At 43.7% G+C, this 576,716-nt stretch overlaps 3 protein-coding genes and 1 long non-coding RNA gene across 20 annotated transcripts; 3 read left to right on the forward strand and 1 right to left on the reverse strand.

Annotated features, from left to right (window-relative positions):
• The first annotated feature begins 10,729 nt into the window (after window positions 1-10,729).
• Window positions 10,730-319,542, forward strand: ST3GAL3 (ST3 beta-galactoside alpha-2,3-sialyltransferase 3). Of its 11 annotated transcripts, none has more exons than XM_077277836.1 (13): window positions 10,730-10,943; window positions 82,164-82,308; window positions 159,567-159,614; window positions 180,356-180,481; window positions 197,723-197,765; window positions 227,634-227,726; window positions 274,297-274,391; window positions 288,392-288,455; window positions 294,098-294,193; window positions 294,272-294,458; window positions 311,233-311,379; window positions 316,951-317,097; window positions 318,492-319,542. In XM_077277836.1, the coding sequence occupies exons 2-13, from the start codon at window positions 82,194-82,196 to the stop codon at window positions 318,579-318,581; spliced, it is 1,251 nt and encodes a 416-aa protein (XP_077133951.1). In that variant the 5' UTR covers window positions 10,730-10,943; window positions 82,164-82,193; the 3' UTR covers window positions 318,582-319,542. The 11 variants fall into 11 exon arrangements, with proteins under 11 accessions (XP_077133951.1, XP_077133957.1, XP_077133955.1 ...); XM_077277835.1 differs by lacking the exon at window positions 10,730-10,943 and adding an exon at window positions 38,645-39,000; XM_077277837.1 differs by lacking the exon at window positions 10,730-10,943 and adding an exon at window positions 60,126-60,143.
• Window positions 319,543-355,461: 35,919 nt separating this feature from the next.
• ARTN (artemin) lies at window positions 355,462-408,254 on the forward strand. The gene is made up of 6 exons (XM_077277846.1): window positions 355,462-355,506; window positions 360,329-360,758; window positions 398,618-398,682; window positions 399,188-399,389; window positions 401,752-405,922; window positions 405,973-408,254. The coding sequence occupies exons 2-5, from the start codon at window positions 360,467-360,469 to the stop codon at window positions 402,177-402,179; spliced, it is 987 nt and encodes a 328-aa protein (XP_077133961.1). The 5' UTR covers window positions 355,462-355,506; window positions 360,329-360,466; the 3' UTR covers window positions 402,180-405,922; window positions 405,973-408,254.
• A 43,568-nt stretch (window positions 408,255-451,822) lies between these two features.
• On the forward strand, window positions 451,823-495,232 carry IPO13 (importin 13). Of its 7 annotated transcripts, none has more exons than XM_077275872.1 (22): window positions 451,823-451,956; window positions 457,723-458,037; window positions 459,661-460,397; window positions 467,239-467,379; window positions 470,010-470,151; window positions 470,978-471,144; window positions 471,633-471,753; window positions 475,444-475,591; window positions 476,009-476,190; window positions 477,544-477,570; window positions 477,651-477,785; window positions 478,138-478,281; window positions 478,487-478,567; window positions 478,761-478,898; window positions 479,567-479,663; window positions 485,503-485,604; window positions 486,039-486,091; window positions 490,491-490,557; window positions 491,172-491,230; window positions 491,678-491,767; window positions 492,344-492,525; window positions 494,238-495,232. In XM_077275872.1, exons 2-22 carry the CDS (start codon window positions 457,981-457,983, stop codon window positions 494,332-494,334), a joined length of 2,967 nt encoding a protein of 988 aa, XP_077131987.1. In that variant the 5' UTR covers window positions 451,823-451,956; window positions 457,723-457,980; the 3' UTR covers window positions 494,335-495,232. The 7 variants fall into 7 exon arrangements, with proteins under 7 accessions (XP_077131987.1, XP_077131985.1, XP_077131989.1 ...); XM_077275870.1 differs by having other exon boundaries at window positions 451,878-452,008; XM_077275874.1 differs by having other exon boundaries at window positions 451,878-452,008; window positions 485,560-485,604.
• A 22,650-nt stretch (window positions 495,233-517,882) lies between these two features.
• On the reverse strand, window positions 517,883-529,540 carry LOC143787291 (uncharacterized). Its single transcript, XR_013218316.1, has 3 exons — window positions 529,171-529,540; window positions 520,967-521,237; window positions 517,883-518,856 (listed from the first exon to the last, which is right to left on the reverse strand). It is a non-coding gene; the product is annotated as an uncharacterized LOC143787291 (long non-coding RNA).
• Window positions 529,541-576,716: the final 47,176 nt, after the last annotated feature.

A 576,716-nucleotide genomic window follows, 5' to 3' on the forward strand; every position in this document is an offset into this window, starting at 1 on the left:
GATAATTTGGCAGCTGGGGCCAGCACACCAGGGGTTTTTTTAGATGATCAAAGACATTGAGCCTGGCAACATCTATTTTAACACCTTCCACCAGATAAGATCTACACTGATCCCAGTCATGGATATGCAACAGTGAGTATTAAGTACAATGCACCAAATGAATTATACCAATCATTAAGCAGGCACATTAAAATGTGCAGCAGATGAGACAGCAAGCAGAGGTGGGAAGTTGTACCATTAGAGTCTATTGCAGCCAGCAGATGAGACAATAAGCAGAGGTGGGAAGTTGTACCTGTGTGAAGTACATGGCTGTGTTATATGCTACGTGGCTGTGCAATATACTACGTGGGCTGTGCTATATATTACATGGGCTGTGCTATATACTACATACATATTCTAGAATACCTGATGTGTTAGAATCAGGCCACCATCTAGTAATGTAATAAAGGTCACTTACTATTTCTTTGGCATTCTTTTCCTCTTTTTATTTTGTCATCTCATTATAATGCCTTAAGCTACTGTATATTACTTTACTGGCAATGGCTTCATAGGATTATTGTTTTATCAGTGCTGGACACAAGGAGTGAAAAGATCCACAACGGCCACAAAGAAGACATTATCAGCATGCGGGTGACTCTTCAGTATTATCTGACTTGTAAGGAAGCTCATCACTTGTGGTGTAAAAGTTCACTCATTTGCTGACAGTTCATTATAATCAATGGTGCAGTGTCACAAGAGAAACTGCGAACATGTAGATTCACGCCAAGCACATTACAGTCATGATAATGGATTCAGAGGTGTAAGCACAGAAGACGCAGAGATAGAAGAAGCTCAAAAGTCACATATCAGAAATAGCACATGGTGACGGCTCCTGTTACATATTTTCCTACGGGGCGAAACAGCTTCTTATTAGTAACACCATAAATAATATCAGGGTGCAAGATAATCTCATTGAACAATCTATCCAATCTTCGCTGATGGCATATGGGAAGAATTAGCTTTCTTTGAATTATAGTAGTTATATTCTTGTATATAGGAGCAGTATTATAGTAGTTATATTCTTGTACATAGGGGCAGTATTATAGTAGTTACATTCTTGTATATACGGAGCATTATTATAGTTGTTATATTCTTGTACATAGGAGCAGTATTATAGTAGTTATATTCTTGTACATAGGAGCAGTATTATAGTAGTTATATTCTTGTACATAGGAGCAGTATTATAGTAGTTATATTCTTGTACATAGGAGCAGTATTATAGTAGTTATATTCTTGTACATAGGAGCAGTATTATAGTAGTTATATTCTTGTACATAGGAGCAGTATTATAGTAGTTATAGTCTTGTACATAGGAGCAGTATTATAGTAGTTATATTCTTGTACATAGGAGCAGTATTATAGTAGTTATATTCTTGTACATAGGGGCAGTATTATAGTAGTTATATTCTTGTACATAGGAGCAGTATTATAGTAGTTATATTCTTGTACATAGGAGCAGTATTATAGTAGTTATATTCTTGTACATAGGGACAGTATTATAGTAGTTACATTCTTGTATATACGGAGCATTATTATAGTTGTTATATTCTTGTACATAGGAGCAGTATTATAGTAGTTATATTCTTGTACATAGGAGCAGTATTATAGTAGTTATATTCTTGTACATAGGAGCAGTATTATAGTAGTTATATTCTTGTACATAGGAGCAGTATTATAGTAGTTATATTCTTGTACATAGGAGCAGTATTATAGTAGTTATAGTCTTGTACATAGGAGCAGTATTATAGTAGTTATATTCTTGTACATAGGAGCAGTATTATAGTAGTTATATTCTTGTACATAGGGGCAGTATTATAGTAGTTATATTCTTGTACATAGGGGCAGTATTATAGTAGTTATATTCTTGTACATAGGAGCAGTATTATAGTAGTTATATTTTTGTACATAGGAGCAGTATTATAGTAGTTATATTCTTGTACATAGGAGCAGTATTATAGTAGTTATATTCTTGTACATAGGAGCAGTATTATAGTAGTTATATTCCTGTACATAGGAGCAGTATTATAGTAGTTATATTCTTGTACATAGGGGCAGTATTATAGTAGTTATATTCTTGTACATAGGAGCAGTATTATAGTAGTTATATTCTTGTACATAGGAGCAGTATTATAGTAGTTATAGTCTTGTACATAGGAGCAGTATTATAGTAGTTATAGTCTTGTACATAGGAGCAGTATTATAGTAGTTATATTCTTGTACATAGGGGCAGTATTATAGTAGTTATATTCTTGTACATAGGGGCAGTATTAGGCTATGTTCACACGCTGCGGGTTTTGCTGCGGACCCGCAGCTGTTTTGCAGCTGCGGGTCCGCATCCTTTTTCCATGTAGGTTACAGTACAATGTAACCTAATGGAAAACAAAACCCGCTGTGCCGACGATCCTTTTTTTCTGTGGAAAATCCGCGCGGATTTTCTGCAGAAAAAAAGAAGGAGCATGTCACTTCTTGGTGCAGAATCGCAGCGATTCTGCACCCATAGGAATGCATTGAACCGCTTACTTCCCGCATGGGGCTGTGCCCACGTTGCGGGAAGTTAAGCGGATAATGTGCCGATGGTACCCGGGGTGGAGGAGAGGAAACTCTCCTCCAGGCCCTGGGAACCATATTTGGGTGTAAAAAAAAGAATTAAAATAAAAAATCATGCTATACTCACCTCTCAGCGCTGCCCGCGGCGTCCGGTCTCAGTTGCTGTGCCGAACAGGACCTGTGGTGACGTCGCGGTCACATGACCGTGATGACGCCGCGGTCACATGACCGTGACGTCACGAAGGTCCTTGTCGGCACAGCCGCTTGCAGCGCCGAGGAGATCGGACGTCAGAGGGTGAGTATAACCAATTTTTATTATTTTTTACATTACTATTGATGCTGCATATTGCTGCATATGCAGCATCAATAGTACAGCAGTAATCCCGCAGCGGAAACCGCGGAACAAACCGCAATAAATCTGCAGGGATAACCGCAGCGGTTTTGCCCTGCAGATTTATCAATTCCGCTGCGGGATTAACCCGCAGAGGAACCCGCAGTGTGTGAACATGGCCTTATAGTAGTTATATCCTTGTACGTGCATGACATAATGTCATTCGATGTGTCTCCCACGTGTATTGTTTTGTTATTTATACAGCAGGTGATGTGCCCCAAAGCTGCTTTTTGCTCAGGGCCCTGTTTCTTGTAGAATTAGCCCTGATGCAGCTTTCATCTTTCCATTAAACTGGTCTAATCGTAGCAATAACAGTAGTAGTAGCAGCCCTGATGATAGAAGTTCTAGGGAATGGTAGTGCTGGCGTAGTGGTGGTGGGTGCAGCAGAGGTTAGAGCCCTCTTCATTGGTGCATCCTTGGAGACGCACAGGGGCCCAAGAGGTAAAGGGGCCACTAAAGCAGGTGGAATTTTGCAATATGATCAAATATTGGGCTGCAGAAAGGCTGTATACATTGTTACTGCACAGGAGCCCCTCTTCTGTCTGTGTCTGTCGGCGGCCCTTTTATCCCCAGACTTTGAAGATTACAGGGGTCCAAAAGTCCAGAAGAGGCAGGAGACCTCTAAACATGTGACCTTTGATTACAGATTTTGCATTGGGGCCAAAAAAGCTTTAATCTGATCCCCTATAAATAGTTTCCTAATGATACAAGTGACATAACAAAATCATAAATGATAAAATTAATCTCCTCTATAAAGGAAGAGGGAAGGGGCCGACAATCTGCTGGAGCATAAGGCTATGTCACGATGATGATGATGATGATGATGATGGCTCCTGCTGCACAGAGTTAATCCCAGGCAGGGGGAGCGCTACAGACCTCTAATGAAATTCCCTGTCAATAAGCCTCTTTGTGTCATGGATCCGACAGTGACTTCTGTGTCTCCTCAGTCCCAGGATTACGGGGCAGGCTGAACTGTACCGAGGACACGTTAACTGCTTCCAAACTGGGTCTACAGGACCTGGCATCTGGACCAGAAGCAAAACGATGCCAGCCTGACCCTCAATGTGACAGTGCCAGGGTCACAGGGTACAGGTCCGGGGCAATCACAGCGGCCGCTGCAGGACTCAGAGGACATAATGGAGCTCATTTCCAAAAACCTTCGAAAAGTAAAAGTTGAGTTCTTGCCAAAGGCAACACATCTGGTCACCGCTCTGATTTCCTCACCTTAACGATGGAGCCTGATTGGTTACTATGGAAAACACCTCGATTTATTCCGGAAAACGGGCACATTTTACCCTCCGTTCCTCATCGGGTCGCAGCCTTTCCTGCTAAATATTAATCCCCCCCCACCCAATAAGATTATATATGATGTCAAGTAACAAAAACAATTTTCTGATTTTGATAATTAAAAGGGTTCTTCTGTCAACTGGTGATAGATAGTATTCTCATATAATAATGTTTTTTATTTCTCTAGCACCAACATATTCCGCAGCACTTTACAATTCATATAGCACAACATGGGTGGTAAGTGCTACAATGGTAGGGGTCTGATGATGGCTAAAATCCCAATGAGCACCATAAAGGGGCAATGCGCATGCTCAACTACCGCTCTATCCAGTCTTTATGGGGCTGTTGGAGGTGGATGTGTACAGATCTCCACTTCTCCCCACAATCCCATCAAGGATGACTGGAGCACCGGTCGAGCATGAACGATGTTGCTCCATTGAGACGGGGAACCAAAGTACCCCATTTTGTCGATTGGAGAGGAATCGGCTATCGGTAGGAATCCTGCGGATAGATGGCAACTTCTTCTTTCCAGAAAACCCCTTTAACTATGAAAAAAAATTCTGTCTGTTTTCTGGTATATACTGTATATACGTATATTCCCTTGACTCCTTTTGGCCACCATGAAGTTGTTTTAGATCTGACACTTTTTTGTGCTTCATGGAATAGTTCAAAAACCATGCTATGTAATACAAAGACACCCACTAAAAATTTTGTATATGGTAAACAGTATATAGTTTTTTTTAACACTGGGAGTCAATCAGCGACAGATGCCACTTTGACCCTACACCATGGCTTCAATTGTTACGGTATATTTTGGAGAATACACAAGTGCATAAACACTGCAAAACAAGGTGTGAACAGACCCCTAACTTACCTAATTGTCATAATCTAATGTCCAGATACATCTCATGTGAAGACTTATCCTGCTCCCCGGTACTGGCATCCATACTGATTGTCACCAACATTTCCAATGAGAAATAGAACTAAGAAGTAGCTTCATAGAATTTTTTCCCCAGTCAGGCTAAGAGTAGGTTCACACAACAGTATAAAAAAATGATCAAAATTTTAGCCAGAAAACTGTGACAATTTTTTTCTCACTTGTCATCTGTGCACAATTCGTTTTTTTTTTTTTTTAACAGGAGCAGCTATAAATGGTTTACAGTTTCCTATGTTACAAAGTTCCAATGTATCTGTAAATGTTGGAGGTTATACTATGTATCTGTAAGTATGGGATGTTATACTATGTATCTGTAAGTATTGGATGTTATACTACGTATATGTAAATATTGGAGGTTATACTGTGTATCTGTAAGTATTGGATGTTATACTGTGTATCTGTAAGTATTGGATGTTATACTACGAATATGTAAATATTGGAGGTTATGCTGTGTATCTGTAAATATTGGATGTTATACTACGAATATGTAAATATTGGATGTTATACTACGAATATGTAAATATTGGAGGTTATACTGTGTATCTGTAAGTATTGGATGTTATACTGTGTATCTTGTAGCATTTCACCCGCTACGGGTCTAGGGGACACTCGCTTAGGTACGGCGGATGACACTCTGGAGACACGTTTCCTTAAAAGTTCACAGGGTTTATTGCTCCATAAACCACGTAGCAACAGCAACAACAGGTAAACAGTCTTACGTCAGACAGGTGATTCCCCAATGTCCATAGTAGAGCTCCGCTCTCTCACGTCTGTGGGCACACAGACCGTGCTATGTCCAGCACGTAGGCTCTCCAGCCTAAAGATGGTCTCTGTGTGTTGGTCAGGAGGTCTGTCCCCACGTGGAACCGTCCAACACACAGGCCACTCTGCAGTGTCCAGCCAGGACACCTGGAAGTGTGTCCACCCTGACACACACCCACACACTCACACCATGTGCTACACACACCTCCTTTACATAGGTGTAACCACACCCAGGTACCTGTCACATGGCTAGTCAGGTGAGCGTGACATCACCACAGGTCCTTACACACAAAACCATCTTACGTGTTCAGACACGCCTCTTTGGGTGGGTTTGTAGGTGACTGAACCTACCCATCTCTCCAATCACCTGGAAGCCTCCCAGCGTAAACAAAACCCTCAGCAGTAGATCTGCTTGAGCAAAACATACCCAGGCTTCCATCACAGGGCCACCCACCTCTGCGATACATACCATCCATCAATCACACGACCAGTCGCTATGCCACAATCTGTAAATATTGGATGTTATACTACGAATATGTAAATATTGGAGGTTATACTGTGTATCTGTAAATATTGGATGTTATGCTACGCATCTTGAAAATATGCCTTCAACCTTATGCCTCAAAACTACTGGAACAACACGTCCATCTTGAACTGTCCTCCCACCTCTCCTCCTGCTCCCTCTTTGACCGGTTACAATCTGGCTTCCGACCACATCACTCAACTGAAACTGCCCTAACTAAAGTCACCAATGATCTACTAACTGCCAAGAGCAAGCAACACTACTCTGTCCTCCTTCTCCTGGACCTGTCCTCTGCCTTTGATACTGTGGACCATTCCCTCCTGCTACAGATTCTCTCAACTCTTGGCATCACACACTTGGCCCTATCCTGGATATCGTCATATCTGACAGACCGAGCATTTAATGTCTCCCTCTCCCACACCACCTCCTCATCTCGCCCCTGTCTGTCGGTGTTCCCCAAGGCTCAGTTCTAGGGCCCCTGCTTTTCTCCATCTACACCTTTGGTCTGGGACAGCTCATAGAATCCCTCGGTTTGCAGTATCATCTCTACGCTGATGACACGCAGATCTACCTATCCGGACCTGACCTCACCTCCTTACTGACCAAAATCCTACAATGTCTGTCCACTATTTCATCTTTCTTTTCTGCGCGCTTTCTAAAACTGAACATGGACAAAAGAGAATTCATCATCTTTCCCCCACCTCACTCTACCCCTCCACCCGACCTATCCATCAAGGTCAATGGCTGCTCACTTTCCCCAGTCCCTCACGCTCGGTGCCTCGGGGTGATCCTCGACTCTACCCTCTCTTTCAAGCCACATATCCAAGCCCATGCTTCCTCCTGCCGATTCCAACTCAAAAACATTTCCCGGATCCGTGCATTCCTTGACCATGAAACCACAAAAACACTAGTGCACGCCCTCATCATCTCCCGCCTCAACTATTGCAACCTCCTACTCTCTTGCCTCTCCTCTAGCACTCTAGCACCCCTCCAATCCATCCTACACTCTGCTGCCCGACTAATCTACCTGTCTCCCTGCTATTCCCCAGCCTCTCCCCTATGCCAAGCCCTTCACTGGCTTCCTATTGCACAGAGACTCCAGTTCAAAACCCTATGACATACAAAGCCATCCACAACCTGTCTCCTCCATACATTTGTGACATGGTCTCCCGGTAATTATCCACACGCAACCTTCGTTCCTATCAAGATCTCCTCCTCTACTCCCCTCTCATCTCTTCTTCCAACAACCGCATCCAAGACTTCTCCCGTGCTTCCCCCATACTCTGGAAATCTCTACCCCAACACATCAGACTCTCGCCTACAATAGAAACCTTCAAAAATAGGTCATACTATGTATCTGTAAATATTGGAGGTTATACTATGTATCTGTAAATATTGGAGGTTATACTATGTATCTGTAATTATTGGAGGTTATACTATGTATCTGTAAATATTGGAGGTTATACTGTGGCGTCCAATTTTTTTCACATCCATAGACTTGAATGGATGAGTCTCATCTGATTTCCGGAGGAAACTCATGCACACTACAATTTTTTTCATGTGTGGATTTGGTCAGTGAAAAAAATCATCTGCGCTGCTTCATTGGTCCAAGTGGTGTCCGTTTTTTAATGGATCGTACTTGGACCATAAATACGGTTGTGTACTCGAGCCCTAAGGTTAATGGGAATTTCTGGTTGAACGAGAGCCCTGCGGGGATTTTCGCTGAACACCTAACATAGTTATTAAGGTTGAAGGAAGACTTTAAGTCCATCTAGTTCAACCCATAGCCTAACCTAACATGCCCTAACATGTTGATCCAGAGGAAGGCAAAAAAAAACCATGTGGCAAAGAGTAAGCTCCACATTGGGGAAAAAAATTCCTTCCCGACTCTACATACGGCAATCAGATTAGTTCCCTGGATCAACGCCCTATCAAGGAATCTAGTGTATATAACCTGTAACATTATACTTTTCCAGAAAGGTATCCAGTCCCCTCTTAAATGTAAGTAATGAATCGCTCATTACAACATCATACGGCAGAGAGTTCCATAGTCTCACTGCTCTTACAGTAAAGAATCCGCGTCTGTTATTATGCTTAAACCTTCTTTCCTCCAGACGTAGAGGATGCCCCCTTGTCCCTGTCTCAGGTCTATGATTAAAAAGATCATCAGAAAGGTCTTTGTACTGTCCCTTCATATATTTATACATTAACATAAGATCACCCCTTAGTCTTCGTTTTTCCAAACTAAATAGCCCCAAGTGTAATAACCTATCTTGGTATGGCAGACCCCCCAGTCCTCTAATAACCTTGGTCGCTCTTCTCTGCACCCGCTCCAGTTCAGCTATGTCTTTCTTATACACCGGAGACCAGAACTGTGCACAGTATTCTAAGTGTGGTCGAACTAGTGACTTGTATAGAGGTAACATTATGTTCTCCTCATGAGCATCTATGCCTCTTTTAATACATCCCATTATTTTATTTGCCTTTGTAGCAGCTGCCTGACACTGGCCACTGAATATGAGTTTGTCATCCACCCATACACCCAGGTCTTTTTCATTGACGGTTTTGCCCAGAGTTTTAGAATTAAGCACATAGTTATACATCTTATTACTTCTACCCAAGTGTATGACCTTACATTTATCCCCATTAAAGCTCATTTGCTATTTATCAGCCCAAGCTTCTAGTTTACATAAATCATCCTGTAATATAAAATTGTCCTCCCCTGTATTGATTACCCTGCAGAGTTTAGTGTCATCTGCAAATATTGAAATTCTACTCTGAATGCCCCCTACAAGGTCATTAATAAATATGTTAAAAAGAAGAGGGCCCAATACTGACCCCTGTGGTACCCCACTGCTAACTGCGACCCAGTCCGAGTGTTCTCCATTAATAACCACCCTTTGTTTCCTATCCCTGAGCCAGCTCTCAACCCACTTACACATATTTTCCCCTATCCCCATTATTCTCATTTTATGTATCAACCTTTTGTGTGGCACCGTATCAAAAGCTTTTGAAAAGTCCATATACACTATGTCCACTGGGTTCCCTTGGTCCAGTCCGGAACTTACCTCTTCATAGAAGCTGATCAGATTAGTCTGACAGGAACGGTCCCTAGTACACCCGTGCTGATACTGGGTCATGAGGTTATTCCTCTTCAGATACTCCAGTATAGCATCCCTTAGAATGCCCTCCAGGATTTTACCCACAGTAGAGGTTAAGCTTACTGGCCTATAATTTCCGAGTTCAGTTTTTGTCCCCTTTTTGAATATTGGCACCACATTTGCTATACGCCAGTCCTGTGGTACAGACCCTGTTATTATGGACTCTTTAAAGATTAAAAATAATGGTCTATCAATGACTGTACTTAGTTCCTGCAGTACTCGGGGGTGTATCCCATCCGGGCCCAGAGATTTGTCAATTTTAGTTATTTTTAGACGCCGCTGTACTTCCTGCTGGGTTAAGCAGGTAACATTTAATTGGGAATTTTTGTTATCACTGATCATATTGGCTGCCATGGGATTTTCTTTTGTAAATACTGATGAAAAAAAGTCATTTAGCATATTGGCTTTTTCCTCATCCTCATCCACCATTTCCCCCAGACTATTTTTAAGAGGGCCAACACTATCATTTTTTAGTCTCTTACTATTTATGTAGAATATTTTGGGATTATTTTTACTCTCTCTGGCAATGAGTCTCTCTGTCTCAATCTTTGCTGCCTTGATTTGCTTTTTACAGAATTTATTTAATTTTCTGTATTTATTTAATGCCTCCTCACTACCTACTTCCTTTAATTCCCTAAATGCTTTCTTTTCGTCCCTTATTGCGCCCCTTACAGCTCTATTTAGTTATATTGGTTTCCTCCTATTTCTAGTATGTTTATTCCCATACGGTATATACTGTGCCCAGGTCCTATCCAGGATGCTAATAAACGTCTCCCATTTTTTTTGTGTACTTTTATGTCTCAGGATATCGTCCCAGTTAATTGCCCCAAGATCCTCTCTCATCCGTTGGAAATTTGCCCTCCTGAAGTTTAGTGTCCTTGTCACCCCTAACCTAATATCATCCCTCAGGTTGGAGGGAATGGGGCTGCAATATACTGTAGAGACTCCCTCCACTCTGCATCAGCTGCTGCTCTGTTCCCACATACTGAATGATAAAGAAGCAGTTGATCCCAGGCTAGGAGGGGGCAGAGGACAGGAGGTGTGTGCTTACATTTGGAGTGCAGCCACAGGAAGGGAAATGCTTGTAGTGAGCTCCTGAGTAACACAAGAGATGGATTAGTGTGTCAGCTGCCTGGCTGCCTCTCAATGCTGCCTTTCTGTGTTGCTGCCCTCCTCTACAGCTGCTAACTGGGGACCCCCAACCCCAACTTTTCTCATGGAAGATTAGTGCAAGGGTGCATGAAAGAGCTGAGGCCAAGGGGAACTATGAGGATCAATGGGAGCTATGACCACAAGGTAAGGACCTTTAGATAATGTCCCCACAAGTGGCAGAGAGCAGCAAGAAATGGACAGAGCAATAAAGTTCTGCCATTCAATCTATCTCTAGAACTCAGTAGAACCTTGTGTGTTACATTGTATCAGTGCAGTCAGATATCGGGTGTAGGGGGCGCCCACGAGCCCATGCCAGCATGTGATAGACAGGAAAATGATTCCCAGCGATGACATCTGACAGCAAATTACAGTGCGTAAATGTAGGGACTTTTTTTTCCAGTTTCCGTGGAATAAAAAAAAAATCTGCCATTTATTTGAATCTGAAGGAATTTGTACAGGATAGGCTTCATTCACACATCACTGTTTTTCATCTGCGTGCTATCCATTATTTTTTTTTACACATTAAATTAATTGTTTTGGGGATTTTTTATTTTTTTTTCACTTAATTTATTTTAGTTTTGTGACGTAAAGGCCTGCACACAAAAAAAATGGAGACATGTTTTACTTTGGTCCAGTGCGAATGGGTTTATGAAATAAAAACATCACATTCGTCTCCTATCCGTGTGCGCTCCATTTTTCAATTTAACTGCTTATTTGGAGAAGCAGAGAAATCTTTATCAGATTTTTATTTTTGCTTACAAGAAAAATAGATGGATTGTAAAAACAGACATAAGGACCAAAAAGTTTTTTTTTATGGTGACCAGCAAAATGCGCAAAAGAATGAACATTTACTTTTTTGTTTACAAACGACTCATTGTTCCTATGTTTTGTCTTTTTAGCATCTTGCAACAGGTTTAGGTTTCCAAAGTGGTTAAAAAATGTGACCCAACTATTCTTCAGGAATTTGTTGCTCTTAAGATTCTCAGTACATTACAATACAATGGAAAGGCCCATGCATCTTTTTTTTAGCATTTTGCAAGCTTTTTTGGGGGGCTTGACAAAACAATAGAAATGTCTTCAATGTTGAAGGAAATTGGAAAAAAAAATCTGGAAAACAACAGTATTAAAGACATCACAAAAACAATGGAAAAATAGAATTAAAAAAATCACTAGTGGTGAAAAGTGTCAAAAAAAAGCTCAGGAAATAGCCAAGAAAATGCTCATAAAAAGCTTCAGATGAAAAACGCAAGCTATTCTTGAAAAGGTGGCACGTGCACATACCCTTTGATGAGGTTTTTGAAAAGTTTTCAATTTCCTATAGTGTTTTGGAGGCATTGTTTTTTTTTTGCAGCCTATAGATTTCACACTGCCTAGTTGGGAGCGGATTCCACCAGGAGCCACTTAAAAGACCTGACATGTACTTTCTTTTTCCCACAAGGTGTTTTTCAGAACCTGAAGTGAGTAATCAAATTCTCAAAAGACTCAACATATGAATAGCAAAGTGGTTTTACAATAGAAATTGAATAGAAAGAGTCTTTCAAGCCTTTTGAATTGCTAAGTAGTATGTAAAGTGACAGAATAGTAGACATTCAGTGCATGTGACTTTACGCAATTTCCATTCCAACCTAACACCTTATCTTTTCCTGTTACTCAGAATAAACAATTACACTGTGTGCAGAATTATTAGGCAAGTTGTATTTTAGAGGATTATTTTTATTATTGATCAACAACTATGTTCTCAATCAGCCCAAAAGACTCATAAATATCAAAGCTTAATATTTTTGGAAGTTGCAGTGGGTTTTTTTTAGATTTGGCTATCTTAGGAGGATATCTGTTTGTGCAGGTAACTATTACTGTGCAGAATTATTAGGCAACTTGATAAAAACCAAACATGTTCCCATCTCACTTGTTTATTTTCACCAGGTAAACTAAGGCCATGTGCACACGTTCAGGATTTTTCGCGTTTTTTTTTCACGTTTTTTTCGCTATAAAAACGCGAAAAAAACGCTTACATATGCCTCCTATTATTTACAGGGTATTCCGCATTTTTTGTGCAAATGTTGCATTTTTTTCCGCGAAAAAATCGCATCGCGGAAAAAAAAGCAACATGTTCATTAAAAATGCGGAATTGCGGGGATTCCGCACACCTAGGAGTGCATTGATCTGCTTACTTCCCGCACAGGGCTGTGCCCACCATGCGGGAAGTAAGCAGATTATGTGCGGTTGGTACCCAGGGTGGAGGAGAGGAGACTCTCCTCCACGGACTGGGCACCATATAATTGGTAAAAAAAAAAAAGAATTAAAATAAAAAATAGTGATATACTCACCCTCTGATGGCCCCCGAAGTGTTCCCGCCTCTCCGGTGCATGCTCTCTCTTCCGTTCCTATAGATGGTGTGGTTCAGGACCTGTGATGACGTCGCTGTCTTGTGATTGGTCGCGTGACCGCTCATGTGACTCACGCGACCAATCACAAGCCGCGACGTCATTGAAGGTCCTGAACCACACCATCTATAGGAACGGACGCCGCTGAGGAGATTGGCTGTCTGCAGAGGGTGAGTATAACCATTTTTTTATTTTTTTTATAATTTTTAAACATTCTATCTTTTACTATTGATGCTGCATAAGCCGCATCTATAGTAAAAAGTTGGTCACACTTGTCAAACAGTATGTTTGACAAGTGTGACCAACTTGTCAGTCAGTTTTCCAAGCGATGCTGCAGATCGCTTGGAAAACTTTAGCATTCTGCAAGCTAATTACGCTTGCAGAATGCTAAAAAAACGCGAAAAAAAAAACGGAAAAAAAACGCAAAAAAAAATGCGGATTTCTTGCAGAAAATTTCTGGTTTTCTTCAGGAAATTTCTGCAAGAAATCCGGACGTGTGCACATACCCTAATATAACTTCACAAAATTTAGAAATAAACATTTCTGACATGCAAAAACAACCCCCCCCAGAATTAGTGACCAATATAGCCACCTTTCTTTATGATGACACTCAGCCGCCTCCATCCATAGATTCTGTCAGTTGCTTATCTGTTGACTATTAACATTGGGTGCAGCAGCCACCACAGCCTCCCAGACACTGTTCCGAGAGGTGGACTGTTTTCCCTTCGTGTAGATCTCACATTTTATGAGGGACCACAGGTTCCCTATGGGGTTCAGATCAGGTGAACAAGGGGCCAGGTCATTATTTTTTCTTCTTTGAGACCTTTACTGGCCAGCCACGCTGAGGAGTAGTTGGAGGCATGTGATGGAGCATTGTCCTGCATGGAAATCATGTTTTTCTTGAATGATACCGACTTCTTCCTGTACCACTGCTTGAAGAAGTTGTCTTCCAGAAACTGGCAGTAGGTCTGGGAGTTGAGCTTCGCTCCATCCTCAACCCGAAAAGGTCCCACAAGTTCATCTTTGATACCAGCCCATACCAGTACCCCACATCCACCTTGCTGGTGTCTGAGTCGGAGTGGAGCTCTCTGCCCTTTACTGATCCAGCCTGTGGCCCATCCATCTGGCCCATCAAGAGTCACTCCCATTTCATCAGTTCGTAAAACCTTTGAAAAGTCAGTCTTAAGATATTTCTTGGCCCAGTCTTGACGTTTTATCTTATGTTTCTTATTCGAAGGTGGTCATTTTTCAGCGTTCCTTACCTTGGCCATGTCCCTGAGTATCACACACCTTGTGCTTTTTGTTACTCCAGTAACGTTGCAGCTCTGAAATATGGCACAACTGGTGGCAAATGGCATCTTGGCAGCTTCACGCTTGATTTTCCTCAATTTGTGGACAGTTATTTTGCGCCTTTTTTGCCCAACACGCTTCTTGCGACCCTGTTGGCTATTTGCCATGAAACGCTTGATTGTTCTTTGATCACGCTTCAAAAGTTTGGCAATTTCAAGACTGCTGCATCCCTCTCACAATTTTGGACTTTTCAGAGCCCATCAAATCTCTCTTACCTATTTTGCCAAAGGAAAGGAAGTTGCCTAATAATTAAGCACACCTTATATAGGGTTTTGATGTCATTAGACAACACCCCTCCTCACTACAGAGATGCACATCACCTGATTTACTTAATTGGTAGTTGGCTCTCAAGCCTGAACAGCTTGGAGTAGGACAACATGTATAAAAAGTATCACGTGATCAAAATACAACTTGCCTAATAATTCTGCACACAGTGTATTAGTGATGAGCGAACGTGCTGGGATAAGGTGTTATCTGAGCATGCTCGGGTGCTAGCAGCGTTTCTTCGGCGTGCTCATAAAATATGCTTGAGTCCCCGCGGCTGCGCGTCTCTCGGCTGTTAGGTTTTACTCTGAAATTTTGTGGCATTTCAAAGAATACATAGTTTAAAAAGCCGGCTAGGGAATATAGGGAGAGACATGATTAATGCAGCCTGGCCCCACTAGAGGTAATTGACAGGTATCTCGCTATGTAAACACATTGGACAGATCTGTCAATCAACTGGAGCGAGATCAGGTTTACTTTAAAGACGTACACTACTTTGACAACTCCTCATACTCCACGATTGGCCCCAATAAAATAAAAAAGCTGATACTCACCTCCCGTGTCGGTGCCGTTCCAGCGGTTTCGCCACTCGCTCTCTCTGGGGCTCCCGTGCTGTTGTTGTGACACGTGACCCCGATGTCCAATCAGCGCTGGCGTCACTGTCCCCTCCTCCTGACGAACTGAGCTTGAAGAGGAAGTCAGAGATCAGCTGCAGCCCGGACGTCCTCTTCCTGTTCAAATCGACCGGAGGCGGGGACAGTGACGCCAGTGCTGATTGGACATCGTGGTCATGTGTCACAACACCGCACAAGCGCCCTGGGGAGAGCGAGTGCTGACACCACCGGAATGGCACCGGCACGGGAGGTGAGTATGTTATTTTATTTTATCAAACATTTAGACCAAGAATGGGTTGTCCTAGTAGTGGACAACCCTTTTAAAAATCATAGACCTCAAGTCCTTGACACATTATCTGGTTTGTGACAATTTGGTTGATTCTAATTAGTCACTGCTCCAGAACACGTAGCATTTTGCTCTGGGTTTGGTATTTGAGCGCCGTGCTGAGGATACGGTCAGTGGTCGGTGCTCTCTGCAGATAACTTATTGTAAGATAACTGTATCCATCCATTGTTTCTCCTGTTCTGCTGGATAATTCCAGGATGGACGCCTGGGTCGTTCCCTGTATCGTGCTCCTCTGCTCAGAGCATTGTGAGGACATTGTAGAGCTCTTCTTCATGGAGAGTACAGGCAGCTATCAGAGGGACACTTACGGGGCCACACAATAATAATACGGTATAGACCAGATATCCCCCTCCTCTGCCGCTGGGCATCTACATGATGTCATTAACCACTAAGTGAATACATCTGTATGAGGTCCTGAGGATGTGACGCACAAAGGACTGGACATTGAAGCACCTATGTATACTGGGAATGAATACTCCCATTATTATCTAATTGGTATCCAGATTTCTTAAATTATTTGGATCCGTCTAGTTCGGCAAAAGGTTCCTGTACATATATAAGGGTGCAGTCAGATGTTTGTGTAAATTAGTCCAACATCGGACTGCAATGGACAGATCCAGACTGATTGTGGCTTTCCCGACCTGAGCATGACCGCCTCATAGAAACACATGAAGCTACCACTCTCAGTTCGGGAGACCCGCCGGCCCGTCCGAGCATTGCAGGCCCGTCCGTGCATTGCCGGCCGCTCTCCTTCCGATTTATGCTGCCGTCTGACTGCACCCTAATAGAACAGGAGAGGATAGGCTGATTGCAGGTTTTATTCATGGAGGGAAATGTAAACTGATGGGATTTTCCAGTTTGATGTAAATAAAGGTTAACCATTGTGTCAATGGCTTTTTTTTTTTTTTTTTCACAAAATAACAAGTTTTTAAATTTTTCACCATACGTTCTTCTTTACAATTAATTGTATCCAGTGTGAACATTTCTCTATGAACTAAACACTGCAGCAGCAGCAGCACATACTTCTCTCCTGTCCATATAGTTTGTCACAATGTATTAGTGCATGTAAAATGTTTCATTCTGGAGTCCATCCTGTTTATAAACTGGATGTCTTTGTAACAAACTATATTTTTAGTCTTTGGGTGTTGCTTCCATTCACTGACAGCAAACAGGACCTTTTAAAATGATCTAATGAAATATAATGTATATCAACCAGTTACACAATTCTTGACTCTCAGTTTCCAGTATATAAGAAAATGGTAATGGAGGTGTCTCCCCTTCCCCCTCCTTGTCCCAGAGAAGCCAGGGCACAGGCATAAGAGCAGCAGGTGGAGGCCCCCGCTTGTCTTTTCCATGTGCCCATTGGGCGTTTACCAGCTGTCCTACTAATCACAGACACAATGCTGCTGCTTGCATTAAGGGGGCTTGCAGCTGTCTATGGGAGTTATCAAATCCCACACCCACATTGTAATCTGCGGTGAGGAGACCCCGTCTGATCTCTGTGTGGGTTTTATAAGCAATCACTCAATGTTGCACATAATGAAGGGCTTACACCCACTGAGATCCTACAAATAAACCTCAGCCGGGCAGGGAAACTGCACACGTAGCCCCTAAATTAATACAAAAGCTTTGGCTTTATTTCATAGAAGAAACAGTAGATTAGGAAAATATTAACAGCACCTTCAATAGATAATGTGGAAAATATGAAGGCAGTGGAAGTTAGGGATAATCTTAAAGTCGCAGTGATCACAGAACAGGTACAAATGACATAATTTATTCCATGTGTTTACATGTAGCAATTACTGTCCAAACATTTATATATAAACCAACTGATACATTGTATTCTTGATCTGTTAACCTAATGGTGGTGGTCTGAACAGGTTTCTGGGGTTTTAGACTACATTCCCACAATTAATGTTTACGCTGCATATTTTAGAAAAAATGCAAGTAACCTATTTTTTTTTTTAATGGATGCAGAAGTTCTGCAACTTAAAAAAAAAAACATTAATGAGATGAAGCAGTAGGCCAGGGTCAGACCTAACGTATAAAAATACAGTACGTTTTTTACGGCCGAGATACGCAGTAAAGTTCCTCAACAGTAAGCCGTATTCAATGCGAGGATGTGATTTTTTCTCCAAAAACTATCCGTTCGTCATCCGTATGGCGAGATTTTCTCGTCGGCTTGCAAAATGGACATATAATGGATTTATGGGCTCAAATATTCATGAATACATATATACAGTATATATATATATATATATATATATATATATATATATATATATATCAGTGACACACACATATATGTATATATATATATATATATATATATATATAAATATATATATATATATATATATATATATATATATATATATATATATATATATATATATATATATATATATATATATATATATGCAGTACAGACCAAAAGTTTGGACACACCTTCTCATTTAAAGATTTTTCTGAATTTTCATGACTAAGAAAATTGTACATTCACACTGAAGGCATCAAAACTATGAATTAACACATGTGGAATTATATACTTAACAAAAAAGTGTAAAACAACTGAAATTATGTCTTATATTCTAGGTTCTTCAAAGTAGCCAACATTTGCTTTGATGAATGCTTTGCACACTTTTGGCATTCTCTTGATGAGCTTCAAGAGGTAGTCACCGGGAATGGTCTTCCAACAATCTTGAAGGAGTTCCCAGAGATGCTTAGCACTTGTTGGCCCCTTTGCCTTCACTCTGCGGTCCAGCTCACCCCAAACCATCTCGATTGGGTTCAGGTCTGGTGACTGTGGAGGCCAGGTCATCTGGCGTAGCACCCCATCACTCTCCTTCTTGGTCAAATAGCCCTTACACAGCCTGGAGGTGTGTTTGGGGTCATTGTCCTGTTGAAAAATAAATGATGGTCCAACTAAACGCAAACCGGATGGAATAGCATGCCGCTGCAAGATGCTGTGGTAGTCATGCTGGTTCAGTATGCCTTCAATTTTGAATAAATCCCCAACAGTGTCACCAGCAAAGCACCCCCACACCATCACACCTCCTCCTCCATGCTTCACGGTGGGAACCAGGCATGTAGAGTCCATCCGTTCACCTTTTCTGCGTCGCACAAAGACACGGTGGTTGGAACCAAAGATCTCAAATTTGGACTCATCAGACCAAAGCACAGATTTCCACTGGTCTAATGTCCATTCCTTGTGCTCTTTAGCCCAAACAAGTCTCTTCTGCTTGTTGCCTGTCCTTAGCAGTGGTTTCCTAGCAGCTATTTTACCATGAAGGCCTGCTACATAAAGTCTCCTCTTAACAGTTGTTGTAGAGATGTGTCTGCTGCTAGAACAATACAAATATCTCGCTGAGGATCTGTTTATACCAAGGAAGGTGACGGGCACAAGGGGGCATTCTTTGCGTCTGGAAGAGAGAAGGTTTTTCCACCAACATAGAAGAGGATTCTTTACTGTTAGGGCAGTGAGAATCTGGAATTGCTTGCCTGAGGAGGTGGTGATGGCGAACTCAGTCGAGGGGTTCAAGAGAGGCCTGGATGTCTTCCTGGAGCAGAACAATATTGTATCATACAATTATCAGGTTCTGTAGAAGGACGTAGATCTGGGGATTTATTATGATGGAATATAGGCTGAACTGGATGGACAAATGTCTTTTTTCAGCCTTACTAACTATGTTACCTGTTGTGAATTTGCTTTTTGCTCCCTCTAGTGGTTACTAGTTTTTTGACTCTGGTTTTTCTGTCATTCCTTTTATCCGCACCTGGGTCGTTAGTTAGGGGTGTTGCTATATAAGCTCCCTGGACCTTCAGTTCAATGCCTGGCAACGTAGTTATCAGAGCTAGTCTGCTGTGCTCTTGTCTACTGATCCTGGTTCCAGTTATATCAGCTAAGTCTGCCTTTTGCTTTTTGCTATTTGTTTTGTTTTTGTATTTTTGTCCAGCTTGTTCCAAATCTATATCCTGACCTTTGCTGGAAGCTCTAGGGGGCTGGTGTTCTCCCCCCGGACCGTTAGACGGTTCGGGGGTTCTTGAATTTCCAGTGTGGATTTTGATAGGGTTTTTGTTGACCATATAAGTTACCTTTCCTTATTCTGCTATCAGTAAGCGGGCCTCTCTGTGCTAAACCTGGTTCATTTCTGTGTTTGTCATTTCCTCTTACCTAACCGTCATTATTTGTGGGGGGCTTCTATCCAGCTTTGGGGTCCCCTTCTCTGGAGGCAAGAAAGGTCTTTGTTTTCCTCTACTAGGGGTAGCTAGATTCTCCGGCTGGCGCGTGTCATCTAGAATCAACGTAGGAATGATCCCCGGCTACTTCTAGTGTTGGCGTTAGGAGTAGATATATGGTCAACCCAGTTACCACTGCCCTATGAGCTGGATTTTTGTATTCTGCAGACTTCCACGTTCCTCTGAGACCCTCGCCATTGGGGTCATAACAGTTTGCCAGGCCAGTATTAAATGTTTAATGCATTGCAGAAGAGGGATTATAAGAAAGAAGATTCTGAGTTTTTTTTTTTTTTTTTTTTTTTCTCCCCCTTTACCTCAGAGTGGCTATGCTTGCTGCAGACATGAATGTCCAGACCTTGATTACAAGTGTGGACCAGCTGGCTACTCGTGTGCAGGGCATACAAGACTATGTTATCAGAAATCCTAGGTCAGAACCTAAAATACCGATTCCTGAACTGTTTTCCGGAGACAGGTTTAAGTTTAGGAATTTCGTGAATAATTGTAAATTGTTTTTGTCCCTGAGACCCTGTTCATCTGGAGATTCTGCTCAGCAAGTAAAGATTGTTATTTCGTTCTTACGGGGCGACCCTCAGGATTGGGCTTTTTCGCTGGCGCCAGGAGATCCGGCATTGGCTGATCTTGATGCGTTTTTTCTGGCGCTCGGTTTACTTTATGAGGAACCCAATCTTGAGATTCAGGCAGAAAAGGCCTTGCTGGCTATGTCTCAGGGGCAGGACGAGGCTGAAGTGTATTGCCAAAAATTTCGGAAATGGTCCGTGCTGACACATTGGAACGAGTGTGCACTGGCCGCTAATTTTAGAAATGGCCTTTCTGAAGCCATTAAGAATGTTATGGTGGGTTTTCCCATTCCCACAGGTCTGAATGATACTATGGCACTGGCTATTCAAATTGACCGGCGGTTGCGGGAGCGCAAAACCGCAAATTCCCTCATGGTGTTGTCTGAACAGACACCTAATTCGGTGCAATGTGATAGAAAAACCGCAAATTCCCTCATGGTGTTGTCTGAACAGACACCTGATTTAATGCAATGTGATAGAATCCTGACTAGAAATGAGCGGAAAATTCATAGACGCCGGAATGGCTTGTGCTACTACTGTGGTGATTCTACACATGTTATCTCAGCATGCTCTAAACGTATAGCTAAGGTTGTTAGTCCTGTCACCGTTGGTAATTTGCAACCTAAATTTATTCTGTCTGTAACTTTGATTTGCTCACTGTCATCTTATCCTGTCATGGCGTTTGTAGATTCAGGTGCTGCCCTGAGTCTCATGGATCTCTCATTTGCTAAGCGCTGTGGTTTTACTCTTGAACCATTAGAAAATCCTATTCCTCTTAGGGGTATTGATGCTACACCATTGGCAGCAAATAAACCGCAGTATTGGACACAGGTTACCATGTGCATGGCTCCTGCTGCCGTGGAGGCTTTCCAGGAGTTGAAACGCCGGTTAACTTCGGCGCCGGTTTTGTGCCAGCCTGACGTCTCACTTCCCTTTCAGGTTGAGGTGGATGCTTCGGAGATTGGGGCAGGGGCCGTTTTGTCGCACAGAGGCCCTGGTTGCTCTGTTATGAAACCTTGTGCCTTTTTCTCTAGGAAGTTTTCGCCTGCCGAGCGAAATTATGATGTGGGCAATCGGGAGTTGTTGGCCATGAAATGGGCATTTGAGGAGTGGCGTCATTGGCTCGAGGGTGCTAAGCATCGTGTGGTGGTCTTGACTGATCACAAAAATCTGATGTATCTCGAGTCTGCTAAACGCCTTAATCCGAGACAGGCCCGCTGGTCATTGTTTTTCTCCCGCTTTGATTTTGTTGTCTCGTATTTACCAGGTTCAAAGAATGTGAAGGCCGATGCTCTTTCTAGGAGCTTTGTGCCTGATGCTCCTGGAGTCGCTGATCCTGTTGGTATTCTTAAAGATGGAGTTATCTTGTCAGCTATTTCTCCGGATCTGCGACGTGTGTTGCAGAGATTTCAGGCTGATAGGCCTGAGTCTTGTCCACCTGACAGACTGTTTGTCCCGGATAAGTGGACCAGCAGAGTCATTTCCGAGGTTCATTCCTCGGTGTTGGCAGGTCACCCGGGAATTTTTGGCACCAGAGATCTGGTGGCCAGGTCCTTTTGGTGGCCTTCCTTGTCAAGGGATGTGCGGTCATTTGTGCAGTCCTGTGGGACTTGTGCTCGAGCTAAGCCTTGCTGTTCTCGTGCCAGCGGTTTGCTCTTGCCCTTGCCTGTCCCGAAGAGACCTTGGACACATATCTCCATGGATTTCATTTCTGATCTTCCGCTATCTCAGGGCATGTCCGTTATCTGGGTGATATGTGATCGCTTCTCCAAGATGGTCCATTTGGTTCCTTTGCCTAAGCTGCCTTCCTCTTCCGATCTGGTTCCTGTGTTTTTCCTATGAAGGTCTCCTCTCCCAAATTTAAACCTCGTTTTATTGGGCCTTACAAGATATTGGAAATCCTTAATCCTGTATCTTTTCGTCTGGATCTTCCTGTGTCGTTTGCTATTCACAATGTATTTCATAGGTCCTTGTTGCGGCGGTACATTGTGCCTGTAGTTCCTTCTGCTGAGCCTCCTGCTCCGGTGTTGGTTGAGGGCGAGTTGGAGTACGTGGTGGAGAAGATCTTGGATTCTCGCCTCTCCAGGCGGAGGCTTCAGTACCTGGTCAAGTGGAAGGGCTATGGTCAGGAGGATAATTCCTGGGTGGTCGCCTCTGATGTTCATGCGGCCGATTTAGTTCGTGCCTTTCATGCCGCTCATCCTGATCGCCCTGGTGGTCGTGGTGAGGGTTCGGTGACCCCTCACTAAGGGGGGGGTACTGTTGTGAATTTGCTTTTTGCTCCCTCTAGTGGTTACTAGTTTTTTGACTCTGGTTTTTCTGTCATTCCTTTTATCCGCACCTGGGTCGTTAGTTAGGGGTGTTGCTATATAAGCTCCCTGGACCTTCAGTTCAATGCCTGGCAACGTAGTTATCAGAGCTAGTCTGCTGTGCTCTTGTCTACTGATCCTGGTTCCAGTTATATCAGCTAAGTCTGCCTTTTGCTTTTTGCTATTTGTTTTGTTTTTGTATTTTTGTCCAGCTTGTTCCAAATCTATATCCTGACCTTTGCTGGAAGCTCTAGGGGGCTGGTGTTCTCCCCCCGGACCGTTAGACGGTTCGGGGGTTCTTGAATTTCCAGTGTGGATTTTGATAGGGTTTTTGTTGACCATATAAGTTACCTTTCCTTATTCTGCTATCAGTAAGCGGGCCTCTCTGTGCTAAACCTGGTTCATTTCTGTGTTTGTCATTTCCTCTTACCTAACCGTCATTATTTGTGGGGGGCTTCTATCCAGCTTTGGGGTCCCCTTCTCTGGAGGCAAGAAAGGTCTTTGTTTTCCTCTACTAGGGGTAGCTAGATTCTCCAGCTGGCGCGTGTCATCTAGAATCAACGTAGGAATGATCCCCGGCTACTTCTAGTGTTGGCGTTAGGAGTAGATATATGGTCAACCCAGTTACCACTGCCCTATGAGCTGGATTTTTGTATTCTGCAGACTTCCACGTTCCTCTGAGACCCTCGCCATTGGGGTCATAACAGTTACCATGTTACTATGTTACTAACTCTGTGTGGCATTGACCTGCTCTCTAATCTGAGCTGCTGTTAACCTGCAATTTCTGAGGCTGGTGACTCGGATAAACTTATCTTCAGAAGCAGAGGTGACTCTTGGTCTTCCTTTCCTGGGGCGGTCCTCATGTGAGCCAGTTTCTTTGTAGCGCTTGATGGTTTTTGCCACTGCACTTGGGGACACTTTCAAAGTTTGCCCAATTTTTCGGACAGACTTCTTTTCTTAAAGTAATGATGGCCACTTGTTTTTCTTTACTTAGCTGCTTTTTTCTTGCCATAATACAAATTCTAACAGTCTATTCAGTAGGACTATCAGCTGTGTATCCACCAGACTTCTGCACAACACAACTGATGGTCTCAACCCCATTTTTAAGGCAAGAAATCCCACTTATTAAACCAGACAGGGCACACCTGTGAAGTGAAAACCATTCCCGGTGACTACCTCTTGAAGCTCATCAAGAGAATGCCAAGAGTGTGCAAAGCAGTCATCAAAGCAAAAGGTGGCTACTTTGAAGAACCTAGAATATAAGACATAATTTAAATGGTTTCACACTTTTTTGTTAAGTATATAATTCCACCTGTTAATTCATAGTTTTGATGCCTTCAGTGTGAATGTACAATTTTCATAGTCATGAAAATACAGAAAAATCCTTAAATGAGGTGTGTCCAAACTTTTGGTCCGTACTGTACATATATATATATATATTTAATACAGAGCTAGATAGCATAAAAGCCGGTAATTCAATCGTCGGTTTTTGCTAACTCCTTACCCAACCCGACAGGATATGAGACATGGTTACATACAGTAAACCACTTCATATCCGTTATATTTTTACATATCCCTCACTAATAATGTTAGAAGTTTGTGTGTGCAAAATTTGGGAGCTCTAGGTGTTAAAATAAAGGGTTAAATCACGGAAAAAACTGGCGTGGGCTCCCGCGCAAGTTTCTCCGCCAGAGTGGGAAAGGCCAGTGACTGAGGGCAGATATTAATAGCCTAGAGAGGGATTTATTCCCCCCCCGGTTAAAAACATCTGCCCCCAGCCACCCCTGAGAAGAGAGAGGCTAAGTGCCAGAATAAGAGCATCTTACAGATGTGCCTTTTCTGGGGTGGCTGGGGGCAGATGTTTTTAGCCAGGGGGGGTCCTACAACCATGGCCCCTCTCTACGCTATTAATATCTGCCCTCAGTCACTGGCTTTCCCACTCTGGCGGAGAAAATTGCGCGGGAGCCCACGCCAATTTTTTCCGTGATTTAACCTTTTATTTTAATACCTAGAGCTCCCAAATTTTGCACACACACACTACTAACATTATTAGTGAGGAATATGTAAAAATATAACGGATATGAAATGGTTTACTGTATGTAACCATGTCTCATATCCTGTCGGGTTTGGTAAGGAGAAATGAAAAGCCGGCAATTGAATTACCGGCTTTTATGCTATCTAGCTCTGTATTAAATATAAATATATATATGTGTGTGTCAATGACATATATATATATACACCTATACTATATGTAGGCATTTATTTTATCTATTCTATTCTAACCTGTCAGTTTGATTTTACTGTACACCGCACTGAATCACCGGCTTTTCTATAGGTCCGTGTGTAATCCGTATTTTTCTCACCCCCATAGACTTTCATTGGCGTATTTTTGGAAAATACGCTGACAATCGATTTTCTCAGCTCGTAAAATATGGCCGCGAAATATACGGCTGATGGAAGCTGCCCCATAGAGAAACATTGGTCCGAGTGCAATGCGTTTTTTTTTTTGCGCCTCTCCCTCGTCCGTATTTCTCTCTAGTGTGACGCCGGCCTTACTGTGGAGGTGTAGGTAGTCCCAGTGGCAATGTTGCATCTGTTTGGTACTTATGGAGATGTTTTCTCACAGAAGTAAACCTATGATTAAGTAAGTAATGTAGCATATAAAAGATCATGCCATGAGGTTTGCATGCAGCTCGGAACTTCAACAGAGACCAGAACGGATTAAAATAATTGGCCATTACTTCTGGATGGAAAAGAGACAGTTTTCTGCATGCTTGTCTGAACCCATCCTGAGGCTGCGTTCGCACATTTTCCAAGACACTGGCAACACTGCAACATATCTGCTATAATTTAGCAAAGCTGCAATGAGGCTACAACATATTAACACATTTCCAGCGTGGTCAGAAAAAGTTTCAAATCTCCCTCCAGCAATGCCTTAGTTTTATATAGAGTCATAGAATGGTGGAGTTGGAAGGGACCTCCAGGGTCATCGTGTCCAACCCCCTGCTCAATGCAGGATTCACTAAACCATCTCAGACAGATGTCTGTCCAGCCTCTGTTTGAAGACTTTCATTGAAAGAGAACTCACCACCTCTCGTGGCAGCCTGTTTCACTCATTGATCACCCTCACTGTCAAAAAGATTTTTCTAATATCTAATCTGTATCTTCTCCCTTTAAGTTTAATTCCATTACTTCTTGTGTTTCCATTTGCGATTGAGAATAAGGATGATCCCTCTACTCTGTGACATCCCTTCAGATATTTGTAGACCGTTATTAAGTCTTCTCTCAGTCTTTTGTTTTGCAAGATAAACATTCCCAGATCATTTAACCCAGTGTTTCTCAACTCCAGTCCTCAAGACCCACCAACAGGTCATGTTTTCAGGATTTCCTTAGTATTGCACAGGTGATGGAATTTATGCTTGAGCAGGTGATGAAATTATCACGTGTGCAATGCTAAGGATATCCTGAAAACTTGACCCGTTGGTGGGTCTTGAGGACTGGAGTTGAGAAACACTGCTTTAACCGTTCCTTGTAGGACATAGTTTGCAGTCCGCTCACTATCCTGGTCGCTCTTCTCTGAACTTGCTCCAGATTTTCAATGTATTTTCCAAAATGTGATACCCAGAACTGGACACAGTATTCCAGATGAGGCCTGACCAAGGATGAGTAGAGGGGGATAATTACTTCACGTGATCTATACGCTATGCTTCTCTTAATATATTCCAGAACTGTTTTTTTTTTTTGCTGCTGCATCACACTGTTGACTCATGTGCATTCTGTGATCTATTAGTTTATCCAAGTCTTTTTCACATGTACTGTTGCTTAGCCTTATTCCTCCCATTCTGTATATGCTGTTTTATTTTTTCTTGCCCAGATGTAGGACTTTTGCATATCTCACTGTTAAAACCATTGTTATTTGCTGCCCACATTTCATTTACTTAGATCTTTTTGAATCATCTCTTTTTTTCTCTAGTATTTTCTGTCCCTATCCCTAGATACTATATCTACTGTGTTTCCCTGATCCACCCAGTCAGTGATTGTCATAGAAGGAAATTAAGTTAGTCTGACATGACTTATTAGTTACAAACCCATGCTGACTCTGGTTAATCTCTTCATTCTCATCCAGATACTTTTATACATGTTGTTTAATAATTTGTTCAAAGATCTTTCCTGGTATAGAAGTCGGGCTCACAGGCTTATAGTTCCCTGGGTCCACCTTCTTCCCCTTTTTGAATATAGGGACAATATTTGCTCTTCTGCAGTCTTCTGGGACTTTTCCTGTTCAATAATTTCCTCTGCAATCTTCTTCAGTAATATTATTTATTCAGTACCTTATGATGTAATTCATCCGGACCTGGAAACTTGAATTCATTTATATTAGCTAAGTATTCCCTCACCATCTCTGTTTATAAATCGTGTGGGGTCTTCTATTCCTTCAATAGTTCATTGACGATCAGTTGATGTTACATTTACTTTCTGAGAGAAAACAGATGCAAAATTGGAATTTAAAAGTTTGGTCTCAACATCATTTTTTACTACTTTACCATTTTCATCGTGTAAAAATCCTATAGCCTCGTTGATTTCTCGTTTACTTTTGAAATGCCCCTCAAATCCTTTATCATTGCTTTTGATGTCACTTGCAAGCCTTAATTCATTATCAGCTTTAGCTAATCTGATGCGTGCCCTGCAGGTTCTGCAGACAGCTTTATATTCTTCTTTAGATATGCCTCCATCTTTCCATTTGGATTTGATAAACATTTCTTTCTTCCTTTATAACATGTGTTTCAGTTCTGTGTCCATCCATTCTGGTTTCCTTAAATGCTTCGTATTCTTCTCTCTTTTAGGGATTGTTAATGACTGCACTTTGAGAATTTAATTTTTTTTAAATTTCCCATCCTTCCTGGACATTTATGTCTTTAAGGACATCCAGGACATAGTCACTCTTGCAGCTAAAGGCCCATTTACACTTGCAGAATGTGACAGTTTGACTAACGCTGATCGTCTATTTACAGATTGGTGATAGTTTAATGGCTTGTTGAGACTGATGTTTCCAACTATGAAATTGCCTTTAAGTATATGACAAAATGTATACAAACTAAGAGTAAAACTTTGGTTGTTAAGTTGTTTATCTAGATTGTTTCCACTTTCAGTTGTGTATTTCTGCATCTGGAACCAGTATCATGATGCACCACAGTTTTCTGAAGTATCATTACTGAGGGAGACCGTGAATATAATCATATAGAAACCCAGCACACCATTAGGTCTGTAAAATCCATCAAAACCTTATTACGACATTAATGGAAAAGCATCAGTGGTATCTTTCCAGCATATTTCAAACCCGCGTTTTTAATCATGGATTCATTAAACATTCACAAGGTTCTCCCTTTATAATGGACCTCCTATTAAGGACCAAACACAAACATTACAATCTTGAAAAAGCCATTTTGTAACAATGTGAACAGTGCTATATTGATGCACCAGGTCATTTATTGAAAGTGACATCTTCAGGTGACTAGTCACCCTTTGAAGGGGAGGACGACATGGCGAGTTGAGCTGACTACAGGAGAGAAATGTGCACAAAGGACTTTGGGGGCAATTAGCAGATACACAATAACAATAAGCCATCTCTGGACTTCAGCACAGCAACAAATTACAGGAAATGTGATAGTAAAGTGAAATGAATCAAATGCACTGAAGGAAGCCAGCAACAAATAATGCAAGCAAATCTAAAAACATCAAAATCACAGAAAGCCGCAGATTATTATTATTATGCTTTTGCTTATATAGCGCTATCATATTTCACAGCGCTTTACATTGTCATTGCTGTCCCCAACGGGGCTCATACAATCAGTATGTCATTGGAACATGGGAGGAAACTGTAGTACGAGGAGGAAACCCATGCAAACACGGGGAGAACATACAAACTCCTTGCAGATGTTGTCATTGGTGGGAATTGAACCCAGGACTCCAGCACTGCAAAGAAACAATGCTAATCACTGAGCCACCGTGCTGCCCTTGGATTTCTACAACCACTGGATCACTAGGAACAGTCATTGGAGCACGACACACAACCACTGGATCACTAGGAACAGTCATTGGAGCAGGACAACCTACCAGTGGATCAGTAGGAACAGCCATTGGGGCACAACACAAAACCACTGGATCACAAAGAACAGCCACTGGAGCATGACAAAAAACCACTGGATCACTAGGAACAGTCATTGGAGCCACAACACACACCTACTAGATCACTAGGCACAGCCATTGGAGCACGACACAAAACCACTAGATCACTAGGAACAGCCATTGGAGTCACAACCACTAGATCACTAGGAACAGTAATTGGAGCCACAACCACTAGACCACTTGGAACAGTGATTGGAGCCACAAGCACTAGATCACTAGGAACAGCCATTGGAGCCACAACCACTAGATCACTAGGAACAGCCATTGGAGCCACAACCACTAGATCACTAGGAACAGTCATTGGAGCCACAACCACTAGATCACTAGGAACAGCTATTGGAGCTACAACCACTAGATCACTAGGAACAGCCATTGGAGCCACAACCACTAGATCACTAGGGACAGCCATTGGAGCCACAACCACTAGATCACTAGGAACAGTCATTGGAGCCACAACCACTAGATCACTTGGAACAGTCATTGGAGCCACAATAACTAGATCACTAGGAACAGTCATTGGAGCCACAACCACTAGATCACTTGGAACAGTCATTGGAGCCACAACCACTAGATCACTTGGAACAGTCATTGGAGCCACAACCACTAGATCACTTGGAACAGTCATTGGAGCCACAATCACTAAGAAACACTGTTGGAGCATGACACACAATCACTGGATTACATGAAATGGCTGGTAAATTATAAAAAACAATAACTGAGTCACTCCGAACAGCTACTGGATGGGTAGTGACAACCCCATAGACTGGGCATGGACCATATGGTATCACACAATATATAGCCCCTTGTCCCCCACGGTCCGAGCTCTATTGAAAGTTGCTGATCCTCCCGTTTCAATCATGCGCTGTTGTCTCATCCTACTACAGCATCCCAAAGTTTTCTGTTTGTGCCCAGATCACCACTCAGGTAATGAAATATTTAAGAGCTTGAAATGAATGAGACAAAACCCCATCTATTTTTAGGATATGGCAGATTTTCCAGGTTTCGTGGAAAACCCTTGAAGCTAAAGGGATTATACCGAGAAATGAGGAAGGTTCTGGTTGATGGTGACTGCACAGACTGCAGCGTCCCCGGCTGTCTGATATACACAGGTCAAGGCTCTGGATGTTATTGTTTTTCGCTGTCGCAGACTTGACCCTGCTATAACATCCTGTGTTTTCCTGTTCCTGTATAATTACTATAGGAGGAAGCCGATATCAAGCATCAAAGGTGAAGTCAAGGGGAAGGAGGAGGTGTATGGCATGGAGTATTGTGCGATTTGGTTACTGGCTTTGCTCAAATATAAAGGTACGAAAATGATGACGGGACTGTGGCCCCTGCACTTAGGGCCCATTGTTCATGTCTAATCGTCAGTGAAAATATGAATGGTTGGGGTGGAAAATAGTGTATTAATCTCGAGATCTCTAGTCACAGATGATCTTCAGGTCATCTTATGCAATACTGATCTGATTACTGGGATCTGCCTAATTGGATCGGAGCATGCTCAGTTAAAAAAAAGAAGAGACAAGTAAAAACGCTCTGGCAGAGAGTATTACACATTGTTGCAGCAATGCAAAAAAAAAGTCCAACTCAAATTGGGAGTGATGCTTTACAAGAGAAGTAGGAGGAAAGTCAGCTCATCCAGGCATCAAGGTGCACGGATCCTGTACGCCATCAGAGGATTTGCAGGTAAAAAGAGAAAACCCAGCACTCATAGTGGAAAAAAAAGATATATAATTAAAAAAAAATTAGTAGAAAAAAAATAAAGAAAAAAATATCTGAATTTCAAGGTGACTTTTGCAAGCTTATAAAAACACTGAAAAAATGTGAATGTGAAGGAAGCCTCGAGCCTAAAGGATGTTTTGCAATTAGCCGATAACCTTCATGTTGAGCCTAACGAGCATTTTAACAATAGTATAAGAGGCGTCCGTCACAAGGTGAAGCATCTTTGCATTGAAAATGAACATGTGATTGGAAGTTTAATGGGACAACATCAGAGAAGTCTATGGACCTGGATTCGTGGACGATGATGACGTGGTCTAGAAGCGACTGTTCCATGACCCATCCATTCTTTCACGGTCACACATTGTAGCATTCCAAACGTGTGTATTCACAGGGCAATCATAGCTATAGAGCAGGATAAACTTCACATACAGACATTATTTTCCTTTTTGGCACTGCAATCACAGTCAAACAACGTGCTACAGATATTTTATGAAAGAAACATATTTGCTGTGCAAATAAACCATCATTGTGGCCGGATAAAGAAAATTTAATAGTGTGCAAGATGACGTGTCAGTTCTGAATTTGAACAGGATCAAATTTACGTTCTTTTTGTTTTGTCAGGGTCCACTGGCCGATTTTATGGAACGAACCCTTCTTGTACTAATTGGGTGATCTCATCAGACTGCTAATAACCCAATAAATGAGCAAAAGGGAAGATTGTTGGGGGAAATTATTTTCAGGGACAGGACAAAGTACAGGGCAGACAAAGTACGCCTGCGCCGGAGCCGCGGCGTAAAGACCCGAAGAGGACGTCATGGAATGAAGATGGGAGGCGCTGGAGCGGACCGGAGACACCCATTTGACCAGACCGCACCGGGACCGCCCCTGGGTGAGTATAATCTAACGTCTTTTTCTCCTCTTTCAGGTAACATCGGGGGCTTATCTACAGCATTACAGAATGCTGTAGATAAGCCCCTGATGCCGGTGAGCTTACCTCACCAGCCATTTTGGGGGTGACAGGTTCCCTTTAATGTCAGAACATTATAATAAAAATTTTAAAAGTTAATGCACCAGCCTCATTAGGTCTAAGAGATCTATGAATGTATACAGTTTGTGTGGTGAAATTTGGTGACAGATTCTCCAATAGTTGGTCATGTGCTCGTTATCATAACCTGGTTAAAGGGAACCTGTCAGCAGATTTTGCCGCTATAAGATGCAGCCACTGCCTTTCAGGGCTTATCTACAGCATTCCACAATGGCCTTGAGCTTCCTTATTTTATGATAAGATTTAGGCCGGCCTCACACTAGCGAGTTTTACGGACGTATGAGCGCATAAACTACGTCCATAAAATTCGCATTACTTACATTGAGTCGCGGTGAGGCGCCCTCTGCAGGATGAACTCACATGAACTCGACCGTGGGAACTTTTCCAAGGCTGCAGTTCATGAGAACATCCAGCATAGGGCGCCTCACCGCAACTCAATGTAAGTACAGATTACCCAGCTTTCCTTTCAGCACCCGGGGTTTACAGGTACGAGCGAGTGCTTTAGCACAGCTCCTGCCTGTAAATTGATTTAACCCCTTCAGATGGATTTACTTCGTGGGACGTGACAGTTCATCAGAAGGTATGTATATTGTTGGTTTATTATTTTGCCAAGCGAGGGTCTTCAGGTGGATTGAGAGAGCAATAAAATATTAAAACAACCTGTGTGTTTATTTCATTAAAATAATTTTTAATAATGTGTGTTTTTTAACCCTTTCATATAATTGGATTAATAATGGACAGGTGACATAATTGACGCCTCTCCATTATTAATCTGGCTTAATGTCACCTTACAATAGCAAGGTGACATTAACCCTTCATTACCCCGTATCCCACCGCTACACGGGAGTGGGAAGAGAGTGGCCAAGTGCCAGAATAGGCGCATCTTCCAGATGTGCCTTTTCTGGGGTGGCTGGGGGCAGATGTTTGTAGCCGGGGGGGGGGGCAATAACCATGGACCCTCTCTAGGCTGTTAATATCTGCCCTCAGTCACTGGCTTTACCACTCTGGCGGAGAAAATTGCGCGGGAGCCCACGCCAATTTTTTCCGCCATTTAACCCTTTATTTTAGCAGCTACAGCGCCCAAATTTTGCACATACACACTACTAAAAGTAGTGTGGAATATGCAAAAAAAAGGGTGATATGAAATGGTTTACTGTATGTAAACCATGTCTCATATCCTGTCGGGTTTGTGAAGGAGAAATGAAAAGCCGGCAATTGAATTACCAGCTTTTCACATATATCGCGCTGAATTAAATATAAATACAGAATATATATATGTGTGTCTCAATGACATATATATATATATATATATATATATATATACTGTATATATTTTTTAATGAACATTTGAGCACATAAATCCATTAGATGTCGGCTTTGCAAGCCTGCGAGAAAATATCGCAGTACGGATGCCATACGGATTACATACGGAGGATGCCATGCGCAAAATACGCTGACACACCCTGCCTACGGATGACATACGGACCACTATATTGGGGACTTTTCTGCGTATTACGGCCGTAAAAAAACGGACCGTATTTTTATACGCTGAGTGTGAGGCCGGCCTTAAAAAAGCATGTGATCATGGCGGGTTGTCTTGGACATATAACAAAGAAGCATGGGGCTCCATGACCGAAATTTGAAAGCACGCAGGCCTATGTGGCCCCCCATACTTCCCAACATGGGCATCTCTGTTGCAAATATTACCCTGTTGGAAGAAATCAGTATTTACTGCAAGACCAATGTTACCCATAATATCGCTCTATAAAGTAAAATAATACCGCCATATTATGATTATATAATACAATTACATAGTGACAGAATTATAGCACCATATTGTTCATTAACAAACATGACTGCACCAAGTCCAATATTACCATCAATACTGAAAAATAAGATAGAAAAAATATTGCCAATACCTATTGTATAGTGATAATACCGCCATACTGATCATGAACCAAAACTACAGCACTAAGACTGATAGTACCAACATACCGTGACCATGTAATGGTAGATATCAGTTCTACACCAGTGCGCTGCAGACCATATATGTGTGTGCACTGCCGAGATAAATCAAGCAACTCACTGGGGACATTATTGCTAATCGAAATCATTCCCTTTACCTTTTATTTTCCATTCAGCCCAGACCACCAGGGCGACTTTTTCCATCCATTACTTCTCTCTTCAAAATGCAACACGCAGACATCTTTGGTTTATTGCTTTTCCAGCCCCCTCCTCACATTCTCCCAGTTTGACACAAAACACATCCTGCTATAATCAGTACCCTAGAAAATAATATTGCCTCCCCCTCATAGTAATAATGCCCCCTTTGTGCCTGCATAGTGTTAGTACCCTACTTTTGTGCCCATCACAGTACGAACTCTGTGCCCCCACAGTGATAATATTCCTTCTGTCTCCAGATGGTAATATTGCCCCCCTCAGTGCCTCCTTATAGTTATAATGTCCCCCTCAGTGCCTCCTTATAGTAATATTGCCCCCCAGTGCCTCCTTATAGTTAGAATGTCCCCCTCAGTGCCTCCTTATAGTAATATTGCCCCCCAGTGCCTCCTTATAGTTAGAATGTCCCCCTTGCCTCCTTATAATTATGCAGCCCCTATAGTGATAATGTCCCCCTTTACCTCCTTATAATACAACTACTATTTCCTTCTAATAATAATGTCCACCTGTGCCTCCTTATAATAATGCCGCCATTTTGTCTCATTATAATAAATCGTACATTATATAATTATGTCATTGATCTTTACACAGAAATCCTCGCACTTGATACTGAAAAAAAATCAAAGATGTTTTGAAAAACTTGTTTCCGTTTTTACATCATTTGTTGATCATTAACAAGTCTATTGTCATAATTCCATGACTTTTCCTACTTGGTGTTACAACATCATTGTTGATGAGGGTATTAGGTGAGATGCAACCTGGGAGACCCAAACACCATGCGAGGCTTCGGTCTATCTCCTTGCTATAAGTGAACCCCATGATCTAATAATGTATAGTAGACACATCTACATGGAAAATGCGAATGTAGCAGCAGAGCGTCCTTGTTTTCCACCACCGCATCCTGGTCCTCCTGACTTTGTGACTTAACAGCGAGAAGACTTAGCGGCAGCTGTGTCTCACCATCATCCTCCTCCTTATCCAAATTTTGTCATTCTTCACCATCATGTTCTTGTGGCTGCTCTAAGTTTTGTGCATAACTAAATAGCCTGTCGTCCTGTCCGTCTTGGAGCATGCAGGTTGAGAGGCCAGAATCAAGAAATGTGGTAAAGACCTTCTTGGAGTGTCCTAGTGTGGGATCACTAGTCTCCTGGGACTCAACATGGTGGGAGGAAGGATGATCAAGGTGAGGATTAAGTGATCCAGACTTTAGGCTGGTGAGAATGCACCGTGTGGAAGACTGGGTGGTGCTGCCAAGCCTGCTGGAAGCATTATCTGCTATCCAACAGACCACCTGTTCGCACTGCTCTGGCTTCCAAAGTGGTGTACTGTGCCTCCCTGTAAAGTGGGACAGGAACCTATGTGTCGTGGATGGGTGTGTTATTTGTGCTGCAGCATCAGGCATAGTCACAACTGCCCCATGTCCTCGGCATCTGCGTGCACCATCATCAGCACTTCCACTTCCCCATCCCTTAATGCACGCCTTACTCATTTGGTAATTGCTAGGTCTCTTGAAACCAAATTTATTTTTAATAAGAGAAAAAAATTGGTCACCTGCAGCAAAGCATTTTTTGTGAGTTTACTCCACCGGAATGTAACAGAAACAATGCAAAAGTATATGGATGACAATCAAATTCAATCCAGAAAAATGTTTCAAAGCTTTTTTTTCGGTTTTAGAGATCACAGAATTGTTCACAAACCACGTAACACTGTATGTCTGAGAAATGGAAGCCTACAACATTTTTAAAAGCTTTTGTTCAGTTTTAGAGATAACAGAAATTTACTCCACACTATGGAATAGTGTTTGGCTGAGAAATATAGTCCAGGAAAATGTTTCAATGATTTTTGGGTGTGTTTTACAAAACAAAAAAGACCTCAAAGCATGTACAACTTCATGGATCAAAATATATTCCATTTTTCCAGCACCAACAAAAAAAAACCCTGCAGCTATATATTTGCCAACGGACTGAGCAGGACTAATCACGGTCTACTGACCGGACTCTGTCACTCTTCCTGCTCCTGCAAGTCTCTCTCCCTCCCTTCTTCCCTGTGCCAGGTCTGGCTTGTTGTGCCCCCTTCTCCCCTCTGGTAGGCTTGGTTTGCTGTACCCCCTTCTCCCCTGTGCCAGGTCTGACTTGCTGTGCCCCCTTCTCCCCTGTGCCAGGTCTGGCTTGCAGTGCCCCCTTCTCCCCTGTGCCAGGCCTGGCTTGCTGTGCCCCCTTCTCCCCTGTGCCAGGTCTGGCTTGCTGTGCCCCCTTCTCCCCTGTGCCAGGTCTAGCTTGCTGTGCCCCCTTCTCCCCTGTGCCAGGTCTGGCTTGCTGTGCCCTTCTCCCCTGTGCCAGGTCTGGCTTGCTGTGCCCCCTTCTCCCCTGTGCCATGTCTAGCTTGCTGTGCCCCCTTCTCCCCTGTGCCAGGTCTGGCTTGCTGTGCCCCCTTCTCCCCTGTGCCAGGTCTGGCTTGCTGTGCCCCCTTCTCCCCTGTACTAGGCCTGGCTTCCTGTGCCCCCTTCTCCCCTGTGCTAGGCCTGGCTTGCTGTGCCCCCTTGTCCCATGTGCCATTCCTGGCTTGCTGTGCCCCATTGTCTCCTGTACTAGGCCTGGCTTGCTGTGCCCCCTTCTCCCCTGTGCCAGGCTTGGCTTGCTGTGCCCACTTGTCCCCTGTGCCAGGCCTGGATTGCTGTGCCCCCTTCTCCTCTGTGCCAGGCCTGGCTTGCTGTGCTCCCTTCTCCTCTGTGCCAGGCCTGGCTTGCTGTGCCCCCTTGTCCACTGTGCCATTCCTCGCTTGCTGTGCCCCCTTGTCCCCTGTGCCAGGCCTGGCTTGCTGTGGCCCCTTGTCCCATGTGTCAGGCCTGGCTTGCTGTGCCCCCTGTGCCAGGCCTGGCTTGCAGTGCCCCCTTCTCCTCTGTGCCAGTCCTGGCTTGCAGTGCCCCATTGTCTCCTGTACCAGGCCTGGCTTGCTGTGCCCCCTGTGCCAGTCCTGGCATGCTGTGCCCCCTGTGCCAGGCCTGGTTTGCAGTGCCCCCTTCTCCCCGGCCTGGCTTGCTGTGCCCCCTTCTCCCCGGCCTGGCTTGCTGTGCCCCCTGTCCCTGGCCTGGCTTGCTGTGCCCCCTTCTCCCCAGCCTGGCTTGCTGTGCCCCCTTCTCCACGGCCTGGCTTGCTGTGCCCCCTTGTCCCCGGCCTGCTGTGCCCCCTTGTCCCCGGCCTGCTGTGCCCCCTTGTCCCCGGCCTGGCTTGCTGTGCCCCTTTGTCCCCGGCCTTGCTTGCTGTGCCCCCTTCTCCCCGGCCTGGCTTGCTGTGCCCCCTGTGCCAGTCCTGGCTTGCTGTGCCCCCTTGTCCCCGGCCTGGCTTGCTGTGCCCCCTTGTCCCAGGCCTGGCTTGCTGTGCCCCCTTGTCCCCGGCTTGGCTTGCTGTGCCCCCTTTTCCCCGGCCTGGCTTGCTGTGCCCCTTTGTCCCTTGTGCCAGTCCTGGCTTGCTGTGCCCCCTTGTCCCCGGCCTGGCTTGCTGTGCCCCCTTGTCCCCTGTGCCAGTCCTGGCTTGCTGAGCCCCTTGTCCCCGGCCTGGCTTGCTGTGCCCCCTTGTCCCCGTGCCAGTCCTGGCTTGCTGAGCCCCCTTGTCCCCGGCCTGGCTTGCTGTGCCCCCTTGTCCCCTGTGCCAGTCCTGGCTTGCTGTGTCCCCCTTGTCCCCGGCCTGGCTTGCTGAGCCCCCTTGTCCCCGGCCTGGCTTGCTGTGCCCCTTTGTCCCTTGTGCCAGTCCTGGCTTGCTGAGCCCCCTTGTCCCCGGCCTGGCTTGCTGTGCCCCCTTGTCCCCTGTGCCAGTCCTGGCTTGCTGTGTCCCCCTTGTCCCCGGCCTGGCTTGCTGTGCCCCCTTGTCCCCGGCCTGGCTTGCTGTGCCCCCTTGTCCCCGGCCTGGCTTGCTGTGCCCCCTTGTCCCCGGCCTGGCTTGCTGTGCCCCCTTGTCCCCGGCCTGGCTTGCTGTGCCCCCTTGTCCCCTGTGCCAGTCCTGGCTTGCTGTGTCCCCCTTGTCCCCGGCCTGGCTTGCTGAGCCCCCTTGTCCCCGGCCTGGCTTGCTGTGCCCCCTTGTCCCCTGTGCCAGTCCTGGCTTGCTGTGTCCCCCTTGTCCCCGGCCTGGCTTGCTGAGCCCCCTTGTCCCCGGCCTGGCTTGCTGTGCCCCTTTGTCCCTTGTGCCAGTCCTGGCTTGCTGAGCCCCCTTGTCCCCGGCCTGGCTTGCTGTGCCCCCTTGTCCCCTGTGCCAGTCCTGGCTTGCTGTGTCCCCCTTGTCCCCGGCCTGGCTTGCTGTGCCCCCTTGTCCCCGGCCTGGCTTGCTGTGCCCCCTTGTCCCCGGCCTGGCTTGCTGTGCCCCCTTGTCCCCGGCCTGGCTTGCTGTGTCCCCCTTGTCCCCGGCCTGGCTTGCTGAGCCGCTTGTCCCCGGCCTGGCTTGCTGTGCCCCCTTGTCCCCGGCCTGGCTGCTGTGCCCCTCTGCTAGGCCTTGGCACATTTTGCCTGTCTCCCTTCTGCAGATACTGTTTCCCCCCAGGATTCTTGCTCCTCAGTGTTGCCCCGGGCAGAGCATCCAGGCTGCACGGAGGGTGCGGGTCACTGCGGAGGACGGTCTGTCAGCTGCATCCAGGGGATTGGGGGTTAATGCCTCTGCCAGGCCCGGACTCCCGAGCCCCCTCCTCGGCCGGTGATTGGCGCTCTGCAGTGCGCTGCCGCCGTCATTGGTGGTCTCCGCTCCCCTCCTATACCGTGTGCCATGCTCCTGTGCCCGGGCTGCTCATTGGCGGCCATTGTGGGGGTCGTGCAGCCGCAGACACCGCTCCCACTAATCGGCCAGTGACAGCCGCTGCCCGGGGGTCTTCCACCATCCAGCCCATCATGGCGCCCCCTGGTCAGTGCGAGGCTCTGCACGAGAGCTCGGGCCGGGAGGCCTCCCCGGGACCCTCCGTCACCGAGCGGCGCTGACCGGCAGCGGACCCTGCCAGGCCGGACAGGTATGTCACCACAGCGGCCAGTCAAGAGGTTCTGCATCATCTGTGCTGCATCCAGGGCTTGTTGTGGGGTGATGGAGCCTTGGTGCATGCAGAGCCTGCTGTGCAGCAATGCAGAGGAGATTGGGCTCTGTTCATACTGCGTGCAGAGCATCTGGGGGCGACGCTTCCATTGCTGACAGCATAGCTGCCCTGCAGAGCCTTTGTGGGGTCAGCACCTTATTCATACATGCAGAGCTTCACTGCAGAACTGTAGGGTTGTCAGAGTCTCCATCATTTGTCCATATCTGCATCATTGCATCAGGGTCCCACATAGGTGGTCTGTAAAGGACGAATGGGGGGGGGCACTCCTTTCCTTGGACAGGTGGATTTCACAACAGCAGAGTCTAGGAGTCTCTGCTGTCAGTGCTGGGGGGCAGAGAGAGAGAGGAGTCTGCTGTCAGTGCTGGGGGGCAGAGAGAGAGAGGAGTCTGCTGTCAGTGCTGGGGGCAGAGAGAGAGAGGAGTCTGCTGTCAGTGCTGGGGGGCAGAGAGAGAGGAGTCTCTGCTGTCAGTGCTGAGGGGCAGAGAGAGAGGAGTCTCTGCTGTCAGTGCTGGGGGGCAGAGAGAGAGGAGTCTCTGCTGTCAGTGCTGAGGGGCAGAGAGAGAGGAGTCTCTGCTGTCAGTGCTGAGGAGCAGAGAGAGAGGAGTCTCTGCTGTCAGTGCTGAGGGGCAGAGAGAGAGGAGTCTGCTGTCAGTGCTGGGGGGCAGAGAGAGAGAGGAGTCTGCTGTCAGTGCTGAGGGGCAGAGAGAGAGAGAGAGGAGTCTGCTGTCAGTGCTGGGGGGCAGAGAGAGAGAGAGAGAGGAGTCTCTGCTGTCAGTGCTGGGGGCAGAGAGAGAGAGGAGTCTGCTGTCAGTGCTGGGGGGCAGAGAGAGAGGAGTCTCTGCTGTCAGTGCTGGGGGCAGAGAGAGAGAGGAGTCTGCTGTCAGTGCTGGGGGGCAGAGAGAGAGGAGTCTCTGCTGTCAGTGCTGGGGGCAGAGAGAGAGAGAGAGAGAGGAGTCTCTGCTGTCAGTGCTGGGGGGCAGAGAGAGGAGTCTCTGCTGTCAGTGCTGAGGGGCAGAGAGAGAGGAGTCTCTGCTGTCAGTGCTGGGGGGCAGAGAGAGAGAGAGGAGTCTCTGCTGTCAGTGCTGAGGGGCAGAGAGAGAGAGAGAGGAGTCTGCTGTCAGTGCTGGGGGGCAGAGAGAGAGAGAGAGAGGAGTCTCTGCTGTCAGTGCTGGGGGCAGAGAGAGAGAGAGAGAGGAGTCTCTGCTGTCAGTGCTGGGGGGCAGAGAGAGGAGTCTCTGCTGTCAGTGCTGAGGGGCAGAGAGAGAGAGGAGTCTGCTGTCAGTGCTGGGGGGCAGAGAGAGAGAGAGGAGTCTCTGCTGTCAGTTCTGGGGGGCAGAGAGAGAGGAGTCTCTGCTGTCAGTGCTGGGGGCAGAGAGAGAGGAGTCTCTGCTGTCAGTGCTGGGGGGCAGAGAGAGAGAGGAGTCTCTGCTGTCAGTGCTGGGGGCAGAGAGAGGAGTCTGCTGTCAGTGCTGGGGGCAGAGAGAGAGAGAGGAGTCTCTGCTGTCAGTGCTGGGGGCAGAGAGAGAGGAGTCTCTGCTGTCAGTGCTGGGGGGCAGAGAGAGGAGTCTCTGCTGTCAGTGCTGGGGGGCAGAGAGAGAGAGGAGTCTGCTGTCAGTGCTGGGGGCAGAGAGAGGAGTCTCTGCTGTCAGTGCTGGGGGGCAGAGAGAGGAGTCTCTGCTGTCAGTGCTGGGGGGCAGAGAGAGAGAGGAGTCTGCTGTCAGTGCTGGGGGCAGAGAGAGGAGTCTCTGCTGTCAGTGCTGGGGGCAGAGAGAGAGGAGTCTCTGCTGTCAGTGCTGGGGGCAGAGAGAGAGGAGTCTCTGCTGTCAGTGCTGGGGGCAGAGAGAGAGAGGAGTCTGCTGTCAGTGCTGGGGGGCAGAGAGAGGAGTATTTGCTGTCAGTGCTGGGGGCAGAGAGAGAGGAGTCTCTGCTGTCAGTGCTGGGGGCAGAGAGAGAGGAGTCTCTGCTGTCAGTGCTGAGGGGCAGAGAGAGAGGTCTCTGCTGTCAGTGCTGGGGGGCAGAGAGAGAGGAGTCTCTGCTGTCAGTGCTGGGGGGCAGAGAGAGAGGAGTCTCTGCTGTCAGTGCTGGGGGGCAGAGAGAGAGGATTCTCTGCTGTCAGTGCTGAGGGGCAGAGAGAGAGGTCTCTGCTGTCAGTGCTGGGGGGCAGAGAGAGAGGAGTCTCTGCTGTCAGTGCTGGGGGGCAGATAGAGGGGTCTCTGCTGTCAGTGCTGGGGGGCAGAGAGAGAGGAGTCTCTGCTGTCAGTGCTGGGGGCAGAGAGAGAGAGGAGTCTCTGCTGTCAGTGCTGGGTGAGCTGTTTGTTTTGTGTTTCTGGGTTTCCTTTATTTGTTCGGTATTTGTATCACTTCTATCTGTTACTTTGTAGCTCGGCGACGTCTCTTCTTGTTTGCAGAACTTTGTCCTGTCTAGATTGCTGGGCTGATTTATTTCCTTACAACCTTACAGTATTCTGATGTTTTAAACATTAACCGCACTAAAAAAAAAAATAATAATCTCACACTCCTCGGAGTCCGGAAAGCTGCTGAGATTTGGGATCTGTTTGAGGAGCTCACTGGGGGGCTCTGGGGTCACCGTCCATCTTCTTCCCTTGCAGGGTCTCTTCTTCCTCCATCCTACATAAGTTGCTATTTTGTTTTACAAGATCAATGACAATCCCCAGTAACCGCGATCCCCTCTATGTTACAGAAAGCACAGGGAGACAGTAATATAAGATAGTTTGCAGCCGTCCAATATACCGGTATATGCTTTGTTCTCTCTGCTTCCCAGAGTGCTCTGTATGGCAGCTCATACCTGCCTGCGCCTCCTGTTTGTCCCGTGGACTGACACGTTGGCTCTTTTTCTTTATACAGACGTGCTGCTGCATTTTTCTTACATCATTTAGACTACTTGAATGCTGTGGTATTCATTAAAATAGTACCGTGGGAATAAAAAATATCTGATGCGTTTCGAGCCTGAGTCGAAGTCTTAATCTTTGGTATTTATTTATTTTTGGGGAATAAAACACATAGTCCATTAATTTAGATGACATCACACATTGACAGCACCTGAAAAGCAAAGTATTAATGGGATGTTGTGGACATGAATATGTACCATAGACAACAATGTAACAAAAAAACAGCATTATAATGGAATTAAGTGTTATATCACTGGTAGTAGCGAACTCTTGTTGTTGCTACCGGCCATTATAAATCTGTAGCACACTAAGATGTATGATTAAGAGATAACATATCTGCGATTAAGAGTCAGCCACACGTGAAATGTGTCAGGTGCTTTTTTATGCCCATGCTACTATCTTAATAAAGGCACAATAAATTTGCTTTTCCTGCATTGAAAACCCTCTTTTAATCACTTTAAATACAGTGAGAGTGACGACTGTTCTGAAGTATGGGAAGCCATGAAAACAGCCCACGCCTCCGCTTTGTCACATGAGAGCAGGTGAAATATTAGGGGTAAAGGAGTTGTGCAGAATAGTCTGGAATATTTTAGTCTTTATTACCATAGAGTAAGAGACATGGAAAATAACAGTTGCACCAATATTTTCCATTAAAGGGAACAGCTCTGACTCTACGTCCGTCGTTGCTTTGGTCTTTGACAGACTGCAGCGGTGACGTCACATCTAAGACATGCGAGACTGCTGCAGATGATCATTAAGGTCAGCTTTTCATTGTCATCAGCAAAGCAGCTGAGTCCAGTGATTGGCGGCAATCGTCTCCTGTGCTGCTGTCGTCAGTCCCTTTAAATGTTGTCAAATCTGAGTTTTGAGTGAAGTTACGCTATAAAAACTCTTGGAACGCCTGTTCTTGTTATGTGGGCTTACTGGGGGCTTTTATTGCAGAGTTAATGTTATTATTAATGGGGTCTGACTTCAGGGACCCGCTATCAATACCAGGAGCAGCCGAGTACAGCACTTCACCGATCCCGTTGGATATGTCGTCATTACATTTTTCTGCAGGGTTTATGCTTGACAGCAGCTCTCGGAGCTGAGGGTTCAGGGCTTACTACTAGTGATTGGTGGGGTTCCCAGCAGTGATTGGTGGGGTTCCTGGTAGTGATTGGTGGGGTTCCCAGTAGTGAGTGGTGGAGTTCCCGGTAGTGATTGATGGGGTTCCTGGTAGTGATTGGTGGGGTTCCCGGTAGTGATTGGTGGAGTTCCCGGTAGTGATTGGTGGGGTTCTCGGTAGTGATTGGTGGGGTTCTCGGTAGTGATTGTTGGGGTTCCAAAAAGTGATTGGTGGAGTTCCCGTTTGTGATTGGTGGGGTTCTGGGTAGTGATTGGTGTGGGTTTCAAATAGTGATTGGTGGAGTTCCCGGTAGTGATTGGTGGGGTTCTCGGTAGTTATTGGTGGGGTTCCCAGTAGTGATTGGTGGAATTCCTGGTAGTGATTGGTGGGGTTCTCGGTAGTGATTGGTGGGGTTCCTGGTAGTGATAGGTGGGGTTCCCGGTAGTGATTGGTGGGGTTCCCGGTAGTGATTGGTGGGGTTCTCGGTAGTGATTGGTGGAGTTCCCGGTAGTGATTGGTGGTGTTCCTGGTAGTGATTGGTGGGGTTTCCGGTAGTGATTGGGGTTCCCAGTAGTGATTGGTGGGGTTCCCGGAAGTGATTGGTGGGATTCCTGGTAGTGATTGGTGGGGTTCCCGGTAGTGATTGGTGGGGTTCTCGGTAGTGATTGGTGGGGCTCCCGGTAGTGATAGGTGGGGTTCCCAGTAGTGATTGGTGGGGCTCCCGGTAGTGATTGGTGGGGTTACCGGTAGTGACTGGTGGGGTTTCCGGTAGTGATTGGTGGGGTTCCTGGTAGTGATTGGTGGGGGTTCCCGGTAGTGATTGGTGGGGTTCCCGGTAGTGACTGGTGGGGTTTCCGGTAGTGATTGGTGGGGTTCCTGGTAGTGATTGGTGGGGGTTCCCGGTAGTGATTGGTGGGGTTCCCGGTAGTGACTGGTGGGGTTTCCGGTAGTGATTGGTGGGGTTCCCAGTGGTGACTGGTGGGGTTCCCGGTAGTGATTGGTGGGATTCCCGGTAGTGATTGGTGGGGTTCCCGGTAGTGACTGGTGGGGTTCCCGGTAGTGATTGGTGGGGTTCCCGGTAGTGATTGGTGGGGATCCCAGTAGTGACTGGTGGGGTTCCCGATGACCTGACGTTTATATTTTGGAGACAGTGATGCATGTTTTCTGGGACAAGTTCTTTGCATAGCATTACCACTCCTTTATTCTGAGGATCAATGGGGTCTCAAGCAATCAGAGATCCTTGTAAGGACTCATGCAGACGACTGTATAACTGTATGAGTGCTATTGCGTTATTTTGATGGATAGCACTTGTCCCCATGTTATTCAATGAAACCATGCAGATGTCTGATGATTTTTTTTTTCTTTTTTTTTCCTATTTGCCTCTGATATTTGGATAGTAAGAAAACATGGAGATGAAAGTGGATGTAAACCTGCGCTGCTGAGGATCCAACGTATGATAGGAAACCAATACTTTGGCAGATATACAGTCATGGCCGAATGTGTTGGCACCCTTGAAATCATTCCAGAAAATGAAGTATTTTTCCCAGAAAATTGTTGCAATTACACATGTTTTGTTATACACATGTTTATTTCCTTTGTGTGCATTGTATTGGAATAACACAAAAAAAACCAGAGGAAAAAAAGCAAATTGGACATTTCACACAAAACCTTAAAAATGAGCTGGACAAAATTGTTGGTACTCTCAACTTAATATTTGGTATTCCACACTTTGAAATAAATAACTGCAATCAATTGCTTCCTATAGCCATCTAGAAGCTTCTTACACCTCTCAACTGGAATTTTGGACCACTCTTCTTTTGTAAACGGCTCCAGGTCTCTCATAATTGAAGGCGTCTTCTCCCAACAGCAATTTTAAGGCTATGTCTCCACGTTAAGGCTACGCGGCGTTAGCGCCGGAGCGGCGAAGCCGCTCGGCGCTAAGCCCCGCCCCCTTAATGGGACGCGATGGTGCCGGATGTGTACAGTACACATCCGGGATCATCGCACCCCTCGCCATAGGGCCCTGTGATATGCCTTGCGGGGACGCTGCGTCCCCGCAAGGTGTACGGACATGCTGCGTTCTGAAAAGACGCGCAGCATGTCCGGAGTCGCAGGGCCTCCGCGTGCGGGTTTCCACGCATAGTGGAGACGGGATTTCATAATATCCCCTCCACTATGCTGGAACATCTGGACGCTGCTTGTTTGACGCTGCAGCGTCAAACAAGCAGCGTTTACGTACCGTGGAAACATACCCTTAGATCTCTCCACACGTGTTCAATGGGATTTTTAGATCTAGACTCATCGAATCAACTTCTCCCCTTTTTCTTTGGTTTCAGGTGTGATTTTCATATTGCCCACACCTGTTACTTGCCACAGGTGAGTTGGAACGAGCATCCCATGCTTGAAAAAAGTTGTTTAACTACAAATTTGGAAAGATGCCAATAATTTTGTCCTACTTACTTTGGGATTTTGTGCGTGAAATTATGTCCAATTGTGTTGTTGCAATACACACAAAGGAAATAAACGTGTATAAGAAAATATGTGTCAATGTTGCAATAATTTTCTGGGAGAAATACTTTATTTTCTGGAACAATTTCAAGGGTGCCAACACTTTCTGCCATGATTGTATGCAGATAGTCTCTTCAGGAAGGAAAGGGACTTAATATAGTAAACCATTACACCATTAAGTGCAGATAGGAGCTGTTAATGGTAAACCCAAGGTCGCTCTGCCTTCTGCGCATACTTTACATAAAGATCACCTTTTATTGCCTCTCCGCCCACCATTAACCCCATAAAATTATCTTTATTATGTACAGGGAGATATGAATTAGTAATATAATGTGATAGTTTTAGAGGTAGATTTCCACTGTAAGGGTACTTCCGCCAAGCTGCAGCGTTTCTGCAGTAAATTTTGCAGCAGCAAAGTGTGAATGGTGCCGATGTTGCTGCAGATTATCTCAGTGATGTGTGGATGAGAGTTTATAATCTTTCACAATATTGTAACATTCACCCTCTAGAAAATATGCATAGAAAATCTGCTGTGTATACAACCCATTAAATAAAAGTCAGTGGGACCTCCAAACTCTCCCCAAATGGCAGATGTTGAAGAAAAGAAAGATCGGACATATTGAATATTAACATGCCCAATCCTTTATTCCTATGGGAGATAAGCACATGCCAAGGTTGTCTGAAGGGGATAGAGAGATCTTGCTTCACTTTCTCCTTTATAATAATGCTCATGCTTTTTTATTTCCTTTGTGTGTATTGAAACCACAAAAAATAGAGAGAAAAAAGCAAATTGGACATCATTTCACACAATTGGGGCTTATCCACCATCCGGACTTTCCTGCGTTACAACCTTTTATCAGTTTTTCTCTGTCGTCCACATCCAGGGAGATTAGCTACAGTGCCATGGGTTGTAAACTTCTTGATTATGCTGTGCACCGTAGACAAGGAGCATCAAGATCTCTGGAGATGGACTTGTAACCTGGGGATTGTTTATATTGTTCCACAATTTTGGTTCTCAAGTTCTCAGACAGTTCCCTTCTCCTCTTTCTGTTCTCCATCTTTAGTATGGCACACTCAAACACACGATGCAAAGATTGAATCAACTTCTCCCCTTTTTATTTGGTTTCAGGTGTGATTTTCATATTGCCCACACCTGTTACTTGCCACAGGTGAGTTTGAGTAAACATCACATGTATGAAACAAAGTTGTTTACCAGCAATTTTGTCCAGACCATTTTTGGAGTTTAGTATGAAATTATGTCTAATTTGCCTTTTTTTCTGTGTTTTTTTTGTGTTGTTCTAATACACAAAGGAAATAAACATTCCCAGCAGCTTATCTTCCGTCTTGTGCAGAACACAGGAAAGTGTTATCAAGGCACTAGCTAGACGTGTCAATACCAAAGCCAGGTCCCTTCTTGTCTTTTTATGCATCGGCAATGACCCAAAAAGGCTGGCTTAGCTATTGGAGTGTGCCAGTCAGGCCCTGTGAATGAATACCCGGCTTTGGTCATAAGGCTCCATAGTAAGAATCTGCTATATTGGGCATGAGCTGGAAGTGGAGCGGCCGAGACTGATGCTGCAGACACCTTTTGTAGATTAAAGCTGTTCTAAACACATTTACAGATAATTTTACTACTCGGATGTCCAGTGTCGTTGTCCGCTCATGTGTATGGGGTATTTGGGAAAGATGGCTGTCCGGTGGGCAAACGTGTGGCTGACAGTAGCCATCGCACTGTGTTTTACATCCTCATCATTTTCAAGATCTCTACTTGCTGCAAGTGAATAATATTTTTCTATACATTTAAGTACTAAAAAAAAAACCCTATCCTTGCCCAGTCCGGCTCACTCGATTTGTTATATTGTTATGTGACAGTTTATATGGGATATTGTATCAAAGTAAAATGATAATCTGCATTGCCGGGGTGGTATCATCAGAGACATGCTCTTTCAGAATTCGGCTGGCGCTCTTATGCAGCCAGCCAGCCACTTATATCATTACATGGTTTCTATTCAGATTTCCAGGAGAGCAGATCTCCATTTTTGGCTTATAGATGGGGGTCCCAAATAATAATGACCCCCTAAATAATGTCAATGTGGGCAGAGGTTGACTTGGCCACCACTTAAGGTAGCATTTGGTTATGCACCTACCTGTATGTTGGAGCATAGCCGTGCTCGAAGGTTTACAGCTGCACAGGAGCGGACAGCGCGGAGTTCCTCTGATGTAGTCATCTCCTGGTTCAGTGACCTCGGTCATATGAGTCTGGTAATTCCTCCGAGCAGAGAACGTCTCATCACTGAAGTCAATAAACTTCTTCATCCCATTCCCGATGAATGTCTCCATTGTTGGAAATGCGGCGCTGCGCTCGCCGGTTATTTCCCTACAAATCATGACAAATCTTCACTCTTTTCTTTTATGGTGTAGACTCTAAAGACCTGATAATGATGGCAGAACCTGTCCTGGGCCTGTGTGGATGGCAAAAAAAAAATCTGTTCCATCAGTTATGGCCGCCATACATATTAGACTAAAGTCGCCCCAAGCTGTCGATATCGGAAGAATAGGCCTACAGTCTAAAGTTTACTGGGGCGTCCCGATTCTGCCATGATGGATGGTGTTAGGGGTCACATCCGAATGCCAACAGACGAACATCTGGTCTTTGCCAAGAAGCCAGAGGAGCACAGCGGTGACTCGCGGCGAGAACACACGAGCGCTCCGCCAAGCCTTCCTCTATATAGAGGAGACAGGAGAAATAACCTTCGGTTGAACGATCGCTACGCCAATAGTTGTATAATCTGTATGGGACCCTTAAGGGGCTGACAAAAAATAAAATAAGGGCTCACACAGGCGACTTATGAAAAGATCCATCTTCCGTGAAAGATCTTTGTTTGCAAGAACGTTCTCAGGAAAATCCGCTGGTGGATGTTATTGAAAATGGATGACCGGTTTGAACAACTGTAACGTCAAACATTGATTGAAAGAAGCCGAATATGTCGAGTCGGCTCCTGGCCGCAAGCAAATCGCATACGTGTGGTCATGTGACTGCTCGCTCGCATTGGCAGCATTCTTATACTCTGGTGGTGAAGCCTGACACACTGGCCAAATACTGATGAAAATTGGTCTTTTTTTTTTTGCTTATGAGAAAATTCATTGACATCGGAGCGAGGCTTTTATATTGCGTTTTGCTTTGACTTTAGAATTCTATAAAAACTCTATACCCCATAGTGTAATGTGCAGCGACTCCGTACTGAACTCCTCAGGGCCCCCTCTGCAATGTCCAGGCCCAAGGATAGATATTCTTTCCTTATAAGAAGCTATAATATAAGGAATTATCTTGGGTTAGTGATGTACTCGTGTGCCATCCTCTCATGCTGCACGGAACAAATATCCGTGTAATAAATGTAAATTTATTAACTGCGAGGCGCGATGTGAGAACAACTTCTGCAAATGTGCAAAGCCTAGGAACTGGATCAAAGTCATCCCTTTAATGTCTTCCCACGGGGGAGGGGTTGTTACATCGCGTTCTATGTGCGATATTAGTTGGGGGTGGGGTGTGGATGATGGAAGCACAGGAGGCGTTATCTGTCTGATCCATGCACCATGAGACGCAGCTTCTGCCTGATACAGTGGCGAGATTAGTGCTGTTTGTTCCCTTCTGTGTCCTGTTTTATTAATGTTACTTTTCTGACATGCGTATGTTACATAATTACATTGCGTGATGAATAAATAACAAATGTAAAGAAAACCAGCGGTTGTTAGAGGATGTGGAATAACCTCGTCATACGAGTCTGGTAATTGCTCAGAGCACAACGTCTCATCTCTGAAGTCAATAAAGTCAGAGCAGCACCATGAATGTCTCCATTGTTGTGAATCCAGCGCTGCACTCGCTGCTTACTCTCCTACAAACCAATACAAATCATTGCTCTTCCTTCCACGGTGTGGACTCTGCGTGGCTTCTATCATTTTATGTTCCATAAAGACGTATTATTGATTGGGAAAAACCTTCTTGTAAATTCTTATATACATATTGGACTAAAGTTGGCTGAATCTGCCGAATCTTAGTGATGAGCGAGCGTGCGCTGACGCTGATATCGGTGGGATCAGCCGACCGTTTACTACACAGGCAGAAGAGGGTCCCTGTGCAAAATTAGTATATGGGCCCCCTTGTGTCTTCCTGCTGCTTCTGATTGTGGTCATAGCCCCCTGACCTCTTGGGCCCTTGTGCGGCTGCACAGTTTGCATCAATGGTATGTCCGTACCTTATCTAATGTGTATTGGGGTCTTCCGTCTGTAAGGGAAGAGAAAGATCGGTACATTAGCATCTAACGGCCGATTCTTTCTTTCTGCGCCGAGAAAAGCATTTGCCGGAGTTTGTTTCATAGTCAGAATGATTGATAAAACAGATGTCAGCATGGATCAATCAGCGGAATAAGTGGGTCCTATGTTCAATGGTAAAATCCCATTAACTTATTATGTTCTCTTGGTGTGACATCCCTGCCGATCAGAGAGGAACGTGTGAATATCACAAATATTTCTATGACGTGTAGTGTCTGACAAAGCTGCAATGTAAAGTATGGTGGAGGAGTAAAGATACAGGCGTTGCTTTCAGACGTTGCTGTAGTCACGGATTTTAGTTGTATCCTAATAGCGACCGATACTGCAGACAGTAATATCAGGAATCACTGGTGCGGTGGGGGAGGGGATGCCATTTCCAGCGACCCCATAATATTTTCACTATCCGCATTATTTATTACTAATATTAGTGAGGTCTTGGCCCCGGACGCTGATATCTGCTAATATTGTGTATTGAGCAAACAAGTTTTTGTTCTGTTATTGACACATCAACTGTTTGATGATAAAGGGAGCAGCACCCACATCCTGGATCATCTGGAGAGAAGTCAGAAAATCCCTGTGTACATGACGCTGGCCATAGACAAAGGATAACAACTGTGGGGCTGGAAGCCTGTGGATGAGGGCAACGGCTGAGAAAAATGCAGGGGTCTGACATTTGTCTTCCCTGTAGATGAGCGGAATCAGATCAGCCCCCCATACACAATAGATGGCTGGTAGCTACCCATCCCGACTCCGCTCCTGTTTTCCCTGTGAAAAAGCCGCTGCCAGACTTCTGTCTGGCGGTGGCTTATTTCACCAAGAACAAAGTTCGGCATTGCAAAATCAACCACGTCGGATTTTTAAATCCTCATCATATTTTAGATCCTTGGTGTGGATTTCATCTTTAGCAATGGAGAGGGTGAAATCTGCGCACAATCCGCAACATGTGAACTTGGCCTCAGCCATTTGCTTTGCACGTCAGCTTCTCATGCATTGGTGAAAATCACCGATGAAAAACTGATGGTAAAATCTAAAACACTGATCTGAAATACTGATGCAACTTGGACCCCGTTTTTTTTCTGTACATGAAAAATCATGAGGTTTAATTAGTGCATTTTTTGTCAATTCTTTTTATATGTCTCAATTTATAAGCAGCTTTGCACTTGAATGAAGTCAGGGGGATTGGATTCTCCTCAGCAGGAGCCGGTCTGCCATAATGGCCTCTTGTACCTCGCTTTTATTGCCGTTCCCTCAATACACAGGGACGTCAGATTATTTGCAGCTAAATCCATTACAACTAAATAATTTACAATGGTAGTTCTGTGTAATTTATAGAGAAAGACTTGGAAGTAGCATTATCTGCACCTTCATCATTTGCAGAGATAATCAGGGGGACAGAACTATCTGTAGGATAGAATCATCCCTAGTTGTAATAGGAGGCTGTTCTGATTGTACCTACATCACTTACAACGATTCCTTCCCCTGTACACATGCAAGTGGGCATATGCTCTCAATAGGGAGAGCCACATTCAGATATCGCTGTCAAAACAAAGGCCTCTCGCCTAGCCACATCAGATCTCTTGCTTTGCACTGAGGAGGGGCAAAAACCCTGAAACACGTCTTCAAATGGATTCTCTGGTGTGGCTTCTTATTCCAAGTCATGGCAAGGCGCCTTTAATGGGTCAGTACTGATGTCTATGATGGATACATCCAATAGGTGGCGCTAGAGTTCAATTCATCTTCCTGTCTCTGGAGGCTATTTTTTATAACAAAGGACCTGGCATGTTGAAAGTCGGCTTTCCTGGCCCTTCTGCCAACATCTGGGGAAGAGTCAGGACATCAAAATGCACATTAGAGGGTCGGTCAACCCCATTAATGTCAGATGTGTATGGTGGGCAACTTATATGTACCTTCTGCACATATAAATAGAGATAGAGAGGCAGTACTGTCTGCGACTACATCTATAGTAAGGAGAAACCTGGAGGCAGTACTATCTGTGACTACATCTATAGTAAGGAGAAGCTGGGAGGCAGTACAATCTGCGACTACATCTATAGTAAGGAGAAGCTGGGAGGCAGTACAATCTGTGATTACATCTATTATAAGGAGAAGCTGGGAGGCAGTACTATCTGTGACTACATCTATAGTAAGGAGAAGCTGGGGGGCAGTACTAACTGCGACTACATCTATAGTAAGGAGAAACCTGGAGGCAGTACTATCTGTGACTACATCTATAGTAAGGAGAAGCTGGGAAGCAGTACAATCTGCGACTACATCTATAGTAAGGAGAAGCTGGGAGGCAGTACTATCTGCGATTACATCTATAGTAAGGAGAAGCTGGGGGGCAGTACTGTCTGCGACTACATCTATAGTAAGGAGAAACCTGGAGGCAGTACTATCTGTGACTACATCTATAGTAAGGAGAAGCTGGGAAGCAGTACAATCTGCGACTACATCTATAGTAAGGAGAAGCTGGGAGGCAGTACTATTTGTGACTACATCTATAGTAAGGAGAAGCTGGGAGGCTGTACTATCTGCGACTGCATCTATAGTAAGGAGAAGCTGGGAGGCAGTACTATCTGTGATTACATCTGTTGTAAGGAGAAGCTGGGAGGCAGTATGATCAGTGAATACATCTATTGTAAGGAAAAGATGGGAGGCAGTACTATCTGTGACTACATCTATAGTAAGGAGAAGCTGGGAGGCAGTACTATCTGTGACTGCATCTATTGTAAGGAGAAGCTGGGAGGCAGGACTATCTGTGACTTCTGTGACTGCATCTATTGTAAGGAGAAGCTGGGAGGCAGTACTATCTGTGATTACATCTATTGTAAGGAGAAGCTGGGAGGCAGTACTATCTGTGACTACATCTATAGTAAGGAGAAGCTGGGAGGCAGTACTATCTGTGACTACATCTATAGTAAGGAGAAGCTGGGAGGCAGTACTATCTGTGACTACATCTATAGTAAGGAGAAGCTGGGAGGCAGTACTATCTGTGATTACATCTATTGTAAGGAGAAGCTGGGAGGCAGTACTATCTGCGACTACATCTATAGTAAGGAGAAACCTGGAGGCAGTACTATCTGTGACTACATCTATAGTAAGGAGAAGCTGGGAGGCAGTACTATCTGTGACTACATCTATTGTAAGGAGAAGCTGGGAGGCAGTACTATCTGTGACTACATCTATTGTAAGGAGAATATTAACCATATACAAAAACGGAGTTCAAGTCCAATTTACTGTATAAAAATGTACTAAATTTTATTAATCAACAATACTCATAAAAATTTAAATCACATATCACATAATTACTTTTACATGTTCAGCATGGGAAAACAGCAATGGTACCAGACCTGTATGATAGCCTACTCACTGCCATTCATTATAATAAAGTGCTTAGTGCCATAATACCTTCCAATGGGAAGGGGAAACAAGAACCTCAAGGCCCAGACTATTAGTAACTATTTCACATCATATATGTTATAGTGCCAGTCTTAACGCTCCTCCTTACCCATATAGCAGACAGCAGGCGATCACACAGTGCAGCCCCAACGCGCGTTTCGCGTTGGCTTCGTCAGGGGGCGGTACTGTGGTGTATATAGGGGGGATATTTATAAGATAGCTGATTATTCTTAATTGCGCACAATAGTTCGGCGCATGTGCGCCGACGACCACGCCAGGTGCTGCATCCTGTTCGGCGCCCACCATGACGCCGCGCAACAGCGACGCCCGGCCGACGTCACTGAAGCGCACACGTCACTTACAGGCGCCGCCCACAATGCCCCGGGACTCCGGCCACGGCAGACATGCGCACAATGCACAGGAGGAAGGACCGCTCATGTCTTATGGGGATGAATCACCGCTGCAGCCTAAGTGAGTATTAACTCTTTACTAACAAATGTACCCACCCACTATTCTTACATAAACCATCCCTACCATGAACCGTGCTAAATAGGTCTACTTAACTGTCCCTAAGTCATTACCCAAATACTAAAGTGCTAATAAATTACATTATAAGAAACAGTGGCTGTGCCTAAAAATACGGTCATACTGCTACAAGTAAGTAACATTTAACCCCTTTACTACATAATCATTATGTGACCTTAAAATATAAACATACACATTTCATAGTGTTGATATTTAAATACAAAAAAACATATATACCAATGCCTTTTTAAAACAACAACAATTATTATTCCGTGATATTAATATAAATGCATAGATAATAATGCCTTATAACAGAAATATAGGTGGATATTAATGCTGCTCCTCCGACCTCCCACATCACATCATAAGGCATAGATAGTTCTGGGGTCCATCTTCCAGATCTAATAACAGAACAAACTCCCCCGGTATCCCATCATGATGTTCTTTAGAAAATGCTTGTCTCTTTGGCGTCATCACATGTATTAGCTTTCTAGCTTTTTAGACTAATTTCTATATTTAAAACAAGAACATATAATGAGTAAAATAAAACAACAACACACACAATACATTAAAAATGGAGACTCCATTACAAAAAACAACTGAAACTAACTTGTTCGTTCAGGCCCTCTGGAGCTACTGTATTTAGGACAGTGATCCACCGACATTCTTGTTGTGCCAGTTTTCTTTTTAGATCACCCCCTCTAATGCCGGCCCGTATCTTATCTATCCCCCTAACTTTCAATTCTTTGGGGTTACAATTGTGATATGCCCTGAAATGTTTTGGAATTGGTTTTAGAGTGGCCACATCCTCCACTTCACGCGATGCAATTATGTCTCTCACATGTTCGCGTATGCGTACACGCAATTCGCGAGATGTGAGACCAACGTATATGAGTTTACATGTGCATTCTGCGTAATAGACCACAAATGTGGTACTGCAACTAATGTAGTCTTTGATTTTAAATTCTTTTTTACCATCAGATGACGTGAAGGATGTGGCCCTTACCATATTTTTACATGCAAGGCAATCTCCACACGGATAAAATCCGTTTTTCTGTTTGCCGGCATTAAATGGGTCTGCAGCCTTAGCCACATAGTGGCTATGTACCACCATGTCTCGGATATTACTGCTTCTTCGTGATGTGAGTAAGGGTCTGTCAGGAAGACATTTTTGTAATACCGAATCAGTTTTTAGAACGGACCAATGTCTTTGTAATATGTCCCTCATCATTTCCCATCTATGATTATACGTGGAAATGAATCTTATTTGGTTTTCCCCCATTTTTCTATCTTTCCTTTTTGGTCTCAGTAGCTCATTTCTATTTTGTTTTTTGGCCCTCATGTATCCTTGTCTAATAGCCCGACGACTATATCCGCGTTGATGAAAACGTTCACTGAGGTCATTTGATTGTTTCTCAAACATATGATCTGAAGTACATATTCGTCGAGCTCTTAGAAACTGTCCTATTGGGATGGCTTTAATTGTGGATCGAGGATGAGATGATGAGGCATGCAACAAGGCGTTCACCGAAGTCTCTTTTCGGTACATGTCTGTATAGACATCTCCATTTTCCTGCACCTTCAGAGTGATGTCTAAAAAGGAAATTTCCTTTTTGTTATACGTATAGGTCAACTTGATGTTGGAGCTGCCACGATTGAGTCCCATCATAAATTGCTGTAATTCAGAGACAGGGCCCTGCCAGATGAACAGGATGTCATCAATATATCTGTACCATCCTAAAATTTGGGGGAAGGCCTGCGCGCCCTCTGACAAGATATCTCTCTCCCAATAACCCAAAAATAAATTTGCATACGAGGGCGCACAAGCCGCCCCCATTGCAGTGCCCTGTCTCTGTAGAAAAAAACGGTCTTTAAAAACAAAAAAATTATGTGTGAGAACAAAATCTAGCAGCTCCAACACCAGTTCCCTAGTATCTGCCTCTAAGTTACTAGACTCCAGAAAAAACCTTGTCGCATGAATCCCATCTGTATGACGAATGCTCGTATAGAGCGATTCGACGTCTGCCGTTACTAATACCATATCATCCTCAATTACTACACCGTCTACTCTCCCCAGGACGTCTGTAGTGTCCCTGACATAGGAGGGCAACGTTTCAACTTGTGGTCGTAAATAATGCTCAATAAATTTGCATGTTGCATCACATAGCCCTCCTATGCCAGAGACAATAGGACGTCCTGGTGGAGACGTCAGATCCTTATGAACTTTAGGAATTAGGTAAAATGTTGGGACCACCGGATGTGGTATTAGTAGTCCATCCAGAATCTTTTTTGATATGATTCCCCTCTCAAACGCTATTTCCACGATATTTCGTAGCTGTGCCTGGAATTTCTGCATGGGGTTTTGCGGTAACTGTGTATATGTGTCTTTATTTCGCAATTGTCTGAAAGCTTCCCGTTCGTACCTCTCCACTGGCCAGATGACGACGTTTCCCCCCTTGTCAGCTGGTTTTATGACAACATCATCCCATTTTTTAATCTCCTCTAATGCCAGTCTCTGTTCCACCTTAAGATTATCCTTTTTTTTATAGTTACTGATTTTTTTGAAATCTTCCTTCACCAATTTGGTGAATATTTCCACCTGTGGACATAGTGACAGGGGGGGAAAAGTGGTGCATCTGGCAGCTATAGAGGGTGGAGAGGTACTTACCACATCCAAATTAGACTCTCGCTCTAGTGCCTCCAAATTTTCTAGTGCCTCCATTTCCACTGGATCCATTACGCCGTGAGAAGATGACGGTTGATAATGCAGTCTTTTTAAGATAATTTTTCGTGAAAACAAGTTCAAATCTTTTACTGCTGAGAAAAAATAATAATTGTTATGCTATTGTAAGGAGAAGCTGGGAGGCAGTACTATCTGTGACTACATCTATTGTAAGGAGAAGCTGGGAGGCAGTACTATCTGTGACTACATCTATAGTAAGGAGAAGCTGGGAGGCAGTACTATCTGTGACTACATCTATAGTAAGGAGAAGCTGGGAGGCAGTACTATCTGTTTAAATTTACAAAGAAAGACAGGGAGACAGTACTATCTGTGTCTATATAACTTACAAAGAGAGAATGTGAAGCACCTCTATTTTCTGAGACGTACAAGAAGGCATTATAACCTCTGACTAGAACATTTAAATGGAGTCATAGGAAGGCAGCCATAATTTTATCACAGGACTCTTTATTAATGGAGGCTCATAGACCCACTGAGGGGTGGAGGATTTGCTCCTATTCCATGTTTTTGCACCTGGGTAATCTTTCACATCAGAACTGAGCCTCCCGCTATATATATGCAATGTAGTAATTAAAAAAAAAAATATACAAATAAATATATATTGATATATACCTACACAGAAGAAGATAAATAGAGCGATGAGTCGCTGAGATGCAGCCGTTCACAGGGCAATAAAGATGTGACAACGAAGCCATCTGTGGCCTCATGTGTGGCAATGTTTGCTTTACATTACATCTTAAAGATATGACAAATGTCCTTGCCTTATATAAGACATATGGTGAGCAGGTGTCTAGCTACAGCGGTGCGATGGGAATTTTCGGCAGCTTTCGGGCATTTATGGAACCACTCCGCAAACATCCCAATGTCATTGATGGAAGACAAAACCTAGGCAGGTAGGAAGACACTGACTATCCCGTGTCCCTGTACATTATCAGCAATGCTCCATATACCCTGATCATCCATTGTGATCACTTCCCGGGCAACAGTGAGCTGGTGTCTCGGCTACTTACTGTACTTACTACTGGCTGATCGGTTGCGGTCCACTGTTGTAAGATTGGAAAACTCCTTTAATACTTCTGCATATGAAGACATTTTTGGACAATTGTATGCTTCCAACTTTGTGGGAGTTTGGAGAAGGGACTTTTCTGTTCTCGCATGACCGTTCCACCAGTAGACAAAGCGATGTCCATATCTGGGTAAGTTTAGTGTGGAAGAACTTGATTGTCCCACACTGAACCCCATTGGACACCTATTGATATGAGCAAAACTGTGATTGGGAGCCCGACCCTCTCATCTAACCAATCTAATCAAAGTCTGATCTCACAAATGCTTTTCTGAATGACTGAGTAAAAAATCACATGGACAAACTCCAAATCTTGTAGATATTCTTCCCAGAAAAGCGGTAACTGGTATAGCTGTAAAGGGACCAACTCCATATTAATATCTATAGATACAGAATGGAAGGTCATAAAGGCTCCAGTGGGTGTAATGTTTAGATGCACCAATACTTTGGTCCATGTAGTATATGTTTTTGATCTTCCTGACTGTCCTCCAATGGATCTCATCATCATTGTCCTCCACTACTGGTTCCCATCCTGATCATCTTCCATAATTGTCCTCCACCACTGGTTCCCATCCTGATTGTCTTCCATCATTGTCCTTTACCACTGGTTCCCATCCTAACTGTCTTTCATCGTTGTCCTCAACCACTGGTTCCCATCCTGATCATCTTCCATCATTTTCCTCCACCACTGGTTCCCATCCTGATTGGTTCCCATCCTGAATGTCTTCCATCATTGTCCTCCACCACTGGTTCCCATCCTGATTGTCTTCCATCATTATCCTCCACCACTGGTTCCAATTCTGATCGTCTTCCATCATTGTCCTCCACCACTGATTCCCATCCTGATTGTCTTCCATCATTATCCCCATCACTTGTTCCCATTCTGATTGTCCTCCATCATTGTCCTCCACCACTGGTTCCCATCCTGATTGTCCTCCATCATTGTCCTCCACCACTGGTTCCCATTCGGATCGTCTTCCATCATTGTCCTCCACCACTGATTCCCATCCTGATTGTCCTCCATTATTATCCCCATCACTTGTTCCCATCCTGATTGTCCTCCATCATTATCCCCATCACTTGTTCCCATCCTGATTGTCCTCCATCATTATCCCCATCACTTGTTCCCATCCTGATTGTCTTCCATCATTATCCCCATCACTTGTTCCCATCCTGATTGTCTTCCGTCATTATCCCCATCACTTGTTCCCATCCTGATTGTCCTCCATCATTATCCCCATCACTTGTTCCCATCCTGATTGTCTTCCATCATTATCCCCCATCACTTGTTCCCATCCTGATTGTCTTCCATCATTATCCCCATCACTTGTTTCCCATCCTGATTGTCTACTATCATTATCCTCCACCACTGGTTCCCATTGTGATCGTCTTCCATCATTATCCCCATCACTTGTTCCCATCCTGATTGTCCTCCATCATTATCCCCATCACTTGTTCCCATCCTGATTGTCTTCCATCATTATCCCCATCACTTGTTCCATCCTGATTGTCTTCCATCATTATCCCCATCACTTGTTCCCATCCTGATTGTCTACTATCATTATCCTCCACCACTGGTTCCCATTCTGATCGTCTTCCATCATTATCTCCCATCACTTGTTTCCCATCCTGATTGTCTACTATCATTATCCTCCACCACTGGTTCCCATTCTGATCGTCTTCCATCATTATCCCCATCACTTGTTCCCATCTTGATTGTCTTCCATCATTATCCCCCATCACTGGTTCCCATCCTGATCATCTTCCATCATCATCCACAACCATTGATTCTCATCATCCTTACATAGACATTAGACTGTCTAAACTGTTCATATCAGTGGTTTCAGCCAACATTAGTTTTCTGTGTATGTGACTTTACTGTGGAAATAGTGAGGCCCATTATAACAATTTATATTTATTTGTAAAGCACCATTGATACATGTCCAGGGAGTTTAAATACAAAATACATATATAAGTGACAATAAACAAACTAACATTGACAGGCTGGTACAGGGGGGCTGAGGATCCTGCCCTCGGGAGCTGACAATCTCTACGGTAATGGGGAAGGAGACAGTAGATCGGGGGTGATTTAGAATTGAGCTTAAAATAGAGGAGACTCTCTATGTCTCACCTGACAAATTACAAAACGATCTTCAACACAGATCAGAATTGACTTTCTTGTTCTTCACTTTTTTTATGTCCAAATTTCTTCGTTATTGGAAATAAAAATAATTCTCCTCTTCAGCGACTATACATTAATGTTTACGGTGCCCATTTTATTATGGAGCGAGAGCGCTGTGTCTGGTGTGTTATAATTAGTGTAGCATTATAGCAATGTATAATTCAGAGGTGACGTTCTGTGTGCTAAGTAATCATCTGCACCTTCTAAGCAAATATAGATGTAATAATTCTGGTGCCTGGTGTGAGTCCCGCAGCGGTGGCTGAGGACGCGAGTGTGTACACGGTGTCTACGGTTAGGAGGTAATCTGCTTTCTACATAGCAGCTGTTACTTGCAGACAGATACTTATATGTAAATGTTTGGGGGGATTTTTGGAGGGTGGAGGACAGGGGCGCTGGAATTCGTTTTATTCCATCGATTGTTTAGACTTTACCTGTACGATGACGAGAGGCGGTGCATTGGAAGATCGTACAGACTTCACCGCAACCCACAGGTAATGGCTGCAGCTCACAGCTTGTTCCTCTTTTCCTAATATTTGTAGCATAAATGTAACTGGTTGGATTAACTTAAAAGAAACAAATATTCTGTGATTGCATTGGGAAAACGTTTCATCCAAAGGTTGTACATTCTTTTCATCTGTTTCTTAATTTTATCTATTATTAGTCGGGTGCAGCAAATATAGCTGCCATTATAGATGTTGTCGTTCTGCTTTTCTACAGTTCAGAATGACTAATAATATTATATTATATCATATTTTATTTTATATACAGTATATATATATATATATATATATATATATATATATATATATATATAAAATAATATATTAAACTGAGTAGTATCAGGATAGGAGATGTATCGTTCATAATTACTTTTACTTCTTTATAGCAGAAGAAGGTTGTGTATTAGATTGTTCTTACGTCATTTAATTATGAGGTTTAGAAATGAAAAATTTGACAACTTTCTAATATAACATAATTTGTGGTTTTACTGAAGTCATTTTTCTTTTTTTTTTTTTGTCTTCTGGCGTTTGCTGACGTTTTTTTGCACCAAAGTCTTCAAAATGGTTCGTTAATTTAGTGTGGAAAAAAGGGTATTTATTTTTGTTATAACTTTTAAAAAGTTTCAAAATTGCACTGAATTAAAAACTCTTGCAGAAACTTGAATCCAAGGCGAACCTGGAGGTTTAACTTGCAAAGTTTAAAAAAAAGCGACATTTAGTAAAATTAGCATTTCATGAATCTGTTTAAAACAGTAGTGGGGAATTTTTGTTTTCTGCCAGGGGCCATTGGGATATTTATACCATTTTTCTGGGGCCGTACAAAAATCATTACAGCTTTTGTTACATTTATAGAAGTTAAACAGTGGGCGATCTGCTGTATATAAATCAGAGCTGAGACTGCTATATACATCACATAGGAGACGCTGAGACTGCTATATACACCACATAGGAGACGCTGAGACTGCTATATACATCACATAGCAGACACTGAGACTGCTATATACATCACATAAGAGATGCTGGGTCTGAAACATTCATCACATAGGAGATGCTGGGGCTGCTGCATATACAGTACTTCACCTAGGGGACATTGCAGCATAAACAACATATGCGAGATGCTGAGGTTGCAGCATATATATCACACAGGTGACGATGGAAGTGGAGAACATACATCACATAGGAGATGTAAGGGAAGGAGCATATACATCTCACAAGAGATGGTGGATCTGGAGCATATACTTCAAAGAAGACATTGGGGATGGAGCATATACATCATTCAAAGGAAACATTAGGGCTTTAGCACATCACAGGAGACATTGGGGCTTGGGCTGGAGTACATTAAAGGAGACATTGGGCCTGGAGCACATCACAGGAGACATTGGGCCTGGAGTACATTAAAGGAGACATTGGGCCTGGGGCACATCACAGGAGACATTGGGGCCGGAGCACATCGCAGGATACATTGGGGCCGGAGCACATCGCAGGATACATTGGGGCTGGAGCACATCACAGGAGACATTGGGGCTGGAGCACATCACAGGAGACATTGGGGCTGGAGCACATCACAGGACACATTGGGGCTGGAGCACATCACAGGAGACATTAGGGCTGGAGCACACATCACAGGAGACATTAGGGCTGGAGCACATCACAGGACACATTGGGGCTGGAGCACACATCACAGGACACATTGGGGCTGGAGCACACATCACAGGAGACATTGGGGCTGGAGCACACATCACAGGACACATTGGGGCTGGAGCACACATCACAGGAGACATTGGGGCTGGAGCACACATCACAGGAGACATTGGGGCTGGAGCACACATCACAGGAGACATTGGGGCTGGAGCACACATCACAGGAGACATTGGGGCTGTTGCTTCTGTCTTCATCCATGGGACCTGAGCGCATCGCGCACTAACTCTGCCTGTAAGGTACGCTCTGACGCTGTCACTGGCCATCAGAAATTACTCCATCAATACATGCGTGCACAGTGTTCAGTAGAGAACAGTGCATGCGCGTGCTGTCAGTGCAAGAGGGTTTCAAAGGTTCGGCAAAATGCGGCTCTTGGCCCAAGCACTGTGGTTCCCGTGAAACTGTCCAGGGCCCGCATGATCCCCACCCCTGGCCTAAAACATCTGAATATATCAAGTTGTTGAGGAAAAATAAAAAGTGAGACAATTTAAAAGGTGGCGTAAAATGTACAGAATAAGGCGCAAATGCTAAAGCCTCTAAAAAAGGGAAGAAATTACTAAAAAAAAATGAAAAAGCAGCACGGATAGATTGAGATCTTTGTGTTCTTTCACCAATTTTAAGATATTTTTTGCTGTCAATGAACAAGAACACTCCGAGTTCAGCTGACATTAGGATGTTTTGGAGCCCTGTACATTGAAGTCAATGGACACATACAGTATGTAACAGTCAGACCTGGCAGACTAAGGGTACTGTCACACAGTACCATTTTGATCGCTACGACGGCACGATCCGTGACGTCGCAGCGATCGTATGATTATCGCTCCAGCGTCGTAGACTGCGGTCACACGTTGCAATCACGGCGCTGGAGCGATGCCGAAGTCCCCGGGTAACCAGGGTAAACATCGGGTAACTAAGCGCAGGGCCGCGCTTAGTAACCCGATGTTTACCCTGGTTACCAGCGTAAAAGTAAAAAAAAACAACCGTACATACTCACCATCTGCTGCCCGTCAGGTCTCTTGCCGTCCGCTTCCTGCTCTGACTGAGATCCGGCCGTACAGTGAGAGCAGAGCGCAGCGGCGACGTCACCGCTGTGATCTGCTCTCACTTTCCGGCCGGCAGACAGTCAGAGTGGAAAGCAGACGGCAAGGGACCTGACGGGCAGCAGATGGTGAGTATGTACGGTTTGTTTTTTTTTACTTTTACGCTGGTAACCACGGTAAACATCGGGTTACTAAGCGCGGCCCTGCGCTTAGTTACCCGATGTTTACCCTGGTTACAAGCAAACACATCGCTGGATCGCTGTCACACACAACGATCCAGCGATGTCAGCGGGTGATCAAGCGACGAAAGAAAGTTCCAAACGATCTGCTACGACGTACGATTCTCAGCAGGGTCCCTGATCGCTGCTGCGTGTCAGACACTGCGATATCGTAACGATATCGCTAGAACGTCACGAATCGTACCGTCGTAGCGATGGAAATGGTACTGTGTGACAGTACCCTAAGGCTATGTTCACAGGTTGTGTCTTTGTTTGTTTCTGCAGGCACAACCTGCTCTCTTGGCAGTAAAGGTGACACTTTCCAAAGCAGGTTTTGCTGTTGATTATATGGGTCTTTTGTCTACAGAATATGTTTAATAAATTAGTTTTCTTCACCATAAAGTCAGCAGAAAACACATGGTGGCGTTTTTCCGGCGTTTTTCCACTTATTTATTGCTTTGTATGATTAAATTCTCTGTGCATATTTAGAAAACGCCGCAGTTTTCCAACTCATTCAAGGAAAAAAAAAACATCATGAGCTTTCTGTAATCTCAGAGATTTTGCTGGAACTGTAAAAAGCAGCTTTTAATTTGCATAAAAAAAGCAGCAAATAAAACAAAACGCTGCAAGAACGCAACGTGTGAATATATTCCTATACAGGAGGGGCTTAATTTGGGAACCCCTTTAATTACTTCCTGTTGTTCTAATTAATTATTCAGCTCAAAAATGATTTGCACAAGTACTGGTAATACTTACAATACTTAAAGGGATCTGAATATTTTAATGGCAGAGTTTTTGATGGAATTTGCTCCAGATTTAAAATGGCTGTCCTCCCTGTGAAGTCGTAGATTATTTTGTTGCCACTTTTTTTTGGTGGAGTGGGGAGGGGGGGGGGGTTGGAGGGATCACTGAATCTCGCCTCTGCCTCCTATTCTATACATGTCCTAACCTTGTACAGGGGCGTTGCGAGAGATAGCTGTCGTCCGAATGAGTGTTTGGCGGACGGCTAGCTAGTGTGTGACCGGCTTCAGTTAAAAGGAGAACATATTATAATTTTTCCAATAATAATAGTTTTTTATTTCTAAAGTGTCAACATATTCCACAGCTCTTTCCAATTTAGAGGGAACTTGTACAGACAATAAAGACATTACAGAGTAACACATAACTAAACAGATGCCAAGAGGAGTGGGGGTCCCGCTGGTCGCAAGCTTACAATATATGAGGAAATAGGGGGGCATGAAAGGTAAATGGTAAGAAGTGCTGGTATTGTACGGTCCAGCCATCAATGTAATAAATAGGGTGTTCACATAACGCTGCATGAACCGGTCAGTGTGTGTACAAGTACAGACAGAGGGCTATTAAGTGCATGCAGGGTGTGAGCAGATGCTACAAGGGACCAGATTTGGACAAACATTTTGGAAGGGAAAAACTGGAATAGTTCTAATTTGTGAATTAATCGAATTGTCCTGGGTAGTGCATTCCGGAGAATTGATGCAGCACATGAAAAGTCTTTTGAGACTACAGTGGGATTTCGGATTATTGAGACTGTTAGTCCTAGGGACTGAGGACAAGGGTAGGGTGGTAGATGGAGATGAGGGCAGTGCAGAACTGTGGAGGGCTTTGTGGGTTAGAGTGATAAGTTTGTATTGCATTTTGTAACAGATGGGCAACCAGTGCAATGGCTGGCACAGGGTGGAGGCATCGGTGTAGCGGTTGGCGAGGAATATGATCCTGGCTGCTGACGGATTGGAGAGGGGAGAGTTTAGTGAGAGGGAGACAGGTAAGTAGAGAGTTGCAATAGTCCAGGTGAGAATGAATAAGAGCAATGGTAAGCATTTTTCCAGAATGAACGGTAAAAAAAAAAGTTGAATTCTAGAGATGTTTTTGAGATGCATGTCACGGGTGCGCATACTTAGTAAGTGCAGCAGCTTGTTGTTCCCAGAAACAGAATATGTCAGAGTTCGAGAAGGAGAATTTTCCGGTCCATTGGTCTCATAACCATTCTGGGTGAGAATTGTGGGGTTTCTCATCATCTCTGCAGAAGTTGTATCCTAATCCTCCCTGTACACCACGTCTGCAGAGCTGAAACGACTAATGTTTTACTCCACTGGTGAACCGCAGTAATTAATATGAAAGATAAAGACGCGGAGGTTTAATAGAGATCCAGCCTGTAATTACATCAAGACCAATCCCCGGGAGTCCTACTCTCAGGTTCCTTTCAGCCTTTTGCCAGTTTATGAGACGGGTTCAAGATGGATGCCGAGCATGTATGTGATTGAAAGGGGTGAGGAAAGCGAGCCACAAGCTGCAGCACAAGGACGAGACAGGTTTATGGTCTTTGGTGTTTTAATTATTTATCAAAAACTGAATAAAACTAAAGAGAACAGCTGCCCAGACGTAATATCTGCCGGTGCCCACGCGTAATATCTGCCACTGCCCATGCGTAATATCTGCCCCTGCCCAGACGTAATATCTGCTGCTTCCCACGCGTAATACCTGTCGCTGCCCATGCGTAATATCTGCCAGCTGCCCAGACGTAATATCTATCGCTGCCCAGATGTAATATCTGTCACTGCCCACGCGTAATATCTGCTAGCTGCCCAGACGTAATATCTGCTGCTTCCCACGTGTAATATCTGTTGCTGCCCAGACGTAATATATGCCGCTGCCCAGACGTAATATCTGCCGTCGCCCAGACGTGATATCTGCCGCTGCCCATGCGTAATATCTGCCGCTACCCGTGAGTAATATCTGTCGTGACCCACGCGTAATATCTGCCGCTGCCCAGACGTGATATCTGCTGCTGCCCACGCGTAATATCTGCCGCTACCCGCGTGTAATATTTGCCGCTGCCCACGCATAATATCTGCCGCTGCCCACATGTCATATTTGCTGCAGCCGACGCCTGAGATGTGTTTATCTTGAACGTTTCCTCATCAGATTAAACCTCCTTTTATGAATTTCCTTATTATTTGTTAATCCTCATTGAACTAAACAAGCAGAACTCCTGACTGATCCTTGTCACCTGCATTAATACATTGTATCAAACGATCAGGGAGAAGTTTGTGCCGCTGTCAAGACTGGATACAATTGTAACAAACCCTTAGGCCATGTGCACACGTTAAGTATTTTTTGCGGTTTTTTCGCTATAAAAACGTGATAAAAACGCGAAAAAAACGCTTACATATGCCTCCTATTATTTTCAGTGTATTCCGCATTTTTTGTGCAAATGTAGCCTTTTTTTCCGCGAAAAAATCGCATCGCGGAAAAAAAAGCAACATGTTAATTAAAATGCGGAATTGCAGGGGATTCCGCACACCTAGGAATGCATTGATCTGCTTACTTCCCGCACGGGGCTGTGCACACCATGCGGGAAGTAAGCAGATTATGTGCGGTTGGTACCCAGGGTGGAGGAGAGGAGACTCTCCTCCACGCACTGGGCACCATATAAGTGGTCAAAAAATAAGAATTAAAATAAAAAATAGTCCTATACTCACCCTCGATGTCTTCCCGCCTCCACTGCACGCTGTCGGTTCGGTTCCTGTAGCTGATGTGTGGTGAAAGACCTGCCGATGACGTCACTGTCCTGTGATTGGTCGTGAGCGGTCATGTGACCGCTCACGTGACCGTGACGTCATGGAAGGTCCTGTGCGCACACACCAGCTATAGGAAGAGGAACGGACGCCGGTGAGGAGATGTCTGGGTGAGTATAAGCATTTTTTTAAACATTCTATCTTTTACTATAGATGCTGCATAAGCTGCATCTATAGTAAAAAGTTGGTCACACTTGTCAAACAGTATGTTTGACAAGTGTGACCAACCTGTCAGTCAGTTTTCCAAGCGATGCTACAGATCGCTTGGAAAACTTTAGCATTCTGCAAGCTAATTACGCTTGCAGAATGCTAAAAAAAACGCGAAAAAAACGGGAAAAAAATGCAAAAACAAAAATGCGGATTTCTTGCAGAAAATTTCCGGTTTTCTTCAGGAAATTTCTGCAAGAAATCCGCAACGTGTGCACATACCCTAAGGCTGCTGTCACACTATCAGTATTTGGTTAGTATTTTCCATCAGTATTTGTAAGCCAAAACCAGGAGTGGATGATAAATGCAGAAGTGGTGCATATGTTTCTATTATACTTTTTCTCTAATTGTTCCTCTCCTGGTTTTGGCTTACAAATACTGATGTAAAATACTGACCAAATACTGCTAGTGTGACGGCAGCAGGGCCGCCATCAGGGCATGACAGCCATTACTGCTGTATGGGGCCCGGTCAGCAGCAGTGCACAGAGGGGCCCGCAGATCCGGGGCCCCACTGTTGTGCTTCTACTGATCGGGCCCCATCGTGCACTAAAATACTGTGCACTGCGGCGCACATGTCGGTGCTGGGGCCCGGGAGCCTTCTTGGAGCTGTGTACAGCCGTCTTACCTAGTCGGCTGCACAGCTCCTGCTCGGCTGTAGCTAGTAGTGATGTGTCATGCGTGAACGAGCCGACACAAAGAGCCGGCTCCCTGCTGTGAACGATGGGAGCCGGCTCTGCAGCGTGACTGAACCGAATCTTTTTTTTTTTTTTTTTTTTTTCTTGTCTGGCGCCTGCAGCCTATCAGATTCAGCGAGCTCAGTGAGTGTGACTGTGACTCATGTGGGAGGAGCAGACAGGAGAGAGGGAGATGTGAGTTGTGGAGTGTAAAGAAATGCCTGTGAGTCCAGTGATGTGATCACAGAATCAGTCCCCAGGAAGGCACAGCCGGGTTGAAGTGTCGCTGTATTGTTCCCCTCAGCACCCGGGCATTCACCTCACACAGGTACCGCAGCTGTGCAGCCTGTAGCCTCCCATCAGGCCAGGCTTGTGCTGGAGAGGTGGCCATGCTGTTAGTATCAGCTCCCTCTAACAACGGCTGCAGTTCTGTGCCATCTCCAATTATCTGACACTCTGCAGCTCTTCTTGTCTTTACACTTTTGCAACCTTTTTAATGCACCCAAAATATCTGCAAATCATGGTGATTAACCCCTTCATGTTGCAGCTATTGTTCTTTTTCTGCCACACCTTTCAGGAGCCTTTGTAAGGGCTTGTTCACACGATCCTTTTTTCGCTGCGGATTTTTCAGGTCCTGATTTGTGAAAACCGCAGTGCAAAACCTGCGGTGGTTTTCACTGCGGTTTTCAGTCCTTTTTCTACTGCGGATTCCACTGCGGGTTTCCACCTGCATTTTCCTATTGGTGCAGGTGGAAACCCGCTGCGGAATCCGCAGAAAGAATTGACATGCTACTTCTTTTTTTCCGCTGAAAATCCACGCTGATTTTCAAGCCGAAAAAAGGATAGTGGGCACAGCGGATTTCGTTTTCCATAGGGTAACATTGTACTGTACCCTGCATGGAAAACGTCTACGGATCCGCAGCTGCAAATCCGCTGCGGATCCGCAGCGAAAACCGCATCATGTGAACATAGCCTAAGGGCTTGGGGTTTTGTGTTTCTTTTTTTGCAGGACAAGTTTTAGTTCTGAATGAGCCCATTTTACCATATAATGTCCTGAAAAACCAGGAAAAAAAAAGTTCACAGTGAGGTAAAATGAAGGTGGGGAAGCAATTCCACCGTATAGTTTGTATAGTTTGGGGGATTTGTTTTGCGTAGTTCAGAGTGCACGGTTTCATTTGAGGTGGTCTCACACGTGGCATCACAGGAGGCTGGGGCTGCACTCGCTTCTCTGCAGCGTCTCGCCACATTGATCACCTACAGTAAGGGTACCGTCCCACAGTGGCACTTTGATCGCTACGACAGCACGATCCGTGACGTTCCAGCGATATCCATACGATATCGCTGTGTCTGACACGCAGCAGCGATCAGGGATCCTGCTGAGAATCGTACGTCATAGCAGATCGTTTGGAACTTTCTTTCGTCGCTGGATCTCCCGCTGTCATCGCTGGATCGTTGTGTGTGACACCGATCCAGCGATGTGTTCGCTTGTAACCAGGGTAAACATCGGGTTCTAAGCGCAGGGCCGCGCTTAGTAACCCGATGTTTACCCTGGTTACCATTGTAAATGTAAAAAAAAAACAAACACTACATACTCACCTTCTGATATCTGTCACGTCCCCCGGCGTCTGCTTCCCGCACTGACTGAGCGCCGGCCGTAAAGTAAAAGCAGAGCACAGCGGTGACGTCACCGCTGTGCTGTGCTTTACGGCCGGCACTGACACAGTCAGTGCGGGAAGCCACCGGCGGGGGACGTGACAGACATCAAAATGTGAGTATGTAGTATTTGGTTTTTTTACATTTACAATGGTAACCAGGGTAAATATCGGGTTACTAAGCGCGGCCCTGCGCTTAGTAACCCGATGTTTACCCTGGTTACCCGGGGACTTCGGCATCGTTGGTCGCTGGAGAGCTGTCTGTGTGACAGCTCCCCAGCGACCTCACAACAAATTACCAACGATCACGGCCAGGTCGTATCGCTGGTCGTGATCGTTGGTAAATCGTTTAGTGTAACGGTACCCTAAGGCCAGGCCATCAATGTTAGTCATGGACAATCTCTTTAAACTTGTTCTATCTGTAATACTACCTCAATCATATTTACTGTAACTTAACTGTTAATAAAGTTGGTATGTAACTAGGGTTGCAGTGCCATATTCTGTTTGACTTGCTGGGATTTGTAGTGCTGTGCACCACCAGCAGGAGAAGTTGATACCATGGTATAGTAGCATTTATACATTTCTGTTCCACGTTGTGTTGAAATAAACTGAGTTTACTATTCCGTATGCTTTGCACAGTGTGTGTGTACAGTGTATACATTGTGTATGTATACAGTGTATGTGTGTGTAGTGTGTGTACAGTGTGCGTATACAGTGTGCGTGTAAGGCTACTTTCACACTAGCGTTGTTTGGTGTACGTCGCAATGCATTGTTTTGGAGAAAAAACGCATCCTGCAGAATTATCTGCATGATGCTTTTTTTCTCCATAGACTTTCATTAGCGACGCATTGCGATGTATGGTCGTGCGACGGATGCGTTGTGTTTTGGTGGACCGTCGGCACAAAAAAAGTTCCATGTAACTTTTTTTGTGCGTCACGTCCGCCATTTTCGACCGCGCCCCCTCCTCCCCGGACCTTACAATGGGGCAGCGGATGCGTTGAAAAACTGCATCCGCTGCCCTCGTTGTTCATTTCTTTCACAACGTGCGTCGGTACATCGGGCTGACGCATAGCGACGGCCCCGTACCGACGCTAGTGTGAAAGTAGCCTTAGCACAGTGCTTGCAGCACGCCGTTATTTTTATGAATTACAATCTTATACAGCACCAACATATAGCACAGCACTTACTAATTCAGAAAGGACGTGTACAAAAAACAGCACATATTACAAAGTAATACAGGTTAGGCTGGGTTCACATTGTGTTAGTGCCGTCTGTTAGACGGACTACGTTACACAGCGGCATAAACGCGGTGTAAAGTAGTCCGTTACGGCCGCCATTGACTCCAATGTCGGACGCATCACTAGCGCCCACCCACAATGGGCGAGCACTAGGGATATGCCATCATTGAGTGACGGACCCTGAGATGTGGGCTGCAGCGTTTCCGGGTCCGTCACTGATAGTGCAGATAGAGCTAGAAGATGCTGTATCTGCGCTAGCGCAATGTAAACGTCGGCACTTGCGTTAACAGCAGCCCGTTACCGTATGTGCTGAGCGGGCTGCTGCTAACGCAGTGTGAACCCGGCCTTAGGACTACAACTGAGTAGCGCGGGCTCCGTTCACAAGAGCCAACAATCTGCAAAAACAGCAATGCTAAAAAACAGTCTTTACTGCTTCACTAGATACTTATACAGGTGTACCATGAGGCTGTCACTTTACAGGCAAAGACTGGGAACGATGACAGAGTAAAATCTAGTTTTATTTAAAAAAAGAGCCGGCTCTTTATAGTGAGCGGAGCCGAAAGAGCAGGATCACCAAAAAGAGCCGGACTGCCCATCACTAGTAGCTAGAATGTATGGGCTCCCTGCAGGTCCTGACTACAGCCCATCCATTCTAGCCAGTAGCGTGGGGGGGGGGGCATCGCCCCGGACCCTGTCACATGAAGGGGCCCACGGGGAGCCAGGGCAGGGCCACTTCTGTGACGAGGCAGAACACCAGAACACCGCATAGGAGCAGAGCAGTATAACGTCTGCTCCCGTCTGACAAGCTGCACGCTGCTAGCACAGTGGCCGGCTGCAGTCTCCCCCCTGCAGTGAATGGTTTCGCCCGTCTGACCTGATCATGAAGCTTTTCCTGGCTGCAGCTTTCTTCACTCTGTGCACGCTGGGATTGGCTCAGGCACGCTGGGTCCTAGTGCCCACACTCTGCATTTCACTGACACTTCCTGGTCCTGCAGTGCAAACTTTATTAGTAAGTGCTGGGGATGGGACATTTTAGGTTTATTAAATTCAGGTATGTCACTATGAGACCCTTGGGGTATTGTGGGGGCTGAAAGTGGGTGGGGGGGACAGGGTACTGGGGGGGGTGGATGTGAGCCCATGGGGGTATTGTGGGGGAGGGGAGACAGGGCACTGGGGGGTGAATGTGAGACCATGGGGGTGTTGTGGGGGCTGAAGGTGGGTGAGGTGGGACAGGGCACTGAGGGGTGGATGTGAGACGATGGGGGTATTGTGGGGGAGGGGGACAGGTCACTGGGGGCTGAATATTATGTTATGATAGTATATGTACAGGGAGGCTGGAGATGGGGGGTAGGGGGCCTTTGATACGTACCACCTGGATATTTTATGAGTGTTAGTATAAGGAGCCCGCATACAGTAACCAAGAGCTGCATCACATTTACAGCACCACTTCCAGGTGCTGAATATCCCCGTCCCCTGCCCCCTGTGTGACACTCACCTTCTGGCGTCTTCATCTGTTTTTGTCTCCGCTCGGCTCCGTCTCCTGCAGTTTGTGGCCTGTCCGAGGCGCCAGTGTTTCATGGAGCAGCGCAGAGGTCACTAATCAGTGTGAGTCTGTGGGAGCCTCGTTCTGGCCTCTTTCTCACTCTCAGGCTAAGTGCACACGGTGCGGATTGGCCGCTGCGGATCTGCAGCAGTTTTCCATCTGGTTTACAGTACCATTTAAACCTATGGAAAACCAAATCCACAGTGCACATGGTGCGGAAACGCTGCATTGTATTTTCCGTAGCATGTCAGTTCTATTTGCAGATTCCGCAGCATTTTACACCTGCTCCTGTATAGGATTCCGCAGGTGGTAAAACGCAGGTGAAATCTGCACAAAAAACACAAGAAATCCGCAGTAAATCCGCAACAAAGTGCACATAGCCTCATAGTCTTACATTGAGCGCTTGTGACATAGCTTCTCACTTCTGGCCTGTCAGAAGCTGCGCTCACAAGTTTGAGCAGCGGCACTGCAGCAGTGCCACAAAATACTGAATACGCCGGAGGATGAGTAAATGTCCATCATGCTGTGTATACGGGAGCTGCAGGTCCATCATACTGTGTATAAGGGAGCTGTGGGCTCATCATACTGTGTATAGAGGAGCTGCGGGCCCATCATACTGTGTATACAGGAGCTGCGGGCCCATCATACTGTGTATAAGGAAGCTGTGGGCTCATCATACTGTGTATAAGGGAGCTGTGGGCTCATCATACTGTGTATAAGAGAGCTGCGGGCCCATCACACTGTGTATAAGGGAGCTGCGGGCCCATCATACTGTGTATAAGGGAGCTGCGGGCCCATCATACTGTGTATAAGGGAGCTGTGGTCCCATCATACTGTGTATAGAGGAGCTGCAGGCCCATCACACTGTGTATAAGGGAGCTGTGGTCCCATCATACTGTGTATACAGGAGCTGCGGCCCTATCATACTGTGTATAAGGGAGCTGGGGGTCCATCATACTGTGTATACGGGAGCTGTGAATCCATCATACTATGTAAACGGGAGCTGCGGGCCCATCATACTATGTATAAGGGAGCTGTGGGCCCATCATACTGTGTATAAGGGAGCTGGGGGTCAATCATACTGTGTATACGGGAGCTGCGGGCCCATCATACTCTGTATAAGGGAGCTGGGGTCCATCATACTGTGTATACGGGAGCTGCGGGCCCATCATACTGTGTATAAGGGAGCTGTGGGCCTGTCTTACTGTGTATATGGGAGCTGCGGGTCCATCATACTGTGTATACGGGAGCTGCGGGTCCATCATACTGTGTATACGGGAGCTGCGGGTCCATCATACTGTGTATAAGGGAGCTGCGGGCCCATCATACTATGTATACGGGAGCTGCGGGCCCATCATACTGTGTATACGGGAGCTGTGGGCCCATCACACTGTGTATAAGGGAGCTGCGGGCCAATCATACTGTGTATACGGGAGCTGCGGGCCCATCATACTGTGTATACGGGAGCTGCGGGCCCATCATACTGTGTATAAGGAAGCTGTGGGCCCATCATACTGTGTATAAGGGAGCTGTGGGCCCATCATACTGTGTATACGGGAGCTGTGGGCCCATCATACTGTGTATACGGGAGCTGCGGGCCCATCATACTGTGTATACGGGAGCTGCGGGCCCATCATACTGTGTATACGAGAGCTGTGGGCCCATCATACTGTGTATAAGGAAGCTGTGGGCCCATCATACTGTGTATAAGGAAGCTGTGGGCCCATCATACTGTGTACAGGAGAACTGTGAGGGACATCATACTGTTTGACGGGAGCTGCCGGCCCATCATACTGTGTATAGGAAACTGTGAAGGCATATTGTGCATATGGGAGCTGTTGGCCCATTACACTGTATATAGGGGAGCTCTGGGGGGCATTCTACTTTCTATAGTGGAGTTCTGTCAGCATTATACTGTGTATAGGGGAGCATTGGGCTCATTATCTATAGGGGAGCAGTGGGAACATCATACTGTGTAAATAGGGGAGCAGTGGGAACATCATACTGTGTAAATAGGGGAGAAGTGGGAACATCATACGGTGTATGGGGGAGTTATAGAATCATTATACGGTGTATAGGGGAGCTGTGGGGGCCTTATACTGTGTATATGGAAGCTTTAAGCTCACCATACTGTGTATAATGGAGCAGTACAAGGGGGAACTTAGGGGACATTATTAAATGTTAAGTGGGCACTTAAGCATCATTGTTATAGGGGCACTCGGAGTATTGTGACCATCAAAGTTGCATATTATCACAATATGGCGGTAAAATCAATGTTCGTTTTTGTATAGAGATTTATTTTCAATAACAGTAGGGTCATATTCTGAGGTTCCCCTATATTCACAATTAGAGTGCGCAACCGTAGCTGTAATCAGGGTTAGCTGGTTAGGGGCCCACTCAGATGTTTCGCCCCCCCCCCAAGTTGAAACCCTAGCTACACCTCTGATTCTAGCAGTCTCAGTAGTGAATGTGCTAGAATGTAGGGGCTCCTGTCAGGTCCTCTCAGCAGCCCATACATTCTAGCTGCTGCTTCACTGCTGGAAACACTAGACGCCCCGGGAACGACTGAGGTAAGTATAAAAAACATTTTTATTTTTGTTTTTTTAAATGGGTGAGGTGGGGGGAGAGTGAGACTGCAGATGATGGAGTGTGTTTAAGGGGGCACTGCGCATGATGAAATGATAGGGGGCTGCAGATGATGAAGTGTGTTTGAGAGGGCACTGCGCATGATGAAATGATAGGGGCTGCAGATGATGAAGTGTGTTTGAGGGGGCACTGCGCATGATGAAATGATAGGGGGCTGCAGATGATGAAGTGTGGTTGAGGGGGATCTGCACATGATGAAATGATAGGGGGCTGCAGATGATGAAGTGTGGTTGAGGGGGCACTGCACATGATGAAATTATAGTGGGCTGCAGATGATGAAGTGTGTTTGAGGGGGTACTGCACATAATGAAATGATAGGGGGCTGCAAATGATGAAGTGAGGGTGATGGGGACTGCAGATGATGAAGTGGGGGTGATGGGGACTGCAAATGATGAATTGTGTTTGAGGGGGTACTGCACATGATGAAATGATAGGGGGCTGCAAATGATAAAGTAAGGGGGACTGCAGATGAAGTGAAGGGGGGATAGGGGACTAAATGATGAAGTAAGGTGGACTGCAAATGATGAAGTGAGGGTGATGGGGACTGCATGCACATCAAGTGAGTGTGAGGGACGGTGGACAGCAATTGATTTGTAGGTGGGGGTGGGGAGAGCCAATGGTATATTGAAGGTAGGGAGAGCAAATAATGAATTTTGAGGGTGGGGAAGAGCAGTTGATAATGAATAGAGGGTGGGAGAGAGAGAAGACATGACAATGAATTGAGGCAGAAGGGGCATGTAACTATAATGAATCGGAGTTAGGGTTAGAGCGGGAGGTGCATAGTGGGATCGTTGAGGATAAAGTGACTGGAAATAAATTGGGAGAAAGAGTACAGGTGCTGATTAATTTATATATTAAATGGGGAAAGTGGCTATGTATAGCTAGAAGGGGCTCAGTGGCGTATTATAATTTATATTTGGAATGGTGGGTTGCATAATAACCAATTACAGTATATATTAATGGTGGGTGAATGTCTGTATTCAGATGGGTAGTGTAGAAGAAAGGAAAAAAAGTGGGGAATGTGCTCTGAAAGCGGTGCTCTAGATAACTGTTTTATTTTATGCAGAGACGAGTCCTGGCTGAAAGAAGTGATGGCGGTCTGCGCTGGATTAAAAAGAAACGCAAAGATGAAGGACTTCAGCTAGAGACATCACTGGTGAGTCAGTATGTTACCTGTACACTGACACCATACACTATATACTGTATACAGCGCTCCTGTGTATCATGTCACTAGTGATCCCTGTATTACCTATACACTGACACCATACACTGTATACTGTATACAGAGCTCCTGTGTATAATGTCACTGGTGATCACTATATTATCTGTACACTAAACACTATATACAGAGCTCCTGTGTATAATGTCACTAGTGATCACTGTATTACATGTACACTGACACTATATATAGAGCTCCTGTGTATAATGTCACTGGTGATCCCTGTATTACCTGTACACTGACACTATGTATAGAGCTCCTGTGTATAATGGCATCGGTGACCACTGTATTACCTGTACACAGACACTGCATACTAAGTACAGATCTCCTATGTATAATAGCACTTATGGTGATAGTATTTTTTTTTATTAATGATCAGTATTGTACTATTCAGTCACAATGTGGTGGTAATATGTTGTCCGGCCATGGTGTGGCGGTATTTGTTCCTTGTATGTGCTATTATTTGGTCACTATTTGGTGGTAATATGTGGTCTGGTCATGGTGTGGTGAAAATTTGTTCCTTGTACGTGCTATTATTCGGTCACCGTGTGGTGGTAATATGTGGTTTGGTCATGTTGTGTTGGTATTTGTTCCTTGTATGTAGTTGGTCACCATGTGGTGGTAATATGTGGTCTGTACATGCTGCTTTGGTATTTGTCCCTTGTATGCGATATTGTTCGGTCACTGTGGTGGTAATATGTGGTCTGCACATGGTGTGGCAGTATTTATTCCTTGTAGATAGTATTATAGGTCACTATGTGGTGATAATGTGGTGTCTGGTCATGGTGTTGTGTTATTTGTCCCTTGTATGTGGAACTATTGGTCATTTGAAAAATTGAAAAATAAATAAAAATATACCTAAATTGTATTGCATATTTTAACAAATGTTTAATAAGTTAGAGTAGAGTAGGGCCCGGCCAAAAGAGTCTACCTTGTCATCGTGGCAGATTAAAAAAACCTTTTGGCCAAAACAAAATCTGCTGGCTATGTGTGTGATCTAGTGATGGGAACTGTTAATGTGTGATTGGTGAGAAGTGTAGTTTTTCCAAGAGTCAGCGGTGGTGCTGTAGACAGTTCGAGGGTTGGAGGCGGGGCTGGGGTGGAGCCTGGGCGGAGTCTTAATGGGGCCCTGAAAATGTTGCCAGTATGGGGCCCCGAAATTTCTAGTGGCAGCCCTGGATGGCAGCCTTAGTTGTGAGAACTGTTGTTGTTTTTTTGTTTGTTTTTTAGCTTATTGATGAAAAGAAGATAATTTTCACATTCACTAAAGTAAACAAATGTTCTTGAAAATAGGGAGGAACTGAAGCAAAAAGTCTGATAGATAGTTGCAGAACTTTTCATTATACAGTTTTTATTATTTTACTTTACTATAATACCGTTTTATAAATTGAAATCAGTAATAACCACTTAAAGACCCGCGCCAGAAGGGTCATTAAAGGCGTCGTCTCATGTTTGTAACAATTACATTTTGAAAAGTGCTGATAAAAACAATCATCTTTGCAATTTTGCTTCTTATTAAAAAATACTTTTCTTTTTTAAGAATAGGGGGCAATTGTAAGAACACAGTGCTATATAATATGATTGCAATATATTAAGAGGATAAATCTTTGATGGGAGGAGGAGGAGGAGGAGGAGGAGGAGGAGGAGGAGTGCTTCTTTAACTCAGAATACAACAGACCAGAGAGTATCTTTTACCCCAACAGTGGCTTGATGAACTTCCAGGTTTTTAGCTTTTGTTGCTTTGTTTTTTTTTTTTTCCAGCCTTATCCATATATAACATTTTCTCAGGTCTTATAAAATATTTTTTCACCAATATTTGTCAGCAACCAGGCTCTGCCCATCCTTCAAACTATAGTCACTAAAGGTACCGTCACATTAAGCGACGCTGCAGCGATATAGACAACGATGCCGATCGCTGCAGTGTCGCTGTTTCGTCGTTGTGTGGTCGCTGGAGAGCTGTCACACAGACAGCTTTCCAGCGACCAACGATGCCGAAGTCCCTGGGTAACCAGGGTAAACATCGGGTTACTAAGTGCAGGGCCGCGCTTAGCAACCCGATGTTTACCCTGGTTACCAGTGTAAATGTAAAAAAAAACAAACACTGCATACTTACATTCCGGTGTCTGTCGGGTCCCTCGCCGTCAGCTTCCCTGCACTGTGTAAGCGCCGGCCCTAAAGCAGAGCGGTGACGTCACCGCTGTGCTCTGCTTTATGGCCGGCCGGCGCTGACACAGTGCAGGGAAGCGGACGCCGGAGGACGCGACAGACACCGGAATGTAAGTATGTAGTGGGTTTTTTTTTTTTTACATTTACACTGGTAACCAGGGTAAACATCGGGTTACTAAGCGCGGCCCTGCGCTTAGTAACCCGATGTTTCCCCTGGTTACCAGTGAAGACATCGCTGAATCAGCGTCACACACGCCGATCCAGCGATGTCAGCGGGTGAGCCAGCGACGAAATAAAGTTCTGGCCTTCTAGCTCTGACCAACGATATCACAGCAGGATCCTGATCGCTGCTGCGTGTCAAACACAACGATATCGCTATCCAGGACGCTGCAACGTCACGGATCGCTATCGTTATCGTTGTTAAGTTGTTCAGTGTGAAGGTACCCTAAGACAGGGGTTCACTTACTTTTTCTCTCTGCGTTTGCTTTGTGAGTTTTGAAAAAACAACATGAACTGTACCCACTGTTCCTGTGTTCCTAATTTAGTTAGATTGTGTCAATTTATGTTTGTGACTTAGATAACAATCAAACCACATTATATTAGTACTGTATGTAATGCAAATATTCCAGTAATTTCAGACTTAAGGCTGAGTCACACATAACGATATCGTTAACAATGTCGTTGCAACGTCACGCTTTTGGTGACGTAGCAACGATCCCGCTAACGATCTCGTTATGTGTGACAGCGACCAATGATCAGGCCCCTGCTGGGAGATCGTTGGTCGATGGGAATGATCAGGACCATTTTTTGGTCGCTGATCACCCGCTGTCATTGCTGGATCGGCGTGTGTGACGCCGATCCAGCGATGTGTTCACTTGTAACCAGGGTAAATATCGGGTTACTAAGCGCAGGGCCGCGCTTAGTAACCCGATATTTACCCTGGTTACCATTGTAAAAGTTAAAAAAAAAACAGTACATATTCACATTCCGATGTCTGTCACGTCCCCCGGCGTCCACAGGGTTAAAACTGCTTTCGGCAGGAGCGCTGCTAATATGCACGTGCTGCTGCCGAGAGCTTCCCTGCACTGAATGTGTCAGCACCGGCGGTAAAGCAGAGCACAGCGGTGACGTCACCGCTGTTACTGCCGGCGCTGACACATTCAGTGCAGGGAAGCTCTCGGCAGCAGTGCGTGCATATTAGCAGCGCTCCTGCCGAAAGCAGTTTTAACCCTGTGGACGCCGGGGGACGTGACAGACATCAGAATGTGAGTATGTACTGTTTTTTTTTTTTTACTTTTACAATGGTAACCAGGGTAAATATCGGGTTACTAAGCACGGCCCTGCACTTAGTAATCCGATGTTTACCCTGGTTACCCGGGTGCTGCAGGGGGACTTCGGCATCATTGAAGACAGTTTCAACCATGCCGAAGTCGTTCCCCTTATCGTTGGTCGCTGGAGAGAGCTGTCTGTGTGACAGCTCCCCAGCGACCACACAACGACTTACCAACGATCACGGCCAGGTCGTATCGCTGGTCGTGATCGTTGGTAAGTCGTTTAGTGTAACGGTACCATTACTTACTTTTTCTTGCAATTGTAGGTAAACAAGATATAGTTGCAATTAACGTAGTTCAATCCCCATTGCAAATTAGGTTTATCAGCAAAATTAACAAACTTTCTTTTGTTTGCAATAAACCAATCAAATGCAATTTTAATAGATCAGCACAAATAATATAACAAGTGTTTTCTCCAAACTCAACAGAAAATGCCACTTTTTATGACTGTTGCTGTTTCTGAATTACTATTCAACTCCTTTGTACTTAGTAGAGCCCTTCTAGCTGTTATGACCTGCTGCAGATGTAATTCATAGCAAGACACCAGCTTCTGGCAGGGTTCCTGTGCAATCTCAGACAATTTCTCAAGGACAAGGGCTTCCAGGACACTAACCTTCTTGAGATTGCTGCATCAGCCTTCCAAAAATCCCACCTAAAATTTTCTGTGGCGTTCTAGTCAGGGGAATTTGACGGTCTCTGAGAATCTTCCAGGGCAGCTTTTGAAACCTAGTCTTTGCCCAAGGTATGTTTGGGTCTTTTTGGAAGGTACTTTGATGCTCAAGCTTCACCCTCATCACACACAGCATGACGTTTTCTTATTGTATTAATCTTGTTCTTCAAGTGCTCCAGATTTCCAGTGCTAGAGGAATCAAAGAAGGAAGTAAAGAACCACCACCACGCTTCACTGTAGGCACAATTTTCCTTTTAGAATACGCTTCATTCTTCCTCCTCCAGACATACCGCTGATCTAGTCAGAAAAGTCCCAGTTTTGTTTCATTGCCCCACAGAATAGATTCCAAAAAAACTTCTCTGACTTTTTTTTATATGGATTTGAGAATACTGGCGGTAACGTTTCCTATTCTTTTGGGTCAGTAGAGGTGTATGTCTCATAGTTCAGGTATGGAGACCTTGCTGCAGGCCTTTTGCAATTATTTGAGATTTTCATATCCAGGAACATTTCACTGGCGATGAAGACATGGCTTGGACACAGTTTTTTCTGTTGTAACATATGGATGCGAAACCTGGACGATAAAGACATAAGGCAGAAGAAGAATCGACGCCTTCAAAATGTCGCGCTGGAGAAGGATGTTATCCATACCATGGATGGCAAGAAGAACAAACAAATCAATTTTGGAACAAGTCAAGCCAGACATGTTACTAGAAGTAAGGATCGCCAAGCTACGACTTAACTACTTTGGACACATCATAGAAAGAGAGGAATCACTAGAGAAGGACAGAATGGTCGGAAGAATAGAAGACAAAGAGGAAGACAAAGAGGAAGACAAGCACCTCAGTGACTTGATACTAACAAGATAATGGCAGCGAAAACCCTGGTGGAGCTATCTGGGCTGCACAAGATCAATCTTCCTACAGATCGTTCATCCATCAAGTCGCCATGGCTCAAGATGGAGCCGGGGGCCATTAAATAAATAAATGAGGGATTTTATTAACCTACCTCATCAGGAATCTGGTGGCAGACGGTGACGGCTACCTCTTTGTGCCACATCCAGTAGTGTAACCAATGTTCCTATAGCTTTGAATTTGTTAATTCTGCTCCCAACTTTTTCTCTTGGATTTTATGTCTTAGTATTTTTTTATTTATTCTTTTCTTCGCTTATACAAGACAATGATCCTCTTAACTTTTTGGACAACTTTCTTGACAATCCAAGAATATTAATGGTGGCCATTGACTATGAGAAATAGGCTAACGTTATTAACTGATGTATTGCGATTCATCACATTTGAAGCAGGTCGCAGCAGCCAATGATGCTCTACTAGGCGCTTGTCATAAGGAGGATGGATAATTGTGCCTCTGCATTAGTCATTAAAAGTAGAATTTGGAGAAACCACTCGTTATTAGACCTGTTGAGTAGTGATGAGCGAGTGTACTCGATGCTTGGGTTTTTCCCGAGCACGCTCGGGTGACCTCCGAGTATTCATGACTGCTCGGAGATTTAGTTTTCATCGTGGCAACGGAATGATTTACAGCTATTAGCCAGGCTGAGTACATGTGGGGGTTCCCTGGTTGCTAGTGAATCCCCACATGTAATCAAGCTGTCTAGTAGCTGTAAATCATTCAGCTGCAGCGATGAAAACTAAATCTCCGAGCAGTCACAAATACTCAGAGACCACCCGAGCAACGAGTACACTCGCCCATCACTACTGTTGAGCGATTTACATTATTCTTGATTGATTGGTTTATTGCAAACAGCATCACGTTTAATTTTGCTGATAAACATAGTTTGCAATTGGGATTGAATAATTTTGATTGCATCTGTAGATAGAATCGATCATTCTTGGTGGTTACGATGAAAAGTATAGATGGAATTCATCATCCCCATCATCTTCTCATAGTTTTGTCTCTTCTCCCACAGGTCATGTAGTAGCGCAGGAATGTTTTGAAAATGGGAGTTTTGGTTTTTATGAGGAACCTGCTGCTGGCTCTCTGCCTCTTCCTGGTGCTGGGCTTCCTCTATTACTCTGCCTGGAAGCTCCACCTTCTGCGCTGGGAGGATTCACGTAAGTCTCTTCCTGTCTTCTTCTGTCTTGCTGCATCTTTGACTGTCCATGATTCCCACTGCTGCACCTCTAGACTTTCTCTTAGGGACAGCTTCTTCCCCCAGGAACCCTCCATATTTCTCCTCACTGTAAATCTTGGAAGTTCTAATATTTCTAAACTGAGAAGCTTAGAACTTTTGTATCGCTGGGACTCGCCACAATATGGCATCCAGAAGAATCTGAAGTCACCGGTGCATCTGCTGGTGAAGAAGCTTCAGAGGCTGTCTTCTAGCTTTGGTGATGAAGCTGTGGAGGCTGTCTTCTCACTTCGGTGACGAAGCTTCGGAGGCTGTCTTCTAGCTTCGGTGATGAAGCTTCGGAGGCTGTCTTCTCACTTCAGTAATGAAGCTTTGGAGGCTGTCTTCTCACTTCAGTAATGAAGCTGTGGAGGCTGTCTTCTCACTTCGGTGATGAAGCTTCGGAGGTTGTCTTCTAGCTTCGGTGATGAAGCTTCGGAGGCTGTCTTCTCACTTTGGTGATGAAGCTTCGGAGGCTGTCTTCTAGCTTCTGCTTTGCACTTTGTATACTTATACATACTTATGGCAATTTTGGGGGTTTGTATGGGTGGAATACAGAGACTGATGAACTGTCAGAATCTAGGATTGGTCCTCGGGTGGCGTTTTGACAGCTTCATTCATACAGAGGTGTAATATATTCTCAAAATAAAAAAGCGGAGAAGCCAGCGCTGCTTATGGTCAGAACGCATTACATAAAGTGCACATGCACATATTGATTTCTAACTGTATTTCAAAATGAGACATTTAGCAAACAATTGATCAATTCTTTGAGCCACCCCGCCACGCCAAGGCATTCTCATAATGGGGCAGTCCTACTCTACGTTTTTTATACTCGCTGTGCCATTACGGCCTCCTAAATATGTTGGAAGCAAGACCACATTAAATGCAAACTGTACCTGAAGCGTTTCTGAATCACTCCCATGGCGCCAGAAAGGGCAAGCGCAGATAAAGGTCGACCAGGTCCAAACATAGGCCTTTCAGGTCCAACCTCCACACTGCCTGACCAGCACCTCAGATGAAGGGTGAGACAGGCCCAGACACAGGTGTATAACCAAACAGCCTGGGGCAGGGCTGCTGTATGTGTGTACAGCAGCCTAGATCAATCACAATGAACACAGAAAGAATTGATCAATTGTTTGATAAATGTCTCATTTTGAAATACAGTTAGAAATCAATATGTGCATGTGCACTTTACGTATTGCGTTCTGACCACAAGCAGCGCTGGCTTCGGCTTCTCTCCTTTTTTATTGTAATATATTCTCCACTGGGAGATAATCATTGGAGGTTCCAGTTGTTGGACCTCCTGGACCAGACTACGATGATTTATCTAATCGCTGAGCCGGCTTTCCTATTGGTTGGAGAACCCCTTTAGATTTATATGGTGTTTAGGCTGGAGTTGTCTGATTATTTTGGGGGATTCCACAGTCCCAAGAAAAGGCTTTTCTTTTCTCTTCCTATCATATCTGTATTTTATATAACGTGACGGTGCAGCCATTTTTTCTCTTGCATATTTTTGGGAATGGCGAGGGTCCTTGCAGTCAGACTCCGCTATCCGTAAGCTATAAAAGCATGATCATCAAATATACAAATTGATCGTTGCACAGCTCCTCTTAATTGTTGTTGGTACATACAAATTTGTTGATGGGAGTCCTTTTATTGATCAAGTGACTAACAATAAGCCCTCGAGCGGTTTGGGTCTATAGGGAAGGAGGACAGCGGAGAGCTATGGAGGTTTGCACAATGATGATATAAGTGAGGGGGTCCCGAATCAGGAAGGCGATTTCTGTTCCCACGGATATGGTGAAATTGGAGCCCTTTAATAGCTATGGGCTGTGTCTGGTTCTCTGCTGAATCTCGAGATGATCTCTGCTTTTTCTGTAATGAATAGAAATATGTCTTTAGTCCAGGGAGTCTTTATGGAAATTTCTGCAGCTAGAATTCTAATAAAGAGGGCAATTAATCAATGAAATGGAAGGTTTCAGTGATGAGGAATGGCCAGGATGAATAAAACAAGGCAGTATGCAAAAGTCTGCCTCCTGTGATCTGCCTATGAAAGTCTTGATTTGAAGGACAGTGCCGCCCCACATCGGGGCCTTCCCAACTTCTCGCCAGCTTTTTATGGCTTCACCTTCATGGATACTGCAGGAGCAGATCCGTAAAGCTCTGATCACACGGGCGAAGCAAAAAGCGACGCAAGCAGACAGAGGAAAGGATACCAAAAATCTGAATGCAATTACTTTACAGAAAGAGGAGGAAGTCTAATAAACTCGTATATAGAGGTTAACCCCTGTATAGTGAGAACGTCAGCAATGTTCTGATATACATCATGTTTCATATCCTTTACTTTCAGTGAATGCGTTCATTATTGAAAAAGAGTATGAAAACCTGCCCTAGCCTCATATTTCTCACAGCTGAAGATTTGTTACTGTTGTGTCCATTGTAGACAATGCTCTGTAAGTCTAAAACTCCAGAGCAGCGTAATTCACTTACCCTGATACACTATCACAAAAAAATCATATACATACTTACAGAGGACTATACAAAAAGTCTACACACCCCAGGGTATTGTCGTGTAAAAAAAAAACTCACCAAGAAGAATCTTTTCAGAACTTTTTCCACTTTTCTCACCCATAATCTGTATTAATTGATTGAAAAATTAACTGAAATCTTAATGAATTAGAAAAAGTTACCACTTGTTTGTGCAAAGGTGATAACTTGTTTTCTCCGGACAATCCCTTTAAGTTATATGGCAAGGAGCACTAAAGGGTCGATATTGACTTTTAGGATTAGTCCCTCCAATGTTCCACAAGGATTCTTGTTCTCTTCCTCCCTGAAGCGGCTACTTGCATATTTAAACAGATCTCACACGGACCCATAGGGTTTCATCGATCCATATATATATATGTGTGTGTGTGTGTGTATATATGTGTGTATATACAGTGGGGCAAAAAAGTATTTAGTCAGTCAGCAATAGTGCAAGTTCCACCACTTAAAAAGATGAGAGGCGTCTGTAATTTACATCATAGGTAGACCTCAACTATGGGAGACAAACTGAGAAAAAAAATTCCAGAAAATCACATTGTCTGTTTTTTTATCATTTTATTTGCATATTATGGTGGAAAATAAGTATTTGGTCAGAAACAAAATTTCATCTCAATACTTTGTAATACATCCTTTGTTGGCAATGACAGAGGTCAAACGTTTTCTGTAAGTCTTCACAAGGTTGCCACACACTGTTGTTGGTATGTTGGCCCATTCCTCCATGCAGATCTCCTCTAGAGCAGTGATGTTTTTGGCTTTTCGCTTGGCAACACGGACTTTCAACTCCCTCCAAAGGTTTTCTATAGGGTTGAGATCTGGAGACTGGCTAGGCCACTCCAGGACCTTGAAATGCTTCTTACGAAGCCACTCCTTCGTTGCCCTGGCGGTGTGCTTTGGATCATTGTCATGTTGAAAGACCCAGCCACGTTTCATCTTCAATGCCCTTGCTGATGGAAGGAGGTTTGCACTCAAAATCTCACGATACATGGCCCCATTCATTCCTTCATGTACCCGGATTAGTCGTCCTGGCCCCTTTGCAGAGAAACAGCCCCAAAGTATGATGTTTCCACCACCATGCTTTACAGTAGGTATGGTGTTGGATGGATGCAACTCAGTATTCTTTTTCCTCCAAACACGACAAGTTGTGTTTCTACCAAACAGTTCCAGTTTGGTTTCATCAGACCATAGGACATTCTCCCAAAACTCCTCTGGATCATCCAAATGCTCTCTAGCAAACTTCAGACGGGCCCGGACATGTACTGGCTTAAGCAGTGGGACACGTCTGGCACTGGAGGATCTGAGTCCATGGTGGCGTAGTGTGTTACTTATGGTAGGCCTTGTTACATTGGTCCCAGCTCTCTGCAGTTCATTCACTAGGTCCCCCCGCGTGGTTCTGGGATTTTTGCTCACCGTTCTTGTGATCATTCTGACCCCACGGGGTGGGATTTTGCGTGGAGCCCCAGATCGAGGGAGATTATCAGTGGTCTTGAATGTCTTCCATTTTCTAATTATTGCTCCCACTGTTGATTTCTTCACTCCAAGCTGGTTGGCTATTGCAGATTCAGTCTTCCCAGCCTGGTGCAGGGCTACAATTTTGTTTCTGGTGTCCTTTGACAGCTCTTTGGTCTTCACCATAGTGGAGTTTGGAGTCAGACTGTTTGAGGGTGTGCACAGGTGTCTTTTTATACTGATAACAAGTTTAAACAGGTGCCATTACTACAGGTAATGAGTGGAGGAAAGAGGAGACTCTTAAAGAAGAAGTTACAGGTCTTTGAGAGCCAGAAATCTTGATTGTTTGTTTCTGACCAAATACTTATTTTCCACCATAATATGCAAATAAAATGATAAAAAAACAGACAATGTGATTTTCTGGATTTTTTTTTCTCAGTTTGTCTCCCATAGTTGAGGTCTACCTATGATGTAAATTACAGACGCCTCTCATCTTTTTAAGTGGTGGAACTTGCACTATTGCTGAATGACTAAATACTTTTTTGCCCCACTGTATAATATGTTTAAAAAACGGATCCATGTGTACTGTCAGTGAGATTCGGAACTGATGTCCTATTCTCATCCATATGGAGGATCACACTTGGCCAATATAATCTGTAGGGATACATTAAAAAGGGATGAAAACCACAAGACCTGTTTTCCATGCTGTGTTTCATCCGTCTTTCACTGATCCATTCTAAAAGGATGTAAAAAATAGAAGTGGATGTGTGAATGTAGCCTTAGCATGGCACTGGATTTGCTGTGGTTGACGTGTGAAAAGGATTATTCCTCTTTCTGCCACATTATCTTACTACACGCGGCCACATTACCACTAGAAGAAGCTGCACGTTGCCATAGTAATAATAATTTTATGTTTATAGTGCCAACTTAGTCCGCAGCACTTCACAATTCAAAAAGTGCTGCATGCCGTCATAGTACGACTAGAAGGTGCTGCATATTAGCGCATTACTATTAGTCAGCGCTGCATACAGTTATACTACCACTAGATGGCGGTGCACACTATCTCTTTACAGCTTTATACTGCCACATTGCCTATAGACTTCCATGCATACTATTAGTACTACTAGAATGTGCTGCATACTGTTAATAATATCGGTAGTAAGCTCTGCATACTGTTACATCATCACTAGTAAGTGCTGCATACTGTTACATCACCACTAGTAAGCACCCCATACTGTTACATTATCACTAGACATCGCTGCATACTGTTACATCACCACTAGACAGCGCTGCATGCTGTTACATCACCACTAGACAGCGCTGCATACTGTTACATCACCACTAGACAGCGCTGCATACTGTTACATCATCACTAGACAGCGCTGCATACTGTTACATCACCAGTAGTAAGCACTCCATACTGTTACATCACCACTAGACAGCGCTGCATGCTGTTACATCACCACTAGACAGCGCTACATACTGTTACATCACCACTAGACAGCGCTGCATACTGTTACATCACCACTAGACAGCGCTGCATGCTGTTACATCACCACTAGACAGCGCTACATACTGTTACATCACCACTAGACAGCGCTGCATACTGTTACATCACCACTAGACAGCGCTGCATACTGTTACATCATCACTAGACAGCGCTGCATACTGTTACATCACCAGTAGTAAGCACTCCATACTGTTACATCACCACTAGACAGCATTGCATACTGTTACATCACCATTAGACAGCGCTGCATACGGTTACATCATCACTAGAAAGCACCCCATACTGTTACATCACCACTAGACAACGCTACATACTGTTACATCACCACTAGACAGCGCTGCATACGGTTACATCATCACTAGTAAGCTCTGCATACTGTTACATCACCACTAGACAGCGCTGCATACTGTTACATCACCACTAGACAGCGCTGCATACTGTTACATCACCACTAGACAACGCTACATACTGTTACATCACCACTAGACAGCGCTGCATACGGTTACATCATCACTAGTAAGTTCTGCATACTGTTACATCACCACTAGACAGCGCTGCATACTGTTACATCACCACTAGACAGCGCTGCATACTGTTACATCACCACTAGACAGCGCTGCATACTGTTACATTATCACTAGACATCGCTGCATACTGTTACATCATCACTAGACAGCGCTGCATACTGTTACATCACCACTAGACAGCGCTGCATACTGCTACATCATCACTAGACAGCGCTGCATACTGTTACATGACCACTAGACAGCGCTGCATACTGTTACATCACCACTAGACAGCGCTGCATACTGTTACATCATCACTAGACAGCGCTGCATACTGTTACATCACCACTAGACAGCGCTGCATACTGTTACATCACCACTAGACAGCGCTGCATACTGTTACATCACCACTAGACAGCGCTGCATACTGTTACATCATCACTAGACAGCGCTACATACTGTTACATCACCACTAGACAGCGCTGCATACTGTTACATCATCACTAGACAGCGCTGCATACTATTACATCACCACTAGACAGCGCTGCATACTGTTACATCACCACTAGACAGCGCTGCATACTGTTACATCACCACTAGACAGCGCTGCATACTGTTACATCACCACTAGACAGCGCTGCATACTGTTACATCACCACTAGACAGCGCTGCATACTGTTACATCACCACTAGACAGCGCTGCATACTGTTACATCACCACTAGACAGCGCTGCATACTGTTACATCACCACTAGACAGCGCTGCATACTGTTACATCACCACTAGACAGCGCTGCATACTGCTACATCACCACTAGACAGCGCTGCATACTGTTACATCATCACTAGACAGCGCTGCACACTGTTACATCACCACTAGACAGCGCTGCATACTGTTACATCACCACTAGACAGCGCTGCACACTGTTACATCACCACTAGACAGCGCTGCATACTGTTACATCACCACTAGACAGCGCTGCATACTGTTACATCACCACTAGACAGCGCTGCATACTGTTACATCACCACTAGACAGCGCTGCATACTGTTACATCACCACTAGACAGCGCTGCATACTGTTACATCACCACTAGACAGCGCTGCATACTGTTACATCACCACTAGACAGCGCTGCATACTGTTACATCACCACTAGACAGCGCTGCATACTGTTACATCACCACTAGACAGCGCTGCATACTGTTACATCACCACTAGACAGCGCTGCATACTGTTACATCACCACTAGACAGCGCTGCATACTGTTACATCACCACTAGACAGCGCTGCATACTGTTACATCACCACTAGACAGCGCTGCATACTGTTACATCACCACTAGACAGCGCTGCATACTGTTACATCACCACTAGACAGCGCTGCATACTGTTACATCACCACTAGACAGCGCTGCATACTGTTACATCACCACTAGACAGCGCTGCATACTGTTACATCACCACTAGACAGCGCTGCATACTGTTACATCATCACTAGACAGCGCTGCATACTGTTACATCACCACTAGACAGCGCTGCATACTGTTGCATCACCACTACAGCGCTGCACACTGTTGCATCACTACTAGATTGCTGCATACTCTTGTATCACCACTAGGTGGCATCCTTGCTCTTTTCCATATTAAGCTCTAATTGATGGCTTCTTTGTAACAATATTTCTCCTGCAGTGAATGGGCTCCATGTTTGCTACAAAGAAAGTAACATTGCACTTCCGTGGTCACATTGTAGTTGCAGCCTGCAGGAACACGTGGTGTGACAGTCAGTTCTACCTGCGCTTACAGTGACACTATAATAGAGACACAGACAACTCTTCTTCCTATATACAGTAAAGCAGCTCAGTCTTAGGCTTCAGCTCCATCTCAACTCACACTGTGAGACATTGACATTCAGGCTTTTAGGAAAGCTGGGTGACCTCTCCAGTGGAAGCTGTAATAATGGGTGCATTGACTACTTTAAAGGCACCCCAGATATAATGAAGCTGACTAGGGAGGAGGCCCAGAGACTAGGCTGCCCGGGTACGCTGCTAATGTGTGGCCATGATAACACTCTGTAATAATACGTCCTTTAGTCCTCCTTTCCGTCATGTGAATCGCCCACGGGCAGCCATACAATATGGGGGAACTGTGATGCTGGAGATTAATCCCATTAATATTTGTAACAGATGCAGATTTTTCTGTTATGGATAAGTGGTCTACCCTGGTGGTCTCAAATTATTTCCTACAACACCGTGTTGTATGTGTTTCCACACTGACTGCACGATGTTAGCAGATTGTGTTCTGGCCGAAAAGATTTCTCCTTTCCTTAACGGTAATGATAGTAATGGGTTACTGACAAGTCATGGGGAAGTCTCTGCTAGGCCATGTTCACATTCACCAGAAGTTGGTTTTTTTTGCATTTTTTAAAAGCTGTTTTTCACCAAAAGCTATGAGGTTTTCAGAAATCTCTTGCACACAATTTAACTTTTTTTTAAAAAACTGCTGCAAAAAAATCTGCAACAAACCGTTTATGAAACTTTTTCGCAGCAATCTTGTAGAATACATCTAACTATATGAAAAGTACTGTTGACAAAGAAAACATGTAATCCGCACCCAAAGACCGCTGCAAAATAACTGCAAAAGCGGGACAGAGCTTTTTTTTTTGCCAAGAACACAGTTTTTTTCTTTCTCATTATTTGGTGGTGATTTCCTGCAGTCTTTCTTGCCCCATCTTAGTCTCCTGTCATTTCTTCTGACATCTGCTTCTCGTTGCTGCTCTCATTTTTTTTTATTTTTATCATTCTCATAGCGGAGCTGGGATGACGCTTCCTCCTGGTCTCTGGTGGGCTTGGAAGAAGCCTGTTTATTTCCAGTTGGTGCAGGTCCTGGGATAATGTATACGGGGGGATATTGTACAGTAATAAGGGTGAAATTAAAGCGGGAACTTGGAGAAGGTTCATGTTGTCCTGTTCCAGTTTGGCCACCGGTCACGCCAACTTATTATAGGGCACAAGCAAATGACGTGTGACATTAATATGTTGCTCATCTTGATGGAGACCAGAGACTGAGAGTCACATCGTGGGAAAAGCAGGACGACCAGCAGCAGCGCAGGATATGGGTCTGTTTACACAGACCGACTGGCGGCACAATACGAGCCCCGATTGGTTCACACAGGCAGATCAAAGTAAAGTACCCGCACTGAGAAATCTGTAATAGATCTGTAATAGATCGCACAGTGGTCATAGCCGCCGCGGTTCTCGCCAGCACAAGTCCTCGTTACACAAAACGACGCCCCACCGAAAACGACAATCTTTTGTGCTACGCAAAAGATCATTTCACCCGACGAGCGAACATTTTGTTTACATATTGTCGGTGTTCGTTCAGGTAGGCATTAGGCTGCATTTTTAGTCCAATAAGGCAAGGTTTATTAACTCCAAGGCACTTTAACACAAAGCAGCACAAAAGCAAACACAGCAGGAATCTTCAGTACATATGGCAGGTCAATACTCTGGCAGGTATATGTCCAATTCTTCGGCAGGTTATAGCCCAACTCTCTGCCAGATATACAGTCATGTGTTTCAGCCCCAACATCTCCTATGTGATGTATATAGCAGTCTCAGCGTCTCCTGTGTGATGTATATAGCAGTCTCAGTGTCTCCTATGTGATGTATATAGCAGTCTCAGTGTCTCCTATGTGATGTATATAGCAGTTTCAGTGTCTCCTATGTGATGTATATAGCAGTCTCAGCATCTCCTATGTGATGTATATAGCAGTCTCAGCGTCTCCTATGTGATGTATATAGCAGTCTCAGCGTCTCCTATGTGATGTGTATAGCAGTCTCAGCGTCTCCTATGTGATGTATATAGCAGTCTCAGCGTCTCCTATGTGATGTGTATAGCAGTCTCAGCGTCTCCTATGTGATGTATATACTGTAAAAGTCTCAGTGTCTCCTATGTGATGTATATACAGCAGATCTCCCACTACTTAACTTCAATAAATGTAACAAGAGCTGTGATCATTTTCCCACTGTGAGGAGACCTGCAGTGTAACATACAGTCATGGCTGAAAGTGTTGGCACCCTTGAAATTGTCTCAGAAAATGAAATATTGCTGCCATAAAATTATTACAGTTATACATGTTTTGTTATACACATGTTTATTTACTTTGTGTGTATTGGAACAATACAAAAAAAAAAATGAGAGAAAAAAGCAATTTGGACATAATTTCACACTAAACCCCCAAAATATGCTGGACAAAATTGTTGGCACCCTCAACTTAATATTTGGTTGCACATCCTTTGGAATAAATACCTGCAATCAATCGCTTCCTATAACCATCCACAAGCTTCTTACAATGCTCTGCTGGAATTTTGGACCACTCTTCTGCAAACTGCTCTCATATGTGAAGGTCCCTTCTCCCAATAGTAATTTTAAGATCTCTCCACAGGTGCTCAATGGGATTTAGGTCTGGACTCATTGCCTCTGGTATTTGTTGCCTTTTTTGGCTTTTGTCAGGATGTTGGGAGTTGTATCTAATACGCTGGTGTAATAAAGGTGTATGTTCTGTTCTTGTGGTGCAGTCGTCATTTGGCAGCCATATCCCTATTGTTTTTCGGTGAAAGATCGTGTAATCAGTGTGGCTAATTAAGCAGGGCTCGGCAGGTATTTGCATCGGTGATGACTCAGGGGTGAATATTAAGGCTAGTTTTCCGTACAGCGAGGTGTGCTGCCGCTCGCACGTAGGGATGACATCTGCCTCATGAGATCACCGTAGCCTTCCGGCTGGCCATACACAGACCTGTCGGCCCCGGATCAGACTAGTCTTCAGGTGTGTTTTTAAGGTGACGCTCAGCAACAAACCCGGAAAACAGTTCCTGGATTAAAGAAGCAAACCTACATTTTTTTTCATCCATAATTCTAGCTGTGTCATTTGTTTCCTCCCAGCTCGGATGCACATACAGAAATCAGTCAGGGACACGTCACGCCTTTCATCATCCTACACTCTGACTTTGTAGTTACTGACATAGAAAGTAACTGTCTGACATCTACCATTGTCCGCCATTTTCATAACACACCGTTCATATTTTGTCCTTCAGTCAAAGTTTTGATTGGTCTCGCACCCCACAGGCGAAGAGACTATGTGTATTTATCTGGTAGGTATATAGATGCTCATAAATGAGTACACCCCAATAGAATTGTCAAAAAGCCTTTCGTTTCCTATCGGAATCAATATTTTATCATGGGATACCATACTACAAAATACACTAGCAAACGAGGGTAATTGTGTGCAAAAGAACTAATCTTGTTTGCAATCAAAAAGAATTTTCCTAACAAATTCATTCAAGATCATGTTGCAAAAATTGGTACAACCCCAACTGAAAGACATAGGAGTAAATGTAAAGTTTAGTGTACCAAATTCCTATGAACAAGAATTCACCCACAGGTCTAATTAGTCATTACACAGTTGTCCAGTAGAAAGATGAAAAAGATGTTACTTAACAAAGAAAACCTCTTCCCATTTCATGCTGTCAGCAATGGCACCACATGGAAGAGAAATGTCACAAGACCTGATAAAGAAAATGATTTCTTCACACAAGAAAGGTGAAGGCTACAAGAATATCAGCAAAGCTTTACTTATCAGTCAGATATTGGAGAAAAAGTGATACAAAGGTGGAACTGCGATCATCTCACAGAGATGTCCAAATCGACCACAGAAGTTAGCACCTAAACAGGATCGTTTTCTGATGAGATGGGTTGAAGAAAATCCACATGTAAGTTCCCTACAGTTAACTAAAGAAGTAGAAAGGCAAACCAGGGTTGATACATTGTGATGTATACTGCAGAGGAACGGCATGCATTGGTCATCCACGAAGGACGCCGCTTCTAAAGCCCATGCAAAAAGAAGCTGTCTACAATTTGCCAGGGCCCATGCTGAACAATATAAAGACTGCTGGGGTGCTATGTTCCAGAGTGATGAGAACAAGATAAATGTTTTTGGAATTGATGTCTTCAAAACTGTATGATGAATGAGTGCAAATAAAAGTGCATAGTGCCTACAGTGAGACATGGTGGTGGCAGTTCCCTTATGTAGGGCTGCATGGGTGCTCCTGGTGTCAAGGAGCTACATTTCATTGATGGTATCATGAATTCACAGATGTACTTTATATAGAAAGAGATTATGTTGCGTGACCTTGGTAGACGTCCACTTTTCCAACAAGACAATGATCCAAACCAAAACACACATCTGTTGTATTTCCGAAGAAGAACAGGGTGAAAGTGACTCAGTGGCCAAAGGGTCTCGTGATCTGAGCCCGACCGAACACCTGAAGAGACAAGTAGTCATCACTCTCCGTCCAGCAGCATCAAGGCTCTAAAAGAGCTCGTTCTTAAACAAATGGATAAAGATGTTGCAATATGTCGCCAACATTTTTTTTTTTTGTGAGTTAATTTGCCTTACTTTATATATCTTCTGCTGATCATCACTTATTCACTTCTGTCCGAGCCACAACTAACATTGTACAAATCCGTTATGGTTGAGCGATCAGTGCGTTCTGAGCGCTATAAAGGCCGTGACAAAGGTCACCTAACGTCTTGTAACTGCAGCTTTGAATGTGACTGGAGTATAAAGCGTCGTGTTAGTTAGGAGCACAAGCTCCGTGCAGGTTTCCAGCGGCTCTGACTATTTATTGTGGATCTAAACTGCAAAATTCCTTAGTTGGAATCAGATTTTGTTTCTATCTAAAAAATAAATATTTTCAATTAGTGGAAGGAATCGGGTGCAGATGTTTATCTTCTGCGGATTCCATTCATCTATTTCCTCGGTTATGTGCCCGCTGACAGTAAGGTTTGGATTGAAGTGACAGATTGACCACATGGCTGTTCCTGCAGGCGGAGTGTTACTTAGTGTACACAGCATCTGGAAAGGATTGGGGAATGTACAATTAATTGAGCCGCCATTATTTACTATGAATCTTGGGCTCGGGGCAGATCTGTGGTTTACGGATGGGGGAAGATTCATTGGGGTTTAATAATGGGCTTTTATGAGCAGGTGTCAGGTGCAAACAGGGAGATTCCTGGGACCACCCAGGGTGGATGTGTGACCCCTGACCATTCATCCACGTACCTGAGAGCAAATATTACTGGTAATAAATATGTCCGCACTCAATTGCTACATTTACACATGATTTATTGGAGTCTTGTGCTCAGGTTATTACAGGGGAGGGGTCCGCGCCAGTGGCACTGACCTAAAACTCATGGAAGAGAATTTAATTCTGTTCTTTTAAAAGAAAATGACAAATGAGAAGATTATATCTAAGAGTAATAGTCAATTATTATTTGTTCCCACGTCCAGATAACCCCAATATATTCACGACCCTATAGCTCATAACATAGAAGAATCCATATCCGGTCCCCCCTGGAGTAAAGTTTCAGGAGGATTAATGGAAAAAAGTCATCACTCCGTTCTCCTTGGTGCAACACTTTGTTACAAATCCATGTGCAAAAATGGCATAAAAAATATTAAACTGACGCGTTTCGGACTACAATGCCTTCATCATAGATGTCACATTGTATTCTGAAATGCGTCGGCTGGTTTGATGTTTTAAATGTCTTTTTTTGCTCATGGATTCCTAATAAAGTGTTGAAGCGAGGAGACCGAAGTGATGATTTTCGTCCATTTTTTATGGGCTCCGCTGTCTGCTCAGGCTGTCGTGCACCCAGGATGCCATTAATGCAGATCTGGTGAGCGATTATTATTTTTTGTGTTATGTGATTTTTTCAATTTGGTACTTTTTTTTTTTTAAAGGATTTTAGACTTTTGGTGTTGAAAAGTCACAATAAAACACAGACAAAAATAAATTGCGTTTTTGATTTTGCGCCAAAGTTGTGAACCGCGGTGAACCATTTTGAAGAACTTGGTACAAGTACCACAAGACAAAAGAAAAGTGACTTGAATAAATTAAATAGCAGATGTCATGGAGTAATAGACTGCATTCAAGAACATGACATTTGGGTTCTAGTGAATTATGAAAATATGGGTTTTTGGCAACAATTGCTAGAAAATCCGTTTAAGTTTCACCATGAAGATGTTAAAAATGGGTGAAATAAAGGGAATAAATAAAAGTAAAAATGTAAATAAACAAAACATTTTTCTGTATACCGTATACGATCATGTAGTATTGCCCCATAAGAACAGGTGTTTTTCCCTTTGCAGCCACCAGGGGGAGCAGCTCAGCTGTCGCTTCCCCACTGCTGTCATTTGAATCCTGGAAATAATTTACAGCACAAAAATGAAAACGTATTTCATAACTATTTGTGGGCCCTTCCTGAGCTAGGTATTTGTTTCTTTTTTAGTATTTCATAACCCAGTGTACATTGAGTAGAACTGACAACACAAAAAGTCAATTTTATCAGTGAATCAAATTATTTTTTTTTATTTTAATTTTGTGACTTTTTTTTTTTTTTTACACCACCCACACTTACTTTTCTGGAAAAAAAAATGCAGGAGGGGCCTACAGGGAGGGGGTAAGGTGGCCTCAAGAGCGCCTGTCAGAACAAGCACTGTTGTGTATGGGAGACATAGCTGCCAGCCGAGCGATCAAATAAATAACCATCTACGGTGTTTAGAAGACTTAAAGGGAGTCTGCCAGCAGGTTTTTGCTATTTAATCAAAGAGTAGCATGATGTAGAGGCTGAGGCCCTGATTCCAGGGAAGCATCACTTATTATGCTGTGTGCTGTAGTTTCAATACAATCGGTGTTTTATCAGCAGGAGATTATCATTACAGGACTAGGTTTCACATGCAGGCTAGTCATTCTAATCTGAATAATCCCGCCCCCACCACTGATTGGCAGATTGCTGACAGTGTACTCAGGAAGCAGCCAGTGAGAGTTGTGGGTGGGGTTATACAGAGCTCTGTTACATCTGCGGCAGAGAAAACAAGGGATTCTATCATAACTGCACCAAGCAGCCAAGTGAGTGATACATTGCTGGAATCAGGGTCTCTGCCCCTACTTCATGCTGCTCTCCGATTACATTGCAAAACCTGTTGACGGATTCCTTTTAAGACTAGCATATGGATACACCGAATGCATCAAAGTGACTACTGCTAGATGCTACATTTGTTGTATCTTTATTCCACCTCTTCGCTCATTTTACACCTTTTTTTAGTGTTAAAAATGTTGGCGCAATGTGGCATATTTTAGATCACACCCCCTCCCCATAAAGGGAAGAACAAAAAGTTCTTAATAAATGCAAATAGCCCCTTGGAAAGGAAGAAGACTGGAACGCTGATGCCACATATTGGAAGTAGCAGTGGTAAGAGCTGAGCTCGAATGGGACAAATGTCCGACACTGGCGAGGAGGTAAAATGCAGCCTGCATGCAGTTTGGATGCAGCTTTGGATGTGACTTGTGTTGATATTTTGTAGAGTACAAGATAAGGAAGAAGGTGAAACTATACCTACAGATAAGTAAGAAGAAGGGGAAAACCTGCTAAGAATCCTAAGAATCCTGCGGCTCTGCAGGAATGATACTCTCCAGCTGGATTTAGATGGTGTAAAAACAAAATTGTTGTCCGTTTCATGAGTCTGGTAGTTTTGCACTTGGGTAATTTGTGGACAAGATGTTTGCTGGATTTTTATTTTTTTCTTCTTGAGTCCGAACTCGACAGCTGCTGTTCCTGTCCTCCGGCCAGATGTTGTAACCTGACGGAGCTGTCAACAAGCAAGAGGTTAAGGCCGGCGTCACACTGGCGAGTTTTACGGACGTAAGAGCGCAGAAATTACGTCCGTAAAACTCGCAAAATAAACGGCACAATTATTCTCAATGGGGCTGCTCCTATCAGCCGTATATTACGGTTCAGTATTATACGGCTTTCTACAGCCGTACAAAATCGCAGCATGCTGCGTTTGTCAGCGCATTGGGCAAAAAAACCGCCAATGAAAGTCTATGGGGGCGAGAAAAATACGGATTCCACACGGACCTGCAGTGTGACTTGCGAGAAATATGCAGCGGTGTTAGTGAAAAGTCGGTAATTCAATTGCCGGCTTTGCATTTCTCCTGCCTAAACCCGACATGATATGAGACATGGTTTACATACAGTAAACCATCTCATATCCCCTTTTTTTTGCATATTCCACACTATTAATGTTAGTAGTGTGTATGTGCAAAATTTCAGCGCTGTAGCTGCTAAAATAAAGGGTTAAATGGCGGAAAAAATTGGCGTGGGCTCCCGCGCAATTTTCTCCGCCAGAATGGTAAAGCCAGTGACTGAGGGCAGATATTAATAGCCAGGAGAGGGTCCATGGTTATTGGCCCCCCGTGGCTAAAAACATCTGCCCCCAGCCACCCCAGAAAAGGCACATCTGGAAGATGCGCCTATTCTGGCACTTGGCCACTCTCTTCCCACTCCCTGTAGCGGTGGGATATGGGGTAATGAAGGGTTAATGCCACCTTGCTATTGTAAGGTGACATTAAGCCAGATTAATAATGGAGAGGCGTCAATTATGACATCTATCCATTATTAATCCAATTGTTTGAAAGGGTTAAAAAACACACACACACATGATTTAAAAGTAGTTTAATGAAATAAACACAGCGGTTGTGGTAATATTTTATTGCTCTCTCAATCCATTTGCAGGCCCTCGCTTGGCAAAATAATAAATGCACAAGATACATACCCTCAGCTGAACCGTCACGTCCCACGAAGTAATCCATCTGAAGGGGTTAAAATAATTTACAAGCAGGAGCCCTGCTAATGCACTCGCTCGTGCTTGTAATTCCCCAGCGAATGAATGAAATGTAGGTCATTGACCTACATTTCCTTCAGTCGCGGTGATGCGCCCCCTGGTGGATGTCCTCATATGACCTGGAGCGTGGGAAAAAGTTCCCAGGCTGCAGTTCATGAGAACATCCACCAGAGGGCGCATCACCGCGACTGAATGTAAGTACAGATCCAGCTTTCCTTTCAGCACCCGGGGATTACAGGTACGAGCGAGCGGTTTATCGCAGCTCTGCCTGTAATATTAGTTAACCCCTTCAGATGGATTACCTCGTTGGACGTGATAGGACATCAGAAGGTATGTATCTTGTGCGTTTATTATTTTGCCAAGCGAGGGCCTGGAAATGGATTGAGAGAGCAATAAATTATTACAACAACCGCTGTGTTTATTTCATTAAAATACTTTTAAATCATGTGTGTGTGTGTTTTTTAACCCTTTCAAACAATTGGATTAATAATGGATAGATGTCATAATTGACGCCTCTCCATTATTAATCTGGCTTAATGTCACCTTACAATAGCAAGGTGGCATTAACCCTTCATTACCCCATATCCCACCGCTACAGGGAGTGGGAAGAGAGAGGCCAAGTGCCAGAATAGGCGCATCTTCCAGATGTGCCTTTTCTGGGGTGGCTGGGGGCAGATGTTTGTAGCCAGGGGGGGCCAATAACCATGGACCCTCTCCTGGCTATTAATATCTGCCGTCAGTCACTGGCTTTACCACTCTGGCGGAGAAAATTGCGCGGGAGCCCACGCCAATTTTTTTCGCCATTTAACCCTTTATTTTAGCAGCTACAGCGCTGAAATTTTGCACATACACACTACTAACATTAGTAGTGTGGAATATGCAAAAAAAAAAGGGGATATGAGATGGTTTACTGTATGAAAACCAAGTCTCATATCCTGTCGGGTTTGTGCAGGAGAAATGAAAAGCCGGCAATTGAATTACCGGCTGTTCACAGATATCGCGCTGAAGTAAATATAAATACAGAATATATATATATATATGTGTCTCAATGACATATATATATATATATATATATACTGTATATATGTTTTCCCGAACATTTGAGCACATAAATCCATTAGATGTCGGTTTTGCAAGCCTGCGCGAAAATCTCGCAGTACGGATGCCATACGGATTACATACGGAGGATGCCATGCGCAAAATACGCTGACACACCCTGACTACGGATCAATATTTTGGGAACATTTCTCCGTATTACGGCCGTAGTACGGACGTATAATACGTGGCGTATTGTCTTACGCCGAGTGTGACGCCGGCCTAATTCCAGCAGTTGACATGACCGAGCAGCAGGGGATATTCGCTTCCATTGTCCACTACTATCAAGGAGATGAACGTTCTGTCGCTGCGCCCCGCTCCGTGTAGGACCTGTATGGTCGTCCATATTGGTCGTCACTCAGCGTTCCAAGGAACGGATACGGATTGATAGTAAAGGACAACTTGGAAAGTTTTCTTTCTCCCACATAACTTGTCAGATTTACTTTTCAGGACTCCTATAAAGCTCAGTGACGGTGCATAATAAAAGCCATCCAGCTTTCCTGGAAACCGAGGCGCTATAACTCAGGGGCCGATCTGGGTGTGATGGGTGGGAGCGGCCGATGGCTCCGTGCATAGAGCAGAGTTTGGGATTTGCTGCCTTCTCTTTCTCATTACTCCAGTGTCCCCTCCTGAGGGACTGCAGTGGCCGTTCCTGCGGCGCAGACCTTGGGTGGAGGATCTTCTGGTCGGTGACTACGTCTCTTTGCTCTGGGAGTTTTCCTCTCATTACTCATTATAGTAAAGGTTTAAAATTCAGTAGAGCGTAAGGTCTTTTAGGTGCCAGTCCCGGCAAGATGCGTGAATCATCGGATGCCTAGTGTGAGACGTGGCGCCCAGAGACCTGAGTGACGCCATGAGTGTTTATACATGAAAATGGGCTATAGAGATATCATTGGACACAAGGGGTAGTAAGGGTCCCATAGCAAACTTGTAAATGTAAGTGTTTATTTTTGTCTCCCTAATATTCAGGGATACACTACACTGTGATGTCACGGTACAGAGATAATAAATATAGTGATGTCACAGTACGGAGATAATACACACAGTGATGTCACAGTACAGAGATAATACACACAGTGATGTCACAGTACAGGGATAATACACACAGTGATGTCACAGTACAGAGATAATACACAGTGATGTCACAGTACAGAGATAATACACACAGAGATGTCACAGTACAGAGATAATACACACAGTGATGTCACAGTACAGGGATAATACACACAGTGATGTCACAGTACAGGGATAATACACACAGTGATGTCACAGTACAGGGATAATACACACAGTGATGTCACAATACAGGGATAATACAGTGATGTCACAGTACAGGGATAATATACACAGTGATGTCACAGTACAGGGATAATACACACAGTGATGTCACAGTACAGGGATAATACACACAGTGATGTCACAATACAGGGATAATACAGTGATGTCACAGTACATGGATAATAAACACAGTGATGTCACAGTATAGGGATAATGCACACAGTGATGTCACAATACAGGGATAATATACACAGTGATGTCACAGTACAGGGATAATAAACACAGTGATGTCACAGTACAGGGATAATAAACAGTGATGTCACAGTACAGGGATAATACACACAGTGATGTCACAGTACAGGGATAATACACACAGTGATGTCACAGTACAAGGATAATACACACTGTGATGTCACAGTACAGAGATAATACACACAGTGATGTCACAATACAGGGATAATATACACAGTGATGTCACAGTACAGGGATAATAAACAGTGATATCACAGTACAGGGATAATAAACACAGTGATGTCACAGTACAGGGATAATAAACAGTGATGTCACAGTACAGGGATAATACACACAGTCATGTCATAGTACAGGGATAATAAACAGTGATATCACAGTACAGGGATAATAAACACAGTGATGTCACAGTACAGGGATAATAAACGGTGATATCACAGTACAGGGATAATAAACACAGTGATGTCACAGTACAGGGATAATAAACAGTGATGTCACAGTACAGGGATAATACACACAGTCATGTCATAGTACAGGGATAATAAACAGTGATGTCACAGTACAGAGATAATACACACACTGATGTCACAGTACAGGGATAATAAACAGTGATGTCACCGTACAGGGATAATACACACAGTGATGTCACAGTACAGGGATAATACACACAGTGATGTCACAGTACAGAGATAATAAATATAGTGATGTCACAGTACAGAGATAATAAACAGTGATGTCACAGTACAGAGATAATTACAGTGATGGCACAGTAGAGGGATAATGAACACAGTGATGTCGCAGTACAGAGATAATACAGTGATGTCACACTACAGCGATAATACACACAGTGATGTCACAGTACAGGGATAATACATACAGTGATGTCATAGTACAGAGATAATGCACACAGTGATGTCACAGTACAGAGATAATAAACAGTGATGTCACAGTACAGAGATAATACATACAGTGATGTCATAGTACAGAGATAATACACACAGTGATGTCATAGTACAGAGATAATACACACAGTGATGTCACAGTACAGGGATAATGAACACAGTGATGTCATAGTACAGAGATAATACACACAGTGATGTCACAGTACAGGGATAATGAACACAGTGATGTCACAGTACAGGGATAATACATACAGTGATGTTATAGTACAGAGATAATACACACAGTGATGTCATAGTACAGGAATAATGCACACAGTGATGTCACAGTACAGAGATAATACACACAGTGATGTCACAGTACAGGGATAATACACACAGTGATGTCACAGTACAGAGATAATGCACAGAGTGATGTCACAGTACAGGAATTATTCACACAGTCATGTCATAGTACAGAAAAATATAATTTGATACCATGTCCGTCAGTTAAAAAAAAAATTACTGCTAAAGAGTAAAGTTGTCGGCACTCAGCAGCTTTGATGGGACGAGCTGATTCTCCCCTGACACTTGATGTCTCCTTCTCACAGGTCTTTCTGACAGGATGACATCCTTCCTTTCTCATCTTTATCACTGTGGGTGACGCTTGATTAAACCTCTCGCTGTTACCTTGGTCCTTCCTCCATCTGAGGGAGAAGGTCCAGAGTACACCCCCAGACTGCACTGATCCATGACCGACACTTGATTTAATTTGTCTTCTGCTTTTTCTCCTCAAACAAAACTGAAGATCAAATGAACGTATATTACAAAATCACTTGCTCTTAGGGACACCAGCTAATTATGAAAAGTCATTAGAGAAATGGTCTCGCCCTTTAAGTGTCAGGAGAAGTCATAGGTTCGGCAGTAGGCCGTCAGCACTCCTGCAGAACGCCCGAAGACCAGATACCGACAGCATTGCCCTGGGATTGTCCGACTATAGACAATAGGTGGAAGGTCAACATCATGGAATAAGGTCATGTAGACACTTTGATCACTGCTGAGAGAAGAGGCCCAAACCATCTGTGACCCTAACCCCATGAGCGAGTGCTCCGAGAGGTTACATAAGTCAGACCTTTTGTCTGGAGTGTAATCAGGATGGAACATAGTGTATCTGCTTTATGGAAAAAATGTTTAATAATACAATTTAAGTAAACGCTGGCTTTACTCTCACATAAACAGCAGGAGCTCTTCAAAGCGGAGACCTAAACTGTTTACATGACGTGACTCATTCATGTGCATGTTCTCCGCACAGTCCCGTTATCCCGGCTCTGAGCATCCCATCCATAAAGCCAGATTTACCTTCCATGTCGAGATTACTGAGGAGTATCAAACATCAAGCACTGGATAAAGTAGATCTAAGTGCATGCTTCAAGGACCCAATGCAATGGTCCTAAATTCACATAAAAAAAATAAGAATAGGGGGGGCAGCATTCCAAAATAGACTGTAGCAAATCCTGGTAGGACAGGGTTAAATTCTAGCACTGCGGATCTTGATTATATGCACCCAACTAGCTTTAACTATGACCAAGGGCTTGTGAGCAGGGTCAAGTGTGCAGCTGGTGAGTATCCAGCCAAAGTGTGAGCTATAGTTGAGAGAGAGACGTGCTGTGGTTTGTCTCTGAATGGAGACTGCATGAGTCAGCTAGGGAAGCTGAGCAGTCTGTGTGTTGGAGCTGCAGAAAACTATGAACTGTTCCTGGAGTTGAACATTTCTCCTACGCCTCATTGGGGGACACAGGACCATGGGTGTATGCTTGCTGCCACTAGGAGGACACTAAGTAGACAGAAAGATTAACTCCTCCTCTGCAGTATACACCCCATCACTGGATACAATTTCAACCAGTTCTTGCTTAGTGTCTTAGGAGGCACTTGGGTCTTTTTTCCAGACCCCAACTTTATTTATTTTGATTTTTCATTTTGAATTTTCTGTAAATTTTTAATTTTTTATTTAACGGAGTGAAGGGGGCGACGGGTCCTTTTTTTCATAAGGTCCGCTCTCCCCCGAACCAACAACAGGCGAGCACGGCGAGTATACCTCCCCGTCCCTCTCCTGCGACGTATGGCGCACAAAAGGTTTGCGCCAGGGCAACGGTTCCTATACGGTCCCGCTTTCCCCCAATCCCCTCCAGGACCCTGCTTTACAGCAATGTAAGAAGAATGCAGTCCGGAGGGGATATTGTGCCGCAGTCCCCTCTGCTCATGGATTGAGTGCACATCACTGCAGCGTGATGCATCAGGGGCCTCTCCATCCCCATCCTGGGTGCATGGATTGAGTGCACATCTTCACAGAGGTGTCCGCTGTGAGAACCGGGACAAGGGGCTGTAAGTACCTTCAGGGGACCCCCCCTGCTCCTTCTTAGCGGTAGCGTTGCGGTCCGGGTCCCCAGGGAGAGGCACCGCCGACCGGGGGTCGGTGGTGCTCGGCGGCGCTACGTCGCGGCCGCCGCCGCACATTCGTCGGCAGGCCCTAAAAATTTAGTCCCCGGCTTCTTCAGCCGGAGTAGGCCGCAGGGGAAAAATCTCCTCCCACGGCCGTAGCTCCGCCCCCTACACCGGCGCTTCTCGTCTGGGACGAGAAGCGCTCTCCAAATCTCGGGGGCCATATTCTCACTCTCTCTCTGTACGGAGCCCACGCTTCTGCAGCGCTCAAAGGAGAATTCCTGCAACAGAACCGCCATCTCTCTCTGGGGACACAGAAAGGACCGTGGGTAAGCTGCTTCAAGAAAGCTTAACCCCTTCCCTGCGCATACTGCCCGCTCTGTCCCCAAGGCACTATGTCTCAATCTAAGGAGACAAAAAAGGGTAACAAGAAGCATACAATGTTTTTCACTGTATGTGCCACTTGCAATGCGGCCCTGCCCCGAGCCCACACTAACCCTTTGTGTGTAGACTGCGTCTCACCCTCTGTGCAGCCGCCCCCTGCCGACGCCGGTACCGTCGCCGATGCCGCTCCCGTTGATCCGGTAGAGCCTAGCCCCCCTGAGTGGGCAACCTCTCTGTCACGATCTGTGGCTTCCCTAGCCAGGGCAATTGACTCCCTCCGGGGCCCCCCTCCAGGTCGGACCGTGGAGGATTCAGACGACGATATGGATTCGTCTACCAGCAGGGGGCGTAACCGGTCACTTTCCACCCGGGGCTCTAAAAAACGTGTTCGCGTTTCATCCCCTGACCATCAGCTAGCGGGCCCTTCAGTACCCGCAAGCTCTGCTTCTCGGTCCCCTTCTCCTAAATCGGATGACTCTGAATATGAGTCCGACATTTCCTACGTTCAGGAACCCCCCTCCTCCCAGGAGTCTCTCGACTCTCTCATTGAGGCGGTAAATCAGACCCTGAAGGTGACTGAAGACTCCGCATCGGAACCCGAATACGCGGTGTCTTTCAAAAAAACTAAACGGGTTAAAAAGGTTTTTGTCACTCACCCTCACTTCAAGGAGGTTGTACAAAAACATAGGGATCGTCCAGATAAACGCTTCATAGGTCAAAAGTTCATAGAGGCCAAATACCCCTTTTCTCGGGAATTAGTCAAAGACTGGCTACAGTCTCCCTCGGTGGACCCTGCTGTGTCACACCTCGCGTCCAAGACCATCCTGTCTCTTTCGGACGGTTCCTCAGTTAAGAATCCCTCTGATCGCCAGATTGATCATCTGGCTCGTTCCGCCTTCGAGGCCACAGGAGCGTCTCTCTTCCCATCCTTCGCCGCCTCCTGGGTGGCTAAGGCTATGGTCTCTTGGACTGAGACTCTTTCCTCTAACATCCAAGCCAGTGATTTACCTCCAGAAGCCAGCATCCTGGTTAACCAGATAGTGCAGGCCGGAGACTTCATAGTCAATGCCTCTATGGACGCAGCTAATTGCGCTGCACAGGCAGCCGCCAATGCAATCTCCATCAGGAGAGCCCTGTGGCTCAGGGATTGGCGAGCAGATTCGGCTTCTAAACGTTCTCTAACAGCCCTGCCTTACCAGGCTGGTCGGTTATTTGGAGAAAAATTGGACCAAATGATTTCGGATGCTACCGGAGGGAAAAGTAAATTTCTCCCCCAGCAAAAGCCTACCCGGCCCTTTCGGTACCAGCAGCAACCTCCATTTCGGCCGTTTCGGCCCAATACCAACTGGTCTTCCTCATCTCCTACCCCCGCATCAGGCCGAGGTTCGCGCGGTGGCCGAGGCACCCAGGTCTCTTACAGACCTAATCGTAACTGGAGACCCAGGCCTAAACCTCCCGGATCTAAGGGATCAGCATCCCAGGGATCCTCCGCCCAATGACTCCTTGCACCATCCGGTGGACTCCGACAAAGTAGGCGGACGTCTACTTTTGTTCCATCAAACCTGGCTCTCAGTCGTTTCCGACGAGTGGGTCAGAGATCTGGTGTCCACCGGATACAAAATAGAATTTTCCTCCTTCCCCCCTACACGCTTCTTCCAATCTTGCCCTCAAAGGTCAAAGACCACGGCATTTCTCCAGGCAATACGGGCACTACAAAGGGACGGAGTCATCATTCCGGTCCCCCTAGAACAAAGATTCAAGGGTTTCTATTCGAATCTGTTCGTGGTCCCAAAGAAGGACGGATCACTTCGTCCGATCCTAGACCTGAAGCTACTAAACAGATTCATAAAAATCAGACACTTCAGGATGGAATCCCTCCGTTCTGTGGTCGCGTCTATGGAAAAGGGGGAATTCCTGGCATCCATAGACATCAAGGATGCCTACCTGCACATACCGATTTTCCCTCCGCATCAGCAGTTCCTTCGCTTCGCCTTTTGCGGGGAACACTTCCAATTTGTGGCCTTGCCCTTCGGTCTCGCCACCGCCCCCAGAGTTTTTACGAAGGTCATGGCGGCTGCCATGGCCATTCTTCATTCCAGGGGAGTGGTGGTAATTCCGTACTTGGACGACCTCCTAATAAAGGGTCCTTCCTACCCGGCGTGCGAAGAGTCCGTCGTTCTCACGGTGGATACTCTTTCTCGTCTGGGATGGAAGATAAATTTCGAAAAATCTTCTCCAATTCCGGCTCAACAAATCTCCTTCCTGGGGATGATACTAGACACTTCCCGCGGTCTGGTCATACTCCCTCAAGACAAGGTTTTGGCCTTGCAGCAGGGAGCCCAGCGTCTTTCTCGCCCAGTATCCCACTCCATTCGCGCCAGCATGCGAGTTCTCGGACAGATGGTAGCGGCCATGGAAGCGGTTCCATTTGCGCAGTTTCACCTCCGTCCTCTGCAACATGCACTTTTGTCGGCTTGGGACGGCAGACCGTCCTCCCTCGATCGCCGATTTATCCTGTCCCCTCGGGTCAGGAAGACCCTAAGGTGGTGGACGCTGAAGTCCTCCCTAACTCAGGGAAGGTCCTTTCTCCCAGTACGATGGCTGGTGGTGACCACCGATGCCAGTCTCATAGGCTGGGGAGCGGTCTTCAACCATCACACAGCCCAGGGGCGGTGGTCCGCTCAAGAGTCTCGCCTTGCCATCAACATCCTCGAGATTCGAGCTATCAGGCTAGCACTGTACCAGTTTCACCGTCTTCTGGCAGGTCATCCAGTCAGAATCCAGTCCGACAACGCCACGGCCGTGGCGTATATCAACCGTCAGGGCGGAACCCGCAGCAGGACGGCCATGCTCGAGGTGTCTCACATCCTCCATTGGGCGGAGTCGAACCATTCGACCATCTCGGCGATCCACATTCCAGGTGTGGAAAATTGGGCGGCGGACTACCTCAGCCGCCAGGGCATCGCCTCCGGAGAATGGTCCCTCCACCCGGAGGTCTTCCAGCAGATTTGCCATCGCTGGGGGACTCCGGATGTGGATCTCATGGCTTCCAGGATGAACAACAAGGTTCCTCAGTTCCTTGCTCGGTCCCTCGACCCACGGGCCCTCGGAGTGGACGCCCTGGTCCTGCCTTGGCGCCAATTCCGACTCCCGTACATTTTTCCTCCTCTTCCCCTACTACCGAGGGTCATCAAAAAGATCAGGGCAGAGGGGGTACCAGTGATTCTCGTCGCGCCAGACTGGCCGCGTCGGGCATGGTACGCCGAAATGGTTCAGCTGGTAACCGACGTCCCTTGGCGTCTTCCAGATCGCGCGGATCTTCTTTCACAGGGACCAATTTACCATCAGAACTCAGGGGCCCTGTCTTTGACGGCCTGGCTGTTGAGTCCTGGATTCTAGGCCAAGCGGGTTTCTCTCCCAGGGTGTCCTCCACCATGATCAGAGCTAGGAAACCTGTTTCCATGCGTGCTTATCACCGTACCTGGCGAATTTTTTTTCTCATGGTGCGAGGCACAGGGACGGTCCCCTCTAGTGTTTTCTGTTCCTTCCATACTGGAGTTTCTTCAGTCCGGACTAGAGTCGGGACTTGCCCTTAGCTCCCTAAAGGGTCAGGTTTCGGCATTGTCAGTTCTTTTCCAGCGGAAGATTGCCAATAGGTTGCCGGTGAAAACTTTTTTCCAGGGAGTCTCCCGTGTGGCGCCTCCCTACAGGTCACCCTTAGATCCGTGGGATCTCAACTTAGTTCTCGGAGCACTTCAGGAGGCTCCCTTCGAACCGCTGCAGGACGTTTCCTTAACCCTCCTTTCTTGGAAGGTAGTCTTCCTGGTGGCCGTCACGTCCATCAGACGGGTCTCGGAGTTGGCTGCGCTCTCTTGCCGCCCTCCCTTCCTAATTTTTCATCCGGACAAGGCGGTATTGAGGACCTCTCCCACCTTTTTGCCCAAGGTCGTCTCCTCTTTCCACCTAAATGAGGAGATTGTTTTACCTTCGTTCTGCCCGACACCTGTCCATCGCATCGAGAAGGCTCTACACACTCTTGATGTGGTGAGAGCTCTTCGTCGGTACGTCTCGAGGACGGCTCCCTTTCGTACGTCAGACGTCCTGTTCGTACTTCCAGAGGGGCCCAGGAGGGGTTCTCCTGCTTCAAAAGCCACTCTGGCAAAATGGATTCGGTCAGCCATTCAAGAATCCTATCGTGTCAAGGGTGTGCCTATCCCAGCTGGGATCAAGGCTCATTCTACTCGGTCGGTGGGCGCCTCGTGGGCCATTCGGCATCAGGCGTCGGCACAACAGGTCTGCAAGGCTGCGACGTGGTCCAGTTTGCACACCTTTACCAAGCATTACCACATTCATTCTATTTCTTCCGCAGACGCCGCCCTTGGCAGGCGTATTCTGCAAGCGGCAGTTCCTTAAGCCGTAAGCCAGTGGTACATGGGGTATTAGCATATTGCTCCCCACCCAGGGACTGCTTTTGTACGTCCCATGGTCCTGTGTCCCCCAATGAGGCGTAGGAGAAAAGGAGATTTTTGTTTACTTACCGTAAAATCTTTTTCTCCGAGCCATTCATTGGGGGACACAGCACCCACCCTGTTAGCCTGTTTTGGCTTGTTGTTACTTCTTGGTTTTGACATAGTTGTCTTTGTTCATGCTCCTACTGCTTTACTACCGAACTGGTTGAAATTGTATCCAGTGATGGGGTGTATACTGCAGAGGAGGAGTTAATCTTTCTGTCTACTTAGTGTCCTCCTAGTGGCAGCAAGCATACACCCATGGTCCTGTGTCCCCCAATGAATGGCTCGGAGAAAAAGATTTTACGGTAAGTAAACAAAAATCTCCTTTTCTGTTTGGCACTGAAAGTTGCTGGAGCTCGGGCTGAAGAGGCTACCATGACTGGGTGGGATCAGCTTCTTCTGTGTATGAAGTTTGCTACGGGGTGAGACCACACTTTCATATATGTGTCTGCTGAATTAACTGTTTATTTCCTTTTCTATGTACCCAGAAGAGGCTGTTTTGGGGTTCTGAATCCCTTGGAGTTTTCTGAAAACAAAAAAGCTGCATGTTTGGACCAAACTAAGGAAAAAATCTGGCATGTGCATGGCCTCATTGAATAAGATTGGTTGGATGTTTTGACGGACCGGACTCAGACCGAAGCTACAGTCGTCTGCATGGGCCCTAAAGCAAAAAGACTGACTCTTTGGGTTATAAGGCAGACTCTATTCCCTATTGAAGGAAACAAAGATACAACCTCATCTGAGACGCCATTAATCTGCCGCACCGTGTAGAGCACTTACATCTGATGTGTAGGACTATTACAACTCGGCGAAGCTCATGGATTTCATTGACATCCACAATGTACATTCACACTAAATACTGATTGAAGCTTCACGTAAATTGGCCGATCAGCAGTTCTAGAATGGATCTGATTTGGTGTAATTTTCTTGAGATTTCCAAGTAACTGGATGTTTATAGGTTAAAGGCTTTTGATCATTAAAATTCTAGTGAGTCTAAAACTTAAAGGGATATGTCAGGCAAGGAGAGACTTTACCCTTTATATGAGAGGTTTCTGACCAGGGTCTAGGAGGTAACATCTCTCCAGGCCACTGACATGCCACTGTAAGGAGACTCAATGGCCTTGTAATGCTCTTCAGTGGCAAGGCAATATTGACTTTTAGGCCATGTGCACACGTTCAGTATTTTTTGCGTTTTTTTCGCATTTTTTCGCTATAAAAATGTGATAAAAACGCGAAAAAAACGCTAACATATGCCTCCCATTATTTTCAGTGTATTCCGCATTTTTTGTGCAAATGTAGCCTTTTTTTCCGCGAAAAAAATCGCATCGCGGAAAAAAAAGCAACATGTTCATTAAAATGCGGAATTGCAGGGGATTCCGCACACCTAGGAGTCCATTGATCTGCTTACTTCCTGCACGGGGCTGTGCCCACCATGCGGGAAGTAAGCAGATTATGTGCGGTTGGTACCCAGGGTGGAGGAGAGGAGACTCTCCTCCACGCACTGGGCACCATATAATTGGTAAAAAAAAAAGAATTAAAATAAAAAATAGTCCTATACTCACCCTCGATGTCTTCCCGCCTCTCCACTGCACGCTGTCGCTTCGGTTCCTGTAGCTGGTGTGCGGTGAAGGACCTGCCGATGACGTCACTGTCCTGTGATTGGTCGAGACCGGTCATGTGACCGCTCACATGACCGCGACTTCATGGAAGGTCCTGCGCGCACACACCAGCTATACGGAACGGACGCCGGTGAGGAGATCAGCTGTCTGCGGGTGAGTATAAGCATTTTTTTTATTTTTTTTATTATTTTTAAACATTCTATCTTTTACTATAGATGCTGCATAGGCTGCATCTATAGTAACAAGTTGGTCACACTTGTCAAACACTATGTTTGACAAGTGTGACCAACCTGTCAGTCAGTTTTCCAAGCGATGCTACAGATCGCTTGGAAAACTTTAGCATTCTGCAAGCTAATTACGCTTGCAGAATGCTAAAAAAAAACGCGAAAAAAACGCAAAAAAAGAAATGCGGATTTCTTGCAGAAAATTTCCGGTTTTCTTCAGGAAATTTCTGCAAGAAATCCGGACGTGTGCACATACCCTTAGGATTGCTACTTCCAATAGATGGCACTAGAGTTAAAGTCCTCTTTCTCTCTGAAGAGGCAATTTGCATATTTCTCTTTTTACAAATGTATCCGGTTCCAGAGATACTTTTTTTTTAAATTATTTAATAGTACTTTTTATGGTCTTTACCAAGAGTATTTAGCTCACAGGATCCTCTGGGGTGTGTCTCTACACGGCTCTGCATTATTACCCAGGAATCACGCCCCCGTTGCTAAATACCCCCAAAATTAAAATTAACCCTTTTCCGACATTGGGCGTATTAGTACACCGATGTCGGACTCCCCCTGTTTGGTGCGGGCTCCTGCTCTGAGTCCTCACCTTTCTGGGCACATGACAGCTGATATATACAGCTGATGTGCCCGCCACAGCCACAGGGTGGAATCGCGATCCTCCCGCAGCTGTTAACGAATTAAATGCCGCTGTCAATCTCTCGCATCACTAAAACCACCCATTGGTGATTGCGGGTCATCGATGGGTTGGCATGACAACCAGAGGTCTCCAGCAGACCTCTATGGTTGTCATAGCCAGATTGCTATGAGCTCTGCCTGGTGGTCGGCGATCATAGCAAATGAGCATTTCTGCTACATACAGGCGATCTGATCGTCACCTGCATGTAGCAGAGGTGATCGGATTATAGCAGCTTCTAGTCTCCCTTGGAGACTATTGAAGCATGCCAAAAGTAAAAAAAATTAAAATAAATAAATATTAAAAAATGTAAAAGTTTAATTCACCCCCCTTTCCCCCCATTCAAAATAAAACAATAAAAAAATTAAACATGCACATATTTAGTATTGCCACTTTCAGAATCGCACGATTGACCAATATATAAAAAGAATTAACCCGATCGCTGTACGGCGTAACGAGAAAATAAGTAAAAACGCCAGAATTACGTTTTTTTTGGTCGCCGCAACATTCCATTAAAATACAATAACGGGCGATCAAAAGATCGTATCTGCACCAAAATGGCATGATTAAAAACGCCATCTCGACGCTCAAAAAATAAGCCCTCACCCAACCCCAGATCACGAAAAATGGAGACGCTACGGGTATCGTAAAATGGCAGCATTTTTTTTTTATAACAAACTTTGGAATTTTTTTTCACCACTTAGATAAAAACGAACCTAGACATGTTTGGTGTCTATGAACTCGTAATAACCTGGAGAATCATAATGGCAGGTCAGTTTTAGCATTTAGTGAACATAGTAAAAAAGCAAGAAAAAAAAAAAAAGCTCTGGGATTACACTTTTTTCTTTGCAATTTCACCGCACTTGGAATTTTTTTTTTCCCGTTTTCCAGTACACGTTATGTTAAAACCAATGGTGTCGTTCAAAAGTAAGTTATGGCTCTGGGAAGAAGGAGAGCAAAACAACAAAAATACTTCTGGTCATTAAGGGGTTAAATAAAAATGCCCATATCTCTAGAACCATATGGCAGATTTACATAAAAAATGGTATAAATCGGGAATAAAAGCAAAAACTGGTTACTTTGGACCTGGTCACAGGCTCTCTTTATATGGGAAGCAAGTCAGCTTAAGCAAGACGTACTTCCGCAATGGTCGTGTCCCAGGCTCAATATTTGTTGTTTTCTTAAAGTTTGTGTTCACACAGTTCTGGAAGGCATTATAGTCTAATCCAGTGGAGACAATTTCTATTCCAGTTGAGTAATAGTATAATAATCCAGGCAAATTAGAAATATTGCATTCATTATGTAATTTGAGAAATATGTATGAAGTCAGAACAATTCTCCTAATGTGTCCAATCAATTGGAAGAACATTGGAAGAAAGCAGAGCTGGGATCTGTCTTATCGGCTCACTTGATATTCAGACTTCTATATTAATGGGTGGAGATGACTTTAGAAATGAAAAAAAAAAGTATAGTATCTTGATCAGACCTGTTGGTACACTGTCTAGAATTTTACATTTTCCCAGTGATTCTCCATCCATTGTTAGAGCATGACATAGACACATCAGTGAAGGTTTGTTACTTTGTATTCATAGTATCACGTGAATGTAGTTTACATGCAACGTGTTCAATGTCTCTTGTGATAATAAATCTCACATAGTTATTGAAAACTATAAAGGTCATTATCACGATATCAAACTTTACTGGAATGCAACGTCACTAAAGTAAACTGTTAAAATCTTGAAAAACGGTGTGGGATGTGGAAGAATTTACTTTGATGGAGCTCCACCGACCATTAATTGTTAGAATGACAGCTGATAATTTCTATGACTACACTGCAGATTATGGGAAGTTTTTTTTTTTGGATGGAAGTAACCCAGATTTGCCCTGCACATCTGTAATACTGCCACTATGTATAAGAATATAACTACTATACTACCTCCTATGTACAAGAATATAACTACTATAATACTGCCCCTATGTACAAGAATATAACTACTATAATACTGCTCCCTATGTACAAGAATATAACTACTATAATACTGCCCCTATGTACTAGAATATAACTACTATAATACTGCCCCTATATACAAGAATATAACTACTATAATACTGCCCCTATGTACAAGAATATAACTACTATAATACTGCTCCCTATGCACAAGAATATAACTACTATAATACTGCCTCTATGTACAAGAATATAACTACTATAGTACTGCCCCTATGTATAAGAATATAACTGCTATACTACCTCCTATGTACAAGAATATAACTACTTTAATACTGCCCTTATGTACAAGAATATAACTACTGTAATACTGCCCTTATGTACAAGAATATAACTACTATAATACTGCCTCCTATGTGCAAGAATATAACTACTATAATACTGCTCCTATGTACAAGAATATTACTACTATAATACTGTCCCCTATGTACAAGAATATAACTACTATAATACTGCTCCTATGTACAAGAATATTACTACTATAATACTGCTCCTATGTACAATAATATAACTACTATAATACTGCCCCTATGTACAAGAATATAACTACTATAATACTGCTCCTATGTACAAGAATATTACTACTATAATACTGCCCCTATGTACAAGAATATAACTATATAACTACTATAATACTGCTTCTATGTACAAGAATATAACTACTATAATACTGCTCCTATGTACAAGAATATAACTACTATAATACTGCCTCTATGTACAAGAATATAACTACTATAATACTGCTCCTATGTACAAGAATATAACTACTATAATACTGCCCCTATGTACAAGAATATAACTACTATAATACTGCTCCTATATACAAGAATATAACTACTATAATACTGCCCCTATGTACAAGAATATAACTACTATAATACTGCTCCTATGTACAAGAATATAACTACTATAATACTGCCCCTATGTACAAGAATATAACTACTATAATACTGCTCCTATGTACAAGAATATTACTACTATAATACTGCTCCTATGTACAAGAATATAACTACTATAATACTGCTCCTATGTACAAGAATATAACTACTATAATACTGCCCCTATGTACAAGAATATAACTACTATAATACTGCTCCTATGTACAAGAATATTACTACTATAATACTGCTCCTATGTACAAGAATATAACTACTATAATACCGCCCCTATGTACAAGAATATAACTACTATAATACTGCTCCTATGTACAAGAATATTACTACTATAATACTGCCCCTTTGTACAAGAATATTACTACTATAATACTGCCCCTATGTACAAGAATATAACTACTATAATACTGCTCTTATATACAAGAATATAACTACTATAATACTGCTCCTATGTACAAGAATATAACTACTATAATACTGCTCCTATGTACAAGAATATTACTACTATAGTACTGCCCCTATGTACAAGAATATAACTACTATAATACTGCTCCTATATACAAGAATATAACTACTATAATACTGCTCCTATGTACATGAATATTACTACTATAATACTGCTCTTATATACAAGAATATAACTACTATAATACTGCCCCTATGTACAAGAATATAACTACTATAATACTGCCCCTATGTACATGAATATAACTACTATAATACTGCTCCTATGTACAGGAATATAACTACTATAATACTGCTCCTATGTACAAGAGTATAACTACTGTAATACTTCTCCTTTGTACAAGTATATAACTACTATAATACTGCTCCTATGTTCAAGAATATAACTACTATAATACTGCCCCCTATGTACAAGAATATAACTACTATAATACTGCTCCTTGTACAAGAATATAGCTACTATAATACTGCCCCTATGTATAAGAATATAACTACTATAATACTGCCCCTATGTACAAGAATAAAACTACTATAATACTGCGCCTTGTACAAGAATATACCGTATTTTTCGGACTATAAGATGCACTTTTTCCCCCAAAAAATTGTGAGGAATATGGGGGGTGCATCTTATAATTCGTATGCAGGCTTACCCGGTTGGTTGTGGCAGTGGTGTGGCGGCTGTTATGATCCTAGTGGCAAGGATCGCAGGTCGGACTAGCTAAGTAACTGAACAGACTACTAGCTCTGGGGAAGTGGTAACTAGATTGACCGCAACCTGATCCTATCCGCAAACAACTATAGGCAGCCGTGGAACGTTACCTAAAATCCTAGACGTCTCTTCACAGCCTGAGAAACTGACTATTCCTGGAGGGAAAGAAAGTCCTCTCTTGCCTCAGTGGAATGACCCCAAAGATATAGAATAGCCCCCCACAAATATCAACGGTGAGTTAAGGAGAAAGCACAAACGCAGAGATGAAATCAGATTTAGCAAATGAGGCCCGCTAATACTAGATAGCAGAAAATAGGAAGGGAACTGTGCGATCAATAAAAAACCCTATTCAAAATATCCACGCAGAGATTGCTCGAGCCCCCGCACCAACTAACGGTGCGGGGGAAGCAACTCCGTACCCCAGAGCTTACCAGCAAAAAGAAATCACATATTAGCAAGCTGGACTAGACTCATCATACACAGAAATCATATTGCAGGCAGATGAGCAAAAAATATTCAAACAGAACTTAGCTTATCCTGAAGAGGCAGAAAACGAGATAATCAGGAGTAATCAGAATAGCACTGAATACATTGACAGCCGGCAACAAGTGGAAGTGAAGCAGAGCTAAATAGGAGCCTCTCTGGTGAATAACGAGGCAGCTGATCCAGCCAGACCCGCAGGATAATAAACCAAACCACCAGAGGGAGCCAAAAAACCAAAGTCACACAATACCATCTGTGACCACAAGAGGGAGCCTGAAAACGGAGTTCACAACAGTACCCCCCCCCCCTTGAGGAGGGGTCACCGAACCCTCATCAAAACCCCCAGGGCGATCAGGGTGAGCCACATGGAAGGCACGAACCAAATCGGCCGCATGAACATCAGAGGCGACAACCCAGGAATTATCCTCCTGACCATAGCCTTTCCACTTAACCAAATACTGAAGCCTCCGTCTAGAAACACGAGAATCCAAGATCTTCTCCACCACGTATTCCAATTCTCCCTCAACCAGCACAGGGGCAGGAGGCTCAACCGAAGGAACCACAGGCACCACATACCTCCGCAACAACGACCGATGGAACACATTATGAATCCAAACGAAATGACACAGGGTTAAGGACCTCCAAAATCTTATAAGGACCGATAAACCGAGGCTTAAACTTAGGAGAGGAGACCTTCATAGGAACAAGGCGAGAAGACAACCACACCAAATCCCCAACGCGAAGTCGGGGACCCACACAGCGACGGCGGTTGGCAAAGCGCTGAGCCTTCTCTTGTGACAGCTTCAAATTGTCCACCACATGATTCCAAATCTGATGCAACCTATCCACCACAACATCCACTCCAGGACAGTCAGAAGGCTCCACCTGACCCGAGGAAAAACGAGGATGAAACCCTGAATTACAAAAAAAAGGCGAAACCAAAGTAGCAGAACTAGCCCGATTATTAAGGGCAAACTCGGCCAATGGCAAAAAAGTCACCCAGTCGTCCTGATCAGCAGAAACAAAACATCTTAAATAGGTTTCCAAAGTCTGATTAGTGCGCTCGGTTTGGCCATTCGTCTGAGGATGGAAGGCCGACGAAAAAGACAAATTAATGCCCATCTTAGCACAAAAGGTCCGCCAAAATCTAGACACAAACTGGGATCCTCTGTCGGAAACAATATTTTCAGGGATCCCGTGCAAACGAACCACATTTTGAAAAAACAGAGGAACCAACTCGGAGGAGGAAGGCAACTTAGGCAAGGGCACCAAATGGACCATTTTAGAAAAACGATCACACCCCACCCAAATGACCGACATTCTCTGAGAGACAGGGAGATCTGAAATAAAATCCATGGAAATGTGCGTCCAAGGCCTCTTCGGGACAGGCAAAGGCAACAACAAGCCACTGGCACGAGAACAGCAAGGCTTAGCCCGAGCACAAATTCCACAAGACTGCACAAAGGAACGCACATCCCGCGACAAGGAAGGCCACCAGAAGGACCTAGCCACCAAATCTCTGGTACCAAAAATCCCAGGATGGCCTGCCAACACCGAAGAATGAACCTCGGAAATAACTCTGCTGGTCCATCTATCCGGGACAAACAGTCTCTCCGGTGGACAACGGTCAGGTCTATCCGCCTGAAACTCCTGCAGCACTCGTCGCAAATCTGGGGAGATGGCAGACAAAATCACCCCTTCTCTGAGGATACCAGCTGGCTCTGAATCACCAGGAGAGTCAGGCACAAAACTCCTAGAAAGAGCATCAGCCTTCACATTCCTCGAACCAGGCAGGTATGAGACCACGAAATCAAAACGAGAGAAAAACAACGACCAACGAGCCTGTCTAGGATTCAGCCGCTTGGCCGACTCGAGATAAATCAAATTCTTGTGATCAGTCAAGACCACCACACGATGCTTAGCTCCCTCGAGGCAATGTCGCCACTCCTCAAATGCCCACTTCATAGCCAACAACTCCCGATTACCAACATCATAATTCCGCTCGGCAGGCGAAAACTTTCTTGAAAAGAAAGCACATGGCTTCATCACAGAGCCATCAGAGCTTCTCTGCGACAAAACAGCCCCCGCTCCAATCTCAGAAGCATCAACCTCGACCTGGAAAGGAAGGGAGACATCTGGCTGACATAAGACCGGAGCCGAAGAAAACCGGCGCTTCAGCTCCCGAAAGGCCTCCACAGCCGCAGGAGACCAATTAGTAACATCAGAACCCTTCTTGGTCAAATCCGTCAATGGCTTAACAACACCAGAAAAATTAGCGATGAAGCGACGGTAAAAATTAGCAAAACCCAAGAACTTCTGAAGACTCTTAACAGATGTAGGCTGAGTCCAGTCATGAATAGCCTGAACCTTGACTGGGTCCATCTCAATAGCAGAAGGAGAAAAAATGAAACCCAAAAAAGAGACCTTCTGGACTCCAAAAAGACATTTTGAGCCCTTCACAAATAAAGCATTGGCACGCAGGACCTGAAACACCATCCTGACCTGCTTAACATGGGACTCCCAATCATCCGAAAAAAACAGAATATCATCCAGATACACAATCATAAATTTATCCAGATATTCGTGGAAGATGTCGTGCATAAAGGACTGAAAGACAGAAGGAGCGTTAGAAAGTCCAAAAGGCATCACCAAGTACTCAAAATGGCCTTCGGGCGTATTAAATGCAGTTTTCCATTCATCACCCTGCTTAATACGCACAAGGTTATACGCACCACGAAGATCTATCTTGGTGAACCAACTAGACCCCCTAATGCGAGCAAACAGATCAGATAACAATGGCAAAGGATACTGAAATTTGACAGTGATTTTGTTTAGAAGGCGATAATCAATACAAGGTCTCAAGGAACCATGCTTCTTAGCCACAAAAAAGAACCCCGCACCAAGAGGGGAGGAGGAGGGGCGAATAAGTCCTTTCTCCAAAGACTCCTTTATATAACTCCGCATAGCAGTATGCTCCGGCACTGACAAATTGAAAAGTCGTCCCTTAGGAAACTTACTACCAGGAATCAAATTTATAGCACAATCACAATCCCTATGAGGAGGTAGAGAACTGAGTTTGGGCTCATCAAATACATCCTGGTAATCTGACAAAAACGCAGGGACCTCAGAAGGAGTGGATAAAGCAATTGACACCACAGGAGCGTCGCCATGAATTCCCTGACAACCCCAACTTGACACAGACATTGCTTTCCAATCCAGGACTGGATTATGAGTCTGCAACCATGGCAGGCCCAACACAACAACATCATGCAAATTATGCAATACAAGAAAGCGAATCACCTCCTGATGAACAGGAGTCATGCACATGGTCACTTGTGTCCAGTACTGAGGTTTATTCGTAGCCAATGGTGTAGCATCAATTCCCCTTAGTGGAATAGGGAATTTTAAAGGCTCCAAAACAAAACCACAGTGCCTGGCAAATGACAAATCCATCAGACTCAGGGCAGCACCTGAATCCACAAAAGCCATAACCGGGTAAGATGACAGGGAACAAATCAGGGTAACAGACAAAATAAACTTAGGCTGTAAAGTACCGATGGTGACAGATTTATCAATCTTTTTTGTGCGCTTAGAGCATGCTGAGATAACATGAGCTGAGTCACCACAGTAAAAGCACAACCCATTTTGCCGTCTATAATTTTGCCGTTCACTTCTGGTCAGAATTCTATCACATTGCATAGACTCAGGTGTCTGTTCAGAAGACACCGCCAAATGGTGCGCAGGTTTGCGCTCCCACAAACGCCGATCAATCTGAATGGCCAGAGTCATTGACTCATTCAGACCTGCAGGCGTAGGGAACCCCACCATGACATTCTTAATGGCTTCAGAAAGACCTTTTCTGAAATTTGCAGCCAGGGCACACTCATTCCATTGAGTAAGCACCGACCATTTCCGAAATTTCTGGCAGTACACCTCTGCATCATCTTGCCCCTGAGAGAGGGCCAACAACGCTTTTTCAGCCTGGTTCTCAAGATTAGGTTCCTCATAGAGCAATCCAAGGGCCAGAAAAAACGCATCCACACTGAGCAATGCAGGATCCCCTGGAGCCAATGCGAAAGCCCAATCTTGAGGATCGCCACGCAAGAAAGAAATAATAATCTTAACTTGCTGAACAGAATCCCCAGAGGAACGAGCTTTCAAAGAAAGAAACAACTTGCAATTGTTCCTAAAATTCAAGAACCTAGATCTATCTCCAGAAAACAACTCCGGAATAGGTATTCTAGGCTATGACATAGGACTGTGCACAATCCTGAATACTTTGTACCCTTGCAGCAAGATGATCTACACTGGAGGCTAAACTCTGGATATCCATATCAGCAGCTGAACTCAGAGCCACACCAAGATTAAGAGGAGGAGAGAAGCCAGACACACAGCAGCTAGACACACGGCAGCAAAAAAAAAAAAATATCTCCAAGCTTCTTTTCTCCTGCTTCTGCCATGCAATTAACACTTTACCGGGCCGGCTGTACTGTTATGATCCTAGTGGCAAGGATCGCAGGTCGGACTAGCTAAGTAACTGAACAGACTACTAGCTCTGGGGAAGTGGTAACTAGATTGACCGCAACCTGATCCTATCCGCAAACAACTATAGGCAGCCGTGGAACGTTACCTAAAATCCTAGACGTCTCTTCACGGCCTGAGAAACTGACTATTCCTGGAGGGAAAGAAAGTCCTCTCTTGCCTCAGTGGAATGACCCCAAAGATATAGAATAGCCCCCCACAAATATCAACGGTGAGTTAAGGGGAAAGCACAAACGCAGAGATGAAATCAGATTTAGCAAATGAGGCCCGCTAATACTAGATAGCAGAAAATAGGAAGGGAACTGTGCGATCAATAAAAAACCCTATTCAAAATATCCACGCAGAGATTGCTTGAGCCCCCGCACCAACTAACGGTGCGGGGGAAGCAACTCCGTACCCCAGAGCTTACCAGCAAAAAGAAATCACATATTAGTGTCGGGGTCGTAATACGACAATTAATCCTCATTCACCAGTCATTCCAAATTAAACTATGAGCCGAGCATTTGGTACCGGGTAAGAATGACTCAGACAAGGTGCTGATTCAATCTCAATTGAATGCCCGTGCATCCACTCATGTCTGCAACGGTCACAACAACTGGCTTTATTCTAAAATACACAATACTATATTGAGTGTTAGGGGAAGGCGTGCATTAGGCGGGGTTTAAGCTAGCATCCAGTCTTTCTGATTTGTTCTGACGTCTTCTGGTGAATCCTCCCTTTCTTCACATTCCTGAGTTTCGATTCTGAAGAAATGAATCATCCCTCCAGACACAAACCAGAAACGAAACTGAACCCTGGCGGCCATCTTTAAATACAATTATATTTGCATTAACTAGCAGATAGGAAAAACTTATTGTTTCACAGTATAAAAGTATAGCAGTACAAAGAGAGTATAAAGATTTATATTTTCACCTTGACATTAGCAAGCTGGACTAGACTCATCATACACAGAAATCATATTGCAGGCAGATGAGCAAAAAATATTCAAACAGAACTTAGCTTATCCTGAAGAGGCAGAAAACGAGATAATCAGGAGTAATCAGAATAGCACTGAATACATTGACAGCCGGCAACAAGTGGAAGTGAAGCAGAGCTAAATAGGAGCCTCCCTGGTGAATAACGAGGCAGCTGATCCAGCCAGACCCGCAGGATAATAAACCAAACCACCAGGGGGAGCCAAAAAACCAAAGTCACACAATCCCATCTGTGACCACAAGAGGGAGCCTGAAAACGGAGTTCACAACAGGCGGCGGCAGAGGTGCGGGGATGATGAGGCACGGTGGGCGATATGGCGTAAGCAGAGTCCCTTCCACAGGTGAGGTGACGCCGTGGCCCAGTATCCAAGGCGAGTAGCAGAGCCGGGTGATTCACGGCTTTCTCGGTGGCGGCGGCCATCTTCCTGAGGCCATGCGTGCGCTGAATGAGTCTGAAGCCAAATGGCCGCGCGTGCGCAGACTGAGATCGCGGCGGCCATTTTCCTGAAGCCAAGTTCGCAGATTGAGATCTTGGCTTCAGGAAAATGGCCGCCGTGATCTCCATCTGCGCACTCGCTGCTTCCCACGGCCATTTTCCTGAAGCCCCGAGAAGCAGAGCACACAGTCTGCGCACGCGCGGCCTCAGGAAGATGGCCGCCGCCAGCGAGAAACCGGTGATTAACCTGGCTCTGCTGCTCGCCTTGGATACTGGGCCGCGGCTTCACCTGAGGAGGTGACCGCACCACTGCCGCCTCCACACCACTGCCGCAACCCCCCCATGGATGCCAGGCCATGGCGTCGCCCACCTAAGCAGGAAGGGACCCTGCTCAGGTGCACGCCGTTCCGCCCACCGCACCTCAGCATCACCTCACCTCTGCCACCACCATGCCTCCTGTGACCCTGCTCTGCCACTGCCAGCCCTTAGGTAAGATACCTTAAATTCGTACAATAAGATGGACCCCCATCTTATAAAAAAATCTTTTTTTCTGCAATTTTCACCGCAAATTTGGGGTGCGTCTTATGGTCCGATGCGTCTTATAGTCCGAAAAATACGGTGACTACTATAATACTACCAGCTATACAATAGTATAATTCCATACTAGTGATGAAACATTTTTTTTTATTTAAAATGTTGTAAATTTCCCTTGAAGAAGAATGAATGATTTAGGGGATTAGTAGAATTGATGTGCGGTAATTATAGGTTATAAATTTACATGACAGTGTAATAGATCCTTTTGACAGTTAGCAGAATGCAGCAGACTTGCAGTTTCGAGCATTTTTCTAGTTCCTTTTCTATTACTCATTGAGTCTATGTAGTCCGACTCGTTGTCAGGCCTTTATGGAGCTAATAGCCAGTCAACAAGTGTCACCATCTCCGGTTTCCTTTGTCGTATTTGTGTTTTTTTTTCTGTTTTTAAAAAGTTTAGAGAATGTGCTATCCCCAGACTTGACAAATAGACACCTGTCTCACAGACAGACCCCTGCAGGGAGAACAGACACACGGTCAAGTTGATGTTTGTAGTGTTTTCTCCCAAGACTGCAACTGTATCTGGAGTCATTCTTCAATTTTTGCACAAGGTCAGCTCTATTTGTCATTCCCCGGCGTCATCCTTTCACTGGTACAGTATGTCTCGTATGTAAACTGTCTCTGCTAGTAGTAGATCAGCGACATGCAAGAGAGAACCAGCACTGGGGCGTTTTTGTGTCACAACTATAAACTTTTCTAATTCTTTAATGTTTGCTGCATAAAAATCTGAGATGACATCAAAATCTTCCTCCTAAATAAGAGCTGAAAAAATTGTCTCATAGTTAGAAACCGTGCCCCCAAGTTCCCTTCTTAGGCCCCATTCTCACTCCGTTTCCAGTACCACACATAGCCATTATAACCTATGCTGCTATGCACATGGCCAAGTTTGTCCGGCAGCACAAATGACAAGGGACAATTCAAGTCTTTGGATCCATGAAGATCTGGGCTGTGGAGTCGGTAAGCCAAACCTCCAACTCCGACTCCTCAATTTCCATGACTCCGACTCCACCAAAATGGGCTCAGATTCCGACTCCTCAATTTCCATGACTCTGACTCCACCAAGATGGGCTCTGACTCCGACTCCTCAATTTCCATGACTCCGACTCCACCAAAATGGGCTCTGACTCCGACTCCTCAATTTCCATGACTCTGTCTCCACCAAGATGGGCTCAGACTCCGACTCCTCAATTTCCATGACTCCGACTCCACCAAAATGGGCTCAGACTCCGACTCCTCAATTTCCATGACTCCGACTCCACCAAGATGGGCTCTGAATCCGACTCCTCAATTTCCATGACTCCGACTCCACCAAAATGGGCTCTGACTCCGACTCCTCAATTTCCATGACTCCGACTCCACCAAAGTGGGCTCAGACTCCACGACTCTGCCCTGTCTGGGCTGTGGAGTCGGTAAGCCAAACCTCCAACTCTGACTCCAACTCCTCAGTTTCCACGACTCTGACTCCACAACCCTAATGAAGATCACGGATGTCATCCATGTGCCATCCATGTGCTACAGTCATATGAAAAAGTTTGGGCACCCCTATTAATCTTAAGCTTAATGTTTTATAAAAATTGTTTTTTTTGCAACAGCTATTTCAGTTTCATATATCTAATAACTGTTGGACACAGTAATGTTTCTGCCTTGAAATGAGGTTTATTGTACTAACAGAAAATGTGCAATCTGCATTCAAACAAAATTTGACAGGTGCATAAGTATGGGCACCCTTATCATTTTCTTGTTTTAAATACTCCTACCTACTTTTTACTGACTTACTAAAGCACTTTTTTTGGTTTTGTAACCTAATTGAGCTTTGAACTTCATAGCTAGGTGTATGCAATCATGAGAAAAGCTACTTAAAGTGGCCACTTGCAAGTTGTTCTCCTGTTTGAATCTCCTCTGAAGAGTGGCATCATGGGCTCCTCAAAACAACTGTCAAATGATCTGAAAACAAAGATTATTCAACATAGTTGTTCAGGGGAAGGATACAAAAAGCTGTCTGAGAGATTTAACCTGTCAATTTCCCCTGTGAGGAACCTAGTAAGGAAATGGAAGAACACAGGTACAGTTCTTGTTAAGGCCAGAAGTGGCAGGCCAAGAAAAACATCAGAAAGGCAGAGAAGAAGAATGGTGAGATCAGTCAAGGACAATCCTCAGACCATCTCCAGAGATCTGCAGCATCAACTTGCTGCAGATGGTGTCACTGTGCATCGGTCAACTATACAACACACTGTGTTTTTTTGCCGCCATGCATAACGCCTTTTTGTATGACCAAACAACTCAATCTTGGTTTCATGAGTCCACAGGACCTTCTTCCAAAAAGAAATTGGCTTCTCCAAATGTGCTTTTGCATACCTCATCCGACTCTGTTTGTGGCGTGCTAGCAGAAACGGCTTCTTTCGCATCACTCTCCCATACAGCTTCTCCTTGTGCAAAGTACGTTGTATAGTTGACCGATGCACAGTGACACCATCTGCAGCAAGTTGATGCTGCAGCTCTCTGGAGGTGGTCTGAGGATTGTTCTTGACTGATCTCACCATTCTTCTTCTCTGCCTTTCTGATGTTTTTCTTGGCCTGCCACTTCTGGCCTTAACAAGAACTGTGCCTGTGTTCTTCCATTTCCTTACTATGTTCCTCACAGTGGAAATTGACAGGTTAAACCTCTGAGACAGCTTTTTGTATCCTTCCCCTGAACAACTATGTTGAATAATCTTTGTTTTCAGATCATTTGACAGTTGTTTTGAGGAGCCCATGATGCCACTCTTCAGAGGAGATTCAAACAGGAGAACAACTTGCATGTGGCCACTTTAAGTAGCTTTTCTCATGATTGCATTCACCTGGCTATGAAGTTCAAAGCTCAATGAGGTTATAAAACCAAAAAAAGTGCTTTAGTAAGTCAGTAAAAAGTAGGTAGGAGTATTTAAAACAAGAAAATGATAAGGGTGCCCATACTTATGCACCTGTCAAATTTTGTTTGAATGCAGATTGCACATTTTCTGTTAGTACAATAAACCTCATTTCAAGGCAGAAACATTACTGTGTCCAACAGTTATTAGATATATGAAACTGAAATAGCTGTTGCAAAAAAAACAATTTTTATAAAACATTAAGCTTAAGATTAATAGGGGTGCCCAAACTTTTTCATATGACTGTATCCGTGTGCCATCCATGTGCCATCCATGTGCTATCCATGTGCCATCCATGTGCCATCCATGTGCTATCCATGTGCCATCCATGTGTCATCCGTGTGCCATCCATGCGCTATCCATGTGCCATCCATGTGCTATCCGTGTGCCATCCATGTGCTATTCGTGTGCCATCCGTCTGCTCTCCAAATTTTACAATGCAAAGTATAGGAAAAGATTTGTAATTTCTTTTTCTTTATCTATACCGGAATAGCACTGATGACCACACGGATGGTAAAAATGGACACATGGATGACGCACTGATGGAAAACTCTCTCATCAGTATCCTTTTTTCACGTACATGTTTTATACGGACGTGTGAAGGGGGCCTAATAAAATAATGCCTCTGAATACCCTGTTTTTAAAAAAATGACCATATACTTAGAGCCCCCTTAGTGTCCTCTTAAAAAGAAACAATGTCACCTTACGGAATTTATGTTCGGTTCATTTAGCGCCCTCATAACTTAATTATGCTCTTAAAATTATAACCCTTAACAACAAGCATTAAAAAGTAATTGTACCCTCATAGTTCCCTTTTATAAGATAATTATGTCACTTGAGTGCCTAACACACAATTAGTACTGCTACTTTTGTGCACCAGAAAAAAAAAGTTATCCTTATGTAACCAGGAGTTCCAGAGGAGGGCAACAACCAAGTTTTTTTTCCTTCGCTTCCAAAAGAAGCGCATGGGGCAAGATGCAGCGACATCATTGCTGCACCTGTGCTGTGATGCTTATATCCCGAGAGTGGCCCCAGTGTCTTGAAGGCAAACAATGACCTACAAGATGGAGAATTGCAGGAAGGAGAACCTATCATTCCCTGATCGCTGGAGCATCTTTCGTCCAGCTGCACAGCGAAATTAGAAGCAATTTGGAGCAATCTCGGAGCTTGTAGGGTGCCGCGTCTTTGTAAGGTACCTGTGGACGAGCTACTGCTCCATAACGCCCAGGACAATCCTGTCCCAGTCCATATGTGTGGTGCTGTGTATGGTGCGTCACACTCACTCATGGCCCGGAGGCCTCCACGGTCTACACGTCCTCAGCTCCAGGACCAACTGCACGCACGTCAGGTGGACACTCGTTTCGTTTTAATAATTTCTACTTTACTGGATAGTTCAAACACATCAGTCCTTAACGCCCAGTATCGGGCACAGCACTCTTCGCCTCTTCGTTCACACAGTACATTTCCATTATTATGTTCAGCTTGGACTATACCTACTTTAACAGGTCCTGTTATCCCTAGGGATTCCCCATCCAGCACCACAGTATTCTCGATATCTGCTATGTTTCCCTCATACAGTTCCACGTCCATCTTCCTCTGGTTGTTGGTGCTCACTATAGCCCCCAACTCAAACCTTGAGCTCCGGACATTGTGGGAATGTCCACAGGGAGTTTTGTACAACCTCCAGAATGTTTTGTCCACTGCACCTTGAACTTCACCTTGCCTCCCACAAACACTTTCACTAACTTTCTAGCTTCCTAAACCAGGAAGTGGTTCCCTTTTAACTTGTCCTGTCCCCTTCCCACACTGGGCTAGTCCCAAAATATTAACTGTATCTTCCCCTACTGTATCTACTAACCTATATGTTATCCTGTGCTTACTGTATACTTTCCCTACACTTGAGCTGAGTGCATGACTCACACTAGGCATTACCTTTACAGTACTTACACAGCAGCATCATTAGTTACATTACATTACGTTTCTTAAAAATCGCATCACAAAGGACACACTTCACAATAAAACGCTGATGGTAATAGCCACACTGTAAGTGAACATTCTAAGATCCTCATCCATGCAATCAGCACTGGTGTAAACCTTATTTAGAAGGAGGTCTTCCTTAAGTCTTGCCTTAACGATCATGTTCTCAATACAAGCAAGGTCCAAGATTCCTCCCAGATGTGATTTATTCAGGACAGGAACTGGTTATGCACCATGAGCCTGGAAATCATTTACAGAATGAACGGATCAGGATACGATTACTATCATTGCCAAACAGACTTTTACATTTGGGTCCATAATATGAGGAATTAGTTCAACATTCGGCCACATTTGAACTACGTCATTATCTTTGTCTTCGCAGGTCACCTTTGCCGGCTGGGGATTTACTCTTTTGTTGTAACTTATGTGGCCAATTTTCTTGGGGTTAGATCATTATGATACAGTTATGTTTCTGGAAATTATGCTTATTGTAATTTAAACTGTATGGGATGGATTGAGTCTAATTTCAGCTTCATTATTTTTTGACGAAGGTGAGAAAAGTCAAGGATTTCCAGCTATAAGTGGTGTCATCGCCAGGTCTAATAACACCTCCAAGTGGAGCCAAAATTTCACAGATTCATTAATGTCCGTTCATCAAGTCATTAAGGTTTGTCCTAAGACAAAGTATTTTTTGTTACAGGACCAGTTAGGAAATCCGATTATCTCTTAGACCCTTAGACTTGCATAGTCGATTTTGATCCGACCCTCGTATAAAAATCGGACATGACTCTGATATTTCTCGAGGACCACTCGGTCCGAGGTAAAGATCAGCCATGTGCACAGCCCCATAGAGTAACATGAGTATGTGTGCTACCCGTGGAAACTCCAGATAGCACTCATATGAGAAAATTGGTCGTGTGAACGAGCCCTTAAACTTTCAAGGAAAATCTTGACGCAAGAGAGAAAGAACCGAACTAAAAGGTCAAATGTAAAAAGCAATAAACACAAGTAAATACATGTGGTGCAAAAAATATTGTTTATTATAAAGGACAAAGAAGGGGAAGAAAAAAAGTCAACATGGTACTAGTAGCACTCAGTGAATATCTGCCCATAAAAACCACATAAGACCAAACAATAGAGAACTATGTAAAAGTGACAACATAGATTATCAAGCTCAATCATAGACCAAGATGGAAACAATAGTACAAAATATGTAATATGGCAATGGTATAATATCAAGTAAAAAAGTGTACTGACATATATATAGTGTCAAAAAATGATACTAGATCATAATAGTGCCATATATAACCTACACATGTTGTAACTAGCGCCAAGAGCATATGTATGTCAGTTATAGAGAATAGGGGGTAATATGTACCTCACAATAAGGACCAGGCAACCAACATGATTGCAGCATCAGCAAACACACTATGGCAGTAGGAACAATGACACAGCTATAACAATTGTGTTTAAAGCAATGTCCAAAGTGACACATAAGGACAAAAAGATGTAAATGCGGAGAATAGCCTGTAAAAAGGTGATGTAGTGCCATATTTCAATCAATGAATCAGCTATAAATTGGCAAAAAATCTAAGTGCTGAAGGAAGTCACAAAATGATGCTGTAAAAAGCTGGATAATAACATAGAAGGTAATTACCTGGGTGGTCGTGTGGGTTACGGGCAGACACGCGCCCCGACGCGCGTTTTGGAACAAGTCCTTCGTCAGGGGGAGGACCCTGACTCTTGCTTGCTGATTTTTGCTGAATGGTCTGCCATTCTATTTAAGCAAACACGTGGTCGTCACTTTATTGTGTATCACTACAGGATATTCACCACTCTCTGTGTTTTTGTTTTTGCGAAGTGTGTAATCCTTTATAAGGAAAATCTTGAATAGTGCTACTTCTTGGTTAGAGTCCATAAACTTGACCTCAAAACCGAAGGCAATTCTGAGATGTGGTTTGATTTTAGTTAACCACATAAAAGCTGGTGTCACAGTAATGTTAGATGTGTATTTATTTGTTTAACTCACTTATACAGCACCATTAATTCCACAGCGCTTTACAGGCATCATCATAGCTGTCCCCATTGGGACTCAAAAAAAAATTCCTATCAGCTTGTCTTTGGAGTGCGGAAGGAAATTGGAGAACCAGGAGGATACCAACGGGAACACAGGGAGAACATATAAACTCCTTGCAGATGTTGTTCTTGGTGGGATTTGAACCCAGGACCCCACAGTGCTAACCAATGAGCCACCGTGCTAACCACTGAGCCATCATGCTGCCCCGAGTGTATGTGAAAGGTACCGGTCCAGCTTCATTCAGGTGGTCTATGGACATTCTTCAATCACTTGTTCTGTAATGTACAATTACAAGCCCCCTGGAATTCAGAGAATATAAATTATAGGTCATTTTGGAACTGTAAATGTTATGATGGCATTGACACATTGGAAAAAGAGTGTGTAGGAAAGCAGGAGGTAAGGTACTGGATGGTAGATGTGTGCTGGTATTGTAAGCTGTACCAGTAACACTAGGTTACTGAGAGGGTTTAATGTGATTGGATTTAAAGTTCGGGTTTTTGGAGTTACCAAAAGAACTTGTCTGGGAAAAATCGATCCTATGATCCAGTCCTGGGTTTACAGGCCTATTAAGAACAGCTGGGTTAGCTAATCTGTGTGGAGTGTGTTGAGACTGGAGAAAGGCAGAGCTACTGGTTAGTCTACTCTGCAAAGACAGATGTGTTGGAGCCAAACAGAGAGGTATTTGTTTGGTGAACACGTTTAATCCAAGTGAAAGCTGCTGCTGGAAATACCAAGGTTTGTGAGGCTGCTACATATATGTTGTTTCATTCTGCCTGAAGAAAAGGACTGTATATGTTATCCTTTGATACTGAAGTAAGGCTGTTTTCTTTTTGGAGCGGAAAAGGTTATGATGGACAATAAACTACATGCTGTTTTGATATAAAGTCCTGTCCCACGTGTGTCCAAGCGGCTACCCGAGAGCTTGGACGCACCGTTAACTGTGCGGTAACATATCTCACATACAGTGATATACCCTCAGCCCTCAAGAATTGTAGCATGTGGATACCTATTGTTTCTGTATTGTAGTTTGTTGAGGTCGTGGTGTTCTGTTCCTCGGGGAGTCAACATGTCTGTACTAATTCATTTGTCATGAACTGACTTATGTCCAATCAACTGACAACATAATGAGCAAATATGATACAATCTGCCAAAAATGTAAAGAGCTACTACATCTTCTCTTCTGTCAGGTTTTTTTCTGGAATCACAAGATCTTTCACACAAGGGTTATTCATCTCAATATTAATTCATGTTTAGACAAATACTATTAATGGACTAGTCAGTGTTGAGTGCATTTTACTTGTTGGCCGAGATTTGTCAATTTCAAATTTGAAAAGAAAATGTCCGGACATCTGAGCTGAATCCCAGGAGAACGTGGGTCACCCAGCAAGACAATGACCCAAAGCAACAAGACGTTCTACAAAAGATTGGTTACAGAGGAATAAAGATAAAGTTTTGGAATGACTAAATTAAAGTTCTGACCATAATCCTATAGAAATATTCTTACAGGACCTGAATTGAGGAGTTCACCACCAACATTACAGAGTGGAGGCTGCTTTGTAGGAACGAGTTAAAATTCCCCCAAGCCGATATGCAGTTATTTCCGCACAAGGATCACATACTTTTGCCACTCACAGATGTGTGATATCAGATTATCTTCTTCATTAAAAAATTGACAAAGTCTAATAATTTTGACTCGTTTACTTGATTTGGTTCTACTTTTAGGATTTATGTGAAAATGTGATGTAATTTTAGGTCTTATTTATGGTATGTAAAAATATGGAAAACGTTTTACAAATGTCCAAGCACCACCGTTCAGTTTACTGGTAAGAGGACATGATCATTACTGAGACAAACTATATAATTTCCACTAAGTTCAATTTTTCTGGGACAATTCCACAGACTGGACCACAAACGGGACAGAATTTACGCAAACCCCAACCCAAAAGTGTCTGGTCTCTTTTCGACATTCACAGGAGCAGTGTTTCGAATTTTTGCAACTTTGACCACTGAAATGATTCATTCCCATATTGATACAAAAATAGGGAAAAAGGAAAAAAAGGGGAGAATATAAGTCAGCTCACCGATCCCTCAGCAGTGCAATAATGTCCACGCACGGAGCCGCCTTGGTCAAGGGCGTAGTCCAGAGCCAGCAATGAAAGAGGGAAAATAATCTCCAGCATGGATCTTCTAAAAAGTCAATATACTGGGAACATTTTAAAATGCAAACATTTGCAAAAAAAGAGATGGGGGTCCCAGGTGGTCAACGCCGACGCGTTTCGACCATCAGGTCTTAGTCATGGCATGACTAAGACCTGATGGTCGAAACGCGTCGGCGTTGACCACCTGGGACCCACATCTCTTTTTTTGCAAATGTTTGCATTTTAACATGTCAAATGTTTCCAATAAATTGACTTTTTAGAAGATCCATGCTGGAGATAATTTTTCCTCTTTCATTCCCATATTGATGTAATAATTCAATTTATGGATCTGTTCACATTTTGAGTCCCTTATACTGAAGTTTACAAACACTGAAGTGAAACAGGCCTTATTGATGACCTGCAAAGTATAATCTGTAGTTTATGGCCCAAAGAAGGTCTATCTATGTCTACTGAGCACAACCTGACTATGTGAGAGGGAGTTATATTACTTTGATCCTCCATGCTTTTGATGATCGTTGGCTTGTTCTCATCACCTTCGAGAGTAACCCACTCTTACATGGCTGCTCTTAAACTCTGGAATTAGAAGTAATTCAGATGTCCATCATGTAACACCGTCCGAGTCCGGACCACAATGCATAGACCGGCCGCTCGTTTCCTGATCAGAACTAGACATCCTCATCGTCATATATAAGGCTCTCACGTGTGGCTCAAAAGACCCACGGCAGGTCCATGCATCGTGGTCTGGACTCGGACCTTGTAACATGGACGTCTGAATTGTGCCTTAGTTGCACTTTTTTCCGCAAATCAATGTAGACCAATTTAAGCTGGGATTAGGTGTCTGCAACTATTTTTTCACCGGAATGTCTTAGAGCTGTGATTTTGCTGTTAAAGAAATGGGGGAAAAATCACCAATAAAGTCACATGCAAATTACATATAAGTATATGGCAAAGGAGTCGTGTGCGAACTGTGGCCAGCTGTAGAAAATCCCAAACTTATGGAAACCTATGCGACTGTGTTGCAATTCATTGCAGCATGATTTCAGTGTCGTGTAGCCCTAGCGTTAATATTAATCGGTGCCAAAAAGAGCAAACATAGGCACCATACTGGACACTTTTCCAAATTGCTTAGAAAAGGAGTCATGACCTTGGAGTATAATAATGCTTCACACTTAGGGCTCGTGCACATGACTTTATTTTCGGTCTGAGTGAGATCTGACAAAAATAAGATCGCTCTCGGAACAATGTTATTCTATGGGGATGCGCAAATTTTCTATATATTCCTCGGACCGGCTTGATCCAAGGAAAAACAATGCAGCGTGTTCCAGTATGAAACCATGCAATTCAATGAGTCCATGGAAAACATCGGACTTCACTTGGATGACATCTGAGTGCAGTCTGATTTTCACAGAATGGAGAAGATGGAGAATTTTTTTTTCCATCTTCTCCTCATCCAAGAAAATCGGATCACACCATGACCAAACTCTGGTTAGAATATTCGGCTTGATTCTCTCGGATGAGAGATTACACGCTGGTGTGACCCTGGCCTTATTATTGGTAGGCACTAATTTCGATACAAAATAATAGCCTAAAATAATTAATCTAAGAGTTGGTAGAACCGTCTGATTCATGGAAGATACAGTGTGCACAGCTGGCAAGTTACACTGTCGATTCCACATTAGTAAATATTTACCAGCCTTTGATGACTTTTTAATTGCCCGTCCTTTGTCTTTTAGGGGAAAATGTATCACAATCCTTTAGTTCTGGTTGTATGGCATTAAATGCTTTTGTTTTGGGATCCATCTGAATGTGGAATGAGTGAAGTTTAACATAAAAGAAATGGGAAAAACATAATCTGCCGTATTTTAGGCCGGCGTCACACTTGGCGTAAGACAATACGCCACGTATTATACGGCCGTACTACGGCCGTAATACGGAGAAATGTTCCCAAAATAGTGATCCGTAGTCAGGGTGTTTCAGCGTATTTTGCGCATGGCATCCTCCGTATGTAATCCGTATGGCATCCGTACTGCGAGATTTTCGCGCAGGCTTGCAAAACCGACATCTAATGGATTTATGTGCTCAAATGTTCGGGAAAACATATATACAGTATATATATATATATATATGTCATTGTGACACATATATATATATTCTGTATTTAGATTTCAATCAACGCGATATCTGTGAACAGCCGGTAATTCAATTGCCGGCTTTTCATTTCTCCTGCACAAACCCGACAGGATATGAGACATGATTACATACAGTAAACCATCTCATATCCCCCTTTTTTTTGCATATTCCACACTACTAATGTTAGTAGTGTGTATGTGCAAAATTTCAGCGCTGTAGCTGCTAAAATAAAGGGTTAAATGGCGGAAAAAATTGGCGTGGGCTCCCGCGCAATTTTCTCCGCCAGAGCGGTAAAGCCAGTGACTGAGGGCAGATATTAATAGCCAGGAGAGGGTCCATGGTTATTGGCCCCCCCGTGGCTAAAAACATCTGCCCCCAGCCACCCCAGAAAAGGCACATCTGGAAGATGCGCCTATTCTGGCACTTGGCCACTCTCTTCCCACTCCCGTGTAGCGGTGGGATATGGGGTAATGAAGGGTTAATGCCACCTTGCTATTGGAAGGTGACATTAAGCCAGATTAATGATGGAGAGGCATCAATTATGACACCTATCCATTATTAATCCAATTGTAGGAAAGGGTTAAAAAACACACACACATGATTGAAAAGTATTTTAATGAAATAAACACAGCGGTTGTTGTAATAATTTATTGTTCTCTCAAATCCATTTGCAGTCCCTCGCTTGGCAACATAATAAACGCACAAGATACATACCTTCTGATGTACTGTCAGGTCCAACGATGTAATCCATCTGAAGGGGTTAACTAATATTACAGGCAGGAGCCCTGCTATAATGCAGCTGTGCTCCGTGCTTGTAATTCCCCTGCGAATGAATGAAATGTAGGTCATTGACCTACATTTCCTTCAGTCGCGGTGAGGCGCCCTCTGGTGGATGTTCTCATATGACCTGGAGCGTGGGAAAAAGTTCCCAGGCTGCAGTTCATGAGAACATCCACCAGAGGGCGCCTCACCGCGACTGAAGGAAATGTAGGTCAATGACCTACATTTCATTCATTCGCAGGGGAATTACAAGCACGGAGCACAGCTGCATTATAGCAGGGCTCCTGCCTGTAATATTAGTTAGGTCCAACGATGTAATCCATCTGAAGGGGTTGACAGTACATCAGAAGGTATGTATCTTGTGCGTTTATTATGTTGCCAAGCGAGGGACTGCAAATGGATTTGAGAGAACAATAAATTATTACAACAACCGCTGTGTTTATTTCATTAAAATACTTTTCAATCGTGTGTGTGTTTTTTAACCCTTTCCTACAATTGGATTAATAATGGATAGGTGTCATAATTGACGCCTCTCCATCATTAATCTGGCTTAATGTCACCTTCCAATAGCAAGGTGGCATTAACCCTTCATTACCCCATATCCCACCGCTACAGGGAGTGGGAAGAGAGTGGCCAAGTGCCAGAATAGGCGCATCTTCCAGATGTGCCTTTTCTGGGGTGGCTGGGGGCAGATGTTTTTAGCCACGGGGGGGCCAATATCCATGGACCCTCTCCTGGCTATTAATATCTGCCCTCGGTCACTGGCTTTACCGCTCTGGCGGAGAAAATTGCGCGGGAGCCCACGCCAATTTTTTCCGCCATTTAACCCTTTATTTTAGCAGCTACAGCGCTGAAATTTTGCACATACACACTACTAACATTAGTAGTGTGGAATATGCAAAAAAAAGGGGATATGAGATGGTTTACTGTATGTAAACCATGTCTCATATCCTGTCGGGTTTGTGCAGGAGAAATGAAAAGCCGGCAATTCAATTACCGACTTTTCACTAACACCGCTGCGTATTTCTCGCAAGTCACACTGCTGGTCCGTGTGGAATCCGTATTTTTCTCGCCCCCATAGACTTTCATTGGCGATTTTTTTGCGCAGTACGCTGACAAACGCAGCATGCTGCGATTTTGTACGGCCGTAGAAAGCCGTATAATACTGAACCGTAATATACGGCTAATAGGAGCAGCCCCATTGAGAATAATTGTGCCGTATGTTATGCGAGTTTTACGGACGTAGTTTCTGCGCTCTTACGTCCGTAAAACTCGCCAGTGTGACGCCGGCCTTATTTTCTCACTTCGTAAAAATACCAACTCGCAGCACTTACTGCCTTCAAGGCCTCTCACAACTTGAGCTATGAAAATACTTTATTGTTGAGATTACAAAACTCAGGCTATATTCGTAGGCAAGTTACTAAGCCTTGGTCTGTGCTCAAGATGCAGAGCGGACAAGTGATTTTTCTTTTCCTTTTAGTTGACTTTTATTGTTGAATCTGTTTTCGGTAGAATTTAGATTCTGGGTATTCTGGAGCGAGGATTGTGTTTGTTGTGTTTCCAGTAGGGCGGGCAAAGAACCAAAATATCTGTGAGAAAGCATGAAACAAATCTGAATTCATTCTGGGAATATTGACAGGACAAGTGACTGCAGGCATTACTCGGCTATTGGCATCTGCTAAAAATACAGATTTCACATGTGGTGACTGATCTGTGCTAGAGACGTTTCAGAGACTCTGGCAAATGATGGGAATAGTTAGCGTCTACAGAACTATCGATGTTTGCACGTTAAGTAATTACAGGAACCTCACCGTTCTGATACATCATTGGTCTGTGTGTTGTAATAAGCCTAGCAGAATACGGAATGCTGAATACTGAATGCAGCTCTGGGGTATAATAAAGGATGTACAGTCATATGAAAAAGTTTGGGCACCCCTATTAATCTTAAGCTTAATGTTTTATAAAAATTGTTTTTTTGCAACAGCTATTTCAGTTTCATATATCTAATAACTGTTGGACACAGTAATGTTTCTGCCTTGAAATGAGGTTTATTGTACTAACAGAAAATGTGCAATCTGCATTCAAACAAAATTTGACAGGTGCATAAGTATGGGCACCCTTATCATTTTCTTGTTTTAAATACTTCTACCTACTTTTTACTGACTTACTAAAGCACTTTTTTTGGTTTTATAACCTCATTGAGCTTTGAACTTCATAGCCAGGTGAATGCAATCATGAGAAAAGCTACTTAAAGTGGCCACATGCAAGTTGTTCTCCTGTTTGAATCTCCTCTGAAGATTGGCATCATGGGCTCCTCAAAACAACTGTCAAATGATCTGAAAACAAAGATTATTCAACATAGTTGTTCAGGGGAAGGATACAAAAAGCTGTCTCAGAGATTTAACCTGTCAATTTTTACTGTGAGGAACATAGTAAGGAAATGGAAGAACACAGGCACAGTTCTTGTTAAGGCCAGAAGTGGCAGGCCAAGAAAAACATCAGAAAGGCAGAGAAAAAGAATGGTGAGATCAGTCAAGAACAATCCTCAGACCACCTCCAGAGAGCTGCAGCATCAACTTGCTGCAGATGGTGTCACTGTGCATCGGTCAACTATACAACGCACTTTGCACAAGGAGAAGCTGTATGGGAGAGTGATGCGAAAGAAGCCGTTTCTGCTAGCACGCCACAAACAGAGTCGGCTGAGGTATGCAAAAGCACATTTGGAGAAGCCAATTTCTTTTTGGAAGAAGGTCCTGTGGACTCATGAAACCAAGATTGAGTTGTTTGGTCATACAAAAAGGCGTTATGCATGGCGGCAAAAAAACACAGTGAGTTGTATAGTTGACCGATGCACAGTGACACCATCTGCAGCAAGTTGATGCTGCAGATCTCTGGAGATGGTCTGAGGATTGTCCTTGACTGATCTCACCATTCTTCTTCTCTGCCTTTCTGATGTTTTTCTTGGCCTGCCACTTCTGGCATTAACAAGAACTGTACCTGTGTTCTTCCATTTCCTTACTAGGTTCCTCACAGTGGAAATTGACAGGTTAAATCTCTGAGACAGCTTTTTGTATCCTTCCCCTGAACAACTATGTTGAATAATCTTTGTTTTCAGATCATTTGACAGTTGTTTTGAGGAGCCCATGATGCCACTCTTCAGAGGAGATTCAAACAGGAGAACAACTTGCAAGTGGCCACTTTAAGTAGCTTTTCTCATGATTGCATACACCTGGCTATGAAGTTCAAAGCTCAATGAGGTTACAAAACCAAAAAAAGTGCTTTAGTAAGTCAGTAAAAAGTAGGTAGGAGTATTTAAAACAAGAAAATGATAAGGGTGCCCATACTTATGCACCTGTCAAATTTTGTTTGAATGCAGATTGCACATTTTCTGTTAGTACAATAAACCTCATTTCAAGGCAGAAACATTACTGTGTCCAACAGTTATTAGATGTATGAAACTGAAATAGCTGTTGCAAAAAAAACAATTTTTATAAAACATTAAGCTTAAGATTAATAGGGGTGCCCAAACTTTTTCATATGACTGTAACTCAGGATCAGTACAGGATCAGTAATGTAATGTATGTACACAGTGACTGCACCAGCAGAATAGTGAGTGCAGCTCTGGGGTATAACACAGAATGTAACTCAGGATCAGTAATGTAATGTATGTACACAGTGACTGCACCAGCAGAATAGTGAGTGCAGCTCTGGGGTATAATACAGGATGTAACTCAGGATTAGTAATGTAATGTATGTGCACAGTGACTGCACCAGCAGAATAGTGAGTGCAGCTCTGGAGTATAATACAGGATGTAACTCAGGATCAGTAATGTAATGTATGTACACAGTGACTGCACCAGCAGAATAGTGAGTGCAGCTCTGGAGTATAATACAGGAGGTAACTCAGGATTAGTAATGTAATGTATGTACACAGTGACTGTACCAGCAGAATAGTGAGTGCAGCTCTGGGGTATAATACAGGATGTAACTCAGGATTAGTAATGTAATGTATGTACACGGTGACTGCACCAGCAGAATAGTGAATGCAGCTCTGTGGTATAATACAGGATGTAAATCAGGATCCGTACAGGATCAGTAATGTAATGTATGTACACAGTGACTGCACCAGCAGAATAGTGAGTGCAGCTCTGGGGTATAATACAGGATGTAACTCGGGATCAGTAATGTAATGTATGTACACAGTGACTGCACCAGCAGAATAGTGAGTGCAGCTCTGGGGTATAATACAGGATGTAACTCGGGATCAGTAATGTAATGTATGTACACAGTGACTGCACCAGCAGAATAGTGAGTGCAGCTCTGGGGTATAATACAGGATGTAACTCAGGATCAGTAATGTAATGTATGTACACAGTGACTGCACCAGCAGAATAGTGAGTGCAGCTCTGGGGTATAATACAGGATGTAACTCAGGATCAGTAATGTAATGTATGTACACAGTGACTGCACCAGCAGAATAGTGAGTGCAGCTCTGGGGTATAATACAGGATGTAACTCAGGATCAGTAATGTAATGTATGTACACAGTGACTGCACCAGCAGAATAGTGAGTGCAGCTCTGGGGTATAATACAGGATGTAACTCAGGATCAGTAATGTAATGTATGTACACAGTGACTGCCCCAGCAGAATAGTGAGTGCAGCTCTGGGGTATAATACAGGATGTAACTCAGGATCAGTAATGTAATGTATGTACACAGTGACTGCACCAGCAGAATAGTGAGTGCAGCTCTGGGGTATAATACAGGATGTAACTCAGGATCAGTAATGTAATGTATTTACACAGTGACTGTACCAGCAGAATAGTGAGTGCAGCTCTGGGGTATAATACAGAATCTAATCCAGGATCAGTACAGGGTTTGACATGGTGATTAGCACACAGTTTCAGTTTGCTGCATGTTGTTGCAACATTTGTTGTGTCCAACAAAGGGAAGAAGATAGGCAGATACACGGAGGGGCACTAACATAAACTTATAGATATAAAGCGTCTGTTCAAACCTGGAGTATTTTTGTTTGGTCTTTGGTGCCAGAGATTTATTGTTATGTCGCTAATACCATTCATTTTGATCTTTGTCATACATTAAACTCATCAATATAAATCTATAGGTCCATATAAAACTCAGACCTCACGTGGATGCCATCTATGTGCAATCTGTGTGCAATCTGTGTGCTGTCTGATTTTAATGATTGTTTCATTGAATCCTGAGAAAAATTCTCAAATGTAAATAGATAAATACGTTGTGAAATCCTGACGGTAGAAACTGACACACTGATGAAAATCTGATCCAAAACACTGAAAAATATATTTTTTCTTTTTTTTGTGTATGCGAAAAATCACCAACGTTTGAATGAGGCCATAAGAATCTTCTTCCACCATCTGCCCAACATCTGACTAAGCTCATTTGTTTTTGTTGTATTTTCCCTCTTATCCGCAAAGTTCTGCCAAAGTTGTCTCCATAATAATAACACTAAAAGTCAGGAGGTGATTAAGTAAAAATAGTTTTAATATGAAAATGAAATTCTTGTTAAAAGAGCTTTAATTTGTGTCTGTAAATCGGCCGTGTTCCCAGGATACGGGGCTCATGCATTACTGAGGGATCACAAGCTTAATTAATACCATTCCGCCAGTCTTAACGAGGAGACGCGCATTGGTGGAGAAGACCTGGTCTGCATTATGATAAAACTGTAAAGCAGCCAATCCGTAAGTTCAGTCTCTGATAAGAATATCTATTATCTCCTTATAAGCAGATGGCGGCAGTCAGCGCGGCAGGAACGCTCATGTCAGTGACGGCGCTGCCTTATATACTCGGAGCCGGACTCATTAGAAGCATTTTCTTGGATTCAACATAGAATCCTCTAATAGATTAACAGATACACGTGAGCCTCTCTGTATTATAGTGATTTACTGGCGATTATGGTGAAAGGAAATGGCGCTCCTTTTATTTTTTTTTTTGACCATTTTGAGTTTTTGTAGAGATGAGAGAATTGATTTGCCGGGCTCCCATCCTGCGTCCATGGAATATCAATATGGGAGAATCAATTCTTACCTCTACCATTAGCTGTTAGAAGATCTCGTGACCCGCAGAAAGATATAGGCCCCCGATTCATCAGAGCTTTTCCGCCAAAAACGTGCTGTAAAAGCATTGAAAAGTTGCAAAGTTTTGGAGCAACTTGCAAAAATTGGCATTTTCATGCTATTTCGGCAGAGCAGGGTCGGGGCGTGAAGCCACAGCTGGTCTAATTGATCAACTATGGTGTTCCGCAGGTCAGATATCTCACGCCAGTACTTGACCAGACTAAGCTTTTTGGCGTAGGGCACGGAGGTGCACGCCACCTGTCATACTGCACCTCTTCATGAATGGAGAGCATAATATTATTAAAAAAATGGAGTCACACTTGCGTCACCAGCCTCCCTTAGCTCCGGCTCCAATCTCGTAGAAGATCACGTACCATCTGGGCAAGTAACTGCTGCAGCCAATCATTAATTATTCCTCGCGTCCAACAGGAAAATCTTCTTTCTTTGTCAGATTTGTTTAACAAGCATTTGAGCCAACAGGACTTTCCTGGTAACTTCGCTGGAAGTGCGGTGATGTGTTGTGACAAAGCCCCATCGTTCGCCGAGGTTAAGTCTTTATGATTTTATGTTCCCAAGAAATTTAGAATAAATGGCACAACACAAGTAGTAATAATAATAATTAATAGTAATAATAATAATATTCATAATGATCTTCTCCATAAAATTCTAACGTTAAAATCTAATAAGACAATTATCATAACAGGAGCTCAATTGCATGGAGAGATGTTCGTGTCAAATATTGCGCCGCCGAGTAAAGGTTTGCAATCAACGACCGAACGATCAGCAATAATTTTGAATATTTATGATTAAAAAATGTGGAAAAAAAAAATAGGAAAAAGCCCACAATATTGTTCCATAGAAATGACAAGTCCCTATATTGGGAATCAGTGTTCGATTTTCAGACGTTGACCCCACATGTAACGGGCCCTTCCTCATATGTCTGACTCTCTGGAAGTTCTGCAGCTAGTAGTAAGGCGGCCACGGGCCAAGGATTGGACCACCATCACCTCATCTTGCATTTATGGCATTTCCTGTGGGTATTCCATATATGTCTTGGATGGCAATTTCCTTTTAAAATAACAACATTTTTCAATAATCATATTTGTAAATATTAATTAGGTAATTGTTCAGAGTGAGATGGCCACTTGCAAAAGTCCCCACCACACGAGGACACTGTGACTAATCTCCAGGATTTTCTGGAAACCAACATGATTTCTGTCATGATCCAGACCGGGTTTTGGATCTTGTCTCTATTTAGCTGCGCTGCATCCTGCAGGCAGTGTCAGTTATATTTCCTGCCTGCGGCATGTGCAGCTGGCTCTGGTGAAACCCTGATTTGTCCTGCTGCGTTTAGCTGACTTTGCCCGTGTCTGTTCGTACCTCTCTCCCCCCCCCTGACTTTGTTTGTCCCTGTGTGTTTGGATTCCCTGGTCTTTGACTTTGCTTTGGCTCTGACCTGCTTCTGTCTCTTCCTTCTGACACTTCTGCTATGGACCGGTACTGACCTTCTGACGCTCCTTTGTGTTTGGAATTTCCCTTTCTACTACGCTACTCTCTGGGATCTACCCTTCTTGTCTGACCATTCTGCTGCCACCTGGTGGTAGCCTCACTGCAGTGCTGCTGGTCTGCTATGAGCAGGATTTCAGCCCTCTCTCCACTCTGCTGCCATCTAGTGGAGCCTGCACTTACCTGCGGAGCTGCAGCATGACAATTTCCATGTTCTATTCTAGCTACTAGTCTTTGCTTTTTAAAGAATCATTAATGTCTGGTTGGTATGCACATTTCTGCTGTAATTTACAACATTCTTGTTTAAACAGTGCCCACTTAAAAAAATAAATAAAGTATATTTGGAAGAACTGTCCCGGATCTGGTGTAAAAATGGCAAATGTCGCAAAACTTTTGCAACATTTTACAACAGAATTCTGGCAAAAACTGAAGAATCGAGGCAAAGTGTTTTGATCCCTCTACGGTATGTGCACACGTCCGGATTTCTTGCAGAAATTTCCTGAAGAAAACCGGAAATTTTCTGCAAGAAATCCGCATTTTTTTTTTTGCGTTTTTTTTCCGTTTTTTCCGCGTTTTTTTAGCATTCTGCAAGCGTAATTAGCTTGCAGAATGCTAAAGTTTTCCAAGCGATCTGTAGCATCGCTTGGAAAACTGACTGACAGGTTGGTCACACTTGTCAAACATAGCGTTTGACAAGTGTGACCAACTTTTTACTATAGATGCTGCTTTTGCAGCATCTATAGTAAAAGATAGAATGTTTAAAAATAATAAAAAAAATAAAAAAAATGCTTATACTTGGCTCAAGAATTGGTGTAGGAAGGAGGGGTTTGGGTTCCTGCAGAACTGGGCCGACTTCTCAGTTGGCTACAGGCTCTACGCTAGGGACGGGCTGCACCTCAATGGGGAAGGTGCAGCTGTGCTGGGGGAGAAAATGGTTAGAAGGTTGGAGGAGTGTTTAAACTAGGGATTGGGGGGGAGGGTATTCATTTTATAGGAGGGGAAGATAGTGCAGATAGAGAGCTGGGCACAAATAAGGAAGTTGGGGGTGGCGGTGGCATGGGGGGTGGGGTTAGAACAGTTAGTAATTTAAGAAAGAATAGAGGTACAGAGAGTAACATCAAGTGCATGTATACTAATGCCAGAAGCCTCGCCAACAAAATGGATGAATTAGAACTAATGTTGTTGGAGCATAATTATGACATGGTGGGGATATCTGAGACGTGGCTGGATGAGAGCCATGACTGGGCTGTTAACTTGCAGGGCTATAGCCTGTTCAGAAATGACCGTACAGATAAGCGAGGGGGAGGGGTGTGTCTGTATGTAAAATCGACCTTAAAACCCATCCTGCGTGATAATATAGGTGAATCTAATGAAAATGTAGAGTCCCTGTGGGTGGAGATAAGGGGAGGGGGAAAAATAATAAATTACTGATAGGGGTTTTGTTGTGAATTTGGATTCTGGGCTCCCCCGGTGGCCGCTTGTGGAATTGGACTTGTCATCCTCCTTCCTGTTTCACCTGGTTCCATCAGTAGTGGGTGTCGCTATTTAAGCTCATTTCTCTGGTGGTTTCTTGCCGGTCAACAATGTTATCTGATGCCTCTCAGTGCTTGTTCCTGCTTCTAGACAACTACTAGATAAGTTGGACTTTTGTCCATGTTTTGTTTTGCCTATTTGTTCCAGTTCACAGCTGAAGTTTTGTTACTGTGTCTGGAAAGCTCTCGTTGATCAGGGATTGCTACTCTGGCGTTATGAGTTAATGCCAGAGTTTAAGGTAATCTCTGGATGGTGTTTTGTTAGTGTTTTTCTGCTGACCATGAAAGTATACTATCTGTCTTCTGCTATCTAGTAAGCGGACCTCAAATTTGCTAAGACTATTTTCCTGCTGCGTTTGTTGTTTCATCTGAACTCACCGTCATTATATGTGGGGGGCTACTGTCTTCTTTGGAGTATTTCTCTAGAGGTGAGCCAGGTCTTATATTTCCCTCTGCTAGCTATTTAGGTCTTAGGCCAGAGCTGGGCATCTAGCGATAAATAGGAAATGCTACCTGGCTATTTCTAGTTGCGCGGCAGGCTTAGTTCATGGTCAGTATAGTTCCATCTTCCGAGAGCTTGTCCCTCTATAGGCTTGCTATGATCTCTGCCTGCAGAGATCATGACAGTTTGACCGGCCCATAAAGTGTTAAAGACCCAGGTTGAGAAAGGAGAGTTATAAGAAGTCTGCTGGAATTTTTTTTTTTTTTTTTTTTTCCTCCAGTCTGCCTTGCTGCAGTCTTTTTTCTCTCTCTCCTCCTAATCTCTGTATGGCTCTGTGTGCACCTGACAATAATGGATCTCCAGAGTGTAACTGCGGGTTTGAATAATCTCATCACGAAAGTACAAAATTTACAAGATTTTGTGGTACATGCTCCGGTATCTGAGCCGAGAATTCCTTTGCCGGAGTTCTTCACAGGGAACAGAGCTAGCTTCCAGAATTTCCGAAATAATTGTAAGCTTTATTTGTCCCTGAAGTCTCGTTCAGCTGGAGACCCTGCTCAGCAGGTTAGGATTGTGATTTCCTTGCTCAGGGGTGACCCTCAAGATTGGGCCTTCTCATTGCCAGCAGGGGATCCTGCGTTACGCGATGTGGATGCGTTTTTTCTGGCCTTGGGCTTGCTTTATGAGGAACCTCATTTGGAACTTCAGGCAGAAAAAACTTTGATGGCACTATCTCAGGGGCAAGACGAAGCTGAAGTTTTCTGCCAAAAATTCCGTAAATGGTCTGTGCTTACTCAGTGGAATGAGTGCGCCTTGGCGGCAACTTTCAGAGAAGGTCTCTCTGATGCCGTTAAGGATGTTATGGTGGGGTTCCCTGTGCCTGCAGGTCTGAATGAGTCCATGACAATGGCTATTCAGATTGATAGGCGTCTGCGGGAGCGCAAACCGGTGCACCATCTGGCGGTGTCTATGGAAAAGACGCCAGAAAGTATGCAGTGTGATAGAATTCTGTCCAGGAGCGAGCGACAGAATTTTAGACGGAAGAATGGATTGTGTTTCTATTGTGGGGATTCTACTCATGTTATATCAGCATGCTCTAGGCGTACAAAGAAGCTTGATAAGTCTGTTTCCATTGGCACCATTCAGTCTAAGTTTATTTTGTCTGTAACCCTGATTTGCTCTTTGTCATCCATTGCCACGGACGCCTATGTTGACTCTGGCGCCGCTCTGAGTCTTATGGATTGGTCCTTTGCCAATCGTTGTGGTTTTGATTTAGAGCCTTTGGAGACTCTTATTCCTCTGAAGGGGATTGACTCCACCCCATTGGCTAATAATAAACCACAATACTGGACACAAGTTACCATGCGTATCTATCCGGATCACCAGGAGATTATTCGTTTCCTGGTGCTGTATAATTTACATGACGATTTGGTACTGGGATTGCCATGGTTGCAGTCTCACAACCCAGTCTTGGACTGGAGAGCAATGTCTGTGTTGAGCTGGGGATGTAAGGGTATTCATGGGGACTTGCCTTTGGTTTCTATTTCGTCGTCCATTCCCTCTGAAGTCCCTGAGTTCCTCTCTGATTATCAAGACGTCTTTGACGAACCCAAGCTTGGGTCGTTACCTCCGCACCGTGAGTGCGATTGTGCCATAGATTTGATACCGGGTTGTAAATATCCAAAGGGTCGTTTGTTTAATCTGTCTGTGCCGGAACATGCTGCTATGCGGGAATATATAAAGGAGTCTTTGGAAAAGGGACATATTCGTCCATCTTCTTCTCCCTTGGGAGCTGGGTTTTTCTTTGTCTCAAAAAAAGACGGCTCTTTGAGACCATGTATTGATTATCGGCTTCTGAATAAGATCACTGTTAAGTATCAATACCCATTGCCATTGCTTACTGATTTGTTTGCTCGTATAGAGGGTGCTAAGTGGTTCTCTAAAATTGATCTTCGTGGGGCGTATAATTTGGTGCGGATCAGGCAGGGGGATGAGTGGAAGACCGCATTTAATACGCCCGAGGGCCACTTTGAGTATTTGGTCATGCCTTTTGGTCTTTCTAATGCCCCTTCAGTTTTCCAGTCTTTTATGCATGATATTTTCCGCGATTTTCTGGATAAATTTATGATAATATATCTGGATGATATTCTGATTTTTTCTGATGACTGGGACTCTCATGTCCAGCAGGTCAGGAGAGTTTTTCAGGTTCTGCGGTCTAATTCTTTATGTGTGAAGGGGTCTAAGTGCGTTTTTGGGGTCCAGAAAATTTCCTTTTTGGGGTATATTTTTTCTCCCTCTTCCATTGAGATGGACCCCGTCAAGGTGCAAGCTATTTGTGACTGGACTCAGCCCTCCTCTCTTAAGGGTCTTCAGAGATTTTTGGGCTTTGCCAACTTTTACCGCCGATTTATTGCTGGTTTTTCGGATGTCGTTAAACCACTGACTGATTTGACCAGACAAGGCGCTGATGTTGCTAATTGGTCCCCTCATGCTGTAGAGGCCTTTCAGGAGCTTAAGCGCCGTTTTGCCTCTGCCCCTGTGTTGCGTCAGCCTGATGTGAATCTGCCTTTTCAGGTTGAGGTTGACGCTTCGGAGATCGGAGCTGGGGCAGTGTTGTCGCAGAAAGGTTCCGACTGCTCCGTCATTAGGCCTTGTGCCTTCTTTTCTCGCAAATTTTCGCCCGCAGAGCGGAATTATGATGTTGGGAATCGGGAGCTTTTGGCCATGAAGTGGGCGTTTGAGGAGTGGCGCCATTGGCTCGAGGGGGCTAGGCATCAGGTGGTGGTATTGACTGACCACAAAAATTTGATTTATCTTGAGACTGCCAGACGCCTGAATCCTAGACAGGCGCGCTGGTCTTTATTTTTTTCTCGCTTTAATTTTGTGGTGTCATACCTACCGGGTTCTAAGAATGTTAAGGCAGATGCCCTTTCTAGGAGTTTTGACCCGGACTCTCCTGGTAATTCTGAACCCACAGGTATCCTTAGGGAGGGAGTAATTTTGTCGGCCGTTTCTCCTGATCTGCGGCGGTCCTTGCAAGAGTTTCAGGCGGATAGACCGGATCGTTGTCCGCCTGATAGACTGTTTGTTCCGGATGATTGGACCAGCAGAGTCATCTCTGAGGTACATTCTTCTGCATTGGCAGGTCATCCCGGAATTTTTGGTACCAGGGATTTGGTGGCAAGATCCTTCTGGTGGCCTTCCCTGTCACGAGATGTGCGAGTCTTTGTGCAGTCATGTGACGTTTGTGCTCGGGCCAAGTCTTGTAGTTCTCGGGCTAGCGGACTGCTGTTGCCCTTGCCTATTCCTAAGAGGCCTTGGACACACATCTCGATGGATTTTATTTCAGATCTGCCTGTTTCCCAGAAGATGTCTGTCATCTGGGTGGTCTGTGACCGTTTCTCTAAAATGGTCCATTTGGTTCCTCTGCCCAAGTTGCCTTCTTCTTCTGAGTTGGTTCCTCTGTTTTTTCAGAATGTTGTCCGATTGCACGGTATTCCTGAGAATATTGTTTCTGACAGAGGTACCCAATTTGTGTCTAGATTTTGGCGGGCATTCTGTGCTAGGATGGGCATAGATTTGTCTTTTTCATCTGCTTTTCACCCTCAGACTAATGGCCAGACCGAGCGGACTAATCAGACCCTTGAGACATATCTGAGGTGTTTTGTCTCTGCTGACCAGGATGATTGGGTTGCTTTTTTGCCATTGGCAGAGTTCGCCCTCAATAATCGGGCCAGCTCTTCCACCTTGGTGTCCCCGTTTTTCTGTAATTCGGGGTTTCACCCTCGATTTTCCTCCGGTCAGGTGGAATCCTCGGATTGTCCTGGAGTGGATGCGGTGGTGGAGAGATTGCATCACATCTGGGGGCAGGTTATGGACAATTTGAAGTTGTCCCAGGAGAAGACTCAGCGTTTTGCCAACCGTCATCGTCGTGTTGGTTCTCGGCTTTGTGTTGGAGATTTGGTGTGGTTGTCTTCTCGTTTTGTCCCTATGAGGGTCTCTTCTCCTAAGTTTAAACCTCGGTTCATCGGCCCTTATAGAATATTGGAGATTCTTAATCCTGTTTCTTTCCGTTTGGACCTCCCTGCGTCCTTTTCCATTCATAACGTTTTTCATCGGTCGTTGTTGCGCAGGTATGAGGTACCTGTTGTACCTTCAGTTGAGCCTCCTGCTCCGGTGTTGGTTGAGGGTGAGTTGGAGTACGTTGTGGAGAAAATTTTGGACTCTCGTGTTTCCAGACGGAGACTCCAGTATCTGGTCAACTGGAAGGGTTACGGCCAGGAGGATAATTCTTGGGTCAATGCATCTGATGTTCATGCTTCTGATCTTGTTCGTGCCTTCCATAGGGCTCATCCTGGTCGCCCTGGTGGATCTGGTGAGGGTTCGGTGCCCCCTCCTTGAGGGGGGGGTACTGTTGTGAATTTGGATTCTGGGCTCCCCCGGTGGCCGCTTGTGGAATTGGACTTGTCATCCTCCTTCCTGTTTCACCTGGTTCCATCAGTAGTGGGTGTCGCTATTTAAGCTCATTTCTCTGGTGGTTTCTTGCCGGTCAACAATGTTATCTGATGCCTCTCAGTGCTTGTTCCTGCTTCTAGACAACTACTAGATAAGTTGGACTTTTGTCCATGTTTTGTTTTGCCTATTTGTTCCAGTTCACAGCTGAAGTTTTGTTACTGTGTCTGGAAAGCTCTCGTTGATCAGGGATTGCTACTCTGGCGTTATGAGTTAATGCCAGAGTTTAAGGTAATCTCTGGATGGTGTTTTGTTAGTGTTTTTCTGCTGACCATGAAAGTATACTATCTGTCTTCTGCTATCTAGTAAGCGGACCTCAAATTTGCTAAGACTATTTTCCTGCTGCGTTTGTTGTTTCATCTGAACTCACCGTCATTATATGTGGGGGGCTACTGTCTTCTTTGGAGTATTTCTCTAGAGGTGAGCCAGGTCTTATATTTCCCTCTGCTAGCTATTTAGGTCTTAGGCCAGAGCTGGGCATCTAGCGATAAATAGGAAATGCTACCTGGCTATTTCTAGTTGCGCGGCAGGCTTAGTTCATGGTCAGTATAGTTCCATCTTCCGAGAGCTTGTCCCTCTATAGGCTTGCTATGATCTCTGCCTGCAGAGATCATGACAGGGTTTGTTATAAATCTCCAAAACTAATGGAAGCAATGGAGAATATCCTCGTAAAGCAAATAGATGAAGCTGCGACTCAAGGAGAAGTCATTATTATGGGGGACTTCAACTACCCTGAAATAGATTGGGGAACAGAAATCTGCAGTTCCAGCAAAGGTAATCGGTTTTTGACAACTATGAGAGACAATTACCTTTCACAGCTGGTTCAGGACCCAACAAGGAGGGGGGCACTGCTAGACCTAATATTAACCAACAGGCCAGACCGCATATCAAATATAAGGGTTGGGGGTCACTTGGGGAATAGTGATCACAAAATAATAAGTTTTCATGTAACCTTTAATAAGATGGGTAGAAGGGGGGTGACAAGGACACTAAACTTCAGGAGGGCAAATTTCCAACGGATGAGAGAGGATCTTGGTGCAATTAACTGGGACGATATCCTGAGACACAAAAATACACAAAGAAAATGGGAGACATTTATTAGCATCCTGGATAGGACCTGTGCACAGTATATACCGTATGGGAATAAACATACTAGAAATAGGAGGAAACCAATATGGCTAAATAGAGCTGTAAGGGGCGCAATAAGGGACAAAAAGAAAGCATTTAGAGAATTAAAGGAAGTAGGTAGTGAGGAGGCATTAAATAAATACAGAAAATTAAATAAATTCTGTAAAAAGCAAATCAAGGCAGCAAAGATTGAGACAGAGAGACTCATTGCCAGAGAGAGTAAAAATAATCCCAAAATATTCTTTAACTATATAAATAGTAAGAAACTAAAAAATGACAGTGTTGGCCCCCTTAAAAATAGTCTGGGTGAAATGGTGGATGAGGATGAGGAAAAAGCCAATATGCTAAATGACTTTTTTTCATCAGTATTTACAAAAGAAAATCCCATGGCAGCCAATATGACTAGTGATAATAATTCCCCATTAAATGTCACCTGCTTAACCCAGCAGGAAGTACAGCGGCGTCTAAAAATAACTAAAATTGATAAATCTCCGGGCCCGGATGGGATACACCCCCGAGTACTGCAGGAACTAAGTACAGTCATTGATAGACCATTATTTTTAATCTTTAAAGACTCCATAATAACAGGGTCTGTACCACAGGACTGGCGTATAGCAAATGTGGTGCCAATATTCAAAAAAGGGGCAAAAACTGAACTCGGTAATTATAGGCCAGTGAGTTTAACCTCTACTGTGGGTAAAATCCTGGAGGGCATTCTAAGGGATGCTATGCTGGAGTATCTGACGAGGAATAACCTCATGACCCAGTATCAGCACGGGTTTACTAGGGACCGTTCATGTCAGACTAATCTGATCAGCTTCTATGAAGAGGTAAGTTCCGGACTGGACCAAGGGAACCCAGTGGACGTAGTATATATGGACTTTTCCAAAGCTTTTGATACGGTGCCACACAAAAGGTTGTTACATAAAATGAGAGTAATGGGGATAGGGGAAAATATGTGTAAGTGGGTTGAGAGCTGGCTCAGGGATAGGAAACAAAGGGTGGTTATTAATGGAGCACACTCGGACTGGGTCACGGTTAGCAGTGGGGTACCACAGGGGTCAGTATTGGGCCCTCTTCTTTTTAACATATTTATTAATGACCTTGTAGGGGGCATTCAGAGTAGAATTTCAATATTTGCAGATGACACTAAACTCTGCAGGGTAATCAATACAGGGGAGGACAATTTTATATTACAGGCTGATTTATGTAAACTAGAAGCTTGGGCTGATAAATGGCAAATGAGCTTTAATGGGGATAAATGTAAGGTCATGCACTTGGGTAGAAGTAATAAGATGTATAACTATGTGCTTAATTCTAAAACTCTGGGCAAAACCGTCAATGAAAAAGACCTGGGTGTATGGGTAGATGACAAACTCATATTCAGTGGCCAGTGTCAGGCAGCTGCTACAAAGGCAAATAAAATAATGGGATGTATTAAAAGAGGCATAGATGCTCATGAGGAGAACATAATTTTACCTCTATACAAGTCACTAGTGCGACCACACTTAGAATACTGTGCACAGTTCTGGTCTCCGGTGTATAAGAAAGACATAGCTGAACTAGAGCGGGTGCAGAGAAGAGCGACCAAGGTTATTAGAGGACTGGGGGGTCTGCAATACCAAGATAGGTTATTACACTTGGGGCTATTTAGTTTGGAAAAACAAAGACTAAGGGGTGATCTTATGTTAATGTATAAATATATGAGGGGACAGTACAAAGACCTTTCTGATGATCTTTTTAATCATAGACCTGAGACAGGGACAAGGGGGCATCCTCTACGTCTGGAGGAAAAAAGGTTTAAGCATAATAACAGACGCGGATTCTTTACTGTAAGAGCAGTGAGACTATGGAACTCTCTGCCGTATGATGTTGTAATGAGTGATTCATTAATTAAATTTAAGAGGGGCCTGGATACCTTTCTGGAAAAGTATAATGTTACAGGGTATATACACTAGATTCCTTGATAAGGCGTTGATCCAGGGAACTAGTCTGATTGCCGTATGTGGAGTCGGGAAGGAATTTTTTTCCCCATGGTGGAGTTACTCTTTGCCACATGGGGTTTTTTTGCCTTCCCCTGGATCAACATGTTAGGGCATGTTAGGTTAGGCTATGGGTTGAACTAGATGGACTTACAGTCTTCCTTCAACCTTAATAACTATGTAACTATGTAACTATACTCACCCGCAGACAGCAGATCTCCTCACCGGCGTCCGTTCCGTATAGATGGTGTGTGCGCGCAGGACCTTCCATGACGTCGCGGTCACGTGAGTGGTCACATGACCGCTCACGACCAATCACAAGACAGTGACGTCATCAGAGGTCCTTCACCGCACACCAGCTACAGAAACCGAAGCGGCAGCATGCAGCTGAGAGGCGGGAAGACATCGAAGGTGAGTATATCACAATTTTTTATTTTAATTCTTATTTTTTGACCAATTATATGGTGCCCAGTCCGTGGAGGAGAGTCTCCGCTCCTCCACCCTGGGTACCAACCGCACATAATCTGCTTACTTCCCGCATCGTGGGCACAGCCCCGTGCGGGAAGTAAGCAGATCAATGGACTCCTAGGTGTGCGGAATCCCCTGCAATTCCGCATTTTAATGAACATGTTGCTTTTTTTTCCGCGATGCGATTTTTTCGCGGATAAAAAGGCTACATTTGCACAAAAAATGCGGAATACACTGAAAATAATGGGAGGCATATGTTAGCGTTTTTTTCGCGTTTTTATAGCGAAAAAAACGTGAAAAATACTGAACGTGTGCACATGGCCTTACTTTGAAACAGAAGGAGCCGTACTAGTGTTAAGAGTAAGTAATAGGTAATGGAGGAGAAGTGGAGCACTCGACAAACATCATTCTCATTCATTATAACGTCCAATTTAAAAACTGACATCAGTTGTTACAATAGGCGTCACGTTTGTTTTTCTTGTCGACAGGCCCACGTGTCTTATTGTCTCACTCCCAGCGCTGATTGCATTACATTATCTTGCCAAGGAGAAAGTTCCTGGTGTCTTACAGATGTGAATATTTTGGGCCAGGTCCATGATGTGTGTAATGATGGAATAATCTTAATGTGCTCTTTGGCATCCCATAATATGAAGACACAGAATCAGAAGTGAACTCTGGAGATCCAGACAGATGTTTATCAAGGTGTCGGTGCTGTTAGGACACTTACACATTCGTGAAATGTCTCTGCTGTGATCAGAATATATATGAATGATTTCAGTCCCATCACTTGTAGTTGGATGTTTTGGAGCTGTCAGTTATTTTATTTATTTTTTACAATATTTTATTATTACATTTCATCTGAATATCAACTGGCTTTATTAAAAATACAACTCTTGTTATAGGTTGTCGAAGAATAAAATGGTAAAATCCATAAAGACATCTCCATAGGGGGAATATATCACCCTCACATTGAACATGTGGGATTAATTATAAGTGGGGAAATGAGAAAGAGCTGACACTTCAACCTCCATTGAAGTAGGACCTCCTACCATGAACAGGTAATTACAACAGGGGATTTGCTGAGAGACAGCCACAAGGCCTAGGAGTCCGATACTCAGAGGTGGAGACGTACGATTCCCAAGGGCAAAGACCTTCCTATGTTCAAAGGAATTATCTAAGACGCTCTGGAGCCAGTGGTCAATGATCAATATTGGGGAGATACATATTTGTTGTGGTGAAGTGACAAACATAACACATTCACTCATATCACCATAAGGCCGACCTAGCACATCCAACTTAATATGGTCCCGATGGATAATGCTATCCATGCCGTGTTTTATCTCTATAGAAAGGTAAATGTAATGATTATAAGGGATAACTCAGGAGACTCTTTGCATGGAACAAGACAACTACAGGACACAGTTTTATAAGTGGTAAAGTCTATATTATCACACGGTGATTCAAACAGGTGCAGAGAGAAACTCAAGTCCACAACACTTGGTGTAAATATTAAACGCAGCTTAACAGTCTATATGGAACTTTCAGGGGAAAATGCAATCACGCAGAAAGTCTATGAAGCACAATTATTCTTGAGGATACTTGACACGAATAAGTCCTTGGTAGTCCAAACACAGATAGATATGCTTATAAGGCAGTTCAAATAATATCTTAGCACAACCAGGGAGGCCTGGGTAATAGTCTCAGGTTATTGCAGAGCAGCAACAGCTTACATGTCCAGCAAATGCAGATGGAAACAAACACAAGCAGCCAGATGGAGGATTACTGGAAACCGATGTATGCAGCAGAAACTCAGAGCTGAGTAGCAGGATCTCCACACAAGTTCACAGGTGCAGGTGCAAAGCCAGGGAGTCGTCAGGAGCTGGATGCAAGGCAGAATACTCTAGCACAGACTAAAGGCTGGGGTGGAGTTATATAGCAGGAAAACACAGTGCACATGAGACCAAAGACGCCATCTTGGAAAAGGGCAGTAATGCACAAAAGGTAATCAAAATGTTCAGAGTCCTGACAGTAAACTGTCCCAAAACTGGACAGTTTGATAGGAAACATGACAATATCTCCCGCCTGGGACCACCAGGGATGAAGATGTCCTGAAAGGTTGGAATTTCATAATCTTGTAAAGACGTAGCACATCCCATAATAAGCTCCCATATGAGCTCACCAAGGGGAGGTATGTGGGTGTAACCTTGATTTAATAAAAATCAAAGTTTGTTTTTTTGCAATTTGTCAGTTCTGGAAGACACAGTACTGTGTGGTTCTGTTTTTTTGCTCTAAGGAGTGTTTCCCTCCCCTAAGCTCTGAGCCATCTCTGTGACACAGGTTCAGTACTTTTTCTTTTATTTTTCCTTTTATGCCATGTGATTGTATATACCATATTGTTTTGTTCCCTGTTGTGAATTCTGCTTTTGGGCTCCCTCCGGTGGTTGTAGGTGGTAATGCAGTTGCCCCTGAGTTGCAGTCCTGGTCAGGTGTATCTGCTGATTGCAGTTCTGACTGGGGTATTTAGGCGTGCAGGATTCATTAGTCCTTGCCAGTTGTCAATTGTTGTTGGGAGGTGTAGGACCTCTGCCTGGTTCCTCCTGCCTTTCTGCCAAATCAGCAAAGATAAGTGTCTGTTTTTTTTTTCCTGTGGCACACATGTTGTGTGCTTCACAATTCAGTGCTATTCTTTGTGTTTTCTTGTCCAGCTTAGATTGTGTCAGTATTTTCTCAGTCTTGCTGGATTCTCTGGAGTGGCAGATTTACATTCCATGTCTTTAGTTAGATTGTGGAACTTTTTGTATTATCTGCTGTGGATATTTTTGGAAGGGTTTTAATACTGACCGCCTAGTAATCTGTCCTATCCTTTCCTATTTAGCTAGAGTGGCCTCTTTTGCTAAATCCTGGTTTCTACCTGCGTGTGTCTATTCTTCTCCTACTCACAGTCATTATTCGTGGGGGGCTGCCTATCCTTTGGGGGTCTGCTCTGAGGCAAGGTAGCATTCCTATTTCCATCTATAGGGGTATTTAGTCCTCCGGCTGTGTCGAGGTGTCTAGGGTATGTTAGGCACACCCCACGGCTACTTCTAGTTGTGGTGTTAGTTCAGGATTTGCGGTTAGTACAGGTTCCACCGACTCCAGAGAAAGTTTCATGCGGCTCCAAGGTCACCAGATCATAACAGTTCCCATTGTGTAACATTTTTGTTTATTTTTTTATAAACACTGCTAACTTTAAATATATAAAATGTAATAGCTCTGTTCCTCTTGCTCTGTAAACCGCACCTCTGAAGCAATACGTTATATGAACTAGTGTCCAATCGGCCTGTCTAACCAAATGGAGATGACATCTACTTCCTTTTGTTATTGTGGAGTTGGAAGTGATTGTATCAGGATATATATATGCATATATATCAGAGGTGTGTATTCCATACTCTCACTGTTAGTTCCCCAATAACTGGCCCAGAAGGGAAAACAGCCTCGGCCTCTTCCATCACTCCTCAGTCAATTGCGTACTTGTCCTGATAATTGGAGACAGCAGAGTTTTGTACCCTGACATATGTCTACATTTCCAATGTGTCTTCACGGTTACAGATAACAAACAACCCCTGTTTATAATTTCATCCTGTAGTCAGGTTTGCCGTTTTTCTTTCTGTATTAAAATAGTACTCCTATTATTGCGCCCAACAGGGGCGCACATGGATTTGTGAACCCACTGTGCCACAAGGCCGGGCCTGCCTTGGAAGGGGCATACTAAGCGGCTACCAGGTGTTCACTGGAGCTCCTGATGGTAGAGACAGACTGGGAGGCAGGTAGCCGCCAGGTGCCACTCCTATGCAGATCACGATACTGCAGCTGTTGACTCCAGGGGTCAGGTTTGCTGTCACTGATTATGACTATGTTCAGACACACCGAATGGATACTGGATCAGGGAATGGCCGCACATGGACCAAGGGATAATGTTCAGGAACTGGTCACTGGGACCAGGGGACAGGACTGGCTGCATCGGGACCAGGGGACATCTGATCAGGATTGGCCACTCCAGGACCAGTGGACAACATTCGAGCACTGGCAACACTGGGACCAGGGGACTTCGAGAACAGGACTGGCCGCACCAGGACAAGGGTATATTGTTCAGGCACTGGCCGCACTGGGACCAGGAGACTTCAGGAAAAACACTGCGCCAGGATCAAGAATTTGGGTTCAGGACTCTAGCCACACCGGGGTCAGGGATTCGGAAAGGGAACAGGACACTGGCCACACCGGGACCAGGGGACGTAACAACTGCACTGGTAGAACACCAACTACCTAATACCTCAACTTGTTGCTTGGCAACTCCCTAAGGGAGAGAGTGTCTTTTATACAGAATGGCTCCCAGCAATTCGCTGGGGACCGTCTTTTAGATGTACTAATTATGCTAAATGCTGAACGAGCGGTCCTATTCTTACACTGCTAAAACTACATTTCCCAGCAGCACTTGTTTTTCCTCAGTGCTGCAGACCCCTCTCTTCAGTGCGCTTCTCACTGGCCCCACTTCTATGAGTTATCCTCCAACTAATGCACTCTCTGCTCCTATGCAGTACTCTGCCTTACCAATTTTTTCTTCTGCAATCTACGTTAGTATACCTGCATGTGTGGCTTTAAATAATTGTTAGCTGGTTTCTCTCAAAGCTCAACAATCCTACAATGGAGCTTTCAATTATTAGGCAGTGCAGAGTTGAGCTGTGCTTGTTGCCTGCTGCTGAGAGATCAGTAAAATGAAACTGCAAATGCTGCTCTATTGATGCATATTGCAAAAAAATAATCCTCTGCCATATGCATCAACAGTAGAAAGGGATATACGGATAAAACTGCTGCGCTGCTGGTGAAGACGATATCCAGTGGCGATAATGGAGTTGAACAAAGAGCAGTTCTATTAATCTACACGTTTCAGAGTTGAACAAACTCCTTTATCAGGAAAAAACATAATGAGAATGCATCAATATAGTAGCCTTTGCAGTTCTGTCGGCAGTAGGCAACAAGCACAGCTCAACTGTGCATTGTCTAGTAATTACAAGCTCTTTCGTGGAGTAGTTGTGGGGTGGTGCAGGATAGTTGAACACTGATGGCAAAAGATAAAATTGGTCCGGAAGGGTACTGTAGAGGAGTACAGGTAGAGTACACTCTATGTCAGTACTGAAAGCAGAGCTGAACTGTGCTGATGTGAATTCAGCTGAGAGTCCCTGCACTGCGCATGATTGACCAGAAACTCTGAAACTACAGAGGGACAGTTTCAATGGCAACTGAAGAGTAAAAAGAGCCCCGGGGGGACATCTTTTGGGAGGGTGATTATGTGTAAAAGATTTAAATCGGAGTTACATTGGCACAAATGAATAAAAAGGTGTACATTGTTATAAGGCCACATTGTGATTTTGGGAATAATCCTTTAATTTCTCAACACTTCCTGGTTGCTGTATCAGTGCTCATAAAACTGAGTTTAACCTCTTAAGCTCACTGTGGATTGACAACATTGGATAAATAGTAGTAGACAATTTGTCGTGTGAACCTGGCACAGGATGAGTCCTAACAACAGGCAGAAGTCGTAATATATAAATTGCAGAATGTTGCAATTAGAATCCAATCATGTTTTATTTAAATAACACTGGACAATCCCTCTTATACAGCGTCCTTCACCTTTAATGACTAAACAAAGTTCTGCTTCATGTAACGGTTCTAGATATTTATATCCAGCTCATGAATCTCAGGAAATCTGCAGTTTCATTTTTAGGATTATTTATATTTCTATATTTGAAAAACGTTTGAAGATATTTTTAAAACGGATTTAAGACTTAAGCAAATAAATAAAGAGTATAAAAAGGAATGAGCGGGTCTGGTGAACAGGCTAGAAATAGTCACAGGGCCATGTATCTATTGTATCCCACGTGATGATAAGAGGAGCTGGCCGGTTAGTCGTTATTAGGAGTTTATAGTGTTATATATGAGAAGTATTTCCATAGAATCGGGGTTGGACAAATTCCAGGAACCTTACTTCCATAATGAGGAGATATTTACTAATGGTGACCAATGTTTTTGTCCAACCGGCTCGTTTATTTGTCTTATTGACTTCCAAATACCTGCAGTGTTTTATGCATCTCTTTCGGATAAATGGAGACTTTTTGGATGAACAAGTTCCCCTTTATATGGTTATGGAAAGGAAATAAAAGGGTAAGAGTAAAGGAAGGGAAAAAAGATTCTTATTTAAATATCTTCGTTTTTTTAAGCCGTAAAGAAAAAGGATTGAACTTGTCCTCTTGTATTCCAGATTCAATACTTCACGCCTTTGACTCCGTTGGACACAGTTTAGGCCCAGGTACAATCCCTCCATTCAGCCGCGCTCCCTACTTCCTGTCTGCGCAACACAACCTATCCTTTTCTGCCGCCGCAGAGCTTTACCGCCCTCTTCCTTGCATACGGTAGCCATGTTGGGAGGCACAGAGCATCGTTGAGAAGACGCTGATCACAGAGCACCAATGATTCGGGCTGAAGCTGCCAGAGAATACATCTCAGGCTTCCATTCCAAAAGCGTCGGATGCTGATCCCATCTGATGAAAGGATGAGTAGATGACTCCATACTTGTTGGATTTCTTACCGGAGATGAGGCAACTTCTTGAAAGCCTGAGATCTGTTCCCTGGTGGAGGTGTGGGTGTGTGTAGACTTCATGCATCATGTGTGAGTTTTATTTTATCTATTTTTTTTTTATTATGGGAAATTACGTTTGTATTAGATAATCATTTTAGGATGTAGGATTGGAATTTCCACGCTTCACGGTGAGACGTGTGCGGATTGTTCTCGGCTGAAATTTAAATATTGGCAAGTTCAGCATTGAGGTTATTTCAAGTGGAACAACTTCGCTGCGTGTTCTGGGAGTTCTTGTAAAAACTCTGTAACTGTAGAATTAAGTCATATCTGACACCAGACTCAATCTTCCCTCAAACCACAATTCTTCGTCATTCATCCTATCAATAAGTGTGACAATTAAAGATGACAAATATCTAAAAGCTGAACACCCATGAACCGTAGCTTAGTGTTTTTAGCATAAAGTTGTTTTTTTAAAATACAATGTATCTGTAAAAACCAACAGTATCAGCAACTCATTACTCTTTAGGGGTTGTCCGGTCTTTTTCTGAAAGTCTGAACTGTCACACTCTCAGGATTCCACGTTCAGACGGCGATGGTCACAGGTTGTGTTTTTGCCGTGTTTCTTTTTTTTTTTCCACATGCGAAACCTGCTCTCTTGGCAGTGAAGAAGCTGCTTAAAAAAATCAGGTTTTTGCTGCATTTTTTTGCAGCGTTTTTCATGCTGATATAGTTTAGTGCCTGTTGTTCCTGAGTTTTCTGCACCAAAACGCAGCAAAATCTGATACCTGAATTTTTGCAGCTTTTTTGCACTTACTCGTTACTTTCTATGAGTAAAAGAAGTGATGTACTGCCGTTTTCCAATTCAGTCAGGACAAAAAAACAATGCGTGTGCGTGAGATTTCTGAAATCTCATAGCTTTTGCTGGTAATGTAAAATGCAGCTTTTAATTTGCATAGAAAAATGCAGCAAAAACGCAACGTGTGAACACAGCTTAAATGTGCGCAGCCTTGCTCAGTTCACTTGTATAGAGCGAGGCCGAGCACGTCTAGTCGGAATGTGGCTGGATGTATGCAAATCGCATACTTGTGGTCACATGACCGCCCGATCTCACTGCAGACATCGGGAAATCCTGACAGTGCTGTGTGCAGGCTGTGAGGATTCAGAAGTCTGCAGTCAGAGTGACTGCAGACTTTTAACAGAAGACTGGATAATCCTTGTAGTGTCCTGGGCTCCAGGCTGATACATTTTGACCAACTATCATTTGGTGATCAGGACTAGATCAGAATGTTGAAAAGAGTATCTGATCTGCCGGATGTTATAGAGCAGGAGGAGCTGATCAGATTCATAGACATTTTCGTGGGAAAGGTTTCAGTAACCCACATAAATATATATACCGTATATATATACATAAAGCAGGCGGCAGTGAAAAATGGAAAACTTATCAAAAGTCCGGTGAAACGTTCAATAATCCACATGTGCGGCAGGCAACGTTTTGGCTCCACAGAGCCTTTCTCAAATAAAATCTTTTTGGTGGAGCCGAAACTTCGCCTGTTGCACATATGGATTATTGAAAGTTTCAAGTGTGTTACTATTGTCCCTGTAAATCGATGATTACTAATTAAGGGCCAACTAACACCAACATTTACCCTTAAATTAGTTTTCAAAGTTCAGAACAATTCTGAAATTTGCCCAAATCTTCCATCTCTTTATGTTGTTCTACTTTAAATAACGCAAAGTGAAATGCGTTTGCCTCTTTTACTGTAACACACGAGTGTGGAGCATCGCACAGACGTTCTCACCATATTGGGCTCATTGTCCACTTTCCTTCCAACATGTCAGATGTTTGTGTCTCCGATGCTCTGCTGACTTCTGTTCTGTGCCTTTTCCAGCTTTGGCTGTATTCCCTGGCTCTGGCTCTGGCTCTTCGAGGAACAATCCTTTTTCTTGCTTCTGAAATCAGCTCGCCGCCATTGCTGTTTCCTAGCGGGTCATAATACAATTTTGTAGCATGTGGGACATTTGCGTTCCTGCCAGGAGCTTTATTTGAGATTTTTCTACTGTAATATTTCCATTTTTTGCACTCATCTAATAATATAAGAAGGTTCTGGGCTCCTCACTATATCACAGTATTACACTTCATTTAAGGTAAGTTCACACTAGGTGTTTTTTTAGATGCTTTTTTATGCAGATTTTCAGCTGCATTTTTGACAGTACCAGCTATGTTTATGAGATTTCAGAAATCTCGTGCACACACCTTGTTTTTGTTTTCTCGTCAGTATTTTGTGCTTTGCATGATTTTTTGCACAATGCAGCGTGTCACTTCATCTTTTTTGTTTTTCACCCATTGACATGAATGGGTGGTGAAAAAAATCTGCAGCAAAAATGCAGGTATCAGGTTTTGCTGCGTGTTTTTTTTTTTTTTTTGTGCCAAAGCCTGATTCTGGAGAATAGGATTTTTTTTTTGCACTAAACTTTATCAGCAGATAAATCTAGCATGCCAAAAACATAGCAAAAAACGCACGAAAACCGCAGCAGAAAACGCAAGACAAACCAAGCAACACTTGCTTTTTTTCTCTACTTTCATGTCAAGAGATCAGGTTTTGCTGCAGAAAAAAAATGCCTAGTGTGAACTTACCCTTAGACAAAATTCACACCTCCATGTTTCATAGTCTGAATGTGGACCAAGATGGTCACCTTTTCCTGAGCGTAACATCCCCATTATATGCCCAGTCATTCTCAGACTGCAGGAGAAATGAATGTAAATGTGATTATTTGATAATGCAGAGCCGGGAAAGTTAAATAACTGGTAATCTCCTTCTTTCATATCAATTCTGCAAGAGCAAACAGAGGTTTGAAATGTTGCAGAATTTTTGCATACTTTGGACATTTCGTTGGCAAAATGTCAGGTCTAACAACCGGTCTCCCAACCCAAACTTACAGCCTGATATATGTATATATTTTGCTGTCAGTCTGAGGATTGCCGTCTGTATACGGACCATGAAATACACTCATATGAACCCCACCCACGGCAGAAAAGAGGCCTAGAGGCTTGGAAGGAATTTACCAACTAGAGTGTGAGTTATTAAACTAATGCCAACGGGTTTTAGAGGTGCAGTTTGTTAGAGAAAGTAAACTTTTTACGCTGTCTTGCAATACCTTCAGTGATCATCTGGGGGTGCTGCAGTGGTGACTAATTTTGGCTGAAGACCCCTTCATGGAGTATCAGTGATCACTTTATACACTTGTATATGTTTCGCATGATTGGGACAATATTATCAGAGTTGAACGTCTGAGCTCCGAGTGCTTTTAATAGTGTTCTGCCCCTTTGACTTCAAACATAATAATGAAAAAAAAGACTATTGTAGATACATTTTCATTTAATGCCAGTAGGTCGCGATTGTATTAGCTCTTTGTGTAGTGATACTTGTACTATTCCTGTTGACGGTTTCTTGGCAATCAGCTTTATATTGTTTTTTATTGCAAGATGTCTTTGCTGTTACATGCGGGTGATGTCCCATTTCTACCAAAATATGATTTATTAGTCCAATGCTTTGTCATCACCACCGATGTCAAGGACACACGTGGCATTCTGTAACGAAAGACCCCCTGAAGCTTTGCTGCCGGCAGGGACGGCGGCAGAGATTTAATGGAAGACGAGAGAATTAAACGCAGCTGGTTGTCTTTTGAAACCGCACAAAAAATTGTTGTCAATTTTTTTTACTACTTTGGATAATGGAAGCTTTGTTTAGTTTTTTTTTTTTTTTTTGAGACACCAGGGACTTGTTTATGTGTAGGAATAAATCCACAACTTAATTCACAGCCGGGTTTTAGGTTTGGCCTCGATGGGTTTGGAAGACGTGACTCACAGCTGCTCACTGTGCACTAGCGGCAGTCATATGCTCGATGCATCCTGCCTGGCCTTGGTTACGGCTTCTCCGATTATTGTAGATATCCACCTTTTTTTGTACCTTTTATTACTTTTTTTTTTAACAGGAAATATTCTACCTCTTCTGAGCACAGGATAATCCTTATAAAGTGGATAGTTCCAGCATCCGCAATGGAAAAAAAATAATATAATAAAAAAAACATTTATTTGAGCTCTCCAAAATTTGAAAGACAAAGTAATTAAAGGAAACACTTGGCTTACGCGTTTCATGCCCATGTATAACGTAAGAACCCTGCATGGGCTTAAAACGCGTAGGAAAAGTATTTCATTTAACTTTTATTAATTCTATATTGTATCACACGGGAACCATCAAGGGATGAGGTCAAGTTCACATTTGTGTTTTTTGCTCTGACTAAATAAGCTAAAGTGTGAGAATTTAATGTCACTTTTCGTACTGGAAATGAATCCCAGACTCATGGATTGTCGTTAATTTGAGCACCATAGAAATGAATGGAACCTGTCACAATTTGTCCCCAAAAGCACAGGGGGAAACTTAAGGCCTAACTGACATTTATACAATAGACTAAGCTTTTGTATCTGCCTAAAAACACAGATACCCCTGGAACGGAAACCAAAGTAACTCTATCTGTATCATTAGGCTATGTTCACACGTTGCATTTTTGCAGTGTTTTTTTTTTTTTTTTGCTTCATTTGTTTATGCATATTTTTCAGCATATTTGCAGCATTTTTTTACCCATTGGAAACAATGGGTAAGTGCAAAACGCAGCAAAAACACAGGATTCGTTTGTTGCTGCATTTTTGGTGCAAAAACCTAAGGAAGTTAAATCATGCTTTTTTGGGGTCCACCAAACTTAATCAGCATGCACAAGAGACATAAAAAAGCAGCAAAAACTAAGCAAAACCTGCTTTTTGTAAGCAGCTTCTTTACTGTCAAGAGAGCAGGTTTTGCCTGCGTAAAAAAACAAAAACATATGTTCATAGCCTTATAGTGAATGGTTTATTCAGGGTTCCATCTGTATTACATATTACGGGCATTTAAATAAAAACCATGACACATACATGCCATCCGTGTGCTGTCCGTTTTTAACCGTTTTTGGCTAGAAGAAGCTCTGCAATTTTTTTTTGGCATTAAAGAAAATCACTGATAAAAAAACAAACATTGATTAAAATCGTTCTTTTATGGGGGGGGGGGGGGTTAATGCAGACATCCGTGCATCTCGATCCAATCTCGGACCGCAATGCACAGACTGGCTGGCGGTGCGCATGAGATTTCTGAAATCTCAATCTCATAGACTTTGCTGGTACTGTGAAACAGAGGTGAAAATTTGCATACAAAACGCATTAAAAAATTGCAACGTGTGAACATAGCCTAAATTCATACAAGCGCATGAAAAAAATTAGAATTTCATCCAGCAAACATGGATGATTTTTCATAGATATAGTCAATCATATGTCATCTATATGTCCGTTTTTCTTCGCATCCGTAACTATATGTATAGTACATAGAAAATTACACAAATATAAATACAGCTCTTATGCAATTAATTGGAATGAATGACATACAGAGGGCATCTTTTTGCATCCATTTTTTGGCGCACTCATAGCAAAACTACACTCGGTTTGGAGCCGAGCATGCTCAGATAACACCTTATCCCAGCAGGTTCGCTCAGCACTAGACATAACCTAAGGAGGTAAACTGCAGCAAAATCTGCACATAAAGACTCCGTATTGTTGTTGCTTTTTTAGGAGACCTTTAGAATAATTGCCCTTAGTACAACCTCTATAGAAAACCACATCACAGTTGAGTTCTACATATAAAGGCTTCAATCAGTGTGGTTTTCCTGTGAAGCGCATACATCAGAGTACACAAGCCTCACTATAGCAAAAATGGAAGTTGGTCCAAAGTTTTTTTTTTTTTTAATAATACAAGATTTGTTGTGATCTGTTTTCCTTTTATTTAGCTTAGAAATGTTATGCAGCGCACAAAAAAACATGCAAGTGTGAACTTAAAGGGAATCTGCCAGCAAGATCTTGCAATCTGAGGGGACAAAGTTATACCTGATTACAGCTATGTGTCACTTTTGCTGTTTTAAACAATCATTATTTTATCAGCAGGAGATTATCACTACAGGACTAGTTGCCTCGTGCCTCTTAGTCCAACCACGCCCCCACCACTGATTGGCTGCTTTCTGTGTACAATCAGTGGTGTGGGCAGGGTTATACACAGAGCAGCATTCCTAGATCTGCAGCAAGGAAAACTGTGATTCTATCACAACTACTGCACCCAGTAAACTAAGTGACACATTGCTGGAATCAGGATCTCTGTCCCTACATCGTACTGCTGTCAGGTTCATAGCAAAATCGCGATGAGAGATGTTCTGGTGAATAGTTACCCTCAACCTTTTTATAAGTGCAGAATCCTATAATTATTTTGTCCCTAGTACCATGACCTAGTAATGCTATGATGTCCCTGATGATAACAGTGCACAGTAATATAAAGCCTTGCCAACAGCCGGTGAGCAACGTGTGACTCCTGAACTGGTTGGATAATGCTGTTACCAAAGAAAATAATAAAATACACCCTGTCTATAGTGAGACTGGTTACAACAGTCATCATGCTATGTCATGACATCCCCTACAAGCCTCTGTGTCCCGGCTTTCTACCACTTTACCACCCGAGACGCCATGCATGTGGTCCCACTGCCGCATTCTTAGAGGTTAGAGGAGCGTCCTCCTGATATCAAGCCGTCAGTTTTGGAGAATGGGAATGCACAGGATAGAATGGGTGTAATTAGCTGAGTTTCTGTTGCACAATATCTCGCACTTTATAGGTTTTTCTGTCGGCCCAATGCGATTAATAGCCACTTCTTCACCTTTAGCGAGTGCCAAGAGGATCCTCAAAATCCCAGAAGGGTTTGATCATGAGCCCAAGGTAATAAGGCACGGAATTAGGAAAAAAGCAACTCGAGCACCAACCTCATCTGATAGACTTAAAGGGAATCTGATTTGTGCTATGAGAGCAGCATAATGCATGGGCATAGACCTGGGTTCCAGCGATGTGTCACTTATTTGTCTGCATTTGGAGAAAATCACAGGTTTTTTTTCTGCTGCAGATCTCTGAATGCTGAGCTCTGTATAACCCCACCCACACCACTGATTGGCTGCTTTTTTGTGTACACTGCCAATCAGTGGTGGAGGCGGGGTTGGACTACTTTCTAGCAGGTTTACTAGTCCTCTAGTGATAATCTCCTGCTGATAAAAGTTATTTTATCAAAACTACAGCACACAGTCTAATAAGTGACACATCACTGGAATCAGGGTCTCTCCCCCTACATTATACTGCTCTAAGATTAGGTGGCAAAAGCCTGGTGACCGATTTCCTTTAAAAGTGAAAATCACTTGCCCTCACTGGTACTTATCATTTCCCTTATGGCCTGGAAAAGTCACAGATTCATAGATAAATTCTTATTTTTGGCTTGTATCAATTCTATTAATTTAGATTACGGAAATGTAACTTCTTATTACTGTAATCTTTGGATCATAGGTAGTAATTGTGTGCACATAAATGATTAAAGCCCTTTATTTACAACACATTGACTGGAATACGCTCAGTAATCGGTGAAACTTTTACCGCATTTAAGATGGGTTAGGTTTTAAGGCAAAAAAAATTTTAAAAAAATCCTATGTAAAGGCTGAATTCCGCTCACCTTCCAAAATCTTTAATGATCCAGAGGAGATCGGACATGTCTTTATTGTATGTATGAACCCTTGATAAAGGTAGTCTCTGGTCAGGGTGTGCTGCAGGGAGTGTAAGGAACACCAGGTCCAAATAAATGAGAAAGGTCCAATAGAATTGGGCTCCTGCACCAGGTTTAAAACAGGTTTAAAACAATTAAAACAACAACAAAAGGTTTAAAACAATTTTTACTCCGAGTTTAAAACATAGTGTGAAAAGTTCAGAAAAGTTAAAAAAAAAATGTATCCGTAATCCTACGCGTTTCAGGTTTAGCTATGAGTAAGTGTTATTAACCCAAAACGCGTCAACTTATGGATCATTTCCTCTTTTTTTTTTAAACAATTTTTGCACTTTTCACAGTATGTGTTAATCCTTTTTTCTTGTCGCTGGAGCCAGGGCCGGACTGGCCATAGGGCACTTCTGGCAAATGCCAGAAGGGCCGGTGCCAGTGGTGGGCCGCTCAATCCGCCGCCCCCGCCGTCGCATTCAACTATACCGGCGTATAGACGCCGGTACAGTTGAATGCAATGATGGAGGAGAGAGCGTCTACAGACGCTCCTCTCCCATCATTCCCCGCTCTGCCTCTGACACTGCGGGTGCGCGATGATGTCATATCATCGCGCACCTGCTGTGTCCCGGGCAGACTGCAGCTGCTGAGACAGGAGCAGGAACCAGGAAGCAACGCTGGCACGAGGAGAGGTGCTGTGGGCTGTATATAGTTCTCTGGGCTGTGCTCTGTGCTGTATACCACTGTGGGCTGTATATAGTTCTCTGTGGGCTGTGCTCTGTGCTGTATACTGCTGTGGGCTGTATATAGTTATCTGTGGGCTGTGCTCTGTGCTGTATACTGCTGTGGGCTGTATATAGTTCTCTGGGCTGTGCTCTGTGCTGTATACTGCTGTGGGCTGTATATAGTTCTCTGTGGGCTGTGCTCTGTGCTGTATATAGTTATCTGTGGGCTGTGCTCTGTGCTGTTATACCACTGTGGGCTGTATATAGCTCTCTGTGGGCTGTGCTCTGTGCTGTATACTGCTGTGGGCTGTATATAGTTCTCTGGGCTGTGCTCTGTGCTGTATACCACTGTGGGCTGTATATAGTTCTCTGTGGGCTGTGCTCTGTGCTGTATACTGCTGTGGGCTGTATATAGTTATCTGTGGGCTGTGCTCTGTGCTGTATACTGCTGTGGGCTGTATATAGCTCTCTGTGGGCTGTGCTCTGTGCTGTATACTGCTGTGGGCTGTATATAGTTCTCTGGGCTGTGCTCTGTGCTGTATACCACTGTGGGCTGTATATAGTTCTCTGTGGGCTGTGCTCTGTGCTGTATACTGCTGTGGGCTGTATATAGTTATCTGTGGGCTGTGCTCTGTGCTGTATACTGCTGTGGGCTGTATATAGTTCTCTGGGCTGTGCTCTGTGCTGTATACTGCTGTGGGCTGTATATAGTTATCTGTGGGCTGTGCTCTGTGCTGTATACTGCTGTGGGCTGTATATAGTTCTCTGTGGGCTGTGCTCTGTGCTGTATATAGTTATCTGTGGGCTGTGCTCTGTGCTGTTATACCACTGTGGGCTGTATATAGTACTCTGTGGGCTGTGCTCTGTGCTGTATACTACTGTGTGCTATATATAGCTCTCTGTGGGCTGTGCTCTGTGCTGTATACTGCTGTGGGCTGTATATAGCTCTCTGTGGGCTGTGCTCTGTGCTGTATACTACTGTGGGCTGTATATAGTTCTCTGTGGGCTGTGCTCTGTGCTGTATACTACTGTGTGCTCTGTGCTATATATAGTACTCTGTGGGCTGTGCTCTGTGCTGTATACTACTGTGTGCTATATACAGTTCTCTGGGCTGTGCTCTGTGCTATATATAGTACTCTGTGGGCTGTGCTCTGTGCTGTATACTACTGTGTGCTATATATAGTTCTCTGGGCTGTGCTCTGTGCTGTATACTACTGTGGGCTGTATATAGTACTCTCTGGGCTGTGCTGTATATAGTACTCTCTGGGCTGTGCTTTATATAGTACTCTGGGCTGTGCTGTATATAGTACTCTGGGCTGTGCTTTATATAGTTCTCTGTGGGCTGTGCTGTATATAGTTCTCTGTGGGCTGTGCTGTATATAGTTCTCTGTGGGCTGTGCTGTATATATTACTTTGTGGGCTGTGCTGTATATATTACTTTGTGGGCTGTGCTGTATATATTACTCTGTGGGCTGTGCTGTATACTACTGTGTGGACTGTACTGTATACTTCTACGTGGGCTGTGCTGTATACTACTGTGTGGTCTGTGCTGTATACTACTGTGTGGTCTGTGCTGAATACTGCTGTGTTATCTACTACGCGAGCTGTGCTATAGTATGCAGGCTGTGCTGTATACTATGCGGTTTGTGCTATATAATATGCGGGCTTTGCTATATACTATGGGGAGTATATTATATTCTATGGGGGAGGCCATGTTATGTACTATGTGGCTGTGTTATATACTATTGTGGGGGTATATTATATTCTATGGGGGAGGCTGCGTTATATACTATGGGGGGCTGCATTATATTCTATGGGGGGCTACATTATATATTATGGGGAGGTGGGCTGTATTATATTCTATGGGGGTTACATACTCTGGGGTGGCTGCATTATACTCTGTGGGGTGGCTGCATTATACTCTGGGGTGGCTGCATTATACTCTGGGGTGGCTGCATTATACTCTGGGGTGGCTGCATTATACTATATGTGGGCTGCATTATACTGTATCGAGGACTATGGGGAATACGTTATACTATATGAAGAACTATGGGGTGCATTATACTATGGGAAGTGAATTGTACTACATGGATGACTGTGGCGGTGCATTATACTATATGGAGCACTATGAGGATTGTATTATGCTATATGGAGGACTATGAGGATTGTATTATGCTATATGGAGGACTATGAGGAGTGTATTATACTATGTGGAGGACTGAGCAGTGTATTTTAATATATGGAGGACTATAGGGAGTGTATTATACTATATGGAGGACTATGGAGCACATTATAATATATGGAGGACTATGGGGTGTATTTTACTAAACAAGTAAAATGCTGCATATTCGGATTGTTTTTGCTGGAACTAAAAGCCTTGTTGTCAGCAGCACATTGCCAGTGTAAACTGTAGATGTGCTGCTGAAAACATGATACTGTATGGTGATCTGTTAGTGATCTATTAGTGATCGTTCTGTCTCATCATTATTCCTCAGCTGGTGGAAAGAGGCCGGGAAACAAGCGTTGAACAACTTCAGTATTGTCGATCAAACTTGTTTAGCGGCCTGAACTCAGCGCACGTAAATACAACAGAAAGGCTTCTGTGTGATGTGCAATATGTTAGCATTTGGGGACCCATTTTAAACTTTGCCTAGGGCCCCACTTTGCCTAAAACCGGCCCTGCCTACAAGTGTACAAAGGTATTATACAGTCACCATGTGACAAGTGGGCCTGTGTAACTTCAAATGCCAGGGCTGAATTTTAGTCCCAGTCCGGCCCTGGCTGGAGCCCAGTGTTATTGGATCTTTCTCATGGAGCTCATGGTAGGACAAGCAGACAGAGGCGTGCCAGGAATATAACTCGTATCCCCCGGGTAAAGAGAGACGAGGGGCTGAGATGGCGGGCTACTAGGGTTTATGTACTCCATAGGGTGCATTCTAAGAATATTAAATGTCCCCAAGGAGTATTTCGATCCTCTCGGATAAACTACTATTGGACTGACCCCTCGTTCTTCTCATGCCATGGAAAGTCTATTTTTCTTTACCTTCTTTTGTCTGCTATGGTCCTGACACCAAAGAACAGTTCCTGAAGCCAAAATATGAGAGTCCATCTTCATCTGAAGCCTGGAGTCAATGGAAACCAGCAGCGGAGCGGCACTAATGAAATCGCGCTGCTGTATGGTTCTTACATTTCACTCATATAAATACATTCAGACAAGATCTCACTCGTGATAACCCTCAGACAGGGGATTATTTTTCTGTAATCTGATTCTATTCCGAGCAGTAACGGAGGAGAGTGATCTTCTTGTTACAAAGGAAACGTCTATGTAGACGGGGCTGTCTCCTCTTATATACATGTGGACACATTGCTATATACTATCAGATAGTACTGGGGATATATGATCGTGTAGACTTAAGAAATAAATTGAATAGATTGCTCAATCTGATTAGATTCTCGGGTATGGGTGAAGTTAGAAAATCTCAGTACGTTGAGCTAGGAAATCATGGTTGCTGCATAGTTCTTTAATATGATCTACAATGTGTCACGACGTCTTACACTTGAGGGTCCCGGAGTGTCTCATTTATGTACCGTCTTATGGGTACACTTGGCCTTGGAAATTTTAGAGAAAAGTGAATATTGAAGCTCCTGGTCTTTGCTGAGAAAGTTAAAGTTGGGAAATCTTAGTCTTAGTCTTTAACTTTCCTGAAGAAGAAGTGCTTGACACTTTGAAACGCGTTGACTAAAGTCCATATGTTTGAATAAAGCGCGGGAGGTATCCACAAAATATTCCTATCTTTATGTATAAGTAGAGTAAGAGGGTGTCAGGAAAAGTTTGTGTCACTGAGGTGGCTGGATTCTGTGATATAAATCCCAGGAAGTCTGTACAAATAACACTAGGTTACTGAGTAGTGTAAGTAGATTTTAGGTCCGGGATTTAGGAACGACCAAAAGAGCTTGGGTGGGAAAGGTCGCTCCCATACTCCAGTTTGAGTTTTACAAGCTGAATGAAAGGCGGCTGAGACAGTTCTGAGTTGTGATTCTGTGCTGGAGCTGGACAGAGGAGTGTTGTTGTTGGTGAAAGCATTTAAAACTGCTTTACCTGCTACTGCCTGGAATGCCGAGATTGGTAAGACCGTCACATTTACTTTGTTGTATTGTGCTGAAGAAAGGACTGTTTATTACTCATTTGTGCTAGAGAAAGGCTGCTTTCATTTTGGAGCTGTGAAGTTTATGAAGGACAATAAACTTTGTTTTGTTTTGACATTGAAAGCCTGTGTGTATCCAGGCAACTACCATTTACTTGACATGGAGCAAGAGGATTTCATCAACAATGTCCTCTTGCAGGCACAAGCCTAGCGCTAATGAGAGACAGGCAGTGTACTCTAATGGTGCATGTAGGCGAGTAGAAAATCCACAAACGGTCCTCATTATGCACTTATGTAACTGCCAGTAATTACACAATGCTCTGTAAGACTAATTTATGGTCTTTAGTGTCATTATTGCAGGCATAGCAATTACTACATCTTCTATAGGTAGTGGACTTCAAAATATTCCATCCAAACCATTTTTTTTTTCATTTCATATTATTCATCTTTTCCAAAGCTTTAACAAGTGGCCCCAAATTTTCCTTGTTCTCTTGGATTCCCATTTGTGGATAGTGTAATGTACAAGAGTATTATTCGGAATGAATGGAGTATTGATCTTAAGATGCCCATACAACTGTAGCAAGTGCCAAAAAGTTGCTCAAAATCTAGCAAAGCTTTGACTAAGGCCTCATATACAAAATCGATTCGGAGCAATTATTTTGATCAGAGTTTGATCCGAGTGTCATCAGTTTTTCCCATCCGTTGAGTAAAAAAAAAAAAGTCTCTCCACCTTTTACTTTCTAACAATCCTTGAAAATCGGACCGCACTCGACTGTCATCCAAGTGCAGTCCGATTTTTTTTTTTTTTTTTTTTTTTTAAGGACCCACAGACTTGCATTGCTGATTTTTATACGACTCTCTGAACAAAATTGGACATGTCATGGAACGCAAAATGTCATGGGGAAGTGAATGGCCCTTTACGTTATTGTAGGTACTAGTGGCATTCGTGAGAACCATAGTAAATGGCTCCAACAGTGGAAAGACTGGCTCCTATATCTACAACTGCCCCTTGTTTCCTGCTCAATTATTGACTAGTCTGCAGGTGATCGGTCAACTTAAAAATGTACTCGTATAAAGCGATGACATAAGCAGGATTAATAGTGTTGATGCAGTGAATTTGTTGGAATTTTTAATGGTTATTTGTGCAATAGAAATGGAAAATTGTAACTTTTTTTTTAGCAAATTTTTAAATGATGTTTGATGCAAAAAAAAACGTGTTGATAACAGAACAAGTGGCGGCACAAAGGTCACGTGACTGAAGTGTTTGCATTTGTAGGTGATCCGGTGTCACGGATTGTGAGGTGCAGAGGAGGCGAGGAAGTGACTCACTCCATTAAATTGCATTCGGATAGCTGCCAGGCGTAAAGAAAAATTTGGAGAATTGTTCTGTAAGTCAGGTGTGACCTGCGGATTGTTTTCTATGTTGCGTAACCGGCCCACGGTTATGGGGACGCCTCTTTTTTTAAAAAATAATTTTGTTTATAAAATATTGAAAACATACTGGCTTTCCTTTCTGAATTTTCACTGTATCAATATCAGTAAATTAAATCATGTACGAAAAAAATTTAAATTTAAAATATGATTTTTTTACCAATTTCCGTGCAAAATTTTTGCTGTATAAATTGTTCTGCAACATCAATAATCAACGACTGAATCACATGCGAATTTCCCTTATTTATGTAATGGTCAGGCAAGGAGAGAGGTAAAAAATACCTTCTTATTCTAAGCTTCAGGACCATGGAAAGGGCATTTGGAGGCCATTGAAGAGTAAAGCTCTATGGCAATTTATCATACTATGCATTATTACATAAAATTGTACAAGCGGCACTGAATTTTGCAATATTGTATCATAGCAAGAAACATGTTTACAAATAACCCAATAGCAGACAGATACTGTATAACATCACCTGTAGACAATGCTGCGTGTTCTAATCAAATGAGAATGAGAAAGAATGAAATATTATCTACTATATAATTGTCTAAGGGTCACTTCCTTCTTTCTGTCTGTCAATCTGTCTGTCTGTCTGTCTGTAACGGAAATCCCAAGTCGCTGATTGGTCGCGCCAAAACAGCCACGAGCAATCAGCGACGGGCAGAGTCCGGCGGCAAAATGGCCGCTCTTTACTCCCCGCAGTCAGTGCCCGCTCCATACTCCCCTCCAGTCAGCCTATGCAGCATCAAGAGTAAAATGATCTAATGTTAAAAATAATAAAAAAAATAAAAAATCATTATATACTCACCTTCTGGATCCAGCCCAGGCCTTTCCCGCTCCTCGCGACGCTCCGGTGACCGGTCCATGCATTGCGGTCTCGCGAGATGATGACGTAGCGGTCCCGCAAGACCGCAATGCACTCTTGCGGACGGGCACTGTCCGGCCACTCCCTACTCCCCTGCAGTCAGTGCCCTCTCTATACTACCCCCCCAGTCAGCGCCCGCCGCCCACTTAGCGTTGTAGCAGTCCGTTAAACCGACTGCGTTACACCGCGGCATAACGCGGTGTAACGCAGTCTGTTAACGCTGCTATTAACTCTATGTGACAAACTGTTTACTATTGATGCTGCCTATGCAGCATCAATAGTAAAAAGATATAATGTTAAAAAAAATAAAAAATCGTGATATACTCACCTTCCGTCGCCTCCGGAGCAGCTTTTCCTGCAACTCGCGATGCTCCGGTCCCACCGCTTCGCTGATTGGTCGCGACCAGCCGGCGCGACCAATCAGCGACATTGGCGCTGGAATTAAATCCCGCTTCGCTAATTGCTCGCGCCCAGCCGGTGCCACCAATCAGCGACAAATACTTTAAATCCCGCTTCGCTGATTGCTCGCGCCCAGCCGGCGCGACCCATCAGCGACATTGCCGCGGGATTTAAATCCCACTTCGCTGATTGGTCGCGCCGGGCGCGACCAATCAGCGACATTGGCACGGGATCTAATGTTAAAAAAAATTTAAAAAATTAAAAATCATTATATGCTCACCTTCCGGATCCAGCCCAGGCCTTTCCCGCTCCTCGCGACTCTCCAGTGACCGCTCCATACATTGCGATCTCGCGAGATGATGATGTAGCGGTCTCGCGAGACCGCTACGTCATCATCTCGCGAGTCCGCAATGCACTCTTGGGACCGGAGCATCGCGAGGAGCATCGGTAAACGCCTCGGCTGGATCTGGGGGCTGCCGGAAGGTGAGTATATAACTATTTTTTATTTTAATTATTTTTTTAACAGCGATATGGTGCCCACATTGCTATATACTACGTGGGCTGTGTTAGATACTGCGTGGGCTGTGTTATATACTACATATCTGTGCTATATACTACGTGGCTGGGCAATATACTACGTGGCTGGGCAATATACTACGTGGCTGGGCAATATACTATGTGGCTGGGCAATATACTATGTTGCTGGGCAATATACTTCGTGGCTGGGCAATATACTACGTGGCTGGGCAATATACTACATGTCTGTGCTATATACTACGTGGGCTGTGCTATGTACAACGTGGGCTGTGCTATATACTATGTGGCTGTGCAATATACTACATGGGCTGTGTTATATACTACGTGGCTGTGCTAAATACTATGTGGGCTGTGTTATATACTACGTGGCTGTGTTATATACTACGTGGGCTGTGTTATATACTACGTGGCTGTGCTATATACTACGTGGCTGTGTTATATACTAGGTGGCTGTGCTATATACTAGGTGGCTGGGCAATATACTACGTGGCTGGGCAATATACTACGTCGCTGGGCAATATACTACGTGGCTGGGCAATATACTACGTGGCTGGGCAATATACTACGTGTCTGCTATTTACTATATGGCTATGCTATATACTACGTGGGCTGTGCTATATACTACGTGGCTGTGCTATATACTACGTGGCTGTGCTATATACTATGTGGCTGTGCTATATACTACATGGGCTGTGCTATATACTAAGTGGCTGTTCTATATACTATGTGGGCTGTGCTATATACTATGTGGCTGTGCTATATACTACGTGGCTGTGCTATATACTACGTGGCTGTGCTATATACTAAATGGGCTGTGTTATATACTACGTGGCTGTGCTATATACTACGTGGCTGTGCTATGTACTACGTGGGCTGTGCTATATACTATGTGGCTGGGCAATATACTACGTGGCTGTGCTATATACTATGTGGCTGTGTTATATACTACGTGGGCTGTGTTATATACTACGTGGGCTGTATTATATACTACGTGGGCTGTGTTATACGCTACTTGGCTGTGCTATATTTCTCTGCTGTATCTGTGCATCATGAATCGTGGTATGTGTTAAAGAGGGGGGCCCACTGAGACTCTTTCGTCCGGGGCCCTCAAAAAGCTGGAGCCGGCCCTGGCTTCACTGATTGGTCAAGCCCGGCCGCGAACAATCAGGGACAGTCGCAGTCCGCCCGCGAATTGGCGTGGAATTTAAACCATGCTTCGCTAATTGGTCGCACCAGGCCGACCGAATCCTGTGTATAAATTGCATTATTCTGAAAACTTCATAAATAAACTACATACATATTCTAGAATACCTGATGCGTTAGAATTGGGCCACCATCTAGTGTACAATAATGACTGAAATTCCCAAAAAATGTTTACATGATTGCTGTAATGTAGACACGTATGATTTTATACCACACATAGATTTACAGTGGGGAAAAAAAAGTATTTGATACACTGACGATTCTGCAAGTTTTTACACCTACAAAAGAATGGAGAGATCTGTAATTTTTATTGTAGGTACACTTCAACTGTGAGAAACATAATCTAAAAATAAAATCCAGAAAATCACGTTGTATGATTTTCTTCATAATTAATTTGCATTTTATAGCATTAAATAAGTATTTGATACATTAGAAAAATAGATCTTAATATTTGGGATTTTGGCCCCCTCCTCCATACAGATCTTCTCCAGATCTTTCAGGCTTCGGGGCTGTCGCTGAACAACATTGAGTTTCAGCTCCCTCCAAAGATTTTCTGTTGGGTTGAGGTCTGGAGACTGGCTAGGTCATTCCAGGACCTTGAAATGCTTCTTACGGAGCCACTGCTTAGTTGCCCTGGCTGTGTTTCAGGTCGTTGTCATGCTGGAAGACCCAGCCACGACCCATCTCCAATGCTCTTACTGAGGGAAGGAGGTTGTTGGCCAAAATCTCACGATACTTGACCCAATTCATCCTCCCTTCAGTACGATGCAGTCATCCTGTCCCCTTTGCAGAAAAGCACACCTAAAGTATCATGTTTCCCCCACCATGCTTCACGATTGGGATGGTGTTCTTGGGATTGTACTCATCCTTCTTCTTCCTCCAATCACGACGAGTGAAATTGATACCAAAAAGTTCTATTTTGATCTCATCTGATCACATGACCTTCTCCTATTACTCCTGGATCATCCAGATGGTTTTTAGTGAACTTCAAACGGGCCTGGATAAGTGTTGGCATCAGCAGAGGAACCTTTCGTTCATTTTCTGAAATGCTGTATTACTTCTACACCAGATGTAATGGGACATGCACCTTCCAAAAAGTTCAACTTTTGTCTCGTCAGTCCACAGAGTATTCTCCCAAAAGTCTTGGGGATCATCAAGATGTTTTCTTGCAAAACTGAGATGAGCCTTTATGTTCTTATTGTTCAGCTGTGGTTTTCGTGTTTGAACTCTGCCATGCAGGCCATTTTTGCCCAGTCTCTTTCTTATGGTAGAGTCGTGAACACTGACCTTAACTGAGGCAGGTGAGGCCTGCAGTTTTTTGGATGTAGTTGTGGAGTCTTTTGTGACCTCCTCGAGGAGTCGTTGCTGCTCTCTTAGGGTCATTTTGGTTGACCGACCACTACTGGGAAGGTTCACCACTGTTCTATGTTTTTGCCATTTGTGGATAATGGCCCTCACTGTGGTTCGCTTTAGTCCCAAAGCTTTAGAAATGGTTTTATAACCTTTTCCATACTGATGTATCTCAATAACTTTGTTTCTTATTTGTTCCAGAATTGCTTTGGATGATGTCTAGCTTTTGATGATCTTTTGGTCTACTTCACTTTGTCAGGCAGGTCCTATTTAAGTGATTTCTTGCTTGAGAACAGGTGTGTCAGTAATCAGGCCTGGGTGTGGCTAGGGAAGTTGTAAACCGTTTCCCACAGAAGTGATAAATCACAGTTCATTTATAGTGATGAGCGAGTGTACTCGTTGCTTGGGTTTTCCCGAGCACGCTCGGGTGGTCTCCGAGTATTTGACTCCTTGGAGATTAAGTTTTCATCTTCTCAGCAGCATGATTTGCGGCTACTAGACAGCTTGAACACATGTGGGTATTCCCTAGCAACCAGGCAACCTCCACATGTACTCAGCCTGGCTAGTAGCTGTAAATCATTCAGCTGAGGCGATGAAAACTAAATCTCCGAACACTAACAAATACTTGGAGGTCACCCGAGCGTGCTGGGGAAAACCCGAGCAACGATTATACTCTCTCATCACTATTCATTTATGTTTAAAGGGAGGGAGGGCGTCGATCACTTTTTCACACAGGGCCCTGTAGGTTTGGATTTCTTTTTCCCTTGATAATGAATACCTTCATATAAAAACTGCATTTTGTGTTTACTTGTGTTATCTTTGTCTAATATTTAAACTTATTTGGTGATCTGAGACATGTAAGTGTGAGAAACATGCAAAATAATAGGAAATCAGGAAGGGGCAAACACTTTTCACACAAGTTTAGCTTGTATAAACAAAGGAAATAGAGTAATAAATGGTTTACTAAACTGAAACCGCTTTAACAGAAAGTTTCAATGTTGTTTTTTTATAGAGCTATACTGTATGTGTGTATGATTTTTTTTTAACTGATGTTGAATTATAGCATGTTTTTCAGTATTTGTGTCTAAGGAGTAACGTGTCTCCTTGTGGAAAGTGACATGCCAGTGTGTAAGGAGACTTCTAGGCCATGCAATGCTCCTCTGGGAAAATTAAGTATGCAAATTGCCTCTTCAGAGAGGAAGAGGACTAAAACTCTAGTTCCACCTATTGGAAATAGCGATCCTAAGAGTCAATAACAACTCATTAATGAACTTTGCCACATGACTTGTGATAAAAACCTAGCCAGAATCTCAATTTGCAGAGACGTATTTCGGGGTGCTGCCCCTCCTCAGTGCAAAGCAGGAGATCTGATTTGGGCTATGTGAGATGAAATTGAGATTCTGGTTTGACTTTTTATCCTAAGTCCTGTGTCAAGGTTCATTAATGGGTCGATGATAACTTTTAGAATTGCTACTTCTAACACTCTATATAGTTCACGTCTTCTTAATCTCTGAAGAGGCAATTTGCATATTTCAGTATTTCTAGGGCTCGAGTATAAGGTTTGTTGTATCCATACAAATCTTTTAGGTCTATTTAGGGGCCTTAGTACTTTCTGCTGATATTTTTGTTTCGTCTCTGAAGTTCTAATTTGTACAATATAAAACATCTGATTTCTCGCTCGCTTTTGCTGCTGCACAGTTTTCTTTTTGTTCTTTTCAAAGCTTCCTCCTTTCTGATGTCGTTTCCAGACTTTGAAATAAAGTAAAGATAAAATGAGAAAAGCAGTCTATGAATACGATCTCTCTGGGGAGCAGATCTTTCTGGGGGGATTGTGTTAATTTTTCACCATATTGGAATATTACAAATATTACTATGGAATGTCAGAATATATAAGGGGTGAGGGTTTGGCCCAGATATTGTCTGATCGTCCCCCAGTCTTTTGGGTTTGGTCATAGAATCGGATAGATCATACTTAGAACTAATTTCATCCTGATATTTTTGGGACCATTATTTGACCCCTTTAATAACCGGCTCAATCTTGTAGCGTTGCTGACCCCTGTCTACTTCTCAGGCTTTGCAGGCACATCTGCCTCTGCTTGCTTTCTTACGCTGCCCTTATAGCCTGATTATTGAATTACTGAGGGAAAGATTTCCTTGTTAAACAGGACGGAGAGAGAGGAAAGCTGGAATCTCGACTCTTCCCAATGTGACCCCAACGCACATTGTACCGGACAGAACAGAGTCCAAAGAGACCAAAGACCTGGGGGTTGTTCCGGAATCGTCACCAATAAGTAGGTGCTTGAGGTCATTTTTCGATTAGTTTTTATCCTTTCCTAAGAATAAAGTGAGTATTATTTTGTGTGAAACGTAACTAATGATATTTCACCCTTAAGCTTTTTTTCTTTTTATTTTACTTTACAATATACCAATTTCTGCAGTTTCATGTAACATGCTGGTTCTACATAACCAATACTGGAGACAGCTGACGATCAGTGAAGATCCATCTCCAATCACACTGTACACGTCACAAATTAGAAGGATTGTCCAGGACTTTGATATTAATGACAGTGGCTGGATGGACAAAGTGTGCAGAGACGGGAAGGCACAATAATTGGAAGCCGAGCTGCAGCACCACCAGAAAAGCCTCCACTGTGGAAGGGCTGTAAACCGCTGATTCATGGGGGTGCTGGATGCCAGACCCCAACTAATCTGAAATTGATCACCTAAGGTTAAGTTGTCAATATTATAGTCTTGGACAATGAGGTATGTCACAGTGTAAATAAATGGCATTACTTATCCTGTACCAATCCTCAATTATATCCTGTATTATACTCCAGAGCTGCACTCACTATTCTGCTGGTGCAGTCACTGTGTACATACATTACATTACTGATCCTGAGTTACATCCTGTATTATACCCCAGAGCTGCACTCACTATTCTGCTGGTGCAGTCACTGTGTACATACATTACATTACTGATCCTGAGTTACATCCTGTATTATACCCCAGAGCTGCACTCACTATTCTGCTGGTGCAGTCACTGTGTACATACACTACATTACTGATCCTGAGTTACATCCTGTATTATACCCCAGAGCTGCACTCACTATTCTGCTGGTGCAGTCACTGTGTACATACATTACATTACTGATCCTGAGTTACATCCTGTATTAAACTCCAGAGCTGCACTCACTATTCTGCTGGTGCAGTCACTGTGTACATACATTACATTACTGATCCTGAGTTACATCCTGTATTATACCCCAGAGCTGCACTCACTATTCTGCTGGTGCAGTCACTGTGTACATACATTACATTACTGATCCTGAGTTACATCCTGTATTATACTCCAGAGCTGCAATCACTATTCTGCTGGTGCAGTCACTGTGTACATACATTACATTACTGATCCTGAGTTACATCCTGTATTATACTCCAGAGCTGCACTCACTATTCTGCTGGTGCAGTCACTGTGTACATATATTACATTACTGATCCTGAGTTACATCCTGTATTGTACCTTAGAGCTGCACTCACTATTCTGCTAGTGCAGTCACTGTGTACATACATTATTACAAGATAAGTCATGAAATGGATGTGCAAAGTGACTACACCAGCAGAATACTGAATGCAGCTCTGGAGTATAATACAGGAAATGTTTGCATTAGTACGGACAGTCACTCAGCTGTATGTAATTTTGGAAATAGACAATAGAAAAATGAACATTGAAGTGATTTGACATCACTAGTGAAGACTTTGATGAGTGACCTCTTCTCAGCCCTCCTCATTCCTGAGTATTTAGACTTTTATTACTGCATTTAGAAGGGAATATCCTAATATTTCTCCATATTCTGTTACAAGTCTGTTCATTGATTTTGATATTCTTAGCAGCGCTTTGTTTGCAGCCGAGCTTCAGCCTCTGATGGATATTTTTCTTTTTAATTACACTTTGGATTTTTGAACTCTGAGGAGTTCAAGATTCTCCACTTGTTACTCCCCAATGTTCAATACTGATATTCATTAACCATCACAAATATCTGCCCCGAGGGAGGATGTCATCATCTCTGGATCTGTGGCGCTGATCAAAGTGGCTGGTGTGTGCAGTAATGGGAGCAGAACAACGGACCCCTTTTTGGAACGCTGCATTCATACAGAGGACGGATCCACGTTTGTCGCCGGCGGTTAATGGCGCACGGATAAGATGTAACTCGCTGCGCACAATATGCTTCTGATGTATCACAATGTGCATTCATTGGGTTGTTCTTTTTACGGTCGTCGTTCGTGACATGAAGCTATGATTAAACACCTCGTTGTCAAAATGGGTCTTTTTCTTTTCATCTAAGAGGAAACATCGTCGGAAAGAGTTCCGCTAATGAGCATCAGTCCGAGCCCCGGGGAGGACGATATAACTGCTACAAGTAGATAAGCAATCTACAATAATAACACAGTGATGATAAATGTATATTATTCTAGCAACTACTAATGATACAGATAATACCGTAGGATTTGTCACCAAAGATCCGACTAATGACATTGTAATAATCCACTGTATAGTATACAGGGGCATGTAAAAGTTTGGGCACCCCTGGTCAAAATTACTGTTATTGTGAAGAGTTAAGCAAGTTGAAGATGAAATGATCTCTAAAAGGGCTAAAGATAAAGATGGCACATTTATTTTGTATTTTAAATTGTCCTCTTTCACATTTTAAAAGTTACAAAAAGGAAAATGGGTTGATGCAAAATTTTGGGCGCCCTTGGAGATTTCTGTGCTCAGATAAGTTTGACCAAGCTTTCAGACTTTAACCCCTTTCTGACCTCGGACGGGATAGTACGTCCGAGGTCAGAAGCCCTGCTCTGATGCGGGCTCCGGCGGTGAGCCCGCATCAAGGCCGGGACATGTCAGCTGTTTTGAACAGCTGACATGTGCCTGTAATAGGCGTGGCAGAATCGCGATCTGCCCGCGCCTATTAACTAGTTAAATGCTGCTGTCAAACGCAGACAGCGGCATTTAACTACCTCTTCCGGCCGGGTGGCCGGAAATGAGCGCATCGCCGACCCACGTCACGTGATCGGAGGTCGGCGATGCTTCTCCATTGTAACCATAGAGGTCCTTGAGACCTCTATGGTTACTGATCGCCGGTAGCTGTGAGCGCCACCCTGTGGTCGGCGCTCACAGCACACCTGCAATTCTGCTGCATAGCAGCGAACATCAGATCGCTGCTATGTAGCAGAGGCGATTGGGTTGTGCCTGCTTCTAGCCTCCCATGGAGGCTATTGAAGCATTGCAAAAGTAAAAAAAATGTGAAAAAAATAAAAAAAATCTAAAAGTTTAAATCACCCCCCTTTTGCCCCATTCAAAATAAATCAATAAAAAAAATCAAATCTACACATATTTGGTATCGCTGCGTTCAGAATCGCCCGATCTATCACTTAAAAAAAAGCATTAACCTGATCGCTAAATGGCGTAGCGAGAAAAAAAATTGAAACGCCATAATTACGTTTTTTTGGTCGCATCGAAATTGCATTAAAATGCAATAACGGGCGATCAAAAGAACGTATCTGCACCAAAATGGTATCATTAAAAACGCCAGCTAGGCACGCAAAAAATAAGCCCTCAACCGACCCCAGATCATGAAAAATGGAAACGCTACGGATATCGGAAAACGGCACAGAATTTCAGGAAGAGAACATCTTTTAAACCATTATGCATCAGGGTGGATAAATCATGATCTGGGGTTGTGTTGTAGCCAATGGCATAGGGACATTTTGTGGGTAGAAAGAAGAATGGATTCAATTAAATTTCAACAAATTCTTGATGAAAACATAACACCATCTATGAAAAAAGCTGAAGTTGAAAAGTGGATGGTTTCTACAAATGGATAATAATCCTAAACACAGGACAAAATCCACAATAGATGACCTCAAAAATGTGCAAGCTGATGGTTTATCAATGGCCCTCACAGTCCCCTGAACTGAACATCATTGAAAATCTGTGGCTAGATCTCAAAAGAACAGTGCATGCAAGACGATGCAGGAATCTGACAGAACTCTAAGAATGGATGAAAATCCCTCAAACAAGAATTGAAAGACTCTTGGCTGGCTACAAAAAGCGTTTACAAGTCGTGATACTTCTACTAGGTACTATCCATGGTGGGTGCCCAAACTTTTGCTTCTGTTCATCTTCCTTTTTATAATTTTTAAAATGTAAAATATTAAAAAAAATATTGTGTCTAAAATACAAAGGAAATGTGTCATTTTTAATTTTAGACCTTTTGGAGATAATTTCATCTTCAAATTGATTAACTCTTCAGTAATTTAGACCAGGGGTGCCAAAACTTTTAAATACCACCGTATATGATACATGCCGGAAGGCCAAATTATGTGTGATGATGTAACTGTACAGAATACAGTTGAACAGCTAATAAAATGATAACATGATAAAAGAAAAAAAAGTCATACCTGGTATAAAAAAATAATGACAATGCAAACAGGCAAAATTATGGAACAAATTATTAACCCAAAATGTAAAATATCTGCCCGTGTCGTGGATGTGAATGCTTTGCTGAGCCTTGAAATGTCAATTATCATTCATGGCTGTCAGGAAATACCTGACAGAGCAGAAGCGATAATTCAATCTAAGCAGCGGGATGTATTATTGCTGTCATCGTCACATGGGCCCTCCCCATCAGCGGCTGCCGCTACCTTCCTGACCAGGTAATTTCAGGTTTACACAAGCTCTTAGGAACCAAAAGAGAAAACTTGTCCTGGGGGTTTCATTGCGGTGATTACAAATCATAAATCTCAGAATATATGAAAGTGAGCGACGTGAAGCAATAAGCCACAGGATCCACCGCAGCCGCACAATCCTGCACGCTAGCGGCTGTAAATCCTGACGTGAGTCATCACCGGCTGAGCGATCTTCCGTTTATCACTTTATATTAGGAACCGAAGTTTCCTGCAGAGATAAATAACAGATGTAACCATTGAGCGCTGTAACTACGCCGGCTCATCGTACTGGACAGATCTGCACTCGATATTGTAACATGATGACAATATTGTGAAATCCGGTAACACTCAGTCCTTCTGTAACACTATACATGATGGATGCAGAGATACAATGTGTGTTACATCATAAATACACTTCACATTCCCAGTATCTGCAAATTTACAAACATTGGGGCCGAGGAATGGAAAGCATCTTCATTGTTAGTAAAGTCTGTTCTACTCTCAATACTTTATTCTTCAATACTTTGGTGAGAGTTTTTCAAGAGTTTTGCATTGTTTTTTTTTTTTTGTGATTAAAAAGTCATAAAATTTGTTGCATGCAAATTAAAGCGAGTTTTTTTGATATTTAAAGGAATTGTCCACTACTTTAAAATTTATGACCTTTTCTTGGGATAGGTCATCAATGTGTGATTAGCGGGAGTGCGACACCTGGCACCCCCACCAATCAATTGTTCTCTGGGGCACATCCACCTCCTATTGATTTTAATAGGGAGGCGGATGTGCAGTACCTGGCCGCGGCCACTATACTGTAGGCGGTGCTGTGCAGCTCCTTACCTGCTCAGTTTCGGCCGCTGCTGACACCTTGAACAGCTGATCGGTGGGGTGCCGACATTGATGACTTAGGGCGCATAATCACTTGCGAGAAACTCGGATGAGTCTCGCACGGCAATACCCAGCTCTCAGGAGCGGAGCGTGCGGCTGCATGTATTGCTATGCGGCCGGACGCTCTGATCTGAGCGCCAGGTATTAACATGCGAGACTCATCCGAGTTTCTCGCAAGTGAGTATGAGCCCTTATACTAAGGATAAGCCATCAACTATTTTTCTACAATCATTTACAGGACCATTTATAGTGTTCTATGCCACAGAATGATAAGGTATCTGTAAAAAAACGGACAGAAAACAGATGGTCCGTAATTCCGTGCGCTTTTTTCTCGCGCCCATTGACTTGCATTGGCGAGACTCGCAGCATGCTGAGAAAAAATTTGCAAATGAGATGTCACCTGTTGATGTTTTATCGGATTGCACTCGTCCGTTTTTCTCGCAAGTGGGTATGAGGCCTTAGAATGGATCCAGCAGCAAGCCATAGACAAGAAAGCACAGCTTTTGTTGCCTGGCTAAATAAAATTATTTCAACTGGATCCGTTTTTTTTAAACATTGAAGTCTATGGAAAATGGATCCGTTAAGTAATCATCTATTGTATATGAAAACCATAAACCAATTTTCATCAGTTTTCATCAGTAGACCACGTTCACACATTCAGTATTTGGTCAGTGTTTTACGTCAGTACTGATGTGATATACTGACCAAATACTGAACGTGTGAACACGGCCTGAGGGCTGTCCCACACGTCCAGATAATTCCGGTACCGGAATAAATCGGTACCGGAGTTATCCGTGTCCGTGTGCCTGGGAACTCACGTAGGCCATACGTGCGGCACACGTGTGCCGCCCGTGTGCCGAGTGGGTACCACACGGAGCGTGTGGTACCCACGCGTGTGGTACACTGCATCGTGCTGAAGCCGCGATTCATATCTTCTGTGCAGCAGCGTTTGCTGCAGAGAAAATATGAATAATAGTGTTTAAAATAAAGATCTATGTGTCCCCCGCCCTCCCACCCCCTGTGCGCCCCCCCGCTGTTCAGAAAATACTCACCCGCTCCCACGTTGGCTGACGCGGCTTCCTGGTCTGGCCCCATCTTCTCCTGTATGCGGTCACGTGGGGCCGATCATTTACAGTCATGAATATGTGGCTCCACCTCCCATAGGGGCGGAGCCGACTATTCATGATTGTAAATGAGCGGCCCCACGTGACCGCATACAGTAGGAGGCGCGGGGCAGAGAGGAAGGAGTGACAGCCAACGTGGGAGTGGGTGAGTATTTTCAGAACAGCGGGGGGGCGCACAGGGGGTGGGAGGGCGGCGGACAGATAGATCTTTATTTTAAACACTATTATTCATATCTTCTATGCAGCAAACGCTGCTGCAGGGAACATATGAATCGCGGCTTCAGCACCAGTGGGGGGGACAGCGCTTACTGTAGCGCTGTCTCCTGCACACACACGGACCCCAGACGGAGAATGTCCATGTGAGGTCCGTGTTTTACACGGACCCATTGACTTTAATGGGTCCGTGTAATACGTGCGCTCCCACGAACACTGACATGTCTCCGTGTTTGGCACACGGAGACACGGTCCGCAAAAAATCAATGACATCTGAACAGATGCATTGATTTTTATGGGTCTACGTGTGTCAGTGTCTCCGGTACGTGAGGAAACTGTCACCTCACGTACCGGAGCCACTGATGTGTGAAACCGGCCTTAGAGTTTCATAGTTTTTCTTGTATGCAAAGATGAATAAATAACTGAATCCCTGATGAAGGTTTCTCAATCTTTTCTAGTAAATACTAAGTGAACAATGGACAGCATTAGGATGGAGCTAGGGTGGCATCCGGGTGTGATCCAAGTGTTTTTTTGAAGACCCTTAGGGTATGTTTCCACGTTCAGTTTTGCTTCAGGCTTTGGTCAGGATTTTATGCAGGTAAAATCCTGACCAAAACTGCACCTGAGGTCACTGGCAGGTCACCTGCGGTGTACCTGCGTGTTTTGCTCATAGTAGCAACATGCTGCCTTTCGAAAAAACGCACCACGCATGCGTTTTCGCGGCAAAAACGCATGCATTTTTTAACGCATAGTGGAGTCTGGATTTCATGAAATCCCATCCACTATGCTGTAACATCTGGACGCTGCGTTTTTGATGCTGCGGAAAAACGCAGCGTCAAAAACGCAGCGTTTTCTGAACGTGGAAACATACCCTTAGGCTGCCGTCACACTAGCAGGATTTGGTCAGTATTTTACATCAGTATTTGTAAGCCAAAACCAGGAGTGGGTGATAAATGCAGAAGTGGTGCATATGTTTCTATTATACTTTTCCTCTGATTGTTCCTCTCCTGGTTTTGGCTTACAAATACTGATGTAAAATACTGACCAAATACTGCTAGTGTGACGGCAGCCTTAATCTTGAATTTGCAATTTTGATTTGTGACTTGGATGAAAATTGGATATTTCTCCAGATTTTTTTTGCAGACACTCTGTGTGAACAGTATGATAGATTATATTGGGTTTGTGTCCTATCGGTGAAGCACCCAGAGGACGTACGTGATTCCTCCGTCCATGGGGCTCCGGGAACACATGAGCTGGAGGAAGAATTTCTTTAGCCTCCAGTTTGTGCTGTTCATCACTGACCCTACACCGGGTCCTCGCCTGTCCGGGAATGTAGTGGATAGATGTCATGAAGGACTGTGTGACATGAAAGCATTCCGTCTCCAGCTTCTAGAAAAGTGAAGGCAGCTGGGGAGATCACCCATAGATCACCAGGAAGATATGAGGTTTTTATGGTAGGAGTCCCGGTCATCGTGTCGGACCATGTGTTCCTTTTACTGATTGATCACCCGTGATCTAGAACTGCTTCCTAATCAATCCCACGGATCTAGTTTATTCGGATGAAACATGTTCCAGTGTTCAGTTTTCATTATAGTTGTATTGATTTTTAGGTGCACTGTTTCCTCCGATCAGTGATCTGATAATCCAGAAATCTGATAATCCAGCACTTGTTTCTGATCATAAAAAGAATAACAATCTTGAATTTCACAAGACTGAGCAGAGAGAAGCAATTAAGAGACAATTTGATAATGTGGAGCCTGGCCACACTAAAAACTCACTTATTATATTCAGTGATTATGAGCTATGTAATCTGAGAGCAGACTGATGTAGGGTCAGAGAGCCTGATTCCAGCTACTGCTCTGCTTGCTGCAGTTTTGATAAAATCCCTTTTTTTTCTACTGTAGATGTAGTAGTGCTTTAATGCTGAGCCCTGGATAACCACGCCCATTCCCCTGATTGGCAGCTTCCTGTTTATATTGACGGCAAGCTGCCAATAAGAAGTGGGGGCGGGTTACACAGATTTGCACGTGACACCTTGCCCGCTAATGATAATCTCCTGCTGATATAACACTGATTGCATGGAAACTACAGCAAGCTGCTGAACACATGCCTTGAATCAGGGTCTCTGCCCCTACATTCTGTTGCTCCCAGATTAAGTAACAAATTCCTGCTGACAGATTTCCTTTAAATAGGACATGCCATTGAGTGGCGGGCACAGACAGGAGAGGGCCCCTGTGCAAGAAGAGTTTATGGGCCGCTCTTTGTGTGCGTGACAGAAGATACCTAGTTCTTTGGCAGGGAAGGTGGGCCCCCTTATCTATTGCGCCCCATGTGTATAAATGGTATGTCTGCCCCATTATAATGTCAGGGAATGCTCTGATCTTCAGGGCTTTTGCTCTGTTGGACATTTTTTAATTTGCCACTCAGAGTTTAGTTTCAGCCAACGTTATCCTGTAGGAATGATGTAACGAGGATTATAGGCAGGTGCGGTATCAGTACAGTAACTCCTGACCGTTTACATGAAAGATCCACTTAATTATAAACTTCTGCCCTCTGCATTTTACTTTTGCAGCGCACGATTAGCAGATGGAGGCCAATGTGAGCACTGGGAATCTCTGACCACATTGTCACTAATCCAGTGATTCAGCCATGAGTCACCATGTTACATTTCACATAAACCGCACTCTACAATAGATCCCCGATACATTGTGATTCATCCCCTAATTAATTGTGGTTGTGCAGCAGAAGGTATACTGGAGCCGCCCCAAATACAATCATACAGGGGCACTGTGAAGTCTCCCAGAAGCGTGCAGCGTTACCCCTAAAACATGGAGACGTTCCTGCTACAAGTAAAGTGAAGTTCATCATTAGAATCAGCCGCTTAAGGGTACCGTCACACAGTGCAATTTTGAACGCTACGACGGTACGATTCGTGACGTTCTAGCGATATCGTTACGATATCGCAGTGTCTGACACGCAGCAGCGATCAGACACCCTGCTGAGAATCGTACGTCGTAGCAGATCGTTTGAAACTTTATTTCGTCGCTGGATCTCCCGCTGTCATCGCTGGATCGTTGTGTGTGACAGCGATCCAGCGATGAGTTCGCTGGTAACCAGGGTAAACATCGGGTAACTAAGCGCAGGGCCGCGCTTAGTAACCCGATGTTTACCGTGGTTACCAGCGTAAAAGTAAAAAAAAAAAAAACCGTACATACTCACCATCTGATGTCCGTCAGGTCCCTTGCCGTCCGCTTCCCGCTCTGACTGTCTGCCGGCCGGAAAGTGAGAGCAGATCACAGCGGTGACGTCACTGCTGCGCTCTGCTCTCACTGTACGGCTGCACTCAGTCAGAGCAGGAAGCAGACGGCAAGGGACCTGACGGACATCAGATGGTCAGTATGTACTGTTTGTTTTTTTTTACTTTTACGCTGGTAACCACGGTAAACATCGGGTTACTAAGCGCGGCCCTGCGCTTAGTAACCCGATGTTTACCCTGGTTACCAGCGAACCTCGGCATCGCTCCAGCGCCGTGATTGCAAAGTGTGACCACAGTCTACGACGCTGGAGCGATAGTCATACGACGCTGCGACGTCACGGATCGTGCCGTCGTAGCGATCGTAATTGCACTGTGTGACAGTAGCCTTAGTCTGAGCAGTGTTAATTACGGGATTAGTTTATCATTGGTAGAACACTGTTTTCTTACAAGATTGGTATCTCGGGATCATATCTTAAGGCCCCGTCTCACTAAGCGATTTACCAACGATCACGACCAGCGATACGACCTGGCCGTGATCGTTGGTAAGTCGCTGTGTGGTCGCTGGGGAGCTGTCACACAGACCGCTCTCTCCAGCGACCAACGATCAGGGGAACGACTTCGGCATCGTTGAAACTGTCTTCAACGATGCCGAAGTCCCCCTGCAGCACCCGGGTAACCAGGGTAAACATCGGGTTACTAAGCGCAGGGCCGCGCTTAGTAACCCGATGTTTACCCTGGTTACCAAAAAAAACAAACAGTACATACTCGCCTTTCGGTGTCCAGGTCCCTTGCCGTCTGCTTCCTGCTCTGACTGAGCCGCCGTACAGTGAGAGCAGAGCGCAGCGGTGACGTCACTGCTGTGCTCTCACTTCTCACTGTACGGCCGGGAGTCAGTGAGAGCAGGAAGCAGACGGCAAGGGACCTGGACACCGAAAGGCGAGTATGTACTGTTTGTTTTTTTTGGTAACCAGGGTAAACATCGGGTTACTAAGCGCGGCCCTGCGCTTAGTAACCCGATGTTTACCCTGGTTACCAGTGAAGACATCGCTGGATCGGTGTCACACACACCGATTCAGCGATGTCAGCGGGGCCTCAACGACCAAAAAAAGGTCCAGGCCATTCTGACACGACCAGCGATCTCGCAGCAGGGGCCTGATCGCTGGTACGTGTCACACATAGCGAGATCGCTATGGAGGTCGCTGTTGCGTCACAAAACTTGTGACTCAGCAGCGATCTCGCTAGCGATCTCGCTATGTGAGACGGGGCCTTAATACAGTATGTAACCAAGGATCAGCAATGTATGTACACAGTGACTGCACCAGCAGAATAGTGAGTGCAGCTCTGGGGTATAATACAGAATGTAACTCAGGATCAGTAATGTAATGTATGTACACAGTGACTGCACCAGCAGAATAGTGAGTGCAGCTCTGGAGTATAATACAGGATGTAACTCAGGATCAGTAATGTGATGTATGTACACAGTGACTGCACCAGCAGAATAGTGAGTACAGCTCTGGGGTATAATACAGGATGTAACTCAGGGTCAGTAATGTAATGTATGTACACAGTGACTGCACCAGCAGAATAGTGAGTGCAGCTCTGGGGTATAATACAGGATGTAACTCAGGATCAGTAATGTGATGTATGTACACAGTGACTGCACCAGCAGAATAGTGAGTGCAGCTCTGGGGTATAATACAGGATGTAACTCAGGATCAGTAATGTGATGTATGTACACAGTGACTGCACCAGCAGAATAGTGAGTGCAGCTCTGGGGTATAATACAGGATGTAACTCAGGATCAGTAATGTAATGTATGTACACAGTGACTGCACCAGCAGAATAGTGAGTGCAGCTCTGGGGTATAATACAGGATGTAACTCAGGGTCTGTAATGTAATGTATGTACACAGTGACTGCACCAGCAGAATAGTGAGTGCAGCTCTGGGGTATAATACAGGATGTAACTCAGGATCAGTACACAATCAGTAATGTAATGTATGTGCACAGTGACTGCACCAGCAGAATAGTGAGTGCAGCTCTGGAGTATAATACAGGATGTAACTCAGGATCAGTACAGGATCAGTAATGTGATGTATGTACACAGTGACTGCACCAGCAGAATAGTGAGTGCAGCTCTGGAGTATAATACACAATGTAAGTTGGGTTCAGTATAAGTAACAAATATATGTACAATGGTGGCTATATCATTGCAGAATAAAGGATGCAACCTTACAATCACTGGTATGCTATCTATATTGGTAGCCTGACCTCTTCAGACTTTAGCTTTGGAAGGTTAGATATGCGGTTTCTGTCCAGTCACCATGCAGATGTTATAGGTGTCCTTACAGTATCACTATCACTGCATGGAGCAGATCCAGTAAGAACAAAGAAATGATCAGGCAAGTGCATCCCATGGAGTGAGGGGAAGACCCTTCACAAATGGTAGGAGCCTGACGTCTGACTTTACACTACCAAATGCATCTGAATTCTACTGGGTTGTTCTGCGGGCTACAGTGATGTGCGGCTCCAGGGAAAGTGAACAAGACAGAACCTGTTGATCAGCTCCCATCTTCTGATCCTTGTCTACTCTCAGATTTCCTTTCCCTTTTTCTTGTTTTCTGTACTCCCCCTTTCTTCGTTTCTTTAGTACGTTGATGACAGGTTAGTGGTTACAGTCTCCTGTTGTCAGACATTAAACCCTTGCTCCGGCATCTCTTTCCTCCTCAGTTTGCCGTGAGGCAATTCCAGAGAACAGAGAACTTGGCTGTCACCATGTGCACAGGATCAGCTGCAAACCTGTAAGACGCACTGGGCTCAATGTCTGGTATTTTATGTCTTGACTATGTTGCACCTCTCCGATTAAACCCCCGTTAAACTGCATTTCCGATATAATTTTGATTTGTTTGCAATTGAGTAAATTGTCTCTGATACATTAAGGATATGTAGACTGATGTATCTGATGGATATAACTTCACTGCATCAAAGATAAAAGATAAGGCAATTTTGGAAATGGTCTTATCTAAAAATCTCTTCTTGATTCATATACAGAGCTCACAGTTGTGAGTGGGCGACCTGTTTTTTTTCAAAAACAGGGATCTATCAAAGTCTGATCTTCACAACACATGTTTTTGGAAGTGTATCATGGCACGAGCAAAGGACGTTTCTGGGGATTTCAGAAGAGTTGTTGGTGATCAAGCTGGAAAAGGTTACAAAACATCTAAGGCGTTAAAGGCCCCGTCTCACATAGCGATTTACCAACGATCACGACCAGCGATACGACCTGGCCGTGATCGTTGGTAAGTCGTTGTGTGGTCGCTGGGGAGCTGTCACACAGACAGCTCTCTCCAGCGACCAACGATCAGGGGAACGACTTCGGCATCGTTGAAACTGTCTTCAACGATGCCGAAGTCCCCCTGCAGCACCCGGGTAACCAGGGTAAACATCGGGTTACTAAGCGCAGGGCCGCGCTTAGTAACCCGATGTTTACCCTGGTTACCAAAAAAAACAAACAGTACATACTCACCATCTGATGTCCGTCAGGTCCCTTGCCGTCTGCTTCCTGCTCTGACTGAGCCGCCGTACAGTGAGAGCAGAGCGCAGCGGTGACGTCACCGCTGCGCTGTGCTCTCACTGTACGGCGGCACTCAGTCAGAGCAGGAAGCAGACGGCAAGGGACCTGACGGACATCAGATGGTGAGTATGTAGTGTTTGTTTTTTTTTTCCATTTACGCTGGTAACCAGGGTAAACATCGGGTTACTAAGCGCGGCCCTGCGCTTAGTAACCCGATGTTTACCCTGGTTACCAGTGAAGACATCGCTGGATCGGTGTCACACACACCGATTCAGCGATGTCAGCGGGACCTCAACGACCAAAAAAAGGTCCAGGCCATTCCGACACGACCAGCGATCTCACAGCAGGGGCCTGATCGCTGGTACGTGTCACACATAGCGAGATCGCTACTGAGGTCGCTGTTGCGTCACAAAACTTGTGACTCAGCAGCGATCTCGCTAGCGATCTCGCTATGTGAGACGGGGCCTTTAGGCTCTACCAATCAACAGCCAGACAGATTATGTACAAATGGAGGAAATTCTGAACTAATAATGCACTCCCCATAGTGTACTAATCTGCAAGGTAACAAAGGAATCCAAGGTCACCTCTAAGCAACTAAAGGCCTCTTTCACATTAGCTAATGTTAATGTGCATGAGTGCAAAATCAGGAGGACACTGAACAACAGTGGTGCGCACAATAATATTGCAAGGAGAAAGCCACTGCTCCCCGAACTGAACATTTGTGCCATTTGCAGTTGCTAAAAATCATCTGGATAAGACACAATACAGTTGGAACAATATTTTATGGATGTATGAGAGCAAAATAGAGCTTTTTGGTTTAACCTCTCAATAATCCGGGAAGTTTTAATTTTCCTGCTTTCCATTTTTTTTTTCTTATTTCAACAGTCACATATATATATATATATATATATATATATATATATATATATATATATGTGTATATATATATATATATATATATATATATATATATATATATATATATTGCATGCTGATCTGACATTTTTATTGACAACACTTTGGGGTGCATATGTCGTTTTGATTGCCTTTTATTTATTTTTTTGGAGAAATTTGGCGACCAAAAAGCAGCAGTTCTGACATTTTGATTTTTTAACGTATGGTTTCAATAATTTTATATTTTGAGATTCTACCTTTTTGGACACAATATTAGCAAAAATAGATTTTTTTGAAATAGTATGGTGGATGTGGTTTTTTATATATTTATTAATTTATTTTTTTTTGTACTTTATTATTTAGTCCCCTTAGGGAACTTGCAATAACAGTATATGGGCACTTTACGGTCCAATAATTTATCATAATTCACACTGCCACCTGCTTTGGAGCTGGATATGGGCCCCCTTACCTCTGGGGCCCCTGAGCGGCTGCAGATGTTGCACCAATGATATGTCCCCTCCTGGCTTATAGTATATACTGAAGTACTACAATAATACAGAATTATGGCAGTATATAGTGAAAAGTCTGTTCTCTGTGAAGCTAGGCCCGTGGCTGAGCTTCACAGGAGGACCAACATGGCCGTTGCCGGGACCTTTAAAAAATTTCCAGGCTGCCAAGATCACCAATCGGTTCCCTACGATCCGGATTATTTTCCTCAATAAAAAAAATTTGTTTGATTTGTTTCTCTTTTTCTACTTTTCAGACCCGTAAAAATCTGATATCAGTTCAGGTCAAATTTATGGAGTTATATGGAAACTTCTAAAGGGTTCACAAACTTTTAAGCAGCATTGTAGATCTCTATGCAGGGATTGCTTTAGTCTGTGTGCCTTTATTTCATATATAAAAATTATTGAAAACTAAGTGAACCATAGCAAATCATTGCAGTCTATCACACGCTATCTAATTGTGCCCGAGAGTGAAGACAACAGCAGGAAAGAATTGTAATATCCAGAACTTCATAAGAGGAACGTTTATTAGTTTCAGGGGTAACAGAAAAGATATGATCAGGATTTTTTTGCTCTGCCACGTCCAGTTGACTCTGATGTTGGCACATCACTGGCACGCTTTGTACTTTACCATTATGCCCAGTATGTGTTAAGGGCATGTAAATACACTGGATCATGGGAAGGTTGATACTTTGTACAACTTGTTTTATCTATACCCTGGCTAACCATAAATGGGAGTTCTATTGCTTTCCAAGTATAATTCTACATCCATCTTTTATATATGTCAGTGTGATGGAGCAGAAATGTTGCATGGAGCGCACGTTCCCACGCTTCGCCGGCCGGCTGGTTTTGCACGGTACATTGGTGGCTATTTGATATGTATCTTGTTCTAACCCTTCCAGGTCGTGGGGCTGGAGACATATCGGCACACTCCTTATTATACAGATTCCTATTCTCAGTCGTTGTGTAAAATATATATTGCATGAATGATGGGTTACGCTATTTTTATGGAAATATTAGCGAGCCATTGTTTTCCCAACAGTTCACCTTCTACTTTCTGGGTCGTTCTCTTTCGGACAGGTTGTCTGAGCGTCCCAGTGCATGTGTCACGGCTGCAGCGTAATACTGCGTTAGGGTTTGCATGTTAGCCACGGGATCCAGTGACTTTCCTCTAAAGTCGCTCCCATATGTATTAGAATGCTGTCTGTCGAACACTCGGCTCACCCGAATGCTCCTGGGTTCTACATGAGAAAGCCACTGCCAGATTCCGCTGGCAGCAGCTTTTCTCCCAGAACGGCCATTGGAAATATGACATGCTAGATCCCTTTATTCTATGGCATAATCTGTTACACGGGAGTCGGGAGACCCCCATACACATTAGACTGTCGTTCAATCACGCCAATAGTGCCCGGTTTGGCCGACGTTATGTGTACGGAGCCTTAACACTTCCTATAACTTAGGCTGTGTGCACACGTCAGGATTCTTTGCAGAAATTTCCTGAACAAAACCGGACTTTTTTCACGTTTTTTGTGCGGATTTTTCGCGTTTTTTTCTGGAGCTTCCCAATGCATTAAATAGCGGGTAATCCGCGAAAAACCCGCAAAATTAGTGAACATGCAGCGTTTTTTTTACTGTGATGCGTTTTTTTTGTGGAGAAAAACGCAACATGTGCACAAAAATTGCGGATTACATTCTATTAATAGGATGCTTAATGGATGCGGTTTTTTCGCGTTTTTATAGCGAAAAAACGTAAATAAAAGTGAAAAATCCGGAACATGTGCACACAGCCTTACTGATAGGTTAATTGTCTGTCCTTTAAATTGGCCCCACTGTGTCTGCACTCAAGAGCCACATTAAGCACAGGGAAGGATGCTTACCCGCTATTTATCTTCTGGATTCGTTACTTTTTACCTTTACTGTATTGTCTATTGGAGTTTAAAAAAAAAACCTACTGTATCTCCTCTTTCATTTTTCTGACTGTCCACACTGCAACTTCACTCACCTAAGGTTAGTTCTGTAAGAAATATGTGAGGCACGGATTTCATATGTTCAGGATTTAAGTAGTTTGTGTCAAAATACTGTATTTAATGTGACGGTTCCGCACATTTGCATCTTCTAGATAGATATAGCAAATCCACTTTCCACTCCGCAGCAGGAATCTGAGTTTCAGGGACGCATTTCTGCTGCAGATTCTGGTAGTTCTGCAAAGTGAAAATCCTCATTGTGTGAACATGCCCTAATACGGGAAGGCTTGCAGCTTTCTCCCAATCTCCATAATCTTTATTTTTCCATCCACCGGCTTATGAGATAAAATTACTACTTTATAACTAAACACTGCTTTTTTTTTTTCTTTTTTAGAATATGATCGTCTCGGATTTCTACTTAAATTGGATTCTAAGCTGTAAGTAAAATGATTCTTCAATCACTTGTTGCTTTTGATGTTTAATGCTGCAGGCTGGGAGCGGAGAGCAGTAGGCGAGACATCTGAAGACATCCCATTCAGCAAACATGAGCGAGAATAAATGTGAATTTACACTAACCAGCGATGGATAAACCCCAGATTTCTAACAGTTATATCTACTTTATATATAATTGATCTACATCTGCTTAAAGGGCGTCTGTACACAAGTTTTTCCTAGGTTATCCGAGAGCAGCATGAGGTAGGGCCAGAGACTCTGATTCCAGCAATGTGTCACTTAGTCTACTGGGTGCAGCAGTTGCGATAGAATCACAGTTTTCTTTGCTGCAGATTTAGCAGAGCTGGAATGCTGAGCCTGGTATAACTCCGCCCACATCAGTGATTGGCTGCTTTTGTGCACACTGTATATTGACATCTGCCAATCAGTGTTGGGGGTGTGGTTGGACTGAGAGGCACCAAACACCTAGTCCTGTAGTGATAAACTCCTGCCGATAAAACACTGATTCTATTAAAACAGTAACACACAGCCTAGTAAGTGACACATCGCCGGAATCTGGGTCTCTGCTCCTACATTATGGTGCCCTGAGATTACATAGCAAAAACTTAATGACAGATTCCCGTTAATGGGGATTGTGATTTGTATTGTAATTATTGTGGCACTTGAATATACTATTATACCTAGTGATTCTTTGTGTTCTTAAAGGGGTTTTCTATAGTGAACATTATGCTGGCTTGTCACTCACTCATCATCCACTCACAGGATAGGTGGTAAATGTATGAACTCTTGGGGCCGCGATGATGGGACCTCCGCTGGTAACTTGGGTGGTGGTTCAAGGCAGTCCAGCATGCTCTGCAGGAGTTTATTTAAAGGGGTTGTCCATTCTAAAATTATAATTGTGCAGTCACTCTGTGTGACTGCAGACCTATGAATCCCCCCAGCGCATGCATTGTACGCTGTGAGTGACTGCAGACTTATTGATTTGAGCCGGACAACTTCTTTTAAAGTCTATGAGGCCGACGGATTTACCAGAGTACCGCAATTAAGTGCTTTTTTTATATATAGTTAAAAGAAATGGAGGTACCAGGACCCCTGTTCTAGTGATTGGTATTCCTAGTGGTAGCCCCCCACCTTATCAAGTGATTAAATATTAGCTATGAAAACTATTTTTAATGAAACTAGTATCTGAGCTGACGTCTTAAAAAGCTAGGTGCTATTTTTTTTTTTATGAGTTGCCCAATAATTAAGAGGAACATTCGGAGGATCTTACATCTGGAGCCATCATGTGCTGGATCAGTAGAGGATGGAGGAGAATGTGATCCATCAATTCACTCGACGCTAATGACTTCCATAAATAAGGCAAAAAGAGAAAACTATGAGTAGATTCTAACGATTTATCAAACCCCATGATGTAGAGCTATAATCAAATCCATGTACAACTCTTCTAATGCCAAATATGTTTATTATAATGGGCTGTCTCCACTTGATAGCCTCATCTCTATAAAGCTGGTCATACACAGGAGATAACTGTAGGCTTTCTTTTCCAGCTCTCCCATACACATGAATGCATGTTTGCCCATCACCTATTGTTTCAGCCTAGAAGTCTTGTTTTTTTTTTCAAGGGGAAGATGGGAGATATCCACTGCTAAACACATTAGTCAGTGACTTAGCTCCAGAGAGAACAAAGGATTGGGAGCCAGATCTAGGTTGTTCCCTGATGGTTAGCCGGTTCTGACGAAAGTAGTGGGTTCAGCCGTATGGGGGCCTTAAGGCGTGCTGCCCTTACCATCAGCTGTTAAAGTGTACATTTCCATTAGCGCCTTTCTCAGGGGCCTCTCATCTAGCCAAATAAAACCTCCTGCTTTGCACTGATGAGGGGCAAACACCCCAAAACATGTCTCACTTGGCTTCTTACCCTAAGCCAAGTGGCAAGGCTCATTCAAAGATCAATATTGACTTTTAGGGCTCAGTCAGACAGGCGTATAAATCGGACTGAGATTGGAAAACCGTGCATAGGACTGTCCCGACCCGAGTGTGACATCTTCATGTATTTCTATGCAGCTGTCACACTGGCTAATTCTTGCACCGTGTTCCAATCTTGGTCCAAATATATGGCCGCCTGACCGCACCCTTAGGATTTCTTCCACCAGTAAGGTAGCGTTATAGGTCAAGTTCTCAATGGTTAGCACTGTTGCTTTTCAGCGCTGGGTCCTGGGTTCAAATCCCACCTAGAACAACATCTGCAAGGAGTTTGTATGTTCTCCCCGTGTTTGCGTGGGTTTCCTCCGGGTTCTCCGGTTTCCTCCCACATTCCAAAGACATACTGATAGGGAATTTATATTGTGAGCCCCAATGGGGACAGCGATGATAATGTGTGTAAGTGCGGAATATGATGGTGCTATATACTGTAACTAATAATAATAATAATACCGTATATACTCGAGTATAAGCCGAGATTTTCAGCCCAAATTTTTGGGCTGAAAGTGCCCCCTCGGCTTATACTCGAGTCACGGTCGGCGGTGGGGTCGGCGGGTGAGGGGGAGAGAGCGCTGAGGCATACTTACCTAGTCCCGGCGATCCTGGCGCTCCCCCTGCCCGTCCCACGGTCTCCGGGTGCAGCAGCTCTTCCCCTGTACAGCGGTCACGTGGGACCGCTCATTAGAGAAATGAATAGGCGGCTCCACCTCCCATAGGGGCGGAGCCGCATAATTCATTTCTCTAATCAGCGGTGCCGGTGACCGCTGACAGAGGAAGAGGCTGCGGCACCCGGAGACCAGCTGTCCGGGAGAAGGAGCCAGGGACGCCGGGAGCAGGTAAATATCGCATATTCACCTGTCCTCGTTCCACACGCCGGGCGCTGTCTCCATCTTCCCGGCGTCTCTCTCTCTCCACACTGACTGTTCAGGTCAGAGGGCGCGATGACGCATATAGTGTGCGCGCCGCCCTCTGCCTGATCAGTCAGTGCGGAGAGACGCCGGGAAGATGGCGCCGAGGAGCTGCAAGCAAGAGAGGTGAGTATGTGTTTTATTATTTTTATTGCAGCAGCAGCAGCACAGCTATGGGGCAATAATGGTGCAGAGCACTATATGGCACAGCTATGAGGCAATAATGGCCCGTGCAGAGCACTATATGGCACAGCTATGGGGCAATAATGGTGCAGAGCATTATATGGCACAGCTATGGGACAATAATGGTGCAGAGCACTATATGGCACAGCTATGGGGCAATAATGGTGCAGAGCACTGTATGGCACAGCTATGGGGCAATAATGGACGGTGCAGAGCACTATATGGCACAGCTATGGGGCAATAATGGTGCAGAGCACTGTATGGCACAGCTATGGGGCAATAATGGTGCAGAGCACTATATGGCACAGCTATGGGGCAATTATGAACGGTGCAGAGCACTATATGGCACAGCTATGGGGCCATAATGAACGGTATGGAGCATCTATTTTTATTTTTGAAATTCACCGGTAGCTGCTGCATTTTCCACCCTAGGCTTATACTCGAGTCAATAAGTTTTCCCAGTTTTTTGTGGCAAAATTAGGGGGGTCGGCTTATACTCGGGTCGGCTTATACTCGAGTATATACGGTAAGTCCTGTTCCTCTATGAAGAGGCTACTTGCAGATGAGAAGATGTATGAATGGCTCCTCCAAGGGCAATGTAGTATTGGATTACGCAAACTGAACTCTCAAATCACGTTAACAAAAGAAATTCCTGAGTAGCATGGAACAAGTGCTGAAATTAACTTGTTATCCCTCAATTTTTCACGGACTTTTAAGGACACAAAGTTTTGAGGACGTGCACCAAAAGGATGAAGAGTCGTTTTATTATTCCTTTGCAAAAGGATTTTTCCATTGAAATGCAGAATTATATTTTCTCCCTCCTTTTTCTTCACCATAGTGTCGATAGACATAATAAAAAAGGGGGGAATGTAATATAACATAAATACTGAAAAAAATAAAATGATAATTTAAAACTTGTTACTGCTCTCAGTACGAGAAACCAAATAATTGATCTGTAGTTGAAACCTTTTAAAATAATGAAAGAAAGTAAGATATGCAGCAAATGTCCTAGAATTAGATCTTTTCATCAGCGATGATATACCGAAGAGTCATATGGATGATGACACGGATGAAAAATTCTCCATTTTTTTTCTGGAAACAAATTTGGGATGATTATTTTATACGCTCGTGTGAATGTAACCTCAGAGCTCGTGCACACGACCGTATTTTCGGTGCAAATGCTATCCGTCGAAAAATTGGATTGCTAGCAAACCAATGTTATTCAATGAAGCAGTGCAGATTAACTACTTTTATTCCACTGACTGAATCTGCGTGTGAAAAAAATCACAGCATGTATGATTATCCTCCAAAAGTTGAATGAGACAAAAATCGGATGCCATACGGAGGGAGACACGGTAAAGCGACCAATTTTTACGGATACATGGCAGGTTGTAAAATAGGAAACGGTAAATGGTCATGTAAACGATTAATAGCTGGAGCTGTGAAAAAAATACGGATTGTACACGGATGATGAGAAGCAAGTTGTCCCACTTTTCTGGATGAAATTCAAAATAATTAAAAAAAATATATAAAAATTTGCAACTTTTTTTTATACATGGAACAAAGAAATAGGTAATTTTCTGATGATAACTTCCCTTTAAGAAAGAAAAAATATATAAATGGGATTCACAGTTTAAAGGGATAATATAGTACGAGTATTATTTTCACTGTAAAGACTCAGTACTTTGCCAGATATATTAAAATATAACCTTTAGTTTCATGCTTACAAATATCAATAGGTGAATAAATAGAACCACCATCACAACAAAAAAAACCAATATGTATAAAGACAACACACACAGAAAAAAGCCAGGGGGAGGAGCCTGACCCTGCGCTACTGCTGATTGGCCCTGCCTAGCAGCGGAGGTTGGCACCCTTGAGTTGCGCAATTGGCGCCCCTGCTCAACGCCGGCTGAACTTTCTGGCCCTATGAGGCCCTGTAATGAGGGGGTGCAGAAACAAGTCATAAAGCTGAACTAATACACAAGTATCACCCACAATTCCATGTTTATCAGAGGGTCAAAGAAGGTCAACTCCATCCCTCGATTGCATAAAGCACAGATATAACCATGATGCACTTATATCAGCATCATTGGTCAAGTTTATACAGATAACCTGACCAATACAGGGCTGCAGGACTAGTCAAACACTGTGCTGTCCTTGCCTGGCAGCGGAGGTTGGCACCCTATAGTTGCGAAAATGGCGCCCCCCCCCTCAACGGCAGCTAACCCTCCTAGCCCTATAACTAGAATTGATATTCAATATATGGAATAAAACTATTCTTAAGAAAAAGTGCTCATTGCATAGAGATATGTCAGATGCTCAAATTGGGCGGTAATAGCTCAAGAAGCATAATAAGGTAGTTCAGCTATAGAGAAATACACATTTGAAATAGCTAAACATGCATAATACAGTACAGAAATATACGTTAGAAAAACCCATGTATAAAAGTAACTGAATCAGGGCTAATCATTTTAGTCTGCGATAAAAGCATATAGCGCTTGATAATATGGCAGATCAATGGTAGTACCCATTAAACAAGTATACCTCAATGGAAAAAGTAGTTGTAAAGTTCAAACTTTAAATACCAAGTCACAGACTTGTTGCCATCGAGAGAAAAATAAAATTTACCATTGTACTTGACGCGTTTCGCCTTACAAAGGTTCATCAGGAGTGAAGAAATGGTAATGTTTCATAAAAAGAGAACGAAGTTGTCCATATATCTAATGGATCTAACTGATCTATCTAACATGATGTAAGTGAAGTCCAGCGTACACAAGGTCCAACCCCTTCCGATGAGGCACCATTAATTTTAACCAGTTTTAATGAGAAGGAGATTCCCTTTAACCACCTCAGATGCCAACAGACAGTGCAGCTAAGCTAGAGTCCATGATCATAGCATTAGGGACAGCTGAGAAGCCCGAGCTCCAAATGAAAGGAGTTGGATTTTCCAATACCGTAAGGCGGAATATTTTAAATACGCTCGTTTCACGAAAATCTTTCAGTGTAAGCGGGCTGCCGATCAACGAGCGAAACGTTCTGTGCAATGAGATAGAAGTATCATCCACTTACACAGAACTTGACGGCTGCTATGTGTTTCTGATTAACATCTGCACAGATTAATCAAAAGAGAAAATGGAATTATGTTTCCACGTTAATGTCTATGGCGTATGAACCGTAGGACGGCCTGGCGTCAATTATCCAGTTCAGTCCAATGATGCCGAATGGAACCAAGACGTTCTCTTCCCACTGTTGCTGAATAGTGGCCGCAAGGAAAGTATCCCGTAACATCACAGATGGCGCCTACGTGTTCAACACTATCCTAACAATAAAAAAATAAGATTCCTCCAGGATTTACAACTGGTTACAGGTGACAGCAAAGCATTATATTATAGCTGGCTGCATGTCTGGTATCAGTAAAGGGGCGTATAGATGGAATGTATGAGGCGGGAGCCCCTGTCATCTGGCGGATAAATCATCATTGTAGCGGACGTGGCCAGAGATCCCCGCAACAAAGAGATGACGTTAATCATAAATTTACCATTTCCAGCTAATGCACCTTGAGACAAGATGGATAAGAAGATGCAGATGTGAGATTTCCATTAAGCAGAGGATGGAAATATAAGACAAAACCACAGTAACAGTCTGCATCGCCTATCATCACCTCCGCTCCTCGATGACATAGCACGTCAGCAGCAAAATCCGGCTTCTGCTACCGTATCGAAAGGAAGATCCGTGTAATCGATATAATAAGGCTGGGCAGACAGGATAAACTTTCCTTCTCCCCACACAGGGTGAATGTCTATATAGTTGGTCCGCAGGTACCGCGGACACATCAACGTATGCTCGTCAATAATATGCAAGCTACAGTTAAAATAAAAACTAACCACTGGCAGGAACTTAATGTAACTTCTATCCTTCACTATACCAGAGCCATGGATGTAACTTTATTTCTTCCATCAAAGGGGAGAAGTTTGCTACTTGGTTTGGTAGTTGAGAAACATTTTATTGCTCGCGGTAAGGGTACGGGCTTTTTCAGATTCCTACTTCCTGTTTGGAAGAGTTTTCAGCAGGCTCTCTATCAGCAGAGGCTGATTATAACAACAAGGAACACCTCAACCGCTGATAACACCGCCTCCACTAATCACAATAGGAGATGTCACAGCTGACCCTCCATTCAAAATGATCTTTGCACACGCTCATTAGATGCTTCAATACAACACTTCTTTGTGGATAATGTACATGTGCATTTCCTGAAACATCAGGAAGTTAGAGTCTAAAAACAAAAAAGCCCTAGTGTCCAGTGTGAAAATTGCATTTTAATTTGTATTTAATTTTTAATACACTCTCATATGGAAAAAATAAAAACATTGCCAAAATGAAATAAAAAATATAAATCTAATGCAAAAACGTGGCTTCAACTATAGGTAATTTTTGATGATTGCTTTATTTTAATTATTATGGCTGTAAATACCTGTATGCATTGATATTTGGGTGTAAAAGCGTGCACAGGATATACATTACATACAATGTCGCATGAATGAAGCAAAAAGATAGGTGGGTGCATGTATGGTGGATCCAGTGACATGGCGTCCCATTGTGTGTTCGGTGCCTGACGCCATATTACGTTACTATTGTATGTGCCCTACAAGAGAGCCTTCACTCATCCCCGCATCCTGCGCCTCGCTGACTCCTCGCTGCCGCTTCTCCTTCCTCACATCCCATCCCGGCCACAATTAATGAATTCTTGCTGTAAGACCCTGAATCGTATGGGAAAAGACAGAGAGGGCAGAGAGGCGGCCGGATACTCTTACAGTGCAATAAACTCCTAGAATTCTCATTATCTCTGTTTCCCATTATCGTGAAGATAAACTGAATCACTTGAGATGCCCCACGCATTTTCATCCCTTGAGTAATATGATGTGATCAATTATTTAAAGTGCTGTGATAACACGTGAATAAATATAACTCGCGGCCAATGAGAAAATCCGCTGCACTTATTTACAACTGATTATTTTAAGAAACTTTAACATCTATAACTCTGGATCCGACTACACCAACTTGAGTGGAGTACAGATTTCTGTGCCTATATCATGGGTCCAGCCAGTGTTACATTATTGGCCATTGGAACTTAGTAATGATTGCAGACATATTAAAGCAGGGGCGGACATACAATTGATGCAATCTGTGTAGCCGCACAGGAGCCCAAATGGAAAAGGGGCCACTACCACCTCCAAAAGCGGCTTATATCATAGATGCATAAAAGGGTGCGTTGTGATAACAATGGACTGCAAAGGGCCAATATACCGTTCTTACACAAGGGCTTGTTCTGTCTGCTTCTGTGTAAAAGTGTCTAAAAAGTACCTCCTTACATTGCCCCTTCTATAGAAAGTGCACATGCTCTTTTTTTTACTGATCGGCCCGAGAGCGGCTTCTATTACATTGATTAAAATATAAAACCCGTTGATCCATTTTTGGCTGATCTTGGGAATCCATATTTAGCCGTCACATCCCCCCAAAGTGCCAGAAGCGGTAATTACAGCCAACAGCTCTTTTTTTAAACAACTAACAGGATGGTAGTTGCTAACTACCTGCCTGTTGTGCCCGCGGCTATCCTTGCCAGCTCAGAACCATCATATACCGCTCCTACCTGCAAATCTGCTGCTTCCACTGACATCATGCAGACAGAGCAGTTTTTTCTCTTCCGCTCTGCTCTGTTAATGGGGCGTCACTGCCAGTGCCATGCTGATTGACAGGCGGCTTGTGGGGTGCTGGCTGTCAATCAGCATGAGGCCGGCAGTGACACCCGTCAAAAGAGCAGAGCAGAAGAGAGAAAGCTGCTCTGTTGACGCGAAGCGGCAGGATAGGCGGTCAGCAACCTCCCTGAGCCGGTGCCGTACTTGGCAACTATCTGCCTGTTTGTTACTTCTTAGGCCCATAGTAAAAAAAATAAACTAGTCGTGGATAACCCCTTTAAGTATATAAGCTTTAACTAGAGAAAAAGTAAAGATAAAGCTGAAAAGCGGAATTCGGCAGAACAGCTGCAAACGTGTCCATGGTAGTCTGATCATCGTGTCTATACTAATGAACATTATTCTGCTCTGATTCAGCAGTTTCTACTCACATTAAAAGTGGTTTTAAGGCTTCGGGTTTTCCCTTTAATCATTGCATTAAAAATGTACTCAATTTAAATAAAATGTGGTCACTACAAGCCTTAAATTGATGATTCAATAATCTGAGGTAGCCCGGTTACTAGGGACTGTCGTTATTAGGGATGGCGTCCCTAGCGACCAAATTGTCAGCCATGACTCAGACGGCTGCTTGTCATCAGTCGCCTCATTCCCAGGGCAGTTTGTATGAGTCATCATCATTTTCTATGTTAGGTGGAGTATTTCTTTAAGGTGAAATATGACCGTGTAGGGTTTTCCGCCTCTTGCTCAGATATCCTGCCCAAGGCTTCCAGATGCCTGATAGTAGGTCACAAGGTGGCGTCGTCATGTCACTCTCTGTCTCCACCTTTTTCTGAGGTAAAAATCACATCGCTGTCACATTACTCATTGATGAAACCGAAGTGAAGGGGTTTTCGTCCCCTTCGTACGTAGGCCTCGTTCAGACGGCCATTTTCCACAGACGTTTTCCATCCTTGGTTTTCATGGGTAGAACTCGATTCATACCTGTCCTAATCTATGGAGCTCTGCACACGTCCTAATTTTTTATCGTACCGTGTCCACATCGTGGACCAAAATGAACCATACAAGTGTACGGGTCCGTGAAAATCACTGGCTTCGGTGTACTGTCCGTAATTAACATTGCAGTGAATAGGAGAAGCTTTGCAGTTTATTTTTTCACATGTGAAAAACAATAATGAAACTGTGATGTTAAAAAACAACACTGACCAAACGCTGAAGATATTCGAACCTTTTTTTTTTTTTGCATAAGTTATAAATGACTGATGTCTGAATGAGGGCTTACATTGCACAACGGCCCAGCAGACAGATTGGCTCCATACGTACAGTACAACACATTACACCTGGTCTTTATAAATATGCTGCTATTTAGAGTTGTGAAGAGTTTCCATCTCGGCAGATGTCCATGTGTTCACCACATTTTAGGAAAAATTACAGACATTTTGACAGTATTACACCCTGTGCGCACTGCACATGATCTGGCATCCATTCACTTTCACGGCTTCATGTTTTCTTGGGATCTGTTTTGCCATTGTGCACACCAATACACACTAGTTGGCACTGTGACAGCCTAGTAACAGTTTTTTTGTATTATGGTGAACAGATCAAAGTCAAATTGCATCTCGAATGTTATCTAGAAGAAAAGCAATCCGAGTGGGAGCAAGAATTGCAGATAACAGTATTGCAAACAAATATGTGTAGGGTAAAACATTGTTGATTGATGTACAAAAAAGATGAATGTGTCATATATGAGCCATGAAATGCAAATCAAGAAAAAAAAATATTGAACAGGTATCTGCTCTCTTAGGGCTTGTTCACAGGTCAGTGATTGGTGGTGAAGATGCTGCTCTAGGCCACAATGCACACTTATCTTCGCAGCTTTGTGAGCTTTACCTGATTTCATGTTACTCCGGCTTCTGTGCTTATAAATCTCCATGCTCCGCAGGTTCAGTCCGTGCGTGAGGTTGGATTTCATTAGACAGATGTGAGGGTTTAACCAGTGAGTGAGTGAAAACAAAGCATCAAGTTCTGGCTTTCCGAAACTTGATCATCCCCAGAAACGTAACATCTGCACCACCCTGTATTCGATTGCCCCTTCTTCTCCCCACCTCATCCCAATCATCCTCCAGACCCAACTAATGAAACTTGACCCTAAGCGTAGAGACTCATAAAATATGCCCAGAGCTGTGCGGAGGCATGAGGTTTATGTTTCTTTTGCTACTTTTAATTGTTTTACTATATAAAATGGAAAAAAAAAAACATTTATCGTGTTCTTTCCTAAATGAGTCGTGGACCAAGAGGTCTAAAAGATATTCAGTCCCAGGGACAAAAGCCAAGTTTTCTTTATAAAAAAGTATTTACTCTTTCGAAAACGGCTAGAATTACTTGACACAGAAAAGGAGGTGCAGATGCCTGTTTACGTAGCGTCCGGTCATTATTTTATGGCATGTTCTTCTTATCGACCATCGTTTTTTACTTTGGTTTAGTTTGTTACAAGAGTACATCACATTTTTAAAGTGCAGGAATTGTTTAATCAATGTCAATTCAGAACAGGAGTACAATCTAGTTTTGTCGAATGCTGGTAGCTCCCTGATAAGTTTTGGTGTTGCAAACTTTTGTCAGTAATTGGACTCTTTTTTAACAGCCTTCAGTTCGATCTCGAACATGGCGATTTGATGGATGAATGATCTGGTGCAAGCCTAGATAGGTCCACCAGGGTCTTCTCCACCTTTATATTGATGGTATCAAGCCATCGGGTTGCTGGTCCGCGTCTTCTCCTTGTTCCTTCTATTCTTCCGATAATCATGTCTTTCTCAAAGTGATTGCTCTCTTCGTAAATTCATATGATGTGTCCAAAGTAGGCAAGTTGTAGCTTGGTGATCCTTTCTTCGAGTAGCATGTCTGGCTTGATTTGTTTTAAAATTGATTTGTTTATTCTTCTTGAAATCCATGGTATTGTAAATGGAGAGAAAAGAAGTATGCACAACCAAGAGATCACCTACAAATATTAAAATTTGTTAACTCATAAGCGAAAACATACATTTAAAAACATTTGAAATACTTAAAAAGAAGTAGCCAGACAAAAAAGCAAAAAATAGGGATTTAGCCTCCCACGTCTCTCAAAATAGGGCACCACTGCAGTAAATGACCATCAAGTCGTAGAAATATAAAAAACAGTATAATGAGGCTTGGAATTACATAACATACCCAAGGAATATAATAATAGAATATGATCCAAGTATATTTACATTTGTACTAACCACAAAACACAAAATGCTACCAGCACAGAAAAAAAAGTTGATGAACAGTCCAAATGGAAAATATTGTGGCAACCTATAAAAAGATTAGGTGAATAGATAGGGGTAGAAATCCCACACGTATCGCCACTAAAGTTGTGGCTTCATCGGGGTCAAAGTGCAATGTAAGAGACTTCTGAAGAACTACTTTTATATGCATAAATCAGTTAAATTATTACCATCTGCGGGAGGTAGTGACCATGTGGTCAACTTCATTGGGCTTGTGTTCAAAACCACATTTTGTTTGTTATACTCATTTCCTATATTTTGTGGTTAGTACAAATTCGTATTTACTTGGATCATTTTCTATTATTACATTCTTTGGGTACGTTATGTAATTCCAAGACTCATTATACTGTTATTTATATTCATATTTCTACTTTCTGTAGTGGAGCCCTATTGTGACAGATGGAAAAGACTAAAATCTTATTTTTGGCTTTATGTCTGGCTATTTCTTTTTATGTACCATATTTTAAATGTTTTTTTTAAATATGTTTTGGCTTTTGTGTTAATAAATTTTGATATTTGTAGGTGAGCTCTTGGTTTTGCATACTTTTTGTGCATACATTGATTGTACTTTTGTTATGCTCAAGATTGATCCCTTATTATTGTGTGGTACCTGTCGTGGTTCTGGGTTTGAACCCTTGAGTCTGTGCCGTGTAGTCGGTTTCTCTGAGCCACAGCAGATACACGTTTTCTCTGGAAGTTTAGTTTCTGTTTTCTTTGCTCCAGTCTTTTTGGGGTAACAGGTGTTTTCATTTACTCATTTGTCTGCCCAGTCACCTTTCGGGTGCGGCTTTATATACTTTCCCTCTGCTGGTATTTCCTGCTCGTGATAGTCTCATTTAATGTCCAGCCATACTGCTGTAGTTTAAGCCAGTCAGTGAAAGACCAGTTAGTTTTTTCTATCTACTGTTTATGTTCTTTATCCTGCACCTATCTTCTGTACAGTACGTATTTAATCCTTTATTTTGTATTTAATGGTTTGTTTTACTCACTCTGGGATCTTTCACTTTCCCTTCTGTAGATAATTTGTCCTCTGCTCTGCCCTCTGGTTCTTTAGGAGGAAGTGAGCGCTCATCGGCCTTTCAGGCAGCATAGGTCCGAACTGCCATCAACTAGTCTGTGGTTAGGGCTATCTCATCTCATGTAGTTACCATAAGGGACTGCAGGGTCAGGACCTCTAGTCTGTACAGGAACCGGCAGGGTCAGTTGCAGTTTTCGTGTGTTACCTATTTTCCAGAGTGAGTTTTTATTCTATCATAACAGTGCCATCCTTGTTGTTTAGTTTAATTTTCTTTTTTTTCTGGCATCCATGGTATTGATAACATCCTTCTCCAGCACATTTCCAAGGCGTTGATTCTTCTACTGTCTTGTTTCTTTATCATCCGAGTTTCACATACAGAAAAGACCAAACTATGTACGAGACATGTCTTATCGCCAGTGAGCTGTTCCTCCATTTGAAGACCTTGTCCAGTGACTTCATTGTTGATTTGCCCATAGGTATTCTATTGACTTTCGGTGTCATCGCTGAATCTTGAGTGATCTTTGATCCTAGTAGATTAAAGTCCTTCCAGTTTGATGCCGTCCATCTCAAATGTGTCCCAGTCATACCTGTCAATAGAAAACTTTAAGGTCCATCAAATTCCAAGATTTTCCACCTCTCCACAAAGCTGGCAGAACTCTACCCTAAGACATCTACTTTTTTTCCAATCGGTAGTTTAATTTAGATTATGGTAAATTTGCCTTGTTGCCTATTTTTTTTTTACACGTTTAATGGGACACACACAAATTTAGAAATCTGACTTATTTATGGTTGTTTTATTTTCACTAAAATATGATCTATTGTGAACTTAATAATCTGATATTCTTGGGACTTGATAATTTAAAACCATTGAGTCTTCATGAAGTTCATGGCTGTCAGACAAATCTGGATGCACTAGTGATGACGTATATGTGGAATAGGAAGGGTTTCTTATTCATTTGGGGCAATATGAAGAGACGTTGACTATATATTATTGACTAGTTATTAACTAGAGAAGCTATAAGCAAGTGGATAGGGACTTTTTCCTTGATGCTTCCTATGAGTTGATGTAATTAGCTATAAGTACTTTTCCAATATTAAACATCCAGTTCTTGTATTGCTGGAGTTGTCACACTGACTACGGTTTTTAATCATGAAGACAAGGTTACGTGTCGAAAGTCAGCTGCTTTCTTCCTGGGATGTGGTTTTGAAGCCATATAGTGGACAATTACTAAGACACCAGGTTAGGATGTTCCGTCAGTCAGGATCACTGTCACTTTAATCGCTTGGGCTTTCTCTACATTCTTAAGATGTTACTAATATCGCCGCAGGTTCTGGTCTTCTTACAAGTCGTTAAATTAACTTTTAGACAAACCACACCCCAATGTAGGTTTTGTGTGAATCATTCAATAACTAGATGCTTCAGTTCATCTCATGACTGTCAGCGATGCTCCAAGTTACGGCAACGCTCACCTCCGAATTACATGACGTTACTCTGCACGCTCCTCTAACACAAGATGCACTTTACCGTAATCTCCGTTTTGTGTTCATGTCTTAAGGCTTCTACAGTAAAGCTCGTAAGACTTTACCTGTGTCATGTGAAGGACAGAGACACTAAACCTGTATAAGCAATGTGCAGGTGAAGCTATGGATGGATTAGAGAAGGACGGATCATTGTTGATCGGGAACAGTAACTCTCTGTGCACTTCTGTTAGGGGATTAAACAGCCATCAATCCAAGGATGCATTTGCGGATGTGTCAAGAAAACGTAGCTACGATAGATCCTTTACTAAGAGTCCGACAGTGTATTGGTGATTATTCTTTTTAAAGTGAAATTGAACGTGGATTAACAGATTAGATGGAAATACAAATATGTTGGGTTGTCCCCTAAATGTTCCCCGATAAACTGGAATCTCGAACACAGGACTTTACCAATCTCATGTAATCGCACTCCGTTATTGTATCATTATTGTTATATATCCAAGGAGTTTCATACTGCAAGTTATTAATTTAAAATGCTTCTAATGGTACAGATTGTGAAAAAAGAAAGGGAATTGCATAATTTTCCAGAGCAATTGCTACTAGCAAAGAACTCCTTTAAGTTGTATAGATGCTTTCTGTTAGTTGCTGTCTTTGTGGACTGGTCATTGATAACAGGCAATGCTATGGACATGTTTTCCGATCACTTTATGGCCTTGTCATGGAAAGTTTCTTATCAACGCTGAGCTGCTATTTGTATCCTGGTTATTATTGTAGTCTGTTGATATGGAGCGTAATGGTCAGACCTGCAGAAGAGCAGATGACTGTAGACATCCAGCAATATGCTCCATGCTGGGAATGGAATGTTATTATTATTATTTATTATTATAGCCCCATTTATTCCATGGCGCTTTACATGTGAGGAGGGGTATACATAATAAAAATAAGTACATTAAACTTAAACAATACAAGTCACAACTGGTACAGGAGGAGAGAGGACCCTGCCCGCGAGGGCTCACAATCTACAAGGGTTGGGTGAGAATACAATAGGCGAGGGTAGAGCTGGTCGTGCAGCGGTTACTGCAGGTTGTAGGCTTGTCGGAATGTGCCCAACAAATGTAACATCGGACTTCTAGTGTCTGTTCCTTACATCTGTCTACCCTCTATCAATCCTGAAGTGTTTTCCGACTGGGTGAAAAGTAAATACCCAACTATGGCACATCCAAAAATGCTCCATGAGGGCAAACGTGGAGGCTTCAAAGAATGTGAGAATGTCATTATGGGAAATATGCAGTCCGTGGCAAATGCAATGGATCTAAGAGAGAATCAGGGAAGAGAATGTAAGAGAAGATTCTGGTTGTTAACAAAAAAAATTTTTTGCTAACTATGTGCACAGTTGGCATATGGATCCTAACTTTTACCATAAATGCCATGCCCAGCCTATACCACTGGGTTTGGGATCGGAGTCCTCAGCATGACGCATCCGGGGCTCGTCTGACCAGGGGACATCTTTCCAGTTATTATCTCCATATTGGAATCTGTTGTTTGTAGCTGTAGCTGTATATTTTATCATTAGTATGCGTTTTATTTCCATCTTAAACCTTTATGACATATCCATGGTCTAGGCCATGCACCAAGGTTGGGTTGGAACACATGTATGGAAGCGATACCTGTCTGCCTACAGGTAGCTCATGTATTTGGACAGCTTAAAGAGAATCTGTCACCAGATTTTGCTACCCCATCTGAGACCAACATGATGTAGCGACAGAAACCCTGATTCCAGCGACGTATCACTTACTGGGCTGCTTGTTGCAGTTTTGATAAAATCCCTGTTTTCTCTGCTGCAGAGCTATCAGTTCTCTGAATTCTGAGCCCTGTATAACCCCGCCCACCCTACTTATTGGCAGCTTTCTACCAATCAGTGGTGGGGGCTTGGTTATACGGGGGTGTGAATGTGCAGGTCTACATGGCAGCAGGTTTACTAGTCCTCTAGTGATTATTTCCTGTTGAGAAAACTAATTTTATCAAGCAGCCCCAGTAGGTGACACATTGCTGGAATCAGGGTTTCGGCTTCTACGTCATGCTGCTCTCGGATTAGGTTTTAAAACCTGGTGACAGATTCCTTTTAAGAAAAGCTTCCAGCACAAATAAGTCATTGAAAAGCCTCAGAAAAGATAAATGAATGCACAATATTATTACTGTAATTCTGAAAATATGAAAATTTGGTTCCTTTAGGTGACAGTTTATGTAGTTTTTTATATTTTTATATTTCTTTTTAGACATCAGAGTTTGTATCCTGTACAGAGTCACATAAAAATGACAGGGGCCATAACTCAATAACCCAACCAACAGGAGGACCGTATATTGAAACCACGTAAATTTTTATTAAATACATGAAAATTAAAACATAATAGCAAAAAACAGGTGCTACCATATTAAATGCGGAGACACATTTATGCACTATACCAGCTGAATGTACATAACATGAATGCATAGTATCATTGATATACAGTGTGTGTATGATGCCGCTAGTTATGTGCAGTCCCTGCCGCCCCAACGTGCGTTTCGCCCTTTCTTCATCAGGGAGCTTGTGCAGGGGAGGAGAGGGCAGGTTAAAATAATAATTACCCAATCCCAGTATGTTGTACCTAAATGTATGTAGATGTCAGCTGGAGGGTAAATGGATGACGTAAGATGTCTGTAGCAGCACATGCGCCGTGCCATTTCTTGTAGCGTATGCCTTATATTAGTACATAGGCTGACCTAATACACAAACTTACGAAGGCGCAACTGTCCTAACCGTCCTCTGGTTTTATTTTATTTTTTTCTTGAACCTGTGAAATGATTTTTAGGTGTCAAGTTTGAAATGTTGTAATGTCAGATGATGCATATAATGACCCCCTGCGTGCCCGCTCACACAGAGAATCACAGGGGCAAAACATATTGCTCCATGTTATCGAGATAAGGAAGATAAATCCAGTGATAAAACCGCTTTTCTGGATGTTTATTGCTCTCCCGTGTCCTCAAAAATGGTTTATGATAAATACACGAGAAGCAGGAACAAGAAATGTTCTGTATCCACTGTAGGATCTTTCAATCTCTGACTGACAGTCTCTAGTTAGTGGTTATAAAAATGCCAGAAGCAATTCTAGTATTTCCTGGAATGACCAGTGTCCTCCTCTATATTGGGCCCCCTTCTCACATATTCCCTCCTCTGTATACTGTCACTCAAGCTGCCCCCTCTTTATACTGTCTCCTCACCCTGTGTTGATTCCATGCAGCTCAGTTTCTATACTGTGCCCTTTTCTCACACTTTCCCCCTCCTCATACTGTCCACTCATGCTGCTCCCTCTTCATACTGCCCGCTAACACTGGGTCCCTTCCATACTGTCCAATCACTATATTGTGCCCCCTCCTCATACTTTCCCTCTTCTGCATACTGACCACTCACTCTGCCCCCTCTTTATACTGCCCCCTAACACTGGGTCACCTCCATACTGCCCAATCACTATATTGTGCCCCTCCTCATACTTTCCCTCTTCTGCATACTGACCACTCACACTGCCCCCTCTTTTTACTGCCCCCTAACACTGGGTCCCCTCCATACTGCCCAATCACTATATTGTGCCCCCTCCTCATACTTTCCCTCTTCTGCATACTGACCACTCACACTGCCCCCTCTTTATACTGCTCCCTAACACTGGGTCCCCTCCATACTGTCCAATCACTATATTGTGCCCCTCCTCATACTTTCCCTCTTCTGCATACTGACCACTCACACTGCCCCCTCTTTATACTGCCCCCTAACACTGGGTCCCCTCCATGCTGCCCAGTCACTATATTGTCCCCCCTCCTCATACTTTCCCTCTTCTGCATACTGTCCACTCATGCTGCTCCCTCTTTATACTGTCCCCTAACACTGCGTCCCGTCCATACTGCCCAGTCACTATATTGTCCCCCCTCCTCATACTTTCCCTCTTCTGCATACTGTCCACTCACACTGCCCCCTCTTTATACTGTCCCCTATTACTGGGTCCCCTCCGTACTGTCCAATCACTATATTGTGCCCCCTCCTCATACTTTCCCTCTTCTGCATACTGACCACTCACGCTGCCCCCTCTTTATACTGTCCCCTAACTCTGTGTCTATTCTATGCTGCCCTGGCTCTATTGTGTGCCCTTTTCTTACACTTTTCCCCCTCTGCAGACTGTCCACTCATGCTGTGTCTCCCTCCTACTGCCCAGTCACTATATTGTGCCTCCTGCTCACACTTCTTCTCCTCTACATACTGTCCCCTTCATACTGTGCCCTCACACAGTCCCCTCTCTATATTGTCCCCTCACATTGTCCAGTTTCTATACATTACGCCCCTCAGAGTGTTCCTCTCCCCATACTGTCTCCTCACACTATTCCCCCACTCATCCATAGATGCATAATTTTTTCCTCTTCACTGGAGCTCTTAGCTACCCGCCATCTTCTACTCCTCTGCAGTAGCGACGTTAGTGTGATCAGGAGACCTCCACATCCTGCTATGTCACCTTGATCCCAGAAGTGCCGGCGGTTAGTGCTTCAGTTGTACTCTCGTCTGAAAGACACAACTAAAATTGAATACCGGGATTCGGCCTTTTACCTGTTCTCCAAGCCGGCTGTCAGTTTGACACTGGCCTTGCAGAACCACCGAATGCTGCGTCCTGGTAGACACCTTGGACTGCAGAATAAATTAAAAAGGTTAAAAATATGTATGAAAAATATAAAATATCTTATTATCGTATCATCCCTCCCCTTTCCTCCATCAATTAAAAACAACAACAACACATTTTTGCATCACCGCGTCCATGAGAGTCCAGTCTATCAAAATATATAATAAACCAGTTTGGTAAATGCCTTTTAAATATATTTATAAAGCTAGCATTTAAAAAAAAATGCAATAAACCATGATCAAAATGTTGAATGTGTCCCAAATTATCCATAAAACATCAGCTCAGGAGATAAAAACGCAAGCCGTAACACAGCGCCATCGATGGGAAAATAAAAAAGTTATGGATCTTGGAAAATGACGACACAATAAAAAAATTTTTTTTATATACTCCTGATTTTTTTTCACACTTGAATTTAAAAAAAACTATACATAGCCCCCCCAAAATGCCTTTTAAAATCCGCTCATACAGCACGGTCCTATCCGATAGGCGTCGCTGGTCTATCTCAGCGCCTGCTGTCACAGCAATCGCCAGGTTCAGTGCTGCGCAGGCGTACTGTGCCCTGCTGACCGTGCCGTATGGGGGGGATTATAGAAGGTATTTTTGGGGCTCTGCAGAGGGGGTTGGAGTCTTATATGCAGTTTGATAGACTGCTGTAAAGTTGGCGCCCGTAGTTTATATTGTGAAAGCCTGGTGACAGGCTAGCTTCAGTAACGTCAGGTACTAACCAGCACTGTGGTTTTGTGACCATCAGTGTGTAAGCTAAAAAAAAATCACAGAACATACCAAACCCCAAGCAATACTGAAGTTTGTGTTCAACCCTCAGCAACGAAAAATATCCCATATTTCACAAGAAATAATTGCGCCGAGTCTGACACGCTGGGCTTACCTGCACCCACTACATATAATGACTGCGGCCGTAACTGATCGATGTTTCCCGTGTCGGCTAAGCGTGACCGAAGCTGATTACACGTATTCTTGCACTTTCTATAAAATACAGCTGCATCTGTTTGTCCATAAATCAACCATCCGGGGTCCACTTCACATCTTGGCTGAGAATCAGCCCAGAACAAAATGTTTAATGGGCCGTTTAAATTTCAATTTTAGTTGTGAAGGTAAACAATTCAATATGGCGACATAATGATGAAATAAAGGCCGGACACTATGTCTACAGGATTTTCCATCTTCATTATCTTCATTATTTAACTCCATAGTGTCTCTCTATCACAGGTGTTTAAAGGGAATCTGTCACCAGGTTTTTTTTTTAGCAGCATGATGTAGGGAAGCAGACCCTGAATCCAGCGATGTGTCACTTACCAGGCTGCTTGCTGTCATTTTGATACAATCACGGTTTTATCTGCTGAAGATCAAGCAGTTCTCTGAATGCTGACCTCTGTATAACCCCGCCCACACCACTGATTGGTTACTTCCTGTGTACACTGTGAATAGGCAGAAAGCGGCCTATCAGTGGTGAGGGCGGGGTCTTACAGAACTCATGAATATGAAGAGCTGCATGGCAGCAAGTTTACAATTCCTTTAGTGATAAACTCCTGCTGATAAAACAGTGATTTTATCAAAACTGCTGCAAGCATCCTGTGAGTATTGATGAATTTGTTACTTTAACAGTAATGGCCGCCATGTTTGTAAAATGTTACCCCCTATAAATAAAATTGTAAGAGTTTTTTTCTAAAAATAGGAAAAAAGTACGGTAACTTAAAAAATTGAATGTACATGCTTGCCCATAAGGCATTAATTTAAATTTTGCAATTAATAGGCTTCATTGGCAATTTTGTGTTATCTTTATAGTCTTACATGAAAGTGTGCAAGGATATTTATGTCCATCCATTTATGTTTCATTTGTGCTTCTGCCTTTTTCAAGAACCATATATATATTTTTTCCTTTAATGTTGCTATGTAAGGTTTTGTTTTATGTGAGACAAATCATCTAGAGCTGTTTTGGTGTACATATAAAATATAGGGTAATTTATATAATTTTTTGGTTTATTCAAATATAGAAAAAAAATTGTTTTTATTTTTATATTTCTTACTATTTATGTTTCATACCAAATGACCTCTATAATGCAATTTATAGTGTATTATGTATGCAGGGAAACCTAATACGTGTAGAGCTTTTTTTTGTTACATTAAATAAATATTTGATATTGGATGATATTGAACTACATTGCTGTTTTCTAGTTCTGCGATGGTGACCATTTTATTACTATTGATTACTATTTTATCATATAAATTATTGGGCTCGATCTTTTTATAATTTTCTATATTATCTATCTATCTATCTATCTATCCATCTATCTACTGTATTATCTATCTATCTATCCATTATCTATCTATCTATCTATCTATCTATCTATCTATCTATGCAAGTACTGTGCCAAAGTTTTCATTACTCAGGACAATATTAAAAAAATAGAAGTGTCAAGAGTTTATTTTTTTCAGTGCAAAAGAAGAATTCATGCCGTTAAATGATCATCATTTTCATATATAGGTTGAAATACAGCCATTGGCTGAAACAGAAACAGCTGTGTAGGAAGCTTAAGGCTATGTGCACACGTTGCGGATTGGGGTGCAGAATTTTCCGCACAAATTCCCCATCTCCTGGCAGAAAACGCAGGTGCAGAATTGACGTGTTTTTAATGCGGATTTTGTGCGGATTTCGTGCGTTTTTTACCCCTGCAGATTTCTATAATGGAAGGGTGCAGAAACGCTGCAGATCCGCACAAAAGCAGTGACATGCAGCATTTTTCACTCGGAATTTTCCGCACCATTAGCACAGTTTTTTTTTGTCCTATTGATTTACATAGTACTGTAAATGACTTTGAGGATCTGCAGCATTTGTGCACGGAAAAAAAAATGCTGCGGATCCACACTAAATCCGCATCGTGTGCACACAGCCTAAGGGTATGTGTACACGCTGCGGATTAGGCTACTTTCACACTAGCGTCGGGAACAACCCGTCGCCGTGCGTCGGGCCGACGTTCCCGACGCTAGCGTGGTCTCCGCCGCACAACGGGGGCAGCGGATGCATTTTTCCCACGCATCCGCTGCCCCATTGTGAGGTGCGGGGAAGTGCGGGGAGGTGGGGGCTGAGTTCCGGCCGCGCATGCGCGGTCGGAAAAAGCGGACCGTCGGGAGCAAAAAACGTTACATGTAACGTTTTTTTCTCCCGACGGTCCGCTACCACACGCCCAAGCGTCGCAAAACGGACGCACCGTTTGGCAATGCGTCGCAAATGCGTCGCTAATGTTAGTCTATGACGAAAAAACGTATCCAGCAAGAACTTTTGCTGGATGCGTAGTTTCGGCAAAACGACGCATTTGCGACGTATTGCAGTTAACGCTAGTGTGAAAGTAGCCTTACTCTACGGATTTTTCCGGACTGATTTTGGTAAATCCGCAGGTAAACCGCACTGCGGATTTTTTGGCGGATTTTGTGCAGATTCCACCTGCGTTTTTACACCTGCGGATTCCTATTATGGAGCAGTTGTAAACTGCTACGGAATCCGCACAAAGAATTGACATGCTGCGGAATAAACAACGCTACGTTTCCGCGCGTTTTTTTCTGCAGCATGTGCACTGCCGATTTTGTTTTCCATAGGTTTACATGGTACTGTACACTTCATGGAAAACTGCTGCGGATCCACAGCGGCCAATCCGATCCGCAGCAAAATCCGCAACGTGTGCACATACCCTAAAACTTGGTGAGGAACAGACAAATTGCCACAAAGGTGAGGTTGTGGAAGACCGTTTCTTGCCACAGTACAAACATATACACATACATACACTGTGCTATAAATAATGAATACATGAATTTCCCTATTTCTATACATGTAAAAAAAAAATAACATATGTTGAGCAAAAAAAGGTATAAGCCATGCACTAGTGACAAGGTGACCTCAATGGATAGACTCTATATTTTAATTTTTTTTTATCTTTACTTCATAATGTGCCAACCTGACCTCATGTAAACTTGGAAAGAGATAGGATCCGGAATAGCTTTAATTAAAACCTGTCTGGGGAAGATAGGTGGATAAGTGTGCACAGCCTAGGATGGGTCACACCCTTCATTGAACAAAAAGAAAAAAAAAACAAAACATGAAATAAAGCCAGGACACCTATAGTAATAAATAAAGTTGAAAGTGCACATACTCTGTGGCCAATAAATATATATATATATTTATATATATATTAGGGTTTTGTACTCACTCAGCTGCGGTTGAGGTAAGCACAGGAAGCGGTTTCATAAAAAATGTCCGGTCAGGTTTATTAACTTCATAAGCGTGCTTAAGCATAGGCAAACAAAAGATCCGCCTTGAGGACATTCTTACTTTGTAGCATGTTTTTGCCCTCACCTGCCTAAAAGTTTTGCACAGTACTGATATACAATACTTTATACATACACTCTCCTGAACATTGTAAAAACAAGGACAAACTATAAGTTTATGCAAATGAAGGAAATAGCAGATGTTGATAAAATCAGCAAATTATCAAATTTTGAGCACCTGGTATGTTGGAGGGGCATAAAAGCCAGGATAAGAGCAATTTTTTTTAGCCACCTGAAAACTCAAAAACTCAGTCAAGTCTTGTGGTATGATTGTGCGTTACCTCCTGTTCATCGATGTTCCACTTGTCGCAAATGAAAGATACGGAATCATTGAGAGAACTTGGTTTATCACTCCGGCAGAATGCAACATGTGAAGGTTGAGATATCAGCACTGTTTAACATTGCATGTCCCTGTGGTTGTGAGAATAACTCAAGGAAGAGGTGCACAAAGGAGAACCCCTGCACGGAGCTATCGTCAGATTAGAAGAATGGGTACATACTGATCCATTCTGTGCTTAAAGTGAAATTTGATGTCACATACCAACCCTGTCAGAGCAGGAAGCAGACGGCAAGGGACCTGACGGACATCAGATGGTGAGTATGTACTGTTTTTTTTTTTTTACATTTACGCTGGTAACCAGGGTAAACATCGGGTTACTAAGCGCGGCCCTGCGCTTAGTAACCCGATGTTTACCCTGGTTACCAGTGAAGACATCGCTGGATCGGTGTCACACACACCGATTCAGCGATGTCAGCGGGGCCTCAACGACCAAAAAAAGGTCCAGGCCATTCCGACACGACCAGCGATCTCACAGCAGGGGCCTGATCGCTGGTACGTGTCACACATAGCGAGATCGCTACTGAGGTCGCTGTTGCGTCACAAAACTTGTGACTCAGCAGCGATCTCGCTAGCGATCTCGCTATGTGAGACGGGGCCTTTAAGGTAACAGTGTCCACAAAAACTATCAGAAAGTGTTTGCACAGCATTGGGCTAGGAGCCAGATGTCCAAGTACTGGTGTTCCACTGACTTCACGCCACCATTTCCAAAGGCTCTCATGGTGCAGAGCAGGACAGCAATGGAGATATATGCTCCACTTTTGTCTTGGATTTAGAGATAGCTGGAGATTTGTCTGGAGACCACATTGGCAATACCATGAAAAGGCCTTCACAAGGTAGCATCATGCTGGTCTTACTTTCATTATTATGGTTTGGGGGTGGCATAATGTACTGTAGCCGGACCCCTCTAGTCTTCATTCCAGTGCACTCTCAGCTCTATATTACATTGATTTGGTCATGAAACCACTGGAGCGGTCATTTCTTCAACGTGTCCCAGAACGCACTTTACATGTCGACAAGACCAGGCTTGCATGTTGCTTGTGCTACTATGAGCAGCCTAAACGTGCTACCACGGCCTGCAGTGTCTCTGGATTTTGCTCCCATCGATCACATCTCTGATGTCATTGTTCAACAGTTGCATAGGAAGCTGCCAGCAGCGGATCTTGATGATTTGCCCAACAGATCTTGATGATTTGCCCAAGTGAATTCAGTGTAGCAGAACCTTCCTCAGACAAGTCAACTATTATTAATGTCACTCATAGCAGCCGAAGTGTTTAAGCCGTGTATTTCTGCGTGTAGCACTAATGCTTGATACTGAACAAATCGAGATGTTTGGGACATTTTGTTTCCATTTTTTCATCATTTGGATATCGTTAACATGTTTACCCATTCTGTAGTATCAAGGTTAAACACAAACTCTGACATTTTTTCTATTTTACATAAATAGATCCTAGGTGACATAATTTACTTTATTTTGCATTTTCCCCACTGTAACTGTGGCATCCATTAGAGCCCAAGTTACAGGGGAACACAGCCCACTTCAGTATCATAAGTCACTGGCAGAGCTGATGTGGTCATTGTGCACTATCTAAACAGGAAAGGAAAGGACAGAAGAGGTAAAAAACAGTTTACGCTTTCTCTCCAGGTTTTCTGGATGTGGTTGCAGCGGATTTAATCCTGTGCTGTAAATTTATAATGGTGCGGAATTAAAGCCAGGACCAAGGGCCTTAAATTTGCCTCATTTGGACCTTATCAGGATGAACATTTGGACGGCATTAGACCATCAGATCAGATAGCAGCAACTCACTACTTAGGACCATAATCCCACTTTTCAAAGTGCAGCAGATTTTCGTGAAAACTCATGCCGTCTGTGCATGAAAAGACACTGAAGAACTCAACGTTTTCGGCATCTTTCCCCAAAGACTTCTATTGAGAGCCTGAAAAGGACCTGTAAAAGAACAATTGTGTTTTTAAGTGTTGATTAACAACTCTGACAAATGCTCTAACCAAGAGTACAAATGCAGCGAAAAGGCCGAAATGTAATTGCGTAATTTGGTGCGGACATTTGCAGAAAACAGGAGGAACAAAACAAATATTATCAACATAAAAGCTGCACATTCAGAAGGTCCAGCTGTTTTCAGACTGCGTAAAAGAAGAAGCAATGATTGTGGATGTGGGGCAGTACAGTCTGATCCGGCCTTTCAAGCTCAGTAAGTGAATTGTCTTGTTAATGAGAGAGAAGACTAGTCTGATTAGTTTAAGTAGAGGAAAGAAAGTCCAATAACCATAAGCAACAGCAATGGCCTAAAGACGAGCAGTCAGCACTTCATACCTAAGATTGCAAGCCACAACTTTAGAAGACCACGAATGACCCCAAACATCTCGCACTCTCAAGAACGGTGAAACCACATGGACACCAACTCATCAAAACTGGACAGCTAAAAAAAATCACTAGATCTAACTAAATGTAATTCCTGTTGTCCCATGCAGACAAAAGAGTCAGAGATCAGAGTAATCCACATAGTACCATCAAGTCTTGTGACATCGGTTCAGGTTGATGGTTAAACTATGGGAGGAATGTTTTCATACATCATGTTACAACCTGAACTGAATTTCAGTATTTCTGATGGTATTAAGAGTTTTGTAGTAACAGTAAAAATAACTCGTCATGTAACAAAGACCTACAATTGTCAGCTGATTTCAAGAAGATGAGTACGAGCTTAGTGCCATCCATGGTTGGACAGTGACCTAATCTCAATTACATTTTTGAAGGAGTTATCTCATTAACCCAATGGTGATCTTTGGAAATAAAAATATATAAATATCCCATCTGTACCCTTAGCGCTCCTCCATACTTCTGGCGGTGTGTCCCTCTTGTCTCCTGGCTTCTTCAGCTGAGCACTGCAGTGGTCACAATCCGTCTGAGTCAGAAGAAAGTCTCCTAGAACCAGCTCTTTCTTCTGGCTCCTGTAAAGCCATGACTGTCAATCAAGAACGAGGAAGGCGGACATAACGGAAAACAAGTAGACGGGAAGTTGTACTTAACCGATCCACCACGCCCATGGTGCACCAATCGCTTGGGTTTGGCACGAAAAGCCATTTTGTGCTGACATGGTCCCTTTAATATGAAACATCCGATATGTTTGCATAAACCAAGTAATGCCGTCGTGTCAACATGAACCAGAATCTGTAAGGAATTATTCCACTCCCTTTGATTCAAGAACAACTTTTGTTTGGCTTAGTAAAGGACCCACCAGTCATCAAAGTCCTATTAATCTTTTTTTTTATAAATTTCATTATTTCTCATGGTTTCAATTAATATGTTTATAAATGGCAACTTATCCGCTTACTATGTTGCTGCTGCTAAATTTATTGGCAATGTTTAGCTGTGAATATCTGAAAAGGCTACAGATGAACAAAAACAGGAGAAAAATCAAGGAATCCAAGCATCACTATAACCTCTACAAGGCCCTCATATGTGACTACTGGACAAGTAGAGAAACATTTAGATTTGAGAGTAATCAGTGGTTGATAATGGACAAGTAGTAATTCAGTCTTTATCAGAATATTCTTATCTGACACTTAAAAAGATTCATGGATGGGGAGACATTTCCTGGTTGCAAAGTATCTTCCTTGCGGAACATCAAACAAGTGACGACTGAGGTTCTATCTGTAAAAAACAAAAACAAGGAAAACGTGTAACATATGTCCTTCTTCAAAAGTGGTGTGGAACCACAACCGACCTGCAATTATTTTCCTTTCAAGGAAGACGGAGTTATGTTGTCCTCTAATCGCCGTTCACCATCTTGTTTCATGTGCGAGGTTGATGTCTTAAAAATGTAATGCTGCTGCTTTTTCACAGATATAAGGGGTTAAATGTTGAGTTCCAGAACTTCAAATACTCTATCTTCTCTGTTATGGACCTGGTGGTTAGGAGCACCTGAAATGACCTGATAGTCAAACTGCAAAAATAGAGCGAGCTCTGGGAAGTGGGAGCTCTGCTGACCGCAACCCTGATCTATTATCACACACACTAGAATTAGCCGTGGATCGTGCCTGACTCTGCCTAGACGACTCTTCACAGCCTGAGAGGTAACTACCCCTAAAGAGAAATATAGCCTCACCTTGCCTCAGAGAAATTTCCCAAAGGAAAAGGGCAGCCCCCCACATATATTGACTGTGAGTTAAGAGGAATGCACAAACATAGGAATGAGACAGGTTTCAGCAAAGGAGGCCAGACTGACTAAATAGACAGAAAATAGATAAAGGGATCTTTGTGGTCAGCACAAAAAACTACAAAAAGCCACGCAGAGTGAGCAAAAAACCACCGCACCGACTCACGGTGCGGTAGGTGCCACTCTGCAACCCAGAGCTTCCAGCTAGTGAGACAATTTCATAATAGCCAGCTGGACAGAACTTAGCAGGTACTCAGAAATATATTCAGAACACAAATGAACAACAAAATGAGCTCAGCAGGGACTTAGCTTCTGTTGCAGTAGACAGGTCATCAGGAGATCCAAGAGAGATCTGAACCAGTACTGATACATTGACACCTGGCATCAAGTAACGATCTGAGCAGAGTTAAATAGAGGAACCAGCCCAGTACTAAACGATGCAGCTGAGGAAGCCACTTTAAGACCAGCAGCTCCACTTTCAGCCACCAGAGGAAACCCATGGACAGAACTCACAGAAATACCATTCCTGACCACAGGAGGGAGTTCGAGAACAGAGTTCACAACACTTCTCACTATCGAATTTAGGTGATTCCAACCATGTTTCAATACCATCATTTCCTTCTATTCAGTTTACATCTGGATTGACATTGTCTTTTCTTAACTGTCCTTTAACTCCTTCATATCTGCAGCTTCATAGAATTGACCTAATTTTTCAGGTTCAGCTAATACAATGGGCCAAATTTCTACCTTCCATTTAAAGGGGATATTCTTGACTATATATTTTTTTTTATTTTGGGCCTACGAACGAACATGCTTGTAGTTTCTACCGATCTGCCTGCTGCTTATTTTTGCTTATTTCCTTCCAGTTGCTCTGTCTTGGGGCAAGATTGCCTATGTCATACTGATTGACATCTGGCTCCCTGCAGTGAGGCAGCTGGGAGCCGGCTGTCAATAAACATTACATCAACAGTCACGTTCCGTACTGTCAACTGAGCAGAGCAGAAGAGCTGCTCTGCTGACGTGAAGCAGCAGAATTGCCGGCAGGGGCGGTCTGTGACCGCTTTGAGTTGGCAGAAATATGCAGTGGGCAGATAGGTAACAACTACATGCATGTTCATTTTTAAGCCCATAGTAAAAAATAAAATAGTCCATTAGTGGCTGTATATGCAAAACTGATCAACATGTGCAATTTTTGTACATGGCTCCTTTTATTGGGCCTATAGATTGGGACTCTTGAAATATAACACTTCTTTTCAAAATTGCATCTTCCAGCCATTCATCCTGCTTCATTTAAAGTTAGAGAGAAGAGATGTAGCAGAGGAACATAACATGATTATGTATACTTATAAATCTGTGTGATCACTGTGGCACCATCATGCCTGATATTAGTGGATTTCACCTTTAGAAATCTAACATCGATCAGGGACTTGCATTCATAGATTTTAGAATATTAAAATGTGACCAGCACTTGGATTCAAGCTCTCGTAATAACTCCGCATCAGTAACAGGACAAATAAAGCATTAACAATGTATCTTCATTAATTATAATGATTTTATTAACTGTAAAATGGTGTTCAAAGTTGGGCAGAGATTTATATTTTTGGTAATAAAGTGTTCTTCATTCATCCTTTTCTGCAGAGGTCACAAGAAGTTAGGGGGCTTTATGCATCTAATGTGGTGGATACTGAAATCTTACAGTTTTGTTGTTTTTTTCACTACATTGGTTTTGATTATTTTTTTTCTTTTAGATCAGCAGAACTTGCAACCAAGTACGCAAACTTCTCCGAGGGCGTCTGCAAGCCGGGATATGCATCTGCAATGATGGCTGCCATCTTTCCAAAGTAAGAAAACTCTTTTTCTAATGTTTATTACGCACTTTTATCTTTGGTACACACTGTATCTCCCCAAATAATGTATTCACTGCCATCTTCTTCTAGGTAAATTTTAGATACCGCATTCTAGGTTCTGGAACAGTCAAACCTGCTTTCCATGAAAATTGCGCCGAACGTTTTAAGGTGATGCATTATTTGTTTGGCGCCACTTGTTATGTCACGTTTATTTTCCAACTTTAAATAAGAGTTAGATAAAAATCATTAATTTGGTTTGCAAATTAGGTCATCATTCATCTACTGGGTGCATCTTAGGTCTTTTCTCAGCCTCCTTTCTCTTGGTTCAGGTAGATATAAAATAGATGCAGATTTCTTGTTTTTCGGTAGAACTTTGTGACTTGAGGATAATCGTGACTGATATTCAGATGTATTGAGAAACTAATTCTTTCATACAGCATTTCTCACGCTTGGAATGAAGATCGTTATCAGATTATCTTCCCACACAACCATTGCCCCTTGAACATCTCCCCATATCAGCAGTTTGGAGGTTCATCTCTCTGCCGGTATTCAGCAACCTTATCCCACCAATATATCCAACCACAGATATGACGGCTCTTGTTCCAAACAAAAGGCCTCTCTTCTATGGATGACGCTCTCTATATTATGGGGTGATTTTTATCTCTCCGAGGTCAGCCATATCCGGTGCTCAGGACAGATTCCTTCTGAATTTGCAGACCATGAAAGACATGCATCTTTGTGTGTATGAAACTTGGAGTAAGTGACTAATAAATGCACGATATTCCTATACTAGACATCAGTATATTGTCAGCTTTATGTGGCGGCTTCTAGGTTAATACTTGTATTTGCCAATCTTTTTAAGCACATTTCATCTCTGGGTAGTCGATAAACACAATAGAGAAATCAGAACTGTTAAAACTCTGTATGGTTTATTATAAATCCAGATTAAAAACTTTGAGAAGTCCACTAATCTGTATTTAATGTGAAAAAGGAGCAGCTCACCTGACCAGGTGCACGGCAAAATACTCCACTAATGGCAACTGTCCAAACAATAGCCGGCACTCAAATCTTACTAAAAAAAATTGCTTTATTGATCCAGTAGGATGAAAGTCACAAAAAAGGTTGTACACAACAGCATAAAAATTAAAAATCCAGAAAATAAATATCTGCTGCGCTCCCAAGCAAAAGACCCCAGGAGCTTTCAATCTATTATTCTATTTAACCTCAACCTTGAAGCAAACTATTTCCAACTCCAATTAAGTATCAATAACAATTTTAGGTAGTGTGAGGATATAAAAAGAATGTGGGAAGAACAAATAAACTCCATAATGGTGGTACATAGCGAATCTTTACTTCGTATAATATATACAGTGAGTCACGTTACTGTAAACCACCATGAAAACAATAAGTACCAGACATATCGGATTGTGCAAGATGGGACACAATGAGGTGCACGAACCTCCCGCGATTCTCACTCGTAGAGTAAACACTTACAGTTTAATTTAGAAGGACTGAGTGCAACACATATGGACACAGTTTACAAGTGTCGGGAATATTTTTTTTGTATATTTCCTCTTCATTACATTTATATGACTTGGTGAGAGGGGCAGCCATGCTTTGGGAAGAACTTTTAAGTCTCAGAAGGCCACGACTGATGACATGAAAGATCAGACATCGCTCTGCCACGCTTTTTCCACTGGTTCTTCTTATCTTTAAGGATCGTAAGTTTTTTCTCCTGGAATATGAGTTTGTTCCTGAACATCAGTGATCTGTGTTTTTTGGAGACAAGTTGGTCCATTTCATTTCAGGCTACAAATAAGGGTCTTCATACCGGTGGCTTATCTTGGAGAAAAATTCAATCAGCAGTCCGAAATCAGATATGCGCTATCGACATTTATCCCAACTATCAGTTGGCTGGCATCCGCAGCTTCACATAGACCGTTGGCCAAACCTATCAATATCGACTGGTTCAGATGACTTAAATCTAATGTGTATGGGAGCCCTTACATATCCATCGGTTGCTGGGAGCTGGGGGTGCCAAGAGTCAAACCCCTGTTGGTCTGATATATAGGTGTCACAGGTGTGTCAGATGCAACAGACTGTCCATCTGCATCTGGCTGTAGAAGGTCTCTGTGTTTGGCATTACAGACAACTCCTTAATCCTTCTGACTCTTGAACCCAGCGGAAACCTCCCTCCAGCTCTAGTTTACACACCTGGACCTGGGAGTTTATATATCCCCCGTCTGCTGCAGAGAGTCGCTGGTGATATTCACATTTTTCCCTTGTGAAGGCTTAGAGCTATGGCAGTTGGCTAACTTCCTCTCTGGAGCTGATAGAGGATTTTTGGTGTTACCTCTCTGAGTCTGCTCAACTAAGTTCATTCCCCTTGTCTGTCTACCTTTTTGTCTTTAGTTTACAGTGGGGACTGACCCTTCCTATCTAGGGCCTATTCTATGGAGATAACAGGCTAAGCTTCCTGCTCGGCGATTGGTGAAGAAACAATTTAGGGACGGTTGGGCTGGTAGGGTGCTATCAGATCATCCTAGGGGTCTCCACTCACCCTTTCCCTAGTGTCTGGGCTTCCTTCCCCTCATCCCTTTGTGTTGCACTTAGGGTACCGTCACACAGTACCATTTTAATCGCTACGACGGCACGATCCGTGACGTCGTAGCGATCGTATGATTATCGCTCCAGCGTCGTAGACTGCGGTCACACGTTGCAATCACGGCGCTGGAGCGATGCCGAAGTCCCCGGTAACCAGGGTAAACATCGGGTAACTAAGCGCAGGGCCGCGCTTAGTAACCCGATGTTTACCCTGGTTACCAGCGTAAACGTAAAAAAAACAAACAGTACATACTTACATTCCGGTGTCTGTCCCCGGCGTTCTGCTTCTCTCCGCTGTGTAAGCGCCATAGCCGGAAAGCACAGCGGTGACGTCAGACGTCACCGCTGAGCTCGCTTTCCGGCTGGCAGACGCTCACACAGTGCAGAGAAGCTGAGACGCCGGGGACAGACACCGGAATGTAAGTATGTACTGTTTGTTTTTTTTACGTTTACGCTGGTAACCACGGTAAACATCGGGTTACTAAGCGCGGCCCTGCGCTTAGTTACCCGATGTTTACCCTGGTTACAAGCGAACACATCGCTGGATCGCTGTCACACACAACGATCCAGCGATGTCAGCGGGTGATCAAGCGACGAAAGAAAGTTCCATACGATCTGCTACGACGTACGATTCTCAGCAGGGTCCCTGATCGCTGCTGCGTGTCAGACACTGCGATATCGTAACGATATCGCTAGAACGTCACGAATCGTACCGTCGTAGCGATCAAAATGGTACTGTGTGACGGTACCCTTAGTCTTCCCACACTGTGTGTGACAATAGGTCAGCAAAATTATCGGACTGGGTAACACCTTTAATATATTTATACAACATGAGCATAATCTTGGGTATTCAAGAAGGATGAAGCATCTCAATCGCTACATGAGTGCAGAATGTCCACGATATTAGGGCCAATACATGTCTTCAGTAGGTTTATGAGCATTACAACATGCCTGGGTCTGTAATCATTACATTGAATTATCTTCCCCACCAACAAAGACTTTTATTATTCATGTAGCAGAAGAAAAGCAATGTAAGTACATATTGATTTAATAGAACCATGATCCCTACATGACAGGCAGGTTGAGTTAAAACGGTTACACGCTTCATTAAAAGACATTGCCCCGTGACTTGGTAATTTCCTGACATTTACCAATTACTGTTCACTCAAGAGAAAGAACAGACAGTTTCCAGTTGCTGGATATTGGGAGGCCAAACCCCAGATAAATACAAACAAATGTGCTTTCTGAAGGTTCCTCCGCATCCCACACGAGATGGATGGGGACTAATGGCTTTGGGGGAGGTTAGGAGCACGTTCAACCTTTTTGCTGAATACAAAGCAGAGACTACAAATTGAAATTCCAACATCTATTACTCCAAATGTGCCTGACAGCACAAGATGCATGTTCTGCCACTTTCTCTCTGGACATCTACTCTTTAGAAGATGGCAATAAGGAAGACCAAGAACAGATAGACCTGATAACACGGGGATCAAATCAAAGGCTTCTCAATGACCAGTTCCTTATGAATAATGGAGGTCAGGAGTTCAGGGAGCACCTTCACTAATTCAATTTACAAAGACCTTCAATGAATATATCAACCCTTGTAATACCTTAGAAGAACTGTCAAATGGCTATGGATTGCTCCTCAAGGAAACCACAGATAGAAATCTGAAAAAAAAAGGAGAAGATATATTCCAAGAGGTCTTTATCGGTAAACGTGATAGATTGGTTTTATGAGGAGCAGCTGTACTTCTTAGAAGTTAAATAAGAGCAGGTGTGTAGAGCCAAAAACAGTCCTCAACAAGTCCTTAGATTTTACTGAATACTAAATGGCTAATCTACCATTCATGTTTTTTGAAGAATTTAATTTCCTGTTAATGGTGGCCCATTTCTCATGTCTGATTCCAGCAGCTCTGTCCTGCAAATTAACAGTGCTGACCACCGAGCCTCCATTCTGCATAACATCCCCTTTCTCCGGGCGATGGTCACAGAATTGTTAAAAGCAACAGTGACTATAATCTTTGACTATTCAAATTGCTTCTTCAGAGAGGAAGAGGATTTGAACTCTAGTGCCGCCTACGATCCTAAAAAGTCAATATCAACCCTTCAACAAGCCTTGAGCCAAATCGGAATCTAAATATGCAGACACGTGTTTGGGGATGTTGCCCCTCCTCAGTGCATAATCAGATCTCATGCTTTGCACTGAGGAGGGGAAAAGCCCCGAAACACGTGTCTGCAAATAGAGATTCTGGTTTAGCTTATATTTTAAGTCATATAGCAGGGCTCGTCAAAGGGTCAATATTGACTTTTAGGATTGCTACTGCTAATAGGTGATGCTAGAGTTCTAGACCTCTCTGGAGAGGCAATTTGCACATTTAATTTCCCAGAGGAGCATTGCATGGCCTATAAGTCTCCTTACGCTGGCGTGTCACTCTCCACAAGATGAAACGTTACTCTACTCCTTAGACTATAATCTTTGAAGTGAGTCGTAGTCACCACTATTCACTCTATGTGCTATAAGTTTAGTGGAGCATGTACAGTTGTCAGCTGAGATATTAGTCTGTTGGTTATGTAACGAGATCCTTGTGTCGACTAAACATACATCATTATCCAGTGACCTCTGACATGTTAGCATATAGACCAGAACTTGGCTTCAAGGGGAACTCCAGAAAAAAAGACAACCTCGTTGTAATTCTTTTATGGAAAAAATCCTTCAGTGCATCCCGATGTAATCTGTGGCGAACCCACAATGAAAATGCTTGTTCTCCCTGGACGTCTATTGAATTACATGACATAATGGAGTCTCCCTGGAGCGCTGGATGCGGCTCTAGACCTTATGTAACACAAGGGGCTCCGGTCTCTTATACAGACGTGCTTTAAATGGCTTTATGGACCGAATCTGTAAAATTAAAGCCTTTAAAGTGTATCATCGTAGCTGGATCCTCACTTTGCATAATTCCCTCCATATTCAGTATTGTCTTATTTTTCCTGACATTTGATGGCTCCCTGGTGATTTTAGTTTGTCGGCTGATAGTTATTATAATCTCTTTTGATTGATTATTGCCGTCCGCAAAACACAGGGGGGTCCAGGGACAAACTTTGATCGATATGGGAGCCACTTAAAGGGAATGTTCTCCCCAAAATGCTTATTAAAGTAGCTATAAAGTGACTTGGCCCCAATAAAAATCATATATTTTTGTGACACCGCACTTGAGAAAATGACTTTTATTTCCAAAGAAGGAGCTTCATTCTTGGTGTGACCAAGGGCTCGGTATGCCGTTAGGTCTACTCTGTTGGCATTTTGGACAATGTCTCTTTTTTTGGATTGACAGCTCTCTCTTGCCCAGAGTGACTTGTGCCTGAACTTGACCTGTGGTGTCTGCACATGCACACCGACACTGCCAGAGCACTGACAATGCACGCATAGTGTCAGTCAGTGTGGGCAAGCACTTTCTGCTTCCCGTCTCCAGCCAAGATGGAGAACATGACATTGTGCGTGTACGTGGCCGGGCTCAAGCAGTGTCAGTGTGCATGCATGGACACACAGTAAGAGCGCTGTCAATCAGAAGCTGGAAAAGTCCTCAATGAAACTTAAAGGGGGGTAGCGGTGCATTGAGCCCTTGGCCACACCAAGGCAAGTCCTTTCCTTTGCATTTGTGACAAAAGTCCTTTTTTCAGGCACTGTACAACTAAAATGTACAGTGCTAGTGTGATTTTTTATTTTTTTTTACAGGCGCTAAGTCCCCTATATCACATAACGATAAGTTTAATATGGAATTTAGAAGTGACGGACTGCTTTTTTTTAAGAGCAATTGTGTTGCATATTTGATGGCTCAGTGGTTAGCACTACAATCTTGCAGCGCTGGGGTCCTGGGTTCAAATCCCACCAAGGACAACATCTGCAAGGAGTTTGTATGTTCTCCCCTTGTTTGCGGGGGTTTCCTCCCACATTCCACAGACATATTGATAGGGAAATTAGATTGTGTGCCCTGATGGGGACAGTAATAATGTGGCTACAGAATATGATGGCGCTATATAAGCAAGTAAAATAAATATATATATAGCAGTAGATCTATCCATTTTTCTGCAGTCCATAAGGTTCTTGCACTGTTGTTTTCTTTTTATATGTAAACATACGGTAAGTGGATCTGAGAGCAATTCTGATCATCCAGCTCTGCACTGCCTGATAGTACGGAATTTGACAAGTTACTACCCTGCTTACCTGTTACGCAAATAAATCATTATAATGGAATAATTAAGATCATCCGTCCTCCTGCACAATGTATATAATCCAGGACATCATGCTCCGCCTCACATGTAAAGCGCCATGGAATAATTGGCGCCATTATTATAAATAATAATAGTAGGTGTTGTATTAATGGAACATTGTATCACTGTTCATTTTAGCCACTTTATTAGGGCAGATGGGAGCCGGTCACTTTTTCACAGCATCCCTTTCTAGTACTGTTGTCGGCAGCTGTTCCCTTTAATCCTCTCCATTATTGCACAGAAAGACTCCATATGTGCACAGGGCCAAGCGTCCTAGGGCCGGGGCCAAGCAAAGAAAATGGCCAGAGAGGATGCAGAGATCCAAATATTAGCATTCCTTCTGGGTTTCTCTAACATTTCTCCTGCATATTAATGAACATGTGACAGGAAGACGCCATGTAAATTCCAGATGTGCCCAACACGCCTCGTCTTCTCTGTTCCTTCCCAGACTTGGTGGCTTAGTTCTCTGAGTTTTTCTAAGGAAATGTTTATGACTATTGATATTGCGAGGTTTAGTGAGGGAGCAGCATGTAAATATATGACTGTACGAATATAGATAGTAAAAATCAATGAAAATGGTAGAAAAGAAGAACACTGGGGCAGATTTACTAATCCTGACTAATACATAGACAGTGTAAATGTGACGGTCTGCAAAGGCAGCAAACAAAGTTCTGTAAGATCAATTTCTTTCCTCTCTTTTTTGCAACAAGAATTTACAAATTGGCATATTTAAAACCATGTCCTCTTTTTTTCCCACCTTTTTCCCCTAAGGAAAAAATACAATTATTTCGGTGGAGTATTTTCGGTCATGGTGCATAAACAGTCACAAAAGGGCATACCCACGGAGCTTTAAAGACAGGGCCTGTATACAGTATTTCTGCCCCTACTGAAAGCCCCTTATTGTTCTCATCCACACAAACAATATGATGACCCTAAAGGTTCCCAACACAGTATGATGCTGCCATAATGTCACCGAAACAGTTTGATGGCCCTACAGTGTCCCCCACACATTATGGTTTCTCGATATATCTGAGACCCCACAGTGTGATGCCCCCACACAATATGATGCCCATTGTCCCCCTAGACATTACGATGATCCCATAGTAACTCCAACACAGTATGATTCCTCCACATAATCTGATCCTGCCACGGTGCCCCCAAAACAGCACGATGTCCCCACAGTGCCTCCAATACGGTATATCGCCCCCACAACCTTTAAACACATTATGATGCGTCTACATTGCCCTCCGCACAGTATTGTATTCCTACAGTCCCTCTTCCCACATTATGAGGCCCCACAGTGACCCCCCACAGTAACCCCCACACAGTATGCAGCCACAGCCCATCACACAGTACACAGTATAATGCCGCCCACAGAGTATGATGCGTTTTCAGGCACAGTATGATAGCCCCCACAGATCGCCCCCACACACTGATGCCCCCACAGATACTCCACACATTATATATTCAAAGTGCCCAACCCACACACAGTATGATACCTCCACAACAATATTTGCCCCCACAGTCTTCCAATACAGTACTGTAATATGGTCCCCACGCACATTATGATACCCCCCACAGATTGCCCACACACTATGATGTCCTCACAGTCCCCAACTCATACACAGATTGCCCCCATAGTCTCCCGATAAGTAAGATAGTCCCCACACACGGTATGATGGCTCCCACAGTTCCTCCCAACGAGTACTCACTGACTGAATGTAGGGAAGATCACGATGGGCTGCAGCGGTCTGTGCAGGGTGTGGATGGAGGCTCCACGCAGTAGGTATGATCTAGTGTTTGGCTATGTGTGAACGCATTCAACTCGCAGGCCCCAGAGCCGCCATGTTGTCTTCCACTATTAGCGGGACACCACTGATATAATTTATTTAAAGATTCATAAAATGCTCATTTTACTGTCAGATGGAAACTTTTGCACAATAATTACACCACTCTAAGGGCGCAGTCAGCGGGGTATATTGGGCCCCATTGCACGGACTGTCTGACAGCTCTCCTGACCCGAGTGTGACCGCTGCGCAGAATTGTACGAGGCTGAATTTTCACCTGTGTCGTCAGGTCTAAAAGATCTATGTAATAATGTATATACGGCATATTGGGAAATTTTGTGACAGATCAGCCTTAACATCTTTATCAGTTTTATATTTAAGGCTTGAAAATCAAATCAACTATTTTTTTAATGTAATCACTAACAGTGGCTGTTTCATTTTTCACCTTTTTCCTATGTATCAGCAATGGTCCAGCTTCTTCTCTAGTGCCCTCCTGCTTATTACAGGCATGTGTTTGTTATAAGCCAAATTGTCATTTTACAATAGTCTGGAAAAGCTACTGGCTTGGTAAATGTGCAGATTTGCTCTTCTTTGCAAACATACAAAGGTTTCTTCCCTAAATTTGTGCGTTATTGATATGTGAGCTTTTATTAGTCATTATTAACTGAGCCCCAGCACATTAGCTCGGAGCCGTGTGATAATAAATCCGTCATTTGCACATATACAGTGTGAGCTCATCTATCCTTTCTGAGAAGTGAAGGCTGATAAAAATACCTTCCTGGGATCTGAAGGAGCAGCTCATTCATTTTGCCCTTATCTCCTTCGCTCTGACTTGGATCCTGGTTTTGAAATTGTAATTTCATCTATTTTCTTTCCGGATGCAGATGTGCGATTACAATGGCATCATGGCTCTGGCATTACAAGGGTGGCTTCATATATACATTTTTCTGGTAGTGGCACAACTCCTTTTTTTGGGGTGCACAGGATGGACGCGGCAAAACAACGATTACTTGTACACTGGCTTGGACTGGCCCACAGGACGACAGGAGAATCCTCCGGTGGGCCGCTGTGCAAGACTGAGCCACCACCCGATTATATGAGCACGCTGATCGGAGGAAAAAGATCACAGCATGGACGATTTGTATCTAATATTCGGATCACACTCGGCCATGCAAGTCAATGAGTCCGTTGGAAAAAAATCGGACCGCACTCTGATGACATCTGACTGCAGATCACTTTCAATGGACTGACAGAATGGAGACATTTTTTTTCCATCTTCTACTCATCCAAGAAAATCGGATCACAGTATGATCACACTCTGATCAGAGTGTGTTTAGCATTATCGGCCCGATTTACTCGGATGAGAAAAAATACACTCGTGTGACGCTATCCCTACTGGCAGTCATAGAATCGGCAATCATTAATGATGATGTTTCAGGTTATGGTCCTAAAGCCATGGGAAGTTATTATATCAGTCAGGATAATTCTAGAATTTGAATCAAATTATTTTCATATTTTCTGAGAGATGTTTTGACTATTAAGCTAATGGAGAAATAATGATACATGGAAAGCAAAAAAAAAAAAAGCTTGATAATTTTAGAGAGGGTAAGGCTACGTTCACACGATACATTTATGCAGCATTTTTTTTTTTTAGCTTTTTTAATGCAAATTAAAAGCTGCTTTTTTTACAGCAGATTTCAGAAATCTGCACGCACTTGTTTGTTTTTTTTCTGACCCAATTTGAGAGCTGCATCATTTGAATTCTGCAGCAATTTTTTTTCAGCATTTTTTCAGCATTTTTTAACCCTTGGCAAGCAATGCGACACTGCAAAAAAAAAACGCAACAACTGTTAGAGCGGCGCTTTTCGTTGTTTTTTTGCTGATTAATACGAACTTTATTAACCATGTACTGTGGACAAAGCCCACATATAATCCTCACCCCCAAAAAAAACACTACAACAAAAATGCTGAAAAAAATTGAGTTTGGAACGCAACATTATTACCTCCAAGAGAGCAGGTTTTGGCTACAGAAAAAAAAACAAAAAACAAAGCAAAAATGCTGTGTGTGAACATATCCTAAAGAAAATCTCGTACAGATATCTGGCAGCATATTTTGTCTGTAGAGCGTTGGTTAGTTGGGTGTGTTTCTTGGTTTGTTTTGGTTTGTTTTTTTGCAATAATGCTTCATTTTTTTAATTGTAGATGCGTTACTAAATGGTTGCAGTAATGTATGTAGCCTTCATCTATCAGCAAGTGCTAGAAATCCGTGCAAAAGACAGAAACGAAAGATCCTGAGAATTCCACTTTTTCTTCTGCACAGTTCCATGGTCTCTATATATTGGCGTGGGTTCATTATGGAAACAAATCTGTAACGTTTGCTGTTCATTTATCAAAAATCATCCCAGTGCCAGATCAGGAAAATTGATCAAATAAAAAAATGCTGTTTGTGGGCCCTGCCAATATCCTATAACACCAAGGACCGGAGAACAGTAGAATTGTTTTTTCCTGCCTATATGTAACTAATGAAGGAGTTACATTTACTCCGAAACGCGTTGTTCCAATAGAATTCCTTCTTTACTCTCCTCCTTTTTATTAGCCATTAGCAGCGTCCACAAACAGCGTTTTGCTATTTTATCCTCTACTCCATATTTTTGGACTCTGATATCCTCCAAGCTCAGCGGTTGGAGCAGCAGCCTCATCCCGGCAACTGTCATGCTTGTGCCAGAGTTATGACTGTAATAGGCACAACCAGCTCAGGTGAACAAGAAAGTACAAATTCTGCTACTTACCAAAACTTGTATAAGACAGGGATTGAGCAATACGGTATTTATCTGAATCATTGCAGTATGGTGCGCGGCTGGATTATATAGCAGCTGGTTTCAGCCAAACCAGTGACTAGAAAAGGTCAAGAACGTGGGAATCCTCCCCAAAATCTCATAACGGGAAATACCTCATCTTTCTTAGAACCATTATGAATGGAGAATAGAAATGTACTGAGCATAAAAATGTGTAAACTAAACATTTAATAAAAATGTTTACTAAACACCAGTGCACCAGGAAAACCCCGAGCCTGCACATAGCCGTATACTGAACTGAGTCCTGAACTACTGCGTCCCTTCAATCATGTATAGTAGTTTTATGCAAATTACTTGAGTAAATGTTCACACTAGTATATCTCAGTTTATATACAGATGTAAAATTTCAGAAAGGTTTTGGATACATTACATTGCATTCTGTACCGATCCTGAGTTACCTTTTTATTATACCCCAGAGCTGCACTCACTATTCTGCTAGTGCAGTCACTATATACATATATTAGTTATCCTGTACTGACCGTGAGTTACATCCTGAATTATACTCCAGAGCTGCACTCACTATTCTGCTGGTGCAGTCACTGTGTACATACATTACATTACTGATCCTGAGTTACGGCCTGTATTATACTCCAGAGCTGCACTCACTATTCTGCTGGTGCAGTCACTGTGTACATACATTACATTACTGATCCTGAGTTACCGCCTGTATTATACTCCAGAGCTGCACTCACTATTCTGCTGGTGCAGTCACTGTGTACATACATTACATTACTGATCCTGAGTTACATCCTGTATTATACCCCAGAGCTGCACTCACTATTCTGCTGGTGCAGTCACTGTGTACATACATTACATCACTGATCCTGAGTTACATCCTGTATTATACCCCAGAGCTGCACTCACTATTCTGCTGGTGCAGTCACTGTGTACATACATTACATTACTGATCCTGAGTTACATCCTGTATTATACCCCAGAGCTGCACTCACTATTCTGCTGGTGCAGTCACTGTGTACATACATTACATTACTGATCCTGTATAGATCCTGTATTATACCCCAGAGCTGCGCTCACTATTCTGCTGGTGGAGTCACTGTGTACATACATTACATTACTGATCCTGTATAGATCCTGTATTATACCCCAGAGCTGCACTCACTATTCTGCTGGTGCAGTCACTGTGTACATACATTACATTACTGATCCTGAGTTACATCCTGTATTATACCCCAGAGCTGCACTCACTATTCTGCTGGTGCAGTCACTGTGTACAAACATTACATTACTGATCCTGAGTTACATCCTGTATTATACTCCAGAGCTGCGCTCACTATTCTGCTGGTGGAGTCACTGTGTACATACATTACATTACTGATCCTGTATAGATCCTGTATTATACCCCAGAGCTGCACTCACTATTCTGCTGGTGGAGTCACTGTGTACATACATTACATTACTGATCCTGAGTTACCGCCTGTATTATATTCCAGAGCTGCACTCACTATTCTGCTGGTGCAGTCACTGTGTACATACATTACATTACTGATCCTGAGTTACCGCCTGTATTATACTCCAGAGCTGCACTCACTATTCTGCTGGTGCAGTCACTGTGTACATACATTACATTATTGATCCTGAGTTACATCCTGTATTATACCCCAGAGCTGCACTCACTATTCTGCTGGTGCAGTCACTGTGTACACACTTTACATTACTGATCCTGAGTTACTGCCTGTATTATACTCCAGAGCTGCACTCACTATTCTGATAGTGCAGTCACTGTGTACATACATTACATTACTGTTCCTGTACTGATCCTGAGTTACATCCTGTATTATACTCCAGAGCTGCACTCACTATTCTGCTGGTGCAGTCACTGTGTACATACATTACATTACTGTTCCTGTACTGATCCTGAGTTACATCCTGTATTAAACCCCAGAGCTGCACTCACTATTCTGCTGGTGCAGTCACTGTGTACATACATTACATTACTGATCCTGAGTTACATCCTGTATTATACTCCAGAGCTGCACTCACTATTCTGCTGGTGGAGTCACTGTACATACATTACATTACTGATCCTGAGTTACATTCTGTATTAAACCCCAGAGCTGCACTCACTATTCTGCTGCTGGAGCACGATGTGTCAAATTCATTAACAGGAACATTCTACTTCATGAATACGGCATACCTTCTTAGTGGTATCCTCCTTGTCAGAAATGCTACTCCAGTCATGTCATTTTGTGGCATAAGAAACATGGGCACTTTTGCTGAATTCGACAGGCAGGTGTAGCCGCACCTTATCGCACCTTTTCAGCAGGACCTGCGCTGTCGAGAACAATGGCAGCCTAAGTGCACTGAATCATCTAGTACTGACCATTCGGTGCACATCTGAAGGGCAGACGGACGGTGCAAAGAGTCTAATAAACGAGCGCCGATCGGCAAAAAAGTAGCTGATGGCCCGCGGTTCAGGTGTTAAAGAACCATCCTTCTTCTCCCAAGGAACACAATTTAAATGATCTACCTTAGGCCTCCTTTACAAATCAGTGATGACACCGGTACTGTTTGTTCCGGTAATGGTTTTACAGGGTCTCACACACAGTTTAGGGACGATTTTGGTTTAGTCTGTATTTGGAGCAGGGAAAGATTCTGGAGAACCTGTAGCACCACACAAACTCCATGCAGATGTTGCCCCCTGGTTGGATGTGAACTGTAAGATATTAACACCAACCAATGAGCTGTCATGAATTCTTAAAAAAAAAAGTGACATGAACAAATATAGACGTTGTACAGATCATTGTGCTGTATGGCACATTTTTGTATTGTGGTTATAGGCCGAAGAGCTGGGGTTTCGTGGTTAATAATTTCACTGTTTGATGTGGCCAAGTGTTGAGTGATGGGCCCAGAATTCAATAGTCCTGAAAGCACATAACGTCTCCTACAAATAAATAACGGTTTATAACAGATGAGGTCTGGTCTGCAGTTCTCTATCCCTATTACCAGGCCGGGACAAACATTCATAACCATTATCAGGTTTCAGATTGTGGAGCCCGACCATCATGGTTTTTTTTATTCTTCTTTTTTGTTACCAAATTCTTAACTTTTCCTTCGTCACTCATGAACTCTTGTTTCCTAGATCAGCCGTCTTTGTGGATTTTTTGCAGTCGGGTCATCGTCTATGGCGTCAATGATTGTTTTTTGAAGCTCCCTCGTCCTGTAACCTTCTGTCGTTTTATTCATTTTATTATCTCGCAGTATAAACCTGTTTCAGCAGAGATAAGACCTAATGAGCACAGGAGGCATCAGAGGCTCTTCACCTTCTCTCAAGAGTTTTAGACCAGAAATGATGACTGAGGTCAGGGAGGTTTGGGTTGAGATTAAATTTACAGGTCACTGTTTGGCTTTCCACAACAGCGGATCCGGAAGCAGATGAACGTGTTGGGTATTCATGAGAGTACAGACTTAGAGATTAGACAAGGGTCCAGATTTTATTTTTTTTATCAGACTTGTTGGAGTGTCCTGTAATTATGAATCTTGCTTGTATTGCTAACAGAATTGACGGAAACTTGATAAATGCTAATGATTTTAGGAAAAGGGACAGAGTGGTCAAAGCAAAATCATGGAGACATGACGGATCAAAATTGGCAATGCAAGTCTATGGTTCCATGAAAAAATTGTACAGCATTCAGATGCCTTTTTTTCCCGAGAACATTCAAAAAGTTTTCATTTTTGTCTAGGAGTAAAAGGAGCTCAGCCAAAGTGATAAACGACGTGAAGTCACCAAGTGAGGTTGGGTAGTCAAGTGTTGATTATTCGGGGCAAGCAAAAATCCTAAACAGCAGCTATCACGACAGAGTTCAAACGGTGTTTAGAAGTGATATCATTACAAGGAGGGTGTGTCGAGAACTTTATTAAATGGGTTTCTGTTGTGAAGCATCTGCCAAAAACCTAAGATTACCATGCACAATGCAATGCATCACTACCACTTTCCTGTTCCTGTGTGACTGTGCTCCTGTGCACAAAGTGAACTGTGGAAGACGTGGTTTGACAGGTCTGATGTGAAAGAACTCATGACCCGACCTCTCCAACCCCACCCAACCTCTTTTGAATTAATTGGTGAGCGAATTGCTGACTTGGCAAAGTCCTACATTACGATTTCAAAACATTGGAGGCTGTAATAGTTGACTGGTGTATTATTGGCGTTCTAATGGTATATCATACTGACTGGTCATAAATAGGAATGTATGAGATTATAACTGCAGAATTCTACTGTTATATTGTAATTCATGTCTAAGTTCTGCTGCTGTGATACTCTAATTACCCTTGGGACCAATAAAGTCTATTGTATGATATCGCAAATGGGATCCAGATCCATGAATGGGATTTGCAAGAAGCTTAGATAGGTGTGATGGTGAGGTGTCCTCATATTCTTGGCCGTATAGTGCACATACTATAGGTTCAATTTTGGAACTAATCAAGCCAGACGTGTCACTAGAAGCAAGGATCACTGAGCTACGACTTGCCTACTTTGGACACATCATTAAGAGTGATCAATCAATAGAGAAGGACATCATGGTTGGGAGGATAAAAGGAACAAGGCGAAGAGGAAGACCAGCAACCAGATGGCTTGTTACTATCAAAAAAATGACAGAGAAGACCCTGGTGGACCTATCTAGGCTTGCACAAGATCAATCTTCCTACAGATCATTTATCAACTCGCCGTGGCTTGAGGTGAAATTGAAGGCCGTTAAAAAATCCAAAAAAACTATGGGTTCAGCTAATGTGTTTGAAGAAGAAGAAGGTGCTTCCCTATTATCAGATTTGGCCCTATGAGCATGCAAAAAGCTCCTATTAATTACTGGGAAAGCAAACAAGCGGTGGGTTACTGGCTCGAAGAGGTCTTAAAGTCTGAGGTCTTAAAGTCTGACCCAGTGTAAAGTGTGATCTATGACCATCCCAAAGTTCCTTTTTTTTTTAACCATTGTCTTTTTAAAGTAGAGTAATTGACCCCGATTCATCAAGACCGACGAGAAAATTGAGGGGTCGTGGTGGAGTCAAATGCTCCTGATTCATAAAGATGTGCTTGCCTTTTCATGAATCTGGAGCGTCTGATGAGTTGGGTGCTCCTCGCCAGAAATCTTACTCCTTCTAGAGACTGCAGTGAGATTTCTGGCATAAGGAATGCCACAGTTCGTTATTAATTAGATCACGACCCCCACAGCTCGCCCATCCCCCAGCTCCATGCATTTTATCAGAGCTGCGAGAAACGCATTAAACGCCAAAGTTTGTGACTTTTCAAAACTTTGACATCACTTTTTGAGCGTAAAAGCTGTGATGAATCGGGGCCTTTGTCTTATTTGCGATAGACAGTTTATTATACCCCTCAGGTACCATGGTTTGGGATGAGCTACTGCTGCAGCCCTTATTTATTTATTTTACCCACAAATATAGCGCTATAATATTCTGCAGCGCATTACAGGCATCATCATCATCACTGTCCTCACTGGGGCTCACAATGTAAATTCCCGGTTCTATGCACGTTAAAGGGAACCTGTCACCTGAATTTGGCGGGACCAGTTTTGGGTCATATGGGCGAAATATCAAATCCAATATTGCGGCCAGCATGCAGCCAGCGGGTAAGGAAAGGGTGAATCAAACACCCAAAAACCCCGCCCATATGACCCAAAACTGGTCCCGCCAAATTCAGGTGACAGGTTCCCTTTAATGGGGTATGTGAAGAGGTGACTCCTTATTGTTATTTATGGGAAAATCCCCCTGTCCTCCACAACTGTCGCCACTGTTGGACACAATATTGGTGTTTCCCATGCCTGCATTTAGGAGCTGGTTCTGTTCTCTTGTGTCACAGATGACCCCATCAAACTTTACCTGGAAGAATGAATATTTCAGGAGGTGTAATTGAAGCAGTGCAGTTACAGCAGGATACTGAACCCACCCCACCACTGTTCCTCCCATCTGTCGTACACTCATGTGTCTACGTGAAATTAAATATTCATCATTGTGACTCGCCTAATCCTGAGATCGGCTAAAGATGTGTTCCTCCAGCTCAAACCAATGTTCCATAATGGCTGGGATTTCCCTGGTATGGAGCAGAAAAAACGTGAAGGAATCCTTTAGAAATCATGCAGAATCTAGTATTTGTGAATGTATGGACTGAGGCCGAGGTTTATTGCAAATAACTAATCTCGTATGCGACTAAGTGGGCAGCAATCGCCACTGTAAATGGAGGACGACACTGACAGAAGTGGCATGTTATTATCCCACTGCACATTGATTAGTAAATGATCCCATCAGACCGTGTTATCCTTCTAGAACAGATGTCCGCATGCCGCCCCTGAGGCTGTCATCTGTGGCACACCGGAGCAAGCAAGGCATCCTCAGGGCTGCGGAAAGCAGGACGTAGGAGGAGCAGAACGTAGGAGGAGTGGGACTTAAGAGGAGCGGGACATAAGGGGAGCGGGACGTAGGAGGAGCGGGACATAAGAGGAGCAGGACGTAAGAGGAGCGGGAAGTAGGAGGAGCGAGACGTAAGAGGAGCAGGACGTAAGAGGAGCAAGAAGTAGGAGGAGCGGGACGTAAGAGGAGCGGGACGTAGGAGGAATGGGACGTAAGAGGAGTGGGACGTAGGAGGAGCGGGGCGAAGGAGAAGCGGGACGTAGGAGGAGTGGGACTTAAGAGGAGCGGGACATAAGGGGAGCGGGACGTAGGAGGAGCGGGACATAAGAGAAGCAGGACGTAAGAGGAGCGGGAAGTAGGAGGAGCGGGACGTAGGAGGAGTGGGACATAAGGGGAGCGGGACGTAGGAGGAGCGGGACATAAGGGGAGCGGGACGTAAGAGGAGCGGGGGATGTAGGAGGAGCGAGACGTAAGAGGAGCAGGACGTAAGAGGAGCGGGAAGTAGGAGGAGCGGGACGTAGGAGGAGCGGGACGTAAGAGGAGCGGGACGTAGGAGGAATGGGACGTAAGAGGAGCGGGACGTAAGGGGAGCGGGACGTAGGAGGAGCGGGGCGAAGGAGGAGCGGGACATAAGAGGAGTATGCCGGTGCCCCTTAATGACATCACACTGGAGTAAAGTGTGTCAGAGCGTCGACGTTCCTTTCCTGTCCTGCTGAATCACTGGTTGTTGGTGAATTTGGAGAGGAGGAATTTTATTTTTTTTGCATCCACTTCCTGACATCTGCTGTGAATGTACAGCGCAATGGTAGATGACTTTCTGAAAATTGCCATACATGTACTGTACAGCGCAATGATGAAATCAGCTCACAAACAGAGATGGCACCATCATCAACGAGCCAGCTGTATATCATAGCTAACCACCTACTGCAGTAGCCACAATCGGTACTAGCAGCGATCATTGACATTTACCCTTCACGTCAGCCAGCTACTGTGGCCTGCAAGGTCCTGCAATAAGCAGAGCTAACAAGAGTCAGTGTAAAACTCACAGGTCTAATGTCCTGCAGTGCCGAAGTATTGCATGATATTACAACAGCAATCAGGCAAGTGAAAGAAAAAGAAAAATAAAGGGAAAAAATATAAATAAAAAAATACATAAAAAATATATATCGCCAATAAAACCGGTGTTTTGTGTAAAGGCAAAAGTAAACAAAAAAATGTACACACGTTTGGTATGGTGACCCACGCTATAAAACTTTACCATAACCTACAAAATAATTAAAAAAAAAAAGTGTAGCGTCTTAATTATAGTGGCACAAAAGATGGAACAAAAAGTGATCAAAAAGTCTTATAGAAAAAAAAATAGTATCCCTGAAAATGTCATGTCGTGCCCAAGAAATGCGTCACTCCCTACAACTTCAACTATTTTCTTTGTGTGGCCCATTCACCTGTCCGATTTTGGGATCCCTGCCCTGGAATTTACTGTCTGGGAAAGTGGCGAACACAGATAGGAGAAGCCCCTGTGCTAGAAAGGTATATGGGTCCATTACAGTCCCATAGCTCATCATAATGCACAACTGCACCTGCTGTGGATGTAGAAATGTCCCCTTTATGTCTCGGACCCCAGTGCGACTGCACAGATTGCACCAATGATATGTCCGCCCCTGGTCTGAGCTCTCCCTATCATCAGTGATGCAAATGCTGAGATATTGTGTCCTTTATGACCGTGCTGACTATGACTTATAGTAGAGTATTCCCTGAAGTGCATTTTCTTTGAATTTATGGAGTCAAACATCAACATTATAACCAGATGATACTTTCTCATCGGTCTACTCCATCATCACCATCTCTGGTAGTGAAATGGAATCTCCTATGGGGCCCCAAGTAACACAGGTCTTCAGTAAATGGGCTTTTCATATGGGGCTAAGGGACCTCTGGGACCCCCCTAGTCTCCAGGCCCTGGGTGTTATTGCAACCCTGGCGCCTACTGTAGTTATGACCCCTGGTGAGCAGAGAATCTTCCTAAGATGTAGGATCAAGGGTTGTCCAGGAAAACGCAGAAGTTACATTGTAATCAATGAGACTCTTTAAATTCTAAATTAATATTATATCTCCAAACTAACATTTGTTTTGTATCTTCTATTGTGGTTATTCACCATTGACATTATTAGTGCCGACCACAGGCCACTGAAACCACATGCAACGAGAGCGTTATGGTTTTCCACAGAAGTGATCAAATTAATATTTTCAGGGTCACCCTACTTAAAACCAGTCCTTGACTCTCAGTACTTACTTTTTCTGTATTATTATTTAGTTCTAATTTGTTTTTTCATATTTAACGTAAGAAAAAAATGGAACGACCTATTTCAACATGTGAAATTGTGCCAGAGCCACCTATGTAGCTTGGGACTGTAGGATGGATCCAGTGACAGATGGGTACACTGTGTTACAGCTCTTGGTTTTACATGAAAGGTAATTGCATAATTGCATTGTCTTTTTTTTATTGGAAATATAAAATGGATATATGGAAATATAACAGCAAGTTGCTATTAATCATATCCATCAGGGTTGTTCCAGTGATATAAATGTCAGATATCACATGACATGGGTATGCTGTGTATGTATGTGCTGTAGCCTTTGCGCTACAGCACTGACACATCTTCAGATGAAAATCGCAGGCCCCGGATAGGTTTGAATGCAGTAGATCATTATCTCGAGCACTCACAGGATCACCAGGAGACCCAGCTCTGTTCCACCCATGTAGGGGAGTCTACTACCTGTTTTTTTTTACTTCAAATGGGGGAATACAGCATTTAAGAATGTTTGGTCCCAATCATTGACAATCCATGTAAGCTCTGATGCAATAGAAGAAAATATCAAGCTATTTTAAAACCAGTGCCAGAGGCGTAAAGACTTAACATACCTTCTTTCAAGGTCCTCGTTTGTGATCAGAAATATTCTTGTTTTCATCCAAGGACTGAAACCTCGTCCCGATTAAGGTCAAATTCAGACATCCATACAGGGGCAGACATATCATTGGTGCAACCTGGAACCCAAGAGACAAGAGGGTCCATTTCCACCTCTAAAGCAGGTGGAATTGAGTCGCCCGCCTGGGCCGAGGGGTAGTTAGTACCGGGTCCGGTCATAAAGGGGATGTCACGGTGGCTGCGACCCGGTCCGTGGCCCTGGGCGCCCAATTAAAGGGAAAAGGTCTTTTAAGGGGAATTGTGGATAAAGTCTATTGTTCGTGACGCCACCTGTGGTTTTCGGTCAGTAGGGACCGATGACACTTAAAGGGGTTCTCTGGGGTGATGGTATGGCGGCTGGATGGTGATGCTTCCCACAGGGGAAGCGGGGTCCCCAGGGCTCCCAAGGTGTGTGGAAAGATGTTGTATGCCGACGAATAAGTAGAGGACACAAGTTGTAAGTCTTTACATGGTTTACTGGTGGTAGTGGTCCAGGGTACTAGGCACGGATGGTGGTGTGGTCCGGCCAGCTTGGAGGCAAAGATGATCCCTCTCCCGGGTGAGGTCCGTAAGCCTTTCCTACTTGTGCTAAGATGTCGAGGTCCCTGCTGCTTGCAGCTTGCTGGCCAGGAATCCTCTCTCTCCTGTCCTGGGACAGTTGCCTGCACAGTAGGCAGTTTGAGCCTTTTTATAGGGTCTCTACCATGACCCGGGCTCTTAGAGTACTGCTGTACCTCAGGCTTGGTGCGGGCAGTTAACATATAGTCTAGTGTTATGATCCTAGTGGCAAGGATCGCAGGTCGGACTAGCTAAGTAACTGAACAGACTACTAGCTCTGGGGAAGTGGTAACTAGATTGACCGCAACCTGATCCTATCCGCAAACAACTATAGGCAGCCGTGGAACGTTACCTAAAAATCCTAGACGTCTCTTCACGGCCTGAGAAACTGACTATTCCTGGAGGGAAAGAAAGTCCTCTCTTGCCTCAGTGGAATGACCCCAAAGATATAGAATAGCCCCCCACAAATATTAATGGTGAGTTAAGGGGAAAGCACAAACGCAGAGATGAAATCAGATTTAGCAAATGAGGCCCGCTAATACTAGATAGCAGAAAATAGGAAGGGAACTGTGCGGTCAATAAAAAACCCTATTCAAAATATCCACGCAGAGATTGCTCGAGTGTTGTGAAATTGGATTTGGGCTCCCCCGGTGGCCACTGGTGGAATTGAACTGGTGTGCATCATCCCCTCTGTTCACCTGTTTCCATCAGGATGTGGGAGTCGCTATTTAACCTTGCTCCTCTGTCACTTCCATGCCGGTCAACATTGTAATCAGAAGCCTTTCTGTGCATGTTCCTGCTGCTAGACAACTCCCAGCTAAGTTGGACTTTAGTCCTCGTTTGTTTTTGCATTTTGTTCCAGTTCACAGCTGTAGTTTCGTTTCTGTGTCTGGAAAGCTCTTGTGATCTGAAATTGCCACTCTGATGTTATGAGTTAATACTAGAGTCTTAAAGTAATTTCAGGATGGTATTTTGATAGGGTTTTCAGCTGACCATGAAAGTGCCCTTTCTGTCTTCCTGCTATCTAGTAAGCGGACCTCGATTTTGCTAAACCTATTTTCATACTACGTTTGTCATTTCATCTAAAATCACCGCCAATATATGTGGGGGCCTCTGTCTGCCTATCGGGGAAATTTCTCTAGAGGTGAGCCAGGACTATATTTTCCTCTGCCAGGATTAGTTAGTCCTCCGGCCGGCGCTGGGCGTCTAGGGATAAAAACGTAGGCAACGCTACCCGGCTACTGTTAGTTGTGCGGCAGGTTTAGTTCATGGTCAGTTTAGTTTCCATCCTTCCAAGAGCTAGGACTTATGTTTGCTGGGCTATGTTCTCTTGCCATTGAGAACCATAACAGTTTGACCGGCCAAAAAGGGTTAAATTAATTGACAGAGAAAGGAGAGAAAAGAGAAGTCTGCTGAAGATTTTTTTTTTTTTTTTTTTTTTCCCTTCCCTTCAGTTCTGAGTGTGCTTGTAATTGAATCTCTTGCAAGTCTGCCTATATTGCAGCCTTTCTCTCTCTCTCTCTCCTTCTAATCCTGGAATGGCTCTGTGTTCACCTGTTTAAAATGGATATTCAGAGTTTAGCTGAAAGTTCAAAATTTACAAGATTTTGTTGTTCATGTTCCTATATCTGAACCTAGAATTCCTTTGCCTGAATTTTTCTCGGGGAATAGATCTTGCTTTCAAAATTTCAAAAATAATTGCAAGTTGTTTTTGTCCCTGAAATCTCGCTCTGCTGGAGATCCTGCTCAGCAGGTCAGGATTGTGATTTCCTTGCTCCGGGGCGACCCTCAGGATTGGGCTTTTGCATTGGCTCCAGGGGATCCTGCGTTGCTCAATGTGGATGCGTTTTTTCTGGCCTTGGGGTTGCTTTATGAGGAACCTCAGTTAGAGCTTCAGGCGGAAAAGGCCTTGATGTCCCTATCTCAGGGGCAAGACGAAGCTGAAATATACTGCCAGAAATTCCGTAAATGGGCTGTGCTTACTCAGTGGAATGAGTGCGCCCTGGCGGCGAATTTCAGAGAGGGTCTCTCTGATGCCATTAAGGATGTTATGGTGGGGTTCCCTGTGCCTGCGGGTCTGAATGAGTCCATGACAATGGCTATCCAGATCGATAGGCGTCTGCGGGAGCGCAAACCTGTGCACCATTTGGCGGTGTCTACTGAGAAGACGCCAGAGAATATGCAATGTGATAGAATTCTGTCCAGAAGTGAACGGCAGAATTTAAGACGAAAAAATGGGTTGTGCTTCTATTGCGGTGATTCAACTCATGTTATATCAGCATGCTCTAAGCGTACTAAGAAGCTTGATAAGTCTGTTTCAATTGGCACTTTACAGTCTAAGTTTATTCTATCTGTGACCCTGATTTGTTCTTTATCATCTATTACCGCGGATGCCTCTGTCGACTCTGGCGCCGCTTTGAGTCTTATGGATTGGTCCTTTGCCAAACGCTGTGGGTATGATTTGGAGCCTCTTGAAACTCCTATACCCCTGAAGGGGATTGACTCCACCCCATTGGCTAGTAATAAACCACAATACTGGACACAAGTAACTATGCGGATTAATCCGGATCATCAGGAGATTATTCGCTTTCTTGTGCTGTATAACCTACATGATGTGTTGGTGCTTGGATTGCCATGGCTGCAATCTCATAACCCAGTCCTTGACTGGAAAGCTATGTCTGTGTTAAGCTGGGGATGTAAGGGGACGCATGGGGACGTACCTGTGGTTTCCATTTCATCATCTATTCCCTCTGAGATTCCTGAATTCTTGACTGAATATCGTGACGTTTTTGAAGAACCTAAGCTTGGTTCATTACCTCCGCACCGGGAGTGCGATTGTGCCATAGATTTGATTCCGGGTAGTAAATACCCTAAGGGTCGTTTATTTAATCTGTCTGTGCCTGAACATGCTGCTATGCGAGAATATATAAAGGAGTCCTTGGAAAAGGGACATATTCGTCCATCGTCATCTCCCTTAGGAGCCGGTTTTTTCTTTGTGGCTAAGAAAGATGGCTCTTTGAGACCGTGTATTGATTATCGGCTTTTGAATAAAATCACGGTTAAATATCAATATCCGTTGCCACTGCTGACTGATTTGTTTGCTCGCATAAAGGGGGCCAAGTGGTTCTCTAAGATAGATCTCCGTGGGGCGTATAATTTGGTGTGAATTAAGCAGGGGGATGAGTGGAAGACCGCATTTAATACGCCCGAGGGCCACTTTGAGTATTTGGTGATGCCTTTTGGTCTTTCAAATGCCCCTTCAGTCTTTCAGTCCTTTATGCATGACATTTTCCGTGATTATTTGGATAAATTTATGATTGTGTATCTGGATGATATTTTGATTTTTTCGGATGACTGGGACTCTCATGTCCAGCAGGTCAGGAGGGTTTTTCAGGTTTTGCGGTCTAATTCCTTGTGTGTGAAGGGTTCTAAGTGCGTTTTTGGGGTTCAAAAGATTTCCTTTTTGGGATATATTTTTTCCCCCTCTTCCATCGAGATGGATCCTGTCAAGGTTCAGGCTATTTGTGATTGGACGCAACCCTCTTCTCTTAAGAGTCTTCAGAAATTTTTGGGCTTTGCTAACTTTTATCGTCGATTTATTGCTGGTTTTTCTGATGTTGTTAAACCATTGACTGATTTGACTAAGAAGGGTGCTGATGTTGCTGATTGGTCCCCTGCTGCTGTGGAGGCCTTTCGGGAGCTTAAGCGCCGCTTTTCTTCCGCCCCTGTGTTGCGTCAGCCTGATGTTGCTCTTCCTTTTCAGGTTGAGGTCGACGCTTCTGAAATCGGAGCTGGGGCAGTTTTGTCGCAGAGAAGTTCCGATTGTTCCGTGATGAGACCTTGTGCCTTTTTCTCGCGTAAATTTTCGCCCGCCGAGCGGAATTATGATGTTGGGAATCGGGAGCTTTTGGCCATGAAGTGGGCTTTTGAGGAGTGGCGTCATTGGCTTGAGGGGGCTAGACATCAGGTGGTGGTATTGACTGACCACAAAAATCTAATTTATCTTGAGTCCGCCAGACGCCTGAATCCTAGACAGGCGCGCTGGTCGTTGTTTTTCTCTCGGTTTAATTTTGTGGTGTCCTACCTGCCGGGTTCTAAGAATGTTAAGGTGGATGCCCTTTCTAGGAGTTTTGAGCCTGACTCCCCTGGTAACTCTGAACCTACAGGTATCCTTAAGGATGGAGTGATATTGTCTGCCGTTTCTCCAGACCTGCGGCGGGCCTTGCAGGAGTTTCAGGCGGCTAGACCTGATCGTTGCCCACCTGGTAGACTGTTTGTTCCTGATGATTGGACCAGTAAAGTCATTTCTGAGGTTCATTCTTCTGCGTTGACAGGTCATCCTGGAATCTTTGGTACCAGGGATTTGGTGGCAAGGTCCTTCTGGTGGCCTTCCCTGTCTCGAGATGTGCGAGGCTTTGTGCAGTCTTGTGACGTTTGTGCTCGGGCCAAGCCTTGTTGTTCTCGGGCTAGTGGATTGTTGTTGCCCTTGCCTATCCCGAAGAGGCCCTGGACGCACATCTCGATGGATTTTATTTCGGATCTTCCTGTTTCTCAGAAGATGTCTGTCATCTGGGTGGTGTGTGACCGTTTCTCTAAGATGGTCCATTTGGTTCCCCTGCCTAAGTTGCCTTCTTCTTCCGAGTTGGTTCCTCTGTTTTTTCAAAATGTGGTCCGTTTGCATGGTATTCCGGAGAATATCGTTTCTGACAGAGGAACCCAATTCGTGTCTAGATTTTGGCGAGCATTCTGTGCTAGGATGGGCATAGATTTGTCTTTCTCGTCTGCTTTCCATCCTCAGACAAATGGCCAGACCGAGCGGACGAATCAGACCTTGGAGACATATTTGAGGTGTTTTGTGTCTGCAGATCAGGATGATTGGGTTGCTTTTTTGCCTTTAGCGGAGTTTGCCCTCAATAATCGGGCCAGCTCTGCCACCTTGGTGTCTCCTTTTTTCTGTAATTCGGGGTTTCATCCTCGATTTTCTTCTGGTCAGGTGGAATCTTCGGATTGTCCTGGAGTGGATGCTGTGGTGGAGAGGTTGCATCAGATTTGGGGGCAGGTAGTGGACAATTTGAAGTTGTCCCAGGAGAAGACTCAGCTTTTTGCCAACCGCCGGCGTCGGGTTGGTCCTCGGCTTTGTGTTGGGGACTTGGTGTGGTTGTCTTCTCGTTTTGTCCCTATGAGGGTTTCTTCTCCTAAGTTTAAGCCTCGGTTCATCGGCCCGTACAAGATATTGGAGATTCTTAACCCTGTGTCCTTCCGTTTGGACCTCCCTGCATCTTTTTCTATTCATAATGTTTTTCATCGGTCATTGTTGCGCAGGTATGAGGTACCGGTTGTGCCTTCCGTTGAGCCTCCTGCTCCGGTGTTGGTTGAGGGCGAGTTGGAGTACGTTGTGGAAAAAATCTTGGACTCCCGTGTTTCCAGACGGAAACTCCAGTATCTGGTCAAATGGAAGGGATACGGTCAGGAGGATAATTCTTGGGTGACTGCCTCTGATGTTCATGCCTCCGATCTGGTCCGTGCCTTTCATAGGGCTCATCCTGATCGCCCTGGTGGTTCTGGTGAGGGTTCGGTGCCCCCTCCTTGAGGGGGGGGGTACTGTTGTGAAATTGGATTTGGGCTCCCCCGGTGGCCACTGGTGGAATTGAACTGGTGTGCATCATCCCCTCTGTTCACCTGTTTCCATCAGGATGTGGGAGTCGCTATTTAACCTTGCTCCTCTGTCACTTCCATGCCGGTCAACATTGTAATCAGAAGCCTTTCTGTGCATGTTCCTGCTGCTAGACAACTCCCAGCTAAGTTGGACTTTAGTCCTCGTTTGTTTTTGCATTTTGTTCCAGTTCACAGCTGTAGTTTCGTTTCTGTGTCTGGAAAGCTCTTGTGATCTGAAATTGCCACTCTGATGTTATGAGTTAATACTAGAGTCTTAAAGTAATTTCAGGATGGTATTTTGATAGGGTTTTCAGCTGACCATGAAAGTGCCCTTTCTGTCTTCCTGCTATCTAGTAAGCGGACCTCAATTTTGCTAAACCTATTTTCATACTACGTTTGTCATTTCATCTAAAATCACCGCCAATATATGTGGGGGCCTCTGTCTGCCTATCGGGGAAATTTCTCTAGAGGTGAGCCAGGACTATATTTTCCTCTGCCAGGATTAGTTAGTCCTCCGGCCGGCGCTGGGCGTCTAGGGATAAAAACGTAGGCAACGCTACCCGGCTACTGTTAGTTGTGCGGCAGGTTTAGTTCATGGTCAGTTTAGTTTCCATCCTTCCAAGAGCTAGGACTTATGTTTGCTGGGCTATGTTCTCTTGCCATTGAGAACCATAACAGTCGAGCCCCCGCACCAACTAACGGTGCGGGGGAAGCAACTCCGTACCCCAGAGCTTACCAGCAAAAAGAAATCACATATTAGCAAGCTGGACTAGACTCATCATACACAGAAATCATATTGCAGGCAGATGAGCAAAAAATATTCAAACAGAACTTAGCTTATCCTGAAGAGGCAGAAAACGGGATAATCAGGAGTAATCAGAATAGCACTGAATACATTGACAGCCGGCAACAAGTGGAAGTGAAGCAGAGCTAAATAGGAGCCTCCCTGGTGAATAACGAGGCAGCTGATCCAGCCAGACCCGCAGAATAATAAACCAAACCACCAGGGGGAGCCAAAAAACCAAAGTCACACAGTACCATCTGTGACCACAAGAGGGAGCCTGAAAACGGAGTTCACAACAGTACCCCCCCCCCCCCCCCCTTGAGGAGGGGTCACCGAACCCTCATCAAAACCCCCAGGGCGATCAGTGTGAGCCACATGGAAGGCACAAACCAAATCGGCCGCATGAACATCAGAGGCGACAACCCAGGAATTATCCTCCTGACCATAGCCTTTCCATTTAACCAAATACTGAAGCCTCCGTCTAGAAATACGAGAATCCAAGATCTTCTCCACCACGTATTCCAATTCTCCCTCAACCAGCACAGGGGCAGGAGGCTCAACCGAAGGAACCACAGGCACCACATACCTCCGCAACAACGACCGATGGAACACATTATGAATAGCAAACGATGCCGGGAGGTCCAAACGAAATGACACAGGGTTAAGGACTTCCAAAATCTTATAAGGACCGATAAACCGAGGCTTAAACTTAGGAGAGGAGACCTTCATAGGAACAAAGCGAGAAGACAACCACACCAAATCCCCAACGCGAAGTCGGGGACCTACACAGCGACGGCGGTTGGCAAAGCGCTGAGCCTTCTCTTGTGACAGCTTCAAATTGTCCACCACATGATTCCAAATCTGATGCAACCTATCCACCACAACATCCACTCCAGGACAGTCAGAAGGCTCCACCTGACCCGAGGAAAAACGAGGATGAAACCCTGAATTACAAAAAAAAGGCGAAACCAAAGTAGCAGAACTAGCCCGATTATTAAGGGCAAACTCGGCCAATGGCAAAAAAGTCACCCAGTCGTCCTAATCAGCAGAAACAAAACATCTTAAATAGGTTTCCAAAGTCTGATTAGTGCGCTCGGTTTGGCCATTCGTCTGAGGATGGAAGGCCGACGAAAAAGACAAATTAATGCCCATCTTAGCACAACAGGTCCGCCAAAATCTAGACACAAACTGGGATCCTCTGTCGGAAACAATATTTTCAGGGATCCCGTGCAAACGAACCACATTTTGAAAAAAACAGAGGAACCAACTCGGAGGAGGAAGGCAACTTAGGCAAGGGCACCAAATGGACCATTTTAGAAAAACGATCACACACCACCCAAATGACCGACATTCTCTGAGAGACAGGGAGATCTGAAATAAAATCCATGGAAATGTGCGTCCAAGGCCTCTTCGGGACAGGCAAAGGCAACAACAAGCCACTGGCACGAGAACAGCAAGGCTTAGCCTGAGCACAAATTCCACAAGACTGCACAAAGGAACGCACATCCCGCAACAAGGAAGGCCACCAGAAGGACCTAGCCACCAAATCTCTGGTACCAAAAATCCCAGGATGGCCTGCCAACACCGAAGAATGAACCTCGGAAATAACTCTGCTGGTCCATCTATCCGGGACAAACAGTCTCTCCGGTGGACAACGGTCAGGTCTATCCGCCTGAAACTCCTGCAGCACTCGTCGCAAATCTGGGGAGATGGCAGACAAAATCACCCCTTCTCTGAGGATACCAGCTGGCTCTGAATCACCAGGAGAGTCAGGCACAAAACTCCTAGAAAGAGCATCAGCCTTCACATTCTTCGAACCAGGCAGGTATGAGACCACGAAATCAAAACGAGAGAAAAACAACGACCAACGAGCCTGTCTAGGATTCAGCCGCTTGGCCGACTTGAGATAAATCAAATTCTTGTGATCAGTCAAGACCACCACACGATGCTTAGCTCCCTCGAGCCAATGTCGCCACTCCTCAAATGCCCACTTCATAGCCAACAACTCCCGATTACCAACATCATAATTCCGCTCGGCAGGCGAAAACTTTCTTGAAAAGAAAGCACATGGCTTCATCACAGAGCCATCAGAGCTTCTCTGCGACAAAACAGCCCCCGCTCCAATCTCAGAAGCATCAACCTCGACCTGGAAAGGAAGGGAGACGTCTGGCTGACATAAGACCGGAGGCGAAGAAAACCAGCGCTTCAGCTCCCGAAAGGCCTCCACAGCCGCAGGAGACCAATTAGTAACATCAGAACCCTTCTTGGTCAAATCCGTCAATGGCTTAACAACACCAGAAAAATTAGCGATGAAGCGACGGTAAAAATTAGCAAAACCCAAGAACTTCTGAAGACTCTTAACAGATGTAGGCTGAGTCCAGTCATGAATAGCCTGAACCTTGACTGGGTCCATCTCAATAGCAGAAGGAGAAAAAATGAAACCCAAAAAAGAGACCTTCTGGATTCCAAAAAGACATTTTGAGCCCTTCACAAATAAAGCATTGGCACGCAGGACCTGAAACACCATCCTGACCTGCTTAACATGGGACTCCCAATCATCCGAAAAAAACAGAATATCATCCAGATACACAATCATAAATTTATCCAGATATTCGTGGAAGATGTCGTGCATAAAGGACTGAAAGACAGAAGGAGCGTTAGAAAGTCCAAAAGGCATCACCAAGTACTCAAAATGGCCTTCGGGCGTATTAAATGCAGTTTTCCATTCATCACCCTGCTTAATACGCACAAGGTTATACGCACCACGAAGATCTATCTTGGTGAACCAACTAGACCCCCTAATGCGAGCAAACAGATCAGATAACAATGGCAAAGGATACTGAAATTTGACCATGATTTTGTTTAGAAGGCGATAATCAATACAAGGTCTCAAGGAACCATCCTTCTTAGCCACAAAAAAGAACCCCGCACCAAGAGGGGAGGAGGAGGGGCGAATAAGTCCTTTCTCCAAAGACTCCTTTATATAACTCCGCATAGCAGCATGCTCCGGCACTGACAAATTGAAAAGTCGTCCCTTAGGAAACTTACTACCAGGAATCAAATTTATAGCACAATCACAATCCCTATGAGGAGGTAGAGAACTGAGATTGGGCTCATCAAATACATCCTGGTAATCTGACAAAAACGCAGGGACCTCAGAAGGAGTGGATGAAGCAATTGACACCACAGGAGCGTCGCCATGAATTCCCTGACAACCCCAACTTGACACAGACATTGCTTTCCAATCCAGGACTGGATTATGAGTCTGCAACCATGGCAGGCCCAACACGACAACATCATGCAAATTATGCAATACAAGAAAGCGAATCACCTCCTGATGAACAGGAGTCATGCACATGGTCACTTGTGTTCAGTACTGAGGTTTATTCGTAGCCAATGGTGTAGCATCAATTCCCCTTAGTGGAATAGGGAATTTTAAAGGCTCCAAAACAAAACCACAGCGCCTGGCAAATGACAATTCCATCAGACTCAGGGCAGCACCTGAATCCACAAAAGCCATAACCGGGTAAGATGACAGGGAACAAATCAGGGTAACAGACAAAATAAACTTAGGCTGTAAAGTACCGATGGTGACAGATTTATCAATCTTTTTTGTGCGCTTAGAGCATGCTGAGATAACATGAGCTGAGTCACCACAGTAAAAGCACAACCCATTTTGACGTCTATAATTTTGCCGTTCACTTCTGGTCAGAATTGTCAGAATTCTATCACATTGCATAGACTCAGGTGTCTGTTCAGAAGACACCGCCAAATGGTGCGCAGGTTTGCGCTCCCGCAAACGCCGATCAATCTGAATGGCCAGAGTGATTGACTCATTCAGACCTGCAGGCGTAGGGAACCCCACCATGACATTCTTAATGACTTCAGAAAGACCTTTTCTGAAATTTGCAGCCAGGGCACACTCATTCCATTGAGTAAGCACCGACCATTTCCGAAATTTCTGGCAGTACACCTCTGCATCATCTTGCCCCTGAGAGAGGGCCAACAACGCTTTTTCAGCCTGGTTCTCAAGATTAGGTTCCTCATAGAGCAATCCAAGGGCCAGAAAAAATGCATCCACACTGAGCAATGCAAGATCCCCTGGAGCCAATGCGAAAGCCCAATCTTGAGGATCGCCACGCAAGAAAGAAATAATAATCTTAACTTGCTGATCAGAATCCCCAGAGGAACGAGGTTTCAAAGAAAGAAACAACTTGCAATTGTTCTTAAAATTCAGGAACCTAGATCTATCTCCAGAAAACAACTCCGGAATAGGTATTCTGGGCTCTGACATAGGACTGTGCACAACAAAATCCTGAATACTTTGTACCCTTGCAGCAAGATGATCTACACTGGAGGCTAAACTCTGGATATCCATATCAGCAGCTGAACTCAGAGCCACACCAAGATTAGGAGGAGGAGAGAAGCTAGACACACAGCAGCTAGACACATGGCAGCAAAAAAAATAAAAAATATCTCCAAGCTTCTTTTCTCCTGCTTCTGCCATGCAATTAACACTTTATAGGCCGGCTGTACTGTTATGATCCTAGTGGCTGAGGATCGCAGGTCAGACTAGCTAAGTAACTGAACAGACTACTAGCTCTGGGGAAGTGGTAACTAGATTGACCGCAACCTGATCCTATCCGCAAACAACTATATGCAGCCGTGGAACGTTACCTAAAAATCCTAGACGTCTCTTCACGGCCTGAGAAACTGACTATTCCTGGAGGGAAAGAAAGTCCTCTCTTGCCTCAGTGGAATGACCCCAAAGATATAGAATAGCCCCCCACAAATATTAACGGTGAGTTAAGGGGAAAGCACAAACGCAGAGATGAAATCAGATTTAGCAAATGAGGCCCGCTAATACTAGATAGCAGAAAATAGGAAGGGAACTGTGCGGTCAATAAAAAACCCTATTCAAAATATCCACGCAGAGATTGCTCGAGCCCCCGCACCAACTAATGGTGCGGGGGAAGCAACTCCGTACCCCAGAGCTTACCAGCAAAAAGAAATCACATATTAGCAAGCTGGACTAGACTCATCATACACAGAAATCATATTGCAGGCAGATGAGCAAAAAATATTCAAACAGAACTTAGCTTATCCTGAAGAGGCAGAAAACGGGATAATCAGGAGTAATCAGAATAGCACTGAATACATTGCCAGCCGGCAACAAATGGAAGTGAAGCAGAGCTAAATAGGAGCCTCCCTGGTGAATAACGAGGCAGCTGATCCAGCCAGACCCGCAGGATAATAAACCAAACCACCAGGGGGAGCCAAAAAAACAAAGTCACACAATACCATCTGTGACCACAAGAGGGAGCCTGAAAACGGAGTTCACAACAGTCTAGTGCCTTCCGTTCTGCTTCGTGTCTTAGAGTCCCACAAAAGCCTCGGGCTCCCGGTACCCGGTTTCTGCGCACTGGCTCAAGGAGGCCCACTCGCAGCCTCCACTAGCCTTTGTTCCACTCCTGTGCTCCTTTCCTCAATTCTCCAGTGCAATTCCACCCTTCAGGTTCTCTTTCCTTTCCTTCCTGGAGCTGCAGCACTTCTCTGGCTGCACAGCTCCATTGTCTGCACTCAGTTCCAGACTTCCTTCTCTGTCTCCTGTGTCTCCCAGACTGATCTAACTCTACCTCCAGGCTAGAACACTTATAGCGGGGGGACACTCCCCTGAATCCGGGTTCAGAGCTCCCCCTTCTGGCCTGGATTCAGAATGTGGTGCATGTGTGTGCTTACCTGGTCAAGAGAATCTTCCTTGCCTCCACGCATGACATCGCCCTCCCCGAAAGGAAGGCAACATCACTGCAACAACCGGTTACCTGGGGTGTTGCAGAATTGTTCATCACGAGGAGCTATTGGACTGAAAAGGGCCCATATACTGTTCTTGCACAGGGGCCTTGTCTGTCTGTGTCCGCCAGTGCATCCATATATCGTTGTCCGCGTATGGACCGTGATGCACGAACTGGCCACAGGTCTCCTGACCTGGACGTGATCGCCTCATATATACCTACAAGACTGTCAAAATCAGGTCAGGAGGCCCATGGTCAGTCCGTGCATCACGGGACACACTGATGTCTGAATTCGGCCCAAGGTGCATAACTTGTAATAAGATCATTTCCATTCACTCTTAGCAAGCAGAGATCTTTGGGAAAAAAAGCTGAATTGAGATGCATTTGAAAAACCCCTTTAAGTGCTCATCTATAGATCTTATATACAATTAAACTTTTATTTTAAAGTTGTGTCTGAGGTTGAAGGACCTGACATGCTGTTTCCATGTTCTACTATGCACCATCTCTCAGAAGGGTTTAGTGTAAGTGACTCTACCTACAAGGGACGACACATTGTTTCATCGCATTTATATTAGCTTTTCTCATAAAAAGTAAATCTTTACAGTAAGGGGCGATTATCCCGGAGCCGGAGGGGATTGCGAGTGCTTAGCAGGAATAACCGCTCCACTGCTGCTTAATGAGTGTTGATGTTTGGCTCAAAGTGTCAGCAACAAATTTTACAACAATTATTAACGTCGGGGATTTAGTGTTTCAATCCACGTGATGGATACATTTATATAGACAGTTCTACAGAAGTTGGGAGTAAAATGTGACATTTTCTGTAATTACCTGATATAGCGTCACAATGATATAATCCGGTTCTAGATGTTTCTGTTTTCTATTCTTGCACATAATTGTACATTTACAATGCTGATTAGCAGCTCAGTGCATTTTGCTAGATTTATAGTTTTTACTGTCACTTGAAAAACTATAGAAAATAACTTTCTAGTGACTGTGCAGAGTATAAACCCAAGAATGTGAGAAAATGTCAAAGTTCAAGCAGAGCTATACTAAATCCTGACCAAACGCATTCTTTCTTCTGTACAATGTAAATATATTTTAATTGAGAGGGGTCATCCAGGACCCAATTAGATTTTTTGGCTAATTGTAGGTAGTTCCTTACTAGCTAGCAACTACCTGCCTATTCTATCATGACCGCGCCTGCCGGCGATTCAGCTTCTCCACATCAACGGAGCAGATCTTCTTCTTCTGGTTTGTTCTGTCAACAGGGTGTGACTGCCGATGTCATATTGATTGACAGCTGGCTTCCCGTAGATAGGCAGCGTGTAGCCGGCTGTCAATGAGCATGACATCTGCAGTCACACCTCATCAACAGAGCAGAGTGGACGAGAAGCCTACTCAGTTGACGTAACGTCAGGAGAAGCTGCTGAATCGCCGGCAGGAGCGGTCTGTGACCACTCTGTGCTAGAAGAGATCACACACAACAGGCAGGTATATTTGTCTGTGAGTTTTTAGACCCATAGTAAAAAAAAATAGTTCTGGATAATGCCATTAAGCTTTCTTTTGGGTAATTTTGAGCTTTGGTGATGATGAAAATCCTATAGGCTGACATGGCACAGCCAATAATAAATCCTATTATTTCATGCTGAAGGTGTGTTACAATTTGTGCCCAGTCCTGACTCCAAACTCTGCAGCATTGTTAGTATCGGACCATTTAAGAAGTCAGAGAGCTGAAATCTGAACCAACATAACATGTATTGTAAAATCCCATGATGTAAAACTTTGGGATATTTGTGGTTTAGAAACTATGCAGTTAAGTCACCAAACTTGTAACATGTTGGCTTCTTGTTCTTTTGATAAATATAATGGGTAATCCATGACCGGATTCTTGAAAAAGAAAAAAAAAATACTTAACTATTCATTTGTTCAACAATGTCACAATCAAAACAAGATCATGAAGGAATTCCCCTTGATGAATGTATATCCCCTTTAGTTGTGGTAACGTGGGCAGAGATCATTTGTTTACACGGTTTGTTAATGAGCGGTGAAGTGTAAAGTGGCTTTTTCACTGCAAGATCATCGTGACTGAGCATTGTTAAAGACACTCATTTCATGATCATTTTTACAGTGTAGACAGGCGGACGTCTTCTCCATAAACGAGCAAACCGCTCGATCGTTGGGTGAAATGATCTTTCTTTCCCGCAGCGCTAAAAATCATCGTTCTCAGCGGAGCATCATCCTGTGTAAACAGGACTCGCACTGCCGAGAACAATCACTTAGTGAACTTGTGTAACATTTAAATGACCACCGATCGGTGAAAGGTTAACGATCAGTGGTTGTATCGCGCCGTCCGTCGGTCCATGTTTGGAGGCGGAGAGGGACAGGTATGGAGCATTGGATACACTTTTGCCCGTAACTGGTAAATCCCATCAGCTTTGGCCTCTTTATTCAGGATCCAAGATATTTTGTCTGCCAAGAAATTAATGTATCTTTGTCTTGTCCCAGTCACTTGCTTCATTCTTTGTGTACTTTGAAAATTCCACTGTTAAAAAGCTACAATCATCACCTAAGTCGAGAAGAAGTCCTCATCTTACGCATTCATCATTCCCCACCCCCCTGTCTATGAAGACAAGAGAATAGTTTATGATCTGTGGATGGCGGGTACTTGAGCCATTTTCTTTTTATGCCATCAAGAACCCATGACGTGGTGATGTCATGTTTAATAGGAAGATAATCACTGTGTAGTGAAACCCAACCAACCTTACAAGCCTGACAAAATATCACCATCTACATGAGAAAAAAAAATAAATGGAGCAGTAACTCATCCTGTGTCTTACAATGAGTACGTGCTGTAAAAGGATTATAAACCTGTCAACGCCAAGATGAATAATAGCAAATTAAATGACAGCGATTTCTGTATTCTGCATTAATTCTCAATTAATTTAATATCAATAAACCTATGTACAAGAATATAACTACTATAATACTGCCCCTATGTACAAGAATATAACTGCTATAATACTGCTCCTATGTACAAGAATATAAGTACTATAATACTGTCCCTATGTACAGGAATATAACTACTATAATACTGCCCCTATGTACAAGAATATAACTACTATAATACTGGCCCTATGTACAAGAATATAACTACTATAATACTGCTCCTATGTACAAGAATATAACTACTATAATACTGCCCCTATGTACAAGAGTATAACTACTATAATACTGCTCCTATGTACAAGAATATACCTACTATAATACTGCCCCATGTACAAGAATATAACTACTATAATACTGCTCCTATGTACAAGAATATAACTACTATAATACTGCCCCATGTACAAGAATATAACTACTATAATACTGCCCCATATGTACAAAAATATAACTACTATAATACTGCTCCTATGTACAAGAATATTACTACTATAATACTTCTATGTACAGGAATATAACTACTATAATACAGCCCCCTATGTACAAGAATATAACTGCTATAATACTGCCCCCTATGTACAAGAATATAACTACTATAATGCTGCTCCTATGTCCAAGAATATAACTACTATAATACTGCCCCCTATGTACAAGAATATAGCTACTATAATACTGCCCCTATGTACAAGAATATAACTACTATAATACTGCTCCTATGTACAAGAATATTACTACTATAATACTTCTCCTATGTACAGGAATATAACTACTATAATACAGCCCCCTATGTACAAGAATATAACTGCTATAATACTGCTCCCTATATACAAGAATATAACTACTATAATACTGCCCCCTATGTACAAGAATATAACTACTATAATGCTGCTCCTATGTCCAAGAATATAACTACTATAATACTGCCCCTATGTACAAGAATATAACTACTATAATACTGCTCCTATGTACAAGAATATAACTACTATAATAATATCCTCTATGTACAATAATATAACTACTATAATACTGCCCCTATGTACAAGAATATAACTACTATAATACTGCCCCATGTACAAGAATATAACTACTATAATACTGCCCCTATGTACAAGAATATAACTACTATAATACTGCCCCATGTACAAGAATATAACTACTATAATACTGCCCCTATGTACAAGAATATAACTACTATAATACTGCCCCTATGTACAAGAATATAACTACTATAATACTGCCCCTATGTACAAGAATATAACTACTATAATACTGCTCCTATGTACAAGAATATAACTACTATAATACTGCCCCCTATGTACAAGAATATAACTACTATAATACTGCCCCTATGTACAAGAATATAACTACTATAATACTGCCCCTATGTGCAAGAATATGACTACAATAATACTATTCCTGTGTAAAATTGAAACCAGAAGTTTCCATACACTATATAAAAAGTGTATGGTCCCATGTATAGCAATAGCTAGAGTCACTCCATCATTATATCAAAACATATTCAAACGTGGTGGGTGCCACGAAAGAAACGAAGTGAAAAGAAGATGTGAATAAAACCAAATATTTATTTTGAAAACTTTCTAAAAATAATTTTTTTTAAATATAACAATAAAAAATACAGACAATGGGGGAACGGAAACCTCCAAATACCAGGGGAGACTTGTAGAGCAGAATCCCAAAACAATGCCGTGAGCTAGAATAATGCAATACAGATCTTATGTGTCATTAATGCCATATAGCTCAGAGAAGTGTACCCAGTGGTATTCAGTGCACAGAACTGTGTTTGTAAAGAAGTGCTGTATACACCACCAGTAGCAGTACAGAGGCAAGTGTACCCAGAAATGCAATGTTATTTGCTAAAAGATGCCTGGGAGAGTGCAGAAAGCACTATGCTGCCTGACTGTGATTCTGCAAAGAGCGGATATATAAAGCACTGGGAAGAGAATAATTTACCTGCACGTGCAGTTAATGGTTGTTCCGGATCTGTGCGCTGAGTGCTGTCCAAGTTCCCCTACGCCCGACAAGCGCCGTTTCGCAAGTAGCTTCCTCAAGGGGCACGTACAGGTAAATTATTCTCTTTCCAGGTGCCTCCTTCATATGTACAAACAATTATATTCAAGTACAAACAAGATGGGAATGTCCAGCCATCATACTGCTCAGGAAGGAGACGGGTTCTGGGTCCCAGAGATGAATGTGCTTTGGTCTGACATGTGCATATCAACCCTAGGACAAAAGCAAACAACCTTGTGAAGATGATGGTGGAAGTGCGTAAGATTGTGTCAATATCCACAGTGAAATGAGTACTGTATCAACATGGGTTGAAAGGCCACTCTGCCACGATGAAGCCACTACTCCAAAATAAACATAAGAAAGCCAGATTAATGTTTTCAAATGCACACAGGATCAAATACCTTAATTTTTGGAGACCTGTCCTGTGGTCTAATGAAACCAAAATTTACATTTTGGGCATAATGACCATCATTACGTTTGGTGGAAAAAGGGAGAAGCTTGGAAGCCTAAGAACACCATCCCAACTGTGAAACACGGTGGTGGCAGCATCATGTTGTGGGGTTGTTTTGCTACATCAGGGACTGTTGCACTTCACAAAATAGATGTCATCATGAGAAAAGAAGATTCGGTGAAAATAGTAAAGCAGCATCTCAAGGCATCAGCCAGGAAGTTAAAGCTTGGGCGGAAATAGGTGTTCCAAATGGACAATGACCAGAATCATACTGCCAAAATGGTAACAAAGTGGCTTAAGGATAACAAAGTAACTGTAACTTGGAGCGGCCATCACAAAGCCGTGTTCTCAATCCTATTGAAAATTTATGGGCAAAGCTGAAGAGGCCCGTGCGAGCAAGGCGACCTACAAACCTGGATCAGTTTTGTCATGAGGAATGGGCCCAAATTCCGACCAACTATTGTGAGAAGCTTGTGGAAGGATATCCCAAACGTTTGACCCAAGTCATTCAGTTTAAGGGCAGTGGTACCAAATACTAATGAAATGTGTGTAAACTTTTGACTTTGCCGCTGAATGGTGCTATTGCTGCCTGCTCAGTCCTCCTCATGTGACCCCCAGCTGCCGCTGCTGCTGACCTCCGGTGATGTCACATCAACTTCCGGACTGTGGAAGTCACAGCACAGTTTTGAGCTCATTCTTGTGGGGCTATGCCAATGAAAGTAGAGGAGAGGTGGAAAGCTTCTACAGCGCGCTGCAGGATCCTGCGCTGTGACAAGTGGTGAATCACCGCCCACAGTCCAGTCAATCAGAGGGAGTGCGTGAGACTGGGTCTCGCCTTGGCGATGCAAGGTCAACTTCCAGAGTCCGGAAGTTGACGTGACATCTCCAAATGTCAGCTGCCGCCACAACCGGGGGGTCATGTGATCGGTACTGAGCAAGCTGTGATATTGCCGCTTAAAGGCAAATATGTCAACATAAGGTATTTGCAAAAATACTTACTTGAAAGGTTTAAATCAATGTGCACAATATACATTGTAGTGGACCACCTCTTTAAGTGTAGTCATGAAAAACATCAATCACTATGATGAAACTAGTGTTCCTGATGACTGCCCAAAAGAAAGGAAAAACAAGAACTACCTCTGCTGCAGAGGATAAGTTCATCAAACCTCAGAAATCACAAATTGACAGCTCATCAGATAACAGCTCTCATAGATGATGTACAGACATCTAGTAGCAAATACATCTCAATATCTACTGTCCAAAGTAGACTGCAAAAAGCAGGCGAAAAGCAGGTATTTATGGTCAAGTTATCAAATCACTGCAAAGACGCCACTACTGAAGACTGGAAATAAGTAGAGACTTGATTTGACGAAGCAACAAGAGGACTGGATGTTAGATCTATGAAAATCTGTATTGTGGTCTGATGAGTAACAAAATTGTGTTACCAACTTCCACGTGTTCCACGAGATGCAGAAGAGGTGAGCATGGAGGCAGAGGTGTGAAGGTGGTTTGCAGGTTACACCATTGACAATTTATTGCAAATTAAAAGCACACGTGGCTTGCTGGGACGGAGGCTGCATCAGATGACAATCACCCACAGTCATCCGACCTCAACACAACTGAGTGGTTTGGGATAAGTGGGATGTAGAGTGAAGGCAAAACGACCAACAAGTGCTTAGCACCACGAGGAACGTTTTCAAGACTGTTGGACCTAGTCCAGGTGATGACCTCATGAATCTGCTCTAGAAAACACCAAGGTATAATGCTGTCATCAGAGTGAAAAAGGGGTAACTTGGAGGAATCTAAGGTTTAACGCATTTTCGGGTTTGTTTCGCACTACCTTGTCTGCATATGTGCACTTTTGTGGTTTTGCTGCCGTTATTCTGAATCTACAATGTACACATTCCAGTAAGAACAAGGGAAACCATTAAATGACCGTATCAGAAAGTTTTGTCGTCAACGCCAAATACTAGGAAGTATCAAAAACAAAGCAGCTTATTTAACGTGACGTGCCAAAAAAAAGACAAAAACTGCTGTGTCAAAATCACTATAAAAATGTGCACCAAGTTCATGTAAAAAAGCACTAAAAATACAATGAAAAAAACCCCAAGTGGTAATTTACCTAATAGAAAATATGCAACATCAAAATCTTACCAAATATTTATCGTGTGAACATAGCTTTAGGGTTTGTTCATATATGGTATTTTTGCCATTTTTTACCCATGTTTTTCTCAAGGCTAAATAATGCTGCAATTTACAGTACCAACAATATAAATGAGATTTGTGAAATCTCATGCACTTGCTGCTTATTTTTTCCTTGATTTTAAACAACAGTACTCCTTTTCAAATTTCCAGCAGCATTTTTGCAACGTTTTCATCCATTCAAATAAATAGGGAAAAAGCAGCGAAAATTTATGTAAAAATGCATCAAAAACGTAATGTATGCAAAGTTTTTCCTGCCAACAGTCTGCAGCAGATTTGTATGCACAAAAAAATCCCAATACACAGTGTGCACATAACCCTAGAGGGAAATAGCTCAATTCTCACATTTCAGGCTCTAATAAGTCTAGTTGGACCCAGCAGCTCTTCCACATGGCTACTATGTGAGCGATCACAAGCACCATTAGAAGCATTACTCCAGCCATGTCTCATTTCACGAGCGATCACCAGCACCACTAGAAGCATTACTCCAGCCATGTCTCATTTCACGAGCGATCACCAGCACCATTAGAAGCATTACTCCAGCCATGTCTCATTTCACGAGTGATCACCAGCACCACTAGAAACATTACTCCAGCCTTGTCTCATTTCACGCGCGATCACCAGCACCACCATTATAAGCATTACTCCAGCCTTGTCTCATTGCACATGAGCGATCACCAGCACCACTAGAAGCATTACTCCAGCCATGTCTCATTTCACGAGCGATCACCAGCACCACTAGAAGCCTTGTCTCATAGCACATGAGTGATCACCAGCACCACTAGAAGCATTACTCCAGCCATGTCTCATTTCACGAGCGATCACCAGCACCATTAGAAGCATTACTCCAGCCTTATCTCATTTCACGAGCGATCACCAGCACCACTAGAAGCATTACTCCAGCCTTGTCTCATTTCACGAGCGATCACCAGCACCACTAGAAGCATTACTCCAGCCATTTCTCATTGCACATAAGCGATCATCAGCACCACTAGAAGCATTACTCCAGCCATGTCTCATTGCACATGAGCGATCACCAGCACCACTAGAAGCATTACTTCAGCCTTGTCTCATTGCACATAAGCGATCATCAGCGCCACTATAAGCATTACTCCAGCCTTGTCTCATTTCACGAGCGATCACCAGCACCACTAGAAGCATTACTCCTGCCTTGTCTCATTTCACGAGCGATCACCAGCACCACTAGAAGCATTACTCCTGCCTTGTCTCATTTCACGAGTGATCATCAGCACCACTAGAAGCATTACTCCAGCCATTTCTCATTGTACATTGTTCTTCACATTTCTAGTTTTGATGCTTTGTGTTGATCATACAAGTATTAGATACGTCTGTGTAGCTCTACATAATTGCTGGCACTCGTTCACGCACTGCTGGATTTTGTCCATCTGTCCACACTTGTTCCACAATTCTCTTGTATTTTGTGAATAAGTAATTTAAACCAAAACAAATCTAGACTTGTAGAGCAACGAAACACAAGATGCATAGTTTTTGTTTGTTGCTTAACTCTTGCATTGGTGCTTGACGCTGGTAGAGCTTCATGGGAATTGTAGATTAGTGCCAGAAAGTGAAGTGCTTTTTATCAGGAAACTACTGCAGCTCCCACCTGTGCTGTTAGGGTTCATGTACACGAGCAGATAACATTTTTAACACAGAACTTTGCCATCATAATTCATGATTAGCAAACATTGCTAGATAAGTGTCCTGAATGAAATGGTTGAGTAGCAATCGTTACATTTTGCAGCGTGCACTTTGTTCACACTGACAGATACCGATTTGGATTCAAAGCTAGAAACAACTGAGTAAATATGGGGGGATAAGGATTTGGGAAAACAAAATATTACAGTATAAAACCTTTTATTGAGCAATGTGTTTCAAAGGTGAAGTGCCTCCTTCCTCAGGCCAACATGCCCTATAGATGCACAACCTGTTCGGGTGTTGTTTCTATAAATGCACAACCTGTCCGAGCATTGTGTCTATAGATGCACAACCTGTCCAGGCGTTGTGTCTATAGATGCACAACCTGTCCGAGCGTTGTGTCTATAGATGCACAACCTGTCCGAGCGTTGTGTCTATAGATGCACAACCTGTCCGGGTGTTGTTTCTATAAATGCACAACCTGTCCGAGCGTTGTGTCTATAGATGCACAACCTGTCCGAGCGTTGTGTCTATAGATGCAGAACCTGTCTGAGCGTTGTGTCTATAGATGCACAACCTGTCCAGGTGTTGTTTCTATAAATGCACAACCTGTCCAGGCGTTGTGTCTATAGATGCACAACCTGTCCAGGCCTTGTGTCTATAGATGCACAACCTGTCCGAGCATTGTGTTTATAGATGCACAACCTGTCCGAGCATTGTGTCTATAGATGCACAACCTGTCTGAGCATTGTGTCTATAGATACACAACCCATCCGAGTGTTTTATCTATAGATGCACAACCTGTCCGGGTGTTGTTTCTATAAATGCACAACCTGTCCAGGCGTTGTGTCTATAGATGCACAACCTGTCCAGGCATTGTGTCTATAGATACACAACCCATCCGAGTGTTGTATCTATAGATGCACAACCAGTCTGAGCATTGTGTCTATAGATGCACAACCTGTCCAAACAATGTGTCTATAGATGCACAACCTGTCGAAGCATATTGTCTATAGATGCACAACCCATCCAAGCGTTGTGTTTATAGATGCACATCCTGTCCGAGCGTTGTGTTTATAGATGCACAACCCGTTCGAGTCTTGTGTCTATAGATGCACAACCTGTCCAAGTGTTGTGTATATAGGTGCACAACCCATCCGAGCGTTGTGTCTATAGATGCGCAACCTGTCCGAGCGTTGTGTCTATAAATGCACAGCCTGTCCGAGCGTTGTGTCTATAGATGCACAGCCTGTCCGAGCGTTGTGTCTATAGATGCACAGCCTGTCCGAGCGTTGTGTCTATAGGTGCAAATCCCGTCCGAGTCAGCAAAAACCCTCTCACAGATATTATGTAGTACACACTTAGAGGAACGCTGATGTTTTTTGGGGGGGTTTTCTCACAGTTTTACCTATTTAGGACATGAATCTCCACTTCTCTTTATCTGTTGGTCAAATCGTTGAATAAGCAAACAATCTCCGTTTCCATTACACAATTTTCAAAGGTTGAACTAGAATTTTTTCGCTCACCTAAAACATTTTCACGCACGATGAATGAGCATTTTTTAACTCATCGTTCAGTTCCTCAATCCATTCGCATTACATGATTATTGTGAAGGATGGGTCGCGCCAGCGTTACAATCTGATAGATTACTGGCCAGTGTACATGGGTCTTTAATGTATGGTAGAGATATAAATGCTAAAGAATTATGGTCTGTACATCATCTAATTTATGTCCCACTAGTTTTGAAAATTTTACCAAAATTGTATTTAGTCACTGGAACGCTCTATGGGAAAACGGTAGAAACAAATAATACATGTTCTCAGTATGATCGATGTTTCATGGAGTAAATCTCTTCCCCTTTCATTGACTCTCATGCTACACTTCACACACTAACGATAAGTGTCCACATTTTCATCATTGATCATGAGACGATGGTGCTGCCATTTATCAGTAACCCTGAGTGGAGGTGAGTGACTGACGAGACTCATCTCCTCTTGAAGTGTCCTGCAGAGTTGGTGTGACTTCAACAACTTTTTGCATCCCAAATTAAGGATGTTGTATTCTTTGTATTAACCCTTTATAGAGCCGCAGCCCCTTGATTGCAGTAGTGACAAGAGCAAGGCTCTATTCCATGTTGCATTCTGTGATAGGGGTTGACCTGTAATCTTTTTTTGGGGCTGATAAGTGAGGGTACCTGGGTCTGATCACCACTAATCACACTCTTTTGGCCTATCCTAAGGACACGTTATGTTTTTTAATTAATCATGCAGGCAGATGTTTTGTCCCTTTAATTAGTTGGGTGCTCTGGGCTCATAATGCCGTAGGCTCTTAAGCTAATGTAAGAATGTTCATGTTACACGCTCGATAATAAGGGGATGAATAATTCACTGTCTCCATCCCCGCGCCCTGGACAAAACCAATGCAATGGTGTCAGGTAATGTTCCCGTCCCAGAAGTAGAATGCAGGATGGTAATCTCATGTCCACGCAGGAAGCCCATTATACAGGCGGCCTGGGCTCCAGGGTTTCGTGCTCCCCTCATGAATAACTTAGCTGACTGTCAGCACAGACTCCCACTTTTACATACCACAATCTCCCCTCCATCTGCTACACAGCAAAGATGACTAAAAAACGAGAAGATGGCTCCCCTGGGAAGGATTCACGTCCTTGTTGAGGCTTTTGCTTGCTTTTTCGTGATCTCTAGTCTGTGATAACACTGGGGACATCTGTCCAAACTCTGGCTGACTTCCTAGTTGTAAGTCATCTGTGCGACAAGTGTATAAATCAATGGAAATGGCATCTCCGCTGAGTAATGTTAAAGTGGTTTCCTGATTTTAGGATAATATAACTTATAACACCTTTACAATAAGTTCTGCAACTTTCTTTTATCATTTACATTTTTTTAATTCTTTACGGTTTTGAAATCCCTATTTTTGTAAGAAAACGCGACCACAACTAATTGCATCAAGATGTTGGAAACTTTGTTGCCCAATACTCACGTCTGATGTATACATCATCAAGTCTCTTCTGTTCTGATACTTTGTATCAGTTTGAAGTCCAAGCTGAAGATTGCGCACACTGGGTACAATTTTAGGCAGGGTTCCGTCCGTAACATTTTTGCTTTTTCATCTCTATGGCGCTCCGTCCGTGTGTCCGTTTGGATGACATAACGTTTTAGGCATCAACAAATAAAAAATGATACAAGGCCAAATTAATTGTCTTATGTAATTATTGCAATGGATCCGCTTAAAATGGATGCCGTACCAATAGGGACCATTTGACACAACACTTTTTTAGGGAAATATTAGGTTTAAAGGGGTGTGGGGGAGTATGATCCCCAAGAAAGGACCAAATCAGAGTAGAGCAGCGACGGTCGCATGTAAGATCTAATGCGTCAGATGAAAGGAAACGAATCCACAGAAAACAATAAGAGCAGTAAGAAATATCGGAGCAGGATGACTACTTGTGTAATATTTGTAATACGGGATGTTTCATTATTTGCCGCCCATTGGGCCAGGTTTTTGTTGGATTTGGGGGAATTTATTGTTTTCCTGTCATTGATGCCGTTTGACTTCACTGAGATCATTGATTTTGAAGGACGGATGAAGAGTTGAACGAATTCTTTTCACTTTGTCTTGTAGGTTTTCAAGACCAGCACCAATGTTTCTTGACGATTCCTTTAGAAAATGGGGAAGAATCAGGGAATTTTTGCCACCTTTTGGAATTAAAGGACAAGGTAACTATATGTGTAGAATCTATCGTGCCGTTGTCGTATAGCGATTACAATGTGCATGATGAACATTGGGAGGATGATGAATCAATGATTTGGTAGATTTTTTAAGTTCACAGCGGTTAAACGGTGGACCGGGGAAAGCATGTTATTCCCTATCCACAGGGGGGCCAACCGTTGGGACCTGCCTCGATCGGTAGTACGGAGAATTTATTTTACGACTTTTATCCAGCGCCGCTCTATAAGGCTGCCAGAAAAAGCCGAGCGCAGCGCTTGGCAGCCCCATGGAGAATGGATGGAGCGGGAATTAAGCATGCACACTACCGCACCTTCCTAATGAGGATACAAGTGTCCCAAAATTGGTGAGAGTCCCAGTGCATAAACCCGTACCAATCAACAAGTCGTCACGTGGATTGGTGATAACTTGTCTTTACCAAACAACCCCTTTAAGGGTGCAAGATTGGCTTAATAATGAGCTGCTGAATTGGTATTAGGGGCTTCTGGATCTTATTAAGGGAGGTCTTTCTGTCTCTAAAACAAATTTTCCCAATAAAGAAAGTGTGTAATGCATACGCACTATTTCATGATTCCCCAGTATCCCCAGTGCAAGGGACGCTCGCGTAACCACAAGTAGCTGATTTGCATAATTGTGGTCACATGCCAACTAGACTCTCATCCGCTTTTCTCAATGTTTTATTGAGTGTAAACAATGATAATCTAGTTGGCATGTGACCAAAAGTTTGTAAATCGCATGATTGCTATCACATAACAACCCACTTGAATACAGGGAAATTGTGGCAGCGTGCACAAAGTACAAACTAATTTAGCTGTACCCCGAGAGTGCCGAAATTCAGTAACATTTCTCTGACATAAAATAATGTGATGTAGCAGTGCTCAGAATGCTGAGCAGTGTATAACCCCACCCACTCCCCTGATTGGTGGCTTCCAGTATACACTGTCAGCAAGCTGCGAATCCATGGTGGGGGCGGGGTTACACAGAATAGTTGGACTTCCTGGCAAGCAACACCTAGTCCTGCAGTGATAATCTCCTGCTGATAAAACACTAATTGTATTGAAAACTACAGCAAGCTGTTGAGCAAGTGACACACTCCTGGAATCAGGTCTCTGCCCCAATATTGTTCCGCTCTCAGATTAAATAGCAAAAGCCTACTCACATATTCCCTTTAAAACCCAGTGTTAAAGGACAAATCTAATGGAAATTAATTTTTGGTTAGCAAGCCAGTCATATCCATCATTGAGACCTTTGTTGCCCTTGAGAAGGAGTTGACTCCTAGCCCGGCTGTTGCTCTTGTAGCCTCATGTGATGTCTTTATAGGTCTCAGCGCTAAGAATGATGATTTGTATGGGGATATTATGGATAAATATTATATATCTTATTGCTGATCATTTTCTGCTTTTAGACAGGTCATTTACTGTTATGGCTGATCAGAAATGAGTGAACAAAAAGACCAATTTATTCCTTATATTGACCGACTTTCTCTTTGATAATGGAAACTTTAGATCATTGTGATTATTAGGGATCTGAAATTCATAATTGTTTATTTGCTGCCGTTACATAAGTGACGTCCTCAGTAGGTTTATGATGTTCCTCAATAACAGGAACCACCACCTGTTGCTGATAACTTTATATAAGTACGTTCACCGTTGTCACCCACATCGAATTGTAGAGCTGACCTCACTCAGTTTCCAAAGAAATTTGGACTATTTCTGAACTTGTCTGTTACTCGACCCTTGTTGCGGTTTGACTTGTGACCTATTCTCCTTCCATGGCTCCATTCTTGTTCCTGGAACTGCCTTGAGTCTTGCCCTTGTCCCATCTCCGCCATTATCAAGTGATTGCTGCTACTATCTATATCATCACTTCACCGGTTCTTAATCCCTGGAGCAACCACCAATTCCTGATGACTGTAAGAAGTTGAGAATTGGAGAAAGTTATAACTCAGTTAAAAGCTTGTTCAAGAAGATTTCTTTGCGCCGTCCAGAGGGTCTACATAATTTCTATTCCTAAAAGATCTCCTGCCTTCTCACTGCAGCCAGAGTACCAAAGATTCACATTTAGGAGAAGTATCAAAAAAGTCAAAACCCAAGAGTATATTATAACGTTAATACAAAGAACTTTCCTTAACTTGGAAACAACTCATTGAGTGGTGTCCATTCTGGGTAAGCTAAGAAAATTTCTTTGTGCCATCTAGAGGGTCTACAAAATGTCCACTCTTAACAGGTCTTCTGTCTCCTTACTGCATTCTGAGTACCAAAGATCCACATTTTGGAGAACTATCAAAAAAATCTAAACCAAAGAGTATTATTGTACCGTTAGTACGAAGAACATTCTCTAACTTGGAAACATCTCATTGAGTGGTGTCCGTTCTGGTTGGCACCTGCCAGTTAGTTACCTCTGATGGTCTCGTAAAGACGGTATTTCTTCTTGCTTGCAGCTCGACCCTTAAGGCGATGTGCTTGATATGTCAGTTTTATTTAACCAGTGGAGAGGTGATACCACTAAATGTAGAATTTCTTCACGAACCAGATGCTCTTTCATCACTTGATTGAATTGTAGTATAAATGATTTAGCACGTTTCCGTCTGCAGATTGACCTCCTCAGCAAGTTAAACCTACTACAAGTTTTCTATATGCAAGAAAAAAAAAAGGAAAAAGAGTTGCCCCATTCCCCAGCTCATGCTACCTGATCTCTTTGCTCATGGTGACTTGGCTATTCTTTCACTGGGTCACCCTGGGTGAGCCGCATTTGTTTACCTGTAGTGTAGCCAAGCGGAACAGACCTCACAATCCGAGCCTTCTTCATGCTGGTGGCAGTAGACAGATCACATGCACACACATGGAAACCTTACCTGGAAGAGTTGTAACGACATTCGTCATCCACCAAGAACACAACATTGGCAGCGATGCAAGCAATGGATGGGACCAGGTTGTTATATTGTACCAGAGGCAGATACACCATTTGTTCAATCTGTGGAGTTGGGACCCTAAGAGATTTAGTGGGCCACTTCCACCTCCAAAGAAAGTTGAGTTCTACATTATGATGAGCTATTGAACTTCAAAGGGCCCATATATTGTTCTTGCTCAGGGGCCTTCTTCAGTCTGAGTCCATTCTTGCATTGTACAATTAGATTCTACAAGAGGAAAGGTCCAAGATACTCAAGGAACAATCTCATCAGTCCCACCATTATAATGCTAACGAGACCACACTCATTAGATAAACGTCAGCTAACCACAGTTGACCATCTAATGTAGGGGTGTCAGAATTCTCCTTCATTAACACATATGGAAAAGCAGAATTGGTCTGTTTGATGTCAATATGCCTGATTCTTAATTCTCATGGGAGATAAGCCATCACCAGAGCTTACACGTATAAATGATTTGGGAGTAGTAGCTGTTGCACAGTTGCGTGAATAATAACTACATATGGTGTGTTAACGCAAAGTCCTAAGTTTATGATGGAAATTAGCTTTTCTTCAATTGTGTTCACTTTAAAGGGGTTGCCTTAATATCTTATCTTATTAAGTTGGAAAAATTGCAAAGTGTTTGTAAAAACACCCCATAACTTCTGCCATCAGGATGGGAGAGCTCACAATTCGAGTTTATGGTCCAGGCATGCCTCCGGCCGGACCTGTCAATATTCACAAGAACACCACCCCAAATCAAGCAGGAACCCGTAGGGTAGGGGAGCAGTGTGCTCCTGAAGTTAGGAACACAAGACAACCCCTCTAATGGTGCCCACCAGCAAGTTAACGTCTATAGAGACTAGCTAGTGGATCCTTTGATGTCTTTCAAACAAGGATTTGGATTGGTTAGAATTTTTTTTTCTTTGCAGAGACTGATGGTATTACAACCAAAATGCATTTGATGTTCTATAGCTTGTAAAAAATAAAAATATTGCTGAAAAATTGGTGAAAAATTGTCAAGTGTAAACTCTGCTTGAGGTCCTAAGACGTGTCCCGGAGTCTATTAAGTTCTTTTATCTATATTGAAGCAACTCGTGACTGATGTTATTGAGAGGGGACCTCAGATATGTCTGTTCGGCAGATGTTGCAGGTAACAGTTTATTAAAGGAAACTGGTTTGATTTTCCTTAAAGATTCAGAAGAATCTGTTCTGGAGACGTCTTCAAGTGCATAATTCAGAACACAACTTCCTCTCGTAAACCCTCTTCTCTTGGCTGTATGTTCTTCATTAAGTGCAAGTGGCCCATCCAGCTGAATTTAATATTGCGCTTTCCTTGGCTGGGAGAAAAGAAAGAACACATTTATGAGGGTGAATAATGAGGTTCTGGTTATGCGAGCCTTGATTCTGAGAACAGAGGCGAAGATTAGGTACAGAATGTGGTGGAATTTTATTAGTTTTAGACCCAACACATGGCGACCGCCAGGTGCGTTGTATGCTCCATATTGCTATTCTACCTATGTGCCTCTGCAAGAAGTCAGATGAATGCAAATGGATTGTATTTTGTCAGTGACCAAGGAGATACATAGTTCTGCATAGGTGCTGTAGATGGGAAAAAATTGAAAATTTCTAAACAATACTCCTGCATTCTATAATACTACCTTTATTTTATACCTTAATCCTACCTTTATTGTAAATTTTTATTGGAGTTAAAAAAGAAAATTATTTGCCTGGATCAGACTTTTGCCTCTGATTTCATAGAATATGAGGCCTAAAAAATGTGGGGAGACTACCAACATAGAAGTATAAAAATGTATAAAGATTTATTGATAATGATTTGCATCAAATGAATGTCATAAAGGAAAAACGGCGACACATACCATAGGGGAAGGTCATACTGATAATGTCTACAAAGGATAACATCTGAGAAATTATATCCAAAAAAGAGGGGCATTAATTAGATTGTTCTTCTGATAACATTTCAAAAATGGAAAAAACTACAAGTTCTAAGTGTACACCGATTATAAGGGCACATTCACATGTTCAGTCTTTGGTCAGTGTTTTACATCAGTATTTGTAAGCTGAAATCAAGAGTAGGTGAAAAATGCAGAAGTGGTGACGTGTTTCTATTATATTTTTCCTCAGATTATTCCACTCTATTTTGGCTTACAAATATTAATGTAAAATACTGACCAAATACTGAACGTGTGAATGTGGCCTAAGGGAGGAAACTGTACACAAAGGAAAATCTCAGCCAAGAAATATTTCAGGAGTTCAATAGTATAACTAGAACTGATCAGTGATTGTAATATAATAAAAGAAGATCAGCCAAAGTGAAAAAAAGAAATCTCATTCCAATTTTTTACAGAACTTTGGAGAGCTTTGTGAGAGAGAGATGAGTTTATATTGTATTCTGTAGTGGATGGGCAACCGGTGTAATGACTGGCACAGCGTGGAGGTATTGGTGTAACGGCTGGAGAGGAATATGATTGTGGTGCTGCATTCAGGATAAATTGGAGAGGGGAGAGGTTAGTGAGAGGGTAACCGAATAGTAGAGACTTGCTCATTGTCTTAAGGATTCCTTGAGTTGTATTTGAAAGTGTAGTGAAGGCTCTTTTCCACAGAAGATAGGTGTGGAGCGCTTCTTATCCCTGCAGCAAATAGCTGACATACTAGAACAATTTATTGCAATCCTTTTTAGGTTGAGAAAAAAAAAACACACCAGGCTGGAGCTGGACATGAAATACTGAAGATCTTGTCGATCTTCTCCCTTTGCTCTCGTTCTGTGCTGCTGTAATGTCGTGTAATTACCCTGACCGGATTTCCTGAATAATAGCGCAGACAAACAGCATTGACATTTCCAGTCCACATAGAGCCTTACAACCCGTCTGTCTCGCTGCCAAACTTCTGCTCAACTGCTGCCATTCATGTCGGCTTTAACATTTCCGAAATGTCTCACATGAAGTTAGAAACAATTAGCTCTTGTTTGCCATTTCCAGCGAGGGTTGACTGTAATTACCGTTACATTTTTCTGATGGTTTGTGCCGTCCACATTGCATGCGGAGATGAACAATGCTGCGGTTGGGCTGACTCTCTGCTGATGTGCGTGCCACTGAGGCCTCATTCTTCACCGGCCAACGTGTAAGAATCTGCCGCGCACGTGTCTGCGGCTTCTCTGCTGCTCAACACTGGAGACTTGTTGTCACTGATGTGCCATATAGTGCACAGTATGGGTGCAAAATGAGGACAGGCATATAATGTGTGGATGGTAGGATGATATAACAGGGACCGCATTCACTACACTGCGGCAAATGGTTGTAGTAGCTTCAGCTGGAAAACTCCGTGATCAGCTTACTAGAAAATCATCAGTTACAGAAAGGATGGTCTTCATGGGATAACCCCTTTACAGGGGTCGTCTCAACTACTCACAAAGTAATTGTAAAAACTAGCAAATTGCATTTTACGTCTAATTAAAAATCCTCTCCATTCTCATCTTAGGTAACCAGCCACCACTGCAGTCCATCTATCAGTAGTGGCCGGTTTCCTGTGCTCTCCTGAAGAAAGCAACACCTTTAACGGGATTGTCTGACCTTTAGGCTACAAATCTGTACTCAATCTTGTGACTACAGACTTGGGAATCCTCACAGCATGCATACTGAACGCTGCAAAGAGCAGGCAGTCTTGTGACCACAAGTATGCTATTTGCATACTTCCGGCCACATTCCAACTAGACGTGCCCGGCCTTGCTGAATACACTTGTAATGAACGAGGCGATGCAAGTCTAGTCTGCACGTGACCGCATACTTTCAGTCACATTCCTGAATCACAGCGTGTAGTTTGTGCGATGTGAGGACTCGCAAGTCTGCAGTCTCATAAAGTAACTGCAGACTAATAGCCTAAGACCGGACAACCCTTTTAATGTACTCTTAAAGATTATCACTACAGTACAAACACTTAAACTGGCTGGCTTGTTGACCGTTTCCAGTCTTCAACAACTATTAGCTACAATTCATAAAGTAGAAACAGACTTGAAAAGAAAACAAAACAGCATCAAAGTTGATATTTAGTTTACTTTTACATTTCTAGGCTATATATAGAGCCAAATCTGACCTTTAGCAGCCAGTAAATATTTAGTGGAGTTTTTTTTATCCCCAAACATCTTTACACATAAATCTTAGAGTTGCAGACAGTCTGCGGATGGAAGTTGCTCCATTCTAAAAAGTAAAATGCCTGCACCCCAGCCCAATCAGAAAAGTAACTTCAGGGCTGCAGGAGCATCCCTGTGGCTGATTGCTTTCCCTGTGGCTTCTCCCAGTGTGGGTCATATCTTCTGGAATTCCTACCAGTCTTGATGTCATCTGTATTATATTGTTCTGCTCAACTTTCCTTTGTTTTTGTTGCACTGATTCATGGCAGATGTGGCATAGAGTCGTGCCGTGAGTCACAAAGGGGCCCTCTACCATAGTAATGTTTAAAATTAGACGTCTCCCTCAGAAGGAGGAGAGGCTCCTCTGTGGCATGCCTTACATGTTGTCATATAAGAATATTGGATTTCATGATGTAGTATGGCGGCTCACAACAAAGCGCAGATGCCTCCAGTTACACCTCTGGTTGGAGACTGAACTGCCAAAGACTTCTCCAAAGAACCCTCGCAGGCAGTCAGCCCAGTTTAGTGAACTGGTAACTGGTGAATTATTAGTCTCTCCGGAAGCTATGAAGTTGGGAAATCAGATAAATAATAATAACTACAGTAAAAGTAAAGCCGTTCTAGGGTCAGACAATTGCAGCTAACCTGCTGGTTGATGGTTTCCCTCATTTTTTTCTACAGGAAAGTTAAGGGTCAGATGTTGTGTATTTTTTCCAATGATTTCAGAAAATATTAATAAACCTCTAAAACTCTAAAATTGCTGAAAAAAGAGTCAAAATAATTTTTGCCACAGGTTGGAGACCACCCCTCTATCAGATTAAGGTCTGAGGATTGTGACAGCCACGGCAGCAAGGAAAATTCTCTTTTATGCTCATGGAAACTAGTCAAACCTTGTTGCCTTGCTCTGTTAAGTGTTCTTCTGCCATATGGTAAGCTGCTTGCTTGAAGGGTTTGACTTTGTCAGCCAAAATGCTTTGTTAAAGGGGTTGTCCAGGCTTGGAATCCAAGTCTGCAGTCACATAGCGTGAATCCTTCATCAGGATTCTCCCATGTCGGCGACGAGTGTGATTTGCATACATGCAGTCACTTGCTGACTAGACGTGCAACTGAATTGAGCGTGGCCAGACATGTCTGGTAGGAATGCCCCTGCAACTTTGCAAATCACATAGTTGCAATCACATGGCCGCCTGGTCCCAGCGCTAACATCAGAGAATCCTGACAGCTTGCATTGTGCACTCTGTGAGGATTAACATGTCTGCAGTCACACAGAGTGACTACAAATGTGAACCCTGGACAACTCAACTATACAAACGCCTGCCCAATAAGTATCATAAAACTCGAGATGTGCCACAAAAACATTCCTCACAACATTATTCCACTTTTATCCAGTCTTAACTGTTGACACCTGTTGCATTGTTGCGTGCCCAAGTTGATCTTAGTCGATAAATGTGTGGGAAACTTCAGACTGCACTCAAATGACATCGGAGCGCAGTCTGATTTTCATGGAATGACAAAATGGAGAAGACGGAGAAATGTTATTTTCCATCTTCTCATCTGAGAGAATCTTATCACATTAAACTGACCCTCTGATTGGAGCTTGATCAAAGTGTGAGTTGCATAATTGATCAGATTTTCTTGGTTGATAAAAAATACGATCACGGACACCCAGACATGGTAGAAAGAGGCCACTAAGGGCATATAAAGAGACTAAAATGCAAAATTTCCGATTGCCAAGGATTGTGTGCAGGAAAAAAAAATCTCTCTCGGCAATTGGATTCATAACTGAGGGTCTGGATGCTGCAGCGGGAATCCGGAGCTGACACCACTACGTCATAGCTGGGGCTATCTTGTTAGAAGTCTGCTGGGGTGATGCCTGAAATGGGGTATGAGACTGATACCCACTGCTCTCAATCTTGGGAATCCAGGCATTATGGCCAGAAAGACAAAATGCACAACAGTGACTTATCCCCAGATCTTGATTGTAGGGACAAGTCTTCCCTCCCGCAGGTCTGCCCTCTGGATGATTGACACGTGCATGCTCTGTGAGTCTGCGGGTAACGACAGTGCACGGACACTGCAGCCTTTATAGCTACATGGGAATAGAGCGAAGCGAGGAGCACGAAGCTGAGATTGACAGCTCCACCGCGTCATCCAGCTACGTAGGGGCTCAGCTTATGGCTCTATACTCTGCTGGAGGGCGGATGAATGAGAGATGGGTATTTCCCTATAGAGGACGCCTATAAAGCTTGTGAATTCTCAGCTAACAGGATAAAAATGGTAAAAAATATTGAAATGATTAAATGGTTTAGGATGTAATGGATTATTCATCAGAGCGGCAGGAAGGATTGCACTGATGAATCCTGCCTGACTGCAACTACATCATAGGGCAGGATGGTCAATGAATTTAATATCCTGCCAAGTTTTTCCATAGCCGGTCTGGCTAAATATTCCATTATAAGTCACCATCTCTGGGGCCTATTTCACATCTGTCACCAATGTAAGACATGATAGTGCAAAAAGGAAAAAAAGAGCATGAACCGAACATCCCAAAATCATACGTTGATCTAAAGCCGCTAGGCAAAAATTTAAATACTGAACATGAGGTTTTCAGTTTAACATTCTGATCAGACTGTATGAAGCCCACTGCCCCTTCACGGCAAACCTCGTAGTGGGTCCTAACGCCCTAACGGAGCGGAGCCGTGCGGCGACCACCGCCGCAGCGGCCATGCACCAGCAGGGCGGACGGCCTGTTGCCCCACAGCACCCATGCTGCGAGACTGAGCCCCCAAGACTCCAGACCGCGCCGCCCCACCAGCACAAAGCCACAGCAACAATGGCCGCCACACAGCACCAGCACCAAAATGAAAAGGAGCATTTAAACTCACCTTCCTCCAGCTCTTCAGTGAGAGCCAAGATGGGCTAGACCCCTTACTTTGCAGTCTCCCATTTGGCTCAGGTGATTTTAATTAGCAGGAGACTGCAAAGTAAGGGGTCTAGCCCATTTTGGCTCTCACTGAAGAGCTGGAGGAAGGTGAGTTTAAATACTCCTTTTCATTTTGGTGCTGGTGCTGTGTGGCGGCCATTGTTGCTGTGGCTTTGTGCTGGTGGGGCGGCGCGGTCTGGAGTCATGGGGGCTCAGTCTCGCAGCATGGGTGCTGTGGGGCAACAGGCCGTCCGCCCTGCTGGTGCATGGCCGCTGCGGCGGTGGTCGCCGCACGGCTCCGCTCCGTTAGGGCGTTAGGACCCACTACGAGGTTTGCCGTGAAGGGGCAGTGGGCTTCATACAGTCTGATCAGAATGTTAAACTGAAAACCTCATGTTCAGTATTTAAATTTTTGCCTAGCGGCTTTAGATCAACGTATGATTTTGGGATGTGCGGTTCATGCTCTTTTTTTCCTTTTTGCCAAAGCATAAGACATGATAGTGACTCCAGCTCATCTGCGCCGTCTACCGGAGTCTACGGTAGTCTAAATCACACAACTTATCTCATCAGAGGCTGCAGCTCTTTTAAAATACAATGTACAGTCTTGGACTTTGGTGTATAAGAAAGACACAGAGCTGAACCAGAGCGGGTGCAGAGAAGAGCGACGAAAGCTACTAAGGGACTGGATGAACTGCAGGACAATGACAGGTCATCAGACTTGGGGTTATTTAGTTTGGAAAAATTGAGTCTTAAAGGCGATCTTATTACAATGTATGGAGAGATCGGTATAATAATATTTTTACACTTAGGCATCCACCTATGACAAGGGGGCATCCTCTACGTCAGCAGGAAAGGAGGTTTAATCATCATCACAGCCAGGCAGTGATTCTTTACGGTGCGAGCATTGAGATTATGGATTCTTTACAGTTCGTGCAGTGAGATTATGGATTCTTTACAGTTCGTGCAGTGAGATTATGGATTCTTTACAGTGTGAGCAGTGATATTATTGATATAGAAAAAAGATACGAGAAAAAACAGCACCAACCAGTCAACTAGTGCGCAAATCACTGGTTATTGTAAGGCACACCACTTAAATATAGGAATGGTGGTGCATGTAAAATGGAAAGAAGTATAATAAAAAAAATGCAGAAAAAACATCACTCACCAGTCCTTAAAAAATATGATGTCCTTTATTTCATGTGGTGGGACAGTCCTTAGAAAGCAGAGGGCGCAAGGAAGTGAAGGAGGACAACGGCCGTTCCCAGCGCTTCTGCAGGTCCAAACGTCTGTTGTCCTCCTTCACTTTCTCGCTCCCCCTGCTTTCTAAGGACTGTCCTACCACATGAAATGAAGGACATCATATTTTTTAAGGAATGGTAAGTGCTGTTCTTTCTGCATTTTTTAATGATATTATTGATTCTTTACAGTGCGAACAGTGAGATAATGGATTCTTTACAGTTCAAGAAGTGAGATTATGGATTCTTTACAGTGCGAACAGTGAGATAATGGATTCTTTACAGTTCAAGAAGTGAGATTATGGATTCTTTACAGTGCGAGCAGTGATATTGATTCTTTACAATGCGAGCAGTGAGATTATGGATTCTTTACAGTGCGTGCAGTGATGTTATTGATTCTTTACAATGCGAGCAGTGAGATTATGGATTCTTTACTGTACGAGCAGTGAGATTATGGATTCTTTACTGTATGAGCAGTGAAGTTATGGAACTTTCTGCCTCATGATATTGCAAATGTTGAATCACTAAACAAGGTCAAGGAGGCCCATGATACCTTTCTTGAAAGATATAATATTACAAGTTATGGGTACTAGATTTCATGATGGGACGCTAATCCAGGGAACTAGTCCGGTTGCCACATGTGGAGTTGGGGCAATTAGCATCTGCCTCATGGTGTATTTTCCTTCCTCTGGATCAGCCTGTTAGGTTATAGGTTGGACTCGATGGATTTATGTCTATTAGTAGATGTACCTGGTTGTGTTCTGGAATCGGGGTTTACTCTCCTGTCAGTTGTTTTAAGTTCAGTACAAATATTAATCTTGGCGTTCCAGTGAAGTCGGTGCAGGAATGCTTATTAACTTTACAGTTTCTGCATCATGTCCAAAAAGACAATATTAATGTGATTTATTTGGCAGCCTCTCCAGCACTTTGTAGCTTTGTGTCATGGCCTCTCTTCCCTCGGAGACTTCCTAGACGCTGAGTCACATCCCTCAGTATACGATTCTAATGGAAAGTGACGATAAAGGGACATGACGTCTTTACACCTTGATCCACCAAATTCCCCACCATAAGAACATTGGAGAGCTTAAAGGCAACCTGTCACCAGGCTTTTGCTATGTAATCTTCATAATGTGAAACCAGAGAGCAGGGATGTGTCACTTGCTCAGCAACTTGATGTGGTTTCAATACAATCAGTGTTTAATCAGGAGATTATCACTGCAGGACTAGGTGTCACATGCACACCAGTCCAGCTAATCTGTGTAACCATCCCCCGTCACTCATTGGCAGCTTTCTGTGTACACTGAACATTGTCAGCCAATCAGTGTTGTGGGCGGGTTTATACACACCTCAGTATTCTGAGCACTGCTAGGTCTGCAGCCGAGAGAACGGATTCTATCCAAACTGCCCCAAGCAACCCACTGGAATCAAGGTCTCCTTTCCTACATTATGTTGCCGTGAAATGAGTAGCCAAAACTTGGTGACAGATATGCTTTAAAGGAACAAGAAGGCCGAGTTCACACGTAGCTTAAATGCTGCATTATTTCGGCTCCTTTTTATCTGCAGGTGTTGTACCATAAAATGCAATAACTATCTTCTGATTATTGTGTTTTTCAATTTATTTTATGCATTTCTCATGCAGAATCAAAGCTACTTTCTTAATGCGTTTTTGTAGAAAAATCTTTCCTTCTGTGCGTTGTTTTTTTTTTTACATGCATTATTTTCTGGCTCCCATGGAAGACTATAGAGAAGAAAAAAAATCTAAATTCTACAGTGTTATTAGGCGCATAGTGGGCACGATCACATTTAATATGCTCGGAAAGTGAAATGCAGCAGATTTTCTGCACAAAAAAATTCAACAGAGGAACATGGTGGAAAGCTGCAAATAAATAAAGGCGAACATCAGATCGTATTTGCTCACACAGATTCTGCAGGATTTTCTGCATGTTCCTAAAACTGTCTTGTAGAAATCCTGCAGAGAACACAAATCTTATCATCTTTCTCTTTTTGATCTACTCCATTTTCATTTACAGATAGGGTGCAGGGATTTACAATCTTGTCCTAATGTGCCATTACAGGCAGGGTAGAAGGGGGAGGCTCCTGCTGCAGACAGTTGTCTTACAGCCAAACAAATGACTTGGCTGAGTGCCTGCGGCACAGAGATTTCTTTATATAATTCTTCATTTTAGTTGTAAATTTAATTCAAAGTAGGAGATAAAGAGAGAAGATTTTTATTGTATTTTTTTCTGCATTTTTCTATGTAAGATTTCTTTTGATATAAAGCGTTCAAGACAGAAACTGTATTTATAATGACTGGTTGAGATTTGATAGGAATCAGATAATTATTGTCCCCCTCCCCCACACAATATATCTGGGTGCGGATGCCATATCCATAGTGTAATGTTTGCTGACCCTTCATGGCCATCCTCGTGACGATGACTGCATTGCTTATGTAATGCTCCTGCTGGTAAAAGGCGTTCCTTTTATTATTTTTTTTAAATGTGAGTTTCCCATAAACAGACGACGTGGAATTAAGGCTGTTTGTTCAGGAATGTGTTTATAATCCAGGGGAATTTATAAGGGGTTTTAGATCTAAATAGAAAAAAAAAATCAGAATTCAAGAGATAACCGCAGGCAAACCTGGCCCAAAGAGCTGACGATCTGCGCAGATCTAGAAAGAGCCTGCTGATATTTCATCTCAGATTATTTTACTGAAACTTCTCCTTTTCTTGTTACTTCTGCTTCATCTCTTAACATCACATTACATTCTTTCTATTGTACAGAGAACTTAATCAAAGCAATCTTGTCTGCTACAAAAGAATACCGCCTGACGCCAGCTCTGGACAGGTACAGTATCGTCACGCTTGTTCTTCATGGCAAACATTTCTTTTCTTACTGGAATAAAAAAAAAGTTATTCGTTATATTGAGAAAAGTTCAGCAAAATTCTAAAACTTTTTGTGTCAGTTACTCACAATTCTTCATTTGCTGTTTAGTAGTGGAAATATATATTGCTCGTATTAATGGGGTTATCCTGCTCATCTCACTTATCAGGAGGTGACATACAGTGGGGCAAAAAAGTATTTAGTATTTAGTCAGTCAGCAATAGTGCAAGTTCCACCACTTAAAAAGATGAGAGGCGTCTGTAATTTACATCATAGGTAGACCTCAACTATGGGAGACAAACTGAGAAAAAAAATTCCAGAAAATCACATTGTCTGTTTTTTTATCATTTTATTTGCATATTATGGTGGAAAATAAGTATTTGGTCAGAAACAAACAATCAAGATTTCTGGCTCTCACAGACCTGTAACTTCTTCTTTAAGAGTCTCCTCTTTCCTCCACTCATTACCTGTAGTAATGGCACCTGTTTCAACTTGTTATCAGTATAAAAAGACACCTGTGCACACCCTCAAACAGTCTGACTCCAAACTCCACTATGGTGAAGACCAAAGAGCTGTCAAAGGACACCAGAAACAAAATTGTAGCCCTGCACCAGGCTGGGAAGACTGAATCAGCAATAGCCAACCAGCTTGGAGTGAAGAAATCAACAGTGGGAGCAATAATTAGAAAATGGAAGACATTCAAGACCACTGATAATCTCCCTCGATCTGGGGCTCCACGCAAAATCCCACCCCGTGGGGTCAGAATGATCACAAGAACGGTGAGCAAAAATCCCAGAACCACGCGGGGGGACCTAGTGAATGAACTGCAGAGAGCTGGGACCAATGTAACAAGGCTTACCATAAGTAACACACTACGCCACCATGGACTCAGATCCTGCAGTGCCAGACGTGTCCCACTGCTTAAGCCAGTACATGTCCGGGCCCGTCTGAAGTTTGCTAGAGAGCATTTGGATGATCCAGAGGAGTTTTGGGAGAATGTCCTATGGTCTGATGAAACCAAACTGGAACTGTTTGGTAGAAACACAACTTGTCGTGTTTGGAGGAAAAAGAATACTGAGTTGCATCCATCAAACACCATACCTACTGTAAAGCATGGTGGTGGAAACATCATGCTTTGGGGCTGTTTCTCTGCAAAGGGGCCAGGACGACTGATCCGGGTACATGAAAGAATGAATGGGGCCATGTATCGTGAGATTTTGAGTGCAAACCTCCTTCCATCAGCAAGGGCATTGAAGATGAAACGTGGCTGGGTCTTTCAACATGACAATGATCCAAAGCACACCGCCAGGGCAACGAAGGAGTGGCTTCGTAAGAAGCATTTCAAGGTCCTGGAGTGGCCTAGCCAGTCTCCAGATCTCAACCCTATAGAAAACCTTTGGAGGGAGTTGAAAGTCCGTGTTGCCAAGCGAAAAGCCAAAAACATCACTGCTCTAGAGGAGATCTGCATGGAGGAATGGGCCAACATACCAACAACAGTGTGTGGCAACCTTGTGAAGACTTACAGAAAACGTTTGACCTCTGTCATTGCCAACAAAGGATATATTACAAAGTATTGAGATGAAATTTTGTTTCTGACCAAATACTTATTTTCCACCATAATATGCAAATAAAATGATTAAAAAAAACAGACAATGTGATTTTCTGGATTTTTTTTTCTCAGTTTGTCTCCCATAGTTGAGGTCTACCTATGATGTAAATCACAGACGCCTCTCATCTTTTTAAGTGGTGGAACTTGCACTATTGCTGAATGACTAAATACTTTTTTGCCCCACTGTATGTAGGTCGATTACAATTTATTGTAAATAATAATAGGACAAGTACATTATTAACCCCTTAATGACAGCCAATACGTCTTTTAACTGACCTGACATATAAGAGAATAGCCTCCCCATACAGGTGACAATCCAGCAGCTGTCGGTTGTGCACTATAGCTGACAACTTGCTGTATCAGCCACGATCAGTGTTTGCACCGTCCAAATCTGTTTAACCCCTTAGGGTACCGTTACACTAAACGATTTACCAACGATCACGACCAGCGATACGACCTGGCCGTGATCGTTGGTAAGTCGTTGTGTGGTCGCTGGGGAGCTGTCACACAGACCGCTCTCCAGCGACCAACGATGCCGAGGTTCGCTGGTAACCAGGGTAAACATCGGGTTACTAAGCGCAGGGCCGCGCTTAGTAACCCGATGTTTACCCTGGTTACCATTGTAAATGTAAAAAAAACTAAAACACTACATACTCACCTTCTGATGTCTGTCACGTCCCTCGCCGTCAGCTTCCCACACTGACTGTGTCAGTGCCGGCCGTAAAGCACAGCACAGCGGTGACGTCACCGCTGTGCTCTGCTTTTACTTTACGGCCGGCGGTCACAGTCAGTGCGGGAAGCAGACGGCGGGGGACGTGACAGACATCAGAAGGTGAGTATGTAGTGGGTTTTTTTAACATTTACAATGGTAACCAGGGTAAACATCGGGTTACTAAGCGCGGCCCTGCGCTTAGTAACCCGATGTTTACCCTGGTTACAAGCGAACACATCGCTGGATCGGTGTCACACAGTGATCCAGTGATGACAGCGGGAGATCCAGCGACGAAAGAAAGTTTCAAACGATCTGCTACGACGTACGATTCTCACCAAGGTCCCTGATCGCAGTAGCGTGTCAGACACAGCGATATCGTATGGATATCGCTGGAACGTCACGGATCGTGCCGTCGTAGCGACCAAAGTGCCACTGTGAGACGGTACCCTAAGATGCTGCTGTCAATAGTGACTACATCATTATATATGGTTAACAGACTGTGAGGGCTTCCTCTTTATCCCAATTGGTGCCCTCAGATCATGATTGTGTGGTCCTGATGTTTGCCATGGCAGTTCATGACCAAATAGCGGCCTTAGAGTCTGCCGGCTGTAGTAATCTGTTCAGAAGTTAGAGGCATTTAGGTGGTAAAAATACACATTTTTATTTCTGTCATGCCACTTTGCATTAATTCCTGTAAAACACCTGAAGGGTTAATAAACTACCTGACAGCAGTTTTCGATATGTCAGGGGGTGCGGTTTTTAAAATGGTATCACGTTTGGGGGTTTCCCAATATATAGGACCCCTAAAGTCACTTCAAACATGGATAAGTCCCTAAAAAAATACATTTAGCAAATTTCCTTGAAAAAATGAAAAATTGCTGCTACATTTTTAAACCTCCTAAAATATTAACAAAATAAAATAACATTTTACAAATGGTGCTGATATAAAGCAGACATGTTGGAAATGTTATTTATTAATGGTTTGCTGTGGTATGACCATCTGGATTAAAGGGATAATCATTCAAATTTTGAAAAATGCTAATTTTTTAACATTTTTCTCAAATTTTTGATATTTTTTATAAATAAACACAAAACATATTGACCTAAATTTTCCATTATCATAAAGTATAATGTGTCACGAAAAAACAATCTCAAAATCACCGGATTTGTTGAAGCGTAGCAGAGTTATTACCACATACTGTAAATTGACACTGGTCAGATTTCAAAAATTTGGCTCCGTCACTAAGGGGTTAAAGGGAATCATCTGAGACCACCAGGATGTGGGGGAAGAGAGCCTGATTCCAACGATGTATCACTTACTAGGCTGTGTTGCTGTTTCAATAAGATAATGGTTGGATATTATCACTACAGGACTAGATGCCTTGTGCCTACAAGTCCAACCACACCCCCAGCACTGATTGGTCAGTTTTCTGTCAATATATACTGTACACAGAAAGCTTCCAATTAGGGGCGTGGGCAGAGTTATACAAAGAAAGCTGCCAATCAGTAGTGTGGGCGGGGTTATACACAGCTCAGCATTCTGAGCACTGCAGAGAAAACCCCAGGTTTCTGTGCACTGTATATTGACAGAAAGCTGCTAATCAGTGTTGGGGAACGGTTGGACTAGGAGGCACGAGACACCTAGTCCTGTAGTGATAATGTTCTGCCTATAAAACACTGATCTTATTGAAACAGAAATCACAGGCTAGTAAGTGACACATCACTGGAATCAGGGTCTCAGCTCTTATATTTTGCTGCTGACAGATTATATATATAAAAAAATTGCTGACAAATTCCCTTTAAGACCTGATAAGTGGCAATCACCTAATGTGGAAGTCAAAGATGCTGGGTAATCCTGTTAAATCTGTGTTGAGCATGGGCAGTGTATGAGAGCTTTGTATAACCACGCCAAACAGCATTGATTGGCGGCTTTCTGTGTCTTCTGTGCATAGGCAGAAAGCTGCCAATCAGTGGTGGGCACGGGGTTATCCAATTTCCTAGCTATAAGTCACTGGACAAGTCTGGAAATATTGTGTGCATGGTGTAATGGCGAAGGTCTGTAATAATGATATGAATGAGTCAGAGTGATGCTGCAGTCTATTACACATTCCTCTAACACAGGGACGGTATTATTAATGGGTCCCACTTATCACGTGACTCCCCACCAACGTGAGTCATCCATAATTCACTAATTATATCAGGAGTGTCGTAATCTTATAATGCACATTCATTGCTTAGACGTCTTACACAAACCTAATTTTTGGTCTGAGCAAACATCTGATCGCACTCGGACCAATGTTATTCTATGGGACTGTGAACATGTCTGTTTTTTTCCTCTGATGAAGCTGGTCTTGGGGAAAAAAAAAATCGCAGCGTGCATGATTGCATCCAATATTTGGATCACACTCTGCCATGCAAGTCAGTGAGTGCATGGAAAACATCGGACTGCACTCGGATGACATCTGAGTGCGGTGCGATTTCCACAGACTGACACAATGGAGAAGATGGAGATCAGAGTGTGATTTGTATAATCTCGTATTCTCTCGGATCAGAGAATAAAGGCTCGGGTGACTCTAGCCATAAAGCCAGATCGCTATGGGCCAACTTTTAAAGGGCCAGTGACTGACAGGTCTCTCCCTATGCACACACTCGGGAGAGATCAATCAATCCAGGGCAGGAAAAAGCCACCGGGGAGCCACCTGTCTGACTTGTCTCCAGTGTGTGGCCCTGGGGACTCGCTGTTCTAACCGTCCATCGGCAATCATGGATTAATGATGGGTTACCAAGACAGCCAGTGGTCTCCTGAAGACCCCCGTGCCTGTCATCACAGTACTGCTATGAAAAACCAACGCATGGCTGATGTTCATAGGAGACCGTGATTATTACTATACACAGCAATACTGTCACAGCACAAGCCGTGTGATGATCACAGATACAAGTCCCCAAAGGGGACTACAAGATACAGTAAAAAAAGAAAAAATTAAAGATAAGATGGAAAAAATAAAATACAATTATGTAAGTTTAAATTCTCCTTTTTTCAGCTATTAAAAATAAATAAAGGAGAAAGAAAAATGTCACATATGCGGTATCTCCATCTCCAAAAAATTGCCATGTCGGGAAGGAGTTAACTTCTTAAAGTATGTAATGAGCAATTTTTCCATGATTCCCTGAGGGATCTTTAGTCCAGGAGGATGATTGCTTCAGTGCAGGTCTCGGGGAGGATGGATTTTTTTTATGCCCGTATCTTACTGTATGAACCTGATCCTTATTTCTGCTTTTCCTTAGTCTGAACTGTCGGCGATGCATCATCGTGGGGAACGGAGGGGTCCTCGCCAACAAATCTCTGGGATCTAAAATTGACGAGTACGAGGTTGTGGTTCGGTAAGTCCTCGGTACGACCAGATACATTCGGATTCACGCTCCACATCGGTCACAACTCCGGATTTCTTTCTGTCTTAGATTAAATTCTGCGCCAGTCAAAGGGTTTGAAAAGGACGTGGGGAGTAAAACAACGCTGAGAATCACATATCCTGAAGGAGCCATTCAGAAACTAGAACAATACGAGAAAGATTCGCTCTTCGTCCTGGCAGGATTCAAGTGGCAAGACTTCAAGTGGCTGAAATACATTGTTTACAAGGAGAAAGTGGTGAGTTCTGCGCCGCAGCGAGGACTCATTTATGGGACCACGTGTCTGGCAGCCGCGCACAGAACACACTGAGTTACTGCCATTTACCAGCCCAGGCTTGATTTTTTTGGGATCATGAACAATAGGACACCTACACTTTGGGTTTGTATTTGTTTACATTAATGAACCTCAAAATGTTCTCAGCGGTGAGCCCACCTAAACCCCCACGTAACCCACAACCTCCGAGAGCCACAATGTCAGATCGATCCAACTCCATGGGCTGCAGCATTATCTTTTGAGAAATTGACTGCATATTAAAGGTACTGGATGTGACCTAAATATCTAATAGGTGCTGGCTCTGTTTTTCGGGTTTCCACCTATCAAGAAGGTAGAGGTGTCCTTCTCATGGGTTTCCATTCTCCCATAAACTACAATTAATATAAGAGCACTCATGCATCGCCCTTTTTTTTTGTTTAGCCCTCATGCATGGTCCAGTTTTTCGGTTTAGCACTCATTTCTGGCCCAGTTTTTCGGTTTAGCCCTCATGCATGGTCCAGTTTATCGATTTAGCACTCATGCATGGTCCAGTTTTTCAGTTTAGCGTTCATGCATGGTCCAGTTTTTTGGTTTAGCACTCACGCATGGCCCAGTTTTTTGGTTTAGCCCTCATGCATGCTCCAGTTTTTTAGTTTAGCACTCACGCATGGTCCAGTTTTTCGGTTTAGCCCTCAATCATGGTCCAGTTTTTCAGTTTAGCACTCATGCATGGTCCAGTTTTTTCGGTTTAGCCCTTATGCATGGTCCAGTTTTTTCGGTTTAGCCCTTATGCATGGTCCAGTTTTTTCGGTTTAGCCCTCATGCATGGCCCAGTTTTTTTGGTTTAGCCCTCATGCATGGTCCAGTTTTTTGGTTTAGCCCTTATGCATGGTCTAGTTTTTCAGTTTGGCCCTCATGCATGATCCAGTTTTTCAGTTTAGCCCTCATAGATGGTCCAGTTTTTCAGTTTAGCCCTCATAGATGGTCCAGTTTTTCAGTTTAGCCCTCATGCATGGTCCAGTTTTTCAGTTTAGCCCTCATGCATGGTCCAGTTTTTCAGTTTAGCACTCATGCATGGTCCAGTTTTTCAGTTTAGCACTCATGCATGGTCCAGTTTTTCGATTTAGCACTCATGGATGGCTACATCTTCACCTCCTTTACTCCTTTCTAGGCTATGAGATTAAGGACTCACCCATTCCACCAAAAATATGACTAGCCAAGAAATGACCACAGAGCACAACATTCATAATAATCTCTACGGTGCTGGTCTTCTCCATGACATGGAAAATACATGTGTCCAAACACTATGCACATAGTTGAGATCTGCACATAAGGGGTACTGCGGGACACATGTGGTTCCCGGACCTCAGATTTTGCTCCACAGGTCTAAACTATTTGAAATTAAACAAAGTTTAAATTTTGTTGTCTTATATATATATCTGTGATTTTCTATGTCTGCAAAAAGAAAAGCCAGACTATTTTTCAGTAGTGTGCTGGTTCTATTTTTCATCCATTTTTTGGACCATGTGTTCGTTTTTACCATCCACGCTGCCCCCGTTTTTCTCAAATGCAAAAGCCATGAAACTATGGAAAGTTTTCCAAACTTTTTTTTTAGTCACCACTCAGTTAAAAACGCGTCATCTGTGCATCGGTCCATTTTTTTGTTGAAGATCAATGAACTTGAATGAGTAATGGAAATCGGACCAAAATAAGACCTGTCTCCACCCCGGGATGCCAAACACACGCGTGTGAATGAAGCCTTAATCAGATACTCCTTACTAACCTCCTAAATATAACATTTTTTTCCCGGTATTCCTATTTAAAAATTGATGTTTATTTTGTTATTGCCCCGAAGTAATTTTATTTCCTTTTTACTCATTGAATGGAAACTTTTTACATCAAATGGAAACTTTTTACAAAATGCAAGAAAAGCTGAATGTCTCATCATTGCCACCTCACCCTCGTCATTCAGACCACACTAAGAAATGTCACTGAGGCTTCTGGAGAGTTTCAGACTAAGTTTTTTTTTTTTTTTTTATTTCTTGGCTTGAGTTTGCAGACTGCCGACGTATCTGGACACAAATGGGCAATTTATTAAGCGTCTCTCTCGTTTTATAATCTCATAAATTGAGCAGGGGCTGAGGTTAGTGACCTCTGTTCCTTCTTCTGGATGAATAGACATGGGAATTGGTGGAATTTTAAGGAAAAAGCCATCACGCCAGGGATGGCTGAGATAAAGATGGTGCGTGATGATGCCGTCACAGTAGCCTCCTGGTTGATGGATGACAGTGCACTCTGCCTTCAGGGGGAAATGACAGCATTCATTTTAATTCATCATCGTTCGGATCTGTGAAAATACTGGGCTACGTGAGAAAGCACGTACACAACGGCGCAGCCGGGGAATCGAAAAGCGCAGATAACAAAATACTACTTTGTATAAGAGGAATCTTGGGCGTCCGGACCCAAAATGCAGATGTTTAGAAAAATAGAAACAGCTGCCTGATTTCAGCAAAGTCAGGGTGCAGCTTCCACCTCCCACGCTCTCCCAGGTTCCAAACACAATCATCTCTCGCAAATAAATGTAATTTTTCTTTTTACAAGAAAGACACCAAGGCCTTTACATGGGGACAGCCCTTATCTGTAGAGCAAGTCTGGATATTGCATCCATGGTCGGCAGCCCCTTGGTTCTTGACATTATGTCTCTAACTTATTAGTCAGCCAATGAAGTCCTTGTACTAATCATACTAACGGGCCGCTGACACCGGCGGCACTAAACGACAGCCAGTCACCTACTGCTTGCCGATCCGCGACGTTTAATAACCCGTTTATACAGACAGACTGTCCTTCAGATGCACAACGTGTAATAGATCTAGGCTACCATAGTTCTCGGCAGCTCAAGTCCTGTTTACACAAGATGGATGTGCTGCCGAGAATGATGATCGATTGTGCAGCACTAAAGATCATTGCACCCAATCAACAAGCGTTTTGCTCATTCTTGATGCACACAACCGTTTTCTCTCCATCCAAGGAAATCGGTCCGATTATACTAATCAGCCGCTGATCAGAGCGGGAACCGATGCAGTCAGTCCATGAAAATCGTTGTCTGAGTGCCGTCAAATTTTTTTTCAACGGGCCCAAAGAGTTAAATAGGCGAGTGACGGCCAATACTTTGATCCTTGAAGGCAAATCAATCATGTTGCAATATTCTTTTTTTCTTTTCCTTCGCTCACACGAAAAAAATTGGAAATGTGCACAGCCCCGCCAGCGCCATCTTTTTTTTTTAAATTAAAGCTGTGAAAAATTTTGGAAGGAAATTTGTAAAAAAAAAAAAAAATTGTGTTGCCATTTTCTGAGATCCATAGCATTTTAATTTTGTGTCAATAGACTTGTGTGAGGGCTTGTTTTTTTTTTGTTTTGTTTTGTTTTTTTGCATGGCGATCTGGCACTTTAGTTGATATTTTGGACTAAATTCAGAGTTTTGAATCGCTTCTTATTTAATTTTTTGCCGTTGTTTCAGCAATTCTAATGTTTTGATTTTATTTTCTCTTTATTGGTTAATTAATTTATTCTTTTATTTGGTTATTTTTAATGGGGTAAAAGTTTTTTTTTGTTTTTTTTATTTAATTATTTTGACTTTATTTTTTAGGGAACTTTAACTTTTAAACCTTAGGAGACTTGAACCATTGATCATCAGACCGCTTGGACCACATACTGCAATAACGTAGTATTGCAGTATATTGGAAAAAAATCATGATCTTCTATGAAGACCCAGCCAGAGCTCGGTCTTCATAGGAGCATTGTTAGGTCAGGCACAGGAGCCTTCAATAAGCTCCTGGCTCCCATGGCCACCTATTGGCAAGTCCCGTGGAGGTTGAGGGAAATGTGGGAGCATGGAAAGGCGTGCCCCCCGTGCCATGCTGGGTATGATGCTCCTGAGACCACATCATACACGGAGACCCGACATTGAACGTACCAGTATGTCAAATATTGGTTTAAAGGTGTTTCATTAATATAATTGCAGAGAGCTTGGTTACAGCAATGTATCACTTCACAGGCTGTGTTTTACTGATTCAATACAATCAGTGTTTTATCAGCAGGAGATTATCACTACAGGACTAGGTGTCTCGTGCCTCCTAGTCCAGCCACACCCCCAGCATTGATTGGCAGCTTTTTTTTCTACTCTCTTTATTCACAAAAAGCAGCCAATCACTGGTGTGGGCGGGGTTATACACAGCTCAGCATTTGAGCTCTGCTAGATCTGCAATAGAGAAAACTGTGACTCTTCCCTAATTACTGCACCCAGTAAACAAAGTGACACATCGCTGGAATCAGGGTCAGATTAGAAAGCAAAATCCTGCTGACAAGATTCCCTTTAAGTAGAGTTAATGTTCTATAGTTTATTCACAGATTTTCAATTTATTTATTTTTCCATTAAGATTAATGGGTAAACGTCACAACGCATTTCAGGTCAGGGAATAAAAAACTGCATAGACAGGCAGCGGTGGTATTTGTAGTGCGGTTGTAGTATTTCGACCTACTCTCTCTTGAGAAGTCCGCATTGTCGCTGCTTCTGTCTTCGCTTGATTTACAGAATCCAATCATCTTGATCACTTCTTCTTCTCACTTCCCCGAGTCTGCGGGGTCATCTGAGGTCTCTCCTCATTCCTCACATACTGTCAGGATTTCCTGCTCCTTTTTTCCTTTCTTCGCTGCCAGTCCGGATTGTGTTTGCTCTGTCAGTGCGGTGTCATTTGCTGCACCCTCTCTCGTTAACCGCTATATTTGCTCACATTCTGACGTTTTGCTTCGCTCAGACGATAATGAGTGAAGCGGAGCCGGTGATACAATGCCGGCGGTATAAATAGAAGTCATGAATGGCTAATTGCCGCGGGCTAACCACACCAACCTAGGACGTCATGTAAAATCCCAAGTCTCACAAGTATAATTGCGCTCACTGGGTGTGGGTCTGAATTTCGGGACAGGGAATTTAGGACACGCTACAGACAGGAAAAAAATGGGAATTTCACCCAGAGGGAAAAAAAAAAAGTTTCAGATCAGAAGCCAAAAAATGTTTCAACATAGCTGCAATATGAGAAAGTAAGAAGTTACCATGACGATAGAATTCCCAGCAATTACCGTCCGCAACATCATGATCCTCATTTGCTGTATGACCCGTTAGCTCACATGTCAACCTTCCGAAATCTTATAATTTTTAAAGGGAACCCGTCATATTGAAAATTAGTATCTTATCTGCAGACAGGATGATATAGAACAGGAGCGGATGAGCAGATTGAGGCTACGTTCACACGATCCTTTTTTTCATCCTTTTTTTTCAGGTCCTGTTTTGAAAAACCGCAGCTAAATTCAGCGCTGATTTTAGCTGCGGTTTTTGATCCTTTTTCTTCTGCGGATTCCACTGCGGGTTTCCAAATGCAGTTTCCTATTGGTGCTGCTGGAAACCCGCAGCGGAATCTGCAGAAAGAAGTGACATGCTACTTCTTTTTTCTGCAGGCAAAACCGCTGCGGATTTGCCTGTGGAAAAAAGGATCGTCGGCACAGCGGGTCCTTTTTTCCATTGGGTTACATTGTACTGTAACCTACATGGAAAACTGCTGCGGATCCGCAGTGCAATTCCGCTGCGGATCCGCAGCAAAAACCGCACCGTGTGAACATAGCCTGATAGATATTTTTTGGGTGGGGGAAAAGTTTCAATAAAACTTGAATTTTATTTATTGAAATCCCTGGTGGTTGTATGCTGGAGTCCAGTGGGCGGTCCTAGTCAGTGATTGACAGTCTTCACTGTGTGCAGAGCTGCTGTCAATCACTGATTAATACCTCCGTTTGCAGACTTGTTATAACTTGATTCCCGCACTGTGATGTCCCTAAAAAAAAAACAAAACACAAGAGTTTTATCTTCACTTTTTGCTTCCATGATTGCAAAGTTTTGCTAGTGAAAGAGAACTCGTCTTCAGAAAATGACCCGATTATTTCAATCAAGTTTTACTGTTACATGTATTTTTTTTTTTTTAGTGTTGGCAATTTCTTTTCCATATCATGATCTGTATATATATACCAATATATATGATCTGTATATATATACCAATCAGCGACGGGCACAGCATGGCGACGATGATGTCATAATGGAAATCCCGCGTCTCTGATTGGTCGAGGCCGCCAGGCCTCGCCCAATCAGCGACGGGCACAGTATCGACGTAGATGTCATAATCAGCGACGGACAACCAATCAGCGACGGGCACAACATGGCGACGATGATGTCATAAAGGTTGCCTCGACCAATCAGCGACGGGCACAGTCTGCCGCGAATTCGCCTCGACCAATCAGCGACGGGCACAGTCTGCCGCGAATTCTGGAATCATCATTGTCCATATACTACGGGGACATGCATATTCTAGAATACCCGATGCGTTAGAATCGGGCCACAATCTAGTGTATATATATATATATATATATATATATATATATATATATATATATATATATATATATATATACACTCACCGGCCACTTTATTAGGTACACCATGCTAGTAACGGGTTGGACCCCCTTTTGCCTTCAGAACTGCCTCAATTCTTCGTGGCATAGATTCAACAAGGTGCTGGAAGCATTCCTCAGAGATTTTGGTCCATATTGACATGATGGCATCACACAGTTGCCGCAGATTTGTCGGCTGCACATCCCAAAGATGCTCCATACAAGGCAGGATGGATCCATGCTTTCATGTTGTTTACGCCAAATTCTGACCCTACCATCCGAATGTCGCAGCAGAAATCGAGACTCATCAGACCAAGCAACGTTTTTCCAATCTTCTCCTGTCCAATTTCGATGAGCTTGTGCAAATTGTAGCCTCAGTTTCCTGTTCTTAGCTGAAAGGAGTGGTACCCGGTGTGGTCTTCTGCTGCTGTAGCCCATCTGCCTCAAAGTTCGACGCACTGTGCGTTCAGAGATGCTCTTAGGCCTACCTTGGTTGTAACGGGTGGCGATTTGAGTCACTGTTGCCTTTCTATCAGCTCGAACCAGTCTGCCCATTCTCCTCTGACCTCTGGCATCAACAAGGCATTTCCGCCCACAGAACTGCCGCTCACTGGATTTTTTTTCTTTTTCGGACCATTCTCTGTAAACCCTAGAGATGGTTGTGCGTGAAAATCCCAGTAGATCAGCAGTTTCTGAAATACTCAGACCAGCCCTTCTGGCACCAACAACCATGCCACGTTCAAAGGCACTCAAATCACCTTTCTTCCCCATACTGATGCTCGGTTTGAACTGCAGGAGATTGTCTTGACCATGTCTACATGCCTAAATGCACTGAGTTGCCACCATGTGATTGGCTGATTAGAAATTAAGTGTTAACAAGAAGTTGGACAGGTGTACCTAATAAAGTGGCCAGTGGGTGTATATATATATATATATATATATATATATATATATATATATATATATATATATATATATATATATATAAAATTTGCAATGTTACGATTTTCCATTAGGAATCCAAAATTTATCTGCACTCCACTGGTAATAGTAGTAGTGTACATGGAAAAATAGATAATGCAAAATCAAGAAGATCCGGGCACTCACAGAGGTTTTTCCTTGGTTCTTTTATTCAACTAAACTGGACGCATTTCAGCCTATCCAAAGCCTTCATCGACAGACTGCAGGGCTGAAGGGCCCGGCACTCACACAGGTTTTTTCCTTGGTTCCTTTATTGAACAAAACTTGATGTGTTTCAGCCTATTGAAAGCATTCATCAGCAGCATACGTGCCTGTATGACCTCCCTATAACACCTGGGCATGCTCCAAATGAGGCGGCGGATGGTCTCCTGATGGATCTCCTCCCATACATGGATTAAAGCATCCGCCAACTCCTGGACAGTCTGTGGTGCAACGTGACGTTGGTGGATGGAGGGAGACATGATGTCCCAGATGTCCTCGATTGGATTCAGGGCTGGTGGACGGGCTAGCCAGTCAATAGCATCAATGCCTTCATCATGTAGGAACTGCTGACACTTCAGCCACATGAGGCCTAGCATTGTCCTGCATTAGGAGGGACCCAGGGCCAACCGCACCAGCATGTGGTCTCACAATGGATCTGAGAATCTCTTCCCGGTACCTAATGACAGTCAGCGTACCTCTGGCGAGCACATGGGGGCTGTGCGACCCTCCAAAGAATTGCCTCCCCACACCATTATTGACCTACTGCCAAACCGGTCATGCTGGAAGATGTTGCAGGCAGCAGAGCATTCTCCATGGTGTCTCCAGACTCTGTCACACATGCTCAGTGTGAACCTACTCTCATCCGTAAAGAGCACAGGGCGCCAGATTCGAATCTGCCAATCTTGATGTTCTCTGGCCAATGCCAATCGCCCTGCACGGTGTTGGGCTGTAAGCTCAACACGCACTTATGGACGTCAAACCCTCTTACCAACCTCATGGAGTCCGTTTTCTGATGGTTTGAGCAGACACATGGATGTTAGTGACCTGCTGGAGGTCATTTTTGCAGGACACTGGTGCTGCTCCTACTGTCTCTCCTTGCACAAAGGAGGTAGCAGTCCTGCTGCTGGGTTGTTGCCCTCCTACAACCCCCTCAACGTCTCCTGGTGTACTGGCCTGTCTCCTGGTATCTGCTCCATACTCTAGACACTGTGGTGACAGACACAGTTACCCATCTTGCCACAGCTCACATTGAGGTGCCATCCTGGATGAGCTGCACTACTTGAGCAACTTCTGTAGGTTGTAGACACCGCCTCATGCTACTGTATCTCTAGGAGTGAGAGCAATGACAAAATGCAAAAGTGACCAAAACAAAAGCCAAAAAGGATGAGAACAGAGAAATGGTCTGTGGTCACCCCCTGCAGAACCACTCCTTTATAGAGATTGTCTTGGTAATTGCCTATCATTTCTGCCTGTTGTCTGTTCCATTTGCACAACAGCAGGAGAAAATGATTCACAATCGGTGTTGATTCATAACTGGACAGGTTGATGTCACAGAAGTGTGATTGACTTGGAGCTACATTGTGTTAAGTGTTCCCTTTATTTTTTCAGCACTGTATATCACTGACTGTTATTTCTTTCCACAGCTGATGCAGTTCCACATTAATAATAGGCTGAACAAACTCATTTTTACCCTGGGACTATACTGCTACTGCACATTTTTGCACTATAAATACAGTCCTGATGCACCGTCCATTATTTCTGCAGACTATTGAAAATACTCTGATGCTGGGGAGGTGATTTCTTCATGATATTTCCTCTTTGTCTCTACGTAGCCTGAGCCTTAAAGGGAAACATTAAGGTTCTAAAAGGAAAGTGTCAATTTCAAAGGAACTGCTCCTGTAAAATCTACCACCCCGTGTTGTTTTTGAGCTTTTAGGGACAATATGAAACAGCTGCAAGTGTCCAAATATTTCTATTTTAAAGATGAAAATGATACGACGTCGAAACCATCTCAAGTTGTTCTCGTGAACGAGTCTCACGCATTCATGGTTTCCCAGCGCCTTGTACATGGATAATAATGGCTGTGTAAGTGCAGATGTGTGTGACCCCCGTACACAAAACCCTTTTATTATGTGGCGGCCCACATGGCCAGATGGACTGTATCCTGCTGATATTTACAATGCACTAGACACGTTCACACCTCATTTTGTTTGGCGCACACGTACCAGGATTTCATTTGTTTGCACAGCGATTCATCCGTTTTTATACTTGACGAGGGAGAAATCAGTTTTCCACGTTACTGGATGATGTAGAAGATTACTAGCCACTCAGCAATCAGAGTAGAAAATACTGAAGCACTAAACTAAACAAAAGCAAAAAATATAGTATAATAGATCTCTTGCAGGAGTTATTTTAAAGGGAATCTTTTAGTAGGATCAACCCTCCTAAGCCGTCTATGTGGGCATTTAGGTCATAGAAAGCTGAATAAAATGATACCTAGATATCTGCGATCCGATGTCATATTCAAGAGAAATCCACATTTTATTTTATATGTTAATGATTTGCTTAAGATCTATGGGCGGGGCATAGATCTCACTTAACCCCTTCCCGACCTGTGACACAGCGTATGCGTCATGAAAGTCGGTGCCAATCCGACCTGTGACGCATATGCTGTGTCACAGAATGATCGCGTCCCTGCAGATCGGGTGAAGGGGTTAACTCCCATTTTACTCGATCTGCAGAGACAGGGGGAGTGGTACTTCAGCCCGGGGGGGTGGCTTCACCCCCCCCCCCCCCGTGGCTACGATCGCTCTGATTGGCTGTTGAAAGTGAAACAGCCAATCAGAGCGATTTGTAATATTTCACCTATGAAAATGGTGAAATATTACAATCCAGCCATGGCCGATGCTGCAATAGCATCTGCCATGGCTGGAGAACCCGATCTGCCCCCACCCCACCCCACCGATCACCTCCCCAGTCGTCCTTTTTGCCCCGATCTCCGTTCCGCTCCCCTCCTCCCTCCTGTCGGCTCCCCCGGTCCTCCTGTCCGCTCCCCAGGTCCTCCGATCCCCCCCCCCCCCCGTGTTCCAATCCCACCCCCCCATACTTACCTAGCTCCGATGTCCCTCCCGGTGTCCGGCCGTCTGCTTCATGGGCGCCGCCATCTTGGAAAATGGCGGGCGCATGCGCAGTGCGCCCGCCGAATCTGCCAGCCGGCAGATTCGTTCCTGCACATTTTGGTCGCTGTGATAAGTTCTATCACAGCGATCAAAATAAAACAAAAATAGTAAATAAATCCCCCCCTTTATCACCCCCATAATAAAATATAGAAAATATAATTATTTTCATTGTTTTTCCATTAGGGTTAGGGGTAGGGTTAGGGGTATGGTTGCACTTAGGGTTGCACTTAGGGTTGCACTTAGGGCTAGGGTTGCACTTAGGGTTGCACTTAGGGCTAGGGTTGCACTTAGGGTTGCACTTAGGGCTAGGGTTGCACTTAGGGCTAGGGTTGCACTTAGGGTTGCACTTAGGGTTGCACTTAGGGCTAGGGTTGCACTTAGGGTTGCACTTAGGGCTAGGGTTGCACTTAGGGTTGCACTTAGGGCTAGGGTTGCACTTAGGGCTAGGGTTGCACTTAGGGTTGCACTTAGGGTTAGGGTTGCGCTTAGGGTTGCACTTAGGGTTGCACTTAGGGCTAGGGTTGCACTTAGGGCTAGGGATGCACTTAGGGCTAGGGATGCACTTAGGGCTAGGGATGCACTTAGGGCTAGGGATGCACTTAGGGCTAGGGTTAGAATTAGGGTTAGAATTAGGGTTGGAATTAGGGTTAGAATTAGGCTATGTGCACACGGTGCGGATTTGGTTGCGGATCCGCAGCGGATTGGTCGCTGCAGATTCGTATCAGTTTTCCATCACGTTTACAGTACCACGTAAACCTATGGAAAACCAAATCCGCTGTGCCCATGGTGCGGAAAATACAGCGCGGAAACGCTGCGTTGTATTTTCCGCAGCATGTCAATTCTTTGTGCAATTCCGCAGCGTTTTACACCTGCTCCATAATAGGAATCCGCAAGTGAAATCCACACAAAAAACACTGGAAATCCGCGGTAAATCAGCAGGTAAAGCGCAGTGCGTTTTACCTGCAGATTTTTCAAAAACTGCGGAAAAATCCACACAAATCCGCAACGTGAGCACATAGCCTTAGGGTTAGGGTTGGAATTAGAGGTAAGACTAGGGTTAGGGGTGTGTTGGGTTTAGGGTTGTGGTTAGGGTTGGGATTAGAGTTAGGGGTGTGTTGGGGTTAGTGTTGGAGTTAGAATTGAGGGGTTTCCACTTTTTAGGCACATCAGGGGGTCTCCAAACGCGACACGGCGCCACCATTGATTCCAGCCAATCTTGCGTTGAAAAAGTAAAATGGTGCTCTCTCCCTTCCGAGCCCCGACGTGTGCCCAAACAGTGCTTTACCCCCACATATGGGGTACCAGCGTACGCAGGAGAAACTGATCAACAACTTTTGGGGTCCAATTTCTCCTGTAACCCTTGGGAAAATAAAAAATTGCGGGCTAAAAAATTATTTTTGAGGAAGGAAAAATGATTTTTTATTTTCACGGCTCTGCGTTATAAACTTCTGTGAAGCACTTAGGGGTTCAAAGTGCTCACTACACATCTAGATAAGTTCCCTTGGGGTTTTAGTTTCCAAAATGGGGTCACTTGTGGGGAGTTTCTACTGTTTAGGCACATCAGGGGCTCTGCAAACGCAACGTGACGCCCGCAGAGCATTCCATCAAAGTCTGCATTTCAAAACATCACTACTTCACTTCCAAGCCCCGGCATGTGCCCAAACAGTGGTTTACCCCCACATATGGGGTATCAGCATACTCAGGAGAAACTGGACAACAACTCTTGGGGTCAAATTTCTCCTGTTACCCTTGGGAAAATAAAAAAATCAGGGCTAAAAAAAATTTTTTTGAGGAAAGAAAACGTATTTATTATTTTCACGGCTCTGCGTTATAAACTTCTGTGAAGCACTTAGGGGTTCAAAGTGCTCACCACACATCTAGATAATTTCCTTTGGGGGTCTAGTTTCCAAAATGGGGTCACTTGTGGGGGGTTTCTACTGTTTAGGCACATCAGGGGCTCTGCAAACGCAACGTGACGCCCGCAGAGCATTCCATCAAAGTCTGCATTTCAAAACGTCACTACTTCCCTTCCGAACCCCGACGTGTGCCCAAACAGTGGTTTACCCCCACATATGGGGTATCGGCGTACTCAGGAGAAACTGGACAACAACTATTGGGGTCAAATTTCCCCTGTTACCCTTTGGAAAATAAAAAATTCAGGGCTAAAAAAAAATTTTTGAGAAAATAAATTTTTTTTTTTATTTTCATGGCTCTGCGTTATAAACTTCTGTGAAGCACTTGGGGGTTCAAAGTGCTCACCACACATCTAGATTAGTTCCTTGGGAGGTCTAGTTTCCAAAATGGGGTCACTTATGGGGAAGCTCCAATGTTTAGGCACACAGGGGCTCTCCAAACGCGACATGGTGTCCGCTAATGATTGGAGCTAATTTTCCATTCAAAAAGCCAAATGGCGTGCCTTCCCTTCCAAGCCCTGCCGTGCACCCAAACAGTGGTTTACCCCCACATATGGGGTATCATCGTACTCAGGACAAACTGGACAACAACATTTGGGGTCCAATTTCTCCTGTTACCCTTGGGAAAATAAAAAATTCTGGGCTAAAAATCATTTTTGAGGAAAGAAAAATTATTTTTTATTTTCACGGCTCTGCGTTATAAACTTCTGTGAAGCACTTGTTGGTTTAAAGTGCTCACTATGCATCTAGATAAGTTCCTTGGGGGGGTCTAGTTTCCAAAATGGGGTCACTTGTGGGGGAGCTCCAATGTTTAGGCACACAGGGGCTCTCCAAACGCGACATGGTGTCCGCTAACGATTGGAGCTCATTTTCCATTCAAAAAGTCAAATGGCGCGCCTTCCCTTCCGAGCCTTGCCATGCGCCCAAACAGTGGTTTACCCCCACATATGAGGTATCGGCGTACTCAGGAGAAATTGCCCAACAAATTTTAGGATCCATTTTATCCTGTCGCCCATGTGAAAATTAAAAAATTGAGGCTAAAAGAATTTTTTTGTGAAAAAAAAGTACTTTTTCATTTTTACGGATCAATTTGTGAAGCACCTGAGGGTTCAAAGTGCTCACTATGCATCTAGATAAGTTCCTTGGGGGGGGTCTCCTTTCCAAAATGGGGTCACTTGTGGGGAAGCTCCAATGTTTAGGCACACAGGGGCTCTCCAAACGCGACATGGTGTCCGCTAACGATGGAGATAATTTTTCATTCAAAAAGTCAAATGGCGCTCCTTCCCTTCCGCGCCTTACCTTGTGCCCAAACAGTGGTTTACCCCCACATGTGAGGTATCAGTGTACTCAGGAGAAATTGCCCAACAAATTTTAGGATCCATTTTATCCTGTTGCCCATGTGAAAATTAAAAAATTGAGGCTAAAATAATTTTTTTGTGAAAAAAAAGTACTTTTTCATTTTTACGGATCAATTTGTGAAGCACCTGGGGGTTTAAAGTGCTCACTATGCATCTAGATAAGTTCCTTGGGGCGTCTAGTTTCCAAAATGGGGTCACTTGTGGGGGAGCTCCAATGTTTAGGCACACGGGGGCTCTCCAAACGCGACATGGTGTCCGCTAAAGATTGGAGCCAATTTTTCATTCAAAAAGTCAAATGGCGCTCCTTCCCTTCCGAGTTCTGCCGTGCGCCCAAACAGTGGTTTACCCCCACATATGAGGTATCAGCGTACTCAGAACAAATTGGACAACAACGTTCGTGGTCCAGTTTCTCCTTTTACCCTTGGGAAAATAAAAAAATTGTTGCTAAAAGATCATTTTTGTGACTAAAAAGTTAAATGTTCATTTTTTCCTTCCATGTTGCTTCTGCTGCTGTGAAACACCTGAAGGGTTAATAAACTTCTTGAATGTGGTTTTGAGCACCTTGAGGGGTGCAGTTCTTAGAATGGTGTCACTTTTGGGTATTTTCAGCCATATAGAACCCTCAAATTGACTTCAAATGTGAGGTGGTCCCTAAAAAAAATGGTTTTGTAAATTTTGTTGTAAAAATGAGAAATCACTGGTCAAATTTTAACCCTTATAACTTCCTAGCAAAAAAAAATGTTGTTTCCAAAATTGTGCTGATGTAAAGTAGACATGTGGGAAATGTTATTTATTAACTATTTTGTGTCACATAACTCTCTGGTTTAACAGAATAAAAATTCAAAATGTGAAAATTGCAAAATTTTCAAAATTTTCGCCAAATTTCCATTTTTTTCACAAATAAACGCAGAAATTATCGACCTAAATTTACCACTAACATGAAGCCCAATATGTCACGAAAAAAACAATCTCAGAATCGCTAGGATCCGTTGAAGCGTTCCTGAGTTATTACCTCATAAAGGGACACTGGTCAGAATTGCAAAAAACGGCAAGGTCATTAAGGCCAAAATAGGCTGGGTCATGAAGGGGTTAAAGCCTGCCTCCAGAGTTTATTGTAAATGAGGGGGTTTCACCAGTGTGCGACTTGTAGATCAGGAGAGCAGACTGTCAGTCATTAAATGTCTCACACTGGTAACGCCACCTCATTTACAATAAGCCCTGGAGGCAGGTTTTAAGTGAGATCTATACCCCGCCCATAGATCTTAACAACTTAATTACATATTACAAAAAACATGGATTTCTCTGGCATAAGACATCGGATCACAGATATCAAGATATCATTTTATTTAGCTTTTTATGACCTACATGCCCATTTAGAAAAGTCAGGAGGGAAGACCGACCCTGCTGACAGATTCCCTTTAAAGTTGATGTACACCCATACAAGATGGCAAATAGTCATAGAGACATGATAAGGAATGTGTACACTCCAACACCACAGGAAGGTAAATAAATCTTAAACTGGAATTGCCTATTTAAGATAAAGAAATTGGCACAATGTGCATATATTTAGAAAAAAAACAATGCTTACGCATTTCGGGTAGAAAAATATCTGATTAAACATCCCTTTTGGACCATTAAGAGCCATTTGACCTGGTAGCCAGACCGGTGCTACACCGTGCACCACACCCAGGACACCAAGCAATGCAGCCTTTTAGTACTGTATATCTTATGTGACACTGCAGAGTTTCAGTATGTCTTCTGCAGTGCCGCTTTACAATATGTTCATACAGTGCTTTTTTAGTTGCATTTCTGTCCGCTTGAAAAACATAGCGACAGGAAACTCGTTTCGTACATTGCACAGTTTTTTAAATCTATTTTTAATTCAATTGAATGGTTACAAGAAATGCAGTGCAGACCAATAAAATGCACCGTGTGGATGAGATTTTAGAAATTTGTTTTGCTGCTGCTGTAAAACGACGATTTTCTTTTCTCGCACAAAAAAATGCTGCAGAAATGTAATCTGTAAATATAACCCATCACTGCAGTTTACGGTTACCCTATGTGATGCAACTTAACACTACAGTCTAGGCATGTCCTATGTGCTGCAGTTTTACGATAAAATCACCAGTGCTTCTGCTTGTTCTAACTTCAGCATATCTTCTCCCTGCCGACTATTACAAGCAGAAGCCAAAAGGGAAAAGTGTAAAGCTGCATGCATCTTGTACAGAGAGAGTGGATTCTTTGCACAATCATTGTGAGCCATCAGAGTTTAATAACTCTGCAGTCAATCACTGCATGGTGTCTCGTATTATACGACTTATATAAATCAGAAATTATATCTTCAACTGAGGAACCAGGATGAGTAAAGCTGCGGAGTGAAGGATACAAGAACCACCAGGAGGGATCGAGGGACAATGATGTCAACCTATAGTTCACAGGAAATCAGAGTCTGACTTCCTGTCTACACAGCAGAACATGTGCTGGACTGGTAGTCACACTGGGTGTCACATGACCTAGCTGCGCATCATGGAAACGTGCAAAATGTATGGATGGAAGTGAGCTGGAATGTAATAATCAGCTACAATTTTGCAGATGAGTTACCATTATAATGGCAAAAAATGTAATTGTTGATGTTCTAATTTAAGGTTCTAAGATACCTAAACATATTTTACCATAAGTGTCTAGATAAGTATATATATATATATATATATATATATATATATATATATATATATATATATATATATACACACATCTCATTCATTTTTTTGATCTAACATGCAGTGTAAAGAATGGTGGTTTTCATTACTGTGGTTTTTTCTGTTTATGAATTTTTTTTTTGTCTCATTATCAGAGCGCTTCAGATGGATTCTGGAAGTCAGTCGCCACTCGGGTACCACGAGAGCCAAATGAGATCCGTATCCTGAACCCATACTTTATCCAAGAAGCTGCATTCAGTTTTATCGGGCTGCCATTCAACAACGGACTTATGGGCAGAGGGGTAAGCACCGGCACAGATGTGAACGGAGTAGAAAATAATCCCAGAAAGAACATGTTTTTGGTTTTCATGGCTGCAATGATGACGTCAGGTCTATACATGTGACCACTGCAGCCAATCATCGGCATCATCAGTCTCGTTTCGTATACGGCTGAGGCCAGTGCACAGATAACTATAAGATATTTTTGTTATTTTATCACATTGTCTGCCTCTGGCCACATTTTTTAGGAACTTGGAAAACATCTTTAAGGAAATGGGCCATTAGGTACTGGACAATTTAGATTCATTAGTTATCCTATAACTCTGACGTCCTGATTTATGCTTCTGTCTTACCTGAGAGACTCGCAGATTGTCCGTTTTAGGTCCCAATATAAAGTAACCAAACATTAATGATGGCTTAATGATTATTGATTAGTTTTAGACAAAGCAGCAGATTAGATCTTGACCCCAGGGGAGTTAAGTGAGTGAGGTCATCCTAAGGGGATCCTGCTTCCCCCTTATCTGTATTTTGCCTTTTTACTGTGTTTTCTTGTATACACTTGATGTCAGTTTTTGCTGTTTTTTTTTTGTATATTTTGTATAAAGAACAATTCACTTAAAAGAAAAAAAAAAAAAGTTTGAGGATCCCCATATAATCTCGCCGAAAAGATGTTTCCTCTGTTGTGACGCTATATCTACAGGTAGTTCTCGAAACTCTATCTTTTACTTTGGGTCTATATCCAATACTTACTGTAGATATATTCTAGGAGAAAAACCTAAATATACCAATAATACAACACATGGTTTTCTTCAGTTCATCAATACGAGTATCAGGATCCATATAACGGCATATAGGGCATCAATGCAATCATGATGTTTGAGGCTGTAAATGAGAACCTAGAACATTGTAACTCCTCCACTTTATGCTGTTCTCAGCGGAATTATAGATCAGCCCATGTTTATTGTGTCCCATCTGCTCTGTGGCTCTTACCTACTGACCCAGTCTAGTCATTTTGACATATCCACATCGTCAAGAGAAAAGGATCCGGAGCTCTATGTGGTGTCAAAAATAACAAATTTTAATAGTGCCATCCAGAAAGAACAACGTTTCGGTCTACTTTAGACCGTCATCAGTCAGACTGTCATGTAGAAAGCTGCATTACAAGTGAAGTGCTACAGGAAACGGCTCATATGTTCCTGGACGGCGCTTGTTGTGAATTCTGCTTTTGGGTTTCCTCCGGTGGTTGTTGGTAGTAATGCAGTTGTCCCTGGGTTGCAATCCTGGGCAGGTGTCCCTGCTGATTGCAGCTCTGACTGGGATATTTAGGTGTGCAGGATTCATTAGCCCTTGCCAGTTGTCCATTGTTCTTGGAGGTTTTGCATCTCTGTCTGGTTCCTCCTGCCCTGCTGCCAAAACAGCAAAGATAAGTGTCTGGTTTTGTTTCTGCAGCACACATGCTGTGTGCTTTACAATTCAGTACTATTCAATGTTTTTTCTTGTCCAGCTTAGACTGTGTTTGGATATTTTAGTCAAGTTGGATTCTCAGGAGATGCAGATATACATTCCATGTCTTTAGTTAGATGGTGGAATTTTTGTATTATCTGCTGTGGATATTTTTAGGGTTTTAATACTGACCGCTTAGTATTCTGTCCTATCCTTTCCTATTTAGCTAGCGTGGCCTCTGTTGCTAAATCCTGATTTCTGCCTGCGTGTGTCTTTCCTCTAATACTCACAGTCAATATTTGTGGGGGGCTGCCTATCCTTTGGGGTTCTGCTCTGAGGCAAGATAGAATTCCCATTTCCATCTATAGGGGTATTTAGTCCTCCGGCTGTGTCGAGGTGTCTAGGATGTGTTAGGTACACCCCACGGCTACTTCTAGTTGCGGTGACAGTTTAGGGTTTGCGGTCAGTACAGGTTCCACCTACTCCTGAGAAGGTCTCATGCGGCTCCAAGGTCACCGGAGCATAACAGGCGCTTCATCCAGGGTATTGGGAGCCGTTTCCCGACAGCACTTCACTTGTAATACAGTTTTCAACATGGCAAATCTGACTGATGAAGGTCTAAAGTAGACCGAAACGTTGCACCTTTAAAGATTATTCTTTTCAACACCACAAGGAGCGCCGGATCCGTTTCTCCTGTTTAGTAAGGGGTGGTTCTCCTCCTGGGTACCCACAGATACGAATGGAGTGACGTGTATCCTCGTTACATATGCGCATCATTACTCACTGGACACTTCTTGCCAATCTTTGCCATTTACAAGTCTGTATATTTAGAGCTGTTCTACCATACGTCAATAATCCCCCCAAGCACTCGCTTTTCCCCCATTGTTCTGTTATCTCCAAAATTGTACATTTGGGATTGGATGCTTTGCTCTGTAAAGATGTAACACAACACCTTTTTAATAAAACGTAAATAACACCCTCAATAAACAGGTAAACAACTCTGAGAAAAAAAACATGTTCTTATCATTGACTACATTCGACAGGAAATCATCTCCCAATCTCTTCATACCATGCACTGTCCTCCCTCCCCCACTGCATCTAGTTCACTCTCTGACTTTGAACCAGTTACAGAAGAAGAAGTAATCAGGCTCCTTGCATCTTCTTGCCCAACCACTCGCACCAGTGACCCCATTCCGTCACATCTCCTCCAGTCCCTTTCCTCGGCTGTCACCTCTCACCTAACAAAAACATTCAACCTTTCTCTCACTTCCGGTATTATTCCCTCCTCATTTAAGCATGCCATCATACATCCATTACTTAGAAAACCCTCCCTCGACCAAAACTGTGCCGCTAATCATAGACCTGTCTCTAATCTTCCCTTCATCTCTAAACTCCTCGAACGCCTGGTCCACTCCCGTCTTACCCGCTATCTCTCAGATAACTCTCTTCTCGACCCTCTTCAATCTGGCTTCCGCTCTTTACACTCTACTGAAACTGCCCTCACTAAAGTCTCTAATGACCTACTAACAGCTAAATCTAATGGTCACTACTCCATGCTAATTCTCTTGGATCTCTCCGCAGCATTCGACACTGTGGATCATCAGCTCCTCCTCACTATGCTCCGCTCCATCGGCCTCAAGGACACCGTTCTCTCCTGGTTCTCCTCCTATCTCTCTGACCGATCCTTCACTGTATGTTTTGCTGGTTCCTCCTCCTCTCACCTTCCCCTTACTGTTGGGGTTCCTCAGGATCAGTCCTAGGCCCCCTCCTCTTCTCTTTGTATACTGCCCCTATTGGACAAACAATCAGTAGATTTGGTTTCCAGTACCATCTCTATGCTGACGACATCCAATTATACACCTCTTCTCCTGTTATCACGCCGACCTTTTTAGAAAACACCAGTGATTGTCTTACCGCTGTCTCTAACATCATGTCCTCCCTCAATCTGAAACTGAACCTGTCAAAAACTGAACTCCTCGTGTTCTCTCCCTCTACTAACCTACCTTTGCCTGACATTGCCATCTCCGTGTGCGGTTCCACCATTACTCCAAAGCAACATGCCCGCTGCCTTGGGGTCATCCTTGATTCGGAACTTTCATTCACCCCCCACATCCGATCACTGGCTCGCTCTTCTTATCTGCATCTCAAAAACATTTCTAGAATTCGCCCTTTTCTTACTTTAGACTCTGCAAAAACACTTACTGTTTCACTTATTCATTCCCGTCTGGACTATTGTAACTCTCTACTAATCGGCCTCCCTCTTACCAAACTCTCCCCGCTCCAATCTGTCCTGAATGCTGCTGCCAGAATCATATTCCTCACCAACCGTTGCACCGATGCCTCTACACTGTGCCAGTCATTACACTGGCTACCCATCCACTCCAGAACCCTCATCCACAAAGCACTCCATGGCTCAGCACCACCCTACATATCCTCTCTGGTCTCAGTCTGCCACCCTATCCGTGCCCTCCGCTCCGCTAATGACCTCAGGTTAGCATCCTCAATAATCAGAACCTCCCACTCCCGTCTCCAAGACTTTACACGTGCTGCGCCGATTCTTTGGAATGCATTACATAGGTTAATACGATTAATCCCCAATCCCCACAGTTTTAAGCGCGCCCTAAAAACTCATTTGTTCAGACTGGCCTAACGCATTAACCTAACGATCCCTGTGTGGCCTATTAAAAAAAAAAATAACCATAATCAGGTTCCTCGGATCATGTTCTCATACACTTTATGCAGTTAATAGCCTCTGTGTCTGTACTGCTACATACTTAGGCAGTGAACTGGTTCATGCAGCTTTACATGAACACCCGAGCCTTACACTATGGCTGGTCCAAATAACTAAAGCAATTGTTACCATCCACCTCTCGTGTCTCCCCTTTTCCTCATAGGTTGTAAGCTTGCGAGCAGGGCCCTCATTCCTCCTGGTATCTGTTTTGAACTGTGATTTCTGTTATGCTGTAATGTCTGTTGTCTGTACAAGTCCCCTCTATAAGTTGTAAAGCGCTGCGGAATATGTTGGCGCTATATAAATAAAAATTATTATTATTATCAAACGTAACGTATGTGTTTCTGCCATGAATGATCCCGTAGATGCCGCTTTCTATACTTTCTGGAGCGTGTCTGGCCATTGCATCTCCTGTCGACGACGACGCGGCAGCCGGGGGAATTGCCATCTCATGTCCCCGGGAAGTGTTCAATGAGATTATGGACTTGCGGCTCGGGATGAATGAATGAGACGGAGAGTTTGTGATGTGTCCTAAGCTCCTGCGCGGTGATTATCAGCAGCTCTTCCATTGTGACATATGGACGATTAATCTCTGCCGGCTGATTTAGTGCTTCCATCTGCTCAGTCTGCTATGTTTTTGGCCAGGACTATGTAGACACTAAAGAATTCGGCATAACCTTTCTTTCTTCAGCAAGTCAAGGTATTGAGAGGAAAATATCATATGACAATAGTATATCAATATCCTCCGGATCATTGGCCATCCATTGTGGGTATGTTGGGCTTTCCTTTTATCTTCCGCTGCGGGATGTTTTTTGGCATTCTCCTTGTAACCCAGCTGCTACTTGATATTAGGGCTATTTTGCTAAGAGAAGATGAACCACCCACGGCCATGGTGGTGTAAACTCTTGACATCCATACAGCTGGAGAACCTTGGTATAGACATAAGGAGCCAGGACAAGCAAGAATACAAAGGATGCAAGTGATACATTCACAGATTGCAAGCTCCTGTGTTCTCGAGGACTATATTGGCTCCGCAGAGTATAAGATGGTCCCAGTGCTGATATTATATGTACAGTCACAGATTTCAGTAGCCGGTGGCATGTCACACCAGACGCTATAGATCTTATATCGCTGGTATTCCGGCTGCGGGAAGCATCGCTGGGACATGAGCATAGGTTTGCCGGGTGGCTATCTATAGATAGTTGTCCTTGTTAAAGGGATAGTAGTAATACTTGAAATTCAGCGTTCTGCAGCCTCCTGTCTGGATACACGACTATATCATTGATGTAACGTTAGAATTGGATCCCATAGAAAATCTGTGATGGTGGAATATTGGTTTTTATTTTGTCTTCTTGCCTTTGGTAAGATGCTGTTATCGTGCATTTATTTCTTTTCTCTTTTTGTCACTTACGCCCAATAGAACATTCCGACGCTCGGAAGCGTGGCAATCACCATGGCGTTACATAACTGTGACGAGGTGGCGGTAGCAGGATTCGGATACGACATGAACCTTCCCAATGCTCCTCTTCACTATTATGAGACTATCAAGATGGCGGCCATTAAAGAGGTAGAGTATTCACCTTCTCTATTTATTTTTTTTTTATATCAGATTTTCATACTATCACTTTATCAATTCGACTCTGTAAATCATATGATATAAATCCTACAAGGATCAGACCACAAACTTAAAAATAAATACACGAATGAGGACGTCTAATGGAGGTGTAACCCCTTGGGATTATTCAGATGTCCGCGAAACTCGGTCTGAGCGCAGACTGCAATCCACGGACCGGCCGCGGGTCTGCTGACCCAAATACACGTATGATGCTGCTGGGTCAGTGCACGGATTGCAGTCCATCCTCGGGCCGCGATTCCCAGACGTCTGTATGACCCTTATGGTGCAGAGCAGACAGGAGCTAAGAGGCGGCTGTCACCGTGCTCGGCTCACCCTTGTACTTCATGGCCACATATCTATGTGAATAAGTGCGATCCAATGTTTTGTCGGATCGCACCCGGACCAATGTTACTCTATGGAGCCTTGCACACAAAAAAAAAAAATTGCTGCTTGCCCAAGTTTCATCTGATATTCGGATTGCACTCAGACATGCAAGGCAATGAGCACAGCAAAAAATGAGACTGCACTCGAGTGACATGTGAGTGCAGTCCGATATCCGTGGCCTCACAGAACGGAGAATTTTTCTTCTTCATTTTCTCCTCATCTGAGAGAATCAGATCACACAATTCTCACCCTCTGATCAAATGTTATTTACATAATCGACCCAATTCTCTCGGATGAGAGATTCGACCACCGTGTGCAACTGCCTTTGGTGCCATTTTACCCTATATTTTCCCATTTGTGGCCATGCTCAAGTCCATGACTGACTGCATCTCACTGGGGTGGTCATTGGTAAAGCTAAGGTTACCCTACTCTTCATTTCAGGTTAGAAAAAGCCAAGAATAATCAGAGATTTATATATGTAATAATCACAGAATTCTATATTTAATAATCACAGAATTCTATATTTAATAATATAATTATATATTTAATAATCACAGAATTCTATATTTAATAATATAATTATATATTTAATAATCACAGAATTCTATGTTTAATAATATAATTCTATATTTAATAATCACAGATGTATATATTTAATAATCACAGAATTCTATATTTAATAATCACCGAATTCTTTATTTAATAATCACAGAATTCTATATTTAATAATCGCATAATTCTATATTTAATAATCACAGATTTATATATTTAATAATCACAGAATTCTCTATTTAATATAATTCTATATTTAATAATCACATATTTATATATTTAATAATCACAGAATTCTATACTTAATAATATAATTCTATATTTAATAATCGCATAATTCTATATTTAATAATCACAGAATTATATATTTTACGTCTCACCTTTATCCTTTTTTTTAATTTTATTTCTAGTCTTGGACCCATAATATTCAGAAAGAGAAGGAATTTTTAAGGAAGTTGGTGAAATCTCGTGTAATAAATGACCTCACCAGCGGCATCTGACCGGAGCGGCGAGCGTGACCTGGACAGTAGCCATTACCGGAGCTGATCGCAGGGGCCCATTCCACAGACCGGCGTGCATGCCATCAGGGGGCTTGACGTTCTTTGGGACAGCTCGGCAACACAACCCTGCCGCCATGGGAAGAGGAGGCCGTGACAATGGATGCCTGCAGATACATAATTCTCTCAGAACTGTTTTTTTTTTTTTTTATTAGTTGGTAAACACAACTTTATCCAAGAGAAAAAAAAAGGATAATAATGTGTAAAGGAATCCCTTGTGCCAAACGCACCTCCGGATATGGATGCGAGGTGCGAATGGTGAACCGCATACATTTTGAATGTACAAAGTATTATTTTCTAGATACTTTACGCATGGGACTGTGCCGCCGAGGAGGCCGAGATATGGGCAGAGGACACTGACACATATGCAGAAGATGCACATACGGATATATCGTCGCCGGCTTCTCGCAGGTTCCTTCCCTTGTTGAGAAGAAAACACGACCGTCCAGAGTTGGGGCATTGTTGGTGCTGCTATTATGTAGATGGGCCAATATTCAGTCTATCTATATGTTTGTCTTTGACTGTGTTATTATTGGGGGGTTCGAGTGGGTAACTTGTATAATTTAAGGTCATGGATCAGTGTTAGAATTTTGCCATTGATCAGTGTTTGAATTACTTGCACCAAGAGCAGCGGTCGCCCTGGACTCTTAGTTCGCTCCCACCCTTATGGTTACAAGGATAGGAAGCATGATCTGAGCCCAGGCCCGGCTCCTATACTGACATATACGTAAATGTGACTCACCAACACATCAGCAATACATTTCATATCATGGAAAGACTGGTCCAGGCCAGCAATAGACCACCCGCAGCGGTATTACTGACCTGACTGAGGTGGGAGCATTCCACTGCAGCTGGAGAGGAGTCCTGCAACAGGATTATCATTAAACCCCATTTTGTGCCGGAAGATCTGTGTTTGGCTGTTTTATTTGCATTACTGTGTTTGCTGCAATAGATGCAATGTTCATTATCATATATGATTTGTGTGTTTCACAATAACCTGAATAGAACAGATTGAGTTACCATATACATACATTACAGATTGTGTACTGACCCTGGGTTACATCCTGTATTATACCCCAGAGCTGCACTCACTATTCTGCTGGTGCAGTCACTGTGTACATACATTACTGATCCTGTACTGATCCTGGGTTACCTCCTGTATTATGCTCCGGAGCTGCACTCACTATTCTGCTGGTGCAGTCACTGTGTACATACATTACTGATCCTGAGTTACATCCTGTATTATACCCCAGAGCTGCACTCACTATTCTGCTGGTGCAGTCACTGTGTACATACATTACATTACTGATCCTGAGTTACATCCTGTATTATACTCCAGAGCTGCACTCACTATTCTGCTGGTGCAGTCACTGTGTACATACATTACTGATCCTGAGTTACATCCTGTATTATACTCCAGAGCTGCACTCACTATTCTGCTGGTGCAGTCACTGTGTACATACATTACATTACTGATCCTGAGTTACATCCTGTATTATACTCCAGAGCTGCACTCACTATTCTGCTGGTGCAGTCACTGTGGACATACATTACATTACTGATCCTGAGTTACATCCTGTATTATACCCCAGAGCTTCACTCACTATTCTGCTGGTGCAGTCACTGTGTACATACATTACATTACTGATCCTGAGTTACATCCTGTATTATACTCCAGAGCTGCACTCACTATTCTGCTGGTGCAGTCACTGTGTACATACATTACTGATCCTGAGTTACATCCTGTATTATACTCCAGAGCTGCACTCACTATTCTGCTGGTGCAGTCACTGTGTACATACATTACAGATCCTGTACTGATCCTGGGTTACCTCCTGTATTATGCTCCGGAGCTGCACTCACTATTCTGCTGGTGCAGTCACTGTGTATATACATTACATTACTGATCCTGAGCTACATCCTGTATTATACTCCAGAGCTGCACTCACTATTCTGCTGGTGCAGTCACTGTGTATATACATTACATTACTGATCCTGGGTTACATCCTGTATTATACTCCAGAGCTGCACTCACTATTCTACTGGTGCAGTCACTGTCTATATACATTACATTACTGATCCTGGGTTACATCCTGTATTATACCCCAGAGCTGCACTCACTATTCTGCTGGTGCAGTCACTGTGTACATACATTACTGATCCTGAGTTACATCCTGTATTATACTCCAGAGCAGCACTCACTATTCTGGTGCAGTCACTGTGTACATACATTACAGATTGTGTACTAATCCTGGGTTATATCCTGTATTATACCCAGAGCTGCACTCACTATTCTGCTGGTGCAGTCACTGTGTACATACATTACATTACTGATCCTGAGTTACCTCCTGTATTATACCCCAGAGCTGCACTCACTATTCTGCTGGTGCAGTCACTGTGTACATACATTACATTACCGATCCTGAGTTACATTCTGCGCTCACTGTTACTTACCCGGCTCTGATCCGGAGTTCCAGCAATGTACTATACGCCACACACTATTCTGTAGGCTTCAGAGCTTAAATCTCCCATCATTTACTACTGCTAGTGAGTGAGTCTTGATAACCCCTAAGCTTAGATAGGTCAAAAAATCCAGTATTAAGATGTTTTTCCAGTTTCCGAAAACCTTTGTTCCCCAGTTGCAGTTTACTCACACTCCCCAGGTCCAGCGCTGCAGCTCGGTGGCTCTGAGGGCAAAGCTGCTGCTCTCACTAATCGGCTGCAGGGCTAATCGCTGCTGTAGACAATATGACATCAGACTCGTCACTGGACCTGGGGATGGTGAGTAAAGCTCAGTCTGTACGTAAAACAAGCTGCAGCCGAGGGACCGTTTTACGGAATAAAGCCGAGCATATTACTGTCAGAATAGACTGACAAGTGTGTATAATACCGCCCCATACATAGGGCTTCACTGCAACACATAGCTCCATGGCCACAATTATTCATCACTTTATGGCAGTGTTTGGAGTAAACTGAGTCTTAAAAAGTCGTAATTTTCAGAAAAATTCAAACTGCAAAATTTTAAATTTTTCCACCATTCTTACCATCAGGGGGTGTAGCTAGAAAATGATGCAAATTTTGGCACAAATTTACATCCTTTGATAACAGTCATGATGAGTCTTTTAATAAATGTGATGCAATTTATTCTAACAATCTTTTTTTTTTGGCTGACGTATGAAATGCCAGTGTTAATGAATCTACCGCTATGTGTTTAGACTGTGCGAGGCCACACAGGAGCAGACGCGTGATACCCTTTTCCTTAGTTAGAAACAAGGACGGCTCTGATAAATGCCGTATTCACAGGGCATTGTTAATTGCGGCTCATGTAACACATACACTTCAGCTTCGTAATGTGACAAATGGGGGGGAGATGTAATGTCACTGACTGCATCTGACCATACAAGACCGGTCACGCCAACATCAGCAGCACAAGCTCCTATCTGCTGCTACAATTAATCTACGTTTGAGGGAATTGTCTTTAAAGCTATTGTCCAGTCAATCTAATAGATTTTAACAAGAGAAGCCATGGTCATCACTGCAGTATATATGTAGTATTACGGTACGTGGCGGCCATCCATGTAGGAACCATATCTGTCCATTTCACCAATTTCATAAGAAACACAATATAGATATACCGTATCCTTACCACTTTATGACACCTTTGGAAACATTAAAGGGAATCCATCATTAGAATCAACCCTTCTAAGCCGTCTATATGGGCATGTAGTTCATAGGAAGCTGAATAAAATGATACCTTGATGTCTGAGATACGATGTTTTATTCCAGAGAAATCCAAGTTTTTCTTAATATATAAATGAGCTGTTAAGATCTATGGGAGGGACACAGGCATTAACAGTTCATTTACATATTAAGAAAAATATGAATTTCTCAGGGATAAAAAATCGGATCACAGATATCAAGGTGTCATTTTATTCAGCTTTCTATGAAGTACATGCCCATATCGACGGCTTAGGAGGGTTGATCCTACTGACGGATTCTCTTTAAACGCCGGTGGAAACAAAGGTGGAGGTATGTTGAAATCCAACACGTAAGGGGACGATCCCGATAGAAATAAATATATTTGGCCACTGAAAATGTAATATGTTTGAACAGCTAAACCTATTAGATGATCTTTGGTGAAACTAACTGGCACAATGCACTAAGCTGCAAATGTTAACGCTTAGATACAAAAACAAACTATTTTGTCATTTTGTGCATATACGTAATCCCCCCTAACGACAACCGGCTGTAATGGAACAGAAACATAAATTTACAAAGTTGTAGTGCAATTCATATCTGTTTCTATTAATTTCCACTCTCCCATAAAATAGAGAAGTACCAAAGTGATCCACATAGCTACGCCTAACATTAAAGGGAATCTGTCAGCAGGTGTTTCCTTTTTAATCTGAGAGCAGCATAATGTAGGAGCTGAGACTCTGATTCCAGGGATGTGTCACTTATCAGGCTGTAGTTTCAATGCAATCAGTGTTTTATCAGTGGGAGATTATCACTGCAGGACTAAATGTCGCGTGCCAGGAAGTCCCGCTAATCTGTGTAACCACACCACTCATTGCCAGCTCGCTGAAAAAGTAACCAATCAGCTTCCAATCAGGGGTGTGGGTGGGGTTATACACAGCTCAGCATTCTGAGCACTGCCTCATCTACAGCAGAGAAAACAGGGATTTTATCTAAACTGCTACAAGCAGCCCAGTAAGTGACACATCGCTGAAATCAGGGTCTCTGCCCCTACATCATGCTGCTGTCAGATTACATAGCAAAAATCTGCTGTCAGATTCCCTTTAAGCTGTAAGCTTAATAACAAACTGTAATCAACTGACCGCTGAAGTGACACATTTAATGCAGTATAACGGCTACAACCAGCAATGTGGAGCCATTGTATTGTGCAGCATGATTTTGTGAGTTTCAGTGGAAAAAAAAAGAAGTGACGCAAAAGTTTCTAATTACGCTGCACTGATATACTCTGCGTGCGCCAATCTAAAGCCTCCGCCATCATGTATATAGCGGGTGCTCAGATATCAGAATGGCAAGCACAGTATAAACGCACCCGCTGCCGCGTGGCTGGGACGGTGGCGTCACAAGAACAGTCTTGTTTAAGCAATAATGTAAATCTTACACATAGGTAAATGAGGTTTACCTCCAGCTGCCAGCTTGTTTATAGCACATTGATTAGCCTGGTATTCTCGGCTCAGACAGCGCGCCCGGCTGGATTACATGTCAGACGCTCTATGGTAGAGGTGCATGAAGCGAAGAGGATTTGCGGAAAAGCACAAATGCTGAAGATCTCTGATGCAGGGGCCGACACATCATTGGTGCAACCCGGGGCCCAAGAGGTAAGGGGCCAATATCCTCCCCCGAAGGGGGTGGAATTGTGCTTTATGGACTGTAGAGGGTTCAGATACCGTTCTTGCACATTGGCCCTTTTTGGTTTGTGTCCGCCACTGGTCTGATGTATACTGTCCTCCCATGTAGTATAAAACTACAGCATCTTCCCCCCCTCGAACAAATAACTAGCAGCACTGACACTGCTGAACCGAGACCGGGGAAGACAAGACCAGGACTGTTATCATAGAGCTGAACTTTTGATTAGCACATACTAAAAAAAACCTCCCATCCCATATATATATATATATATAATTTTAAAATATTTCTTTTATATAGCGATGACGTCTCAAAGAAACAAGAAGCAGAGAAAATTCTCACACAATTACTAAAGGGGTTTACACCTTTCACAGATTATTGCTCCAAAAGCTCAGGGATGTAAGAAAAAGAAAATGAAAAATAAAAAAAATAAAGTTCTTACCTTCCCAGGGTCCTGGGTTGTTTCTCGCAAATGTTCCGATCATTGTTCATTGGCTGCAGCGGTGATATCACATGAACAGCGCTGCAGACGAACATTGAGCTCAGCGGCCCTGCTGATGTAGATGGCATAAGCCGCTAAGCTCAGTAATTTGCTGCAACATTCTTGGCATAAGATCACCGCTGCTGCCGATCAGAAAAGACTGGATCAGCATCAAGAGGCAGTGATGGGATTTTGGGAGGGTAAAGGTGTGTAAGAGCTCTGTTTTTTATTTTTTGCCACATAAACAGCAAAACGTTTGTTCATTGGGTGAAATTATGTTTTGCGCAGCATAAAAAGATCATCAATCGTTCTGTATAATCAGGACTCGTGCTGCCAAGAATCATGGTGACCTAGGTGCACGGAGTCATGTGTATGCTGTCCATATTTTACTATGCAATGGTAAGAGAAAATTAAGATAGTTTTTTTTTATTCCTACGAGAAAAACAGATGCAACAAGGATTGCAAAAAACTGCCACAAGTGCCAGCAATGCATCCATCACGCTAAAAAGCACTACAGTTTTAATATAAGAAGAATAAAAAATGATGCGTGAAACTGGTCTAAATGAGGCAAGGATGAGCTGCACTAAAAGAATACCAGGAACACGATAAAGAGAGGCTAAGACTAATTTCATTGTGTAAATATCGTAGTAGTCTATCTAGTTAATGTTAATGGATTACATGAGAAGAAACTCCAATATCACAATGTTCAACTATAGAAAGAATGGAGTCCTGAATTCATAAATATAATAAAGTAGAAATAATTTATTAATCACAAAATTATGGACATGATTACCTTAGTCAAGAAAACTTACCCATCTTAAGGTGCTAGTGCAATTAAGTAATCCCAAGAGACAGCCCCGACGCGCGTTTTCTCAAAGGAGTCAGTTTTGTTGACTAAGATAATGGTAATGATATTTATATAGATTGGATTAGGGATCAAATCCCTGTGATTTACCAGCAAACATTACGCGATATCAGTAATGGGAACACTTTTAGACGCACATGCACTTTATCTTTTCTTGACATCAGGTGATGTCTTATACCACACAGGAGCAGGGATTCTAACCGACCAGATTTACTGTATTAAATCCCACACTTTTGTGATGGTTTTCTGATTTTTTTCTGCCCATTCATGACCTTCTTGTGACATCTATTGTTTCCTCTTTCATGTTCACCTCTTTTTTATCATGTTCACAATTCCATCATCAGTATCATCATCCATAAATATGCATCAAAATGTATTACTGTTTGGAAATTACCATATTTCTGCTGAAAGAAAATGCAGCTTCTGCACAGAATTGGCTTCAGGCTACGACACGAAAAGTGAGTTTCATTAAAGAAACATGTCTTGTTCAACCGGCCTTCTCCAGAGCTTGATCCGGTCACTGTCACAAAAGCCAGAAAGACATTGGTTCCTACACAATCCCCGCTCTTGTGGGGCAGGGTCTTCCCGTGTAGCAGGTGGGTGCATTTTTATGTTGCGAGGTTAGAAGTTCAGGTGCATTGTACCGTCCCTATTAAGGACAGTATTTCCACGCCCGCTGGATCTACTGTACAACACGGGCTGGAAATGTAAGACTTGGGGGTTGTATTCAGCAGGGCGTGGAATGGAGGGTGTTGCAGGAATTTGGCACACGGCGAAAGAAAATTTTCAGTAAAGGCAAAATGACCATAGGGAACACTCCCTGGCGTGCAAAGATCAGGAACTCCTGTTTTCTGAATGAATGCGCACAGCTTCAAGTGACTCATTCTGCCTCTTGAACTACAAAGACAAATATTTATGGCAAAACTAATGTTCCTTGAAGAATTTGGCAGATCGCTCGAAGGAGGAGCAAGTCTTGGAAGCGTTGTGATGCCGCGATACCGCTATTAGCCAAATCCCCTCCGCCCACTTTGCGTATTTACACTGGCTAATAATCTCATATTCAGTCCAATACTATCGTACCGGAAATTATAGAAACTTGGACGCGAAGTCACCAATCTGCTCCGCGCACAAAACGGATTTGTTATTGACACCTCTGAGTTTTTACAATAACTCTTCAATAACCAAATTGATATTTTGTTTTTTCCTTTAGATTCACACATTAAGCTACAATAGTAAAAATAAGATACAATAGTAAAAAGCTTTTGTTTGTTTTTTAGAATTGCAGTCATAGTATTATATCTAATATCTCCCGGCCCAATAAGGAAAATGGGAATAAAAAATGGAAGGAGTATCCGTTCGATTAGGATACGTCCAGGGTGTTGGGATGTACTGGTATCACTTGTATGAAACTTACATAAGAGGTCATAATTATACTAAACCTATCAGATTCGCAACATTTTACAACAAATTCAGTTTTTATTAAAACAGTCAAATGCAAACTTTTTGCACCATTTGCTAATAATCAAAGGGTAACTGTTAGTGATGAGCGAATATACTCATTACTCGAGATTTCCCGAGCACGCTCGGGTGTCCTCCGAGTATTTTTTAGTGCTCGGAGATGTCACAAATCACTACTCCGTGGTGTAACTAATTCGTCACGTACCCACTCTCACACGTGACTTGGGGTTGCGCCTGCAAGGGTTAATCTATCTCCCCTGTTGTGAAATTGGATTCTGGGCTCCCCCGGTGGCCACTTGTGGAATTGTACTTGTGTGCATCATCCCCTCTGTTCACCTGCTCCTATCAGGATGTGGGAGTCGCTATATAACCTTGCTCCTCTGTCAGTTTCATGCCGGTCAACAATGTAATCAGAAGCCTTTCTGTGCATGTTCCTGCTACTAGACAACTCCCAGCTAAGTTGGACTTTTGTCCTTGTGTGTTTTTGCATTTTGTTCCTGTTCACAGCTGCTGTTTCGTTACTGTGTCTGGAAAGCTCTTGTGAGCGGAAATTGCCACTCTGGTGTTATGAGTTAATGCTAGAGTCTTAAAGTAATTTCTGGATGGTGTTTTGATAGGGTTTTCTGCTGACCATGAAAGTGCCCTTTCTGTCTTCTTGCTATCTAGTAAGCGGACCTCGATTTTTGCTAAACCTATTTTCCTACTACGTTTGTCATTTCATCTAAAATCACCGCCAATATATGTGGGGGCCTCTGTCTGCCTTTTGGGAAAATTTCTCTAGAGGTGAGCCAGGACTGTCTTTTCCTCTGCTAGGATTAGGTAGTTCTCCGGCTGGCGCTGGGCATCTAGGGATAAAAAAACGTAGGCATGCTACCCGGCCACTTCTAGTTGTGCGGCAGGTTTAGTTCATGGTCAGTATAGTTTCCATCTTCCAAGAGCTAGTTCTCATATATGCTGGGCTATGTTCTCTCGCCATTGAGAATCATGACAGTTTGACCGGCCCAAAAAAAAAAAGGGTTAAATTACTGGCTGAGAAAGGAGAGAAAAAAGAAGTCTGCTACAATTTTTTTTTTTTTTTTTTTTTTTCCTCTAGTTCTGAGTGTGCTCTTGATTGAATCACTTGCTGGTCTGCCTGTGCTGCGGCCTTCCTCGCTTTCTCTCCTTCTTGTCCTTGAATGGCTCTGTGTTCACCTGTTTCAAATGGATCTTCAGAGTGTAGCTACAGGTTTGAACAATCTCGCCACAAAGGTACAAAATTTGCAAGATTTTGTTGTTCATGCACCTATGTCTGAGCCTAGAATTCCTTTGCCTGAATTCTTCTCGGGGAATAGATCTCACTTTCAAAATTTTAAAAATAATTGCAAATTGTTTTTGTCCCTGAAGTCTCGCTCTGCCGGAGACCCTGCACAGCAGGTCAGGATTGTAATTTCCTTGCTCCGGGGCGACCCTCAAGACTGGGCTTTTGCATTGGCACCAGGGGATCCTGCGTTGCTCAATGTGGATGCGTTTTTTCTGGCCTTGGGGTTGCTTTATGAGGAACCTCATTTAGAGCTTCAGGCGGAAAAGGCCTTGATGTCCTTGTCTCAGGGGCAAGATGAAGCTGAAATATACTGCCAAAAATTCCGCAAATGGTCTGTGCTTACTCAGTGGAATGAGTGCGCCCTGGCGGCGATTTTCAGAGAAGGTCTCTCTGATGCCATTAAGGATGTTATGGTGGGGTTCCCTGTGCCTGCGAGTCTGAATGAGTCCATGACGATGGCTATTCAGATCGATAGGCGTCTGCGGGAGCGCAAACCTGTGCACCATTTGGCGGTGTCTACTGAGAAAACGCCAGAAAATATGCAATGTGATAGAATTCTGTCCAGAAGCGAGCGGCAGAATTTTAGACGAAAAAATGGGTTGTGCTTCTATTGTGGTGATTCAACTCATGTTATATCAGCATGCTTTAAGCGTACTAAGAAGCTTGGTAAATCTGTTTCAATTAGCACTTTACAGTCTAAGTTTATTCTATCTGTGACCCTGATTTGTTCTTTGTCATCTATTACCGCGGACGCCTATGTCGACTCTGGCGCTGCTTTGAGTCTTATGGATTGGTCCTTTGCCAAACGCTGTGGGTATGATTTGGAGCCATTGGAGGCTCCGATACCTCTGAAAGGGATTGACTCCACCCCATTGGCTAGTAATAAACCACAATACTGGACACAAGTGACTATGCGTGTTAATCCGGATCACCAGGAGGTTATTCGCTTTCTGGTGCTGTATAATCTACATGATGTTTTGGTGCTGGGATTGCCATGGCTGCAATCTCATAACCCAGTCCTCGACTGGAGAGCTATGTCTGTGTTAAGCTGGGGATGTAAAGGAACTCATGGGGACGTACCTTTGGTTTCCATTTCATCATCTATTCCCTCTGAGATTCCTGAATTCTTGTCTGACTTTCGTGACGTTTTTGAAGAACCCAAGGTTGGTTCACTACCTCCGCACCGGGAGTGCGATTGTGCCATAGACTTGATCCCGGGTAGTAAATACCCTAAGGGTCGTTTATTTAATCTGTCTGTGCCTGAACACGCGGCTATGCGAGAATATATAAAGGAGTCCTTGGAAAAGGGACATATTCGTCCTTCGTCATCTCCCTTAGGAGCCGGTTTTTTCTTTGTGTCTAAGAAAGACGGCTCTTTGAGGCCGTGTATTGATTATCGACTTTTGAATAAAATCACGGTTAAATATCAATATCCGTTACCACTGCTTACTGATTTGTTTGCTCGTATAAAGGGGGCCAAGTGGTTCTCTAAGATTGATCTCCGTGGGGCGTATAATTTGGTGCGAATCAAGCAGGGGGATGAGTGGAAAACCGCATTTAATACGCCCGAGGGCCATTTTGAGTATTTGGTGATGCCTTTTGGTCTTTCAAATGCCCCTTCAGTCTTCCAGTCCTTTATGCATGACATTTTCCGCGATTATTTGGACAAATTTATGATTGTGTATCTGGATGATATTCTGATTTTTTCGGATGACTGGGACTCTCATGTCCAGCAGGTCAGGAGGGTTTTTCAGGTTTTGCGGTCTAATTCCTTGTGTGTGAAGGGTTCTAAGTGTGTTTTTGGGGTTCAAAAGATTTCCTTCTTGGGATACATTTTTTCCCCCTCTTCCATCGAGATGGATCCTGTCAAGGTTCAGGCTATTGGTGATTGGACGCAACCCTCTTCTCTTAAGAGTCTTCAGAAATTTTTGGGCTTTGCTAACTTTTATCGTCGATTTATTGCTGGTTTTTCTGATGTTGTAAAACCATTGACTGATTTGACTAAGAAGGGTGCTGATGTTGCTGATTGGTCCCCTGATGCTGTGGAGGCCTTTCGGGAGCTCAAGCGCCGCTTTTCTTCCGCCCCAGTGTTGCGTCAGCCTGATGTTGCTCTTCCTTTTCAGGTTGAGGTCGACGCTTCTGAAATCGGAGCTGGGGCGGTGTTGTCGCAGAGAAGTTCCGACTGCTCCGTGATGAGACCTTGTGCTTTTTTTTCCCGTAAATTTTCGCCCGCCGAGCGGAATTATGATATTGGGAATCGGGAGCTTTTGGCCATGAAGTGGGCTTTTGAGGAGTGGCGTCACTGGCTTGAGGGGGCCAGACATCAGGTGGTGGTATTGACTGACCACAAAAATTTAATTTACCTTGAGTCTGCCAGGCGCCTGAATCCTAGACAGGCGCGCTGGTCGTTGTTTTTCTCTCGGTTTAATTTTGTGGTGTCTTACCTACCGGGTTCTAAGAATGTTAAGGCGGATGCCCTTTCTAGGAGTTTTGAGCCTGACTCCCCTGGTAATTCTGAGCCCACAGGTATCCTTAAAGATGGAGTGATATTGTCTGCCGTTTCTCCAGACCTGCGGCGGGCCTTGCAGGAGTTTCAGGCGGATAGACCTGATCGTTGCCCACCTGGTAGACTGTTTGTTCCTGATGATTGGACCAGTAGAGTCATCTCTGAGGTTCATTCTTCTGCGTTGGCAGGTCATCCTGGAATCTTTGGTACCAGGGATTTGGTGGCAAGGTCCTTCTGGTGGCCTTCCCTGTCACGAGATGTGCGAGGCTTTGTGCAGTCTTGTGACGTTTGTGCTCGGGCCAAGCCTTGTTGTTCTCGGGCTAGTGGATTGTTGTTACCCTTGCCTATCCCGAAGAGGCCTTGGACGCACATCTCGATGGATTTTATTTCGGATCTGCCTGTTTCTCATAAGATGTCTGTCATCTGGGTGGTGTGTGACCGTTTCTCTAAGATGGTCCATCTGGTTCCCTTGCCTAGGTTGCCTTCTTCTTCCGAGTTGGTTCCTCTGTTTTTTCAAAATGTTGTTCGTTTGCATGGTATTCCGGAGAATATCGTTTCTGACAGAGGGACCCAATTCGTGTCTAGATTTTGGCGGGCATTCTGTGCTAGGATGGGCATAGATTTGTCTTTTTCGTCTGCTTTCCATCCTCAGACTAATGGCCAGACCGAGCGGACTAATCAGACCTTGGAGACATATTTGAGGTGTTTTGTGTCTGCGGATCAGGATGATTGGGTTGCTTTTTTGCCTTTGGCGGAGTTCGCCCTCAATAATCGGGCCAGCTCTGCCACCTTGGTGTCCCCGTTTTTCTGTAATTCGGGGTTTCATCCTCGATTTTCCTCCGGTCAAGTGGAATCTTCGGATTGTCCTGGAGTGGATGCTGTGGTGGAGAGGTTGCATCAGATTTGGGGGCAGGTGGTGGACAATTTGAAGTTGTCCCAGGAGAAGACTCAGCTTTTTGCCAACCGCCGTCGTCGTGTTGGTCCTCGGCTTTGTGTTGGGGACTTGGTGTGGTTGTCTTCTCGTTTTGTCCCTATGAGGGTTTCTTCTCCTAAGTTTAAGCCTCGGTTCATCGGCCCGTACAAGATATTGGAGATTCTTAACCCTGTGTCCTTCCGTTTGGACCTCCCTGCATCCTTTTCGATTCATAATGTTTTTCATCGGTCATTGTTGCGCAGGTATGAGGTACCGGCTGTGCCTTCCGTTGAGCCTCCTGCTCCGGTGTTGGTTGAGGGTGAGTTGGAGTACGTTGTGGAAAAGATCTTGGACTCTCGTGTTTCCAGACGGAAACTCCAGTATCTGGTCAAATGGAAGGGATACGGTCAGGAGGATAATTCTTGGGTCACTGCCTCTGATGTTCATGCCTCCGATCTTGTCCGTGCCTTTCATAGGGCTCATCCTGATCGCCCTGGTGGTTCTGGTGAGGGTTCGGTGCCCCCTCCTTGAGGGGGGGGTACTGTTGTGAAATTGGATTCTGGGCTCCCCCGGTGGCCACTTGTGGAATTGTACTTGTGTGCATCATCCCCTCTGTTCACCTGCTCCTATCAGGATGTGGGAGTCGCTATATAACCTTGCTCCTCTGTCAGTTTCATGCCGGTCAACAATGTAATCAGAAGCCTTTCTGTGCATGTTCCTGCTACTAGACAACTCCCAGCTAAGTTGGACTTTTGTCCTTGTGTGTTTTTGCATTTTGTTCCTGTTCACAGCTGCTGTTTCGTTACTGTGTCTGGAAAGCTCTTGTGAGCGGAAATTGCCACTCTGGTGTTATGAGTTAATGCTAGAGTCTTAAAGTAATTTCTGGATGGTGTTTTGATAGGGTTTTCTGCTGACCATGAAAGTGCCCTTTCTGTCTTCTTGCTATCTAGTAAGCGGACCTCGATTTTTGCTAAACCTATTTTCCTACTACGTTTGTCATTTCATCTAAAATCACCGCCAATATATGTGGGGGCCTCTGTCTGCCTTTTGGGAAAATTTCTCTAGAGGTGAGCCAGGACTGTCTTTTCCTCTGCTAGGATTAGGTAGTTCTCCGGCTGGCGCTGGGCATCTAGGGATAAAAAAACGTAGGCATGCTACCCGGCCACTTCTAGTTGTGCGGCAGGTTTAGTTCATGGTCAGTATAGTTTCCATCTTCCAAGAGCTAGTTCTCATATATGCTGGGCTATGTTCTCTCGCCATTGAGAATCATGACACTCCCCACTCTCAGTCCAGTATTCAACCTCTGTCCTATGCTATAATGGGAGCACACGCTGCCACCACTCATCGAACACACGGGCAATGAGTCACGGAAATAATAATACCACTCATAAGGCTCACACACCTTAGGCTATGGATTCTTTTAGAACATTCAAGGTTCAACTTATTAAAGATTTATGCTTTAATACAAAAAGGTTCAGTGCTTACAGTAAGAAAAAAGTATAAAAATATGATAATAAAAAGACAACTTATGCAAAACAGTATAACATAAACAGGAGAAAACTTACAGAAATCATCTAACTTGGTAGTCTGCTTTCAGCTCCCTGAGGGGGGTGTGAATGTGGAGTTGGTGGAACACATCAGGTTCTCAGGCTGCCCTCACATGTGAACACGATTCTAGGTATACAGGTCTAATTTATAGCTTTGGTCTAGAGGTCAGATTTTTAGACCAGCCCCTCAGGTTAATATGATAATTGCTTGTTTTTGATTGGACCACGGCCGCATTACCAATGAATATATTATTTTCTCTTGAAATCCTTTGTGTAAACGTTCTCACAGAGATACTATCAGGCCATAATTGACATCTCTCTTCCAAGAGCTAGGAGGTGTCAAATGTTACCTTTCTTCTTGGCTTCCAGCAGGACCCCCTGGTGAGATTGGAGACAGAATTCTACTTGTCTCAGAAAAATACATATTAACACCTGGGTGCGAACCTGCAGCCTTCAGGACAGATGTTCCTAGTCACACAATACACAAGGTCACTGCACACACACACACACACACATATATATATACACTCACTGGCCACTTTATTAGGTACACCATGCTAGTAACGGGTTGGACCCCCTTTTGCCTTCAGAACTGCCTCAATTCTTCGTGGCATAGATTCAACAAGGTGCTGGAAGCATTCCTCAGAGATTTTGGTCCATATTGACATGATGGCATCACACAGTTGCCGCAGATTTGTCGGCTGCACATCCCTGATGCGAATCTCCTGTTCCACCACATCCCGAAGATTTCATGTTGTTTACGCCAAATTCTGACCCTACCATCCGAATGTCGCAGCAGAAATCGAGACTCATCAGACCAAGCAACGTTTTTCCAATCTTCTACTGTCCAATTTCGATGAGCTTGTGCAAATTGTAGCCTCAGTTTCCTGTTCTTAGCTGAAAGGAGTGGTACCCGGTGTGGTCTTCTGCTGCTGTAGCCCATCTGCCTCAAAGTTCGACGCACTGTGCGTTCAGAGATGCTCTTAGGCCTACCTTGGTTGTAATGGGTGGCGATTTGAGTCACTGTTGCCTTTCTATCAGCTCGAACCAGTCTGCCCATTCTCCTCTGACCTCTGGCATCAACAAGGCATTTCCGCCCACAGAACTGCCGCTCACTGGATTTTTTTTCTTTTTCGGACCATTCTCTGTAAACCCTAGAGATGGTTGTGCGTGAAAATCCCAGTAGATCAGCAGTTTCTGAAATACTCAGACCAGCCCTTCTGGCACCAACAACCATGCCACGTTCAAAGGCACTCAAATCACCTTTCTTCCCCATACTGATGCTCGGTTTGAACTGCAGGAGATTGTCTTGACCATGTCTACATGCCTAAATGCACTGAGTTGCCGCCATGTGATTGGCTGATTAGAAATTAAGTGTTAACAAGACGTTGGACAGGTGTACCTAATAAAGTGGCCAGTGAGTGTGTATATATATATATAGATAGATAGATAGATAGATAGATAGATAGATAGATAGATAGATAGATACACATTTCACCACAGAAGATTTAGGGTTTTTTTTCGCCTCAGCTGGATGATTTACAGCTACTAGACAGCTTGATTACATGTGGGGATTCCCTAGCAACCAGGCAACCCCCACATGTACTTAGCCCGGCTAATGGCTGTAAATCATTCAACTGAGGCAATGAAAACTAAATCTCTGAGCACTAAAAAATACTCAGAGGACACCCCAGCGTGCTGGGGAAATCTCAAGTAATTAGTATATTCGCTAATCACTAGTAACTGTACTTTCAAGTAATTTTCAACATGTCGAGTGTGTACAGCCATGGCCAAAAGTTTTGAGACTGATACAAGTTTTGGTTTTCACAAAATGTTAATCTTTTAGTTGGATGTTTCTTTGGGGACTGAAGGAGAATTATAAACTTTTCGTAAGTTTTAAATTTTTGTTGACAAATACATCAAGTTTATGTAAAGATTCAATAGTTATAGTATTGACCCTTATTTCTCCTGACTTTTACCCAGTTGCTCGGTCTCAGCTTCTTGGTGTCATGCACTCTGTAGCGACTCACATCGGACCAGCAAAGATGCACCGTGTGCAAACCACCACTGCTAGGCAAGTCCTCAAGGGCTGGGATATTCTTTACCCACTCCCGAAGGGGAGCTTTACAGAGCCCTTCCCAGACTGATGCCACATATCCAGGACCGTAAAACAAGTGGGAAGCATGGCGTCTCGTGTTCCCCCATCGCTCACCATTTCGCACCACGTAAGTGCGCGATAGATCCAACCCCAGCGTGGACAGACTGGCAGAGAAGTCTGGAAACCGGAGGAGGGCTGTTATGACCCCAATGGCGAGGGTCTCAGAGGAACGTGGAAGTCTGCAGAATACAAAAATCCAGCTCATAGGGCAGTGGTAACTGGGTTGACCATATATCTACTCCTAACGCCAACACTAGAAGTAGCCGGGGATCATTCCTACGTTGATTCTAGATGACACGCGCCAGCCGGAGAATCTAGCTACCCCTAGTAGAGGAAAACAAAGACCTTTCTTGCCTCCAGAGAAGGGGACCCCAAAGCTGGATAGAAGCCCCCCACAAATAATGACGGTGAGGTAAGAGGAAATGACAAACACAGAAATGAATCAGGTTTAGCACAGAGAGGCCCGCTTACTGATAGCAGAATAAAGAAAGGTAACTTATATGGTCAACAAAAACCCTATCAAAATCCACACTGGAAATTCAAGAACCCCCGAACCGTCTAACGGTCCGGGGGGAGAACACCAGCTCCCTAGAGCTTCCAGCAAAGGTCAGGATATAGATTTGGAACAAGCTGGACAAAAATACAAAACCAAAACAAAAAGCAAAAAGCAAAAGGCAGACTTAGCTGATATAACTGGAACCAGGATCAGTAGACAAGAGCACAGCAGACTAGCTCTGATAACTACGTTGCCAGGCATTGAACTGAAGGTCCAGGGAGCTTATATAGCAACACCCCTAACTAACGACCCAGGTGCGGATAAAAGGAATGACAGAAAAACCAGAGTCAAAAAACTAGTAACCACTAGAGGGAGCAAAAAGCAAATTCACAACAGTACCCCCCCCTTAGTGAGGGGTCACCGAACCCTCACCACGACCACCAGGGCGATCAGGATGAGCGGCATGAAAGGCACGAACTAAATCGGCCGCATGAACATCAGAGGCGACCACCCAGGAATTATCCTCCTGACCATAGCCCTTCCACTTGACCAGGTACTGAAGCCTCCGCCTGGAGAGGCGAGAATCCAAGATCTTCTCCACCACGTACTCCAACTCGCCCTCAACCAACACCGGAGCAGGAGGCTCAGCAGAAGGAACTACAGGCACAATGTACCGCCGCAACAAGGACCTATGAAATACATTGTGAATAGCAAACGACACAGGAAGATCCAGACGAAAAGATACAGGATTAAGGATTTCCAATATCTTGTAAGGCCCAATAAAACGAGGTTTAAATTTGGGAGAGGAGACCTTCATAGGAACAAAGCGGGAAGAAAGCCATACCAAATCCCCAACGCGTAGTCGGGGACCCACACCGCGGCGGCGGTTGGCAAAGCGCTGAGCCTTCTCCTGTGACAACTTCAAGTTGTCCACCACATGATTCCAGATCTGCTGCAACCTATCCACCACAGAATCCACCCCAGGACAGTCAGAAGGCTCCACATGACCCGAACAAAAGCGAGGATGGAAACCAGAGTTGCAGAAAAAAGGCGAAACCAAGGTGGCGGAACTAGCCCGATTATTAAGGGCAAACTCAGCCAACGGCAAGAATGTCACCCAATCGTCCTGATCAGCAGAGACAAAACACCTCAAATAAGCCTCCAAAGTCTGATTGGTTCGCTCCGTCTGTCCATTAGTCTGAGGATGGAAAGCAGACGAAAACGACAAATCAATGCCCATCCTACTACAAAAGGATCGCCAGAACCTGGAAACGAACTGGGATCCTCTGTCTGACACAATATTCTCAGGGATGCCGTGCAAACGAACCACGTTCTGGAAAAACACAGGAACCAGATCGGAAGAGGAAGGCAGCTTAGGCAAAGGAACCAAATGGACCATCTTGGAGAAGCGATCACATATCACCCAGATAACGGACATGCCCTGAGATAGCGGAAGATCAGAAATGAAATCCATGGAGATATGTGTCCAAGGTCTCTTCGGGACAGGCAAGGGCAAGAGCAAACCGCTGGCACGAGAACAGCAAGGCTTAGCTCGAGCACAAGTCCCACAGGACTGCACAAATGACCGCACATCTCTTGACAAGGAAGGCCACCAAAAGGACCTGGCCACCAGATCTCTGGTGCCACAAATTCCCGGGTGACCTGCCAACACCGAGGAATGAACCTCGGAAATGACTCTGCTGGTCCACTTATCCGGGACAAACAGTCTGTCAGGTGGACAAGACTCAGGCCTATCAGCCTGAAATCTCTGCAACACACGTCGCAGATCCGGAGAAATAGCTGACAAGATAACTCCATCTTTAAGAATACCAACAGGATCAGCGACTCCAGGAGCATCAGGCACAAAGCTCCTAGAAAGAGCATCGGCCTTCACATTCTTTGAACCTGGTAAATACGAGACAACAAAATCAAAGCGGGAGAAAAACAATGACCAGCGGGCCTGTCTCGGATTAAGGCGTTTAGCAGACTCGAGATACATCAGATTTTTGTGATCAGTCAAGACCACCACACGATGCTTAGCACCCTCGAGCCAATGACGCCACTCCTCAAATGCCCATTTCATGGCCAACAACTCCCGATTGCCCACATCATAATTTCGCTCGGCAGGCGAAAACTTCCTAGAGAAAAAGGCACAAGGTTTCATAACAGAGCAACCAGGGCCTCTCTGCGACAAAACGGCCCCTGCCCCAATCTCCGAAGCATCCACCTCAACCTGAAAGGGAAGTGAGACGTCAGGCTGGCACAAAACAGGCGCCGAAGTAAACCGGCGTTTCAACTCCTGGAAAGCCTCCACGGCAGCAGGAGCCCAGTTAGCTACATCGGAGCCCTTCTTGGTCATATCCGTCAAAGGTTTCACAATGCTAGAAAAATTAGCAATAAAACGACGGTAGAAGTTAGCGAAGCCCAAGAACTTCTGAAGACTCTTAACTGACGAGGGCTGAGTCCAATCAAGAATAGCTCGGACCTTGACTGGGTCCATCTCCACAGCAGAAGGAGAAAAAATGAACCCCAAAAAGGGAACCTTCTGTACACCAAAGAGACACTTTGAGCCCTTGACAAACAAAGAATTTTCACGCAAAATTTTAAAGACCAACCTGACCTGCTCCACATGCGAATCCCAATTATCAGAAAAAACCAAAATATCATCCAGATAAACAATCAAAAATTTATCCAGATACTTCCGGAAAATGTCATGCATAAAGGACTGAAAAACTGAAGGCGCATTGGAGAGCCCAAAAGGCATCACCAAGTACTCAAAATGACCTTCGGGCGTATTGAATGCGGTTTTCCATTCATCACCTTGCTTAATGCGCACAAGGTTGTACGCACCACGAAGGTCTATCTTGGTGAACCACTTGGCACCCTTAATCCGGGCAAACAAGTCAGACAACAGCGGTAAAGGATACTGAAATTTGACAGTGATCTTATTTAAAAGCCGATAATCAATACAAGGTCTCAAAGATCCGTCCTTTTTTGCCACAAAAAAGAATCCCGCACCAAGAGGGGAAGAAGACGGACGAATATGTCCTTTCTCCAGAGACTCCTTGATATATGAACGCATAGCGGTATGTTCAGGTACCGACAGATTAAACAGTCTTCCCTTAGGAAACTTACTGCCTGGGATCAAATCTATAGCACAGTCACAGTCCCTATGAGGAGGCAGTGCACTGGACTCAGACTCACTGAAGACATCCTGATAATCAGACAAATACTCCGGAACTTCCGAAGGCGTAGAAGAAGCAATAGACACAGGCAGGGAATCCTCATGAATACCACGACAGCCCCAACTTGAGACTGACATAGCCTTCCAGTCCAGGACTGGATTATGGGTCTGTAACCATGGCAGCCCTAAAACAACCAAATCATGCATTTTATGTAAAACCAGGAAACGTATCACCTCGCGGTGTTCAGGAGTCATGCACATGGTAACCTGTGTCCAATACTGCGGTTTATTTGCTGCCAATGGTGTAGCATCAATACCCCTAAGAGGAATAGGATTTTCTAATGGTTCAAGAGTAAAACCACAGCGCTTAGCAAATGAGAGATCCATGAGACTCAGGGCAGCACCTGAATCTACAAACGCCATGACAGGATAAGATGACAGTGAGCAAATCAAAGTTACAGACAGAATAAATTTAGGTTGCAAATTACCAACGGTGACAGGACTAACAACCTTAGCTATACGTTTAGAGCATGCTGAGATAACATGTGTAGAATCACCACAGTAGTAGCACAAGCCATTCCGGCGTCTATGAATTTTCCGCTCATTTCTAGTCAGGATTCTATCACATTGCATTAAATCAGGTGTCTGTTCAGACAACACCATGAGGGAATTTGCGGTTTTGCGCTCCCGCAACCGCCGGTCAATTTGAATAGCCAGTGCCATAGTATCATTCAGACCTGTGGGAATGGGAAAACCCACCATAAATTCTTAATGGCTTCAGAAAGGCCATTTCTAAAATTAGCGGCCAGTGCACACTCGTTCCAATGTGTCAGCACGGACCATTTCCGAAATTTTTGGCAATACACTTCAGCCTCGTCCTGCCCCTGAGACATAAACAGCAAGGCCTTTTCTGCCTGAATCTCAAGATTGGGTTCCTCATAAAGTAAACCGAGCGCCAGAAAAAACGCATCAAGATCAGCCAATGCCGGATCTCCTGGCGCCAGCGAAAAAGCCCAATCCTGAGGGTCGCCCCGTAAGAACGAAATAACAATTTTTACTTGCTGAGCAGAATCTCCAGATGAACAGGGTCTCAGGGACAAAAACAATTTACAATTATTCACGAAATTCCTAAACTTAAACCTGTCTCCGGAAAATAGTTCAGGAATCGGTATTTTAGGTTCTGACCTAGGATTTCTGATAACATAGTCTTGTATGCCCTGCACACGAGTAGCCAGCTGGTCCACACTTGTAATCAAGGTCTGGACATTCATGTCTGCAGCAAGCATAGCCACTCTGAGGTAAAGGGGAAGAAGAAAAAAAAAAAAAAAAAAAAAACTCAGAATCTTCTTTCTTATAATCCCTCTTCTGCAATGCATTAAACATTTAATACTGGCCTGGCAAACTGTTATGACCCCAATGGCGAGGGTCTCAGAGGAACGTGGAAGTCTGCAGAATACAAAAATCCAGCTCATAGGGCAGTGGTAACTGGGTTGACCATATATCTACTCCTAACGCCAACACTAGAAGTAGCCGGGGATCATTCCTACGTTGATTCTAGATGACACGCGCCAGCCGGAGAATCTAGCTACCCCTAGTAGAGGAAAACAAAGACCTTTCTTGCCTCCAGAGAAGGGGACCCCAAAGCTGGATAGAAGCCCCCCACAAATAATGACGGTGAGGTAAGAGGAAATGACAAACACAGAAATGAATCAGGTTTAGCACAGAGAGGCCCGCTTACTGATAGCAGAATAAAGAAAGGTAACTTATATGGTCAACAAAAACCCTATCAAAATCCACACTGGAAATTCAAGAACCCCCGAACCGTCTAACGGTCCGGGGGGAGAACACCAGCTCCCTAGAGCTTCCAGCAAAGGTCAGGATATAGATTTGGAACAAGCTGGACAAAAATACAAAACCAAAACAAAAAGCAAAAAGCAAAAGGCAGACTTAGCTGATATAACTGGAACCAGGATCAGTAGACAAGAGCACAGCAGACTAGCTCTGATAACTACGTTGCCAGGCATTGAACTGAAGGTCCAGGGAGCTTATATAGCAACACCCCTAACTAACGACCCAGGTGCGGATAAAAGGAATGACAGAAAAACCAGAGTCAAAAAACTAGTAACCACTAGAGGGAGCAAAAAGCAAATTCACAACAGAGGGCGATTGCATCCACGGTAGGTATTCCTAACACTGGGCTAAACTCTGACCGATGGCAGCCCCTTCTTTTCTGATCAGAGCTTGGTGTGTATCACTATTTCTGTGTTTTTGTCTGTACATGTAGAAGTAGTGTCCTACATTTTCACAGCTTTTCCCCTCTCCGGCCAACTTAAGTCTAATGAGCATGGGGCACTAACAGGACTCCTAAATCTAAAATTAACATGGGTTTAAATGAATAAAACACAAGTTATACTGAGTCTTTTCCAACAAAACTACACATTATGCGGCTCGGCTCCTGCTTTATGACATGACGCCCTTGGATCAGACACAGTTTTCGACTTAACGGGTTCTCTCTAATAATCGCACCCAGTTCATGTGGGGTCTTCACATAATATGGCAGAAACTTGGCTATGGCCGTTGTGCAGAAATAGCTTTGAAATGCTTAATCTTTACAAGAATTTTGTGTCTTACGAGAGCCGAAGGAATGGAAGCAGAAGATGTTTCCCAGTCCTATTACTTTTCCCATTAAGGTCATGATATGTGTTCCCTTTTTCCCCTTCACCTGGTGTATACCACTGCAGTAATTTCTATCCCAAGAAGGGAAGCCCATGACTTTGTGTCACCAAGAAGTAAAGATCTCCGTGGCCAGACGCATTTCTCGGCGATGATTTATATATGGAGGTCTCGTGGGCTCATTGCTAAGGCACTTTAATCACTGGGATACTTTTTTATGTGGGACGCGGCTTTAGTATATGATAACTTAAGTCTTCCTCTCAGCAGCCATCGCTCATGTTGTCAGGCAATATTGATATTTATCCAGGTGCCTGGCTGAAAGCAGAGTGTTATGCAGGGGAGGAGGACCTGGGATATTTGGTGATGTATGACCCTATCACCTTATGAGCTTTATCTATGAAGGTCGCATCTGTAAATGAGAATTATGAGCACCGGTGGAATAAAGTTATGATCTAGAAAAAAAATAAATGCTCAGAAGTCACATTTTCATCTCTTGGGATTGTTCGGGAGCTAACATGTAATCCTCCCCTTTCAGAAACTTACTGGCACAATAACTCATAACAGGAAAGCTATGTGGTGGTATTAGCTGTGTTGTTACAACTACATTTTATTGCAACCTCAGGCAGAATCTCATGTTCATCATCATCTGCTGAAAGACAACACAATCTGCAAGAGAGAACACCACCCAAAGCCAAGAATAAGGCACATCTACAGCGGATACATTGTAACATAGAGCTAAAACAACGCAAAACATGTCCATTTATCTCTACATTTGTTTTTTTGTTTATCTGTACATTTATTGTCTCCTGCTGTCTTAATTTAGTTGATCGATTGTTAACGAGTCAAAGTGATAGATCTAAGAACAAACCTCCTACATGTCCAGACTTATCTCTGGGGATGCATTTATGTAGGGGGCATAATGCGCATTTTATTACAAGTGCATTTTCTTCAAAGTGCCTTCAGTTAATCATGGCGGTTAGACAGGCAGGGGGATAGGTAAGACATTTAAAGAATTCTATTTCCAGAACATTTGGATTGCAACAAATATTCACCATATGTATTTGTATAATTTATATCCTGGCTGCTACATTCACTCACATCCACTGTCCTTGCACAAACTCTTTGCACTCCATCCATATCAGCCCCTCTCGCCTCTCCTGTCCTATGTACAGCACTCACGCTCTTTTCACTTTGCTAAACTGCACAGATCCATTCAGTCCCACCATCCAACACAAGAGACGCTCTCACGAATCACTTAACCATCTGCTCACTCTTTTTATCCCCCTTCTCCGAGTCCCAGGAGATATCTCTCCCAACCCTGGCCCTTCTTGTCATAGTAAATTGAACCCCTCACCTACTACACCCTAAACCCCTAAAATCTCATTAATATTCCATGCATGCCTTCTGTCTCTTTTAACTGTGCCCTCTGGAATTCACGCTCAGCATGTAACAAGCTTTCCTTCATCCATGACCCCTTCCTTTCTCATTTTTTAACCTTCTGGCTCTTACTGAAACCTGGATCCAACAGTAAGACACCACAGCCGCTGCTCCGTTCTCATATGGTGGACTACATTTCTCTCATACTCCGAGATTGGACAACAGACCAGGTGGAGGTGTTGTTCTGCTCCTATCAACCAAATGTACTTTTCAGGTTATCCCCCAACTACCCTTACTTATCTTCCCTTCTTTTAAGGTCCATGTTGTCAGATTCTACATCCCCTTCTCCCTTTGAATGGCGGTTGTGTATCATCCTCTGGGCCCCTCCTGTCAGTTCCTTGATCACTTTCCACCTGGTTTCCACATTTTCTATCCTGTGTCATATACCCACCCTTATCATGGGAGACTTTAACATCCCCATTGCTTTTCCCCTCTCCCCATCTGCCACTCACCTTTTATCTGTAACCTCCTCCTTCTGCCTTTCACAGCTTACTAACTCTCCTACGCATACCTGGTCTTCTGGCTCTGCCCAGTGCATGATTTTACCAACTCCTTTCTCCCGCTCTCTGACCACAATCTTCTTTCATTCTCTGTCAAGAACTGTCATCCCGCTCAGGACCTCCCCACTTTCCACACTTATACATAACATTTTCTTCAAAACCAGGACCCTCATATCATCTATTCACACCCTACATGCAATTAATAGCCCTCTGTGTCTGAACTTTTACACATACTGGTTGGTTAACGGTTCATGCAGCATTACATGAACAACCGATTTATCATATTGATTTGGACCGTACAATCAAAGTAATTGTTACCATCCACCTTTTGGGTCCCCCCTATTTCCTTATAGATTGTAAGCTTATAAGCAGCAAGATCCTCACTCCTCTTGGTATCTGTTGATTTATGTGATTATTGTTATTCTGTAATGTCTTTTATTGTCTGTACAAGTCGCCTCTAAAATGTAAAGTGCTGCAGAATGTGTTGGTGCTATAGAAATAAAATTATTATTATTATTATTATTATTAATAAAACATAATGAAGAGAGAGAAAACGTCATGTAAACCAATACTCCATTACTTAAGTGGTTTTCTACAGCCAAAACCAAAAACAAGTATTAGTTGCAGTGAACGCATTAGGACTAGTGATGAGCGAGTATACTCGTTGCTCGGGTGGTCTCCGAGTATTTGTGACTGCTTTTCCTTGCCACTGCGGCATGATTTGCGGCTACTAAACAGCTTGATTACATGTGGGGATTCCCTAGCAACCAGGCAACCCCCACATGTACTCAGGCTGGCTAGCAGCTGTAAATCATGCAGCTGCATCAACAAAAACTAAATCTCCGAGCAGTCACAAATACTCGGAGAGGAGTTACCCACCTGTCCTGGGTATCCAAGGCTCCGCTCCCTTCTCCTGGGTCTGCTGCTCTCTGCTGTGCTCCACATTGGGTTTTGCAGGTTGCCCAGAGTGGACCAATTACATTATCTCCCTAGACCTATTTAAGGTACATTGACACACACCTGTGTCTTGGGATTGGGACTCCAGTGTTCCTTGTTTTGTATGCTCCATCATATGCACTACTGGGTTTTAACTCACTTCTGTCCCTGCTGGGTTCCACTCCATGTGTCTGCGCCTGAGTATCCCATTAGTCGTCCATTCCACGTGTCCTCTGGAAGCTGCACCAATTTCTGGGGTCTGTGTGCCGCCCACCCGGACAAGAGGCTTGGTGGATCCACCTCATCTGAATGAGAATTAAATATTTTATTCTTCCAAGATAACAAAGTCGTCAATGTCACTTTATATTTCATTTATATTCAGTTTTATTTTAAGGTGATTTTCTAACAGAGCAGATGCAAAGATTTTTTTTTCTGATTTGTGGACAGAAAAACTGCAACATATAACAGCAGCAATAAAACAGAACAGCATGCAAATGTAAGCTGTGGATCTTCACAGCAGATTTCCCCATTTGTGACACATGCACTTTTTGATGCAGATTTGCCATGAATTCACAGGGAAAAAATCACAGTGAAAAATAAATAAGAAAACGTTTTGTACATTTGATCAGACCCTAATATATTCTGCCTCAATGATAATGATATATGGGGTTAGGGAGTGAAGTCTGTGTCAGGGGGTCAGGTGAAGTCGGCTGAGGAGGGATGAGGGTCATCAACTTATGAGAAAGCTGGAGGTGATTGTGATGAGTTTCTTCAATGGCTGATATATATTTCTACCAATCTGTTCTCATTTACAGTCACAGATGAAAGTGCTGGCCCCCTTGAAATTGTTCCAGAAAATGAAATATTACTCCCAGAAATTTATTGCAATCACATGTTTTGTAATACACATGTTTGTTTCCTTTGTGTGTATTGGAATAACAGAGAAAAAAAGACAAATTGGACATAATTTCAAACAAAACCCAAAAAAATGGGTCTGACAAAGTTGTCACCCTTCCAAAAATGTGGGTAAACAACTTTGTTTCAAGCATGTGATGCTCGTTCAAACTCACCTGTGGCAAGTAACAGGTGTGAGCAATATGAAAATCACACTTGAAAACAGATAAAAAGATGAGAAGTTGGCACAATCTTTGCATTGTGTGTCTGTGTGTGCCACAGTAAGCATGGAGAACAGAAAGAGGAGAAGAGCGCTGTTTGAGGACTTGAGAAACAAAATTGTTGAAAAATATCAACAATCTCAAGGTATCAAGTCCATCTCCTGTTATTTTGATGCTCCTTTGTCCACGGTGCACAACATAATCAAGAAATTTACAACCTATGGCACTGTAGCTAATCTTCGTGGATGGCAAAGAAAAATTGATGAAAGGTTGCAACGCAGGATAGTCCAGATGGTGGATAAGCAGCCCCAATTAAGTTCCAAAGAAATTCAAGCTGTCCTACAGGCTCAGGGTGCATCAGTGTCAGCATGAACTATCTGTTGACATTTGAATGAAACGCTATGGCAGGAGACCCAGGAGGATCCCGCTGCTGACACAGAGGCATAAAAATGCTAGACTGCAGTTTGACAAAATTTATGAAAGTAAGCCAAAATCCTTCTGGGAAAGCATCTTGTGGACAGATGAGACCAAATTAGAGTTTTTTGGTAAAACACATCATTCTACTGTTTACCAAAAGCGGAGAGAGGCCTACAAATAAAAGAACACAATACCTACAGTCAAATATAGTGGAGGTTCAAAGATGTATCGGGGGTTGTTTTGCTGCTTCTGGCACTGGGTGCCTTGACTGTGTGCAAAGTATCATGAGTCCGGATCGAAATCCCATTGAACACCTGTGGAGAAATCTTAAAATTGCTGTTGGGAGAAGGCGCCTTCACATATGAGAGACCTGGAGCAGTTTGCAAACAAAGAGTGGACCAAAATTCCAGTAGAGAGGTGTAAGAAGTTTGTTGATGGTTTTAGGAAGTGATTGATTGCAGTTATTTATTGCAAAGAGTACAATGCCAAATATTAAGTTGAGGATGCCAACAATTTTGTCCGGCCAATTTTTGGGGATTTCTGTTAAATGATGTCCAATTTGCCTTTTTTTAATCTGTTTTGTTTGTGCTGTTCCAATACATACAAAAGAAATAAACATGTGTATAACAAAACATGTGTAACTGCAATAATCTTCTGGGAGAAATACTTCATTTTCTGGAACAATTTCAAGGGTGCCAACACATTCGGTCATGACTGTAAATCTTATGAATGTTATGTGCTCACAGATTTAAAGGGGACAGTGGCTCCACATAGGATAAAGTCTATATTGTTAGTTTTTATTGCTTTTATCTGATGTTCTGATGTCATCTTTCATGTATCACTGTCCTCTATAAATTGTACGCTGAAAAACCCTTTCTTCTGATGTTGCAGAACAAGCCTGTATTTTAGTTATTGACAGATGTTATTTTCTACACAAAGTCTACAATTCCCATCCTTAATACCATGGGAAAGACCCCCTACCCACATTCCACGAAGCCTGGTGCAGGGGCATATAAAGCATTGCATGCTCTGCCCCATGCCATGCATCTACGAGCAGACTAAAATCAGTATGTATTGGAGAAACGTATACACGTGATGATAATGATTACAGAACTGTCCAAGTAAAGTGGATGGGATTTCATGAAAACTGATACCCCCTGTGCGGTTTTTGTATATATAGTCTTCTATGGGAAGCCTGAAAGATGCATTTAAGAAAAACCCTCAATTTTTATTTTTAAAGGGAATCTGTCACCAGATTTTTGTCACCTTCTCTGAAAGCGGTGTAATGTAGAGACACTGATTCCAGAGATTTGTCTCTTACTGGGCTTCTTAGTGTAATTTTGAGGCCATGTTGACACGTTGCGTTTTTTACCGTGTCAAAAACGCTGCGGATCTGCAGCAGTTTCTTATGCGGTTTGCTGTACCATGTAAACCTATGGAAAACCAAATCTGCAGTGCACATGCTGCGGAAAAAAAACACGCGGAAACGCAGTGGTGTTTTTTCCGCAGCATGTCAATTCTTTGTGCGTATCTGCAGCGTTTCTGCACCCATTGACTTGTACTGAATAGGGCACATCTGCAGCAAAACCGCAGATGTAAAAAAGATCTGCGGTTTAGCTGCAAATGAAACGCTGCAGATCGGGAGGGGGGAAGTGTGTGGGCGGAGTGTGGGTGGAGACTGTGCGTGTATGTGTGTGCGGGCAGGGTCTGTGTGGGCTGCCGGGGGTCTGTGCGGGGTGGTCCGGGGTCTGCGCGGGGCTCTCGGGGGTCTGTGCGTGGCTCTCAGGGGTCTGTGTGGGCTGTCGGGGGTCTGTGCGGGGCTCTTGGGGGTCTGTGGGCTGCCGGGGGTCTGTGCGGGGCTCTCGGGGGTCTGTGCGGGCTGCCAGGGGGTCTGTAGGGGCTGCCGGGGGGTCTGTGCGGGGCTCTCGGGGGCAGTGCGGGCTGCCGGGGGTTTGTGCAGGGCTCTCGGGGGTCTGTGTGGGGCTGTTGGGGCTGTGCGGGGGTCTTTGTGTATGTGTGCAGGCATCGTCCGATGGGACTACAAGTCCCTTCGGGCTATGCTTGCTGCAGTGACAGTGATTGACACATTAGCCAATGATGGGACAGTAGTAGTCCCATCATCCGGCTAATGTGTTGAATGTAAAAAAAAAACAAACACAAACATATAACATACAACATACAACAGAACATATAACAGAACATACAACATATAACATACAACATACACTCACCGGCCACTTTATTAGGTACACCATGCTAGTAACGGGTTGGACCACCTTTTGCCTTCAGAACTGCCTCAATTCTTCGTGGCATAGATTCAACAAGGTGCTGGAAGCATTCCTCAGAGATTTTGGTCCATATTGACATGATGGCATCACACAGTTGCCGCAGATTTGTCGGCTGCACATCCCAAAGATGCTCCATACAAGGCAGGATGGATCCATGCTTTCATGTTGTTTACGCCAAATTCTGACCCTACCATCCGAATGTCGCAGCAGAAATCGAGACTCATCAGACCAAGCAACGTTTTTCCAATCTTCTACTGTCCAATTTTGATGAGCTTGTACAAATTGTAGCCTCAGTTTCCTGTTCTTAGCTGAAAGGAGTGGTACCCGGTGTGGTCTTCTGCTGCTGTAGCCCATCTGCCTCAAAGTTCGACGCACTGTGCGTTCAGAGATGCTCTTAGGCCTACCTTGGTTGTAACGGGTGGCGATTTGAGTCACTGTTGCCTTTCTATCAGCTCTAACCAGTCTGCCCATTCTCCTCTGACCTCTGGCATCAACAAGGCATTTCCGCCCACAGAACTGCCGCTCACTGGATTTTTTTTCTTTTTCGGACCATTCTCAGTAAACCCTAGAGATGGTTGTGCGTGAAAATCCCAGTAGATCAGCAGTTTCTGAAATACTCAGACCAGCCCTTCTGGCACCAACAACCATGCCACGTTCAAAGGCACTCAAATCACCTTTCTTCCCCATACTGATGCTCGGTTTGAACTGCAGGAGATTGTCTTGACCATGTCTACATGCCTAAATGCACTGAGTTGCCGCCATGTGATTGGCTGATTAGAAATTAAGTGTTAACAAGAAGTTGGACAGGTGTACCTAATAAAGTGGCCAGTGAGTGTATAGCATACAACATATAACAGTACATGCAACATATAACATGCAACATATAACAGAACATACAACATACAACATACAACATGTAACATACAGCATATAACATACAACATATAACATACAACAGAACATACAACATGTAACATACAAATACAACAGAACATACAACATAAAACATACAACATACAACATGTAACATACAACATATAACCTACAACATTAGAAAAATACCAGTGAATAGAAAATATCCAACTATTTAGAAACACTCATACACAACTTATATAAAAAGGAGAACCAAGAGTTTACTAAATTTAACCATTTATTACATCAAAAGATTTAGTACATAATAAAAATGGATATTATACATCAAATAAATATTATGTGAACTACCCAGGTGGGTAAAACTGACCGAAGGTCCACAGAGGATAACCAAATATAACAAAACAGGCTATTACATTGAACAGATAAATGATAGCATTTATCTGTTCAATGTAATAGCCTGTTTTGTTATATTTGGTTATCCTCTGTGGACCTTCGGTCAGTTTTACCCACCTGGGTAGTTCACATAATATGTATTTGATGTATACCGTAATATCCATTTTTATTATGTACTAAATCTTTTGATGTAATAAATGGTTAAATTTAGTAAACTCTTGGTTCTCCTTTTTATATAACATACAACATATAACATACAACATATAACAGTACATACAACATACAACATATAACATACAACATACAACATAACATACAACATATAACATACAACATATAACAGTACATACAACATATAACATATAACATATAATAGAACATACAACATATAACATACAACATATAACAGTACATACAACATATAACATACAACATACAACAGTACATACAACATATAACATACAACACATAACATACAACATATAACAGAACATACAACATACAACATATAACAAACAACATATTAACAGAACATGCAACATGTAACATACAACATATAACAGTACATACAACATATAACATACAACATATAACAGAACATACAACATATAACATACAACATACAACAGTACATACAACATATAACATACAACAGAACATACAACATGTAGCATACAACATATAACAGTACATACAACATGCAACATATAACATACAACATACAACATAACATACAACATATAACATACAACATATAACAGTACGTACAGCATATAACATGCAACATATGACAGAACATACAATATATAACATACAACATATAACATACAACATATAACAGTACATACAGCATACAACATACAACATAACATACAACATATAACATACAACATATAACAGTACATGCAACATATAACATATAACAGAACATACAACATATAACATACAACATATAACAGTACATACAACATATAACATACAACAGTACATACAGCATATAACAACATACAACATATAACATACAACATACATAGTTACATAGTTACATAGTTATTAAGGTTGAAGGAAGACTTTAAGTCCATCTAGTTCAACCCATAGCCTAACCTAACATGCCCTAACATGTTGATCCAGGGGAAGGCAAAAAAAAACCATGTGGTAAGAGTAAGCTCCACCATGGGGAAAAAAATTCCTTCCCGACCCCACATACGGCAATCAGACTAGTTCCCTGGATCAACGCCTTATCAAGGAATCTAGTATACATACCCTGTAACAGTATACTTTTCCAGAAAGGTATCCAGGCCCCTCTTAAATTTAAGTAATGAATCACTCATTACAACATCATTCGGCAGAGAGTTCCATAGTCTCACTGCTCTTACAGTAAAGAATCCGCGTCTGTTATTATGCTTAAACCTTTTTTCCTCCAGACGTAGAGGATGCCCCCTTGTCCCTGTCTCAGGTCTATGATTAAAAAGATCATCAGAAAGGTCTTTGTACTGTCCCCTCATATATTTATACATTAACATAAGATCACCCCTTAGTCTTCTTTTTTCCAAACTAAATAGCCCCAAGTGTAATAACCTATCTTGGTATTGCAGACCCCCCAGTCCTCTAATAACCTTGGTCGCTCTTCTCTGCACCCGCTCCAGTTCAGCTATGACTTTCTTATACACCGGACACCAGAACTGTGCACAGTATTCTAAGTGTGGTCGCACTAGTGACTTGTATAGAGGTAAAATTATGTTCTCCTCATGAGCATCTATGCCTCTTTTACTGCATCCCATTATTTTATTTGCCTTTGTAGCAGCTGCCTGACACTGGCCACTAAATGTGAGTTTGTCATCCACCCATACACCCAGGTCCTTTTCATTGACAGTTTTACCCAGAGTTTTAGAATTAAGCACATAGTTATACATCTTATTACTTCTACCCAAGTGCATGACCTTACATTTATCCCCATTAAAGCTCATTTGCCATTTATCAGCCCAAGCTTCTAGTTTACATAAATCATCCTGTAATATAAAATTGTCCTCCTCTGTATTGATTACCCTGCAGAGTTTAGTGTCATCTGCAAATATTGAAATTCTACTCTGAATGCCCCCTACAAGGTCATTAATAAATATGTTAAAAAGAAGAGGGCCCAATACTGACCCCTGTGGTACCCCACTGCTAACCGCGACCCAGTCCGAGTGTGCTCCATTAATAACCACCCTTTGTTTCCTATCCCTGAGCCAGCTCTCAACCCACTTGCACATATTTTCCCCTATCCCCATTATTCTCATTTTATGTATCAACCTTTTGTGTGGCACCGTATCAAAAGCTTTTGAAAAGTCCATATACACTACATCCACTGGGCTCCCTTGGTCCAGTCCGGAACTTACCTCTTCATAGAAGCTGATCAAATTAGTCTGACATGAACGGTCCCTAGTAAACCCGTGCTGATACTGGGTCATGAGGTTATTCCTCTTCAGATACTCCAGTATAGCATCCCTTAGAATGCCCTCCAGGATTTTACCCACAGTAGAGGTTAAGCTTAAATACAACATATAACAGAACATACAACATGCAACATGTAACATACAACATACAACATATAACAGTACATACAACATATAACATACAACATATAACAGAACATATAACATACAACATATAACAGTACATATAGCATACAAAATATGACAGAACATACAACATATAACATACAACATATAACAGTACATACAACATACAACATATACCAGTACATACAACATATAACATACAATACAAACAGTACATTCATACATTACATACAACACATACATATAGAAATACAGTACATACAACATGAGCACATACTCACCATCACCTTGTCGCCTTGATCCCCGAAGCCAGTGTCACCTGCAAAAAAATATTAAAATAATAAACAAACACTATACTCCCTGATCCACAGAAATCCAATTAAAACGAGTGTCCCATGACGATCTCCTGTGGAGAGCAGGAGCATCAGCTGATGTGACCGCTCTCCAGGGGCTCCAGGAATACAATGATGGAAGGTATCCTTCCGCACTGTATTCCTCCGCCACTGTAAAAAATAGTTCCTAGTCTCACTTGTGGCACTGCTGTGTGAGAAATTTCCCACGCAGCATTGCCATAAAGTGAGACTCTGAACTAAGGTAACCTCAGTGATACACTGCAGGAGCCATTGTCTCCTGTCAGTGTGTCACTGAAGGCCTATAGAGCAGTGACATCACCCGATGTCACTGTTCTATAGGGGAGATCGTCGCGGGACACTCGTTATTAATTGGACTGCGTCAGACAGGGAGTATACGGTTTATTATTTTTTATTTTTTGCAGGTGATGGAGTATGGTAAGTATGGTTAAATTAAGAATATTAAAATACTTTTTTCTGGCTGTGTCTTTATTTATTTTTTTAACTCTTTCACTACTATTGGATTAATAATGGATAGGCATCTCCATTATTTACCGGGCTTAATGTCACCTTACATTAGCAAGGTGACATTAACCCCTTATTACCCCATATCCCACCGCTACTCGGGAGTGGGAAGAGAGGGGCTAAGTGCCGGAATTGGCGCATCTTACAGATGCGCCATTTCTGGGGCGGCTGGGTGCTGGTATTTGTAGCCGGGGGGGGGCCAATATCCCCTAGAGAGGGGCCAATATCCATGGCCCCTCTCTAGGCTATGAATATCAGCCCGCAGCTGTCTGCGCAGACTTTCTGGCTATAAAATACAGGGGCACCCCACGTCATTTTTTTGGGGGGTCCCCCTATTTTAATAGCCAGTAAAGGCTACGCAGACAGCTGCGGGCTGAAATTCATAGCCTGGGAGGGGCCATGGGTATTAACCCCTTCCCAGGCTACAAATATTGTGCCCCGGCCGGCTTTCCCCCTCTGGCGCAGAAAATTGTGCGGGAGCCCACGCCATATTTTTTCCTTGTTTTTTTTTTTTTAATTAAACGTTCTTTAAGAAACATAGGCCTTGCTATTATATATCTATGGATATATCTATGCATGGAAAACTATGGCTATATCTATCTATAGATATATTTATTTATAGATAGATAGATATATCTATAGATACATAGATATATCTATCCATATATCTATCTGGCTACTTTCACACATAAGGTTTTTGCCATCAGGCACAATCCGGCGAGTTTTGAAAAAACGGATCCTTTTTTTTTCCTCCGGATCCGTTTTTTTCTCATAGAGTTGTATTAGCTCTGGATTGCATCTGATGGCCACACGTTTCATCCGTTTTTTGCCGGATCCGTCAGAAAAGCTGTTTCTGGCTGACAAAGAAAACGTACAGAGGAACATTTTCTCTGTCCGGCGAAAAAACGCACAGCGACTGATCCGGCGAAAAACGTATGAAACTGAGATGTGAAATGATGAATCCGTTTTTTTCATGAATTTTTGCCATTGAAATTATGCACATCTTCCATTCTCTCTATCTTAAAAAAAAACAACGGATCAGTTGCATCAGTTTTTCACTTTACAACGGATCCATTTTTTCAAAAATTCACTGGATCCTGCCTGATGGATAGATATAGAGAGATATATGGATTGTTAGGTTACTTTCACACATCAGTTTGTTTCCGTCAGGCAGGATCCGGTGAATTTTTTTAAAAAACCGATCCGTTGCAAATAGTGAAAAACTGATGCAACTGATCCGTTTTTGTTTTTTTTTTAGAGAGAGGGTTTAGGGTTATACAGAGCTCAGCAGCATTTAGAGAACTAGTAGATCTAAAGCTGAAAAAAAAAGGAATTTTATCAAAACTGCAGCAAGCAGCCTAGTAAGTGACACATCACTGGAATCAGGATCTGTTCACCTACATCATGCTGCTCTCAGATGGGGTAGACAAAACCTGATGACAGATTCCCTTTAAGTGCAGTATTAAAGCTTTTTTGCACTAAAAATAGCAATATTGTTATTGATGTCTTATACTTAGGATGGGCCATCAATTTCAAAGTCCTGGCAAACTCGTCTGACTTAGTAAATTTTAAATAGAAGTGGGAATAATTCACTAATAACTTCACAAGTTGTTTCGGATGCTCCTTTTCTATATTAAGGCCATTGAACAATGTTTTATTCTTTTTTTATCAGTTTGTACATTCTCCCCAAGTTTGCGTGGGTTTCCTCCGGGTCCTGGGACTAGGGGCTGCGGCAATGACAACAGCCTCTGCCCCCCTCGTGATGCCCTAATCCAGCATGCACCGGGGTTCTAAAACGAAGTGTCGGTAAAAAGGAAGTACGGAAAAAAAATGGAAGAAAACAGTTAGTGTAGTTAGGGAAGGATAGTGAATTTTCATTAAAGTATAATAGAGAATAGTTCAGATAATGGCATTTATCTAGATAAGCATTTAGGATAAAATTTACATTTATTTTTTTTTCCGGACCACCCCTTTAAAGCTCTGTGCAACTCTGCATATTTTGAAGAAAAAAAAACCCCTCCCCTCTATCAGTCATCATAAAAAATAATATTTTAAAAAAAGCAAAACAAAAAAAGAAACTTCTTTTGAAAGAAACAACAAAACATTTTTAGGAGTTTCTAAAAATAAATTCTGTTATTTTCATTTTCAATTAGTTTTATTTAATTGAATTAAAGCCAAAAACCCGACAGATCCCCGTCAGACAATGCAATGAATGGAAATCCACAGTGGAAAATAAAAAAAATGAATGTGGAAAACCCAGAAGTATTTCAGACATTTCCAGCTGCTTCTTGTGCTGCTGCTGTAAAATAAGATTGTTGAAAGTCTTATTAATCCTTGTTCTCTTCTGCAAGAGATACTGAGAAGTGAGTGCAGGCAGATCTGGGGAGGGATCCCCCCAGGAGGAGGGAGCTCAGCATAGGATAGGATCAGCACAAGGCTTTCTATCCCAGAGCATGCCATGGGGTGGATCAGAGAAGCATCAGTCTGCTTACAAGAGAGGGCAGGAGAGCAAGGTAGGTGCAGAGCCACAGAGCTGGGGGAGAGAGGACTAGGCTGCGCTGGGCAGGTGGCATGGAGCTGGGCAGGTGGCATGGAGCAGGACAGGGGGCATGGAGCAGGGCAGGTGACATGGAGCAGGGCAGGGGGCATGGAGCAGGGCAGGGGGCATGGAGCAGGGCAGGTGGCATGGAGCAGGGCAGGTGACATGGAGCAGGGCAGGGGGCATAGAGCAGGGCAGGTGACATGGAGCAGGGCAGGTGGCATGGAGCTGGGCAGGTGGCATGGAGCAGGACAGGGGGCATGGAGCAGGGCAGGTGACATGGAGCAGGGCAGGTGACATGGAGCAGGGCAGGGGGCATAGAGCAGGGCAGGTGACATGGAGCAGGGCAGGTGGCATGGAGCAGGGCAGGTGACATGGACTAAGGCAGGTGGCATGGAACAAGGCAGGTGGCATGGAGCAGGGCAGGTGGCATGGAACAAGGCAGGTGGCATGGAGTAAGGCAGGTGGCATGGAGCAGGGCAGGTGGCATGGAGCAGGGCAGGTGGCATGGAACAAGGCAGGTGGCATGGAGCAGGGCAGGTGGCATGGAACAAGGCAGGTGGCATGGAGTAAGGCAGGTGGCATGGAGTAAGCCAGGTGGCATGGAGCAGGGCAGGTGGCATGGAGCAGGGCAGGTGGCATGGAACAAGGCAGGTGGCATGGAGCAGGGCAGGTGGCACGGAACAAGGCAGGTGGCATGGAGTAAGGCAGGTGGCATGGAACAGGGCAGGTGGCACGGAACAAGGCAGGTGGCATGGGGTAAGGCAGGTGGCACGGAACAGGGCAGTCACCCAGTTTTTGATTCTGAGATACTTTTATGATTTGCCATAAATCCCTCTTTTAATAGCTCCACTCTCCATACACTGGACCTGGAGGGGCTCTTCCCTTGTTTTGTGTCTGGATCCTGCACTTTCTCAGACATGCTGTACTTATAAACAATCACATTATCTGAATTTTACATTATTGTCCGCATTGTGGACTTTTAAGAAACCACTTGGCCTCTGAAACTGATGGTTTATGGTTCAGACATAGTACAAGTGAGATCAGGAGCATATTGGAAATGCTGCACTTCATGCAATTCAGCCAGGGCTGCCCCAAGGAGCTGACACTTTGCTGCGCAGATCCCAGACCGGCGCTGAGACGCTTTTTACTGTGCTGGAAACTATTTGGAGTGCAGCCCTGGAGGGTGGATAGCGAAATTGGGCTAAGAAAAAGTCTGAGATGTGGAGTTAACCCTATCTGTCAGAAACCCGGCCAAGAAATAAAATACCAAATCCGACTGCAGATGTCGGTAAATATTTGCTTTTCTGGTCTTTTTCATTAATACGTCCTTTGAAGTTCCTGAATTGCTGTGCAGGGTATTGTGGTGCGGTTCACATTGTTACATTATTATCACAGATCTGGTAGTGTCAGCTTTCCGGGTTATGTGTTCTCCATTTTGACATTGATTTTTCTTTTGTTTTATGTTAGTGGAAAAAGTGTCCTAACATTAGAAAAGAAATATCAGTGTTGCTTTCTGCATTCAGTGACGCGTCAGTTCTCTTCGGTCCGGTGCCGCACTCTCTGACATGAGATATTATGGGTAAGGTGCGATGATTGCCCCCCAGACCAATGCAATGAATGAGGCAACATGGAGGAGATCTAGGAGATCCCTTCTGTCTTCTCATCCAGGGCATCTTCTTAGCTTTGATTTAGATTTCCTATTGAGTGAGATGGAACGAAATGAGATTTCCGATATTCTCTTCTCTGGCAGAGAACGGTCGCCGCAGCCAAACCATAAATTGCCACCACCACCCTTCTAACTAATGACCCGAGAGGTTGTAGGAAGTCATCTTAGGCTTTGTTCACATGTGCAGTAGTTATTTCTGTGTTTTTTTTATCTGTTTTGGGATGATATAAAACAAATCTACAATGATCCAGTGCGGGATACATTCAGTTGAAGAGGGACGGAAGCGGCCGAAAATCTTCTCCGTTTGACTGCAATCCGTTTTTCAGCTGGATAAACTAATTTAGTTTGCTCAACTTTTTTGTCTCGCCAATAAAATGGCCAACATCTGGTATCATTTTATCAGTCTATGAGGATCAGATGATAACGGATGGTCATCTCTTAGGTCAGCCATTAACAGATCCATCTTCATGGCACCTCTAGCAAAAACAAATCAAACGGGACAAAAACGGATTCAAAATGGACACCGAAGCCTGCGCCTATTTTCGCTCCACTTTGTAATAGATCCAGGAACTTTGTTTTTTAACAGATGACAATTGGACATGTGAACAAAGCCTAACATTACATCCAGTGGCGGACACAGACAGAAAAGGGCCCCTGTGCCAGAACAGTATATGGGCCCTTCGCAGTCCAATAGCTCTTCATAGGCGACAATTCCACATGTTTCGGAGGTGGTAGTGGCCCCTTTACCTTTTGGGCGTCTGCACAGTTTGCACCTACGATATGTCCGCCCCTCTGTGGAGGCCACATCATGATGCAGGTTCCCACCACACATTAGAATTCGGGCTCCTCTCTCCAGGGGCCCCATAGCAGCCCCATGGATGCCTCCAGGTTACACACATCATTGACTGCTGTATTCCTTCACCTCTTATAGTCTGCTAAATATATTCTTCCATTGTTTGGAAAAAGTACATTTCCTAAATCGAGATCCCAATAAATTTTCTATAGTGAGAGAACAGATGTAGTGATTCCTGCCTGGAGAAGGATAAGTCGCAGGATGAACGCTGTGTCCTAACTTGTCTACGACATTACACAAGAGAGATCTACTCAAACTCGCCCTTCCCTGCATGTGAACTTTCACATTGATCTGTGTGTTTGGTGTTCTAATGCTGTAAAACAATCTTTTCGGGTCCAAGGGACACCCCTCTTCTAAAACATATAAGCTTCATTTGCACTAGGGGGGCACAATCGCAGACTGGGGGTGGGAGATGAGGTCTGCGGGGCCATTGTGCGCGTTGTGCCATTGTGCGCGTCCCCCAGCCATCATCCTGTATTTGGGAATCTTTGGGAGAAAGGAAAATATGTTTGTGCATAAATGTGTCTCTGTCCTTCATAGTTTATGATGGAGGTGAAAAGTTTGGCTGTTTTGTGTCTCTCATATATTACAATGGATTTTGCAGCGTTTGTGCGTCCATTTCGACATTTCCCTGGAAATTCTATTGAGCATGGAATTCCCATTCTCCAGATAAGTAAAAGTCCTAGTAATGGAATCCAATAATTATCAGATATTTATGGCATGCACATGTATTATTAAATCGGACTACATTTTTAAGGGTTTTTTACACCACATTGATGCTGATGACCAATCTTTAAGACCGTATTTTCAGTCCAAGTGCGATCCAACAAAACATCGGATTTCACTCGTGCCGATGTTTTTCTGTAGGGCCGTGCACATGTACGTTTTTCTCCATGGATACAGTCTGTCCGAGAAAAAAAATGCAGCATGCACGATTTGCATTGCACTCGGCCATGCAAGTTAATGAGTTAGCGGGAAAAAAAATCGAACCGCACTCGGATTAAGGCCGGGGTCACACTTGTGTGTGTAATACGAGAAACTCGCACGAGTGTCTAGTATCAATACCTGGCGCTGCCGCCGGCACTTGGGGCCGGAGTGTGCGGCTGCATGTATTTCTATGCAGCGCCAGGTATTGATGCGCGAGTTTCTCGCATTACACACGCAAGTGTGACCCCGGCCTAAATACGAGTGCAGTCCAATTTCCACGGACTAACAGAATGGAGAAACTGTTTCTTTCCATCTTCTCCTCATCAGAGAAACTTGGATCACACTATGATCACACTCTGATCAGAGTACGATTAGCATAATCTCTCGGATGAGAGAAAATTCGGTGGTGTGACCCTAGCCTTAGGATAGGTCATCAATATCAGATCGACATTTGCAGTGCTTGCCGGGGGCCTGGTGTAAGCAGTGTACGGAGCCGAACACCACAGTGCCGCCGCAATGTATTGTGGCCGCTGCCAGATGCTACAGAATATCCCCTATTAGGCCGGGATCACACATACGCGAGATACGGCCGAGTCTCGCAGGTGAAAACCCAGCTCTGGCACCGGCACTCCGGAGCGGAGCGTACAGCTCCATGTATTGCTGTGCGGCTGCACGGTCCGCTGCGGAGTGCCGGCGCCAGAGCTGGGTTTTCACCTGCGAGACTCGGCCGTATCTCACGTATGTGTGATCCCGGCCTCGCTTTTATAGAAACTGATCTGCAGGACCCGGCAGTGGCTACTACACAGTGTAATGGAGAGATGTTCTGCTCCATAGACTATATCCCACCTCTGCCGAAGAGGATGACCGCTGATCGGTCTGATCGGTAGACGTGGCGGGTGTTGGACCCTAGTAATCTGGCATTGATCACCTCTCTTGAAAAAAGTCTTCAATATCAAAGTGGTAAAAAAATACCTTTAAGTTTAATACAGCCTTGATAATGGTAAAAAGTTTCAATTTGGCCCTTGGACCCCCCCCCCCCCAAAAAAAAAAAAAGGTTTATGGACCTGATATCCAGTTCTCCACATTCTTCCTCCATCTTTATGACTTTCATAAGCTTAAAAAAATATATATAATTTTCAAGGGTTCCTACAAATTGGGATCCTGCTTGATGTAACGTTATGCTTTGTGCAGGACGCGCGTCTACTCGTTACTGAAACCATTTATTCTATCTATGATGTTGATTGGATGGGATCTGAGATCTGGACAGTGATCAACACTTTTGGGCAGACACTTGGGCGTATCGGAATTAATCACGTGTGCTTTGTGTCTCTCTCTCTCTTTCCGCAGGGACACAGTCTGCTCTACGCGCCGAGGCTGCGGAGCCCCATCCATTCCCCATCCCTGACCTTTGCGCCAGGCAATCTCTGTCTCACAACAGATTATGGTGCCGTGGAACTGATTTTACACTGGGCTCATCCCCTGGAGATGCTCAGTTTTGGTCAAGGGGACCTTATTGTCACTTTACATCATTGGTGGAGGAATCAAATCCAGATCTGCAGACAATTACCAGAAAGAATATTACACTATGGGAATGTTTGCCGGGAGGACACATGGAAGATTTCAGAGGAACCTGATGGTTTACGGAGCAGAAAAATAAAGACTTCGGCAACAATCACCTCTGGCCTCGCTGGAAACTTTTTGGAACTCTGCAACTCTACACAGAATATAGGGAAGAGATCCTGCCAGAAGCGGAAGGGCAAGAAAAAAGAAAGTCACCGTGAGTGTCTAATTACTTAGGAATTTAAAAGAAATGAATGAAATGATGGATAAGAATGTAGCAAGGAGAAAATAAAAATAATGTCTATGTGGATGCACCCATGAGAAATAACCAAAGATAGATAGAAAAATAAACGGACACATAGCAGACCCCATAATAAAAAAAGTGGCCCCTCTTCTTCCATCTGCATCATTAGGAAACTGATCCTTTATGATACTTCGTTTTCAGGAACAAACGCAATGATACAATTCTAGTGTGGACTAAGCCTGGGCTGACACTTTAGGTCTCATTCGGACGTGAGCTTTTGAAAACCACAGATAGCACTGATACAATAAAATCTGTGAATTTAGACCTCTCAGTAAACTAGAATGGGAATGTATGAATTTCCTTAAAAATACCAAATGTCTGGTAATTACTATATGTTACTCCTAAAGGTTCAATGACCACGAGAAGTTTATGTTTGGGAATTCCTGACATACCTGCTAGATCATATTCTTTGCTGTAAAACAAATCCTCCCAAATTTCAGGTAACAAATGACCATAGTTGTTCATCTATCAATATTCCGGATTCCGCTGCTCTTATATATACAGTACAGACCAAAAGTTTGGACACACCTTCTCATTTAAAGATTTTTCTGTATTTTTATGACTATGAAAATTGTACATTCACACTGAAGGCATCAAAACTATGAATTAACACATGTGGAATTATATACTTAACAAAAAAGTGTGAAACAACTGAAATTATGTCTTCTATTCTAGGTTCTTCAAAGTAACCACCTTTTGCTTTGATGACTGCTTGCACACTCTTGGCATTCTCTTGATGAGCTTCGAGAGGTAGTGACTGGGAATGGTTTTCACTTCACAGGTGTGCCCTGTCAGGTTTAATAAGTGGGATTTCTTGCCTTATAAATGGTGTTGGGACCATCAGTTGTGTTGGGAAGAAGTCTGGTGGATACACAGCTGATAGTCCTACTGAATAGACTGTTAGAATTTGTATTATGGCAAGAAAAAAGCAGCTAAGTAAAGAAAAACGAGTGGCCATGATTACTTTAAGAAATGAAGGTCAGTCAGTCCGAAAAATTGGGAAAACTTTGAAAGTGTCCTCAAGTGCAGTGGCAAAAACCATCAAGTGCTACAAAGAAACTGGCTCACATGAGGACCGCCCCAGGAAAGGAAGACCAAGAGTCACCTCTGCTTCTGAGGATAAGTTTATCCGAGTCACCAGCCTCAGAACTCGCAGGTTAACAGCAGCTCAGATTAGACACCAGGTCAATGCCACACAGAGTTCTAGCAGCAGACACATCTCTACAACAACTGTTAAGAGGAGACTTTGTGCAGCAGGCCTTCATGGTAAAATAGCTGCTAGGAAACCACTGCTAAGGACAGGCAACAAGCAGAAGAGACTTGTTTGGGCTAAAGAACACAATGAATGAACATTAGACCAGTGGAAATCTGTGCTTTGGTCTGATGAGTCCAAATTTGAGATCTTTGGTTCCAACCACCGTGTCTTTGTGCGACGCAGAAAAGGTGAACGGATGGACTCTACATGCCTGGTTCCCACCGTGAAGCATGGAGGAGGTGTGATGGTGCGGGGGTGCTTTCCTGGTGACACTGTTAGGGATTTATTCACAATTGAAGGCCTACTGAACCAGCATGGCTACCACAGCATCTTGCAGCGGCATGCTATTCCATCCGGTTTGCATTTAGCTGGACCATCATTTATTTTTCAACAGTACAATGACCCCAAACACACCTCTAGGCTGTGTAAGGGCTATTTGACCAAGAAGGAGAGTGATGGGGTGCTACGCCAGATGACCTGGCCTCCATAGTCACCAGACCTGAACCCAATCGAGATGGTTTGGGGTGAGCTGGACCGCAGAGTGAAGGCAAAAGGGCCAACAAGTGCTAAGCATCTCTGGGAACTCCTTCAAGATTGTTGGAAGACCATTCCCGGTGACTACCTCTTGAAGCTCATCAAGAGAATGCCAAGAGTGTGCAAAGCAGTCATCAAAGCAAAACGTGGCTACTTTGAAGAACCTAGAATATAAGACATAATTTCATTTGTTTCACACTTTTTTGTTAAGTATATAATCCCACATGTGTTAATTCATAGTTTTGATGCCTTCAGTGTGAATGCACAATTTTCATAGTCATGAAAATACAGAAAAATCTTTAAATGAGAAGGTGTCCAAACTTTTGGTCTGTGCTGTATATATATACATATTTACATTTATTATTAAAGACCAGACGTTTCACCGGTGACTCATTTACAAGTGAAACACTCAGAACTGTCGGAAGGGTACGATGCAGTAGGTGTTGGCAGAATAGACGCTTTGGCTCTGTCACTTTTTCTTATTCACGCAGCGTGATCTTTGTGATGAGTTGATGCACATTTACGGTGTGAATTGTTTCTTGCATCGTCATGTCATGAGTGACAAGCGAGATGAGCATTATCCTGTGGTCCAAGAAGTGGGGCGATGAATTTAGTGATACTCCAATAGATCTAGCACTTGGCTAAAGTGGTCTCAAATTTAGCAATAACATTTAACAGGAAGCTTATCAATTGGGAAACCTCACTAGAGGAATCTTCAATGATTCTTTTTTTAAATCAGATACATTTTTATAGAATTTTTCAACATACAACAAAAGACAACACCCAACCAAACCCTCCCCCCCTCCTTCAATAATTATTTTAATTAAGATTCCTGTCTACTTCTGTACTGAGGTATTACAATTAATGCATTGGCGGACACAGGTTATCCAATTTTTTTTTTACTATGTGCCTAAAACTCACAAGCAGGTAGTTGCTAGCAGAGGTAACTAAATGACTATTGTACCTGTCGCTGGCATAAAGCCATCAGAGACCGCTGGTACTGGTGATTCCGCTGCTTCATGTCAACAGGGCAGCTCTTCTTCTTCCAGGCTGCTCTGTCATTGGGACATGACTGCTGACGTCATGCTGATTGACAGTTGGCTCCCCGCCATTAGGTAGCGGGGAGCTGGCTATCAACTATCATTAAGTTAGCAGACAAACCTCATCAACATAGCAACTCTTCTTCGTCTGGGCTGGTCTGTTAATGGAGCATGACTGTCGACGTCATGCTGATTGACAGCTGGCTCCCCGCCATTAGGTAGCAGGGAGCTGGCTATCAACTAGCCTGATGTTACCAGTCAAGCCTCATCAACAGATCAGAGTGGAAGAGAAGCCGCTGCTCTGTCGACGTGACGTCATTGGGAGCTATTGAATCTTTGGCAGGAGCTATCTGTGACCGCTCTGTGCCAGCAGAGATCAGCACCGGGCACAACAGGCAGCCATTTAAAGGGGACTTTAAAGTCACATGCAAGATAGCCTGAAAGTGCAATGAGGACGTGTGCATGTACTTGTAGTACACCTATGTCATTAAGTTCATCAGTAAAATCGTCCAGATACTAATGCTGTATTTATAGAGGAAAATGGAAACTTGCAAATTTTGGGATAGAAAATTGCCGGGGTAATCCAGCTGCCATTATTTAAAATCGAGTTTATGTTGTAAAGATCATTTGCAATTATTGGGGGAAAAATGGCCAAACGTGTTATTTTTCCCATCGAAATCAGTGAGCAGCTCGGAATTATTTTTCGAGACCTTTTTTTATACTTAGAATAGGATCCCTTTGGAAACCCAAATTATATTAACTCGTTTACTCTGTGAACTGAGGCCAGACGAGGTATTTGGTGGTCAGGTTTGCAGATGCAGATGATGCAGGTACAGACAGACCTGCAAACTCCCTTGGGCTAAGAATGGGGTTCATGCTCAGATCATTGGAATATAGAATATGAACATGACACAAATGGGTTTTTAGCATTAAAGGCTCAAATACAGAATCTGTAGAGACCGTGCACCGTGAACTGGTGTCCAGAGGAGGAGATTAGCGTCACTGCCGCCGTATACCGGACCTGGGAATATATCATTTACTGCAGGTCGGACAGCAGAATCCAGAGACACAAATATCCGAATATAACGTGCGCCCCACATAAGACCGGGTCCTGGGTGTCTGAAGAGCAAGAATGCTGCTTTTCTGAATTGCGAGATGTGATTCCAGTGTTTCCACATTTACAGTAAGAAGTTTTTATTTCCTCGGCACTAGATGAATAACAGGCCACATTTCCATGGCAGGGAGCCGGGAAACAGCAGTTTTTGGCACAACTCCTGGATGTCTGGGCAAGTACCTGAATGGACTGCACAGAACCATGTACTAGAAAAATCGTCATAGGAAAACACGGTGGCGGCATGATTAGGATATGTGGTGCAGACGATCTTAGGCACAGGGGCACGACTGGAGGTATTTGGTAAAAGGGAGTCCGGTTCCCCCAAAATGCATTTTTTAAATAGACTATACAGTGTTGTAGGGGGTCTTCTTAACCCCTGTAACAACCATACAATCAGGGCTGTCACTATAATAGGTGCAGGGGTTGCAATTGCACCCAGGCCCTGGAGTGTAGGAGGTCAAAAACACCATTACTATTAAAGATTTGCAATAATTGGGAGTTTGTGCTTCACGTTACGTCACTGCATACAAGCACTGTATCCATTACAGGTGCAGTGCCTGAGAAAATATATTTTAATTTGGACGCTAATAAGAAAGCTGCGGTGCACCCTTGGTGTGGCCAAGAGTTTGGTGCACCATCACGCCTCTTCAGCTTCCTTGGCTTCTGATTGATTGTGCTTGTTGCCTAGGGCAAGCACAGTCTGAATGTTGCCAGTGTGTGCACCGCCGCACACTCACGCAGTGTCGACGCACGTTTTTCTCCCTGTCTCCTTTTTTCTTCTGCACTAATATACCCAGAGAGCTGCATCAGAAAAAGGTAGGCAAAAAGGAAAGTGCACATGTGGCCCACATACCGGTAACCTTCAGATAGTGCTTGATCTGGGACGCGAGCACCATCAACAAGAAGCGGGGAAAGGTGATGAAGCATAATGGTGGAGGAAGGATCCCAATATACAAATGAGGAGGCACCAAACTCTCGGCTACACGAAGGGTGCACCATGGTCTCAGACACTGTACCAGCAATAGATACTGTGCCTCAATGGTTTTTATAGGAGTTAGTCCTCTACAACATTGTAAAGCCCATTTAACATGCATTTGGGTGGTGACAGACTCCCTTTAACATGATGCGAGGGTCCTGAGGATATCTAGGTGATATGTGCACCCACATGACTGAGGGTATTTAGTGCATTTGATCTGAGGTGCTGGAGGATGACTAAGGGGCACAGGTACAAGGGTCTCTCTCGACTTTGACTCCAGGGTCTTGACATTCTAACAATTCAAAATTTACTGCAAAAGTCTTTGCATAATCCAAAGCCGAACAATGAAATAATGATGGCCGATGAGAGACGGTTTCTCTTCCATTCTCCAAAGCAGCGGTCTCCAACCAGCGGCAGTTGCAAAACTACAAGTCCCAGCATGCCATGACGGGTATGACTAATATAAAACAGGACGAGGTAGAACCCAACATGGACAGGATTTACCGTATTAGAAGGATTGGGTGGAGTATTGAGAGTTGACTTTTTACAGTCTAGCACAGTACGCTTTTTCTACAGAAATTGTGTTTATTTTTTCCTTATAATCCCATAAAACCATATACAAAATGACAGAAATGTCAGACGCCGCTCATAACGTTCTACAAATTCACAATGAAACTTGATACTGTTTACCTGCTGACATTTTACATCATGCCCTCCAGTGCAATCTGCCCCGACAAATCTCGCAGAAATGCTCTCTTCTCACCTTACAGATGCCATTGTTGTGATGAGTGAACGCCTTCGCCATATAGAAGTCACTCAGTATTGCCTCATCCACTCACATTACCTGATCATACATGTACGGAGGGTGACCTGTATTTGTTCGTAGGGGCTTATATGGTTTCCTCTCTGTATTACACAAGGCACGGGGCCAGGCCGGCCATTAACGCTCACCCGGCAGCTTACTGGGGGTCCTTACTATGAGCCCCAACCCCTATCCTGGACCTCCCAGTGCAGGATACAGCAGAACGAGAGAACTACGTGCCTGATTCCTAATTTGTTTTTTTATGTAGAGTCACTTTCTTTTTTGGGAAGGGGTCTTGTCATATTTCTTCCTTTATTTTTTGGGCACAACATTCTTCAAAATTGTGCATTCTGGTTCAAAAGGATTTTGCACAAAATCAAAAAAACTTTTTTTGTCTTTTACCTTTTTTGTGCCTATATGCGGCAGAGCAAAAAGTCATATGAGCCGTTTAAATGTTGTACGTATCTCTTAAGATATGTGCAAAAATATTTTGGCACTGAGAAAAAAAAGAAACCCTCCAGAAAAACACATCGAAGTGCACTTATGCTAAAAATGTGGGACTTTTTAAAAGCAATTATGAAAGGGCCTAAACATCCTATAAAACAAAAAAAAAAACAGACGAACAATTACAAAATAGAGTTCAAAATAGGCACAACTTAAAAGAAGGATTTGTCCCAAAAATACAACCTTAAAACAGGGAAAACTAGACAATAAATAGATGCAAATGCAATAACGAATCGCGTCCTATGAGCATGCGCACTCAGAATCGAGGGCGGACATATCATTGGTGCAACCTGTGCAGTCACAAGAGACTGTACGCTTCTCTGTCAAAACGATCCCCGACTGTTTATAGATTCTACAGATCTAGCAAAGGTGACCGACCGTGACTCGGATAACAAAGCTCCTAACTAGACATGGTCTGTGACTTGTGCTATGTTATCTCAAGACTCTTAGGTGAGATCATCTTCTGTGACAAGTTAAAGGGGTTGTCCGGCTGTAGACTACAAGTCTGCAGTCCCTCTCTGTGACTGCAGACTTGTGAATCCTCACATTCTGCACACTGCGCACTGTGAGGATTCTATGGTGTTGTGACCCCAAATATGTGATTTGCATACATGTGGTCACGTGACAACTAGACTGTATCTGGCCTCGACCAATGAACTTGTACTGATTGAGGTCAGACACAGTCTAGTTGGAATGTGGCTGGACCTATGAAAACTGCATGACCGCCTGCTCCCGGCCCCGCCATTGGAAAATCCTCAGCGCGCAGTGTGCACGGTGTGAAGATTCACAAGTCTGCAGTCACTTGTAGCCTACGTCTGGACAACCACTTTGATAATGTAGTGCGTTGTGACTTGGGATAACTTTTGCTGCATCTTAGTGATGCTAAAAGAGAGATTTTTCAGGTCCAAAGTTCAGGTCCCCATTGATTTCTATGGGGTTCGGGTTCAAGTTCGGGTACTTTGGACTAAAGTTTGGTCGAGCCCGATGAACCTGAACTTCCACGGGATGTCTCATCCCTACTTCCTGTCTATCATGTAGGACCTTACAGCTTTACCAAGAGCCTCCATACTCTTGTGTAATGGGTTACGTTCAGGTGGATGGAGATAACCTTGCTTTTTTCTTCAGGATTGTATCCTTGAAACTCTGAGATTCCACAGGCTGGAGTCTGCAGGTACATATAGGCTTTCTTACCATGTTCAGCATCACGTTAGGTAACGACATGATGACGCTGGCAGGATTCCTGGCGTATTTATGCCCGGATTCAGTAATTATTGATTTCAGCTTTTCCCTGGCCAATTAATCCTCAGATAACGCATTGTTACAGCTGCGGCCGACACATGCTCTTGTGTAATAATGTGCGGAGTTTATACGTATGTATATCACACGCAGCACAGTCACAAGCAAAACCTTGATCTCTGGTCCTCGGCTGATAAACAGGAGGCAGCACTTAGGAATATACAGCCAGGTCATTGGCATTTTATGGCAAGTAAATCCAGTTTTTAGCATATAATCCTCAACATGGAAATTACAAGACCGAGAAGGAAAAGTTGTGGAATGATGGAAATCACGGGATGGATACATTACTGATCTGCAAACGAGGAAAACATGGAAACTAAATGTAGAAAACATCTCAACTTATTCAGCATCTAATATAAGTGTGAAGTTCTGAAACCTCCGCACTCATACGTGGCAGCTATCAATGAGATCATTAATAGTTGTCTGAGGAAGGTTCTGCTGCTGAATCCACTTGGGAAAATCATCAAGATCCACTGCTGGCAGCTTCCTGTGTAATCACTGATCAATGATGTCCCAAGTCTGGAGACTCTGCAGGCCATAGTAGGATGTTTATGATATTTAGGCCATGCAGGCTGCTCACAGTAGCATAAGCAATATTTGACCTTGGGTTGTCGAGTTGAAAAACGGGTCCTGGGACACTTTGGAGAAATGGCCGCACCGCTGGTTCTACGTCCACGTCAATGAAACGACCAGCTGTTAGTGCACCTGGAATAAAGGCTAGAGGGGTCTGGCCACTGTGTATTATGCTACCCCCACACCTTAATCATAGGATTGATGTGACGTTACCTCCTGAAGGCCTCTTCATGACGTTGCCTACATGATCTCATTAGATTTGGGGAATAGTGCGTAGTGATCCATTCTGTTCTGCAACGATTAGGCTACAATCCAGATATCTGGCTATAGGTGATCCATTGATCCCATGCCACCACTCGCAAAAGCTATTGTGGTGCAAAGCAAGATGGGAATGAAGGTCTATCAAGGGTTGTCAAAATTCCAGAATGGTCCATAAAAATAGAGCATTTTTTTCCCTGTCCCTAAAAAAATTGAAGGCGTCCGTGATTTTTTTGAAGTTGAAGAAACTTATACAGATTATTGTGACTGTAATAATCAACATTTTGCAGTTTCCAGTGACTGCAGACAATGTCTTCACATCAGGATTATGGGCTGTAGACATGGAGCACTTATAATCTATTATGGTTTGATAGTGTGTCCATAAAAATGATTGATTGTCTGCAATTTTCCATAAGTTGTCCAGGAAAAATTAAAATTTCAAGTTGGCAACCCTAGGTCTGTCCTCTTCATGGATGAGCCCCATTTTTTTTCTTGGATGTAATGACGGTCTGAGATTGGTCTGGAGACCATGTAGACAACGCCATGAAGAGGCTTTCTCACGAGGGGAGGTAAAGTGTCTTAAGAAGCGTTTTTCAACCCTGCGTGGCCTGTTCTGAAAAATTAGTTTCCACTTTCTCATCATTTACAAATCATCATTATTATGCTTATCCATCTTGTGATTTTTGCAATTCCATAACTTTTTCTTGCAATTTCAATGACAAGGAGTGTCTATGCTCCATCCGCCCAAATGAGATTTTTATTAATGACATAGAAACGAGTGCCAGCAAATAAAAAAAAGGATCCTGATCCGACATACATTGTTCCATTATATTCTATGATAGTCACTTTTCATGGTGCCCTTTTGCCTCCCGCTGCCTCCACTGCTCAGATCGGCTCTGCATTCCTCCCGCCTCCAAGATGGCAGCTGCGGTGCCAAGTAGGGCGCCGTGGTAAGTCTACTTCAAGCCTTCCTTGCCTTTTAGAAAAGTTTAGAGGTTTAAGATTACCAATGTACTCCTTATGCCACACCGATGGCCATCTTGGAAGCAGGAGGAACGAAACTCCAATCTAAGAGGAGGCGACAAACAGCGGCATGAGCAATTCCCAGACAACAAGCGACCATAAACATCTGGGTCCCGATAGATCAGTGTTTATGCCAGAATTCAGGACAGGATGGGACATGGTCCTGCCGCCCATAAAACTCATCATGAGAAAAATTACTCCAGTCCTTGCAGTCAGTAACATTTCTGGTGAGATGCTCCAAATTCATTAGGGGTTAAATTCTTCTTGAATTTTTTAATGAACTGGCTCATTGGTGCCATGGAAAAAGATGAAAACCCAGCTAAGTCAAAGTTCTGCTACATGCAAGATGCAAGGTGCTTGAAACTTGCATTGAAATCTATGGGGGCAACTAAAAATCTCATTTTTATTTTGCAATGTGACACCGCGATTTTCATGTTGAGCATCCGTATCACTGATTTGGGTGAGGGTTAAAATCGTCTGCTGTCAACTTACCCTTAACGGGGTTGTCCACTCTTCTGACAACCCCTTCTCAAGCCCTATGTTTCCCCCTTGTAAAATAATAACACTTATACTCCCTTCTGGTGCCGATGCTGTTCCAGCGGTATCTCGACCGGTTCTTCCGGGGATCACAGCAGCCCTGACTTTGAGAAGGTGAGTAGAGTGAAATGGCCCCAGGGTTTGCGTGACATAATAATGTCATACAATCCCTGGGAGAGCTGCAGGAACAGCGCCAGCATCGGAGGTGAGTATCAGTGTTATTTTTTTACAAGGGGGTAACATAGTGATTTATGATGGGTTTTCCGAGTAGTGTACAATCCCTTTAATTATAGCTGTCACGTCTAACATCAATGGTTGGCTTTTCCTTTTTTTACTGACAGTGATAGAAATGCCTCATTGAGATTCTCAGGTCACATAACGAATGTGTTTACTTGCGGGTAACCAATTTATCAAAAACTGGAGACACCACATACTGTCGCACGATGTCAAGATTCCAAGAAATATTGTATCATTAGATCATTGTTTAGCCCTGGAACCTTACTGCCTTTAATTAAGACACCTGCGAGGATGAATAAGTGCAAAAAATACACTGGGAGGGGAGACTGGGACCCCGCAATTACTTTTAAAGGACACGAGGTTCTCATACACTAGTTACTCCGAGAGCTTGAGAATGGTATCTCTGACTTCAGATCAGTCAGGAATTGCAGAAGGAAGATGGTGCCGGGGAGAGCTGAAGATGGCGGCTGGTAAGTATAAGACTGGAGACAGGGAATTTATGTTAGTTCCACCACTTCAGTGCTGAAATTAAAAAATAACAACTGGAATGGTGCTTTAATTTTGCAGAAAACAATTCTGTTTCACCTGCAAGATTGAGTGATTGTGCAGAAAGTAAAAAGATCGCAGTGGCGCTGAGCTGCTGCAATAAAAGGCTCATTCAGACGAGTGTATAATACAGACATGTGCTGTCAAAGAAAAAATCAGAACTCGGGAAGATTGTTACTTCATAGCTTAAGGTTTTAATAAAAATCCAATGACTGAGGCTACGTTCCCATAATGAGTTTTTGGTGAGTTTTCCCAAAAAAAATGCAAGGAACCTATATTACTTAATGGGTGCCGAAAATCTGCAACATCAGAAACTCACCAAACGCTCATCATAAAAACGTAGCCTTACGGAACGCACAAATCACCGATCTAAAGGGGCTAAAGCAGAAAACATTAGAATTAAAATGTATTTACATAAACATTGTCGAGACCTTTAAATTGAGTTTTTCTATTGAGAACCTCAGGGATTTATTTGTCACGTCTTTTGCGTAGGAAGATCTGCATGAAAGTCTATTAGGGAAAAAACGCTCCCAAATCATGAAGCTGATTTTCCCGTGAATTCTCTGTAGCTGTCACTTTATGCAGAAGTTACAGAAGTAGACAAAGTTTATAAGTTCTGTATATTTGTCTTTTCTTCTGGCAACCATTTTTGGAAAAAGTGACAAAAATAAGTGAATAAACTTTTTTAAAAAATAGAAAGTTTCTTAAAAATAGTAACATCTCTGTAAGTAGAAGAATAACCATTGTGAATCCTCAGTGGATGATTCTTAATGTCTAATTTAAAAGGTGATGAGGAATAATAAACTTTCCAGACTGTGGGTTTCTTCATCAGGCGTGGATTATTACAACATCTGAAGTGTCTGATGAAGAGACCTGATGAAAGTTTCTTATTTGTCATCTGCGTTTCAGATCGCCATTAAAAAGCATTAAGCACCGAGGACTCGCAATTTTTTTTTTCTATCTATGGGAAAACATGGTAAAAAGATAATTTGTCACATAATTAAAAGATATCAAAAAACTTTGCTGCTGTAACCTCAGATCTTTTTTTTAATCTGGACGTATAACTCAGACGAGTGCTATCCGATGTTTTATCGGACCACTGTTATATTATAGGGATGTGCAGATCTGCTATATTTTCTTATGCCGATTCAGCAAATCAGATCACATGCATCCATACAAGTCTATGGGTGCGCGTAAAACATCGGACTGCACTCGGATGTCACAGTACTAGTGGGCCCAGCACTGTCATCTCTCTCCTAGGCAGCACGAAACGTCGTACAGGCCCTAACGAGAGTCTACAATCCTACACCGCTAAGCAGCATGTCCCTTATGAATCAGTCACTTGGCACACCCGTTGTTTTTGCGGCTGTAGTCCCCTGAAGCATGGCCCTAGTCCCCTTTGCACTGTACGTCTACACCGTAAGTTACAGCTCACGTGAACCTCCATCTTCTGCGGCCGAGTCGTCTCTCTCTGCCCTGGCTCTGCGTACTCGGCTCAGGTCTCCCACTTCTGGTCGCTAGTCTCCAGTTCTGGTCACTCGATTCCTCATTCATCGGTTCTTTACTCAGTTCTGGTCACTCGATTCCTCATTCATCGGTTCTTTACTCAGTTCTGGTTACTCGGTTCCTCATTCGGATCTGGTTGGTCAGTTCCTCACTCAGATCTGTTTACTCGGTTCTTTTCTCGGTTCTTGTTACTAGGTTACTTAATCGGATCTGGTAAATTGCAAAGGCAGCTATAAGTCAACTCCTCTGCAACACACGTCCGTCCTGCTACAGGTCCGGGTGCCGACTCCTTCACTTATCTACCCTCCTGGGTCCTTTATAATAACTGCGCCACAGCTGTCACCTGACCTGGTGTCTCCTCCAATCTCTTCCACTCAGAAACCATGTACTTCGCCCTACAGTTCCGGCTGATTCAGTTCTTACTACTTTCTCTAGACCTAGAACATTTTACCAGCAGATACTGTGTGAGGCCTGAAATTGTGGAAATCTAACGTGTTCATCTCTTTACAATGGGGTAAGACAATTCAAGGGTAATATTGGGTGATTGCAGGGCAAGACAAAACAATGAATAATAGTGGGGCAAGATAAAATGTGGGTGACAATATGGTAAGACAATACATGAACAATGATGGGTGATAATGTGGTAAGACAATATATGGGTAATATTGGGTGAAATTTGGTTGGGGCAATCTATGGGTTGTGAAGGACTTCATCCTGCTCATATTGATGATCACTCAAGATGCTGTGATGACATTGGAAGTCAATAGAATTGCTATGGGCAAATCAGTAAAAGTCACTGGACAAGATCATCAAATCAAGGAACATTTCACTGGCAAGGAAGACACGGCTCATACATAGTCTGTCTTTTCTGTGGATGCAAAACCTGGATGTTAAAGAAACAAGACAGTAAAAGCATCGATGCCTTCGAAATGTGGTGCTGGAGAAGGAAGTTATCAATACCATGGATGGCAAGAAGAACAAACAAATCAATTTTGGGACAAATCAAGCCAGACATGTCATTCAAAGCAAGGATCACCAAGCTAGGACTTGCCTACTTTGGACACATCATACGAAGAGAGCAATCACTGGAGAAGAACATCAAAAAGAAGGAACAAGGCGAAGAGGAACACCACCGACTAGATGACTTGATACTATCAAGATGATGACCCTGGTGGACCTATCTAGGCTTGCACAAAATCGATTTTCCTAAGATTGTTCGTCCATGAAGTCGCCATGGCTCGAGGTCAAGCCAAAGGCTGCTAAAGAAATAAAATATATGGGTAATATTGGGTGATAAAAGTCCAAGACAATGCATAGGTGGCTTATTGTGTTTCGTTGTAAAGCGTTGCGGAATATCTTGGTGCTTTATAAAGTAAAATTATCATCATTTATTATTATTGGGGAAATATTTTAAAATTGAAAATTCTAATAGAGAAAAAAACGAACAAAACAAGAAACAATTTCCAGAAGTATCCTGATCGTAAATAAGGATAAATAAGAATTCTTATAAATCCGAGCTACAACCAAGCTCCGGACTATTATTATTTCTGTACTACTGGATGCCAGATTAGAGGACTTGTTGTTACATGTAGTAAATAGAACAGAACTACAGGGAAAGGAGAAAACACAACTCTGCCATCTTCCAGCGTGTGCAGCTTGCTCTTTGGAGTAGGAGTAGAAGCTTTGCGCTAAGTGATCGATCCCTATCGCTTTCCGACATACCACCTTCAGGTCCGGTATCTCGGCTGTAAACATGGCTCCGTCTCCTCGCTATGTTTATCTGGATCCCGCCTGGTACTCTTGTCTCTGAAGCTGAATTCCGCACTCGTGTTAAACATTTCGGGCAGCACTTTCGGAGCTTTCCTATTAGATTTTGATAAACATTTTCCCAGTCTGCAGAGCTGCGCGGCGGATGAGTGCTGAGCTCCGACGTGACCGGACAAATGGATGTGCACTTTGCAACGTACAGTAAATCGTAATATCTTTACATGCTTAATGTTTGCTTGATAAAAGTCCCACGAGCGAGAAGTATGAGGCAGTCAAAAGGTTAAATTCTTTTAAAGACGATCCCATTTCCACCCCCCCTTGCACACAATGCAGACACCTCCCCTTCATGTAATGCAGAAGGTGCTGTAGACAGTGAACACAAACCCCCTGATGACAGCACTTGGGTAGGAATCCTCCTTCTCCGCGTTTGCCGTTTTTGACCCTCTTTTGCCGCTTTGTCTGTGTTGGGTGTAGGGGACTTCTGGGGTGGAGGACTCCCGGTGGAGCGGTGTCATTCTGGCGTTTGGTGCAGGTGTAGGCAGCTGTGACAATGTGATCCAGGATGGGGACTCCGATACTATTGGATGAGTGCGGGGTCATTGTAATGGGACGTGTTAAGGGTGCAGAAGGTTGGGTCAGAGGGGCTCGTTCTGGACAAGTATGGTGCTAGGACTGTCAGTGTCACTGTATGTCGGAGGTGGAGATCTGCAGACAGCAGAGGTGTCCTCCATGCAGTCACACCAGGGTTTTGGAATCATGTAGGAGCGCTCCGCTGTAACATTTGAGGACATGTCATTTCGAGGCATGAAGCCTTGTCTGCTAGTGTCAGGAACGAGAATGCAGCGACGTAAGAAGTTGCCTCAGGTAGGACGTGTGCTGCAGAGAGTAGGAGAGAGACGTGGAAGGAAGGGGAAAGTGCAGAAGAGCAATATGGAGATATTCCAGGGTTACCTGCGGCTACAGGTGAAGAATAGAGCAAAGCCTTTATTGTAGGGCTGATAAGAGCGGGCAATGGTGAGGAGGAGCATGGATGTCTCTGTGCCGGGGATACTGTAATGTCACCGAGCAATGCGGATCTATATGCTGAGCAGATGCTGGAAAAGGAGTGAGCCCAGACATGTGGCAGGAAGTTGCATCAATGCTGCAATGTTTGGACGCCTTTATTCACACTTGTATTAGGCTGCTTTCACACATCAGGTTTTTGCCATCAGTCGCAATCCGTCCAATGTTGAAAAAAACTGATCCGTCGCAGATTGTGAAAAACTGATGCGACTGATCCGTTTTTTTCGCCAGATCCGACTAGCTGATCCAGCTAATTGGATCCTAATGAAATTGTAGCAAAAAAAAACGGAATCCTTCGCCGTATTCCATAATTTGACGGATCCGGCGCCATAGGCTTCCATTCTAGCAAATGACAATTTTCGACGGACACAAAAAACATTACTATGTCCGTTTTCTCCAGCCGCCGGATAAACAATCGGGAAAAAACGGATGGAACGTGAGGCCATCAATCACTAATACAAGTCTATGAGAAAAAAACGGATCCAGCGGCAACTTTTGTCTGATCGTTTTTGTTTTTCTTTCAAAATTCGCTGGATTGTGACTGACGGCAAAAAACTGATGTGTGAAAGGGGCCTTAGTTGTTTTACATCAGGTTTCTATCACCCATTAATAAAGTAACGGTAAGGATATGTTCACATGTTAAGTGTTTGCTGCAGAAATTTCTGCATCTCTGGGCAGGAAAAATGCTGCATAAAATGTTCGTTTTTTTGTGCCTTTTTTTAGATGTGTTTTTGTTGCAGTTTTTTCCCCATTCATTAGTACGGGTGAAATCTGCAGCTGAAAGAATTGACATGCTGCAGATTTATAGCTGCGCCATAAGAAACGTGTGCATGAGACTTCGGGATTCTCAGTCACTTTTTCAGGTTTCAGGAAATCCTTCAGGTTTTCTGACAAAATCTGCGTGGAAAAAATTACCAGCAAAAACGTGACAAATCTGCAACTTGTGCACAGGCCCCAATAATCTATCCTTAAAAGAAGTACTGAGAAACCTAATATAGGATAATGCAAGGGGGGAAAAAGAATCGGTTCATGAGCTCGATCGCACGATGGTATTTTCGGACAGTTTTCAGAACAATGTTATTCAATGAGGCAAGTGCAAATAAGCGTTTTGTTTTTTTCACTGACCGAATCTGCGTGTGCAAAAAAAAATAAAAATCGCAGCATGGACTACTACTACTACTACTACTAATAATAATAATAAAAAATTATAATAATCTTTATTTCTATAGCACCAACATATTCCGCAGCGCTTTGCAGTTAAACAGTAACTAGTTTCTTACATAAACTGGATGAGTCTCGCACATTCAACTCTGTGCGTGCGGAAAAAAAAAACGGATGCCACGCGGAACTGAGTTTTACGGATACATTGCAATTCCGTCACAAAGGAAACTGTAAATGGTTAATAGCTGCTGATGTTCAAAAACAGACTATACATAGATGACCACTGAGAAAAAAAATCGTCCCACTTTTCTGGATGAAATTCTGCAGGTTTATATCATAGCCTTCTGTGACTATTATTAATGGAGGTTATCCAAAATGATCATTACAATACATGAAATGTCAGAGCACCAAATCTAATTAATGCAATAAAGTTAAATATATTGATTAAATTAAGTAAAAGAAAGAATAGAGAAAAAAAATTTAGAGACAAAAAAAGGATCCAAATGGACAAACGACACTGATCATAGCTTTATTATTTAATATCTGGCCGTCAAGGGACTATGTATCATTTTTGCTGTTACATAAACTTATTGATATGATGGCGGATAATCTGTACATATACTGTAGTGTGAAACTTATAATGGGCACATGTGAATCCATTTGATCGATATTAGATTCATTTTGTCATGTCTGCCGCTTCCTTTTTCTATCTCTAGGCCTAATTTGGTTATATATTCTTATGGGAACCTGCATTTTATAATGACCCCTGGCATAAAATGCTGCGCCGGTTTATTAATAACTAAGTGACACTGAGATGGACACAGTCTAAGTGGGAATAGATTTACAGAGATAAATTACTGCCCCCTACTGGCTGAATTCTGCATAGATCTTTATAAGAAAATATGCACATGTCATAACCATGATGCAGTCTCTATATATAACATTTACCAGCAATGCCTAGATGCCTAGACTTCACTCTTGTGGGTTTTTTTTTTCATTAATAATCCCATATCATGTTTGGTTTCCATGTAGCTAATTAGAGCAATGATGTAAAGTCACAGCCTAAGAATGTATTACTATTGGGAAAATATTGCAAATGGTTAAGACAGGGAAAAAACAAGGCAGGATTCAGAATAAAATTCTTCTTTCTTTAAAGTGATTCTGTCAGCAAGTTTTTGCTATGTAATCTGACAGCAGCATAATGTAGGTGCAGAGACTCTGATTCCAGCAATGTATCACTTAGTTTACTAAGTGCAGCAGTTGTGATACAATCACAGTTTTTTCTGCTGCAGATCTAGCAGAGCTCGGAATGCTGAGCCTTGTATAACCCCGCCCACACCAATGATTGGCTGGTTTCTGTATACACGGTATAGTGACAGAAAGATGCAAATCAGTGCTGGTGGAATGGTTGGACTAGAAGGCACAAGGCCAGTTGTCCTGTAGTGATAATATCCTGCTGATAAAACATTGATTGTATTGAAATGGCAAAACACAGCCTGGTAAGTGACATAGCGCTGGAATAAGGGTTTCTGCCCCCACGTCATATTTTGTGCTCAGATTCCGATTAAATTACTAAAGCCTGGTGACAGATTCCTTTTTGACATGCAACGTTTACACTGTTTAAGCCTTTTTCAATATAAATTGGCAGTGCCTGTGGTCCCCTGGCAGCTCTATATAGGGATTCCACGGACAGGTTTGGCACTGGCTACTCTGACTATCAGATCCCATGGGTGCCCTGGCCTTCACCCTTTAACCCTGGCACAAGGAAGTTTACTTACACTGGTTCCCTAAGTTGAGTCTTTGGAGTAGTTGCTTGGACATTGGAGCGGGCTGGCAGAAATGGTCGGAACCAGGATGGCAGAAAAGAAACAAAACTGAAAAGGCAGAAGAATTAGTCAAGAAACATGTCGAGAACAGAATGGAGATTACAGATGCTAAACAGCTGGACAAGAAACAGGATCCAAGTCTAGATTATAAAAAAATCTACAAAACTATATCTGCCAGCAGGACGCTGGAAACGTAGGTTGTGGTGCTGTCCCGTCGGCCAAAGCAGGGAGCTGATAGCCATACTGCCAGATTGCAGGGCACTACAAGTCCAAGCCTCCCTAGTCTCAGTGGTTCGACAGAGCCTGCACCAGTCAGAGCTTTGGTCCCGATTTCTTCTCCATCAGCCACCAGCAGAAAGAATATGGTGGTGCTTGGTGACCCAAGCAGACATCCCAGGAGCAGGTCCTCCAGGGGAGCATTGAAAGAGACGTATACAGCTGAGACCTTGTTTGGGTGAATAAAGAAGGATTTTATTCTGAATGTTGCATTGCAATTGTGTAAAAAATGTTCCCACTTCAGTGGAGTTTGCTGAAATCCACGTACATGTTGCAATGTACGGAACCGATTTTTGGTTGAAAAAATGTCTGCTCTTAATGGAGTTTCATGTAATATTTTGTAAATATTTTCTAAACCAGCCTGGAACCTACATCTATCTGAAGACTGGGGCTTGGACATGCGCTGTTTGGATCCGAGAGGTGGTGCTCTTCATTTATTTCCTTGGGAATACTCAAAATAGTTGAGTGAACTTAATCAGCCTTTTTTTGGGGAGAGCGGCTCTAGCGAGAACACTTTTCAGATCCCTGTCAGCACGCAGGGTGCCTTGTTGTTGAGATTGATGTAAGTCCATACACGGCTAACCTAGCCCCAGCTCGTCAAACAATTGTCAATAGCAACCACTAAATCTTGCGACCTCTGCAGACTCTTCTCAGAGAGAGATTCTGGCCTGTCTCTCTCTCCGCATCAAGACACATCCAGTCTGGTCAACCTCCCCAGCAGACTGACTCCTATCCTGTTTATATGTAGAGCTAGCCAGGTGATCTAATCAGCACCTGTAGAGCTAGGATTTAACCCAGCACCTGGCTTTGCTACAATGGTTTCTGCTTGATTGAAATGTGTTCTTATATTACTATCATTATTATTATTATTTTTGCGCTTTTTTTCCTCCTCCATAACTTTTTTATTTTTCAGTTGACACAGATGAAAAAGCAGTTCTTTTTTTTTTTGTAGGACAAGTTGTAGTTTTGAATGACACCATTCATTTTACCATATAATGTATTGGAAAGTGAGAAAAAAAAATTGTAGTGTCAAAATGTAAAAAAAAAATTGAATTTTGCCATTGTCTTTTGGGTTTTGTTTTTACAGTGTTCATTGCACAGTAAAAATGGCCTGGTAACATGATTATCCAAGTCAGTATCATTACTGTAATACCAAATTTGCATTTTTTTTAAATTTAAGTGGTGGGAAAAAAAATCAGAAATTTGTAAAAAAAAAAAATAATAATATTGGTTTCTGTGGTCATTTTCCAAGACTTATACAGTTTTTATTTTGCCGTCTATGGAGCTGTGTGAAGGCCGGTGTTTTGTGGGGTGAGCTGTTTTTATTTATACCATTTTGGGTTAGATACTATGTTTTGATCTCTTGTATTTTTGTAGGGAAATGTGGTGCTCGAAAAAATGCAATTCTTGGGCTTCAAATTTTATTCTCGTTCAAGTGTTTATTGATCGGGTTAATTAATTTTCTTTTTTGATAGACAGGACCTTTTTGGACATGGTGATATTGGATATGTTTATTTTTTTATTTCTCTATTTTCAATAATAGAAAATAATAATAATCTTTATTTATATAGCGCCAACATATTCCGCAGCGCTTTACAGTTTAACAGTTTCAAAGATAACAGTCATAAGTAACAACGTTAACAATACAATAATTAAAGCAAAATAAGCCGACCCTGCTCATGAGAGCTTACAATCTACAATGAGGTGGGGGAGATACAAAGTACAGGTGTGTATTTACAATGATGGTCCAGCCATCTTCAGGGGGTGGGGGATAGATGGAGATAGTGAATGGGCTACACACACACACAAACATAAAATGACTTTGATTAGGGAACATGATAGGCCGCTCTGAACAAATGTGTTTTGAGCGAGCGCCTAAAACTGCAAGTTGTGGCTGGTCCTAATTTCCTGGGGTAGAGCATTCCAGAGGATTGGCGCAGCACGGGAGAAGTCTTGGAGTCGGGAGTGGGAGGTACGGATTAGTGCAGAGGTTAGTCGAAAGTCATTTGCAGAACGCAGAGGTCGGTTAGGCCGATAGACAGAAATGAGGGAGGAGATGTAAGGCGGTGCCGCACTGTGGAGAGCTTTGTGGGTGAGAACAAGTACTTTTGGATCCTATAATGAATGGGCAGCCAGTGTAACGACGGGCGAAGAGCGGACGCGTCCGAGTAACAATTAGCCAGATGGACGACCTTGGCTGCCGCATTAAGGATAGACTGGAGAGGGGAAAGTCGAGCGAGGGGGAGGCCAATTAATAGAGCGTTAGGGTACTGTCACACAGTGGCACTTTGATCGCTACGACAGTACGATCCGTGACGTTCCAGCGATATCCATACGATATCGCTGTGTCTGACACGCAGCAGCGATCAGGGACCCTGCTGAGAATCGTACGTCGTAGCAGATCGTTTGGAACTTTATTTCGTCGCTGGATCTCCCGCTGTCATCGCTGGATCGGTGTGTGTGACAGCGATCCAGCGATGCGTTCGCTTGTAACCAGGGTAAACATCGGGTTACTAAGCGCAGGGCCGCGCTTAGTAACCCGATGTTTACCCTAGTTACCATCGTAAAAGTAAAAACAAACAAACCGTACATACTCACATTCCGGTGTCCGTCAGGTCCCTTGCAGTCTGCTTCCCGCTCTGACTGACTCCCGGCTGGAAAGTAAGAGCAGAGCACAGCGGTGACGTCACCGCTGTGATCTGCTTTCACTTTACGGCGGCACTCAGTCAGTGCGGGAAGCAGACGGCGAGGGACCTGACGGACACCGGAATGTGAGTATGTACGGTTTGTTTGTTTTTTACTTTTACGCTGGTAACCAGGGTAAACATCGGGTTACTAAGCGCGGCCCTGCGCTTAGTAACCCGATGTTTACCCTGGTTACCTGGGCCTTCGGAATCGTGGGTCGCTGGAGAGCGGTCTGTGTGACAGCTCTCCAGCGACCACACAACGACTTTCCAACGATCACGGCCAGGTCGTATCGCTGGTCGTGATCGTTGGAAAGTTGCAGAGTGTGACAGTACCCTTACAGTAGTCCAGGCGAGAGTGGATCAGTGAGGGTTTTTGTTGTTTCCATGGTGAGAAAAGGTCGGATTCTAGAGATATTCTTTAGGTGTAAGTGGCAAGAGATTGTATATGAGAGGTAAAGGAGAGATCGGAGTCAAACATAACACCCAGACAGCGCGCCTGCTGCCGGGGTGTTATTATGGTGCCACCCACGGAGAGGGAAATGTCAGATTTAGGGAGGTTAGTAGAAGGCGGGAGCAGAAGAAGTTCAGTTTTGGAGAGGTGATGTGAATACTTTTCTGCCCAATGATGACAGAAGTATTCTAGGAGTGATACCTTTATTGGCTAACCAGAAAATAATGTTTGCAAGCTTTCAGAGCACAGTGGCTCCTTCTTCAGGCAAGATTACCACAATACAGATTGTTATTGTACATCAGTTTTGGAGAGGTTGAATTTCAGATAGAGAGCGGACATGATGTCGGAGACTGCGGACAGACAGTCAGTGGCGTTCTGTAGTACAGCGGGGGTAAGGTCAAGGGCTGACGTGTATAGTTGTGTGTCATCAGCATAAAGATGGTACTGAAAGCCAAATCTGCTGATGGTCTGTCCAATTGGGGTGGTGTAGAGGGAGAAGAGAAGGGGGCCAAGGACTGAGCCCTGAGGTACCCCGACAGTGAGGAAGAGGAGATGAAGTGGAGCCAGAGAACAGAACACTGAAGGAGTGGTCAGAAAGATAGTAGGAGAACCAGGAGAGAGCAGTGTCCTTAATGCCTAATGACTGGAGCCTAGAGAGTAGGAGACGGTGGTCAACAGTGTCAAAAGCTGCAGAAAGGTCGAGAAAAATAAGCAAAGAGTGGTCACCGTTACATTTTGCTGTCAGAAGGTCGTTGATCATCTTCATGAGTGCAGTTTCTGTCGAATGTAATGGGCGGAAACAGGACTGTGAAGGGTCTAGGAGGGAATGAGTGGAGAGGTAACGGGTAAGACGGGAGTAGACTAGGCGCTCCAAGAGTTTTGAGATGAAGGGGAGATTGGAGACCGGTCTGTAGTTGTTTGTGCAGGATGGGTTGAGGGCGGGTTTCTTTAGTAATGTAATACAAACAACCCAAACTGAAAGAAAATAGCACACTCTTCCTACACATGCTCAATCACCACAGTGGGGGAGCCTAACAGGAAAGCATACTTAGTAAGTCAAAACGAGGGGGAGACTCCTATACTCACTGATTGCAACGCGGAAAAAATGGAGTTAATGTCCACTAATAATTTAAATATTCTCAAATAGTTTATTTCTTACAAAAAAATGTCAGAACAACATATTATTATTACTCACAATATAAGTTAAAACCAACTAGACAAGAGTGGCGATAGCACAGAAACACAGAAAACGGTGCAGCACTCGGGCTGATGCCAGATGTAAATCAATTACAGGCAAAGTGCACATTCATATAATGGTAAGTACGGGGGGAGCCTAGAAACAAGTATAAGGTAACTGATAGAGCCCTGTACACTGACTCTTAATATGTCACAGCAGACCCATCATTCCGAACACTTACTCACAATGCAGGCACCAGGACCCCCGGGGGCGACGGTGCGGCTCGGTCCTGGTGCCTGCATTGTGAGTAAGTGTTCGGAATGATGGGTCTGCTGTGACATATTAAGAGTCAGTGTACAGGGCTCTATCAGTTACCTTATACTTGTTTCTAGGCTCCCCCCGTACTTACCATTATATGAATGTGCACTTTGCCTGTAATTGATTTACATCTGGCATCAGCCCGAGTGCTGCACCGTTTTCTGTGTTTCTGTGCTATCGCCACTCTTGTCTAGTTGGTTTTAACTTATATTGTGAGTAATAATAATATGTTGTTCTGACATTTTTTTGTAAGAAATAAACTATTTGAGAATATTTAAATTATTAGTGGACATTAACTCCATTCTTTAGTAATGTAGTAATGATAGAGTGTTTGAAGGAGGAGGGGAAAATGCCAGACGAGAGGGAGAGATTAAAGATTGTAGTTAGGTGAGTTGTGATGACTGGAGGAGATGTGAGGAAATGTAACTAGTAGTACGTGTAGTCGGGCGAGAAGAAAAGAGGAGCTTGGAGACTTCTTCTGTGATGGGATCGAATGTGGAGAGTGAGCCAGGGGAGATGCAGGGAGGGATGGGAGTCATTGCACTTGGTGTCTGGGAGCGGATTTCCTGACGGATGTTATCTATTTTCTCTATAAAGTGGGAGGCCAGGTCATCAGCACAAATGTCTGTGATAGGGGCTTGTGCTTTTGGCCTGAGGAGGGAGTGAAAGGTGTTAAAAAAGTTTCTTGGGGTTGTTGGATAGTGAGAAGATCAGAGTGGTGAAGTAGGACTATTTGGCGAGGTGAAGGGCAGAATTATAGGTTCTTAACATAAATTTGAAGTGGATGAAGTCTTCTGGTGTGCGAGTTTCCCTCCATAAGCGTTCAGCACTTCTAGAGCATCGCTGGAGAAATCGGGTTTGCAATGTGAGCCAGGGCTGTTTTACTCTGTGTTTGGAGGTTCTGAGGGTGAGGGGAGCTACTTGGTCCAGGGTGCTTCTAAGAGTATCGTTGTAGTGATGTACCGCCAGATCAGGACAGGAAAAAGAGGAGATTGGGGACAATGATGAGTGTAAGGAGTCTGAAAGTGTATAAGGGGTAATAGAATGTAGATTTCTGAATGTGTGGTAGGTAGGAGTGTGCTGGGGTGGGTGAGGAGTTGTGAGTGTGAAGGAGAGAATGTTGTGGTCAGAGAAGGGAAGCGGTGAGTTATCTAGGTAGGAGATTTAACAGAGCCGGACAAAGACCAGGTCAAGAGTGTTACCGTCTTTGTGTGGTTCAGAGGTTGAGAGCTGTGAGAGGCCTAGAGAAGTGGTTAGTGATAGAAGCTGGGATGCAGATGTGGAAGTGGGGCTGTTAATGGGGATGTTGAAGTCTCTCAGGATAAGGGTTGGTAGTTCTGAGGACATGAAGTGCGGCAGCCAGACAGAGAAATGGTCCAGGAAGTGGTTGGGTGAGCCTGGGGGCTCGTATATGACGCTACTCTGAGGGAGAGGAGACGAAAGAGCCTGAAGGTGTGGACCTCAAAAGAAGGGAATGAGAGTGATGGAGCTGGGGGGATGACATGGAAAGTGCATTGTGGGGACAGGAGTTTGCCGATTCCACCACCAAGTCTGTTTGTGGGTCTTGGGGAATGTGAGAATTGTAAGCCACCATGGGAAATGACAGCAGGAGAGACAGTGTCAGAATCCTGAATCCAGGTTTCCGTGAGGGCCAACAGATTAAGAGAGTTGTTCAGAAAGTAATTGTATAAGAAACGAAGCTTGTTACATACAGACCGTGGATTCCAAAGGACACAATTAAAAGAAGGAGATGAAGGAGTGCAACTAATATTAGTAAGGTTAGTAAGGTTTCGATGTGAGGTGGGGTAGGGGTTGAGGTTGGTGGACCAGGGTTGGGGGAGATGTCCCCTGAAATCAGTAAGAGTAGGAAGATAAAGAGCAAGTAGTTTTTATAATTGTATTAAGTTTTTTTTGTGCAGTGTGTTTGGGCAAGATGGGCTGAGGTTTTTCAGGAAGGTGAGAAGCGCATGCGAGAGGGAAGGAGAGTGGAGCTGATGTATATGAGTCTTGATGGAGGGGGGATGGTGGGGTGAATGTGGATGGCAAGGGAACATAGGAGGATAGGAATAAAGCACATGAATAGAAGGGAAAGCAAAGTGTGGGTTACCTGACTCCTGCCCTGACTAACTGCCATGGAATAACTGCTTTATCTTGATGTTTATCTTCTGGGATGCTTTGCTTCAGGGATACTTGCATGCACCCCTTAGGATGTTTCTAAATTTATAGACCACAATGCAGGCTCAGGAGAGATGGATTGTGGGAACTGGTAGCTGGGGCCAGCATACCAGGGGGTGGTTAGATAATCAAAGACATTGGGCCTGGCTACATCTATTTTCTATAGCACTTTTCACCAGATAACATCTAGACTGATCCCAGTCATGGATATGCAACAGTGAGTATTAAGTACAATGTAGCAAATGAAATATACCAATGATTTAGCAGGCACATTAAAATATGTTTCTAGATGGTAAAGCGGCAGATGACAGACAGTAGACAGCAAGCAGAGGGAATTTGTACTATTAGAATATATTGCAGCAGATGATACAGCAAGCAGAGGGAATTTATACGAATAGAATATTGCAGCAGATGATACAGCAAGCAGAGGGAATTTATATGAATGGAATATATTGCAGCAGATGAGACAGCAAGCAGAGGGAATTTGTACCTGTGTAAATAGAGAAAAGGAGTATGATTAGAATCTTTATATTCCTCAATTTAAAAAAAAAACAATTTTTTTTGCTCTTTTAAGGAAACTTGAACCTGAGATCATAAAATCATATATGCTTTATATAGTAATTCAGTACATAGTGAGAAGTAGCAAGATGGCAATAACTGTGTACTACAGAAGGCACCCAGATGCCATAGTAAGTAACCCATTGGCCCCCGCAACGCGATAGCAGGGAGCTGATGAAAGCCCAATCACAGTATGACTTTTGTGTGGACTCATTAGTTAAAGATTTGACTCTCTAAATATATATGTGCCGAATGTGGATGCTCTATACATACTCATTGCAATTCCTCTGTATGAGCATCTTATAGAAGTTCACAGGGAATAGGACCACTCCCCATGTATCCGTCCTCTGTGGCTTCCACCTCTCAGGACTTTCAAGGGTAAAGAAGCAGCAGATGAAAGTTCTCAAGGCAATTTCGAGGACACTTGATGAAAAGACTGATGCTAATAAAACATGAATTGAGCTGTCTGCACACCTCTGACAATGGCAGAATGAATGTCTAGGAGGCATCAGCCAACCTGCTTCCGACAGCTATTCGGTGTGAGAAACTCTACAGGTTGACACCTCTGATCAGATGCTGGAGAGAGGCCCAGAGACAGAAGTGGAAACAGCGTGAAGTGGAAATATGATAAGGAAGGCTGATAAATAAAAATTCAAAGAGGTGGAAACTTTTATCACAGTTTAACAGTGTAGAACCCTGAGCTTCTATGTGTTAGAGATGAAACTGGTATTGATCATTTACCGAAGCAACAACATAAATATAAAATACTGTATATAACATACAGTACAGACCAAAAATTTGAACACACCTTCTCATTCAAAGATTTTTCTGTGTTTTCATGACTATGAAAATTGTACATTCACACTGAAGACATCAAAACTATGAATTAACACATGTGGAATTATATACTTAACAAAAAAGTGTGAAGCAACTGAAATTATGTCTTATATTCTAGGTTCTTCAAAGTAGCCACCTTTTGCTTTGATTACTGCTTTGCACACTCTTGGCATTCTCTTGATGAGCTTCAAGAGGTAGTCACCGGAAATGGTTTTCACTTCACAGGTGTGACCTGTCCGGTTTAATAAGTGGGATTTCTTGCCTTATAAATGGGGTTGGGACCATCAGTTGTGTTGTGCAGAAGTCTGGTGGATGCACAGCTGATAGTCCTACTGAATAGACTGTTAGAATTTGTATTTTGGCAAGAAAAAAGCAGCTAAGTAAAGAAAAACGAGTGGCTATCATTACTTTAAGAAATTAAGGTCAGTCAGTCCGAAAAATTGGGAAAACTTTGAAAGTGTCCCCAAGTGCAGTTGAAAAAACCATCAAGCGCTACAAATTGGCTCACATGAGGAAAGCCCCAGGAAAGGAAGACCAAGAGTCACCTCTGCTTCTGAGCATAAGTTTATCCGAGTCACCAGCCTCAGAAATCGCAGGTTAACAGCAGCTCAGATTAGAGACCAGGTCAATGCCACACAGAGTTCTAGCAGCAGACACATCTCTACAACAACTGTTAAGAGGAGACTTTGTGCAGCAGGCTGTCATGGTAAAATAGCTGCTAGGAAACCACTGCTAAGGACAGGCAACAAGCAGAAGAGACTTGTTTGGGCTAAAGAACACAAGAAATGGACATTAGACCAGTTGAAATCTGTGCTTTGGTCTGATGAGTCCAAATTTGAGACCTGTGGTTCCAACCACCGTGTCTGTGTGCGACGCAGAAAAGGTGAACGGATGGACTCTACATGCCTGGTTCCCATCGTGAAGCATGGAGGAGGAGGTGTGATGGTGTGGGGGTGCTTTGCTGGTGACACTGTTGGGGATTTAATCAAAATTGAAGGCATACTGAACCAGCATGGCTGCCACAGCATCTTGCAGCGGCATGCTATTCCATCCGGTTTGCGTTTAGTTGGACCATCATTCATTTTTCAACAGGACAATGACCCCAAACACACCTCCAGGCTGTGTAAGGGCTATTTGACCAAGAAGGAGAGTGATGAGATGCTACGCCAGATGACCTGGCCTCCACAGTCACCAGACCTGAACCAAATCGAGATGGTTTGGGGTGAGCTGGACCGCAGAGTGAAGGCAAAAGGGCCAACAAGTGCTAAGCATCTCTGTGAACTCCTTCAAGATTGTTGAAAGACCATTCCCGGTGACTACCTCTTAAAGCTCATTAAGAGAATGCCAAGAGTGTGCAAAGCAGTCATCAAAGCAAAAGGTGGCTACTTTGAAGAACCTAGAATATAAGACATAATTTCAGTTGTTTCACGTTTTTTTGTTAAGTATATAATTCCACATGTGTTAATTCATAGTTTTGATGCCTTCAGTGTGAATGCACAATTTTCATAGTCATGAAAATACAGGAAAATCTTTGAATGAGAAGGTGTGTCCAAACTTTTGGTCTGTACTGTACATATAAAATATATAACATAAATATAACATATACAACATAAATATAAAATATATAACATAAATATTAAATGTATAACAAATATAAAACCTATAACATAAATATTAAATTTATTACTATTTATTGAAAAATAATAACTTGGTAGTTTATTGCTTCCAGACATTCATCTTAAGGCTACATGGAAACGTTGTCATCACGCAGTTGACGTTCACTCGGTGCCGCGGCCACATCTGGTGCTATAGAAGTGATTGGAGTCACATTGTGACACGTACATCACCGCAACCAGCAAAAAATTAGACTCCGTTGGATTTTTTTGCGACGTGCTTGTCACGGTCGTGTAGATGTTGCAATGCAACTTCATTCATTTCTATTGCGCCGCAGTGTAGACGTGGCACCGAGCGAACTTCAGTAATGCGTCACCTGTCGTGCCCAAAGTCGCGGTGCAGCCTTAGCCTAAGAAAGAGGGAAACCCATTCCATATAGCATATGGACATCGTAAACCCCTACTAGAAAAATGATATCCTGGCGCTGATGACAGTCTAGGATTGGTTTGACGCTAACAGTAAGTCTTCCATAATGTGTGACAAGTTGGACCATCTGAGGGTTTAGAAGCAGGTCACTGGAATGACTTCCAAGGAACTGAATATGCAAAAATTAGGAGTTTGAGCCAGATGAACCGGATTTCTTTCTTCCCTAGAACTCTGTGCAATATAAAATGATTAGGGGTGTGTTCCCGTATTGTGTAGGGGCGCTGTCCCTCTCCGTTGGTTATTACCTTGTGGTGAAGGATCCTCAGAGATTGCATAAGTGCATTGCACTAAATTAATGAATATAAATGGTTATATTATGTGAGAAGGCGGAGAACTCGGCCCTGATTCTATTCTCCTGGATGATACTGCCCAGGAGACACTCAGGGTTGTGTTTCATGCCAAACCTTAAATTCATATTCTTAAATGACATTTGGGAAACTTGCCTCTTTCTAGAGATGCCGTCTACACTTGTCGCCCGTGGATATTTCTGAGTGATATATGCACTAGTAGCTAAACATCACCCAGAAAAAGTGGAAGCTGATTATTGTTCTTACCTCACCGCCAAGTTTTTACAACCTAAAAGTTCTAATTAATTTCTATATCTTGATGTTCATAGTTGCGGTGTTGCTTTCCAATCCAAATAGTTGCCGAGCATAAATGGCACAGCTCCATCAACTGTTTACAGCTGCTGAGGAATACGGCGGCAGATCAGGTCCTATGCTTCTCAGTAAGAGTTTCTCTGCAATCTCCGGCATGGTTGTTGAGTCATTCTATACAAATTAAGGCTGATGCCGGAGCAGAGTTCAACTGATGGGACCCACACAAATCTGATATTGATAAAATATCATACATGGAAAGTAGAAGAAAGGGAGCTGGGAGCCACCGCGGCCATCAGGGCAGTACTGGTGGGACTGCAGTAAGGGGCATGGGAAAAATATAATGAAAGGGGCCAAGCTGGAAGATTAGGACTGGACCTCAGCAGTTTGCTGGTTCCTCAGTAAGTGGGTAGGGTATCGGAGTGCAATGGGCCTGCGGAACCAGAAATGAAGATCTATGCATGTGAGTATTGCAATGTGATTTAGTGTAATGCATGCCTGTAACATGTGAGCGGAGTGTGCCGCATGTATGTGATGTGTAAACAGTGTGGCCCTGAGTAAAACTTCTTGAAATGGCTCCAAAAATTTTGCGCATCTCATAAGTGTGCCAAAATATTGTGATTTTGCCGCTGTTATGACAATCTCGTCCAGCTCTACCAACCTGAGCAGAGCTAAGACGGGGCATGGCAAAACCTATCCAAAAACAATTAATCATAATTTACACCAAAAAAAGGGCATAAATGTTGCTAAAAATGTATGCCAGAGGAGCACATTTGTTAATGAATTTGGGGCATCTTACTCCAGCACACAGTAGAGAACGAAAGTCTTGATGAATCGCAGCCTGTATGTATTGTATGGATCTAGTGCATGTGCAGTGTATGTGCTACATGCGTCTAATATGTAAATGCTTTGAAATATTAACTCCAGTTAATATTTTCAGTCTTCTGTGCTCTGTAATATATCTTCAGTCCTTATTTTGGCTGCCCACTCCAGCTGGCACGATCACTGGACTCAGGTCATGAGGCTCTCATGGCATCATTACAGGTCCTTCTGCACTTCTATGGTGCTGCCTGCTTCTGATTGGTCTGTGTCATACAGGAGGAAGGAGTACACGCCCACATTCAAAACCATCTAATAACACCCACTTGGATTTAACTAATGTTAACTTAGTAAGTGCCATTGATTTCTAATATCTTCGAGTGGCCAAATTAGAAAAAAAAAGCCACTTTGTAGTCCGCTCCGTAGCCACTATTACATGGTGTGTCTAGTAGATCTAAGTTACTAACTAGTAGAGATGAGCAAACCTGAACTTAAAAGTTCAGGGTTCTTACAGGACAATTAGTCTTTCCGGAGCTAAACGCCGAACACGGACTTCTCCTGGAAGTTTGATGGAGACAGAAATTTTTTTTCCTGGTGTATATTTATAATGTTTACAAATATCTAATGTCTATGGGGAAGTCTCAAAAATCATCTGGAAGGTTGAATTTAAACTAATCCAGTCCTTTGTTTGTCTGACATAAGTGGTGCCAGAGACACTGAGCAGCCAAGTATAAATTTAGAGTCACTTTTGTCAAAGTTTGCTTTTGGGAAATAGATTATGTAGGAAAGGTCAGAATACTAATTCGCTATTAACCTCTTTAACCTGAGGGTCTAAAACAAAGTAGAATACACATTGCATCCAGAACTCATAGAAAATACTGAAATACCTCTTAACTAACCAATATTATTATTATTATTATTATTTATTTATATAGCACCATTGATTCCATGGTGCTGTACATGAGGAGGGGTTACATACAAATTACAGATATCACTTATAGTTAACAAACTAACAATTACAGACTGGTACAGAGGGGCGAGGACCCTGCCCTTGCGGGCTTACATTCTACAGGATGGTGGGGAAGGAGACAATAGGTTGAGGGTTGTAGGAGCTCCCGTGTTGGTGAGGCGGTAGCTTCAGTAGTGGTGAGAAGGCAGCGGCGTAAGTGCAGGCTGTAAGCTTTCCTGAAGAGGTGGGTTTTCAGGTTCCGTCTGAAGGATCCAAATGTGGTTGATAGTCGGACGTGTTGGAGCAAAGAATTCCAGAGGATGGGGGATATACGGGAGAAGTCTTGGAGGCGGTTGGGTGAGGAGCGGATAAGTGTGGAGGAGAGAAGGAGGTCTTGGAGGACCGGAGATTACGTGAGGGAAGATATCGGGAGATTAGTTCAGAGATATATGGAGGAGGCAGGTTATGGATGGCTTTGTAGGTCAGTATTAGTAATTTGAACTGGATACGCTAAGGGAATGGGAGCTAGTGAAGAGATTTGCAGAGGAGAAGCGGAGGAGTAGTGAGGAGAGAGATGAATTAGTCGGGCAGCTAAGATAAGGATGGACTGGAGAAGTGTAAGGGTGTTAGCAGGGAGGCCACAGAAAAGGATGTTGCAGTAGTCAAGGCGGGAGATGATGAGGGCATGCACAAGCATTATAGTAGATTGACGGTTGAGGAAAGGATGGATTCTGGAGATATTTTTGAGCTGGAGGCGCCAGGAGCTGGAAAGAGCTTGGATGTGCGGTTTGAAGGACAGGGCAGAGTCAAGGGTTACTCCGAGGCAGCGAACTCCCGGTACGGGGGAAAGCGTAATGTCGTTAATTGCGATAGATAGGTCAGGTATGGAAGATCTATGAGATGGAGGAAAGATGATGAGTTCAGATTTGTCCACATTGAGTTTGAGGAGATGAGAGGAGAAGAAGGAGGATATGGCTGATAGACACTCTGGGATTCTGGACAGCAGAGCGGTGACGTCTGGGCCAGAAAGGTAGATCTGAGTGTCATAAAGGTGGTACTGGAGTCCATGGGACTTTATGAGTTGTCCCAGGCCAAGTGTATAGATTGAGAAGAGTAGGGGTCCTAGAACAGAGCCTTGGGGGACTCCAACAGAGAGAGGGTGGGATGAGGAGATAGTGTGGGAGTAGGAGACGCTGAATAGCAGTTGAAAAAGTATGAGGAGATCCAGGACAGGGTGAGGTCTTTGATGCCAAAAGAGGAGAGGATCTGTAGTAGGAGGCAGTGGTCAACTGTGTCAAAAGCAGAGGACAGGTCTAGAAGGAGGAGTACAGAGTAGAGTATTACAGCTTTGGCTGTAAGTAGGTCATTAGTGATTTTGGTCAGAGCTGTCTCAGTTGAGTGATGGGGACAGAAACCAGATTGTAGATTGTCAAAGAGCAAGTTATATGAGAGGTGCGAGGAAAGTTCAGCGTGGACGTGCTGCTCCAGGAGTTTGGAAGTGAATGGAAGCAGCGATATTGGGCGATAGCTGGACATAGCTGTTGGGTCGAGGGTTGGCTTTTTAAGGATAGGCGTGATTGTGGCATGTTTGAAAGCAGAAGGGAAGGTTCCTGAAGTTATTGATAGGTTTAAGAGGTGGGTTACGGATGGGATAAGTGTGGTGGTGAGGTTGGGGAGGAGGTGGGATGGGATGGGGTCAAGCGCACAGGTGGTGAGGTGTGATTTGGAGAGGAGACAATTAGGCCCCCCTTCAGTGATCTTGGAGAGGGAGGTTATGGGGTTTGGGCATTGGTCTGGTATACAAAGGGGTTGTGGTGGTTGAACAATGAAGTCTTGCCTTGTCTGGTCGATCTTATTTTTAAAGTGTGTGGCAAAGTCCTCAGCAGAGATGAGGGAGGTTGGAGGGGGCAGTGGGGGGCGGAGGAGGGAGTTAAAGGTTTTGAATAACTGTTTGGGGTTGTAGGATAGAGAAGATATGAGGGTTGTGAAGTCGGCCTGTTTAGCAGAGGTGAGAGCAGATTTAAAAGCGAGTGTTGCCTGTTTGAATGCACTAAAAAAAGGCGTAAAAGCCAAGGTGCTCCCAGTTGGGTTGGTCCTTCCTTCTAGTATTAAAACCTCACCTTGTGTCAGCTGACCTCAATATAGATGGGGGAAGAACAGGACAGAGGCCTGACTGTATAGCATACCTGTCCATGGGAAGCTATATAGATGAAATACCTAGCTCAAAAAGGGGGAGCCCCTGTTTGTACAAAATACAAGAAAGTACAGCAAAACCAAAGAAATGAGCCGGAGCACCGGAGTTGGTAAACTGGGGCTGATAAGTCTGAATCCCTTTTTTTCAGGGCTTCAGACGGAAGCCCCAATGGAGCCACTGATGTGTGGCAACAACGTAATGTGAACCCAACCCCTGGTTCCCTGCGCAGGTCCATTTAAAGAATAGGTGTACACAGGCACACTGGCTATTATTGGATCAGAGTGCTGTCTGTTGAGCACACGTGCAGCACAGTGACCAAGATATGGTTGTCTGTACAAGTGCTAGTACTCATGTTAGGAATAAAGGCTGTTCAGTTATTAAAATAGATAAATCACTTTCTGATATACACTTTTTAATTCTTTTTTTGGCACCATTTTTCATGTCTTTGAAGTTTAAAGAAAGAAGGTCTTGATAATTATGTGCATGCCGTGTAGCTATTTTGTACAAACACAATTACAACAGACTTTCATTCTTTAGTTTACCCCGGAGGCTGAATTCTGAGAACTGTAAAACAAGGTTTCGATTACATTCTATTATTTCATAACTCAGCTACTTTAATAAGATAATATTTGCAATCCCACTTGTTCTGAGTAATTGCGTTGAATTTGTTGTTTCTTCCTCTTATATAAGCAAATGAGTTTCCTTAGAATCCAGGAGACGTTGTAAGTGTAACAATGTCCATTATCGCTGCACCATGGACATATGTCCAAAATGTAGGACAATGGACATTGTTACACTTACGTCTCCTGGATTCTAGGGAAACTCATTTGTATACTGCCTCCGGAGTACAGTTTATCGCAACCTTCATTACATATATATATATTTGGGTTTTTTCATTGCAGAGAATATTTATATTACTTTTTACATTACCCCAACATGTGCTTGTGAAGGTGTTTGCCCAATCCTGTGATCACATTTACCAGTGAAACTTATGCGACTAATGTCCATGATCTCTCTCGAATTGTCAATCTCTTGCCCATTGTGTAGTAAAAAGACTTTAGTAACATGGTTCTCCAGGCCAGTACGATTACATTAATACCAAACTTGTACTTTAAAAAAAAAAAATTTTTTAGCGGCTTAAAAAGATTCTGAACTGGATTTAAAACAAAAAAAATTGGGTTTGTGTCATCACCTTCTTAACTTTTTTCTTTATCTTTCCATGAACCTGCGTGAGGGCTTGGTTTTTTTTTTCGCGTTGAACTGTAGTGTTTATTGGAACCATTTCACGGCAAATGTTTTGATCACTTTTTATTGCACTTTTGGGAAAGGTTTAGCGACCGAAAAACAGCAAATAATTTTACATTTGATGGCTGATACTATTACAGACTCGAATATAGTGAAAATACTTAATTATGGATGGTGGAAAGTGGGGTGATTTACCGGTAATTAAATTTTTTTTTTTTTTAACTTTTTTTTACATTTTATTTTTTAATAACGATTTCTGTTGTTTAGAGGCTGGGGCTGGACAAATACGTAATGGAGCAGGAAAAGGTTAAGGGGAAACTAACAGCTCCCTAACCTGCTACCGTGTATGTGCAGAATTGCAACTGTTCCTGCATTTCTAACATGTTGAATTCTGGCTCTTTGCAAATGTTGCTCGAGCAATTTTCTTCCTCCCTGACAATGTGTAATGAAGTGAGGTGTATGTCCTCAGCTTCATCGGAGCTCTGTGCATACCCAGGAGGGCAGCGATGACATGGATTTTGACCAGCTGAGAGATTAGAAAAGAGCCGGTAGTGATGTCGTTCTTGCAAATCACATCGCTTGCGCCCACAGGGAAGGGCTTACATCATTACAGGGAGGATTAGTCTAGGGCCATGCTAGAATAAAGGGAAAGGTTGCTATACATACAGTACAGACCAAAAGTTTGGACACACCTTCTCATTTAAAGATTTTTCTGTATTTTCATGACTATGAAAATTGTACATTCACACTGAAGGCATCAAAGCTATGAATTAACACATGTGTAATTATATACTTAACAAAAAAGTGTGAAACAACTGAAATTATGTCTTATATTCTAGGTTCTTCAAAGTAGCCGCCTTTTGCTTTGATGACTGCTTTGCACACTCTTGGCATTCTCTTGATGAGCTGCAAGAGGTAGTCACCGGGAATGGTTTTCACTTCACAGGTGTGCCCTGTCAGGTTTAATAAGTGGGATTTCTTGCCTTATAAATGGGGTTGGGACCATCAGTTGTGTTGTGCAGAAGTCTGGTAGATACACAGCTGATAATCCTACTGAATAGACTGTTAGAATTTGTATTATGGCAAAAAAAAGCAGCTAAGTAAAGAAAAACGAGTGGCCATCATTACTTTAAGAAATGTAGGTCAGTCAGTCCGAAAAATTGGGAAAGCTTTGAAAGTGTCCCCAAGTGCAGTGGCAAAAACCATCAAGCGCTACAAAGAAACTGGCTCACATGAGGACCGCCCCAGGAAAGGAAGACCAAGAGTCACCTCTGCTTCTGAGGATAAGTTTATCCAAGTCACCAGCCTCAGAAATTGCAGGTTAACAGCAGCTCAGATTAGAGACCAGGTCAATGCCACACAGAGTTCTAGCAGCAGACACATCTCTACAACAACTGTTAAGAGGAGACTTTGTGCAGCAGGCCTTCATGGTAAAATAGCTCCTAGGAAACCACTGCTAAGGACAGGCAACAAGCAGAAGAGACTTGTTTGGGCTAAAGAACACAAGGATTGGACATTAGACCAGTGGAAATCTGTGCTTTGGTCTGATGAGTCCAAATTTGAGATCTTTGGTTCCAACCACCGTGTCTTTGTGCGATGCAGAAAAGGTGAACGGATGGACTCTACATGCCTGGTTCCCACCGTGAAGCATGGAGGAGGAGGTGTGATGGTGTGGGGTGCTTTACTGGTGACACTATTGAGGATTTAATCAAAATTGAAAAGATACTGAACCAGCATGGCTACCACAGCTTCTTGCAGCGGCATGCTATTCCATCCAGTTTGTGTTTGGTTGGACCATCATTTATTTTTCAACAGGACTATGACCCCAAACACACCTCCAGGCTGTGTAAGGGCTATTTGACCAAGAAGGAGAGTGATGCGGTGCTATGCCAGATGACCTGGCCTCCATAGTCACCAGACCTGAACCCAATCGAGATGGTTTGGGTTGAGCTGGACCGCAGAGTGAAGGCAAAAGGGCCAACAAGTGCTAAGCATCTCTGGGAAATCCTTCAAGATTGTTGGAAGACCATTCCCGGTGACTACCTCTTGAAGCTCATCAAGAGAATGCCAAGAGTGTGCAAAGCAGTCATCACAGCAAAAGGTGGCTACTTTGAAGAACCTAGAATATAAGACATAATTTCATTTGTTTCACACTTTTTTGTTAAGTATATAATTCCACATGTGTTGATTCATAGTTTTGATGCCTTCAGTGTGAATTTACAATTTTTATAGTCATGAAAATACAGAAAAATCTTTAAATGAGAAGGTGTGTCCAAACTTTGGTCAGTACTGTACATGGAGAAGGTTTATGGGAACTCGGGGAGCTGTCAGATTCCTTTTACAGAAAGTTGTTCCAAAATCACAATTTCTTAACAACTGCTCCACTTAACCACTTAAAATGGGAACACGGGATCCACGTTGTTGTAACCAGTTGGGAGCCCAGCAGTGGGACATACAGCGATCAGACACTTATTACTTATTCACAGGATACGTTGCGGGATGATTTATTTAATCACTCTAGAATTGAAAAAAAATAATTAAAATAAACACTTTTCCTACTCGTTTCAGGAGCATACAGGTCCTTTAATCATAATCGTTATGGTCCTGTAACGAGTAGGAAAAGTGTTTCTTTTAATTTTGAAGGGAATTTTAGAGTTGATCAAATAAATATGTTATTTTAACTTTTTCACTTGCGGATGCTGGAGCCATCGACTCTACCTTACTTGATTACTTGAGAACTGGCCCTCACCATTGTCCGTGCACCGCACCCAACAAGCTATCATTTTTACCCTAAAGTGGTGAGCTGATGAACTTTTTCTTTTACATTATTGTGGGATAAACCCTTACAGGCCACATTGAATGGAACTAGCAATTTACAGAAAGAAGGCTGTTGGGACAAATTTAATTAAAGGTACATACATTTCAATAAATTTGGCGTATTTTCACCTAACAGTTGGGAAGTTAAATCAGACCAGGGCGATGTCACATTGTAGCAGCTCCGAGTGTATCTCGAGTTTCACTCTCTTGTTTGTGCGACTTAAAGAACAATTTTTAAATTAAAATTGTTTAAATTAGTTTTTCTTAGAATCCGGAACCATAAATGATTTGTGGAGCGACATAGGACTGTAAGACCATAATAAATGTATGACTTCTCTGCTCAGAAAGAAATAAAAACCGAGAGTTAACAAGAAAAAACTATTTTGGTTCAACAAGAAAATAACTGTAAAAGCGAAGCTGGGATTGGAGATTTTGGCTACTCGTTTAGAATTTTGCAGCTTGGTTTGCATTGAGTGTCACGTACGATTGATATTATAAAGGATCGTAAAACTAGGAAACTGCAATTCTAATGAGATCAATACTTTCCTGTTTGCAGACAGGCCCGAGCTGTTCATGGGAAGAGGATCCCAGTCTGTGACAACCCCGCCCTGGAGCTGTAAGGTGAGTGCGAGTTGTGAGAACAAAGAAGCTTCGGTTACATAATTACTGGGGCTAAATAAAAAAATAAATATATATATTCATTACATAAATAGATAGATCTTGCAATTACAGGAAGGTGTCAGCTGTATAACACAGCCGGCACCAGATAAGTATGTTGCAGCCTCAGCTCTTGAGCCTGCGTCATAGCCTCCCACAGATGTTTTATCTACTGAGGAAAGAGTTAACAAATAATGTAACAACCACGATGAAAAACAAACAACTCAAAACACAATAAAGAAATCAAGAAAATGGAAACATTTTTAACATATTGTCCATCTGTATTTTCATAAAACCGAATGATTTACAAACATGTTCAATAGTTCATGTAGAAAATCTGGAGATGAGAAACAAGACTTTGACTCTATAAAGTGCTTTTAAAAATGTAGTACTGGGAAAAGGAAAGCTTAGGGAACGCTTCCTTTCTGGAATATGACCCTGCGTTACTTACGGTCTTTTTTTTCGCCAGGTAACACTCTGGAGTCTTGCAGTATCACTGCTGCTTCTGTCAGCGATGATAACCACCGGCTCTCCAACTCCAGTTATGGAGGGGAAGTCCATTGCAGAAAAGGAGTCTGACAGTTTGGGAACAGATGACCCCAAGAGCGTGGACTTTTTAGTTGAGGAGAATGTAGAACAAACCATAAAATCACCAGGAAGACCGGTGTTTGGTGAGTAGAGACATTTGATACTCTATATATTTTTTTTTGCGTGTAGAGAATTGTGCAAATAAGATATTGAGAACTGCAATAAAGTAACAAAACAATATAGAAATAGTCATCAATCACAGAAATATTAACTGTCAGTTGTAGTGATGAGCGAACGTGCTGGCATAAGGTGTTATCTGAGCATGCTCGGGTCCTACCCGAATGGCTTTGGAGTGCTCAAATACTATGTATTGCAGGTCTCACTCATCACTATTAAAAACCTTGAATAAATCAGCCTCAGTGTCTATTTATCCTAAGTTCCTAAGTTAGTTTGCCCTGGGCAATGATATTTTATTGCTACCATCAGTAGCTGAAATTTCAGGCTCATCTGTGGACGCTTGACAGCGCCTTGAAAAAAGATTCTTGTGCCGTGAACTTTTCCATATTTTTTCACGCTGCATTTTATTGGGATTTTTGTGATATACCGACATAAAGTAGCAAGTATTTGTTAACTGTAAAGGAAGTGATACAAGGTTTTCTAAATATTTAAAAAATATACATTTGAAAATTGTGAGGTGCATTTGTATTTAGCCCCCTTGAGTCAATACTTTGTAGGACCACCTTTTGCTGCGATTATTGCTGCAAGTTCTTTGGGGTCTCTATCGACCAGCTTTGCACATAGAGAGGTGACATTTTTGCCCCTTCTTCTTTGCACACTGACTTTCGCTCAGTGAGATTGGATGGAGGCATCTGTGAACAGCAATTTCCAAGTGTTGCCACTGATTCTCAATGGGATTTCAGGCTGGACTGTGACCGGGCCGTTCACACATGACTATGCTCTGATCTCAACCCTCCATTGTAGCTCTGGCAGTATGATTACGGTCATTGTCCTACATCCCTACATCCAGGATTGCCCTGCATTTAGCTCCATCCATCTTCCTATCACCTCCGACCAGTTTCCCTGCCCCTGCTGCAGAAAAGCATCTCCACAGCATGATGCTTGCCACCACCATCTTTGACACTGGGGATGGTGTTTTCGGGGTGATGTGCAATCTTAGCTTTCACCACACCCAGCATTTTGCGTTCATCCTGAAATGTTCTACTTTGATCTCACCTGACCTGAGCACCTTGTCCCACACGCTAGCTGTGCCACCTACATGGCTTTTTGCATACTGCAAACGGGACTTCTTATGGTTTGTTGTTAAACAATGGCTTTCTTTTTGACCCTCTTCCAAAGACGCCAGATTTGTAGAGTTTATGACTCAGTTGTCCTGTGGACAGATTCTTCCTCCTGAGCTGTGGATCTCTGCAGCTCCTCCAGAGTGACCATGGGGCTCTTGTTTGCTTCTCTAATTAGTGCTCTCCTTGCTTGGGCTCTCAGTTGAGGTGGACGGCCATGTCTTGGTAGGTGGCCGTTGTGCCTAGGATGATGGATTGAACAGTGCTCCACGAGATCTTTAGAGCTTGGGCTATTTTTTTATAACCTAACCCTGCTTCACTCTTCTCCACAACTTTATCCCTGACCTGTCTGGTGTGTTCCTTGGTTTTCATGATGATGTTTTATCCCTAATTTTCTCAGACCTCTGAGGCCTTCACAGGACATCTGTATTTATACTGAGAAGAAATTACACACAGGTGGACTCAATTTGCTAATTATATGACTTCTGGAGTCAATTGGTAACTCACCATTTTATATAGGAGTATCAGACTACAGAATACATGTCACAAATTTCAAATTTACATTTTTTAAATAATTAGAAAACCAGGTATCATTACATTTACACTTCACAAACGCTTGTTACTTTGTGTTGGTGTATTACACAAAATCCCAATAAAATAAATTTAAGTGTGTGGGTGTACTGTATGTGTTACGGGGGAGAGATACAATAGACCTCACAGCCATTGCCGTGCAGTGGATGCAGAATAGGGAAGGACTGTGTCCAATTGGCAAGTTCAGTATCAAATTCAGAAGGATTGGGACTAGTGATGAGCGAGCGTGCTGGGATAAAGTGTTATCTGAGCATGCTCAGGTGCTAACTGAGTGTCTTCGGCGTGCTCAAAAAATATGTTCGAGTTCTCGCGGCCGCATGTCTTGTGGCTGTTCGACAGTTGCAACACATGCAGGAATTATCTGTTTGTCAGGTAATCCCTGCATGTGTTGCAGCTGTCGAACAGCCGCGAGACCTACAGGCTCGGGGACTCAAACGTATTATTCGAGCACGCCGAAGACACTCAGTTAGCACCCGAGCATGCTCAGATAACACCTTATCCCAGCACGCTCCCTCATCACTAATTGGGACTAGAATTGATCAGTTTATTCAGAAGTTTCTCTTTGATAATTGATGTAGGAATCTTATGACACTAACATGTGACTATTATGTTGCAGAAAACATAACCTTAACGAGCCAAAGTGATGACGAATTACCGGACAACATCCTATTTCGCGCTGAACGCTCTCCTACAGGCAAAAAAAAGAACAAGAAGGCTGGAAAAGGTGAAAATGGTAATAAAAATGGAGACTGCAGCAGACATCATATACGGGTGAAGGTGCGGGACCTCGGGCTTGGATATGACTCTGGCGAAGACATTACATTTTTTTACTGCATGGGGTCCTGCCAAAAATCTAATAATTACGACCTCACGCTGACGACCCTGCTGAAGAACAAGGTCATCACCCACAGCTCACACAAACGGGTGAGTAACCAGCCATGCTGCAGACCGGGCGCTTATCAACCTGCAGTCTTCCTGGATGCCAACCATGAGTGGCAAGTGGTAGAAAACCTGTCCGCGGCTAATTGCACCTGCGTAAGCTGATGTTCTCTGCAAGACGAGCGCGCAGCGGAAATAATGCACGGCTCCCGGTAACAGACCGAGAAGAGCAAAGGCAGAAGAGGTCGGGAAGTTGGACGTGAGGAGCCGTCGTGGTACAAGGCATTCAGCACAAAGTGGTCCTACAAGTTTCACCTCTGTTGTCGAAAATCTAGAGACTTGGCTAACAACCGGCTCCGGCTTTGATGTCATTGGGTTTTTGCTATGAAAACATCTCACAGAGGTGGAAGATTTCTTTGTAGTTTTTACCGCTACTGAAAATAATGAACTTCAGCACAAACCGATCAGAACACAGGGTGACGTCTAGAAGTGACTCATGGAGGTACATGATGTAAGAGACCAAGGAAGCCCCAGCGAGTCCTCCAAGTGATCCTCACCAACGGTCAACCAACGATATTATATACGTAGACACTCATGTATAAAACCGTCACATGGCTGCTTGAAATAATGGGCACAACATTTGCAAACTGGACTTTGTAAAAGCTGCAGATAGTTGGGAGATGAGTAAGAAAAGGCGTAAGTTCATAAAACCTCCTCTGTGGTAGCCCGCGGCATACCAGCTCTGTACACGTTTATGGTAGCCCACAGCATACCAGCTCTGTACACGGTTTATGGTAGCCCGCGGCATACCAGCTCTGTACACGGTTTATGGTAGCCCGCGGCATACCAGCTCTGTACACGGTTTATGGTAGACTGCGGCATACCAGCTCTGCACACGTTTATGGTAGCCCACAGCATACCAGCTCTGTACACAGTTTATGGTAGCCCGCGGCATACCAGCTCTGTACACAGTTTATGGTAGCCCGCGGCATACCAGCTCTGTACACGGTTTATGGTAGCCCGTGGCATACCAGCTCTGTACACGGTTTATGGTAGCCCACAGCATACCAGCTCTGTACACGGTTTATGATAGCCCGCGGCATACCAGCTCTGTGCACGGTTTATGGTAGCCCGCGGCATACCAGCTCTGTACACGGTTTATGGTAGACTGCGGCATACCAGCTCTGCACACGTTTATGGTAGCCCACAGCATACCAGCTCTGTACACAGTTTATGGTAGCCCGCGGCATACCAGCTCTGTACACAGTTTATGGTAGCCCGCGGCATACCAGCTCTGTACACGGTTTATGGTAGCCCGTGGCATACCAGCTCTGTACACGGTTTATGGTAGCCCGCTGCATACCAGCTCTGTACGTACACGGTTTATGGTAGACTGCGGCATACCAGCTCTGTACACGGTTTATGGTAGCCCGTGGCATACCAGCTCTGTACATGGTTTATGGTAGCCCACGGCATACCAGCTCTGTACACGGTTTATGGTAGCCCGCTGCATACCAGCTCTGTACACGGTTTATGGTAGACTGCGGCATACCAGCTCTGTACACGGTTTATGGTAGCCCGTGGCATACCAGCTCTGTACATGGTTTATGGTAGCCCGCGGCATACCAGCTCTGTACACGGTTTATGGTAGCCCGTGGCATACCAGCTCTGTACACGGTTTATGGTAGACCGCAGCATACCAGCTCTGTACACGGTTTATGGTAGCCCGTGGCATACCAGCTCTGTACACGGTTTATGGTAGCCCGTGGCATACCAGCTCTGTACACGGTTTATGGTAGCCCGCAGCATACCAGCTCTGTACACGGTTTATGGTAGCCCGCGGCATACCAGCTCTGTACACAGTTTATGGTAGACCGTAGCATACCAGCTCTGTACACGGTTTATGGTAGCCCGCAGCATACCAGCTCTGTACACGGTTTATGGTAGCCCGCGGCATACCAGCTCTGTACACAGTTTATGGTAGACTGCGGCATACAAGCTCTGTACATGGTTTATACCAGTTGTGTTTGATCGCAAAGAGGATACGACAACATCACATGAGAGGCACTTTTACTATTAGGCTATGATCACACGCAACGTTTTTGCAGTATTTTTTTTCTGCAGGAAAAATTTGCTGTTGGCAGTAAAAACGCTGCGTTCAAAACTCCCGTTTCTTCTCACTTTCCCAGTGTTTTTGCTACTTTTTTTTGCAGCAGATTACATATGTACTTTCTCTACAGTACATGTCTAATCAAGTTAGATTTATGACCCAAAAGCACAGTTGCATTTTTTGCAAATTTTATTTTTTTTTTTTCATTTTTTTTTAATTGCTATCAATGGGTGAAAAAATGCAGCAAAAATGCTGAAAGAATTGACAAACTGCACTCCTCAAAATCAGTCAGGAAAAAAAAAAAAAGATTTCAGAAGAGTCATAGCTTTTTCTAGTATTGTAAAAATCACATGAAAAAACAAAGCAAAAAATGCTGCATGTGAACATTGCCTTAGGATTTGGGTAGGTGCACATTTTCTGTCCATCTGAGAAAAATGGTCCAATTACTATGATCAGAGTTTGATCACGGTGGCATCACTTTTTCTCAGAGGTGGAGACAAAAAAAAAGTTTCTGCACCTTCTCTATTCTATCAGTACATGAAAATGGGACTGCACTCTGATGTCATCAGAGTGCGGTCCGGTGTTTTTCACGGATCCATAGACTTGCAGTACTGATTTTGATCCAACACTCGGATCAAAATTGGACATGTCTTTTTTTTCACTTGGTCCAAGGAAGTCGGACATGTGCACAGCCCCATAGAATATCACGTGTACAACGGCTAGCCATGAAAACCACATACAGTACTCGTCCAATATAACAAGTCCTTTCTGATATCTTTTTATCTGTATTGGATTCTGAATTTTTCCTTAGGGCTCATAATCAGAGGAGACAAAATATCTTTATCTTCCACCAGTCTCAATCTCTAGAATCAATATCAAGTCGTGCAGATTAGGAAGGATAATCGATCAGCACTTGGTTTATGTCTCTATGATACTTTATTGTGCAGAAATTAGCAAAACCAAAGATTAAATCCGAGCTGCTTCTTCTGATGGCTACTAAGTGACAGAAGGATCCACAGGAGACTTCCCCAACAAATTAAGGCTCTGTGCACACGTTGCGGATTTGATGCTGTGGATTTGCAGCAGTTTTCCATGCGTTGTACAGTACCATGTAAACCTATGGAAAACAAAATCCGCAGTGCCCATGCTGCGGGAAAAGCCTCTTGGAAACGTTGCGTTGCTTATTCCGCAGCATGTTCATTCTTTGTGCGGATTCCGCAGCAGTTTACACCTGCTCCTCAATAGGAATCCGCACAAAAAAACACTTAAAATCCGCGGTTTCTCAAAACAGGTGCGGAAAAATCCACAGAGGTTCCATCTACGTGTGCACATACCCTTAGGGTTTGGTGAATGCGAATACTTGTTTTGAGTTTCTGATTCCGTTTAGTAAAATTAATTGGAAACATTCTATAAATTATAAATGTTGTTATCGATAATGGAGCAAGAAAAAAAAAACAAAAAAAACCTCAGCCACATATTGCACATTGCTTTCCTTTCTATACTCAATAAATGATTAAATGCTAAAAGAAGGACAAAAAACTGTTGCAGCAAGACATAGGGTTTAATTACCGCACCCAATAAAATCCAGTATGATGTAGCAATCATGGCGTGTATAAACACAACAGGGTATCAAATGATAGTGTCATAGCGCACGCTCCTTGGTGTCATTTGTATCACACCTTTATGGATGCGAAGGTAAAATCAAGTATTAGGTTATTAGACTACAGGTCAAAGTGATTAACGCAATCAAATTCCCCAAACCACTCACTAATCCCATCATTTCACACTACAGTCGTAGGCTCATGTTCACACCACAGTCGGAGGCTCATGTTCACACCACAGTCGGAGGCTCATGTTCACACCACAGTATTTTTGAACCTATGTTATTTGATTGGGTCGATCAGATGACCTTTTTTTATTTTTGCATGAAAAAATTGCAGCACGCGCTAGTCTCTTCCGTATTTTGGATGTTTGCCCAATCAAGTCTATGTGCAGCAAAAACTTATCGGATTGCACTCAGTCCAATGGGGCAGTGCAGATATGCACTGAAAAAATATAGCAGAATGTGGCAAGTGGCTCCGCCAATCAGATCCCGCGTAGCCATACGAGTCTATGGGTGCGTGTAAAAATATCAAACTTCATTCAGATGTCATCTGAGTGCAGTCCGATGTATACGCACAGAAACAATAGAGAAGATGGAGAAATTAATTTCTCCGTCTTCTCCGCACCTGGGAGACGATCCTTTCATCTGATCACAGTAAACTGACACTCGGATCTCTGCGGCTTTTTGTTCTCATGTTTTACTTTAAAGGCAAAATAAAAAATAAATAAAAATAAAACAAGAATAGTATTACAAACAGCTGTGAGCAAAGAACAAAAACATGACAAAGTAGCGATACATTGCAATTCATACAGCACCGTTGTATCAATCTATGTTGTACACTGTTTACATAAGGTAACCTTTCGATTTCGGAGAGGTGATGTTCTATGTTCTATAATAACTAAAGACTTTTGCCGCTGGAGGCTTTTAGGGGACGACCTCACTCCTAGTATAGGGAAAAGCAATTTACAAGGGAAGTGTAGAAATCTATGAGCCCTTCTTGTACATCTGTATAACTGATTCCATACAGAGATTGGTTCACGTGAAAACTTTTTGGGTGTTTTGAGAAAAGAAAAAAAACCCACTTTTTTTGCAATGATCCTTCACAAGCTGTGTTACAGGTATCACACATGGCTGTGTATGTCATAAATTAAAGACTTGGGCAATTTTCTATTGAGAACGGCATCTGCCATACGATTGCCATATTGGGGGCCATAGGAAGACAACGTCCTCATGGGACAACCCCTTTAATGCTGTACATAATTTATTAAAAACAGACTGGCTGAATTCTTCTAAGCTCTATGTAGAAACAGGAAGTCTCTTTTTCCTGCATGAGTCATCATCAAAACTACAATTCAACAATACTGCAAAGTCTATGGCAGGGGGGATAAGTGGAGCACCTTGGTCAGGAGTTGAAGAGGGGGTAGATCTGGGTTGCCAGGGACTTTATAAAAAAAACCTCTTTTCCCTGGGTGAGTCATCATTAGAACTACAATTCTACATCATTGAAAAGTCTCTGGCAGGAGGGATGAGTGGAGCACCTTGGTCAGGAGTTGAAGAGGGGGTTGATCTTGGTTGCCAGGGACTTTATAAAAAAAAACTATTTTTCCCTGGATGAGTCATCATTAGAACTACAATTCTACATCATTGCAAAGTCTCTGGCATCCTAAATCAACCCCCTCTTCAACTCCTGACCAAGGTGTTCCACTCATCCCCCCCTGCCAGAGACTTTGCAGTAATGTAGAATTGTAGTTCTAATGATGACTCATACAGGAAAAAAAAGTCTTCCTGTTTCTATATATAGAAGGATTCAGCTAGTCAGTTTTTAATCTCGTGATGTCATGGACCTAATGGAAAAGAGGAGAATTAACTGGGTTTCTGCATATTAGGAGAATAAACATGTTGATGGGAGGAGTGCTTCTTTAATAAGATATTCAGGGAAATCTACAGAACGCTTTTTTTTATTTTTTTTTATTTTATTTTGAGTTAATCCTCCGTATCATTCACAACGCCATTATATCGTTCTACACCTCATCGGTCACTACTTGTAAAGTGCACAGAACACGACCGCGTGGACTCTTTGTTTCTTTGTCCTTTCGAGACATCAGCATCTATTTATTGCCTCTAACTTATTTATTTATTTGTTGTGTTTATTTTTTCTTTTTTGTATGATACATTTTCCTTTCAAGAATTTATTTATTAACATATCTCTTAACCGTGTTTATATTTTGTATGCTATTCATATTTAAAGTCTATTTTTTGACAATTATGTCAGGCGGCATTAACCCTGTATGTGTTACAATGGGTCAAACATTCATTGATGGTTCTTGTTCTATACGCTGGGGGGGTAAAATAGGCCACTAAACCATTACCGAGCAATAAATTGGTAACATTTAACATGTCCCTGTCAGACATTTTGTACTGTTTTATAGTAATATTAACCTATTTACTGTTTTTATTGCAATAAAAAATCTATTTTTGTATAGATGCCTGTTTACTATAGAAATAAAGTTAATACTCATTTGTTGCATTCTGTGCAAGTGTACAGTTTTAAAAATGGTAATTAATGCACATGCACCTACTCATGTCTGCCTGAAAGTCCCCTTTTGCCTTTTGAAGGGGAGTAGAGGAAGAGCTCACCTGCAAGGGCCGCTCAAAGGCTATGTTCACACATTGCATTTTTGCAGCATTTTCTTCTTTTTTTTTTTTGCTGCGTTTTTTTTTTTTAATTGCAAATTTTCAGCTACGTTTCACACTGCCAGCAAAGTCTATGAGATTTCAGAAATCTCATGCACACAACTTGATTTTTTTTTTTCCAGACTGTTTTGTCAAAGAGCTGTTTTTGCAAAATGCAGAAGGTCACTTCTTTTAGCGTTTTTCACCCATTGAAGGCAATGGGTGGGGCAAAAAAACACTGCAAAAACACAGGTGTCAGATTTTACTGTGTTTTTGGTGCCCAAACCTGATGAAGGAGAATATTATAATTTTTTATCAACTAAAGTTTATCGGCATGCACAAGAGACAAATGTACCCTGGCAAAAACGCAGCAATAAAAAACGCAGCAAAAACTAAGTAAAACCTGCTTTTGGTGAGCAGCTTAAACACAGTTTAAATTTTTTGAACATAAACCGACATATTATCAAAACATCTATTAATACCCAGTTGGGCACAGATGCCAATTTTATAACAGGAAGGCAGGACAACTCCCATAACAAATTGAGCCTATAGAGAACCGGAGTATGACGCCCCAAAGTACTAGCAAAATATCATCAATAGTGAAAAAAAATATTACTTTATTAAACAATGCAAGAAATGCAGAACACTATATAAACACACAGTAAAAAGTGATGGATAATGGTGATGACACAAAAACCGGAGTCAGCAGCATCATATATATAATTATTTGCACCCAGTAGCAAGAGAAAAGGTACACTAAATGCATAAAGTGCACAGAGTAAGATATGAATGCCTGTGTGGCGTAACATAGCACTAGTCTCATAATGAGTTAAGGTACCTTCACACGAAACGACATTATAACGATATCGCTAGCAATCCGTGACGTTGCAGCGTCCTCGCTAGCGATATCGTTTCGTTTGACACGCAGCAGCGATCAGGATCCTGCTGTGATGTCGCTGGTCGCTGAATAAAGTCTAGAACTTTATTTGGTCGTCCGATCGCTGTGTATCGTTGTGTTTGAAAGCAAAAGCAACGATACCAGCGATATTTTACACTGGTAACCAGGGTAAACATCGGGTTACTAAGCGCAGGGCCGCGCTTAGTTACCCGATGTTTACCCTGGTTACTAGCGTAAAATGTAAAAAAAACAAACAGCACATACTCACATTGCGTCCCCTGCAGTCTGCTTCCTCCTCTGACTCAGCGCCGCAAAGTGAAAGTGAAAGCAGCACAGCGGTGACGTCACCGCTCTGCTCTCACTGTACGGCGCTCAGTCAGTCAGGAAGTGGACGCAGGGGGACGTGAATGTAAGTATGTGCTGTTTGTTTTTTTTAGATTTTACGCTGGTAACCAGGGTAAACATCGGGTTACTAAGCGCGGCCCTGCGCTTAGTTACCCGATGTTTACCCTGGTTACCAGGGGACCTCGGCATAGTTGATCGCTGGAGAGCGGTCTGTGTGACAGCTCTCCAGCGACCAAACAGCGACGCTGCAGCGATCGACATCGTTGTCGCTATCGCTGCAGCGTCGCTTCGTGTGAAGGTACCTTTAGAGTAGTAACATAGTCCCAATGCAAAATACCTACTTCATTTAACAGGCAAACAAAGTGGTAACGCTGCCATAAAGTGCATAGTGTTTAGAGAAGGTGCTACATGTAGTGCTTACCCATGTGGATACGGCGTCTGCTGAGTCCGTAGCCCCGACGCACGTTTCGCAGTTTTTTGCTTCCTCCCGAGGAACCCAAAACTGCAGAAAGCACTCGGGGTGGTATAAGGATATTCATCTCCGGGAGTTAAAAGGGAGAAACAAATATTTTCTGTCTTCCAATTTATACATCAGTCTGTGAGAATGAATCACATATTACCAAACAAATCACGGAGACGTGTATGTACCTGATATATGGTCGACAAGTAATATTGGCGGAGGTGTAACTGGAGGTGCAGCCTACTCATGCTAAATCTGTTATAGTCCGTTCAGATGATGGAAATGGCCCCGATTCATCAAAGTGATTACACCTCTAGAATCAGGCGAGTCTCACTCCATAACGCCGCCTTCATTTAGGGCTCATGCAGACGAGCGTATAAATCGGACGTGTGAAATCTGATTTTTTGAATTGGACAGCACACTGACCCATGTTATTCAATAGGGCTGTTCAGATGAATGATTTTGTCCATGAGACAAAAATTGCATTATGCACTACTTTAGTCTAAGGTCACACTAGCAGTATTTTACATCAGTATTTGGAAGCCAAAACCAGCATTGGAACAGTCAGAGGGAAAGTATAATAGAAACATATGCACCACTTCTGTATTTTTGGCTTACAAATACTAATGTAAAATACTGACCGAATACTGAACGTGTGAACATGGCCGAACATCTGAGTCTTGGATGAGACTCACATATTCAATGGGTGAGTGAAAAAAATCAGATCTCATACGGAGCATCTGAGCGGAATCCGATTGTTATTATATACCTAGGAAACTATGTGATCATGTATGTGTTTTAATGTAGTTGTATGAAAACTGTTTGCACAAAAAATAAACACACAGATGACACATGGATGAATATCAGATGAAAATTAGAAACAAAATGGTCCAGTTTTTCCTGGATGAATCTCGGACGATTTTTCATACACTCATCTGCAGGTGCCTAAGCCCAGCAGGAATAACGCCCGGTCTTGGTGACTCGTGCCCATTGTGAGTGTTGATGTCTTATATGTCGGCGAGGCACCAAAGGCAACAGACTCACACAAATACCTCTGATGACCAGGACAAAAAACACAGGCGTGCATAAAAGCAGAGCTACACCGTGTTCCAAATCATTATGCAAATTGGATTTAAGTGTCATAAAGATTTAATTGTTTTGTTTTTCAAATAAACTTGTGGACGGTATTGTGTCTCAGGGTTCAATGTATCACTGAAATCAATCTTAAACACATGTGATAATTAGTTTTCCAGGTGATTCTAATTAAAGGAAAACTACTTAAAAATTATGTTCCACATTATTAAGCAGGCCACAGGTTTCAAGCAATATGGGAAATAAAAAAGGATCTCTCTGCTGCTGAAAAGCGTTAAATAGTGCAATGCCTTGGACAAGTGATGAAAACATTAGATATTTCACAAAAAAACTTAAGAGTGATCATCATACTGTGAAGATATTTGTGACTGAAACAGAGCACAGACAGAGTTCATGCAGATAAAGGCATAATGAGGAAGGTTTCTGCCAGACAAATTTATTGGATTAAGAGAGCAGCTGCCAAAATACCATTACAAAGCTGCAAACAGTTATTTGAAGCTGCTGGTGCCTCTGGAGTCCCTCGAACCTCAAGGTGTAGGCTCCTTCAAAGGCTTGCTGTGGTGCATAAACCTACTATTCGGCCAGCCCTAAACAGTGTTCACAAGCAGAAACGGTGGTATTGGGCCCAGACATACATGAAGACTAATTTTCATACAGTCTTGTTTACTGATAAGTGTCGAGCAACTCTGGACGGTCCAGATGGATGAAGTAGTGGATGGTTGGTGGATGGCCACCATGTCCCAACAAGGCTGTGACGTCAGCAGGGAGGTGGAGGAGTCATGTTTTGGGCCGGAATCATGGGGAAACAGCTGGTAGGGCCCTTTAAGGTTCCTTAAGGTGTGAAAATGACCTCTGCAAAGTATATAGAGTTTCTGACTGACAACTTTCCTCCATGGTATAAAAAGCAGAAACGTGCCTTCAGGAGCAAAATCATCTTCCTGCTGACAATGCCCCATCTCATGCTGCAAAGAAAACCTCTGAGTCATTGGCTGCTATGGGCATAAAAGGAGATAAACTCATGGTGTGGCCACAATCTTCCCCTGACCTCAACCCTATAGAGAACCTTTGGAGTATCATCAAGCAAAAGATCTATGAGGGTAGGAGGCAGTCCACATCCAAACAGCAGCTCTGGAAGGTGATTCTGACTTCATGCAAAGAAATACAAGCAGAAACTCTCCAAAAACTCACAAGTTCAATGGATGCAAGAATTGTGAAGGTGACATCAAAGAAGGTTCCTATGTTAACATGTAACTTGGCCTGTTAGGAGGTTTTAGGGTTAAATAGCTTTTTTGTTCAGTGAATGTGACCTCCTAATGCTGCAAATTCCACAAATGAGCATTTTCAGTTCTTTAAAACAGATCAAATATTTAGAAATTCTACTGTGCCTAATAATTTGGAACAGTGCATTGTGAGTTTTTATTCATTTTGGAGATTATACTGTTATCATTGGGAGGTTTCTTCAATAAAATTTTATGTATACTCTTAGGGTATGTGTCCACGTTCAGGATTGCATCAGGATTTGGTAAGGATTTTCCATCAGTATTTGTAAGCCAAAACCAGGAGTGGGTGATAAATGCAGAAGTGGAGCATATGTTTCTTTTATACTTTTCCTCTAATTGTTCCACTCCTGGTTTTGGCTTACAAATACTGATGGAAAATCCTTACCAAATCCTGATGCAATCCTGAACGTGGACACATACCCTAACGGGTGATGACTTTTATTAGACTGACTGTCATTTGCACTGACTATTTAGGAAAATCCGAGAAAAATATCTTTTGCATAATAATTTGGAACATGGTGCAGATGTGTCAGAAATGTAATAACACAAATGTAACAGTTGCCAACAAGTGATCAAAATGTAACACGCCCAGAACCAGATACCGCACAGAGTGAAGTAAGGTGAGATGCTACATTTCCTGCTTGTGCTTGTTTTATTGACTATTGTATCTACTTCCTTTTGGAAGAACACACACCTTATCGTTACAGAATGTTTCATTGACAATTTTACATCCCTAAGGCCTCATTCACACGTCCGTGTTTAGACACATCAGTGAAAATATGGTACCGGTGTCATCAGTGTTTTGGATCAGTGTGTCATCAGTGTGCACTCCTCGTGTGCCTCTTTTTACCATCAGTGTTTTTGCCGGATGGATACATAAATAAACAAATTGCAAAGCTTCTGTCCTTTGCAATGTTAAATACGGACAGAACACGTACTGCACATTGATGCCATCCGTGTGCTGCAAGTGGTTTTCATATACCCATAGATTTGTTCTGGCACTTTTCATCTATGATACCGGAAAAAACTCAAACAGACACATCTGAGAGTTTTGCACGGATATGTAAATAGTACCATAGGTTATAATGAGGAAGTGCGATATCCGTGAAAAAAACAGATACAACACATACGAGCAACACGGGCTAATTTTTTTTTTTACCTTTTTTGCCTCCACAAAAATATATAAAAGTCAATTTGCATGTACCTCAAAATGGTTTTCTTACATGGCTGCAACAATAGAAAAATAAAAAAGTGATGGCTCTTGGAATGTGGCAGCATATAAACATTATTTTTTTCTTGAAATGTACGATTATTGTTCAAAAGTACAACAAAAATTCATATATTTGGCATCACCTTAACTGTGCTGACCTGCAGTGTAAAAGTAAAATGTTATTTGTGCTGCACAGAAAACGGTGTAAATTTAAAGCACAAAAATAAAAACCTCAGATCTGCTCGCCCCAAAAAAGAATCAAACGTGTTAAACGTATCCTAAACTGGTACAGTTGAAAAATACAGTGTAACACATGAAGGAAATAAGCTCTGAAGTGCCTATGTAAATGAAAAATTAAAAAGTTATGACTCTCTGAATCCACTAAAAAAAAAGAAAAATAATTGCCTCGGTAACGAAGAGGATAAATCTTCTAGTGCTGAAATGGTTAAACAGGACCTTTCCCTGGATTCTCTTTGTATTTAATCTGAGCACCTCCTCCAATTGTCACTGATCTACTGATTCTGGAACAGGTTATTTTTTTTTAAATTAATTTTTATTTATTTTATTATTAGATGTAAATTTTCCCTTTAACTAACTGAAAGTACGTACAGAACTTCTTTGTGGGTGAGGCCTTGTTTTGATTGGCAGGGGGAATAAAGCAAACACCCACGAAGAACTCCTTCTGGTAGACGCCCAGGAAAAATGTGCACCATTATTATCCGGGGGCATAACTTTATAACGGAGGGGCACAGAAGAAAAAGAAAAACAGTTTAAGAATTAGTGGAGCAGCAACGAGTGAAGGAGGCAATCATATCAAAATAAAAAAAAAACTGTGAAATGTCCTCTTTAAGTATCTGGCACAATAAAAAAAAGACCTCAATCATTAAGAGTTTTTTCCCATCCACATTTATAATTCCCTTATAATAAAAAACAAACTTTACCAAGTCTAACAAACAAAATGTAAAAACGTCGACTGAACTCGGTGAAGGCAGGATCTCACATTTACATAGCTAAGTGAATGCAGATCTGTTTTCTATGCTCAATGTTTATGATACAGAAAACTGGCAGAAGTTTTGCATATTAATTAATATTAAATACAACTTTCCCATAAAAAGCACATCTGTATTTGGCTGCCCTTTGAATCATCTGGTTTTGTATGGGAAAATCAAAATAAAGGAATACTCCATTTTTAGGAAATAAGATACTAATTAGTTCCCTCTCATGGTCGATCATTCGTGGCTGAAAGGTTCCATAAACAGTAGATACACATGTGAATTATTTGATTGTCTTCTCTTCCCAGTAAATTTCCATTTAAGGTAAAGAATTCATATTTAGCTGGGCAGCGATGAGAAGAAATATAGTCTACGATGTGATCGAACTGCAACTGCGTTGCTGTCATTGTGTGACGTGACCACCAAACCACAGAGTGACCTCCGCATAGGCTGTAACGGGGTCCACCATGAGACATGTTTGGTGAATCACATTGGTTTTCACAATTTGTCTAACTGTACATATAATTATTCTCTCCCTTCCGACACTAGTGGAGCGCCCCCACACCGCCGCAGGGCCGAGGGGTACCCGGAGCCGGGCCTCTGGGTCTCAGTCCTGGGGTTGTCACGGTGGCTAGACCCGGTCCGTGGCCCTGTCTGTCAGTGGGGGACGTCCGGTGCAATAAGTGGTGTTGTAACGGTGCAGTTGTGGGGTGCAGGTCGCGGTAAATAACGAGGACACCAGGTTGCAGTCTCTTTACCTCTTTACTGAAGGTTTTGGAGACCTCAGTCCAGAGCGCTGTTAACTGGGTTGTCAGAGACCGGCCGGTCCAAAGGCACATCAGGAGTTCTCTTTACAGGTGGGAATCAGTGTCTACCTTCTAGCGCTGGGTGTTGTAGTTCTTCCCTGCTGAGCTCCCGGGATAGTCCTCACAACTGTTTCTGTCTGTCTCTATTGTTCGTTCTCTTCGTCCTCCAGGTGATATGGTAGGACGCACCCGTAGGACGGGGTAGGCCTGGAGTTCTTCCGGGACCCTAGAGTCGCCCCTCTCCCACAGCTGCCTCCGTTGTCTGCTTAGGTGTTAAGTGAGACAGCCAACCTGTAATTAGCTGTCCTGCCGTGGTTTGCAGTGTACTTAAAGTCTCTTACTTGCACGGCGTTCCGGCCACCGACTGTTTGCGCCTCAGAAGGATGTTGCCTCGGTCTAACAGCACGACTCCTTCTGGTCCCAATACTTCTTCACTGTATTCCCGTTGTGCACTGGTTAGTTCTGCTCTGAGGAGTCTGCCAGGATCCCATCCCTGACAGGTCCTCTCACTAGCTCTTCCCAGCTACTTCTCCCTGTCTTCCTGTCCAACCCCCAGTTTTACCATAGTGTGAGGAGTGGCCTACTAGATAGGACCACCCCCCCTGGTGGCCGGAGTGTGAAGTGTAATGAGGTGTTACCTGGTCAGAGAAACTCCTTTAGTGCAATCAGACGTATCATAGCTCCCCATAGTGTCGGAGCCACAGTACTGCAACAACCAGGACTCTGGGGTGCTGCACTCCCCCCTGGTTAAATCCAGTACTCCGGGACTGGGAAAACAAGAACAATAATACATGTTAACAGAAAACACACAAATTTTTGAAATAGCATAACAATTGAACATAACAATGCTTCCCTTTACGGGAGGTGAGGATTCTTGAACGTTGCAAAAGTTAGGTCATGCACAGTTTATGACTCTCAGTTCAGTGGTTGAAACAGCGGGGACCCCGGGTAAACAAAGGGGCCCCCCTTTTTGAAAGTTTTTGAGCAATTCACCGTCCATTACTCTAGTGTCCATTTAAAAACCTGTAACAAAAAGATATATATATACAACCATTTACAATTAAATAGCAGCCCTTATTAATACCTCCAAGTTTTGTAGCGGAGGGGGGTTTGATTTTGAGTGCTGCGTGTGGACCTTCGCAGCGCAGGGGTTACTATTGGCCTAACAGGGCCCGCTATGCTTGCTACCGCTGGTGTAGTGCGCTGTCTTCTAACTACACTTCTAGTGAGTCTGGGTAGCACTGGCAGGTTGGGGCTCTCAGAGCTGCGGTTATCAACAGTGGGTACAGCAGATTCACTGATAGCAGAGGGAGGACTTGCCGGTTCAACGATTGGCAGGGCTTCATCAGGTAAGGCTTGTTGAGGTAGTGGAGCCAGATGATCTGGTACCACCATTGTTTCTGGCGGGTCCGGCTGTTGAAACATTACGACTAGTGTTGAGCGATACTTTCCGATATCGGAAAGTATCGGTATCGGAAAGTATCGGCCGATACCGTCAAAATATCGGATCCAATCCGATACCGATACCCGATCCCAATGCAAGTCAATGGGACGAAAATATCGGAATTAAAATAAACCCTTTATAAACTTGTAGGTTCATTCTACATGAAGGAAAACAACTAAGAATAATGTAGGATGTATTGGGGGACGTGGCGGAGACATTAAAGGCACAGAGGTTTAGCCCAATGTAATAGAATAGCAGGATTTTGGGTTTTTTTTATGACGTTTGGCGGTAGAAAGATTTTGACTATGTTAATTTTTTTTTTATTTTGTCAGATATTGATGTTTCACTACTTCCACGCCCTTCACCTTCTTTTTTACTTCTCCCACACTTTCTTCTTCATTATCCTCATCATCAGCTTCTTTGACATCAACTTCTTCACCTTATTCATCTTCTTCTTCATCTTCTACCTATTATTTTTTTGGTTACATTGTTCATATTCTTTTTATTTTACTATTATCTTCATCATATTCTACTTCTTCATCATATTCTTATTTGTGACAGGCATTCCCGTAGTTGTTATCTATAAAAGTTTGAAGATTACACCTTCCGTTCTGCCTGTCACAAAAGAGTTACATTTGTCCGCGTTCAGTTTGGCCTGCAGCATCAGGCTTTATCCAGGGGCACCACGAGGAGGAACGGACTCACCCCCATACACTGCTTAGTCTTCTTCTGCTTATAATTTAGATAATATTTTTTGCTCTGATATTTAGTGTTATGCTTAATGTTCTTCTGCTCTTTGTTCTGCAGCCTCTTGTTCTTCTGCTTCTCGGTCTTCCAGGTCGTCGTCGTCTCCAGGGTCGTCGTCTCCGGGGTCGTCGTCATCGGGGTGGTCTTCAGGGTCGTCGTCTCCGGGGTCGTCGTCATCGGGGTGGTCTTCGGGGTCATCGTCTCCAGGGTCGTCGTCATCACGGTGGTTGTCGTCTCTGGTGTCGTCGTCATCTTAGGGGTGGTCTTCCGGGTCATCGTGTTTAGTCTCTTGAACTTGGAAATGTAGCAGAAGGTACAAGAAGGCTGAGAAAATGCCGAGAACCAGCTGATGGAACTGGAACTCGGATGGCTACCCGAAGGTCCAAGAGCCAATGGAACTACCGAGGACCAGCTGACGTTACTGGAACCCGGTTACTAAGCAGGAGGTACCCGTGCCTGAAAGCACTACCAAGGACCACCTGACGTTGGTGGAACTCGGATACCCAGAGGGAGGCACCTAAGCCAAAGGCTCTGCCCGGAACCAGCTGACGGTACTGGAACCAGGATGGGGAGCAGAAGGTACAAGAGCAAAAGACACTGCCGAGAACCAGCTGACGGTGCTGGAACCCGGATGGGTAGCCGAAGGTCCAAGAGCCAATGGAACTACCGAGGACCAGCTGACGTTACTGGAACCCGGTTACTAAGCAGGAGGTACCCGTGCCTGAAAGCACTACCAAGGACCACCTGACGTTGGTGGAACTCGGATACCCAGAGGGAGGCACCTAAGCCAAAGGCTCTGCCCGGAACCAGCTGACGGTACTGGAACCAGGATGGGGAGCAGAAGGTACAAGAGCAAGTGTCTGCGTGGCTTTTGCAGGACACGATGCCGGCTGCACAGCAGGGGAACAGCTGGCGGTGCTGAACCCCACTGACACATTGGCTGGTGTTTTTCTCTGTGCAGCTAGCAGTACCGGGCCTCAACTGGCGGTGTTGGAGCCCGGGGTCAGCAGGAGGAGGAGATGGAGCAGAGTGTAGGCCGAAGCCTGCACTGGCGGCAGCTTTTGGGTCTGTTGTGCCTGCGTGGCAGTTGCAGGACACGTTGCCGGCTGCACAGCAGGGGAACAGCTGGCGGTGCTGAACCCCACTGACACATTGGCTGGTGTTTTTCTCTGTGCAGCTAGCAGTACCGGGCCCCAACTGGCGGTGTTGGAGCCCAGGGCTCTGCAGGGGGAGCAGAGTGTAGGCCGAAGCCTAATTGAACCAATTTCAAAGGTAACCTTTAACCCCCCCTCAGGGGTTACAAAGTAGAAGAGCCACAGCTTATGCAGCAGTAGTGCTGCACAAGTCAAAGGTTGCTCTTTTAATTTCGCTCCTTGCACACGCTGAATGAAACACGTATAACATTTAGCCCTTTAAACAGTCAAACTGTGTTGGAGGCGCGAGTTCCCTTTGTAATGAGACGCAGCACAGATGTCAAGAATCCCACCTTGGTGCTGGGTGCAGCCTCCTGAGCGTTGTTATTTGCTGTCCAGGAGTCTGCGCTGTCGTGTGATCCCCTGGCCTAGCGCTGTTAGCGCTGCCCATGTTCTGGCATCATTTAATGTCGGCCGGTGCGGTTCGCGATGACCATGAATCCCAGCCCCGCAGTGTCTTAACATTGTTAAAACACTGCGGGGCTGGGATTCAGGGCCTGGCGCAGCACATATGTTCGCCTCTCACACTCGGGTCCTTACACCCGCTTCAGACTGTGCGGCGTCATCTGATCCCTTATCGCATGCCACGGCCATGAAGCCGCACAGTCCGCAGAAGGCGGAAGGAGATGAGGGACAGGCGAACTGATGCACTGATCATGCCCGTCAATCACACCCTCGCAGTCCCAATAAATAAGACAACGAGGGGCGTTGTGTGGGTCAGGGCGGCCGCAGAGGCGCAGGCAGCCAAACAATGATGCCAGAAGACGGGCAGCGCTACCAAGGGGGTTGCAGCGTGTCATTACAAAGGAAAGTCACACCACCGGGACGGTTAAATGGTCACACAGAGGACACATTTTAGACGTGTTTTCAGTTCCACATGTGCGAGGAGAATACGTTTATGAGCCACCTTGCACACATGCAGCATTACCGCTGTACAAGGTGGCCTTTAAAACGTACAAACGCCTGGGGGAGGGGGGACAGGTTCCCTTCAATTTCAGTTCTTGTGTCTGCGTGGCTATTGCAGGACACGATGCCGGCTGCACAGCAGGGGAACAGCTGGCGGTGCTGAACCCCACTGACACATTGGCTGGTGTTTTTCTCTGTGCAGCTAGCAGTACCGGGCCCCAACTGGCGGTGTTGGAGCCCGGGGTCAGCAGGAGGAGGATATGGAGCAGAGTGTAGGCCGAAGCCTGCACTGGCGGCAGCTTTTGGGTCTGTTGTGCCTGCGTGGCAGTTGCAGGACACGTTGCCGGCTGCACAGCAGGGGAACAGCTGGCGGTGCTGAACCCCACTGACACATTGGCTGGTGTTTTTCTCTGTGCAGCTAGCAGTACCGGGCCCCAACTGGCGGTGTTGGAGCCCAGGGCTCTGCAGGGGGAGCAGAGTGTAGGCCGAAGCCTAATTGAACCAATTTCAAAGGTAACCTTTAACCCCCCCTCAGGGGTTACAAAGTAGAAGAGCCACAGCTTATGCAGCAGTAGTGCTGCACAAGTCAAAGGTTGCTCTTTTAATTTCGCTCCTTGCACACGCTGAATGAAACACGTATAACATTTAGCCCTTTAAACAGTCAAACTGTGTTGGAGGCGCGAGTTCCCTTTGTAATGAGACGCAGCACAGATGTCAAGAATCCCACCTTGGTGCTGGGTGCAGCCTCCTGAGCGTTGTTATTTGCTGTCCAGGAGTCTGCGCTGTCGTGTGATCCCCTGGCCTGGCGCTGTTAGCGCTGCCCATGTTCTGGCATCATTTAATGTCGGCCGGTGCGGTTCGCGATGACCATGAATCCCTGCCCCGCAGTGTCTTAACATTGTTAAAACACTGCGGGGCTGGGATTCAGGGCCTGGCGCAGCACATATGTTCGCCTCTCGCTTGGGTTCTTACACCCACTTCAGACTATGCGGCGTCAGCTGATCCCTTATCGCATGCCACGGCCATGAAGCCGCACACTCTGAAGAAGGCGGAAGGAGACGAGTGACAGGCGAACATATGCACTGCTCAAGCCCATCAATCACACCCTCGCAGTCAAAATAAATAAGACACCGAGGGGCGTTGTGTGGGGCAAGGCGGCCGCAGAGGCGCACCCAGCCAAACAATGATGCCAGAAGACGGGCAGCGTTACCAAGGAGCTTGTTGCGTGTCAATACAAAGTAAAATCACACCTGAGGGACGTTTTAATGGTCACAGAGGACACATTTTAGACGTGTTCAGTTCCACGAGTGCAAGGAGAATACGTTTATGAGCCACCTTGCACACATGCAGCATTACTGCTGTACAAGGTGGCTGTAAAACATAGAAACACCTGGGGGAGGGGGGACAGGTTCCCTTCAATTTCAGTTCTTGTGTCTGCGTGGCGGTCGCAGGACACGTTGCCGGCTGCACAGCAGGGGAACAGCTGGCGGTGCTGAACCCCACTGACACATTGGCGAGTTGTTTTTCTCTGTGCAGCTAGCACATCTGGGCCCCAACTGGCGGTGTTAGAGCCCAGGGTCAGCAGGAGGAGCAGGGGGAGCGGAGTGTAGGCCGAAGCCTGCACTGGAGCAAGTTGAAAGGAAACCTTTAACCCCCCCAGGCGTTTGTAGCTGGAAGAGCCATCGTGTACACCACTAATGCTGGAAAAGGTAAACTTAGCTCTTTTAATTATGGTCCTTGCAGATGCTGAACCTAACACTTATGAAATGTGTCCCCTCACAGCGTTCAACCGTCCGGTAGGTGGAACTTTCCTTTGTCATGTGACGCAGCACAGCCGTCAATTTTACCCCCTTGGCGCCGTGCGCCGCCTCCTCAGCGTTGTTTGAATCTGTCCCGGAGCCTGCGCTGTTAGGTTACCCCTTGGCCATGCACACATTTTGCGCTGCCCGTATTCTGACATCATTTGCTGTCAGGCTGGCTGCGCCTGTGTGTGTGCGCTGTCCGAGATTCAGCCTCGCAGTGTCGTGTAATGTAATCCCACCGCGGGCCTGGGATCCGTGGCCATGCGCAGTGCATATCCTCACCTCTCACTCCCCTCCCTACGGCTTCTTCAGACTGTGCGGTGTCACGGCCGTGGCATGCTATTAGGGATCAGCTGACACCGAACAGTCTTTAGAAGCCGTAGGGAGGGGAGTGAGAGGCGAGGATATGCACTGCGCATGGCCACGGATCCCAGGCCCGCGGTGGGATTACATTACACGACACTGCGAGGCTGAATCTCGGACAGCGCACACACACAGGCGCAGCCAGCCTGACAGCAAATGATGTCAGAAGACAGGCAGCGCGAAATGTGTGCATGGCCAAGGGGTAACCTAACAGCGCAGGCTCCGGGACAGATTCAAACAACGCTGAGGAGGCGGCGCACGGCGCCAAGGGGGTAAAAATGACGGCTGTGCTGCGTCACATGACAAAGGAAAGTTCCACCTACCGGACGGTTGAACGCTGTGAGGGGACACATTTCATAAGTGTTAGGTTCAGCATCTGCAAGGAGCACCACGAAAAGAGGCACTTTTTCCCTTTGCATCATTACTGCTGCACAAGGTGGCTCCTTCAGTAACAAACGCCTGGGGGGGGGGGGGACAGGTTTCCTTAAATTTAACTTGTTGTGCCTGCGTGGCGGTCGCAGTACACGTTGCCGTATACACAGCAGGGGAACAGCTGGCGGTGCTGAACCCCACTAACACATTTGCGAGGTGTTTGGCTCTGTGCGTACAGCACTTCTGGACGGCAACTGGCGGTGTTGGAGCCCAGGGACAGGTGGAGGAGGAGGAGGTTGGAGGAGGTAGGAGGGATTGCCACACACACAGCAGGGGAACAGCTGACGTTACTGAACCCCAATAACAGAGGAGGGACTGTTGACTGTGCGTACAGCACTTCTGGACGGCAACTGGCGGTGTTGGAGCCCAGGGACAGGTGGAGGAGGAGGAGGTTGGAGGAGGTAGGAGGGATTGCCACACACACAGCAGGGGAACAGCTGACGTTACTGAACCCCAATAACAGAGGAGGGACTGTTGACTGTGCGTACAGCACTTCTGGACGGCAACTGGCGGTGTTGGAGCCCAGGGACAGGTGGAGGAGGAGGAGGTTGGAGGAGGTAGGAGGGATTGCCACACACACAGCAGGGGAACAGCTGACGTTACTGAACCCCAATAACAGAGGAGGGACTGTTGACTGTGCGTACAGCACTTCTGGACGGCAACTGGCGGTGTTGGAGCCCAGGGACAGGAGGAGGTTGGAGGAGGTTGGAGGAGGTAGGAGGGATTGCCACACACACAGCAGGGGAACAGCTGACGTTACTGAACCCCAATAACAGAGGAGGGACTGTTGACTGTGCGTACAGCACTTCTGGACGGCAACTGGCGGTGTTGGAGCCCAGGGACAGGTGGAGGAGGAGGAGGTTGGAGGAGGTAGGAGGGATTGCCACACACACAGCAGGGGAACAGCTGACGTTACTGAACCCCAATAACAGAGGAGGGACTGTTGACTGTGCGTACAGCACTTCTGGACGGCAACTGGCGGTGTTGGAGCCCAGGGACAGGTGGAGGAGGAGGAGGTTGGAGGAGGTAGGAGGGATTGCCACACACACAGCAGGGGAACAGCTGACGTTACTGAACCCCAATAACAGAGGAGGGACTGTTGACTGTGCGTACAGCACTTCTGGACGGCAACTGGCGGTGTTGGAGCCCAGGGACAGGTGGAGGAGGAGGAGGTTGGAGGAGGTAGGAGGGATTGCCACACACACAGCAGGGGAACAGCTGACGTTACTGAACCCCAATAACAGAGGAGGGACTGTTGACTGTGCGTACAGCACTTCTGGACGGCAACTGGCGGTGTTGGAGCCCAGGGACAGGAGGAGGTTGGAGGAGGTTGGAGGAGGTAGGAGGGATTGCCACACACACAGCAGGGGAACAGCTGACGTTACTGAACCCCAATAACAGAGGAGGGACTGTTGACTGTGCGTACAGCACTTCTGGACGGCAACTGGCGGTGTTGGAGCCCAGGGACAGGTGGAGGAGGAGGAGGTTGGAGGAGGTAGGAGGGATTGCCACACACACAGCAGGGGAACAGCTGACGTTACTGAACCCCAATAACAGAGGAGCGACTGTTGACTGTGCGTACAGCACTTCTGGACGGCAACTGGCGGTGTTGGAGCCCAGGGACAGGTGGAAAAGCAGAGGAACACAATGTAGGCCGAAGCCTGAGAAAGTCGAAAGGGAACCTTTAACCCCCCCCCAAGGCGTTTGTAGCTGAAAGAGCCAGCTTGTGCAGCACAAAAGATGCAAAAGGAAAAGGTGGCTCTTTTCATCATGCTCCTTGCAAACACAGAACTAAACACTTATAAAATGTGTCCCCTGCAACCGTAAAACCGTCCTGGAGGTGGGACTTTCCTTCGTAATGTGACGCAGCACAGCCGTCATTCCTACCCCCCCGGCGACGCGCACCGGCTCCTCAGCGTTGTTTGATTCCGTCCCGGAGCCTGCGCTGTTATGTTATCCCGTGGCCAGGCACACTTAGCGCTGCCCGTCTTCTGGCATCATTTGGTGTCAGGATGGCTGCGCCTGTGCGGCCGCGCTGGCCGAGAGCCCGCCTCGCAGTGTCTTCTGATTTAATCCCACTGGGGGCCTGGGATCCATGGACATGCGCAGTGCATATCCTCGCCTCTCACTCCCCTCCCTACGGCTTCTTAAGACTGTGCGGTGTCACGGCCGTGGCATGCTATTAGGGACCAGCTGACACCGAACAGTCTGAAGAAGCCATAGGGAGATGAGTGAGAGGTGGAGGTTCAGATATGCACTGCGCATGTCCATGGATCCCAGGCCCCCAGTGGGATTAAATCAGAAGACACTGCGAGGCGGGCTCTCTGCCAGCGCGGCCGCACAGGCGCAGCCATCCTGACACCAAATGATGCCAGAAGACGGGCAGCGCTAAGTGTGCCTGGCCACGGGATAACATAACAGCGCAGGCTCCGGGACGGAATCAAACAACGCTGAGGAGCGGGTGGGCGGCGCCGTGGGGGTAGGAATGACGGCTGTGCTGCGTCACATTACGAAGGAAAGTCCCACCTCCGGGACGGTGTTACGGTATCAGTGGACACATTTTATAAGTGTTAAGTTCTGCGTGTGCAAGGTGCTAAACAAAAATAGCTACCTTTTCCTTGTGCAGCATTACTGCTGCACAAGGTGGCTCTTTCAGTAACAAACGCCTTGGGGGGGGGGGGACAGATTCCCTTACATTTCAGTTGTTGTGTCAGCGTGGCGGTCGCATGACACATTGCCGGCTACACAGCTGGGGATCAGCTGACGTTACTGAAACCCAATAACACTGGGTCGTATGTTTTGACTGTGCAGACGGCACTTCTGAGCCTCAACTGGCGGTGTTGGAGCCCAGGAATTTAAGTTCAGGTGGTAGAAAGATGAACACAACAGGAGACCTGGATAACGTATACAGTGACCTAATTATTTAATCAGGAGGAGGAGTGGCAAATTCCTGCGAGATCCAGGCCTTGTTCATTTTCAGGAAAGTAAGCCGGTCAACGTTATCGGAGGATAGTCGCATGCGACGGTCAGTTAGTACACCACCTGCAGCACTAAAGACACGTTCCGATAATACACTGGCCGCAGGGCAAGACAGCACCTCCAATGCATACTGGCTTAGCTCTGGCCATGTATCCAGCTTTGAGACCCAAAACTTGAAAGGGGAAGAGCCGTCTGGGAGTACAGCAAGAGGGCAAGACATGTAGTCTGTCACCATCTGACGGAACCGTTGCCTCCTGCTGACTGGAGCCGTCTGTGATGGTGTAGACTTTTGTGGGGGGCACAGAAAACTGTGCCACAGTTGGGCCATACTGGTCTTGCCTTGGGCAGAGGCACTGCTTCTGCTCCCTCTTTGTGCAGAGCCTCCACCACTGCCTGGACGCACTGAGCTGCTTTGGAATGCACTAGCAGAACTTCTCTCAGTTGGAATGGAGAAGATGATGGAATTGACCAGTGTGTCTTGGTACTCCCGCATTTTTCGCTCCCGGTTCAACGGTGTGATGAGGCTTTCTACGTTGTCCCGGTAGCGAGGATCGAGGAGGGTGAACACCCAATAATCAGACATGTTGAGAATGTGGGCGATTTTTGAATAAATTAGCAGCAGACTACACTACTTGAAAAAAAAAAAAAAAGAACAGTATGAGGCAATGAACCACCCTCCCTGAACTGAATACAACCAGCTATGGATGGCCTATGTGGCTGCACTCAGACTAGAGAGTGGGCTGCACTCACACACACACACACACAGACCTTGCAGATCGCTGTGAAAACAGCGCTACAAGGCAAAAGCAAGGTGAATAGTAGGTGAACACAGCGGTTGCTAAATTAGCCTTTGGAAAGCACAAAGAAGCAAATCGCTATCTCTAAACTGTCCCTCAGTCAGCAAACAGCGTCCTGTCACTAACTGAATTCACAGCAGAGTGATCGCAAAATGGCGCCAGCGACTTTTAAACTGCAGCATGACATCATTTCAGCAGCCAATCACAGCCTTGCCAGTAGTTTCATGCCCTCCATGCTAAACAGGATGTGCCCACACTTGGAATCATTCTCATTGGCTGAATTTCTGCATTTTGAATCTTGGAACTTCCGATTCCGGTATCCGATACGCGGCAAGTATCGGAATCCCGGTATCGGAATTCCGATACCGCAAGTATCGGCCGATACCCGATACTTGCGGTATCGGAATGCTCAACACTAATTACGACAGGTACCACAACGGCTTGGTTTATCTGAGTCCAGGACTGGGGAAAGTCACCAAGGACAGTATGGAACATTTTCTCCTTTTCCACCGGCGGGGAGATTTCTGGGGCCGTGCCCCTCTCTTTCAACTTATCGGGGCAGACCTTAAGGTGATCCCTGGATACCGCTGTCGAGGTCTCCCCTCTGTCCTTGCTGATGAGACAGACCTTAGTGTTGTCGAAGTCGGATGGCAAGATGGTATACGGTTCCGCTTCCCATTGGTCATCGAGCTTGTGTAACCTCCTCTTTCGTTTAAGCACTTGCTCACCAGGTGACAGGGGAATCGCAGGAGCGTGTTGATTGTAGTCCCTTTCTTGTTTCTGCCTAGCCTGGGCGAGACTTCTCTCTACACACTCCTGTACTTCGCGGTATCTTCGCTGCCTTTCTGTATCCCAATCTGCCTCCGGCGAGGTATCTTCGGGTACTAGGACCCCCATGTCCAGATCAACGGGTAACCGACTAGACCTTCCTCGCATCAGGTACGCTGGAGTACAGTTGGTGGAACTTACTGGGATGTGGTTGTACATATCCACCAGGTCAGGCAACTTTGTCGGCCACAGGTTCCGTTCCTCCACAGGCAAGGTCTTCAATAAATCGATTACTACCTGGTTCATCTTCTCGCACATCCCGTTGGTTTGAGGGTGGTACGGGGTGGTTCTGATCTTCTTACACCCGTACAGCTGGCAGAATTCTTGGAACACTTCTGCTTCAAAGGCAGGTCCCTGGTCGGTCAGTACCTTCTCTGGGTAGCCATGGGGCCTACAAAAGTGCTGCTGGAAGGCCCTGGCGGCAGTCCTGGCCGTTAGATCTTTAACAGGCACAACCACCAAAAACCTGGAGTAGTGGTCCACGATGGTAAGGGCGTAGATATAGCCCGACCGGCTAGGTGTCAGCTTCACATGATCCAGCGCGACCAGTTCAAGCGGCCGTTTGGTGATGATAGGCCGCAGGGGAGCCCGTTGACTGTCACGGTCCTTTCTGCGCAGACTACATGGACCACACTCCCGACACCACTTCTCAATGGTTCTCTTCATGCCAATCCAATAGAACCTCCCTCGGAGTAGCTTCTCCAGCTTCCTCCATCCGAAGTGTCCGGCTCCATCATGGTAGGCTCCCAGAACCATGGGCGCATCTCGCCTTGGCACCACTATCTGCCACACCAATTCATGAGTACGTGGGTCGATGCTCCTCCTGCACAGCTTGCCATCATGGATAAACAGCTTGCTTCTCCCCTTCCACAGCTGTTGGGTTTCTTGTGGATCATCTGGGCCAGGGTGCAACCCAGCCTGCGTCAAGAGCTCCTTCACCTGACGGACCGCGGGGTCACTATCCTGGGTTTCTGCCCATCCGTGGTGGGGCAGGGGATTTAGCGTGGCATCCGGTTGGTTCTTGTGCCTGTTCTTCACATGGTGAGAGTTCTGAGTGGCTTTGGGGCGATGGAAGGCAGGCAGCTCCACCTCTTCAAGTGCCTCCGGGTCTTCTCCCACTTCTGGTAAATTGGGCATTCGGGACAGAGCATCGGCATTGGCATTCTGGTGTCCTGCCCGGTATTTGATGGTGAAATCATAGTTGGACAGCCGGGCCATCCACCGCTGTTCCAAAGCCCCGAGTTTGTCAGTACCCAGATGCGTTAGCGGATTGTTGTCCGTGAAGACGGTGAATTTCGCGGAGACCAGGTAGTGCTTAAACCTCTCTGTCACTGCCCAGACAAGGGCAAGGAATTCCAGTTTGAAGGAACTGTAGTTGTCAGGGTTCCTTTCCGTGGGACGGAGTTTCCTGCTGGCGTAAGCGATCACTCTTTCCTTGCCTTTCTGGACTTGAGACAGCACGGCTCCTAGTCCCACATTACTGGCATCTGTGTACAGCACAAACGGTTGGTCGTATTCGGGGTAAGCCAGTACCTCTTCTCCCGTCAGTGCCGACTTCAAACAGGTGAAGGATTCCTCCAGCTCTTCGTTCCAATCAAAGGGGGTGTTCCTCCCCTTGGTCTTCTTTGGTTGGCCCACCAACAGGTTTTGCAAGGGTGTGGCCTTCTTGGTGAAGTCCTTAATGAACCTCCGGTAATAGCCTACCAGCCCGAGGAACTGCCGGACTTCGTGGAGGTCACTGGGCTTTGGCCAGTCCTTAATCACTGTGACCTTGTCGGGGTCTGGGGCCACTCCTTCAGCGCTCACCACATGGCCCAGGTACTGCACTTTAGGTTTCAGCAGATGACACTTGGACGGTTTCACCTTTAAGCCGAAGTTGGATAGGGCTTCAAACACCTCGGCCAGGTGCTTCAGGTGGTCTTCGTAGGTCTTAGAGAAGACAATGACATCATCCAAATATAGCAGCACGGTTTCAAAGTTCAGGTGTCCCAGGCAGCACTCCATCATCCTCTGGAACGTTCCGGGAGCATTGCACAATCCGAAGGGCATGTAGTTGAACTCACAGAGACCCATTGGCGTCGTGAAGGCCGTCTTCTCTTTGTCCGCCTCCGCTACAGGAACCTGCCAGTACCCACTGGTGAGATCTAAGGTAGAGAAGTAATTAGCAGATTTTAAGGCAGCCAGAGACTCCTCTATCCTAGGCAGTGGGTATGCGTCCTTATGTGTAATGCGATTCAACTGCCTGTAATCAACACACATCCTCATTGTACCATCTTTCTTTTTAACAAGGACTAACGGAGCTGCCCAGGGGCTACAGCTGTCTCTCACCACCCCAGCCTCCTTCATTTCCCGCAACATGTCCTTGGCACACTGGTAATGAGCTGGGGGTACAGGGCGATATCTCTCTTTTATGGGTCGGTGATCTCCCGTGGGGATGTGATGTTGGATCCCTTTCACCTGCCCAAAATCTGAGGGGTGTTTGCTGAATATCTGCTCGTACTCGTGTACCACCCTGTAGGCCCCCTGTTTTTGATGGGATGGGGTAGAGTCAGTGCCCACATGCAATTCCCGACACCAGTCCTTCGAGGGCTCTGCAGAACCTTTGTTCTCCGCCAAGTTTGACGGGACCAAGGGTTCAGGTGTCTGTATCACATTATTATTGACAGTGAACAATTTGGCGAGCATGGTATACTTGGTGAGGTGAACCTCTTCCTCCCCACAATTGAGGACACGTACGGGCACTCTCCCCTGACGGACGTCGACCACCCCCCGGGCTGTCAGAACAGTAGGCCTATGGTCTGAATATACGGGTTCTACCAAGGCCTGGTAGTCCTTACCCCTGAGGCCTATGGCTGCTCGACACCATATTAACATTTCACTCTTGGGGGGTATCGCGATGGGGTTTGAATCACTCACAGTGACACGACCAATCTCACCACCAGTCAGCTCTACCTGCTGTCTCTGCATCAGAGCTCTGATTTCCTTCTGCAGGACACGTTGCTCACTGTGGCCAGCGGTTTCTGCCACCTGTTGCAACAAAACAATCACTTCTGCAAGACAATTTTCTATAACATTAGTACCAAGAGTCATCATGGGATTACATTCTCGACGATCAATATCAACAATTACAATCCCTTGGGCTTTCAATTCCACCCGCCCCACTTTGATGGTGACCTCCTTATACCCCACTTGTGGCAACGGCTGACCATTACTGGCGATTATGGTGAAATCATCGTCAGGGCCACGAGTAATATCAGCGTCCTCCCAATACCGTTTGTAGAGCACGTAAGGTATAGTCGTCACCTGAGAACCGGTGTCCAGCAAAGCATTCAAGGGGATTCCATCAATCACTACAGGGAGAACTGGTCGTCCTCCAATATACTTGGTTCTCCAATGCTGCGGGCCTGACCGTCCTACTCCTGGGGGTTGGCCCTTTGCCTCAGGGGTTGCTCGTTTAAAGGACAGTACCTTGCAAGATGGCCCACCTGGTGACATCGGCGGCAGATGGGTCGTCCGTCCTGATGGAAACGATCGCTGTCCCGGCCTCTGGTCGGTGGGGTCCTCTTCTGTCGCGTCCAGGGAACATCCTCTGGTCCGGAGGCTAGCTGGATCCTTTTCTTGGGGGCCTCCTGTAGGGACTGCACCGTCCGGGCTAAGGCAGCAACGTTCTTGGTCAGCTCCTGCATCTGAAGACGGAGTCCTGCAGGGGAGTCGTCCTCGAAGCTCTGGGCGTCGGCCTCCGCGGCAACTGGGGTATCCGATGCCACCTCCTGGTGGTATGTGAGAGCGGGGCGCCTGGGTGGTATTGCGCGGCTGGGCTGTCGCTCCTGCAATGCCTGGATAGCTTTATCTTTGAACTGCGCAAAAGTCAAGTCTGGATTTTGCATGGCCAGGAAGTGCAATTGGCCCCGCTGGTGACTGCACAGGAGCCCCTCAATGAACCGCTCCTTCAGAAGTTTATCCTCATCCTGCATGCTGCCGGGGTCACTCTGCTTAATGGCCCGCATCGCCTCCTGGAGATTAAGGGCATAGTCCCGTAAGCTATCCTGTGGCCTCTGTTTGCATCCATAAAAAGTCAGTTTAATTTCCGTAGCAGTGCGAGTATCAAAGGTGGCTTTAAGCTTGGCAAAAATCTGTTGTGCAGTTCCTTTATCCTCAGCGGGCCAGGACTTCAATTCTCTCAGAGCTGCCCCAAAGAGTTGGCCGGTTATCATATGAACCTTCTGGGGCTCTGTCAGGGGATAGAACTCGAGCAAGCTGCAGAGCCCTTCCTTAAAGTCAGTGAATGTATGCGACTCCCCAGAGTATCGCGGGAGCCAGGCCGCTCCGGGCAGGTACGGCATAGAAAAGGGCATTATGGCTTTTGTGTTAGCGGCAGTGTCCGGCTGGCTGAGGGGAACAGCGGGTTCTGCGGCAACCGGTGGTGGTATTAGGGCCGCGGCTTCGCCCGCTGCGTGGACCGGAGCTACCCCTACGTCCGCGGCTGCGACCGCCACCTCCTCTCCTCCCGACTCAGACATGGCTGTCCCTTCCTCCCACTAACCTGCTGGAGGTCGGAGTTCCTCTTCCGGGATTGGCGCCTTACCGCGCTTTCCGTTCCGCGCTTCTTTTGGCTGGTTCCGCCTGCGTAGCTAGGGCTCCTCCCTCCGTGCGCGGCAATGGAGAATTTTGGTGGTAAATGGCACAGCACACAGTCTTTTCAATAAAGTACAGTCCAAGCACAATAAATCACAGTTCCAAGGCACACATGACCTGATTCTTCAGGCTTAAGTGGATCCTGTTCGTGACGCCAAATTTGGAGCGCCCCCACACCGCCGCAGGGCCGAGGGGTACCCGGAGCCGGGCCTCTGGGTCTCAGTCCTGGGGTTGTCACGGTGGCTAGACCCGGTCCGTGGCCCTGTCTGTCAGTGGGGGACGTCCGGTGCAATAAGTGGTGTTGTAACGGTGCAGTTGTGGGGTGCAGGTCGCGGTAAATAACGAGGACACCAGGTTGCAGTCTCTTTACCTCTTTACTGAAGGTTTTGGAGACCTCAGTCCAGAGCGCTGTTACCAGGTCTGTCAGAGACCGGCCGGTCCAAAGGCACATCAGGAGTTCTCTTTACAGGTGGGAATCAGTGTCTACCTGCTAGCGCTGGGTGTTGTAGTTCTTCCCTGCTGAGCTCCCGGGATAGTCCTCACAACTGTTTCTGTCTGTCTCTATTGTTCGTTCTCTTCGTCCTCCAGGTGATATGGCTGGGACGCACCCGTATGACGGGGTAGGCCTGGAGTTCTTCCAGGACCCTAGAGTCGCCCCTCTCCCACAGCTGCCTCCGTTGTCTGCTTAGGTGTTAAGTGAGACAGCCAACCTATAAATGGCTGTCCGGCCGTGGTTTGCAGTAGTACTTAAAGTCTCTTACTTGCTCGGCGTTCCGGCCACCGACTGTTTGCGCCTCAGAAGGATGTTGCCTCGGTCTAACAGCACGACTCCTTCTGGTCCCAATTCCTCTTTACTGTATTCCCGTTGTTCACTGGTTAGTTCTGCTCTGAGGAGTCTGCCAGGATCCCATCCCTGACAGGTCCTCTCTCTAGCTCTTCCCAGTTACTTCTCCCTGTCTTCCTGTCCAACCCCCAGTTTTACCATAGTGTGAGGAGTGGCCTACTAGATAGGACCACCCCCCCTGGTGGCCGGAGTGTGAAGTGTAGTGAGGTGTTACCTGGTCAGAGAAACTCCTTTAGTGCAATCAGACGTACCATAGCTCCCCATAGTGGCGGAGCCGCAGTACTGCAACAACCAGGACTCTGGGGTGCTGCACTAGTACTCAGTAAAGGCACCTCTGGTAGACATTATGGCCGTGAGACTATATTATTATTATTATTATTTATTTATATAGCACCATTAATTCCATGGTGCTGTACATGAGAAAGGGGTTACATACAGGGTTATAAATATAGTTTACAGTAAACACGTTTACAGTGACAGACGGGTACACAGGGGAGAGGACCCTGTCCTTGCGGACTTACATTCTATGGGATAGTGGGGAAGAGACAGAAGGTCGGAGGTGCAGCAGCTCTGGCGGTGGTGAGGCGGCGGCTTGGTTATTGTAGGCTGTAGGCTTTCTTGAAGAGATGGGTTTTCAGCAGGGGCGTAACTACCGCGGTCGCAGCGGTCGCCATTGTGACCGGGCCCCGCAGGTCAGGGGCCCCGGGCCGGCAGGTCTGAGCAGGGCCAGGCTGGCCATCGGGCACTTCTGGCAAATGCCAGAAGAGCCGATGCCAGTAGTGGGCCGCTGCACTGTTCCTCCCCCGGAACCCCCCCCAGTGCCGCCGCCGCCGCCGCATTTAACTATACCGGCGTCTATGACACCGGTATAGTTCAATGCAATGATGGGAGGAGAGAGCGTCACCTGACGCTTCCTCTCCCATCATTCCCCGCTCTGCCTCTGACAGTACACTGCGGGTGCGCGATGACGTCATATCATCGCGCACCTGCAGTGTCCTGGGCAGACTTCAGCCGCCAGGAGCAGCGCGGGCAAAAGGAAAGGTGAGGAGAGTTTTTTTTTTTTTTTTCTTTTTAACCGGACTGTGGGGCCATTATCGGGGGGGGGGGGGGGGGGGGATGAGATGAGATGTGGGCTGTGCTCTATATATCCCTGTGCGGGCTCTGCTGTATATACCCCTGTGGGGACTCTGCTGTATATATCCCTGTGCGGGCTGTGCTGTATATATCCCTGTGCGGGCTGTGCTGTATATATCCCTGTGCGGGCTGTGCTGTATATACCCCTGTGCGGGCTCTGCTGTATATACCACTGTGCGGGCTCTGCTGTATATAACACTGTGCGGGCTGTGCTGTATATACCACTGTGCGGGCTCTGCTGTATATAACACTGTGCGGGCTGTGCTGTATATACCACTGTGCGGGCTCTGCTGTATATAACACTGTGCGGGCTGTGCTCTATATACCACTGTGCGGGCTCTGCTGTATATAACACTGTGCGGGCTGTGCTGTATATACCACTGTGCGGGCTGTGCTCTATATACCACTGTGCAGGCTCTGCTGTATATAACACTGTGCGGGCTGTGCTCTATATACCACTGTGCGGGCTGTGCTCTATATACCACTGTGCGGGCTGTGCTCTATATACCACTGTGCGGGCTGTGCTCTATATACCACTGCGGGCTGTGCTCTATATACCACTGTGCGGTCTGTGCTGTATATACCACTGTGCGGGCTCTGCTGTATATACCACTGTGCGGGCTGTGCTGTATATACCACTGTGCGGGCTGTGCTGTATATACCACTGTGCGGGCTGTGCTGTATATACCACTGTGCGGGCTCTGCTGGATATACCACTGTGCGGGCTGTGCTCTATATATCCCTGTGCGGGCTCTGCTGTATATACCACTGTGCGGGCTGTGCTCTATATACCACTGTGCGGGCTGTGCTCTACATACCACTGTGCGGGCTGTGCTCTATATACCACTGTGCGGGCTGTGCTCTATATACCACTGCGGGCTGTGCTCTATATACCACTGTGCGGTCTGTGCTGTATATACCACTGTGCGGGCTCTGCTGTATATACCACTGTGCGGGCTGTGCTGTATATACCACTGTGCGGGCTGTGCTGTATATACCACTGTGCGGGCTGTGCTGTATATACCACTGTGCGGGCTGTGCTGGATATACCACTGTGCGGGCTGTGCTCTATATATCCCTGTGCGGGCTCTGCTGTATATACCACTGTGCGGGCTGTGCTCTATATACCACTGTGCAGGCTCTGCTGTATATATCCCTGTGCGGGCTCTGCTGTATATACCACTGTGCGGGCTGTGCTCTATATACCACTGTGCGGGCTGTGCTCTATATACCACTGTGCGGGCTGTGCTCTATATACCACTGTGCGGGCTGTGCTCTATATACCACTGCGGGCTGTGCTCTATATACCACTGTGCGGGCTGTGCTGTATATACCACTGTGCGGGCTCTGCTGTATATACCACTGTGCGGGCTGTGCTGTATATACCACTGTGCGGGCTGTGCTGTATATACCACTGTGCGGGCTGTGCTGTATATACCACTGTGCGGGCTGTGCTGTATATACCACTGTGCGGGCTCTGCTGTATATACCACTGTGCGGGCTGTGCTGGATATACCACTGTGAGGGCTGTGCTGTATATACCCCCTGTGCTGGCTGTGCTGTATATACCCCTGTGCGGGCTGTGCTGTATATACCCCTGTGCGGGCTGTGCTGTATATACCCCTGTGCGGGCTGTGCTGTATATACCACTGTGCGGGCTGTGCTGGATATACCACTGTGCGGTCTGTGCTGGATATACCACTGTGCGGTCTGTGCTGGATATACCACTGTGCGGTCTGTGCTGGATATACCACTGTGAGGGCTGTGCTGGATATACCACTGTGCGGTCTGTGCTGGATATACCACTGTGCGGTCTGTGCTGGATATACCACTGTGCGGTCTGTGCTGGATATACCACTGTGAGGGCTGTGCTCTATATACCCCCTGTGCTGGCTGTGCTGTATATACCCCTGTGCGGGCTGTGCTGTATATACCCCTGTGCGGGCTGTGCTGTATATACCCCTGTGCGGGCTGTGCTGGATATACCACTGTGAGGGCTGTGCTGGATATACCACTGTGCGGTCTGTGCTGGATATACCACTGTGCGGTCTGTGCTGGATATACCACTGTGCGGTCTGTGCTGGATATACCACTGTGCGGTCTGTGCTGGATATACCACTGTGCGGGCTGTGCTGGATATACCACTGTGCGGGCTGTGCTGGATATACCACTGTGTGGGCTGTGCTGGCACCCAACACCATGTTGCAGTGCAGGAGATTCCTGCAACAGTCCGAGGCGTATCTAGGGGAAGCGGGGCGGGGGAAGGTGGGGGGGTTGTGGGGGCGGGGGAAGGTGGGGGGGGGTAGGGGGTGGGGTAGGGGGGGGGTAGGGGGGGGCCCCATTTGGAAGTTCGCACCGGGGCCCATAACTTTGTAGTTACGCCACTGGTTTTCAGGTTCCGTCTGAAGGATCCGAGGGTGGTGGATAGTCGGACATGTTGAGGCATGGAATTCCAGAGGATGGGGGATATTCGGGAGAAATCTTGGAGGCGGTTGTGTGAGGAGCGAATAAGTGTGGAGGAGAGAAGGAGGTATTGGGAGGATCGGAGATTACGTGAGGAAAGGTATTGGGAGATTAGTTCAGAGATATAGGGAGGGGACAGGTTGTGGATGGCTTTGTAGATCAGTGATAGTAGTTTGAACTGGATTCGTTGGGGAATTGGGAGCCAGTGGAGGGATTTGCAAAGGGGAGAAGCAGGGGAGCAGCGAGGAGAGAGGTGGATTAGCCGGGCAGCAGAGTTGAGGACAGACTGGAGTGGTGCAAGAGAGTTAGCGGGGAGGCCACAGAGGAGGGTGTTGCAGTAGTCGAGGCGCGAGATGATGAGGGCATGCACAAGACTCTTAGTAGATTGTGGGGTGAGGAAGGGACGGATTCTGGCAATATTTTTGAGTTGGAGGCGACAAGAGGTGGCAAGAGTTTGAACGTGCGGTTTGAAGGACAGGGCAGAGTCGAGAGTTACCCCGAGGCAGCGGATTTCAGGTGCGGGAGAGAACGTGATGCCGTCTACCACTATATCGGTAGGTCTCTATTACAGATGAGCGAATCGAGTCTGTACAAATCAAGTTTGGCACTAATTTGTCACAATTCTTGTAAACTTTGCGACTTCTAATATTAATTTGCTTTGGATGAATTGCCAAAAATGGCTGTCGTCATATTACATAATAGCATAACACAGTGGGAGCATATGATCTCATGCATGGCCCGTTGTGCTTGTACTCCCAACATGGCCAAGAACATGCGCCATTCCTTGGATTTGTCATTCTCCGGCAAGGTGCACTCCACCATCGAATGTGGAACAGCAGTTATGGCTAAGGACCATGTACATCCTTCAATGGCACAATGGGGCCAATATTTCAATTTGCACCACTGCAAAAAGACCAGGTCCAAGTGACACCGCCAAGGTAGGGCAGGTCAGGTTCTAACACCAGGCAGCGCCTAGTCACCTTCTCCACAATAGATATTTTCCCATCCTCAACAGAAACAGGGCAGAATCTTGATTCACACTAGCAGGGCTGCCACTAGAAATTTCGGGGCCCCATACTGGCAAATTTTTCAGGGCCCCCCTGAGACTCCGCCCAGGCTCCACCCCTCAAACTGTCTACAGTCCCACCAGTCTCTCTTGGAAAAACTCCACTTCTCATCTATCGCACATAAACAGTTCCCATCACCAGATCACACATATAACAGCAGCTTTTGTTTTGGCCAAAAGATTTTTCAAGCCGCCACCATAACACGGTAGACACTTTTGGCCAGGCCCTACTCTGCTGTAACCTATTAAATATTTGTTAAAATATGCAATACAGTTTAGGTTTATTTTTATTTATTTTTCAATTTTTAAAATGACCAATAATATCATATACAAGGAACAAATACCGCTACACCATGACCAGACACCATATTATTACCACATAGTGACCAAATAGCACATACAAGGGACAAATACAACCGCACCATGACCAGACCACATATTACCACCAGTAACCGAATAATATCACATACAAAGAACAAATACCACCGCACCATGACCAGACCACATATTACCACCACAAAGTGACCGAATATTACAATACTGATCAGTAATAAAGAAAAAACACAATACCATCACCATAAGTGCCATTATACACAGTAGATCTGTACTTAGTATGCAGTGTCTGTGTAGAGGTTATACAGTGATGACTGGTGACATTATACACAGGAGCTCTGTATATAGTGTATAGGTAATACAGTGCTCACTGGTGACATTATACACAGGACCTCTGTATATAGTATACAGTGTATAGTGTCAGTGTATAGGTAACACAGTGACTCACCAGTGACGTCTCTAGGTGAAGTCCTTCATCTTTCAACTTTCATCCAGCACAGACCGCCATCACTTCTTCCAGCCAGGACTTGTCTCTGCAGGAAATAACACAGTTATCTCGAGCTCCGCTTGCAGAACACATTACTTAATTTTTCCCAACTTCTACATTACACCACATGAAGAAAAAAAGACGACATAGTATCACTCTACACAGTAACAGGACCGCCCCCATTTAAAACAGTGTCCTCAAAAAATAAAATAAATACATCACTGCAGTAATAATATCCCTTAATTAGCCCCTATGGTAATAATATCCCCCATCCTGGCCCCCGTGTGTCTCATTCCTGGCTCCAGCCATATGTTCTCGCATCCTGCCCTCATGAGTATCCATTCTGCCCCATATGATCTCCCCATCCTGCCCAATATGATCTCCCCATCCTGCCCCATCTGTCTCCATCGTATCCATCCAGCCCCATGATCCTGCACGATCTGTCTCCAATCCTGCCCCCAGTGTCTCCAATCATGCCCCCATGTCTTTCATTCTGCCCCGTGTCTCCAATCATGCCCGTATCTCTATTCTGCCCCCAGTGTCTCCAGCATCTCTGCCCCAGTGTGTCCAGCATCTCTGCCCCAATGTGTCCAGCATCTCTGCCCCAGTGTGTCCAGCATTTCTGCCCCAATGTGTCCAGCATCTCTGCCCCAATGTGTCCAGCATCTCTGCCCCCAGTGTCCAGCATTTCTGCCCCAGTGTGTCCAGCATCTCTGCCCCAATGTGTCCAGCATCTCTGCCCCCAGTGTGTCCAGCATCTCTGCCCCACTGTGTCCAGCATCTCTGCCCCAATGTGTCCAGCATCTCTGCCCCCAGTGTCCAGCATCTCTGCCCCAGTGTGTCCAGCATCTCTGCCCCCAGTTTCCAGCATTTCTGCCCCCAATGTCTCCAGCATTTCTGCCCCAGTGTCTCCAGCATCTATGCCCCCAGTGTGTCCAGCATTTCTGGCCCCAGTGTGTCCAGCTTCTCTGCCCCCAGCTTGTCCAGCATTTCTGCCCCAGCATGTCCAGCATTTATGCCCCAGCGTGTCCAGCATCTCTGCCCCCAGTGTCCAGCATTTCTGCCCCAGTGTGTACAGCATCCTGCCACAGTGTGTCCAGCATTTCTGCCCCAGTGTGTCCAGCATTTCTGCCCCAGTGTCTCCAGCATCTCTGCCCCCAGTGTGTCCAGCATTTCTGCCCCAGCATGTCCAGCATCTCTGCCCCCAGTGTGTCCAACATCTCTGCCCCCAGCGTATCCAGCATCTCTGCCCCAGTGTGTCCAACATCTCTGCCCCAGCGTGTCCAGCATTTCTGCCCCCATTGTGTCCAGCATCTCTGCCCCCAGTGTGTCCAGCATCACTGCCCCATCTGTGTCCAGCATCTCTGCCCCAGTGTGTCCAGCATCTCTGCCCCAGTGTGTCCAGCATCTCTGCCCCCAGCGTGTCCAGAATTTCTGCCCCCAGTGTGTCCAGCATCTCTGCCCCCAGTGTGTCCAGCATTTCTGCCCGATCTGTGTCCAGCATATCTACCCCATTGTGTCCAGCATCTCTGCCCCCAGTGTGTACAGCATCTCTGCCCCATCTGTGTCCAGCATCTCTGCCCCATCTGTGTCCAGCATCTCTGCCCCATCTGTGTCCAGCATCTCTGCCCCAGTGTGTCCAGCATTTCTGCCCCAATGTGTCCAGCATCTCTGCCCCAGTGTGTCCAGCATTTCTGCCCCCAGTGTGTCCAGCATCTCTGCCCCCAATGTCCAGCATCTCTGCCCCAGTGTGTCCAGCATTCTGCCCCGGGGCCCCCTGGATCGCCGCTCTCAAAAAAAAGCAAATAAAAATACGAGTTCTTACCTGGCCGTGCTCCTGCGGCGGGTGAAGCTCAATCCCTCCACGCAGGTGAAGCACGCACTCGCCGGCAGCTGACAATGACATCAGACGCTGGCGAAGTGCGCGCTGCGGCTCAAGTCAGCTGCCAGCCTCCGATTGGCTGGCGGCTGTTAATTATTGACGTGCGGGCGCGGGCCCGCATGTCAATAGCGTGCCACAGCACATGTAGGGGGGCCTGGTGAGCAGATGAGACGGGGGGCCCTCTCTGCCCACCGGGCCCCATACGCCAGTCAGGGCAGTAATGCCCTGATGGTGGCCTTGCACACTAGTTTAGCACCTTCCATACGTGTCCGCTGAACAGCTGCAAAATGAATGTTGAGATGCTGCCTTTGTCTGTACATAGTGAAACAAATGTTTTGTGCCAATTACTTCTCATATAGGTGGCACTGGAGAGCCCATCCCTGCAAGGGGGCCAACCAGAGGATCCTCCTGTTCTCCGGTGGGCCAGTCCAATCCTGGTGACATCAGCCATATCATCCCCTAATACTTTCGCTAGGACAAACATTCACCCCAATGCAGCAAATGATAAGAGAAAGAACAACTTCCATATTTTGGGCCAATTTTGACTAATCAAATCCATTATGGGATTTTTCTGTATTTTAAAGGGGTTGGACAACTGAGGAAAAAATGTCATTATTTGGGTCAAATGTAAAAAAAAATTACGAACTAATATGCTTTCCTTCCAAAGATCAAGGTCTAAAGATTGCATCTTAACGTGGTCTGCATTTATTTGTTTTAAAAACGGGATAGAACCCTCAATGTAAAGGACCTGGAGACCACTGGTGTCTGAGAAGTAACTATTGTCATCAGGCAAGTGTATGGAAAGAACTGCAGCACTGCCATCTTGTGGCAACATGGACTAATGACAGTCTAACAGCAGATTCTGAATACTATCGCTCTTCAAAGGCAGTCCTGTCACCAATAAAACGCAAATAAAAAAATTTAACAGTTATATAGGGGACTTAGCCCCTATAAATATCATATCTGCAATATATATTTAATTGCTGTAGTTACATTGACTTATTTATTTATTTAACCTTGAGCCATGGCGACTTGAAGGAAAAACAATCTGTAGGAAGATCGAACTTGTGCAAGCCTAGATAGGTCCACCAGGGTCTTCTTCACCATTATCTTGATTGTATCTAGCCATTGGGTCGCTGGTCTTCCTCTTCTCCTTGTTCCTTCCATTCTTCTGACCATGATGTCCTTCTCCAGTGATTGCTCTCTTCGTATGATGGGTACAAAGTAGGCGAGTCGTAGCATGGTGATCCTTACTTAGATGGACATGTCTGGCTTGATTTGTTTGTTCTTTTGCCATCCATAGTATAGATAACATCATTCTCCAGCACCACATTTTGAAGGCGTTGATTCTTCTTCTGTCTTGTTTCACATCCGTATGTTACTACAGAGAAGACCAAACTATGTATGACCGGGTCTTTGTCACCGGTGAAATGTTCCTCGATTTCAAGACCTCGTCCAGTGACTTCATTGTTGATTTGTCTGTAGCTATTCTCCTATTGACTTCTGGTGTCGTCACTGAATCTTGAGTGATCATTGATCTGAGCAGGTTGAAGTCCTTTGTCTCCAGTGAATCCTAGTCATACCTGTCAGTAGTTAATATCTTTGTCTTCTTTGTATTGAGTAGCAGTCCCATGTTTGAACTTTCCATCTTGACACTCAGTTATAAGTCCTTCATTCCTCCATTTACGATTATTGTTATCAAAATTGTATCATTTATCTTTTTTCCTTCAATATGCAACTAAGAGTTCTTTAGCATGGCCAAGGGCTCAGTGAACCATTAACCCCCTAATTTCGCGTTAAGATCAGTTCTCCTGTTTCCGATTAAAGAGTGAACGCTGCCTGAACTCAGCCCACTCTGAAGGAGTGACCGGTGTGCACACAGTACGAGGCCAGACCACCACTTCATCATACCTACTTTCAGTGGCTGCCGCTGCTTCGGAGGGGAGAAGAGGATCAGATATGGGATCTTCCATTCTTCACATGCATCACAGAATAGGTCAATATCAAATTGAAATATATGGGTGACATTTCGGAATTCAATCCCAGAGCTTCGACTGACTAAATAGATTTCTACAGGAGATAAAGCATGTAGATTGAGGTTAGGCTGTTGTGGAAGCTATTATGGTGGCCAATACTGGTCTTTTACTTGCCCTGCAGTGATGCCCTCCAGACATAGAAGCATTCCCATGAAAAATGTTTTTCAATAAATGTATGCATATGTGTATGGTGAGTGTATTATTATACTCACCCACCGCCGCTCTCCGGGATCTAAGATGGTTTTGCTCCATTTCCCAGTGATGTCACCACTTTGCAGACTCTCAGAGACACACTGCCCTCAACGATGGCGAGCACAGACAGAAAGGGACCCCTGTGCAGGAACAGTACATGGGCCCTTTGCAGTCCACGAGCTCATCATAATGCACAATCCCCCCTACTTTGTTGGTGTAGGTGGTCCCCCTTACCTCTTGGGCCCCTGTGCGGTTGTATGTCCACCCCTGGCCCTAAATGTCTGATCTTGGTACATGTATATGCAGCACTTGTGCCAAATACAATAATGAACATAAAATTGAGCTCTTTTTGCAGACACAAAACAAAGTGATCAAAGTACATTTCAAAAAATACGTCTACCAGCAAGTGTGACAGTCATGGTTGGGCAGATCTAGAAGAACAAGACACAGATCTATAATAAACACTCTTGAAAAACAAATCTTTTACAATGAACACCTTTGATCTTTGCATTTCTCCTCCGTTAGTGAGTGATTGACAGCTTTTTTAGCATACAAACCAAGAAAACTTATTTTTCTAACTGTAGGTCACCCATCCTTGGCACATTGCAGGTATATATATGTCACCCCTCTGGTGCCCCATCCTGGTATATATGTCCCCCTTCCTTTGCTCCTTTCTGGTATACACAACTCCTGGCAAAAATTATGGAATCACCGGCTTTGGAGCTTAATTTTGTAGAAAAAAAGCAGATCACAGACAAGTTACATAGTTACATAGTTATTAAGGTTGAAGGAAGACTTTAAGTCCATCTAGTTCAACCCATAGCCTAGCATGCCCTAACATGTTGATCCAGGGGAAGGCAAAAAAAACCCATGTGGTAAGAGTAAGCTCCATCATGGGGAAAAAAATTCCCTCCCGACCCCACATACGGCAATCAGACTAGTTCCCTGGATCAACGCCTTATCAAGGAATCTAATATATATACCCTGTAACATTATACTTTTCCAGAAAGGTATCCAGTCCCCTCTTAAATTGAAGCAATGAGTCACTCATTACAACATCATACGGCAGAGAGTTCCATAGTCTCACTGCTCTTACAGTAAAGAATCCGCGTCTGTTATTATGCTTAAACCTTTTTTCCTCCAGACGTAGAGGATGCCCCCTTGTCCCTGTCTCAGGTCTATGATTAAAAAGATCAGCAGAAAGGTCTTTGTACTGTCCCCTCATATATTTATACATTAACATAAGATCACCCCTTAGTCTTCGTTTTTCCAAACCAAATAGCCCCAAGTGTAATAACCTATCTTGGTATTGCAGACCCCCCAGTCCTCTAATAACCTTGGTCGCTCTTCTCTGCACCCGCTCCAATTCAGCTATGTCTTTCTTATACACCGGATACCAGAACTGTGCACAGTATTCTAAGTGTGGTCGCACTAGTGACTTGTATAGAGGTAAAATTATGTTCTCCTCATGAGCATCTATGCCTCTTTTAATGCATCCCATTATTTTATTTGCCTTTGTAGCAGCTGCCTGACACTGGCCACTGAATATGAGTTTGTCATCCACCCATACACCCAGGTCTTTTTCATTGACGGTTTTGCCCAGAGTTTTAGAATTAAGCACATAGTTATACATCTTATTACTTCTACCCAAGTGCATGACCTTACATTTATCCCCATTAAAGCTCATTTGCCATTTATCAGCCCAAGCTTCTAGTTTACATAAATCAGCCTGTAATATAAAATTGTCCTCCCCTGTATTGATTACCCTGCAGAGTTTAGTGTCATCTGCAAATATTGAAATTCTACTCTGAATGCCCCCTACAAGGTCATTAATAAATATGTTAAAAAGAAGAGGGCCCAATACTGACCACTGTGGTACCCCACTGCTAACCGCGACCCAGTCCGAGTGTGCTCCATTAATAACCATCCTTTGTTTCCTATCCCTGAGCCAACTCTCAACCCACTTGCACATATTTTCCCCTATCCCCATTATTCTCATTTTATGTATCAACCTTTTGTGTGGCACTGTATCAAAAGCTTTTGAAAAGTCCATATACACTACATCTACTGGGTTCCCTTGGTCCAGACCGGAACTTACCTCTTCATAGAAGCTGATCAAATTAGTCTGACATGATCGGTCCCTAGTAAACCCGTGCTGATACTGGGTCATGAGGTTATTCCTCTTCAGATACTCCAGTATAGCATCCCTTAGAATGCCCTCCAGGATTTTACCCACAGTAGAGGTTAAGCTTACTGGCCTATAATTTCCGAGTTCAGTTTTTGTCCCCTTTTTGAATATTGGCACCACATTTGCTATACGCCAGTCCTGTGGTACAGACCCTGTTATTATGGACTCTTTAAAAATTAAAAATAATGATCTATCAATGACTGTACTTAGTTCCTGCAGTACTCGGGGGTGTATCCCATCCGGGCCCGGAGATTTGTCAATTTTAGTGATTTTTAGACGCCGCTGTACTTCCTGCTGGGTTAAGCAGGTAACATTAAATTGGGGATTATTATCACTAGTCATATTGGCTGCCATGGGATTTTCTTTTGTAAATACTGATGAAAAAAAGTCATTTAGCATATTGGCTTTTTCCTCATCCTCATCCACCATTTCAACCAGACTATTTTTAAGGGGGCCAACACTGTCATTTTTTAGTTTCTTACTATTTATGTAGTTAAAGAATATTTTGGGATTATTTTTGCTCTCTCTAGCAATGAGTCTCTCTGTCTCAATCTTTGCTGCCTTGATTTGCTTTTTACAGAATTTATTTAATTTTCTGTATTTATTTAATGCCTCATCACTACCTACTTCCTTTAATTCTCTAAATGCTTTCTTTTTGTCCCTTATTGCGCCCCTTACAGCTCTATTTAGCCATATTGGTTTCCTCCTATTTCTAGTATGTTTATTCCCATACGGTATATACTGTGCACAGGTCCTATCCAGGATGCTAATAAACGTCTCCCATTTTCTTTGTGTACTTTTTTGTCTCAGGATATCGTCCCAGTTAATTGCATCAAGATCCTCTCTCATCCGTTGGAAATTTGCCCTCCTGAAGTTTAGTGTCCTTGTCACCCCTCTACTACACATCTTATTAAAGGAGACCTGAAAACTTATTATTTCGTGATCACTATTCCCCAAGTGACCCCCAACCCTTATATTTGATATGCGGTCTGGCCTGTTGGTTAATATTAGGTCTAGCAGTGCCCCCCTCCTTGTTGGGTCCTGAACCAGTTGTGAAAGGTAATTGTCTCTCATAGTTGTCAAAAACCGATTACCTTTACTGGAACTGCAGGTTTCTGTTCCTCAATCTATTTCAGGGTAGTTGAAGTCCCCCATAATAATGACTTCTCCTTGAGTCGCAGCTTCATCTATTTGCTTTACGAGGATATTCTCCATTGCTTCCATTATTTTTGGAGATTTATAACAAACCCCTATCAGTAATTTATTATTTTTTCCCCCCTCCCCTTATCTCCACCCACAGGGACTCCACATTTTCATTAGATTCACCTATATTATCACGCAGGATGGGTTTTAAGGTCGATTTTACATACAGACACACCCCACCCCCTCGCTTATCTGTACGGTCATTTCTGAACAGACTATAGCCCTGCAAGTGAACAGCCTAGTCATGGCTCTCATCCAGCCATGTCTCAGATATCCCCACCATGTCATAATTATGCTCCAACAACATTAGTTCTAATTCGTCCATTTTGTTGGCGAGGCTTCTGGCATTAGTATACATGCACTTGATGTTCCTCTCTGTACCTCTATTCTTTCTTAAATTATTAACTGTTCTAACCCCACCCCCCATGCCACCGCCACCCCCAACTTCCTTATTTGTGCCCAGCTCTCTATCTGCACTATCTTCCCCTCCTATAAAATGAATACCCTCCCCCCCAATCCCTAGTTTAAACACTCCTCCAACCTTCTAACCATTTTCTCCCCCAGCACAGCTGCACCTTCCCCATTGAGGTGCAGCCCGTCCCTAGCGTAGAGCCTGTAGCCAACTGAGAAGTCGGCCCAGTTCTGCAGGAACCCAAACCCCTCCTTCCTACACCAATTCTTGAGCCACTTATTAACCTCCCTAATCTCCCGTTGCCTCTCTGGCGTGGCACGTGGTACAGGCAGTATTTCAGAAAATACCACGTTGGAGGTCCTTGCTTTCAGCTTGCAGCCTAATTCCCTGAAATCATCTTTAAGGACCTTCCACCTACCTCTAACTTTGTCATTTGTGCCAATGTGCACCATGACCGCTGGGTCCTCGCCAGCCCCTCCCAGTAATCTGTCCACCCGATCAGCGATGTGTCGGACTCGAGCGCCAGGTAGGCAGCACCCCGTTCGACGATCCCTGTCTTTGTGACAGATTGCCCTATCTGTTCCCCTAATAATTGAGTCCCCCACTACCAGCACCTGTCTGGCCTGCCCTGCTCTCCTATTTCCCTCCTTACTGGAGCAGTCACCCCTCCGGCTTTCAGAGGACATGCCTGGCTGCAGCAGTGCTACACCTGTACTGGCACCCCCCTCATCTGCCAACTTAGCAAACTTATTGGGGTGTGCCAGATCAGGACTAGCCTCCCTGGCACTCTTCCCTCTACCCCGCCTTCTATCTGTCACCCAGCTAACTGCCACACTGTCCTGCAGCTCCATCCTACCATCCCCCTCCTCATCTATCCCATTGAGCGTCTGCTCTGTGAGCAGAAGACTCCTCTCCATATTGTCTATGGATCTCAGTGTTGCCAGCTGCACATTTAGATCCAGTATCTGGGTTTCCAAATGCACAACGTGCTCACATCTCGCACAGCAGTATGCACCCTCGACCGGCTGATCAAGGACTGCATACATGTGGCAAGATGTGCACTGGATGGCATTAACAATTGTAGAGCACATTTCCTAATGGGGATTGCACCAGCCAGAAATGTTAAATAAAAAAAAAAAAAATACAAAGTATTAATTAACACTTGGAACAGCAATTCCTCCTTTGGAAACTCCCTGATTCCAAAGTCACTGAGTCACAAGTCACACTTACCGCCGTTCACACTTACGCTCAGGTCACACTCAGCTCGCTCACACTCGCTATGCTGAAGATTTAAAGATTTTTTTTTTTTCCTCTATTTCCCTTCAACAACAAGCCTCCTTGCTGTTCAAATGCACTTCCAAAAAAAAAAAAAAGGCACAAAACTAAAGTTATTTCAAATGGCAACTTCTGGCTTTAAGAAACACTAAAAGAAATCAAGAACAAAAAATGTGGTAGTCAGTAACGGTTACTTTTTTTAACCAAGCATAGGGGAAAAATTATGGAATCATTCAATTATGAGGAAAAAATTATGGAATCATGAAAAACAAACAAGCAAAAAAACACTCCAACACATCACTAGTATTTTGTTGCACCACCTCTGGCTTTTATAACAGCTTGCAGTCTCTGAGGCATGGACTTAATGAGGGTCACACAGGACTCTTCATCAATCTGGCTCCAACTTTCTCTGACTGCTGTGGCCAGATCAGCTTTGCAGGTTGGAGCCTTGTCATGGACCATTTTCTTCAACTTCCACCAAAGATTTTCAATTGGATTGAGATCCGGACTACTTGTAGGCCATGGCATTGACCTTATGTGTCTTTTTTCAAGGAATGTTTGCACAGTTTTTGCTCTATGGCAGGATGTATTATCATCTTGAAAAATGATTTCATCATCCCCAAACATCCTTTCAATTGATGGGATAAGAAAAGTGTCCAAAATATCAACATAAACTTGTGCATTTATTGAAGATGTAATGACGGCCATCTCCCCAGTGCCTTTACCTGACATGCAGCCCCATATCATCAATGACAGTGGAAATTTGCATGTTCTCTTCAGGCAGTCATCTTTATAAATCTCATTGGAACGGCACCAAACAAAAGTTCCTGCATCATCACCTTGCCCAATGCAGATTCGCGATTCATCACTGAATATGACTTCATCCAGTCATCCACAGTCCACGATTGCTTTTCCTTAGCCCATTGTAACCTTGTTTTTTTCTGTTTAGGTGTTAATGATGGCTTTTCTTTAGCTTTTCTGTATGTAAATCCCATTTCCTTTAGGCGGTTTCTTACAGTTCGGTCACAGACGTTGACTCCAGTTTCCTCCCATTCGTTCCTCATTTGTTTTGTTGTGCATTTCCTGTTTTGGAGACATGTTGCTTTAAGTTTCCGGTCTTGATACTTTGATGTATTCCTTGGTCTACCAGTATGTTTGCCTTTAACAACCCTCCCATGTTTGTATTTGGTCCAGATTTTAGACTGACTGAACAACCAACATCTTTTGCAACACTGCGTGATGATTTACCCTCTTTTAAGAGTTTGATAATCCTCTCCTTTATTTCAATTGACATCTCTCGTGTTGGAGCCATGATTCACGTCAGTCCACTTGGTGCAACAGCTCTCCAAGGTGTGATCACTCCTTTTAAGATGCAGACTAACGAGCAGATCTAATTTGATGCAGGTGTTAGTTTGGGGTTTGAACATTTACAGGGTGATGCCATAATTTTTTCCTCAGAATTGAGTGATTTCATTATTTTTCCCCTATGCTTGGTTAAAAAAGTAACCATTACTGACTACCACATTTTTTATTCTTGATTTCATTTAGTGTTTCTTAAAGCCAGAAAGTTGAAAAGACTTTCATTTTGTGCCATGTCTGTGATCTGCTTTTTTTTCTACAAAATTAATTAACCAACTGAATGAACATCCTCCAAGGCCAGTGATTCCAAAATTTTTGCCAGGGGTTGTATGTCCTCCCCTTCCTTTGTACCTTTCTGGTATATATGTCCTCGGGTTCTGCCTCTTTTTTTATGCAGTCTTCACACCTTCCTCAACTCCCTGGACGTTTGGAGCCTCTTTTGGAGCCGGTGGATAAGCCGACAGCTGACACTGGGGTGCCTACTATGGGGATGCATTACGTCACTGCCACGCGACACCAATGCCTGGCACGTTGACGTCAGCTACTGGCATCTGATTGGCTAGTGGTGTGTTTTGCAGCACAGGGAGCCGGCGGGTCTCTGCGCCACAATACACTTCAGCTGGATGTGTGTCCTGTAATTTAGGGACAAGTTCAAGTAGCAGGAAGTGTCGGTGGGCAGTGCTGCCATTGTGGGTGAACTACAGCAAAGGAGACTAAGGGACAAGGGAGTAGTGTGACCTTGTAGTGACTGAAGAGGCAGAGAGACCTTCCACCTTAAAGGAGTCCTTGGATAGGATGATGTTTCACGAGAAGCCCTGTGCTTGGTAACAGGACTGAGTTTATGGGACTAGTGGGGGTCCCGAGCGGAGATCCAGGGTGCCAGTACTGAAAGAAACAGGACGCGGAACTGCTGAGCAGGTAGAGACACTTGCTAATCAGGACGGAGGAGATGAGCTGGGCTGTGACGAAGTAGGGAAAAACAGTGTGCTTCACTGGCCCTGAAGTAGACTACAATGGAATGAGGCTGTGTGTGAAAACGCTTTACACTTTGAAGGAAGCGTCCATAAGACCTTGTACTCGCTACCCGTTGTATATAACCCTTACCAAGGTACCATTCAGTAAAGACTGTGTTTTAGGATGACGGGAGTCTCCTTTATTGCACTTTAAAACCTATGGTCCTGGCCGGCCAACACCATCGTCCACAGATGGCGCAAGACCCTCACAGCACCAACACCCGGCCAGGTCCTACTCTTTGATGTAACGCGCCAAACATTCAATATATAGATACATTATGGCCAGAAATGATTTTCCCTGACAAAAACAGGTGATCACGGTAAGAAGAGCTGGATCCCCGGCGATCAATAGACCATCGGCTTCAAACCAAAACTAAGTGGTCTTCTCAAGACAGCCACATTAGTAATGTGTGTTAGAATAAATGGATTTGGATGGAAATCTAATGGTAGGTTCACGTAGAGTTTTTATTATGTGGATTTTTTAGCAGATTTTGTGGTAAAATTTACATGAAAACTGTTTTGAATACTCTTTGAACAAGATTCCTATTAATGTCAATGGTAAAACACACCAGTAAGTAAAAGAAGCAACATGACAACCCTTGACACATTTCTGCTGGAAAAAAAAATCTCCAAGGTTGAGTACTGTGAGGCTATGTGCACATGTTGCGGATTTTCCTGCGGATCCGCAGCAGTTTTCCATGAGTTTACAGTACCATGTAAACCTATGGAAAACAGAAACCGCTGTGCCCATGATGCGGAAAAAAAACGCGCGGAAACGCTGCGGTTTACATTCCGCAGCATGTCAATTCTTTTGTGTGAATTCCGCAGCGATTTACACCTGCTCCTCTATAGGAAGTCCGCAGGTGTAAAACCGCAGGTGGAATCCGCACAAAATCCGCATAAAATCCGCGGTAAATCCGCAGTAAAACCGCAGGTAAAACGCAGTGCCTTTAACCTGCGGATTTTTCAAAACCGCTGCGGAAAAATCCGCAGACCTCAAGAATACGTGTGCACATAGCCTGACAATTGAAGCACCATACATTCGTTATTTTAATAGACGGAGTCACAATGGTGTTAGCCATATAATGCACATTAGTTTTAAGTATATAAAGGACCCTAAGGAGCTCTTCCCACCAAAACAGTTACTAGATGTTAAATATTAACCTAAGAACACAAATAAGGAAAAGAAGCCCAATGAAATAACAGACTTAATTTCATGATTCATTAATAAACATGATTATAAACATCCAATAAAAAAGAGCGTGTGGCTCAGAAATGTATGAAACCAGGGCAAGGTCCAGTTCAGACAAGTAAACCAGAATTGCCCGGTGGCTCCACAACTCAAAAAAAGTGGTCTGAGTGATAGAAAATAGAGAAATAGATTGATCTCAAGCTGTGTTTCGCATTAGCTTCCTCTGGGGGTGAACTGAGTATAGCAGGGTCTTTACATATAATTACTCACTAAATGAGATTGTAAGGCAGTTCTCAGTGAGGCTCACATTGACCGAGCCCCACACCGAAAGCCACGGACTCGGCGTCCGATATCACCAGTCATTGACTGCTTCTGATGCATCAGAGGGGAGCGAGCGATGCCAAAGGATGCGTCACCATGGAGAACAGGCAGCAGTCAGCCACCTATTTTTTTGTGGTGACCACCCGCCACGACTGACTGCTGCCTGGTCTCCATGGTGACGCATCCTTTGGCATCGCTCGCTCCCCTCTGACACATTTGGGGTGTTTGGGGACTGGTGAAGTCAATGGCTTCCTGTCTGGGGCTCGGTCAACAAACGCCTCGCTCAAAACCGCCTTACAATCTCCTTTAGTGGGTGATCACATACAAGGACCGCCCTATACTCGTACCCCCTGGAAGAAGCTAATGCGAAACGCGACTTAGGCTCAGTCTGTTTCCTCCCAGGTGTTTTCCATCTCCATTTTCTATCACTCACACCACTTTTTGGTGACATATTTTTCTTATACTTGTTGTGGAGCCATCGGGCTACTTGCACTGGCCACTATAGTGATTGCATTATAGGTGATTAGGTCTTGTCCTGGGTGTCATAGCTTTCTCTCACACTTTCCTTTTTATTAGTTGCATTTACTTATGCTTGTTAATTAAATGAAATCTGTTACTCGTTATTTGTGTTCCTTGTCGCTATTTGGAGGAGCCTTTGCTCTTTTATGGGTTTCTATAGTAACCGAACAGCCTCTCCCCATTCTGACAGGGCTGAGAGCAGAGACACAGAAACTACATCCCCCATGAAGCCTTGCGACTGGGTCCATTCAGGTCGGGCTTTTCCCTGCCGGTCATAAACAATAATCGCTTGCCGTACGTTCACACGATTCCAGGGAGATGCGACAGGGCCAGGGATGAGAGGCTGGAAGTCACCGGCCATTGGTGTTATGTGAAGGCATCCACGGGTCAGGCTTGTGTCCAGACAGCTCTGACAGGACCGGCAGCTGGTGTGTGTCACTGAGGGAGCGAGCGGCGCCGGGAGTGCGGGGAGGCTGCCGGGTGAGGGAGGCTGCAGGGTGAGGGAGGCTGCCGGGTGAGGCGGGAGGCTGCCGGGTGAGGGAGGCCGCCGCACTGATCCCGGGAGCGCACACTGCGGGGAGGGCGCACTATGGAGGGACGGACCGTATAGCCGGGAGCGCACTATGGGGAGACGGACCGTATAGCCGGGAGCGCACTATGGAGAGACGGACCGTATAGCCGGGAGCGCACTATGGAGAGACGGACCGTATAGCCGGGAGCGCACTATGGAGAGACGGACCGTATAGCCGGGAGCGCACTATGGAGAGACGGACCGTATAGCCGGGAGCGCACTATGGAGAGACGGACCGTATAGCCGGGAGCGCACTATGGAGAGACGGACCGTATAGCCGGGAGCGCACTATGGAGAGACACAGTATAGCCGGGAGCGCACTATGGAGAGACGGACCGTATAGCCGGGAGCGCACTATGGAGAGACGGACCGTATAGCTGGGAGCGCACTATGGAGAGACGGACCGTATAGACGAGAGCGCACTATGGAGAGACACAGTATAGCCGGGAGCGCACTATGGAGAGACGGACCGTATAGCCGGGAGCGCACTATGGAGAGACAGACCGTATAGCCGGGAGCGCACTATGGAGAGACGGACCGTATAGCTGGGAGCGCACTATGGAGAGACGGACCGTATAGCTGGGAGCGCACTATGGAGAGACGGACCGTATAGACGAGAGCGCACTATGGAGAGACACAGTATAGCCGGGAGCGCACTATGGAGAGACGGACCGTATAGCCGGGAGCGCACTATGGAGAGACGGACCGTATAGCCGGGAGCGCACTATGGAGAGACGGACCGTATAGCCGGGAGCGCACTATGGAGAGACGGACCGTATAGCCGGGAGCGCACTATGGAGAGACGGACCGTATAGACGAGAGCGCACTATGGAGAGACACAGTATAGCCGGGAGCGCACTATGGAGAGACGGACCGTATAGCTGGGAGCGCACTATGGAGAGATGGACCGTATAGCCGGGAGCGCACTATGGAGAGACGGACCGTATAGCTGGGAGCGCACTATGGAGAGACGGACCGTATAGACGAGAGCGCACTATGGAGAGACGGACCGTATAGCCGGGAGCGCACTATGGAGAGATAGTATAGACGAGAGCGCACTATGGAGAGACAGACCGTATAGCCGGGAGCGCACTATGGAGAGACGGACCGTATAGCCGGGAGCGCACTATGGAGAGACAGTATAGACGAGAGCGCACTATGGAGAGACAGACCGTATAGCCGGGAGCGCACTGTGGAGAGACGGACCGTATAGCCGGGAGCGCACTATGGAGAGACGGACCGTATAGCCGGGAGCGCACTATGGAGAGACGGACCGTATAGCCGGGAGCGCACTATGGAGAGACGGACCGTATAGCCGGGAGCGCACTATGGAGAGACGGACCGTATAGCCGGGAGCGCACTATGGAGAGACAGTATAGACGAGAGCGCACTATGGAGAGACAGACCGTATAGCCGGGAGCGCACTGTGGAGAGACGGACCGTATAGCCGGGAGCGCACTATGGAGAGACGGACCGTATAGCCGGGAGCGCACTATGGAGAGACGGACCGTATAGCCGGGAGCGCACTATGGAGAGACGGACCGTATAGCCGGGAGCGCACTATGGAGAGACGGACCGTATAGCCGGGAGCGCACTATGGAGAGACGGACCGTATAGCCGGGAGCGCACTATGGAGAGACAGACCGTAAAGCCGGGAGCACACTATGGAGAGACGAACCGTATAGCCGGGAGCGCACTATGGAGAGACGGACCGTATAGCCGGGAGCGCACTATGGAGAGACGAACCGTATAGCCGGGAGCGCACTATGGAGAGACGGACCGTATAGCCGGGAGCGCACTATGGAGAGACACAGTATAGACAAGATCTCCCTATGAAGAGACGGACCGTATAGCCGGGAGCGCACTATGGAGAGACGGACCATATAGCTGGGAGCGCACTATGGAGAGACGGACCATATAGCCGGGAGCGCACTATGGAGAGACAGACAGTATAGACGAGAGCACACTATGGAGAGACAGACAGTATAGTCCGGAGCGCACAATGGAGAGACGAACCGTATAGCCGGGAGCGCACTATGGAGAGACAGACAGTATAGACGAGAGCGTGCTATGGAGAGACAGACCGTATAGCCGGGAGCACACTATGGAGAGACAGACAGTATAGATGAGAGCGCACAATGGAGAGCCGGACCGTATAGACGAGAGCGCACTATGGAGAGACAGACAGTGTAGATGAGAGCGCACAATGGAGAGACAGACTTTATAGACGGGCGCACTATGGAGAGACAGTATAGATGAGAGCGCACTCAGGAGAGACACAGTATAGACGAGAGCGCACTCAGGAGAGACAGACAGTATAGACGAGAGTGCACTATGGAGAGACAGTATAGACGAGCGCACTATGGAGAGACACAGTATAGATGAAAGCACACTACGGAGAGACCGTATAGACGAGAGCACACTCAGGAGAGACAGACTGTATAGACGAGAGCACACTATGGGGAGAGACAGACTGTATAGACGAGCGCATAATGGAGAGACAGTATAGACGAGAGCGCACTATGGAGAGATAGTATAGACAAGAGCGCACTCAGGAGAGACAGTATAGACAGGAGCGCACTCAGGAGAGACAGTATAGACAGGAGTGCACTCAGGAGAGACAGACTGTATAGACGAGAGCACACTATGGAGAGATACAGACAGTATAGATGAGAGCGCACTATGGAGAGACAGTATAGACGAGGGCACACTATGGAGAGACAGTATAGACGAGAGCACACTATGGAGAGACAGAGAGTATAGACGAGAGCGCACTATGGAGAGACAGACAGAATAGATGAGAGCACACTCAGGAGAGACAGTATAGTCAGGAGCGCACTCAGGAGAGACAGTATAGACAGGAGCGCACTCAGGAGAGACAGTATAGACAGGAGCGCACTCAGGAGAGACAGTATAGACAGGAGCGCACTCAGGAGAGACAGTATAGACAGGAGCGCACTCAGAAGAGACAGACTGTATAGACGAGAGCACACTATGGAGAGACACAGTATAGACGAGAGTGCACTATGGAGAGAGACACAGTATAGACGAGAGCGCACTCAGGAGAGACAGTATAGACGAGGGCGCACTATGGAGAGAGACAGACAGTATAGACGAGAGTTCACTATGGAGAGAGACAGTATAGACGAGAGCGTACTATGGAGAGACAGACAGTATAGGCGAGAGCACACTAAGGAGAGACAGACAGTATAGACGAGAGCGCACTCAGGAGAGACAGACAGTATAGACGAGGGCGCACTCAGGAGAGACAGTATAGACGAGAGCGCACTATGGAGAGACACAGTATAGGCGAGAGCACACTAAGGAGAGACAGACAGTTTAGACGAGAGCGCACTCAGGAGAGACAGACAGTATAGACGAGGGCACACTATGGAGAGACAGTATAGATGAGAGCGCACTATGGAGAGACAGACAGTATAGTCGAGAGCGCACTATGGAGAGAGACAGTATAGAGCACACTGGAGAGACACAGTATAGACGAGAGCACACTATGGAGAGACAGTATAGACGAGAGTTCACTATGTATAGACACAGTATAGACAAGAGCACACTATGGAGAAACAGGAGACATAGACAGTATAGAAGAGAGCGCACTATGGAGAGACACACTATAGACGAGAGCACACTATGGAGAGACGGACCGTATAGCCAGGAGCGCACTATGGAGAGACACAGTATAGACAAGAGCGCACTATGGAGAGACAGACAGTATGGATGAGAGCACACTCAAGAGAGACAGTATAGACGAGAGCGCACTCAGGAGAGACAGTATAGACAGGAGCGCACTCAGGAGAGACAGTATAGACGAGAGCACACTCAGGAGAGACACAGTATAGATGAGACGTTATAATAGATGAATGTGGATAAAATCTGCGCTGCTGTGACAAATAATGAATCCAGATATAGTTGTAAGGTGTTCAGGTGGTTTATTCAACGCGTTTCGAAGCTCATGGCTTCTTCTTCAGGAAGTTTCCACACAAAGATAAAAAGATATCTTTGTGTGGAAACTTCCTGAAGAAGAAGCCATGAGCTTCGAAACGCGTTGAATAAACCACCTGAACACCTTACAACTATATCTGGATTCATTATTTGTCACAGCAGCGCAGATTTTATCCACATTCATCTATTATAACGTCTCTAAGAGGTCGCAGCGCCGACCTGTGGATCTGCAGCAGCTGACAAATTACACGCCTTTACTTTGCACCATCAGGTGAGCAGTTCTCTCATAATTCTTTAAGAGCAGTCCTGAAGATAAGACCCTATATGCGCTTTTTTGTCTCCTATTCTTCTATAACAGTATAGATGAGAGCGCACTATGGAGAGACAGTATAGACGAGAGCGCACTCCGGAGAGAGAGTATAGACCCAGAGCGCACTATGAAGAGACAGTATAGACGAGAGCGCATTCAGGAGAGACAGACAGTATAGACGAGCGCACTGTGGAGAGACCGACAGTATAGACGAGAGCGCAATCAAGAGAGACAGACAGTATAGACGAGAGCACACTCAGGAGAGACAGTATAGGCGAGAGCGCACTATGGAGAGACAGACAGTATAGACGAGAGCGCACTCAGGAGAGACCGTATAGGCGAGAGCACACTCAGGAGAGACACAAGATAGATTAGAGCACATTCAGGACAGTCTCATGGTACAGGGGAGTGTATATTCATGAGAGGGACAGATTACACACTCAGGGGAGATGATGATAGATGAATGCACACCAGAGACTTGCAACCCAGGAGAGAGCAGACAATATAGGAGAGTGCTCAGGAGAGGGCAGACAGTATAGGAGAGTGCTCAGGAGAGGGCAGACAGTATAGGAGAGTGCTCAGGAAAGGGCAGACAGTATAGGAGAGTGCTTAGGAGAGGGCAGACAGTATAGGAGAGTGCTCAGGAGAGAGCAGACAATATAGGAGAGTGCTCAGGAGAGGGCAGACAGTATAGGAGAGTGCTCAGGAGAGGGCAGACAGTATAGGAGAGTGCTCAGGAGAGGGCAGACTATAGGAGAGTGCTCAGGAGAGGGCAGACAGTATAGGAGAGTGCTCAGGAAAGGGCAGACAGTATAGGAGAGTGCTTAGGAGAGGGCAGACAGTATAGGAGAGTGCTCAGGAGAGAGCAGACAATATAGGAGAGTGCTCAGGAGAGGGCAGACAGTATAGGAGAGTGCTCAGGAGAGGGCAGACAGTATAGGAGAGTGCTCAGGAGAGGGCAGACAGTATAGGAGAGTGCTCAGGAGAGGGCAAGTAGTATAGGAGAGTGCTCAGGAGAGAGCAGACAATATAGGAGAGTGCTCAGGAGAGAGCAGACAATATAGGAGAGTGCTCAGGAGAGGGCAGTCTCATGGTACAGAAGAGCGCACACTCAGGAGAGAGTTATAATATTGGGCACACAAGAGTCTGACAACAGAATGAACTGAAGAGACAAACACAATATAGGAGTGCGCTCAGGAGAGACTCCGCAAAGGAGACTGCACGCTGAGGAGGGACATTCTCATAATAAGAGAGAGCGCACACTGCAGTGACAGTCCTATAACGCAGGAGAGTGCACACTCGGGGGAGACAATCACTGTGGAGACAACACTCATCTGATTGCACTTTTTACAGGTTCCACGTTCCTGAGCCGCCTGCGCACGGTGTGGTGCGGTCACTGTGTGCAGTGGTGGGGGGCACCTTGGCTGTCATCTGTGCAGTCAGCTGGGAGGCGACTGAGTGCCCCATCCCCTCCCTGCCGTGTGTGAGCTGCACTGAGACCAGCGGAGCAGGGATGGAGCACAGCGTTGGGATGTGCTGATTCACCGTCATTCTCATCTGGAGGCACAAACTGATCCACCGATCACCTCCCCCTTCCCCCCAGGTCCAGGAATGGAGCGCAGGCAAGAGCAGCAGAGCCTGGACTTCACTATGGACAATGTGGAGAAAGTAAGTGACCCCCTGTGATTCCAGGAAGGTTCATCCATGTGCATCACCCAGTGCCAAGGCTGGAACTTCCCAGATATGTTCCCCTGAGCCAACTCATGTATCACCCTGTGCCCGACAAGGTGCATCCTATGTGGATATCACTATGTGCTAGAGCAGGTGCATCCCGTATACATGCAGTGCAGAGCCTTTATGGTGAATAGCTGCTCTGCACCCCGGGGGAGCACTGTGGGGATGTGCTGGATCATTGCTGCATGATGTCACATATGTATAATATATATGCAGAGCGGCTATTTCACATGACTGCACCTTTCTGCTTTATCTCTGCAGAGCGGTGCTGGGTACAGCTGTGCCTAGCTCTGCCGCTATGTGGAGGGGGATGGGTGCTGTGCCATATCTGTAGTACATTCAGCTTTTGTTGTGAGCCCAGAGATGACGGGGACAGAATTCTGTGCATCGGATCGGTGCTTATGTCATTGCTATTTCCCAGATATATTAGTAAATGACTTCTGCACCTGACATTTTGCCTCAGATATTTCATCCCCGTTACTATGAGCCAATGCAGAGGTGATATCAAGTGCATCTATCTGGGTTTCTGCAATCCAAACTAACATGGATGTAATTGCAGCTTCTTGGCTACAGTCTCCAGGCTATGGCGTATCCTTGGGCTTTCTGCTGTATTTTCGGCCCTTCCTTAGGGACTCTAGGTGCGTCCTCTTGACAGCTGCAGGTTTCTTGCTGAAGTACGTGGAGCATGTGGGTCTCGCTCTGACACTCGGTGACTTCCCTGATGCAACATGACATGACGTTACCCAGTGCTCCGGGGACATCGGCAGCTGTGTGTCCCCTCCCCGCCTCCTCCTGGTGACGGGATCCTCCTGGCACGGGGTATGATTGACACATAAACAGTGCAGGGAGCTCAGCACTAAGATGCTCCTATTAGAAAATCAATCCGGCCTTTTTGCTGTGGGCTCTCGGAGGCTATTTTAGGACGCTCGGGGAAGGGTGTAGAATTTAGGAGGGGCATCTGCTGTGACGGAATGTAACCCTGATTTATAAGAAGAATTTCATGCCAACTCCACTGATGATCCTATATAGAATGCAAAGCCAGACAATAGCTTTTCCAGCAAAAAAAAATAAAATAGAAAAAATTGGAGTCCGGCTCAACAGGACTGGATTTTCCTTTTCTTTTTCTTTTTCAAAAGAAAATATAGTGCGTACAAAAGAAAAATTTACATGGTCGACATGACCCATGTCGACCATGTACATTTTTCTTTTGTATGCACTATATTTTCTTTTGAAAAAGAAAGGGAAAATCCAGTCCTGTTGAGCCGGACTCCCAATTGTTTCTATTTTCCTTGATGTGAGGCCAGTGTCTGAGCACCAGGTGGATGAGCATAGAGCAATTGGGTGAGCTGGAATCAAGTTTCTATAAAAAAAAAATATTGAGGAACCCTCTTCCATCCGAAATATTAAATTGGAGCAAGTGGTCATGTTATTAGTCCACTTTACAAGTTGTGGGTTTTTTTTGTGGATCAGTGCTCCAAAATAATGTCTGTGTGAACAGGAATTTATTTGTGTCATATGTATAATGTATCGCTGTGTTTTATGTCTCCCGTTGAACAGGCTCTTCACCAGTTATATTACGATCCCAACATTGACAACAAGAACCTTGCTCAGAAGTGGTTAATGCAGGCGCAGCTTTCCCCTGAAGCCTGGCAGTTTAGCTGGCAGCTCCTGACCAGTGGCAAAGTACCAGAAATCCAATATTTTGGTGCCAGCGCATTGCACATAAAGATATCCCGCTATTGGGGAGATATACCCTCCGATCAATATGAGACCCTCAAGTCGCAGCTCTTCTCTCAGATTTCGGCCTTTGCCAGCGGCTCCAAGATTGTCCTCACCCGTCTCTGCGTGGCGCTTGCGTCATTGGCGCTGAACATGATGCCTGACACGTGGCCGCACGCCGTGCCGGACATGGTGCGGGTTTTCCAGACGGAGGACGGACAGACAGATGGCAGAGCTCGTTGTTTGGCACTTTTGGAATTGTTAACTGTTTTGCCCGAGGAGTTCCAGACTAGCCGTCTACCACCTTACCGTAAAGGACAAGTGCGCAGCTGCCTGTCCCAGGAGTGCGCATGCGTCTTCCCCTTACTGCGTCAGCTCTTACAGCAGCGGGACTCCCCGGGATTTGTCAAGCAAAAGGTTCTGAAATGTTTTTCCAGTTGGGCCCAGCTAGGAATCCCTCTAACCGAGTGCGAAGAACTGACCATGGCGGCATTTTCTGCTCTACGGGACCCTGAACTGTTTGACTCCGCAGTGGAGGCTTTAGTGAATACCATCTCTCAACCCGATGCACAAAGGTCAGATCCCAAATTGCCCGGGTATTACGCACCTCTGTGGCTTGGCTCTTTTATAGGATTATACCAGGGATAAACTTAAAAAACAGCTTTGAGTTAAACAGGTCTGCTTGCATGTGAGTTATGCTTACTTGTAGACAGTGAAAAGTTCTCTAGCTTTCTACTGTAACTTTTCAACACTTATGTCTGTTTTATTTTCTCATCATTTTCAAGATCTTGTTTCCATCCAGAGATGGAAACGTGTTCTACCTTCTCCTGTTCTCACAGTTCGTAGCCTTTTTAGGGCTTTTTCAGACATCCGTGATCATCGTTCCCATCTCGAATCAGAATGTACAGCCTGGCCACCCGTGTCCTGACCCGAGCGTGACAGCTTCATATATTTCTATGAGGCTGTCGCACTCGGTTCAGGAGACGTACGGTTATTCCGTACATTGCGATCCGAGATCGGACCGATGATCACGGATGTCTAAAATAGACCTTAGGGTTAACTTAGATTCACATTGGTGCAGGTAATATCCCCATTATGTTACAGTACCAGCAAGTGGATACGATTAGTGAAATCACCTGCAGACATTTTCCATGCAAAAAAAGTTGTATTTTGCATTTTGTTAAATCCCCAGCATTGTTCATTCAGTTGAGAAAATGGATTTTAACCACACATGCAGCTGGGGGGTTAAATCCGCAGTGAGTCCACAGAATAATTTGCATGGAGCATAATGAGATCCAAAACAGACTTTCATTTATAGCCCTTTGGTCTAAGATGTCCTTTTAGCTACATTAAAGAATAACCTTCCATTTATAAATCAATAGTACACGTGAAAGTAGGAGACTCAGTAATAAATCTATTTCTTTCGCCTTCTGGACTGATCCTTATATTCTCAATTCACTGATATCTGTCTTTAGTGAATACTGATATTTCCATTAGTTAGATAGGACAAACAGTTGGTGCTCATAAAGTTCTATGGACGTGTCTCCTCTTCTAGCTTTCCCATCTCCATAAACTTTTAAAACTGTAATTTCCTGTCTCAGTAATGGGAAGATCTATCTTCACTGAATGCAGGTTTTACCCATGAGTTGACATTGAACAATCATTCCAGGAGGGGAAAGAAGCAGATTTCTCTGATAAGATGTGTGAAAAAAAGAAACTTTTGCAATACACCACCCATGTGCATCCCAGCGGTGTGCTTAAGGGTATGTTTCCACGTTCAGGAAACGCTGCTTGTTTGACGCTGCGCAGCGCTGCAGCGTCAAACAAGCAGCGTCCAGATGTTCCAGCATAGTGGAGGGGATTTGATGAAATCCCGTCTCCACTATGCGTGGAAACCCGCACGCGGCGGCCCTGCGACTACGGACATGCTGCGCGTCTTTTCAGATCGCAGCATGCCCGTACACCTTGCGGGGACGCAGCGTCCCCGCAAGGCATATCACAGGGCCCTATGGGACAGAGCGATCATCCCGGATGTGAAGAGTTAACACATCCGGCATGATCGCGTCCCATTAAGGGGGCGGGGCTTAGCGCCGAGCGGCTTCGCCGCTGCGGCGATACCGCCGCCAATCCGTACCGTGGAGTCATACCCTAAGAGTAAGACCAGTGGCATGATTGCAGTGGTAGCCCAAACTCTACCCTCCCGGAGGAGAGCTGGCTGGGCCACCTTCAGAGCAGCGCTCCCTACCTAGGTGACAAACTACCTTTGATAGACTGCAGAGGTGGCTGGTAACCTAGGCAACGAGCAGTAAACTATAGAATTTAAAAAAAAATTTCGTTCTTGAGAACGAAGAGGGTTTTTAATAGGAGGTAAATTGCAGCGTTTCTTGTTTTTACAGACACTCTGCAATTTTACCTGTTTAAAAATAATGAGAAATTTTATTACACCAGAATCCTGGCTCAGTTTGTACCAAACAACTCGACATATATTGCTCGTGCCAGATATATTACATTTTACAGCACTATACAGTTTTGAAAAGTGTCAAGAAAAATTGGGAAGAGTCTTGTGTGTGTTCACACTCTTCGTTTTTGCAGTGGTTTTTTCTTTTGTGCTGCGTTTTACAGTTCCCTAAAAAAATCAAATGAGATAAAAAAAATATATAATTCACAAGCGTTTTTTTTTCCTTGTGTGCCTTTAAATTGCTAGAAGTTTTTTTTGTTTGTTTGTTTTTCAGCGTTTTGGCAGCATTTTTCAACCACACTAATGAATGGGAAAAACAATGCTTAAAAAAAATAAATAAATAAATAATACACAAACTGCGTACTGTACACAGCGTCTTACCAGCCAACAGTTCTGGTTTTTTTTTTGGTGCAGAAAAATCCAAAGCAAATACGCTGTGTGTGATCGTACCCTAATATAGCACCAAAAATTGCACTATTTTATCCCAAAATAATGGTACAAAGTCAACCAACAATGGCTTTTCTAACATGCAAAGCGTCACTTACGTTAATAGAAGGTTTGGCAACTTTCTAATAAACTTGTGGCACTTCTGTTTGAAAATTGGTTCTTGCTGTAAGTGAGCAGAGAAAAATATAAAAACCCTTCTGGACCTAATATTACGGGCTAAAAGTCGGAGTCCCACCGATTGTCACGTTACCCCTTTCCTGCGGACGTTTACACCGACTGATGGGGACAGAACGATGACTAATACAATGGGTCTATCTCTGTGCAGCATCGTGTTATCGGCAGCACATCATCTGTTTACACCGGACAATGTGCTGCCGAGAACTAGAATCTTTATTAAGGCAAAATGATCCAATCATTTAACGAACAAGTGTTTTTCTCATTATTTCGTTATCGCTGACTTGTTTATAGCATAATAAGGAACGAGCGTTCTTGTTACAAATGCTAATTCTTTGATCCTCATCCTGTTTTTAGGTGAATCCCGTGCATTGATAGACACAATAAACCCTTGTCCGTTCTGTAATAACACACCATTTTTCCGTGTTGCAGCGTGCGAGCAGACTAGACGCCCTTCTCCCATCCCCCCGTATTGCTGCCGTCTCCTTGGAGGTGTGTGATTGGGGGGGGGAAGGTGCAGTTCCTGCCTGTGATCCTAGTAGACTGCATCTTGCATCCCTGGGATTTGGTACCCGTCGTGACCAAAGACGCAGCCCTCCGATTGGCTGCTCGACCTTGCAGTTGCTTAGCAACCACTTCTCTTCCCTTCCTTCCAGCTCCCTCCCGCCTGTTCACACCAGCAATAATAATAGGAACTTAATTGCAGAGCTGCTGTACTTTCCTCCATGTCTGGGGAATGCAGCTTTATTAACCCTTGCAGCGGTTTCAGGAACCCTGCATGCATCATTGCAGGGATCACTCGAAGGCAATGCATCGCGGCTTGTATCGTGCAAAACGCTGCTGCAGAGGCTGCCGGGAGGCTGGATGGGTCCCTTAGCTATGGGCAGGGCAAAGTGTCTAGGACAAGGTCATGGGAAGGACAGTGGCGCATGGACCCTAGTAGTAGAACCGGCCTGCTCTGCACCCACCTAGAGATGTGACTCCTGTAAAAATATATTCATTGGCTTTAACTTTAATGCAAATATATAAAAATATATTCTTTGTCCTTAATGCAAATCAAACATTTTATAAAATGAATATATTTTATATAATTGCATTAAAAATGAATATATATATATATATTCATATATTCATGCACCGATGAAGGCTTCCTAGCTCTTCAATTTCATGACTGTCCTCAATTTTTTTAAATTTATTTTCTCTAAGTCCCCTCATTTTGGCCGAGATTATGTGTTACATTATTTTTAATGCAGTCCAAACATTTCTGAGGACACACAGGGTCCAATTCATTATTGCATTTTCTTTTTTATTTTCTTTTTTTTTAATGTAGGTTTTGGTGTTTTTTATCTTTTTTATCTTTTTTTTTTTTTTTTTTTTTTTTTTTTTTTTATACTTGCAGCAAAGTCTTCCTTAATTCTCACCTTTATTTTTAGTTTATTTTATGCGTTTGCCTGTTTTTGTGCAACTTTTTAGCGGAACTTTTGACCTCTTGCGCTTTGTCACAGGCCTTGGGCGACATTTGGGAAGAATTTGGTATGAATAATATCAACATGTAGAAAACAAAAGTTTAAAGGAAAAAAAAAACCTGCAAATGATAAATCGCGCCCTTTTTTTGTTTAAAAGAAAGAGTGCGGTGAAGAAATCGGTGCAGGTAGGAAAACCTTTGCGACGTTCCTCCAATGCACGCCTCGCTATTTCAAGTAATGAAATGATCATATGGATTTTGCTTGAAGACATTTTATTTTTGCACCCATAAACAAAAAAAATATATAAAAAGTGTCCGCAGAGATCACGTACATAGCATTGTCAATTTTCTAGCTGTATAAAAAAAAGTCGTAAAAATTGATAAACTTCTCCTTTATGGCGTTACCTATTGATTAGAAAGGTCCCTGCAAAGAAGCTGCTGCCGGGACCCTTGGCCATTAGTTTTAATCTAATGGAGGACCTGGCGTCAATTCTCCTGCAGCGCCACCACAGGGGGAATGGAGCATTACACCTTGTAGTGAATGAACCGTCTATGTAATTCATGGAGAAAAGAGACCGGATCTTTTTGAGTCCACTGAGATGTTGTGTTCAGACGTTGCTGATTTTTATTGTGGATTCTGCAGTGAAAAGCTGGATGGGGAGAGTTGGGCACGTACATTCATTCCCCAATCACTAGGACCCCTGTTCTGGAAAGTGCTGCGTGTTCCACCTCTTATGGATATACCAAAAATGTCTACAATGGGGAAAAAAGAGGATTTTAAGTTCCTGACTGATTAGGAAAATTGCTGCGTATTTGGAAACTGCAGTATGCCACGCCTGTATTTTTGCAGCGTTTTTTTTACCCATAGGAAACAATGGGTACGTGCAAAAAAGGCATAAAAAACGCAGGTATCGGTTTTTGCAGCATTTTTGGTGCAAAAACCTAGGGAAGTTAATTCTGTTTTTTTTTTTTGGGGGGGGCACAAAACGTTGCACAACATGCACAAGAAACCGCAAAACACAGCAGCAAAAAGTCAGTAAAACCTGCTTTTTGTAAGCAGCTTCTTTACTGCCAAAGAGCAGGTTTTTCCTGCGTGAAAACACGCAGCAAAAATGCAATATGTGAACATCGCCTTAGACTGCAGGGTGGCCGGTAAGCCAGGCAATGAGCTGCGTGCTAAAAAAATTAAGAATCCATCTATTCTTAAGACTGGAGAGGGTTTTTAGCAATAGGTACACTACCGTTCATAAGTTTAGGGTCACCCAGACAATTTTGTGTTTTCCATGAAAACTCATACTTTTATTAATCCAATGAGTAGCCAAATGAATTGAGAATCTAGTCCAGACATTGTCAAGGTTCGAAAAAAAGTTTTTTATTTGAAATAATAACTGTGACTGCGCTGGCCACTCCATTACAGAGAGAATACCAGCTGCCTGTTTCTTCCCTAAATAGTTCTTGCATAATTTGGAAGTGTGCTTCGGGTCATTGTCCTGTTGTAGGATGAAATTGGCTCCAATCAAGCGCTGTCCACAGGGTATGGCATGGCGTTGGAAAATGGAGTGATAGCCTTCCTTATTCAAAATCCCTTTTACCTTGTACAAATCTCCCACTTTACCAGCACCAAAGCAACCCCAGACCATCACATTACCTCCACCATGCTTGACAGATGGCGTCAGGCACTCTTCCAGCATCTTTTCAGTTGTTCTGTGTCTCACAAATGTTCTTTTGTGTGATCCAAACACCTTAAACTTGGATTTGTCTGTCCATAGCACTTTTTTCCAATCTTCCTCTGTCCAATGTCTGTTCTTTTGCCCATATTAATCTTTTCCTTTTATTAGCCAGTCTCAGATATGGCTTTTTCTTTGCCATTCTGCCCTGAAGGCCAGCATCCCGGAGTCGCCTCTTCACTGTAGACGTTGACACTGGCGTTTTGCGTGTACTAGTTAATGAAGCTGCCAGTTGAGGACCTGTGAGGCCTCGATTTCTCAATCTACAGACTCTAACGTACTTGTCTTGTTGCTCAGTTGTGCAGCGGGGCCTCCCACTTCTCTTTCTACTTTGGTTAGAGCCTGTTTGTGCTCTCCTCTGAAGGGAGTAGTACACACCATTGTAGGAAATCTTCAGTTTCTTGGCAATTTCTAGCATGGAATAGCCTTCATTTCTAAGAACAAGAATAGACTGTCGAGTTTCACATGAAAGTTCTTTTTTTTTTGGCCATTTTGAGAGTTTAATGGAACCAACAAATGTAATGCTCCAGATTCTCCACTAGCTCAAAGGAAGGTCAAGTTTATAGGTTCTCTAATCAGCCAAACTGTTTTCAGCTGTGCTAACATACTTGCACAAGGGTTTTCAAGGGTATTCTAACCATCCATTAGCCTTCTTACACAGTTAGAAAACACAAAGTACCATAAGAACACTGGAGTGATGGTTGTTGAAAATGGGCCTCTATACACCTATGAAGCTATTGCATTACAATCCAGACGATTGCTGCTAGAATAGTCATTTACCACATTAACAATGTATAGTGTATTTATGAATCATTTAATGTTAGCTTCATTGGAAAAAACTGTGCTTTGCTTTCAAAAATAAGGACATTTCTAAGTGACCGTAAACTTTTGAACGGTGGTGTACGTTGCAGAATTATTTGTTGTTACAAATTACTTTGCAATTTTACCCATTTAAGAAGTTGATAAAACTCCAGATATTTTTATTAAAAAAATCTATTGTGGTGATCGCAGGCTGATCTGTTTGTATCATGACATTCACTTTAGGCAGCACAAGTCTTCTGTCTTGTACCGTATTTATATTATTGTTATATTCTGCTGTGAAATGTTTTTTTTTTGTTTTTTTTTCCCTCTACTTGATCTCTCAGGTACGTGAACACACTTCTCAAACTGATCCCTCACACACTCGCTTTACAAGATCAGCTCCATCAAGCCGTCATGAACGGGGATATTGAGACGTCCCATGGGATCTGCCGGATTGTGGTGGCTTTGGGAGAAAACCATTCCCGGTAGGTTACACTCATAGTTCCCAGTGATGGCATTTTGTAAATCTGGTTACTTTGTTGCTGGTTTTATTAATCTTATATCCTCATTTTGGCGTCCTTGGAGATTTGTGCTCAGATAACTTTGACCATGGTTTCAGACGTTAATTAGTCTGTTAGGGTTATGGCTTGTTCTCTATCATTGTTGGGAAAGGCCAGGCAATGCAAATTTTCCATTTTTAAGAAACCCAGCCTCATCTAACCTTGTGCCCAAAAACAGCAGCCGTGGGTTCTTCTAAGCAGATACCTAGCACTCTGAAAATTAAAATGGTGGACACCCACAAAGCAAGAGAAGGCTATAAAAAGATAGCAAAGTGTTTTCAAATTGCCCTTTCCTCAGTTCGAAATGTAATAAAAAATGTCAGTTACCAGGAACAGTGGAGGTCAAGATAAGGTCTGGAAGACCAAGCAAAATTTAAGTGAGAGCTGCTCGTAGGATTGCTAGAGAGGCAAATCAGAACCCGAGATTGACCTAAAAAAACCTTCACAAAGATTTGGCTGACACTGGAGTTGTGGTACGTTGTTTTGCTGTTCAGAGACACCTGCATAAATATGGCATACATGGAAGAATTATGAGAAGAAAACCTCTCCTGCGTCCTCACCATAAAATTCAGCATCAGAAATATGCAAAAGAACATCTAAACAAGCCTGGTTCATTTGGAAACAAGTCCAGTGGACCGATGTAACGTTTAGGCTACAATGATCAAAGGTGTGTGGAGAAAAAGGCACAGAATTTCAGGAAAAGAACATCTCGCCAACCATTAAGCATGGGGGGGGATCAATGACGCTTTGGGGTTGTGTTGCAGCCAATGGTACTCAAATGAAGAACGGGTGAAAATCCCTAAAATATGAATTGAAAGACTCTTGTCTGGCTGCGAAAAGTGTTTACAAGCTGCGATACTTTAAAAAATGGGTGCTACTAGGTACTAACCATGCAGGGTGCCCAAACTTTTGCATTGGCCCATTTTCCTTTTTGTAATTTTTAAAATGTAAAAAATGAAAATACATATTTTTGTTGCCTAAAATACAAAGGAAATGTGTCATCTTTAACTTTAGTCCTTTTAGAGATCATTTAATCTTCAACTTGCTTAACTGTTCTCAATAACAGTAATATTGACCAAGGGTGCCCAAACTTTTACATGGCACTGTATACATAAATTATTACACAAAGCTTTACCAGCAAATTAGATTTCTACAGTGAACCGGTCACTAGAGTTTCATCGTTATGTTGTTGTGCTTGGTAATATGTGTGCCCCTCATTAAGCCGCACGTTTCACTCCGCAGGATGAAAGTAAAGGCCCCGTCTCACTAAGCGATTTACCAACGATCACGACCAGCGATATGACCTGGCCGTGATCGTTGGTAAGTCGCTGTGTGGTCGCTGGGGAGCTGTCACACAGACCGCTCTCCCCAGCGACCAACGATCAGGGGAACGACTTCGGCATCGTTGAAACTGTCTTCAACGATGCCGAAGTCCCCCTGCAGCACCCGGGTAACCAGGGTAAACATCGGGTTACTAAGCGCAGGGCCGCGCTTAGTAACCCGATGTTTACCCTGGTTACCAAAAAAAACAAACAGTACATACTCGCCTTTCGGTGTCCAGGTCCCTTGCCGTCTGCTTCCTGCTCTGACTGAGCCGCCGTACACTGAGAGCAGAGCGCAGCGGTGACGTCACTGCTGCTCTCACTGTACGGCCGGGAGTCAGTGAGAGCAGGAAGCAGACGGCAAGGGACCTGACGGACATCAGAAGGCGAGTATGTACTGTTTGTTTTTTTTTACATTTACGCTGGTAACCAGGGTAAACATCGGGTTACTAAGCACGGCCCTGCGCTTAGTAACCCGATGTTTATCCTGGTTACCAGTGAAGACATCGCTGGATCGGTGTCACACACACCGATTCAGCAATGTCAGCGGGGCCTCAACGACCAAAAAAAGGTCCAGGCCATTCCGACACGACCAGCGATCTCGCAGCAGGGGCCTGATCGCTGGTACGTGTCACACATAGCGAGATCGCTATGGAGGTCGCTGTTGCGTCACAAAACTTGTGACTCAGCAGCGATCTCGCTAGCGATCTCGCTATGTGAGACGGGGCCTTAAGTTTAAGTTAAGAAGCATTTGCATCTTAAAAGTCACCTGGATGGAGAGAATGTGGTGATCGATCATATTGTCCAGATTTTGGGATTCCACCATTACTAGCTCTGCCAAATGGAGGTGTCAGTCATGACATAAAATGGGGGTGCTAATCTCCCGGAAGCTGCGACTCTTCACTTCAGTGGCTCTGTTCCTCGTAACTGGGACATGTTTAGAAAGATATTACCAAAAATCGTAACCTCATTCCAGGACAAAACTGCACTATAGTGTGAAACGTCCCAAAAACGCCAGCAGCAACCAGTTTATTTTTTAGGTGACTGATCTAAAAAAAATACACTTATCCGACTCGTGAAATAACTACTATTGTGAATACCCATGTACAGACGCTGTTCACTTTTAAGCTTTTTTGCTGATGCTTTTCTTGTTGACCCGATAGTCCTAGGCTGTGGTTCAGCCATTAGTTACCATTTAACTGTCGATCATTAAGAAGTTTCTTGATCTTGCAGGGCACTCTTGGATCAAGTTGATCACTGGCAAAGCTTCCTGGCCCTGGTGAATATGATCATGTTCTGTACTGGGATTCCTGGGCATTATCCCGTCAATGAAACCACCAGTTCTCTCACCCTGACATTTTGGTACACGCTGCAGGTAAGGGGGTCTCAACGTAGATGCTGGTTACCAATAGGGCGCTCTCTAAAAGTTTTGTAAATATAGTTTTAAAAATGCTCAGTAACTTTGTGTTATACTGTGTTTCAATGCCTTGCTACTTTCTAGTGGATCTGGGCACTGCATGGAAATGTTCTTGTCCACATCCAGAGACTGACACAGGTATATGGCTCAATAAATGGGTTCCCAGGCTTAAGATATTGATGACCTTACTTTAAGGTCCACAAACACAGTAGATGGCTGTCTGCCAGATAATGCTTCGGACGATCGTCTGGCCGGCAGCCCTCTCATTTTGTATGGGGGTCTTAAGGAAAGGATATAAATATCTTAAAGGGAACCTGTCACCTGAATTTGGCGGGACCGGTTTTCGGTCCGATGGGCGGTGTTTTCGGGTGTTTGATTCACCCTTTCCTTACCCGCTGGCCGCAGTATTGGCTTGAAGTTCATTCTCTGTCCTCCGTAGTACATGCCTGCGCAAGGCAATCTTGCCTTGCGCAGTATGCTTTGCCCAACTGCGGGCAAAGCCGAAAAGCATTAGTGCGCATGCGCCGGCGCACTATGTCCCGGAAGTATTTCGCTGTGTTCCGGGACATAGTGCGCCGGCGCACCGCTCATACTCTGACATACCCAGTTTCGGCGAGGATACTGTATATCTATCGTTGGGCGCTACAATGTCTGCAGTATTGTGTTTTTAATGACATAATTAACTCACAATTGCTCACAATCCTTTTGATGCATTATAATGTGATAATTGGAGAGTGTTCTGTTCAGTATTATTAGTGGTATACAAAGCATCCTTTCTTCCTAGGACGACATCCTCTCATTTGAGACGGAGAAGCAGACCGTGTATTTGCAGGTTTATCGCCCGGTCTATTTCCAGCTTGTTGATGTTTTGCTTCAGAAAGCCCAGTTTCCTGCGGACGATGAATATGCGTCTTGGTCGTCAGACGAGAAAGAGCAATTTCGAATTTACAGGTACAGAGGCTTTGTCTAATGTGTGTTTCCCTCATATTACAGCTAGTGATGAGCGAACGTGCTGAGATGAGGTGTTATCTGAGCATGCTGTGGTCTTCAGCGTGCTCGGATAATATGTTCGAGTCCCCACGGCTGCTTGTCTCGTGGCTGTTTGTTAGGCAATCCCTGCATGTGTTGCAGTGAGACATGCAACCCCGGAGACTCAAACAAAAATTCAAGCACACCGAAGACACTCTAATACCCGAGCATGCTCAGATAACACCTTATCCCAGCACGTTCGCTCATCACTACTCACAGCCACAAAGCGTCGATTGTGAGAGGTAATTGGGGAATTGTTGCATTGCCTTGGCCATGATACCGCAGGAAGCCTATGTGGTGTAAGTGACTTTGCATTACTTAGATTTAATCATATCAATGAGGATTTGTTATACTATCACTTTTCTGCCAGCAGGTGTTTGAGCTGGAAACTTTACCTTTTTGTCTTGCAGGGTGGACATATCGGACACGCTTATGTATGTCTATGAGATGCTGGGAGCGGAGCTGCTCAGTAACTTGTATGATAAACTCGGACGCCTACTGACCTCTTCAGAACATCTCACGTCATGGCAGGTAAGTAAAGCCTCTGGCTGCGCACCGTTTATAGTCATTATTTAGTAAAATCCTTCGAATATCAGTTACATGACTATATGGTATTCTGTATATTTCTAGTATATAGTAAGGTGCAAACGTTTTAGGCAAGCATGGAGAAAATGCTGCAAACAAAGAAGCTTTCATGGATAGAAGAGTTAATACTTTATTTTTTATCAATTTACAAAATCGCTAAGTGAAACCCCCCCAGAGTAAAACAGAAGTGTATTTAGGCATTTTTAATCATGAAGGGCAGAGGCTTGAATATGGCTGACTTGGTACAAATGATCAATGCCCCCCCCCCCCCTCTATTCTTCAGAGTCTGCATAAGGGTATATGATAATGTAGTCTGCAGCTATCGGTGCTGGCCTTCATTCTGCTGCTGACCGGCACGAACTGGCTTTTTGCATAAAATTATTAGAACATGTGTTTAACTGCAAAACCACATAGCATTTTTTATTTTTTTTTTGCCTGCTAGACCTGCAATATGTAATTATATGATGCAAAGTTTTATAATAGGATTGTGATCGGATTTTTAGAGCAGACTTCCAAGTCTATGCTATAGCCTTGTCGGCGGATCAGAAGAGTCCTTGTTGTTTTTTACGCAGGTTTTGGATAGGGATACTCTGCGATTATGGCCACTGTAGGGTGTATATTTTCCTAGGAGTTATGCCCACTAAGAGTAACCAATGTTAGGACAGATGTCAAGGCAATTTGTTCAACAAAGGGACCCATAGTTTATATAAAAAAAAATATCTATCTATCTATATAGTCACGTCATGGCAGCGGTCATGGACAGCCTTCTCACCAGGTTTTTTTTTTCATATTTCCCTACTTGGACGATCTTCTGATCAAGAGCTGTCCTGCTGAGACTGCAACCAGAGTCTTCAGTTTACTCTGGATACTCTGGTCCATCTCGGCTAGATTATAACAGAGAGAAGTTCTCCCCCACCTTTGCTCAGCATCTGGTGTTTCTAGGTATAAGGTTCAACACGACTTAAGCCCGTGTTTTCTTTCCAAAGGAGAGGTTTTTCATCCCTCTGCCTGGGGATCCGTACTCTAAAACGTCCTGCTTCTCTCCTCCTACTGTCCTGCATGAGAGTTCTAGGGGAAAGGGATTTTCGCCATGGAAGCTGTTCCTTTTGCCCAGTTCCATGCCCGTCCTCTTCAGCTGGCCATCTAGTCGTCTCCTTGGATGAACCTGTGCTTCTACCTCTCAGGGGGAGGCAGTCCCTCACCTGGTGACGCTGTCGGCATCAGTCCTATGAAGGAAGTCCTTCCTTCCTCTCTGGTGGCAGGTCATCACCACCTACGCCAGTCTCCTCATTTGGGGAGTCGCTTTTTTCTTCTTCACGCAGCGCAGGGCCACAGGAATGCCTAAGAGGCCTCTCTCCCCGTCAATCTCCTGGTGATCAGGGCAATTTTTTCTTTGCTCTTCGCCACTGGCATTCTCTCTTTCCAAGCCAGCCGGTCTGCATACAGTCGGACAACGCCACGTCCGAGGCTTACATAAACAAATTATGATAGAGGTAACAAGGATTCTGCAATGGGCAGAACGTCACATTTCCACCATGTCAGCCGTGCACATTCCGAGGGTAGAAAGTCGGGCAGACGATTTTCTGAGCCATCAGGGTCTTGCTTCGGGCGGGTGATTGCTGAGCCCCGCCGTCTTCATCCAGAGAAATGGGGCTCCCCGAACTTCGTCCTCATGGCGTCTCGGATAAACCACAAGGTTCCTTGGTTCGTAGCCAGGTCCCAGGATCCGCTAGCCACCTCTTGAGATGCTCTAGTAATATCATGGTCACAATTCCAACTGCCTTATCTTTTACCGTCTCTCCCCTTGTCCGAGTATCGTGAAAAGGATAAAGAAAGAAGGGATCTCTATAATCCTGATAGCTCCTGACTGGCTAAGAAGGGCCCTGTGAACATGTTCATGGACTTCCTTGGAAGCTTCCAGACTGTCCAGACTCTCTCAAGGTACCCTCTTCCACCAGAGTTTATAGTCTCTGTGTTTAACAGCATGGCCGTTGTGACCATATTCCTGAGGAAGGTTGTTTTTTTCCTATCTGGTCATTCAGACCATTATTAGGGCCAGGAAACCAGCATCCTTGCATATCAACTACAAATACTGAAAGGCCTTCTTCCAGTGTAGTGTGGACAAGGGTTTGGTCCCTATGTCCTTTTCTCTTCCTTCCATTCTTGGTTTTCTACAAGCGGGTCTTGACTTGGCTCTATTGTTTTTGTCAATTCTTTTCCAACAAAGTCTGGCTTCTCGTTCCCAGGTAAAGGACCTTTCTTCAAGGAGTCGCCCACCTGGTACCTCCTTATCGTCTTCCTATGGATCCATGGGTTTTTAACCTTGTCTTTTCGCGTTGCAGCACGCTCCTGTTGAGCCCATTCAAGACATCACGTTTTTTCTCCTGTCTTGGACAGTTGTCGTCTTAGTTAAATTACGTCCATCAGGAGAGTTGCAGAGTTAGCGGCATTGTCCTGCCTTTCCCCGCTCCTGATTCTATATCAGGACAAGGTAGTTTTCAGGCCTGTTCCTTCCTTTCTACCCAAGGTGGTCTTGTCAATGCTCATTAATGAAGACATTGTCCTTCCTTCTGTGTCTCTCCGGTCCATTTCCTGGAGAATTCCCTCTACAAGCTGAATCCCGTCACAGCTATCCGAGTCTACCTTTCAAGGACTGCTCCCTTTCGTCAATCTGATGCCCTGTTTGTCATCTCTGAGGGTTTTCTTAATGGGCTCCTAGCTTCTAAGTTCACTATTGCCGTTGATGCATTCCGCGTTCAGGACAAACAGCCTCTTCCGGAGGTGAAGGCTCTTCCGGGAGTGAAGGCTCACTCCGCTCTGCGGTGGGGGCCTCCTGGGCTGTTCGTTACTAGGATTTGGCTTTCCAGATTGTAAGGCTGCATCCTGGTCATCTTTGCACTCCTTCGCGAGTTTTTACGGGGTTCATACCCATGCCTCTTCTGATGCAGGCCTGGGAAGGAAGGTGCTGCAGGCGATGGTTTGGCACCGGCTGACCTGAGTCCATTTATTCCTTGAATCTTCCTGTTTCCCACCCTAGGGACTTTGGGACGTCCCATGGTTACCTGTGTCCCCCAATAAAGCGATAAAGAAAGAGGGATTTTTGGTACTCACCGTAAAATCTCTTTCTTGGAGCCTTCATTGGGGGACACAGCACCCTCCCTAACTGTCTGTACCATTATTTGGTCTATGTGCCTTCGTTGTTGGATTGGTACATATGTTGAGTTTTTTGGTTGCTTCTCCTACTGCTCTAAAACTAACTGAGGTACTTTGTGCCTGTCGGTGGGTGTATACTGCGGAGGAGGAGCTATTTTCCTTTTTTGCATAGTGTCAGCCTCCTAGCGACAGCAGCATACACCCCATGGTTACCTGTGTCCCCCAATGAAGGCTCCAAGAAAGAGATTTTACGGTGAGTACCAAAAATCCCTCTTTCCTGCATCTCTACCATACGAGCCTGGATTCTGATAAGTCATGTAATAGGGAATTGATTTAAAAACATTTTCCCAGTATGACCTCATAGGCTGCACTGCAGTATTAATAAATTAATATTTGGGCGTACCAGGAATATGATGTACTGGCATTGAGGAGTCCCTCAAATAATGGTGGTGTTGTAACAATTGCTCCTTTTGCTCCCTGCAGAACACAGAAGCGTTGCTCTTTGGTTTCCAGTCTATTGCCGAAACCGTTGATGTGAACTACTCAGATGTCGTCCCCGGACTTATCGGCCTCATCCCAAGAATCAACATCAATAACGTGCAGCTTGCAGACACAGTAATGTTCACCATCGGTAAGAAATACCGGTATTGGGAACGTACAAAGTTGAAAGTCTCTGCAGTTCTCAAGTGTTATTTTTTGGGAAAGGGAAAATTGCCTAAAGAACTTTCTTGTTAGTTTTGATTTTCTTGAACAGGACTGGTGAAATGATCACAAACCAACCTGACAGTCTTTTGTGAAGACTAGTGTGTTGTGGGTGCTTATCGTACTAGTCCGATGATTACCCTATGCATTTTGTCAGAGCGGATCTCTGAGGGTCCCCCCATTTACACACCATTAAACTGTGGTCTGCACAGGCTAGGAAATGTACCGCTCCCATGTAACTTCCACAAAGAATGTGAATAATCGTATTTTTTAACATTGATATCATGACATATGTTACATTTATACGCTGTGTAAGACCTTATGATTTTGTTTCTTGCATTATTAGGGGCATTGGCTGAATGGCTGGCAGACCACCCAGTGATGATCAGTAAGGTGCTGCCATTGGTTCTCCACGCCTTAGGAAATCCGGAGCTGTCAGTGTCCAGTGTTTCCACTTTGAAAAAAATCTGTCGGGAATGCAAATATGATCTTCTTCCCTACGCTGCAAATATCGTCGCCGTGTCCCAGGTAACCATTAGATCCTGCTTTATACTAATTATTTAAGCTTATTTAGATAGAAAATGGGTGAAAAATGCTTTTTTTTAATTATTTTGTAATTTGACATTTACTTGTCTCACACAAATTTGTGAAACAAAATAATTCAGTGTTTCATATAGAACAACACCAAATACGTGCACTGTTTGCTTAGTTTACCTAAGCGCCTGGGAAAGGTCACATTTTTCTTTTATGCACCTCGTGCCTTTACGTGGTATGTGAGATGTGTAAATGGGCGCAAAGCAAACTCTGTCCCTACAAGAAAGGTTTCTAGCAGGGACAGGACAAGGGAGGGAAAAAATAAGTCATATAAAATGTAATGTATATTCTGTGGTCTGGACATATTTTGAGCATTAATGTAAAATGCATTCATGTCACATAAAATAGTCCCGGAAAGTGGGGGGTTGTTTGCGGAGCTGTTAGAAAAAGATTATATTTATTTTAACTATTATTTATCAGACTTTTGTTTTGATTTTTTGTGTTCTTTGTATTTTTCTTCTTTTTTTCAGTCTTCTTTTACTATTATTTTTTTTTTCTACACCTGCAAGAAGCAGGAATTTTAATAGCTGTATAATTTTAGTATTACTCAGCCTTCAGATCTCGGATAGTAGAGATCTAATATTTGCTGGCCATTATGGAAAATATATGTGATCTGCACACAGAAAATGGCCAGCAGGACTCAGATCATGTCTGCACAACTTGCTTCTCTTCCCCATCTTGACTGTTGGACGCCTGTAATGTCATTGAGCCGTCGCATTATTCCAGTTTTTGTGAAATCGCTTTTTTTTGCCTAATGTTATGTTTTAGAATAACACTGCAAAACTGCAATAAAACTATTACACGTGCAACTTTGCTTGGAAAGATTTTAAGTCTCCGGAAGTTAATAGAATAGTTTCCATTGGGGTTTTACTGGTTAGAGCATAATCATTTTAGCACAGACTCCTCTCGTAATATTAGTGATGAGTGAATGTGCTGGGGTAAGGTGTTATCTGAGCATGCTCGGGTGCTAACCGAGTGCCTTTGGCGTGCTTGAAAAATATGTTCGAGTTCCCGCCTCTGCAAGTCTCGTGACTGTTAAGACAGCAGCAACACATGCAGGGATTACCTAACAAACAGACAATCCCTGCAAGTGTTGCAGCTCTCGAACAGTCGCGAGACATGCAGCCGCAGGGACTTGAACATGCTTTTCGAGCATGCCGAAGACACTCTGATAACGCGCGAGCATGCTCGGATAACACCTCATCTGAGCTCGTTCGCTTATCACTATTTAATATTTTAAAACCTAAACTATATGTGTAATTATTATTATTTTTGTTCCCTTTGCAGGACGTGCTGCTTAAACAGGTCCACAAGGTAATGTTGATAGCCCCCTCCCCAGTTGCAGATTAGCTCTGTGTTACCAGTACTCATATTTACTTGCTGATGTCTTGCAGACCAGTCAGTGCATGTGGCTGATGCAGGCTCTCGGCTTCTTGCTATCGGTGCTGCAGGTGGAGGAAATTCTGAGCAACTTGCACTCGCTCATCACTCCGTATATCCAACAGTTGGAGAAGCTGGCAGATGAGACAGTAAGTGGACCTTATACCATCAAAGGGATTTCAACATTTCATGCAATGGAAGTTTGATCCTCAGCGTTGTGCAATTTTCTAAGGCTCTGTTCACAGAGTTATTTCTGTTTTTTGGATCTATTTCGGGATGCAGAAATGAATTAATTGCAATATTCATAGGGGACGTAAATGTTCGAAAATGTCTTCCATTTGACTACAATCATTCTTATCTGAATAAAAAAAAAAAAAGTCTGCAACTTTTTTATTTGGCAAGAAAAGTGCATTCAGAAATCAAATTGTTGCCGAAATATCTCCAAGAATGGCTTCATTACATGCAATAATCATTTGACCGAATTCTCCCGCTTCTCTGCAGCCAAATCCCTCCAATAAGTTAGCAATCATCCACATACTTGGGCTTCTCTCTAACTTGTTCGCCACGCTGGACATCAGCTGCCATGATGACGATCATGAGGCGACAGAAGTGAAGAAGTTACCGGTGGTGCAGGGACCCAACCCGGTGAGTCTGGAAGCAGATGACATTACGTCGTATGATTGCACTCGTGTGACACGCTGTCCATCACCACTTACTGCTGAGGTCTGGTTATGGTGGCCACAGATACAAACCCTTATCGGGGCCTTTCAGCAATCATTGCAATCCGGCCTAATTGATGCATTCAGCACATTGTCTCCCTGTGTCATTTCTATGTCTGGTGTCTCGACAGGTTGTCGTGGTTCTGCAACAAGTGTTCCAGCTGATACGGAAGGTTCTCAGCACCTGGCTGAACGATGCTCAGGTTGTGGAGGTAGGTGTGAGAAACTGTACAAATAGAGAACACATCCCTGTCCTTTATATAAATGTTGCTTTTTGTGAGTATTCCATGAAGTGTCTTCCTGACATCATGTTTGCGATGATTCCTGCCTATCTTCGGCTTCACCTCTCTGCAGCCCTTGTGTTCACCTTCCTAATCCTCACGTCCCTCCTTCTCCATTTTGCAGGCCGTGTGCACCATATTTGAGAAGTCGGTGAAGACGTTGCTAGATGATTTTGCCCCCATTGTGCCTCAGTTATGCGAGATGCTGGGTCAGATGTATAGTACAATTCCCCAAGCCTCTGCCATTGACCTTACAAGACAGGTAAGTAGTTTACCCCAGCTGAAAACTTGTACTTTACAACCGGACTCAAAATTGGAAGAGTCGCCTTATTAATGGGATACTATTTGGACTGCATCCACGTGCTGTCTGTTTTTTTTAAAGCGAGTGGTACACGGGCCCGTAGTTTCAAGCATCTGGGGCTTCTTTTTTTTTTGCAACAGATACTTGTGCCCGTCCCTGTTAGCAGATCCGTATCGGCCATTCAAGTCTATGGTGATCCGTCCTTAATGAGTGAAAAATGGAGGACATCCGTTTTCTATTTTTCATCTTTTTTTTTTTTTTAACCGATCCATTGCGAAGTGTCAATGGAAAAATGATTCTGAGAGTTCACTTCCTTCAGTTTTAAGAAACTGGTGGAAAATGGATGATGCATGGGTGAAACGGTCTGTCTTTGAAAGACCTTTAAATGCAGCCTACAATGTGTGACCCGCATGGAGTGTGAACGCCCAGACATTCTTTTTCCTACACTGTTACTCACAATAATGGGCTCATCTATCAGAAAGTATGAGCAGCTCTTGGCATCACTGGACCGAAAACTGGTGAGTGCCTTTTTTTTTTTTTTAACCCATTAGAGGTCAGAAAGCTTTAAGTTCAAAGCTCCTTTATGTTCTTTAACTCTGGCTTTATCTTTTTGTCTTGTTCTCTTACAGATGGTGCATATATTCGCCAATGAGCCGGCGCACTTCCCTCCCATCAGAGCACTGTTCCTGTTGGTCACCTCTCTGACGCTGTCGCTATTTCAGCAAGGTTAGTCACCCCAGGATGGATGATCCACGCTGTAACTACTACATCTTTACTCCTTAATTACACGCCCGTGTCCACTGAGCGCTGATAATGGCTTGTTCCTAAGAGGTTGTGCAATGTTATGTACATATAATATCCATGCGGGAAGGGTCCAGGAAAAAGGTAACAACCCGGTCCTCCTTCATCCAGGACATGCTATGAAAAAGTGAATTTACAATATAATATATAAAACCAATTAATGCTCGTATATTATCTAATCAGTGAGCAAACATGAAGTCATCTAAAGGGAAATGTGACATCTTTGCCCCTCTTGTAAGGGTGTGTTTGCTGTAGGACGAAGGGTGATGCGTTCAGAACACTTTATGTCCGTGGTTAGTTTTCTCACTTTAGTGTATCTCGTCCATTTTGGACTGAGCCGATTTGGAGCATGTCTGAAAACTAAAGGCTACGTGGGTAAAGAATAAATGATAAACCAAAAGATAATATTGATGCAGACGATATGAAGTGTTCTGTACGGGAAGACCGTAGGTAAAGTTGTACTTTTAAGAGATTGTCCCATTTGTGAAAACAGCCTGCTATGTACAGTTGGTTAACAAACAGTATTATTATTTTATATATATTTATTTATAACCAACTGGTAAATATCAGGAAATGTTATCTAAAAGGTGACAACCCCTTCCAATCAGTGTAACTAGACCAGCCCGGCCGGTTGTCATAAGCTTTGGTAAGTAGATACGGTAAGCCTCAAGTAATCCAGTTCACTAAGAGAAATTGTAAGGTGCTGACGTTTCCACATATGTCAGGAATAAGGCTTCATTCAGGGGTCTTTAAGAGCTGTAAGTACATATGGGTTTGGTGTGAAAATCATTATTTGTATTTCAAAGGGTAAACGTAAAAAAAATAAAATAGAATTTACAGTGATTTTTTTTTTAATTCAAACACATTCCATGTACACGAAATTGCTGTTCATTTTTATTTCCTCTGAAACATTCTAATTATCTGCAGCTTTCCAGTATTATCATATGGTTCAGCCTTTAGTATAGTGGCACATCTGTGCCTCTTCTTATAGATATTGCATTTATATTCCATTAATGGTGTAGTCTGCACATGCCAGTGTGTATACCACTAATGTATGCTTATATAGGACCAATGTATATACCACTAATGGATGCTTATATAGGACCAATGTATATACCACTAATGGATGCTTTTATAGGGCCAGTGTATATACCACTAATGAATGCTTATATAGGGCTGGTGTATATACCACTAATGGACGCTTATATAGGGCCAGTGTATATACCACTAATGAATGCTTATATAGGGCTGGTGTATATACCACTAATGGACGCTTATATAGGGCCAGTGTATATAATACTAATGGATGCTTATATAGGACCAGTGTATATACCACTAATGGATGCTTATATAGGGCTGGTGTATATACCACTAATGGACGCTTATATAGGACCAGTGTATATATACCACTAATGGATGCTTATATAGGGCCAGTGTATATACCACTAATGTATGCTTATATAGGGCCAGTGTATATACCACTAATGTATGCTTATATAGGGCCAGTGTATATACCTCTATTGTATGCTTATATAGGACCAGTGTATATACCACTAATGGATGCTTTTATAGGACCAGTGTATATACCACTAATGGATGCTTTTATAGGACCAGTGTATATACCACTAATGGATGCTTTTATAGGGCCAGTGTATATACCACTAATGGATGCTTATATAGGGCCAGTGTATATACCACTAATGGATGCTTATATAGGGCCAGTGTATATACCACTAATGGACGCTTATATAGGACCAGTGTATATACCACTATGAATGAATGCTTATATAGGGCCAGTGTATATACCACTGCTGCATGAAGCTCTGTCCTTCAATCTTCAGCTTTTACATCTGCAACAGTCACATTTTGCCATTTCCTTTTGTGAATAAAATTTAATTTTAGTATGAAAAGTTCTAACTTTGACATTTTGTTTTAAGCACTAACCGTATTCAAGATCTCTGCGTGCTGTCAGGGATTAGGAGTGTTGTTCCTAAGATAACTTACTATCTCCAATGTATACTATAGACTTAGGGTACCGTCACACAGTGCCATTTTCATCGCTACGACGGCACGATTCGTGACGTTGCAGCGTCATATGATTATCGCCCCAGCGTCGTAGACTGCGGTCACACGTTGCAATACACGGCGCTGGAGCGATAATTTCATGACGTATTTGCGATGTAGAAGCCGTTGGTTACTGTGCGCACATCGTATACAACCTGTGTCACACGATGCAATCATGCCGCCACAGCGGGACACTAGACGACGAAAGAAAGTTTCAAACGATCTGCTACGACGTACGATTCTCAGCGGGGATCCGGATCCAGTAGCGTGTCAGACACAACGATATCGTAACGATATCGCTAGAACGTCACGAATCGTGCCGTCGTAGCGATGAAAATGGCACTGTGTGACGGTACCCTAAAACTCCAGGACCTGCAGTGATCCGTAAGATGGGACAGGGAACACCTAGGATCCTGAGGTGGCACTGTCAACAGCAGCGAGCCCACACATAGTCCCATATATGCAGTATGAGCCCACACATAGTCCCGTTATACAATATGAGCCCACACATAGTCCTGTATATGCAGTATGAGCCCACACATAGCCCCGTATATACAATATGAGCCCACACATAGTCCCGTATATGCAGTATGAGCCCACACATAGCCTCCTAGATGCAGTATGAGCCCACACACAGCCTCGTATATGCAGTATGAGCCCACACATAGCCTCCTAGATGCAGTATGAGCCCACACACAGCCTCGTATATGCAGTATGAGCCCACACATAGTCCCGTAACTGCAGTATGAGCCCACACATAGTCCGTATATGCAGTGTGAGCCCACACATAGCCTTCTAGATACATGCAAACATCCCATACACACAACAAAAATAGCACCACGTACTCGCCTTGCTCCTGTTCCACCAGCGCTCTACTCCTGTCTCTGATGCTCTGACTCGCCACAATGCAGAGCTGACGAGATGAAGTTATGTCATTGCGACTGCGGTCTCACATGTTGATTGGTAGAAGATGGAGCCGGCAGCTCTGTCATCCACCAATGTAGTCACCGATGTCTGCATCCCGAGGATGCGGATATCGGTGACAGCGGGCGATGGCAGGCTGTGGTGTGGTGTGGCCCGTGGGTCACTGTTTCAGCCCTTCGGCTTTCTCTAGTTCACAGGCCGGACTGAAAATAGCCAAATGGCCGGATAAGACCCGGCGGTCACAGTTTTGCCAGGTCACCTACAGTCTATAACAATCTCATCCTCCATGTTTTTGGTCTCTGGATGTCTCTAATTTAGTAGCAGAAAGTGAAGATCTTGAAAATGGTAAAAATGTAAATCCAAGCTACAAAATATTAAGTTGCTGAACTTTTCATTAGCCGCTGAGTTCAGCTTTATTTGGATAAGACTTGGAGACTTGCTCACTGCTGCTATGGAGGACTTCAAGAACTGTTGTCTATGCAGCCCCAGGCATATGCTACCCTCTAAAGATGGCCAAGCACACGATATTGCTGCCTGCCGGAGGTTTGTACAGAAGACCATCTCCCCCATAAACACCAGGGAGAGAGGAGACGGCCACAGCCAGACTTCTTTGGCAGCGATTGATCTCTCTATTAAAAAAAAGTTTTTTGGCCATTGTCAGATCGTTTTCCTCCCTGACATGACCACTCGGGGGACAGGTGGACGACCCTCATACACCTCAAGTGGTCGGCCACTTCTGCTGTCTTCCATCTAATGTATGTGGGGCTTCATAGAGGGGCATCTCCACATGCTACCTACTTTATTTTATTTTTTTAATAAATGAATTGTTCTTTTGGCTGCGCTCATTTACTGTGCCCAGAATTGTGCTTTGTGTCTCTGGAAACGGAAAAAGGTGAATCCTCTTTGTAGATTACATTTTACTGCTCTTTAGATGTTCTGCAGCAATAAAACTGTATCTATCCTTTAGGAAGCATTTTTTTCCCCTTTTATTTTAATGTCACTCCTGGGGGGTGTTCTTCTCTCCGCTTGTCACCGTGCTGCTTTCTCTTACCTATTTTGCTTTGCATGCGATCCTCCTCGGTCTGTAGACCTGATCTGCAGCAGTCATTACACATCGAGGGTCTGTCCAGTCTCGCGTATTAAGCTGAGGCCTATCGAATACGGACCGGCCACGGATCTCCGGACCCTAAAACTTGCCAAAGTCGTATGTCTGAGACTGCTGAGTTCAGGAGACCTGCGGCCAGCCCAGACGTCATGATATATTCTGCCCAATTCATTGTGTAATGGAAAAATCTGCCTCTTTACATTGGGGGGGGGGGGGAATTTGCTAAGGCTCCTATACCCATCCTAAACGGAAGCATGGTGGGGTAAGTAGCAGGTACAAGCCTCTTCGTATATTTGGTGAAACTTGTTTTGTCTGTGTGGCAGATACTGAAATCTATGACATCTACGAGCTAGTATATAGCGTAAATCATAATCTATTGGGCTGCGGTGGTCTCTTCCCCTCTGTCAAGTTGCACCCACTGTAAAAAAAAAAAAAAAAAGTGATTAGTGCGACATCAAAACTAAAAGAAAATTTTGCAAGTTTCTGTGCAAAACGGGTCTATCCAAAAATGTGCAACTTTTTCTGCCAGAAGACTGCCACAAATAGTTTATAAACTTCTTTCTTTGTTTTTCAATTATACACTATATTTTAAGAAGTCAGATGGGGACATTCTGGTTTAGGTGTTCACATCCAATGGTCGAGGTCCGGGCCTAGCCCTGATCATGGCTGTGACCCATCAGTTGTGTGATTGTGAGCAGGACTAGACCTAAGGGCGACTGTATGAGAAGTCTCATGTTACAGGCGTAATTCCTGGGAGGATCGTGGCTCTCCTGACCCAAACTACCAGCATCATATATGATGGAGACCTTGTGACATGGAAAATAAAGAGACTGTTCAGTTGGGTGACAGCTTTAAGTTTTGGCAATCCTGGAGTTTAGTCTGAACATTCTTATCTGCAGGAAAATGAATGCTGTTTATCACAGGATGGGGATAACTTTGTGATCGCTGGGAATCTGACTGCCATGTCACCATTGCACCCACGAATCGGGGGTCTTTTTTGGCTGACTGTAGCGGAGGTTGATCATGTGCCCTACCGCTCCGTCCATTTTTAATGGGCTCTCTGGAGATTGCCGATCTGATCTTTTTGTCACTTTTGTTAGACTGAATGGAGAAGCAGTGTGCAGGACCGACCTCTGCTCTATTCAGAAAAAAAGCCCCGATTCTTTGGTTCAATGGGGGCCGCAGCAGTCCGATCCCCAGCGATTGGAAGTTATTAGCAGAATTTATCATAAGGATTCATGGATTTCTGGTAAATGTGGCACATCTATTGACAGTCTAGTAGTGATGCGTGACCGTGCTCGGATACCGTGTTACCTGAGTATCTCGGGCGTGCTCAGATATTCTGTTCGAGTCCCTGCGGCTGCATGTTTTGCAGCTGCTTGTTAGGCAATCCCCGCATGTGTTGTGGCTGCCAACCAACCAACCTGAGCCCACCCGAGATACTTGGATTACATGTTACCGGAGCACGTTCGCTCATCACTACTGTATAGTCTAACTTTACACTACGTACTAGTTTGTGCTCGAAATTTTGCGGCAAAATTAAGGTCTTGCTTTAGCTCATGCTCAAGTCACGAAATTGTTTTATTTTGGCTCATTCAGCTTCATAAATCTCCCCCCGGAAAGTTGCATATTTTTTTTTTTTTTTTTCAAATTTTACAATTTTATTTTCAGAAAACCGAACAAAAGTTTGCGTAAGATCAGTGATACAATGTGACTTGCTCCTCGCAGGTGAAGCATATAAGAAATGGAGCACTAGGTTTATCCCATTGCTAGGTAAGGCCTGGTAAAGGACAGTGGCCATCCACCTGGTGACTTTAGGGTCTCGCGTCTCTCAGCCGATACGGGGGTCCGCTCTCCCTGACCACCGTCTCGTCCACGTCCTCCTTCCGCATTCCATCACTGATGTCTTGAGTGTGCGGGATGGTCAGGGTCTGAAGCATCTTTCTTTTTTACTTTGTTCTATTTTTTGGGTTTTTTCAAGTCTCATAATTTTGTTTCTTTGACAAGTTGTTCATGTCTTTTTATTCTTGCACCTCCCGCTCCCATCCACACCCCTGCCTTCCTCCGTTCTTTCCGCTTCCCCCCCCAACTCACATCCTTTCCCCCCCACAACCCTGTGAACTTCTTTCTGTATCACATGACTTATATGAGATTAAGTTGCTGTTTGTATAATTTTCTCTTAAGTTACATCTTTATTATATTTTTAGGACCCAGGGACCATCCTGATATTGTTGATTCATTTATGCAACTCCTGGCACAGGTGTGTTTTGGGTTTATTTCATTCACTTTTCTTTCTTTCTTTCTCGCTCTTTCTCCTTATTTGATTCAATTTGGCTTTCTGTTGTCTCCCTTCTCCCTTCTATGATTTCTTTACGTTCTGTAGCCTTTCTCCATCAAGTTTTGCTCCAGTTCTTTATTTTAGACGGTCTCACAGAAACCAAAAAAACACCAGAATTTCTATATATACATAACACCTATTCTGCCCATGTGTCTATAAAGCCGGGACGGTGGGCAGCTAAGAGACTTTGCCTGAAAATCGGTCCTGGCTCCCTGACCGGCACCAACCATCGGTTCACCGTCAGGACCGGGAGACTCGGGATTTCTTCCCGCTCTTCATCCTACTCCACATATTAATGTCGCTTTCTCGGTGTTATTGCTGCTGGTGGACACAAAGGAGCGGAAAATAGGAGCCGTAGGGCGAAACGGTGTTGCGTTCGAGTCATTAAAAAATGCTTATCTTCCTATTAGAAAGCTGGGTGGTGACTGTTACAGCTATTTTCTTCTATTTATCATTCTGGCCACATATTTAAGCGAAAAGACTGTATGATAGATATTTTGGTGTCACCCAGCTTTCCCAGGAACGGATAGTATTACCGAATTCCTAAAAGCTTAAGGAGGACAAGTATAGGATTTTTTTTTTTTTTTTAATAATACTTATTTACAGCCCATGGAGACCACATGTAAGTGTTCTACCTCAGCAGAAATAACGGATACAAATATACCTGGGGCCTGTTCATAGCATGTGAAGAATATGGAAGCAGAAGGACGATCAGATGAACTGGACCGTCACCATCTCTCTGCTGTTTTCTGATTGTTCTGGGTTACATAAGTGAAATTTGCTTATTGTTTTACTAGCTCCTCAGTAGGGATTATAAATGTAGAGGCATGCATCTAGCTGGTTTTTGCATTCTCTATGTTTGGGTCTTAAGAGCCCTGATGTATCCCACCACCGGCACCATGATGATCTCTACCTCAGCGATACCACCGCTCTACTGATTAACTGCATTCTGCAATTATTAATGTCATTTTTACTTATAGGTAGAAATAAAAAAAAAGTATGTTGTGTTTTATTAGTTAAAGGGTCTGTTCACTGCTAAAAATATTTTCACAGTTTTGTGCAGAATTATTCTACATAAAAAGTCACTATGTACATACATTACATTACTGATCCTGAGTTACATCCTGTATTATACTCGAGAGCTGCACTCACTATTCTGCTGGTGCAGTCACTGTGTACATACATTACATTACTGATCCTGAGTTACATCCTGTATTATACCCCAGAGCTGCACTCACTATTCTGCTGGTGCAGTCACTGTGTACATACATTACATTACTGATCCTGAGTTACATCCTGTATTATACCCCAGAGCTGCACTCACTATTCTGCTGGTGCAGTCACTGTGTACATACATTACTGATCCTGAGTTACATCCTGTATTATACTCGAGAGCTGCACTCACTATTCTGCTGGTGCAGACACTGTGTACATACATTACATTACTGATCCTGTTACCTCCTGTATTATACTCCAGAGCTGCACTCACTATTCAGCTGGTGCAGTCACTGTGTACATAAATTACATTACTGATCCTGAGTTACATCCTGTATTATACCCCAGAGCTGCACTCACTATTCTGCTGGTGCAGACACTGTGTACATACATTACATTACTGATCCTGAGTTACATCCTGTATTATACTCCAGAGCTGCACTCGCTATTCTGCTGGTGCAGTCACTGTGTACATACATTACATTATTGATCCTGAGTTACATCCTGTATTATACCCCAGAGCTGCACTCACTATTCTGCTGGTGCAGTCACGGTGTACATACATTACATTACTTATCCTGTACTGATCCTGAGTTACCTCCTGTATTATACTCCAGAGCTGCACTCACTATTCTGCAGGTGCAGTCACTGTGTACTTACATTACATTACTGATCCTATACTGATCCGGAGTTACATCCTGTATTATACTCCAGAGCTGCACTCGCTATTCTGCTGGTGCAGTCACTGTGTACATACATTACATTACTGATCCTGAGTTACCTCCTGTATTATACCCCAGAGCTGCACTCCCTATTCTGCTGGTGCAGTCACTGTGTACATACATTACATTACTGATCCTGTACTGATCCTGAGTTACATCCTGTATTATACCCCAGAGCTGCACTCACTATTCTGCTGGTGCAGACACTGTGTACATACATTACATTACTGATCCTGAGTTACATCCAGTATTATACCCCAGAGCTGCACTCACTATTCTGCTGGTGCAGTCACTGTGTACATACATTACATTACTGATCCTGAGTTACATCCTGTATTATACCCCAGAGCTGCACTCACTATTCTGCTGGTGCAGTCACTGTGTACATACATTACATTACTTATCCTGTACTGATCCTGAGTTACATCCTGTATTATACTCCAGAGCTGCACTCGCTATTCTGCTGGTGCAGTCACTGTGTACATACATTACATTACTGATCCTGTACTGATCCTGAGTTACATCCTGTATTATACTCCAGAGCTGCACTCGCTATTCTGCTGGTGCAGTCACTGTGTACATACATTACATTACTGATCCTGTACTGATCCTGAGTTACATCCTGTATTATACTCCAGAGCTGCACTCACTATTCTGCTGGTGCAGTCATTGTGTACATACATTACATTACTGATCCTGAGTTACATCCTGTATTATACCCCAGAGCTGCACTCACTATTCTGCTGGTGCAGTCACTGTGTACATACATTACATTACTGATCCTGAGTTACATCCTGTATTATACTCCAGAGCTGCACTCACTATTCTGCTGGTGCAGTCACTGTGTACATATATTACATTACTGATCCTGAGTTACATCCTGTATTATACTCCAGAGCTGCACTCACTATTCTGCTGGTGCAGTCACTGTGTACATACATTACATTACTGATCCTGAGTTACATCCTGTATTATACTCCAGAGCTGCACTCACTATTCTGCTGGTGCAGTCACTGTGTACATACATTACATGCAGCTGTGCAGTATGATACAGGCGGTAATATAATGTTTCCATGGTGGCTGAATCCTTTATCTAGAGTAATTCTATATGTGAACTGTATGATGCATTGCAGTTGGCGCGCTCTTTAGTAATATGCCGGTTCCAGGTGTCGTCTAATAGTTGTTTCCTATGGATTGCTGCTTTGTACATATATACGATGGCCGTGATCGCCTGTGCTCCGCTATATACAGCGTCCTGGTGGACGAGCCGCTGTGCCACGAGCCTGTCACCTACACACAGAGGAGGCCGACTCCTCGTTATAAAGCATGAGGCTTGGTGGAATGAACTTTCTTCAGTTACTCACAAGTTTCCAGATCCCTTCTTGCCGTATGGAAGCATAAAGTATCTTCTTTCCGGAGTCTTACAGATCTTCAGATGGGCGCACATTGAAAGGATATTTTGCCCCTTGGATCCACTTGCAAATTTTGCTGCAGATTTGAAATCCACGGTGGAAAAAGTTAGAACATTTTCGGGTACTTTTTGAAGAATTGTAATACTTCTTTTAGCTGTGGGTTTGCTACAGTTGCTTTCAGGATAGACAATCCTCTGGGGGCGAAATATATTGGCTGCTCAAATTCTTTTCCTGTCTTTAATAAGTTTGCAGTCAAGCCCCTCATACATATTAGACTAATATCGCCCGTTAATGACGTGTAATGTGTATGGGGTCGGCAGACATTTAATCGTCAGGGAAGTTAAGGATTGGGCATGTCCAATTTCGGACTGCTGATCCTTTTTGTTCTGCTTAAGTCGCCGCCATGGATTTGTGGCAGCTGCTTTTGCATAGAGAACACATGAGCGCTGTTGTTTATGGGATAATCGGGTGAGATAGATGCCGGCCAAACCATCATTCTGCTGACATTAGATATAAGCTTCATACATTGTATCAGTCTAGAGGATTGTGTACACTGGATACAATTGTAACAAACCTGGTTTGTATTTCCATTAACGAACATTAAGCCGAGATCTTGGAATTGGTAAGTGATTGTGATACAAAGTCTATTCTGACGTGGCAGATTGTCCCATTATGTGATGATTGGACCTGAGTTACCTAAAGCTGTTTGTGGCTCAGAACTAAATCTTAGTAGCTAGCCGCAGTTTAGGAATCTCCAGGGTTTCTGTGTGTAGGTGACAGCTGATGGACTATTTAGCGGTCACGTCACACTTTTTCTAGTTTTCTATGTACTGTCTGGTTCTGAAGAAGGTCGCCATTTCCCCGACTCTGCTTCCCGCGTCTCGTAGCAGCCTGGGCACAGGTAAGTGACCCAAGGTGGACTCATGTGACTGTCCAAACCGCGGCCTTATCTGTCTGTCTTTCATTTTTCAGGCTTTGAAGCGCAAGCCGTGCCTCTTCCTGTCCACCGAGCTGGATGTTAAGGCGGTTTTTCAGTGTGGTAAGGCGACAGTTCTTCCTCTGATTTTGCTGAATCTTTCCTATTTATGTGCCGTTTGTTCATGATCGCATCTCCGGTTTGTCTGATGCGTCACATGAATGATGAGAATTTTGTCATTTCTTTTAATGCCGTTGCTGTATTTTTGCATAGCGCATGCAGTTCTTCCAATATTAACACCACATCATGGGGCTGCTGCTTAAGAATTCCTTAAAGGTGTTTCGGTATCACCCTTCCCAGGTCCCGGTGCTCAGTCTCTGCCGCTCTATCCAGTGTCTGTAGCGCTGATGACATGTAGACAGGACTGCAGCCAATAAATTCAGCGGCTCTGCCGGAGGGAACGGTATGAGCCGCTGACCTTACTAATTGACTGTCGACATGTCATCAGTTCTGCAGACATTAACAGATACCTGAAGCAGTGGTGGAGACTCTGCACTGGACCTGGGGAGCGTGACTATAGCAAGATTATTTTTCTTTTCCTGGATATATTTTTTTTAAGGGTATGCGTGCATGACTTTTTTTTTTTTTTTTTAAGTTGACTTACCCGCTGAGCATTTCGAGCTGTATACAGTGAAACACTGCATCACCCTGATTTTTATTTATTTTTTTTCTCCCAGGAGTCCTCTCTCTGAAGTTCCCTGAGCCAACTACTGTCAAGTCCAGCTGTTTCTTCTTTGTGAGTATCCCATAGAAATAAAATCGTGGGGAAATGAAGCTTTTCTTTACCCAGCCCATAGAGTAGGGTTACAAATAAGGACAGCCTGTCCTTAGGATAGATTAATATCATCCACACAGTTGAGAACTGACTCTTCAAACCTTGCGGATCAGCAGATTTAAAGGGATGTTTACGGAGCCGTCACTGCGAAATGCATACAACTGTGTGTGATAATCAATGAAGGTGCTACAGCCGTACGAGTCCGATCATTGATTGGGGGGGGGGGGGGCAGAATTTTATCGTAGAAATGCTGCAGATTTTGCTGCCACTTTTGCATTGCAAAAGATGGAATCCACAAAATCTCACGGCATCATTAACACTTAATGTGGCATGTCTCACGTTGTTTGCAGCGTGGATTTTGCATCCGCGGTCTTTGAGGACTTTTCCTCATCTTTCATTTTCTTATAGATGGAGTTCTTACCACGATGCGGAGAACTGGCTCCGGTTGGGCAAGTGGTGCACGAGGACGGGAAGTTACTACTCCAGGGAACATTGGAGGTGAGGCCGCGCTCGCTCCAGGGAAGGGCATGTCAATGTATCAGGAAGCTTCCAATTCTGCTAGGTCCCGTCTTATGTAAATAAATAAATAATTGTAAAAGGAAATCTGATTTTCTAAAATATTTTTAGTTTTGTGCTTTTTGTCATTTTAAAGGAAGCTTTCTTTTTGTTGCAGTTAATTTGTCTAGTTAATTTTTTGGCATTTAAATACAAAAAATAATCAAAAATAGTCAGTCACTTGCACCATTTTTATGAATTTGGTGCAGAAAAATATCAGATCATACCTAAAAAAAAACTAAGAAAGGTAACTTAAAAACTCACACAAATGATCAATAGGGTCCACAAAAGACGAAGAATAAAGATTTATGGAACGGACGTGCTCATCCTCCATTAATACATGTTAACGAGCTGTGTAAGCAGGAATAGGTGAGGACAGATTTTCTGCTTTCGAATATAAACAGAAGCGTGTCCATGGGCTGCAATTACAGCAAGCGGAGATCTTGAAAAGAAGCATGAATTGAATTCTGCTTTGTTAGAAGGTTGATGCCGACTTGTGTCCGTTATATCTGTCTATAGGGAATCGGCGGCCAAGCCTCGCGCAATCTGATGGAGTCCTTTGCGGATCTTCTCTTCTGCCTCAATAAGAATTGCTTCTCCTATCTGGTGGTCTGGTTAAAAGAATTGATGCAACAAGACGGCTTTCCTTCGCCGCGTGTGACGCAGGAACAGAAGAATAACTTTACTCAGCACATATTGAGGTAAGTCGGGTTATCGCTCCAACACGGAGGAACAAAAAATAACAGCGGAGGCCGCCTGATGTAGCTTTATATGTAATGATAATGTAATGCAAAAAATAATGTGACTCCTGTGTCCTCTTCACTGCAGTACAGTGTCTGCATCTCAATGTACAGCGTTGCAGGGATAGCACAGACTCGGTAGCCATGCGTGCACCATACACACACGTCCATTGTAAGCTGTTATTTGCAGCTAACCCCCTGCTGCAACAGCCAAGATTGGGGTGAAGTCGGGTGATGGCCGTTTAACGCCTTGGATGCTTTGGTCATTATTGGCTGTGGCATCTAAGGAGTTTAACACGGGGAGAGGGCCTTTTGTTAACCCATCAGCACCCGTGGGACATGATTGCTAGTTGCTTTTGAGTTTTTATTGAAGCTGATGGGCCTAAGGAAGGCCTCCATATTTGTCACGTGTTTGGCTTTTAGGCCTCCTTCATATACGTCTGTTTTTTTTCTCTCACACGAGAAAAACGGACCAATTATTTTGATGCGAGTGTGCTCAGAGTATCGTTAGTTTTTCTTGTACGTGGAGAAAAAAACAAAAAAAACCTCCTTTCTGACAGCCCATCGAAATCGGATGGCATCAGAGTGCAGTTCGATTTTTATTTTTTATTTTTTCCCCCCACTGACCCATAGACTTGCATTGCTGATCTTTGATCCAACCCACTGATAAAAATCAAACATTAAACATTTCTGGGATTGTCCGCAAACCGCTCCGGTCAGTGAAGAATCACGGATGTATCAATGGCCCCTTGTCACAAGTACGAGTGCGATCTCTGAAAACCACATATAGCGCTCGCACAAGTTTGTAATAAGGTGCCCCTTAGTAAATTAATTGCCCAAAGTCAGTAATACACATGCACTTTGAAATAAGAAGATTGCAAAGCTGAGTTTCTTAGTGGGATAAAATTTTATTTTTCTAAATAATTGTTTTAAGTAATTTTAAAATAAATGTAACAGAGAAAGTATAAAAAAAAAAATCTATAATAAAAAAATGTACATTGTTGGTTAGGCTGCATTTATTGCCAAGTATGTAATAACGTTAGAATGTTTATACGGCAATGAGTGCAGATTTAAAAATAAATAAATAGAAAACAAAATTTTTGTGTTTGGGTCAGAAACAACTTTCCTTTTCCCAAAGAAAGAAAAAAACAAAACAATATTCAGTAAAATAAAACCAGTAAAAAATATAACATGGATCACAACAAACAAGCCCCCCCCCCCCCCATGAAGATATATTGACTAAAAAAAAAAAAAAGTGATGACTTTAAATGTGGAAGGGGGGAAAAAAGGGTTTTTTTGCATGAAAATGCTTTCATTGTGCAAATGAGGTAGAATATTAAAAAGCAATCTGGTATTGGAGTAAATGTGAAGTTAGAATATTTATACCTGACCTGACAGCATAAAAAAATGGCAGTATTGTTGTACCCCTCTGTACGCCAACAAAAATTAAGAAAAGTCAATCAGTGAGTCAGAGATGTCAAATATGGGAAAGTAGGGAAAAAAAACATATAAAATATATCTTCGCTGCAAAAAAAAAAAAAAAAAAGATTGCTCTTGCAAATGTGCATGAAAAAAATTAAATTCTTCCTATAATAGGCCGAGCTGGAAAGAATATTCTATATTTTACCTCTTCTTCATCATGATTTGATACTAACCTGTAACACGTCCTATAGGGAGCGAGTGAACAAGCGACGGATACGAGACATGGTGAAGGAGTTCACGTTGCTTTGTCGCGGATTACATGGGACGGAGTACACCGCTGACTATTGATCCTTCAGAGCCGAGCGCCCACCTGCCATTCTGGGACATGTTGTTCGGTGCAGGTCCTCATACAGAGCTATTTGACTTTCCTCTATGTGAGTGTGGTCCGCTCGCACCATTTTACCCACTGGTGCATACGAAGGGTGGACGTACCAGCGTTTGGGACTTGCTTGCTGGGTGCTCTTCCTCTATCCTTGTAAGACTTGGAAATATGTAATAACCGCACTGTAAAGATTTTTGAGGGTTTAAATGCAAACTTCAGTGGCTACTTGTAGGATATGTACAGGGTTGACGCAAGCAGGAGCCGCCTGCCACAAGGAGCCGCCTGCCGCAAGCAGGAGCCGTCTGCCGCTTCCACTCCGACTTTAATAACTGTTAACAAGCATGTCTGCAGATTTTACTACTTCTAAGGAACGCTCACAAAGTCTCACTGATCCGCTCACCTCTATGATATGGAACAGGGGGCAATGGTTTTACATGTCCTCTCTGTGTCTGAACCCAGGGATTACACATTAAACAATGTTTCTCATTTATACAAACTGCGAAAAGCATGCCAGCCTAACCACTATTAAACCAGCCTGTTATATGCCCGCTGCACCCAGCCCACCCGGTGTAGATTCCTGCTCTGTGTCTTTTATTGTTCTCCAAGGTACTACTATATGTTGCTCACTTAAAAAGAAAAAAAAAAATCTTGTTTTGAGCTGTGAAAAAAAAAATAGGAAATGGCTAAAGTTGCAAATCCAAAAGACAAGAACAAAAAAGTCAGTTTAATTGCAATAACGTTTTCTTGACATCTATCAGCTGCATCTTCATGGTATAAGTACTCGACTGGATGAAGACGTCAAAAGGGTACCCCAATCTTAAAGTGATACCCTGGCCCCCCGTAAACTTCCCTAAACTACAATAATCAGCAAATGGATAAGAAAAAAACCATTGGTTTGAACTTTATCATTTTTAGATTTGCACGTTGGTAGAGCGGACTCCTCAGCTCACACCTAATGGAGAAGGGTTTAGATTTGTTTGTTTTTTTTTACTTTGTGGTGTTTTTTTTTTTTTTTTTATTTGTTAAATGATTTTAGAGCAAAGATTCTCAAACTTTTTTTCTACTGCACTCTCAACAGATGACGGATCGAGACAATGCCCGGATCGCCATAGACAGACCAAAATCATGTCTGACCGCTCACAATCTGTAGTAGAAGCGCACGCTAAAATTAAAAAGATCTCTCAATGTTCCGCTTTTTGTCTTCTGAACTCGAAATCTATTTACATCATATACTAAAAAAAAAAACTTAAATTATATTGTTAAACCAGGGACTGGTGCAATCATAGAAGAGTTTGTGCATTTCTATGAAAGCTGCCGAGTGATCCCGACAATGGTCCTCTGTGCGAGAAGATTTGCTTTCTCCTATAGTTTAAAGCTGAAAAACGGATGCAAAACCCTGAAGAAAGTTGATCTTTGTTTTCACGCATGAGAAAAGTGATGGAGGTCTGAACGAGGGCCATGGATATTCCAGCCATGGTTTTCAGCCAAAAATGCATTCCAGTTTTTCTCACTCCGGGCAACTCCTTTAAATCTTTACACTCGGCGATTATTGGAATTTTTATTCTTCTTTATGACATCTAAAGACTTAAACGGCATTCATTCTCCAGTTTCTATTCCAGATTTTTCTCCGTTTCTTTCCCATTGATTAGTGGATCTTCATTTTCCATCTGTCATTGTCTGTTTTGCATCCAGTTTTGATCTAGTCCCCATACAATTGAATGACCGATTCGGAGCTTCAGAAATGGATGAACGTAGGACATGAACGTAGGACATGAACGGACAAACAGATCCATACAAATAAAAAATCCTCTCCATGGGTCAGTGGGCTGTCCAGCAAACCAATGTGAAAAAATAAATGTGTGAATGCAGCCTTATAAAAAGATTGATGGTTTTGGTTAAGACCAATATGAATGAAGCACAGATGGGAGGGAGGAACAAAGGCAAATAGTAGATCACAACTATTAAATATTTATGTTTTTTTTAATGATTATGTTACAAGACATCTATTTAAATAAAGCAAAACATAATAAGCGGTCAGTGAGATGGAAGATGTTATATTTCTGTACATTGGGGACAATAGAAGGTGCAAGTACTCGGCTCACCTATATGTTACTGCCTGAGGATCAGTGCATGGAGGATTCAGGGACATCCAGGAAAAGTAGAAAGCATCAGAAGGCAGGATCCAGCAACAGGAATCCATGGCAAGCAGGTTTTAAATTCACGTGACTAACATACAGTTCATATGAAATGGGTGAAAATCTGTAACACACTACATGTTTTTTATTGCGCCATCATGGTGTCACATAACACAGTAATATTCTTGTACATAGGGGCAGTATTATAGTAGTTATATTCTTGTACATAGGAGCAGTATTATAGTAGTTATATTCTTGTACATAGGGGCAGTATTATAGTAGTTATATTCTTGTACATAGGGGCAGTATTATAGTAGTTATATTCTTGTACATAGGAGCAGTATTATAGTAGTTATATTCTTGTACATAGGAGCAGTATTATAGTAGTTATATTCTTGTACATAGGGGCAGTATTATAGTAGTTATATTCTTGTACATAGGAGCAGTATTATAGTAGTTATATTCTTGTACATAGGGGCAGTATTATAGTAGTTATATTCTTGTACATAGGAGCAGTATTATAGTAGTTATATTCTTGTACATAGGGGCAGTATTATAGTAGTTATATTCTTGTACATAGGAGCAGTATTATAGTAGTTATATTCTTGTACATAGGAGCAGTATTATAGTAGTTATATTCTTGTACATAGGAGCAGTATTATAGTAGTTATATTCTTGTACATAGGGGCAGTATTATAGTAGTTATATTCTTGTACATAGGAGCAGTATTATAGTAGTTATATTCTTGTACATAGGAGCAGTATTATAGTAGTTATATTCTTGTACATAGGGGCAGTATTATAGTAGTTATATTCTTGTACATAGGAGCAGTATTATACTAGTTATATTCTTGTACATAGTGGCAGTATTATAGTAGTTATATTCTTGTACATAGGGAGCAGTATTATAGTAGATATATTCTTGTGCATAGGAGCAGTATTGTAGTTATATTCTTGTACATAGGAGCAGTATTATAGTAGTTATATTCTTGTACATAGGAGCAGTATTATAGTAGTTATATTCTTGTACATAGGGGCAGTATTATAGTAGTTATATTCTTGTACATAGGGAGCAGTATTATAGTAGTTATATTCTTGTATATAGGAGCAGTATTATAGTAGTTATATTCTTGTATATAGGAGCAGTATTATAGTAGTTATATTCTTGTATATAGAGGCAGTATTATAGTAGTTATATTCTTGTATATAGAGGCAGTATTATAGTAGTTATATTCTTGTACATAGGGGCAGTATTATAGTAGTTATATTCTTGTATATAGGAGCAGTATTATAGTAGTTATATTCTTGTATATAGGGGCAGTATTATAGTAGTTATATTCTTGTACATAGGGGCAGTATTATGGTAGTTATATTCTTGTACATAGGGGCAGTATTATGGTAGTTATATTCTTGTACATAGGGGCAGTATTATGGTAGTTATATTCTTGTACATAGAGGGCAGTATTATAGTAGTTATATTCTTGTACATAGAGGGCAGTATTATGGTAGTAATATTCTTGTGCATAGAGGCAGTATTATGGTAGTTATATTCTTGTGCATAGAGGCAGTATTATGGTAGTTATATTCTTGTACATAGAGGGCAGTATTATGGTAGTTATATTCTTGTACATAGAGGGCAGTATTATAGTAGTTATATTCTTGTACATAGGGGCAGTATTATAGTAGTAATATTCTTGTACATAGTGGCAGTATTATAGTTGTTATATTCTTGTACATAGGAGCAGTATTATGGTAGTTATATTCTTGTACATAGGAGCAGTATTATAGTAGTTATATTCTTGTACATAGGAGCAGTATTATAGTAGTTATATTCTTGTACAGGGGCAGTATTATAGTTATATTCTTGTGCATAGGAGCAGTATTATAGTAGTAATATTGTACATAGGGGCAGTATTATAGTAGCTATATTCTTGTACATAGGGAGCAGTATTATAGTAGTAATATTCTTGTGCATAGTGGCAGTATTATAGTAGTTATATTCTTGTACATAGGGAGCAGTATTATAGTAGATATATTCTTGTGCATAGGAGCAGTATTGTAGTTATATTCTTGTACATAGTGGGCAGTATTATAGTAGTTATATTCTTGTACATATGAACAGTATTATAGTAGTTATATTCTTGTACATAGGGAGCAGTATTATAGTAGTAATATTCTTGTGCATAGTGGCAGTATTATAGTAGTTATATTCTTGTGCATAGTGGCAGTATTATAATAGTTATATTCTTGTACATAGGAGCAGTATTATAGTAGTTATATTCTTGTACATAGGGGCAGTATTATAGTAGATATATTCTTGTACATAGGGGCAGTATTATAGTAGTTATATTCTTGTACATAGGAGCAGTATTATAGTAGTTTTTTTTTTGTACATAGGAGCAGTATTATAGTAGTTATATTATTTTCCTTTGGGGTAGTATTATAGTAGTTGTAGTCATGTACTGCATGTATGCAGTGACGATCACCGCCAGCATTTTCTTAGGACAGACAATATGTGCATTGTTATAATATTTCTTTAATGCCAGGGCTTCGTGGTGACGGGCCATCGCCCTTGGGTCATGTGAATGGCGGCGTTGAGCTGTGACTTGCAGACACCCGTGTGGAGCCGCAGCCCAGCAGAGCGTTGTATTATTAGTCATATGATATTTGATATTTATTTCTGTTGCAGTGTGATGCTGAATAATGTGAATGGCCGCTACATCGTGTTTTTTTCAGGTTGAGTGACATTTCTTAACTCAGTGTTGATTGTTTTTAAGGAAAGTAATTGTAAAGAAAAACACCTTTTTCCTACATTTTAGTGCACCAGGTCCTGAAAATGGCTAATTTATATTTTTGTTTTTTTGTGCAACTGCAATATATAAAATCCCTACACCGTCACATCTGATTATTGCAGTGATTTGTGACTTATAAATGTGGATTAAGCTCCTCCAACATCTACATTTAAACTATCCGAGACTCGGCAAACCGAATTCTTGTTTGTCTGTTATCGGCCCTTGTATATACGCCAGGTATCATCTGAAAACAGCAAAGCCGTTGTTTCTCGGGAGCACATTTAAAGATGAGAAGTTCCGCCGAGAGTATGTTGTTTTATGTGCCCAAACTGTTCGGCGCTTATACATTTCTCGTTTCGGTCCTTCTCATATGCTGGCAGCACAATGCCCCGTGTTACAGGGAGCTGCTGTCCACCGATTGAGGTTCATTTTGAGCTGAGGAGCCGCCTTTGTAAAAGGATCCTAAGTGCTGTGTGATCTATTCAATAACTTCATAGACGAGCAAGAAAGCGGCTAATGGAGCTCGCCATCTCGCCGCGCTCATTAGATTATATAATGTGGTATCGCAGTCAGAGAATAATACCGCCACTGTGTCATTAGTGAATAAAAGCCTCATTGAGACCTCCTGTTACATCACTTTTGTTACATACGGTAATTAAAAACGTCAGTGGATGTAGGATCGGTCCGAGCGTCGCTTACATAACTACAAGTCCTCATTATGGCCGTCTTCACCGCTCTTGTGTTCTTGAAGGAGACCTTTGATCCTAAATATAGGAAGATGCCGTCTGCGTCCATGGAGGCGTCAGGTTCTGCTTTCTTCTAGTTTGTGTTGTACGTTGCACAAATCCATACATGCAATAGTGATAATATCTCAAATGTAGAATTTTATGTGGCCGATATTTCATGCCAAAGGGCCGCACTTTGCCTGGATCTGCTATAGGATATACGCCCATTGGTAGGGACACCATATGGATAATTATGGCAAAGTATGGCGCTGTTTTGCCTTTCATAACCTGTAGGATACAGTGCCTTGCGAAAGTATTCGGCCCCCTGGAACTTTTCAACCTTTTCCCACATATCATGCTTCAAACATAAAGAAACCAAATGTAAATTTTTGCTGAAGAATCAACAACAAGTGGAACACAATTGTGAAGTTGAACAAAATGTATTGGTTATTTTAAATTTTTGTGGAAATTCAAAAACTGAAAAGTGGGGCGTGCAATATTATTCGGCCCCTTTACTTTCAGTGCAGCAAACTCACTGCAGAAGTTCATTGTGGATCTCTGAATGATCCAATGTTGTCCTAAATGCCTAATGATGATAAATATAATCCACCTGTGTGTAATCAAGTCTCCGTATAAATGCACCTGCTCTGTGATAGTCTCAGGGTTCTGTGTGAAGCACAGAGAGCATCATGAAAACCAAGGAACACAACAGGCAGGTCCGTGATACTGTTGTGGAGAAGTTTAAAGCCGGATATGGATACAAAATGATTTCCAAAACTTTAAACATCCCAAGGAGCACTGTGCAAGCGATCATATTGAAATGGAAGGAGTGTCATACCACTGCAAATCTACCAAGACCCAGCCGTCCCTCTAAACTTTCATCTCAAACAAGGAGAAGACTGATCAGAGATGCAGCCAAGAGGCCCATGATCATTCTGGATGAACTGCAGAGATCTACAGCTGAGGTGGGACAGTCTGTCCATAGGACAACAATCAGTCGTACACTGCACAAATCTGGCCTTTATGGAAGAGTGGCAAGAAGAAAGCCATTTCTCAAAGATATCCATAAAAAGTGTTGTTTAAAGTTTGCCACAAGCCACCTGAGAGACACCAAACATGTGGAAGAAGGTGCTCTGTTCAGATTAAACCAAAATCGAACTTTTTGGCAACAATGCCAAATGATATGTTTGGCGTAAAGGCAACACAGCTCATCACCCTGAACACACCATCCCCACTTTCAAACATGGTGGTTGCAGCATCATGGTTTGGGCCTGCTTTTCTTCAGCAGGGACAGGGAAGATGGTTAAAATTGATGGGAAGTTGGATGGAGCCAAATACAGGACCATTCTTGAAGAAATCCTGTTGGAGTCTGCAAAAGACCTGATACTGGGACTGAGATTTGTCTTCCAACAAGACAATGATCCCAAACATAAAGCAAAATTCACAATGGAATGGTTCACAAATAAACGTATCCAGGTGTTAGAATGGCCAAGTCAGAGTCCAGACCTCAATCCAAACGAGAACCTGTGGAAAGAGCTGAAAACTGCTGTTCACAAATGATCTCCATCAAACCTCACTGAGCTCGAGCTGTTTGCGAAGGAAGAATGGGCAAGAATTTCAGTCTCTCGACGTACAAAACTGATAGAGACAAACCCCAAGTGACTGCAGCTGTAATCGCAGCAAAAAGGTGGCACAACAAAGTATTAAGTTAAAGGGGCCGAATAATATTGCACACCCCACTTTTCAGTTTTTGAATTTCCACAAAAATTTAAAATAACCAATAATTTTCGTTCAGCTTCACAACTGTGTTCCCCTTGATGTTGATTCTTCACCAAAAATTTACATTTGGTATCTTTATGTCTGAAGCATATGTGGGAAAAGGTTGAAAAGTTCCAGGGGGCCGAATACTTTCGCAAGGCACTGTATCTGCTCTTATTTGAATTATATGTCTTACTACGCAGTGGCCCAGTGCATGCTTCTATGTAGGAGTCTGTAATATCTCAGTGATTGAGCATGATATGGCGCCATTATTTGTATATAGTAATGCTGTGCATATGCACACAACCCATCATTGATGCAAGTGCTCTTGGACACCCGAAATTTAATTTCTTCCAAAGATGTCGGTACCAAGTAACTTATAAATGAGGATTTATTCTGCCATCTCTTTTTTGGGGGTCTCCAGCTCCTGGCACATCTTCTAGGTACGTGATGACCACTGTTTGGGGCTAAGTTAATAGGAATAAGACCTATTGCAATCATGCAGTCTGCCACCGGGTGTCACTGTTGTGCCAGTGAAATAACTACAGGTCGTAAAGCGAGATAAATGCGAACTAAAGTTTTACAGGAAACAGTTCTCTCCAAAAAAAAAAAAAAAAAAAGGAAAATCTGTGAAGATTCCTCTCTCCTCATGGGACGCTGAGATAAATGGGACAGGTGACTCTGCAAGGAACATGCATCTGCTGACCGCAACCTCAGCATCATGTCCGCGCAACAAATGATCATGTTGTCTGTAGTCCCGAGGAGTTTGGAACGTCTTGTGACCCTGATCCGCTGCAGATTGTCGCCCTGCGTGATGCATTATAAACTACAAACCTGTAATAACCCCCAGCTCTAAGGACATTTTGCTCCAAAGGTAAAAATGATTGCAATTTTCCTGGTAGGGCTGCACGTCGGCAATCATTACTCAAGCTGCCGCTCGCTGTGTCTGTGAAGGTGGCAATTTTGAGAATCCAAATTTATCTGATTACATCCAAATGGTTTAGTTGGAAATAAACGTAAAATCTCTTCTGAGAAACCTCAGAGACACCAGCCGGGCGAAAAGACAATTTCTGATGATAATCACAGGCTGTTCTTTATATCACTTTCTACCATTTATCATTATTCTTCCAATTTTCCCTCTCATGATTTTGGGTGGGCACAAAATTTTATCTTGCCCCTTCGCTATGCCGCCTGCACTTGGATTTAAGTGCAGAAGGCGGGATGAGTTGGTCTCCGGGTTGCAGCGCTCTGCATAGGCAGTAACCAAAATGCCATTATAATGAAGAAATGACAAACTCAATGCCACTGCGACGCTCGGCACAAGCAGCGATGGAGGTGACATATTAGCACATAAATGAGGACAGTACTGAATCGAGTGTATTGCGTATGGATCCCATACTGTCATCGTGGAATGCTTTTATACTTTTACGCTTTTTCTAGCCCTAATCAGAACTAAGGGAAATAAAATTGTTACATTTAAAAAAAAAAAGGAAAACAAGTATATTTTTAAAGTTTTTTTTATTTCTTACTGTATATCATGATATAAAAATATCAGAAATGCAGTTTTCACACTGCCCATAAACCTAATTCTTCACTCACACGTCCCGTTCTGTACACTTGACTTTTCAGCAGTTTCGCAATCATCACAGACAGGATTGCATCTCCACCGGTACAGCAGATGGCCCAGAATCCACTATTTCTATAGGCGATAGTCACCTCCTTCCTTCCAATATCCTGCAGTCAGGACCGCAATGCACAGACTGGCCGGGGGTCTCCCGACCCAAGAGCGACAGCTTCTATGAAGCTCAGGTTGGGGAAGCGGCAGCCAATCTGTGCTCGAACCAATTTGCACAAACTTCTGAATGAGTCTTTAGGCTTAGTGGCAATGTGAAAATTGCTAAAGGTATACATTTAATTTTTTTTTTTATATAGTAATATGGGAAAAAAAAAACACTTTTTTTTATAAATTTATAGGGAAACTGTCAGTAACAAAATATTTAGCTGCAGCCATAGTGGAAATCTGCAGGTAAATAAAAACAAGTAATATCCTGATTATACATTCACTTTCATTCTGTCCAATTTAACCTCAGGAAGTCTCGGCTGTGTTATTTTGCATTTACCATTCATTGCCTGTAGCTCCTATGGAGGCCACCACCAGGACCGTGTAGCCCTTACTAAAGCCAGGACCCCGACTGATTAGTGTTATATGGGGCGACACTTACTTTCATCTGACTCCAACCTCCCGGGAGTCCCTACGTGGGGCGCAGACGGTCACACTCCATCTAACAGGGAATGTTGTGCAAACATATGACCTGTAAATCTGAAAGTCTATACAAGGCTGGAGTCACAGTAGCCTTTAAAATTTCAGTCCGACGTTTCACCAAAAAAGTCGAACGGGCATCATGCAAGTGGAATGTGATTTTCATGCGAGTACAGCTAGGTTTTTTTTTTCAACCTATGTAACTACACTGCTCAAAAAAATAAAGGGAACACTTAAACAGCAGAATATAACTCCAAGTAAATCAAACTTCTGTGAAATCAAACTGTCCACTTAGGAAGCAGCACTGTTTCACATTCAATTTCACATGCTGTTGTGCAAATGGAATAGACAACAGATGGAAATTATTGGCAATTATCAAGACACCCTCAATAAAGGGGTGGTTCTGCAGGTGGGGACCACAGACCACATCTCAGTACCAATGCTTTCTGGCTGATGTTTTGGTCACTTTTGAATGTTGGTTGTGCTTTCACACTCATGGTAGCATGAGACGGACTCTACAACCCACACAAGTGGCTCAGGTAGTGCAGCTCATCCAGGATGGCACATCAATGCGAGCTGTGGCAAGAAGGTTTGCTGTGTCTGTCAGCGTAGTGTCCAGAGGGTGGAGGTACTACCAGGAGACAGGTCAGTACACCAGGAGATGTGGAGGGGGCCGTAGGAGGGAAACAACCCAGCAGTAAGACCGCTACCTCAGCCTTTGTGCGAGGAACAGGAGGAGCACTGCCAGAGCCCTGCAAAATGACCTCCAGCAGGCCACAAATGTGCATGTGTCTGCACAAACGGTTAGGATCCGACTCCATGAGGATGGTCTGATGGCCCGACGTCCACAGATGGGGGTTGTGCTCACAGCCCAACACCATGCAGGACACTTGGCATTTGCCACAGAACACCAGGATTGGTAAATTTGCCACTGGCACCCTGTGCTCTTCACAAATGAAAGCAGGTTCACACGGAGCACATGTGACAGTCTGGAGAAGCCGTGGAGAGCGATCTGCTGCCTGCAACATCCTTCAGCATGACCGGTTTCGCAGTGGGTCAGTAATGGTGTGGGGTGGCATTTCTTTGGAGGGCCGCACAGCCCTCCATGTGCTCGCCAGAGGTAGCCTGACTGCCATTAGGCACCGAGATGAGATCCTCAGACCCCTCGTGAGACCACATGCTGGTGCGGTTGGCCCTGGGTTCCTCCTAATGCAGGACAATGCGAGACCTCATGTTTCTGGAGTGTGTCAGCAGTTTCTGCAAGATGAAGGCATTGAAGCTATGGACTGGCCCGCCCGTTCCCCAGACCTGAATCCGAGTGAACACATCTGGGACATCATGTCTCGCTCCATCCACCAACGTCACGTTGCACCACAGACTGTCCAGGATTTGGCGGATGCTTTAGTCCAGGTCTGGGAGGAGATCCCTCAGGAGACCATCCGCCGCCTCATCAGGAGCATGCCCAGGCGTTGTAGGGAGATCATGCAGGCACGTGGAGGCCACACACACTATGGAGCATCGTTTCCTTGTCTTGAGGCATTTCCACTGAAGTTCGATCAGCCTGTAACTTCATTTTCCACTTTGATTTTGAGCATCATTCCAACTCCAGACCTCCGTGGGATATTAGTTGTGATTTACATTGATCATTTTTAGGTTTTACTGTTCTCAACACATTCCACTATGTAATTAATAAAGATTTACAACTGGAATATTTCATTCAGTGATATCTAGGATGTGGGATTTTAGTGTGCCCTTTACTTTTTTGAGCAGTGTATATACGGGGTGGTTTTTTTTTTATTTATAATATGACTATAGGTTTAGTAATTGGGGGTGTCTTAATGACAGCTGCCAATACAAAGCTGGCATCATCTGCAACCCTACTATCCCACTTGCCAATGCACCAAGACAAGTTGGAAGAGCAAAGTTAAGCACCATATTTGGAGCATCTTATGGATGTGCCTTTCCTGGGGCGGCTGACAGCTGATGTTTCTAGTCTGGGGGAGGGGCAATATCCATGGCTTTTTCCTAGGCTATTAATATCAGCCCGCAGCTGTCTGCCTAGCCTTTGCTGATTATTAATTATAGCAGGACCCAGGGCCGTAATTGCCACTAGGCACTGGAGGGCACGTGCCTTGGGTGGAGGGGCGGCGGCCCCTGAGCAAGTTTTTTTTCAGTTTTTTTTTTTAATTAAAGGCCGGGGTCACCTCCTGACCACCCCCTTCTCCCCCCCCCCCCCGACCGCCTGCCCACATCCTTGAAGATGTTATACTCACCTTACTCCAGCAATGCCTGGTCTCAGCGCCGGCAGCTCGTCCTGTGTGAGCGGTCACGTGGTACCGCTCATTAAGGTGATGAATATGGACGCATATTCATGACCTTAATGAGCGGTACCACGTGACCGCTCACGCAGGAAGAAGGTGCTGCGTCGGGACAGAGATGGAGGAATGTTCGGCGCGGTTGTGGGAAAGGTGAGTGTCATGATTCTCAATGGCGAGAGAACATAGCCCAGCATATATGAGAACTAGCTCTTGGAAGATGGAAACTATACTGACCATGAACTAAACCTGCCGCACAACTAGAAGTGGCCGGGTAGCATGCCTACGTTTTTTTATCCCTAGATGCCCAGCGCCAGCCGGAGAACTACCTAATCCTAGCAGAGGAAAAGACAGTCCTGGCTCACCTCTAGAGAAATTTTCCCAAAAGGCAGACAGAGGCCCCCACATATATTGGCGGTGATTTTAGATGAAATGACAAACGTAGTATGAAAATAGGTTTAGCAAAAATCGAGGTCCGCTTACTAGATAGCATGAAGACAGAAAGGGCACTTTCATGGTCAGCAGAAAACCCTATCAAAACACCATCCAGAAATTACTTTAAGACTCTAGCATTAACTCATAACACCAGAGTGGCAATTTCCGCTCACAAGAGCTTTCCAGACACAGTAACGAAACAGCAGCTGTGAACAGGAACAAAATGCAAAAACACACAAGGACAAAAGTCCAACTTAGCTGGGAGTTGTCTAGTAGCAGGAACATGCACAGAAAGGCTTCTGATTACATTGTTGACCGGCATGAAACTGACAGAGGAGCAAGGTTATATAGCGACTCCCACATCCTGATAGGAGCAGGTGAACAGAGGGGATGATGCACACAAGTACAATTCCACAAGTGGCCACCGGGGGAGCCCAGAATCCAATTTCACAACAGTACCCCCCCCTCAAGGAGGGGGCACCGAACCCTCACCAGAACCACCAGGGCGATCAGGATGAGCCCTATGAAAGGCACGGACAAGATCGGAGGCATGAACATCAGAGGCAGTGACCCAAGAATTATCCTCCTGACCGTATCCCTTCCATTTGACCAGATACTGGAGTTTCCGTCTGGAAACACGAGAGTCCAAGATCTTTTCCACAACGTACTCCAACTCACCCTCAACCAACACCGGAGCAGGAGGCTCAACGGAAGGCACAGCCGGTACCTCATACCTGCGCAACAATGACCGATGAAAAACATTATGAATCGAAAAGGATGCAGGGAGGTCCAAACGGAAGGACACAGGGTTAAGAATCTCCAATATCTTGTACGGGCCGATGAACCGAGGCTTAAACTTAGGAGAAGAAACCCTCATAGGGACAAAACGAGAAGACAACCACACCAAGTCCCCAACACAAAGCCGAGGACCAACACGACGACGGCGGTTGGCAAAAAGCTGAGTCTTCTCCTGGGACAACCTCAAATTGTCCACCACCTGCCCCCAAATCTGATGCAACCTCTCCACCACAGCATCCACTCCAGGACAATCCGAAGATTCCACTTGACCGGAGGAAAATCGAGGATGAAACCCCGAATTACAGAAAAACGGGGACACCAAGGTGGCAGAGCTGGCCCGATTATTGAGGGCGAACTCCGCCAAAGGCAAAAAAGCAACCCAATCATCCTGATCCGCAGACACAAAACACCTCAAATATGTCTCCAAGGTCTGATTAGTCCGCTCGGTCTGGCCATTAGTCTGAGGATGGAAAGCAGACGAAAAAGACAAATCTATGCCCATCCTAGCACAGAATGCCCGCCAAAATCTAGACACGAATTGGGTCCCTCTGTCAGAAACGATATTCTCCGGAATACCATGCAAACGAACAACATTTTGAAAAAACAGAGGAACCAACTCGGAAGAAGAAGGCAACTTAGGCAAGGGAACCAGATGGACCATCTTAGAGAAACGGTCACACACCACCCAGATGACAGACATCTTCTGAGAAACAGGCAGATCCGAAATAAAATCCATCGAGATGTGCGTCCAAGGCCTCTTCGGGATAGGCAAGGGTAACAACAATCCACTAGCCCGAGAACAACAAGGCTTGGCCCGAGCACAAACGTCACAAGACTGCACAAAGCCTCGCACATCTCGTGACAGGGAAGGCCACCAGAAGGACCTTGCCACCAAATCCCTGGTACCAAAGATTCCAGGATGACCTGCCAACGCAGAAGAATGAACCTCAGAGATGACTCTACTGGTCCAATCATCAGGAACAAACAGTCTACCAGGTGGGCAACAATCAGGTCTATCCGCCTGAAACTCCTGCAAGGCCCGCCGCAGGTCTGGAGAAACGGCAGACAATATCACTCCATCTTTAAGGATACCTGTGGGCTCAGAATTACCAGGGGAGTCAGGCTCAAAACTCCTAGAAAGGGCATCCGCCTTAACATTCTTAGAACCCGGTAGGTAAGACACCACAAAATTAAACCGAGAGAAAAACAACGACCAGCGCGCCTGTCTAGGATTCAGGCGCCTGGCAGACTCAAGGTAAATTAAATTTTTGTGGTCAGTCAATACCACCACCTGATGTCTGGCCCCCTCAAGCCAGTGACGCCACTCCTCAAAAGCCCACTTCATGGCCAAAAGCTCCCGATTCCCAATATCATAATTCCGCTCGGCGGGCGAAAATTTACGGGAAAAAAAAACACAAGGTCTCATCACGGAGCAGTCGGAACTTCTCTGCGACAACACCGCCCCAGCTCCGATTTCAGAAGCGTCGACCTCAACCTGAAAAGGAAGAGCAACATCAGGCTGACGCAACACTGGGGCGGAAGAAAAGCGGCGCTTGAGCTCCCGAAAGGCCTCCACAGCATCAGGGGACCAATCAGCAACATCAGCACCCTTCTTAGTCAAATCAGTCAATGGTTTTACAACATCAGAAAAACCAGCAATAAATCGACGATAAAAGTTAGCAAAGCCCAAAAATTTCTGAAGACTCTTAAGAGAAGAGGGTTGCGTCCAATCACCAATAGCCTGAACCTTGACAGGATCCATCTCGATGGAAGAGGGGGAAAAAATGTATCCCAAGAAGGAAATCTTTTGAACCCCAAAAACACACTTAGAACCCTTCACACACAAGGAATTAGACCGCAAAACCTGAAAAACCCTCCTGACCTGCTGGACATGAGAGTCCCAGTCATCCGAAAAAATCAGAATATCATCCAGATACACAATCATAAATTTGTCCAAATAATCGCGGAAAATGTCATGCATAAAGGACTGGAAGACTGAAGGGGCATTTGAAAGACCAAAAGGCATCACCAAATACTCAAAATGGCCCTCGGGCGTATTAAATGCGGTTTTCCACTCATCCCCCTGCTTGATTCGCACCAAATTATACGCCCCACGGAGATCAATCTTAGAGAACCACTTGGCCCCCTTTATACGAGCAAACAAATCAGTAAGCAGTGGTAACGGATATTGATATTTAACCGTGATTTTATTCAAAAGTCGATAATCAATACACGGCCTCAAAGAGCCGTCTTTCTTAGACACAAAGAAAAAACCGGCTCCTAAGGGAGATGACGAAGGACGAATATGTCCCTTTTCCAAGGACTCCTTTATATATTCTCGCATAGCCGCATGTTCAGGCACAGACAGATTAAATAAACGACCCTTAGGGTATTTACTACCCGGGATCAAGTCTATGGCACAATCGCACTCCCGGTGCGGAGGTAGTGAACCAACCTTGGGTTCTTCAAAAACGTCACGAAAGTCAGACAAGAATTCAGGAATCTCAGAGGGAATAGATGATGAAATGGAAACCAAAGGTACGTCCCCATGAGTTCCTTTACATCCCCAGCTTAACACAGACATAGCTCTCCAGTCGAGGACTGGGTTATGAGATTGCAGCCATGGCAATCCCAGCACCAAAACATCATGTAGATTATACAGCACCAGAAAGCGAATAACCTCCTGGTGATCCGGATTAACACGCATAGTCACTTGTGTCCAGTATTGTGGTTTATTACTAGCCAATGGGGTGGAGTCAATCCCTTTCAGAGGTATCGGAGCCTCCAGTGGCTCCAAATCATACCCACAGCGTTTGGCAAAGGACCAATCCATAAGACTCAAAGCAGCGCCAGAGTCGACATAGGCGTCCGCGGTAATAGATGACAAAGAACAAATCAGGGTCACAGATAGAATAAACTTAGACTGTAAAGTGCTAATTGAAACAGACTTGTCAAGCTTCTTAGTACGCTTAAAGCATGCTGATATAACATGAGTTGAATCACCACAATAGAAGCACAACCCATTTTTTCGTCTAAAATTCTGCCGCTCGCTTCTGGACAGAATTCTATCACATTGCATATTTTCTGGCGTTTTCTCAGTAGACACCGCCAAATGGTGCACAGGTTTGCGCTCCCGCAGACGCCTATCGATCTGAATAGCCATCATCATGGACTCATTCAGACTCGCAGGCACAGGGAACCCCACCATAACATCCTTAATGGCATCAGAGAGACCTTCTCTGAAAATCGCCGCCAGGGCGCACTCATTCCACTGAGTAAGCACAGACCATTTGCGGAATTTTTGGCAGTATATTTCAGCTTCATCTTGCCCCTGAGACAAGGACATCAAGGCCTTTTCCGCCTGAAGCTCTAAATGAGGTTCCTCATAAAGCAACCCCAAGGCCAGAAAAAACGCATCCACATTGAGCAACGCAGGATCCCCTGGTGCCAATGCAAAAGCCCAGTCTTGAGGGTCGCCCCGGAGCAAGGAAATTACAATCCTGACCTGCTGTGCAGGGTCTCCGGCAGAGCGAGACTTCAGGGACAAAAACAATTTGCAATTATTTTTAAAATTTTGAAAGTGAGATCTATTCCCCGAGAAGAATTTAGGCAAAGGAATTCTAGGCTCAGACATAGGTGCATGAACAACAAAATCTTGCAAATTTTGTACCTTTGTGGCGAGATTATTCAAACCTGTAGCTACACTCTGAAGATCCATTTGAAACAGGTGAACACAGAGCCATTCAAGGATTAGAAGGAGAGAAAGAGAGGAAGGCTGCAGTATAGGCAGACTAGCAAGTGATTCAATTAAGAGCACACTCAGAACTAGAGGAAAAAAAAAAAAAAAAATTGTAGCAGACTTCTTTTTTCTCTCCTTTCTCAGCCAGTAATTTAACCCTTTTTTTGGGCCGGTCAAACTGTCATGATTCTCAATGGCGAGAGAACATAGCCCAGCATATATGAGAACTAGCTCTTGGAAGATGGAAACTATACTGACCATGAACTAAACCTGCCGCACAACTAGAAGTGGCCGGGTAGCATGCCTACGTTTTTTTATCCCTAGATGCCCAGCGCCAGCCGGAGAACTACCTAATCCTAGCAGAGGAAAAGACAGTCCTGGCTCACCTCTAGAGAAATTTTCCCAAAAGGCAGACAGAGGCCCCCACATATATTGGCGGTGATTTTAGATGAAATGACAAACGTAGTATGAAAATAGGTTTAGCAAAAATCGAGGTCCGCTTACTAGATAGCATGAAGACAGAAAGGGCACTTTCATGGTCAGCAGAAAACCCTATCAAAACACCATCCAGAAATTACTTTAAGACTCTAGCATTAACTCATAACACCAGAGTGGCAATTTCCGCTCGCAAGAGCTTTCCAGACACAGTAACGAAACAGCAGCTGTGAACAGGAACAAAATGCAAAAACACACAAGGACAAAAGTCCAACTTAGCTGGGAGTTGTCTAGTAGCAGGAACATGCACAGAAAGGCTTCTGATTACATTGTTGACCGGCATGAAACTGACAGAGGAGCAAGGTTATATAGCGACTCCCACATCCTGATAGGAGCAGGTGAACAGAGGGGATGATGCACACAAGTACAATTCCACAAGTGGCCACCGGGGGAGCCCAGAATCCAATTTCACAACAGGTGAGTATGACAGCCAGGGAGGGGGGGATGAAGGAGGACGGGGTGCCGAGCCATGCAAGATGGGAGCGGGGAGCCGATGAGCCATGCATACAGGATGGGAGGGAGGAGGGGGATGAGCCATGCATACAGGAGGGGGGGAGATGAGCCATGCATACAGGAGGGGGGGATGAGCCATGCATACAGGGAGGGGGGGAGATGAGCGATGCATACAGGGAGGGGGGAGATGAGCCATGCATACAGGATGGGAGGGGGAGATGAGCCATGCATACAAGATGGGAGGGGGGCATTATACAGTATGGAGCATCATGTGTGGCCATTAAACAGTATTGAGCATCATGTGGGGCCATTATACAGTATGCAGCATCATGTGTGGCCATTATACAGTATTGATTATCATGTGGGGCCATTATACAGTATGGAGCATCATGTGTGGCCATTATACAGCATTGAGCATCATGTGGGGCCATTATACAGTGTGGAGCACTGTGTGGCCATATTTTTTTTAACTTTATAATTATTGTTTATGAAACAGTGTGATTAGCAGTACTAAATGGGTGTGGTTGGAGGTGTGGATATGGGTGTCACTAGTTGTGAAATGGGTGTGGTCAGAGGCATGGTCTAAAATTTGCTCGCCGCAAACTTTATTCCTCTTTCCCTTCACAAGTTGGGAGGTATGGCACCGCATTTGCCAGATCACAGCAAGTGCCGCACATGTCCGCAAATCCCATAGGGAATGAATGAGGCCGAACGCAGTGTTGCCGTAAGTGATCCGTTACATGGCAGATGCGGAAAAACTGCCCGATCTGCTGCAAAAGGCGACTTTCACATCAGCGATTTTTGCCAAAGTCACTGCCGATAGTGTCATACTCACCAATGGAGGAGGCAGCACTAAAAGTGCCTAGGGCAGCAGAAACTCTAAATACGGCCCTGGCGGGACCCCACATTGTTTTTTTTTGGGGGGGTGCCCCACTTTAATAACCAGAAAAGGCTAAGTATTAGTGATGAGCGAGTATACTCGTTGCTTGGGTTTTTCCCGAGCACGTAACGGGTGGTCTCAGAGTATTTGTAACTGCTCGGAGATTTAGTTTTTGTTGACTCAGCTGCATGATTTACATCTGTTAGCCAGCCTGAGTACATGTGGGGGTTGCCTGGTTGCTAGGGAATCCCCACATGTAATCAAGCTGTCTATCAGCTGTATATCATGCAGCTGCGGCAAGGAAAACTAAATCTCCGTGCAATTACAAATACTCGGAGACCACCCGAGCGTGCTCGGGAAAGCCCAAGCAACGAGTATACTCGCTTATCACTACTAAGTGTACATCTGTCAGCTGATATTAATAGCCTGGGAAGCTCCATGGGTATTACCCCCTTCCCTGGCTATAAACAACTGCTCCCAGCTGTCAGCTTTCACTCTGCTAGTTAAGAAAATTTCATGGGACCCCGCACCATTGTTTTCAGAAATCTATTAATTAAATACATGTACAGTAAGCTGCACACACTGTACTAATATATGTCACTGCCATCTTTATAGCTATCTATTCTATGTGTATATATCTATTCTATTCTGACTTGTCACGCTGTGTGTTTACTGTATGTGGCCGATGAAATGATGGGTTTTCAAGGAGATGTGTGCGTAAAAATTGGACTGTGAGATTTTTTTCCTCGCATTTATTGACTCATATTGGCGACTGCGATCCGAAATTCACATCCACTCGCAGCATGTTGCTATTTTTTATCAGTCTGATTGCAATCCGATCCGAGCTAATTAAAAAAAATAGCAGATGAGCACTGAATCATTGAATAACATTGGTCCGAATGGAATCCGATTTTTTTTTTTATCAGATTGCATTCATCTAATTTCATTGCAAGTGTGTGCGAGCCCTAAAAATCATATTATTCCCTCTTCTATCCCTAATTGAGGGGTGACAGATTTAAAAAAAAAATCTGTGCCCCTTTGCATGTTAAAGGGAATCTGTCAGCAGATTTTTTGCTATTTATTCTGAGTGCAGCATAATTCAGGGATAGAGACCCTAATTCCAGGGATGTGCCACTTATTAGGCTGTGTGGTGTAGAATCACTGGTATCGGTGTTTTATCAGCAGACTATCATTGTAGGACAAGGTCTCATGTGCAGGCCAGTCCGGTTAATCTGTGTAACCCCACCCCTGATTGGCAACTTGCTGACACTATACACAGGAAGCTACCAATCAGGGGAGTGGGTGGGGTTATACAGCATTCCGAGCACTACTACTTCTACAGCAGAGAAAACAGTGATTCTATCAAAACTGCACCAAGCAGCCCAGTAAGTGACACATCGCTGGTATCAGGTTCTCTGCCCCTACAACGTGCTGCTCTCAGATTTTAGATGAAAAACCTGCTGACAGATTACCTTTAATGAATAGAAAACAATTATAAAATAGGATGCAAGCAAATATTAGGAATGGCATCACCTATAGGTGCTGTAATTGTGTCCATTAGTTGATACCATGGGGAATATATTACCTGTGTTAAAGATCAAGATAGGGAATAATATAGAAAAATAATTGCTCTCCCCGAGCCAGGGGGCGTACTGGTCATCTGAGGGCGACAAACACATCAATTTCTCCAGATTTGTTATTTTGGAGTATTCTGGCATCTATGAAATGTTTGTAACACAAATGATGCTTTTTTTTTTTTTTTTTTGGTCATTCAGGAAGCTGATAAAAAAAAAATAAACGATCTTTCGACAATCTTATAAAATATGGAGTAAATCCGCCGAGTTTACCAGGCGGCTGCCCCATTACCGGCTGCGGGTGTCGTGGACGTCATAAATAACTTTCCGCCGGCTTCTTGGCCGTACACGTGTTAATTAGGCAGCGAGGCTTATTTCTCTAAATGGAGAACAGATGTATCGCGACTCCCAAACTTCAGCCTCACCCCCACCACGGTCTGCGACTATTCCTGGCACGAGAAACAATGTAAAGCTTTATTTTTAGTCCTGTTTTTGACTAATTATGAGAACACGTCCCGGTGCTGATGCTTTTTTTTTTTTTTTTTTTTAAATGAATATACAAAGTAGAGAGTTTACTTTGTGTTTTAGGTTGGAAATTAACATTTTTGTCCTTTTTCTGTTCTCGACTTAAGTGTTAAAAGAAAAAAAAATTGCCGAAACTCAATGTGATCGATGGTGGTCAGAAAACCCACAACAGACAAAGCAGTAATGTCCACGCAGCCCCATCCTAAGCTTTTGTGGGGTTCGCAGCCCTTTGCGGGTGAATGGCCCACGTGCTGGCGAGTACAGGTGTGCTGCGGTTTTCTGCCGGGGTGGATGGGTCCATGGAGACCTCACATGGATAGAGCTGGATCACTTCCATCCTTTCCGTCTTGTTTGGGATAAACGTTGGGGGCGCCAGAAGATGAAAGCGCACGTTCTGGCGCCATGTGAAGGAACTACAGACTCACTTGCCAGGGGCAAACCCACTTCAAAAAGCCAGCAGCGGGCGGAGATGCCAGGGGAGACACTGTTAGCGGAGACAGCCCTCCCTCCATCCCAGGGTGACTCAGACTTTGCTCTGGGATCCCCCGTCTGTCTGGGAATTCTATCCCACCCTGAGCTGCTTCTTATTAACCCCTCACTGCGCACTGCCTAAAAACACCACTCAGGTTTCTGTCCTCGCCGCTCTCAGGCGTCCTCATCTTGGAAAGCGTTAAAATTACCGTTTTTTTTTTTCTGGAAAGGCTGCGCGACAATCCTTGTAACAACCATTACAGCATGTGCACACTGGCGCTTTTAGACAATGGCGTACCCGCAAAGTTTAAAAAGAAAAAAAAAAATTAACGCAGACAGCGTTTGCTTTCAAGCGAAAGAACGGATCAGTCACTTCTGTTAAATTACAAAAGACAGAACATATGCACAGCAAGTCATTACCACACTTGTTTGTCTAAAGAATGTTTTATGCTTATTTTGTTTTTATTTTGTGGAGGTTGCATGAAAAAGATGTAATGTGCATTTATATTCTCTAGGGAGACCCAACTTTCCAATACTCCTGAATGTCAATCTGCAGGACCTATAGAAATAGGCAGACATTACATACACAGGTAAGGACAAGCTGGGTGGTTACCGGTTTGTTTGCGGTGTATCGGTTGGAGTCCATTTAAAAAAAAAAAAGACACTGCCATAAGCAATCATGTGCATGGTTTCATAAAATTCCAGATTATTGTGCAGTTATTTGCAGGGGGGGGGGGGGGGGGTGTTTGAGGAAGGCGCTGCTGGAGGGGGACATTCAGAAGGTGTACCCTAGTACTAAATGCGCAGCTGCACTGCTCAGTACTAAATGCACAGCTGCACTGCTCAGTACTAAATGCACAGCTGCACTGCTCAGTACTGCTTTGTGATGAGCTATAAGAGTACATCTACCATATAGATGCATATCTTTTCCCCTTTTATTAAAATAAATGCTCAGGAATAAGACAGCACAATGATGTAATAAAAAAAAAAAAAATTACAATAATAAATTAAATATAAAACCAATTACTATAAGACTGGAGGGATTATGAGTGTCCTAGAAAATAATCTAAGGGTATGTGCACACGGCAGGATTTCTTCAGGAATTTTTGCGGATTTCCCCCATAAAAACGCTATAATACCGCATGAAAAAAACGCATACATTATGCATCCTATCATTTAGAATGCATTCCGCATTTTTTTTTGTGCGCATGTTGCGTTTTTTTCCGCAAAAAAAAAAAAAAAAAAACGCATTCCGGAAAAAGAAGCAACATGTTCATTATTTTTGCGGATTTTTTGTGGATTTCCCATGAAATTGGAGTGTCAGGAAAAAAAAAGCAAAAAAATCCGCATTAAAAAAAAAAAAAAAAAAACACGCATGCGGATTTCTGGCAGAAATGTCCGGATTTTGTCAGGAAAATTTCTGCAAGAAATCCTGACGTGTGCACATACCCTCATGTGGCAATGTAATGATATTAAACATGTTTTATTGTCTGTCTGTTCAGCCTTAACTGCACATGGTGCAATGTATCACACACAAAGCAGACGGCTTTAGCAACACGCAGCGTTGAGATGGATTCCCTTCGTGTAATAAAATCTATATTGCCACAATTCTCGTTATTTATGAGGCAGAGCGATAAATTAGTGCAGCATCTTCAGTGTACACAACACAAGCCTTACTATGATGGAATCTAATTTTTATGGATCCCTAAGCTTGTATGGATAATTGTTTTGTTTCCCCCCCCCATTCCTTGTGGAGAGTGGCCATGTGGGGGTTTGTTTGTTTTTTTTCATTTGTGAGCCGCACCATAGGCTGTAAGGGGGTACATGTTCTATACATTAGAAACACACTATATACACACACACACACACGTATATATACGTAGGCCTAATAGGCAATGTTACTAAACAGGAGACATTGATTGTAGCCGTATCCCGAGGCCTCAATCAGTAATTGTAAGCCAAAAACAGGAGTGGGTGAAAAATACATAAAGCGCTGATGTGTTTCTATTACACTTTTCCTACAATTGTTTCACTCCTACTTTTAGCAAAACACTGAATGGGGCCTTCGTAGAGTAGAGCTGAAGTGTAAAGCATGGAGGAGGAAGGAGAAAAAAAAAATAATAATCAACAATTCTGCAACATAATGACAATGAACATTAATAAAGGTTGAAAAGACTGTTTTAATGTGCAAATACAAAGAACAGTGCAGCAGAGTTTCAGGTGCATATCCTCCAGTCACATCCAGAGCTGCACTCGTTTGCTCAAGTTCAGACATCACACCCCTCCCTCACATCCCGCTGCTGGTTCAGCATCTGGACACTGTGTGCTCCAATATACAGCCATGGTAGAGATCTGTACAACTTGTAAAAGTATAGCACGTTCCACAAGACGCTCCATGATGCTGAGCTCTTAAAGGGGAAAAAAAACAAAACGGAGAACTGTCGGCAGGATTTAGCAATATAACAGTACAGGCATGGCCATAATGGCACGGTCACACCGATTATATTCAAGAAGTATCGTTTCTCCTTGCAGAGATGGACATGCTAAGCATGCCGAGATGAGGAGACTTAGGGTCACAATTCTCCTCTGGGCAATATGCTAAATTATCTCTTCAGAGAGGAAGAGGACTAGAACTCGAGTGCCACCTATTGGAAGTAGCAATCCTACAAGTCAATGTCAACCCATTAACGAGCCTTGTCATATGACTTAGGATAATGGCCAAACCAGAATCTCAATTTGCAGACACTGTTTTGGGGCCTCTGTGCACCAAAATCTTAGCCGAAAGCTTCCAACTCTGATTAAACAAGAACCATAGAGCAAATTGATTGAAAGGCATCAATGCAATCATTATCACCGCATCTTTATGGCCGTGCTTTTATATTGCCAGATCCTGGTGACAGATTCTCTAAAGAGTAACTAAACATTTGTAACACAATTTTATATATGTTTTAGTTTGCAGTCAATGAGGGTTTTGGTCCAGAAATCCCCACTGATTGAGCGGAGCACACATTCAATAGAAAGGGCCACGATTTCTGCGGAATGTGTACTCTACTGATCGGTGTAATTCTTGAAGGGGTGGGGGGTTGAGTCCTCATCTGTTCAGGGTCTCCAGACCAAAATCCGTACTGACTGATCTGTCAAGAGGAGAGAGAGAGAAAAAAAAAAAAAAAAAAATGTATAAATGTGCTTCGTAAGCAAAAAAGTGCATGTTTGTCAATACAGATGTAAAGTTTAACCAGCAAAGTTGTAAATTCCGTGCACACGTCACTTACAGCGGCAAGTTTTGTTTGCCCCCCCCATCATTAGTAAAATATCAGTTGCCATACAGTATATTTCCATATTGTTCATTTTATTGAATCCTTCCATAAATAGCCTCCATCTGCGCATTCATTCCATCAGATCACACGGTTTTACAATAGATATGAACATTCTATTTGGCGGCAGCAAGCGTTGATCTTTGCAGTTAGATGCGACGTCCTGACCTTTTCCTGCCCACAGGCGCAGTAGTCGCCATAATTGTGGCCAGTCTAGACAATCCCCCATTAGGCTATGTGCACATAGCAGCTTTAGCAACCAGCATTGTTTTTTTGAAGCAGAAGACATTTGGGGAAAAAAATGCTGTTTTTTTCCCCCCTGAAAAAGAGTGTAGCAGCTTGGCCACTGTTTTTTTTTTTTTTTTTTTTTTTTTAAATCTCATTTGCACCCTAGATCGCTACAGGTGAAACATTGACCATAACAGGAGACATGTTGGCGCTGCTGCCGACGCGTTTTACTTACTTGATACATTACCAACATTCTATAGAAGTGAGCGACGTCTCGCCGATTGCTCCGCAGCCCCAGCGAGGTGGAACTTAGCCACTGTGAACATAAACCCAGCAGACCTGTTCACAGAGCCAGCTAAGTCCTGCCCCTCTGGACCTCGCTCCGCCGTACAGTCCTCACCGTCCTCCATCCACCGCGGGGGCCCAGCTGTCTGGAGAGACTTCACATACAGACACATGGACGACAGATCTGTGACTGATTGGAAATCCCTGGCAATGTGATTTTATAGATACATTTCCAAATCACTCTGCCAGGAATCCCGTAAGCCACAGCGAAATCCGGAGTGTCAACGTCAGCAGCAGCAGGGGACGGCGGGGGCGATCGTAGTCTCTGCAGATTCCTACAGTATGAAGAGCAAGTTAGTAATCAGGAGATGCTACATACTCTCACTTGTGAGCTCCTGGCTCATGAATACAATGCTAGAAAGGAGATTGTCTGTTACACAGGCAGAGCCTCCTTGTTCAGAAATATGATGGCGGGTCTACAATAAACAGTCCACTTTTAGACCTGACAATCTTGTTGTGGAACTTGCCATATAATACCAATATGTCTACAGGACATAGTGATGTTTGAGCATGACGACTGGTGTCCTGTTGTCCTACATCCCCACAATGCACAACCTGCTGTAATCTCCCTTACTATTTGTACTCGGTGGCACTATATGGCGGTATTACTCGGCAACTTATGGCCCTTTCATACGCTCACTATATAGCTCATTTATGGTGGTAGTATGAGCATCTATCTCCATTCTAAAGTCACTTTATGGCACCATTATTGGAGCCCTTCTGTACCTTTTGCAGACATTAATATATTTAGATTGAATAAATTCTACATGCAGAAATTGCAATAAAGGCTCCATCCAATACAACGAAGAGGTGGAACCATTACCTCTCAGCCATTAATAAGTCACAGCGCTTCATTAGATTTCCGGTTTCAGCAAGTAAAAGTTATCCGATCAATACATGAGAAGGAAAACCAAAAGAAATGAGCCGGAGCAGAAGTTGGTATATGTGCAGCTTATAGGGGCTTGTTCACAATGTGGCCTGAAAAATTAAGAGCAGGATCTGGCAGTTGTAAGGCCAACTCTTCCCCACCAAAGAAGATCAGACGCTGCCAGATGTGTCAATCCAAAACCAGTGCTTGTCCGATAACCGCGTCATGTGTACGGCCGGCTGAATCGCACGGTTCAATACAAGACTCAACTCTGATACTGTAACGAGCCGAGAACCTGTGAGCATCACAAGACCAGGACTGCGCGTAAGCGGAGATCTTAAACTAATTACATTTATCTGAAGAACATTTCATACTTTCCTTAATAGATTTACCCAAAACTGGAACATCTACTCATTTAAATCTGTCCCCCCCAAAATTGGAGGAGTTTTCCCATCGTGAGTTTTTAGATGATATTTTGGGGGCACTTACCCTGTATTGTACAGAGACTGGTATTATGGGATTGTGAACACTTCCCTTGAGTTAATCTGAGTGGCAATTGCCACATGGTCATAGATCACAGCCAAAGTGTTCAGGAGATGTGGGTTTGAGAAGGTGACAGAATGGAGGTGGGCTCTCACTGGACCTCAGTGGGCTACATTTCCACTTTCACCTATGGCCGTGTATTAGGCGGAGGTGGCCTCAGTCTTGTAGGATTTGTAGCCATCGCTCGTCCGTCCTCCAGTTATGCATCCTCCTCCTCCTGCAACAAATGGAAATATCTGCGATTAGATACATAGAAACAGGGTTTCAGCCAACGCCTGACAACAACCGAGATGAGTCACCGAGAGAACCACTTGGCACCGGCAGTCATCTGCCCACCCTACCACCAGTCATCCTCTGGGCGCTCAGCCCGCCTTCTGTATTAGATTCTGTTATGTCTGTACTGGCAAGATCTCTCCATGTACCAGACCAGGAGGAAACAGACTGAAGTGTCAACGAACGATACATTGTCATCAGGCAAGAAAACATGGCGGGACTAGAGGAGTGGCAGAGGCAAATACATCATGGCCGCCAACAAGAGGGGCACGAGAGTCTGACCCCGTTCTTGGGTAGTTTTATTTGGACACTTCTGCAACGGGGATATTTCATGGACTCATGGGTCTCAGTATAATTAGGATTTTTTTTTTTTTTTTTTGGGGGGGGGCACTCAGTGGGTTCTATTTGGTCTTATTTGTGCACCAAAGGCAAGTTAGACAATAAAAAAAAAAAAATTGCATAATCTAGAAAGACCACTAAAGGACGGTGAGATTTCTTCTTATTCACTTCAAACACCTGTTTTGCTCCTTTGAGCTTCTATTGATGCTCCTGCACAGAGGCATTATTTATATACAACTTGAAAAGGTTTGATAATGCAGGACGGTCTTTGGATATAAGCTCCATTAATTCCACCGCACTTTACAGTCATTGTGGATTAGACACTATGGGCCCCAAATTCATGTCTTTACCTGTTATTCCATTTGCACATTCTTTTAAAATCCATTTTATGTGATGATTTGCCTGTTTTTGTTTGAGGCCATTTTGAATGGGGTTCCAGATTTATGACCAATTCATCAAATGCAAAATGTGTGTGCAAATGCATTGACTACTCCCCATGCAGTAGTTTTATGTACATGTGGAATTTGCAGATTTTGCAAAACTTTTAGTAGAAAGCTACAGGCAAAACAGAAAAAATTAAATAAAAATTAGCACAAATATTTTAAACAATTTTGGAAGAATTTGGTCGCAAAGAGGATAATGAATATCGACACAGATGTTGCATCGGCCCCAAAATGTTGGCTTCCCCCCCCCCCCCAAGGCTCAGACTGCATGGACGCAATGGTGGACTCTCTTGTACCATGGTCTGATTTAGTGTCTGTAGTGGGGATATGGTATGGAGGCATTTAGGTGAATGGTAACATTGATGGGGAAACTGGTGTTTTTTCCTTGGACAAAATTGCCCTATGGAATTTTCTTCTAAAATGAAATCCTTTAGGTTTGGGTGAGATTTATCTTAAGGAAGGTGGACCTCATGTCTCCTCCAGATGTAGAAGATCCATGTCTAAGGTGGGGGAACAAATCATGGGTCTTCCCCAGTGCAGCAGGTAAAGCATCTGTGATCCCAATAGCCATCATCATGTACAAAAGAAACATCAATGACCGCAGTAAATCAGCATCTGCAATACTATGTTCTCTACATCTAAACTTTACTACTATATTCTGTAACTTTGAAAAAAAACTATATTACTTTGTGAACTCTCCACCGCCATGAATAATGCATTGCAGCCTGGGAAGAGCGGCTGCTCCCGTGTGACCGTGCCCCGAGGTCTTCTGAAGCCTCATTAAGCCACATTCTGATCAGCCACAAGGAAGCATAAACATCACTGCAGCTATTATGTGCAAATTGGCGCAAGGAGGAGGAAAAACACAAAACAAGATGGCGCGCTCCTTTGATGTTGAGCGAAGCTTTGGTAGTAGGCACTAAACAAACTCAAGAAGATCAAAGACGACAGCAGACAACACCCAAAGGAAAAAAAAAAAAAAAAAAAAAATTATATATATATATATATATATATATATATATATATATATATATATATATATATATATCTCTCTATCATCAGCTCTCACCATCCGAGGGTCATCCTGGAGGGTTATATGCATCACTACACAGCCAACGATGGGACCCCCATAGCAAGGGCACAATGAGGCCCCATGGTGCCGGTTCATACCATCACACCAAGGACTGGGCGAGAACTTGGGCCGCCGCTTATTTCATTACCACTATGCAGAAGGCAAATTATATCCCAGTTGCTAATGCAGCTATGACGAGGGGAAGCCCTAGAGAGGCGCTAGCTGTCTGGTAGACACAATGTCAGAACGGATCTGATTTGCGTCTCGTGATCCAGTCTGTGGATCCAGTAGGCAAATCCAACCTGTATTGTAAACCGAGTAATGCAGACGCCATCCGCAGGGATTATGGAATGTGATTGTAAAGTCGTCAAGAGCCAAGACTGAAAAAGTCAATGACAGAAATGCAGCGCTCGTCTATAGGAAGGAGTCCGAGAAGGGATCCATCATTACTAGCAAATATCAACAGTTTCCATATCACGGAGTGGAGTACGGCTGCCACTTCGTTAATGGCGGCCTTAACACTCCAGGATCATGGGGACATTTAAATTGTGATTATACATATAACTAAATAAGATATGATTAAATACATGACCAATAAATTGCCAAACAGTGCATTTAACCCTTTATGGCACCCACTTCCTGCAGGGAAGGTGATCAGGCCCATCTCATATACAGCCTTGTCATTGCTGTGAAAATCTTGGTTAAGGGACAGCGACAAGGGAACTTCTACACCCCTACCTGCAAAAATTTGGAACAAAAGTGACAATCAAGTCCCATCTGCCATTTTAAGCTTTGTTTTATGGATATTAAAAAAAAATAAAATAAATAAAAATAAGACCATGTGCTCTGGATTGGAGTCGGATGGCTGAAGAAAGCCCCATTCTGGAGTAGAAACATTGTACATTTCTTTTATTGTGCCAATTAAACTGCACTTTATCTTTTGTCACCAGAAGTAACATTAAAATGGGTGCTCCAAGTGCCAGTAAATCTGTTAACCCCCCCCCCCCCATATTTGCCAATACGTGAGGGACAGGACAACTTGGAGTCCACCACCATCAGCACTGCACAGTGACCTTTAGATGCAGGACAATGACCTTTACTGCTTGTAACAATGGGGTCAGGAGAATACCTCAATGCTTGGGGTGGAGGATGGCGAATTGTGCATCATCAGGACTCCAGTCCTACACCTGTCTTACTGACTTCAATGGTAGGAAATGCCTACAGCGCCATATTAGTGCCCCTTCCTCTTCACGTGGCGCCATCATACACCCCCACATGGACTTTTACAGTAAATTGTGCCATTTGGACAGGGTCCGCTCTTCATAGATTTCTGCAGTGACCTTTATTATACTGGAGGTCAGCACGCAGGGGCGGACAATGCCCTCCTCCCCCCACGTACCCAGGCTGACGGGCCGGGGACTTGGCAGCTTTTGTGCCGGATGGAAGCATTTACGTGGTTTGTAGAAAGACAAAATTACGGAAGGATTTTATTGCTGCAAATTTTTGCTTTGGTCAGAGAAAAAAAAAGTAAATAATAATACTAATAATATATAATAATAATTAATAATAATAATAATAATAATAATATGCTCAGATATAAAACAAATGACATATGAAGACAAAAAAAAAAAAAAGCCCTAAAGAAAGCCATTTGCAGAATTCTAAAGTCTCCCCACAACAGAGCAACAAATCCCCTGCAGCGTCCTCTAGGGGGAGCTCACAGCCTGCAGTGCAATGTATAAGATTGTTAGCGCCACCTAGAGGCAGCTGCAGGTAGCAGTTTTTTGTAAAGTTACTGTCTACAGAGGTGATACTTGGGGGTCAGTAGTGTAACATGCAGCTTGTGGGCCACCATGCAAAAGCTCCTATGATCCCCCCAACCCCTAAGTATTGCAAGTCTTTAACAATGTTCTTTTCATATGGGCCAAAGGGACCTTTTGGGCCCCCTAGACAAAGTCCTGGATGCGATTGCTACCCCTGCACTTATTATTGTTGTACCCTTGGTCAGGTGCATGGAACTTAGCACCCAATACAGAAAGTGGGTGCTGGCTGTATTACACAGCTGCCATCAGAAGTTGCTCAGATTAACTCCTTAAATTATGCCGTTGCCATTGACCATGGCGTCTAAGTGGCCATAGAGAGAAAGTCCAGACTTACAATGTATTATACAACCAGCCAAGTGATCACATATTAAAATCTATGAAAGGGGACAAACTCCCCTAAAATCAAGAAGCTGTACCCATAAAAGCTACAGCACAAGAAGCCCTCAAAAGAGGAATCCTAAAATATGGCGACAATCCAAACTAAATCTGAGTTTGCCCTACAAAAAAAAAAAAAAAAAAAAAAGTGTAAATAAATAAAATATTCCCTAGCAAGAACACAAGTTTCTCTTTTTCATTGCAACTCACAAGGTTGGAAACAGAGACCAGGGCGAGAGCAGATAATTGTAGAGCGTGAAGTCTGCGTCATGTGCTGTAAAGCTCAAATCCACGAGAGGGTTTTTTTTATGCTGCAGATTTTTTTCCACAATGTGCAAGTGAAATTTGGAAAAATCACTGCTAATGTAAGCGGAAAATTCCTCCCCGGATATGTAAAGCCATGAATATTCATGCAGCCGTCTGCTCAGGTTAAGGAGGGGGGGTTAATGCACATAGCCATACTATGCCGCACAAAAAAAAAAAAAAAAAAATGATATATAACATATATTTATTATAAAATTTCCACCAAAACACATTGCAGAGTAATGCAAAATTTACCATTCTGGATACTAGAAAAGCTGAGTGCAATGTGCAGAGAAAACAGAGATAATTCTGGCATCCCACACTCCAGACTTCCATACAGGACTCTAGGAAAGTTGGGTGAGCACCATGTGTTCCACCAAAATCTTGCAGTCTTTGAGGACAGACGGGGCATCTGAGGAAATCGTGTCTGGAGCAGGAAATGACTGCCCCGTCTGCCCAGGATGTAATAAACTTCCCGGGGGTCCCTATATGGATAGATCATGCACTGACCGGAGACAAAAAAAACAAAAACCTAATACATAACTGCAGAACATGCTGGGAGTTGTAGTCCCACGACTGCCAGAGAAACACATGTTGGACACATTCTATTTGTTGCTTTTGTTTATTTTGCCGTTTCCGGCTCACAATGACTCATCCACACGAGTTACGGCGTCCTTACACCCCAGACACAGCGCCAGGCTGTTCATACAATCTAAGAGCTCATTGATCGACCAACAAACCGGCCGAGTAGGAGGCTACGACCACAAAACCATTGTTACTATGATGTGTGCATAGAATAATCGTCAGCACTACACGTCCTGTACATCCAGCGATGTGCTGCCAAGAACAACGATTTTGGTGCTGGCTTAAATAGCAATCATCCGAAGATGAGCGGGTCGCTTGTTCTGCCCTTGACCCGTTTACACGTCCTAGTGAAGGCCCCTTCCTAAAAAAAGGTGGCTTGTCTTAGGCCCCTATCACACACACCAGTTTTTTGCCATCAGTCACAATCCGTTGGCTCGATGGATCCGTCGCAGATTGTGAAAAACTGATACGACGGATTCATTTTTTCTGCAGATCCGACTAGCGGATCCAGTGAAAATACTGTTGCATCAATTTTTTCATCCGTTTTACTATGGATCCATTTTTTTTGTTTTTTTAAACGCCCATGGGAGGCTCTCAAACATTATTGGCTGCTGATAACCTATATACACAGTGTTTGTACAGCCCATCTTTGACAGGTTGTAGAGCAAGTGGCGAAGATGGAAGGTGTGGTTGCGAACATTGTGAAGATCTATGTGGATTTTACTTTCAAATCGTTTGGAAGCGATCGTTCTTGAAAAGGAGCGAGAAAGGCAGCGCACCATGTGTCTGCGTCATTTTTGGATCCACCCAATCACTGCACTGAGAATGACACGTGGGGTGTATTCTACGTTATATATGGAGTTGAGAGGAAACCCCAAGAAGTTTTTAACTATGTTCGGATGAAAGCGGAAAACTTTGGGGGCTGGCTAATTGGGGCTGGCTAATTGGATCCTAAATAAAATCGGAGCATGCTCCGTTAAAAAAAAACAAAAAAAAAAACACAAAACACGGAATCCGTCATTTGACGATCGGGCGCCCATAGGCTTCCATTCGAGCAAACAACAGATGGCGACAGATCCATCGCTGTCCGATTTTTCAAACGTACACAAAACAACAACTTTACTTTGTCCATCGTCTCCAGCCTCCGGGCAAACAATTTTTGACGGATCTGGCGAACAACAGATGAAACGTGAGGCCATCCAAGTCTATGAGGGAAAAAAAAAAAAAAAAGGGGGGGGGGGGGGGGGGGAGAATCTGGCTGCATCATTCGCCAGATTTGTTTTTTCAAAAGTCGATGGATTACAAAAAACTGATGTGTGAAAGCCAGGGCTATGTTCACACACAGTGGTGCTGCTGCAGGTGAAACAGCCCTTGATCTGGTTATTGTGCTGGGAAACAGCGGCTAGACCACAGCAGCACCAGACTTCTGCGGTTTTCATCTGCTGTGTGAACACAGCCTAACAACTAGAAGTTTCTGGAGGTTATATAACAGCAAGAGGGAAACTGACCTGATAACAGTTCTAGAAAAACAGTGATAAACAAGGAACAGAAACGTCACTAGAGAAAAAAAAAAAAAAAAAAAAAACACCACATGAGGATGAACTGAAAAGTGTTAGGGCATGTGCACAAAAAGCTGCTACAAATTCTGAAGTGTTTGGCAAGGAATACACTGTATAAGATGCAGGCTTTTTTAGGTTTTAGTAGAATAGGTGAAGGTGAAAAATGCCGGAAAAACAAAGCAAAAAAACAAACAAACAAAAACGCACTGCTGCAGATTTGAAACTGCAAGAAAAAAAAACAAAAAAAGCCAACATGTGCACGATTTCAGAAGTCTTATTCACTTTGCTGATACTGTAAAATGCTGTTTTACACAATAAAACTATATGGAAAAAAAATGCAACATTTGCACATACAATTATGTCAGTACAGGCTACAATAGAGACAAGTTACAAGAAATGTGCACATTCATATTGATACAAACTCACAGAACACAAACAAGACCTGAAAACTTAAGACACATGTGCACGCATCCTTACAGACATCTAAATGCACACATGTATACAGATATACGCACAGACTAAAACGCACACATTTATATACATTGCAACAACTAAGGAACTTCAATACGTTTTTTCACCCTAGTCTCCCTGCTCATTAGCCTACGCCGGGCTGTCCTTCGGCTCCTCGCTCCCTCCCAGCTCTGCACCCCTCAAACACATGTGCCTCCTTTTGCTCAATGAAAGCAATTAGTCAGCGAGCCGCACCTAGGCCAGCGCCATCTTGACATTTGGTCCTGTGGGCCTTGCGAGTTATGAAAACCCTGCATTTGGAGACATGTTATGTAACGATACCCGGGCTGCGAGGGGGGTATCAGATCCGGCCCCCAAAACAGCACCTGGTACCCCACCCTAGCGGTCCGGTCTGCACAACCATCACTATGAGATTACAGACGTCAGAATTGCGTAAGTGTAAAATAGAATTAATAAATTGCAACAGAAGCGAAAGTTGCAACGGATATTTACGAAAAATTGATGCACAATTGCCGTGAAAAAAAAAAAAAAACTAAACTAAAAAACAGAGTCATTTTAAAATTACGCTACAATAAGTTTGGTCAGGAAAAAAAGCCGCAGAAGTACAAAAAAAAAAAAAATAATAATTCTGACAAAATAACGCAGGTGTAAAGTGAGCCAACATTACATCATGAGATTCCACATCAAGCTCTGTCCAGACTTGTACTAAAGTCGTGAGCGCAGATTTGCTGCAGCGACATTGGTCATTTTTTTTCCATTGTAGGATGCAAGTGTGACCTGTGCCATAAAAAAAAAAAAAAAAAAAAAAAACACAAAAAAAAAAAACACTGGTTTGTCATTTTTGTCCCCAAATTTTGCAATTTTCCCATGAACTGTGCAGGAGTTGCAGAATAAACCGTGTACTTACACAGTGCGGAGGCCGGCGGACTGTAATGTATCCGTAAAGGAATCAGTAAACTCCAAGCCACTTGTGTAAGAATTTAGGAATAGTAAGAGGAGGTACGGGGAACCTCGTGTGTGAGGGAGGAGAAGCTGAGGAGCAGAGGAACTGGAGCAACTTAGATGAGGAGCGAGTTAGTGACCTGGATGAGGAGAGACAAAGAGCCAGTGAGAAGCGGAGAGGAAAGCGGAAACAACTTTGTGTCGTGCATTGGTTTAGTTTATGAAGAAGTGAATGAGAAGGAACAGCCCCGGCTCTGGCATCATCCAACCAGCAGCCGCCCACGGGCTGTCGCTCACTGACAGGCAGCAAACACTTTACTCTTTATAGTTTTAGAATAAGGGACACACCCAGAACACAGAAGGGGGGGCACCGAGCGAGGGAGCAGCCCCCCCGGTATCTGCGAGGGGGAGCCTAGGAACCTCGTGTTCTAATCCAGGTGAGACCACAAGGAAAGGAACAAGTCCATGGACCGGTATCTTCTGATAACTGGTCCACAGCAAGACGAGGACGAATCATTCTGGAAAAGCCCCTGAGATATTGGTGCAGTCACACAGAGACCCCCCAGGGGTACAAGGGGCCACTACTACCTCCAAAGCAGGTGGAATTGTGCATTATGATGATATTGGACTGTAGAGGGTCCGTATACTGTTCTGGCCCATGGGCCTCATCTGTGTCCACCGCTGGTGACACCAGAATGACAAGTGTGTGTCGACCACTACAGGAAAATCGGCAGCATTCAATTGTCATTTACCATTTTCAGCATCTCTGCTTGTTGTCAGTGACTTAGAGATCCAGAAGGGGAAAGAATGGAGAAAGTGCAGCAAGGAACAGCAGCGCCATAAAGTGCAGTAAAACTAGTGATACTAGATCAACTCACATCTTGGACTTAGGGCAACTTCTCAGTTTCAACTTTGAGGCTATGTGCACACGTTGCAGATTAGACTGTGGAATTTTCTGTGCAGATTTTGCATTTCTTGGCAGAAAACGCAGGTCAGACTCTGCACCTTTTTTTGGTATGTGCACATGTTGCAGATTTTTGTGCAGATTTCTTCCTTTTTTTTTATCCCTGCAGATTTCTATTATGGGATGGGTGCAGAAACGCAGCAGATCTGCACAAAGAATTGACATGGTCCTTTTTAGAATCTGCTGCGTTTTCTGTGCAGATTTTTCCGCACCATTAGCACAGCATTCTTTTTTTTGCCATTGATTTACATTGTACTGTAAATCACTTGCTGATCTGCAGCGTTTCTGCGCGGAAAAAAAAGCTGCAGATCTGCAGGAAATCTGCAACGTGTGCACATACCCTTAGAAAGAATAAAACTTTGAATCTGAGTAGTGCCATGTTCACACTGCTTTTTTATGCAGCCAAAAACACAGATGATCTGTATCATTTGTCTATAGTAAGTTAGTTTCATCCATCAAAAAAGATGCAGAAACACTTGTGTTTATTTTGCACCCTCCATTACTTTCTATGGTGAGAAAAAAAAAAAAAGGCAACTTGTGACCGTTGCCTTACGCATCCAAATAAGAAAAATTGTCCAGCAAATAAGGGTAACTTGAAAAATCACTCAAAACTCACAGAGTGTTGCACAAATACTTCAGCCACTGAAAATGAGGAAGTTACTTCCAAAAACTGGAGAAACAGCAGTGGTAAAAATCCGGATCAAAGTGCAGCCACGTACTGGGAACATAAATATACTCAAACGCTGAGACATTACCGCCATACAGAACATACATAGAACATGAAGCACCAGTGGTTTTAATTATCTTTAAGATAATTTCTGAGTTTGGAATTTAGCCTGATCCTCAGTATGTGACGTCATTCTCCAGGCTGGGTTCTACAATATTTTTGTTCTATATTACTGCACTACAAGGATCTGATAAACAAACATGTGTAATTGATACATCGGTTCTTTACCATCGCTCACTGACCAGCTCTCAGTTTCCTCCAGCTGCTGCCCTGACCGATCTGCTCACAGCTCATCATTTGTATCACCACCCTCTCTTATAACGAGCCCCGCAGCTGTGTCAGCTGGACATAATCAGCCCAAAATTCAGAATACACCCATCTGCTGACGGGAAGCAGAGCTGTTAAAAAGTTGTAGAATTAGCAGAAAAGTTATTGCAGCACCGGGGCCAAGGTTGCCTGTGTCATTGCAGCGAAGGCGCAGCCCTGCTTATACATATGTGCATTTTTGCACATGTCGCTCGCTTGCAGGGCATCGCATATTTTTTGCAGCCCCCTCCACATGAGCACAGCCCTGAGCGAAAACCACAGAAGCAACAAGGAAATCCTGGCGATGAGTCACTCAGACTTAGGAACCACACCCAACGGAGGAGTATACAGGGCGCTGCGTCTGTACCCGGCAGGCACGCCACCTTCCCGGGCAGCCCAGCGTCACCCTGCGACAGCCGGGAAGGATTCCCAACCCAATCGCTCCATGTATTCAGGGATCAGTTATCTGTTTGTTTAAAAACTCCTCCAAAAAGTTCTTAAAAGTAAACAAAATTTTTTTTTTTTTTTGCGGCACAATCTGGGGACGCAGGCTGCAGGTATACACAAAAAAAAAATAACGAAAAACTCAGGGGAGCAGCAGAAATAAAAGCAAAAACTGCCTACTCTTGAGCTGGTGACCGGTTCTCATTAATATTTATACATACAGTAATGACCTATAGGAGATTATTGGGGAATGATGCCGGATTGTCATTTTCCTGCAACAGTAACAATTGCCATTGTGGCACTGAGATACATAATCTTTCTGACCTAATCCGTTCGAGATTATATAAACTTCCAAGAATGCGAATATTGTGCGTGTGTAACAATTATATTCTTACTTACAGGCTACTTTCCCACAATGAGGTTTTTACTCTGTGTATTTAAAAAAAAATTCAAGTAATCTATTTTAGTTAATGGAGCAGAAAATCTAGAACATAAAAAATTCACCAAAAAAGCTCATTGTGGAAACATAACCTCGGGCCCCAGAAGCTCCACGTTAAGGTCCTCATATTTCCACGCACCATTACTTTATAAAGAGGGTCCATGACTGAATGAAAATGTGTAATACTATAAACCGTGCTTGTCGGCTGACATAGTAATGAGGAAACGTGAGCTAAGACTTTCCACCTGTCAGCGTTTATAAGTATGAGATTATCGGATCTGTCATAAGGGAGGCTGATCCACCTTAAATTCCAATGCACCGAGTCATCTGTCTTCAGATTTTATGTTTTAACTTCTCCTTTCCACTGTGCGCTAATCTCTGAGACGAAAAATATACAGTCCCCTTCCAAACTGCAGAGTACAACAAGGAAGACGACTGCAAAGACCAGTAACTGCAAAAAATATCCTACTGTACGCGATCAATGACAGAGGTATAAGACTAACAGACCTAACCCTACCAGGGCCAAAAAATGCCAGGACCCTAACACACTACAGAATACAGCATAAAGAGCAATTAGTAGCTGGTAATACTTCTATCATTGGTTAAGGAACCAAAGCGGAATATCTTTACTGCCACATATGTAATAAAATGTTTCAACAATAATACTGCTCTCTTTCTAACAGAGTATAACTACTAAAACCCCTGGCAAAAACTATGGAATCACCAGCCTTGGAGGATGTTCATTCAGTTGTTTAATTTTGTAGAAAAAAAGCAGATCACAGACATGGCCCAAAACTAAAGTCATTTCAAATGGAAACACTAAAAGAAATCAGGAAAAAAAATGTGGTAGTCAGTAATGGTTAATTTTTTTAACCAAGCATAGGGGAAAAATTATGGAGTCACTCAATTCTGAGGAAAAAATTATGGAATCACCCTGTAAATTTTCATACCCAAAAAATAACACCTGCATCAAATTAGATCTGCTCGTTAGTCTGCATCTAAAAAGGAGTAATCACACCTTGGAGAGCTGTTGCACCAAGTGGACTGACATGAATCATGGCTCCAACGCGAGAGATGTCAATTGAAACAAAGGAGAGGATTATCAAACTCTTAAAAGAGGGTAAATCAGCACGCAATGTTGCAAAAGATGTTGGTTGTTCACAGTCAGTTGTGTCTAAAATCTGGACCAAATACAAACAACATGGGAAGGTTGTTAAAGGCAAACATACTGGTAGACCAAGGAAGACATCATAGCGTCAAGACCGGAAACTTCAAGCAATATGTCTCCAAAACAGAAAATGCACAACAAAACAATTGAGGAACGAATGGGTGGAAACTGGAGTCAATGTCTGTGACCGAACTGTCAGAAACCGCCTAAAGGAAATGCCATTTACATACAGAAAAGGTAAACGAAAGCCATCATTAACACCTAAACAGAAAAAAACAAGGTTACAATGGGCTAAGGAAAAGCAATCGTGGACTGTGGATGACTGGATGAAAGTCATATTCAGTGATGAATCGCGAATCTGCATTGGGCAAGGTGATGATGCTGGAACTTTTGGTTGATGCCGCTCCAATGAGACTTATAAAGATGACTGCCTGAAGAGAACATGCAAATTTCCACAGTCATTGATGATATGGGGCTGCATGTCAGGTAAAGGCACTGGGGAGACGGCTGTCATTACATCTTCAATAAATGCACAAGTTTATGTTGATATTTTGGACACTTTTCTTTTCCCATAAATTGAAAGGATGTTTGGGGATGATGAAATCATATTTCAAGATGATAATGCATCCTGCCATAGATAAAAAACTGTGAAAACATTCCTTGAAAAAAGACACATAAGGTCAATGTCATGGCCTGCAAATAGTCCGGATCTCAATCCAATTGAAAATCTTTGGTGGAAGTTGAAGAAAATGGTCCATGACAAGGCTCCAACCTGCAAAGCTGATCTGGCAACAGCAAGCAGAGAAAGTTGGAGCCAGATTGATGAAGAGAACTGTTTGACACTCATTAAGTCCATGCCTCAGAGACTGCAAGCTGTTAGAAAAGCCAGAGGTGGTGCAACAAAATACTAGTGATGTGTTGGAGTGTTTTTTTGTTTGTTTGTTTTTCATGATTCTATAATTTTTTCCTCAGAATTGAGTGATTCCATAATTTTTACCCTGTGCTTGGTTAAAAAAAGTAACCGTTACTGACTACCACATTTTTTGTTCTTGATTTCTTTTAGTGTTTCTTAAAGCCAGAAAGTTGCCATTTGAAATGACTTTAGTTTTGTGCCATGTCTGTGATCTGCTTTTTTTTGCACAGGATTAAACAACTGAATGAACATCCTCCAATTTTTGCCAGGGGTTGTATAATACTGCCCTTATGTACAAGAATATAACTACTATAATACTGCTCCCCTATGTACAAGAATATAACTACTATAATACTGCCCTTATGTACAAGAATATAACTACTATAATACTGCTCCCCTATGTACAAGAATATAACTACTATAATACTGCTCCTATTTACAAGAATATAGCTACTATAATACTATCTCTATGTACAGGAATATAACTACTATAATACTGCTCCTATGTACAGGAATATAACTACTATAATTCTGCTCCTATGTACAAGGATATAACTACTATAATACTGCTCCTATGTACAGGAATATAACTACTATAATACTACTGCCTATGTACAAGAATATAACTACTATAATACTGCTCCTATGTACAAGAATATAATTACTATAATACTGCCCCCCTATGTACAGCAATATAACTACTATAATACTGCTCCTATGTACAAGAATATAACTACTATAATACTGCTCCTATGTACAAGAATATAATTACTATAATACTGCCCCCCTATGTACAGCAATATAACTACTATAATACTGCTCCTATGTACAAGAATATAACTACTATAATACTGCCCCCTATGTACAAGAATATAACTACTATAATACTGCCCCCTATGTACAAGAATATAACTACTATAATACTGCTCCTATTTACAAGAATATAGCTACTATAATACTATCTCTATGTACAGGAATATAACTACTATAATACTGCTCCTATGTACAGGAATATAACTACTATAATTCTGCTCATATGTACAAGGATATAACTACTATAATACTGCTCCTATGTACAGGAATATAACTACTATAATTCTGCTCCTATGTACAAGGATATAACTACTATAATACTGCTCCTATGTACAAGAATATAACTACTATAATACTGCTCCTATTTACAAGAATATAACTACTATATTACTGCCCCTATATACAGGAATATAACTACTATAATACTGTTCCTATTTACAAGAACATAGCTACTATAATACTGTGTCTATGTAAAAGAATATAACTACTATAATACTGCCCCTATGTACAAGAACATAGCTACTATAATACTGCCCCTATGTACAGGAATATAACTACTGTAATACCGCCACTATGTACAAGAATATAACTACTATAATACTGCTCCTATGTACAGGAATATAACTACTATAATACTGCCCCTATGTACAAGAATACATCTACTATAATACTGCTCCATGTACAAGAATATAACTACTATAATACTGCTCCTATGTATAAGAATATAACTACTATAATACTGCTCCTATGTACAGGAATATAACTACTATAATACTGCCCCTATGTACAAGAATATGACTACTATTATACTGCTCCTATGTACAAGAATATAATTACTATAATACTGCCTCTATGTACAAGAATATAATTACTACAATACTGCCCCCTATGTACAGGAATATAACTACTATAATACTGCTCCTTTGTACAAGAATATAACTACTATAATACTGCTCCTATGTACAGGAATATAACTACTATAATTCTGCTCCTATGTACAAGAATATAATTACTATAATACTGCCCCCCTATGTACAGCAATATAACTACTATAATACTGCTCCTATGTACAAGAATATAACTACTATAATACTGCCCCTTATGTACAGGAATATAACTACTATAATACTGCCCCCTATGTACAAGAATATAACTACTATAATACTGCTCCTATTTACAAGAATATAGCTACTATAATACTATCTCTATGTACAGGAATATAACTACTATAATACTGCTCCTATGTACAGGAATATAACTACTATAATTCTGCTCCTATGTACAAGGATATAACTACTATAATACTGCTCCTATGTACAGGAATATAACTACTATAATACTACTGCCTATGTACAGGAATATAACTACTATAATACTACTGCCTATGTACAAGAATATAACTACTATAATACTGCACCTATTTACAAGAATATAACTACTATATTACTGCCCCTATATACAGGAATATAACTACTATAATACTGTTCCTATTTACAAGAACATAGCTACTATAATACTGTGTCTATGTAAAAGAATATAACTACTATAATACTGCCCCTATGTACAAGAACATAGCTACTATAATACTGCCCCTATGTACAGGAATATAACTACTGTAATACTGCCACTATGTACAAGAATATAACTACTATAATACTGCTCCTATGTACAGGAATATAACTACTATAATACTGCCCCTATGTACAAGAATACATCTACTATAATACTGCTCCATGTACAAGAATATAACTACTATAATACTGCTCCTATGTACAAGAATATAACTACTATAATACTGCTCCTATGTACAGGAATATAACTACTATAATACTGCCCCTATGTACAAGAATATAACTACTATAATACTGCCCCTATGTACAAGAATATGACTACTATTATACTGCTCCTATGTACAAGAATATAATTACTATAATACTGCCTCTATGTACAAGAATATAATTACTACAATACTGCCCCCTATGTACAGGAATATAACTACTATAATACTGCTCCTATTTACAAGAATATAGCTACTATAATACTGTCTCTATGTACAGGAATATAACTACTATAATACTGCTCCTTTGTACAAGAATATAACTACTATAATACTGCTCCTATGTACAGGAATATAACTACTATAATTCTGCTCTATGTACAAGGATATAACTACTATAATACTGCTCCTATGTACCAGAATATAACTACTATAATACTGCTCCCATGTACAAGAATATAACTACTATAATACTGCTCCTATATACAAGAATATAACTACTATAATACTGCCCCTATGTACAAGAATATAACTACTATAATACTGCTCCTATGTACAAGAATATAACTACTATATTACTGCTCCTATGTACAAGAATATAATTACTATAATACTGCCCCTATGTACAAGAATATAACTACTATAATACTGCTCCTATATACAAGAATATAACTACTATAATACTGCTCCTATATACAAGAATATAACTACTATACTACTGCTCCTATGTACAAGAATATATCTACTATAATACTGCTCCTATGTACAAGAATATATCTACTATAATACTGCTCCTATGTACAAGAATATAACTACTATAATACTGCCCCTATGTACAAGAATATAACTACTATAATACTGCTCCTATGTACAAGAATATAACTACTATAATACTGCCCCTATGTACAAGAATATAACTACTATAATACTGCTCCTATGTACAAGAATATAACTACTATAAAACTGCTCATATGTACAAGAATATAACTACTATAATACTGCTCCCATGTACAAGAATATAACTACTATAATACTGCTCCTATATACAAGAATATAACTACTATAATACTGCCCCCTATGTACAAGAATATAACTACTATAATACTGCCCCTATGTACAAGAATATAACTACTATAATACTGATCCGTGTACAAGAATATAACTACTATAATACTGCTCTTATGTACAAGAATATAACTACTATAATACTGCTCCATGTACAAGAATATAACTACTATAATACTGCTCCATGTAAAAGAATATAACTACTATAATACTGCTCCATGTACAAGAATATAACTACTATAATACTGATCCGTGTAAAAGAATATAACTACTATAATACTGCTCCATGTACAAGAATATAACTACTATAATACTGCCTGCTGTAGAGAAGACACGGGTAACTTTTAATGCCTTTTTATTATAATGTAGTTGTTCTGGATCTTCTTTGTGCTTTATTTTCTGATATATGGGTCTGTTTGCTGCTTTGATTGATTCTTTTCTTCCCAAGTTTTGATTGTGCGTTTTGGGGTTGTTATATCAGACTTGGACTTTCCTGTTTTTCGTTATTATTACAATGCAGCTCTGTGCACAGGATGGAAAAGGTAAAAAGAGAAACTTCCAAGTAATTTTGGGTTGCAGGCTTTGCTCCCATCCGGCCCCTCCTCTGGTTACTGCCAGCAACTTTCTGCCAGAAGCTTTTCCTGCCATATGAGAAACATCTGTGGTGAACATGGCACATCTGGCTGCCAGGGCCAAGGCTAGCGGGAAGCTCAAGGTGTTAATGTAGCTATTTAGCTTATCAAGTGGAGAGATTTTCCTGCTGCCTGAGGACTTCTCACTGGGGTGGGCTTCACCTGGGTCATGGGGGCGATCTCCACCTGTAATTGTTTTTTGCTACTTGAAATGTACATAACTTTTACAATCACCCTCTTGAGAGGAATCTCAGTGTCTGTCCTTGTTCTGTCTAATATAGTGGTGACACAGTGAGATTTTAGAATAATACACGTTAAAAAGTTTGTGCACTGTGTATACATACACCTTTTGTTTTATACTGATCCTGAGTTACATCCTGTATTATACTCCAGAGCTGCACTCGCTATTCTGCTGGTGCAGTCACTGTGTACATATATTACATTACTGATCCTGAGTTACATCCTGTATTATACTCCAGAGCTGCACTCACTATTCTGCTGGTGCAGTCACTGTGTACATACATTACATTACTGATCCTGAGTTACATCCTGTATTATACCCCAGAGCTGCACTCACTATTCTGCTGGTGCAGTCACTGTGTACATACATTACATTAGTGATCCTGAGTTACACCCTGTATTATACCCCAGAGCTGGATTCACTATTCTGCTGGTGCCTTCACTGTGTACATACATTACATTACTGATCCTGGGTTACATGCTGTATTATACTCCAGAGCTGCACTCACTATTCTGCTGGTGCAGTCACTGTGTACATACATTACATTACTGATCCTGAGTCACATCCTGTATTATACCACAGAGCTGAACTCACCATTCTGCTGGTGCAGTCACGGTTTACTTTATAACATTTACAAATCTGCAGCCCCAGAGCAGAAATCTGCAAGCATCCTTGTTATTTCAATGTCTGCACTTCAATTGTTCTTGTAATTTGCATTCTTAAAATTGACACTTTTGCATCATAATTATCTACCTCATGTGTCAGAATTCAGTCCTTAAAGGGCACCTGTCACCCCGTTTTTTCCGTATGAGATAAAAATACTGTTAAATAGGGCCTGAGCTGTGCATTACAACAGTGTATTTTGTGGACCCCGATTCCCCACCTATGCTGCCGAAATACGTTACCAGAGTTCGCATCTCGGCTTCAGGAAAATGGCCGCCGCGATCTCCATCTGCGCACGCGCGGCATCCCGCGGCCATTTTCCTGAAGCCGCGGCCAGCAGAGCGCCGCTTCTGCGCACGCGCGGCCAAAGGAAGATGGCCGCGCCCACCGATCACCAATGAAATACAGCACATCGCGATCTTTTAACTCCCCTGTGACGTGGATTTGGGACCTTGGGCATGCGCACACCACTACGCCACCAACGGAAAACTAAGCAAGATCTGGGGGGAGACACCACGCCCTTTTGACCAGACCAGCCTGATTGACAGGCGAAAACGACTACTTTGGTAACGTATTTCGGCAGCATAGGTGGGGAATCGGGGTCCACAAAATACACTATTGTAATGCACAGCTCAGGCCCTATTTAACAGTATTTTTATCTCATACGGAAAAAACGGGGTGACAGGTGCCCTTTAAAGGGGTTTTTGCCAAACAATTAAATAGTTTTAAAGTAACAATCATGTATAATACTCGTCCTCCTGGAGTGACAGTTCTCCAATGCTGCTCTGTTCTTGTTTTTTTCCTGCAGCGCACATCACAGCTGCAGTCAGTCACTGAGCTCAGTAATTGGCTGCAGCGGTGATGTGCATTTTAGTCGTGCAGCTAAAACACAGAATGAATGAAGCCGCGGTGGAGTAACGGCTCTGCACCCCCGGAGGGCGAGTTCTATCTGTGTTTCTTGTACAACTTTGCAATCATTTGGTCTCCGTTTTTTGGAAAGTAGTAAACCCCACTAGGGGCATGTGCACACAATGCTTTTTTTCAGGTGGCGTAAAGGTGACATTGTTGTGCACAGGTTCCTTCTTACAAGTGCTTGATAGAAGGTAGATGTTCTTTCTTTGCTTGGACGCCATCCATTCTGTATGATTGAAAGTATAGAGCAAAGGACTGATGGAGAATCACCACCTGCTCACAAGCGGAGAGACATTCGAGGATCTAAATAAACAATCACACAGAGCAACGAAGGAGCTAAACAAGCAGCAGAGCGCTGTGTGCCGGCGCCGTCTCCTGCAGGTGATGGTGGTTGTGCACGATACACATCAGCTTACCATTTCTGCACATTTCATACTCACTGGATATCCACAGACTCGTGGCTACAGAGCCAGAGGGTAAAACGTATAGCTGAAGCCACCACTCCTGATGACATCACGTATGATGACCAGATGATATCACACCAGTAAAGATGCAGAAACACTGCATTCAATATTGCAATTCTGGAAATGTCTCAGAGGCCTCCAGTCCCCACCCCTGAAGAGTCCATGTAAGAGGAAATTCTGCACATTAAGGCCGTGTTCCAAGTCCTCCTTGTACATTTTTAGTAAATCCACCATTGCAACATCACGTGGCCGAGAGTTCCATAATTTCACTGCTCTCACAGTAAAGAATCCATAGTCTCAATGCTCGCACTGCAAAAAATTACAATTTATTTGCCAAAGCCTTCAGCTTTCCCAAATCCCACTTTAATATTAAGAGGTATTCCCACAATTACATTATGTTTTACAAAGCACAATATCGGCAATAATAAACTGTACAAGTCCAACATAAATTTTGTTTCTTACACCTATTCTTATTATCTACAACTACTTTCCCAGGAGCATCCTGCTTCTTCTCAGTGCTGCAGGCCCCTCTCTCTACTTTCCTTCGTACTTCCTGGCTAAAGATTGATAAATCTCAACATGGGCAATTTTTATGCCACAGGGTTACCGCAACAGAGCAGAGCCCGAAGTCCGCAGCATCTGGTTGCTCCTACTCTGCCGCTAAGAAGAAGCACTTCTCCGGTTTATTAAACAAGTTTATTTCTTCCAGCAGAACAGGGGTTAATCGGCCATGTTGGAAATCCCTGTGTTCAGCTGTGCTCAGTCAGCCACTTCTTTTCCCTATATAATCTGGGCTCTATTACTAATACTGGTCAGAGTTAGATCTTGCTGCATGGCTAAAGGAGGGAGAGAAGTTGGTATGAGAAGGAGAGCTGGAGAAGTTATAAGCAACGGTTGTTTGGATTGTACACTTGATAATTCCTTATCCTTCCTCATTTTTAGTTTCGTCCCCTTCCTGCACACCCCGGTGGATTCCTCTGTTATATGTGAGTGAATATTTTGTGTGTGTGGAGTTTTCAGTTACCCCTTGTCTTTGTTGCCCTGTTTGTTGGGTTGGCGACCTGCGGTATACAGTAGCGCCCCCTCTCCACTGGGTGGGGGAAGGGGACAGACGAAAGGCTAACTTTGGAGATACGGCAAGGGCCGAGGCCCCGGCGTCTTTGCCATCTGAAGTATCCTGGGTAACAGGATGAGCTATCGAGCCCCCTAGTGTTAGAGCCAAGAAAGAAGCCCCTGGTCCCAGGTCACTTGACAGCTGTGCCGTGACATTTTATTTACCATCCCCATATACAGTCTCACCACAGCTGGTCCACTTATACAGTGTCAGAGAAGGCCCCCATAATGTTTCTTTACAGAGAGTATCACCGTATGCAGAAGGACCATCTATATGCAGTGTCAGGCCGGTTTCACACGTCAGTGGCTCTGGTACGTGAGGTGACAGTTTCCTCACGTACCGGAGCCACTGACACACGTAGACACATTAAAATCAATGCATCTGTGCAGATGTCATTGATTTTTTGCGGACCGTGTCTCCGTGTGCCAAACACAGAGACATGTCAGTGTTCGTGGGAGCGCACGTATTACACGGACCCATTAAAGTCAATGGGTCCGTGTAAAACACGTACTGCACACGGACGTTCTCCGTGTGCCGTGCAGGAGACAGCGCTCCAGTAAGCGCTGTCCCCCCCCCCACATGGTGCTGAAGCCGCGATTCATATCTTCTGTGCAGCAGCGTTTGCTGTAAAGTTTAGCGCTGTTCCCTGCATCGTGCTGAAGCCGCGTTTGCTGTAAAGAAGATATGAATAATCCATTTTTTTAGTGGTATTTCGTGTTTAAAATAAAGCTCCATGTCCCCACCCCCTGTGCACCCCCCCCCCCCCGCTGTTCTGAAAATACTCACCCGCCTCCCTCATTGGCTGTCGCTGCTTCCTGTCCTGGCCGCACCTTCTACTGTATGCGGTCACGTGGGGCCGCTCATTTACAGTAATGAATATGCGGCTCCACCCCTATGGTAGGTGGAGCCGCATATTCATGATTGTAATCGGTGGCCCCACGTGACCGCCTACAGTAGAAGGTGTGGCCAGGACAGGAAGCAGCGACAGCCAACGAGGGAGGCGGGTGAGTATTTTCAGAACAGCGGGGGGCGCACAGGGGGTGGGGACATGGAGCTTTATTTTAAACATGAAATACCACTAAAAAAATGGATTATTCATATCTTCTTTACAGCAAACGCGGCTTCAGCACGATGCAGGGGACAGCGCTAAACTTCAGCGCTGTCTCCTGCACTGTGCGTGTGGTACCCAGGCGGCACACGGCTGCCGCACGTGTGCCACACGGATGGCCTACGTGAGCTCACGGACACACGGACACGGATAACTCCGGTACCGGAATTATCTGGACGTGTGGGACAGGCCTCACACACAGAGAGAGGCTCAGAAATTGACCTAATATTCAGTGTCAGTCAAAGAAAGCCATAAATACAGTATCAAAGTTAAATTATTCCATTGTTCCTGTCCCAGGCAAATTTTACTAATAGTAATGAATTATCACATCTGGTGTTGGCAGTTTAACTGGTCTGCTACCATTCTGTATTCTGCTTTCTCCTTAATTCCTCCACTTCTCTCCCGTCTGCAGCTTCTCTCCCGTCTTCAGCTTATCTCCCATCTGCAGCTTCTCTCCCATCTGCAGCTTCTCTCCCATCTGCAGCTTCTCTCCCATCTGTAGCTTCTCTCCCATCTGCAGCTTCTCTCCCATCTGCAGCTTCTCTTCCATCAGCATCTTCTCTCACATCTGCAACTTCTCTCCCATCTTCAGCTTCTCTCCCGTCTGCAGCTTCTCTCCCATCTGCAGCTTCTCTCACATCTGTAACTTCTCTCCCATCTTCAGCTTCTCCACCATCTGCAGCTTCTCTCCCATCTGTGGCTTCTCTCACATCTGCAACTTCTCTCCCGTCTGCAGCTTCTCTCCCATCTGCAGCTTCTCTCACATCTGCAGCTTCTCTCCCATCTCCAGCTTCTCTCCCATCTCCAGCTTCTCTCCCGTCTGCAGCTTCTCTCCCATCTGCAGCTTCTCTCCCATCTCCAGCTTCTCTCCCATCTGCAGCTTCTCTCACATCTGCAACTTCTCTCCCAACTTCAGCTTCTCTCCCATCTGCAGCTTCTCTCCCATCTGCAATTTCTCTCACATCTGCAACTTCTCTCCCATCTTCAGCTTCTCTCCCATCTGCAGCTTCTCTCCCATCTGCAGCTTCTCTCCCATCTCCAGCTTCTCTCCCATCTGCAGCTTCTCTCCCATCTCCAGCTTCTCTCCCATCTGCAGTTTCTCTCACATCTGCAACTTCTCTCCCATCTTCAGCTTCTCTCCCATCTTCAGCGTCTCTCCCATCTGCAACTTCTGTCCCATCTGCAACTTCTCTCCCGTCTTCAGCTTCTCTCCCATCTGCAGCTTCTCTCTCATCTGCAGCTTCTCTCCCATCTGCAGCTTCTCTCCCATCTGCAGCTTTTCTCCCATCTGCAGCTTTTCTCCCATCTGCAACTTCTCTTCCATCTTCAACTTCTCTCCCATTTGCAGCTTCTCTCCCTTCTTCAGCTTCTCTCACATCTGCAACTACTCTCCCATCTGCAGCTTCTCTCCCATCTGCAGTGTCATGATTCCCCAATGGCATGGGAACATCAGAAACACAAAAATAACAGACTAGCTCTCGGGTGATGGAAACTCAAGCTGACCGTGACCTAAATCTACCACACAACTAACAGTAGCCAGGGAGCATTCCTACGGCTGCCTAAATGCCACGCGCCAGCCGGAGAACTAACTACGCCTGGAAGAGGAAGGAACAGACCTGGCTTACCTCTAGAGAAATTCCCCAAAGATGATAGTAGCCCCCACATATATTAACGGTGAGTTCAGAGGAAAAGACATACACAGTATGAAGGTAGATTTAGCAAAGCGAGGTCCACTTACTAGATAGAGGAAGGATACAAAAGAGGACTTCACGGTCAGCTGAAAAACCCTTTCAAAAACCCATCCTGAAATTACTTTAAGACTCCTGTGTCAACTCATGACACAGGAGTGGCAATTTCAGTCCACAAGAGCTTCCAGTAACAGGAAATGACAAAACTGTAAACTGGACAAGAAATACAAAACAATAAGGACAAGAGACCACTTAGCTGATCAGCAGACTAGTAGCAGGAACATGCAACTGAATGACTCAGGTTACAATGATGACCGGCAAGGAAGTGACTGGAGAGCAAGGCTAAATAGGGAACTCCCAAAACTGATGGAAGCAGGTGAGCTGAGGCAGAAAAGCACACACAAGTCTCCAGTACCACCAGCCACCACCAGGGGAGCCCAAAAAGCGGATCACAACAGTACCCCCCCCTTAAGGAGGGGGCACCGAACCCTCACAAGAACCGCCAGGGCGACCTGGATGAGCCCTATGAAAGGCACGAACCAAATCCGAGGCATGAACATCAGAGGCAGTTACCCAAGAATTATCTTCCTGACCATAGCCCTTCCATTTAACCAGATACTGGAGTCTCCGCCTGGAAATACGGGAGTCCAAGATCTTCTCTATAACGTACTCCAATTCACCCTCAACCAGCACAGGAGCAGGAGGCTCAGCAGAAGGAACCACCGGCACCTCGTATCTCCGCAACAACGACCGATGGAACACATTATGGATAGCGAAAGATGCCGGAAGGTCCAAACGAAAGGAAACAGGGTTAATAATCTCCAAAATCCTATAGGGACCGATGAACCGAGGCTTAAATTTAGGAGAAGAAACCCTCATTGGGACAAAACGGGAAGACAACCACACCAAGTCCCCAACACGAAGGCGAGGACCAACCCGACGCTGGCGGTTAGCAAACCGCTGAGTCCTCTCCTGGGACAAATTCAAATTGTCCACAACTTGTTCCCAAATCCGATACAACCGATCTACCACAGCATCTACTCCAGGACAATCCGAAGACTCCACCTGACCAGAAGAAAAACGGGGATGAAACCCCGAATTGCAAAAGAAAGGGGAAACCAAAGTGGCCGAACTAGCCCGATTATTAAGAGCAAACTCCGCCAACGGCAAAAAGGCAACCCAATCATCCTGATCCGCAGACACAAAACACCTCAAATACGTCTCCAAAGTTTGATTAGTTCGCTCCGTCTGGCCATTAGTCTGAGGATGGAAGGCAGACGAAAAAGACAAATCAATGCCCAACCTGGCACAGAATGCCCGCCAAAATCTAGAAACGAACTGGGTACCCCTATCAGAAACGATATTTTCAGGAATACCATGCAAGCGAACCACATTTTGAAAAAACAAAGGAACCAACTCAGACAAGGAAGGCAACTTAGGCAATGGCACCAAATTAACCATCTTAGAAAAACGGTCACACACCACCCAGATAACAGACATCCTCTGAGAGACAGGAAGATCAGAAATAAAGTCCATCGAGATGTGCGTCCAAGGCCTCTTCGGAATAGGCAAGGGCAACAACAACCCGCTAGCCCTAGAACAACAAGGCTTGGCCCGAGCACACACATCACAAGACTGCACAAAAACACGCACATCTCGAGACAGAGATGGCCACCAGAAGGATCTAGCCACCAAATCCCTGGTACCAAAAATTCCAGGATGACCCGCCAGCGTAGAAGAATGAACCTCCGAGATGACTCTACTGGTCCAATCATCAGGAACAAACAGTCTACCAGGTGGACAGCGATCAGGTCTATCCGCCTGAAACTCTTGCAAAGCACGTCGCAGATCTGGGGAAATAGCGGATAATATCACCCCATCCTTAAGGATACCTGTAGGTTCCGAATCACCAGGGGAATCAGGCTCAAAACTCCTAGAAAGGGCATCCGCCTTCACATTCTTAGAACCTGGTAGATATGAGACCACAAAATTAAACCGAGAGAAAAACAACAACCAGCGCGCCTGTCTAGGATTCAGGCGCCTGGCAGACTCAAGATAAATCAGATTCTTGTGATCAGTCAAAACCACCACCTGATGTCTAGCACCCTCAAGCCAATGACGCCACTCCTCAAATGCCCACTTCATGGCCAAAAGCTCCCGATTACCGACATCATAATTTCTTTCGGCGGCAGAAAATTTTCGAGAAAAGAACGCACAAGGTCTCATCACTGAGCAATCGGAACTTTTCTGCGACAAAACCGCCCCCGCTCCGATCTCGGAAGCATCGACCTCAACCTGAAAGGGGAGAGAGACATCGGGCTGGCGCAACACAGGGGCAGACGAAAAGCGGCGCTTAAGTTCCCGAAAGGCCTCCACAGCGGCAGAGGACCAATTGGCAACATCAGCACCCTTCTTAGTCAAATCCGTAAGAGGCTTAGCAACACCAGAAAAACCAGTTATAAATCGACGATAAAAATTAGCAAAGCCCAAGAACTTCTGAAGACCCTTTAGAGAAGTAGGCTGCGTCCAGTCACAAATAGCCCGAACCTTGACAGGGTCCATCTCAACAGAAGAAGGGGAAAAAATGTACCCCAAAAAAGAAATTTTCTGAACCCCAAAAACACACTTAGAACCCTTTACACACAGAGAATTCTCCCGCAAGACCTGAAAAACCCTCCTGACCTGCTGAACATGAGACTCCCAGTCCTCAGAAAAAATCAAAATATCGTCCAAATACACAATCATAAATTTATCCAGATATTCACGGAAAATATCATGCATAAAGGACTGAAAAACTGAAGGTGCATTAGAAAGGCCGAAAGGCATTACTAAATACTCAAAGTGGCCCTCAGGCGTATTAAATGCGGTTTTCCACTCATCCCCTTGCTTAATTCGCACCAAATTATACGCCCCACGGAGATCAATCTTGGAGAACCACTTAGCCCCCCTTATGCGAGCAAACAAATCAGTAAGCAGCGGCAACGGATACTGATATTTGACAGTAATTTTATTCAGGAGTCGATAATCAATACAAGGCCTCAGCGAGCCATCCTTTTTAGAGACAAAGAAAAACCCAGCTCCTAAAGGTGATGAAGAAGGACGAATATGTCCCTTTTCCAGGGACTCCTTAACACACTCTCGCATGGCAGCATGCTCAGGTACAGATAGGTTAAACAAACGACCCTTTGGAAATTTACTGCCTGGAATCAGATCTATGGCGCAATCACACTCTCTGTGGGGAGGGAGAGAACCAATTTTAGGCTCTTCAAAAATATCCCCAAAATCCGACAAAAATGCCGGAATCTCAGAGGGAATAGATGACGAGATAGGAACCAAAGGTATGTCCCCATGAGCCCCCCGACATCCCCAGCTTAACACAGACATAGTTTTCCAGTCCAGTACTGGGTTATGAGATTGTAACCATGGTAATCCAAGCACTAAAACATCATGTAAATTATGCAGCACGAGGAAGCGAATCATCTCCTGATGGTCTGGAGTCATACGCATAGTCACTTGCGTCCAGAACTGTGGTCTATTACAAGCCAGAGGTGTAGAATCAATACCCTTCAGAGGTATAGGAACTTCCAGAGGCTCCAAATCAAACCCACAGCGCCTGGCGAAGGACCAATCCATGAGACTCAGAGCGGCGCCAGAGTCCACATAGGCATCCACGGTAATAACTGATAATGAACAAATCAGAGTTACAGACAGAAGAAATTTAGACTGTAAAGTGCCAATAGAAACAGACTTGTCAACCTTCCTAGTACGTTTAGAGCATGCTGATATAACATGCGCGGAATCACCACAGTAGAAGCACAAGCCATTTTTGCGCCTATAATTCTGCCGCTCGCTTCTTGACAGAATTCTGTCACATTGCATTTTCTCTGGCGTCCCTTCAGAAGATACCGCCAAATGGTGCACGGGTTTGCGCTCCCGCAAACGCCGATCAATCTGAATCGCCATTGTCATGGACTCATTCAAACCTGTGGGCGTAGGAAACCCCACCATGACATCCTTAACGGCATCAGAAAGGCCCTCTCTGAAATTTGCCGCTAGGGCACACTCATTCCACTGAGTAAGCACAGACCATTTACGAAATTTTTGGCAGTATATCTCAGCTTCATCTTGCCCTTGAGACAGGGCTATTAAAGCTTTTTCAGCTTGAATCTCCAAATTAGGTTCCTCATACAGCAACCCTAAAGCCAGAAAAAACGCATCCACATTGAGCAACGCAGGATCCCCTGGTGTCAATGAAAATGCCCAATTTTGAGGGTCACCTCGCAGCAAAGAAATCACAATCTTAACCTGCTGAACAGGATCTCCAGAGGAGTGAGGTCTGAGTGAAAGGAATAATTTACAATTACATTTGAAATTCAGAAACCGAGATCTATCTCCGGAAAATACCTCTGGTGTAGGAATCTTAGGTTCAGAAATAGGAGTACGTATAACATAATCTTGAAAATTCTGAACCTTCGTAGCAAGATTATTTAAACCTGCAGCCAAACTCTGAGGGTCCATCCTTAAACCGGAGAGATCAGAGCCATTCAAGGATTAGAAGGAGAGAAAAGCAAGGCTGTAAATAGAGCAGAAATACAACTGAGCCAACTAAGTGGCAAACATGAGAGGAAAAAAAAAAAATCTACAGACTTCTTTTACTCTCCTTTCTTCTGCCAATTACTTTAACAGTGGCCGGTCATACTGTCATGATTCCCCAATGGCATGGGAACATCAGAAACACAAAAATAACAGACTAGCTCTCGGGTGATGGAAACTCAAGCTGACCATGACCTAAATCTACCACACAACTAACAGTAGCCAGGAAGCATTCCTACGGCTGCCTAGATGCCATGCGCCAGCCGGAGAACTAACTACGCCTGGAAGAGGAAGGAACAGACCTGGCTTACCTCTAGAGAAATTCCCCAAAGATGATAGTAGCCCCCACATATATTAACGGTGAGTTCAGAGGAAAAGACATACACAGTATGAAGGTAGATTTAGCAAAGCGAGGTCCACTTACTAGATAGAGGAAGGATACAAAAGAGGACTTCGCGGTCAGCTGAAAAACCCTTTCAAAAACCCATCCTGAAATTACTTTAAGACTCCTGTGTCAACTCATGACACAGGAGTGGCAATTTCAGTCCACAAGAGCTTCCAGTAACAGGAAATGACAAAACTGTAAACTGGACAAGAAATACAAAACAATAAGGACAAGAGTCCACTTAGCTGATCAGCAGACTAGTAGCAGGAACATGCAACTGAATTACTCAGGTTACAATGATGACCGGCAAGGAAGTGACTGGAGAGCAAGGCTAAATAGGGAACTCCCAAAACTGATGGAAGCAGGTGAGCTGAGGCAGAAAAGCACACACAAGTCTCCAGTACCACCAGCCACCACCAGGGGAGCCCAAAAAGCGGATCACAACACTGCAGCTTCTCTCAGATGTGCAACTTCTCTTCCATCTACAGCTTCTCTCCCATCTTCAGCTTCTCTCCCATCTTCAGCTTCTCTCCCGTCTTCAGCTTCTCTCACATCTGCAACTTCTCTTCCATCTGCAGCTACTCTCCCATCTGCAACTTCTCTCCCTCCTGCAACTTCTCTCCCATCTTCAGCTTCTCTCCCATCTGCAGCTTCTTTCCCGTCTGCAGCTTCTCTCCCATCTGCAGCTTCTCTCCCGTCTTCAGCTTCTCTCCCGTCTTCAGCTTCTCTCCCATCTGCAGCTTCTCTCTCGTCTGCAGCTTCTCTCTCGTCTGCAGCTTCTCTCCCATCAGCAACTTCTCTCCCATCTGCAGCTTCTCTCCCATCTGCAGCTTCTCTCCCATCTGCAGCTTCTCTCCCATCAGCAACTTCTCTCCCATCTGCAGCCTGTCTCCCATCTGCAGCTTCTCTCCCATCTGCAGCTTCTCTCCCATCTGCAGCTTCTCTCCCGTCTGCAGCTTCTCCCCCATCTGTAGCTTCTGTCCCATCAGCAACTTCTCTTCCATCTGCAGCTTCTCTCCCATCTTCAGCTTCTCTCCTGTCTTCACCTTCTCTCCCGTCTTCACCTTCTCTCCCATCTGCAGCTCCTCTCCCATCTGCAGCTACTCTCCAGACCATGCAAACACAAAAACAGCAGCTCTCTGGAGGGTTTGGTGATGACCATTGGTCTTTTTCAGGTTATGAAACCTCAAAAAAAACAGATGTGTTGATCGTTTTGGCTTAACTGTCATGTGATGGTTGGGGGACCCTGTACTGATTGTACAGGGGGGTTTCAGCTGTCCCTCCACTTAGTGTCATTAATCACAACATACAGACGTTTATATTACGTGGATCGTCATATATTCTGCACCCGAGTTGGGATCACCAGAGATTGCTCCAGTTTAGCTACAGGGTGTAAATATTTATAGAACAAAAAAAGGGAAAAATCCAGCTTCCAAAACTGATCAAATTTATTGAAAGTAAAATGCAAAGTCCAAAAACATGGTAGACAGGAGAATGAGTAGCAGCAGGCTACGTGTTTCGAACAGTATGTTCTTTTTGAAAAAGAACATACTGTTCGAAACGCGTAGCCTGCTGCTACTCATTCTCCTGTCTACTATGTTTTTGGACTTTGCATTTTACTTTCAATAAATTTGATCAGTTTTGGAAGCTGGATTTTTCCCTTTTTTTGTTCTACTACTCCACGTGATGACTGCCTGGTATCCGGGCTTCCCCACAACACATGCCTAGCAGGTGAGCTGGTTTTGGTTTTTTTCTTTTGTAAATAATTATTCCTACAATATAAACACTCAGCGCCAAACACCAACCATAAACTAGAGGATTGTAATATAACGTGAGGCAGTGTAATATAACCACGTAATGGGAGTTAATAGAATTAAATATAATGTAATAAAACATAATGGGATTAGATTTCATAATAGGAAGAAATATAATCAAATCTATTGTACAATGTAGCATGTAATAAATGGAATGTGATATAATATTTTCTAAAATCTAAAATCGTAAACTATAATGGACAATTATCGTATTGACACTAGTGATGAGCGAATATACTCGTTACTCGAGATTTCCCGAGCATGCTCGGAGGTCCTCCGAGTATTTTTTAGTGCTCGGATTTTTAGTTTTTCTTGCCGCAGCTGAATGATTTACATCTCTTAGCCAGCATAAGTACATGTGGGGGTTGCCTGGTTGCTAGGGAATCCCCACATGTACTTATGCTGGCTATGAGATGTAAATCATTCAGCTGCGGCAATAAAAACTAAAACTCCGAGCACTAAAAAATACTCGGAGGACCCCCGAGCGTGCTCAGGAAATCTCGAGTAATGAGTATATTCGGTCATCACTAGTGTCAACACGATAATTGCCCATTATAGTTTACAATTTTTGAAAATATTATATCACATTCGATTTATTACATGCTACATTGTACAATAGAGTATTTTCGCTGATCACTAGTTGACACATGTTATCCGGCTTTCCCAAACTTTTGAATGTAATTTTTCTCAACACGTCTTCCATTAAAACTAAACTTTTTCGCTTGTGTGCGGATTTTCTCTTCATTCAAGCTGATAAAAATGGATCCGCAATCTTCAAGGCTAACTCATGTTGCGGTGCGCATTGCGTTTTTTGGTTGCTGCAATTGCGATAGAACAACGTTGATTTTGGAAAATGCAACAAATTAATGCAGCCTATAGGATGGTTTAGGGTATGTGCACACGTAGAATGGTCCACTGCGGATTTTTCCGCAGCGGATTTGATAAATCCGCAGGGCAAAAGCACTGCTTTTTTCCTGCGGATTTACCACGGATTTACCATGGTTTTTGTGCGGATTCCACTGCGGTTTTTCACCTGCGGTTTTCTATTATGGAGCAGGTGTAAAACCGCTGCGGAATCTGCACAAAGAATTGACATGCTGCGGAATGTAAACCTCTGCGTTTCCCCGCATTTTTTTCCGCAGCATGTGCACTGCGGATTGCATTTCCCATAGGTCTACATTGTACTGTATATGCATGGTAAACTGCTGCGGACCCGCAGCTGCGGAAACACTGCGGATCCACAGCAAAATCCGCAGCATGTGAACATAGCCTTATACTGCGTGATGAGCGGTGTTAAATGACCTCCGATCGGCAATATACGCGCTATAACATGTTTCTACAGCTAGACCACGATATACAGTACAGACCAAAAGTTTGGACACACCTTCTCATTTAAAGATTTTTCTGTATTTTCATGAATATGAAAATTGTAAATTCACACTGAAGGCATCAAAACTATGAATTAACACATGTGGAATTATATACTTAACAAAAAAGTGTGAAACAGCTGAAAATATATTCTAGGTTTTTCAAAGTAGCCACCTTTTGCTTTGATGACTGCTTTGCACACTCTTGGCATTCTGTTGATGAGCTTCAAGAGGTCGTCACCGGGAATGGTTTTCACTTCACAGGTGTGCCCTGTCAGGTTTAATAAGTGGGATTTCTTGCCTTATAAATGGGGTTGGGACCATCAGTTGTGTTGAGCAGAAGTCTGGTGGATACACAGCTGATAGTCCTACTGAATAGACTGTTAGAATTTGTATTATGGCAAGAAAAAAGCAACTAAGTAAAAAAAACGAGTGGCCATCATTACTTTAAGAAATGAAGGTCAGTTAGTCTGAAAAATTGGGAAAACTTTGAAAGTGTCCCCAAGTGCAGTGGAAAAAACCATCAAGCGCTACAAAGAAACTGGCTCACATGAGAACCGCCCCAGGGAAGGAAGACCAAGAGTCACCTCTGCCTCTGAGGATAAGTTTATCCGAGTCACCAGCCTCAGAAATCGCAGGTTAACAGCAGCTCAGATTAGAGACCAGGTCAATGCCACACAGAGTTCTAGCAGCAGACACATCTCTACAACAACTGTTAAGAGGAGACTTTGTGCAGCAGGCCTTCATGGTAAAATAGCTGCTAGGAAACCACTGCTAAGGACAGGCAACAAGCAGAAGAGACTTGTTTGGGCTAAAGAACACAAGGAATGGACATTAGACCAGTGGAAATCTGTGCTTTGGTCTGATGAGTCCAAATTTGAGATCTTTGGTTCCAACCACCGTGTCTTTGAGCGATGCAGAAAAGGTGAACGGATGGACTCTACATGCCTGGTTCCCACCGTGAAGCATGGAGGAGGAGGTGTGATGGTGTGGGGGTGCTTTGCTGGTGACACTGTTGGGGATTTATTCAAAATTGAAGGCATCCTGAACCAGCATGGCTACCACAGCATCTTGCAGCGGCATGCTATTCCATCCGGTTTGTGTTTAGTTGGACCATCATTTATTTTTCAACAGGACAATGACCCCAAACACACCTTCAGGCTGTGTAAGGGCTATTTGACCAAGAAGGAGAGTGATGGGGTGCTACGCCAGATGACCTGGCCTCCACAGTCACCAGACCTGAACCCAATCGAGATGGTTTGGGGTGAGCTGGACCGCAGAGTGAAGGCAAAAGGGCCAACAAGTGCTAAGCATCTCTGGGAACTCCTTCAAGATTGTTGGAAAACCATTCCCGGTGACTACCTCTTGAAACTCATCAAGAGAATGCCAAGAGTGTGCAAAGCAGTCATCAAAGCAAAAGGTGGCTACTTTGAAGAACCTGGAATATAAGACATAATTTCAGTTGTTTCACACTTTTTTGTTAAGTATATAATTCCACATGTGTTAATTCATAGTTTTGATGCCTTCAGTGTGAATGTACAAATTTTCACAGTCATGAAAATACAGAAAAATCTTTAAATGAGAAGGTGTGTCCAAACTTTTGGTCTGTACTGTACACATGCACTAAACAATCTGTAGCAGATCGTTCCGTGTGTGTCTGCTGAAATTGCTCTCTGCTGCTGGAGCCCATTTTATACAGAACGATGTGCTGAGAACGATGATCTTTTATGCAGCACAAAAAATCATTTCCTCAAATGAATGAGTGTTCGTTGGGTGATCAGCAGCCTTTTCCCACTACACAATTATTGTGAAATGAGAGTTTTTAGAAACACATATTCATGACATTGTAAATAGACCTTAAAGGTATTTTCCAGGCTCTATAACTGCAGGCTTGTGAATCTTCAGATGGTGCACAGCGTGCTATCAGGACTCTATAGTGCTCCATAAGCTAGAGGGTGCATGACTGCAAGTATGTGATATGCATACTCCTGGTCACATTCCGACTAGACGTGCTCGGCCTCGCTCAATACAGTTGCAGTCGAAATGTGACCAAAAATTATGATCAATTATGACCCTCCTATACTATAATTAAAGGGGTTTTCCAACTAACAAAGTACATTTTAATCAATAGATCTTGGAATAATAATAAGTTCCACAATTGGAACAATTCCACAATTGGAACAATTGACCAGAAACTCGCCATTTACTGCACCTGTGTCTTCATCTGTATCGTATTTTGTGAATACGTCAAGGATTTTTTATCAGGTTTTTGGTTCTGGTTGTTCCCGTTTTCCCATTGCCTATGTGATCTGTGCACCTGCTGGTAAGTGAGCTGGACTTTCACCGCTTTATCTACTTTGGTTTATAGGTATATATGAAGTCGCTATTGATGCTCATTGCTGCATGTTGCTAATGTAAATCAAAGCCAGATGAGGCAATTTCTTCATCTTCTCAGTAAATGACCTCATATTCCAGATGAGCCGAGTGACTAGACAGAATCATGGTCGTACAGTGAGCTTACACGACAGGAGGCGACGGAACTTGTGGTTACGGGGGATGTTCTCAGACTTAAAATAACCTCACAGCAAACATGCAAGTCATTGGAAGATGATCCGGAGTCGTCACTGCGACTGGTACAGACATTGAAGGAACAAATCCTAATGAGCTCATCCTCAAACAGACAAGATAGAGGCGGCCGATATGTCAACACTTCCTGCCACAATCTGCAAGAATAAGTGTACAAAGAATAGTCAACAGGCAGACAGACTCCTCCAGAGCTAGAGCATTCTTCTAACCCGAGATGTATTGAATCTTGAGATACTTTGCTCATGAGGTTCATTCTCATGGGTGGAATTTGAAGCTCATGTCCCAATGCAAAAACCTGTAACTGGACTCCATGTCCAAACTAGTGTCTTTGGGCCTCAAGAACTCTGGGCCTTGGTGCTACTCCACTATAAAATTAAAAGTTTACCCCAAAGACTGTTTCCCTTCCACTGGTCCAACTTTTTTCCACCAATATTAGAGTCTTTGATTGGGACCACTAATACCTTTACTTCCTTTTCCTTTATACCAACTCTTCTCTGCAGCTGTCCTTCTGGTCTTCTCCAGTCCTGTTCCACCTTCCTCCCTTCCAGAAGATGCTCGCCCCTCTAATAACCCTTCTGGTCTCCCCAGCCTTGTTCCTGTCTACCCATATTCCTCCATGAATAAACAGCATCTGCGGAAGATCAGACTGGACTGTGTTCCATCAATTCCACTGATTTTAGTTCCAGATCTCCAAGATTTCTGATTTTACTTCCAATTCTATCAGATTTCTATATCTGATTCTCATTTACTTCTAGTCCTCTTTGAGTTCTGTTCTTGATACCATTTCTCCTGGATTTCTTTGCTTCTAGTTTCTAGTTCTCATTAATTGCTTCTTTTGCTTCCAGTTTTCTTGTGTTTAAATTATTCGTTTTAGTTGTTGGTCTCTGTTCTCTTTTTTTTTTGTTTGTTTGTTTTTTCTTTGATTTTAGTTCTTTCTTGTTTATGGTTCTCCTAGATTTCTGTTTTTACTTCTAGCTCTCCAAGATTTCTGTACTTGGTTCTCCCAGGTTTCAGTTTTTATGGATTTCTGTCCTTTCTTCCAGTACTCCAGGATCTCTGTCCTTGGTTCCAATTCTCCCAGGTTTCAATTCTTGTGTCCAGTTTTTATGGATTTCTGTCCTTTCTTCCAGTACTCCAGGATCTCTGTCCTTGGTTCCAATTCTCCCAGGTTTCAATTCTTGTGTCCAGTTTTTATGGATTTCTGTTCTTGATTCCATTTCTCCTGGATTTCTATTCTCCTTCATTCCAGTCCTCCTAAATTTCTGAATCTCAGTAATTATTTGTAATTGTTTTTCTGCGTTTCTGTTTTCCTTGGTTTCTGTTCTTAGTTCCAGTTCTCCTAGATTTCTGTTCATTTTGTTTCAGTTCTCCTGGGTTTTTTGTTTGTTTGTTTTAGTTTTTCTGCGGTTTATAATGCTTTTAGATTTTTGTTTTTCTTCCAGGTTCTTGAATTTCCATCCATTCATGTTGATTTCTGCTCTTGGATCCAGTTCTAGATTTCTGTTTTGTTTCATGTTATACAAGTGTGGACAAAATGAGAAGAAAAACCTGCAATAGTCACAGAAGTAACGTACATTAAAAACTGTTCTTGTCAGTTTCAATTTACTCAATATCAACTAATGAGAATCAGACTTTGCTTTTTTTGCTTTTGATTTGTTTTTCAACAGAAAAAAAAAACAACAAAGTAATGAAACTGACCTGCACAAAAATGATGGTTTCCTTAAAGAAGTTGTCCACTACTTGGACAACTTCTTCTCATTCCCCTCGCTTGGCCCCATAAAATAATAAAGCTTATGCTCACCAAAAAAGCTCCAGCTTTGCCTCATCTGTCCAAAAGATGTTCTCCCAGAAACTTTGTGGCTTGTCAATATGCATTTTGGCAAATTCCAGTCTGGCCTTTTTATGTTTTGCTTTCAACAGTGATTTCCTCCTCAGTCGTCTTCCACAAAGTCTACTGGGTTCAAGATAGCGTCAGTTGATGTGATCTGACACAGAAGGACCTTGACCTTGTAGTTCACCTGTAATCTCTTTAGAAGTTGTTCTGGGCTTTTTGATTACCATTCGTACTATCAATCTCTTCAATTTGTTATCAATTTTCCTTTTACTGCCACGTCCAGTGAAGTCGGCTACAGTCCGAGACCTTAATTTTTTTAATATGTGCGACTATAATATCAGGAACATCAAGCTGTTGGTCTTATAGCCTTTATCTTTAACATGTTTATCTATCATTTTCTTTCTAATCTCCTGAAACAACCCTCTCCTCCTCAGCTTTATTTGCTCCATGTTCAGTGTGGTAAATCCCATGATACCAAACAGCACAATTACTACTTTTCACCCTATAAATAGGCATAATGATTACAAGTTTGTAGACACTTGTGATGCTGATTACAGGACACACCTTAGTTTAACATGTCCTTATGGTCAAATTATTTTCAATCTTTTCTAGGGTTACCATTATTTTTGACCAAGCCATTATCATTACTTTTGTCAGTTTCAAGTTGTTTCAGTGACCTTTGTGTGATTTTCTTACTTTAACAGAAGGCAACCAACATTTGTGTCCATATCTGTATATATTGTTAGTTGTCTTATATTTTTATTCACGGCTCTAGTTATCTTCCTTCTCGTTACTTGGTTACCGTTCTATGGAACTTTTGTTCCTTGTTTCACTTCTTGCAAATATTTCTTCCTCAATGTTTTTAAAAACAGTTTTTAAACCCGGCGAGATATTTTTTAGGTATGTTCAGACGATTGTCAAAAAAAAACCCGAAAACATTTGAGTCATCACTCAATAGATTTTAGTGTCTGCCAATCATACGAAACCTGAGAAATGTCTCCTGAATGTGGCACAATGATGGGTGTGGAGCACATTAACCCCACGCAGGATTAGAAGAACAGAACCCACACCTGGTGCTGGATCCTCCAACTCTAAAATACCCAGAGGCTCATCCAGGTGATGATTTTGTCCATAATTTGTTTTCTAAATTAGCCCTTAATGTTAATTACATTCATGTTTCCTGCTGCAGAATTTCCCTTTGACCATGTAGAGTGTAAGCTCTTCGGGCTGGAAACATGTAACAAGTTGTAGCATCTAATCTTCTCATCATGAGCCTTAGTTATTCTCATTGAACCCCACACCCATACAGATGAGGGTGGGGAAATACAAGCCGTTATATTAGGGAATTACTTTTTATAAGAGGCCTTATATTTTTTATAAGCTTTTCCAATGGTGGACTGTCACTTTAAATCCCTTTCATTCCAGGACTGCTGGGGAGCTGGTATGGGTACATAGATGACATCCCTTATTGCTGACTAATTAAAAAGAATCTGTCACCATGGTTTTGTTACCGCATCTCACATCAACATTTTGTAGGGGCATCTTTACATCACTTATTGGGCTGTTTTTAATGCCCCCTTTCATTTATCATTTATAATAAGTTCTGGAGGCAGAGTCTCAGGGAGATCTATGTCCCGCCCATAGATCTAAACAGCTAGTTTACATATTAAGAAAAAAACATGGATTTCTCTGGAATAAGAAATCAGATCACAGATATCAAGGTGTCATTTTTTTCAACTTTCTATGACCTACATGCCCATATAGACGGCTTAGAGGGTTGATCCTATTGATAGATTCCCTTTAAAGTTTGTGGACCCCAATACATAATCCGTGATGGGGCACTCAACTACCATGTGTCACTTACGACCCTGGTGTCTTTTAATGTGACACTAGTGTATGATTGAAAAATTATATTTATGGTGGTCTCTGCTTGCTATCAGTGAATGGAATCACTCAGAATTTCCCCTTAGCTAGAACATAGTTAAAATATTATAGTAACATTTTTTAGATAAAAAATGGTTATATAAAGACTGGATTCTACGAGTACCAATATCCTTATATTATACAGTATAAAAAGTTGTTGTGAAAGATAGAAGTTGCACTGTTGATTTAGAATTATTCAGCAACTATAGAGGTTAAAATGGTTACAGCAAACAGGGAGTGGTTAACTCAGCCACATGGGATCCTGGGAGAGTTGTTATTGTGTCCTGAACATCCAAGAGTAAGGTGTGTGCTAGAGAGTCTCCTGTCAGACTGAACTCAGACCAGCTGTATAGACCAGTTCTTCCTGGGAAGCGACTACTGTAATCATAGAAGCACTCAGGACAGCCAGGAACATCTTTATTACCTTAATATAAGAGAGAGAGATACAGCACCGGACTCATCCCCCTCCCCACTCCTCACTACATGAGCAAGGTACAGTTCTGCTTAGGTTAAGACACTGTGTGTGAAGAGAAGTTATCTGTGAAGAGACTTTCATATATGTTGATAAAGCATTGCATGAAGAGAAGTGATTCTATGGGGTGAACTATGTCATAGCTGTGTGCCTGTAAACCATTACCTCCCCTCCACTGTGAAGAATTATAATTAATGCTCGTCCTGAGTAAGATTTCCCCCCAGATTCCAACAAGAACTCATGTTTCCTTCGTATCGCCTTCATATAGTGAGTGGTGTACATGCAACATTGTGTCATTTTACCTGTCTCTAATACTAATCTTAATATTAAGAACAGAACTCCCACATACATGTTATGAGCAAACGGGAACTGGCGGACCAAGCACGCCAAGAGGACCCCCAACTCACCAAATCAGCTCTAATCGAATCATACGCAAAAGGAGAAAAATTCAGAGCAATGATTTATTTTAATTCCTTAAATAGTACATAGATATACAAATCACAAATATCAATAGTAAATGACTAAAACACAGGATGAATGCCCGAAAATGCTGATATAACCCCTATCCCCACACTCCCCCCCCAGATGTAAATGCCAATGTAAGAACAAGCCAATAATCCACTGTACTCACCCCCTATCATAGGGGTGTAGGAGACAGGGAAGGCACAATAAGGTGCATGGTGACTATGAGGTAGAAAAAGCAGCCGCAATTTAATAGGTTCTGTGAAATAAGCACCTATGAAACCAACCAAAGCCGCCCAAGTGGGACCCACTGATGAAATCATATAGTATGAACGTTGGAAAAAGCGCCTACACTTACCAATCAACAGAGGCAGGATGGGGAGACTGACGGGAGATGAACCCCAACGCGCGTTTCGTGGCCGCACGGTGCCACTTCCTCAGGGGTAATCTTAATATTAATGTGTAATCAGAAAATTACTAATTGTTTAAATCTGGTCTTTGTGTTAAATGTATTTTTTTATTTCCATATCACAATCATAAGACATTTTGCAGTTTTCACACTGTTTAGAGAGGTTTTTCAGACTCATGCTTCCTGATGATGTAGAAATCCGCATACAGTATACGATAGCAGCAATAGACTTCAAGCAAGAAACTTATCTTCAATCCTATGGATAGGGGATAACTTTTACACTTGAGAACAACCCTTTAAAGGGAATGTGTCATCAAAACGTCAGGTTATAAATATATAAACCAGCTATTGGAAAGTTTCCCGTGTCCGTTGGGTAGGAAATGCCTTTTAAAATTTGGAAACACCCCTTTAAGTTCTAGACTTTGTTGTAGATAAAAGCACTGGCTTTTGTTGGAAACTATCTGCAATCTTAGTTGAGCTTCTAAAGGCCCCGTCACACTTAGCGAGATCGCTAGCGAGATCGCTGCTGAGTCACAAGTTTTGTGACGCAACAGTGACCTCAGTAGTGATCTCGCTATGTGTGACACGTACCAGCGACCAGGCCCCTGCTGCGAGATCACTGGTCGTGTCGGAATGGCCTGGACCTTTTTTCGATCGTTGAGGTCCTGCTGACATCGCTGAATCGGTGTGTGTGACACGGATTCAGCGATGTCTTCACTGGTAACCAGGGTAAACATCGGGTTACTAAGCGCAGGGCCGCGCTTAGTAACCCGATGTTTACCCTGGTTACCAGCGTAAATGTAAAAAAAAAAAAACACTACATACTCACATTCCGGTGTCTGTCACACGTCCCCCGCCGTCTGCTTCCCGCACTGACTGACTGCCGGCCGTAAAGTGAAAGCAGAGCACAGCAGTGACGTCACCGCTCTGCTGTTAGGGCCGGCGCTCAGTCAGTGCAGGAAGCGGACGCCGGGGGACGCGAAGGTGAGTATGTACTGTTTGTTATTTTACATTTTACACTGGTAACCAGGGTAAACATCGGGTTACTAAGCGCGGCCCTGCGCTTAGCAACCCGATGTTTACCCTGGTTACCAGGGGACTTCGGCATCGTTGGTCGCTGGAGAGCGGTCTGTGTGACAGCTCTCCAGCGACCACACAGCGACTAAACAGCGACGCTGCAGCGATCGGCATCGTTGTCTATATCGCTGCAGCGTCGCTAAGTGTGACGGGGCCTTAAGAAGCAAGAGGCAGTAACTGATCAGACCGATATCTGTGCAGATACTGAACAAGCAGGGAATGCATGGACATTGTGTTTCTCTTCATAATAAAGTCCCCTTATATTGAGGCATTATCAGGCTCTCACTTATATAGGACAAGTATAGACACGTGCCCAGACACAAAGCCCCTGGCTCCAGAGCGCTTCTCGGCATCCCTCTTGCTTAACTCCACTAATCCGTGAAGTCGCGGCTCCTGTTATACTGATATAATTATACACATAAGGGATCCAGACAGGCTTCCTTCTGTGCACAGCAGGTCACGTCGTATGGTCCTCGTGTAAAAAACTCATTGACTTATGTCTCTAAGAATCACAGCCATAAAGCCAGACAGAAAGGTTGAAGGACTATAATGGGCAACATGGACTAAACTGTGTATGGCTGTGTTGGTATTATGATAGTTTGTTAAAACAATTCTTAACCCAGCAATATACTTTAAGGACATTCTCTAGAAATAGAAATGCACAGCTGCTTTCTTTTAGGAACAACGCCTCCCCTGACCATGGGTTCTGCATGGCATTGCAACTCAGCTCCAGTCAGTTGTAGACTTGAATCGCAATGCTAGATATAACCTGTGGTCAGTGGTGGCAGCCTTTAGACTATGGAGATCTTGTCAACCAAGCAGAAGCCACAGTTGGGATGGGATAGAGAAGTTGGATCATAGATTTGTGAAACACCTGTTGAGTAACACAAGGATTCAAGGCCAGTATTTCTAAATATAAAGCTGGCGTAGATTTATAGAGTGAAGTGACTTATTGGTGTCCAGACAGCGGGGTCTTAGATGGGGAACAAAAGAAACTGGATAGTATATGACAGGTGAGAGGCCTAGAAGCTCCACCAAGGCAGGAAAACCACAAATACCCAGGTGATCCACCAAAGTCCACTAGATTCATAAAGGCTTCAGAGCTTCACCAAGGTCCAGCTGATCCAACAAAGACAACTAGATCCATTAGGTGTAGGATATTAATCAAGGACCAATACATTTATCAAAGCTCTGAAGATCCATAAAGGCACAGGAGCATCTCCAAGGTTGAAGATATCCACCAAGACCCAGGAGATCCATCAAGACATACTAGATTTAATAAGGCACACTAGATTCATGAAGGCACACTAATTCCTACAACACAATATGGACTAAATCCACAAGGTCCAGAATATTCATCAAGGCCCACTGGTTCCTCCAAAACACAGAAGATACAACAAGACACACTAGATCAACCAAGGCCCAGAAGGTTCATCAAGGCTTACTAGTTCCTTAAAGACACAGGAGAGTCATCAAAACACTCTAGATCCACCAATGCCCTAAACATTCATCAAGACTCACTAGTTCATCCATGACACAGGAGATTAATCAAGGCCCAGAAGATTAATCAAGGATGACTAGATCCACCAAGGCTCAAAAGATTAATCAAGGATGACTAGATCCACCAAGGCTCAGAAGATTCATCAATGACCAATAGATCCACCAAGCCTAAGGAGTTTCATGGAGACAAAGGAGGTCCATCAAAACCCACACGCTAACACGTATCCCTTCGTTTTAAGTTATTTCGTCCTGTAAAGATGATTCTGTTGGGCATAATCCAATTAGCACTCATTGGAGCAGCAATGTTGTGGCTTCATCTATGATGCATGATATTTGCAAATGTTCAACATATTAAGAAAGCTTGAAACTATGGCACCTGGCGACAGCATGATTTACACTCACCGCTCTGCCCTGAAGTCTTGTTAGGATGGCAAAGTAAGATATCATGTAATTTCTGTCATGACTGGAACAACAATCAGGTCTATGGTGGATCTGCCTTCAGGGGCCTGAGGAATAATGATGAGTCCTGTTGGATGAACATTTAGAAAAGTGCTGAGGGCAACAGGAAAAATAGCAATAGCTCCATTAGTCAGACTGAGGATGTCTAATGCCTCATGTGAATCATAAATCATAATTGCAAACTTTTATGGATGGATGTCCGTGAGGTTGCAGAGCTTGAGCTGGAATTTTTCTTCCCACAGTCAATCTCCTTATAACCATTCCATGCCAACTCCAAACTCCATTACCCATCCAGTGAATGTGCTTTTGGACACTGGGGATCCGTCCACTGATGGAGTTTCCCAGCTACATGCAAACAAAACCACTCGTAGCAGTCACTTTCTGGAAAGACTCGGTGATGCCTTGGGGATTTGTCACCCTTTCAAGATCTTGCCTTTTTCTAAAAAAAACTTTAAGGGTATGTGCACACGTTCAGGTTTTTTCGCATTTTTTTTCGTGATAAAAATGCTATAAAAACTCATTAAAAACGCATGCATTATGCATCCTATCATTTAGAATGCATTCTGCAATTTTTGTGCACATGATGCGTTTTTTTTCCGCTAAAAAACGCATCGCGGTGAAAAAAGCAGCATGTTCATTAATTCTGCTGGTTTTTTTGCGTTTTTCCCGCTATTCTATGCATTGGAAAAAAACGCATCAAAAATGCGGTAAAAACGCATGCGGATTTCTGGCAGAAATGTCCGGTTTTTGTCAGGAAAATTTCTGCCAGAAATCCTGATGTGTGCACACAGCCTAAGATGTGCTAGGATAATTGGCTAATATGGGGCAAATGGTGAACCCAGAACTTAGTGACTGACTTGTTGAGTTCTATATGGATTTTGAAGAGCATTTAGTTCATTTGTGGCAATAAGATGTTTCATAGTTTCAAGGCTTGAAGGAAACACAAGTCCATCATATCCAACCTATAAACCAACATGTTGATTCAGAAGAAGGCAAAAATTCCATGAAGCTCAGCAGATGCTAATTTCCCCATAGTAGTGGAAAAATTATTTCCTGACTACACATTCGGCAATCACACTAGTTCCCTGGATCAACGTCCCAACTGCAAAATTTAGTATTCATAACGTGTAATATAATATTTATCAACAAAGTTGTCCAGGCCTCTTTGTACTTTTTTAGTGAATCAACAATTACAACATCTTGGGGCAGAGAGTTCCATAATCTCACTGCTCTGACAGTAAAGAATCCATAGTCTCACTGCTCTGACAATAAAGAATCCATAGTCTCACTGCTCTTACAATAAAGAATCCATAGTATCACTGTTCTTATAGTAAAGAATCCATAGTCTCATTGCTCTTACAGTAAAGAATCCATAATATCACTGCCCTTACAGTAAATAATCCATAGTTTCATTACTCTTACAGTAAAGAATCCATAATATCACTGCTCTTACAGTAAAGAATCTATAGTTTCACTGCTCTGACAGTAAAGAATCCATAGTTTCACTACTCTGACAGTAAATAATCCATAGTCTCACTGATGTGACAGTAAATAATCCATAGTCTCACTGCTCTGACAGTAAATCCATAGTCTCACTGATGTGACATTAAAGAATCCATAGTCTCACTGCTCTGACAGTAAATAATCCATATCCAAACTGAAGAAAAGGACAGCGCCACACCAGATAGTGAAAAGCAGCTCACATATTTATTCTGCCTCCTGCGGCAGCCGCAGGAGGCAGAATAAATATGTGAGCTGCTTTTCACTATCTGGTGTGGCGCTGTCCTTTTCTTCAGTTTGGATTTGGATGTTCTATCTGGGATGGACCCCCTGGTGAGGACGTGCGCCCTGATGTCCATAGAGACTATATAATTATAGGGTGCGGCTTTACTGCTTTTTTTGTAACTAGTAAATAATCCATAGTCTCACTGATGTGACAGTAAATAATCCATAGTTTCATTGCTCTTACAGTAAAGAATCCATAATATCACTGCTCTTACAGTAAAGAATCTATAGTCTCACTGCTTTGACAGTAAAGAATCCATAGTTTCACTACTCTGACAGTAAATAATCCATAGTCTCACTGATGTGACATTAAAGAATCCATAGTCTCACTGCTCTGACAGTAAAGAATCCATAGTCTCACTGCTCTGACAGTAAATAATCCATAGTCTCACTTCTCTTACAGTAAAGAATCCACAATATCACTGCTCTTACAGTAAATAATCCATAGTCTCATTGCTCTTACAATAAAGAATCCATAATCTCACTGCTCTGACAGTAAATAATCCATAGTCTCACTGATGTGACAGTAAATAATCCATAGTTTCATTGCTCTTACAGTAAAGAATCCATAATATCACTGCTCTTACAGTAAAGAATCTATAGTCTCACTGCTTTGACAGTAAAGAATCCATAGTTTCACTACTCTGACAGTAAATAATCCATAGTCTCACTGATGTGACATTAAAGAATCCATAGTCTCACTGCTCTGACAGTAAATAATCCATAGTCTCACTTCTCTTACAGTAAAGAATCCACAATATCACTGCTCTTACAGTAAATAATCCATAGTCTCATTGCTCTTACAATAAAGAATCCATAATCTCACTGCTCTGACAGTAAATAATCCATAGTCTCACTGATATGACAGTAAATAATCCATAGTCTCACTGCTCTGACAGTAAAGAATACATAGTCTCACTGCTCTGACAGTAAAGAACTCCTACTCTCCTCCACACTTATTCGTTCCTCACACCACCGCCTCTAAGATTTCTCCCGAATATCCCCATCCTCTGGATGTCCGATTATCCACCACCCTCGGATCCTTCAGACGGAACCTGAAAACCCATCTCTTTAGGAAAGCCTACAGCCTGCAATCACCATTCCGCCGCCTCACCAACCACCCCGGCTGCTCTGACAGTAAAGAACCGATGTCTGTGATGATGATTGAACCTTCTTTCCTCTTGACATAAATTATGTCACTTAATCATTGTTTCAGGATTAGGTGTAAAAAGATCTCTGTACTGTCCCCTCATATATTTGTATATTACAATAAGATGGCCCCCAAGCCTTTGTTTTTCCAAACTAAATAACCCCAAGTTTGATAACCCGTCTTCTGCAGTCCACCCATTCCCTTAACATCCCTGATTGCTCTTCTCCGCACCTGCTCTTTTCCAGCTATGTCCTTACATTGTACACATTATTCTAATTGTGACTTGTATAGAGGTGAAACGATGCCCTTGTCACGGGTATCTCTGCTTCTTTTAATGCATCCCATTATTTTATTAGCCTTGGCAGCAGCTGCCTGGCATTGGTCACTAACGTAGAGTTTGCCGTCCCCCATACACCCGTCTTTTTCAGTCACGGTTTTACCCAGGGTTCATCGTATAGTATATAACTACACATTGTATTTCCTCTACCCAAGTGCACAATCTTACACTTGGCTACATGAAACTTCCATCGCCTTGTCTTATTACTTTGTCTATGAAACAAAGGTGAGTATTTTTACAGCATGGAAGGCACAAAGGGGTTTTATTATTACCAGGTTGGGGCACAAATGGGGCAATATTACTGTCAAGGTTGCATTATTATTGCCTAGGGGGCACAAAGGTGCCATATTGATTGTAGTATAGACCGTTGAGGGAGCAGCAGGAACAAGGTATCATCAAATCACAAGTTGCAACTTGAAGAAGTCTTCATAGCGGCCTGGGCTGGGTGGAAAACAAGGTAAATGTGAACACATTGTTGAAAACAGACTCTATACTACATCCAAGTGTGCACATAGCCTAAAATAAAGGTGAGGAAACCGAGGCAGATTAATGCGGGATCCAGGGGCAGGTACACATGGAAGGGGGTTGAATAAGTCATGGAGCTTTAGATTATGCAGATGATAGATTCATATAATGGATTCTAGGGCACCTTACTCCATTCCTGGACACATGACAGAAAACTGGTGATGGAAAATAAAATCTCATCCTCAATAAAGTTTCAGTTCCTGCTCGTTCCCCTGAGTCACCGATCTCCAAAAATGTCCTATTTTGGTCATGTGGATTTTGTTTGCATCCCACAATCACAATAAAAATAAAGTTAACGAGGCGGCAGGGGGTGAGCGCAGAATGGTGGATAAACTCTGCTACAATTTAGGATGCATTCATACAGGGTGTTAACATTAAAGTAAACTTAAAAAAAAAAACCTCACACCGCACCCATGTTTTTTGACGGTGCCGTTCTCATGTCTCTTTCCCGTGTGACTTGTGTTGCTTGTTTTCTTTTTGTATTGTACAATCCAGGTTTTTTAATATGGGGCAAAAACAACTTTCACTGCAACCATTCTGCAATTTTGATGTTCAACAATCTGCAACAAAAAATATAACAAAACAGTGAAACAATTAAAAAAGATGATTGGGATCTGCTAAACTCCAGTTTTCTAGCATTGGTACATTTGGCCATAAACTATTGTGGCAGCAGAAATGTCGCCGGAGCCGCGTCTATGTGACTCCCAACTATGGCGTCCTGCAGGCCACAGGCCTCCGCTGTACAGGATCGGTTGGGCTCCACTCCACATACATTGAGACAGAACTTATCGGGTTTTACGTATAAAAAAGGGTTATCCTGGTCGTATATATTGGCAGCCTATCTATAGGCTAGGTGGGGGTTCAACAGCCTGGACCCCCATGAACAGCAAATGCTTGATTGGTTGCCGGATTTTAGCAATGTCAGGGCAGAATACAGCAATCCCGTACATTATTTAGTGGCGGCTGATGGATTTTGCATGTCATGTCTTATTCAAGGGAAAAGGAGATAAAGTCCAGATCTGCAGCAATTTACAGTATGTAGGGATTTACTCTCTCATGTAGGCATTAGGTAGCGTTCACACAGGCAATGCGGTTTGGTCCAAACAGGCGCAGTTTTATTGCTTTCATAAAACTCCAAGGGATTCGAAACCAAACAAAGATAGCACAACAAATAAACAATTCATTTAGCAGGGCACATATGTAAGTGCGGGCTCACCCCAACAGATTGCCGTCCTTTCTCCTGGAGCAAACTTTATACACTGAAGAGGTAGGGTCTTTTAACCCCTTAAGCCCCGAGGGTGGTTTGCACGTTAATGACCGGGCCAATTTTTACAATTCTGACCACTGTCCCTTTATGAGGTTATAACTCTGGAACGCTTCAACGGATCTTGGCGACTCTGACATTGTTTTCTCGTGAGATATTGTACTTCATGTTAGTGGTAAAATTTATTCGATATAACTTGTGTTTATTTGTGAAAAAAATGGAAATTTGGCAAAAATTTAGAAAATTTCACAATTTTCCAACTTTGAATTTTTATGCCCTTAAATCACAGAGATATGTCACACAAAATACTTAATAAGTAACATTTCCCACATGTCTACTTTACATCAGCACAATTTTGGAACCAAATTTTTTTTTTGTTAGGGAGTTATAAGGGTTAAAAGTTGACCAGCAATTTCTCATTTTTACAACACCATTTTTTTTTAGGGACCACATCTCATTTGAAGTCATTTTGAGGGGTCTATATGATAGAAAATAACCAAGTGTGACACCATTCTAAAAACTGCACCCCTCAAGGTGCTCAAAACCACATTCAAGAAGTTTATTAACCCTTCAGGTGTTTCACAGGACTTTTTGGAATGTTTAAATAAAAATGAACATTTAACTTTTTTTCACACAAAATTTACTTCAGCTCCAATTTGTTTTATTTTACCAAGGGTAACAGGAGAAAATGGACCCCAATAGATGTTGTACAATTTGTCCTGAGTACGCCGATACCCCATATGTGGGGGTAAACCACTTTTTGGGCACATGACAGAGCTCGGAAGCGAAGGAGCGCCATTTGACTTTTCAATGCAAAATTGACTGGAATTGAGATGGGACGCCATGTTGCGTTTGGAGAGCCCCTGATATGCCTAAACATTGAAACCCCCCACAAGTGACACCATTTTGGAAAGTAGACCCCTTAAGAAACTTATCTAGATGTGTGGTGAGCACTTTGACCCACCAAGTGCTTCACAGAAGTTTATAATGCAGAGCCGTAAAAATAAAAAATCATATTTTTTCACAAAAATTATCTTTTCGCCCCCAATTTTTTATTTTCCCAAGGGTAAGAGAAGAAATTGGACCCCAAAAATTGTTGTGCAATTTGTCCTGAGTACGCTGATACCCCATATGTGGGTGTAAACCATTGTTTGGGTGCATGGCAGAGCTCGGAAGGGAAGGAGCGCCATTTGACTTTTCAATGCAAAATTGACTGGAATTGAGATGGGACGCCATGTTGCGTTTGGAGAGCCCCTGATGTGCCTAAACATTGAAACCCCCCACAAGTGACACCATTTTGGAAAGTAGACCCCTTAAGGAACTTATCTAGATGTTTGGTGAGCACTTTGACCCAACAAGTGCTTCACAGAAGTTTATAATGCAGAGCTGTAAAAATAAAAAATCATATTTTTTCACAAAAATGATCTTTTCGCCCCCAATTTTTTATTTTCCCAAGGGTAAGAGAAGAAATTAGACCACAAAAGTTGTTGTTCAATTTGTCCTGAGTACAACAATACCCCATATGTGGGGGTAAACCACTGTTTGGGCGCATAGCAGAGCTCGGAAGGGAAGGAGCGCCATTTGACTTTTCAATGCAAAATTGACTGGAATTGAGATGGGACACCATGTCGCGTTTGGAGAGCCCCTGATGTGCCTAAACATTAAACCCCCCCACAAGTGACACCATTTTGGAAAGTAGACCCCCTAAGGAACTTATCTTGATGTGTTTTGAGAGCTTTGAACCCCCAAGTGTTTCACTACAGTTTATAACGCAGAGCCGTGAAAATAAAAAAAAAAATTTTCAGAAAAATGATTTTTTAGCCCCCAGTTTTGTATTTTTACAAGGGTAACAGGATAAATTGGACTCCAAAAGTTGTTGTCCAATTTGTCCTGAGTAAGCTGATACCCCATATGTGGGGGGGAACCACTGTTTGGGCGCATGGCAGAGCTCGGAAGGGAAGGAGCGCCATTTGGAATGCAGACTTAGATGGATTGGTCTGCAGGCGTCACGTTGCATTTGCAGAGCCCCTGATGTACCCATACAGTACAACCCCCCCACAAGTGACCCCATATTGGAAACTAGACCTCCTGAGGAACTTATCTAGATGTGTTTTGAGAGCTTTGAACCCCCAAGTGTTTCACTACAGTTTATAACGCAGAGCCGTGAAACTAAAAATTCTTTTTTTTTTTCAGAAAAATGATTTTTTAGCCCCCAGTTTTATATTTTCACAAGGGTAACAGGATAAATTGGACCCCAAAAGTTGTTGTCCAATTTGTCCTGAGTACGCTGATACCCCATATGTGGGTGTAAACCATTGTTTGGGCGCAGGGCAGAGCTCGGAAGGGAAGGAGCGCCATTTGACTTTTCAATGCAAAATTGACTGGAATTGAGATGGGACACCATGTCGCGTTTGGAGAGCCCCTGATGTGCCTAAACATTAAAACCCCCCACAAGTGACACCATTTTGGAAAGTAGACCCCCTAAGGAACTTATCTTGATGTGTTTTGAGAGCTTTGAACCCCCAAGTGTTTCACTACAGTTTATAACGCAGAGCCGTGAAAATAAAAATAATTTTTTTTTCAGAAAAATGATTTTTTAGCCTCCAGTTTTGTATTTTCACAAGGGTAACAGGATAAATTGGACTCCAAAAGTTGTTGTCCAATTTATCCTGAGTACGCTGATATCCCATATGTGGGGGGGAACCACTGTTTGGGCGCATGGCAGAGCTCGGAAGGGAAGGAGCGCCATTTGGAATGCAGACTTAGATGGATTGGTCTGCAGGCGTCGCGTTGCATTTGCAGAGCCCCTGATGTACCCATACAGTACAACCCCCCCACAAGTGACCCCATATTGGAAACTAGACCTCCTGAGGAACTTATCTAGATGTGTTTTGAGAGCTTTGAACCCCCAAGTGTTTCACTACAGTTTATAACGCAGAGCCGTGAAACTAAAAATGCTTTTTTTCCCACAAAAATGATTTTTAGCCCCCCAAATTTTTATTTTCCCAGAGATAACAAGAGAACTTGGACCCCAAAAGTTGTTGTCCAATTTGTCCCGAGTACGCTGATGCCCCATATGTTGGGGTAAACCCCTGTTTGGGCTCACGGGAGAGCTCGGAAGGGAAGGAGCACTGTTTTACTTTTTCAACGCAGAATTGTCTGGAATTGAGATCGGACGCCATGTCGCATTTGGAGAGCCCCTGATGTGCCTAAACAGTGGAAACTCCCCAATTCTACCTGAAACTAATCCAAACACACCCCTAGCCCTAATCCCAACTGTAACCCTAACCACACCCCTAACCCTGACACACCCCTAATTCTAATCTCAACCCTAATCCCAACCGTAAATGTAATCCAAACCCTAACCCTAACTTTATCCCCAACCCTAACTTTAGCCCCAACCCTAACTTTAGCCCCAACCCTATCCCTAACTTTAGCCCCACCCTAACTTTAGCTCCAACCCTAGCCCCAACCCTAACCCTAGCCCTAACCCTAGCCCTACCCTAACCCTAACCCTAACCCTAGCCCTAACGGGAAAATGGAAATAAATACATTTTTTTAATTTTATTATTTTTCCCTAACTAAGGGGGTGATGAAGGGGGGTTTGATTTACTTTTATAGCGTTTTTTATATCGGATTTTTATGATTGGCAGCTGTCACACACTAAAAGACGCTTTTTATAGCAAAAAAGTTTTTGCGTCTCCATATTTTGAGACCTATAATTTTTCCGTATTTTGGTCCACAGAGTCATGTGAGGTCTTGTTTTTTGCGGGACAAGTTGACATTTTTATTGGTAACATTTTCGGACATGTGACAGTTTTTGATCACTTTTTATTCCGATTTTTGTGAGGCAGAATGAACAAAAACCAGCTATTCATTAATTTCTTTTGGGGGAGGCGTTTATACCGTTCCACATTTGGTAAAATTGATAAAGCAGTTTTATTCGTTGGGTCAGTACGATTACAGCGATATCTCATTTATATCATTTTTTTTATGTTTTGGCGCTTTTATACGATAAAAACTATTTTATAGAAAAAATAATTATTTTGGCATCGCTTTATTCTGAGGACTATAACTTTTTTATTTTTTTGGTTATGATGCTATTTCGTGGCTCGTTTTTTGCGGGACAAGATGACGTTTTCAGCTGTACCATGGTTATTTATATCCATCTTTTTGATCGCGTGTTATTTCACTTTTTGTTCGGCGGTATGATAATAAAGCGTTTTTTGGCTCTTTTTTTTTTTTTTTTCTTACGGTGTTCACTGAAGGGGTTAACTAGTGGGACAGCTTTATAGGTTGGGTCGTTACGGACGCGACGATACTAAATATGTGTACTTTTATTGGTTTAAAAATGAACATTTAACTTTTTTTCACACAAAATTTACTTCAGCTCCAATTTGTTTTATTTTACCAAGGGTAACAGGAGAAAATGGACCCCAATAGATGTTGTACAATTTGTCCTGAGTACGCCGATACCCCATATGTGGGGGTAAACCACTTTTTGGGCACATGACAGAGCTCGGAAGCGAAGGAGCGCCATTTGACTTTTCAATGCAAAATTGACTGGAATTGAGATGGGACGCCATGTTGCGTTTGGAGAGCCCCTGATATGCCTAAACATTGAAACCCCCCACAAGTGACACCATTTTGGAAAGTAGACCCCTTAAGAAACTTATCTAGATGTGTGGTGAGCACTTTGACCCACCAAGTGCTTCACAGAAGTTTATAATGCAGAGCCGTAAAAATAAAAAATCATATTTTTTCACAAAAATTATCTTTTCGCCCCCAATTTTTTATTTTCCCAAGGGTAAGAGAAGAAATTAGACCACAAAAGTTGTTGTTCAATTTGTCCTGAGTACAACAATACCCCATATGTGGGGGTAAACCACTGTTTGGGCGCATAGCAGAGCTCGGAAGGGAAGGAGCGCCATTTGACTTTTCAATGCAAAATTGACTGGAATTGAGATGGGACACCATGTCGCGTTTGGAGAGCCCCTGATGTGCCTAAACATTAAAACCCCCCACAAGTGACACCATTTTGGAAAGTAGACCCCCTAAGGAACTTATCTTGATGTGTTTTGAGAGCTTTGAACCCCCAAGTGTTTCACTACAGTTTATAACGCAGAGCCGTGAAAATAAAAAAAAATTTTTTCAGAAAAATGATTTTTTAGCCCCCAGTTTTGTATTTTTACAAGGGTAACAGGATAAATTGGACTCCAAAAGTTGTTGTCCAATTTGTCCTGAGTAAGCTGATACCCCATATGTGGGGGGGAACCACTGTTTGGGCGCATGGCAGAGCTCGGAAGGGAAGGAGCGCCATTTGGAATGCAGACTTAGATGGATTGGTCTGCAGGCGTCACGTTGCATTTGCAGAGCCCCTGATGTACCCATACAGTACAACCCCCCCACAAGTGACCCCATATTGGAAACTAGACCTCCTGAGGAACTTATCTAGATGTGTTTTGAGAGCTTTGAACCCCCAAGTGTTTCACTACAGTTTATAACGCAGAGCCGTGAAACTAAAAATTCTTTTTTTTTTTCAGAAAAATGATTTTTTAGCCCCCAGTTTTATATTTTCACAAGGGTAACAGGATAAATTGGACCCCAAAAGTTGTTGTCCAATTTGTCCTGAGTACGCTGATACCCCATATGTGGGTGTAAACCATTGTTTGGGCGCAGGGCAGAGCTCGGAAGGGAAGGAGCGCCATTTGACTTTTCAATGCAAAATTGACTGGAATTGAGATGGGACACCATGTCGCGTTTGGAGAGCCCCTGATGTGCCTAAACATTAAAACCCCCCACAAGTGACACCATTTTGGAAAGTAGACCCCCTAAGGAACTTATCTTGATGTGTTTTGAGAGCTTTGAACCCCCAAGTGTTTCACTACAGTTTATAACGCAGAGCCGTGAAAATAAAAATAATTTTTTTTTCAGAAAAATGATTTTTTAGCCTCCAGTTTTGTATTTTCACAAGGGTAACAGGATAAATTGGACTCCAAAAGTTGTTGTCCAATTTATCCTGAGTACGCTGATATCCCATATGTGGGGGGGAACCACTGTTTGGGCGCATGGCAGAGCTCGGAAGGGAAGGAGCGCCATTTGGAATGCAGACTTAGATGGATTGGTCTGCAGGCGTCGCGTTGCATTTGCAGAGCCCCTGATGTACCCATACAGTACAACCCCCCCACAAGTGACCCCATATTGGAAACTAGACCTCCTGAGGAACTTATCTAGATGTGTTTTGAGAGCTTTGAACCCCCAAGTGTTTCACTACAGTTTATAACGCAGAGCCGTGAAACTAAAAATGCTTTTTTTCCCACAAAAATGATTTTTAGCCCCCCAAATTTTTATTTTCCCAGAGATAACAAGAGAACTTGGACCCCAAAAGTTGTTGTCCAATTTGTCCCGAGTACGCTGATGCCCCATATGTTGGGGTAAACCCCTGTTTGGGCTCACGGGAGAGCTCGGAAGGGAAGGAGCACTGTTTTACTTTTTCAACGCAGAATTGTCTGGAATTGAGATCGGACGCCATGTCGCATTTGGAGAGCCCCTGATGTGCCTAAACAGTGGAAACTCCCCAATTCTACCTGAAACTAATCCAAACACACCCCTAGCCCTAATCCCAACTGTAACCCTAACCACACCCCTAACCCTGACACACCCCTAATTCTAATCTCAACCCTAATCCCAACCGTAAATATAATCCAAACCCTAACCCTAACTTTATCCCCAACCCTAACTTTAGCCCCAACCCTAACTTTAGCCCCAACCCTATCCCTAACTTTAGCCCCACCCTAACTTTAGCTCCAACCCTAGCCCCAACCCTAACCCTAGCCCTAACCCTAGCCCTACCCTAACCCTAACCCTAGCCCTAACGGGAAAATGGAAATAAATACATTTTTTTAATTTTATTATTTTTCCCTAACTAAGGGGGTGATGAAGGGGGGTTTGATTTACTTTTATAGCGTTTTTTATATCGGATTTTTATGATTGGCAGCTGTCACACACTAAAAGACGCTTTTTATAGCAAAAAAGTTTTTGCGTCTCCATATTTTGAGACCTATAATTTTTCCGTATTTTGGTCCACAGAGTCATGTGAGGTCTTGTTTTTTGCGGGACAAGTTGACATTTTTATTGGTAACATTTTCGGACATGTGACAGTTTTTGATCACTTTTTATTCCGATTTTTGTGAGGCAGAATGAACAAAAACCAGCTATTCATGAATTTCTTTTGGGGGAGGCGTTTATACCGTTCCACATTTGGTAAAATTGATAAAGCAGTTTTATTCGTTGGGTCAGTACGATTACAGCGATATCTCATTTATATCATTTTTTTTATGTTTTGGCGCTTTTATACGATAAAAACTATTTTATAGAAAAAATAATTATTTTGGCATCGCTTTATTCTGAGGACTATAACTTTTTTATTTTTTTGGTTATGATGCTATTTCGTGGCTCGTTTTTTGCGGGACAAGATGACGTTTTCAGCTGTACCATGGTTATTTATATCCATCTTTTTGATCGCGTGTTATTTCACTTTTTGTTCGGCGGTATGATAATAAAGCGTTTTTTGGCTCATTTTTTTTTTTTTTCTTACGGTGTTCACTGAAGGGGTTAACTAGTGGGACAGCTTTATAGGTTGGGTCGTTACGGACGCGACGATACTAAATATGTGTACTTTTATTGGTTTTTTTTGTTTTTTTTAGATAAAGAAATGTATTTATGGGAATAATATTTTTTTTTTCTTCTTTATTTAGGAATTATTATTTTTTTTTTTTTACACATGTGGAAATTTTTTTTTTAACTTTTTTACTTTGTCCCAGGGGGGGACATCACAGATCGCCGATCTGATAGTGTGCACAGCACTCTATCAGATCGGCGCTCTCACTCACATCGCTGCAGGCTGCAGCTTTCATCTGCAGCCTGCTCCGGACCCGGAAGTGCTCCCTGCAGGACCCGGATGCAGCCCCGCGGCCATTTTGGATCCGGAGCCTGCAGGGAGGAGACGCTCGGTACAAGGCGAGTACATTCCCTTGTACCGATTGTCTCAGGGAAGCCCGCAGGGCTGCGCGATGCTTCCCTGTACCTCCGGTACACCGCGATCATGTTTGATCGCGGTGTGCCGGGGGTT

Source organism: Ranitomeya variabilis, chromosome 8, assembly GCF_051348905.1.
Source record: "Ranitomeya variabilis isolate aRanVar5 chromosome 8, aRanVar5.hap1, whole genome shotgun sequence".
Lineage (NCBI taxonomy): Eukaryota > Metazoa > Chordata > Amphibia > Anura > Dendrobatidae > Ranitomeya > Ranitomeya variabilis.

Coding starts and splice junctions, on each gene's coding strand:
- ST3GAL3 (XM_077277836.1), top strand. CDS start 82,194: ATGGGAGTTTTGGTTTTTATGAGGAACCTGCTGCTGGCTCTCTGCCTC. Junction 82,309..159,566: donor TCTGCGCTGGGAGGATTCAC/GTAAGTCTCTTC, acceptor CTTGTATTCCAG/ATTCAATACTTCACGCCTTT. Junction 311,380..316,950: donor ACGGACTTATGGGCAGAGGG/GTAAGCACCGGC, acceptor TACGCCCAATAG/AACATTCCGACGCTCGGAAG.
- ARTN (XM_077277846.1), top strand. CDS start 360,467: ATGCTCAGTTTTGGTCAAGGGGACCTTATTGTCACTTTACATCATTGG. Junction 398,683..399,187: donor CCCCGCCCTGGAGCTGTAAG/GTGAGTGCGAGT, acceptor TTTTTTCGCCAG/GTAACACTCTGGAGTCTTGC. Junction 399,390..401,751: donor ACCAGGAAGACCGGTGTTTG/GTGAGTAGAGAC, acceptor ATTATGTTGCAG/AAAACATAACCTTAACGAGC.
- IPO13 (XM_077275872.1), top strand. CDS start 457,981: ATGGAGCGCAGGCAAGAGCAGCAGAGCCTGGACTTCACTATGGACAAT. Junction 458,038..459,660: donor CTATGGACAATGTGGAGAAA/GTAAGTGACCCC, acceptor CCCGTTGAACAG/GCTCTTCACCAGTTATATTA. Junction 478,899..479,566: donor CCATTGACCTTACAAGACAG/GTAAGTAGTTTA, acceptor GTTCTCTTACAG/ATGGTGCATATATTCGCCAA.